The 486442-nt window shown below is 43.6% G+C and overlaps 1 protein-coding gene and 2 long non-coding RNA genes across 3 annotated transcripts; 2 read left to right on the top strand and 1 right to left on the bottom strand.

Annotated features, from left to right (window-relative positions):
- Positions 1–76455: 76455 nt before the first annotated feature.
- On the bottom strand, positions 76456–381149 carry adcy8 (adenylate cyclase 8 (brain)). The gene is given in 20 exon segments (XM_034182725.1): positions 76456–77379; positions 86567–86681; positions 87281–87373; positions 89373–89519; positions 122430–122588; positions 134167–134245; positions 134823–134995; positions 170999–171088; positions 174397–174598; positions 176481–176581; positions 186328–186525; positions 220723–220993; positions 231512–231673; positions 239701–239743; positions 239746–239815; positions 239818–239826; positions 254627–254738; positions 254944–255074; positions 304228–304377; positions 380127–381149. Coding segments are annotated over 20 exon segments (3687 nt in total). The 5' UTR covers positions 381009–381149; the 3' UTR covers positions 76456–76879.
- On the top strand, positions 82138–97199 carry LOC117521431. The gene is made up of 3 exons (XR_004563939.1): positions 82138–82150; positions 96026–96028; positions 97122–97199. It is a non-coding gene; the product is annotated as an uncharacterized LOC117521431 (long non-coding RNA).
- Positions 381150–388523: 7374 nt separating the features above from the next.
- On the top strand, positions 388524–402071 carry LOC117521148. The gene is made up of 4 exons (XR_004563900.1): positions 388524–388604; positions 393233–393238; positions 399574–399577; positions 402061–402071. It is a non-coding gene; the product is annotated as an uncharacterized LOC117521148 (long non-coding RNA).
- The last annotated feature ends 84371 nt before the right edge of the window (positions 402072–486442 follow it).

Raw genomic sequence — 486442 nt, 5'->3', positions numbered from 1 at the left:
TGGAGCAACAACATGCTGCCATTCAAGCAACAGTTTTTTTCAGGGATGTCCCTGCTTATTTCAGCAAGACGATGCCAAGCCACATTCTGCACGTGTTACAACAGTGTGGCTTCATAGTAAAAGAGTGCGGGTACTAGACTGGCCTGCCTGCAGTCCAGACCTGTCGCCCATTGAAAATGTGTGGAGCATTATGAAGCAAAAAATACGACAGCAGAGACCCCGGACTGTTGAACAACTGAAGTCGTGCATCAAGCAAGAATGGGAAAGAATTCCACCTACAAAGTTTCAACAATTAGTGTCCTCAGTTCCCAAATGCTTATTGAGTGTTGTTAGAAGGAAAGGTGATGTAACACAGTAGTAAACATACCACTGTCCCAGCTTTTTTGAAACGTGTTGCAGGCATCCATTTCAAAATGAGCAAATATTTGCACAAAAACAATAAAATTTATCAGTTTGAACATTAAATATCTTGTCTTCGTGGTGTTTTCAATTGAATATAGGTTGAAGAAGATTCATAAATCATTGTATTCTGTTTTTATTTCCATATTACACAACGTCTCAACTTCATTGGAGTTGGGGTTGTAATGTGACAGACAAACACTACACCAGTACTAATATATATATATATATATATATATATATATATATATATATATATATATATATATATATATATATATATATATATTCTTTATTGTAACCTCAACTGTGACCCGACCATTAAAAACAAAAGTGGATGGTGTGCGTTTTCACAGAAAGCTCCCTGCAGATCTCTGTCAACCCCAAGTAGGAAAAATGCTTCTGGGCAAAGCATCATTATTGATCACTTTGGAATTAGATGTTGAAACAATGGCACCGATAATCTGATAATCTGAAAGAAAGAGGTTATGTTTGTGTTTCAGCAGCAGATCTCAAAAAGTGATGAATATATTATATTGATATTCTGAGGAAGGGTTAAGATTTGAATTAAGGAATAGTTGAAAGGATTAGATTTTGAGGTGAATCACATTTTGGGATTTTTTTTTTAAATTTAATTTATCTTTTTAAATTTGAAACCATGTAGTAACTAATTGGGAGGTGGGGGAGGGGAGGGGAGGGGAGAGACTTAATACTTTGCAGAGTTTTAGTTATTAACCAATTTTGTTACACGTTATTTCACAGCTGTTAGGTCCTGAGCCAGAAGGCGAGACTAGTAATTTACCTGTTGATTTACACTCCTGTCCTCACCTATGATAATCAGCTTTGAGTAATGACTGAAAGAACAAGGTCATGGATACAAGCGGCAGAAATGAAATTCCTCCTCCTGGACAGGGTGAGAAGCTGGACTATTGGAGTAGAGCTGCTGCTTCTTCAAATTGAATGTTGTCCCCTGGTTGTCTCCATAAGGAGGTCTTCCAGGCACATCCAAATGGAAGGAGGCCCGGGGAAGATCCAGGACACATGGGAGGGATTATATTTCCCAGCTGGTTTTGGAATGCCTTGGGTCCCCCAGGAAGAGTTAGAGGACTTGGTTGAGGATAGGGAAGTGTGGGGTGAGCTGCTTGGTCTACTGCCACCACAACCTGGAGTTGGGTAAATAGCAGAAACTGAATGAGTGAAAGAAAAAAAAAAAATGCTGTTACAGAAAGTTAACAATTTGGCATGAAAGAATCAAATCAAATCAAATCAATTTTATTTATATAGCGCCAAATCACAACAGTTGCCCCAAGGCGCTTTAAGGCAAAAGCCATACAATAATTACAGAAAAACCCCAACGGTCAAAACGACCCCCTGTGAGCAAGCACTTGGCGACAGTGGGAAGGAAAAACTCCCTTTTAACAGGAAGAAACCTCCAGCAGAACCAGGCTCAGGGAGGGGCAGTCTTCTGCTGGGACTGGTTGGGGCTGAGGGAGAGAACCAGGAAAAAGACATGCTGTGGAGGGGAGCAGAGATCAATCACTAATGATTAAATCAATCAATCAATCAATCAATCAACTTTTTTCTTATATAGCGCCAAATCACAACAAACAGTTGCCCCAAGGTGCTCCATATTGTAAGGCAAGGCCATACAATAATTATGAAAAACCCCAACGGTCAAAACGACCCCCTATGAGCAAGCACTTGGCCACAGTGGGAAGGAAAAACTCCATTTTAACAGGAAGAAACCTCCAGCAGAACCAGGCTCAGGGAGGGGCAGTCTTCTGCTGAGACTGGTTGGGGCTGAGGGAAAGAACCAGGAAAAAGACATGCTGTGGAGGGGAGCAGAGATCGATCACTAATGATTAAATGCAGAGTGGTGCATACGGAGCAAAAAGAGAAAGAAACAGTGCATCATGGGAACCCCCCCACAGTCTACGTCTAAAGCAGCATAACCAAGGGATGGTCCAGGGTCACCCGATCCAGCCCTAACTATAAGCCTTAGCGAAAAGGAAAGTTTTAAGCCTAATCTTAAAAGTAGAGAGGGTATCTGTCTCCCTGATCTGAATTGGGAGCTGGTTCCACAGGAGAGGAGCCTGAAAGCTGAAGGCTCTGCCTCCCATTCTACTCTTACAAACCCTAGGAACTACAAGTAAGCCCGCAGTCTGAGAGCGAAGCGCTCTAATGGGGTAATATGGTACTACGAGGTCCCTAAGATAAGATGGGACCTGATTATTCAAAACCTTATAAGTAAGAAGAAGAATTTTAAATTCTATTCTAGAATTAACAGGAAGCCAATGAAGAGAGGCCAACACGGGTGAGATATGCTCTCTCCTGCTAGTCCCCGTCAGTACTCTAGCTGCAGCATTCTGAACCAACTGAAGGCTTTTTAGGGAACTTTTAGGACAACCTGATAATAATGAATTACAATAGTCCAGCCTAGAGGAAATAAGTGCATGAATTAGTTTTTCAGCATCACTCTGAGACAAGACCTTTCTGATTTTAGAGATATTGCGTAAATGCAAAAAGGCAGTCCTACATATTTGTTTAATATGCACTTTGAATGACATATCCCGATCAAAAATGACTCCAAGATTTCTCACAGTATTACTAGAGATCAGGGAAATGCCATCCAGAGTAACGATCTGGTTAGACACCATGCTTCTAAGATTTGTGGGGCCAAGTACAATAACTTCAGTTTTATCTGAGTTTAAAAGCAGGAAATTAGAGGTCATCCATGTCTTTATGTCTGTAAGACAATCCTGCAGTTTAGCTAATTGGTGTGTATCCTCTGGCTTCATGGATAGATAAAGCTGGGTATCATCTGCGTAACAATGAAAATTTAAGCAATACCGTCTAATAATACTGCCTAAGGGAAGCATGTATAAAGTGAATAAAATTGGTCCTAGCACAGAACCTTGTGGAACTCCATAATTAACTTTAGTCTGTGAAGAAGATTCCCCATTTACATGAACAAACTGTAATCTATTAGACAAATATGATTCAAACCACCGCAGCGCAGTGCCTTTAATACCTATGACATGCTCTAATCTCTGTAATAAAATTTTATGGTCAACAGTATCAAAAGCAGCACTGAGGTCCAACAGAACAAGCACAGAGATAAGTCCACTGTCCGAAGCCATAAGAAGATCATTTGTAACCTTCACTAATGCTGTTTCTGTACTATGATGAATTCTAAAACCTGACTGAAACTCTTCAAATAGACCATTCCTCTGCAGGTGATCAGTTAGCTGTTTTACAACTACCCTCTCAAGAATCTTTGAGAGAAAAGGAAGGTTGGAGATTGGCCTATAATTAGCTAAGATAGCTGGGTCAAGTGATGGCTTTTTAAGTAATGGTTTAATTACTGCCACCTTAAAGGCCTGTGGTACATAACCAACTAACAAAGATAGATTGATCATATTTAAGATTGAAGCATTAAATAATGGTAGGACTTCCTTGAGCAGCCTGGCAGGAATGGGGTCTAATAAGCATGTTGATGGTTTGGATGAAGTAACTAATGAAAATAACTCAGACAGAACAATCGGAGAGAAAGAGTCTAACCAAATACCGGCATCACTGAAAGCAGCCAAAGATAACGATACATCTTTGGGATGGTTATGAGTAATTTTTTCTCTAATAGTCAAAATTTTGTTAGCAAAGAAAGTCATGAAGTCATTACTAGTTAAAGTTAATGGAATACTCAGCTCAATAGAGCTCTGACTCTTTGTCAGCCTGGCTACAGTGCTGAAAAGAAACCTGGGGTTGTTCTTATTTTCTTCAATTAGTGATGAGTAGAAAGATGTCCTAGCTTTACGGAGGGCTTTTTTATAGAGCAACAAACTCTTTTTCCAGGCTAAGTGAAGATCTTCTAAATTAGTGAGACGCCATTTCCTCTCCAACTTACGGGTTATCTGCTTTAAGCTACGAGTTTGTGAGTTATACCACGGAGTCAGACACTTCTGATTTAAAGCTCTCTTTTTCAGAGGAGCTACAGCATCCAAAGTTGTCTTCAATGAGGATGTAAAACTATTGACAAGATACTCTAACTCCCTTACAGAGTTTAGGTAGCTACTCTGCTCTGTGTTGGTATATGACATTAGAGAACATAAAGAAGGAATCATATCCTTAAACCTAGTTACAGCGCTTTCTGAAAGACTTCTAGTGTAATGAAACTTATTCCCCACTGCTGGGTAGTCCATCAGAGTAAATGTAAATGATATTAAAAAATGATCAGACAGAAGGGAGTTTTCAGGGAATACTGTTAAGTCTTCTATTTCCATACCATAAGTCAGAACAAGATCTAAAATATGATTAAAGTGGTGGGTGGACTCATTTACTTTTGAGCAAAGCCGATAGAGTCTAATAATAGATTAAATGCAGTGTTGAGGCTGTCATTCTCAGCATCTGTGTGGATGTTAAAATCGCCCACTATAATTATCTTATCTGAGCTAAGCACTAAGTCAGACAAAAGGTCTGAAAATTCACAGAGAAACTCACAGTAACGACCAGGAGGACGATAGATAACAACAAATAAAACTGGTTTTTGGGACTTCCAATTTGGATGGACAAGACTAAGAGACAAGCTTTCAAATGAATTAAAGCTCTGTCTAGGTTTTTGATTAATTAATAAGCTGGAATGGAAGATTGCTGCTAATCCTCCGCCCCGGCCCGTGCTACGAGCATTCTGACAGTTAGTGTGACTTGGGGGTGTTGACTCATTTAAACTAACATATTCATCCTGCTGTAACCAGGTTTCTGTTAGGCAGAATAAATCAATACGTTGATCAATTATTATATCATTTACCAACAGGGACTTAGAAGAGAGAGACCTAATGTTTAATAGACCACATTTAACTGTTTTAGTCTGTGGTGCAATTGAAGGTGCTATATTATTTTTTCTTTTTGAATTTTTATGCTTAAATAGATTTTTGCTGGTTATTGGTGGTCTGGGAGCAGGCACCGTCTCTACGGGGATGGGGTAATGAGGGGATGGCAGGGGGAGAGAAGCTGCAGAGAGGTGTATAAGACCACAGCTCTGCCTCCTGGTCCCAACGCTGGACAGTCACAGTTTGGAGGATCCAAGAAAATTGGCCAGATTTCTAGAAATGAGAGCTGCTCCATCCAAAGTGGGATGGATGCCGTCTCTCCTAACAAGACCAGGTTTTCCCCAGAAGCTTTGCCAATTATCTATGAAGCCCACCTCATTTTTTGGACACCACTCAGACAGCCAGCAATTCAAGGAGAACATGCGGCTAAACATGTCACTCCCGGTCTGATTGGGGAGGGGCCCAGAGAAAACAACAGAGTCCGACATTGTTTTTGCAAAGTTACACACCGATTTAATGTTAATTTTAGTGACCTCCGATTGGCGCAACCGAGTGTCATTACTGCCGACGTGAATTACAATCTTACCAAATTTACGCTTAGCCTTAGCCAGCAATTTCAAATGTCCTTCGATGTCGCCTGCTCTGGCCCCCGGAAGACAATTGACTATGGTTGCTGGTGTCGCTAACTTCACATTTCTCAAAACAGAGTCGCCAATAACCAGAGTTTGATCCTCAGCGAGTGTATCGTCGAGTGGGGAAAAACGGTTAGAGATGCGAACGGGTTGACGGTGTACACGGGGCTTCTGTTTAGGGCTACGCTTCCTCCTCACAGTCACCCAGTCAGCCTGCTTTCCCGACTGCACGGGATCTGCCAGGGGGGAACTAACGGCGGCTAAGCTACCTTGGTCCGCACCGACTACAGGGGCCTGGCTAGCTGTAGAATTTTCCACGGTGCGGAGCCGAGTCTCCAATTCGCCCAGCCTGGCCTCCAAAGCTACGAATAAGCTGCACTTATTACAAGTACCGTTACTGCTAAAGGAGGCCGAGGAATAACTAAACATTTCACACCCAGAGCAGAAAAGTACGGGAGAGACAGGAGAAGCCGCCATGTTAAATCGGCTAAGAGCTAGTAGCTACGCAACCTAGCGGATTCCTAAAAACACACAAAGTGAATAATGTGTAAATAATTTAGAGGTTATTCAGCAGAAGGAGTGCCCCAATCAAGGCACCAAACAGGCCATGAAGCAGCACAGGAAATGCACGACAACAGCGAACGCACGACAACGGTGCTAAAATAAAATAAAAATAAAAAAAATAAAAACGAAAGCGTTAGCAAGCTAGTTAGCTTGCCAACGCTGATGAAAGTTAGCTGATAAAAGTGCTCCGTCGCGATGTTTCGACCGTTAGAGGTCTTCCTTAGGCGTTGGAGCACAGTAAAAAAGTTAAAAAAAAAGTAAAAAGGTAAAAAAGTTAAAAAGTCTTGAAAAAGACTGTTAGTTCAAGTCCAAAGCAGCAGGTAGCAGTCTCTGTGTAAACAGTCCCAACAGAGAGCCAAAATTCTGATGCAATCTCACTCGCTGTAGATCCTCCTCGGAATGATATCGACACTTTGCATGCAGAGTGGTGCATACAGAGCAAAAAGAGAAAGAAACACTCAGTGCATCATGGGAACCCCCCAGCAGTCTAAGTCTATAGCAGCATAACTAAGGGATGGTTCAGGGTCACCTGATCCAGCCCTAACTATAAGCTTTAGCAAAAAGGAAAGTTTTAAGCCTAATCTTAAAAGTACAATTTGGTGCATTCCCATCTGTTAAAATGTACAGGAATGCACCAAATTGCACCATTTTTCTAGAAAATGGTGCAATTTGGTCCCCCAGACCCCCCAACTCAATATAGCTAACTTTCAAGCTCACCTCTCTTTTCAAAGAATTTGGTTGCAGCTCCTTTCCCTCATTTAGTTTTCGTTCCCTGTCCTTTTTTCTTTTCTTTTTTGAAATCCGGACTTTGATTTTTTAGGAAAGACATATTTTATTTCAGCCTAAACTCTAGGGCTGCAACTAACAATTATTTTACTAATTGGTTCATTGGTCGATTATTTTTTGATTAATCGTTTGTTTTGTTTTTTACTTACATGTGAGTTTACTTACAAGTGAGTTATTATTAAAAGGCCTTTGTCACACAACATCAACGTTTGATCTTGTAATAAAGTTATGATGTTATATTCTTGTCAAAAACATACCTGGAGTAGTGTTTTGTTTTATTTTGCACTTACATACATCACCGACACACCACAAAGAGATTTCTATGATGCCTACGGCAACTATCTCAACCACTGACAACATATTACAGCAAGAGTCCACAAAAGTATTTTAAAGGCCTGACGAAAGTGTAATATGCTATATTTAATAAGATATTTTCATGAAAAAAGACACAAATGTGCAGTTTACGGCATTTTATTTTTTTCTTGTGTAAAAACATAACTTAGATGTGGTTTGACCGAAACAAATTGTCATTAAACCTAATAAAACAGGGATGAAGTGGAGGTTTAAGAGTCACTAGGTGTTCACAGGAAAGTTATTTCTATATTTATTTATGTTCATTGTTAGTTGGTTTAATCTTTTCTGTTTTATCAGATTCTTTTTGTCTGTTTCTCTAAAACTGTATTGTGGCATTATTAGTTATTATTACTATTATTGTTGTTTCTATTATTATTATTGATATATAAATAAAAATAAATGAATAAAATATTACAATTTGTAATACATTTGACTCTTTTACGACAACAAACGCTGAGCCATGAATTATTATACAGAAAACAAATGTGCTGAGAGCTGCTAAAATGCCATAGACATGCTAACGCGTTAGCATCGGTCCCGTTTTTAAGTTATAAAATACATCTATCAACTGTTTCAGAAGACCATAACAGGTCAGATTAACATAAAAAGGTAAATATTACTCACAGACCTATGCTCTTTGGAATTTTAGTGGGGAAAAATTAAGATTAAGCGAAATAAAACACTGAATCAACAAAGCACCAGATCGAAGCACTGCTTCGATCTGCAAATCACTGCTTCGATCTGTGAATCACTGCTTTGATCTGCGAATCACTGCTTCGATTGGTTCAAGGTTCAAAGCAAAGCTGCGCTACAGAAACGGTTGATTTATATGGAAGAAATGAAACATTTGCGTAAAACAAAGTTATTTAACAACTAATTGATGACTAAATTAGTTGACAACTATTTTAATAATCGATTAGTTGTTTCAGCACTACTAAACACCTCCTCTTTCTGTCAGATCCTGTTTGGGATGTGTGTGTGTGTGTGTGTGTGGCAGCTTGCGGGCCTGGACTAAACCATTGTACAACTGTGCAGGGGTGGGGCCCTCAGAGATCTTTCAATATTATTGTTAGAGCAGAATTATGTTTTGCAACATTTATACATTCATTCTAATATTTTTTTACAACATGAATTGTATGGACATTAATAACATGCAACACAAAAATGTATTTAATGCCAGTTTTTTGTGGCCCCCCCCCCATGCTCTGGGCCCTGGGTACATAGTACCCTTTACCCCCCCCCCCCCCCCCAACTCTGACGCCCCTGATGATGGTGCTTTGTAGAAGTTTAGGCTGGATGGGTCTGTCACAACCCGTGCTGCTGGAAGGGTTGTCATTTCAACTTAATTTTGGGATTCTGAAAACAGCACAGAGAAGAAAACAAGAGGTTCACTTGAAGAAGATGATCATTATTACAAATACTCTGGTTCTCTCTTCATTCATGCCAGATTTCACACGTACAAATCTCTGAAAACCAAATACTAACAGAATGTTTTTGGAGTTGATGCATGTACATGTGCACAATTCCAGTGTTTACATCTGCAGTGTGACGTCACAAGTTATTCATACTTGTCATTTTGATTTGTACTTGAACACCTTTGAAAAGTTAAAGCTTTTTGTTTGTCATCACATGTTAAGCGGCCAGCACTTTGATCAGTTTATTTTCTTAAAGGTAACAGTCTGTAAACAAATGAAATTTTGTCATAATTTTTTTTAAAGTGTGTTACATACTAATTGTTGATATTGTATGAGGAAGTCCGCCGTGGCAGAGAAGCATGTGAGGGTGGTGCAGGGTATGTCCTAGGACAGTGTGACATCACTGAGATGTGTAATCAGAATGACAGATACACTCAAGGTGGCGGGTGACGGTGGGATTGCATCAAGGATCAGCTCTGAGCCCTTTCTTATTTGCAGTGGTGATGGACAGGTTGACGGACGTGATGAGATAGGTGTCTCCTTGGACTATGATGTTTGTGGATAGCATTGTGATCTGTAGTGAGTCTAGAGAGTGCGTTTAGATGATCCTGTAGAGATGAGCTATGCTCTGGAGAGAAGGGGAATGAAAGTCAGTCAGAGCAAGACTGAGGACATGTGTATGGAGACAAAATCAGAGAGGTGAGACTGGGACCATTTGGACACATGCAGAGGAGGGGTATATCGGGAGATAGATATTGAGGATGGAGCCATCAGGCAGGAGGAGAAGAGAGGCCAAAGAGGAGGTTTCTGGGCATACAGGTGGCTGGTGTGACAGAGGAAGATGCAGAGGACTGGGCGAGATTGAGACGATGATATGCTGTGGTGCCCCCTAACAGGAACAGCTGAAAATAGAAGACAATGATGTGACATACTGTTTGTCAGAGAGGTCATAGAAAATTTGTAAGAAGTTTTTTATGTTCCCTTTTGTTTTCTGCCCTTTGAAGGTCCTGTGAAGAACTGGTTTCAAAGTAGCCACGCCATTTAGCTTTCTGCCTGTGAGCATGTCCTTCCCCAGCATGCATCTCTCCACTTTCAAAGCGTAGCCCAGCGGGGAGGATCAGGGAGTAAAAAGCATCCAGAGGTGGTGAGACTTTGCAGGAGATCAGTCAGATCTTCATGAGGAGATGATTAAATCAAGGAGCCTTTTGGCCAAATGTGCACTATGTGTTTCTGGCTGTCAGAGCAATCTGATTGGCTGATTGTCCTCAGATATCTGTGTGATGGTAATCAGATCTATCATGAGAACTTCAGGATGCAGCCATGATAAAAACAGACGTTTGGGGAGCGTATGAAATTTGACAGAATCCAAACTGTTAAAAACTTGTAGCTGATTTTTGATTCAGTAATATTTAGTCTTTGGATCACAACACCAGCTTCCATCAAACTGTCAAAATGTCACAGCTGAACACAACGGCCCCCGAATTTACAGAATTTTGTAAAAACTAACTCATCTGAATTAGAATAGCTTCTGCAGGTGGACATGCCCTTCAGTGACCACCGTTCCCTGTTGGTCCCTTGTTAGTGAAACCATGTCTGGTGTTACTGATGGCTTTTTCACACTTGCATTGATTTCAAATTAACCGCTCAGCCAGTGTCATTTTTCCATCAGGCATTGCATATCCCCAGCCCATCATAATGCCATCACACAGGATCACCATCGCCTGCATGCTACACTAACATTGCAACCACAAAACCCTGGCTTTACCTGAGAAGAGGTAAGTTTTCCTCACGTTCTGAGTAATTATGACTGCTCCAACATTGTTTTTTTACCGAATGAAGAAGGAAGGAAGAAAAATTCTTAAAGGGGTTTTTTGATGGTGGGAGACACAGGGAGAACATACGAACATACATATCGTATAAACTCTACACAGAAAGGAAGCAGACATGGATGGAGTCAAAGTCCGGTCTTGTTGTGAGGCCAGAGTGTGAACCCCTGAGCCACCATGCTGCACAATGTGTTGTACATCTCGCGCCTCTTTGGATTTATTGCACTGCATTTATGATTTCTTGGATTTTCTGAACATTTCTTCTTGTATAAGTCCACCTTTTTATAAAAAGTCAAATGGAGCAGAGCCTCCAGAGAGGTTCTTTCCATGGTGAGGGAATAAGCACCTCCAGACATCCACGGCTCTGTCTCCATCTCTACAGCTTCTCACCAGACAGGCAACATGTGCAAAGGAAAAAAGCTCTGGGAATCTCCACGGTTCAGAAATCTACTTTGCTATTTTTACTCAGTCAGTTCACACAATGACGTGTAGGAATTAAGCTCAGAACTTCCAGGTCAGCTTTCTGTGATCTGGTGTATTTTTCAGTCATTTTAAAAACGGGTCCTGCAGTCTTGGTGGTTGGTGGATGTAACTGCAGCTGGTGCAGATGTTGCCCAAGATGTTGACAGCCGGGTGGGGGGGTGGATGTGAAAAAAAACGATTGCCAAAATGCTTGTGTGACCTTTACTCTCAAAATATCAAAATAAAAGATTTTTCCTACAAAAATTTCAGCATCACAATTTTCTGATTATGACTGATCTTAGATTTTTTGATGATCATGTTGTGATCACATGACCCCCTGAGTGGTGGTAAAAATCACTATCTGTTACAAACTGTTCAGTGTTAATTAGTTCTAGGGCCCCTTCACACATAACACAATTGAAGCTGACTAGTGCACAAAGGAATTGCATGCCATTCTATTTTTTTTTTTTTTTTAACGAGACAATTAAAAATTTATACAGAAACCTTACAGAGGATTAAATACAACAGCAAAAACAACATACCAATGAATAGGTTATTAATAATAATAATAATAATAATAATAATAAAACAGAATAAAAGCTAGGGGGACTTATTAAAAAAAACACTTTCCAAAGTTAAACACATTTGACATTTCCTGTTTCACTGTGGACTTAAAATCTGCCACTTTCTGTTTCAGTCTGAATTTGCCACCAAATCCCGTCTACTGTCAATCCAGGAAGTGTTCAACATTTGACATTTCCTGCTTCACTGTAGACTAAAAATTTGGCATTTCCTGTTTGGGACTCAGTGTACCATGAGTGTATTAAAACAGCTCATTTTCCCCGATGAGAGCCTCCTTTCCAATAATTAAAAAAATCTTTATCAATAAACATCAAATCTAAACAAACTGACATCAATTTTCAGTGCGAAATATTTGACAAAGCATCAAACTGTTTCTGAAAAGTGAAGAAACAGTTACAGTGAGGCTTTAAACCTAAGAGGAAAAACAAATAAGAATGAAAATCATTTTACTCTGCACACTCAGATATGTTTGTATGATGAATTATGAATAATAATTGTCAAAAATACATGCTGTTTAAAGGGATCACACACGCACACACACACACACACACACACACACAGGGAAGTGTGGGTTGAGCAGCTTGATCTACCAAAGGTACTCAGTATGTTCAAAATGATGAATGCATGTTTAGAAGGGTCACAGAAGAGTGTAAAAGAGTGTATGTTTTTTATTATTGACATTTTTTTTATTGGAGTTTATTTTGTTTTATGTTCTGATTCCTGGGGAAGCCCAATATAAATAATTTATAATGTTATAATTTATTTCAATTAATAATTAATAACAAACATGATTTTTCTGTATATAAGTCACAGGACCTCCCAAACTACTTATAAAAGATGGATATATGAAAGAAACGGTTTTGTCTTTAATTATTCCTGATCATCTGACTAACCGGAACCCAGGCTCCGGAGGACATGAGGACACAAGCTCAGGGTCCAGACGATCTAAAACAGTGGTGTCTGCAGCCACTGACTCCAGCAGATGATTTCACTGATTAACATCACTTTGAGCAGGTGGGATGAGTTCATCAGTGAAATCATCTGCTGGAGTCAGTGGCTGCAAAGAAAAGAAAACCTGCACCCTCTTGGCCCTTTATACTTTGGACACCACTGATCTAAAAGCTCCACTGAGATTTTAGCACGAAGACCTTGGACAGTGTCATTGGCCTGGGAGCTTCGTGAATCAGCAGGATTGGCTGTGGAGATGACCACGGTGCAGATTATCGCCTAGTAACAGGCACAGGTTCTACCACATCGAGGATGTGGAAACATAGAGTGAGAACATGTACATCCACGTACACACAAACACATCCTAAGTGAAATCCTTCAGAATCCCACAACCCGTTTCCGGACAAAAACATAGGCGGCGTTTGATTTGTATGACTTTTCTCTGGTAATGGGTCAGTCCATGTTGCTGTCAGCCCCTCTGATTTTGTTCAGAATATACCATGTGCGCACACTATTTGAGATAACTTTTGTGGAGAAGACGTTTTGTAAATATCACGTACTAATGCGTAAATATCATCAAGTATCATGTTACTTGTCCTGCCTGAGATTTTTTAACAGCACTTTCGGCTGGGAAGGTATTTTAGAGATCCATATCTCTGGAACTATAACTTCTAGAGTCATGAAATTTGTTGAGGATACAAACAAAGTGGCAGCCAGTTCATATGCAGGATTTCAACAAATGTGTCACCTCATCAGTTTTATCTGTGTTTTACTTCCTTTGTCCATGGCGTTGTTTTGCAATAAACCTTTAACACATAAAACATTTCAGTACACTGAGTGTTAAATGCTGTCACAGCAAACTTGCACAGCAGTAATAAAATGGCAATCTATTAGTCACAATCAATCATTAAGACAAATGATAATGGTATGCATAAATGACAGAGCATTAAATGGACTGCATTTACGAGGTCTGTTAGAAAAGTATCAGACCTTTTTATTTTTTTCAAAAACCATATGGATTTGAATCACGTGTGATTGCATTAGACAAGCTTGAACCTTCGTGCGCATGCGTGAATTTTTTCACGCCTGTCGGTTGCGTCATTCGCCTGTGAGCAGGCTTTGTGTGAGCACTGGTCCATCCCTCTCATCGTTTTTTTATTGCGAATAAATGTCTGAAAGATTTGGAGCTTTGCTGCATCAATTTTTTTCCAGAAACTGTGAGAGACCTCCAGGTGGACACCGTTCGGAAAATTAATATGACTTTCAGGGAAGATTTTATGGGGATTATACAGATTAAGGAGTGTTACTGCCGCTTTAAGGACAGCCCACAACTGCTGAGAGCGCAGCGCACTCCCAGCGCCGATCGACATGCTCAGACCCCGCTGAAACAACCAGATCATTTCCAACGTGAAGGCTTTGTTGATCCGGGACCTCGTCTGACTTTCACAAAAAGGCAGAAGTCGTGGACATCAGCACTTTGTCGGCACATTCCACTGTTACAGGAGTTTTTTTCATGGAAAGAATGTCTGTCTCAATGTGCCGAAAAAATGCTGATGTCCATGTCTTTTCACAATTCCTGTGCTAGTCAGACGACATACCGGATCAAGACAGCATGCAGTTTAGAAATGAACGGCACATTCCACTGTTACAGGAGTTTTTGTCATGGAAAGAAAAGCGGAGGGACATGCCACGGAGCCGTTCATTACGCGGGACAAAACCACCTCGGTGTTGGTCTCACAGGACAGCTTTCAGGTGGATTTCAGACGGCTGTCGGTTGCTTTTCAGTCATGTGATTATCCGATTGTGATTGTGCATGAGCTGGACTTGCCCCAACATGTCTTGGAAGGCTTCATCACGGCGTTGCTTTGCGCCATGCAGCTCCATCGCGACACGCGGTGGAGTTTCTGGAAAAAATCGATGCAGCAAAGCTCCAAATTGTTCAAATTGGCTCACCGTAGCCTTAGATATTTTGCAAGGTGAAGATAACTGCTACTACGGATGCCTTCTGCCAACACTTGAAGTTTTGATGTCCAAGATGTTGACACTGCAACCTGGGCTCTCAAGAATGACTGCAGGTCTGCCAGGTGTCATTGTGCAGGTGTGTGTACTATACTATAATTTAAAGAATATAAAATAATGCATCAGTATTTATGCTGTTGTACTCTTTTTACATGCAGGCCATCAAGACCAGATTTGGGTCAGTGCTGGAAAGCAAGGATGCTCAGCTTGCCGCTGTCACACTGCCAAAGTTCAAACTGAGGTGGCTGAAAGAAGAGCAGAGGAAGGTCACATTAAAGACTCTACTGACCACAGAATGCCAAACTTCAATGGTCACACAAGATGTGCACCCTTCAGAATCTGTACCACAGGCCTCTTGTTCCTCCTACAAAGGTGATATGGACTTTTTTGCTTTTGAAGATGACAGTCCAGCTTCTCGCAACTGTGAAGGTGAAGTCTTTAGTTATTTCCAGTCAGGTTGTGAAATAGACATTCTCCACCAGTTTCCTAACATTAAAGCTTTATTCCTAAAACTGAACACTCCAACACCTTCAAGTGCCCCAGTAGAGAGACTTTTCAGTCTGGGTAGCCTGGTGCTAACTCCAAGAAGGAATAGGCTGTCAGCCAAAGGATTTGAGAAGCTATTGCTACTCAGGTACAACCATTACTTTGATAAACATTAAAAGAAGCATGGGATGCTACAACACTTCACTGTTACCTTTTGCACTGTTTAAAAATACGTGTTTCACTTTTATACACGTTAAAGTTCAGGTTGTTTTATAAATAATTTTTATTTTTATATTATTTAAAATGTTTCAGCGCTACAAAATCTTGTAGACTAAACTACCTTAAGTGAATCATCCTGGCTGATAAAAGTATTTATTTTCATGTTTATGTTGTCCTTTGAGCCAGTATTCAACAACTTGTTTGTAGTTGGATCTTTTTTGTTGTTGTTTGTTTGCTTAATGGCTTTAATAAAACAAACAGACATATTTGATTCAACTTGTTTACAAATAATTTTTATTTTATATTATTTAAAATGTTTCAGTGCTACAAAATGTTGTACGCGAGCGCTCTCTGGTGGTACGGAGGGGAATGTCATGATTTTCCACATTTTTTTCCCCACATTTTCACTTAAAAAAAAAATTGGAAAAATACAATGCATTATAAATACAACGTTTCAAACGAAATGTGTAGCTTGAGATAATTAAAATTGTGTCTTTTAAAAAATATTTGTTGCAAACGTACTCTGCTTACGTAGGCACGTACAGGCTGCACGGAATCATGGGATCACTCACTTCAAATTGTTGGTGCGAGCAGGATCAGAAACATAAATGCGAAGGGTAAATAAATGTAATGTTCTAACGTCGAAATGAGTTTAAAAGCGTGGCTAAGTGGAGAGAAAAAGATAAAGAAAAGAAAAGTTGCAGATCAGGATGGAGAGGAACTGAGTAGCACTCCTTCAAGTGCTAACGAAAGATGCAACACTGACCCTGAAATGCCCGCGGCTTGTTCGACCAGAAAGCGCTGCAAAGCTGCACGAAAATATGACCCAACATACGAGGTCTGTCAATAAAGTATAGGTCCTTTTTATTTTGTTCAAAAACTATATGGATTTCATTCATATGTTTTTACGTCAGACATGCTTGAACCCTCGTGCGCATGCGTGAGTTTTTCCATGCCTGTCGGTGACGTCATTCACCTGTGAGCACTCCTTGTGGGAGGAGTCATCCAGCCCCTCGTCGGAATTCCATTGTCTGAGAAGTTGCTGAGAGACTGGCGCTTTGTTTGATCAAACTTTTTTCTAAACCTGTGAGACACATCGAAGTGGACACGGTTCAAAAAATTAAGCTGGTTTTCAGTGAAAATTTTAACGGCTGATGAGAGATTTTGAGGTGATACTGTCGCTTTAAGGACTTCCCACGGTGCGAGACGTCTTGCAGCGGTCCCAGGCGCCGTCGTCAGCCTGTTTCAAGCTCCGCACGTCTTTCATTAAAAAAATCTCCCTTAACAGTGGAATATCCGGATAAAATGCTGAAACCGACTTCTTCTGAAACTTCTCTGTTCTCTCACGACGTCCTGGATCAATAGAGCCTGAAATGTGGAGGTTTTCAGCTTGAAACAGGCTGACGACGGCGCCTGAGAGCGCTGCAAGATGTCTCGCACCGTGGGAAGTCCTTAAAGCGACAGTATCACCTCAAAATCTCTCATCAGCCGTTAAAATTTTCACTGAAAACCATCTTAATTTTTTGAACCGTGTCCACTTCGATGTGTCTCACAGGTTTAGAAAAATTTTTGATCAAACAAAGCGCCAGTCTCTCAGCAACTTCTCAGACAAAGGAATTCCGACGAGGGGCTGGACGACTCCTCCCACAAGGAGTGCTCACAGGCGAATGACGTCACCGACAGGCGTGGAAAAACTCACGCATGCGCACGAGGGTTCAAGCATGTCTGACGTAAAAACATATGACTGAAATCCATATAGGTTTTGAAAAAAATAAAAAAGACCTATACTTTATTGACAGACCTCGTATCTCGAGCTCAGGTTCTTTTGGAGAGGGACCGAGGAAGAACCAAAGCCACAATGTGTTGTGTGTTCTGAAGTACTGTGCAACGACTCAATGAAACCAGCCAATCTCAGACGGCACCTACACACTAAACACCCGACTTCAAAAGACAAGCCGGTGGACTTTTTTCAAAGAAAACGTGACAAGCTGAAGCAGTCAAAGTCACCCTCAGCCGACGCACAGGAGGCTTCCTACGAAGCTAGCCTGCTTGTAGCTAGGTCAGGTGAGAGCCACACACCATCTGCTCGAAGCTATGTCTACCACTTGCTAAAAAAATAACACACATCATATGTGGGGAGAAGGCAGCAGAAAAGTTGGACTTGGTGCCACATTCCAAAGACACGGTTTCCCGGAGAATACGGTCAATGTCAGACGACGTTCTGAAAACACTAATTGAACGAATTAAAAATGTTGATTTTATTCCCTGCAACTGGATGAGACGACAGATGTTGCAGATATGGCAAATTTGCTGGTGTATGTGAGGTATGAATACAAAGGTGCAGCTCATGAGGATTTCCTGTGCTGTCAGCCCCTGGAGACCAGAACTACAGCTGAGCACATATTTCAGCTACTGAACACGTTTATCCAAGAACATGGGATTGATTGGGAAAAGTGTATCAGTGTCTGCACAGACGGCGCCAGGGCAATGTGTGGACGCCACAGTGGAGTAGCAGCCCGGATTCGCGAGGTGGCACCTGAGATGCGATGGACACACTGCAGCATCCATCGCGAGGCGCTTGCTGTAAAGAAGATGCCTGATGAGTTGAAGTCTGTTCTTGAGTCCGCGGTAACTGTGAACTTTATTAAGACCTGACCGATGCACACCCGTCTGTTTCAGGTACTGTGTGATGAAATGGGCAGCGAGCACGTCCAGCTCCTTCTTCATACTGAAGTAAGGTGGTTATCAAGAGGCAAAGTGCTCTCAAGACTGTTCGAGTTGCACAGAGAGGTCCGGATGTTTTTATAGGACAAGAACTTTCCTTTGTCACACCTTTTTGAAGACACTGTATGGCTCAGTGAGCTTGTGTATTTGTCCGATATATTCTCACGTTTGAACGACGTGAGAATATATCGACGCTCCGCCACAGGAAAAACACCTCCGTTGGAAGCCTTAAGGACAAGTTGGAACATGTCCTGCTGTTAAACAATTTCTCATATACTCACTCCACTGAAAGCCATCAAAAGCCACCTGGATTTTACAAATGGTTATCAACACGGAGGTGTTTTTCCTGTGCCGCCGCACCGCGTCGGCTGCGTCCCGACGCGTGGACCCGTCCGCACGTCTTTCATTAAAAAAAATCTCCTTTAACAGTGGAATATCCGGATAAAATGCTGAAACCGACTTCTTCTGAAACTTCTCTGTTCTCTCACGACGTCCTGGATCAATAGAGCCTGAAATGTGGAGGTTTTCAGCTTGAACAGGCTGACGACGGCGGCTGAGAGCGCTGAGCGACGTCTCGCACCGTGGGAAGTCCTTAAAGCGACAGTATCACCTCAAAATCTCTCATCAGCCGTTAAAATTTTCACTGAAAACCAGCTTAATTTTTCGAACCGTGTCCACTTCGATGTGTCTCACAGGTTTAGAAAAAATTTTGATCAAACAACGTGCCAGTCTCTCACCAACTTCTCAGACAAAGGAATTCCGACGAGGGGCTGGACGACTCCTCCCACAAGGAGTGCTCACAGGTGAATGACGTCACCGACAGGCGTGGAAAAACTCACGCATGCACACGAGGGTTCAAGCATGTCTGACGTAAAAACATATGAATGAAATCCATATAGTTTTTGAAAAAAATTAAAAGGACCTATACTTTATTGACAGCCCTCGTATATATTCAGCAACATGCTGGTACCTCTGTGGTTCATTTTTATGTCATTCTGATATCTATGTTAAATAACCACAATAAGGAATAAACATCTCTCCTGTGTGTTTAAAGCTAATTGAGAAGGCATATATGGTTATATTTTAAAATCGGTCATCATGGTGGTACTCAGACAGCTGAATTGTTTCTCAGGTGGTACGCAGTATTAAAAGTTTGAGAACCGCTGTTGTAGACTAAACTACCTTAAGTGAATCATCCTGGCTGATAAAAGTATTTATTTTCATGTTTATGTTGTCCTTTCAGCCAGTATTCAACAACTTGTTTGTAGTTCGATCTTTTTTTTTTTTTTTAATAGCTTTAATGAAACAAACAGACATATTCGATTCAAGTTGTTTACAAATAATTTTTATTTTTATACTATTTAAAATGTTTCAGTGCTACAAAATCTTGTAGACTAAACTTCCTTACGTGAATTATTCTGGCTGATAAAAGTATTTACTTTCATGTTTATGTTGTCTTTTGAGCCAGTATTGAACAACTTGTTTGTAGTTGGATCTTTTTTTGTTTGTTTAATGTCTTTAATAAAACAAACATGTATTCGATTCTCTTATTTTTTGACACAAAGTAATCCTTAAGTAATGTAACTTAATTACTTTCTTGAGGCAGTAACTAAGTAATGTAACTAATTACTTTTGTAAAAAGTAGCTAGTAATTTGTAACTAATTACTTTTTCAAAGTAACTTATCCAACACTGGTCCTTAAAGCGGCAGTAACACTCCTTAATCTGTATAATCCCCATAAAATCGTCCCTGAAAGCCATATTAATTTTCCGAACAGTGTCCACCTGGATGTCTCTCACAGTTTCTGAAAAAAAATTGATGCAGCAAAGCTCCAAATCGTTCAGACATTTATTCGCAATAAAAAAACGACGAGAGGTGTGGACCACTGCTCACACAAAGCCTGCTCACAGGCGAATGACGCAACCGACAGGCGTGAAAAAACTCATGCATGCGCACGAAGGTTCAAGCTTGTCTGATGCAATCACACGTGATTCAAATCCATATGGTTTTTGAAAAAAATAAAAAGGTCGGATACTTTTCTAACAGACCTCGTATATAGCGCTTTTCCATCTGCATCAGACGCTCAAAGCGCTTTACAATTATGCCTCACATTCACCCCAATGTCAGGGTGCTGCCATACAAGGCACTCACTACACACCGGGAGCAATAGGGGATTAAAGGCCTTGCCCAGAGGCCCTGAGTGATTTTCCAGTCAGGCGGGGATTTGAACCCATGATCTTCTGGACTCAAGCCCAACACCTTAACCACTAGACCATCACCTCCCCTTTAACAACATGAATTATAACAGATTCTTTTACTGAAGCAGCTCCACTCATTTTTCCAGGCTTGGGACAGCACTCAGAACCTGCTGGCTGCAAACCTCATGTGACTGATCCAGTGAACAAAATTAAATGAGCTGTTCTAGTTCCTGTTTGTTCACTGCTGTACTGAGCTTTGGAAGCTCATTTGGAAACCACAGTGGTCAGAGGAACAGAAAGTCGTGATGAAACCAGATTATTCAAACTGTATCTTTTCAGGAAGCAGTGAGTGAGCTGATTTGCACTCTGCCAGAGGAACACAAAAGAGGCACAGTCCCTTCGGCTGCTCCCTCATTTGCACTCGGGGTCACCACAGCAAATCCAAGGTGGATCTGCATGTTGAACTGGCACTGGTTTTACGCCGGATGTCCTTCTTGACACAGCTCCACATTACATGGAGTAATGCGGCAGGAGTGGGATTTGAACTGGGAACTTTCCACAATGAAACCAAGTGCACTAACCACTTGGCCACCACGTAAACAAATGAATCTGAGGACAGCTCCATGCTGAATATTGCCATGTGTGAGGTGTTGGAATGACCACTGTTGCTACAGTTACTTGGAAAAGTTACTTTTGGAGTACAGTTACTTCATTAGCAGCTTTATGCAGTTACTTTATTAGCATCTGCCAGTGGTGGGCACAGCTAACCCAAAAGCTAGCTTCGATAACTGCTAATCAACTAACTGAAAGTTATCTTTTATAATGCTTAAACCACCACAAAAAATCAGAAGCTACAGCTAACCGCTAACTGATAACTTTCAGCATTGTCTCCAGTACACTCACAGCTACTAACAAGCTGATTTTGAGTTTAAACAGTGCCAGCACTTCTGATAGAATCAAAAGCAATCGCAATCACAAACCCAAACACAGCCATTGACTTAGCACTTCTGTTTTTGTATGCCCTGCTTACTGCTGACAGCATACAGAGGTTCAGCTGTGAGGCAGACATCTTGAAAAGGACAGCAGGTTTGACTTATGGTTTTGATTTATAAATCAAATTAATCCAGATAGAATAACTACATTGTCAACTGTTGGAGTTATTCTGTAGATACACTGTTTTATTTTATCATGCATGTTTTGTGTTCTCTGCTCTGGTAGAATGTAGTTCTCTCTGCTCTGATAAAGTGTATTGTACTGATGTGATGGGTGAAGGTTACTTAAGATATGTGACATGACGTGTTTCTGCAAGTTGTGGTATCTCTGTGTGCACGCTAAGCTCTTTTTAGGACATGTGAAGATGACTCATGCAGGACGCAGCCGAAGCTGAGCAGTAAGATAAAGAATAGAGAATTGAATGTTCCAACCACAGTGTGATTGTGATACATCAGTCCTTTTGTCAGAAGAAGTGTGATTAATCGTTAGATGTCTTAAACACATCTTAACCGAGCCCAAGATTAAAAAGGTTCTGAACATCCTGAATGTATTGTGCAATCAGCAGTTCTGCAGCAACAGCTCACGCGCTGTCACTCTTCCCCTCAGGAGCTGTACCGCCCATGTATGTAGGGAAGTCCTAAATAAAAAGAGCGGGAGCGCAGGCCAGACTTTAGTGTAGCTTTGGTGTACAGCCTGACTGCACTCCTCGCGAGCTTAAATTGAATTCTATCTCTCACTTGTTTTATTGCCTGGTTGTCTCTTCCTCTTATCAAAGGTACAGTATTCTAAACCCGACATCAACTCTTAAAATTTTCAAAGTGAAAATATGACACATATCTGTTAATTTTAAAATAACGCTCTAATTCTGAAGATTTGAACACACACAGATGCCCAAAGGGATTATGGGTAAGTTGTGATTCGACAACCGTGTGATGTAACCGGGCAGTAGATGGCAGTGTTCTATGCATTTTGACCCTGGTTATATCACACAGTTGTTGACCTGAAGCAGAACTTGACAAACAGACTTTTCAGTTTTGCAAATGCCTTTTTTTTGTTTTTTTTTTTACAAATGACAAAAAATGACATATGTTACAAACCCATTTATTTGTAAACACCAACACACACGTTACATTAACTTGTGTTGGTTTTTACATACCTGAGGCATGTACGCTAACATCCATAAGATGGCTTTGAAATCACTTCAGAGGTGTTATCTGATTTCAAACTCAGCAATTTTAAATTTAGAAGTGTTTATTTCTAGCCAATGTTCACAAAATATGTACATCGGGGGAAGCCCCCCATGTGATCTATGACATTGCCAGCAATTGTAGGTCATTGCATCTGATCACTTGTAATTCAACTCTTCAGGGGGAGAAATTTTAAATTGTTTCTGGACAGCCCAAATTTTGATCATATTGGGCAATATCAGGTGGTAGCACAAGCAAGTGAATACCTGCTGAGCATCTCTGCTTGCTGCACCTCCGACGGTGCCATTGTGGGTAGCTACAGGGTCATCAGCAGGGAGCCACCCTTCATTGATGATTTGCTCCATTCATCCCGGAACATCTCACGGTGGTGGTGCAATGGCAGGGACGTCTCCCTGCTGTCCCCTGCAGATGATGCTAAGGCCCTTGCTTTCCCCACACCTGGTCCTTACTTCTTAGCCAAAGCCAGAAGCTTCCCTGCTCAGCCTCCTCGGCCAGATCTTTCAGGGCCTTTCTGAGTTTGGGGCCTTTGATCCCCATGCTCTTCAGGAAGTGCTGGGTGGATGTTCCCATGAACGCCCTGCAGCTGACTTCCACTGGGTAGCTGGGAGATGATCACCCAGCCTCTCTGCATTCGGGTATGAGGTCAAGGTAAAGGCCTTTTTTCCTTTCAAAGGCTGCCTTCATTCCTCCCTGCCATGGGACAGTGAGCTCTGCCAAGATCACTACCCTAGCTGTGGCAGACCAAAGAATAATATCCGGTCAAAGGTTGGTTGTGGTGATCTCTGTTGGAAACCTGAGCTGGCGAGCAAAGTCCACTCAGGCTCCAGTCACAACTGCCTGACAGTGCTGTCCTCTGCAGGTTGCTGCTAGAGGCCCCCCCGTCTGATGAAATGGATTGGCTGCCTTAATGTCATTGGTAGGTGCTCCCTGGCTGTTTCCACCCTATGAACCTCCATGATCTTTGCCAGCTTCCATAGGACTCTGTCATGACGCCTCCTGTACCGACCCTGGGTCAGTGCTGCTTTGTAGCTTGACAGGATGTGCTGCAGGCTCAGATTTGGGGCATTGCAGAGTTGGCAACTCTCCTCTGAGTGAATGACAAATGACAACTGCAGACAAAGGGTGCTAGGGCTTGGCAGGGTGTCGTAGGAGGACCTTATGGGGAAACAGCCTAGCGTGTGGGATTTTACACATATCAACCCATCCTAAGGTCCTTTGAATTACTCCCTCCCAGGTCGTCCAGCATCCTTGCTGGCGTTGGCTAAGGGCTTTGATCTGATAGAGCTCCTCTGTCCTGACTACCTCAGAGATCACTAGTTCTTTCTATTCCTTTGTTGTGGCTTTAGTCCACCCCTTTGGAGCAGTTCCCCCACCCCAGGCCAGTTCTCCCCGACTGCTCCCTGTCAATAGTTTCTTGGTGTTTCAGCCTGCTGATAGCCTGATTGATTTCCAGTTCTGCTCTCCACTTTTGCATCCTGTTTGGACTGGGGCTTTGATGTTCTGCACAGATGGGAAGTCCCTCAACTCTAAGACAAGCCTTGCCTTCTCCTGTCTGTAGCCGAACAGGATTGACCTCAGTGGCAGTTGAAGTGCATTCCTCCCAAACAATCCAATGCTGGCGAGGCTCGGCAGTAAGCCCAGCCACTTCCTAATGTAGCTGTTGGCTTTTGAGTCCATCTTCTGCACAGTGGAGGTGGTGATCTCACACATCTTGAGAGGCCACATCAACTGCCTGTATAAGGTGAACTGGTAGCACCAGATCTTAAATTTTTCCAAACGATGGCTCTTGTCGATCTACTAAGTTGGTAAGTTGTGTCATTACTGTATTAGCCATGTGCTTGTCTGACAAGTCAGCTGTATACAGTTTCCCAACGCTCCGAATGGGTTGTTCTGCCAGTGCTGGGATCTTCTCATTGTTCACTGTGAAGACGATGTGATCATTTCTGACTCCTTTGCGTATGGAGAGACTGTGAAACTGGCTTTATCCTCATCCTGGCCCAAGTAAGGAGTTCTTCTAACCTCTTCATTAGCCGGTTGATACAGGCTGCTGTTTGAAGAAGGGTCCTCATCCATGTAGCTCTGCTGGGCTGGCAGTCATTGGCCTGACTGTCCTCTCATCCCTCGGACCATCTGTCTCCCGCCGATGAGTATAATTTCAACGGCTGCTGTGAAGAGGATGTGTTGTGTAGCAAATGGTGTAGCTGCTGAAGTAATTGGAAATGAGGTTCTGAATGCTAGATGGCATATGGAAGGATTTTAGGGCAAAGGTGATTAGCTGATGGGGAACGAAGCCATAGGCATTCTCCAGATCCAGCCAGACTACATGGAGAACTTGTTTTTCATGCTTGGCTGTCTGAATCTGTTCCCAGATCATGGTTGAGTGTTCCATACAACCAGGGCACCCTGGGACACCTACCTTCTGGCAACTGGTGTTGATGTAACAGTTGTTCAGGAGGTAGTTGGCCACCATAGAAAATAATATTTCCATTTCACATTTAGAAGTGCAATGCCTCTAAACTGGCAGATGGTGTAGGAATTTTGTTCTTTTGGGATGAAGGTTGTCAGTGCTCAACTCCATTCTGAGGGGATGTTTTAGACCAGGGGTGCCCAAGTTTGGTCCTCAAGATCTACTTTTATGACACTCTTAGTTGTCTCCCTGTTCCAACACACCTGAATCCAATGAAAGACTCATTAGCAGGCTTTTAATGAGCCTTTCATAGGATGGTGTGTTGGAGCAGGGAGACAACTAAGAGTGTCATGAAGGTAGATCTCGAGGACCGAACTTGGGCACCCCTGCTTTAGACCTTCCATGCTCTGCAATATATTTATTGCAGAGGTAGATACAGAGTAATAATTTTGATTAGGACTTGGTTCCCGTCTCGGCGGTGGGATTGAGCCGAGATCATTTTGAATCCTGTCAATGACAGACAGGGACCAGCTGGTGATGGCGGGGTGGTTAAAGGCTGTTAAAGTATCATCATCATATCTTGTCATGACAGTACTGCAACCCATTCAGGGATTCTTGGTTAGCTTGATATAGGTCTTGTTTGGTGACATTTGGGCCCAGTTTGCCTCTTGGAGAATATGTTGCATGGTTTGGTTGGGGTGGCCACACGGGCACTTGGCTAAACTCACCCATCCCCATTTTAGGAGGTTATCTCTGGTTCTGTCTTCTCCACTCCTGGCTCTGCTCAGGGCAGCCCATTTCCTTCTGGGCAAATGAGAACCATGGGCTCAGGACTCACAGGGCCTCTGGAAAGCTTCATCTGGAGGTAGAGTTTTTTAAAGGATGTACCTTCATGCTATTGGTTTCTGGTAGTGATTAGCAGTGGCATCTGTTTGTGATTATTTGCGTGGTTGTAGACAATTGTGAGAAACGCTGAATTGTGAGTCCCTTGGTGGTAGAACTGATGTTAAGCTTCATTTCTAATACATTTACTGTGCTAATGCTGAAGAAGTGAGGGAGGTCATCACATTTTTTTAGGTGCAAGGTTGCTAATTTGTGCATCATGAAAAAAAAAAATCACACTTTGGCTTGTGCTGTGCTGAAACAAATATTAAAATAAATCTTTCTTGACTCAGGTTTTAAAATGCGAGAGGAACTGAACACAGCAGCAAGAGGTTTTGTTTCACTCGGCCTCAGTTTATTTTTTAATGCAGTTTTTCCTCACCTCAGGGGTTCATGCAGCCATTACAGCTGTGCAGGAAACAGTGGGACTGTGCCTTTGTGATTGTTATAATTTCCATCTTCCACACCCCCAAAGTGTCTCCCATCTGCAGCCACCTGCTTTTTTCCTTCAGACTGCTGATGCGGCTCCACTGGTGAGGGAGTCTGCAGATTTCATTGGCTTGCCGGATCTCCATGGCAACCTGCATCTTACCAATTTTCTGCTCTCTGAGAAAAATGGGTGACATGTTGGGAAAGTGTAGGAACACGGACCCACAACAGGGGGCGCAAATGAACGGACAATGGAGGAAGTCAAATAACAATGCTTTACTGTTGTGAAACACGCACAACAAACACAACTGATTACAATGTCCAAGTATAAGCCGAATTCCAATGGTGTCGTGTGGGCAGGCTCGAAGATAGGAGACGTCTGTCCAAGTCGAACCGGAACCACCCGATTTCCTCCGCCACCGAACCCCGGGAATACTGGAGCCGCCAAGTCCCGAACTCCCAGGTGGCCACTGCCTCCGCTCGTCGGATCCGGTACTGCTGGCGAGGAACAGAAACAGTCAGATGTGGGTGCGTCTGCACCCAGCAGCATGTAGGGTGGAAACACCACCTCCACCTCTCGTCAGAAAAATACTGTAGTGTAGGAATGTGAGTACTTATCCAATAAAGTCCAATACAGTCTCCAGCTGTCCTACACACAAGCAACAAAGTATTATTGTCAGACGATAACACAATCGGCTGAGCACTTTACCTCCTTGGTAGAGCGATATCTCGGCAAAGAGGTGGAGATGACGTCTTGCTGATATACTGATGCTGATCAGATGAGTGGTGACAGCTGTCATAGGTGATGAGCGTCAGCTGTCACCCCGGCTACTCCTGTTAGGCGGCAGCGCCCTCTGGTGCCTGGAGCCCGCACTCCAGGCAGGGTGCCCTCTGGTGGTGGTGGGCCAGCAGTACCTCCTCTTCTGGCGGCCCACACAACATGACATCTTGGAGTGTCATTTTTATTAGATTTATTCCAGGTTTGATTTTTTGTTTAGAACAAAATGCTTTGCAACGCTGGCAGCAACAATGTAACAACACGATGGCAAATTCTGATGAGAAAGTTTGAGTTTGTTCCCAACAGAAACATCATAAAATTCAATGTTAGGATCTGTTACTACACCAAACGTTGCCAACGTGGTCAGTCAACACTAACTTCATCATAATACTTTTTTTTCATGTAGTTGCCAGTATTGTAGTCGAGTTCACTTCCCTGAGACCCAGACTGAGTCCGAGTCCTGGATCTCTAAGGCTGAGGCCACAGCATCCAAAACCAGGTCTATTGAAAGTTGCTGCAGCCTGTTTCCAGGAACTCGTGCACAATTTCAAGCCACAGTCAAGTGAGTCAGACGTGGTCTCAAATAATGTTGAGCGTATTGTCATGACACACTGTTTTGGAATACTGTTTTGGGTGAAGGAATACATTAATGTTTGGGTCGTGACGAGGCTGTTTCTGAAGATTTTTACACATTAGTACTTGTAGACATAGCATAGCGTGTGTGTGTGTGTGTGTGTAATACTGGGATGGCCAAAAATGGCTTTAAATGTCTTGGCGTCGCTATGAAATGCGACGCCAAGACATTTAAAGAAAAAAAAAAAAATCGGCAAGCCCTCCAACACGGACAGTCGCACAAACCAAACAGCGAACTTTGTTTTTTCTGTGAACTATTTCTGGGTGTCAGACCTCCTCAACCCCTTTCACGTCCATTAAACACTGGATGACTGGGTAAAGAAACTCTCATAGCCTCATCAGGAATCTTGGAAGAGTTTAGATCTGGTCAACTGTTCCACAGCTTGGATTGCATCATTCCGCTGGAATTCCTTTAAACATACTATGATCCAGGTTCCAGATTAATCTTGTGCCCAGGAATTGCTTCAAGCTGAAAGTACCAATGCACAGGTACTGAGTACTGTGTGGGCTGGGAGCAGAATCTCCAACCTTTTCCAAATGAAAATGGCTGCCTACTGACGCTCCCCATCCAATCTAATGGAGCTTGAGAGGTGCTGCAAAGAGGAATTGACAAAACTGCCCACAGACAGGTGCACCAAGTTTGTGGAATCATTTGTTTTAACCTTTATTTAACCAGGTTAGTCCCAGTGAGAGTGAGATCACAAGAGAGACAATTATAAAGTTTCCAGTTCACCTGATGTCGTGGAGACTTAGGACAAAGTCCCTGATCACCAGACGAGAGTCTGTTTTAGCTGTGCTCAACTGTTAAAAATACGAGGTCTGTTAGAAAACTATCTGACCTTTTTATTTTTTTATAAAACTAGATGGATTTGAATCATGTACGTTTGCATCAGCCAAGCTTGAACCTTCGTGCGCATGCGTGAGTTTTTTCACACCTGTCGGTTGCGTCATTCGCCTGTGAGCAGGCTTTGAGTGAGCACTGGTCCACCCCCCTCGTTGGATTTTCATTGTCAGGGAAATGGCTGAGCGATTGGAGCAGCGCTGAATCAAATTTTTCCAGAAACTGAAAGCCGTCTGAATCTTCTGAATGGTTTCCAACACGGATGTGCTTTTTGTTGTGCGCCATTGCGGCTCCGTTCCGACGCGCGAATTCCTCCGCACGTCTTTCATTACAAAATCTCCTGTAACAGTGGAATGTCCGCAAAAGTGCTGATGTCCAACTCTTCTGCAATTTCTCTGGTAGTCAGACGACGTCCCGGATCAACACAGCCTTCACTTTGGAAATGATCTGGTCGTTTGGAAATGATCTGGTCGTCTGGCGTGGCGCACCCTCCACCGCTGTGGGCCGTCTTTAATCTGGTTGCAATGGTCCTAATCTGTGTGATGCCCAGAGTATCCTCACCGAAAGCCGTCTGAATCTTCCGAATGGTTTCCACCTGGCTGTCTCTCACAGTTTCTGCAAAAATTTGATTCAGCGCTGCTCCAATCGCTCAGCCATTTCCCTGACAATGAAAATCCGATGAGGGGAGTGGACCAGTGCTCACTCAAAGCCTGCCCACAGGTGAATGACGCAACCGACAGGTGTGAAAAAACTCACGCATGCGCACGAAGGTTCAAGCTTGGCTGATGCAAACGCACATGATTCAAATCCATATAGTTTTTTTTTTTTTTTAAATAAAAAGGTCAGATAGTTTTCTAACAGACCTCATATCTTCTTAAAGGTGTCCAGAAAAGTCAGAGAGAAACAAGTCTCAAAGCAACAGTCTTTATTCCTCCTCTATAGCACTTCATCATGAAGCTGTATAACTGGGATACAAAATGCAAAACATGCACTGCGCACAGTTTCTCCAGTCACAGCCACAGAAGCCTGTAACTTCTTCTGGGTTGTCTGGAAGTCTTGGAGGCTTTCTTCATTCTTCAGGTCATTCTCAGTTTTTGAGAACTGTCTACTGCACACAGATTTACCACAGAGTGTCATACTGTTTGTATTTCTTCATAATTGATGCAAATAAAGTCCAAGACATACTCAGTGACTTGGAAATGTTCATGTATCCATCCCCTGACTTGTCTGAAGAAAACTGGCAATAAATCTGATTGTTTACAGGTATTATACCAAAGCGCTCCATTAGGTATGCAACCCATCATTCTGGGTTTTATGTTTTTAATTCATTAATATCAAATGCATAGATTTGCTTTGAGTTTGAGTGTAAGGAAGATCATTTTAGAAATTTCTATATTGAGAAGCCTGATATACTCTTTGCATTTGAAATGGCATAAACAAATTAAAATGCCTGAAATACCAAGGGGCCGAATACTTTTGCAAGCGACTGTATCTTTGCAGGAGAATGAAGGTCCACATGTCGAGGGTGTTCCTCTATGGTGGTGAGACTTGGATCTTAACCAGTGACCTGAGGTGACGACTGGATGTCTTTAGTACCATGTTTCTTCAGATGACCCTTAGATTCTGCTGGAATGACTTTGTGTCAAACAAAGAGTTATTTAGGGAGACCCAGATGAGGCAACTAACTTGCCTTATTTTGAAATTAATTAATTAAACATTTTAATACTTTTTAAAGATACACGGGCACTCTGTTTCATGTAATTGTCAGGAACTGTGATGACTTGGCACGACAGGTAGGTGGACACAAATGCAGACTCGTGGCTCAGAGGACGGATTTAGAAAAAGGTTTAATTAAAAAAACAGGCTCTGGTCGATACACAGGGTCACAAGCAGGCAGGCGGAGGTACAGACAGTCGTGAGGCGGCGGCGTGGTCAGTAATGGGCAGAGTTCCAGCACGGGCAAACAGGTGTATTAGAGGAGGCCAAAACGGAGTCAAAAAACAAGCAGGGTTCAGGCACAGAGAAGCAGGTTAACTGGCTCAGGCAAAAGGCAAGGTCAAAACAGGTGAGGGTCATACACGGCAAGAAAAACAGGCTATGTCAGAAAACATGAGAGGCTTGGAACGAGGCAATATGCACAACGAACTAGCAGTGAGCTGTGGAAGACAAGGGGTTTAAAAGCAGAGGATAATCAGGGCGTGATGAGATGCAGGTGCAGGAAAGAAGGCGTGGCTGAGTGAGACGAGTGGAGTGACAGACAAAAGCAGAAAAGAGGAATGTGACAGAACAAATGTTAAACAATTAGGAAATAATGATACCTAGAATACAAATGTGGGAAACAGAATAAACAAATGAAAAGGCAGAAACAGAACAGAAAATTAAAGGCTGGATCTAAACTAGATGAGAACTCAACATGTGGCAGGAGTGTACAGAAAAACCTGAAGGACTAATGTGCTCAAGACAGAGTGACTGAATAACCAGAAAGTAAAGGATGAAGACTAAACTAGAACTCAATAAGTGGCTGAAGTGTAACAGATAATACTCAAAACCTAATGTGATAACACAGAATGACTAAATAAGAGACAGAGACTAGAACCAGAACCAAACTTAATGTGGGTGAAGTAACAAATCATAAAACCAAGACTAAAGTGTAAGAAATAGAAAATAAACACTCAGAGCTAAACAGAAGGACCAAGACAAGGAAATGGACGGAGACTGGGGGACAAAAGCAGGTTCTGGGCCGTCCAGGACCAAAGCATGACAGTAATTAACTGTTGCTGAAAGAAAAAACAGCCTAATTTGGGAAGAACTTGCAGCTATTAACATTTTTACTGGGAGGGGGCGCTAGATGAGAACTGAATTGATCAAAGTTCAGAGGATTCCTGTATGAATGAAAGTTTTCAGTTTTAATTGCCTCACAGTCGTTGAGATGTTTCATCCCCGATGTATTGGACTAATATTTGAGTTAAAATGTAAATCTGCAAACAACAAAGTCTCGCTAACGAATTTAAAGAGGAAAATATTTCTCAGCATCATTACCCAGAATCCCACACGTAGTCAGCGAAGGTGTCATTTTTTCAAATTGTCCACATGACCTGCAGACATTAGGTTTGTTTTTTTAATCTAGCTGTTAGTTTGCTTCTAAATAAACATTTCACACTTGAATTAAGAGTTCCAAATATTTTAAAGGAAAGAAAAGATCACACACTTATTTTCTAAAAACAGGCATTTTGTCGTCATCTTTGCTCTTCTCAAAGAGAAATACTGCTGTTGTTGCTTAGCAACCACTACAGCCCTGTCATCTTTGTGACGGCTGGAACGACTGCTTTTATTATTGAATGTGTGCTCCTCCACCAGAGATTTAGGCCATGAACTGAATGATTTAACACATTATGATAAGAACAACTGTCACAAATCCAAAATCAGTCTATTAAGAATATGCATTTCTGTTCATATACGAGGTCTATTAGAAAAGTATCCGACCTTATTATTTTTTTCAAAAACCATATGGATTTGATACATATGTTTTTACGTCAGACAAGCTTGAACCTTCGTGCGCATGCATGAGTTTTTCCACGCCTGTCAGTTGCGTCATTCGCCTGTGAGCACGCCTTGTGGGAGGAGTGGTCTCTTGTTAAAAGTGAAATCTGCCGGAAAATGGCTGATGTCCAGCTCTTGTGATAACCAGAGAAATTGCACACGACGGTCCCAGTTCCACACAGCCATCTGTTTAGAAATGATGTGGTGTTTTCTACCTCTCGATGGCGGCTTGGAGCGCAGCACGCCGTGCGCCATTGTGGGGCGTCCTTAAAGTTGTAGTAACACTCCTTATTCTCTGTGAAGCCCGTAAAATTTTCACCGAAAGCCAGATAAATTTTTTGAATGGTTTCCAGCTGCTTGTCTCTAACAATTTCTGAAAAAATTCTGATGGGAAAAAAAGCCCACATCATTCCGCCATTTCCTGACAATGAAAATGCGACGAGGGGGCTGGACCACTCCTCCCACAAGGCGTGCTCACAGGCGAATGACGCAACCGACAGGCGTGGAAAAACTCACGCATGCGCACGAAGGTTCAAGCTTGGCTGACGTAAAAACATATGAATCAAATCCATATGGTTTTTGAAAAAAATAATAAGGTCGGATACTTTTCTAATAGACCTCGTATAGTGCTGCAATGTGGTCATGTGATTATGAAGTTATGTACTTTTACTTTTGTTTTCTATCCCTCTGTAGGGCTGAAATTACAAGTGATGATCTTAAAAACTTTACAGCCTTATTCCATAATGGATGAAATTCATTTTTCCCTCACCCATATGACAATGTGAAAAATTTTTTTTATTTTTTTTATTTTTGCAAATTTATTAAAATAATCACATGTACATAAGTATTCACAGCCTTTGCCATGAAGTTCAAAACTGAGCTCAGGTGCATCTTATTTCCACTGATCATCCTTGAGATGTTTCTATATTTTCTGTGAAAATATCACAATCTGTGCAATAGTTTTGATGTAATCTTGCTAACAGACAGACAGAAAGACAAATAATAAAAAAAACTTGGCGACTATAATGAATGAATGAATGAATAATCAGTGTGCAGAGTAAATTGCAGGGTGTAAAGTCATTATACTTGTATTTACATCTTTTCAGTTATTGTGGGCGTGTTTTGGGCACAGCATGAATTAAACCAATCACAGCGTCCCTTAAAGAAGCTTGTTCACCTGATCTTGGTGCGCTGCAGTTTTGTGAGGGATTCTAGCGAGGAAATGGATCTGTGTGCCAAGTGTCACAGGGCGAGAGTGAGAGAAGCGCCAAAGCTCCCTGAGGTGATGCTTTGTATTTTTCCCATGAGTCTAAAAATTGTTTTTATTTCAGTTTTGTTGTAGTTTGTTGTGTAAACTGATATCATGTGTGTACAAATGGAACCCAGCACAACTGTTTTCCAGAAAGAGTTTTTTCACCATGTGCCAGAATCTGTCACTGTTTACAGCAACAAGTTGGTGAACAAACAAACAAATAAAAATTTGTTAAATAAAAAAAAAAAATGTGGTTTTCAGTCAATTAGACATCTGTGTTGATCATTTTTAGACTCTAAGTCAAAGTGATGCAGAGTTTTATTTTTGTAGATATTTTGTAAACATAAAGTCATCAACATAAAAATAACTGCCAACTGGAACTATAATCCTTATTTGTAGCTCTAGTTTTCCTCACTGTGGGGGGCGGGGCTGCACCAACATTTTGGCTTCTGTTAAAATTCCCACACTAATGTCTCTAATCTGTGAATTGGATCAGGATCAAATAGTTAATATGGAATTTGGAACTCATGGGCAGAAATGCATTTTTTCCAAGGCGTCGCCATATCAAGTAAATGTGAGATTTGAAAGCAGGGATGTGAACGCGGACCTGGATTGGTTTGTGGTTTCGGCCTTGTTTTCCCTCTGCAGTCCTCTGACATGGTTTTTCATTCTTTTTTCCCCCATATTTTTTGTCCTCAATGACCCCATTCGAACAATTTTCAGGTGGAGCCGCAGCCGAACGAGCCTTGCCGATGGGGCTCCGGGGCTTGTTGCCTAGCAACAAGCGGTCAGTTTGTGTGGTGGTTTTACATAACTGATGGTTGAATGTAGGGCACTCGGTCTCCAGGGAACAAGTGCAGAGATGTTTGTCTCTGTAGCTGTGCACGGAGAGCATGCACGGACAACACACAATGCACATTCTGTCTGAGTGAAGTGAATGTGTGTGTGTGTGTGTGTGCACACGCGTGCCCATGTGCATGTGAGCGCCACGTGTTAAAATGGAATCCTTCCTTCAGACACAATTGAAAACAAGAATGGAAGGCAGAGCACATCCCTCTGTCTACTAACCAACAGAGGACCTTTGTGATGTCATAAAGCATCAGTGTTAATGAAAGAAATCAGTTTGAGGCTCATCATCCACAGGCCATTGATCCACAAATTTTGTGAAAGTCGGTCCATTGCTTTTGGAGCCCAACTGTGTGAAGGCAAACATAGGCAGAACCAGAAACTTTGGCCTCCTCTGCTGGTGGTTTGCGGTACTACACAGCAGCACAGCACACAGACCAACAAGGCCGAGAAAACACTCAAATTTGGTGTTTGATTATAGTCATCAGCCCCCGTGAGACACAGACATCAGTTTGATCAGTGGATGTTAAAACACTGGGTATCATTCCTTACAGTAATAAAGCAAAAACTCCTGTGTCACACACATTAACACCGTCAGACAGAGTAAATGTAAATCAGACACTTTAACACCATCAGAGAGTAAATTTGCAGACAGTAATGTAAAAATGTAATAATTTGGCCACACATGGCACAACCAAAAATTTAAATATCTCTAAATTTTAAACAGAGTTATTCCCTAATTCTAATTTGAATGATGGATTATAATTATTATTATTAAGAAAATTACCAAACAAATATGTTTAAGAAAACCCCACTTTGCATTCCTTTGACAACAAAGATCTGGTGAACCTTAAGTGGGTCACTTAGCTGGAGTCTGTCAGCAGGTCTGATGAACTTTCCAGTCGGGTTCCTTGGTGGTGCCTTTGAGGCCTTTTCTGACTAAACCGCTGGTTTTTCCCGGTGATTGCAGGCGCTGATGCGGCTCATGCCGGCAGAATCGAACGTGTTAGTTTGGTGGTTCCATTGTTTGGTTCAGATTGTCCCAAGGATGGAGGTTTACATGTTTGTTCTCAAAAGCATGTTCTGTCAGCTTCAAAAACTTGTGGAAGACCAAATTAAAGTGTTTGTAAAAATTTGGAAAAAGTTAAAGGTTTGAGAGCGAGAGTTTAAACTTACACAAAAAAGGGAAAAATGTTTTTTTTTTTTTTGGCAACTTCACTCTTAATCTGAAAAACGTGGTTAGGACATTGTCTATAAAAGGTCGAAAATTTGAAAAGCCTGAAAAGTTATCAAGGCTGTCTCATTGCCAACAAAAGTTACAAAGTAAAGAAACAAAATAATGAAGAACAAAGAGCCACATGGTGGCTTTTAGCTAAATTAAACTACCGCATGGGGCCTGATCAGGTACAAAAAGAAAGAAACAATGAAGAAAGTTTGAAACAGGCAAGCGTGGGAGAGAGAAGTTTGCAAGTGAGGACAGCATCAGATAGAGTAAATGTACATTTACAGACAGCAGCTTTAATATGTGAGCTGCAGAGAGCTGTGTCAGGCACTTTAACACCATCAGGGAGTAAATTTACAAAGAGTAGCTTTAATATGTGAGCTGCAGAGAGCTGTATCAGGCACTTTAACACCATCAGGGAGTAAATTTACAAAGAGTAGCTTTAATATGTGAGCTGCAGAGAGCTGTATCAGGCACTTTAACACCATCAGGGAGTAAATTTACAAAGAGTAGCTTTAATATGTGAGCTGCAGAGAGCTGTATCAGGCACTTTAACACCATCAGGGAGTAAATTTACAAAGAGTAGCTTTAATATGTGAGCTGCAGAGAGCCGTGTCCAATGAAATGTCTTTTGTTTGTATTTGTGTGTATCGCCCCCCGAATGCCAAGGCTGTGTGTTTTATGATGAGCTAAAGACAATGCTAAAGTCATTTAACCCAAACAAAGAAATAATTATCCTTGGTGATTTTAACGTCAACTGGAATGACAAACAAGAAAGGAACAAACGTAAACAAACAACAGAAAATTTTAGCCTCGAACAGTTAATAGACAAACCAACCAGAATGACTAAATCACAAACAAGAATAGACCTTTTGTTTACAAATAAGCCTGTTAGAATTGCAAAGACATATAATTTTCTGACTGGCATTTCAGATCACAATTGCATATTTTTGTCTTGGAAGCTCACCAAATCAAGATTTTCAACATGACTTAAAACCTTCTCTCCCTCCAATGCTAATGTAATACAAAAAAAAAAAAAAAAAAAAAACAACTGGAAAATTTTAGTGAAGCAATAAACAGAATTATTGGGAGGAAACTCTCACATCATGTACCATAGACACGTTAAAAACAACTCCCATGGTTAGATCAAACCTGTAAAAATCTGATGAGATCTAGAGATATGCAGCTTAAGCTCTATCTGAAAACACGACTACTCCCAGATTAAAATTAAAATTCACTCATTTGCGGAACAAAGTTACTCAAACTTTAAGGAAAGTCAAAGCCAATTTTTTTTATCTCAGTTATTGAGGATTCAAAAGGTAATGGGAAGAAACTTTGGCAGACACTAAATAAATTACTTGGTAAAAATAAATATGACAATAAGACCTTTGAGTTAGATATTGATAATGTTCTGGAGAAGGATCCTAAAAAATAGCAAATACTTTGAATGACTACTTTTTAAATAGTGTGCCCAATATAACAAATCAGTTTTCCCCAACCTCTGTTGCCCCCTGTTTTCTAAACTGTCACCAACCCATTTTTTCAACTGGACAAAATAACTGAAGACCAAATATTAAAAATTATTAAAAGACTGAAATGTTCCAAAACCAAAGATGTATATGGTATGGATACCAACTTTATAAAAACACATGCTACTGCATTAGTACAACCTCACTCACATGGTTAATTTGTCAATTCATCATAAAACAGTCCCAACAGCCTGGAAAGTTGCTTCAGTGACTCCCATTTTTAAATTGGGCTGTAAAACTCAAGAGTCCAATTACAGGCCAATCAGCATTCTTCCAATTATCTCCAAGGAAGCTGAAAAATGAAAAAATGGGTTGGAAATCAGATGATCAAACACCTTGATAAAGGCTTCACACCACTACATCAAATGCAGTTTGGGTTTCGGTCAAACCACTCAAGTGAAACAGCTAACTGTATGATAACTGAAAAGGTTAAGTGTCTATTGGATAAGTATTCCTATGTAGGTGCAGTGTTTCTTGACTTCAGGAAGGCATTTGACACCGTCAATCACAAAGTTTTGCTTAATAAACTCTCATACTTTAATTTCTCACCTGGTGCGGTTCAGTGGTTTGAGTCGTATCTTTCAAACAGAACTCAATGTGTTACAGTTGATGGAGTCAAATCTTCTTTTCGTAGCTGTCCTGTAGGTGTCCCACAGGAGTCAGTTCTGGGGCCCTTATTATTTTCATTATACAAATGACCTTCCAGAAGTATGCTGTGATCTAAATACTCAAATGTATGCAGACGATGCAGTCATTTACACCTATGGTTCTACAAGTGATATCATATCTTACAAACTTACCAATATTTTAAACAAGGTAGAAGACTGGCTCAGTGATAATTACCTTATACTTAACACAACTAAAACAGTTTGTATGACATTTTCAATAACACCAGTAGAGCAGACCAGTCTCAAACTGTCGATAGGTGGAGAGGAACTTGAAATGGTATCCCATTTCAAGTTCCTTGGAATCATTTTGGACTCTAATCTTTCTATCAAAAAACATGTGAGAAAAGTTGTCAACACTGTAAAATTTAACCTTCAAAACTTTAAACAAATCAGGCTTTGTATTTGACTGATGCTGCTCGACTGTACCTTCATTGTAAGATCCTGTCTCATATTGAATATTGCTGCACAATATGGTCATTTGCTGGAATGACAGCACTAAAACGTTTCGAGCCATCCAAGTGTTTGCCAAAAAGCCATATTCCACTCATTACTGTGAAATTCTAGAGAAATACCACCTTCTAAGTTTTAACAAGTTTATCATTTTTAAGCCTGCTTGTCTCATTTACAAAACTCTCCATGGCCTAGCCCCTCCTCCTCTGGAGGAATTTATTCGACAAAGAGATCGTAACCTCAGGACGAGGTCTGTTTCTAGAGGGGGCTGTGAGGTGGCCTTTAGACAAACTGCCACAGGACAAAACATTTCTGTGAAGAGTTGTACAAACTGGAACAACCTTCCAACAACTATACAGTCCCACCCTGAGTGCTTTTAAAAAGTAGTAGAGAGTAGAGAGGGTGTCTGTCTCCCTGATCTGAATTGGGAGCTGGTTCCACAGGAGAGGAGCCTGAAAGCTGAAGGCTCTGCCTCCCATTCTATTCTTACAAACCCTAGGAACTACAAGTAAGCCTGCAGTCTGAGAGCGAAGCGCTCTATTGGGGTGATATGGTACTATGAGGTCCCTAAGATAAGATGGGACCTGATTATTCAAAACCTTATAAGTAAGAAGAAGAATTTTAAATTCTATTCTAGAATTAACAGGAAGCCAATGAAGAGAGGCCAATATGGGTGACATATGCTCTCTCCTGTTATGTGTCGGACGCAGCTCGGAGAACCGACCAGCGTTTGAAGGACCCAGTATGAAATAAGCAGAGCACGGTTCAAAGGCTAACTGAATTTAATACATAACAGTGATAATATAATAAAAAGGTGCGGCCTGGCGTGGTGCGCTCCCAGCAGTGCTAACGGTCCGGAGCCAGAAGCTGTTTCGGACCCAAGGACCCCGCCGACACCCCCCAGGTGGCCGCAACAACCGAGTCTGTGAAAGAAGGAACCATTATGTGAGTCCACACTCTACACACAGAACACTTAAAGGTGTACAAACAGCAAACACTTCCTGGCTTGATTACTGATCAGCTTCCCAACCTGCAGGCATGGAACATCCCGTTCACAAAACTCCACTGCAGTGGAAGCTGATACATGACTAACAAACAGCTCAATCAATACAATAAGGTGTGAGGGACACCACATTTACTGACTGTATAACTGTTAGTCACAAAATCTAACGTACCTCAGGAAGTGTGCTGACGAGCGTGAGACCTCACCCCCTCCTCTTTCACAGACTGTGCATCAAACCTGGACGTTCTCAGCATCCGCTGTTCATGAGATGGCTCCCGAGACGACGATCTCACCCGTCTGGTCACAAGGTCGAGTCTCTGGCAAATACACACTGTGCACTCCAGTCTTAAATGCCAACATGTTCCAATCCATCCAGATGCACCACAGCTGTGAGTCCTGACGAGTCGCAGGTGATCAGGGTGAGGTCCTGACAGCCTCAGCAACACAGCCACTCAGTCCCAAACGCACGCCACCTGGGAGGAAAACCAAAAAACAGAAACAAACCGGCAGCCAGGCCCCCCCAGCCATATAACACTCTCCTTCTAGTCCCCGTTAGTACTCTAGCTGCAGCATTTTGAATTAACTGAAGGCTTTTCAGGGAACTTTTAGGACAACCTGATAATAATGAATTACAATAGTCCAGCCTAGAGGAAATAAATGCATGAATTAGTTTTTCAGCATCACTCTGAGACAAGGCCTTTCTAATTTTAGAGATATTGCGCAAATGTAAAAAAGCAGTCCTACATGTTTGCTTAATATGCGCATTGAAGGACATATCCCATATACCTATGGCATGCTCTAATCTCTGTAATAAAATTTTATGGTCAACAACAGAACAAGAATAGCATAGTTTTATTAAAAAGTTGACTGGAGAGGGGAAAACTTCTACGCAGGTGCAAAAAATTATAGGCTGATCATCTACAATGATCTCCAATGCTTTAAAATGGACAAAAAAAAAAACAAAAAAAAAAAAACAGAGAGGCGTGGAAGAAAATGGAAAACAACCATCAAAATGGATAGAAGAAGAACCAGAATGGCAAAAGCTCACCCATTGATCAGCTCCATGATGATCAAAGACAGTCTGGAGTTACCTGTAAGTGCTGTGACAGTTAGAAGATGCCTATGTGAAGCTAATTTATTTGCAAGAATCCCCCGCAAAGTCCCTCTGTTAAATAAAAGACGTGCAGAAGAGGTTACAATTGGCCAAAGAACACATCAACTGGCCTAAAGAGAAATGGAGAAATATTTTGTGGACTGATGAGAGTAAAATTGTTCTTTTTGGGTCCAAGGGCCGCAGACAGTTTGTGAGACGACCCCCAAACTCTGAATTCAAGCCACAGTTCACAGTGAAGACAGTGAAACATGGTGGTGCAAGCATCATGATATGGGCATGTTTCTCCTACTATGGTGTTGGGCCTATATATCACATACCAGGTGTCATGGATCAGTTTGGATATGTCAGAATACTTGAAGAGGTCATGTTGCTTTATGCTGAAGAGGACATGCCCTTGAAATGGGTGTTTCAACAAGACAATGACCCCAAGCACACTAGTAAACGAGCAAAATCTTGGTTCCAAACCAACAAAATTAATGCCTCGCAGATGTGAAGAAATCATGAAAAACTGTGGTTATACAACTAAATACTAGTTTTGTGATTCACAGGATTGCTAAAAAGGCAGTTTGAGCATAACAGTTTTGAGTTTGTAGCGTCAACAGCAGATGCTACTATTATTGTGAACACCCCCTTTTCTACTTTTTTTTTTTACTAATAGCCCAATTTCATAGCCTTAAGAGTGTGAATATCATGAATGCTTGGTCTTGTTGGATTTGTGAGAATCTACTGAATCTACTGGTACCTTGTTTCCCATGTAACAATAAGAAATATACTCAAAACCTGGATTAATCTTTTTAGTCACATAGCACTACTATTATTCTGAACACTACTGTATATCTATTACTCTGGAACAAACAGTATTGTAAAGGACAATAAGCAGGACGTTAAAGAGCAAACTTCAGTTTCCTCCAGAATGACATGAACAGGAAGTGATCGCAGCTTACAGTGATTCCCAGCCCACTGTAAATAACAGAGAAACAACCTGAGCAGTTTTACATCAAACAAACACAATGACAACGTCTATAAGCCCACATCATATATTCATGAGAGTTTTAGGCACAATATACAAAGAGTTTTATGTTGGGATGATGTTAATGCTGTTGTGTGCAGTGCAGCGGTTAAATTGCAGCCTGATCAGACCATCTCAATGTGAACGCTGAAATTTTAAGACATTTTGCGGGATTTGAAACTTCACAAACAAATTACAGTTGGTCTGTTTACACTCCCATTCAGTAGATAGGTGGTTTGCAAGAAGGTTGTGGGTTCATTTCCTCCAACAACCTTCCAACCCAACTTTCTGTGTGGAGTCTGCATGCCCTCCTCATGTCTGCATGTATTTCCCACAGTTCCTCCCACCATTAAAACAAACCAATAAACAAGATATCAGGACTGCAGGAGGAAAGTTCTGGTCATCTGTCAGATCCTTGCTGATGTCACATGCAGCTCTGCTCCAGAGTTCTGCTCTGAGCTCGATCCTGCATCCTCAAATATTTATTTCATACGCTCATCTTGCACACTGCCATTGTCTTATTCTTGAACTGTCAGTTCTGCCAAATATTAAGTCCTGCCCATATTTTCTGTGCATCACGTGAAAAAAAGAGGTCAACATTTGTTCAGCGTTGTTTCAACAGTAATATTTGATGATGATGCTACTCTGACCTCAAAGTCACCTGCTGTATGTAAATTGAGTGCTGAAAATGAACTTAATTTGCCATGACAACAGATGGATGACAATAAATAATCAGCATTTGTTATTAAGAGCAATGGTTTAATGTTTGTTTCACTTAACACTGGAACTCCCAAGGACCTGCCAAATGGCAGTTATACCTTTAAATCCCAAGGCGCTGCCAAATGGCACTCCCTGGATTTACATCTCAACGACCGCCTTTCATGAGCTAATACACAGTAGCACCTTATTCAGCTTGCGCATTTGTCCTCTTTGTGTCAGCAAAATAAAAAATAGTTTCAGTTACATTTGTAAGAAGTAACTCTAAAGACAGAACCCAAGTACATAAGAAAAAACAGATGTTTAGTTATAAAGAATAAAATAAACTTTTCAACTTTATCAGATTCTTTGACCATAAAGACATACCCATAGCTTTAGGAATGATATTTGTACCACTATTACTTCAATAGTTATTATGCTAATGTTTTGTTATTTCTATATTCTTATTATTTCTATTGTTACCAGGTGACATTTGACCTAGTTTGTCTGAACGCACCTGGCACTGCCACATCTCCTTTCTGTGAACTTGTTACAAAAAACACAACACTTAGTAGAAGAAATTTAGATTCAAGATTCAAAGCTTTATTGTCATATGCACAGTACTTTGCTGCCCACACTGGATGTCCAAAATATCTTATATGCTCTGTGCTATAAAGCTTAGCCATCTCTGTGTCTCTCAGTCAACAGAGTGAGTATGTGTTGTGAGCTGGCTTTCCAGCACTTGCACATTCTGATCTAACGGCCCCCATGTACATAACAAAATGTGGCCTAATGAGATGTAAAGTACCCCAGTGCTGCCATTTGGCAGCGCTTGGTAGATAGAGGAGTAGTGTGAAAATGATGGTAATCCCAGTGTTAAACCTGTAAATCCTTATTTCCCACAAATAAAAACAAAAGGAAGATTTCTTCCCTTTAGGCTAGAACACGAACCCTGCTGCTCTTCTGCCATCTAGTGTTGTTTTTTTTAAACATTACAAGAGGTCTGTTTCAATAAATACGATTTTTGAGCTGTGATCATCATCATCATCATCACTTAAATGCAATTGTTTAAGTTGCATTTAAGTGATGATGGTTTCACACAAAACCTATAGAATGATTCGATCTACATGTTTTTTAAAAGTCACAGTCTGGAAAAACAAAGATACTGAAGAATGCCCTGAAATCATACACAAATCAGAGGAAACTGGTTCCATTTATTACTAGACACAAGACACTAATTGTTGAAACGTTGTAGATGGAATTCTTTCCCATTCCTACTTGATGCACGACTTCAGTTGTTCAACAGTCCGGGGTCTCTGCTGTCGTATTTTTTGCTTCATAATGCTCCACACATTTTCAGTGGGCGACAGGTCTGGACTGCAGGCAGGCCAGTCTAGTACCCGCCCTCTTTTACTATGAAGCCACACTGTTGTAACACGTGCAGAATGTGGCTTGGCATTGTCTTGCTGAAATAAGCAGGGACGTCCCTGAAAAAGACGTTGCTTGGATGGCAGGATATGTTGCTCCAAAACCTGGATATACCTTTCAGTATTGATGGTGCCATCACAGATGTGTAATTGCCCATGCCAAGGGCACTAACACACCCCCATACGATCACAGATGCTGGCTTCTGAACTTTGCGTTGGTAACAATCTGGATGGTCTTTTTCCTCTTTTGTCGGAGGAGACGACGTCCATGATTTCCAAAAACAATTAGAAATGTGGACTTATCAGACCACAAGACACTTTTCCACTCTGCGTCTGTCAATTTCAAATGAGCTCGGGCCCAGAGAAGGCGGTGGCGTTTCTGGATTTTGTTGATGTACGGCTTTCAATTTGCATGGTAGAGTTTTAACTTGCACTTGTAGATGTAGTGACGAACTGTGTTAACTGACAATGGTTTTCTGAAGTGTTCCTGAGCCCACCCGGTAAGATCCTTTACATAATGATGTCAGTTTTTAATGCAGTCAGGTATAATCAGATTTTAAAAAGTGACAGTTTGCATCATGTGTCATGCTTAGTTCATGTTACAGGGTAATATATGTCACATGTCATAGAATCCAATGCACATTGACCTTGTTTGGGGATTTAATGACAGGATGCAATGACTGTTTATCCCCGTCATGCTGGCACTTTAACACTTTGGAGACCAAACATTCAGCACTGTCAAAACTATTTCATTAATTAATCCTATTAACTCAACCAATAATTTGCATCACTTTTTTACCAAAATTGGAACCACTCTTTACCTTTTGACCCCTGTACAAACTGAAATTGACCTTTGTCACCATTCTTGCCATTTTTACCCTAAAACTCCATTTCAGTCATAGATAGCCCAAACTATACCTTTTTGGAATCTAATCAGACAAGTAACGTGATGTAGTTTTCAATTTGTGTGAGCAGTGGTCCACCCTTCTCGTCGGATTTTTATTGTGAATAAATGTCTGAACAATTTGGAGCTTTGCTGCATCAATTTTTTCCAGAAACTGTGAGAGACCTCCAGGTGGACACCATTCAGAAAATTCAGATGGCTTTCAGGGACCATTTTATGGGGATTACACAGATTAAGGAGTGCTCCAGCCGGTTTAAAGACCGCCCACAGCGGCTGAGAGCGCAGCGCACTCCGAACGCCGATCGACAGGCTCAAACCCCGCTGAAACAACGAGATCATTTCCAACGTGAAGGCTTTGTTGATACGGGACGTCGTCTGACTTCCACAAAAAAGGCATAAGTAGTGGACATCAGCACTTTTTCGGCACATTCCACTGTTACAGGAGTTTTTGTCATGGAAAAAGAAGCGGACGGATGCGCCACCGTGCCGCTTATGGCGCGGGACAAAACCACATCCGTGTTGGTCTCACAGGACGGCTTTGAAATGGATTTCAGACGGCTGTCGGTGGCTTTTTAGTCATGTGACTATCCGAGAAATTGTGCATAAGCTGGACATGCTCCAACATGTTCATCACGGCGTTGCTTTGCGCCATGCGGCTCCACCGTGACGCGCAATGGTTTTTGCAAAAAATAAAAAGGCCGGATACTTTTCTAACAGACCTTGTACAGTTGTTTACTCACCAGTATAAGTTTGGTGTGATTAGAAGTCCATAGTTCAAATGATGTGTTCAGTTTAAATCTGGAGCAGACATATTTCTTCTTCTACTAAATTGGATTAGAACTATTTGTGGTACACAGCACAAACTACTGGACAGGAGGAACCTAGCACTCAATGTGACTCAATAATTTCAAAATGCAGCTCTTTCAACCAGATGTGTGGTGCTGTGACATGTCAATCATCTGTGTCCAATCAGATTTCAGGGGAGTCCAGTGAAGTCCAGGAATTGTTCAACATTGGACATTTCCTGTTTCACTGTGACTGAAAATTTGGCACTTCCTGTTTGAGTGTGAGCTTACCACTGAATTCCCACGCGATTCCATGGGATCTTGTCTGTCAATCCAGGAAGTGTTTGACATTTGAACGTTTCCTGTTTTACTGTGAATTTGAAATTTGGCACTTCCTGTTTAGGATGCCCTGTACCGTGAACAAGCGTCGTGTGGCTGTGCAATGCTTTGCTTGTATAAAGCATGACCAAAGAGGAAATGTGTAATTTGTGCACTGCATCATGAGTAATATGTATGCAGGTGTTTTATTGTAACAGTAGTTAATCAGTGTTTTATTAGTTTTAACTGTATAATATGAAATTGTTAAAAGGACCATAAACACTGTCTTAAAAAAATATGCAAAGCATACATATTTGTTATGTTGTTAGATCAATTCCCTTCATGAACAAAGTGGACTCTGGGTGTGCTGGCGCAAGTTGGCACATTAAACACTTTATCTCTGGTGACCTGATTTGGGTGATGTCATTATAGGTAGAAATGATCAAAATTTGTGAAAATAGCAGATCTACATGTTCAAACCACATTACATTGCAACATGTGAGTTGTAAGCTTGTAGATCATCTGCAGTTATGACTGGCATCCTTTGATGAAAGTATAAAATAGTGGTTAAAAGCAACTAATCAATCAGGATATGAATATGGTATTGTTTTATCAATACTTTAAATAACCACTTACTTGTAACACACCACACTATGCAGTTTGCTATGAGGTGAAAACATTACATGTTTGATTTGAACGTTTATGGAGACATAAATCTCTTGGACCTGTAACAAGAAACGGCAGAGCAGTTATCATTTATATGAAAGGTCAAACTATGAAAGGAATGACTGTTTATCCCCTCCATGCTGGCACATACCTGCTATCATCGCTGCCACCACCAGTCTCCTCCTGTACAACTTCCATGGCAGTGGGAGCCACTGCCTCACTTTCACTGTCGTCCGACACCTGCTGCTGCTGAGAGAGACCCACCGCAGGCGCCCCTGCCAGGTTAGACAGGCCCCTGCAGCAAACATGTCTGACATTTTTCTGCTTTTATCAGCATTCGTAGCTGTGCCTGCCTAAAACTTTTGCATCTAAACTCTGTGTTAAATGCTCTCTTGTAAACTTGCAGCTGAATATGCTGCTTGCTGTGAAATCCCGCCCTGGCTGGGGTACAAAAGAGCACTTTCAGAACTGCTATTCACACACACTTATTCAAAATGCTGCTGTATTGATTTTGACTTTGCGTGTGTCTTCGAGGCCTCAAATTAAAAGCCTGTTATTTTGACTATCAATTCTTTGACTTTATTTCCACAATCTTTTTTGCCTCAACAAGCTGGTGTCAGAAGCGGGATGTTCGCTGGAGTGTCAGACCAAACCGGGCGGCTGGCCAAACAGATCCTCGTACCCGGCTTTGAGGAAGGAGGACCGACCGGTTTGGGTTCCCAATCGCCAGTGCAGCATTTCCACGAACAGTGGGCATTGTGTCAACAACACAGCACCGGTGAGAAAGGCTGTTCTTTTGTTGTGGAAATTAAAATGACCGGTTGACAACATGCATTGTAGGTTAACGTAAGACTTTATTTTAACCCTCTGGGGCCGACGCCGTCGTATACGATGGCTAAGACCAAGCTTTACTAAATTATACGAGGTCTGTCCGTAAAGTATCGTACCTTTTTATTTTTTTCAAAAACTATATGGATTTCATTCATATGTTTTTACGTCAGACATGCTTGAACCCTCGTGCGCATGCGTGAGTTTTTCCACGCCTGTTGGTGATGTCATTCGCCTGTGAGCACGCCTTGTGGAAGGAGTGGTCCCGCCCCCTCGTCGGATTTTCATTGTCTGGAAATGGCGGAATGAAAAGGACTTTTTTTCCATCAGAATTTTTTCAGAAGCTGTTAGAGACTGGCACCTGGAAACCATTCGAAAAATTTATCTGGCTTTCAGTGAAAATTTTACGGGCTTCACAGAGAATAAGGACTTTAACTACAGGTTTAAGGACCCCTTTAAAGGACGGTCGGTGCGCCACGCTGCGAGCTGCGACGATGCGGCACAAACCACTGGATCATTTCTAAGCTGATGGCTCTGTGGATACGAGACCGTCGTGTGCTCTTTCTCTGGTTATCACAAGACATGGACATCAGCCATTTTCCGGCAGATTTCACTTTTAACAAGAGATTTTGTCATGGAAAGCCGCGCGGAGGCTTCGCGCGTCACGACCGATTCGCTGATAAAGCGAGACAAAGGAACACCTCCGTTTCGGCGTGTTAGAGGACAAGTTGGGACATGTCTATCTCGGCTTTCAGTGCTTACCAGTCGAGTGAGTATAAAAGAACTTGTGGAGAGCTGGACATGTCCAAACTTGTTGTTTATTTATACAGTTGTTTATTATAGTTTGCTGTGTGTTTTGAATAAATGTGTGTGGAAAATTATTTTTCGCTTTATTTTTTCCTTGCCTATTTTTGATTGTAAACCTTTATTACACTTATAAAACACAACAAAAACATATATATTCTGAAAGCACAGGTTGTCCTGAAAAAAAGAGACATAAAACTTGATTGTGGGATGCAGGGAGAGCTGTTAACAGCAATAATAAAACATTTATGCCAGGCGAGTGAACTGACCAAATAATGCCCTCGGACCCCAGAGGACTGAGTTTGGGCCCTGGTAGGAGACTTGTGGATTTCTGAGTGGTAGGAGAATTTTAATTCTGAGTTATGTAGCAGTCACAACAAAAAGTGATTCTGAGTGTAGGGGATAAAGACGTTTTATTTCAGAGTGTAGGGGGAAAAAACAACTTTTTTATATTTCTGAGGTAGGACACTGATTTAGTGTCTGAGAAAAATGGGGAACAAAACAGGAAAAGAAAAACCTGATGAAGTTGACTGCTGCTCTCCAACTATACGAAGAATGAAGGAGAAATGTGGGAACAAATGTCTCACACATGAATATATGGGTGAGAGATTTTGGTTTCCCAGCAGGAGGGAGTTTAAGCCAACATAAACTGAACACATTAAAAGCTAATTTAGATAAGGAAAAGGCCAAAAATTATGTCAAAATTTAAAGTAAAGACAGTGGATGTGATAGATATGGCAAACTATGGTAAACACCTGTGGGACAAACATAACCTACTCATCCTTTTTTCACTCTCTCACTCCCACCCTACTCAAGCCTTGCTGGGCCCAAAGTCAAAGGTCAAATTCTGTGAGGGGAAGAGTGGTGTTCTGTTATAACGGACCCCAGCCAGGTCCACCAGCTGCAGCCTCGCAACAGGACATACTGGTGTTGCCACTATCCTCTCCTCCACCCCCAGTCTTGAAAAACTGACTGCTTTCTGTCAAGCCTGGAGATCGACAGGTGAAGAACTGACCAGCCTCTTAAAGACTCCAGTTCCAGTCCAACAATATCTGAAAATCCAGGGTGTGGTTGAACGACAAGCAGCACAAAGACTGAGAACGGAGACCATCACCTGCGAGAAGACCAGCCAATATGAAATTCACGTTAAAGCAGTCTGTGGTGACATCAAAGCCAAATGTCCAGCCACAATGGACATGGCAGCAATCCAAGCCTGCAGACAAAAGCCTGGTGAGACTGTGACAGACTTTTTCGTCCGGCTGGAGAAAGCGTGCAGTGGACATGTGAGACTTGATGGAGATTATGATGCAGATGGAGAGACATCATTTGAAGCTGTCCTAAAGTCCTGTCTGGTCCCCAGCCTCAGGTCAAAAGTCTGTAAGGGAGTTGAACAAACCCTGATTGGAGGATGGGCTGACAACTGAGTGAAAGAAATCCTGAAACATGCACCTCATGCTGAAACAAGAGAGGTGAGGAAAGCCACCAGAGGAGATACAATGATCACCGGACATTGATGAATGCCCTTGAAACGTCCGCTGCTGCACTCACCATGATGTCCGTCGAAAGATGGTGTCAGTGTGCCAACAGAACTTTGATTGAAGGCCGACAACCAGCCCCCAACCCAGAGACACTGAAGATCCAGACAGCTGTTTTATTTGTGGGGCGTTTGACCAGTGGTCCTCTCGGTGTCCACAACGCCGTCCAGAGCACAACGCAGACATGAAGACTTCTCTCGTGGGCGAGGCAGACACAGTGTAGGACAGGGTCCAGTTCAGCAGCACCCTAGTGGACTGACCATGACGGCCAGCTCGACAAATGGTGACTCAGACACAAACACTTACACCCGCTGTGAGACATGACACAGACATAAGCTTTGAAGACAAAGTAAATGATTATTTACATAAAAAACAAACAAACAAACAAACAAACAAACAAACAAACAAACAAACAAACGCAAATCCCTCTGGAGGTGCAACAATTGGGTTTTAATAACATTGCAGACTTCTAATCCATATCATATGTTTTTTTAAACCCTCAAACTTCTGAAATTTTGCCTACAGCTGTATTAACTGTGAATTGGAGAAAAATAAAGTTTATGATTGACACTGGGGCCACTAAATCTTGAATACAGAGCTCTGATTTAAAAGGTCTCAAACCTGGGGATAAGGCACATGTGTCAGTCTGCTGTCTGACTGTAACTGGTAGTTACAGTCAGACTGACATGTGTGCAGTTACTTTACATACACAGACTGACACATTAACAGTTACTTTAATTGTTAATTAAATTGTTCAGTTTAATTGATGATTACTGTTTATTCAGATTCTGACTATGCTTTTGGTGTTGTGCATGATTTTGGCACCATAATTTTGCTTGCTGCTTTTACCCTCATCAACTTCTGCTCTTGCGTCTTTTGCCACAACGGGGGACGTGTGCTTGTGTCAAAAATTTTGGTTTACAAAAAGCTTTGTGGCCGATGCAGTTGATTGTTGCAAACAGAGCCGGCCCAAGGCATACGCCAACTACGCGGTCGCTTAGAGCCTCCACGCCACCAGGGGGCCCTGAGAGCACCGAGATGTTGTGATAAAAAGGTAAAGATATACATGAAATTAAAATAATATTGAATAATTTAAACGAAATTGTAGTACACCCGAAAAAAAATAAACTCATTTTGACAAAATACCAGTACTAGGTTAATTGATGCCTCCTGTTGGCTGCTGCCACCGTTGGGCAAATTTAGATGCACCGCTTGGGTCAGGTGGTCGATGACTAATAGTGAGGAATGAAGTGAGTGAAAGTCATGAAAAGAAATTATCCCCCTGGAGCGGAGAAAAGAAAAAAGAAGTTGGAAGACGAGAAAAAACAACAAGACAAAAGTAGGTTTGCATGTCCAATATTACAATTTTTGTTGTCATTATTTGCGAAATGCTCCGTTCGTTTAGTGTAAAGTGCTTTAGGTGTCTTAAAGTCAGAGGCGATTGCTCTAAGACTGCAAGGGAAGCTCAGCTTCCCCTAAAATGTAAAAAATAAGTGATCAAATATATACTGTTGTGTGTACATGTCATTGACTAAATATGCGCTACAACGCGCTCAACGTTTGTTCAGGATCAGCTTCTTATCACTGGTAACGACGCGGCTTTCCTCTCACTCAAACACGCAGCTTCACAGTGCTTTAAACAGTGTGGACGCTGAGCGTCCATAGACTTCAATAGCGACACAAAGCATGCAGCAAAACGAGACGAGTCATTGGATAAATGCTGGGCTTTGTCCCGCCCATCGGACGCTCAGTGTGTCTGGGGGTCTATGGGGCAGTGGGCTGGCCTCGGCTGGCCCGGACGCTCAGCTTCTGCATGATGATTGGATGATCTCTCTGAGGCTGAATCCCTTTTTGATTGACAGCGAAATGAGCGAATCAGCGATCTTTTGGTGTAAACATCTGTGGGAGCGTTTTTTAGTTTTCATTCTGTTCTGAGTTGAACCGGTGACTTTCCTAATCCTCTTAGCGGCATTTTCTTTGTTAAAAACGACTAGCGACAAATCGAGCTTCTATTTCTGGTGTTCTTTTTGTAGCTGCTTGTGTTTGGAGACTGACTTCTATCACTCCTTCTGACTTCTATCGCAGTTTCTGTCTCTACCGAGCAGCGGGTGCTGCTGAGCTCCTCCACCGTCACAAAGCGCTCACAGGCGGACAAACTCCTAGCTACTAGGTAGCAAGCTGCATATAATGGCAGACAATTTGAATGTTGTGGACCGGATTTTGGCGAAGCCATTTGATAGTCTTCCTTACAAAGAAAAACTTGGAGTTAAACAGCAGGGCAGATCAACTCCTCAGATTAATTTGTTGCAAAAGGTGGGGAAAAGTAGCTCAGCTCTCAATGGTTTGCAGGCCAAAGTTAAAGCAATAGCCCCCAGTGCAATGTTTGTGCATTGCTATGCACACACATTGCTGTTATGTTGTGGATTCCTGTGTTCATTTTGGATATAATTTAAGTATTGTATTTATTACTTAAGTACTTAATTTTGATTACAACTTTATTTTTCTGTAAGATAATGTGAATGTCATTTTATTCTATTTTGTATTTGGATATTGAACATTTTGCACACCATTGCACATCTGAAAGAAATTAAACTATTTAACGTGTTTACTATAAATGCAGTCTCCTGCCTGCTGATGTTACTTTCAGATAGTTAAATTGATGAGCCATACATCACTCTGTATGTAGAAGTTAATTAAAACATATTTATGAGTTTGCTACCCCTTTAAGGTTAAAAACAAGAATGACACCTGTATGATGTAAGATAATTACAAATAATGCTAATGATTGTGGGTACGTTACACACATAACAGTGTAGCCTATGGAATAATGAGGCATCTGGTGCTGAGGTGATGGTAGGTTGGCCCCCAAATTAAATTCTGCTTAAGGCCCCATAAAGGCTTGGGCCGGCCCTGGTTGCAAAAGGTGTTTAATCTGTGCGCAAAATAATTCAGGCAAAACTACTTCACTGACCTCTGCAGGTGCCCCCCAAGCCCTTTTCAATACCTTATGGTGGATTTCATTAAAACAACCCCTGCAGGAGGAGAAAAATACTACTTTGGACATGTAAGCAGTGGCAAAAGCTTTAATGATAGACATTATCCAAAGATGGGGAGTGCCCGAAAAATGATCATCTGATGCAAATGAGATTTCGCCAGCGGAGTCAAATCAGGCTTCAGAAAGTAAAAACCCTCCCATGTGTTGCTTCTACCTGTGCACCTAAAACAAGTGATCTAATTAGCTCATCCACCATCCTGAAGAGCTGAACTAATTACAATCACCTGGTTTATTAGGAAGATGGCTGGACTTTTACTTTCTGAATAGCTTTTCAGATAAGTTTTAAAACCATCATCGGACCAATTATGTTCTGATAAATTTAGTTCCGATACGTCTAACTTTTTTGCTGAGCCACGTTTAATGGTCAAAAACGTTTGTAAACCCTAAAATCAAACATTTTAGTCCATCTGTTGTTTGTTTGTAGCAGACTGGCTGCCTGTCGCTTCCTGATGATGTCATCATTAAGCGCAAAAAGTGATTAGCCAGTCGATGCAGGGAGCATTGTGGGTAGTGTAGTTCAGGTTCACTTTGGACGTTACAGTGAGTCGTCCACTCGACACAAAAACAAGACAGACTAATTTTAACATTATTTTATTTCTTTGTGGCTGTAATTTAATCGCCACTAACTCGGTGGGGGAGAGAAGCTGTCACAGCACAGCTGTGTGTACAGAGGGAGGGACTTTTCTGTTGTGTGTGGGCCGCTGAAGAGGAGGTACTGCTGGCCCATCACCACCAGAGGGCGCCCTGCCTGGAGTGCGGGCTCCAGGCACCAGAGGGCGCCGCCGCCTGATGAGAGCAGCCAGGATGACAGCTGTCACCATTACTGGACAGCTGACTTCACTCAGTACGGAGGTATATCAGCAGGACAGCGTCTCCACCTCAGTGCCGAGATATCACCTTGAGTTTAAGGTAATCACCTCTGCAACAGATACTGTATCTTTGTGACGATACATTATAAACTTTTCAGGACAGCGGAAGGCCAAGTGTTCGGATAATACTCACCTTTCTGCTTCAGTGTGACAAGAGGTGAGGCGGCTTTGCCCCTCTCAGCTACTGGGTGCGGTCGCATCCCAACCTGTGTGTTTGTGTTCTTTCCCGCCAGCAGTAACGGATCCGACGAGCGGAGGCCAGTGGCCAACTGGGAATTTGGGACTTGGCGGGGTTCCAGGACTTCTGGGTTCGGTGGCAGAGAGATCGTGGGTGGTTCCGGTTCAACTAGGACGGACGTCTCCTACCTTCGGGCCTTGCCCACAAGACACCAGCAGATTTCGGCTTACAAATTGCTAATTGTTGTATCAGTTGTGCTATTTTCACACAGTAAAACTTGTTCTTACTTTTCTCCATGTCCGTTCATTGCGCCCCCTGTTGTGGGTCCGTGTACCTACACTTTCACAACAGGATATCTCGGCCAGCGTCATGGATCCCGAGGGGCGTCAACCGGCTGTTGAACGGCCACTGGAAGACCAAGACGTGGCGGAGGCTTCGGGAGGGGTAATCGGTGAATTGCAGCGGATCCTCACCGCTTTCACCTCTCGGATCGATTTAATGACCGAGCAACACGTTCTCCTAAACCGCAGGGTGGAGGCTCTCGCCGCACAAGTGGAGGCACGCCCTTCGGGCGCCGCTGCGGCTCTCCCTCCCGAGGACCCTGCGCGCGAAAGTAACGTTCCACTGGTCGTTCAACGGTCCCTCCCTCCGTCCCCAGAAGCATACATAAGCCCTCCAGAACCGTACGGAGGCTGTGTGGAGACGTGCGCGGACTTTCTTATGCAGTGTTCGCTCGTCTTCGCTCAGCGTCCCGTGATGTACGCGACTGATGCTAGCAAAGTAGCTTATGTGATAAACCTGCTTCGCGGGGAGGCACGCGCTTGGGCTACAGCGCTCTGGGAGCAGAACTCTCGGCTCCTTCATACATACGATGGGTTTGTACGGGAGCTCAGAACGGTGTTCGATCATCCCAACAGAGGAGAGTCCGCTTCAACCGCACTACTGTCCATGCGACAGGGACGTCGGAGCGCAGCTGCCTATGCAGTCGCCTTCCGCATCGCGGCGGCGAGATCCGGCTGGAATAGCACTGCCCTCCGCGCTGCCTTTGTAAACGGACTGTCTCTGGTCCTAAAAGAGCACCTGGTGGCTAAGGACGAACCGCGAGATTTAAATGGGCTCATTGATCTAGTCATACGACTCGACAACCGGTTAGAAGAACGCCGTCGGGAACGAGGCGAAGGGCGTGGCCAGGCACGCGTCGTCCCTCTCCCTTCCGGGTCCGATCGAGCTCCGCCCTCCCCACGCTCCTCTGTTCCTGCGCTCCGTGCGCTTACGGCTCCCCCTGCTGACGAAGCTATGGACACGAGCAGGGCAACATTTAGGGCACCTGGAGCACAAAGGAAGCGGGCCCACGGAGCTTGTTATGTTTGTGGCTCGAGTGAGCATATGGCAAACGACTGCCCCGAGCGGTTAAACTCCAACGCCCGCCCTTAGAGACTGGGCCAGGGGTGGGCCAAAACATTCACGTGGGACACACCCACATTGCTACACGACTCCCAGTCACAATCCTGTATGAGGATTCGACCCTGAAGGCCCCAGCACTGGTGGACACGGGCTCTGAGGGGAATCTGCTTGACAGCAGATGGGCCAGGGAGATAGGGCTCCCTCTGGTGGCTCTTACCTCGCCTGTGCAGGTTCGAGCACTAGATGGCTCCCTACTCCCACCAATCACGCATAAGACACCTCCAGTAACTCTGGTGGTGTCAGGTAACCACCGGGAGGTGATCGAGTTCTTCGTGACTCAGGCCACCTCCCGTGTGGTTTTAGGGTTTCCATGGATGCTTAAGCACAATCCCCGGATTGATTGGCCGTCCGGGGTAGTGGTGCAGTGGAGCGAAACCTGCCATCGGGAGTGTCTCGGTTCCTCGGTTCCTCCCGGCTCCCAAGCTAAGGAGGAGGTCCGAGTCCCGCCCAATCTGAAGGCGGTGCCAGCGGAGTACCATGACCTCGCTGACGTGTTCAGCAAGGATCTGGCTCTCACGCTTCCTCCCCACCGCCCGTACGATTGTGCCATTGATTTGGTTCCAGGCAGTGAGTTCCCGTCCAGTAGGCTGTACAACCTCTCACGGCCGGAACGCGAATCAATGGAGACCTACATCCGGGACTCATTAGCCGCCGGGTTGATCCGGAATTCCACCTCACCGATGGGCGCAGGTTTCTTTTTTGTGGGTAAAAAAGATGGCGGACTTCGTCCATGCATTGATTACAGGGGGTTGAACGAGATCACGGTCCGCAACCGATACCCGTTGCCCTTGTTGGATTCAGTGTTCACCCCCTTGCATGGAGCCAAGATTTTCACCAAGCTGGATCTTAGGAATGCGTATCATTTGGTTCGGATTCGGAAGGGAGACGAATGGAAGACGGCATTTAACACCCCCTTAGGTCATTTTGAGTACCTGGTCATGCCGTTCGGTCTCACTAATGCTCCCGCGACCTTCCAAGCGTTGGTAAACGATGTCTTGCGGGACTTCCTGCACCGGTTCGTCTTCGTATATCTAGACGATATACTCATCTTTTCCCCGGATCCTGAGACTCATGTCCGGCATGTCCGTCAGGTCCTGCAGTGGTTGTTGGAGAACCGTCTGTTTGTGAAGGGCGAGAAGTGTGAGTTCCACCGCACTTCTTTGTCCTTCCTGGGGTTTATCATCTCCTCTAACTCCGTCGCCCCGGATCCGGCCAAGGTTGCGGCGGTGAGAGATTGGCCCCAACCCACAAGCCGTAGGAAGCTGCAACAGTTCCTCGGCTTTGCTAATTTCTATAGGAGGTTCATTAAGGGCTACAGTCAGGTAGTTAGCCCCCTGACAGCCCTGACCTCTCCAAAAGTTCCCTTCACCTGGTCGGACCGGTGCGAGGCCGCGTTCAAGGAGTTGAAACGGCGCTTCTCGTCTGCACCAGTTCTGGTGCAGCCCGATCCTAGCCGCCAGTTAGTGGTTGAAGTGGATGCCTCGGCCTCAGGGATAGGAGCGGTGCTCTCCCAGAGCGGGAAGACCGATAAGGTCCTTCACCCGTGTACCTATTTTTCTCGCAGGTTGACCCCCGCTGAACGGAATTATGACGTCGGCAATCGGGAACTCCTTGCTGTGAAAGAGGCCCTCGAGGAGTGGAGACATCTGTTGGAGGGAACAGCCGTGCCATTCACGGTTTTCACTGACCATCGGAACCTGGAGTACATCAGGACCGCTAAGCGTCTGAACCCCAGGCAAGCCCGCTGGTCACTGTTCTTTGGCCGTTTTGACTTCCGGATTACCTACCGCCCCGGGACCAAGAATCAAAGATCGGACGCATTGTCCCGGGTGCACGAGGATGAAGTCAAAACGGAACCGTCAGATCCCCCGGATCCCATCATCCCGGAGTCCGCTATCGTGGCCGCCCTCACCTGGGACGTGGAGAAGACCGTCCGGGAGGCCCTGACCCGTGTCCCGGACCCCGGAAACGGACCAAAGGACAAACTATACGTCCCACCAGAGGCTAGGGCTGCAGTCCTGGACTTCTGTCACGGTTCTAAGCTCTCCTGTCATCCAGGGGTGCGAAGGACCGTGACAGTCGTCCGGCAACGCTTCTGGTGGGCATCCCTGGAGGCCGACGTCCGGGACTACATCCAGGCCTGTACCACCTGCGCCAGGGGCAAGGCTGACCACAAGAAGACCTCAGGGCAGCTACAGCCACTGCCCGTGCCTCATCGCCCCTGGTCCCATATCGGCCTGGACTTCGACACGGGTCTCCCGCCGTCCCAGGGAAACACCGTCGTCTTCACGATAGTGGACCGTTTCTCCAAGGCGGCCCACTTCGTGGCCCTCCCGAAGCTTCCAACGGCCCAGGAGACAGCCGACCTCCTGGTCCACCACGTCGTCCGTCTGCATGACATCCCATCAGACATCGTCTCCGATCGCGGTCCCCAGTTCACCTCACACGTCTGGAGGAGTTTTTGCCGGGAACTGGGGGCCACGGTCAGCCTCTCGTCTGGGTATCACCCCCAGACCAACGGGCAAGCAGAGCGGGCGAATCAGGAATTGGAGCAGACACTACGCTGTGTGACAGCCGCGCACCCGACGGCCTGGAGTACCCACCTGGCCTGGATCGAGTACGCTCACAACAGCCAAGTGTCATCTGCCACCGGCCTCTCCCCGTTTGAGGTGTGCTTGGGGTATCAGCCCCCCTTGTTTCCGGTGGTCGAGGGAGAGGTCGGTGTGCCCTCGGTCCAGGCCCACCTACGGAGGTGCCGTCGGGTGTGGCGTGCCGCCCGCTCTGCCTTGTTGAAGGCCCGGACGAGGGCGAAGACACATGCAGACCGGCGGCGGGCCCCGGCTCCCACGTATCGTCCTGGGCAGGCAGTGTGGTTGTCCACCAAGGACATTCCCCTTCAAGTGGACTCCCCCAAGCTCCAAGAACGATACATCGGTCCCTTCACAGTCCTCAAAGTCATCAATCCCGCCGCAGTGAGGCTTCAGCTTCCGGCCTCACTGCGGATTCACCCAGTGTTTCACGTCTCCCGGATAAAACCCCATCACACCTCACCCCTCTGCACCCCGGGTCCGGCACCACCTCCTGCCCGGATCATCGACGGGGAACCGGCTTGGACCGTGCGTCGGCTCCTCGATGTCCGTCGAATGGGCCGGGGTCTTCAGTACCTGGTGGACTGGGAGGGGTACGGCCCCGAAGAACGCTCCTGGGTGAAGAGGAGCTTCATCCTGGACCCGGCCCTCCTGGCCGACTTTACCGTCGCCATCCGGAGAAGCCCGGTCGTGCGCCAGGAGGCGCCCGTTGAGGGGGGGGTCCTGTTGTGTGTGGGCCGCTGAAGAGGAGGTACTGCTGGCCCATCACCACCAGAGGGCGCCCTGCCTGGAGTGCGGGCTCCAGGCACCAGAGGGCGCCGCCGCCTGATGAGAGCAGCCAGGATGACAGCTGTCACCATTACTGGACACAGCTGACTTCACTCAGTACGGAGGTATATCAGCAGGACAGCGTCTCCACCTCAGTGCCGAGATATCACCTTGAGTTTAAGGTAATCACCTCTGCAACAGATACTGTATCTTTGTGACGATACATTATAAACTTTTCAGGACAGCGGAAGGCCAAGTGTTCGGATAAGTACTCACCTTTCCTGCTTCAGTGTGACAAGAGGTGGAGGCGGCTTTGCCCCTCTCATCTACTGGGTGCGGTCGCATCCCAACCTGTGTGTTTGTGTTCTTTCCCGCCAGCAGTACCGGATCCGACGAGCGGAGGCAGTGGCCACCTGGGAATTCGGGACTTGGCGGTTCCAGTACTTCTGGGTTTCGGTGGCAGAGGAGATCTGGGTGGTTCCGGTTCAACTAGGACGGACGTCTCCTACCTTCGGGCCTGCCCACAAGACACCAGCAGATTTCGGCTTACAAATTGCTAATTGTTGTATCAGTTGTGCTATTTTCACAACAGTAAAACTTGTTCTTACTTTTCTCCATTGTCCGTTCATTGCGCCCCCTGTTGTGGGTCCGTGTACCTACACTTTCACAACACTTTTCTTCACGTTTAGACACTGTTTTGGATTTTAAAAAAGGACGCTTTATGTGGATTATTTATTCAAATGAATCCCACAAAGGATCGCAAAACTACAGGAACTGGAAGATGAAATAAAAAGATTAACAAGGGAACACAAGCAATTTAGAAAAGAAGACACTTTAAAAAAGTTAAGGGAAGTTAGACAATAACTAGATGAAGCTCTGACATATAAGGCAGAGGGGGCTCTTAGATATACTAACAGAAAATATTATGAAATGAGTAATAGAGCTAGCCGGTTACTAGCTTTTCAACTTAGAAAAGCCCAATCAAACCGTGCAGTTCCCAAAATCAGGAACCCAGAACTCAGCCAGTTTGATGGCTGTTTCTGGGTTCAGAAACAGGACTATTACTAAAACCCATAACAGAAAGTGAAATCAAAGAAATCATTACCAATTTAAAAAAAAAAAAAAATCACCAGGAACAGATGATTTTTCTGGAGAATATTACAAAATATTTATGAATGAACTTGCTCCATATTGTGTAAATGATATAACTATGTACTAAAATCAGGAGATATAATCAGGAGATATGCCATATTAACAGTCATACATAAGGAGGCAAAGGACCCCCTTCAATGTACCGGTTATCGCCCAACAAGTTTACTCTGTGTGGATTATAAAACCCTGACTTTTATAATAGCTACCAGAATTCCAAAAAAATTAAGAAATTAATACAACCAGATCAAACTGGATTCATACTTGGAAACCAAGGAACAAACAACATAAGGAGAGCCCTGAATCTGCAGACAATAGCAGTAAGAGACAAACAACCATCAATGTTTCTCAGATGCTGAGAAGGCATTTGATCAAGTCGACTGGGTATTTCTGCGGCAGACTCTGATGGAAATGGGTTTTGGGATAGAATTTGTGACCTGGATCAATCTACTGTACAAGGAACCTAGCTCCAAAGTTAGAGTTAATGGTCACTGTTCTAGTTGTTTCAGAATTGAGCGGGGTGTGAGACAGGGGGACTTGTCTCCCATATTATTTACCCTAAGCACTGAACCTCTGGCAGAGGCAATACTCCAAAACATACAAATTCAAGGGATAGTGTTGTGTGGGCCGCCCGAAGAGGAGGTACTGCTGGTCCAACGCCAGAGGGCGCCCTGCCTGAAGGCGGGCTTCAGGCACAAGAGGGCGCAGTCGCCGCCAGGAGCACCAGGAACTTTGACAGCTGTCACTCATCTACTCATCATGCATCACCCATAAAAGCCTGGAGAAGACACCACACCTTTGCCGAGAAATCGTCTAAACCGTTCAGGTAGACACTCAGCCATATTATTCAGCAAAGTAAGTTGTGACGTCGTTCACATCTATGCTGGTAGCGATTGCATCTTCTGAGTTTGCAGCTTCTCCACTGACAGCCGAGTTGGAGGGAGTGGTAAGAGTTGGCGTTCTCCACTCTTCACTCTTACACTTGTGTAGTGGAGTCTGCACGGATAACCGGAGGAAGTAGTAAGATGAGGTGGTGTTTTCTCCCTCCACCAGGAATAATCAGCTGACTGTTTTACTGGGTGTGTGCACTCACACCCACTCTTGACTGTTTCTATTTCCTGCCAGCAGTACCTGATCTGACAGCTGGAGACGGTGGCCACCTGGGGACTCAGGACTTGGCGGCTCCGGTGTGTTCCAGATCCGTTGGCGGTGGAAATCATGTGGGTCCCGACTCTTCTCTGGACGGGCATCTCCTATCCTCGAGCCTGCCCACACGACACCAACTTTATAATTGACCGTAGTATTGAATTGTATCTGTATCAATCAATCAATTTTTTTATGTAGCGCCAAATCACAACAAACAGTTGCCCCAAGGCGCTTTATATTGTAAGGCAAGGCCATACAATAATTATGTAAAACCCCAACGGTCAAAACGTATCCGTTGTGCACATTTCACAACATTAAACTTGTTACATTGTATTTCCATTGACCATTCATTTATGCCCCCTGTTGTGGGTCCGTGTCATCACACGTTTCACAACAGGATTTCTCAGCCAACGTCATGGATTCCGAGGCGCGTCTACCATCAGGTGAACCACCAATGGAAACACAAGGTGCACAGGGGCCAGCAGGAAGCGTATTAGGTGAGCTACAGCACATCTTAACCACCTTCACTGCTCGGTTGGATTTGGTAACTGAGCAGAACGTTATCCTCAATCGGAGGATGGAGGCTCTCACTGCTCAGGTGGAAGCGCACGCGCAGATCGCTGCTGCGGCACCTCCTCCTGCTGCCTGAGTGCCAGATACAGATATTCCAGTGGTTGTTCAACGAACCCCCCCCGAAGCATATATAAGCCCCCCGGAGCCGTATGGGGGTTGTGTAGAGACGTGCGCAGACTTTTTAATGCAGTGTTCGCTCGTCTTTTCACAGCGTCCTGTTATGTACGCGTCTGATGCTAGCAGGGTAGCTTATGTGATAAACCTGCTTCGAGGAGAGGCACGCGCCTGGGCTACGGCGCTCTGGGAGCAGAATTCACGGCTCCTAACAACATATACTGGGTTTGTGTGGGAATTCAAACAGGTGTTTGATCACCCCAATAGAGGCGAGACCGCTTCAAATGTGCTGCTGTCGATGAGACAGGGGCGTCGGAGTGCAGCCGACTATGCAGTCGACTTCCGCATCGCGGCTGCGAGGTCAGGCTGGAATAATGTTGCACTCCACGCCGCCTTCGTAAATAGACTGTCTCCGGTCCTGAAGGAGCATCTGCTGGTGAAGGATGAACCGCGGGATTTCGATGGGCTTATTGATCTGGTTATACGGTTAGACAACCGATTAGAGGAACATCGTCGGGAGCGAGGCGAAGGGCGTGGCCGGGCACAAGTCATCCCTCTCTCTTCCGGGTCCAAAGGGTGCTGCCGTCCCTCCGCTCCACTGCCAGAGAGCTCCATGTGGCAACAGCTCCCCCTGCTGATGAAGCTATGGACACAAACAGGGCTAAAGTAAAATCAGAAAACAGACAACGGAGGCTGGCCTGCGGGGAGTGTTTTTTCTGTGGCTCGAGCGAGCACATACAGAAGAATTGCCCAAGCGGTTAAACTACAACGCCCGCCCTTAGAGACTGGGCTAAGGGTGGGCCATAACAATCACGAGGGGAGATCCCGAAAATCCGCACGTATCCCAGTGACGATCCTGAGTGGGGATCTCACCCTTCACACCCCTGCACTGGTGGACACGGGGTCGGAGAGGAATCTGCTGGATAGCAGATGGGCAAGGGAGGTAGGGCTCCCTCTAGTGGCCTTACCGTCACCTTTGTCGGTTCGGGCACTAGATGGCAGCCTTCTCCCATTAATCACACACCAGACACAGCCATTGACATTGGTCGTGTCTGGGAATCACAGGGAGGAGATTGTGTTTTTTGTAACACCGTCTACCTCCCGGGTGATTTTGGGTTATCCCTGGATGTTAAAGCACAATCCCCGGATTGATTGGCCGTCTGGGGTTGTAACGCAGTGGAGCAAAACATGCCACCGGGAATGTTTAGGATCCTCGGTTCCACCCGGTGTAATAGCTAAGGAGGAGGTTCAAGTTCCCCCCAATCTCGTGGCGGTGCCAGCTGAGTACCATGATCTTGCTGACGTCTTCAGCAAGGATCTGGCGCTCACGTTGCCCCCGCACCGTCCGTACGATTGTGCCATAGATTTGGTACCGGGCACTGAGTACCCGTCCAGCAGGTTGTACAACCTCTCACGTCCGGAACGCGAATCAATGGAGACCTACATCCGTGACTCTTTAGCTGCCGGGTTGATCCGGAATTCCACATCCCCAATGGGGGCTGGTTTCTTTTTTGTGGGCAAGAAGGACGGCGGACTCTGTCCATGCATTGATTACAGAGGGCTGAACGAGATCACGGTTCGCAACCGATACCCGTTACCTCTGCTGGATTCAGTGTTCACGCCCCTGCATGGAGCCCAAATCTTCACAAAGTTGGATCTTAGAAATGCGTATCACCTGGTTCGGATCCGGAAGGGAGACGAGTGGAAGACGGCATTTAACACCCCCTTAGGACATTTTGAGTACCTGGTCATGCCGTTCAGTCTCACCAATGCACCCGCGACGTTCCAAGCTTTGGTTAATGACGTCTTGCGGGACTTCCTGCATCGGTTCGTCTTCGTATACCTTGACGATATTCTCATCTTCTCCCCGGATCCTGAGACCCATGTTAAGCATGTACGTCAGGTCCTGCAGCGGTTGTTGGAGAACCGGCTGTTTGTGAAGGGCAAGAAGTGTGAATTCCACCGCACTTCTTTGTCCTTCCTGGGGTTTATTATCTCCTCCAACTCTGTCACCCCTGATCTGGCCAAGGCTGCCGCGGTGAGAGATTGGCCCCAGCCAACAAGCCGTAGGAAACTGCAACAGTTCCTCGGTTTTGCGAATTTCTGTCAGAGGTTCATTAAGGGCTACAGTCAGGTTGTTAGCCCCCTGACAGCCCTGACGTCCACTAAAGTCCCCTTCACCTGGTCGGATCGGTGTGAAGCCGAGTTTAAGGAGTTGAAATGTCGGTTCTTGACTGCACCAGTTCTGGTGCAGCCTGACCCTGATCACCAGTTTATTGTCGAAGTGGATGCCTCTGACTCAGGGATAGGAGCCGTGCTGTCCCAGAGTGGGGAGTCCGATAAGGTTCTCCATCCTTGTGCCTACTATTCCTGCAGGTTGACCCCAGCTGAAAGGAACTATGACGTCGGCAATCGGGAACTTCTGGCGGTGAAAGAGGCTCTTGAGGAGTGGAGACACCTTCTGGGGGGAGCCACGGTTCCCTTCACGGTTTTCACGGACCATCGGAACCTGGAATACATCCAGACCGCTAAGTGCCTGAACCCCAGGCAAGCCCGTTGGTCACTGTTCTTCGGTCGGTTTGACTTCCAGATCATGTATCGCCCCGGGACCAAGAACCAACGGTCCGATGCACTGTCCCGGGTGCATGAAGAGGAGGTCAGGCCAGAGCTGTCGGATCCACCGGACACCATCATCCCTGAGTCCACTGTCGTCGCAACCCTCACCTAGGACGTGGAGAAGACCATCCGGGAGGCCCTGACTCGACAACCGGACCCCGGAGATGGACCTGAAAACCGGCTGTACGTCCCACCATGGGCCAGGGCTGCAGTCTTGGACTTCTGGCATGGTTATAAGCTCTCCTGCCACCCGGGGGTGCGAAGAACCGTGGCAGTGGTCCGGCAGCGCTTCTGGTGGGCGTCGATGGAAACCGACGTCCGGGAGTACGTCCAGGCCTGCACCACCTGTGCCAGGGGCAAGGCAGTACATAAGAAGGCCCAAGGACTCCTCCAGCTGCTGCCGGTGCCTCGTCGCCCCTGGTCCCACATAGGCCTAGACTTTGTCATGGGTCTCCCTGCATCCCAGGGAATGACTACCATCCTGACGATAGTGGACCGGTTCTCCAAGGCGGCCCACTTCGTGGCCCTCCCGAAGCTCCCGACGGCCCAGGAGACTGCAGACCTCCTGGTCCACCACGCATGGTATCCCCACGAACATAGTCTCGGATCGTGGTCCCCAGTTCTCCTCGCAAGTCTGGAGGAGTTTCTGTAGGGAACTGGGGGCCACCGTGAGCCTCTCGTCCGGGTACCACCCTCAGACTAATGGACAGGCAGAGCGGGCGAACCAAGATGTAGCGCAGGCCCTGCGGTGTGTCACCTCCGCACACCCGACGGTCTGGAGTTAACATCTGGCCTGGATCTGCCCAAAACAGTCAGATTTCCTCAGCGACCGGCCTCTCCCCCTTTGAGGCGTGTTTGGGGTACCAGCCCCCATTGTTCCCAGCCGTAGGGGGAGAGGTCGAGGTCCCCTCAGTCCAGGCGCACCTCAGAAGGTGCCGTTGGGTGTGGCGCACTGTCCGCTCTGCCCTTCTGAAAGCCCAGACGAGGGCTAAGGACCATGCAGACCACCGGCGTACCCCGGCCCCTGCATACCAGACCGGGCAGGAGGTTTGGCTGTCAACTAAGGACATCCCCCTGCAGGTGGACTCCCAAAAACTGAAGGACAGATACATCGGACCTTTTCCAATCACCAAAGTCCTCAGTCCAGCTGCAGTGAAGCTGAGGCTGCCAGCTTCACTACGGATATATCCATTTCATGTATCCCGGATTAAACCATGTCACTCCTCCAACCTCTGCACTCCCGGACCAGCGCCGCCTCCTGCCCGGATCATTGATGGAGAGCCTGCGTGGACCGTCCGCAGGCTTCTGGACGTTCGTCGACGGGGCCTGGGATTCCAATATCTGGTGGACTGGGAGGGGTACGGACCCGAGGAACGCTCCTGGGTGAAGCGGAGCTTCATCCTGGACCCGGCCCTCCTGGCCGATTTCTGCCAACGACATCCCGACAAGCCTGGTCGGGCGCCAGGAGGCGCCCGTTGGGGGGGGTCCTGGTGTGTGGGCCACCCGAAGAGGAGGTACTGTTGGCCCAACGCCAGAGGGCACCCTGCCTGAAGGCGGGCTTCAGGCACCAGAGGGCGCAGTTGCCACCAGGAGCACCAGGAACTTTGACAGCTGTCACTCATCTACTCATCATGCATCACCCATAAAAGCCTGGAGAAGACACCACACCTCTTTTTTTTTTTAGGAATCCGCTAGCTTAGTGCAGCTACTAGCTCTTAGCCGGTTTAGCATGGCGGCTTCTCCTGTCTCTCCCGCATTTTTCTGCTCTGGGTGTGAAATGTTTAGTTATTCCTCGGCCTCCTTTAGCAGTAATGGTACTTGTAATAAGTGTAGCTTATTCGTGGCTTTGGAGGCCAGGCTGGGTGAATTGGAGACTCGGCTCTGCACCGTGGAAAATTCTACAGCTAGCCAGGCCCCTGTAGTCGGTGCGGACCAAGGTAGCTTAGCCGCCGTTAGTTTCCCTCTGGCAGATCCCGAGCAGCTGGGAAAGCAGGCCGACTGGGTGACTGTGAGGAGGAAGCGTAGTCCTAAACAGAAGCCCCGTGTACACCGCCAACCCGTTCACATTTCTAACCGTTTTTCCCCACTCGACGACACACCCCCCGAGGATCAAACTCTGGTTATTGGCGACTCTGTTTTGAGAAATGTGAAGTTAGCGACACCAGCAACCATAGTCAATTGTCTTCCGGGGGCCAGAGCAGGCGACATTGAAGGAAATTTGAAACTGCTGGCTAAGGCTAAGCATAAATTTGGTAAGATTGTAATTCACGTCGGCAGTAATGACACCCGGTTACGCCAATCGGAGGTCACTAAAATTAACATTGAATCGGTGTGTAACTTTGCAAAAACAATGTCGGACTCTGTAGTTTTCTCTGGGCCCCTTCCCAATCGGACCGGGAGTGACATGTTTAGCCGCATGCTCTCCTTGAATTGCTGGCTGTCTGAGTGGTGTCCAAAAAATGAGGTGGGCTTCATAGATAATTGGCAAAGCTTCTGGGGAAAACCTGGTCTTGTTAGGAGAGACGGCATCCATCCCACTTTGGATGGAGCAGCTCTCATTTCTAGAAATCTGGCCAATTTTCTTAAATCCTCCAAATCGTGACTATCCAGGGTTGGGACCAGGAAGCAGAGTTGTAGTCTTACACACCTCTCTGCAGCTTCTCTCCCCCTGCCATCCCCTCATTACCCCATCCCCGTAGAGACGGTGCCTGCTCCCAGACCACCAATAACCAGCAAAAATCTATTTAAGCATAAAAATTCAAAAAGAAAAAATAATATAGCACCTTCAACTGCACCACAGACTAAAACAGTTAAATGTGGTCTATTAAACATTAGATCTCTCTCTTCTAAGTCCCTGTTAGTAAATGATATAATAATTGATCAACATATTGATTTATTCTGCCTTACAGAAACCTGGTTACAGCAGGATGAATATGTTAGTTTAAATGAGTCAACACCCCCGAGTCACACTAACTGCCAGAATGCTCGTAGCACGGGCCGAGGTGGAGGATTAGCAGCAATCTTCCATTCCAGCTTATTAATTAATCAAAAACTCAGACAGAGCTTTAATTCATTTGAAAGCTTGACTCTTAGTCTTGTCCATCCAAATTGGAAGTCCCAAACAACAGTTTTATTTGTTATTATCTATCGTCCACCTGGTCGTTACTGTGAGTTTCTCTGTGAATTTTCAGACCTTTTGTCTGACTTAGTGCTTAGCTCAGATAAGATAATTATAGTGGGCGATTTTAACATCCACACAGATGCTGAGAATGACAGCCTCAACACTGCATTTAATCTATTATTAGACTCAATTGGCTTTGCTCAAAATGTAAATGAGTCCACCCACCACTTTAATCATATCTTAGATCTTGTTCTGACTTATGGTATGGAAATTGAAGACTTAACAGTATTCCCTGAAAACTCCCTTCTGTCTGATCATTTCTTAATAACATTTACATTTACTCTGATGGACTAGCCAGCAGTGGGGAATAAGGTTCATTACACTAGAAGTCTTTCAGAACGTGCTGTAACTAGGTTTAAGGATATGATTCCTTCTTTATGTTCTCTAATGCCATATACCAACACAGTGCAGAGTAGCTACCTAAACTCTGTAAGTGAGATAGAGTATCTCGTCAATAGTTTTACATCCTCATTGAAGACAACTTTGGATGCTGTAGCTCCTCTGAAAAAGAGAGCTTTAAATCAGAAGTGCCTGACTCCGTGGTATAACTCACAAACTCGCAGCTTAAAGCAGATAACCCGTAAGTTGGAGAGGAAATGGCGTCTCACTAATTTAGAAGATCTTCACTTAGCCTGGAAAAAGAGTCTGTTGCTCTATAAAAAAGCCCTCCGTAAAGCTAGGACATCTTACTACTCATCACTAATTGAAGAAAATAAGAACAACCCCAGGTTTCTTTTCAGCACTGTAGCCAGGCTGACAAAGAGTCAGAGCTCTATTGAGCCGAGTATTCCTTTAACTTTAACTAGTAATGACTTCATGACTTTCTTTGCTAATAAAATTTTAACTATTAGAGAAAAAATTACTCATAACCATCCCAAAGACGTATCGTTATCTTTGGCTGCTTTCAGTGATGCCGGTATTTGGTTAGACTCTTTCTCTCAGATTGTTCTGTCTGAGTTATTTCATTAGTTACTTCATCCAAACCATCAACATGTCTATTAGACCCCATTCCTACCAGGCTGCTCAAGGAAGCCCTACCATTATTTAATGCTTCGATCTTAAATATGATCAATCTATCTTTATTAGTTGGCTATGTACCACAGGCTTTTAAGGTGGCAGTAATTAAACCATTACTTAAAAAGCCATCACTTGACCCAGCTATCTTAGCTAATTATAGACCAATCTCCAACCTTCCTTTTCTCTCAAAAATTCTTGAAAGGGTAGTTGTAAAACAGCTAACTGATCATCTGCAGAGGAATGGTCTATTTGAAGAGTTTCAGTCAGGTTTTAGAATTCATCATAGTACAGAAACAGCATTAGTGAAGGTTACAAATGATCTTCTTATGGCCTCAGACAGTGGACTCATCTCTGTGCTTGTTCTGTTAGACCTCAGTGCTGCTTTTGATACTGTTGACCATACAATTTTATTACAGAGATTAGAGCATGCCATAGGTATTAAAGGCACTGCGCTGCGGTGGTTTGAATCATATTTATCTAATAGATTACAATTTGTTCATGTAAATGCGGAATGTTCTTCACAGACTAAGGTTAATTATGGAGTTCCACAAGGTTCTGTGCTAGGACCAATTTTATTCACTTTATACATGCTTCCCTTAGGCAGTATTATTAGACGGCATTGCTTAAATTTTCATTGTTACGCAGATGATACCCAGCTTTATCTATCTATGAAGCCAGAGGACACACACCAATTAGCTAAACTGCAGGATTGTCTTACAGACATAAAGACATGGATGACCTCTAATTTCCTGCTTTTAAACTCAGATAAAACTGAAGTTATTGTACTTGGCCCCACAAATCTTAGAAACATGGTGTCTAATCAGATCCTTACTCTGGATGGCATTACCCTGACCTCTAGTAATACTGTGAGAAATCTTGGAGTCATTTTTGATCAGGATATGTCATTCAAAGCGCATATTAAACAAATATGTAGGACTGCTTTTTTGCATTTACGCAATATCTCTAAAATTAGAAAGGTCTTGTCTCAGAGTGATGCTGAAAAACTAATTCATGCATTTATTTCCTCTAGGCTGGACTATTGTAATTCATTATTATCAGGTTGTCCTAAAAGTTCCCTGAAAAGCCTTCAGTTAATTCAAAATGCTGCAGCTAGAGGACTAGAAAGAGAGAGCATATCTCATCCATATTGGCCTCTCTTCATTGGCTTCCTGTTCCCATGATGCACTGTGTTTCTTTCTCTTTTTGCTCTGTATGCACCACTCTGCATTTAATCATTAGTGATTGATCTCTGCTCCCCTCCACAGCATGTCTTTTTCCTGGTTCTCTCCCTCAGCCCCAACCAGTCCCAGCAGAAGACTGCCCCTCCCTGAGACTGGTTCTGCTGGAGGTTTCTTCCTGTTAAAAGGGAGTTTTTCCTTCCCACTGTCGCCAAGTGCTTGCTCACAGGGGGTCGTTTTGATCGTTGGGGTTTTTATGTAATTATTGTATGGCCTTGCCTACAATATAAGGCGCCTTGGGGCAACTGTTTGTTGTGATTTGGCGCTATATAAATAAAATTGATTGATTGACCTCTGCCGAGAAATCGTCTAAACCATTCAGGTAGACACTCAGCCATATTATTCAGCAATGTAAGTTGTGACGTCTTTCACATCTGTGCTGGTACCGATTGCATCTTCTGAGTTTGCAGCTTCTCCACTGACAGCCGAGTTGGAGGGAGTGGTAAGAGTTGGCGTTCTCCACTCTTCACTCTTACACTTGTATAGTGTAGTCTGCACGGATAACCGGAGGAAGTAGTAAGATAAGGAGGTGGTGTTTTCTCCCTCCACCAGGAATAATCAGCTGACTGTTTTACTGGGTGTGTGCACTCACACCCACTCTTGACTGTTTCTGTTTCCTGCCAGCAGTACCTGATCTGACAGCTGGAGACGGTGGCCACCTGGGGACTCAGGACTTGGCGGCTCTGGGGTGTTCCAGATCCGTTGGCGGTGGAAATCGTGTGGGTCCCGACTCTTCTCTGGACGGGCGTCTCCTATCCTCGAGCCTGCCCACACGACACCAACTTTATAATTGACCGTAGTATTGAATTGTATCTGTATCCGTTGTGCACATTTCACAACATTAAACTTGTTACTTCGTATTTCCATTGACCATTCATTTATGCCCCCTGTTGTGGGTCCGTGTCATCACACTTTTCAAAACAGATAGGAGATGAAGATGTCATAAGATAGCTCTATTCGCAGACGATATTTTACTTTTTGTAAAAAACTCCACTAAGTTCCATTCCAGCATTTATGAAATGCCTACATGAATATGGGTCCGTGTCTGGATACAAAATTAATGAGACTAAATCAGAAGCCATGATGATTTTGGGTACCTGGCCCACACAATTAAATAACAGTGTCTCTTTTCGCTGGTCCAAACAAGGATTTAGGTATTTGGAAATTATTATTGCACCTAATCCCATTCAATTGTTTGAAGTCAATTACAGCAAATTAATTAGACAAATAAAAAATAATGTGATGCGGTGGGAGGTCCTTCCCCTTTCTTTAATAAGTAGAAACTGTAAAAATGAACCTGTTGCTTAGAGTTTCTTCTGCACTTTGTGACTCACTTTGTTTTTTGTGTTCTATTGTGATGTTTTTTTTTTCTCTCGCTCTCACCATGATTGCTTAGCATTAATGGTGATTGGACGGGGGGGCTACAACATGGGTGGGACTCTGGGCCTCTTTAGCCTATCAGGGCCACAAGGTAATTTTTGACAGACAGCTGGGTCTGTGCTGTGTCTACAGGTTGCAGCTGAGCTCCATGGGCCATGCATGTCTCTCCCTGGACAGTTTTTTATGTCCCATTAGAAAAACAAACAACAGCAAAAACAAAAACTGGGCAGCCATCAGCCCATTTATTGATTAGCCCACCAGGAAAAATCCCAGTACTCTTAATGGCCAATTCACCTCTGTCGTTCACCCAAAATACATAACCATACTAAATAGCAAATGTCAGCTCTCCCCAGATGCACGCACGCACGCACGCACGCACGCACGCACGCATAGCTTTTTATTTTTTATTTTTCTCCTGTATTCTACTGTAAGCAGGTGCTTTAAATATTTCCCCACACACAAAGACACAGACATGGTGGCAGAAGGCATGAAAAGCAATACTCTTTTCTCTCATGGTAACAACAACATGACACTTAACTAACTGACTAAACCAATTGAACTACAAAAACACAATAAATCAAATAAAATAACAACACTGTTAAACTAACATGAACCACAATAACATTTAAAACCCCAAAACCCCAAACTCCCATGGTGCATTGCAGTGCAATGTCCATTGTTTACTGGTTTGCTAAAATTGCAAATTTCTCCAGAAATATTTGTCCTAACAACTTTCCATTTTTTGCGACATTCATCTATGACATACCAAACAGGAAATGTCAGCTCTCCCCGGTTTCTGTGTGATCAAAGCCATACACACGAACACACACAGAGGCCACTTGGCTATTAAATATAAGATGCGATTTTTTTATCTTTAAATACAGATGTATGATTTAAAAAATTTAACTGCTGTTGAAAATATCTCCTTTTAAAAACAGATTTTATGATTGCAGAAATTCCCTGAATAATCATCAAAACTTTTCCACAAAACTTTGTGATTGGGAAACAAAAAGAAAGAGGACAACAAACAAACAACAACAAAAACTAAACTAAAATTTCATTTCATTAAAATATGAAATTTTATTTTCAGTAATAATTTTATCCATCAGCCATTTTTTTTTAAATGAAATGACTGTTAATGGTAAATTCGTCAAAAATGACAAAACAAGAAACCAGACACAGCGTTTATCAAAAATTAGACCCCTTTATTCATATATAAATGAAATAAAAAAGAAACAGACAGCGGGTGAGGGCCAGAGGTCAGAGGATCAGCTATTTGGATGGGTCGGCAGGAGGGCCACACAAAAGGGAGGAGGTTAGGACAGTTTGGACTTCCTGCCCCCCAGCACAGCTTCAGTTCTATGGAGAACTCCAAAAAGCTGTTTCCAGAATCTGAAAGAATCTTATAGGCTGGTTTAAACCTCAGTGGGAGGAGCCAGAGAAAGTGTTTATTCCATGTTGTAGTGCTTGTTAATTAAAAAAGAAAAGAAAAAAATTCTAATTCTGCGGTCACAATTTTACATGAAATTTTAAATAATTTCAACCCAAACCATTGCAATTTGCATCAACCCCCGACAGGATGGAAGATCCGTACAAATGTCAAATTTAGATTTGTAAACTATGGCAACAATCAGGAGCCTTCTTACATCTGCTGACCTTTGAGGTGACAAGTAAAAAAAAAATTAAAAAAAAATAAATAAATGGCGGCTGTCCTATTAGCTAGTCACGTGAAGTCATTTAATTTTCTAAGTCTACGCCCCACGAAGTATAATTTTTTGCAGAAACAGATCAACATAGTTTGTAGTCAGCTGCAGACAACATTGTACAAACACATTCCATTCACATAACTGTTAATTTATTCTTCAGGTAGTGACTATGCTAGCTGACAAGCTAGCTCAGTCCAGTCACTACAATGGCTCTCCATATTAGCTTGGCTACTTAGCATGTAACTGGCTTGAAAATGAGTGCGTTAAATTCAACAACTCCCCATTCATTGTTTTTCACACATACAAGTACAACTGATAAGAATGCTTACTGAAAGAATTTATTTTTAAATTTATTTTCGTGTGTGTGTGGGGGGGGGGGGGGGGGGGGGGGGGCGCTCCACATCATGAAATTTGAGAAAGGTAGCTTTGAACCAGGCTTTCTTTGCAGCAAAGAGTGTGTAGTACCAGCACGCCACTATACAGTTAAGCACAGCAAAGGTAATTTTGTTACACACTATGTAGCATAAGTTCTACCACAAACATTCAGATTTCAAAGCTTTCATTTAGATTCACCTCATCAGTAACAGCAGTATCGCTTAACAGGAAACAGGCTGAACTTTTAGTCATCAACTCATGACCGATAGAATTCATACTTATTATTTTAAAATATCAATTTGAACTCACTTCTCTACTGCTTGCAGTTGCTGGCCTGGATGTTACCTCCCCCACCATCATCAGTGAGCTTCTATCTGATGCCTAGGGGTAGGCTCTGCCCTGCCTTCTTCCAATGGCAGATCTACATACTCCCACACCGTCGTGATAAAGATCACTGCCAAAGACTTAACATTCTGCACAATATCACTATGGATCAAAATTTGTTTCTTGTCTCCTGAGTCTTTATGGTTGAACTAAACATAATATTGTTTAGGTGGGCTTATTTGTAAATGAATCTTTGTTAGTTCTAACAGTACAGCTCATATGGGACCTGCTTCGTAACAAGAAAACCTTTGTTGAAAGCCGGAAGTGGTTCGCATTAAAAACATAAAGTGAGCAACAGATGAAATTTTTTAAATAATAATAAAAAAAATAATTATTTATTTATTTTTGAATACAGTCACTACAGGTTGCTAACATTAAAATACCACTATCAGCAGTGGTGGGTACAGCTAACAACCAGTTAGCTTCGACAACCGCTAATCTGCTAACTGAAAAGTTAACACTAAACCACAAAAAGTTTTAGCAGAAGTTACAGTTAACAGCTAACTTTTAGTACTGTTGGCTGCTAACAGGCCAGTTTCGAGTTTAAGTACCACCGAGGCTTCTGAGCAAAATCAAAAGTGATCACAAACTCAAAAACATGAGCCAGAGCTTCTGTCTTACATAGTCAGATGACTATGAGCTCAGGCCCTCCTTCAGCAGAAGCGAGCAGAGTGAGCCGGGCCGGCTGCTGCTGCCCAAAAGGGGGGAAAGTAATTTACTTTCAATGTGCAAAAAGACAGTGTTCAGGAGACATGAAGAGCAACACACTCTTCACTTATGGTTTTACTAATAAACAACTAATTCTAGACAGTTTGTCGATATTAACAGTAACTAACTTTTACACAGAGAAAATATATATCACACATATGACATATCTTTTAAAGAAATGCACTAAATTCTGAAGGTTTGAGCTTTTAACAGACGTGCTGAAAGGCATTATGGGAAAAATGAGTCTTCTTCACTGGTTGGTTTCTTAAAACCAACACACACGTTACTGTAACGTGTGTGTTGGTTTTTACGAATAAATGTATACTTGAACTAGAAGCACTCTGAGAGTGCAAACCTCCGCCAAGGCCATGGGGGTCACTGACGCCATAACATCTACACGCTGTGGAATCATTGAACCTAAAAAAGTCTAACAATCATGTTTGCTCAGTAGTAAAAAAAAGTTTCATCTGCTGTGACTGGATAGCATGTATCCTTAGCACTTGGCATCACAGTTTATTGCAACTTGCACCTTTCCCAAAAGCTACTGTCATCTGAGCACTGATATTGATATTGTATGTGCTTATAGACAAAAACAAATAAGAGACAAAATTCAATTTATTATTCAACTAAACTGCAAATATATGATTTTTTTTAACATTTATGAAACACTTCTCTAAACAAGGCCATAGGGTCACTGACCCTAAAGAGATTCCCTCCTTGGCACAGTGATCTATTCAACAATTCAGTGTTACAACCAAAACTATGATACATACACTTTTCTTCCTTTATATTTGACATCCTTGACCATGAAAACATAGCACTAGAACTTGGAATCACTTTTATGTCTTTATTAGTTCAAAGGTTATTGTATAAAAACGATTTTTCAGTAATGGCGGTTTGCTTCTGGATCTAGCTCCATAACATTTGAAGCTACATCAAATCTGATGACACCTTACTGAATCAGTACAGATTCAGCTACAATTTGGTGTTAGTTGTGCATCTCTAGTTTCATTTGTCACTTCACACTGATACATTTTCTATTTTCCTTATATTTTTGCATATTCTGGATCACCAGATCCGGAATCCGGATCCAATCATCACCAAACTTTGTTGTTTGATAGAACATTTGACTATGTTACACCCTAATTTTTTTCAAGCCTTTCTGCCTTGTTTTTGTGGAGTTAGAAACTAGAATGTCAAAATTCCCCCTATCCCGCAATGGTGAAGAATCCTTTAAAAAATTCCTGGATCCGGATTGTGATCTGGATCACCACTAAAATTTAATCACTTGTTCCTCTTGTCATTTCCAACCACTCCACAAAATGTCATCAAAATCCGTTCAAAACTTTTTGAGTTATCCTGCTGATAAACAGACAGACAAACAAATGCGACCAAAAACATAACCTCCTTGGCAGAGGTAAATATGTCAATTTTTCATTTGTAAAAAAAAAAAAAAAGGCATTTATTAAGAATTTATACTAAATTATTTAAAATGACAATTTAATACTAGATTGAAGAACACTACTAGACACAGCCACACGAGGGCGCCTTTGCACCATGCAGTTCAGCAGGCAGACATCACTGCCGTCAGCGATGAACATCAAGTGGAACAGCAGTCAGGGCACATCCAAATAGCCTCACAGGGCAGAGCCTCCCAGCATAATGTCAGGGCACAACAACAGGACTTCCTTCACCAGCTCAGTGCACAATCCTACATTTTAAACAGATAAGATAAATAGTGAATATCTGAAGGAGGAGGAGCCTCAGGTCCCGTGGTGAAAGTCCCGTGGTGTCAGCTCAGATGGACAGCTGCGTCTGCCTGCTGAACTGCGTGGCGCAAGGGCGCCCTTGTGTGGATGTGTCCAGTAGTGTTTTAATCTAGTATTAACAAATTGTCATTTTAAATAGTTTAGTATAAATCATTAATAAATGCCTTTTTTTACAAAGGAAAAAAATGACCTATTTCAAACACACAATTATTTGTAAAAACCAACACACACGTTACAGTAACTTGTGTGTTGGTTTTAGTAAACCAACCAGTGAAGGAGACTCATTTTTCCCATAATGCCTTTCAGCATGTGTCTGTTAAAAGCTCAAACCTTCAGAATTTAGCGCATTCCTTTAAAAGATATGTCCTATGTGTGATATTTTCTCTCTGTAAAAATGACAGAGGTACCGTTAATATCGACAACCTGTCTGGAATTAGTTGTTTATAAGTTGTTTATGAGGGAAAACTGTGTTGCGCTTCATGTCTCGTCCACACTGACTGTCTCGTCCACACTAAATTACTTTTTTCTTTCTTCCTTTGGGGCAACAGCAGCCAGCTCGCTGCTGTCTCTCCTGCTGAGGGAGGCCTGAGCTCACAGCGTCTGACCATTGCAAAACACGCAACAGGTAAGGACTAAAATGTATGATTTTGATTTACTATAGCAGAAAACAAGTTAGCGGACTGAAAGATAGCGGAGCTAAATTTAGTGGAAGCTAAGTGACCCGCTGATGGTTTTCAAAATTATCTGAAAAGCTAATCTGCTAATTTGTTTGTTAGCAGATTAGCGGAACTGTGCCCATCACTGACTCAGTCATAATGATGTTCTTGAACAAATGACCTATAGGGTCAATTTTGGGATTGGACATTGTACTTAATTTTATTCCTGAACAAATCATATTCTGACGAGTTGGTCGGGTTTCTTAAATGGTTTTAGCAAAAAACAAAAAACAATTACCTCGTAGATTAAGGTTATATAATTTATTTGATGATTAGCTCTATCTTAACAGTAAAATAATGACAAGAAATTTTGCAAGAAGTTCTTACGGCAGTAAGCTTCTAAGAGATTCCATGAAACCCCACATAGGCATGATTAGCATCATCGATCACTGACGTCATCGCAGCATTATTCAGCTGATGATGTGAGCGACTTTGGTCAGATTTTACTTTCTGCAGGCAGATTTCCACAGCAGAGTGCATCCACTGCATCGCATAGAAATCAATCACAAACCTGGACACCAATAATAATCATAGAAATATGCATCGTTAGCTGACAGCTAGCCAAAACTGTGCAGCAATTTCTTGTGCTGATGTAACGTTGGTTTGTTGGCCTTCCTCACTGAGGTTTAATTTTTTTATGCTGAGAAAAATCTGTGGAATGAAAACTCCAGTTGGTCTTCAGGACAATTCTGTTTTATCTGTTGCCTCGGCATGGTGTCCTCCTCCCACCTCAGAGCCACCGGGCGCCAACAGCGTCCTCCTGTTGTAGTGATGGTGGCCCTTCATGATGCCAGAGTTGTTGTTCTCATTGAGGATCTGCTTTTGCTTCTGCCTGTTGAGTGACTGCACCAGGCCGAGCACCACGGCCGCCAGCGAGTACTGGCCGGTAATCTTCCGTGGCTGCAGGATAAGCGGGTTCGGCTGCACCCGGCCCAGCAGGAAGTGCGTTCGGATTTTGCCCTCTTGCTCGCTAATGCCCTTCACATAGATTTCTCCGCGATACTCGAAGGCGAAGCCACGCTCTTTCAGGATCAGGTAGGTCTCCTCTGGCACCTGGATTTTGCCACTTATGCCTGTGCTGTCCATCCGGCTGGCCAGGTTCACGGTCTTCCCCCAAATGTCATACTGGGGCTTTTTGGCACCAATCACACCTGCCACCACAGAACCATGGGCCATACCTGCCAAAGACACACAGACCATGACCCACTAACATTAGCAGACAAAACTTTGAAACAGTTTTTGGGCTGAATTTTTGTTTTTCTGATCTGATTAGTGGCTTGATCTCGATTTTTTTTTTTTTTGGTCTTTCATTCATCTAGTTTTCATACTTGATGTTTATATTTACCAAAATGCAACGTGCTATATATATACAACCCCTGGCAAAAATTATGGAATCACCGGCCTCAGAGGATGTTCATTCAGTTGTTTAATTTTGTAGAAAAAAAGCAGATCACAGACATGACACAAAACTAAAGTCATTTCAAATGGCAACTTTCTGGCTTTAAGAAACACTATAAGAAATCAAGAAAAAAAGATTGTGGCAGTCAGTAACGGTTACTTTTTTAGACCAAGCAGAGGAAAAAAATATGGAATCACTCAAATCTGAGGAAAAAATTATGGAATCACACTGTAAATTTTCATCCCCCAAATTAACACCTGCATCAAATCAGATCTGCTCATTGACATTGACCCTATGTGTCTTTTTGCAAGGAATGTTTTTGCAGTTTTTGCTCTATGGCAAGATGCATTATCATCTTGAAAATGATTTCATCATCCCCAAACATCCTTTTCAATTGTCCAAATATCAACATAACTTGTGCATTTATTGATGATGTAATGACAGCCATCTACCCAGTGCCTTTACCTGACATGCAGCCCCATATCATCAATGACTGTGGAAATTTACATGTTCTCTTCAGGCAGTCATCTTTATAAATCTCATTGGAACGGCACCAAACAAAAGTTCCAGCATCATCACCTTGCCCAATGCAGATTCGAGATTCATCACTGAATATCACTTTCATCCAGTCATCCACAGTCCACAATTGCTTTTCCTTAGCCCATTGTACCTTGTTTTTTTCTGTTAGGTGTTAATGATGCCTTTCGTTTAGCTTTTCTGTATGTAAATCCCATTTCCTTTAGGCGGTTTCTTACAGTTCGGTCACAAACGTTGACTCCAGTTTCCTCCCATTCGTTCCTCATTTGTTTTGTTGTACATTTTTCGATTTTTGAGACATATTGCTTTAAGTTTTCTGTCTTGACGCTTTGATGTCTTCCTTGGTCTACCAGTAGTTTGCCTTTAACAACCTTCCCATGTTGTTTGTATTGGTCCAGAGTTTACACACAGCTGAATGTGAACAACCAACATCTTTTTGCAAAATTGTGTGATGATTTACTCTCTTTTAAGAGTTTGATAATCCTCTCCTTTGTTTCAATTGACATCTCTCGTGTTGGAGCCATGATTCATGTCAGTCCACTTGGTGCAACAGCTCTCCAAGGTGTGTTCACTCCTTTTTAGATGCAGACTAACGCAGCAGATCTGATATGATGCAGGTGTTAGTTTTGGGGATGAAAATTTACAGGGTGATCCATAATTCTTCTTCAGAATTGAGGTGATTCCATATTTTTTCCTCTGCTGTGGTCTAAAAAGTAACACGTTACTGACTGCCACAATCTTTTTTTCTTGATTTCTTATAGTGTTTCTTATAGCCAGAAAGTTGCCATTTGAAATGACTTTAGTCATGTCTGTGATCTGCTTTTTTTCTACAAAATTAAACAACTGAATGAACATCCTCCGAGGCCAGTGATTCCATAATTTTTGGCAGGGGTTGTATTTTGCCTTGGCCTATTCACTTCCTTGTCTTTTTAACTGAAACAAGAAATTCAGATTAAATACACATGCATCTGCCTTCTGAAACAGAAATATTTATGATTTTTGCAAAGGTCTGACAGTATGATTTCTACCTAGTCTCTACTGGTGAGGGAACAGGTAATGTCATCCTGGCAAAATAGACTTGGTGAATCCTGCTTTGAAACTATGTCCTTTGAATTGAAAATTGCAGGACTTCGCATTAGTGTAGGCCAAAGTATGCAGGTAGATTTTTGGTAAAGTTCATGATGTATACCTGTTCATGTTAGTATACCTGGTCAATAAAGTATAATCTAGATATTTAGCTAAATCAGGGGGTGCAGATACACCGATCTGTGGTGAGAACAGGGAGCAGGTTGGCATGAGCCTGGAGAGGTGGAGATAAGTTCTGGAGTAAAGGGGAATCAAAGGAGCACGATGAAGAGCATGTGCCTGAATGAGAGGGACTGTGGCAGAATGGTGAGATTACAAGGGTGCAGGGTGAGATGGAGACAAATGATCTGCTGAGGTGACCCCTAATGGAAGCAGTTGAAAGAAGAGAAAGAAGCTGACCGGTGCTTAAACTCGAAACTGGCTCATCAGTACTGACAGTATACCAAGTCAATACTAAAAGTTAGTGGGTAAGTCGTGACTTCCGCTAAATTTTTTTGGTATAAAAGTGAACTTTTCAGTTAGCGGTTTAATGGCTACTGAAGCTAGCTTTTTGTTTAGCTGTGCCCACCACTATATATATGTTGTGTCACCATCCGTTTATGGGGTTTTATTGGTTTTTGTGTTATATCGATCTGCTGTGTGTCTGCCTCCTTGTTTTTGTCTGAACCTTTCCATGTACGGCTGTAGTACTTGTTCCCCTGCATGGGCGTGTCTACATATGTCTGTCATCTCGTGTGTGTGTCATAGCCGTGTCTCGTGGGGGTGTGTCCCTCTTGCCAGCGGTAGGCAGTGGTGGGCACAAATAACCAGAAAGTTAACTTCGATAACCACTAATCCACTAACTGAAAAGTCAACTTTTATAATACTAAATCAATAAATTCCTTAAAAAATTAGCAGAAGTTACAGCTAACTGCTAACTTTCAGTATTGACTGCCAGCACCTTTCAGCGCTGCAGAGGCTTCTGAGTAAAGTCAGTGCAGCACTTGTGTCTTTAAACACCCTGCAAACATCTCGCTTACCTTTCATGGTGGCAGTGTAGATAAAATGCAAGGCACTTTCACTCATGGTTTCATTTATAAACAGACTAATTCTGGACAGTTTATCAACACATTAACAGCAACTCTGTCATTTTTACAAAGTGGAAATACTGCACTTTTAAAGCAATGAAGAATAAAGAATAAAGAAGGTTTGAGGGTTAAACTGACACAAGCACCAAAGAACATTATGAGAAATCAGACTCGTCCTATCCTCCCCATCCCCCGTCAAAACGCATAGAACACTGCCATCTACTGGATGGGAATGTGAAAATCGGCCAACATGCTGAGTTACACTTTTTTTTTTTTTCACTTTTACACTTTCACAGTTACAAAATTTTGAGTTTTGCAAATACTTTTTTTTTTTTGGTTTTGTTTTTTATCTTTTACAAATGGAAAAAAATGACATATTTACGAAATACACATCTATTTGTAAAAACCAACACATAAGTTACAAATCAGAAATTTGTGTTTGTGGATCACAAAACACGTGTGTGAATCAAGGACTATTTGTAGATCATCCTCTGTGCATTTGCAGGTATCAATGAGACAAATTTAAATCCATAAATAAGTGTCTTTTCACTTATAAAAAGTAAACGTTTGCATGTACACGCTGTCTTTTAAAGCAGACACGCTGTCATAATGCATTGCAGCAATGCATTATGGGAGTTTGGGGTTTGTTTTTATTATTGTTGTAGTACATGTTATTTTAACAGTGTTGTCAGTGTTATAGATTTGTTGTCTTTTTATAGTTCAAGGACTGTACTTAGTTTGGTGAAGAGTTATTTTCTTACCATGAGTGAAAACAACGTTCTGATTTACCTCTTCTGCTCTTCTCTGGAGAAGCTGCATGTTGAAAGTAAATGACTTTTTTTTTTTTTTTCTTTCTCTCCAGGCTGCACTGGCAGCCAGTGGCCTCCTTCTGCTGAGGGCAGGCGGAGGGGCAGAGTTCTTTATGGTAGCCTGGCTACCAAAACACCTAACAGGCTAAAATTAATGTTTGGTTTACAAACATTTTTGACTATTCAGTCTTACTCGTTATGCCAGCAAAGAAATGTTAGTGGACTGAAAGTTAGTAGAATTAAATTTAGTGGAAGCTAATTAATCCGTTGACAGTTTTCAAAATTAGCTGAAAAGATAGCCTGCTAATGAAAAAAGTTAGCTGTGCTAATTAGCGGTTAGCGGGTGTTATGATGTAGTACTGTGCAGCAGTTCTGTTGTCTGTCACATATTTCGCCCCTCCGCTGTGTCGTGTCGTTATGTCCCGCCTGCTTTTCATACGGGACACGCCTCCTTCAGCGTGTCTCGGCTTTATGTCATTTGGATATTCTTAGTTCTTTGTCAGTTTTGTAGTCCAGATTTTGCTTTATGTGTTGATTTTCTTATACGTTTTCTGATTTGTTCACTGTGGTGTTTTTTTTTTTTGTCTGTGTGGAATTTATTCTAGCCAGCATTCCGGGTTGTTTATTTTCAGTTTTGGGTTTAGTCACTGTTTTCTGTTATATGCATTGTGGGTCTTTCTCAGTGTCTCTGATTATTTTATGTGGAGTGTTTTTGTTTTCTCTTCAGGCTTTCATTTTCCTTTAGGTGTTTAAGTGGTTATGTGTCTTAGTCTTTGGCTATGTTTCTCATTTAGAGATGCCTTGGTTTTGCTGCCCTCGTCTGCTGTCATTTGTTCTCACGTCTTGATTGATTATATACACCTGTGATGCTCACCCTGCTTATTTATACCACGCCCGTTTGTCTTGCCTTCAGGAGTCCATTTTCATCTGTTTGATGGTTAGAGAAGTTAGTCATCCTGGTCTGTAAGTCTTGTGATTCTTTTTCCTCTGTGGAGCTTTGTATTTTTATTTTTTTTTTTATTCCTGAGTCCTTCCCCATTTCTCCAACTCAGTTGTATGTTTTTTTTTGTTATAACTTTGGAAGTAATAAATTGCCTGGGTTTTTGCAGCCCAGTCTTGTTTTTTTTTTTTTTTTGTCCTCCCATCACAAAATGATTATAGTGGGCGATTTTAACATCCACACAGATGCTGAGAATGACAGCCTCAACACTGCATTTAATCTATTATTAGACTCTATTGGCTTTGCTCAAAAAGTAAATGAGTCCACCCACCACTTTAATCATATCTTAGATCTTGTTCTGACTTATGGTATGGAAATAGAAGACTTAACAGTATTCCCTGAAAACTCCCTTCTGTCTGATCATTTCTTAATAACATTTACATTTACTCTGATGGACTACCCAGCAGTGGGGAATAAGTTTCATTACACTAGAAGTCTTTCAGAAAGCGCTGTAACTAGGTTTAAGGATATGATTCCTTCTTTATGTTCTCTAATGCCATATACCAACACAGTGCAGAGTAGCTACCTAAACTCTGTAAGTGAGATAGAGTATCTCATCAATAGTTTTACATCTCATTGAAGACAACCTTGGATGCTGTAGCTCCTCTGAAAAGAGAGCTTTAAATCAGAAGTGCCTGACTCCATGGTATAACTCACAAACTCGCAGCTTAAAGCAGATAACCCGTAAGTTGGAGAGGAAATGGTGTCTCACTAATTTAGAAGATCTTCACTTAGCCTGGAAAAAGAGTCTGTTGCTCTATAAAAAAGCCCTCCGTAAAGCTAGGACATCTTACTACTCATCACTAATTGAAGAAAATAAGAACAACCCCAGGTTTCTTTTCAGCACTGTAGCCAGGCTGACAAAGAGTCAGAGCTTTATTGAGCCGAGTATTCCTTTAACTTTAACTAGTAATGACTTCATGACTTTCTTTGCTAATAAAATTTTAACTATTAGAGAAAAAATTACTCATAACCATCCCAAAGACGTATCGTTATCTTTGGCTGCTTTCAGTGATGCCGGTATTTGGTTAGACTCTTTTTCTCAGATAGTTCTGTCTGAGTTATTTTCATTAGTTACTTCATCCAAACCATCAACATGTCTATTAGACCCCATTCCTACCAGGCTGCTCAGGAAGCCCTACCATTATTTAATGCTTCGATCTTAAATATGATCAATCTATCTTTATTAGTTGGCTATGTACCACAGGCTTTTAAGGTGGCAGTAATTAAACCATTACTTAAAAAGCCATCACTTGATCCAGCTATCTTAGCTAATTATAGGCCAATCTCCAACCTTCCTTTTCTCTCAAAAATTCTTGAAAGGGTAGTTGTAAAACAGCTAACTGATCATCTGCAGAGGAATGGTCTATTTGAAGAGTTTCAGTCAGGTTTTAGAATTCATCATAGTACAGAAACAGCATTAGTGAAGGTTACAAATGATCTTCTTATGGCCTCAGACATTGGACTCATCTCTGTGCTTGTTCTGTTAGACCTCAGTGCTGCTTTTGATACTGTTGACCATAAAATTTTATTACAGAGATTAGAGCATGCCATAGGTATTAAAGGCACTGCGCTGCGGTGGTTTGAATCATATTTATCTAATAGATTACAATTTGTTCATGTAAATGGGGAATCTTCTTCACAGACTAAGGTTAATTATGGAGTTCCACAAGGTTCTGTGCTAGGACCAATTTATTCACTTTATACATGCTTCCCTTAGGCAGTATTATTAGACGGCATTGCTTAAATTTTCATTGTTACGCAGATGATACCCAGCTTTATCTATCCATGAAGCCAGAGGACACACACCAATTAGCTAAACTGCAGGATTGTCTTACAGACATAAAGACATGGATGACCTCTAATTTCCTGCTTTTAAACTCAGATAAAACTGAAGTTATTGTAGTTGGCCCCACAAATCTTAGAAACATGGTGTCTAACCAGATCCTTACTCTGGATGGCATTACCCTGACCTCTAGTAATACTGTGAGAAATCTTGGAGTCATTTTGATCAGGATATGTCATTCAAAGCGCATATTAAACAAATATGTAGGACTGCTTTTTTGCATTTACGCAATATCTCTAAAATTAGAAAGGTCTTGTCTCAGAGGGATACTGAAAAACTAATTCATGCATTTATTTCCTCTAGGCTGGACTATTGTAATTCATTATTATCAGGTTGTCCTAAAAGTTCCCTGAAAAGCCTTCAGTTAATTCAAAATGCTGCAGCTAGAGTACTGACAGGGACTAGAAGGAGAGAGTATATCTCACCCATATTGGCCTCTCTTCATTGGCTTCCTGTTAATTCTAGAATAGAATTTAAAATTCTTCTTCTTACTTATAAGGTTTTGAATAATCAGGTCCCATCTTATCTTAGGGACCTCATAGTACCATATCACCCCAATAGAGCACTTCGCTCTCAGACTGCAGGCTTACTTGTAGTTCCTAGGGTTTGTAAGAGTTGAATGGGAGGCAGAGCCTTCAGCTTTCAGGCTCCTCTCCTGTGGAACCAGCTCCCAATTCAGATCAGGGAGACAGACACCCTCTCTACTTTAAGATTAGGCTTAAAACTTTCCTTTTTGCTAAAGCTTATAGTTAGGGCTGGATCAGGTGACCCTGAACCATCCCTTAGTTATGCTGCTATAGACTTAGACTGCTGGGGGGTTCCCATGATGCACTGAGTGTTTCTTTCTCTTTTTGCTCTGTATGCACCACTCTGCATTTAATCATTAGTGATTGATCTCTGCTCCCCTCCACAGCATGTCTTTTTCCTGGTTCTCTCCCTCAGCCCCAACCAGTCTCAGCAGAAGACTGCCCCTCCCTGAGCCTGGTTCTGCTGGAGGTTTCTTCCTGTTAAAAGGGAGTTTTTCCTTCCCACTGTCGCCAAGTGCTTGCTCACAGGGGGTCGTTTTGACCATTGGGGTTTTTACGTAATTATTGTATGGCCTTGCCTTACAATATAAAGCGCCTTGGGGCAACTGTTTGTTGTGATTTGGCGCTATATAAATAAAATTGATTGATTGATTGATTGATAAGACGTGTTCTGTCTAGGGTGGACTGCTGGGATACCCTGCTGGAAATGAGGGTTCGGCCAATAGTCGAACCTCTGTTTGAAGAGGAACAATGCAGGTTCTGTCCTGGTTGTGGAACAACCAACCAGCTCTTTACTCTCACAAGGATCCTGGAGGGTGCCTGGGAGTATGCCCACCCAGTCTACATGTGTTTTGTGGACTTGGAGAGGGTGTATGATCGGGTACCCCGGAGATACTGTGGGAGGTGCTGTGGGAGTATGGAGTGAGGGGTCCCTTCTCAGGGCCATCCAATCTCTGTACTTGCAAAGCGAGAGCTCTGTTCGGGGGCTCCGCAGTAAGTCGGACTCATTTCTGGTGGGTGTTGGCCCACAGACCTGCTCCAAAGACCTACAACATGATCCTGCTGCAGATAGTGTCTCTGTGCATCATTCAACTATACAGCGCACTTTGCACAAAGAGATGCTGTATGATGCTGTAATGCAGAGGAAGCCTTTTCTGCGTACACACCACAAACAGAGTCACTTGAGGTATGCTAAAGGACATTTGGACAAGCCAGCTTCATTTTGGAATATGGTGCTGTAGACTGATGATAGTAAAATTGAGTTATTTGGACATAACAAGGGGCAGTATGCATAGCTGAAAAAGAACACAGCATTCCAAGAAAAGCATTTACTACCTATAGTAAAACTTGGAGGTGTTTCCATCATGCTGTGCGGCTGTGTGGCCAGTGCAGGTACTGGGAATCTTGTTAAAGTTGAGGGTCACACGGATTGTAATCAATACCAGCAGATTCTTGAGAACAATGTTCATGAATCAGTGACAAAGTTGACGTTGTGACAGGGCTGGATCTTTCAACAAGACAACGACCCTAAACACTGCTCAAAATCTACTAAGGCATTCATGCAGAGGAACAAGTACAATGTTCTGGAATGACCATCTCAGTCCTCAGACCTGAATATTATTGAAAATCTGTGGTGTGATTTTAAGCAGGCTGTCCATGCTCGGAAACCAACAAACCTGAAGTGTTTTGTAAAGAAGAATGGTCCAAAATACCTTTAAACAGAATCCACACTCTTATTGGAAGCTATAGGAAGCATTTAGAGGCTGTTATTTATGCAAAAGGAGGATCTACTAAATATTGATGTATTTTTTCTGTTGGGGTGCCCAAATTTATGCACCTGCCTAATTCTGTTTAAAGAATTATAGCACATTTTCTGGAAATCCCATCAACTTCATTTCACTTCTCAAATATCACTGTGTTTGTCTGCTATGTGATATATTTAACTGAAATTGCTGATCTATCTATCTATCTATCTATCTATCTATCTATCTATCTATCTATCTATCTATCTATCTATCTATCTATCTATCTATCTATATATATATATATATATATATATATATATATATATATATATATGTGTGGTGCTCTTACCGATTCTTAGCTCAAAGTTGTTGAAAGAGTGTTTGTTGATCTCCTGGATGCTCTCGTTGAGGGCAATTGCAAAATCAGCCAACGCACACAGGTGACCCCATTTATCTTCACACTGCTGTGGACAAAAATGACAATAAAATCAACCACATGATCCTGATAAACCATCACTCCACACCACAAAAACTCTACTCAGGAATATCCATCCATCCATTTTCTAAACCCACTTACTCCAATTAAGGGTCACAGGGGGGCTGGAGCCTATCCCAGCAATCACAGGGCGTGAAGTGGGGTTCACCCTGGACAGGATGCCAATCTGTTGCAGGGCCACATATAGACAAACAAATACATTCGCACCCACCGGCACATCTACGGACATTTTAAAGTTTACAATCCACCGAACCTCCATGTTTTTAGATGTGGGAGGGAACCGGAGCACTCGGAGGGAACCCACACAGACATGGGGAGAACATGCACACTCCTCACAGCAAGGACACAGGTGGGAATCGATCCCATGACCTTGTTGCTGTGAGGGAACACGGTCATGGGATCGGGAGGTGATTGGGGACTACTTAGCCACTGTGCTGCCACAAAGAGTTGCCACATGTAGAAAAATTATAAATATGAGAAAATAATTTGGTGAATGCAGGAAGTTCTCTTAAGTCACTCATCCAAATCATTAAGTCCACAGTAGGAGTGAATTTGTTTTGGTCCCACCTGCTTTTCCGGTGACAGACCAGAGACAGCCATGTATGTGCTACCAATGGTCTTGATCTTCTCTATGTCCTGGAATCGGTCTTCACCCAGCAGCTGTGATCAGACAAATGACAGAAAGCATCACCAGGTAGATCCAGGCCCCGTGATGATTGACCTGAATTCACCTTCTAACAATAATGGAGGTGTCCCTAAGGGCCCCTTCACACATAGTACAAATAAGTACAAATCTGGGCGAATCACGGCTGAACAGCTCGTATGAGCAAACCACAAAAATATCCAGCTAGCGGGCAGGCGTGCACAAACCCGCTGCGATGGTATTGTGCACGCAATGCTGTCGTGCGAGCAGGAACACAGTGCGAGCAGCTGGGTGGTGCTCCACATCGCACCGCTAATCTGGAGAAAAAAAACAAAAAACAGCTGAATAATTAGTGAATATCACTGGGTTGATATAAATAATACATAAAAGGGGATACAATACAGAACCCCTAGGTTAAATAACCCTGGTTAAAATAAAAAAATAAATGCCACTCACGGGATTCAAACCCGTAAGCTCTGATTACCAGATGGAAACTTTACCACTGCGCTACAATCACTGTCTTTTAACAGGAGATTGAAATGGCTAAAATCAACAACCAGATAAATTCTTTTGTGTTGGGGATGCTCCTTTTATACCCAATCATGATACCCACCTGTTTCCAATGAACCTGTTCACCTGTGGAATGTTCCAAACAGGTGTTCTTTGAGCATTCATCAACTTTCCCAGTCTTTTGTTGCCCCTGTCCCAGCTTTCTTGAAATGTATTGCAGGCATCCATTTCAAAATGAGCAAATATTTGCACAAAAACAAAGTTTATCAGTTTGAACATTAAATATCTTGTCTTTGTGGTGTATTCAATTGAATATAGGTTTAAGAGGATTTGCAAATCATTGTATTCTGTTTTTATTTACATTTTACACAACATCCCAACTTCATTGGAATTGGGGTTGAAAAAAACAGAAAAAAGTGCTGTGATAACTGAGCAAACAGCATTTGTTACAGTGTATTTCTGCTAATACGTGACTGAAAGTGGCATATTGTTGTACTGTTGGCTTGTCCTGCAGCACACCGCTCACACCCCTCATGGCCCGTCACGCGCTTCCTGTCAGACAGATGTGTCATTCAGATTGCCTGCTGTGTGTCTACATGAACTGACGGTCCATTTGTCCAGCCCTTCCCAAAAGCGATATATGTTTTTAATGTATTTCCACGTGATGACAGCAAGCACACACACACACACACGCGTGTCCGTCAAAACACAGGACATCTTCTGCAGCTGTGACATCCAGGACCAGAGATGTCTCAGCAGCTGTTGGCAGCCAGCCATGCCTCCTGTCCTGGCAGCGCACACACCAAGGTGTCACTCTGTGATCAGATGAGAGGTGCCTCACCTGCGGGGAGCGTGAACCATATGCACACATGTTGGTGGGGTGGGGAGCGTGCAAAAGACACGCACACATGTGTTGTGGGGGGAGCCGACACTCTGGCACGCCACAAGTGCAACTTCACAGTCGTGGGGGCACTTAGACAAATTTCACATCCAGCTCGAAAGTGATCATCTGCTGACTATTTTTGTGGTAATAGTGCGAATGGCCATACATTTTCTAAGTGCCAAGCAAACGATGTAGATGTTCGTGTGTGTCACCTGGAATTTGGCCGACACCTGCCGTGAGAGGGATCGAATGGGCTCTCACAGCGCACACTCTGTCTTTCAGGTGCTGGTGTGCGTAAATAGTTGTAGCAGCAGGTGTACAAGGTGTTGGAAGCAGCTACGATTTTACACATATTGCATACGATTCCTGCTTCATGCGCATTCCATGCACAATTCGACCGCATTCATACTATGTGTGAAGGGGCCCTAATATTTTGCACATACACAGTTTCATCTCTGGACTTTTGACATGTGAGGGGATAACCTGCAGACCTGATCATGCCTGTGGTTTGGGCCTTTGAATTATTGGGTCTGATGTGTTGGTGGAGGTTTGGATCAAACTCGACGATGGTGGTGGACAAAAACGAAAAGTGGATGGACGCCCTTCAAACTCTGCAGTCTCACCTCATCAAAGTCGGCAATAATTTCATTGAGAAGCCTCAAGCATTCAACGCCTTGGTTGTTCATCTCAGTCTGTGAGTAGAAGTCAGCGAAACCCGGGATGGAGGCGAACATCACGCCAACCGCATCATAGGACTGCGAGTACAACTCCTAAGGGGACAGACACACAAACGGGAAACACAACAAAGTTCCATAAAAACCCATGACTTTATGGAAAATAAACCAAATAAATGCTAATGAGTGTCTGAAGTGCATAGTCTGAAGTGGACAGTCTAAAACGCAGAGTCTGAAGTGCGTAGTCTGAAGTGGACAGTCTAAAACGCAGAGTCTGAAGTGTGTAGTCTGAAGTGGACAGTCTAAAGCGCAGGGTCTGAAGTGTCTAGTCTGAAGTGGACAGTCTAAAGCGCAGGGTCTAAAGTGTGTAGTCTAAAGTGGACAGTCTAAAGCGCAGGGTCTGAAGTGCGTAGTCTAAAGTGGACAGTCTAAAGCGCAGAGTCTAAAGTGCGTAGTCTGAAGTGGACAGTCTAAAACGCAGAGTCTGAAGTGCATAGTCTGAAGTGGACAGTCTAAAGCGCAGGGTCTGAGGTGCGTAGTCTGAAGTGAGCAGACTGAATGGTCTAAAATACATGGTCTAAAATCCATGGTCTAAAGTACAGCACAGTAAAGCACATGGTCTAACCTGTACAGTCTAAAGTGCAAGATTTAAAATGCATGGTCTGAAGTACATGGTGTAAAGCACGCTCTAACATGTAAATGCATGGTATAAAGGGCACAGTGTAAAGTGCAGAAACTAAAGGCTAGTTACACATTGTGGGTGTTAAGCATGAAAATTATTACAGTTGGAAACAAGCAATGACACTTTTGCTGCACCATGCTGCACCAGATGGAAGCTCCCCACCCAACTGATTGACTGGTTTCAGATTTCAGACAGAGGTTGTGATTTAATAACAGAACAAAAAAACATTCAAATGATTTGAACCAGTTGAAGACCCCTAATCCTGGACTGTCGTAAACCAGAGAATAGAGCATTACAGTAGTCCAATCTAGAAGAGACAAATGCATGAATCAAAGTCTCAGCATCAGTCATAGACAGGATGGGAGGAATCTTCGCTATATTTCGCAAATGGAAGAAAGCAGTCCTCGTAATGTCTCTAATATGGAGGTCAAAAGACAACATAGGATAAAAAATTACCCCAAGATTCCTCACTTTATCCGTATGATGTATAACACACGAACCTAAGCTAAGCGCTAGCTGATCAAATTTATGCGGATACCTCGCTGGACCAAGAACCATCACTTCAGTCTTATCAGAATTTAAAAGTAGGAAGTTACTAGACATCCAACTTTTCACTGATGCAAGGCAATCTTCCAAAGATTTTATGTGAATGAGATTACCAGCAGTTATCGGCATGTACAATTGGGTGTCATCAGCATAGCAATGAAAGGCCATCCCAAAACGCTGCAGTATATTCCCAAGGGGTGCTACATAAGGGGAAAAAAGCAGAGGGCCTAAAACAGATCCCTGCAGAACCCCAAACTTCATATCGCTAAGATCAGAAGAAGTGCCATTGCACAACACACAGTAAGAACGACTAGACAAGTATGACGTCAACCATGCAAGGGCAGTTCCCATAATCCCAAATTGATTTTCGAGTCTGTTGAGTAAAATATGATGATCCACAGTATCAAACGCAGCACTAAGATCCAACAACACCAAGACTGTAGTGGTATCCGAGTCCATTGCTCGCAAAAGGTCATTCACAACTTTAGTATGTGCTGTCTCTCTGGAGTGATATTTTCTAAAAGCAGACTGCAATGGCTCAAAAAGATTATTCTCAGTGAGGTAGTCCACGAGCTGTCACGAAACCACTTTTTCCAGGATTTTAGAACAAAATGATAGATTTGATATCGGTCTATAATTTTTCAATACACTAGGGTCGAGACTGGATTTCTTCAGCAATGGCTTAATCACTGCAGACTTAAAACATTTAGGAACAGATCCAGAAGTTAATGAGAGATTTATAATTTCCAGCACAGTTGGCCCAAGAATGGGCCACAGGTCCTTAAACAGTTTTGTTGGTATGGGATCAAATAAGCAGGTTGTGCTTTTTGTAGACATCACAAGCTTCGTCAGTGCGCCTAGTGAGATACCATCAAAATCTATAAATCTGGGTAACACCTCAGTGGGACCATCCACCTCCATAGCAGTATGCGGTGGTTGGACCAAGGCTTGGTGAGATATGCTCAACCTAAGATCCTCAATTTTCTTCTCAAAATAGTCCAAGAAGTCCTGTGCTGAAAAGGGAGAGTGAATAACAGGTGGCCGTCCATTAATGAGAAAAGCTACAGTTTCAAACAAAAACTTTGAGTTATGCTTGTTTTATTGATCAAATCAAAATAATAGGCCCACTTTGTAGCCAGGAGTGCCTGCTTATAATCTAAAATAGCATCACGCCATGCAAGGTGGAACACCTCTAATTTGGAACAACGCCATTTCCGTTCCATACCTCTAGCCTTCTGTCTAAGGTCACGCAAGTAACCATTGAACCAAGGCGACTGCGCCTTGGGAAGGTATGGCCTTAAAAGTGGAGGTGCAGCCTTATCCAGTGTAGCCTTGAGCGCTGAATTCAAGCCATCTGCAAGACTATCCACTGATTGAACATTCTCCAACCCTGAAGTCAAAATTTCAGAAAGTCTAGCTTTGAGTTCAGTCATAGTTGAGGAATTAATGCGTCGCCGGAGAAGTAGACAAGGCGTTCGCACCACTAAACGCGGCAACGTAAATGTAAACCTAATAAATGAGTAGTCAGAGACCATGAGGCAAGAGGCAAAATGTTGATGTTCATGACAGCACGGCCACGTGCAGAACCAAATCAAGGGTATTTCCACTAATGTGCGTCAAATCCTGAATGCATTGCTGTAATCCTAACGCATCCACAAGTTCCATAAATGATTTGCAAAGGGGATCAGAGGGCTTATTTATGTGAATGTTAAAGTCATCAATAATCAAAATGTTGTCCGCACTAGCTGACAGGCTAGAGATGAACGCACCAAATTCATCTAAGAATTCAGAATATGGGCCAGGGGGCCTATAAACAGTGACAAAATAACATGAGTGATTTCCATACTTCTGACCCTGACAGTACGTAGCATCACAGGCAGAGCGGAGAGTCAGATGCTCAAACGAATTATATTTATGACCCCCAACAGTCAATAAGGTAAACCCAGATTTATGAATAAAAGCAACACCCCCACCTTGCTTCACACCACGAGACACATGACTAAATGTATACGCTGGTGGGCAGGCCTCATTCAAAGGAAGAACAGCTGTGGGTTTGAGCCAGGTTTCACATAACCCAACCATGTCCAAGTGATGATCCATAATTAGATTGTTAATCAACAGAGATTTCGAGGACAGTGATCTGATGTTAATGAGACCCAAAATGAAGACTTCCATGGGGCTGACAGACTGACATCTTTGAATAAGCCTGAGTAGCTTCAAATCCACTCCACGTTTATCCAGCGCAAGGAGAGTGTCAGAAACTGTTGTCATCACATCAGGACTACAAGTCCCAGAAGCTGCAGCGCTCTGATGACATGAGCGCCGACCGCCGATACGCTCAGCTGACCAGATAACCGGTGTCCCGTTGAGATGAGGTGAATGTCGCGATGAGGTGCGTCGCGATACTGTGCATGCGCAAGCATGCGCACATCACTCTACCCTGGATTTGAAGACGTTACCCGTCGAGTTGAGGTGCCTCGCGCAACTGCACATAGAGAGATGATGTAACTCGCTCGACGTGCAACTGCGCATGCGCATTTTGTTTTTGTTTTTTCCATTAAAGTTTTTTTTATTAATTGTATTCAGTGTATTTATAGTCTAGTAAGTAAAACATTTTCTGTATTTTACGTTAGGAGCACAAATGTATGTATATGTATATTTTGCCAGTCGAAATAAGCTAACACCAGGTTAAAAATACTTATAGTTTTATAGTGAGTAGATTTTATACATTACTACGTTCGGATGAACAATTTATATATTTACTTGCCCATCAAAATGAGCGAACTTCGTCAAGTAATTTTTTCAGTGCACACATATGCAGTTACGCGAGGAACCTCACCTCGACGACGCACCTCATCTCGACAGAACACTGGCACAGACGACCCAGTCCGATGGAATACAAACTTTCTCCGGGAGCCTCTGTGGATGCAACGAGATCGGCGGAGCAAACCAAGCTCTCTGATGGCAAGAATGTCCCAAAGGACACTGTTGTTGTTCAGGCTCCGTAGCTCAGCTGCAGAGTAGTTTAGGATCGCACTACCCGAGGGAGTGAAGTGCCACGTCATGCAGTGCAAAAAAGGCACTAAACACTGACGCACCAAGAACCACATCAAGTACATACACAAAGAGAAAAAAAATTACACTCAAGTGTTGATATTTTAAAAAATCCTGAACAATTAAAGTCAATGATAAGTGCGCGAGGGAAGGACAAACAACAGCTGACTATTTCAGCCTTCAGCCGCAGCCATATTGTTGTGACGTCATCGGGAGAACAGGACCTGCTGATTCAAGCCCAAATCAATTGCAAACACAACAGAGGTCGAGCTGTTTTGTGACTAATTTTTTTTTAGTGTGGAGCTTTTTTTAGATCAGTCTGAAGGTGATTCTGAATCAGCTGTGTGGGATACAGCCTTATGGTTTTGAGTCTTATTTAAACCACAAGAACAGAATAGAAACTTTATTGTCATTGTACATACATACAACAAAACTTGTCCTGTGCATTTAACCCATCTTAATTACTGTTAGACACAATACAACCACTAGGAGCAGTGGGCAGCCACAGTCCGGCGCCCGGGGACCAACTCCAGATGTAGATGCTGCCTTGGTCAGGGGCAGAGAAAGGAGCAGACCCTAAATAAACATCTTTTTGATTGTGGGAGGAAACTGGACTGCCCGGAGGAAACCCACGCAGACATGGAGAGAACACGCAAACTCCACACAGAAAGGCCAGGAATCGATCCCACGACCTTCTTGCTGTGAGGCACCAGTGCTAACCACTAAGCACACTGTGCTGCCAATAAAAAGCACAATGAGGGAGACTAAACCATGAAGGAAAACCTTCCATAATCGACTGATACAAAAAAAAGGTTTGTTTTGCTATCTGTGACATCAGAAAAAAAGTGATGAGGAAGTGTGGATTTTTTTATCTTTTTTTTTTCTTAGAAACAGGTACATACATTTCAAATCTGAAAAATGACACATTCCACCTATTCCAGCTATTTTTAAAATAAATCTTGTTTCCTTCTTGAATACAGTTAGTGTACTGTACATTAGTAGTGTAACATGTTATTATTAAAGATTAAAACCATTCACACACGGAGTAAATATAAAGTCTTAACTTTCAGTGAGATCATCTTCACAGACTGATGAAAATGTTAATGTATCCACATAAAGCCTGAGTTTGGAAAAGGACGCCTGAAAGTAATTTAATTTGTTGTCCTGGCCAAAGAAAAGTCCCCCAGTGGGCAGTTTGCACCAGGTGTAATATGTTGATGGCGCCAGGTGTAATATGTTGATGGCATGTGCGTCTGAGGGTGCTGGTTCAAGTTTGCTGTGAGCAGAGTCTCCTCTTTCTCCACCGGGCAGAGGATTTCGCGCGTCGGCACTGAGCCGCTCATGGTGTGCAACAAAAAAAACACCTCCATGTTGGAAACCATTCAGAAGATTCAGACGGCTTTCGATGGCTTTTCAGTCGAGTGAGTATCCGAGAAATTGTATAACAGCTGGACATGCCACAACATGTCCTGTGAGACTTCCAACACGGAGGTGTTGTTTTTGTTGCGCGCCATGAGCGGCTCCGTGCCGACGCGTGAACTCCTCCGCACGTCTTTCATTACAAAATCTCCTGTAACAGTGGAATGTGCCGCAAAAGTGCTATGTCCAGCTCTCTTGCCATTTCTGTGGTAGTCACATGATGTCCCGGATCAACACAGCGTTCAGTTTGGAAATGATCTGGTCGTTCCAGCCTGTCGATGGCCGCTCAGTGCGCCGCGCGCCCTCCGCCGCTGTGGGCCGTCTTTAAAAAGGTTTTAACACTCCTTAATCCGTGTGACGCTGACAGAATCTTCACCGAAATCCATCTGAATCTTTCTAATGGTTTCCAACTGGCTGTCTCTAACAGTTTCTGAAAAAAATTTCATGGAGCAAAGCGGCAGTCTCTCAGCCATTTCCCTGACAATAAAAATCCGACGAGGGGGCTGGACCAGTGCTCACTCAAAGCCTGCCCACAGGCGAATGACGCAACCGACAGGCGTGAAAAAACTCACGCATGCGCACGAAGGTTCAAGCTTGGCTCATGCAATCACACGTGATTCAAATCCATATAGTTTTTGAAAAAAATAAAAAGGTCTGTTACTTTATGGACAGACCTCGTATATGTGTGTGGTAGCAAGCTGCTACCACATATGTAGTAAGTAAAGTGTGATGCTTCCTACCTGACCTGAGTACCACATGAACTGTGAAAATAAGGGCGCCAGTGAGCGGGTCGTAATCTAATATATAAGGCTCACCGTGTGTGTGTGTGTGTGTTTGCGCATGTATATTTTCAACCTAAGGACCCCAGTGACCTCCCCCTTGGTGCCCCCGGTCACCATAGCAAGTTTGGTGCTGATTGTTTAATTACTGTGGCTGTACATAGTAAACACACACACACACACACACACACACACACACACACACACACACACACACACACACACACACACACACACACACACACACACACACATGGTCAGCACGGTCAAGGTATATTTGGGAGGAGGAAAACAAAATATGAAAACTCATCAATTTTCATTGAAAACATTTCATTAGTTTTTAGTTGTTCTGACTACAAGCCCACCATCAAACAAACAAACAAACAAACCAAGGCCTTGTTACTGGTTGTCAAATTTGCACCAAACTTAAGTTTGTGTGTGTATGTATGTGTGTATGTATGTGTGCATGTGTGTGTGCGTGTTGTTCATCACGTGTGGAATTTTTAAAGTGGTTTCAGCAGGAAAAGCTGTGATTACAGGACATGGCCTCTGCCACCAGAGGGCACTGATTGTTTGTAACACTGAACATCATTGGGTCACTCACTAATAACAAATTATTTCATCAGCTCATTTTGGAAACAGCCTTCAGTGTTTCAAAGCACAGATAAGAAAAAGTTCACATTGTATTTGAAAGGCTGAGATGCAAAATCCCATTAAGAAAAATGCCGTTTGAAATGTTGATTTAAAGGAAAACACAGAAGAAAATGCACAGATTTCGATTAATAAAATGAAAAAAGGTATGTTGAAATTTCTTTCACATTTTGCACACTGATAGTTGTCTAAGCAGCCAAGTGCATTTTGGCCTCAACTAAAAAGTTATGATTATTAAGATGTTTTGCATCTGAACCCATTTCATTATAATTCAGGAGAATTATATATATATATATATATATATATATATATATATATATATATACACACACACACACACACACACACACACACACACACAGGTTTTGGGAGCATAAGCACACCCTGTTGGTCAACAGCTGAGCACCACGCCAGGAAAGAGCTGGGAGACTCTACTTTAATACAAGAAAACACATCAATTCTAAGATATGTGCCTTCCGGCAAACTGGAGCTGAAGTTTCACATAGTCTTTTTAAGACAATCCGGTGATACAAGAGACAAAAGTTGCACTGTAAAGAGATGCTCCAGTCACAGAAACCTGTAACTCCATCAAAGTTGTTATGGGTGTCTTGGTGGCTTCCCTCACTAGTCTCCTTCTTGCACAGTCAATTGTAGATTTCATACGTGTGCCATTTTATGACACTACAGGTCTCCCACAGAGTCCAACCCAGCTGTGTTGAATCCATGTGATTTCTTCGTTAATGTTAATAATTTGTTTTTGAGTCTGGGCTGCGCCACAGACAAAGGCGCTGATATGAACATGATCACATGATTTTACCTTGATCATCTTCTGAAGGCACTGAAGGACCTTATATGAGCCAGACACCAGCCTGCTGCCCAGAAGTGGAGATGCAGAAAAGTGACTGGTTTCAATCCAGCCTATGTGTCCTTCAGCAAGGTGCTGTTCAGGCTGGCTCCAGATTAACGGCTCCAGAAAGTGTCTGCAAATGAAAAATGTGGACCTGGATGACCCTGGATGTGTCAGCGGATTAATTCCAGGCTGGTGAGTGGCTCTTTGGGCTGCAGGAGGCTGTTATTAACGGCTGGCGCAGTTTCTAAATCAGCCAACAATAAACAGCCTGATTAATAATGTAACGAGCGATTAGAGCCTGGCCTATCCTAATGGATGCATTTTTAATTGTGTCCTTTTTAATTAGGAACAGGCAGCGGAGCAGAATCAAATCAGCCGTCCTCTCCTGACATTCATCATTCACAGGTCGCTCGCCTTTTGTTCCGACGGAAAACTGCAGGAGTCGATAATAAAAGAGGCAAAGGAGCCAAAAGGAGGACGGACGAAGACAGTGTGGCAATTTGACTCCTGACCCGGCGAAAATTATTATGTCGCTTAACGAGAAGAATGCATGGCTTTCTTGTTCAAATGTTTAATTAGATAAAAAAAAAAAAAAAAAAAAAAAGTGGTCTTAATCAAGATGAAAATAGTGTGTTGCTCGTGGGGTCCACGGACTCTAGATTGGGTAGTGTTTATAAAATGGGCAGTTGATATTTGGTAATAATTGGTGGTAATAAATTATGCAAAGTTTCTATAATGATTTGGAATGATGTGTGAATCTAGAATGTAATTATCAATGTCCGTTGTTCAGTGTTATTTGCTAATATCTGTAGTTTCTCCAAAAATATTTGTCCTATCAATGTTCCATTTTCGCAGCATCCATCCTTAACCCAAAACAGGTAACCATACCAAACGGCAAATGTCAGCTCTCACCGGTTTTGATTGAAGTTGCACGCATGCACACATGCGCATGCATACATGTACACAGAGGCCACTTGGCTTTTAATATATAGATGCTGATGATGGAAACAGACATATTAATTATCTTAATTACTGACAGCTCATCAGATGAACGCTGAAGTTATGACAATTCTGTTCCATTTTTTTATGGTGTAATTAATCAAACCAAACCTGCACTAATGACTTCTGGAATAAAATATTTTAAAAAACAATCTTAGTCCAAAGAAAAGATTCAGACAAAATTCCATGTAGCTCTCCACCACGCAGAACACCAAACTGAAGGGTCCATTCACACTATGACCTCTGTGATGAATTATAAAAAAAAATCTTAGTGAAATGCCCAAGAAGGTTCATTTCAGGGGTACAAATTTTCTGTCTCTAACATAGGTCGACATAGCTCAACAGAGGGCAATGTTGTACTGGCAGAGCGGGTCAGCTGCTGTTTATTTACACAGGCAAGCAAGAGGCTAAGGGCCGTGCTAACGTTAGCATTGGGTGGGATGTAAACAGCAAACACGACTACTGTGAACTCCCTTGGGAGATAAAAAGGTCTGCACGAGACTGCCAGCACCTCTAAATCAGGAGAACAGTGAGAGTCAATGATCCTGCTGCTGCAGCACCACTCGCAGTTCACATAAACACAGAGGCCTCCACCTCTGCACTTACCAATCTGTACATGGAGCTAGTGGAGAAGGGAGCCTTGGTGTCATTCACGGGCATCCCTATCAGTAACTGGTTCACATATGTCAATGACACATGGGTTAAAATCAAGAAACAGGAAGTTGAGGACTTTACAGAGCACATCAACTCGGTGGCTTACGCGTAGCCAAGGGTGGGCCTGGATAGGCCTGGGCCCGCCCACTTGTCAGCCAGGCCCGCCCCATCCAATGAGAAGGCTGAGTCAACACTCGACAGTCACCTGTTGTTGCCTCATTGTATTCCTATGATAAGGTATTGCATTAGCACTGAGCTACAATTAATAAATTTTGTAAAAAAAAAAAACAGGTTCATCTTCTGTGATTTTTATTAATTTTCAGAGTACAGTGGTCCCTCACTATAACGCAGTTCACCTTTCGCGGCCTCGCAGTTTCGCGGATTTTTTTAGTGCAGTTTTGCATGCATTTTTTTTAAAATGGCGCATTGTGTTCTGCGTCCTTATCAGGCGGGCCGTTCGCGGCACCGGTCGGCATCACCGCGATTGCTCTCACTGCCTCTGATGCGCTTTCTGCGGGCTCAGTAAATGCAGCAGCAGGCCACCTCCTCCTGTCTGCTGTGAGTAATACTGTGAGAAATCTTGGAGTCATTTTTGATCAGGATATGTCATTCAAAGCGCATATTAAACAAATATGTAGGACTGCTTTTTTGCATTTACGCAATATCTCTAAAATCAGAAAGGTCTTGTCTCAGAGTGATGCTGAAAAACTAATTAATGCATTTATTTCCTCTAGGCTGGACTATTGTAATTCATTATTATCAGGTTGTCCTAAAAGTTCCCTAAAAAGCCTTCAGTTAATTCAAAATGCTGCAGCTAGAGTACTGACGGGGACTAGAAGGAGAGAGCATATCTCACCCATATTGGCCTCTCTTCATTGGCTTCCTGTTAATTCTAGAATATAATTTAAAATTCTTCTTCTTACTTATAAGGTTTTGAATAATCAGGTCCCATCTTATCTTAGGGACCTCGTAGTACCATATCACCCCAATAGAGCGCTTCGCTCTCAGACTGCAGGCTTACTTGTAGTTCCTAGGGTTTGTAAGAGTAGAATGGGAGGCAGAGCCTTCAGCTTTCAGGCTCCTCTCCTGTGGAACCAGCTCACAATTCGGATCAGGGAGACAGACACCCTCTCTACTTTTAAGATTAGGGTTAAAACTTTCCTTTTTGCTAAAGCTTATAGTTAGGGCTGGATCAGGTGACACTGAACCATCCCTTAGTTATGCTGCTATAGACGTAGACTGCTGGGGGGTTCCCATGATGCACTGTTTCTTTCTCTTTTTGCTCTGTATGCACCACTCTGCATTTAATCATTAGTGATCGATCTCTGCTCCCCTCCACAGCATGTCTTTTTCCTGGTTCTCTCCCTCAGCCCCAACCAGTCCCAGCAGAAGACTGCCCCTCCCTGAGCCTGGTTCTGCTGGAGGTTTCTTCCTGTTAAAAGGGAGTTTTTCCTTCCCACTGTAGCCAAGTGCTTGCTCACAGGGGGTGGTTTTGACCATTGGGGTTTTACATAATTATTGTATGGCCTTGCCTTACAATATAAAGCGCCTTGGGGCAACTGTTTGTTGTGATTTGGCGCTATATAAAAAAAATTGATTGATTGATTGATTGTGTGGAATTGCACCAAATCTGGCAACAGGTCCAGAGACTACGCTCGCTGTTTTGATGCAGATGTTGACCGCAGCCGCAGAGCTCCGTGGCCACCAAGAGAGGACTTGGATTCTTTGCGGGTCCCGCATCCGTACCTCCGGAGGCAGTGAGCGAGGGGAGAGCACGCACATTGTGTTCTGCGTGTGTCTGTTTATAATGTTCTCGCACAGAAAAAAAAGAGTGTTTACACAGGAGAGAAAAGTGAGAAAATGTTAATGCCTGTTTGAGAAAAGTGTGTAGTGAGGGGTTTTACAGCCTTAAAACATCTATAATAATTGCAAAGAATAGCACTGACTACTTTGCGGATTTCGTTTATCGCGGGTTATTTTTGAACGTAACTCCCGCGATAAACGAGGGACCACATTTTTCCTCAAATGAATAGTCTTCTGCGGGCCCTCATCACAATGCCAATAACAACATGCACTGTTGAACGGCTGTTTTCTACTGTTAAGTGGATAAAAACGTCCACCAGAACATCCATGTTGACTCAGACTGAATGCACTCTCCGTGCTTTCCCTTGAAAGAGAACTGACCGAATCGTTGGACTATGATGACGTGATAGAGTTCAACAAAAACCCTGTCGTCTCCTGCTGTAGCATTAAACGGATTCATCAAATGTAAGTGTGAAACCATGAATTACTTTTTTCTTCTAAATAGGCCTAATTGTTAATATTATATTGCAACTGCCACGAATCATGTTGGTGTCCTTTTTGATGGTTTTTAATTTGGTTGCCGAGCCATGGTTTCCATTGTTTATCAATTTCATAATTTGGCTGCCGAGCCAACCTGTTTTCATGTTGCGGATATATTTTGAGTTTTTATTTTAAAGGACTTTACATGACTAAGCGTTGCTGCTTGCATTGTCCATGAGGTGCTTGTGTCTGACACTTTGCGTCTGTGTAGCTGTGCACACAGCGTCTGTGCAGTTGGCTGAGATGTGTTCATCATTAGGGCCCGAGTAGGCAACATCCTACGAGGACCCTATTGTAATTGCACTGTTTATTATTATTATTATTTATTATTATTATTATTATTCTCACTGTTGAAATCGAAATTTCAGCCTCTTCCCATGCTCAAAAACTCACCAAACTTTCCAAAGTCGTCCGGCCGGATCCGAAATTCGATATTTTGGGGGCGCCGCACATGGTCGCAGAAAAATCGTGAAATAGCGCCCCCTAGAAATTTTCATAAACCCCTCTGCATTGGGCTTTTTTTGTCGTAGCCTCACGAAATTCGGTACACATATTTACCATGCCAGGACGCACGAAAAAGTCTCTTACTGTCATAGTGAAATATCGACAGGATATTTTGACCATTTTGATTTTAAGTTTCGATTTTGAGCAAATCTTTGACATTTTTGGCCATTTCCACTACTTACATTTGAACAAACTTGGCCTAGGGATTTCATCCAATCGTCTTCAAATTTGGTCAAAATCATCACAACACAATGGTGATCAAAAGTTATCAAAAGATTCTAATTAAGTCAAAAGGCGTGGCTGCTAGGGGTCATCAAACTTTGGTGAGCTTTTCGGAGCACGCCATTTCACTTCGAACGGCTGTCACGCCCACATACTTCATCGTAGATCCTTCAACCTTGCTGGACATGATGAGGGCTCCGCCCTGAACATCTACATATCTTAAGTTCACACCTGCGCCATAGCGGCCCCCGGTGGTGGCGGGAAATGTCCTATTTTTACTTTAAGAGGTTCTGATGTCACATACTTAACCCAATCAACTTCATTCCACTTCTAAAACATACAGAACAAATTGGTGAACGTAGGCAATGAACACCGTGAACTTACGAGTAACGGCTTCTGTGTGGTGGCGTACCGAATATCGCCCCTTCGCCATGAAATTCCGTTCTTCCTTTTGACGGCTTTAATTTTGTCATATCATGAAAATGGATACACAGGTCGAGCACAACAACCTCTTACAATTTTTAGGGGCGTCGCCCATGGGCGGGGCAAAATGCCTCAATAGTGCCCCCTTGAAACTTTCAAAAACCCCTCCCCATAGGGGTTTTTTTGGAGTAGGGAGATGAAAACTGGTACACATGTGTGACTTGCATAGACGTACAAAAAAGTCTCTTGCACCATGGGTCTACTCCAAACAGGAAGTCGACCATTTTGAATTTTCTTGTCATTTTGGAGTGACTTCCACACACTGTATTTGAACGAACTCCTCCTACGGATTTTGTCCAATGCACTTCAAATTTCTTCCAGATCATCCAGAGATGATACTGATCAAAAGTTATCGAAAGCTTTTCGCTATGTTGAAGGGCGTGGCCGCTCTGGCGCTGCCATTTTGACCCCTCGCTATGGAACAACAAGTCATGATAACTCCTTCATGCTTTGCCTGATTGACTTGAAACTTCACATGTGTGATCACGGTTGGCCCCTGAACACACCCAGCCCCTCTGTTTGTACACTGACTGCCCCCTAGTGGATGAAACATCAACATGTCATAACTCCTTCAGGCATTGTGTAATTTGCTTGAAATTTTTACTGTATGATGAATGGTTGCCCCTATACCCACATGCCCACATCTGGTCACAAGGGGATGCACTGCCCTGGGTAGGCGGTCGCGCGGAACGAGGGCCCATATATGACTGCTTGCAAGCCTAGTTAAACTTGGAATTCATTTTTGAAACAATGCCTTATTTAAATACCTATTGACATTTTGGGTTTAAGCCGAACCAAGTAGGCTACCAGACTTGCACTGAATGGGCATCATGTATCAATGTTGCGCACCTGTGGCGTAAATTTACGGCGTAAACTTGAAATACACCAAAGTCGCCGTGACATGTATCAAGCAGTGCGCACCTGCCCATTTCTGGCGTACGCCTGATGTGATCTTGATAAATGTGGTGGGTGGAAACGATCGTAATTATAATAAACACGCCCATAAATATTCAGACTCCGCTTCAGACACACCCTCATTTTACGACATGGAGGCCGGGAAGACGGCAATGAAAATCACGACGCGTGCCAATAGAGCGTCAAAAGCAGCCGTCGTATCAATTGTTTTGTAGTATATAATCAATAAAGTGTTACAGTGGTCCCTCATTAATCACTGGAGTTACGTTCTAAAAAATAGCCCGAAATACGCAAAACCGCAACGTTAGGCAGCGTTATTTTTTACAATTATTATAGACGTTTCAAAGCTGTAAAACCCCTCACTACACAGTTTCAGGCATGAACATTTTCTCACTTTTCTCTCGTGTGTAAACACTCTCAAAGTTCAAACCTTAGTAGGAAAATAATACCAAACTGTTTCAGGCCCAAACATTTATTTGAGAAATAAAAATAGAAAGTTTTCCTATAAATAATTATGATGGCATTTAGAACTAACAAATTAATTTTAACGATCAACGAACGAGGTCGGACACATAAGAAATTATTAATAGTGACTGACCAGTATGTCACAGATCGGGCCTCTGCATCCTGACGCTGCGCCTTTTTCCACTCACACCTGGCTGCAGGTGTTTGTTTCCGTGTGACAAACACAGTTATGAGTAGTTGTTGCGCTCTTTTTTCTTCTGGGCGACAAGATTCTTATAAACCGATACTCAGAACACAGAACACTGTAAAAAAAAAAAAAAGGCATGCAAAATTGGACTAAATACTCCGCGAGACTCCGAGGCCATGACAGGTGAACTGTATTCTCTTTTCACGTCAATAATTCTTGACATGTGGATATCTGCTCGCTCAATTAATAAGACACGCCTAATCTGTCAGATTTCTTTATTTTTTAAATGTATTTCTGTATTTATTTTATTGTGACAACCGAATGGAGACGACAAAACCTAGTTCTTTGCAGTTAGCGCTGTAGCCATGGATTGTGCTCCATAACAATCCCACAAAGGCGGGATTTGTATTGATTATTATGTAGTATAATCAGGAAAGTGTTATTTATGTAACATATGCATTGATTTGTATAATGGCACTGTTTATTATGTTGATCATCTTCATTTTTATGTGGATTCCAGCACTGGTTCATTTTGGTGTATATTTACACCACCTCTCGACCTGCTGTATTTTTTCAGCGCAGCGTACGCCAACGACCACATTGATAAATGCCAAGTAGCGCAGCCGTTTTGTCGTACACCCCATATACGCTCAAATATCGCCGTACGCAACATTGATACATGACGCCCAATGTGTGTGTGTGTGTGTGTGTGTGTGTGTGGGGCGCTGCACTGCAGCTTGCATTATCCATGAAGAGTACTTGTGTCTGACATGTCACGTATGTGTGTTCACTTTGACAGTGCTGTAGGCTAAGTGATAACGTTGCTTGCGATGTCCAAACGAGGCATACTTCAAACGGTGTATTATAATACCTACACCTTACCTACAACCCCAAAGGCTGGGCCCGTCTGATTTTTTCTGGGCCCACCCGTTTTATGATTTCTGCCTACATCCCTGCTCGGTGGACTCCAATATCAAGTTGTGTTGATATGTTCATATGTTCATAATTTAGAGCTAATTTTGAGATGAGTATAGAAACTCCCTTTTGATGTCTATATCAGGGGCACTTCTAAAATAAAAAAAAATAATAATAACATCAAAAATGTGTGTTTGTGCAAAATTATGTTTTTTTTTTTGTTTTTTTTTTTGATGGGGCACTCGGAGGGTGTTTTATTCCCACGATGAGGTGGAAGGATACTACGAGGACGTCTGTTTACTGTATTCACTTTTATTAAGTTTCCGCCTAAAAACACATCTCAGCTTGTAGCTTCTGGCTTCAACACATGAGCACCTCTAAGGACCTCTAGTCCCTGCTGTGTGTAAACATAGGTGTCTCCTTAAATGCCCGAATGAAATACATTGTGCTGATACTAACAAATATTACATCCCCCTCCATAAAAATGGAGATAATATTCAGCTGTTCAACCTATGCAACAGTGGAGGAGCACGACTGTAAATACAGGTCGGCATGTTATCTTTCAATGTCATAAACAACTCCTTAAAATTGTGTTGCAATAATTGCAAATAAAATGCAAATACAACTTAAATGTGGCTTAGTATACTCTTAATGGAACATATATGCCTACATGCATAACAACTTTGCAACAGTGTACCCTTTTTTTTTTTTTTTTTTACAGGTCTAGGACAGCCTAGACCTGGGGAGGTGATGGTCTAGTGGTTAAGGCGTTGGACTTGAGACCAGAAGATCCTCAGTTCAAATTCCAGTCTGGCTGGAAAATCACTAAGGGCCCTTGGGGAAGGTCTTTAATCCCCTATTGCTCCTGATCTGTAGTGAGCGCCTTGTATGGCAGCACCCTCACTTTGGTTGTGAATGTGAGGCATTATTTGTAAAGCGCTTTGAGCGTCTGATGCAGATGGAAAAGCGCTATATAAATGCAGTCTCTTTACCATTTATTTACCATTTACAGCCTGTGGTTTGACTTCTCTACCTGACCTTGTGCAGTAGACGGTTTCATCAGTCAGTGGTTTCTCAGTAGTGTGTGTGTCGTGAGTGTGTGGTGTGATGACGGGTGTGGATGTGTCGGGTGTTATGTCTTCATCTTTGTGTTCTGTGTTTGCTGAGCTATATGTGTTGCCCAACTGATCCTGCTGCTCAGTGCACCTCAGGAGGTGTCTGCTGTTCCTGCGACACACCTGACCATCTTGAGTGTGTAGGATGTTGGAGCGTGCAGTAGTGGCTGGCTGGAGGATGACTGCTGGCTTCTAACGGTTGTGTTCTTGAATGCTGACGATGTCCCCGCTGTGGAGAGGTGACCGCAGCTTAGAAGATCTGTCGTAGTATTTCTTTTGGTGCCACTGGCTTTGCAGTCGTCTTTGGGGTCCAGACAGATTTGGAGTTTGCCAGTGTGCGGTTTCTCAGATACCACCAGCACGTTGACCCACTTGGTTGGCTCTGTTACCTTGGCGATGATCCCTGTGCCCTCCATGCTCTGGACCTCTTCCTTTAGATGGCTACGGAAAGCATGGGTTATTTGTCTTGGTGGACACACCACTGGTGTTGCAGCTGGATTGAGATGAATTAAGCATTCTCCTTGAAACAGTCCAATCCCTTTAAAAATGTAACCATACTCTGACATGATGCTCTCTTTGCCCATAGGTGTATTAATTGATAACACCAACTTAATCAAGTCTAGATCCAGGCATGCTTTTAATCCAAGCACTGGTGGGGCTTGTGCATCCACAATGTGGAAGTCCAAAATCATGTTGCGTTCCTTGTATTTGCACAGGATGGACCATGTGCCTTTTACTGTCAGTTGTTGTCCCCCATAGCCAGTCAGTCTAAATGTGGAAGGTTGCAGCTTGCCTTTCTGCTTTAGAGTGTGATATTCAATCAGGGGAATTACATTCACTTGAGCACCAGTGTCCAATTTAAATTTTAACACAGTGCTCTCCTGGGCCAGACGGTGTCTCACCTGCCACTATGAGACACTGTGCTAATGAGCTTGCCCCAGTGTTTACAGACATATTCAACTCATCACTGGAGGCTTGCCACGTGCCTGACTGTTTCAAAACCTCCATCACTGTTCCTGTTCCCAACAAACCGAGGATCACTGGACTCAATGACTACAGACCGGTGGCACCAACTTCTGTAGTCATGAAGTCATTTGAGCATCTGGTTCTGTCCCACCTCAAATCTCTCATGGCCTCCCTCTTGGGCCCCTTGCAGTTTGCTTACCGAGCCAATAGGTCTGTGGATGACGCCATCAGCCTGGCTTTGCACTTCGTTCTGCAGCATCTGGACTCCCCGGGAACCTACGCTAGGATCCTGTTTGTGGATCTTCTCCAGGCTAAGCTTTCCCAGATGAATGTGACTGATTCTACCTGCAGGTGGATTGCCAACTTCCTGAAGGATAGGAAGCAGCACGTGAGGCTGGGGAAGAATGTCTCGGACTCCCGGACCACCAGTATCGGTATTCCTCAGGGCTGGGTCCTCTCTCCTCTGCTTTTCTCCCTGTACACCAACTGCTGTACCTCTGATCACCAGTCTGTCAAGCTTATCAAGTTTGCAGTTGACATCACCCTTATCGGACTCATCTCTGATGGGGATGAGTCCGCCTATAGGCTGGAGGTCCAACGACTGGTGTCCTGGTGCAGCTATAACAAGTTGGGCTGAACACCGAGAAGACAGAGGAGATTATTGTGGACTTTAGGAAGAACACAGCCCCTCTCCCCATCATTACCCTGGCAGACACCCCCATCACTATAGTGGACACCTTCTGTTTCCTGGGAATAACTCTAGCCCAGGACCTCAGGTGGGAGTCCACCATTACTTCTGTTGTCAAGAAGGCCCAGCAGAGGATGTACTTCCTGCGGCAGTTGAAGAAATTCAACCTGCCAGCAAGGATCATGGTGCAGTTTTACACTGCCATCATCGAGTCCATCCTCACCACCTCCATCACTGTATGGTATGCTGGAGCCACCACCAGGGACATACAGAGACTACAGCGCATTATACGCTCTGCTGAGAAAGTGATTGGCTGCAACCTTCCATCTCTTTAGGAACTGTACACCTCCAGGACACTGGGGCGTTCAGGTCGGATCAGAGCCGATCCTTCTCACCCTGGATATAGCCTTTTTGACCTCCTCCCCTCAGGCAGGAGGCTACAGTCCCTTCGGACCAGAACCTCCTGCCATAAGAACAGTTTTTTCCCCTCTGCTGTTAGCCTCATCAACAAGAACTTTTAGAACTCTAGATTGTTGCTATCACCATTTATCATCACCATTTATTTATCTTAGCTCATACATTCTGTACATTTTGTAACATTGCTACAGTGTTAAGTTTTATTATATATTACTTGTTTTACTACTCTTTTTTTTAATGTTAGCACCAAGTACCGCAGCAGTTTCCTAATGTTGTGAACTTGTTCACTCATATGGCAATAAAACTTTTCTGATTCTTTGGCATCTCAATGTCTGCATATGCTTGCCCATGATCTGAAGCATGTCCTTTCTGTGTCACTGCATCAATGAGAAGCTCTTCTGGCTCTTTGTCTGGTGTCTGTTCACCATCCACTGCATGTACTGTTCTTCTTTTTGCTGTTTTACAGACTCTCGTGAAATGATTAAGCTTTCCACATTTAGAGCATTGTTTGCGTCTTGCTAGGCAGGTTTCCTTTTCCCCGTGTGCTTTGTTTCCGCAATAGCCGTAGCTTTACATGTGTCTCCATTCCATGTCGGTCATATTGAAGCTCCTCTGTGCGTCGTCATGTTTGGCGCTCACAGCAGCAGCGGTGCTTTTTGATGTGTGCCGCTATACTGCATGCACTGCTCGCGTTGGATGGGGTTTGGCATCCTGCTGCTGATGGTTTTCATCTGAGCTTGGGAGAACTCATGTGCTCTTGCAATGTCCATTGGTTTGTCGATCATCAACTCCGAACCAACATTCCAAAGTTTTTCCCTCACTTTAGCTGAGTGTATGCCGAAGACAATGGGGTCTCCTCTTCATTTACATATGCATGATCTTTTACAAGTAGCTTGAGCTCGGTAACAAACTGTTCCAGTGTCTTGTTGGTACCCTGCATCTTTTCATGGAACTCATACCATGCGAAAATCATGTTTTTCTTTGGCAGGTTATATTTCTCAAAGCGGTCGTAGTACATTTTTAACGTCTTCAATTCATCTGCGTTGAGAGTCCATGTGTTAAAAATGTCTCTACCTTTCTCTCCAATCCACAGCAACAAGTAACTGCATTTCTCCTCCTCTTTCTTACTGCTGAGTCGGCCGGAGACATGACTTGCAAATGTTGCTTGAATTTCTTCTATTCACCCAGCAGGTTGAGCGATTCCCAGTTGAGTTTCAGCGAGGGTACTCCAGCGATATCCATAGAGTGGCTATTCTGACACCATTTCTTATTCCCACAATGAGGTGGAAGGATACCACGATGACTGCTGTCTACTGTATTCACTTCATTTTATTAAGTCAGCGTGGAGCTTCTGGCTTCAACACATGAGCACCTCTAAGGACCCCTAGTCCCTGCTGTGTGTAAACACAGGTGTCTCCTTGAATGCCTGAACGAAATACCTTGTGCTGATACTAACAAATGTTACAGAGGGGGTCTCGCCCGGGGAGTAATTCAGAACCGCCACTGATCTGACCCATGAGAGGGACTGACAATCTAGCTGTAATAATGTGATTATTATGGATGTAACACCTTGTCCAGATGTGCGCGCTGATCCACGGCTCTGAGACGCATTGACTCTCAGTGGCACATGGTGTTTTAGGTATGATTGCGCAATGTTCACGTCTACTTCACAAAATGAATGCGTGCCACAGACTTTGCACATTATAATATTCCCTTTGCACACCCCAAATGGGATGCACTGGAGGTGCATTCCAAACCATGCCGGCAGGATTTGACATGCCTGACCATGGCGAATGTCTCCCGAATGCGATCAGATTGCTCCGAATGCTGTATTGAGGCTGTGACAATATTTAGAACGCAGTCTTAATCCAGTTAGAGGCCACATTGACTGCCGAATGTGCATGTGCTCTACATTCAGGCTGGCTGCACAACTGTGCCAGACTGTTTGGAATGCACTCATAATGCTGGAGGTTTTGGGAGGTTTTCAAATGCACCTCGCCTTTTCCGAATGGAGTCCGAATTGTAATTCATTTGGGCTCATTCGGCCTCTAGTATGATGGGTATTACTTTAATTTTTCTCCGCAACTTTCATTTCCCGCACTACACCCAATCCAAAGGAACCAGAAAAGTCACCTATTGGAATGGTCTTTGCTGTCAGTGATGCAAAGTGGGACAGCACAGTGGATTAGTGGTTAGCACTGTTGCCTCACAGCAAGAAGGTCATGGGTTCGAGTCCCACCTGTGACCTTTCTGTGTGGAGTTTGCATGTTCTCCCCGTGCTTGCGTGGGTTCCCTCCAGGTGCTTCGGCTTCCTCCCATATGCAGAGACATGCAGGTTAGGTGTTTTGGAAACTTTAACTTGTCCGTAGGTGTGCATGTGGGTGTGAATGTGTTTGTCTATATGTGGTCCTGTGACAGACTGGCGTCCTGTCCAGGGTGTCCAGAGTTGCGCTCTGTGGCTGCTGGGATAGGCTCCAGTCCCATGCGATCCTTAATTGGACTAAGCGGTTGAAGATGAGTGAGTGTGTGTGTGTGGCAAAGTAGCTTCTTTGGTTAATTGTTTTTAATAACAATAATTTGTGAAGCCAAAGCACACCACTAAATTCCTACCAGGTTTATTATTAAATTTTTCTTTTTCATTCTTTCATTTCTCTTGCTTTTCACATCTCATCATCAACATATCTTCTCAGTAATCAACTATGAATCATCACTCATATTGTCAAAATCTCACTCACATTTGCTTGTACATGTGCATATGTAAATAAATCTTTAAATATTACACCAGTTGTTTGTCTTGTGTCCAGTTGAAGACAGATCTTTTATCAATCGTAGGTAATCCAAATTCACTGAGATAGTATTGCAACTTGTATTCAGTTATTTTACCCAACTCTGTCTATTTGCATGTTCTTCAGGTATTTTGTGCACTTCGGTGGACTCACCCCAAAGGCAAATGTAAGGAATGGACAACAAGTGTTACTTTGCTCGTTTGAAAGTTGATCATTTGTTTGCGGGTGATATGGAGTTTACACACTTTTTATACATGCAAACCTTTCGTAAATCAGGCCCATAATATTTTAAATGTAACAGAATCTTTGCAAATCGAGTCAGCTTTCATGACAAAAGTGATTTTCTGTCAAATCCAGACTTACGTATGGACTTGTTTAGATGGACACCTGGTCTGGCTGAGATCTGAGGTGGTTCCAATTACAGCAGGCATGCTTGAATGTTCTTCAGTGTGTGTGTCAATATTTCCACAAAACTGTAATTACAGTATATCTGCAAACTAACAGAAAATGAAGTACTGACAGTAAAATTGAAGCAGAAAATAAAAAGGTGAACAGTTTGTGCAGCTGATTCACTGCTGGAAATGAAAGACAAATCAACATGTCTCTGCTGCTGACTGAGAGCAAATTAAAATCAAATTCAAAAAAGCACTCTGGCTTCACCCAGGCTTTCCAGCTGAATGAACACACAACTTATTCTCGCTCCGTCTCCACTTTGGTTTGGAAACTAATTAGGCAGCCTTTTCTGAACACAGAGATTGAACTGTAATGAACGCATTCAACTAATTTTGGAGAACGTCCGGACTGAAAAATGAGCTGGAACGTTCAGATCTGTCAAAGGCAGAAAGAGAAAAACAAAGTGTTTCAGTGTTTTCAGTGTCCAGAAATAGAACCATTAATGACAAACATGAAAAATATTAAACAGCTCTTATTATGCTACTCTAACAATTAATCTTTAAAGCCATTTTCTTCTTCTTCTTAAAGGCCAAATGCATTAAAATTGGAAAATTGACTGAAACCATTGTGAATCGATGCATTTTGTAACTATTTGGAAGGTTCGTGTTGTGTGGGCCGCTGAAGAGGAGGTACTGCTGGCCCACCACCAGAGGGCGCCCTGCCTGAAGTGCGGGCTTCAGGCACGAAAGGGCGCCGGAGCAACTGGGAGTGGCAGCTGTCACCCATCAACAACACCAGCTGTCACTCATCATCATCAATCACATCTCCATAAGAGCCGGGCAGCATCTGACAGCCGGAGGCAGTGGCCACCTGGGGACCCTGCGCTTGGTGGCTCCAGGGTTGCTTCAGATGCGGTGGAAGTGGAAGGCGTGTGGGATCCGGCTCTTTTCTGGACGGGCGTCTTCTATCCTCGAGCCTGCCCACACATCACTGTGACTAATTTGACTGTTGATCTCAATTGTGTTGTCTGTTGCTCTGTTGTGCACATTCACAACATTAAATTGTTATATTTTTAGCTTATTCCATTGTCCGTTCATTTGCGCCCCCTGTTGTGGGTCCGTGTTCCTACACTTTCACAACATGATTTCTCGGCCAGCGTCATGGATCCTGAGGGGCGTCAACCATCGCTTGAACCGCCAATGGAAACACAGGATGCACAGGCGTCGGCAGGAGGCGTGTTAAGTGAGCTGCAGCACATCTTAACCGCCTTCACTGCTCGGTTGGATTTAGTAACCAAGCAGAACGTCATACTCAATCGGAGGATGGAGGCTCTCACCGCCCAGGTGGAAGCGCGCACTCAGGGCGCTGCTGCAGCACCTCCTCCAGCCGACCGAGCACAAAATACAGACATTCCAGTGGTGATTCAACGAACCCACCCCCCATGCCCTGAAGCATACATAAGCCCACCGGAACCGTACGGAGGTTGTGTAGAGACGTGCGCAGACGTCTTAATGCAGTGTTCGCTTGTCTTTGCACAACGTCCCGTCATGTATGCGTCAGATGCTAGCCGGGTGGCTTATGTCATTAATTTGCTTTGAGGAGAGGCATGCACCTGGGCTACGGCGCTCTGGGAGCAAAATTCACAGCTCCTAACGACATATACTGGGTTTGTGAGGGAGTTTAAACAAGTGTTTGATCATCCCAATAGAGGCGAGACCGCTTCGACCGTGCTGCTGTCTATGAGACAGGGACGTCGGACTGCAGCCGAGTATGCAGTCGACTTCCGCATCGCGGCTGCGAGGTCCGGATGGGATAACGTTGCACTCCGCGCCACCTTCGTAAACGGACTGTCTCCGGTCCTGAAGGAGCACCTGCTGGCTAAGGATGAGCCGCGGGATTTTGACGGGCTTGTCGACCTGGTTATACGGTTGGACAACCGGTTAGAAGAACACCGTCGGGAGCAGAGCGAAGGGCGTGGCCGGGCGCAAGCCATCCCTCTTCCTTCTGGGTCCGAAAGGGTGCCACCGTCCCCACGCTCCACAGTCAGAGAACTCCGTGGAGCCACAGCTCCCCCTGCTGACGAAGCTATGGACACGAGCAGGGCCAAAGTAAAATCACATGACACATGACAACGGTAGTTGCCATTTTACAGAGGACAGTTAAATATAAATGTTCTTGAAGCTGAAGAGGGACGCTGCCCCAAGCATTTACTTCAAATGGACATGTGCTGCACTGTCTATTCTGACATACATACATTTTATATATATATATATATATATATATATATATATATATATATATATATATATATATATATATATATATATATATATATTTTATTTATATCCACAAACTGTTAATTGCAAAACGTGAATACTAAAAAAATATCTCCCAAAACGTGAATGCGGGTCTCACAAAACGTGAATATCATTCATAATATATAGATGTTTTTTTTTCCAGTTTAATTAATTTATGGATTTCAGTTTACAGATCAGTTACTGTAGGAAACCCTCTCAACGCAAAAATTATTTTTCTTTGGGTCACTACAGTCTGTGAGGTGGGGAGGTGATCCGAGTAGCTCTCGCTTCTGGTGTCAAGCTTCTGGTGTCGCTTCTGGTGTCATGGGTGTGTCCCGCTCCAGGGACAGTGTCAGGTGAGGAGTTTGACTGGGACAGTCCACCTGTCAAACGGTAACAAAGGCATCAAACTCAGAGAGGACAGAAACCTCCCCCTCCGTTAAACGGCTCAATAATCTTAAGCGAAACATTGTAGAAAAACAAACAACACTAGTTTCTAACCTCAGGAAGGTAGACAATGAGCTACAAACTTATTTTATCCAGATGAACCATCCTCTGAGCCAGAAAATAACACTGCCTGAACGAGCAGACGGCAGAGAAATGGAAGCGTAGGGACCATCTACAAAGTGCAAAAACAAGACACCAGAAAAAATATTCAATAAATTCAGGTGTGGTGTCACCAAATTCACTGCACACATCAGTGGTCTCCTGCTGGATATACTACAGCACTTAGTTTGGAAAAATGTGCAAAAATTTAATTTTAATGAATTAGTGAATTTTATTGCTCATTTTATGATTTATTTTTAATGATAAAAAAAATTGCTAAAATTAAATTTTTGCACATTTTTCCAAACGTTTTGCAGTTAATGGTTTGCGGATAAGTCACGATTTGCAGCTAATTCATGTTTTGGGGGTTAACTAACAACACTGAACAATGGACGTTAATAATTACACTCTGGTCTCACATTACACTCCAGCAGGGGACGGTAAATTATCTATGTATTAAAAGCCTGCCTGCGTGATTTTAAGTTCAATGTAAGTACATAATATAATTGTAACTACATTAAAAATACATGGATGGCACAAGAAAGTGAAAACACTTATTTCCATTGTGGGCCATTTAAAAATCAAATGACAAAATAGAAGTAACAATAAAATAATAATACTGATTATAATAGTAATAATGATAACAATAAAAGGCAAAGCTCTCCATCTACTGGTCAATCTTTGTTCCTACTCACCTATGGTCATGAGGGTTGGGTCATGTCTGAAAGAACTAGATTGTTGTGTGTTGGGGGGGCGTGGCTGGATGTTTTGGTGTTCTTTTCTTTTCTTTGCTCTCCAGGTGGCATGAGGGCTGATTTGTCTGTGAAGAAGGTGCTGGCTGAAGAGTCTTCACCCTCATCAACATCATGGAAAGCACCTGTGCTTGGTGCTCACGTGCAACCTGGACGACTTGCAGCTGAAGCAGATAATTGGATGGCGTTCTGCATTTAAGTCATGTGTGATTCAAGCAGAACTGCCGGGAACTCGACCTTGTGACGTTCGTTTGTGAGACGCTGAGGACCGCGCCTGGGTTTTGACACATCGAGCCCGTGAAGCAGGGAGGGGTGAGGACACATGCTGTCAGCACACACGAAAGGTAATTAAGTGTTTAAGTACTTGTTGATAGTAACTTGGTGTTTTGTTACACAGTGTACTGGAATTGTAAAGAGAATTGCGTAGTTTGCTTCTCACTGCTGTGGCGTGAAGGATAAGTGATCCTCCACTTGTTGTGAGAGGCTGCTCATTTGCATAAAGTAAAAGAAAGGACACTGACCTGAGTGTGTTGCTGGCAGCGTGTGTTTATTGGAAGATATAGTTGTATCTGTTGATTTACCTCACCGTCTCTTTGCTTCACAGAGAATCAGTTTGTCGTGTCCACCTGGGGGGTGTTTGGCGGTGGTAGGAAGTCCAGGAGCGCCGGCTTTAATCCTTGCGGGCGCTGGAGAGCGAGCCACGATAACTCCACCAGAGGGACGTTGTTTTTTTTATGTTTTTACACTTTTAAACACAGGTGTATAATAAATAGTTTTTGTTTGGAACCGTTTTCTGGTTATTTTTAGCGCTGGGTCCTGTCTGACGCAGGTTCGCTCCTCAATCCGCGTCGACACATAACAGTAGTTCCCGGCCATTCCATAATGGACCCAGCGGCAGAAGCGGTTCCTTTTGTCGAAAAAGTTCAGGAACACTTGGAGAACATACGGGAGCAATTACAGCATCTCGCGAACCAAATTAAACAAACAGATGCCCGTGTTACGGAGCTTGCAGCGCAAGCTGTTCTGCTTCCTGCTGCTCCAGCTGCGGCACTATCGATATCGGTGCCGATAACTCCGTCACCCACAGGTTGGAATGCCGCAGTTTTACGAGGCGTATTTGTGGACGGGTTAAATGAGTCATTAAAAGACGAGCTGGCGGTCCGTGATGAGCCAAACGATTTAGACGAGCTAATATCGTTGGTGATTCGTCTAGATGATCGGATGAAGGAGCGTGGACGCGAGAGAGGACGCCCATTAGAGCGGTTTTTTTTTTTTGTCTCGGGGCTTTCCCCGACACAAAGCTGGGCCGCCTCTTCTTCGCCCCACTGCGGCTCCTCCGACGGGACCTCCGGCTCCTCCTATTGACGAGCCCATGCAGCTTGGACAAGTCGAGATTCCTGTGTTGCCCCGACACGTGGGCGTCAAGAGAAATGGCGGTGACGTAACTCCAAGTGTTCTTGGACAGACAACAGAACCCACATAACAAAAATAAAAAAAATAAAATAAAATAAAAAAAAAAATTTCTAGCACACGTAAATGTTTGGTTTCTTTAATCAGGGGTTATACTTGTTTGGGGTGGTAGGGGCGTATCTGGTGGAGTGATAGGCGGTCAGAAGCCCGCCTGGGCTCACTTACCTGTCAATTGTGTCTGTGTTTTTAGGTATTTTCTGTTTGGGTTGTTGGGTCGTTTTGTTTTGTTGTTTTTATTTCTCTACATTCCTAACCCCAACCTCACTTGCCCTTAGACCGCTTGTCTTGTGGGTTGTGGGGTGGTGCAGGTTGGTCACGCTGAGCATTCTCAGAAGACCTCTGCACCTAGGGGGGGGGGTGTTAGAGGCGTTCTTTTTGGTTTGGTTAGGGCCCGGTTCCACTCCAGCCTCGGTGAGCCTTTGGACCGATTGTCATGGGTGTTGCCGGGGTGTGGTGCAGCGGAGACATGCCTCAGTCGGAGGGGTGGGCCGATCTGTTGCTGTTTGCCATTTCGGTAGTTCCACCCCTCCCGAGTGGCTGGGGTTTGGTCGAGTTGGGGCACCGGATGTATTTCCGGTTCTCCGCTGCGCTTTGGGGTTGGAGCTGGGTTAGTTTTTACCTGTTCCCTTCTCCAGCTTACTATTTTGTGCCGTTTGCCACAATAGAGCCGCCAAAGGGCTCTGGGAGGGACCTGGGGTCTTTTGGGGTGCCGGGGAGGGCAACGGGGTTTATGGTCGTTTTATATCCCCCCGGGGTTGTTTTTGGTTGTCCTCCGGGGGTTGGTTTTTGGTTTTATTTTGTTTCCTTCCGGGTTCCGCCTCCAGGGTTGATGGGACGGTCCTCTGGGGGGGGGAATTGGCTTGGGACCGGCCGGCCAAGTGTGACCGGATCTGGGGTTCCGGGGTTGTGGGGAGGGTGCCTCCTGGGGTTGATGATACGGTCCCCTGGGGGGCACCGTTTCACTCCATGTATACCTGGGGACCTTTGTGGGATCACGGTTTTGGCTGTTCCTCCTGGAACTGGCAATGAAGGCCTTCTGAGGGGGGGTTGGGCTCTGCAGGTCATTCTGGGGGGGTTGTTTGTTATTTTTCTTTTATGCATCTACGTTTGTACTGTGTTGTGGGACTGTGTTGGGTTTTTGTGTTTTGGAGTTTTTCTTTTCCTCCCGGGGTTTGATGGGACGGTCCCCTGGGGAGGTTTTGGGTGGGTTTTATGTTTTTTTTGTGTGAGTGGACTTGTTCTGGGGAATGTTTTGGGGCTTTTGTTGATTCCAGCCGGCCTTCCAGCTGCGGTGCCTGTCTTGCCGTCTGCTTCCTGACGTGGACCCCGGAGGGAGGGGCTGTTCTCGGGCCTGGTCTGTTCGGTCGCCGGGAGGCTTCCCGTTGATGGGGGGGTACTGTTGTGTGTTGGGGGGGGCGTGGCTGGATGTTTTGGTGTTCTTTTCTTTTCTTTGCTCTCCAGGTGGCATGAGGGCTGATTTGTCTGTGAAGAAGGTGCTGGCTGAAGAGTCTTCACCCTCATCAACATCATGGAAAGCACCTGTGCTTGGTGCTCACGTGCAACCTGGACGACTTGCAGCTGAAGCAGATAATTGGATGGCGTTCTGCATTTAAGTCATGTGTGATTCAAGCAGAACTGCCGGGAACTCGACCTTGTGACGTTCGTTTGTGAGACGCTGAGGACCGCGCCTGGGTTTTGACACATCGAGCCCGTGAAGCAGGGAGGGGTGAGGACACATGCTGTCAGCACACACGAAAGGTAATTAAGTGTTTAAGTACTTGTTGATAGTAACTTGGTGTTTTGTTACACAGTGTACTGGAATTGTAAAGAGAATTGCGTAGTTTGCTTCTCACTGCTGTGGCGTGAAGGATAAGTGATCCTCCACTTGTTGTGAGAGGCTGCTCATTTGCATAAAGTAAAAGAAAGGACACTGACCTGAGTGTGTTGCTGGCAGCGTGTGTTTATTGGAAGATATAGTTGTATCTGTTGATTTACCTCACCGTCTCTTTGCTTCACAGAGAATCAGTTTGTCGTGTCCACCTGGGGGGTGTTTGGCGGTGGTAGGAAGTCCAGGAGCGCCGGCTTTAATCCTTGCGGGCGCTGGAGAGCGAGCCACGATAACTCCACCAGAGGGACGTTGTTTTTTTTATGTTTTTACACTTTTAAACACAGGTGTATAATAAATAGTTTTTGTTTGGAACCGTTTTCTGGTTATTTTTAGCGCTGGGTCCTGTCTGACGCAGGTTCGCTCCTCAATCCGCGTCGACACATAACATAGATCGCAGGTATAAGCGGCCAAAATGGGCTTCATCAGGAGGGCGGCTGGTGTCTCCCTTAGAGATAGGGTGGGACGCTCGGTCATCCGTGGGGAGCTCGGAGTAGAGTCGCTGCTCCTTCGCATTGAAATAAGCCAGCTGAGGTGGTTCGGGCATCTGGTAAGGTTGCCTCCTGTGCGCTTCCCTAGGGAGGTGTTCCAGGTACGTCCATCTGGGAGAAGACCCTGGGAAGGACCGAGGAATAGGTGGAGAGATTATATCTCCACACTGGCCTGGGAACACCTCGGGATTCCCCAGTCAGAGGTGGTCAATTTGGCATGGGAAAGGGAAGTCTGGGGTCCCCTACTGGAGCTGTTGCCCACGCGACCCGAACCCGGAAAAGCGATTGAAGATGAGTGATGATAACAATAATCTGTGTATATGTATATAACAAAAACCTAAACAATTCATACATACATTAAGAAAGTAACTTAATATTAAAGAATTATGTAATTAACAGGAAATAAAAGGGATGACTACTTCTTCTAAAAGCTGTTGCGATCTAAGGTTCTAAAAACATTCTGGACTCATATGCCCTTCCAACTCATAACAGAAACTTTGCATAATTTATTACCACCCTTGAAAAATGTCAGCTACCTAATTTTATAAAATACTACCCAATATAGAACCTGTGAATCCCCACGGGCAACATGCTACAATTATATGACTGATGACACTCAGTTCTATGTGAAATTAGACCTATCCTACCCCACACTTCCATCAGCTCTAACCACCTTCCTGGAGGAGAAGGAAGCGTGAATGTTTGAAAGCTTTTTCTAGCTGAATTCCGCAAGGACTGAAGTTCTTCCAGTCAGTGCCTCCCGTCAGATCTGTTCCTCCCCCATTAACTGTATTTCTTTTTCTGGCCAAACCATCACCCTTTCCTCCTCTGTTACAAATCTGGGGGTCACGTTTGACCCCCACCTGTCATTTGACGCACACATCCACCACCTCTGTAAAACTGCATTCCTCCATCTCAGGAACATGGCTAAACGCCGCCCCTCCCTTTCCCTCGATGATGCTGAAAGGCTGGTCCATGCCTTTGTCTCCTCCAGGCTGGACTATTGTAACATGCTCCTCATCTGGATCCCTGGTAGGAGCCTTCAAAAGCTCCAACTCATTCAAAGTAGCGCAGCCAGAACCTCGATGAGGGTGTGGAAATATGAGCACCTCACGGTGATCCTCAGGACACTTCAGTGGCTCCTCATTCACCTCCACATTGAACACAAACTCAATCTACTTACCCACCAGTGCATCCATGGAAATGCTCCATAATATCTCAAAGAACTCCTCACACCACAATCCACAACAAAACATCTACAATCCACGAATACAGTACTTACCTCTGCTCCCCCAGGACTAAACCTCACACAGTGGGAGATCAAGCCTTCGCTGCTCCACGGCTCTGGAATGACCTGCCAGAAATCCTGAGGGTACCACAGACTGTGGAGCATTTCAAGGGGCAGCTGAAGACTTTTCTGTTCAGGAAAGCCAATTGATGGGACTGCTACTTTTTTGATTCTATACCTCCGCCAAGGAGGTTATGTTTTTGGTCACGTTTGTTTGTTTGTCTGTTTGTCAGCAGGATAACTCAAAAGGTTTTGAATGGATTTTGATGAAATTTTGTGGAGTGGTTGGAAATGACAAGAGGAACAAGTGATTAAATTTTAGTGGTGATCCGGATCACAATCCGGATCCTGATGCTAACACGTTAGCATGTCTATGGCATTTTCAATGTTAAAAGTTAGCATTAAGCAGTTGCAGCTGTCATCACGTTCGGTGCATTTGTTTTCAAATTGTAATATTTCTTAAATTTATTTTTATTTAAATATTAATAATCTAATGATTATTATATACAATTTTAGAGAAAGAGACAAAAAGAAATAGATCACTGTGCCAAGGAGGGAATCTCTTTAGGGTCAGTGACCCTATGGCTGTTGTGTGGGCCGCTGAAGAGGAGGTACTGCTGGCCCACCACCACCAGAGGGTGCCCTGCCTGGAGTGCGGGCTCCAGGCACCAGAGGGCGCTGCCGCCTCACAGGAGCAGCCAAGGTGACAGCTGTCACCTATCAACCGAGACAGCTGACATCCATCAGCAGAGGGGTATATCAGCTGGACGGCATCTCCACCTCATTGCCGAGATATCGCTCTACCAAGGAGGTAACGTATCCAGCCCAACGAATTGTCTTCTGACTATTGAATACTTTTGCCTTGGCACAGAAAGAGAGAAGAACAGCAGGAGACTGTATTTTGGGATAAGTACTCGCATTCCTGCACTACAGTGTTGTTGTTGATTAGAGGTGGAGGTGGTGTTTCCACCCTACGTGTTGCTGGGTGCAGCCGCACCCACATCTGACTGTTTCTGTTCCTCGCCAGCAGTACCGGATCCGACGAGCGGAGGCAGTGGCCACCTGGGAGTTCGGGACTTGGCGGCTCCAGTATTCCCGGGGTTCGGTGGCGGAGGAAATCGGGTGGTTCCGGTTCGACTCGGACAGACGTCTCCTATCGTCGAGCCTGCCCACATGACACCATTGGAATTGGTTATAACCACAATTGTAATCTGTTGTGTTTGTTGTGCGTATTCACAACAGTAAAGCTTTGTTATTTGACTTTCTCCATTGTCCGTTCATTTGCGCCCCCCTGTTGTGGGTCCGTGTTCCTACACTTACACAACAATGGCCTTGTTTAGAGAAGTGTTTCATAAATGTTAAAAAATTCATATATTTGCAGTTTAGTTGAATAATAAATTGAATTTTGTCTCTTATTTGTTTTTGTCTATAAGCACATGCAATATCAATATCAGTGCTCAGATGACAGTAGCTTCTGGGAAAGGTGCAAGTTGCAATAAACTGTGATGCCAAGCGCTAAGGATACATGCTATCCAGTCACAGCAGATGAAACTTTTTTTTACTACTGAGCAAACATCATTGTTAGACTTTTTTAGGTTCAATGATTCCACGGCGTGTAGATGTTATGGTGTCAGTGACCCCATGGCCTTGGCGGAGGTTTGCACTCTCTGAGTGCTTCTAGTTTAATGTATGTTTTATGCATGCATTTCAAATATGTTTTGTGTGGCACTTTGACACTTGCCTTTTAATGTAAAGTGCTTCATAAATTAAATCAGTTATTCTTATTCTTATTATTTATTTTTATTATTAGTATTTAAACTGGAAAGCCAAGAACAGTTCCGTGTCTCTAGCCATCATTTCATACAAATCAGGAACAAGTGCCCAGATTGTTCACAAAGTTCCTCAGTTATCCAGCTGTAGAGAACCAGCTGTTGAGTCAAAAGTACCACAACATCTTGGTCAAATGTGAACAGGTTTGAGACCTGAAGTTACTGTCATTTACTGAATGACTCAGTCATCCAGCTAGGAGATATCTAGACATTTACAGCAAGTGGACTTCTTGTTGGTCTTCTTGACATTTTACCAAGTGACTTCTTGGCAAAGCGTCTTGAGGTCCCGCTGCTCTATGGTAAACATCTAGATACCCATATTCAAAAGTTGACTTTAACATCTAAAGTGTGAACAAGATTGAGTTTTGAATTACTCCAAACAATTATGCGGAGCAGCTGTGGTTTCATGACCGACCTCGTTGTCTCGATCCTTCTCTAAGAAGTGTCGGGCCACGTGGCTGGGCAGGATGTTCCGCAGCATGTTCTCGTTGTGTTCTCGCAGTTCCTTCATTTCATTGATCTCCTCCTTGGCTTGAACACGCCACAGAAAGTCCAGTCGAGCCGTGTATTCCAGCTGATGAGGGAAGAAGACAACAAAATTACACAGTGAACACAGCTAATGGTCTATGGGCCAAGCAGGCTTTCAGTACCACTTAAGGGGATGAAACAACACTTACAATCTAGCCTCACTACAACATCACCCACACAAAATGTATGGTTGCCATCCCAGGGTGACAGGTGTAGCCAGATACAGGTCAATGAAGAAATACACTGGGGTCCAAATTTAAAAATACTCCAATCATATTGAAATGTATACCACATTAATTGTCTGAGCATTAAAAGTCTAAAAAAGTATAGTTTGGGCTATCTATGACTGAATGCTGAGTTAATGTTGAGTTAATAGGATTTTAAAAAGGAATAACTATCTGTCATGCTTAGTTATCATGTTATGAGGCAACATACAACCCCAAATCCAATGATGTGTGAAATATAAATAAAAACAGACCACAATGATTTGCAAATCCTCTTCAATCTATATTCAATTAAAGACCCCACAAAGACAAGATATTTAATGTTCAAACTGATAAACTTTTTTGTTTTTGTGCAAATATTTGCTCACATTTCAAAAAAGGTGGGACAGGGGCAACAAAAGACTGGGAAAGTTGATGAATGCTCAAAGAACATCTGTTTGGAACATTCCACAGGTGAACAGGTTAATTGGAAACAGGTGAGTGTCATGATTGGGTATAAAAGGAGCATACCCAAAAGGCTCAGCCATTCACAAGCAAAGATGGGGTGACGATCACTACTTTGTGAACAGCTGCGTGAAAAAATAGTCCAACAGTTTAAGAACAATGTTTCTCAACATTCAATTGCAAGGAATTTATTGATTCCATCATCTACAGTCCATAATCAGAAGATTCAGAGAATCTGGAGAATTTTCTACACGTAAGCAGCAAGGCCAAAAACCAACATTGAATGCCTATGACCTTCGATCTCTCAGGCGGCACTGCATTAAAAACCGACAAATGCAATGGACAGATGCAAAGTGGAAAAGTGTGCTGTCGTCTGATGAGTCCATATTTGAAATTGGTTTTGGAAATCATGGACGTCGTGTCCTCCAGACAAAAGAGGGAAAAGACCATCCAGATTGTTACCAGCACAAAGTTCAAAAGCCAGCATCTGTGATGGTACGGGAGTGTGTTAGTGCCCATGGCATGGGCAACTTACACATCTGTGATGGTATGGGGGTGTGTTAGTGCCCATGGCATGGGCAACTTACATATCTGTGATGGCAACATCAATGCTGAAAGGTACATCCAGGTTTTGGAGCAACACATGCTGCCATCCAAGCAACGTCTTTTACAGGGATGTCCCTGCTTATTTCAGCAAGCCAATGCCAAGCCATATTCTGAACGTGTTACAACAGTGTGGCTTCGTAGTAAAAAAGTGCGGGTACTAGACTGGCCTGCCTGCAGTCCAGACCTGTCGCCCATTGAAAATGTGTGGCGCATTATGAAGCGCAAAATACGACAACGGAGACCCCAGACTGTTGAACAACTGAAGTTGTACAACAAGCAACAATGGGAAAGAATTCCACCTACAAAGCTTCAACAATTAGTGTCCTCAGTTCCCAAACACTTTTCAACATTGAGTGTTGTTAGAAGGAAAGGTGATGTAACACAGTGGTAAACATACCACTGTCCCAGCTTTTTTGAAATGTGTTGCAGGCATCCATTTCAAAATGAGCAAAATTTGCACAAAAACAAAAAAGTTCATCAGTTTGAACATTAAATATCTTGTCTTTGTGGTGTATTGTATGTGGTGTAAATTAGAGCATGCCATAGGTATTAAAGGCACTGCGCTGCGGTGGTTTGAATCATATTTATCTAATAGATTACAATTTGTTCATGTAAATGGGGAATCTTCTTCACAGACTAAGGTTAATTATGGAGTTCCACAAGGTTCTGTGCTAGGACCAATTTTATTCACTTTATACATGCTTGCCTTAGGCAGTATTATTAGACGGCATTGCTTAAATTTTCATTGTTACGCAGATGATACCCAGCTTTATCTATCCATGAAGCCAGAGGACACACACCAATTAGCTAAACTGCAGGATTGTTTTACAGACATAAAGACATGGATGACCCTGAACCATCCCTTAGTTATGCTGCTATAGACTTAGACTGCTGGGGGTTCCCATGATGCACTGAGTGTTTCTTTCTCTTTTTGCTCTGTATGCACCACTCTGGTGGTGCATACCTTGCCTTGCCTTACAATATAAAGCGCCTTGGGGCAACTGTTTGTTGTGATTTGGCGCTATATAAATAAAATTGATTGATTGATTGATTGATTGATTGATTGATATTCAATTGAATATAGGGTGAAGAGGATTTGCAAATCATTGTATTCTGTTTTGATTTACATTTTACACGTCTCAACTTCATTGGAATTGGGGTTGTATGTTATAGAATCCAGTGGCCATCTACCTTGTTTGACCTTTACTTTGGAGACCAATCATTCAACACAGTCAAAACTATTCCATTTATAATCCTATTATAATTGTTACAGGTGTTATAAATGTTGTTTAGTCCCTTTAAGTTGTACCAATGAGGTTAAAATTGACTACTGGCTCATGGTCTATAATGGTGCAGACTATGATCAACCCTCACATTTTATGGAAAAAGCTACGTGCACCACTGATGTGTAAATTAAGTTTTAGTGCACTCCTATTTTAGTGCACAACCCTCATCTACATAAATTTAATGTATAATATTAAACGCAATATGGCTCCCTCTGCTCTTTCTGGGTCAAATTTGAAAAGCCTTCTGATAAAGTCAGATTTCACAGCCAATTATTTGATCAAAACTAGCAATATTTTTAAGTTTCTTACCACATAAACTGCCCACACCATCCCAAAATGCAATATGGCTGCCTCATGTGGTGCATATTACGTGATACGAATGAGTAACATAAACCAGGTGGTGCAAATTATGTATCCATATTGCATAATATGCACCACATGGTGCATATTGTGCATCCATAACTCGCAATATGCACAATCCATGGTGCCAGTCCGCTATTTTATATCATAGGTCAACAACAATGGGGGGGCAACTGTTCAAATACAAATGGAAACCTTGGTTTTCTGAATGCTTACACAATAAACTTCCCCAAAATGGATAGTTTTCCTAATTTAGGTAAAAGCCAATGAAATTACATAGCGACCCTGACTAATGTTGGTGCCGGATGCTCTGAGAGAGGCTGTTACTGTTAAATTATTATTTTGTTAAAAAATGAAAGAAGATTTGGTAAAAGTCTGTTTTAATGTCAGTTGGACCACAGAAAAAACAGAGCTGCTGCTAAATAATAATAATTATAATAAAAATAAAAACCTGTTAACCTGTTAAATGTTGGATCATTTATGAAATAAAAGAAAGTGCCATCAGTCTAAATCAGAACAAAAAACATTGTAATTGGGAACAAAGACTAGAAGTCTGAATGATTAATAGAAAGCCATTTGAATACATTAATGTCAAAGTTAGCAGCTTTTAGTTTCAAAGCGAGAGAGAAAAATCTATGAGACTCAAGATGAATTTTGTTGGCAGGCAGATTTTTTAAATCTGCCTGCTGATTGGTGGAAACAGATTTATGATTAATCATACTATCAATTAGTTGCCTCCATCATATGCCTGAAAACTAAAGTTCAATCTCATTTTCTGTTTTTGTAATTAGAGATGTGGATAATGAGATGCTGGTGTTCACTCACGGTAACAAATGCGACCTGAGTTTCATTCAAAAAGGCTTCTATTAGCCCCAAACAAGTAAACAGTCTCCTCTGTGCTAATGAAGGTTTTAGTCATTTTATGTTGTAAGATGTTATTAAGTTTAGTGGCGAATAATGCGCTGCCATTTACCCAGGCAGGGTTAAGACGTATGATCACATTAAACACCGACTGGGTTTAGGCAAAAATGAAGCTTTGCCACCAACGGGAGACGTGTATTAGATAAACAGTCATATTAGTGTCTGAATGACTTCCACAGACGGAAAACTCATTTATTACAACGTTTGTTATTTCACCATCAGGGAGGTGAGATCTTTGCCACCATCTGCTTGTTGCTTCTGTGAATCTGATTAATGAGGCACAGTCAGGACATTTTTAGAAACTTTTTAGTGATCATCTTGTGTTTTGGCTAATTGAACAAAACAAATATATGGCGGGTTCATTGACAAAAACAGTCCAGTTGGTATTATGTTTTCATAAAACATACATGTTTGTCAAAAGAATAAAACAAAGCTAAACAATGCAGAAAACGTTTGACCAAAACTGCACCAGAAGTGAAAATGCCTGATTAAGTAATGAGTTGACTAACATAAGTAGTTTCAAAGGTCAGTGTTCAGGATCAAAGGTCAGTGTTCAGGATCAAAGGTCAGTGTTCAAGATCAAAAAGCAGTATTCAGTATCAAAGGTCAGTGATCTGTATCAAAGGTCAGTGTTCAGGGTCAAAGGTCAGTACTCAGGATCAAAGATGATTGTTCAGGATCAGAGATCAGTATTCACTATCAAAGCTCAGTGATCAGTTTTAAAAGGTCAGTGACCAGGATCAAAGGTCAGTGATCAGCATCAAAGGTCACTGTTCAGGATCAAAGGTCAGTATTTAAGATCAAGTAATTTATCAGTGTAAAATATCTGTTCGGGATCAAAGGACAACATTCAGGATCAATGGTCACTGATCCAATCTAAACTCAGTTCTTCAGACCAAAAGGTGAGGGATCAAAATCAAAGGTCAGGAACCTGATGATGGAAGTATGGGCTCCACCAAGTGCCCTTCTAGTTTAACGTGATAAAAACAAAGCAGTTCAGTCTCCCAGGACAGAAAACATTTCTTGTTGACTTGTCAAAATATCAGGAGTTAAAAAGAAGGAATTTCTGTTTTTAATTCGATGCTTATACAAAATGAAGGGTAGAAGGTGGCGAGCACTTTTTAGAAGCAGTGTGTATGTGGCGCAAAGTGATGAGGTCAGATGTTTGAGCCAAACAGCTTCTACTGTGCCGTCAGAAACGACGTGACATAGCTAAGTGATAAACTCAAACCTGATATTTTTTTAGTTGTGGCTCTTGAAGAGAGTAAAGAGACTGTATCTCTCGCTGCGAGTGTTTTGTGGTGCAGGATGTCGCTGCTTCAGCAAACAAGCTGTAGAACTGACCTGAGGAAAAGCAGTGTGCTGCCAGATGACTTCAAATGTGCCTGCTTCTATTTTGAGGGTGCAACAAAAGGCCCATTAATTCCAGCCGCCTCTACTCTACGATGGACCGACGCAGACATAATGAACACCACGATCAAAGGTTGCCATAGAGTGCATGACGCGGTGTACCAGTTTCCTCTGCGAAGCTTTTAAACAATCAAGACTGATCAGTGAATCACATTCAGAGCCGGAGCTCAGATATGACAGCAATTAAACTTGATGGCGATTTTGAGCGTTTTGCGCGTTTGTGGCGCGATATTGCGTTGCGTCACGTCGTGTTGCCCTCTTCCCCAAGTTGAAAAAAATGAACTTTTTCGTCTTGTCGCGCCGCGATGACCAATCAGGGACTGAATATGTAGTGACATGGAGATGTCTGGAGTTTGACTGAAGATGTAAACATGTCCTGTATCTGGTAGCAGCCTGTGAGCTGATATTATGTCTCTTTTGTCCTTTATTTCACAATCATGACAGAGTTTTTGGAGCGAGCAGCAGCACAACAGCAGCGGGAGCGGAGTTTCTTTTTCTTTTTTTTTTTACATCCATGGAGATTATTTTACTTAACTACACAGATGTATAATAAAGCAAATGGTGAATGGTTTATAAACACAATTATGACAGAGTTTTTTTTGGGAAAGAGTGAGGAGCAGCAAGCAGCGGAGTTTTGTTCTTTCTTTTTTTTGTTACGGAGTGAATCGTCTGTGTGGAGAATATTTTATTAATTAACTACACAGATGTATAATAAAACAAATGGTGACTGATTTCTAAGCACAATTATGACAGAGTTTTTTGGGGGAGAAGCGAGCTGCAGCAAGCAGTTTCTTTTCTTTTTTTTTTTATTGTTTACATGTGCGCGTGAACGGGACAGTTGGTCCTCAAACTGGGTCCCACAGAGGCGGATGGACCGCTGAAAGCGGCTGTCATCCAGACGCAGCTCCTGCAGCAAATAATAATACTCTCTGTATTGGGAGCTTTTCACAACAACTCGCTCCGTGTGATCAAGGTCCGTCATGATGACTTGACGCCGAGCGGAATGGAAGCTCCTCCTATTTGATGACGCACAGGGGCGAATTTTCGCAGCGAAAGTCCACGCAAGCAGAGCGACACACCGGGCGAAGGAGGCGCGTCCGTCGCCACGCGACCCCCGCGAATTTGTAGCGTCTGATCGCGAATGCGGCAGAGTAGCGAAGTAGCGCTATTTTTTACACTTATTATAGATGTTTTAAGGCTGTAAAACCCCTCACTACACACTTTTCTCAAACAGGCATTAACATTTTCTCACTTTTCTCTCTTGTGTAAACACTCTCTTTTTTCTTCTGTCCGAGAAGATTATAAACAGACACACGCAGAACACAATGCACGGCTCTCCCTTCACTCACTGCCTCCGGGGGTACGGATGCGGGACCCGCAAAGAATCCAAGTCCTCTGTCGGTGGCCACGGAGCTCTGCAGCTGCGGTCAACATCTGGATCAAAACAGTGACCTGTTGCCAGATTTGGTGCAATTCCACACAGCAGACAGGAGGGCGGCGGTGTGATTGGCAGTGAGAGCAATCGCGGTGATTTTTTTTTTTTTTTTATATTTTGTTAGTCAAGAGAGGTGGTGGATCATGGATCCAGTATAAATAGCTGGCGGAGCCAACGTCAGAGGTTCCAGAGTGTGCGTCCAAGGTTCGCGCTCCGGCTTGCTCCCCCTCAAATTAAGCCCTGAGTATAGCCAAAAACACATTCACACCTACAGTCAATTTAAAGTTTCCAATTCACCAAACCTGCATGTCATTGGAGGAAGCCGGAGCACACCTAGAGATCCCATGCCAACACGGGGAAAACATGCAAACTGCACACAGAAAGGCCCCAGGTGAGAATCAATCCCATGACCTCAGCAGTGCTAACCACTAAGACACGATGCTGCCAGAACCAAAACAACATCTGGTAATGAGACCTTTAAAGTAGACCTGCAATGAAATAAATGTGGTCAGATCTCAGAAAGAAATAGCTGATATGTATTTACAAGACCCTTATGAATGCAGTAAAGTAAATCTGCAAGCCCAAATTTGTAATTCACTGGAGAAATCTTTGTTTAAAAATGACAAATTTGCAGCTAAAATTTGGCCCTCTACGAAAACTGTTTGTACATCCGGGACATTGCCGTGACATAAGGGAGAAGACAGAGTGCTAGTGCCTTCAGTCCGATCCCACGCGTTGAGTGAATGCAATACTCAATGCTATTTCTCAACTGAAATTGATTTTATCTGTTAGTAATGTTACTGTTATACTCATCCTGGTTTCAACATCCAAAAGTAAGCTGCAATGAATGCGAGATACAGCTCTGCATGCTCAGATCAGCGGTGACATCAACAGCGGGCGACGTTCTTCCCCGACCCTTACTGCGCCAGCCCGCTCACTAGCGCAGCATTGCGAGTGGGTTGTTGCGGTAACCCCGACCCCAGCCCTGCCCCGTGAGAAAATATTGGCTTGCATGGCGTGCCTCCATCCGTTCACTCATACTGCAGCTGCATTGATCATGCAGATCCTACTTACATTGCAAAAAGTGTTGTGGTTTGCCCCTGGTCTGCTGGTTTGTCTCTCTGTGTTCCCAGGTGAAGTTGAGGTTCAGCTGCTGGGTGAAGTGGCCACGGGTGTGTCAGCTGTGGATTACGTCAGGGCTCTGCTTCAACCTGTCATGTTACTCATGGGCCCCGCCCCATCTGTCAAGTCTGCACATGAAGTGACAGAGCGGCGTCTCACAGCTGACTTCTGCTGAGTGGGAGCCTCGCAGCTGAATCTCATGACAGCTCATCATCAATCTGGGATTTAACCTTGGCACTTTGACTGGTTCGGGGCCAGATTCTTTCCTCACCTTTCTCACCATCTCCTGAAGAACCTCCGTGTTCCTTCTGGTTGGAACCGGGTTGCCACGGGTGCCCAGCTGTGCCATACCATCGCTCTCAGCCGGTACCCTTTATCTTCTGTTTTGTTTGGCATTCCGTCACCACTACCGAAGCTCTGAGTTTTTTTTTTTCGCTGTGAACCTCAAGCTCATCTTTTTTCCAGACTGGAGTCTCCGCGCTCCGTACGTCCTGTCGAACTCCTCCGCTGTGGGCTTCCATGTCCAGGCAGAATATAATTCCTAGTATTTCTTCACAGCCGCTTCTTGGCACAGAACGTAACTCCTCGTGTTTTTTTCCCCACTGCCGCTTCCAGGCGCAAGAGGCGCAATATATGACTCGTCGTGTTTTTCCTCCCATGGTATTCCAGGCTTAGAGAGCACTAGAGTGGAGCTTCCAGGTCTCTGGACTAAATTAATGGTGTTTTCTCAGTTAAGCATTCAGACTTAATGTAGTCTTTATTTCCTCTGTGAGTTTTTCGGTCTAAACTTAACTGTCTGTGTATTTCTTTGAGCATTTGGATAGTAATGTTTAAGTTATCAATAAGTATTCTTTTACTGTGTGAGTTCTAGCTCAACATCTAACTTCTGTGTTTAATGTGGATCATTCAGGTTAATTCCAAGGTCACGTTCCATCTGCAGTAAGTGCTTAAACTTTGATGCTTCTGCTGAATTCCTCCTGTGTTTTTTCACTCGCTGCGTCTCACATTAATCGGCTGCAAATAATCAGCCTTTGATCAATTCCGCGTCGCTAAGTGATCAGCAGATATTTTATAATCATGGTTAACCCCATCAGCGCTGGTTCTGGAACAGTGAGCACTGAGAAGTAGTTTTTCTACTGACTGAACTGTTTAACCATTTGGTGCCTTCTGTGAGCAGATCCACTTACCGAACACCTCAACAGCTAAGGTCCTGAGACAAATGAAATTGGTTCTCGGAGTACAGCACAGAAAACCTAAACACACAGAGACTTGATCCTGAACTGAACTTTGGTTTTGAACTATATTCTCATCATTTGAACTTTGACTTTGAACTGAACTTTGGATTTGTACTCTATGTCATCTTTTGGAACTATGTCCCTGAGCTGCAGCTGAAGGAACTATTTGAGTTAATGTTGAGTTTCATGCCTCATGGTGCACTTGCACATATTCATCAGCCCTCTCATCTCCCTTGCAGTTCATCCAGCCCCAGTAGCTCCACAGGGTCACTTCACCTGGTCCCTGTCCAGTCAGTCCCGGGTCCCAGTCCTGTCCGTCCTTGGTTGGTCCTGTTGTCCTCCTGGTCCCAGTCTTGTTGGTCCCTGGTTTGGGTCCCAGTCTCCGGTTGGTCCCAGTCCAATCAGTTCCTGGTTCAGGTCCAGTTGCCCCATCTGTCCTGTCTACTGTGCAGTCTCTCCTGTTTGGTTAAATAAACTTTTGGTTGTTCCTCCAATCTTTGTCTTACTGCTCCTGCACTTGGGTCCAACACAAAACCCGGTCCCCACCCATAACAAAAAGTCCAGAAAATATCATTTTTATGCAGCCCACAAACATTCAGTCTTAGAGCAAGATAATAGAAAACTCACCAATAATTGTTTTTTTTTACCAGGAAATATGATCAAATATAGAGCTAGTCTAAAGGCAAAACAATCATAAACAACCTTGAAAGGGCGCTAGGCTTTTTAAATGCGACACCACTCAGTCAAACAGGCGTATGAAAAAGTCTCCAAAAATCATTTTCAGGCAAAAATAAAAGAAATGTATACTAACCAAAGTACTGCAAGACAATATGAAGTTTTAAAAAAAGTCGATCCTTCCATATAAGACAATAAAAAGGTGCTTTTGTAAGAGATGCAAACTGACGTAAATCCACAAATTACAGCTGGCGCGCGCAATGCATGCTGGGATAGGGTCTTCTCTCTTACATCTCTGCAATGTCCCGGATCTGATGACAGTTTTGTGGAGGGCCAAATTTTAGCTGTAAATTTGTTATTTTTTAAATGAAGATTTCTCCGTTGAATGACAGATCTGGGCTTGCAGATTTACTTTACTACATTCAGAAGGATTTTAAGTGTAAATATAAGTCACTCTTTGGTCCAAAGATCTGACTGCATTTATTTCAAAGCAGGTCTACTTTAAATTATTCACGGTGGAAAGGAGACTCTATGATTTCTCAAACCTCAACTTAATAAATTTTTCAAGCTGTGGAACAGAGTAGTGATGCTTTATCCTTGACAAGGTCCTGTGGGAGTCGTGGACGTCCCTCCGCTGCTGCGGGGATGTGGTGTGTTCGTCGCATTCTGATGAACACACGTCCTGTTAAAAGGCGTGGACTCCTGCAAGGATGTGTGTTTGTTCACATGGCAAATGTCAAACATTCTCAGTGGGTTTCAGCGTGCTTGCCCAAACGGTGTGTGTGGACACAATGTGAAGTTCCTGCTGAAGGTTGCAGAATGTCCAGTATGGAGGTCTCAGGACTGCTCCTTCAGAACATGACCTCCAGTCCTCCCTGAGGTGGTTTACAGCTGACAATGAAGCATTGTGGGCAAGAATCAACATTCAATGTGGGGACATGGTACTCTGCTGGATACAGATGGGCTGGTCCTTTTGGGTCAAAAGTGAGGTACCGGTTGGAACCAACCAAGACCACTGTCAATCAAAAAGTCTCCAAAAGTCCTACAAGTCCCATGCATGCAAATATCTCTCTGCCACTTGCAAAATATCTGAGTATTCTTCTGAATATAATGAGAGAGAGAGAGAGAGAGAGAGAGGGAGAGGGGGGGGGGGGGGGTGATGCCAATATCTTTGCAGGAGAATGAAGGTCCAAGTCTTTATGGTCTGGTGCTTTCTGTCTTACTTGTGAGACCTGGGTGCCAACCAGTGACATAAGGCAAAGATGGGATGTGTCTGGTACCAGGTTTCTTGGGTCCCACTGGAATAACTTTGTACAACCCCAATTCCAGTGATGTTGGGATGTTGTGTAAAATGTAAATAAAAACAGAATACAATGATTTGTATTTATTTATTTATTAGTTTATTTGACAGGGACAATACAATCAGACATAGCTACAAATCAAAGCTTGTAGCTGATGTGATGCATACAGAGTATAGCAACAAGTGCTAATTTACAAGTCCCATCCCTGGTTAGGCTTTACTACTCTAACACGACTAAATACTAGATATTAGATACTAGATAATACTAAATAGAGTAACTACTCTTCAACCTATATTTATTTGAATACACCACAAAGACAAGATATTTAATGTTCAAACTGATAAACGTTTTGTTTTTATGCAAATATTTGCTCATTTTGAAATGGATGCCTGCAACACGTTTCAAAAAAGTTGGGACGGGGCAACAAAAGACTGGGAAATTGATGAATGCTCAAAGAACATCTGTTTGGAAACAGGCAAATCATTGCATTCTGTTTTTATTTACATTTTACACAATGTCCCAACTTCACTGGAATTGGGGTTATAAATGTATCTCGAAATATTGGGTCATGTTATATTCAGGGTCGAGAATAGTTCATGTCTTACCTGCTGTCCGTGATAAAACACAGCAAGGAGGAACATGGCCATCAGGAGGAGAGACGTCTCTTTGGTTCCCAAAAAGTTTCTGCAGGAACAAAAACAGATGCTGCTGAAACAAAGTGCTTCATTATAGCAAATCAAAGTGTCGAGTTCCTGCACGTGTGTCGGGCTGAAGAACGCCAAGGACAACATGATAATAGTAAAAGTAAGTAAGTCCCTTCAGCTGCTCCCTTGTTTGCACTCGGGGTCGCCACAGCAAATCCAAGGTGGATCTGCATGTTGAATTGGTACATTTTACATTTTTGCATCAGGATGTCCTTCCTGATGCAACTCCACATTACATGGAGAAATGTGGCAGTGGTGGGATTTGAACCGGGAACCTTCTGAACTGAAACCAAGCACATTAACCACTTGGCCACCATAATAATAATATTTTGAACAAATATTGTGAGACACTCCTTTGGTCTAGGAAGAGCTAACGACCTTTTGGTTAAGATCTGTCTCAAAATATTCCCTTTTAACACTGTTGCCTTGTGATATCATAAAGCTCTGAAGCACAGATCAGAATCCAGTCCAAGTTAATGATGATTGGTTGTTATTACTCAGGCAGATATTTGAGATCTCCGAGTGCACAGTCTCATTTTTGTGCGGCTGTCACTCACTCTGTGTTGTGGTGCACGGTGTCATAGCGAACAAACAGAGAGGCGTAGAATGCTTCGGTCAGCAGCGAGTAGATGGCGATCATCACCAGCAGCACCGCCAGCTTCAGCACGGAGTTCAGCCGCAGGAACACAGCGCACGTCACCATAGCCAGAACCCCCGTGAACACAAAGTACTGCAATGAAACAAAAACAGAGATACAGACTCAGTGATCAATAACACAGTGGCAGCTCGAGAAGGGGGTTATAACCATGCCCCGCCCCCAAGCCGCTGACCAAATGTGTGATTAAAATATGCTTAAGGTTTCACATAAACAAAGGCACATAAACAAATTAATGAATGTTGCTCCATGCCCATTTAGATTTCCAGTGTTTATGAAAATAAAAAGTGTGTATTAAAAACGATGGATAGACAGACAGCATTTAGCTTCCCAGAGTGCCAAAAAATGTAGGAAAAAGGCTACAGATTTTTTTTCTGTTATTTTTTGGTGTGTGTGTGTGTGTGTGTGTGTGTGTGTGTGTGGAGGGGGTGTGCAATTCAGACCAAGTCACAATACCCCCAACCTGAATCTAGATCCCTCCCCGTAACGCACATCAATAAACGTGATTAATGGCTTAACACATGTCCTGCAGTGTTTTTGGGTTCACTCCATGTTTATTGTCTTTTTGTAACTGATCACATCTCAGCACTGTGATCACATGAGATGATTAGTCTCTGTAATTTAAATGTGTCACTTCAATCAACCTGTATTTTTAAAATAATTATTTTATATTTAATATTTCAGCTTTTCCCCCTGTCTGCATATATAGTAATGGTAAATGCCAAACTGGCATACACATACATACACATATATGCAATTTGTTCTTGCAAGACAGACTATAGTACATAGTGCAAGAGTAAACATGGTGTGTGTGTGTGTGTGTGTGTGTGACCTTCATCTGCCCTTCCTGATCAGCCTATAACATTTTATTTAACGCTAATACCTTCTATGAGGAAGGGCTGACCACCAAAACAACAGGAAGAGACAAGAACGAAAGACAAGTGGTGACAGTAATAACTGTGAAGTGATGAAAAGTGAGACACCAAGGACACGGAACCCCAACAATACAACATACCAGGACAAACAACCACACATGAACAAGCAGTGACAGCAATAGTCTGTTGTCTAGTTAGTGAGCATCCATACTCTAATCTAGGACACCAGAGTCTTGATCCCCTTGAGAACACCCAAAACTGAATTGTGTTGGCGATCACAAACACCTAACCATCCACACGTTTTGTCTGTGCCACACAGTTGACACACCAACTCCACCATAACATCCTTGTGTGTCATGGGCTGCACTTGCTTGACACTGCTGATCTCACGATGCAAGATGAATGCATTTGTGGTTGCAATGTCAAGGAAGTGCAGCAACACTGTCCTGTACCAGCGTGTAGTTTTCCGATGGGTGGAGTAGTACTGGATGAGCTGGTCAGATAGGTCGACTCCACCCATGTTTTTATTATAAGCCAACACTGGGGTAGGACAGGGAATGTCTTTCACTGTCCAGCATCCATCCTTCCCATCCTTCACCCTTCTCCACACTGTCTCACCTGAAAACGCATGATGGATGGTGGAGCACACAGACACCTCCTGTGTGTCCATCCACTTTACAAACACCAGAGGCCCCTCTCTTATCCATTCTATAGATCCTCTTTCAGATTTTTTTGTGAGAGCTTTTGCCCTCCCTCTGGGGCATCCCTGTCTCCCTGTATGTGCCACATGCTCCAAACGTCACGTCATTAGCCAGGTCCATGAACAGTTTGGGACTCATGTAAAAATCGCCCATGTAAATGTGGTACCCAGTACCAAGCGAGAATGGCTGGATGAGGTTCATGACCACATCGTATGACAGCCCGTGCTCACTTGTGATCACAGTCTGGCCAGTGTAAATGGTGAATTTTAGTGTGTAGCCATTACTTGAAACAGCCAACACAAAAAGTTTCATGCCCCATTTTGTTGGCTTGTCCTTCAAATATTGAGTCATTCCAATTTTTTCCTTCGTCACCACCATCCTTTCATCCACAGCCAGCTCCCTCCTTGGGTGGTAATAAGCCTGGCAGGCACTGAGGATGTCATCATAAAGAGGCCTGACTCAAAACAATTTGTCATGACCTGCTGTTCCCTTTTTTCTATCATTTTCTACATCCTCATTTGGATCACTTAGGTGGATGTTCCAGAATACTGATCTAAATCTGTTTCTGGACATTACTTTCACTGGAAAGGGGACAGACAAAATATTATTTTGTTTCCAGTAGTCCTGGAGACTTGACAGTGACACCAAGGACGTATATCTGAAGTCCACAAAATATGTACAGATCTTCCATTTCAATGTCTGTGCAGTTGGATTTTTTTTCCCTATAATGCCTTGTTTTTTGCAACAATTTTATTGGTGTTGGTGCAGATTGTTCTAATTGTGTCAGTTACAAAAAACAAAAGGAAAAGGTGTTTTGGACTCTCTGCTGCACGTCCGAGCAGAGATCTGGATCTGGAAACAGAAGTGCACGCTCCAACCCTCTGTTCAGATCTCCGTGCGCATTTTGGTGGATCCACCTGCTTTGGTTGCTCCACCAGAACCAAATCATCTCTTTCAGCACCAGACGCCTCACTGTCTGTTTCAGACTCTGATGACGAGCTGTGCGCTCCTTCTTCCTCCAGTTCAAAAAATAGCTGAAGTGCTTGCTCCACATTCATAAAATGCCTCATTTTTACAAAACCCCAAACAACAACAAAACACTAACCAGACATGCTTTCCACCAGTAATAAAGAGAAAGCGACCACACAGTCAGACCCACGTGGGGTGGGTGGGCTGTGATCAAACACACGTGGGATTAGTGAACATGTGGGGTTAGTGACTTGTGATTGGTGGAAAATTCACGAGCCAGCCAACCAATGAGGAAGAAGGAGTCATATTTCTTCCCACCACTGTCGCTGCTGCAGTAGAGAAGGAAATGATCCTTTTGGCGGTGTGTGTACATAAATGCGCAGCAAAAATGACAATAATATTCATGAAAACACATGGTGTAAAAAATACTCATAAGTCAAGTTATGTTAGGCCTATTAACAAAATTTAAAAAGTGCTACAAAGGTTGAAGTCTGCACCGTGCTTCTTCCTTCCGCCGGCTCCTTGGGATTAGGCCTCACATGTTGCACCCTTTTATTGCACTTCACTAGCTTAGTACTTGCGCACATATTATATTGGGTTTTAAATAGTACATTATATAGGGTTCATATACAAGGTCTGTTAGAAAAGTATCTGACCTTTTTATTTTTTCAAAAACCTGATTGATTTGAATCACGTGTGCTTGCATGAGCCAACCTTGAACCTTCGTGCGCATGCGTGAATTTTTTCACGCCTGTCGAAAGGAAAATGGCGGAACGACTGGAGCAGCGCGACTGCATCAAATTTTGCCAGATACTAGGCGACAGCCAGGTGGAAACCATTTGGATTATTCAGACGGATTTCGGTGACGATGCTATGGGCATCACACAGATTAAGGAGCGGTACAACCGGTTTAAAGATGGCCGCACAACTTCTTGGATAGTCACACGACTGAAAAGTCACGAACGCCATCTGAATCTTCCGAATGGTGGAAGAGCTGGGCATGTCACAACATGTCCTGTGAGACTTCAACACGGAGGCGCTTTTGCTGTGCCATCAGCTTCGTGCCAAAGCCATCGGCATGAATTTTGCTGCAACTTTTCATTCTCTTCATTTTCCTTGCAAAGAAAAAACGACGAGAGACTACACCCATCCTCACTCAAAGGCTGCTTACAAGCAAATGACGCAATCGACAGGTGTGAAAAAATTCACGCATGCGCATGAAGGTTCAAGGTTGGCTCATGCAAGCACACGTGATTCAAATCCATCAGGTTTTTGAAACAAATAAAAAGGTCGGATACTTTTCTAACAGACCTCGTAGTTTCGTGGTCAGGTGTTGGTGATGGGTTTGCAGGGCAGTCTGTGGTGCAACAGTGTGCTCCAGCCTACCACAGCAGCTACCATCCGCTGCTCCTGCCCTTCCATTTTAATGCATACACTTTATTTCTGCACATTTAGTAAGCACAGTCACCAATTTAGAGTTGGGGGTCACTCGGCGGTGGTGGGTTTGCAGGGTAGGCTGTCTGGGGCATTGGTGTGGGGGTTGGGCCATCTGTCCTGTTCTGCCATGGTCATGGTGCCCCTTGGAGAGGTGGATGTTGCGGTAGGGGCACATGTGATGATTGGGGGGGGGGGTGTAAGGCTGCTGGGGAGATGGCGGCCATGGTCAGTGTCGGGGGGCTGTTGTCCCACTCTCGTTTGGGTGGTCTCTCTTGGGCTTTGGTGTTTGGGGTGAGGATCGGGGGTGGATGAGAGGCTGGGGTGGGGTCTTGGGGTAGGTCCTGCTGGCTGTGTTGGGGGAGCCCCGGGTGTTGGAGGGTTTCATATGCTTCCCGGCTTGGGGGTTTTGGTCCCGCCCCTTGTCTAGGGGTCTTATCTCACCCTCGTTGGCTCGGTGGTCCCTGCCTGGGCTTGGGGTTTGGTTGTGCTGCCTCCTTGGCCCCCTCGTCCCTGCTGCCGCTCAATCCTCCCACCACTCAATCACACCATCCCACCACTCAATCACACCATCCAACCCAGATGGTGCAATTCTGGGGCGCCCTCTTTTGTAGGCCTACGCTGCCACCCTGTGTGCTTCCCCTCGTGTGTGGGGTTGCCGGTGTCCCACATTCCTGTGCCAATTGTGACAGGCACAAATCACTGCCAAAAAGTCACAAAAGGCAGATTGAGGTGCCAACAGTGCCTTCAGGTGGACAAGAAGAGGAGTGACACACCGTGGAAGTGTCAAACCTGCGATGTAGCCCTCTGTGTTGTGTTGGACAGGAATTGTTTTTTGAGTGGCACAAATAATTTGTGTTCCATCTTATTTTGACATCTAATTGTTTTGTAAATAGTTTAGCATTAGCATTTCCTGCACAATATGTCTATGAAATGTTCTAAATCTTATTGTGATATCTGACTGTAAATAATTGTACAAAAACACTTGAATCATTTCCTGCATTTATGTAAATAGTGGTATTTAACAATTTATATTTACATTTTACGTTATGAAAATGAATATTTTCACTTTTATTTTAGCCTGTCATCTTCTTTGCTTTTGAGCTGTTAAGAGGGTGCTAAGATATTTACCAAACTTGATCTCTGCAACACATACTATTTGGTCCGGATTAAGGAAGGAGATGAGTGGAAAACTGCATTAAACACACCTTTTGGTCATTATGAGTACTTAGTCATGCCATTTGGCCTCACCAGTGCTCCCACAGTGTTCCAAAACTTGGTAAATGACTTGCTGCATGGCCGCTGTGCGTGACTGGACTGTTCTGTCCTCACAAAAGGAGGTTCAGAGATTCCTGGGCTTTGCCAATTTCTACTGCAAATTCATATGTAATTTTAGTACTGTTGCTGCTCCGCTACATGACGTCACGTCATCCCTCCGGCCGTTATAGAATTCTAAAAAAACGTTTACAGTGGCCCCCGTGCTGCTCCTCCGTGACCCGGCTCGATAGTTCATGGTTGAGGTTGATACTTTTGATATTGGTGTGGGTGCGGTCCTCTCGCAGCGTAACCCTGCTGACAACAGGCTGCATCCGTGCACCTATCTGTCCAAGAAGCTGATCACCGCAGAGCGTAATTACAGCATCGGAGACCGTGAACTGTTGGGGGTGAAAGTGGCCTTGGAGGAGTGGCGCCACTGGTTGGAGGGGGCGCAAGCGCCATTTCTGGTTTACCACTGATCATAAAAATTTTGAGTATCTGCGTTTTGCCAAGCTCCTTAATGCCTGACAAGCGAGGTTGGCAATCTTTTTCAGTTGATTTATCTTTCTACTTTCGTACCATCCAGGTTCTAAAAATGTGGAAACCGGACACTTTGTCCCATCAGGGTGAACCAGTCGACACCCCGTCTGATCTGGTAACAATACTGCCAGCATACTCCAGCTCATCCTCCGCTGTCGATGAACCTGGAAGCGGGCCAAGAGAACCCTTATTCGCACCTCCCAAGCCTACAAGTTAGCTGTGGACTGGAAAAGGTCCTCTGTGCTGGCATACGAGCCCAGCAAGAAAGTCTAGCTCTCCACTCGCCACCTCAAGTTGAAAGGTTCATCGGTCCATTCCCGGTATCCAATATTATTAATCCAGTTTCTGTTTATCTCTGTCTCCCTAGGTCACTATGTATTCAACCCACCTTCCACACCAGTCAGTTCAAACCGGTCATATCCAGTTCTTTATATCCAGGTCTCAAGCAAATGCTTAACCACTAGACCACCACGTCCCCACCACTAGACAGTCACCTTTTTTAGCAGAAACAAGGCCATTTTAAGCAGAAACGAAACGATAATTGCCTCATTTCACTACTGACGCACCGAAATGATGTAGGCGCAGCTGCACACCAGACATCTGCTGCTCCGATCGGTCCGCCATCTTTTATTACGAAATAAGGCTAAATTTATATGGAAATGATTGTTGTACAAAAGCTTCAGATATCCGTCGCTGAGATACATGATGACTGGAGTGCAGTTTTAAGCAGAAACAAGGTGATAATCGGTGGATCGCAGCTGACGCTTAGAAATGACAATGGTGATGCTCCGAAATGACGCATGTGTAGTGAAGGCAGGGCGGAGTGATTTTTAGGGAGGACATTTTGGTCAGCGGGACAAGCTGTAGATCACAGGTGTGGCCCCAGCCTCTCATCTTGGATGTTGGACGTCACAGAACAACCACAGACGTGAGGCCTGGGGACTGTTGGTCAGGCCAGAGCAGACGCTACCTGCTGAGGCGATTCAAGTGCTTTGGAGTGCAGGGGGTGCTCTTGAGGACCTTCTTTGACTTGGTTGTGGCATCAGCCATTTTTTACGGACTGGTCTGCTGAAGCAGCAGCAGCATCACAAGTGCTGAGAGGAGGAGACTTGGCAAAGTGCTTAGGAAAGCCAGCTCTGTCCTGGGTAGTACCCTAGACTCAGTGCAGGAGGTGGGAGAAAGGAGGATGATGGCTAAGCTGTCATCCCTTCTGGAGAACACCTCTGAACCCATGCATGACACCCTGACTGCACTAGAAAGCTCCAGAAAGCTCTAGAAAGCAGCAGACTGCTCCACCCAAAGTGTGTGAAGGAGTAATACCGCAGGTCCTTCCTTCCTGCTGATGTCAAACTCCAAAACCAGCACTGTTCCCAGTAGACCACTCAGATCACTCAAATCATTATTATCGTTATAGTAACAATTTTTCAACCATTTGCAATAATATTACGCATTCTATGCAATAATACTTGTAGACTCGTGTACATCACTTGAACACTCGTGCGATATTACAGAATACTCCTTCTGCTTGTATGTAGTGTAATCTATTCTACTGTATATATTGTTGTTCTGTACAGAACTTGACGTCCGTATTTGGTAATTATTTTTCTTTTAACTTATTTTTGGATACCTACACTGTTGTGGCTGTCTCAAAATTTATCCACCATAGGGCTATGAAAGGATTAAGTCATGTTATCTTATTACTTCCATTTTGTCATTTGATTTTTAAATGGACCACAATGGAAATAAGTGTTTTCACTTTCTTGTGTCATCCATGTATTTTTAACGTATTTAACTTACATTGAACTAACTTAGTGCATAAAATCATGCATGCACGCAATCACGCTTTAAATATAAATTGGAATGGCGTGTGAGTTCAGAATGTACTTAGCAACATCTGTTGTTCAGTGTTGTTAGCTATTATCCGTATCTTCTTCAAAAATATTTGACCTATCAACGTTCCATTTTGGTGGCGTTCATCCTTGACACAAAATACATATGCATACCAAACAGCAAATGTCTCCCCAGTTTCTCCATGACCGAAGTTCTTCTATTTTTAGGCATGTAGAAACAGAGATGGTGGCAGAAGACATCAAAAGCAATACACTTTTCACTCCTGATAACAGCAACACAATACTTAACTAAACTGATGCAACCAGTTGAACTACAAAAACACAATAAATCAATAACACTAACAACACTGTTAAACTGACATTTACCACAACAACAACAACATTTAAAATCCCAAATTCCTATGGTGCTGCAATGCACCATAGGAGTTTACTGGTTAGCTAAAATTGCTAATTTCTCCAAAAATGTTTGTTCTTTCAACTTTTCACTTTTGTAGCGACATCCTTGACCCAAAATACATACAGTAAGCATGCCAGACTGCATATGCTCTCCCTGGTTTCTGCGTGATCGAAGCCATACATACGCACGCACACAGAGGCCACTTGGCTGTTATAACATAGATGTCCACCAGGTGGTGATATGACTCCATTTCAAGAACCTTGAGTGCAGGACACTGTGGGACATGATGGTGACCAACCTGTTGCTTATGGCAATAGATACAGCACCAAAAGTGGGTCCCCTATTATTATGATCCAAAAAAGTGAAACATGGTTTTCCTGGATGACAGGAGAATCAAATACTATAACCCCGTTCAATGACCTCCCCCCTGAGAGACCCCAGGGCAAACAATTTCCCCAAAGGACATTCAGCGGGAATTGACTCATTCTCAAGTGCAGACTTTATCCGAGACTCAATCTCCCATGTGCTGGCGGAGATAAAACAAGATGGATGGACAAGTAAGACATTACCAGACTCTACCAGGGCATTCGAACCATCATACTGTCGAGACAACACATCAGGTTTATCATTCTTAGAACCGGGTTGGTAGGTGATGACAAAGTCGAAGCGACTGAAGAATATGGCCCAGCGGGCCTGGCGGGCATTGAGGTGCTTAGCTGTGACAAATTCTTATGATCAGTGTAGACTAAAAATGGCATGTCGCCACTCCTCCAGAGCCACCTTAACCGCCAGCAGTTCCCGGTTGCAATGCTGTAATTGCGTTCCGCGACTATCAACTTACGGGTCCGAAAGGCACACGGGTGTAGCGTTCTGTCAGTGGGACACGTCTGCGACAGAACAGCTCGCACCCCAACATCAGAAGCATCAACCTCGTCCACAAACTGCCGAGCGGTGTCAGGAAGGAGCAGCACCGGGGCTACCGTAAAGCATTGTTTTAGGACCCTGAATGCCTCGTCACACTCCAGTGTCTACTTGAAAGCTCGAAGTGACAAGGTCACATGGTAAAGTGGAGCGGCTTCGGAGCTGAAATTACTGATGAATTTATTTTAGAAATTAACAAACCCCAGAAACTTCTGCACAGCTTTACGACTGCTGGGTACCGCCCACTCATGTACTGCCGCTGCCTTATCTGGGTCCATCTGGGTCCTCTCCTCTGCAATAACAAACCCCAGAAAAGACACAGTGGCTCTATGGAATTCACATTTTTCGGCTTTAACGTACAAATCGTTCATCAGCAGAGTGCGTAACACAGACCTTACATGCTAGATGTGGGTCTCAAGATCAGAAGAGAAAATCAGAATGTCGTCTAAATAAACAAAAATGAATTTTTTTCAAATATTCACGTAAGACATTGTTCACGAGGTTTTGGAAGATGGCTGGCAAGTTAGTATGGCCAAATGGCATCATCAGGTACTCGTAATGCTCCGTAGGTGTATTAAATGCTTTCTTCCACTTATCTCCTTGCTTAATCCTGACTAAGTGATAGGCATTCTGGAGATCCAACATAGAAAATACTTTGGTGCCCTCTAGTGACTCAAACTCGGAAGAAATCAAAGGTAATGGGTCGCAAGTTTTCATGGTAATATCATTGAACCCGCAATAATCTATACAAGGACAAAACATTTTATCTTTCTTTTCAACAAAGAAAACCCTGCCCCTGCGGGCGATGAAGAGGGCCGAATCAGGCTGGCGTCAAGAGACTCCTGAATATATTCCTGCATAGCGGTGCATTCAGGGCCCGACAGAGAATACAATTTTCCCCTAGGTGGACTTGCCCCAGACAAGAGATCTATGGCACAGTCATGATGAGGCGGGAGTGACTTAGCCTTAGCCTTGCTAAACACTGGTGCTAAATCATGACAGCAGGGCGATACCCCCGAGAGATCAATAGGAACTGAAAGAGGCAGAGAACTGGACCTGATCAAAGACTTCCCAGAGCAAGAAAATCCCCACTTGCTTATTGTCCCATTGACCAAGTTGAAATCTGGGCTGTGCTGTTGCAGGCAGGGGTGCCCCAGAATAACAGGGTGAGTCATCTTGTCAAAAACAAAGAAACTAATTGATTCCACATGGTTCTCATTGTTAGTCAAATGGACGGACTATGTTCGGTGAGAGATTTGTCCCAATTGGTGGCCATCCACCGCCCTAACCACCAGGGTGCATGGGAGGCGAAATAATCTAAGGTGCAAGGACCTGGCAAGAGAAGGTAATATAAAATTAGTGTCAGAACCAGAATCCACAAATGGGTGCACAGACTCAGTGTACTGATCAGATTCCAATTTAGCAGAAAAAAAATTCTGAGAAGCTGAAGAAGAAATTGAGCTTTGACTCACCCGTACTGAGGATTGACACCGTGCTGAGGCACCCCTGACCGGGCAACAGGAGATCAAGTGACCTGATTGTCCACAATAAAAACAAAATCCATAGTCCCGTCTGCGGCGTCATTCCTCTTGTGACAGGTGTAAGCAGCCCAACTGCATGGGTTCTTTTGATCCATAGTGTGTGGAGACAACCTCAGTGTGGTGAGATGAAGCTCTACCCTTGTTGGGAGTGGAGGCGCGTCATGGCAGGTAACACGGCTCCTGGTGTGGACGTTCTGATAGGCGCCGGTTGATCCAGATTGCCAGGGTGATCATCTCGTTCAAATTTTAGGGAAGCTCAACAGTGATCAGCTGGTCCTAGACGCTGGCAGCCAGCCCTTGGAAGAAGACGTCATGGAGGACGGCTGAATTCCACTCACTCTTGGTAACAAGAATGCGGAAGTCCATGGCGTAATCTGCCACCCGGCGAGTGCCCTGCTTCAACCTCAGAAGGGAGCGTGCCGCGTCACGTCCTGGAGAGGTGTGCTGGAACACCTACTGGTGAGCTGTAGTGAATGCTTAGAGGAAGAAGCAAGATGGCGACTGACGGCTCCACTCCCCCATGGCCCACAATGCAGCCCGGCCAGACAAGTGCGAAATGTATGCTATCTTCTTCCTTTCCGACGGAAACATAGATGACATTAGCTCGTAGTGCAGCTCACACTGCATGATAAATGGTAGAACATCTTCAGTCTCTCTGGAGGGATGCTCTGGTCGGGACAGCTGAGTGGAAATGGCGGCATCATGTATGGGAGACGGAAAGGCGGTCAGCGTTCTAGGCAGAGAGAAACTGGTGCTACCTATAGCTTGGTCCGGGTTGGCCTGAGTGTTGAGCTTCGACAGGTGTTGTGCCAAAAGAGTGCACACGGAGGACATAAAAGCATCTTGACATTGTGCTAGCTCGCTGAAGTCAGTGCTGAGAGCGGTGAGCCGGTCCTATTGCTGGGCAAGAGGACCGCTATTCCTGCTGTGCAGGCTCAAGTAAGAGCGGTGCAATGACCAAAAATGTGCTTTTCAAAATGTGACCTATGATCTTGACCAAGATATGAAACATGAAATTAAAAAAAAAAAACAATTGCAGAGAAAATATTGCTGAACTTCTTGATTTTCTTACACATCAAATCTGCTGGTTCAGTCTTTAAAGGACATGTCTCACATTTTTTAATGTCCCAGTTGGCAAGACATCATAAAAGTACTCATGACTGGAAGTCTCTCTGCACACATGTGCTAATAATTAGTGATCGCTGATGTATTTTATTCCTCTCACTCTGAGCGTTAGCAGGTTAATTTCCGGAAAACGTTTCACTCGGCAATTCTGTGCATTTTTCAGTGTCAGACGTCCTTATTAGCAAAACAGAAACATCCCAATGATTGACAGACAGAGGGAAACGAACCTGCTCCGTCCGAAAACGAAGCTTCTGAGGTGCTGTTCAAAAGTGATGGCTCAGATTTACAGAGAGGAGACGACATGCTTCAACCCCGAAACTCTTAACTTTTTCAGTGTTGGATTTTGAAGCCTAAAGTGTGGTGACGTGCTGTTTGTGTGGATGCTGGTTTACTGAAGCTGTGGACATGGACGTCGGGACATCTGACACTGTTTTTAACAGCCTGCCTGGACACAGAAACGGATTTGCTACATTGGAAAAACTCAGAATACATTATTTCCAGGAATTAATGGATGTTATTTTACGTGCCACAATCGAGGCAGAGCTGCAGCTGGCAATCTCTTGCGCGTGTGTGTCTTTGATCACATGGAGTTTACATTTGGAAATTAATCCATAACACGACAGTGAGCCTGGCATGTTCAGAATTTTACCCCTTTTGTGTTTTGTGGCTAGATTTCTTTTTTTTTTTTTTTTTTTTACTTTGAGAGAGTGAATTTTGAGATGTGTGCTGCAAAGCTCGCTGTGTGTGTGTGTGTGTGTGTGTGTGTGTGTGTGTGTGCACGCATGATGTGCAGCTGATGAGACACTCATTTTACCCCGGCAGCAGATGTAGTTTTTTTTTTAGATTTTATTGATAACAACACTCATAATTAATCATGCACAAAACTGATCCTGCAGCAGAGATGGTTATTGATGGTTATCTTTGGCTGCTTTCAGTGATGCCGGTATTTGGTTAGACTCTTTCTCTCCGATTGTTATGTCTGAGTTATTTTCATTAGTTACTTCATCCAAACCATCAACATGTTTATTAGACCCCATTCCTGCCAGGCTGCTCAAGGAAGCCCTACCATTATTTAATGCTTCAATCTTAAATATGATCAATCTATCTTTGTTAGTTGGTTATGTACCACAGGCTTTTAAGGTGGCAGTAATTAAACCATTACTTAAAAAGCCATCACTTGACCCAGCTATCTTAGTTAATTATAGGCCAATCTCCAACCTTCCTTTTCTCTCAAAGATTCTTGAGAGGGTAGTTGTAAAACAGCTAACTGATCACCTGCAGAGGAATGGTCTATTTGAAGAGTTTCAGTCAGGTTTTAGAATTCATCATAGTACAGAAACAGCATTAGTGAAGGTTACAAATGATCTTCTTATGGCTTCGGACAGTGGACTTATCTCTGTGCTTGTTCTGTTGGACCTCAGTGCTGCTTTTGATACTGTTGACCATAAAATTTTATTACAGAGATTAGAGCATGTCATAGGTATTAAAGGCATTGCGCTGCAGTGGTTTGAATCATATTTGTCTAATAGATTACAGTTTGTTCATGTAAATGGGGAATCTTCTTCACAGACTAAAGTTAATTATGGAGTTCCACAAGGTTCTGTGCTAGGACCAATTTTATTCACTTTATACATGCTTCCCTTGGGCAGTATTATTAGACGGTATTGCTTAAATTTTCATTGTTACGCAGATGATACCCAGCTTTATCTATCCATGAAGCCAGAGGATACACACCAATTAGCTAACTGCAGGATTGTCTTACAGACATAAAGACATGGATGACCTCTAATTTCCTGCTTTTAAACTCAGATAAAACTGAAGTTATTGTACTTGGCCCCACAAATCTTAGAAGCATGGTGTCTAACCAGATCGTTACTCTGGATGGCATTTCCCTGATCTCTAGTAATACTGTGAGAAATCTTGGAGTTATTTTTGATCAGGATATGTCATTCAAAGCGCATATTAAACAAATATGTAGGACTGCCTTTTGCATTTACGCAATATCTCTAAAATCAGAAAGGTCTTGTCTCAGAGTGATGCTGAAAAAACTAATTCATGCATTTATTTCCTCTAGGCTGGACTATTGTAATTCATTATTATCAGGTTGTCCTAAAAGTTCCCCTAAAAAGCCTTCAGTTGGTTCAGAATGCTGCAGCTAGAGTACTGACGGGGACTAGCAGGAGAGAGCATATCTCACCCGTGTTGGCCTCCCTTCATTGGCTTCCTGTTAATGCTAGAATAGAATTTAAAATTCTTCTTCTTACTTATAAGGTTTTGAATAATCAGGTCCCATCTTATCTTAGGGACCTCGTAGTACCATATTACCCCATTAGAGCGCTTCGCTCTCAGACTGCGGGCTTACTTGTAGTTCCTAGGGTTTGTAAGAGTAGAATGGGAGGCAGAGCCTTCAGCTTTCAGGCTCCTCTCCTGTGGAACCAGCTCCCAATTCAGATCAGGGAGACAGATACCCTCTCTACTTTTAAGATTAGGCTTAAAACTTTCCTTTTCGCTAAGGCTTATAGTTAGGGCTGGATCGGGTGACCCTGGACCATCCCTTGGTTATGTTGCTAGACTGTGGGGGGGTTCCCATGATGCACTGTTTCTTTCTCTTTTTGCTCCGTATGCATCACTCTGCATTTAATCATTAGTGATCGATCTCTTTTTCCTGGTTCTTTCCCTCAGCCCCAACCAGTCTCAGCAGAAGACTGCCCTTCCCTGAGCCTGGTTCTGCTGGAGGTTTCTTCCTGTTTAAAAGGGAGTTTTTCCTTCCCACTGTGGCCAAGTGCTTGCTCATAGGGGGGTCGTTTTGACCGTTGGGGTTTTTCATAATTATTGTATGGCCTTGCCTTGCAATGTGGAGCGCCTTGGGGCAACTGTTTGTTGTGATTTGGCGCTATATAAGAAAAAAGTTGATTGATTGATTGATTGATTGATTAGGCTTAAAACTTTCCTTTTTGCTAAAGCTTATAGTTAGGGCTGGATCAGGTGACCCTGAACCATCCCTTAGTTATGCTGCTATAGACGTAGACTGCTGGGGGGTTCCCATGATGCACTGTTTCTTTCTCTTTTTGCTCTGTATGCACCACTCTGCATTTAATCATTAGTGATCGATCTCTGCTCCCCTCCACAGCATGTCTTTTTCCTGGTTCTCTCCCTCAGCCCCAACCAGTCCCAGCAGAAGACTGCCCCTCCCTGAGCCTGGTTCTGCTGGAGGTTTCTTCCTGTTAAAAGGGAGTTTTTCCTTCCCACTGTAGCCAAGTGCTTGCTCACAGGGGGTCGTTTTGACCGTTGGGGTTTTACATAATTATTGTATGGCCTTGCCTTACAATATAAAGCGCCTTGGGGCAACTGTTTGTTGTGATTTGGCGCTATATAAAAAAATTGATTGATTGATAGGCTGTGTTTATGACTCGTGGCTGCAGGTGCACATCAACCTTCTTGAAGCTGCAGCTTTACCATGAATACATCAAAATTAACAGTTATCGCTTTAAAAATGAGTCATCATAACATGACATCACACTTATGTCAACTTTGGAATTAATCTGTGCCTCAATTCTTAATGTTAGCAGCTGCATTCCATTGAAGCACACGCTGGGACGCTTCTAGTAGGAACGTCACTTGTAGGAAACACCCAAGTACTCACGAGTACTTTATTGGATGTCTCTGCTGTTGTCTCCGTATACTTTGAAACCGGCCACAGAGTTATCCCGGTGAATCATTGGATGGTCAATAACACCCTAAATCTAAATTGTTATGATTTTGGTGCGACGTCCTTTAAAACAGTACAGAAAGTACGTTTTTTAAATAAATGTAGAAATTATGCAAAGATATAAGTGGAAATTCAAACTTCCATATTCCTGCACTTTAATTTATGTGGTCCAGTTTAAAAAAGGTGTATGCATGCAGATGCACTGGCTGGTGGAAATAAGCTTGTGATGCATATGTTCACGCAGCCAAAACATGAGTCAGCCGAAGCTTGCAGCTCTAAAAATGCTGCTCCGTTATTGAATCCATCAGTCAGCTACAGTTTGTCTAAACAAAATCACATAATGGATATTTGGGCTATGACGCGTTGATGGCTCCATCAGTTGCAGGATGCTGAGGCAAGTCCTCCGTCTGGGTTCCAGCAGATGCTGACGATGGTTAATTCATTACTCCTGCACTGTGGAGGAACAGATGGACTCAGCTGCACACTGCAGACACATCATTTAGCTCCTACCTCTGGGTAGAAGCAGATGTCTGGGATGGAAGCCGACTCGTTGTACGTCTGGTTTCGGAAGGTGTTGGACTTGTCGAAATCGCACCACAGCTGTGAGAGAGCAGCAGGGAGGATTATTGTTGTTGAACAACATTAACACAACACAGGATCCCTGAAAAAAGAAAATATCTACAAATACCTCTTCATGCAGTTTTTTTACTGAGCATTTGATCTTTCAAGATGTTCGAGCTGGAAAACTTATAGAGCACCCCAGCTCGCTGTGCAGGACGTTTCTGACCAAGTATTCAATTAATCTGCAGAAAAATGAACGGCTGCTCATGAGGTTTGAAGCTTAGAGTTCCTTTTTGAGGTCTGGTCCAGAGTTCCTGTAGTGTCCCTGTGGGATGCTGTTGTAGGGTTAGAGTCTCCATCCTCCTCTCATCCTCTCCCTCTTTATGTAATTTTACCATCAAAGTGCAGGTCATTGGATCTCCTCCTTCTCTCCTGTAGTCACCCTGTTTCCTCTCTGTCGCCCCCTTCCTGTCACTATTCATAGGTGAGCCAGATCAGCATTTACCATCCTCCAACATGACACTGCTCAACATCCAATTCAATATACACCATTAATATTATTTATTTATTTTATTCTCTTAAGAAGTCTGGGAGCATACACTGGATCGACCACATCACAGAACCACTTTAGTTCCTGGAAGGCAACCAACCACACCTCTCCAAAGTAACCATCTATCTGCTGCAGCCAAGTGACATATGGGTGTGTCCTTGACCTTCTCCATCCACTGGGGTCCTCAACCCGAGCACCTACATGCTGGATCATGACACACAACATGACAAAATGTGGTAGCTGATGTTCCTCACACTGTCCGTGATCTTGCTGACCTCCTAAGTAGTGGGATGTGATGGTCACTAGACCATCACATCCCACGACTTAGGAGAGGTGATGTCTAGTGGTTAAGGCGTTGGGCTTGAGACCAGAAGATCCTCGGTTCAAATCCCAGCCTGACTGGAAAATCACTAAGGGCCCTTGGCAAGGTTATTAATCCCCTATTGCTCCCAGTGTGTAGTGAATGCCTTGTATGGTAGCACCCTCACATCAGGGTGAATGTGAGGCATTATTTGTAAAGCACTTTGAGTGTCTGATGCAAATGGAAAAGTGCTATATAAATGCAGTCCATTTTACAAAGTAACCCTTCACTTGATACAACCCCAAATCCAATGAAGTTGGGACGTTATGTAAAATGTAAATTACGTGGTAACATCCTTTACACAATGATGTTGGTTTTTAATGCAGTGCCGCCTGAGGTGTCGACAGTCACGGGTATTCAATGTTGGTTTTCAGCCTTGCCGCTTACGTGTAGAAAGTTCTCCAGATTCTCTGAATCTCTGATTATATTATAGACTGTAGATGATGGAATCCCTAAATTCCTTGCAAATGAACATGAGAAACATTGTTCTTAAACTGTTGGACTATTTTTTCATGCAGCTGTTCACAAAGTGGTGATCCTCACCCCATCTTTGCTTGTGAATGGCTGAGCCTTTTGGGATGCTCCTTTTATACCCAATCATGACACTAACAATTAGTGTCCTCAGTTCCCACACGCTTATTGAGTGTTGTTAGGAGGAAAGGTGATGTAACAAAGTGGTTAACATAACACTGTCCCAACTTTTTTGAAACGTGTTGCAGGCATCCCATTTCAAATGAGCAAATATTTGCACAAAAACAATAAAGTTTATCAGTTTGAACAGTTAAATATCTTGTCTTTGTGGTGTCTTCAATTGAATATAGGTTGAAAGAGGATTTGCAAATTAATGTATGCTGTTTTTATTTACATGTCACACAACATCCAACTTCATGTGGAATTGGGGTTGTACAAAGTCATTCCAGTGGGACCCAAGAAGTCTCCAAAGAGACCTGGTACCAGAGACATGCCTTCTTTGCCTTATGTCACTGGTTGGCACCCAAGTCTCATAACCATCACAGTAAGACAGAAAGCACTAGGACCATAAAGACTTAGACCTTCATTCTCCTGCAAAGATATCGGCATCAACCCTCTCCCCTCTCTCTCTCTCGCTCTCTCTCTCTCTCACACCCCTCTCTGCCGCTCTCTCTCCTCTCTCTCTCTCTCTCTCCCCCTCGCTCTCTCTCTCCTCTCTCTCTCTCTCTCTCTCTCTCTAAAAAAAAGTAACTAATTTCAACGAGACAAGGCAGACAGGTAGCTCTTGGGTCAAAGAATATGTGATTAGATGCTGGTGTGGATCCAGATCAAAGAGCAGATTTTGCTTTCAATTATTGTTCAAAGGCAAATAAAATAAAAGTAATCCATACTGAATGACTACAGAAGGAGCAGCAGAAATAACAATGTACAGTAATTGTAAATTAGTGAAGTAACTGATTGTTTAGAGGCAAGTGATTAAAAGTAACAGGTTAACTTGAGCGTTATTGGAACTGAGTGATTTAGATTAACTAAATGCATTAAAGTAAAAATTACTGAGTAAATAGCTAACTCGAGAGTAACTGGCAGGAACTAAGTACCTGCAAGTGATTGATTTTAATTGATCAGTAAGCACATGATCTCTATGGCTTTAATGAATTTAATAAAAGCCACTGAGTAAGTAAACTGAGAGTAACTGACAGTAACTACGTAAGTACCTGCAGTTATTAACTTGAAGACTCCTTTGATCTGACCTTTGATTCTGATGATTTTAATCAATGATCTTAATTAAATGGTCACAGCAAGAATGACCAAAGTTGTTAGATCAAAGTCATAATCTGCTTCATATTCCTCATTACAGGATCAAAGGAAGACATGAAGACAGTTTAAAGATAAGTGATCAGGAACATGGATCAGGATGTGGATCACAGGAATTTAAGAATCTTAGAGAAGACATCAAAAGAAGAAGAAAAGACTAAAAGCATAACGTGAGCTGAGACTGTGGTGGAGCTATATTATGTTGTTACTATTGTTACTGTTTTTTCTTCTGCCATTGATCCAACACTCCCCCTCCCACCCCCCCGCTCCCAGCCCTCAGGTGGCCCCTCCATAAAGTCTGGTTTTGCATGAGGTTTCTTTCTGTTAAAAGTTTTGTTTCCTTGTCACTTTTTGCTTGCTGTTTTCAGAACGTCGAGTCTGTATAAATAATAGGGTGCGACCTGCTTGATATTGGACAGCAAAGCACCTTGAGATGGCATCTTTGGCAACTGGGCACTATTCTAAATTAAAACTGATGCGGTGCTTGAACTAATGTATGTCAGGAAGATCTTCAAAGGGAACAAGAACACAAGAAACCTCATAATATATCAAGCAAGTCCTTTTCTAAGTAACAGAACTGGGTTCATCAGGAACCAGTCTCAGGCTCATCCGCTTCAGTATGACCCAAATTAAAAATGAAGTCTAAACTCACGATATTGATGCATGGCTGCCAGGAAGTTGATGAGGAATGGAGACAAAGACGATGACATTTCTTGCAGCATATGTCTCGTTGATCCAGCAACAAGCCTTGCACAGGACCAGAGGCAGACATTGTAGTCTTCCGCCGTGGTAACTAGGACCAGACAGGAGTGGAGGACGATAAGCACTGAGAACTGGATCACCATGGTTACCATCCTATAGGGAAACAATAAATAAATCATCAGCTGAGGGCTCGTCGGTGCCCGTGCCTCCACCATGATCCTAAGATTCCATATAATTTAAACCAGATCTAGGAGCTATTGTTTAGGCTCCACCCACACAGTGTGATTGGACTGCTGACTTTGTTTTGTTCTAGTACAAATAAAACATATATAATGTACTTCAATGTACTTGAACCCCCAAAACGTGTACGTAACCCCTCATGTAGATTTTTTTTAAACTTGTCCCCCAAAGCTAAGACGCCATCTCTTGGTGGTTGGAATGAGCTGATATAACGTTGTCCTTGGCACCGCAGGTTCGCATCATCCATGGGGACATCTGCACCTCTGTTTCTTTCAACTAGATTATGCAACACAAAATATTTGACACCCAAGATCGGGGGTATTCAACTCGCATCCAGAAAGGGCCGAGAGGGTCAGGTTTTCTTTGCACCACCCACTGAACCTGGTGATTTCACTGATTAACAGATTCCATCTGCTCCAAGTGATGTTAATCAGTGAAATCACCTGGTGGAGTGGCTGGAACAAGTGAACACCCTGCCCAAGATACCATGAGCTCATCTCTGCGACCCTCTCACCATGACATCTGAGGGTCCTGACACTGACATACATTTGGTTGGAAAATCTGGGTCAGCTTGTCCAGAAAGGCTTCATCAGACCATAACCAAACTTTTTTCCTTTCATTTTCTGTTGCTATCTGGGTTTAGGTCATGATGGCAGCATATCAGGAGCTGATCCCACATTCCCTTATCCTTCTAACTCTCCCTGGGGAATTCCAAGGCATTCCCAAGCCAGTTGGGAAATATAATCCCTTCAGCATGCCCTGGGTCTTCCCCAGGCCTCCTTCCAGTTGTACATGCTCGGAAGACCTCCTAGGGAGACAACCAGCGAGCAAACTTCACGAAATGCCAGAACCAACTCAGCTGACCCCTTTCAATGCAAAGAAGCCGCAGGTTTACTCCAAGTCCTTCCTGGATAGACAAGCTTCTCACCTGCCCAGGAGTGTAAGCCCGGATACCCAACAAAGGATTCTCACTTCTACAACTTATTCTTTCGGTTATTACCAAACAGAATAAGTTCATGACCATAGCTGAGAATTGGAGAGTAAATTGACAGGTCAATTGAGAGTCTTACCTTGTGCTCAGCTCTTTCGTCACCAGAACAGTCCAGTACAGCATCCGTAAAACATCAGATGCAGCCTCAGTCCATCTATTGATCTCATGCTCCAACTTACTCCCATTCGTGAACAAGACCTCAAAAAACTTAAATGCTTCCACCTGGGGCAATAACTCTCCCTTGTCCCAGAGGGAACAATCCACCCTTTTCCAACAGAAGAACATGGTCTCAAATTTGGAGTTGCTAATTCTCATCCCATTCACTTCACAATTGGCCACAAACCTGCTCAGTGTGCATCAGGGGTCATAATCTGCAAAAAGTAGAGATGCAACTCTGAGGTCACCAAACTGGACACTCTCCAGTCCCTGAATGCATCTTGAAATCTCATCCTTGAACATCACAAACAGGATCAATGATAAGGGGCAGCCAAACACTAAACAATCACAGACCAAAGATATGCAGATTTGAATTAATCTTGCAACACCTTCACGAGACATCAGAGGGCTCCAACCTGCCTGCTTCTCTGCAGTATCAAGTTGGTCAAAGCTACTGGTGCTACCAGATAGTTCTCTTGAGAGACATTTCTTCTGAAGTTGGCTACCTCAGTCCTGTTTCAAGGCTGTGTTGGTCTCAAGGTCATCCAATAGTTTCCAATAATATAAAATGCAAACAGGTTCCACAGAAATATTTTTGTGGCTTGATTCGGTCATCTGAGTCTTCCACCGCTCAAAAAGTTGCTCCTCGTTACCTGGCAGAGGAAGAAGCTTTGGATGGTGGGGATGAAGATGAGCACGATGAAGGCGCATGACCAGTTGGACTTGAAGACATTCGTCCCTCCATCTGGGAGTACTGCACCATGAGAGGGAGAGGAGAGAGATAAAGGGAAGCGATGATGGTTTCCAGACGAAACAGAGACAACTGACACTGAGAGGTGGAGCTCAAACACGCCAGGCCACAACACTGAAACATGCACAGGTCAACCACAGGCAGTAGAGCCAGACCTGGGGAAACTGCGGCCCGGGGCCACATGCGGCCCTTTGCATGTCTCTGGCCGGCCCTCATGAGGTCTGTGATTATTATTACATATATTAAAAATGTCAAGCTTGTGTGTTGCAATCATTAGAGAGGTTTATTTGGTATATTTAAATATTTACATATTATTATTACAATAATAAAAATTACCTATAAAAGCTATTAAATAGGTAATTTTTTGTAAAATTTGTAATGGAGACAGTCGCGTTATCGATGGTGTGGCCCTTGGCAGTAATTCAGGTTCCCTATGTGGCCCCTTGTAAAATTAATTGCCCACCCCTGCATTAGAGAGAGACTGGAGCTGGTGGGTTAGCTGTGGGTCCTGAGGGAAGGTACGGCGCCATCTAATGGGTGGTTAGTTGCATGACACCCAAAACAGCGGGCTCAGATATCTTCCAGAAAGGATCACGAGGGAGCAGGCTTTTGGAGGAACCACAGGCTCCACCATGTGAGTTTAGTTATTTCAGGCTTATTACACTTACCTTTGATTTCATCTGAATAAAGGGCAGAGCTTATGAATGAAATCAGTAGAAATAAAAACCTGGAACCCTCTTGAACCTTAATGGAAGTGGTTGAAACCACTGCCTGAAAATGAATCAATTGTTCAGCATAAACCAGCGACATTTTAGACTTTTTAAAAAAAATTTCCACTCAGAATAAAATTTAGGCCACTGCTATCAATACGGTACCTTATGCAAACTGCAAATTGGGATTATGCAGCATCCACTGCCATTTAAACACTCAATGTCAGTTTCTAACCCTAACCTTAACCACTAACCCTTAGTTTTGAGCTTGAAATTTTGTCATTTACCCGCCGGCACAGCTTCAATGCCATCAAGTTCATCACCAAGTACGGAACCATATCAACAGCCTCCACAAAATTTAAGGACTATTTCTCAGTGGCTAAAAGCAGAAACTTGTGTATATAAATATAGTATATATATATATATATATATATATATATATATATATTATATATATATATAGTATATATATATATATTTAAAAAGTCCGATATCGCTGGACAAGGGCTGTTATAACTAGCTGACAATCAGCTGGTTCAAAGCTGTTTAAAACCAGTTTCTGGCAATTAAACAGATTTTCATAAATAAAAAAAAACTGTCACACATGGAGATTATTGTTTTGCTGTTGAATTAGTTAACTGATTGATTGATATAACCTTATAACTTGCAATCAACTATTTTTCTGAAAATGAGCTTCACCAAATTCAAGATTTGTTTTTTCTAACACCCTGAAAATAAACTACTTAAGAGAAACAACAACAAACAATACAGGTGCCTCATAAGTGTAAGTGAGACAAAAGATGCTGGAACAGTCTGCCCTCCCATGATGTTCACTGCAATCACCTCTCAAAAAGTTTCCTAAAAAGTGGTTCTGACATTTCGGAAAGTTTTGTTTTTTTTGCCAGTGGTCTGATGAATCATTGTTTCCTGACTGACAGTCTGACTCATCTTCAGCTTCCCTCCACCGTGACCTCGCTGCCCCGCCCTCACTCTAAGCGACAACAAAATAATATGAGAAATAAAAAATGGAAGAGGAACAGCAAGTCCAACATAGCAAAGAGGTCGTGTCAAAGGTTCACACAGATACGGGGGAGGACAGGTCAACTCAAAAGTACAGGTTAACGCCACAAATAAAAAGCTACAGAAGCACACAGCGTTCATCAAACTGTTAACATAATGACTTCCATATCGCTCTACGGTCAGGAAACATAACTTATATAACTAATAAACAGAATTAGAAACAAAATACAATAAATCCAAAACCCAGTTGGGGACTGTACAGCAAATCACTCTCATAGGGTTGCTATGGAAACAACAGAATTTTCCAAGTTGGAGCTGATATGATGCAGTTGTTGAAGATCTTCAGACATTTTTTCCTAAATATATTTTCTGTGTGCCAGAAGTTGGTGTCATTCTGACGGCTGCTGTAGTCACAGCCGGTATGTGCAAACAACTTACAGACTGTTCTTACGACTCTTATCTGCTGCTGCACCAGTCACAGCTTCATTGTCGAGTGAAACCAAGAAACATTTTCTTTTTCTTTCAAGAAGATGGAGGAACTCTAGTCTTGAGTCTCCCATGTTTGTTGTGACAATCTTGACCCTATTTCTAATCTTGAAGCAACAGACAATAGCAGTTGTCTGCACAGTCTCTCGAGTCACAGCTACTGAATCTTTTAACTACTTCAGAGTGGTACCAGGTGTCTTGGTGGCTTCCCTCACCAGTTTCTTGTCACTTTCTAAGTCTAAATGTGCTGAAGCTCGTATCTCCTTCAGAAATACAGGTGTCTCTGGGGCTTCATAGCGAGTACAAGTCACAAGAAATCAGTGAAGGAAGCCGAGAGACCCGTGACAACTATGAAGTAGTTAAAAGATTCAGTAGCTGTGACTGGAGAGACTGTGTGTACACCGACTTTGTCGGTTGCCTCAAGATAAAATCTAGGCTTGAGCTTATGCATATATCTAATCTTGAAGCAACAGACAATGCTGTTGTCTTCACAGTCTCTCCAGTCACAGCTACTGATCTTTTAATGGTTGTAACAGCTGTCTTGGTGACTTCCCCCACTAATTCTTGTCACTTTGTAACTCTGAAGTTACTGAGCTTAAAACCCCTTCAGAGATGTAGGTGTCATAGGTGTCTCAGAGGTACAAGCGACAAGAAAGTAGTGAGGATGTCACAAAAAAACCATGACGGCCATGAAATAGTGAAAAATGTATGTGCTAATTCTGACTGGAGAGGACTGTGTGTGCCACTCCTTTGTGTGGTTGCTTCACAGTCGAGGAGTTAAAAACAGTCTCTATGCACACTCTGTTCAATCACAGTTACTGAAGCTTGTAACTTCTTCAGTGATGTCATGGGTGTCTTGGGGGCTTCCCTCACTGGTCTCCTTCTGTACGCACTCACTTTTGAGGGACACTTGCTTTGTACTGTCATAGTATTACATTTCTATGATGGATTTCAATGATCAGATTCCAAGATGGTGCAGCCAGACTTTTGACACGAAGCAGAAAGTACAACACAGTACACCATTTTGGCGTCTCTTCACTGGCTTCCTTCCCAGTGAGATCAGATTTTAGGTTCTGCTACGAACCTATAAAATATTCATGGACTGGCACCTCCCTACCTAGCGGACCTAATTAAACGTACCGGCCTGGGCTTTGCGTTCTCAGGTGCAGGACTACTTTGTGTCCCTCGGGTGAATAAGAAGTCTGCGGGTCACAGAACTTTCTCTCTATCGTGCCCTGTTCTGTGGAATGATCTCCCTGGCGTCAATAAAACAGTCAGATTTTGTGGAGGACTTTCAAGTCCAGACTTAAGACGCACTTCGTTTCCCTTTCAATATGGCTAGCATGCTGGTACAGTTTTGTTTTAACTTTTTACTCTTTTAATTCATTTGTCGTGTGTCGCTGGCCTCAATTTACCTAAATTCTGGTCGTTTAGGTAAGTTTAGGGCTAGCGACCGGCGATCACCTTAGTATTTCTTCTGTTTTTCTTGTTGTTTAATGCGCGCAAATTATACAGGATTTTTGTTTTTCTGATGCCTGATTCTGTTTGTTTCTCTCTGTTTAGGTGCAGCTCCATCCAGAGATGGGAGTTGTATTCTGGTTGGCAAGCCTCCTGTCCTGTGCACCAACAGCAATGCTTGTATATTCATCCATGAATTGTTTCTGTGAATGTTCTGTAAGTTTGTTTTGTAGCACGGCCCAAGCAGAGGGTCACCCCTTTGAGTCTGGTCTGCTTGAGGTTTCTTCCTCAGAGGGAGTTTTTCCTTACCACTGCTTGCTCTGGGGGTTGTAAGGTTAGACCTTACCTGTGTGAAGCGCCTTGAGGCAACTCTGTTGTGATTTGGCGCTATATAAATGAAATAAATGATTCGAAAAATGGGGATTTTGAATACAGGCTGATTTTTGGACCACTTTGTGTCTCAGGCTTGTAGCTTTTGAACAAACTGCTGTTTCATCTTATAATAATATAATAAATCATTTCTGACAAACATGCCGGAGGTTTGAGAGATTAGTCATCTGGCAGACATGGAAGTCATTGTTTTTAAAAGTCTTTTAAGAAGACATCTCTGAGTTTGTTTTTTTTAGTGAATACAGCACACGTCTGTCAAAGCAAAAAAGAGATAAAACGTAAAAATAAGCTGAGGATACCTATGTTTTCATAACACTGTACTGCGGCAGTCACACATCATTTTCACTCAGAAAATTTTTATCATTTCAAAGTGATTCTGCTAATATTTACATGTGAGCGACACCTTCAAGTTCAACTGATTTCATTGGTTCAAGAGTTCAATTTTTAACTGAACTTGTTTCAAACTCCATCAGAAATTGTTTTAACATGTACTAGCTAGCTTGTACACCAGTTTGAAGTTCTAGTTTATCTGTAATTAAGAAAAGACTGAACAGTTCAAAACATTAATTTCATGTCAAGTGTTAACTGGCGAAGTAGGCTAGGTCAGTCTTGAGTGCCTTAATTGAGATAGTGGCGTCAACTCAGATCATGGCGCCATTTTGGCTGCAACTCTGCTGAATCTTTTATGTTTTCAACATTTTTAAATCATTTAAACACATACAGCACACATCCAGGTACTATCAAAATAAAATAAAAATAGTCATCAAATTAGCATAAATTTACAATTGTCTGATGATTTACTTCATTAATTTAAGCCGATTTATGCTTCTGCAGCTCTGTAACTCTGTCATGCAATGAAGTGCATGACAGTTTTAAAGTTCTCCCTCTCTGGATTATGCTTATTATGGACTAATCCAACCCTCAACAAGCGGTTCTTTCTACATCATCACTCTAGTTCCAAAGGTAAGCTGTACAATTTCCTCTTTATGGACTTTGTGTGAAGTTTGCAGAATTCTGATCCATTTGTAATCAGTGTGCGCACCTGCAAAAACTATTAAAATATGATGGAGACAAAGCAGTGAAAAGCAGAAAAGTGCCAAATCACAGCCTTTTGCTGTGTCTGATTAAACAGGTGCACATCAGCTGCAGGTCCGAGTCTGAGCATGATGTTGAATAAAAGAAACGCCAGGCTTTTAATCACAGAAATAACTCCGTCCAACATGCGAGGGTTTTTATGGAAATACACTGTGATCGGACTGGACCATTTTATCTGATGTGAGTGAAAAATCCATTGTACAAAATCCATATATATGGCGTTTATTACACAGAAAACAATACAAAAAACGTTGGGGACTTTTTTGTCCGGTGACTGTGAATATCTCGTTATACGATGACGGTTTAGGTGAGTTTTACTGTACATGGGACTGAACAATAAGTTTACCTTGCAAAGCTTTGACAATGAAGTCAGTTTCCATCCCACACGGCTGACTTTATTTTCCCAAATTTGTCTTCTGTTCGAATCTAAAGGGAATCTGTACATCTTGAAACCCTAATCTATTATTAGACTCAATTGGCTTTGCTCAAAATGTAAATGAGTCCACCCACCACTTTAATCATATCTTAGATCTTGTTCTGACTTATGGTATGGAAATTGAAGACTTAACAGTATTCCCTGAAAACTGATCATTTCTTAATAACATTTACATTTACTCTGATGGACTACCCAGCAGTGGGGAATAAGTTTCATTACACTAGAAGTCTTTCAGAAAGCGCTGTAACTAGGTTTAAGGATATGATTCCTTCTTTATGTTCTCTAATGCCATATACCAACACAGTGCAGAGTAGCTACCTAAACTCTGTAAGTGAGATAGAGTATCTCGTCAATAGTTTTACATCCTCATTGAAGACAACTTTGGATGCTGTAGCTCCTCTGACAAAGAGAGCTTTAAATCAGAAGTGCCTGACTCCGTGGTATAACTCACAAACTCGCAGCTTAAAGCAGATAACCCGTAAGTTGGAGAGGAAATGGCATCTCACTAATTTAGAAGATCTTCACTTAGCCTGGAAAAAGAGTCTGTTGCTCTATAAAAAAAGCCCTCCGTAAAGCTAGGACATCTTACTACTCATCACTAATTGAAGAAAATAAGAACAACCCCAGGTTTCTTTTCAGCACTGTAGCCAGCCTGACAAAGAGTCAGAGCTTTACTGAGCCGAGTATTCCTTTAACTTTAACTAGTAATGACTTCATGACTTTCTTTGCTAATAAAATTTTAACTATTAGAGAAAAAATTACTCATAACCATCCCAAAGACGTATCGTTATCTTTGGCTGCTTTCAGTGATGCCGGTATTTGGTTAGACTCTTTCTCTCAGATTGTTCTGTCTGAGTTATTTTCATTAGTTACTTCATCCAAACCATCAACATGTCTATTAGACCCCATTCCTACCAGGCTGCTCAAGGAAGCCCTACCATTATTTAATGCTTCGATCTTAATATGATCAATCTATCTTTATTAGTTGGCTATGTACCACAGGCTTTTAAGGTGGCAGTAATTAAACCATTACTTAAAAAGCCATCACTTGACCCAGCTATCTTAGCTAATTATAGGCCAATCTCCAACCTTACCTTCCTTTTCTCTCAAAAATTCTTGAAAGGGTAGTTGTAAAACAGCTAACTGATCATCTGCAGAGGAATGGTCTATTTGAAGAGTTTCAGTCAGGTTTTAGAATTCATAGTACAGAAACAGCATTAGTGAAGGTTACAAATGATCTTCTTATGGCCTCCGAAAGTGGACTCATCTCTGTGCTTGTTCTGTTAGACCTCAGTGCTGCTTTTGATACTGTTGACCATAAAATTTTATTACAGAGATTAGAGCATGCCATAGGTATTAAAGGCACTGCGCTGCGGTGGGTTGAATCATATTTATCTTATAGATTACAATTTGTTCATGTAAATGGGGAATCTTCTTCACAGACTAAGGTTAATTATGGAGTTCCACAAGGCTCTGTGCTAGGACCAATTTTATTCACTTTATACATGCTTCCCTTAGGCAGTATTATTAGACGGCATTGCTTAAATTTTCATTGTTACGCAGATGATACCCAGCTTTATCTATCCATGAAGCCAGAGGACACACACCAATTAGCTAAACTGCAGGATTGTCTTACAGACATAAAGACATGGATGACCTCTAATTTCCTGCTTTTAAACTCAGATAAAACTGAAGTTATTGTATTTGGCCCCACAAATCTTAGAAACATAGTGTCTAACCAGATCCTTACTCTGGATGGCATTACCCTGACCTCTAGTAATACTGTGAGAAATCTTGGAGTCATTTTTGATCAGGATATGTCATTCAATGCGCATATTAAACAAATATGTAGGACTGCTTTTTTGCATTTACGCAATATCTCTAAAATAGAAAGGTCTTGTCTCAGAGTGATGCTGAAAAACTAATTCATGCATTTATTTCCTCTAGGCTGGACTATTGTAATTCATTATTATCAGGTTGTCCTAAAAGTTCCCTGAAAAGCCTTCAGTTAATTCAAAATGCTGCAGCTAGAGTACTGACGGGGACTAGAAGGAGAGAGCATATCTCACCCATATTGGCCTCTCTTCATTGGCTTCCTGTTAATTCTAGAATAGAATTTAAAATTCTTCTTCTTACTTATAAGGTTTTGAATAATCAGGTCCCATCTTATCTTAGGGACCTCATAGTACCATATCACCCCAATAGAGCACTTCGCTCTCAGACTGCAGGCTTACTTGTAGTTCCTAGGGTTTGTAAGAGTAGAATGGGAGGCAGAGCCTTCAGCTTTCAGGCTCCTCTCCTGTGGAACCAGCTCCCAATTCAGATCAGGGAGACAGACACCCTCTCTACTTTTAAGATTAGGCTTAAAACTTTCCTTTTTGCTAAAGCTTATAGTTAGGGCTGGATCAGGTGACCCTGAACCATCCCTTAGTTATGCTGCTATAGACTAGACTGCTGGGGGGTTCCCATGATGCACTGTTTTCTTTCTCTTTTTGCTCTGTATGCACCACTCTGCATTTAATCATTAGTGATTGATCTCTGCTCCCCTCCACAGCATGTCTTTTTCCTGGTTCTCTCCCTCAGCCCCAACCAGTCCCAGCAGAAGACTGCCCCTCCCTGAGCCTGGTTCTGCTGGAGGTTTCTTCCTGTTAAAAGGGAGTTTTTCCTTCCCACTGTCGCCAAGTGCTTGCTCACAGGGGGTCGTTTTGACCGTTGGGGTTTTTACGTAAATATTGTATGGCCTTGCCTTACAATATAAAGCGCCTTGGGGCAACTGTTTGTTGTGATTTGGCGCTATAGAAATAAAATTGATTGATTGATTGATTGTGTATTTGTGCTTCCAACTGCACCGAAACCCATCATTTTCAGCGAATAAATAACCATTTTTTTCGACTTGGCATGTCGCCACTCTGTCAATTAAGGCACCTAGGTCAGTCAAAACAGTGGGGCAAGAAAACCCTGCCCCTGCGGGGCGATGAAGAGGGCCGAATCAGGCTGGCGTCAAGAGACTCCTGAATATATTCCTGCATAGCGGTGCATTCAGGGCCCGACAGAGAATACAATTTTCCCCTAGGTGGACTTGCCCCAGACAAGAGATCTATGGCACAGTCATGATGAGGCGGGAGTGACTTAGCCTTAGCCTTGCTAAACACTGGTGCTAAATCATGACAGCAGGGCGATACCCCGAGAGATCAATAGGAACTGAAAGAGGCAGAGAACTGGACCTGATCAAAGACTTCCCAGAGCAAGAAAATCCCCACTTGCTTATTGTCCCATTGACCAAGTTGAAATCTGGGCTGTGCTGTTGCAGGCAGGGGTGCCCCAGAATAACAGGGTGAGTCATCTTGTCAAAAACAAGAAACTAATTGATTCCACATGGTTCTCATTGTTAGTCAAATGGACGGACTATGTTCGGTGAGAGATTTGTCCCAATTGGTGGCCATCCACCGCCCTAACCACCAGGGTGCATGGGAGGCGAAATAATCTAAGGTGCAAGGACCTGGCAAGAGAAGGTAATATAAAATTAGTGTCAGAACCAGAATCCACAAATGGGGTGCACAGACTCAGTGTACTGATCAGATTCCAATTTAGCAGAAAAAAAATTCTGAGAAGCTGAAGAAGAAATTGAGCTTTGACTCACCCGTACTGAGGATTGGACAACCGTGCTGAGGCACCCCTGACCGGGCAACAGGAGATCAAGTGACCTGATTGTCCACAAATAAAAACAAAATCCATAGTCCCGTCTGCGGCGTCATTCCTCTTGTGACAGGTGTAAGCAGCCCAACTGCATGGGTTCTTTTGATCCATAGTGTGTGGAGACAACCTCAGTGTGGTGAGTGAAGCTCTACCCTTGTTGGGAGTGGAGGCTGCGTCATGGCAGGTAACACGGCTCCTGGTGTGGACGTTCTGATAGGCGCCGGTTGATCCAGATTGCCAGGGTGATCATCTCGTTCAAATTTTAGGGAAGCTCAACAGTGATCAGCTGGTCCTAGACGCTGGCAGCCAGCCCTTGGAAGAAGACGTCATGGAGGACGGCTGAATTCCACTCACTCTTGGTAACAAGAATGCGGAAGTCCATGGCGTAATCTGCCACCCGGCGAGTGCCCCTGCTTCAACCTCAGAAGGGAGCGTGCCGCGTCACGTCCTGGAGAGGTGTGCTGGAACACCTACTGGTGAGCTGTAGTGAATGCTTAGAGGAAGAAGCAAGATGGCGACTGACGGCTCCACTCCCCCATGGCCCACAATGCAGCCCGGCCAGACAAGTGCGAAATGTATGCTAATCTTCTTCCTTTCCGACGGAAACATAGATGACATTAGCTCGTAGTGCAGCTCACAGCTGCATGATAAATGGTAGAACATCTTCAGTCTCTCTGGAGGGATGCTCTGGTCGGGGACAGCTGAGTGGAATGGCGGCATCATGTATGGGAGACGGAAAGGCGGTCAGGTTCTAGGCAGAGAGAAACTGGTGCTACCTATAGCTTGGTCCGGGTTGGCCTGAGTGTTGAGCTTCGACAGGTGTTGTGCCAAAAGAGTGCACCACGGAGGACATAAAAGCATCTTGACATTGTGCTAGCTCGCTGAAGTCAGTGCTGAGAGCGGTGAGCCGGTCCTATTGCTGGGCAAGAGGACCGCTATTCCCTGCTGTGCAGGCTCAAGTAAGAGCGGTGCAATGACCAAAAATGTGCTTTTCAAAATGTGACCTATGATATTGACCAAGATATGAAACATGAAATTAAAAAAAAAAAACAATTGCAGAGAAAATATTGCTGAAACTTCTTGATTTTCTTACACATCAAATCTGCTGGTTCAGTCTTTAAAGGACATGTCTCACATTTTTAATGTCCCAGTTGGCAAGACATCATAAAAGTACTCATGACTGGAAGCTCTCTGCACACATGGCTAATAATTAGTGATCGCTGATAGTATTTTATGTCCTCTCACTCTGAGCGTTAGCAGGTTAATTTCCGTGAAAAACGTTTCACTACTCGGCAATTCTGTGCATTTTTCAGTGTCAGACGTCCTTATTAGTCAAAACAGAAACATCCCAATGATTGACAGACAGAGGGAAACGAACCTGCTCCGTCCGAAAACGAAGCTTCTGAGGTGCTGTTCAAAAGTGATGGCTCAGATTTACAGAGAGGAGACGACATGCTTCAACCCCGAAACTCTTAACTTTTTCAGTGTTGGATTTTGAAGCCTAAAGTGTGGTGACGTGCTGTTTGTGTGGATGCTGGTTTACTGAAGCTGTGGACATGGACGTCGGGACATCTGACACTGTTTTTAACAGCCTGCCTGGACACAGAAACGGATTTGCTACATTGGAAAACTCAGAATACATTATTTTCCAGGAATTAATGGATGTTATTTACGTGCCACAATCGAGGCAGAGCTGCAGCTGGCAATCTCTTGCGCGTGTGTGTCTTTGATCACATGGAGTTTACATTTGGAAAATTAATCCATAACACGACAGTGAGCCTGGCATGTTCAGAATTTTACCCCTTTTGTGTTTTTGTGGGCTAGATTTCTTTTTTTTTTTTTTTTTTTTTACTTTGAGAGAGTGAATTTTGAGATGTGTGCTGCAAAGCTCGCTGTGTGTGTGTGTGTGTGGTGTGTGGTGTGTGTGTGTGCACGCATGATGTGCAGCTGATGAGACACTCATTTTACCCCGGCAGCAGATGTAGTTTTTTTTTAGATTTTATTGATATACAACACTCAGTAATAATCATGCACAAAACTGATCCTGCAGCAGAGATGGTTTATTGAATGGTTATTCTTTGGCTGCTTTCAGTGATGCCGGTATTTGGTTAGACTCTTTCTCTCCGATTGTTATGTCTGAGTTATTTTCATTAGTTACTTCATCCAAACCATCAACATGTTTATTAGACCCCATTCCTGCCAGGCTGCTCAAGGAAGCCCTACCATTATTTAATGCTTCAATCTTAAATATGATCAATCTATCTTTGTTAGTTGGTTATGTACCACAGGCTTTTAAGGTGGCAGTAATTAAACCATTACTTAAAAAGCCCTCACTTGACCCAGCTATCTTAGTTAATTATAGGCCAATCTCAACCTTCCTTTTCTCTCAAGAATCTTGAGAGGGTAGTTGTAAACAGCTAACTGATCACCTGCAGAGGAATGGTCTATTTGAAGAGTTTCAGTCAGGTTTTAGAATTCATCATAGTACAGAAACAGCATTAGTGAAGGTTACAAATGATCTTCTTATGGCTTCGGACGTGGACTTATCTCTGTGCTTGTTCTGTTGGACCTCAGTGCTGCTTTTGATACTGTTGACCATAAAATTTTATTACAGAGATTAGAGCATGTCATAGGTATTAAAGGCATTGCGCTGCGGTGGTTTGAATCATATTTGTCTAATAGATTACAGTTTGTTCATGTAAATGGGGAATCTTCTTCACAGACTAAAGTTAATTATGGAGTTCCACAAGGTTCTGTGCTAGGACCAATTTTATTCACTTTATACATGCTTCCCTTGGGCAGTATTATTAGACGGTATTGCTTAAATTTTCATTGTTACGCAGATGATACCCAGCTTATCTATCCATGAAGCCAGAGGATACACACCAATTAGCTAAACTGCAGGATTGTCTTACAGACATAAAGACATGGATGACCTCTAATTTCCTGCTTTTAAACTCAGATAAAACTGAAGTTATTGTACTTGGCCCACAAATCTTAGAAGCATGGTGTCTAACCAGATCGTTACTCTGGATGGCATTTCCCTGATCTCTAGTAATACTGTGAGAAATCTTGGAGTTATTTTTGATCAGGATATGTCATTCAAAGCGCATATTAAACAAATATGTAGGACTGCCCATTTTGCATTTACGCAATATCTCTAAAATCAGAAAGGTCTTGTCTCAGAGTGATGCTGAAAAACTAATTCATGCATTTATTTCCTCTAGGCTGGACTATTGTAATTCATTATTATCAGGTTGTCCTAAAAGTTCCCTAAAAAGCCTTCAGTTGGTTCAGAATGCTGCAGCTAGAGTACTGACGGGGACTAGCAGGAGAGAGCATATCTCACCCGTGTTGGCCTCCCTTCATTGGCTTCCTGTTAATGCTAGAATAGAATTTAAAATTCTTCTTCTTACTTATAAGGTTTTGAATAATCAGGTCCCATCTTATCTTAGGGACCTCGTAGTACCATATTACCCCATTAGAGCGCTTCGCTCTCAGACTGCGGGCTTACTTGTAGTTCCTAGGGTTTGTAAGAGTAGAATGGGAGGCAGAGCCTTCAGCTTTCAGGCTCCTCTCCTGTGGGAACCAGCTCCCAATTCAGATCAGGGAGACAGATACCCTCTCTACTTTTAAGATTAGGCTTAAAACTTTCCTTTTCGCTAAGGCTTATAGTTAGGCTGGATCGGGTGACCCTGGACCAATCCCTTGGTTATGTTGCTAGACTGTGGGGGGGTTCCCATGATGCACTGTTTTCTTTCTCTTTTTGCTCCGTATGCATCACTCTGCATTTAATCATTAGTGATCGATCTCTTTTTCCTGGTTCTTTCCCTCAGCCCCAACCAGTCTCAGCAGAAGACTGCCCTTCCCTGAGCCTGGTTCTGCTGGAGGTTTCTTCCTGTTAAAAGGGAGTTTTTCCTTCCCACTGTGGCCAAGTGCTTGCTCATAGGGGGTCGTTTTGACCGTTGGGGTTTTTCATAATTATTGTATGGCCTTGCCTTGCAATGTGGAGCGCCTTGGGGCAACTGTTTGTTGTGATTTGGCGCTATATAAGAAAAAAGTTGATTGATTGATTGATTGATTGATTAGGCTTAAAACTTTCCTTTTTGCTAAAGCTTATAGTTAGGGCTGGATCAGGTGACCCTGAACCATCCCTTAGTTATGCTGCTATAGACGTAGACTGCTGGGGGGTTCCCATGATGCACTGTTTCTTTCTCTTTTTGCTCTGTATGCACCACTCTGCATTTAATCATTAGTGATCGATCTCTGCTCCCCTCCACAGCATGTCTTTTTCCTGGTTCTCTCCCTCAGCCCCAACCAGTCCCAGCAGAAGACTGCCCCTCCCTGAGCCTGGTTCTGCTGGAGGTTTCTTCCTGTTAAAAGGGAGTTTTTCCTTCCCACTGTAGCCAAGTGCTTGCTCACAGGGGGTCGTTTTGACCGTTGGGGTTTTACATAATTATTGTATGGCCTTGCCTTACAATATAAAGCGCCTTGGGGCAACTGTTTGTTGTGATTTGGCGCTATATAAAAAAATTGATTGATTGATAGGCTGTGTTATGACTCGTGGCTGCAGGTGCACATCAACCTTCTTGAAGCTGCAGCTTTTACCATGAATACATCAAAATTAACAGTTATCGCTTTAAAAATGAGTCATCATAACATGACATCACACTTATGTCAACTTTGGAATTAATCTGTGCCTCAATTCTTAATGTTAGCAGCTGCATTCCATTGAAGCACACGCTGGGACGCTTCTAGTAGGAACGTCACTTGTAGGAAACACCCAAGTACTCACGAGTACTTTATTGGATGTCTCTGCTGTTGTCTCCGTATACTTTGAAACCGGCCACAGAGTTATCCCGGTGAATCATTGGATGGTCAATAACACCCTAAATCTAAATTGTTATGATTTTGGTGCGACGTCCTTTAAAACAGTACAGAAAGTACGTTTTTTAAATAAATGTAGAAATTATGCAAAGATATAAGTGGAAATTCAAACTTCCATATTCCTGCACTTTAATTTATGTGGTCCAGTTTAAAAAAGGTGTATGCATGCAGATGCACTGGCTGGTGGAATAAGCTTGTGATGCATATGTTCACGCAGCCCAAAACATGAGTCAGCCGAAGCTTGCAGCTCTAAAAATGCTGCTCCGTTATTGAATCCATCAGTCAGCTACAGTTTGTCTAAACAAAATCACATAATGGATATTTGGGCTATGACGCGTTGATGGCTCCATCAGTTGCAGGATGCTGAGGCAAGTCCTCCGTCTGGGTTCCAGCAGATGCTGACGATGGTTAATTCATTACTCCTGCACTGTGGAGGAACAGATGGACTCAGCTGCACACTGCAGACACATCATTTAGCTCCTACCTCTGGGTAGAAGCAGATGTCTGGGATGGAAGCCGACTCGTTGTACGTCTGGTTTCGGAAGGTGTTGGACTTGTCGAAATCGCACCACAGCTGTGAGAGAGCAGCAGGGAGGATTATTGTTGTTGAACAACATTAACACAACACAGGATCCCTGAAAAAAGAAAATATCTACAAATACCTCTTCATGCAGTTTTTTTACTGAGCATTTGATCTTTCAAGATGTTCGAGCTGGAAAACTTATAGAGCACCCCAGCTCGCTGTGCAGGACGTTTCTGACCAAGTATTCAATTAATCTGCAGAAAATGAACGGCTGCTCATGAGGTTTGAAGCTTAGAGTTCCTTTTTGAGGTCTGGTCCAGAGTTCCTGTAGTGTCCCTGTGGGATGCTGTTGTAGGGTTAGAGTCTCCATCCTCCTCTCATCCTCTCCCTCTTTATGTAATTTTACCATCAAAGTGCAGGTCATTGGATCTCCTCCTTCTCTCCTGTAGTCACCCTGTTTCCTCTCTGTCGCCCCCTTCCTGTCACTATTCATAGGTGAGCCAGATCAGCATTTACCATCCTCCAACATGACACTGCTCAACATCCAATTCAATATACACCATTAATATTATTTATTTATTTTATTCTCTTAAGAAGTCTGGGAGCATACACTGGATCGACCACATCACAGAACCACTTTAGTTCCTGGAAGGCAACCAACCACACCTCTCCAAAGTAACCATCTATCTGCTGCAGCCAAGTGACATATGGGTGTGTCCTTGACCTTCTCCATCCACTGGGGTCCTCAACCCGAGCACCTACATGCTGGATCATGACACACAACATGAACAAAATGTGGTAGCTGATGTTCCCTCACACTGTCCGTGATCTTGCTGACCTCCTAAGTAGTGGGATGTGATGGTCACTAGACCATCACATCCCACGACTTAGGAGAGGTGATGTCTAGTGGTTAAGGCGTTGGGCTTGAGACCAGAAGATCCTCGGTTCAAATCCCAGCCTGACTGGAAAATCACTAAGGGCCCTTGGCAAGGTTATTAATCCCCTATTGCTCCCAGTGTGTAGTGAATGCCTTGTATGGTAGCACCCTCACATCAGGGTGAATGTGAGGCATTATTTGTAAAGCACTTTGAGTGTCTGATGCAAATGGAAAAGTGCTATATAAATGCAGTCCATTTTACAAAGTAACCCTTCACTTGATACAACCCCAAATCCAATGAAGTTGGGACGTTATGTAAAATGTAAATTACGTGGTAACATCCTTTACACAATGATGTTGGTTTTTAATGCAGTGCCGCCTGAGGTGTCGACAGTCACGGGTATTCAATGTTGGTTTTCAGCCTTGCCGCTTACGTGTAGAAAGTTCTCCAGATTCTCTGAATCTTCTGATTATATTATAGACTGTAGATGATGGAATCCCTAAATTCCTTGCAAATGAACATTGAGAAACATTGTTCTTAAACTGTTGGACTATTTTTTCATGCAGCTGTTCACAAAGTGGTGATCCTCACCCCATCTTTGCTTGTGAATGGCTGAGCCTTTTGGGGATGCTCCTTTTATACCCAATCATGACACTAACAATTAGTGTCCTCAGTTCCCAAACGCTTATTGAGTGTTGTTAGGAGGAAAGGTGATGTAACAAAGTGGTTAACATAACACTGTCCCAACTTTTTTGAAACGTGTTGCAGGCATCCATTTCAAAATGAGCAAATATTTGCACAAAAACAATAAAGTTTATCAGTTTGAACATTAAATATCTTGTCTTTGTGGTGTATTCAATTGAATATAGGTTGAAGAGGATTTGCAAATTATTGTATTCTGTTTTTATTTACATGTCACACAACATCCCAACTTCATTGGAATTGGGGTTGTACAAAGTCATTCCAGTGGGACCCAAGAAGTCTCCAAAGAGACCTGGTACCAGAGACATGCCTTCTTTGCCTTATGTCACTGGTTGGCACCCAAGTCTCATAACCATACAGTAAGACAGAAAGCACTAGGACCATAAAGACTTAGACCTTCATTCTCCTGCAAAGATATCGGCATCACCCTCTCCCCCTCTCTCTCTCTCGCTCTCTCTCTCTCTCACACCCCTCTCTGCCGCTCTCTCTCTCTCTCTCTCTCTCTCTCTCTCTCTCTCTCTCTCTCTCTCTCTCTCTCTCTCTAAAAAAAAGTAACTAATTTCAACGAGACAAGGCAGACAGGTAGCTCTTGGGTCAAAGAATATGTGATTAGATGCTGGTGTGGATCCAGATCAAAGAGCAGATTTTGCTTTCAATTATTGTTCAAAGGCAAATAAAATAAAAGTAATCCATACTGAATGACTACAGAAGGAGCAGCAGAAATAACAATGTACAGTAATTGTAAATTAGTGAAGTAACTGATTGTTTAGAGGCAAGTGATTAAAAGTAACAGGTTAACTTGAGCGTTATTGGAACTGAGTGATTTAGATTAACTAAATGCATTAAAGTAAAAATTACTGAGTAAATAGCTAACTCGAGAGTAACTGGCAGGAACTAAGTACCTGCAAGTGATTGATTTTTAATTGATCAGTAAGCACATGATCTCTATGGCTTTAATGAATTTAATTAAAAGCCACTGAGTAAGTAAACTGAGAGTAACTGACAGTAACTACGTAAGTACCTGCAAGTTATTAACTTGAAAGACTCCTTTGATCTGACCTTTGATTCTGATGATTTTAATCAATGATCTTAATTAAATGGTCACAGCAAGAATGACCAAAGTTGTTAGATCAAAGTCATAATCTGCTTCATATTCCTCATTACAGGATCAAAGGAAGACATGAAGACAGTTTAAAGATAGTGATCAGGAACATGGATCAGGATGTGGATCACAGGAATTTAGAATCTTAGAGAAGACATCAAAAGCAAGAAGAAAAGACTAAAAGCATAACGTGAGCTGAGACTGTGGTGGAGCTATATTATGTTTGTTACTATTGTTACTGTTGTTTCTTCTGCCATTGATCCAACACTCCCCCTCCCACCCCCCCGCTCCCAGCCCTCAGGTGGCCCCTCCATAAAGTCTGGTTTGCATGAGGTTTCTTTCTGTTAAAAGTTTTGTTTCCTTGTCACTTTTTGCTTGCTGTTTTCAGAACGTCGAGTCTGTATAAATAATAAGGGTGTCGACCTGCTTGATATGGACAGCAAAGCAACCTTGAGATGGCATCTTGGCAACTGGGCACTATTCTAAATTAAAAACTGATGCGGTGCTTGAACTAAATGTATGTCAGGAAGATCTTCAAAGGGAACAAGAACACAAGAAACCTCATAATATATCAAGCAAGTCCTTTTCTAAGTAACAGAACTGGGTTCATCAGGAACCAGTCTCAGCTCATCCAGCTTTCAGTATGACCCAAAATTAAAAATGAAGTCTAAACTCACGATATTGATCATGGCTGCCAGGAAGTTGATGAGGATGGAGACAAAGACGATGACATTTCTTGCAGCATATGTCTCGTTGATCCAGCAACAAGCCTTGCACAGGACCAGAGGCAGACATTTGTAGTCTTCCGCCGTGGTAACTAGGACCAGACAGGAGTGGAGGACGATAAGCACTGAGAACTGGATCACCATGGTTACCATCCTATAGGGAAACAATAAATAAATCATCAGCTGAGGGCTCGTCGGTGCACGTGCCTCCACCATGATCCTAAGATTCCATATAATTTAAACCAGATCTAGGAGCTATTTTTAGCTCCACCCACACAGTGTGATTGGACTGCTGACTTTGTTTTGTTCTAGTACAAATAAAACATATATAATGTACTTCAATGTACTGGAACCCCCAAAACGTGTGACGTAACCCTCATGTAGATTTTTTTAAACTTGTCCCCAAGCTAAGACGCCATCTCTTGGTGGTTGACTGAGCTGCATATAACGTTGTCCTTGGCAACGCAGGTTCGCATCATCCATGGGGACATCTGCACCTCTGTTTTCTTCAACATGATTATGCAACACCAAATTATTTGACACCCAAGATCGGGGGTATTCAACTCGCTCCAGAAAGGGCCGAGAGGGTGCAGGTTTTCTTTGCAACCACCCACTGAACCTGGTGATTTCACTGATTAACAGATTCCATCTGCTCAAAGTGATGTTAATCAGTGAAATCACCTGGTGGAGTGGCTGGAACAAGTTGAACACCCCTGCCCAAGATACATGAGCTCATCTCGCGACCCTCTCACATGACATCTGAGGGTCCTGACACTGACATACATTTGGTTGGAAAATCTGGGTCAGCTTGTCCAGACAGGCTTCATCAGACCATAACCAAACTTTTTTCCTTTCATTTTCTGTTGCTTATCTGGGTTTAGGTCATGATGGCAGCATATCAGGGAGCTGATCCCACATTCCCTTATCCTTCTAACTCTCCCTGGGGAATTCCAAGGCATTCCCAAGCCAGTTGGGAAATATAATCCCTTCAGCATGCCCTGGGTCTTCCCCAGGCCTCCTTCCAGTTGTACATGCTCGGAAGACCTCCCTAGGGAGACAACCAGCGAGCAACTCACGAATGCCAGAACCAACTCAGCTGACCCCTTTCAATGCAAAGAAGCCGCAGGTTTACTCCAAGTCCTTCCTGGATAGACAAGCTTCTCACCCTGCCCAGGAGTGTAAGCCCGGATACCCAACAAAGGATTCTCACTTCTACCACTTATTCTTTCGGTTATTACCAAAAGAATAAGTTCATGACCATAGCTGAGAATTGGAGAGTAAATTGACAGGTCAATTGAGAGTCTTACCTTGTGGCTCAGCTCTTTCGTCACCAGAACAGTCCAGTACAGCATCCGTAAAACATCAGATGCAGCCTCAGTCCATCTATTGATCTCATGCTCCAACTTACTCCCATTCGTGAACAAGACCTCAAAAAACTTAAATGCTTCCACCTGGGGCAATAACTCTCCCCTTGTCCCAGAGGGAACAATCCACCCTTTCCAACAGAAGAACATGGTCTCAAATTTGGAGTTGCTAATTCTCATCCCATTCACTTCACAATTGGCCACAAACCTGCTCAGTGTGCATCAGGGGTCATAATCTGCAAAAAGTAGAGATGCAACTCTGAGGTCACCAAACTGGACACTCTCCAGTCCCTGAATGCATCTTGAAATCTCATCCTTGAACTCACAAACAGGATCAATGATAAGGGCAGCCAAACACTAAACAATCACAGACCAAAGATATGCAGATTTGAATTAATCTTGCAACACCTTCACGAGACATCAGAGGGCTCCAACCTGCCTGCTTCTCTGCAGTATCAAGTTGGTCAAAGCTACTGGTGCTACCAGATAGTTCTCTTGATAGACATTTCTTCTGAAGTTGCTACCTCAGTCCTGTTTCAAGGCTGTTTGGTCTCAGAGTCATCCAATATTTCCAATAATATAAAATGCAAACAGGTTCCCACAGAAATATTTTTGTGGCTTGATTCTGTCAGTCTGAGTCTTCCACCTGCTCAAAAGTTGCTCCTCGTTTACCTGGCAGATGGAAGAAGGCTTTGGATGGTGGTGATGAAGATGAGCACGATGAAGGCGCAGACCAGGTTGGACTTGAAGACTTCGTCCCTCATCTGGGAGTACTGCACCATGAAGAGGGAGAGGAAGAGGAGATAAAGGGAAGCGATGATGGTTCCAGACGAAACAGAGACAACTGAACACTGAGAGGTGGAGCTCAAACACGCCAGGCCACAACACTGAAACATGCACAGGTTCAACCACAGGCATTAGAGCAGACCTGGGAAAACTGCGGCCCGGGGGCCACATGCGGCCCTTTGCATGTCTCTGTCCGGCCCTCATGAGGTCTGTGATTATTATTACATATATTAAAAATGTCAAGCTTGTGTGTTGCAAATCATTAGAGAGGTTTATTTAGGTATATTTAAATATTTACATATTATTATTACAATAATAAAAATTACCTATAAAAGCTATTAAATAGGTAATTTTTTGTAAAATTGTAATGGGAGACCAGTCGCGTTATCGATGGTGTGGCCCTTGGGCATAATTCAGGTTCCCTATGTGGCCCCTTGTACAAATTAATTGCCCACCCCTGCAGTAGAGAGAGACTGGAGCTGGTGGGTTAGCTGTGGGTCCTGAGGGAAGGTACGGCGCCATCTAATGGGTGGTTAGTTGCATGACACCCAAAAACAGCGGCTCAGATATCTTCCAGAAAGGATCACGAGGGAGCAGGCTTTTTGGAGGAACCACAGGCTCCACCATGTGAGTTTATTTATTTCAGGCTTATTACACTTACCTTTGATTTCAATCTGAATAAAGGGGCAGAGCTTATGAATGAAATCAGTAGAAATAAAACCTGAACCCTCTTGAACCTTAATGGAAGTGTTTGAAACCACTGCCTGAAAATGAATCAATTGTTCAGCATAAACCAGCGACATTTTAGACTTTTTAAAAAAAATTCCACTCAGAATAAAATTTAGGCCACTGCTATCAATACGGTACCTTATGCAAACTGCAAATTGGGATTATGCAGCATCCACTGCCATTTAAAACTACTCAATGTCAGTTTCTAACCCTAACCTTAACCACTAACCCTTAGTTTTGAGCTTGAAATTTGTCATTTACCTCCGGCACAGCTTCAATGCCATCAAGTTCATCACCAAGTACGGAACCATATCAACAGCCTCCACAAAATTTAAGGACTATTTCTCATGGCTAAAAGCAGAAACTTGTGTATATATATATAATATATATATATATATATATATATATATATATATATATATATATATATATATATATATATATATATATTTAAAAGTCAGATATCGCTGGACAAGGGCTGTTTATAACTAGCTGACAATCAGCTGGTTCAAAGCTGTTTAAAACCAGTTTCTGGCAATTAAACAGATTTTCATAAAATAAAAAAAACTGTCACACATGGAGATTATTGTTTTGCTGTTGAATTAGTTAACTGATTGATTGATATAACCTTATAACTTGCAATCAACTATTTTTCTGAAATGAGCTTCACCAAATTCAAGATTTGTTTTTTCTAACACCCTGAAAATAAACTACTTAAGAGAAACAAACAAACAAACAATACAGGTGCCTCATAAGTGTAAGTGAGACAAAAGATGCTGGAACAGTCTGCCCTCCCATGATGTTTCACTGCATCACCTCTCAAAAGTTTCCTAAAAGTTGGTTCTGACATTTCGGAAAGTTTTTTTTTTTTTGCCATTGGTCTGATGAATCATTGTTTCCTGACTGACAGTCTGACTCATCTTCAGCTTCCCTCCACCGTGACCTCGCTGCCCCGCCCTCACTCTAAGCGACAACAAAATAAATATGAGAAATAAAAAATGGAAGAGGAACAGCAAGTCACAACATAGCAAAGAGGTCGTGTCAAAGGTTCACACAGATACGGGGGAGTGACAGGTCAACTCAAAAGTACAAGGTTAACGCCACAAATAAAAAGCTACAGAAGCACACAGCGTTCATCAAACTGTTAACATAATGACTTCCATATCGCTCTACGGTCAGGAAACATAACTTATATAACTAATAACAGAATTAGAAACAAAATACAATAAATCCAAAACCAGTTGGTGACTGTACAGCAAATCACTCTCATAGGGTTGCTATGGAAACAACAGAATTTTCCAAGTTGGAGCTGATATGATGCAGTTGTTGAAGATCTTCAGACATTTTTTCCTAAATTATATTTTCTGTGTGCAGAAGTTGGTGTCATTCTGACGGCTGCTGTAGTCACAGCCGGTATGTGCAAACAAACTTACAGACTGTTCTTACGACTCTTATCTGCTGCTGCACCAGTCACAGCTTCATTGTCGAGTGAAACCAAGAAACATTTTCTTTTTCTTTCAAGAAGATGGAGGAACTCTAGTCTTGAGTCTCCCATGTTTGTTGTGACAATCTTGACCCTATTTCTAATCTTGAAGCAACAGACAATAGCAGTTGTCTGCACAGTCTCTCGAGTCACAGCTACTGAATCTTTTAACTACTTCAGAGTGGTACCAGGTGTCTTGGTGGCTTCCCTCACCAGTTTCTTGTCACTTTCTAAGTCTAAATGTGCTGAAGCTCGTATCTCCTTCAGAAATACAGGTGTCTCTGGGGCTTCATAGCGAGTACAAGTCACAAGAAATCAGTGAAGGAAGCCGAGAGACCCGTGACAACTATGAAGTAGTTAAAAGATTCAGTAGCTGTGACTGGAGAGACTGTGTGTACACCGACTTTGTCGGTTGCCTCAAGATAAAATCTAGGCTTGAGCTTATGCATATATCTAATCTTGAAGCAACAGACAATGCTGGTTGTCTTCACAGTCTCTCCAGTCACAGCTACTGAATCTTTTAATGGTTGTAACAGCTGTCTTGGTGACTTCCCCCACTAATTTCTTGTCACTTTGTAACTCTGAAGTTACTGAGCTTAAAACCCCTTCAGAGATGTAGGTGTCATAGGTGTCTCAGAGGTACAAGCGACAAGAAAGTAGTGAAGGATGTCACAAAAAAACCCATGACGGCCATGAAATAGTGAAAAATGTATGTGCTAATTCTGACTGGAGAGACTGTGTGTGCCACTCCTTTGTGTGTTGCTTCACAGTCGAGGATTAAAAACAGTTCTATGCACACTCTGTTCAATCACAGTTACTGAAGCTTGTAACTTCTTCAGTGATGTCATGGGTGTCTTGGGGGCTTCCCTCACTGGTCTCCTTCTTGTACAGCCACTCACTTTTTGAGGACACTTTGCTTTGTACTGTCATAGTATTTACATTTCTATATGATTGATTTCAATGATCAGATTCCAAGATGGTGCAGCCAGACTTTTGACACGAAGCAGAAAGTACAACCACATTACACCCATTTTGGCGTCTCTTCACTGGCTTCCTGTCCCAGTGAGATCAGATTTTAAGGTTCTGCTACTAACCTATAAAATTATTCATGGACTGGCACCTCCCTACCTAGCTGACCTAATTAAACGTACCGGCCTGGGCTTTGCGTTCTCAGGGTGCAGGACTACTTTGTGTCCCTCGGGTGAATAAGAAGTCTGCGGGTCACAGAACTTTCTCTTATCGTGCCCCTGTTCTGTGGAATGATCTCCCTGCGTCAATAAAACAGTCAGATTTTGTGGAGACTTTCAAGTCCAGACTTAAGACGCACTTCGTTTCCCTTTCATATGGCTAGCATGCTGGTACAGTTTTGTTTTACACTTTTTACTCTTTTAATTCATTTGTCGTGTGTCGCTGCCTCAATTTTACCTAAATTCTGGGTCTTTTAGGTAAGTTTAGGGCTAGCGACCGGCGATCACCTTAGTATTTCTTCTGTTTTTCTTGTTGTTTAATGCTGGCAAATTATACAGTATTTTTTGTTTTTCTGATGCCTGATTCTGTTTTTTCTCTCTGTTTAAGGTGCAGCTCCATCCAGAGATGGGAGTTGTATTCGTGTTGGCAAGCCTCCTGTCCTGTGCACCAACAGCAATTCTTGTATATTCATCCATGAATTGTTTCTGTGAATTGTTCTGTAATTTATGTTTTGTAGCACGGCCCAAGCAGAGGGTCACCCCTTTGAGTCTGGTCTGCTTGAGGTTTCTTCCTCAGAGGGAGTTTTTCCTTACCACTGTTGCTCTGGGGGTTGATAAGGTTAGACCTTACCTGTGTGAAGCGCCTTGAGGCAACTCTGTTGTGATTTGGCGCTATATAAATGAAAATAAATTGAATTCGAAAAATGGTGGATTTTGAATACAGGCTGATTTTTGGACCACTTTGTGTCTCAGGCTTGTAGCTTTTGAACAAACTGCTGTTTCATCTTATAAATAATAATAATAAATCATTTCTGACAAACATGCCGGAGGTTTGAGAGATTAGTCATCTGTCAGACATGGAAGTCATTTGTTTTAAAATCTTTTTAAGAAGACATCTCTGATTTTGTTTTTTTTAGTGAATACAGCACACGTCTGTCAAAAGCAAAAAGAGATAAAAAGTAAAAATAAGCTGAGGATACCTATGTTTTCATAACACTGTACTGCGGCAGTCACACATCATTTTCACTCAGAAAATTTTTATCATTTCAAAGTGATTTCTTGCTAATATTTACATGTGAGCGACACCTTCAAGTTCAACTGATTTCATTGGTTCAAGAGTTCAATTTTTAACTGAAACTTTGTTTCAAACTCTCATCAGAAATTGTTTTAACATGTACTAGCTAGCTTGTAAACAGTTTGAAGTTCATAGTTTATCTGTAATTAAGAAAAGACTGAACAGTTCAAAACATTAATTTCATGTCACTGTTAACTGGCGAAGTAGGCTAGGTCAGTCTTGAGTGCCTTAATTGAGAGAGTGGCGTCAACTCAGATCATGGCGCCATTTTGGCTGCAACTCTGCTGAATCTTTTATGTTTTCAACAATTTTTAAAATCATTTAAACACATACAGCAACACATCCAGGTACTATCAAAATAAATATAAAAATAGTCATCAAATTAGCATAAATTTACAATTTCTGATGATTTACTTCATTAATTTAAAGCCTGATTTATGCTTCTGCAGCTCTGTAACTCTGTCATGCAATGAAGTGCATGACAGTTTTAAAGTTCTCCCTCTCTGGATTATGCTTTATTATGGACTAATCCAACCCTCAACAAGCTGTTCTTTCTACAATCATCACCTCTAGTTCAAAGGTAAGCTGTACAATTTCCTCTTTTATGGACTTTGTGTTGTAAGTTTGCAGAATTTCTGATCCATTTTTAATCAGTGTGCGCACTGCAAAAACTATTAAAATATGATGGGAGACAAAGCAGTGAAAAGCAGAAAAGTGCCAAAATCACAGCCTTTTGCTGTGTCTGATTTAACAGGTGCACATCAGGCTGCAGGTCCGAGTCTGAGCATGATGTGAATAAAATAAACGGCCAGGCTTTTAATCACAGAAATAACTCCGGTCCAACATGCGAGGGTTTTTAATGGAAATACACTGTGATCGGACTGGACATTTTATCTGATGTGAGTGAAAAATCCATTGTACAAAATCCATTATATATGGCGTTTATTACACAGAAAACAATACAAAAACTTTGGGACTTTTTTGTCCGGTGACTGTGAATATCTCGTTATACGATGACGGTTTAGGTGAGTTTTACTGTACATGGGACTGAACAATAAGTTTACCTTGCAAAGCTTTGACAATGAAGTCAGTTTCCATCCCACACGGCTGACTTTATTTTCCCAATTTGTCTTCTGTTCGAATCTAAAGGGAATCTGTACATCTTGAAACCCTAATCTATTATAGACTCAATTGGCTTTGCTCAAAATGTAAATGAGTCCACCCACCACTTTAATCATATCTTAGATCTTGTTCTGACTTATGGTATGGAAATTGAAGACTTAACAGTATTCCCTGAAAACTGATCATTTCTTAATAACATTTACATTTACTCTGATGGACTACCCAGCAGTGGGGAATAAGTTTCATTACACTAGAAGTCTTTCAGAAAGCGCTGTAACTAGGTTTAAGGATATGATTCCTTCTTTATGTTCTCTAATGCCATATACCAACACAGTGCAGAGTAGCTACCTAAACTCTGTAAGTGAGATAGAGTATCTCGTCAATAGTTTTACATCCTCATTGAAGACAACTTTGGATGCTGTAGCTCCTCTGACAAAGAGAGCTTTAAATCAGAAGTGCCTGACTCCGTGGTATAACTCACAAACTCGCAGCTTAAAGCAGATAACCCGTAAGTTGGAGAGGAAATGGCATCTCACTAATTTAGAAGATCTTCACTTAGCCTGGAAAAAGAGTCTGTTGCTCTATAAAAAAAGCCCTCCGTAAAGCTAGGACATCTTACTACTCATCACTAATTGAAGAAATAAGAACAACCCCAGGTTTCTTTTCAGCACTGTAGCCAGCCTGACAAAGAGTCAGAGCTTTACTGAGCCGAGTATTCCTTTAACTTTAACTAGTAATGACTTCATGACTTTCTTTGCTAATAAAATTTAACTATTAGAGAAAAAATTACTCATAACCATCCCAAAGACGTATCGTTATCTTTGGCTGCTTTCAGTGATGCCGGTATTTGGTTAGACTCTTTCTCTCAGATTGTTCTGTCTGAGTTATTTTCATTAGTTACTTCATCCAAACCATCAACATGTCTATTAGACCCCATTCCTACCAGGCTGCTCAAGGAAGCCCTACCATTATTTAATGCTTCGATCTTAAATATGATCAATCTATCTTTATTAGTTGGCTATGTACCACAGGCTTTTAAGGTGGCAGTAATTAAACCATTACTTAAAAAGCCATCACTTGACCCAGCTATCTTAGCTAATTATAGGCCAATCTCCAACCTTACCTTCCTTTTCTCTCAAAAATTCTTGAAAGGGTAGTTGTAAAACAGCTAACTGATCATCTGCAGAGGAATGGTCTATTTGAAGAGTTTCAGTCAGGTTTTAGAATTCATCATAGTACAGAAACAGCATTAGTGAAGGTTACAAATGATCTTCTTATGGCCTCCGAAAGTGGACTCATCTCTGTGCTTGTTCTGTTAGACCTCAGTGCTGCTTTTGATACTGTTGACCATAAAATTTTATTACAGAGATTAGAGCATGCCATAGGTATTAAAGGCACTGCGCTGCGGTGGGTTGAATCATATTTATCTTATAGATTACAATTTGTTCATGTAAATGGGGAATCTTCTTCACAGACTAAGGTTAATTATGGAGTTCCACAAGGCTCTGTGCTAGGACCAATTTATTCACTTTATACATGCTTCCCTTAGGCAGTATTATTAGACGGCATTGCTTAAATTTCATTGTTACGCAGATGATACCCAGCTTTATCTATCCATGAAGCCAGAGGACACACACCAATTAGCTAAACTGCAGGATTGTCTTACAGACATAAAGACATGGATGACCTCTAATTTCCTGCTTTTAAACTCAGATAAAACTGAAGTTATTGTATTTGGCCCCACAAATCTTAGACACATAGTGTCTAACCAGATCCTTACTCTGGATGGCATTACCCTGACCTCTAGTAATACTGTGAGAAATCTTGGAGTCATTTTTGATCAGGATATGTCATTCAATGCGCATATTAAACAAATATGTAGGACTGCTTTTTTGCATTTACGCAATATCTCTAAAATTAGAAAGGTCTTGTCTCAGAGTGATGCTGAAAAACTAATTCATGCATTTATTTCCTCTAGGCTGGACTATTGTAATTCATTATTATCAGGTTGTCCTAAAAGTTCCCTGAAAAGCCTTCAGTTAATTCAAAATGCTGCAGCTAGAGTACTGACGGGGACTAGAAGGAGAGAGCATATCTCACCCATATTGGCCTCTCTTCATTGGCTTCCTGTTAATTCTAGAATAGAATTTAAAATTCTTCTTCTTACTTATAAGGTTTTGAATAATCAGGTCCCATCTTATCTTAGGGACCTCATAGTACCATATCACCCCAATAGAGCACTTCGCTCTCAGACTGCAGGCTTACTTGTAGTTCCTAGGGTTGTAAGAGTAGAATGGGAGGCAGAGCCTTCAGCTTTCAGGCTCCTCTCCTGTGGAACCAGCTCCCAATTCAGATCAGGGAGACAGACACCCTCTCTACTTTTAAGATTAGGCTTAAAACTTTCCTTTTTGCTAAAGCTTATAGTTAGGGCTGGATCAGGTGACCCTGAACCATCCCTTAGTTATGCTGCTATAGACGTAGACTGCTGGGGGGGTTCCCATGATGCACTGTTTCTTTCTCTTTTTGCTCTGTATGCACCACTCTGCATTTAATCATTAGTGATTGATCTCTGCTCCCCTCCACAGCATGTCTTTTTCCTGGTTCTCTCCCTCAGCCCCAACCAGTCCCAGCAGAAGACTGCCCCTCCCTGAGCCTGGTTCTGCTGGAGGTTTCTTCCTGTTAAAAGGGAGTTTTTCCTTCCCACTGTCGCCAAGTGCTTGCTCACAGGGGGTCGTTTTGACCGTTGGGGTTTTTACGTAAATATTGTATGGCCTTGCCTTACAATATAAAGCGCCTTGGGGCAACTGTTTGTTGTGATTTGGCGCTATAGAAATAAAATTGATTGATTGATTGATTGTGTATTTGTGCTTCCAACTGCACCGAAACCCATCATTTTCAGCGAATAAATAACCATTTTTTTCGACTTGGCATGTCGCCACTCTGTCAATTAAGGCACTCTAGGTCAGTCAAAACAGTGGGGCATTTCGCTACCTTGGCTAGTTAGCATAAGGTTGACTTTAAAAGAAAGGTATGGAGCTAAATGTCTGAGGAAACATCTGATAAATGTGTTCATCAGGTAATGTTAGGATTATTGATTTTGTTGTGACAGTTTGTGTTAGCTCTAAAGCTGCAACTGGGCCAACAACATATTTTGCTCAGTAGAGTTGCCATATGGAGTGTAACCGCAGCGTGACAGCAGAACACGACCGCCGGCGTTTGGTCATAAGTAAGCTGAAGGAGTTTGATCAGCAAACAAAACAAACAAACAAAAAAACACCTTACACTCAGCAACTTACACTCAGGAAAATACTTAATGGTGTGGCTACAAATTAGTTTCCTGTTTAAATCAAAGTTTAAAATAAAAATGTCAGCTGTAAAGTACAGCCGAGCAGTTTGTTAAAAAAAATAGTTTGAAGTGTGGAATAAGTGCAGCTCATGTAGCAGAGTAGGCAACACAGCTCCCGTTAGCAATGCTAGCAATGCTTAGTGAAACGTGCAAAGAATCTGTGCGGTCTGATGTCTCGCACAGAGTGCAATAATGAGAACATACGTTAAAATAAAGTGTTCAAACTCAACAGAGTGGGACTGGGCGAGATTTGTGTTTATAGCACGGTTACCCCCCAATCCTGGTCCGGCGCAGAGATGCTGTATGCTGAGCCACTAGAGACCAGACCAGGTTGGACTGGATGAGGAACTCACTGTGGCACTCATACGCTCACTTTCATGAGATTGTTTGAGCTGCCGGTACCTGAGTCGGGACCTGAAGCCCGTCCATGAGGACTGCAGCACTGGTGCGTGCACCCTGACCTGACCCAACCTGACCAGACTCCCACTATTACTTAGATTTTCCCTCATTTCTTTTTATTTTGACATTATAATTTTTTTGGCTGATTTACTACATTTTATCTCAGTGACTGAAATAAACAAAATAGAAACAAAATAAAAGCCTCTATCAACTGCATGTTCAAAACCTTTAGCTTACTCATGACAGAAAACCAAAAAAGCTGATTGATTGTTTGATTGAGGAATTGATTGATTGAGTAGTTCATGAGAGTGATCGCTAAGAAGAGGTGTGAGGAGGGAGAGACAGAGGAGGAGGAAGAGGAGGAAGAGTTCTCTGTCTAAGACCTCAGCTACCTTCTCTTCCAGGCTGGAGTCTTTAAACATCAGTGAGAAAGGCTTGATATGCTCTCGTCTCAACTTATCACCACTCCGTAAGTCGATGGCGCTCTCTATTCGCTTGTTAATTTCCTCAGGACCAGAGTGGACATGCAAAGCTTGTGCAAGATGGTTTGGAAGTAGATTTATCGAATTTCTCGTTAGGGCAGCCAGAGTCTAGGGGGAAAGCACATGCACACAGAATGAACCTGCTTGTCCCCCGTCGTGTGATTCAAGACACAAAAACAAAAGAGCCACATTGAGAACAAACACAAAGAAAAAATGGGGCGGGGCAAAAGATCACATTCTCCATCAGACAGACGGGTCACAGCGTGTTGTGCATTTCATTCACTCGCATCACGCTATGCTTTCATGTTAGTGCTGGTAAAGCTGTTGCACACCATGTCACAAAGGGGTCAAAGATGCAAAAAACAGAACAAAACAAACAAAACAGGAAGAAAAACCACGGCTTCAGTTTCTATCAACAGAACACTTTCAGACTTATATCGTTCCTGTGGTGTCAGAGCCTGGTTTCTCAACAGAAAGCAAAAACTAAATAACTGACCATATCCCAATTCTTTTGGAAGGAGCTTCATGTCATATTTGCATGTGATGTCATCACTCCCCGCTGCTGGAGTTTCCCTCACATGCATCATTTTCATTTGGATTTTTAAAGAAAGTCAGCACTGCAGCACATTGTCAATGCTTACATCATAAAATCTAGACTCATCTGACATGTTGAAGTCACTTAAAAAAAGTCGGGAAACTAATTGTTTCACTTTCCTCATGCAACATAGAAATAAAAGCAAAAACAATTCATCCATGTAGAACCACTTCTTTAACCACTTTAAAGTTGAGTTTGGGAAAGTGAAGCAGTTTTCCAACTTTTTTTTTTTAAATTTCAGATCATGATGTTTGATCACTATTATGATTTTAGAGCTGATGTGGAATGAAACGCGCCGGTGGTTTCACTCTGTCTGGACATTTAAATCATCCTGTAATGACCAACCCAAAACACTTGGAATTCCTGCTAAGAAAATTAATGAGGTAATTGTCAGTCATTACCAGCCAGGTAGCAGAATGAGCTCACTTAAGTCAGTAAAGGATGAGTAAAGTGTTAAATTAACACCGTAGCAAGTGCATATGGTCCAAAATAACTTTAAATCAACTGATATCATAGTGTAACTTAAAGTACTGGTATTGATAAACTTGATATAACTCTGATTAAACACTACCATGGAGTTCATTTAACAGTACGATGCAATTTATTTAACAATATGTTAGAGTTGGTTGAGAGTTGATTGCACAATATGATGGAATGATTCAACACTACCACAGAGTTCATTTCACACTATGACAGAGGTGACAGGACACTGTGATGAGTTGATTTAACACTGTGATAGCGCTGATTTTTCACTATGATGGAGCTGATTTCACATGATAACAGAGTAATTTAACAATATGATAGATTTTACTGAACAATACATATGTTAGAGTTGACTGAATATGATAGAGCTGATTGTACAATATGATTGATTGATTGATTGATTCCACACTACAGTAGAGATGAGTTAACACTACGATAAAGTTGTTTTCACACTGTGATTGAGTTGACTTTACACCATGACAGAGCTGATTTCACACTGCATTAACTTTTGTGAACTTCATTTAACACTATGATAGAGGTGATTCAACAATCTGATGGATTGCTTTCACACTACGATGGAGTTGATTTAACACAATGATCAATCTGAATGAATGAATGAATGAATGTATGAATGAATTTATTCGGCACACACACACAAATCCGAAAGAACAAAAACATACAAATAACATGAATATTATATAAACAAAGCCTGTGAGTCAGAAAGGGTGTGGGCAGAAGCAAAGCTTATCAACGCCCACCCCTGCTAGTACAAGTCCAACAATTATAACAGTCATAATAACATAAACACAAATTCACAACACACTACATATCAACACACAGACATACACTGCAATATTCAATTACACTTCAATTAATGTATAATAGCTGCTGCCCCGTGACCCGACTCCGGATAAAGCGGAAGAAAATGGATGGATGGTGCCAAATCACAACAAATTTGGCCCAAGTCACTTTACTCAAATGAGGACTAACCTTACCGACCCCCAGAACAAGCACTAGGCAACTGTGGTGAGGAAAAACTCCCTCTTAGGAAGAAACCTCAAGCAGACCAGGCTCTAGGGGGCAGTGGTCTCCAAACTATTCCAGAAAGGGCCGAGAGGGTGCAGGTTTTCTTGGCAGCCACTGACTCCAGCAGGTGATTTCACTGATGAACTCATCCCACCTGCTCCAAGTGATGTTAATCAGTGAAATCACCTGCTGAAGTCAGTGGCTACAAAGAAAACCTGCACCCTCTCGGCCCTTTCTGGAATAGTTTGGAGACCACTGCTCTAGGGGATGACTCTCTACTTGGGCCATGCCATATACACCTATATACGTACATATATACATTAACATACACACATATATACATTTATACACACACATGTACACACTCACATATATACCTATATACATACCCACTAACACATAATAAATATATATATATATACATATACCTACATACCTACACATACATAAATACCTATACATATACATACATGTATACATACACACATACATATACATACACACACACACACACACACACACACACATATATATATATATATATATATATATATACATACATATACATACATACACACGTACATGCACCTACATAAATATACTTACACCTACATATATTCAAATATACACATACGTACCCATTTCTAATTTAAACAATCCCTATAAATTCAATCATATTGTTATCTTTATGATACCTAGACATAATGTTCTTTTTGAGTAGTTTCTTGAATCATACTAAGGTACCACACATTCTAATCTCTGTTGAACATTCGTTCCATTTCTTCACCCCAACCACAGACACACAAAAACCCTTTACATTTGTTATTACTGATGGTTTCATAAAAAATGCACAACCTCTTACTATAACTGGGTTCCCTCAATCTGAACAGATTCTGGACACGTCTTGGTAAGGCTTGGTTTATTGCACGAAATAAAGTTTGAATTGTGATATAATTGACCAAATCTATGAATTTTAGTACTTTTAAAGAGACAAATAGAGAATGTGTTGTATCATGATAATGTTTATTGCAGATAACTCGTATGGCTCGTTTTTGCAAAAGAAGTATTGGATTGATGTTTGATTTGTGTTTCCCCATGACTCAACACAATATGTCATATATGGTACCATCAGAAAATGACATAAAGTAAGTAACCCTTCTTGTGGCAGTGCATCTTTGGCTTTATACAGAATGGCAATAGTTTTTGACAATTTCGATTTGACATAATTTATATGTGATTTCCAGCTAAGTTTATTATCAATTACAACACCTAAAAATTTGTTCTCTTTTACTAACTCAATTTCCTTGTTGTTTATGGATACATTTTTACATTTGGGTGCCTGTTTATTTCCAAATATAATACATTTGGTTTTCCCAAGGTGGAGTGACAACTTATTAGCATCAAACCAAGCCTTAAACTTTTCCAGTTCTTTCTCCACCATGTCCAGATGCTGTTCAAGATTATCACCACTGCAAAACACAGTGGTATCATCCGCAAAAAGAACACATCTCAGTGATCTTGACACCAACTTATATCATTTATATACAATATAAACAACAAAGGACCCAACACTGAACCCTGCGGCACCCCACATGTGACTTCCCTGAGCTCAGACTTTGTATTATTAAATTGAACATACTGAAATCTTCCATGTAAATAACTAGTTATCCATTCATATGCCAGACCTCTGATACCGTATTTCTGCAGTTTAGTTAATAATATTCCATGGTTAATCGTGTCAAACCCTTTCTGCAAATCAAAAAAACCAAACAAAAACAACAAAAAAAACACCTACTGTATATTGTTTATTGTCAATTGCAGTTGCTATATTTTCCACAAAGTCCATCAAAGCCCGTGATGTAGTTCAAACCTTTCTGAATCGTATTGTTCTTCACTTATTATGTCCTGCTTCAATAAATAATCATTCAATCTTTTAGCAAATATTTTTTCCAGAATTTTGGAAAATTGTGAGAGGAGTGATATAGGTCTATAATTAGAAAAGGTGTGTTTGTCACCAGTTTTAAACAGAGGTATTACTTTGGCTATTTTCATTTGAGAGGGAAATTTACCAGTATTAAGAGACATATTGCAAATGTAACGGAACGGTTTTAGTATACAATCAATAATTTTTTTTTTTAATAAACCCATATCCAAATTATTGAAATCAGTCGATTTCTTACTTTTTGAAACATGAACCAGATCAAGTATTTCCCTTTCATCGGTACCACCGATAAACATTGAAACAGACTTGTTAAATGTTGAATATTTACCCAGAAGTTATTCGTCGATGAATCAATTTTACTTGCAAGATTTTTACCCACATTAATGAAGTATTTGTTAAAGTGGTCAGCAAAGGACTTGTTGTTATCAATTGTGATGTTGTTATTAATATGAAAAAATGAAGGATAATCTCTAGTAGTTCTATTCTTATTTATTATTTTATTCAAAATGTTCCATGTACGAGGTCTGTTAGAAAAGTATCCAACCTTTTTATTTTTTGCAAAAACCATATGGATTTGAATCACATGTGATTGCATCAGCCAAGCTTGAACCTTCATGCGCATGCGTGAGTTTTTTTCACGCCTGTCGGTTGCGTCATTCGCCTGTGAGCAGGCTTTGTGTGAGCAGTGGTCCACCCCTCTCGTCGGATATTTATTGCAAATAAAATGTCTGAACGATTTGGAGCTTTGCTGCATCAAATTTTTCAAGAAACTGTGAGAGACCTTCAGGTGGACACCATTCGGAAAATTCAGATGGCTTTCAGGGACGATTTTATGGGGATTACACAGATTAAGGAGTGCTCCAGCCGGTTTAAAGTCCGCCCACAGCGTCTGAGAGCGCGGCGCACTCCGGGCGCTGATCGACAGGCTGAAACAACCAGATCATTTCCAATGTGAATGCTTTGTTGATCCAGGATGTCGTCTGACTTACACAACAATGGCAGAAGACGTGGACATCAGTACTTTTTCGGCACATTCCACTGTTACAGGAGTTTTTTTCATGGAAAGAGGAGTGGAGGGACGTCGTCTGACTTACATAACAATGGCAGAAGACGTGGACATCAAGTCTTGTTCGGCACATTCCACTGTTACAGTTTTTTCATGGAAAGAGGAGCGGAGGGATGCGCCACCGTGCCGCTCATGGCGCGGCACAAAAGCACCTCCATGTTGGTCTCACAGGACGGCTTTCAGACGGCTGTCAGTGGCTTTTCAGTCGTGTGACTATCCGAGAAATTGTGCATGAGCTGGACATGCCCCAACATGTCCTGTGAGGCTTCATCACGGCGTTGCTTTGCGCCATGCGGCTCCACCGCGATGCATGTCTGTCTCAATGTGCCGAAAAAGTGCTGATGTCCACGTTTTCCGCAATTCCTGTGCTAGTCAGACGACGTCCCAGATCAACAGAGCGTCCAGTTTGGAAATGAACGGCGCATTCCACTGTTACAGGAGATTTTGTCATGGAAAGAGGAGCGGAGGAATGCGCCACCGTGCCGCTCATGGCGCGGCACAAAACCACCTCCGTGTTGGTCTGCATGGCGCAAAGCAATGCCGTGATGAAGCCTCACAGGACATGTTGGGGCATGTCCAGCTCATGCACAATTTCTCGGATAGTCACACAACTGAAAAGCCACCGACAGCCGTCTGAAAGCCGTCCTGTGAGACCAATACGGAGGTGCTTTTGTGCCACGCCATGAGCGGCATCCCTCCGCTCCTCTTTCCATGAAAAAACTGTAACAGTGGAATGTGCCGAAAAAGACTTGATGTCCATGTCTTCTGCCATTGTTGTGTAAGTCAGACGATGTCCCGGATCAACAAAGCCTTCACGTTGGAAATGATCTGGTTGTTTCAGCCTGTCGATCGGCACTCGGAGTGTGCCGCGCTCTCAGACGCTGTAGGCGGTCTTTAAACCGGCTGGAGCACGCCTTAATCTGTGTAATCCCCATAAAATCGTCCCTGAAAGCCATCTGAATTTTCTGAACGGTGTCCACCTGGAGGTCTCTCACAGTTTCTGGAAAAAACTGATGCAGCAAAGCTCCAAATCGTTCAGACATTTTATTCGCAATAAAAATCCGATGAGAAGGGTGGACCACTGCTCACACAAAGCCTGCTCACAGGCAAATGACGCAACCGACAGGTGTGAAAAAACTCACACATGTGCACGAAGGTTCAAGCTTGGCTGATGCAATCACACATGATTTAAAATCCATATGTTTTTTGAAAAAAATAAAAAGGTCGGATACTTTTCTAACAGACCTCGTATTTTTGATGTTATTTCTACTTTTGACAAGTAACTCACTGTAATATCTTTTCTTACTATGTCTCATGATGTTGGTTAACTTATTCTCAGTGATGCCGGTAACGCGTTACTTAGTAACGCGTTACTTAGTAACGCGTTACTCTAATCTGACCACTTTTTTTAGTAACGAGTAATCTAACACGGTAATCTTTCCAAAACAGTAATCAGATTAAAGTTACTTCTCCAAGTCACTGTGCGTTACTATTATTTTTCATTGTGGGTTGATAGCAGCATTAAACTTGGTCCGTGGGCAGGAGGTCGGGGTTCGACTGAACTGCCCACTTTAAGCGAACTGTGAGCTTTTCATCCGTGGTTTTTTGCAGCTGCTCGACTCGTCCTCACCTCTTAAAGCGCGGTGATCAGCGCACCTGCACTGAGCTTTACAAAGACATTTTTATACTTTTTTCCCTCCTTATTTAGAATTCTGAGCTGAGCCGCTCCGTATCGTCTCGTTAAAAACAGCTGATCCTCCGCGACGCTTCAACAACTAACACTATTTTCCACTCAAATGCACCTAAACTCTCTTTCTGAGGACCACATGATGTGAAAACGCAATAAAACTTTCTTACCTGTAAATCTGGTCCTGTTTTCTGCATAAATAAATGTTATCCATTCTTTGTGCTCAAACGCCAAAGCAGGGGCGAATCCAGATGGAATGGGGGCGTGGGGCAGGGATGTGCCCCCCTCACAACACCCCTAGATTAAAGGTCCAGTTTTGAAGCCGTTTTTTACTACAACTACTAATATTGCTTAAAATAATAATAATTTCGACAAGTAAAATGTTTAGAGAGAATTTAAATGTTAGAAAAATGTTAGAATTTAATAGTTACATTTATAAAACATGTAGGTTTGAAATTGCAAGTTTTACTGTTACAGTGCTGCCAACAGTTAAATATGAGGTCAAGAAAGAGGTCTTTATTTTACTTTATTTTCATTGAAGTCAAGAAAGGGTGACTATAAAGTGAGTTTTGGCAAAACAGGTATCATTGTCATGTTGACGTGGGTTGTTGTCGGCAGCTGGGGAAAGTAACTAAAAAAGTAACTAGTAATCTAACTTAGTTACTTTTACAATTGAGTAATCAGTAAAGTAACTAAGTTACTTTTTCAAAGAGTAATCAGTAATCAGTAATTGGATTACTTTTTCAAAGTAACTGTGGCAACACTGCTTATTCTTATATGTTTTATATTTACTTTCAGCTTCCTTAGTTCGTAGATTTATGAATTGTTTATACAGTAAGTTTTTGTTTTTACATGCCCTCTGAAGTCCCTTAGTTATCCATGGTTTATTGCTGTATTGACTTTTGTACACTTTGTCAACAAGAGGACAGTGTTTGTCATATAACCTGGAAATAATGGAAATAAAAGCATCATATGACCTGTCAACATCAACAACAAAAACATCTGACCAGTTCTGACTTGATAAATCCTCCCTTAAATTTTCATTTGATTCAGGTGTTACTTTTCTACTCATGATTTTAGTATTACTTTGATACTTATAACAGCCCTCTAATGCAAAAACTGAGAAAACAGGCAAATGATCAGTAATATCACTGACCAGTAGTCCCGCAGTAAGATTACCGGATACAGCGTTGGTTAAAATATTGTTGATAAGAGTTGTTGAGTCCATAGTTATTCTGCTAGGATGAATGATGGTTGGAAACAGTCCTAAACAGTACAAGGTGTTTATAAATGAGGTGATTTGTGGATGATTGTGAGGATTTAAAAAATCTATATTGAAATCTCCACAGACAAATAAGCGTTTATTTCTGTTAATTTTGTTATACATTCCCAAGACAACGTCTTCAAAGGTGTCAATATTTGCCCCAGGAGCTCTGTAAATGTAACTAACAACCATGTTTTTGGAGTTTATTAATGTAATTTCTACGGTAACGCATTCCATGATGTTGTCCACTGAAAATGTTGTTGTTAACTAATTTACATTTGTAATCTGATCGTACATACAATGCAACGCCTCCGCCCCTTCTCGTCTGCCTATTAACCAGGAACAGTTCGTAACCATCAAGATATACTAGATCTTTATTATCCTCAGTTAACCATGTTTCTGAAATTGCAATAACTGAAAAACTTTTTTTGGATTCAAACAATCATTAATACTGCACATATTATGAGAAAGACTTCTACTGTTAAAATGTATAATTGAAAAATCTTCATTGTTGATTTTATAATCTTTGAAATGTTCTTGTGTGAAATATTTGCACTGTCGCATGATATTCTCACTAAAAAAGGAATCTGGATCATTATCAGATTCAAAGAGGCAGTTAGCAGAATTATTATGCCACCTTATCGTGGTGGGGGAGTTTGCGTACCCGGATGATCCAAGGAGCTATGTTGTCGGGGGCTTTGTGCTCCCTGTAGGGTCTCCCAAGGCAAACAGATCCTAGGTAATGGGTCAGACTAAGGGCAGTTCAGAACCTCCATGACCAGTAAAAGATCAAGGACTGTGACGTCGCCCGATATGGCAGAGCCGGGGTCCCAGCCTGGAGCCAGGCCTGGGGTTGGGGCTCGCGTGCGAGCGCCTGGTGGTCGGGCCTTAGCCCATGGAGCCCGGCCGGGCTCAGCACGAAAGAGTGACGTGGGCCCGCCCTCCTGTGGGTTCACCACCTGCAGAGGGGGCCATGGGGGTCGGGTGCAGAGAGGATTGGGTGGCGGTCGAGGGCAGGTGGCCCGGCGGCCCGGTCCATGCTCACAGCCCCTGGCTGTTGGGATGTGGAATGTCACCTTGCTAGGGGGGAAGGAGCCTGAGCTTGTGTGGGAGGTTGAGAGATACCGACTAGAGATAGTCGGGCTCACCTCCACGCACAGCTTGGGCTCTGGTACCCAACTACTGGAGAGGGGCTGGACGCTTCATTTTTCTGGCGTCGCCCACGGGGAGAGGCGGAGAGCTGGGGTCGCATTGCTTATTGCTCCACAGCTCAGTCGCCAAGTGTTGGAGTTCACTCCAGTGAACAAGAGGGTCGCGTCCATCGGCTGCTCGAAGGTTCATGGGAGTTTGCCCAACCAGTCCACATGTGTTTAGTGGATCTGGAGAAGGCATTCGACCGTGTCCCTCGGCGCACTCTGTGGGGAGTGCTCCGGGAGTATGGGGTCCGGGGTCCTTTGCTAAGGGCTATCTGGTCCCTGTACGACTGCAGCAGGAGCTTGGTTCGCATTGCCGGTAGTAAGTCAAACCTGTTTCCAGTGCACGTTGGCCTCCGCCAGGGCTGCTCTTTGTCACCGGTTCTGTTCATTATTTTTATGGACAGAATTTCTAGGCGCAGCCAGGGTGTAGAGGGGGTCTGGTTTGGGAACCACAGAATCTCATCTCTGCTGTTTGCGGACGATGTGGTTCTGTTGGCTTCGTCAAATCAGGACCTTCAGCGTGCACTGGGGCGGTTTGCAGCCGAGTGTGAAGCGTCCGGGATGAAAATCAGCACCTCCAAATCCGAGGCCATGGTTCTCGACCGGAAAAAGGTGCTTTGCCCTCTTCAGGTCGGTGGAGTGTCCTTGCCTCAAGTGGAGGAGTTTAAGTATCTCGGGGTCTTGTTCACGAGTGAGGGACGGATGGCGCGTGAGATCGATAGACGGATCGGTGCAGCATCTGCAGTGATGCGGTCGCTGTATCGGACCGTCGTGGTGAAGAGAGAGCTGAGTAGGGGGGCAAAGCTCTCGATTTACCGATCGATCTACGTTCCGATCCTCACCTATGGTCATGAGATTTGGCTCATGACCGAAAGAACGAGATCGCGAGTACAAGCGGCCGAGATGAGTTTCCTCCGCAGGGTGGCTGGGCGCTCCCTTAGAGATAGGTTGAGGAGCTCGGTCACTCGGGAGGAGCTCGGAGTCGAGCCGCTGCTCCTCCACGTCGAAAGGAGTCAGTTGAGGTGGCTCGGGCATCTTTTCCGGATGCCCCCTGGACGCCTCGCTGGAGAGGTGTTCCGGGCACGTCCCACTGGGAGGAGGCCCCGGGGAAGACCCAGGACACGCTGGAGGGACTACATCTCTCGGCTGGCTTGGGAACGCCTTGGGGTTCCCCCAGAGGAGCTGGAGGAGGTGTGTGTGGATCGGGAGGTCTGGGCGGCTTTGCTTGAGCTGCTGCCCCCACGACCCGACTCCGGGTAAAGCGGAAGAAAATGGATGGATGGATGGATGGATGTTTCTAGGCAGAGCTCCTGGGCAGAAATAAACAGATCATTTTCCTTGGTCATTATGTCTCTCTTGTCTCCGGGTGTAGATGATGTGGATGAATAGGTTGCTCCAGTCTGTCTCATGGTGCTGTGTTGTGTTTGAGTCCTCATACCTTATTGTTCATATTTGTCCAGCTCCTCGATGTTTTTAGTTACTATGACTTTTGCTTGTTCAGATGTTCCGTTCAATTTAATGAATATTTTACAGTTTGAAGTCCACGTGTGTTGTATTTTTCCCTGTTTCTTTAAGAAGCGTGCTTTCCTGGCAATGTCGGCGTTTCGCTTGGTCAGATGTTCATTGATGAAAACGTTTGACCCTTTCAATTTTCTTCCTTGTTTTAACAGTGCGGTTTTGTGTTTTCTGTTAATAAATCTCATGATGACGGCTCGTTTGTCACCGTCATCTCTCGGGGGCAGAGGGTGGCACACTTCAATATTGCTCAAATCCATCTCTATACCTTTGGATTGAAGGAAGTCAGCCACCTGTTGCTCCACAGAGCTGACCTCTTGCTCAGTGGGCTCCCCTCCGCTCTCATCTATCACCGCCCGTGCATAGGACCGTGGTTTGATGTAAAGACCAGTGATGATGACATCATTAATTCTGGTGTATTGTTCCAATTCAGCCACTCAATTTTCCAAATGAACCAGACGCCGGTCTTTCTCGGCATTCTGGAGCCATAACGCCTTTACCTCCTCCACCAGATCCATGATTGATTTCTGCTGCAGTTTCACAACAGAAATCTCCTCCGATAAAAAGTCCAGAGACTTTTTAATGTCATCACCCTCCGTCAGAACCTTCTTAGGCCCCATGGTCAACTTGTGGGCTGCTTGTTGGCAATCGCCGATGTTATCTACCTGTGTTGTTGGTCACCGCGAGCCGGGATGAATCTACGCTGCGCTGGTGGCACGCAGCCTCAGTGATCTTTCCTCCTGCCGCTGACCTTTCCACAAAAGCCTCACTGCTTTCGATCTTATTTCATCATAGTATCTCCAAAGTACATTCCAATCAGGAAAAAAGCAGCAAAAAAGTATATTTCCAGTGTTTTGTGCGATATTCCAGCACCGTAGCCCTGCCGTCTGTGCACTGAGACGAAGATCACAAAGATCATCTGCGTGTGGTCATCATCATCCAAATTAAAACTGATTTAACATTATATTAGAGTTGATTTCACTATGATGGAGCTGACTTCACACCATGATGGGGATGATTTAACAATATGATGGATGGATTCTACACTAGAGTTGATTTAACACTAAGAACGAGTTGACTTTACACCATGATAGAGTTGATTTCACTCAGTGACAGAGTTGATTTACACTATGCAAAAGCCATGTTTTAACAGTTCCAGCATTAATGCTGAAACTATTAGCACAAACCTAACCGTTCATATAACCATTCATAGTTTCATCTGTAAGTTCCACTGAGAACTAACATCTTTGGTGATCCAAAGTATCAACTGCAAAATCCCACAGTGATGAGGTGATGTCTAAGTGATGCTTGATCACCACTATGAGTTAGACCATGCCCCTTAACCTATGATGTCAGCACAAATCCTCTCAGGTCAGAGAGCAAAGAGAAGAAGGGGTTCAATGCTCGCTGCCGCATCCTTCAGCAAGATCTGCTCATTAGGCTGAGTTTCTTTATATGACACCATCAAATCAGACCAGTGGCCACCTAGAAAGTGTGAAATCAACGGCAATATGGCGGTAGGGATTCTACATAGAAAAGAAGGTTCTTGAACCACAGAATCCTCACCACTGATGGAATAACGCCGTTAAAATAAATGCCGTTACTAACGGCCTTATTTTTTTCAGTAACGGGAAATCTAACTAATTACTGTTTCCATTGTTACAATCAATCAATCAATCAATTTTTTTATATAGCGCCAAATCACAACAAACAGTTGCCCCGAGGCGCTTTATATTGTAAGGCAAGGCCATACAATAATTATGTAAAACCCCAACGGTCAAAACGACTGTGAGCAAGCACTTGGCTACAGTGGGAAGGAAAAACTCCCTTTTAACAGGAAGAAACCTCCAGCAGAACCAGGCTCAGGGAGGGGCAGTCTTCTGCTGGGACTGGTTGGGGCTGAGGGAGAGAACCAAACATTTACTTACAGTAAAATGTGGCGCGTTACCATAAATGAGCTCATTGAAGCTGTTTTCATCTGCAGACTCTCAGCAGAGCTGCAATATTTTTTTCTTTTGTTTTCTTTGGTGAGGGGAGTCGGGGGGGGGGGGGGCAGACACAACTGCAAAAGTGATGGTGATTGGCTCAGGAACAGTACAATTTCATAGTAAGCCAACCAGAGGCAGAGGTAGGCGAGAGTTCACACACACACACACACACACACGGCACAGATGCACGTGCAGCATTAGCGTTTTTCAGCTGGAACTACAGATGTTACTTTCCTCTCACTGAGACAAAAGGCAAGAATACACATATGAATGAGCATAATTTAATTTTCGATTTAACTGATGGCCAGTTGTGGCTTGTTGAGGTGCAATAAATATTATTCCTTCATTCATTTTCAGCCACTTATCTGGGTCCGGGTCGCGGCGCAATAAATATAAAAAATTTCTAAAGTATCGACTGCATTTAATTATTCTACTATTATAAATATAGTAAGGATAATATCTACAATAATATATTAAATTTGATGTGTGTCTTGTCTCACATTGTCCCACAGCAACATTAAAACACTGTAGATTAGTATACAATGTTTACTGTTCATAATTTATTCTATTCTGTGTACATTTCATTCATAAATGTGTTTAATATTCAGTTTTATTATAAATATTCTAAGATGCAGTTGAATTTAAAGTTCACTAAGGGGGCAGGGGTGGAGCAATCAAAATTCATTGACATATTTGAACATATAAAAGTAAGTTGTCCCACAGCAATGTTAAAATAGAGTAGATTAGTGTGTAATGCTTTTGGTTAATAATTTGTTCTAATAAGTGCCCATTTAATTCATTAAACACATTTAATATTCAAATAATTGAATATACAGTTGAATTTAAAATCCCGTTAAAAAGGGGAGGGAGATCCAAATTCATTGGCATATTTGAACATTTAAAGTAACGTGCCCATCACTGGTCTTCACATTTGTTCAAGGACACTTCTGGAGTCAGAAGTGTGGAAGATCGTCGGTGGAGATCTGACAAGTCTTGTGGCAGCTGCTGACATTAGTGCTCCACCATTAACTCAAAATTATTCACTCACAAAGCAGGCGGATGGAAACAGTCAGACAAATGAGCTTTTACAGAGTCTGAGCCGGCAGCAATCAAAGCTATCAGATGATAAATGCATGAAAAAAAAAAAAAAAAAAAAAAAAATATATATATATATATATATATATATATTTTTTTTTTTAATTTATTTATTTATTTATATTTATATAGCGCCAAATCACAACAAACAGTTGCCCCAAGGCCCTTTATATTGTAAGGCAAGGCCATACGATAATTACGTAAAAACCCCAACGGTCAAAACGACCCCCTGTGAGCAAGCACTTGGCGACAGTGGGAAGGAAAACTCCATTTTAACAGGAAGAAACCTCTAGCAGAACCAGGCTCAGGGAGGGGCAGTCTTCTGCTGGGACTGGTTGGGGCTGAGGGAGAGAACCAGGAAAAAGACATGCTGTGGAGGGGAGCAGAGATCAATCACTAATGATTAAATGCAGAGTGGTGCATACAGAGCAAAAGAGAAAGAAACACTCAATGCATCATGGGAACCCCCCAGCAGTCTAAGTCTATAGCAACATAACTAAGGGATGGTTCAGGGTCACCTGATCCAGCCCTAACTATAAGCTTTAGCAAAAAGGAAAGTTTTAAGCCTAATCTTAAAAGTAGAGAGGGTGTCTGTCTCCCTGATCTGAATTGGGAGCTGGTTCCACAGGAGAGGAGCCTGAAAGCTGAAGGCTCTGCCTCCCATTCTACTCTTACAAACCCTAGGAACTACAAGTAAGCCTGCAGTCTGAGAGCGAAGCGCTCTATTGGGGTGATATGGTACTATGAGGTCCCTAAGATAAGATGGGACCTGATTATTCAAAACCTTATGTTGTGTGGGCCGCTGAAGAGGAGGTACTGCTGGCCCACCACCACAAGATGGCGCCCTGCTTGAAGTGCGGAGAGTGTTTTCTCTGCAGCTCAACCAAGCACACACAGAGAGAATGCCCCAAACGGTCAAAACAGCAGCACTCTTCCTTAGAGACTGGGCTAAGGGTGGGTCACAATACCCACGCGGGGAGACCCCGAAAATCTGCATGTATCCCAGTCACGATCCTGAGTGGGGATCTAACCCTTCACGCCCCAGCACTGGTGGACACGGGGTCAGAGGGGAATCTGCTGGATAGCAGATGGGCAAAGGAGGTTGGGCTCCCTCTAGTGGCCTTACCGTCACCATTGTCGGTGCGGGCACTAGATGGCACCCTTCTTCCACTAATCACACACCAGACACAACCCGTGACTTTGGTTGTATCTGGGAATCACAGGGAGGAGATTGTGTTTTATGTAACACCTTCTACCTCCTGAGTGATTTTGGGTTTTCCATGGGTGTTAAAACACAATCCCCGGATTGATTGGCCGTCTGGGGTTGTGGTTCAGTGGAGCGAAACCTGCCACCGGGAGTGTTTAGGATCCTCGGTTCCACCCGGTGTGACAGCTAAGGAGGAGGTTTTAGTCCCCCCCAATCTGGCGGCGGTGCCAGCTGAGTACCATGACCTTGCTGACGTCTTCAGCAAGGATCTGGCACTCACGCTGCCCCCACACCGTCCGTACGATTGTGCCATTGATTTGATACCGGGCGCTGAGTACCCGTCCAGCAGGCTGTACAACCTCTCACGTCCGGAACGCGAATCAATGGAGACCTACATCCGGGACTCGTTAGCTGCCGGGTTGATCTGGAACTCCACCTCCCCGATGGGTGCTGGTTTCTTTTTGTGGGCAAGAAGGATGGCGGACTCTGTCCATGCATTGATTACAGAGGGCTGAACGAGATCACGGTTCGCAACCGATACCCGTTACCTCTGTTGGATTCAGTGTTCACGCCCTTGCATGGAGCCCAAATTTTCACAAATGGGATCTTAGGAATGCTTATCACCTGGTTCGGATCCGGGAGGGAGACGAGTGGAAGACGGCATTTAACACCCCGTTAGGTCACTTTGAGTACCTGGTCATGCCATTCGGCCTCACCAATGCGCCCGCGACGTTCCAAGCGTTGGTTAATGATGTCTTGCGGGACTTCCTGCATCGGTTTGTCTTCGTATATCTAGACGATATACTCATCTTTTCTCCGGATCCTGAGACCCATGTCAAGCATGTACGTCAGGTCCTACAGCGGTTGTTGGAGAACCGGCTGTTTGTGAAGGGCGAGAAGTGCGAGTTCCACCGCACTTCTTTGTCCTTCCTGGGGTTCATAATCTCCTCCAACTCCATCGCCCCTGATCCGGCCAAGGTTGCGGCGGTGAGAGATTGGCCCCAACCAACAAACCGTAGGAAACTGCAACAGTTCCTCGGTTTTGCAAATTTCTACCGGAGGTTCATCAAGGGCTACAGTCAGGTAGTTACCCATGACAGCCCTGACCTCCACGAAAGTCCCCTTCACCTGGTCGGGTCGGTGCGAAGCCGCGTTTAGGGAGTTGAAACGCCGGTTCTCGACTTCTGGTGCAGCCCGATCCCAATCGCCAGTTTGTAGTTGAAGTGGACGCCTCTGACTCTGGGATAGGAGCCGTGCTATCCCAGAGTGGGGAGTCCGACAAGGTTCTCCATCCATGTGCCTACGTTTCCCGCAGGTTGACCCCGGCTGAAAGGAACTATGACGTCGGCAATAGTGAACTTCTTGCGGTGAAGGAGGCTCTTGAGGAGTGGAGACACCTGTTGGAGGGAGCATCAGTACCATTTACGGTTTTCACGGACCATCGGAACCTGGAGTACATTCGGACCGCCAGGCGTCTGAACCCCAGGCAAGCCCGCTGGTCGCTGTTCTTCGGGCGTTTTGACTTTCGGATCACCTACCGCACCGGGACGAAAAACCAATGATCTGACGCCCTGTCCCGGGTGCATGAAGAGGAGGTCAAGACCGAGCTGTCAGACCTGACGGAAACCATCATCCCCGAGTCCACTGTCGTGGCCACCCTCACCTGGGACGTGGAGAAGACCGTCCGGGAGGCCCTGACACGGAGCCCGGACCCAGGGACAGGTCCGAAGGACAAATTGTACGTCCCACCAGAGGCCAGGGCTGCGGTCTTAGACTTCTGTCACGGTTCCAAGCTCTCCTGTCATCCAGGGGTGCGAAGGACCGTGGCAGTGGTCCGGCAGCGCTTCTGGTGGACGTCTATGGAAGCCGACGTCCGGGAGTATGTCCAGGCCTGCACCACCTGTGCCAGGGGCAAAGCCGACCACCACAAGGCCCAAGGCTTCCTCCAGCCTCTGCCCGTGCCTCATCGCCCCTGGTCTCACATCGGCCTGGACTTCGTCACGGGCCTCCCGCCGTCCCAGGGCATGACTACCATCCTCACGATAGTGGACCGGTTCTCCAAGGCGGCCCACTTCGTGGCCCTCCCGAAGCTCCCGACGGCCCAGGAGACTGCAGACCTCCTGGTCCACCATGTCGTGCGTCTGCATGGGATTCCATTGGACATTGTCTCGGATCATGGTCCTCAGTTCTCCTCCCAGGTCTGGAGGAGTTTCTGCAGGGAACTGGGGGCCACCGTCAGTCTCTCGTCTGGGTACCACCCCCAGACGAATGGGCAGGCAGAGCAGACGAACCAGGAGTTGGAGCAGGCCCTCCGCTGCGTGACCTCCGCGCACCCGATGGCCTGCAGTGACCATCTGGCCTGGATCGAGTACACTCATAATAGCCAAGTTTCATCTGCCACTGGCCTCTCCCCATTTGAGGTGTGTTTGGGGTACCAGCCCCCATTGTTTCCGCTAGTGGAGGGAGAGGTCGGGGTGCCCTCGGTCCAGGCCCATCTGAGGAAGTGCCATCGGGTGTGGCGTACCGCCCGCTCTGCCCTGCTCAGAGCCCGGACGAGGGCTAAGGCCCATGCAGACCGCCGGCTTTCCCCGGCCCCTGCATACCAGCCCGGCAGGAGGTTTGGCGATCCACAAAGGACATCCCCTGCAGGTGGAATCCCAGAAGCTGAAGGACAGGTACATAGGACCCTTTTCCATACTCAAAGTCCTCAGTCCGGCCGCAGTGAAGCTGAAGCTGCCAGCTTCACTGCAGATACACCCCCGTTTTTCATGTGTCAAGACTCAAGCCCTGCCATACCTCACCACTGTGTGCCCTGGACCGGCGCCGCCTCCTGCCCGGATCATCGACGGGGAGCCCGCGTGGACAGTACGCTGGCTCCTGGACGTCGGTCGAAAGGGCTGGGGGTTCCAGTATCTGGTGGACTGGGAGGGTTATGGACCTGAAGAGCGCTCCTGGGTGAAGAGGAGCTTCATCCTGGACCCGGCCCTCCTGGCCGACTTCTACACCCGTCACCCAGATAAGCCTGGTCGGGCGCCAGGAGGCGCCCGTTGAGGGGGGGGTCCTGTTGTGTGGGCCGCTGAAGAGGAGGTACTGCTGGCCCACCACCACAAGATGGCGCCCTGCTTGAAGTGCGGGCTTCAAGCACGAGAGGGCGTCGGAGCGACCGGGAGTGACAGCTGTCACTCATCATCCGTACTAGCTCCGTACTGGCTTTTGTGTGTCTTTTGTTTCTGTCTTTTGGTTTTCCTCCCAGGTGGTGCGCATTTGGGACTGAGTGGCTGTGTAGCTGAGTTTATCAGGACCTCACCCTGATCACCTGAGGCTGATCACGTGCAGCTCGTCAGGACTCACAGCTGTGGTGCATCTACATGGATTGGAACATGGTAGCATTTAAGTCTGGAGTACACAGTGTGTATTTGCCAGAGACTCGACCTTGTGACCAGACGGGTGAGATTGTCGTCTCAAGAGCCATCTCATCATCAGTGGATGCAGAGAACATCCAAGTTTGATGCATGGTCTGTGAAAGAGGAGGGGGTGAGGTCTCACGCTCGTCAGCACACTTCCTGAGGTACGTTAGATTTTGTGACTAACATTTATACAGTCAGTAAATGTGGTGTCCCTCACACCTTATTATATTGAGCTGTATGTTGGTCGTTTAAATCAGCTTCCACTGCAGTGGAGTTTTGTGAACAGGGTGTTCTATGCCTGCAGGGTGGGAAGCTGATTTGCAATTAAGCCAGGAAGTGTTTGCTGTTTGTACACCTTTGAGTGGTCTCTCTGTGTGCTGAGTGTGGACTCACATAATGATTTCTTCTTTCACAGACTCGGTTTGTCGCGGCCACCTGGGGGATGTCGGCGGGGTCCTTGGGTCCGAACCAGTTCTGGCTCCGGACCGTTAGCGCTGCTGGGAGCGCACCGCAATCCACCACGCCAGACCGCGCACTTTTATATTTTTCACATCACTGTTATGTTTATTAAACTCTGTTATCCTTTGTACCGTGCTCTGCTTATTTCATACTGGGTCCTTCAAACGCTGGTCGGTTCTCCGGGCTGCGTCCGACACATAACACCAATTTTATGAAAAGATGATGCAAATTATTGGTTGAGGTAATGGTGTTAGTGGTTGAGTGATTGAGGTAATAGTTTGCACCATCTGTGATGCTTAGTTATCTAATATATAAAGCTGACTGTGTGTATGCGTGTGTGTGTGTTTGCTATGCACAGCCACAGTAATTAAGCAATAGGCACCAAATAGGAGGTCACTGGGGCCCTTACGTTTGTGCGCACGCACGCACACACACACACACACACACACACACGGTCAGCCTTTATATATCAAATTATGACCTGCTCACTGGAGCCCTTATTTTCACAGCTCATGTGGTACTCAGGTCAGGTAGCAAGCATCACATTTTACTTACTACATAGTAGTGACTGGCTAGGGCGCCCTTTAATTACATTAATTACAATTAATAGGCCAGCGCATGGCGTGTGCGAGTAAAGGCACGTGTTTTCTCAATTAAAATATACCTGCTGTGTACAGCATGCCAGAGCATTGCAGTGATATGACATGATATCACCTTTTGTCATGATTCACGTGAGTCTCAAAATGTCACAAATTGCTTTATGAAAATTAATGATGACAACATACACACAATGCAACTTACTACACCTTAACAAAAGTGACATGAAATATAAAACAACATGGCTAAAATTCTTCTTTATTACCCGTGCATACAACGGGCAACTCAGATCGTTAAGTTATATAGTAACATATGTCACGGAATCCAAAGAACAAAGAAAGAACTTTGGAGACCAAATACTGAACATAGTCAAAACTATTCCATTAATTAATCACATTAGCTCAACCAATAATTTGAAGTATTTATTTTATTTTTTACCAAAAAGCTTTTACCTTTGACCTTTGCACAGACTGAAACTGACCTTTGTCACCTTTGTGCTGTTTTTACACCTTAACTTCAGAACATTCAGTCACATAGTCAAAACTATACCTTCTTGGAATCATTATGATCAGACAAATAATGTCGTATACTTTTACCTGGAAGTGAAGTCTGGAAATGAAACCTTTTTTAAGTTTGTCCTGAACATGTGCAGCACAGTGGCTTCGTGGTTAGCATTGTTGCCTCACAGCAAGAAGGTCAGGGGATCAATTCCCACCTGTGGACTTGCTGTGTGGAGTTTGCATGTTCTCCCCGTGTTCGGGTGGGTTTCCTCCGGGTGGTCCGGCTTCCTCCCACATCCAAAGACATGTAGGTTAGTTGGACTAGAAACTTTATAATTATCCATGTAAAAGAGAGATCTCGATCTCAATGGGCCTAACCTGGTTAAATAAAGAATCAATTAAAAAAATTACTGGAGTGCAGATGCTGAATAAACAGGTTTTCTGTGAAAGCACACAAGCTTCGTTCAGGTGAAAGCCTGATGTCAGAGCAGTGCATCATGGGAGCCAGTGGGTACACAGCAAAGTGTGAAAGAGGTAAAGATAGAGGCACTGAGGCGGTGCAGAGATCTCGCTCAGAGCTCGCAGGTTTACTTCGAGGATTCACAAGTGGTTCTGCTGAGGAATCTGCTGGAATTGACAAACCCTGGAATCAGAGTGGACCTCATGGTTGTCCTTGTGGTGGTCCTCATGGTTGTCGTGGCGGTCATATTCTACTCAGTGGTTGCAACCAAACAGATTTCCACCGAGGCTGGAGCAGAGTTCTCCTCTGTTGTCCTCACCTGTTAACATCTTTAAACGGATCTTACTTTCATCCAAAGTCCACTTTGACAACCTGCCACTGACCTTTCATCCAGTCCACGTCAGAATTATTGGAATTTTAAGTACCGAATTTAAAATGTATATATATATATATATATATATATATATATATATATATATATATATATATATATATATATATATATATATATATATATATATAATGAAATTACTGCCAGTGAACAAGTTTTGTGTAGTATGTGGCAACAGGTATGAGAATTTCCACACAGTGGTGCTCTGACAATCAGAGCAGCTACAATACGAGCCAGTAGTGTTTTGCAGTACTACTAATACTACAACTACTATTGCTAACCCAGTAGCACCATGCAGTGATGAGCCACACTGAAACCTTGTTTTTGCTTTCTGTGGTCATGCCAAAGAGATCTTCTGGAATTTCCATTTAATTAGAATGGTAATGTTGTGTGGGCCGCCAGAAGAGGAGGTACTGCTGGCCCACCACCAAAGGGCGCCCTGCCTGAAGTGCGGGCTTCGGGCACGGACACAGCCGGGAGTGACAGCTGTCACTCATTAATTCCTGACAGCTGTCACACATTCTTCATCATCGCACTCCATAAAACCCAGACGTCATCTCCACCTCATCGCCGAGATATCGTACTTCATTGGAGGTAATATCCTCAGCCATTTGTGTTTACTTATAAGTTGTATATTGTGAGTGTTTGCAGGAGTACCGGCCCCTCTTCCTGTGGAGGCTGAGTGAGTGCAGGACGGCACTCTTTTCCTCTGAGGGATCACTGTAAATTCATCAGCATATTGAGTGAGAGGTGGAGGTGGCATTCCCACTGTTATTGTTACTGGGTGTACACACACCCACACTTGACTGTCTTTGTTCTTCGCCAGCAGTACCAGATCCGACAGTCGGGGACGGTGATCACCTGGGAATTCGGGACTTGGCGGCTCCAGTATTCATCAGGTTCGGTGGCGGCAGAAATTGTGTGGTTCCGGCCCTTCTCAGGACAGACGTCTTCTATCCTCGAGCCTGCCCACACGTCACCTTTGTGGATTGACTGTAATCTTATTCTGAGATTGTCTGTATGTTCGTTGTGCTCCTTCACAACATTAAATTGTTAATTTTTGGCTCATCTATTGACCGTTCATTTGCGCCCCCTGTTGTGGGTCCGTGTCACTACACTTTCACAACAGGTAACACGAGTTCTTTACACTGTACACTGTGCAAAAATGTCTGTGCACTTTCAGACAGCTGAGAAAATGAATTCATTTGACAGTGGACTCATCTCTGTGCTTGTTCTGTTAGACCTCAGTGCTGCTTTTGATACTGTTGACCATAAAATTTTATTACAGAGATTAGAGCATGCCATAGGTATTAAAGGCACTGCGCTGCGGTGGTTTGAATCATATTTATCTAATAGATTACAATTTGTTCATGTAAATGGGGAATCTTCTTCACAGACTAAGGTTAATTATGGAGTTCCACAAGGTTGTGTGCTAGGACCAATTTTATTCACTTTATACATGCTTCCCTTAGGCAGTATTATTAGACGGCATTGCTTAAATTTTCATTGTTACGCAGATGATACCCAGCTTTATCTATCCATGAAGCCAGAGGACACACACCAATTAGCTAAACTGCAGAATTGTCTTACAGACATAAAGACATGGATGACCTCTAATTTCCTGCTTTTAAACTCAGATAAAACTGAAGTTATTGTACTTGGCCCCACAAATCTTAGAAACATGGTGTCTAACCAGATCCTTACTCTGAATGGCATTACCCTGACCTCTAGTAATACTGTGAGAAATCTTGGAGTCATTTTTGATCAGGATATGTCATTCAATGCGCATATTAAACAAATATGTAGGACTGCTTTTTTGCATTTACGCAATATCTCTAAAATTAGAAAGGTCTTGTCTCAGAGTGACGCTGAAAAACTAATTCATGCATTTATTTCCTCTAGGCTGGACTATTGTAATTCATTATTATCAGGTTGTCCTAAAAGTTCCCTGAAAAGTCTTCAGTTAATTCAAAATGCTGCAGCTAGAGTACTAACGGGGACTAGAAGGAGAGAGCATATCTCACCCATATTGGCCTTTCTTCATTGGCTTCCTGTTAATTCTAGAATAGAATTTAAAATTCTTCTTCTTACTTATAAGGTTTTGAATAATCAGATCCCATCTTATCTTAGGGACCTCATAGTACCATATCACCCCAATAGAGCGCTTCGCTCTCAGACTGCAGGCTTACTTGTAGTTCCTAGGGTTTGTAAGAGTAGAATGGGAGGCAGAGCCGTCAGCTTTCAGGCTCCTCTCCTGTGGAACCAGCTCCCAATTCAGATCAGGGAGACAGACACCCTCTCTACTTTTAAGATTAGGCTTAAAACTTTCCTTTTTGCTAAAGCTTATAGTTAGGGCTGGACCAGATGACCCTGAACCATCCCTTAGTTATGCTGCTATAGACTTAGAATGCTGGGGGGTTCCCATGATGCACTGAGTGTTTCTTTCTCTTTTTGCTCTGTATGCACCACTCTGCATTTAATCATTAGTGATTGATCTCTGCTCCCCTCCACAGCATGTCTTTTTCCTGGTTCTCTCCCTCAGCCCCAACCAGTCCCAGCAGAGGACTGCCCCTCCCTGAGCCTGGTTCTGCTGGAGGTTTCTTCCTGTTAAAAGGGAGTTTTTCCTTCCCACTGTCGCCAAGTGCTTGGTCACAGGGGGTCGTTTAGACTGTTGGGGTTTTTACGTAATTATTGTATGGCTTTGCCTTACAATATAAAGCGCCTTGGGGCAACTGTTTGTTGTGATTTGGTGCTATATAAATAAAACTGATTGATTGATTGATTTGGAAAATTATTCCACAATGTCGGTGCACAAACTGAAAACCCTCTCATGACTGTCTTGGTGGCTTCCCTCACTCATCTCCTTGCACATTCACTTAGTTTCACTAATCTTTGTTGTACTATGCAGACTGTGTTTGCTGTGTATAATGACAATAAAGGCTTTCTATTCTATTCTATTCTTTTTGATAACTGGCTCATCCAGAAACATTTACTGTACTGTACAGTACCATACTGTGTATACTTTGTATTTCTTCATGGTTGCAGTGCATCTGGAAAGTATTCACAGCTCTTCACTTTTTCCTCATTTTCTTATGTTACAGCTTTCATCCAAAATGGCGTAAATTCATTTTTTTCCCCTCAAAATTTTACTCACAACACCCCATAATGAAAAGTTTTTTGAAAATGTTGCAAATTTATTAAAAATAAAAATCTAAGAAATTGCATGTACATATGTTTTCACACCCTTTGCTCAATTGTCCATTCTCAGCACCTTTCAACCTCCATCAGGTTGGATGGAGAGCGTCGGCACACAGCCATTTTCAGATCTCTCCAGAGATGTTCAGTCAGATTCTGGTCTGGGCTCTAGCTGGGCTACTCAAAGACATTCACAGAGTTGTCCTGAAGCCACTCCTTTGATATCTTAGCTGTGTGCTTAGGGTCATTGTCCTGCTGAAAGATGAACCGTCACCCCAGTCTGAGGTCAAGAGCGCTCTGGAGCAGGTTTTCATCCAGGATGTCTCCGTACAGTGCTGCCTTCGTCTTTCCCTAAATCCTGACTAGTCTCCCAGTTCCTGCCGCTGAAACGCATCCCCACAGCATGATGCTGCCACCACCATGCTTCACTGGACACCTGGCAGTCACACCAAAGAGTTTAATCTTTGTCTCATCAGACCAGAGAATTTTGTTTCTTATGGTCTGAAAGTCCTTCAGGTGCCTTTTGCCAAACTTCAGGCAGGCTGCCATGTGCCTTTTACAAAGGAGTGGCTTCCATCTGGCCACTCTACCATATAGGCCTGATTGGTTGATTGCTGCAGAGATTGTTGTCCTTCTGGAAGGTTCTCCTCCCTCCACAGAGGAATGCTGGAGCACTGACACAGTGACCATTGGGTTCTTGGTCACCTCCCTGACTAAGGTCTTTCTACCCCGATCGCTCAGTTTAGATGGGTGACCCGCTCTAGGAAGAGTCCTGGTGCATTCAAACTTCCTCCATTTACAGATGATGGAGGCCACTGTGCTCATTGAGACCTTCAAAGCAGCAGAAATGTTTCTGTATGGAAAAAAGTGGTGTCACGGCAGCTCGTAGACTATCTTACTGAGAATAATCTCTTTGAGCCACTGCAGTCTGCTTTTAGAAAATATCATTCCACAGAGACGGCTCTCACTAAAGTGGTGAATGATCTTCTGCTTACAATGGATTCTGACACCACTACGATTCTGTTGCTGCGAGATCTCACTGCTGCATTTGATACAGTGGATCATCATATTCTACTTGATACGCTGGAAAATCATTTAGGGATTACTGGGAGTGCCCTTGCATGGCTGACGTCATATTTGACCAGTCGTTCTCACTGTGTTTTGTACAGTAACACTACCCCTAACTTTAGTGACATGAAATTTGGGGTCCCACAGGGGTCTGTCTTAGGCCCCCTGCTTTTCTCCCTTTATATAGCACCCCTTGGGCACATATTGCGGCATTTTGGGATTACCTTTCACTGCTATGCAGATGATACTCAGTTATACATGCCGATAACTGCTGGTAATCTCGTTCACATAAAGAAGATTGCCTTGCAGCAGTGAGAAGTTGGATGTCTAGAAACTTCCTACTTTTAAACTCTGATAAGACTGAAATGATGGTTGTTGGTCCAGTGAGACATCGGCATCAATTTGACCAGTTAACGCTCAGCCTCGGCTCGTGTGTCATACATCACACTGACAAAGTGAGGAACCTTGGGGTAATTTTTGATCCTTCGTTGTCCTTTGGCCTCCACATTATAAATATTACTAGGACTGCTTTCTTCCACCTGCGAAATATAGCGAAGATTCGTCCCATCCTGTCTATGGCTGATGCTGAGACTCTGATCCATGCATTTATCTCTTCTAGATTGGACTACTGCAATGTTCTATTTTCTGGTTTACCGCAGTCTAGCATTAGGGGTCTCCAATTGGTTCAAAATGCTGCAGCCAGACTTTGGACACGAAGCAGAAAGTACAACCACATTACACCCATTTTGGCGTCTCTTCACTGGCTTCCTGTCCCAGTGAGATCAGATTTTAGGGTTCTGCTACTAACCTATAAAATTATTCATGGACTGTCACCTCACTACCTAGCTGACCTGACCTAATTAAACCTTACGTACCGGCCCGGGCTTTATGTTCTCAGGGTGCAGGACTACTTTGTGTCCCTAAGGTGAATAAGAAGTCTGTGGGTCACAGAGCTTTCTCTTATCGTGCCCCTGTTCTGTGGAATGAGCTCCCTGCATCAATAAAACAGTCAGATTCTGTGGAGATTTTCAAGTTCAGACTTGAGATTTTCAAGTCCAGACGCACTTACTTTCCCTTTCATATGGCTAGCATACTGGTTACAGTTTTGTTTTTACGCTTTTTACTCTTTTAATTTATTATTAGTCATTAGAGCGGGCCGCGACCTCAACTTTACCTAAATTCTGGGTCTTTTAGTGAAGTTTAGGGCTAGTGGTCGGCGATCACCTTAGCATTTCTTCTGTTTTTCTTGTTGTTTAATGCTGGCAAATTGTACAGTATTTTTTGTCTTTCTGATGACTGATTCTGTTTTTTCTCTCTGTTTAAGGTGCAGCTCCATCCAGAGATGGGAGTTGTATTCGTGTTGGTGACCCTCCTGTCCTGTGCGCCAATAGCATTTCTTGTATATTTGTCCGTGAATTGTTCTGTGAATTGTTCTGTAATTTATGTTTGTAGCATGGCCCAAGCAGAGGGTCACCCCTTTGAGTCTGGTCTGCTTGAGGTTTCTTCCTCAGAGGGAGTTTTTCCTTACCACTGTTGCTCTGGGGGTTGGTAAGGTTAGACTTTACCTGTGTGAAGCGCTTTGAGGCAACTCTGTTGTGATTTGGTGCTATATAAATGAAAATAATTGAAATTGAATTGAAACTGTATCCTTCCCCAGATTTGTCACTCAAACAATCCTGTCTTGGAGGTCTACAGACAATTCCTTTGACTTCATGCTTGGTTTGTGCTCTGACATGCATTGTCAACTGTGGGACCTTATATGTAGACAGGTGTGTGTCTTTACAAATTCATGTCCAATCAACTGAATTTACCCCAGGTGGACTCCAATTAAGATCTCAAAGATGATGAGTGGAAACAGGATACACCTGAGCTTAATTTTGAGCTTCATGGCAAAGGCTGTGACAGTGGTGGGCACAGTTCAGCAAATCTGATAGCAGATAATTATCAAAGCTAATGTTTTTGCTATCGGATCAGCTTTTCAGATAAGTTTTAAATCCATCATCGGACCAATTATCTTTCCGATAAATTTAATTCTGATAACTTTCAGTCCGATAATTTTCTTTGCTGGTAAAGTTTAACGGTCAAAACGTTTGTAAACCCTAAAATCAAACATTTTAGTCTGTTTGTTGTGTGTTTGTTGCCACTGAGCAGACTGGCTGCCTGTCGCTTGCTGATGGCGTCATCATTAAGTGCAAAACATAATTGGCCGTCGACGCAGGGAGCATTGTGGGTAGTGTTGTTCAGGTTCTCTTTGGACATTACAGTGACTCGTCCACTCGACACAAAAACAAAACAGACTAATTTTAACATAATTTATTTTATTTCTTTGTGGCTGTAATTTAATCGCCAAGACTCGGTGGGGGAAAGGAGCTCTCATGACGCAGCTGTGTGTACAGAGGGAGGGACTTTTCTTCACATTTAGACACTGTTTTGGATTTTAAAAAAGGACGCTTATGTGGATTATTTATTCAGATGAATCCTACTGAAACTAACAGGTACGAATTGATATTTACTACATGTATTTACTCTGGCAATCAATGCATTATGGATGCATTTTGGTTGTTTAAGCTGCAGGGTTCAAAGCATGCGAAAAAAGCGGCAGCTGTTAGCTCGTAAATGATGGTGTATCTAGTACCGAGATAACTGTGACTTCTAATATTGTGCTTTACTACTTTTGAAAGATGATGACAGTGTTGGTTTTATTTTTTTATTTATTAATTTTTTGTGCGTTCTTGTGTGCTTGTGATCCTTGAATTTACCCAGCAGTGAAAAGTGAAAGTGAAACTGGTTTATCAGAAGCTGACAGTGTAATCTGATGTGGCCGCGCCCAAATCAATACTAATAGTTATCGGTTATCGGTTATCTGTAATAAAGATCATTTTTTAGCAGTTTATCGGTTATCATCATAAAATATAACTTTTCAGTTATTTGATTAATGGTTGCCGAAGCTAACATTTTGGTTAGTTGTGCCCACCACTGGGTGTGAATACTTCTTAGTATTTAAAATAGACCTGCAATGAAATAAATGCAGTCAGATCTTCGGACCAAAAAATGACTTATATTTACACATAAGATCCTTCTGAATGTAGTAAAGTAAATCTGCAAGCCCAGATCTGTCATTCAACGGAGAATCTTCATTTATTATTATTCATTTCTCCCTGCCGAGGACGTCAGGGAGAAGACCCTCTCCAGCATGCATTGCGCGTGCCAACTGTAATTTGTGGATTTACGTCAGTTTGCATCTGCACCTTTTTCTTGTCTTATATGGAAGGATCTACTTTTGTTAAAACTTCATATTGTCTTGCGGTACGCTTGGTGAGTACACATTTCTTTATTTGTGCTTGAAAATTATTTTTGGGGACTTTTTCATACGCCCGTTTGATTGAGTGGTGTCGCATTGAAAATCTACTGTCTTTCACCTCCGGTGTTACCGTCGCGGGGTACGGAGGCGAGACCCGCAAAGAATATAAGTCATTAAAAAGATATAAACCTCTCTCAGTGGCCACGGAGCTCTGCGGCTCCGATTACCGAGATGTGTGGCGCTGCGGATTTTGCCACAAGAAGTCTGTCCTTGTGAGCAACAGGTGTCACCGGCCACTCCGCATCAAAATGGCGAGCGTAGTGTCTGGACTTATGCCAAGTTGGCTGCACCTCCATTCAGTAGACAGAGCCGTGTCTGCGGCTGCACAGCAGACATGGGAGTGTGAGTGGCCCGCGGCGGAATTTAACGAGCGCATGCACTCAGTAAGTGCATCGCAGGCAGTGAGAGCAAGGCGTCGGGGAAGAACGGCGCCCGCTGTCGATGCCGCCGCTGATCTGAGCATGCAGAGCTGTATCTCGCATTCATTGCAGCTTACTTTTGGATGTTGAAACCAGGATGAGTATAACAGTAACATTACTAACAGATAAAATCAATTTCAATGCGGGATCGGACTGAAGGCGCGAGCACGTCGTCTTGTCCCCGACGTCATGGAAATGATCCGGATGTACAAACTGTTTTCACGGAGGGCTAAATTTTAGCTGCAAATTTGTCATTTTTAAACGAAGATTTCTCAGCTGAATTAGAAATTTGGGCTTACAGATTTACTTTACTGCATTCATAAGGGTCTTATAAATACATATCAGCTATTTCTTTCTGAAACCTGACCACATTTATTTCAATGCAGGTCTCCTTTAATATTAACATTTCTTAGTTTTTTTAATAAATGTGCAAAAATCTTAAAAAACAAAAACAAAACTTCTTTCACACTGTTATTATGGGCTATTGTGTGTAGAATTTTGAGGAAAAAAAGAATTGCATCCATTTTGGAATAAGGCGGTAACATAAAATGTGGAACAAGTGAAGCGCTGTGAATACTTTCTGGATGCACCGTATGTGAAGTCCAAGAAAATATTCATTTATCTGTCTCCTGACTGACTGTAAAAGTGAAGTCATCAACACGTGACAACAATCAGGTGTACATATTATGTCAGTATAATTCACTTTATGAAAGCATATTTTTTGTTTTATTAATTTAATATTCAGATTACACTGGTCAACAATTTCTTTTTTTCTGGCATGGTCTTTGAGAACTGATTTAGGGTAATTTGGGGTGTTGAATCCAACTCCAAGCTCAGATTTCATCTATCACATCATGTTTTTTTGCAGTCTGCATGTTCCATATTGATGGATCACGAAAAAGTTGCTCATTCACTCAGGAGTTTGATGCCATTACTCATGAACAAAAGCAGCTTCAAAAGCATAGTTTTTAAACCAGGTTCAGAATGTGAACAAGAGCCATAATATTGTTTATGGTGCCGAACAGTTGTGCAAGACTGCAGCTTCAATGCTTGATACGAGAATTATGTTTTCATATCTCAGAAACGTAATTCAGTGTCCCCAAATTACACCAACACCCAGTGAAAAAGTCAGTGCAAGAAAAATCATGTTGACCAGTGTTATTTCAAAAATGTTTTATTTGCATTATTTCAGAACACATTTTAAAGTCAGTTTTTCAAAATACAGGTTTGCCAGTATTGACTGGGACTGTGACTGTTTGTGACTCCAGCAAAAGCAGCAGCAACAACAACAGCAGTAAGAAAGAAATTTTAAAATGATCTGGCCAGAAACACAAAATGTTAAACTGCTGACATTTACAGAATGGTGGTGAATCAATGTGATTTTGTATGCCAGGCATTTCGTGATGATACGAATCACACAAAGCAGTATCCTGTGATCAGAAATGATGCAATTAAACACTAGACAGACGAAAACCTTAAAAAGTCCAAGGTTAGAGTTAACAGAACACTTGTGCTTCCTGAAAGCCAGGGAGAAGATTGTGTCACATTTTGTAAATATTGGTGCCGCCACAGCCAGTGAAGTAGTTATTTCATCCTGGTGCCGTTTCCTGTCTGTCTGGATCCTGCAGGACACAAAACACCAGAGCTCCAATCACAGCCAAAAACATGCTGAAGCTCCTCAAAGATGACTCTAATACGCAAAGAGAAACGATGACCTGACAGTCATTCAGATGGGGAATAAAATACCCCAAAAGTTTCAAAGGTCCATCAGAAGCAATTAGGCTGTGACAGCATGAAGCTTCACAGGTAACGGTGAGTTCACAGAATGCTCAGAGTGACGGGAAAAACTCATTAGAGCTCATAAATCTACTGGAGGACAGTTTCAGCCACGACGGGTCAGAAGAATGTATTAAAAACAAACAGTCAAAATGATTCAGCTTGAAATTTTGTCTATGCCAGAAAAAGATGGATTTCATTTTATATCACCATTAAAAGTTATTAGCTATTAAAGAAAAATCAATTTAATATTTGTCGGAAGTCAAAATACTGACTTTTATTCTAATAATTTGAGGTTACACTGTGGACTTTTTTTTCTCAACAATTCAATATTTGCCAAGTTTTTTTAATTAAAGGGTGACCCCCCCCCCCCCCCCACCCCAATCAGGTCCAACCTTCACCAATTTCTAACTGCGTGTTTTATTTTGAGTAATCCTGAGAACAACAAACAGAAATGTGCAAATATATGACCTTTACATAATAGTTCAATAAATGTAGAAACATAATGAAGAATAAAAAAATGGATAACAATAAGTAGGAGCATTTTTCACATATATTTGTCAGTTTATACGTGCATTTATATATTTATTGTTAATATTCATTTTTAAGTTAAATTTTTGTTATTATTACTGATTATTTTTTGTAATTCTATTATCTTACGTAATTTAACAAAGTCGTTTTCTCGTTTCCTGAGTCGTCAATTGCTGATTACTACAGCATGATTTGAACATCAAATTGTCTTCAGCTTTAAAATAAATAGAATTTTAGAAATTCAGACATAAACACAGAACTATATAATATGAAATTAAAGGATTAAATAGTAAAATGCAATGCTCAGAATTATTCATGTTTTTTTATCTTTACATTTTCACATTTACTTCGTGATTGATTCTTTTATTCTTTCATTTATTCCTCTTTATATTCCCATATTATTTATTAATTCTTTTAATGATTTTTTTTACATTTTGGCACAGTGAATGTTCCACAGCTGAGTGGACATTTTGGAAAACAGGTTTTTTTTCCATGTGGATGTTTTTCCGTTATGTCGAAGGTGTTTAAAATTTGTCGGAAGGCAGGTTGAACTCCATGGCTTCTGACTCCTCTCACATTGTCCTGCAGGAAAATAAATTCAACAACCGAGACTCTGAGTCCAAATATATACCAGCTGTCGTGGTTTTTCTCAGACAAAAACCCCAAATGTCAAAATGATGCTGATGTGTTGTCACAGGAGCACAGACAATGAAGAAGAGATGAAGAGGAGGATGTAAAAATGGACCAGACCATCATCCTCACAAACAGGCATTGACACGTTACCACGGTAACACAGTCTTCTCCACAAAGCTGTCCACTCATTCACACAAAGACGAGCAAACAAGCGACACAGCAGACTGGATCTAATGCACTGTGATAAATTATTAGAAACAATAAAGTCCATCTCAACAAACGGCGACACACTGCAGTCAGATTTAAAGGATGGTAACGCTCATTTTGAAGTTTGAGCTGCAAATTACAACCTTTGTTGAACTATAAAATGGAAAATGAAACCTTAAAACCATGTCTACCTTTTTTTGTGTGTGTGTGTCCCGTAAACGACTGTGGGAGACGCTGAAACTAATGTGTTGATGTTTTAATAGGCAACTGTTGATAATTTATTGTGCGATATTGTGCAGTGCAAATTGTGGAACGATGTGCCTCTAAGCATCCGTGCTGCTGTAAACATTTGACAACAGAGACTCACATTCGGCTGAGAACATCTGGGAATTTAACAGGAAAAAAATGTACAATTTTCCAAAATGGACTCACTCATTTTTGTTGAATCTGAATCTTTTTTGTCAGCTACTCACTGCAGCACATTGAACACAACACACCAATACAGAACCACAGCCGCATAATTCACGCACACATTTTGTGATCACAATAAAATTTGCAACTTGAGAAGTCTGTGCTCCGTGAGACACGGCCACCGAGCCAGTCTGCATTCTGTGAGACACACCCACCTAACCAGTCTGTGCTCAGTGAGACACGCCCACCTAACAGTCTACATTCTGTGAGACACACCCACCAAGCCAGTCTGCATTCTGTGAGACACACCCACCTAACCAGTCTGTGCTCAGTGAGACACACCCACCTAACAGTGTACATTCTGTGAAACACGCCCACCTAACCAGTCTGTGCTCAGTGACACACGCCCACCTAACAGTCTACATTCTGTGAGACACGGCCACCGAGCCAGTCTACATTCTGTGAGACACACCCACCTAACAGTGTACATTCTGTGAGACACGCCCACCTAACCAGTCTGTGCTCAGTGAGACACGCCCACCTAACAGTCTACATTCTGTGAGACACGGCCACCGAGCCAGTCTGCATTCTGTGAGACACACCCACCTAACCAGTCTGTGCTCAGTGAGACACGCCCACCTAACAGTCTACATTCTGTGAGAAACACCCACCGAGCCAGTCTGCAATCTGTGAGACACGCCTACCTAACCAGTCTGTGCTCAGTGAGACACACCCACTTAACAAGTCTACATTCTGTGAGACACGCCCACCAAGCCAGTCTGCCTTCTGTGAGACATGCGCACACGCCCACTGATCAAGTCTGCCTTCCCTGAGACATGCCCACCAAGCCAGTCTGCCTTCTGTGAGACACACCCACCTAACCAGTCTGTGCTCAGTGAGACACACCCACCTAACAGTCTACATTCTGTGATACACGCCCACCTAACCAGTCTGTGCTCTGTGAGACACGCCCACCTAACAGTCTGCATTCTGTGAGACACACCCACCTAACCAGTCTGTGCTCAGTGAGACACACCCACCTAACAGTCTACATTCTGTGAGACACGCCCACCTAACCAGTCTGTGCTCTGTGAGACATGCCCACCTAACAGTCTACATTCTGTGAGACACGGCCACCGAGCCAGTCTGCATTCTGTGAGACACACCCACCTAACCAGTCTGTGCTCAGTGAGACATGCCCACCTAACAGTCTACATTCTGTGAAACACACCCACCGAGCCAGTCTATGCTCAGTGAGACATGCCCACCTAATCAGTCTGTGCTCAGTGAGACACACCCACTTAACCAGTCTACATTCTGTGAGACACATCATACCGCATTCTGAGACACACCCACCTAATGAGACTGTGCTCTGTGAGACATGCACACACGCCCACCAAGCCAGTCTCTGCTCTGTGAGACATGCACGAGCCAGTCCACCCTCTGAGAGACACGCCCACTTAGAGACACGCCCACAGAGGAAGTCTGCGTTCTGTGAGACATGCCCGCTCAGACATTAAGTTATTTTGGTTTTCGTGCTGAATTTTTGGATGTGGATTGCCACAGAGTTTCTGCAGTCATATACAATCTGTTTTTAGGACACATGGTGACCAACATGTGCTTGATTTGAAACTCTTCAGCTCACCTTAAGAGCTGTTTTTGGTTGTCTGCGTTTTGTTTTTTTAAACAAAATTTGTAGTTTTAAGCTTGAATTAGAAATGCTTTAATCTTCAGCTGCGTGTCAAACTTGTGAAGAAGTTGAACGTCCGTCACAGTGCAAATGAGTAGAAAACGGGACTTGACACACAAACAGGGAAACCACTTACATTCTGCTTTCCCACAATGTTGTCGAAGGGAAGCTCAGGGCTCCAGGATGCCTCGTTGAAGGTGGCGCTGCTGGCCCGGCGGTCCGCTGAGCTGGCTGCCTCCTTCATGATGTCCTCCGGCAGGGTGAGCATACTTTCCTCTGGCTGCTTGATCAAATATGTCTCAATGTTATGACGGCGGAGAAAATCATTACGGTCCTTCCCGTGGCCCTCCTCCACCTCATAGTCTCCATTCAAACAGTCCAAAGCAGCTTTGGAGATGTGGATCCGCCTGGAATGTAAACAGGAATCAGTCAACTCACAGGAACAGACATTACAAATAAATACAGCATATAAACAAAATATATATAATCACTTGGTATGACTGTTTGTTTGTTGTTGTTTTTTTTTTCTTCATTTGGACAGAAGACCTCAACAAATGATCACCTTATAGCTATGGTTGGTAGCATTTTCCTATTTTCACATTAAGCATTTCCCCAATGAATACTGGCATTCCTCAGGGATTCCTCAGGGCTCTTGCATTGTTACGTTCTTTCATGGATTGGGGGTTCAGTCGAGGTTTAGAAACCAGCAGCTTGGGTGCTTTTATTGACAAGGAAACTGGCCTTGACTTTGTGGACAGTGCTGTGATGTTTGTGGAATCAATTGATACTCTGATTGCAGCAATCAGATTGTCTGGGTTTGAGGTTGTCCTGGATCCAAGATCCAAACTTTCAGTGATACCCTGGACACAGGTATCAGATGTGTGTCTGTACATGAACTTGCAGATACATTCACATTCAGCAGTGACATTCAGACTTTCATGTCTCTGGGTCCTTGGCCTTTGAGACCCAGAGATGTGTGGGAGGAACTTATGGAGTTATGAGATCAAAGGTGCATAGTAACGCTGATATCTTTGTAGGAGAACGAAAGTCCAAGTGTTTAGGGTCCTGTTGCTATGGTAACCAGTAACCTCAGGGTGATGAGTGAATTTCATTGGTACCAAGTCTCTTTGGAGGATCTTTGGGTACCACTGGAATGACTTTGTGTCAAATGAATGATAACTTAGTGAGACTCAGAGGTGGAGGATCACTTACAGTGCATCTGGAAAGTATTCACAGCACTTTACTTTTGCCACATTTTGTTATGTTACAGTTACAAAATAGAGTAATTTTCCCCTCAAAATTCTACTCACAACACCCCATAATGACAACATGATTTTTTTTTTGTTTTTGCAAATTTATTGAAAGTATAAAACTAAGAAATAATATGTACATAAGTATTCACAGCCTTTGTTCAATACTTTGTTGACGGACCTTTGGCAGCAATTACAGCCTGAAGTCTTCTGGAATATGAAGCCACAACCTTAATGCACCTATCTTTAGGAAGTTTTGTCCATTCCTCTTTGTAGCACCTCTCAAGCTCCATCAGGTTGAATAAGGAGCATCAGTGCACAGCCATTTTCAGATCTCCTCACAGATCTTCACTCGGATTCAGGTCTGGGATCTGGCTGGGCCACTCAAGGACGATTCACAGAGTTGTCATGAAGACACTCCTTTGATATCTTGGCTGTGTCTCATCAGATCAGAGAATTTTCTTTCTCATGGGTGTACAATTGTGTGTAGAATTTTGAGGAAAAAATTATCCATTTTGGAATAAGATTGTAACAACAAAAAAGTGCAGTGCTGTGAATACTTTCCAGATGCACCGTACATTAACTTGTTTGTGCAGTATCCAGAAAGTATTCACAGGAATTTTTAATACCCTTTTAACTCAACCAATAATTTGCACCACTTTTTCCAAAATTAGAGCAACTTTAACTTTTGACCCCTGTACAAACTGAAATTGACCTTTGTCACCATTCTTACTGTTTTTTTAATCCCTTAACTCCATAACATTCAGTCATAGATAGCCCAAACTATGCCTTTTTAGTATAGTTTTCAATATGAGTGCAGCATCTTATAACTTTGACTCCTATGTAATATAATTCTTCAATTGACCCACAAAGGGGAAGAGAGAGGAAGATCCTGACCAGCAGAAGCTTCCTACAGCAACCAGAAAGAGTGCACTTCAAGACTGGACCTGTTCAGTCAATTCTGTATCCACCATCCTGTCCAGGAATCAGTCTTCCTTACCAATGAGCGATTGCCACGACGAAATTTCAAGTGACCAATTGTTTGTTTTTTTTTCTACAGAGTAATGTCTCAGATTCAGATCTGGGCTCTGCCTGGTCCACTCAATGTGTTGCTTGTATCACCATCTGAAGGATTCCTCTATTGATTTTCTGTTGTTGCTGCACTAAGTGTTGTATAAAATTAATTTCTGGTTAATATGTAACATATTGCCTTATTATCAAGATACATAATAACCTGAAGTCTTGTATACACAATAAAACAATCTTCAATGATCACACACACACACACACACACACACACACATGCGCGCATGATACTGCATTCACCAAGCAGATTAAATTTGTTTTGGTTTTTAGGAGGATTTCTTCAAAATGAATGAACTGATTTGAGCTCAACGTATTGGAAACATTGATCCTGGAACAAATACTGTATCTTAGATTAAGAGGCGCAACCTGGAAGTTCTCAGCCTGCTAATATTGTTAAATTACAGAACACTTTTATCAGACTTTTTGGAACATAAACATTTTGTGCTCAGGAATGTGAGAGCATCATTCATCCATTATGTAAATCAGCTGAACGCCGAGGTCGAGCTCATGCTCTGGCGTCACTCAGCGACAGATGCTGGCTGGATTTTTAAAATCAGCCGTTTGCAGTTTAATCCTGTCGCTGAATGTGAAGGCCAAACAATCTGAATATGCATTTAGTGGAAAACCATTAAAATAAAATAAAACACTTGAAATTTCTAACAATACGAGGTCTGTGAGAAAAGTAACGGACCTTTTTATTTTTTTTCAAAAACCATATGGATTTGATTCATATGTTAACGTTAGCCAAGCTTGAACATTCGTGCGCATGCGTGAGTTTTTCCACACCTGTCGGTTGCGTCATTCGCCTGTGGGTACACCTTGTTGGAGGAGTGGTCCAGCCCCCTCGTCGTTGTTTCATTGCGAGGAAATGGCGGAATGATTTGGGCTTTTTTTCCATCAGAATTTTTCAGAAACTGTTAGAGATAAGCAGCTGGAAACCATTCAAAAAATTTATCTGGCTTCGGTGAAAATTTACGGGCTTCACAGAGAATAAGGACTGTTACTACAGCTTTAAGGACGCCCCACAATGGCGCACGGTGCGCCGCGCTCGGAGCCGCCATCGAGAGGTAGAAACCACCACATCATTTCTAAATGGATGGCTGTGTGGAGCTGGGACCATCGTGTGCAATTTCTCTGGTTATCACAAGAGCTGGACATCAGCCATTTTCCGGCAGATTTCACTTTTAACAAGAGATTTTGTCATGGAAAGCCGCGTGGAGGCTTCGCGCGTCAGGACCGATTCGCTGATCGAGCGAGACAAAGGAACAGCTCCGTTTCGGAGTACCAGGGGACATGTTCGGACATGCCTATTTCAGCTTTCAATGCTTACCAACCCATTGAGTATAAGAGAAATTGTGGAGAGCTGGGCATGTCCTATGTCTGGTGATAACCAGAGAAATTGCACACGACGGTCCCGGCTCCACACAGCCATCCGTTTAGAAATGATGTGGTGTTTTCTGCCTCTCGATGGCGGCTCGGAGTGCGACGAGAGGGGTGGACCAGTGCTCACTCAAAGCCTGCCCACAGGCGAATGACGCAACCGACAGGCGTGGAAAAACTCACGCATGCGCACGAAGGTTCAAGCTTGGCTGACGTAAAAATATATGAATCAAATCCATATAGTTTTTGAAAAAAATAAAAAGGTACGATACTTTTCTCACAGACCTCGTATATCCTTAGTTATCTGTGGCTAAATTGCCCTCAACCTCTCTCACATCTGTCGGTTCACTCGTCCTTTTAGTTCACCCCCCCCCCCCCCCCCCCCCAGAAATGATCCAGCACAGATGCAGGTCTCGAGACAGAGCTGAGGTCACCAGGTAGTCAGGTCCCCAGCAGAACAAAAATCAGTTCTGTGAGGTGGTGAAACAGAACCAGAACATTTTACCCAGCAGGACCAGTTTGAACAGGGTGAATGTGACCAACAACCATCTCTTTTACTCACACCAGCATTCCATTATTGTTCTGCAAACAAACAAATAATAGGTGAAGCACAGTGCTGTATTTTGATAGGATAAAAATATAATGCAATGCTAAAATACCCTTGGCTGTATGAACATTGTGTTCTTTATAATTTATAATATATAATATAATATAATATAATTTACAGTTGTTTAATTAATTATTAAGATCTTATTGTCTTGCGTACAATTTGTACATGTTCAATAAAGTCCCTCTATCAGTCATTCAAAAACAATATTTACATTTTAAGAGTGGAAGTTGTGAAGATCAAGGAATATTTGTAGATCACCCTCTGTGCATTTGCAGGTATTAATGAGACAAATTTAACTCCATAGAAAGTTAGTTTTGAGTTAGCGGAAGTTAGCACGCATGGTAATGTCTGCAAAAATGTCTTGTAAATGACTCCAGAGGTGTTATGAGGTTTCAAAAACAGCGGTTTCAGTTTTAGAAGTGTTTATTTCTCGCTAGCTTTTACATAATATATGAGAAACATGCATATAAACACATAAAACAAAACAGTTTTGGGGAGACCAGCTACTGACGTCACGGCACAGCTCTTCTCTGATTGGCTGTCACCCCCGCCACTCAAAAACAAAACTGAATAGACTGAAACAGAATGTGAATTTTTAACCACTTAAAATACCTCTTAAAATAGGTCAAGGTCAGCCATCTTGAACTGTTCAAGGTCTGTGTCCCAAGAATGTCCCCTGTTAATTTGAAGACTCTAGCAGTAATAAGCCTGGACTTATGCTGAACACAGATGGATGGACATATGGACGCAAAGCCTTCGCAATACCCGATGGCCATATTTGATGGGCAATGCCTCGTACACCTGTTGCTACTATTATTTGCACACACCAGCGGCTGAAAGAGCACTGTGCGAACCCATCGAACCGTCTTGCGGCAGGTGCCGGCCAAATTCCAGGTGACACGCACAAACATTTAACACCACTCGTTCATCATCACGAAAACAGTCAGCAGATGATCACTGTCGAGGTGGATGTGAAATTTGTCAAAGTGCCCCCAACGAGAGTGGCTTTGCCAAAACAGCAAAACACCACGGAGGTGCCAGTGTCGGCCCCCACCACACACACGTGCCATGTGTGTGAATCGCGCATGTGTGGCACTCACCCCCCCGGTGTAAATGTGGTATGCCGGGGGGGGGGGGGAGCACACTTGCATAAAATGCTGATATGTATGCTGCACAAACATGATCACATGGGGGCCGGACAGGCAGCTCAGAGCGCACACAGCACAGCAAGGTGCCTGTCAGCTGCACAGACTCACCACAGACCACTTAACACAGACATAGTGACACGTTGGTGTGTGCACTGAACTGACAGGGTGTGTCCACCCACAGGAGCTGCTGTGGAGATCTCTGTTTCTGGAAGTCCCAGCTGGAGAACACACACTATGTTTGGACGGACATGAACTAACAACTGTTCACTGTGACACGTGTGTGTCTCCTTGCTGTCCTCCCGTGGACATACATAAAAACATCGCTGTTGCAATGGGCTGCAGCGAGCGAGTGCACACCGCGCACATTGATAGGCTACCCCAGGTAAAATGGACCATCAGATCATAACACGCAGTGGGCAATCTGAATGTAATGTCACCCATGTAAGCTATGAGCCACATGACACAGTGTCTGTCCTGCAGCAAACTGTTCAAGGACACACGTGATGAGCCGGACACTGTGCACGGGCCAGCTGGACATATCCACCAGCAGATGTGGACCATAAAAGCGCCCTGCTTCTCATTCATGTCATTCATGACTGTACGTCTGTGGCTAAGGGTCATGTACAGAGGAACACACGGATCATACTTGTATTATCTGCTTTATGAGAGGGATTCAATACAATGCGGTGTTTTTATATGGTGTCTGGTAAAGTGGTAAAGTTTCTGGCTGGTAGTCAGAGCTTTTGGAAATTGCAGGTTTGAATCCTGTGGGTGGCATATATATATATATATATATATATATATGAGGTCTATTAGATAAGAAACCGACACTTTTATTTTTTTTTAACTATATGGATTTGAATGACGTGCGATTACACCAATCATGCTTGAACCCTCGTGCGCATGCGTGAGTTTTTTCACGTGTGTCGGTGACATCATTTCCCTGTGGGCAGGCCTTGAGTGAGATGTGGTTCAGCCCTCTCGGCTGAATTCCTTTGTTTCACACGCTGCTCGAGATGGCGCGCGTTGCTTTATCAAAATTTTTTCTGGACCTGTGAGGAATATCCGAGTGGACACTATTGAGAAATTTAACTGGTTTTCGGTTGAAAAGTTTAACGGCTGATGAGAGGATTATAGGGTGTTTCTGTTGCTGTAAAGACTTCCCACGGAGCGGGACGTCGCGCAGTGCTTCCAGGCGCCGTCAACGGCTGTTTCGACCTGAAAACATCCTAATTTAAGGCTTAATTCACCCAGGACGTCGTGAGAGAACCGAGAAGATTCAGAAGAGCCGGCATGAGGACTTTATGCGGACATTCCACTGTTTAAGGACATTTTGTAATGAAAGACGTGCGCGCAAATTCGTCGAGTCGTTTCCGTGACTACTCGGCGAATCTGTGTGTGCCGCGACAGGAAAAACACCTCTGTGTTGAAAACCATTTGTAAAATTCAGGCGGCTTTTGATGGCTTTCAACAAGTGAGAAATTGTTAAACAGCTTGGGCATGTTCCAACTTGCCCGATAAGGTTTCCAACGGAGGTGTTTTTCCTGTCGCGACCCCCCGCGGTCAGGTCTGGCCCGACATGCGACTCTGCCCGCACGTTCTTTCATTACAAAATGTCCGTTAACAATGGAATGTCCGAATAAACTCCTCATGCCGACTTCTTCTGAAAGTTCTCTGACGACTTACTGGGTCAACAGAGCCTGAAATGTGGAAGTTATCAACTTGAAACGGCGAGACGCTGCGCCTCGAAGCACAGATCGCCGTTCAGGCGCCGTGGGCCATCCTTAAGCAACACTACCAGACCAAAATCTCTCATCAGCCATTAAAATTTTTACCAAAACCAGCTGAATTTATCGAATGGTGTCCACTCAGTTGTGCATTACAGTTTTGAAATATTTTTGTCAAACAAAGCGGCAGTCTCTGAGCCATTCCCTAAACAATGAAAAAACGACGAGAGGTGGGCCACTCCTCACTCAAAGACTGCCCACAGGCGAATGACATAACCGACAGGCGTTGAAAAACTCTGCATGCCCATGAGGGTTCAAGCATGTCTGATGTAATCACACATGATTCAAATCCATATGGTTTTTTGAAAAAAATAATAAGGTCGGATACTTTTCTAACACATTTGTAAAATCCAGGCGGCTTTTGATGGCTTTTCAGTGGAGTGAGTATATGAGAAATTGTTTAACAGGCAGGACATGTTCCAACTTGTCCTTAAGGCTTTCACAGAGGTGTTTTTCCTGTGGCGGAGCGTTGCGGCGGCTGCGTCCCGACGCGCGGACCCGTCCGCACGTCTTTCATTAAAAAAATCTCCTTTAACAGTGGAATATCCGGATAAATGCTGAAACCGACTTCTTCTGAAACTTCTCTGTTCTCTCACGACGTCCTGGATCAATAGAACCTGAAATGTGGAGGTTTTCAGCTTGAAACAGGCTGACGACGGCGGCTGAGAGCGCTGAGCGACGTCTCGCACCGTGGGAAGTCCTTAAAGCCACAGAATCACCTCAAAATCTCTCATCAGCCGTTAAAATTTTCACTGAAAACCAGCTTAATTTTTCGAACCGTGTCCACTTCGATGTGTCTCACAGGTTTAGAAAAATTTTGATCAAACAACGCGCCAGTCTCTCAGCAACTTCTCAGACAAAGGAATTCCGACGAGGGGCTGGATGACTCCTCCCACAAGGAGTGCTCACAGGCGAATGACGTCACCGACAGGCGTGGAAAAACTCACGCATGCGCACGAGGGTTCAAGCATGTCTGACGTAAAAACATATGAATGAAATCCATATAGTTTTGAAAAAAATAAAAAGGACGTTTATTGACAGCCCTCGTATATATATAATTTTTTTTTTTCACAGCAGCTGCGTGATGTGGTTACATATCGTGCACCTGCTCGCACTGTCTTTCTGCGTGCACAAAACCATCGCAGTGGTATTGTTTCACGCCCTGCCCGTCAGCTCAATGTTTCGTGGTTCACTCATACGAGCTGCCCTGATTGTACTTATTCGTAAAGGCCCTTACAAAAGAAGGCCTTTGAAAAATTCTTGAAACCTTTGATGAAGCTGACAACAAGCTTGATTGGCGTGTCTCACATCAGAAGAAGAAGACACAGGTCCTGTATCAGCCTCTACCCAACATGGTCAAACCAAAGCTTCCTGCTGTGAAACTGCACAGACAGATCCAAGAGAACATGACCCATTTTCCATACCTGGACAGTCATGTATCATTAAATGCTGACAACGACAAGATCCAACACCGCCTCAAGTGTGCAGGAACTGAATTTGGCCAGCTTCTCACCTGTGTTTTCAACAACTGAGACCTTCAGGGTCATGCCAAACCTGTTGAAGGGTTGTGAGACCTGGAACACTTGCTGCAGTCACCTGAGACCGGTAAGCAATACAGCACCGCAGTCTCGTTTGAACCCTGTGGGATTTGGATACTTATGGGGATCTGCGCTCCGTTGTGCAGTATATACACAGCATAAGTTCACATGGAAAAATGGTGTACTGTTTTGTTTTCGGCTGCAATCACCGAAGCAGTCCCAAAAAGTTTTTTTTTTTTTGGTTCCCAGTGGAGAGAGAAGGCGAGGCAGATGGAGACGTCGTGTCAGTAGTGTTAGCCTACACAGCTAACTAGATTTAGCTCAGTTCTCTGCCTGAAAACCACCTCGACACATTTGAGCTCTGGGTCATAAACAACCTGCAACACATGTCCACTTTCCACCACATCATCACTTTTTCATTGCATTTTCACTTAGTTTGCATGTAATTTGCCCAAAAACCTGTTGAAAATGCTGTGGTTGGTCCTCCGGAAGTAGAGAAATTACGTCCTATACGTCATATTTTATCCCTTTAGTGCCCGCCCTCAAACGAGACTGCGGTGCCCAATTCTACCAACGCTGCCTGAGGAGGATCCTCCACATCAGGTGGGAAGACTACTGTACCAATATCATCAGCATCTTGGCTGAAGCCAAGCTCCAGAGCATCAAATGTGTCATCATCAAGAACCAGATTCGGTAGGTGGGTCATGTCGTTAGGATGGATGACGGCCTTCTTCCCAAGCAGATCTTCTACTCTCAGATGAGGAAATGGTCCAGAGGAGGACAAAACAAACACTACAAGGACCTCCTGAAGCACATCCTTAAGAACTGCTCCATCAAGTGGAAGACCCAGGAAGAAGCAAGGGACCGTGACAGCTGGTGAGCAATGATCCACACAGGAGTGGAAGTCTTTGAAAACTGCAGATGAACAACACAAGACAGGAAGAGGAGAAAGAGGAAGGATAGAGAGCAAGATCCTGACCGGCAGAAGCTTCCCACAGCAACCACATGCAGTGTCTGTCAGAAACCGTGCACGTCAAGACTGGGCCGTTCCGTGTGTCCACCATCCTGTCCAGCAATCAGTCTTCCTCACCAACGAGGGATTATCACAGCGACAATTTAGAACATTACAGACATCATGGTCTTGCATTTAGTTGTGATATTAAAATAGATTTCTTTAATATTGTGGCTTCATGTCACCAACATCTCTTACAAAACAGACCTGATCATTACCTCATGTCTGTGACAGAACATTTCAGTCGTACAAACCTTTACTTTCTAAACTGATTCACAACACAAACATCTGAAACTGAACTTTTTTGCGAAAATACTTTGTCTTTATTACAAGAACTGCTGAGTGTTACTTCATTACACTGTGAAGGCGTGTCTATTTTTCTGGCAGCTCTGTAACTTTTTTGTTGTTTTGTTTTTATGTTGTTTTGTTTTTTATGAGAAAATACAACCCCAACTGCAGTAGTTTTTTATTAACATGTCAGATACACATCACCATGTGATGAATATGAATTGAAAAATAAATACACTACAAAACAAAAGGACTTGACCTTTGATCATTTCTGTGTTGCCTGAGGTCAGACCGACTGTGTTATCAAGAAAAACTAAAACTACCTTAAAAGAAATTAAGTCTTCATAAAATCATACCAATTTAAAGGAAACATATTTTATTACAAAGTGCCTTGACCTTTTACCTTACCCTTGATATTTGACCTTTAAAGCTGATTGTTGGTGGTGACCTATGTTTGCTTCAATGTTATACAAATTTGCAAAAACAAAGTGAAAAATTTTACCTTAACCTTTGAACGTGATCTACAACCTTCAACCTCAGACTGGGTAAGGTCATTACCTGGGTGCATGCTGAGAAGCGAGGTAAATATGTCAGACGTTTGGGCATGCAAAACTGACTTTGACCTTTGACCCTGACTGATGACACTGAATCCCTGGAAAGAAAAGGTCATTGCCTGTGAGCATGCTGACAGTTAAGGTCAAAGGTTAACTGGGTCAAATATTAAAGCACGAGCAACTGGACTCTGTAGATTGCTCTTCCTTCCCTGTGAACATGGACAATAAAAAAACAAACCATGCCAGCAGAAGTGTGTGTTTGATTTACTCACCCAGGGATCCCACCGGACTCCAGCTTGTTGGCGATGTCCACGTCCCAAGACCAGACATCAAACTGCCACTTCCTGAGTCCCAGCACGCCGCACAGCACCGAGCCTGAGTGGATCCCAATCCGCATGTCAATGTCATGTTTCGTACGTGATCGCACGTATCTGCAAACAAGGAAAAGGAACACCAGGCAGGAATTGAAACTAACAATCATCAAAATGATCACACCTGGCTGAAATGTTGGTTTATATATATACTCAACAAAAATATAAATGCAACACTTTTGGTTTTGCTCCCATTTTGTATAAGATGAACTCAAAGATCTAAAACTTTTTCCACATACACAATATCACCATTTCCCTCAAATATTGTTCACAAACCAGTCTAAATCTGTGATAGTGAGCACTTCTCCTTTGCTGAGATAATCCATCCCACCTCACAGGTGTGCCATATCAAGATGCTGATTAGACACCATGATTAGTGCACAGGTGTGCCTTAGACTGCCCACAATAAAAGGCCACTCTGAAAGGTGCAGTTTTGTTTTATTGGGGGGGGGGATACCAGTCAGTATCTGGTGTGACCACCATTTGCCTCATGCAGTGCAACACATCTCCTTCGCATAGAGTTGATCAGGTTGTCAATTGTGGCCTGTGGAATGTTGGTCCACTCCTCTTCAATGGCTGTGCGAAGTTGCGACTACGAACTGGAGTCAGGTCGAGACCCCAATGAGGATGACGAGCATGCAGATGAGCTTCCCTGAGACGGTTTCTGACAGTTTGTGCAGAAATTCTTTGGTTATGCAAACCGATTGTTCCAGCAGCTGTCTGAGTGGCTGGTCTCAGACGATCTTGGAGGTGAACATGCTGGATGTGGAGGTCCTGGGCTGGTGTGGTTACACGTGGTCTGCGGTTGTGAGGCTGGTTGGATGTACTGCCAAATTCTCTGAAACGCCTTTGGAGACGGCTTATGGTAGAGAAATGAACATTCAATACACGAGCAACAGCTCTAGTTGACATTCCTGCTGTCAGCATGACAATTGCACACTCCCTCAAATCTTGCGACATCTGTGGCATTGTGCTGTGTGATAAAACTGCACCTTTCAGAGTGGCCTTTTATTGTGGGCAGTCTAAGGCACACCTGTGCACTAATCATGGTGTCTAATCAGAATCTTGATATGGCACACCTGTGAGGTGGGATGGATTATCTCAGCAAAGGAGAAGTGCTCACTATCACAGATTTAGACTGGTTTGTGAACAATATTTGAGGGAAATGGTGATATTGTGTATGTGGAAAAAGTTTTAGATCTTTGAGTTCATCTCATACAAAATGGGAGCAAAACCAAAAGTGTTGCGTTTATATTTTTGTTGAGTGTATATATATATATATATATATATATATATATATATATATATATATATTTTTTTTTTTATCGCCACCAAGAGGGTTCTGTTTAATTGGTCCCCTCAGAACCATGTGATCAGGGCAGGCATGTTAGTCTCTCACAATTGAGGGACCAGAATAAGCAAGGAATCATACAGTCAGGAATAGTTTAGAATAGGAATGGTCCTGTCTCCATATGGTCAGGTCAGGAGCTGTTTGACTGAGTTCCTTCATGTTTGGTTTGTTTTTGGTACTTATTCCTGTGATGACTTCATGATGCCATCTGAAAGCGACTACACACGCCGCAAAACAAATCAATCCATTGTCAATAGTGTTGGAGAGGTGATGGAGTGGTTAAGCGTTGGACTTCAGGCCAGAGGATCTTCGGTTCAAAAAAACCCAGCCAGGCCGGATTATTGCTAAGGGCCCTTAGGCAAGGTCCTTAATCTCCTAGCTGCTCCGGGTGGAGTGTAGTGAGCGCCTTGCATGGCAGCACCCTGACATCAGTGTGTGAATGTGTAGCACATTGTAAAGCACTTTGAGCTTCTAATGCAGATGGAAAAGCGCTATATAATGCAGTCCATTTCCTCACTTACTCTAATTAAGGGTCACAGGTGGGGGGTGCTGGAGCCTGTCCCAGCAGTCACAGGGCATGAGGTGGGTACTCCCTGGACAGGATGCCAGTTTCTCGCAGTGCAAATACAGACAAACACATTCACACTTGCACACAGACCTATGGACAAGTTAAAGTTTCCAATTCACCTAACCTGCATGTCTTTGGAGGAAGCCAGAGCACCCAAAGAGAACCCACACAAACACGGGGAGAACATGCAGGAAGGTAAGTTATACAAGTTGAAAACATGAAAACATCTGAGAAACATTTTGGGGAATGTTTTGAACATATTAAATTGTAGACTCTCCAAAACATTGTGGAAATGTTTTGGGGCAATACACCCAAAATGTTTTGTAAACCTCAATCAAAAAGTAAGTTCCTTCAGCTGCTCCCATGTTTGCACTCGGGGTCACCACAGCAAATCCAAGGTGGAGCTGCATGTTGAACTGGCGCACAATTTATGCCGGATGCCCTTCCTGATGCAACTCCACATCACATGGAGAATTCTGGCAGGGGTGGGGTTTGAACCAAGAACCTTCCATATTGAAACCAAGTGCATGAACCACTTGGCCACCACCTGTGACCTAAAACTTTTCTCAACCAATATTTCAATAACAAAACCTCACTGAATTATTGATCTATATCTTTATTATAATCATTTATATACATCTTTACACTTTGCAGCGATGCTTTAAGTTTGTGTAACTGATGTGGCCAGCCAATCAGGATGCAGCCAGCCAGGCTGCAGTTACTCAATCAGCAGAAGCTGTATTTAAGTTTATTCTGTTCCAGATGCCAGTGACAATATGGTCAAGTATATGGAAATTAATAAATTGTTCATTTTTACTTCATGACTTAGACTTTTTTTTTTAATCAAATGCTCTGCCCTGATTAAAACAAAACAAAACAACAACAACAACAAAAATCAAAACAAAACAAACAAACAAACAAACAAAAAAAAAACAAAATTGACTGTTTCAAACCATTTGGGAAATACAGTATCTGTCACACATTGTCCTAAAACATGCTCTTGTGACCTTTAGGAAAAACATAGCACATCTTACTGCAACATTCTGAAAATTTTGTTTGATGTTTCGGAGAGTCTACACTTTAATGTTTTCAAAATGTTTTCTAATGCATTTTGTAGAAAAAACTTTCTAATACCAAAGCAGAATATTTTGCAAATGTTCCTGGCTGTGCACTGATGCTCCCCATCCAGCCTGATGGAGCTTGACAGGTGCTGCAGAGAGGAATGCAACCAAGTTTATGGCATCATATTCAAGAAGACTTGAGGAAGTAATTACTGCCAAAGGTGCATCAACAAAGTATCGAGCAAAGGATGTGAATACTTATGTACATGTGATTTCTGAGTTTTTAATTTTATTTTTAACAAATTTGCATGTTGTCATTATGGGGTGTTGTGAGTAGAATTTTGAGAGAATAAGGCTGTAACATAACAAAATATGTAAAAACTGAACTACTGTGAATACTTTCCAGATGTACTGTAACGTGCTTAAAAATAGTTACAATTTTGGTAGAAAAATCTTTTTTGTGCTGCCTTGGTGTCTGCTCTGCTAGGGCCCCTTTATTAAGCGAGTAGTGTCAACTCAGAACATGGCACCATTTGGGGTCTAAATGTGCTTAACTACTGAATGAACCTTTTATGTTTCAACATTTTTACAAAAATCATTTAACTACATACAACAACACATTCAGGTACAGGTAAATAAATATAAACATAGATAAGCTATCAAATTAACATAAATTTACAATCTATGATTATTTATTTAATTAATTTAAAGCCTGATTTATGCAGCTGCAGCTCTGTAACTCCATGTCATGCAATGACGTGTGTGACAGTTTTAAAGTCCTCCATCGCTGGATTATGCTTTATTCTGGATTAATTTGACCCTCAACAAGCGTTTCTTTCTACAGTCATCACCTGTAGTTCAAAGGTAAACTGTACGATTTCTTCTTTTTCAAACTCTGTGTTGTAAATTTGCAGACTTTTCTGCCAAACTTGTGTGATCCTGAAATGTTATCAGTGTGCGCACTCCAAAAACTATTAAAATATGAGAGACAAAGTAAAAGTGGAAAAGTGTCAAATCACAGCCTTCTGAGGTGTCTGAATTACAGGTGCACGTCAGGCTGTGGATCCGAGTCTGAGCACAGTGTGAAAAAAATCACGGAAATGACTCCGGCCCCACATATGAGGGGTTGTTAATGGAAATACATTGCGATCGGATGGGATATTTTATCCGATGTGAGCGAAAAATCCATTATACAAAATCTGTTACATACAGTGTTTATTACATGGAAAACAATACAAAAACTTTGGGACTTTTTTGGTCCATTGACTGTGAATATTTAGTTTATACGATGATGGTTTAGGTGAGTTTTACTGTACATAGGACAGAACAATAAATTTACCTCTCAAAGCTTTGATGATGATGTCGTCTTCCATCCCACATGGCTGACTTTATTTTGCCAAATTTTTTTTCTGTTCGGATCTGAAGGGAATCTGTACATGTTGAAGCCCTTGTTGTGTCTATTTGTGCATCCAAATGCACAATAACCCGGCATTTTCAGCAAATAAATAAATAAAATAGCTGCATTTTTTTTGACTCATCATGTTGCTACTGTCTGAATTAAGGGACTCTATGCTCTGCTCCTTCCCTTCCTGTTCCACCAGGCATCGCGTCACACAGCTGATTCTGCACATCTGCCAGCTGTATTTAAAGCCCGGCACATTTGCCAGAAACTCTATTATTCTGATTCCCTGTAGTCTGGTTTGTTTTCTTTGTGTCCACAGCATTCCTGTCTACAGTCAGCTCCTTCACGGCCGCTTGGTTCTGGTCATTCACCATCTGGTTCGGAAACTCACTCCATCCACCTTCTGCTCAACTCGGCGTCTCCTTGCTCCAGTGCCTTCCTCCTCAGATTTGTCCATTTACCTATTCGTAATTGTTCGCACAGTAAAATTGTTGTTTTTCTTCTTCATTTTGACTCCCTGCAGTTTGGGTCCAAACCTCTGTCTCTGGTTTAATCATAACAAATTTACTGCACATCTTCAGGTAATTTTACACATTGACTGAAAAAATGCTAATGTAACCGTGTGTTTTTTTTTTTTTAGAGTTTTTGGCTGAACAGACAAATAGGGCACCACAGTCTCGTTTGAACCCTGCGCAATATTGCGTGATTTGACCACTTAAGGGGACCTGCGCTCCGTTGTGCAGTATATACACAGGATAAATTCACACAGAAAAATGGTGTACTGTTTTGTTTTCAGCTGCAATCACTGAAGCAGTTGCAGAAAGTTTCTTTTTTTTCGGTTCCCAGTGGAGAAGAAAAGGCAAGGCAGATGGGAGACGTCATGTCGGTAAGTGTTAACCTACACAGCTAACCAGAGCAGCTCCGTTCTCTCGCCTGCAAAACCACCTCGACACCTTTGAGCTCCAGGTCATAAACAACCCGCAACACATGTCCACTTTCCACCACATTGTCACTTTTTCTTTGCAGTTTCACTTTGTTTGCATGTAATTTGCCCAAAAACCCGTTGAAAATGCTGTGGTTGGACCCTGGAAGTAGAGAAATCTATATACATAAATGGCTACTTTTGTCTTTCTGTCTGTCCGGAATAGGCTCTAAAACTACAAAAGGTGAACTCCCCAAAGTTACATATTCTGAACCACCATGACATGGGCTACAACCTGGTACTATTTTCAAACAACAAAAAAAATAATATTAAGACAACAATATTAACAATAATCTGATACATACAGTTTTTTCTTTCTGTCTGTCTGGAATAGGCTCTAAAACTACAAAAGGTGAACTCCCCAGAGTTACATATTCTGAACCACCATGACATGGGCTACAACCTGGTACAATTTTCAAACAACAAAAAAAATAATATTAAGACAACAATATTAACAATAATCTGATACATACAGTTGAACCATATGTACCTCAGTGGCAGTTGTACTCCAGCACAAATCTCTCAGCTTTAATAGCTGGCCGCTGGCCCTATGCATATATGCAGGAGCTCAGTAGCCTGCCTACTGCTATAAGCAGAGCCCAGACTCCTGGGCTATCTGCTGCTGGCTGGCAATCCACATGAATTTTGATAAAACTTATACACAATCATTATGATATAATACTTATCAGAATACAGCCTATTCCTTCTTGGAATGAAGGTTTTCACTCTTAGCAGAGAGCTTTCAACCACAGGCTGTAAATTAAACTTTAAAAGTTTACTGGATAAAATATCAAGCTTTGTCTTTTCTTGCAATTTGTACATGTATTTCTAAACATTTGCACATTTTCTAAAAATAAAGGTGTCGAGTGTACATGATGTGTATCACTTGCCTAGCATTGATCATAATGCATCAGGCAAACGCATGTTTTCTGTATCACAATGGCACTCTGCAGATCATTTGAAAAAGTGATGTAGTTCTAACTGCTGATGAGGCAGCACCCTTTCAAACATCCAGTAAGCGGGCATAGAGTCTGTGTTCTTCAATGGCACGTTGTATGAAGGCTGCTCATTATGATGTAAATATCATAAGTTAAATTTTGTTATTTATCAACTCTTCACAACCTGCTGTCCTATTATAATAGTGCACTAGCTTTGGGGTTGATCTAATAGTTTGGTATGTTGATGTTTCATGGTTCAAACTGTTTTTAGTGGTCAAACCTCTTTTTTTTTTACAATTGAAAAGATTGTTTGTTCTCTAAATATACCAATAAATGCATAACTTTAAGAAATATGCAAGGCAACTTTTACACCATTTAAAGATGGAATGCCTCAAAGTGTGCAAAAAGAAACCACTACTTTTGCTGATAATGTGGCTGGCCTGAATATGGCAGAACCTGCGATCTTCCACAGTTAGTTAGTCAGATGCTCCAGAGTTGGTAACCCCAGTCAGCTGTATATCCACTTTCCTGACAGAAGGACAAGGAACATTGTCTACCAAGAGGCTCTTCAGAACTATTGGTCAGGAAAAGCTACATTTAAATATATATTCAACATCTCAAATCCAAAATTAACATTTGCTTAAAAGCCATTTTATTTTTGTAGCATTCTTATAAACTAGATTTGCAGTGTATCAACAATTATAAAGGTCATAACATCAATTCTGATTAATGATTATGAGCATACTTGATCTGCAATATAAAGTCTGAAGAACTTCATTGTTGTTTCTTGCATGCAGCAAAATTCAGTTTTCTCTCTTGGTTTGGGGATTCCACCTATATATTGAGCTATTTTGTAGATTATATCTTAAACAGGTTAACCTGGGCAACGCTGGGTACCCCAGCTAGTAACATTATATGTGTCATATTTTCCCCTTTCGTGTCCATCCCCAAACAAGACTACTGTACCCAATTAATATATATATATATAACAGACCCACAGATGTGGGTTTTATAGAATTCTTGCACACTGTTGATTAATCTCAAGGGTGATTCCACAGATTAAATATTCAAAGACACCCTTCAGGTCACTGTGTGAAACATGTTTGTGGCCTTCACGCCACAACTTAACAAACATAAAACTGACCTTTGGTGAAACAGAAGCCAGATAATGTAGAGGCACATTGTTCATAAACTCACCAAGATATTAACGTGGCACCTTTCAGCAGACGTCCCACACTTGAATTTCATACTCGATTATCCCCAAACACAATAAAAGCAGGACAAATGGAGGCTGGAGGAAGGCTGAAGTGCAGATGGCGCCGTCACGCTCCTTCCTGCCTCATTTCACGCTTCATAACAGTGCTGATGAGCAGCAGGTGAAAGGCATCCTGGGAGTTTCGGAACAGGTGCATACAGTCAGGCTGCACCACACCTCGGCAGGAAAATCATTTTCAAGCGACAACTTTCTATAGTGATGACAATGACTCTCATCTCCTTGACAAGGTCAAAGGTCAGCTAAGGAACAGCACCCTAGAGTGTTGACCATATAAGGAGAAAACACCCCCCCTCACTTTAATGTATTCCTTCCATCTTTGTACCCTCCCACCAATGACGAATGAGGGATACCAGGAAGCTCAAGGTCAAAGGTCAAATATCTGATTCAACTATTTAAAATTTTATTCTGGAATGTTTCCACAATTTTACGATCATAACAAAACAAACAAACAAACACGAAGTCGGTCTCCTGACTGGATGCAGTAAAAGTGTGTTTTGAAGTGGGCGTTACCTATCGTTTTGATCATGCTGAGACCCATCTCCACGCAGCAGTGGCGTGGTCGTGCCTGGGCTCCGGGAGACCCGACACGCAGTAGTAACAGTCTCCCAGGATCTTTAATGCGCAGACCAGTGGTGCTCCTGAAACAGACCAATCAGATCAGTCAAAACACGTGACATCATCAATGATGCTGATTTCTTTTTTGAAAGAATTTTATCTGATGGCCAGCATCTTCTTTTGGCATCATTTATTTGAGAGATGTGACGGCATCAGGTACACTAAGAACCTTTCGTGCAGGGGTTTCAAACTGTCAGACTGGGGGCCACTTAATGCCCTTAAGTCAATAGATTGTGGCCCGTGACATGTCTTCTTTTGTCTTGCATCTTCTATAACTGAGCTTAATTCTTCTTATGGTTATAACTGTGGACCTTTGTGTCAATGGTCACCCAATCATAATGCAGAGTTGTTGACTTAAAAAGCAGTGCAGAACAAAGGTGGAGGAGAACGAGAATGTAACACCAATGCAGCACGAAGAAAATGCTTTATAACAGAAAGGTGTAAGATGTGAACAGAGCGCCACCTAGAGGACTTGGGTTCATAAAAAAAAATCAGTGCAGATACAGATGAATTCAAATATTTTGAACATTGATGCAGTTTTTAACTTTAACTGCCTCTCTTTGGATATGGAGTTAAAATCCAGGGATGGATTTTCATGTTATTACTTTGCTTCTGACTGCCTCATCATGTTTTTCGACAACCTGCCTGGGTACCTGGACCATGCCTTAGCCTGATGATTGTGTTACTGTTGCTCTTTTTGGAGTGCCTTTCTGTGTACTGACCCCTGCATTCGTACCAAGTAAACGCCTTAATTCTACAGAGCTGTTTCCCTGCGTCTTGCAATTGTGTCCAGCCTGCTCTGCCAGTAGACTCTGATAGATCGATCAGGCCAACAATGGACACAGCAGACGCGGATGCAGATGCTTTCCAGTGGGTGGTACACCACCACAGCTGGCAGCTAGCTCAACAAGAGGACCAGTTTGCCGCCCTGAATTGTGGAATCAGTGAGTTAGCCAAATGGCAAGACTCCTTCATGGCCTCTGTGAGCTCTCAGATGGAGCAACTCCTGAACACCATAAAACATCAGGCCTCAACTAGCCACAGTTCCTGGCTGCTACACCACTTCCGGGACCGTTGACTGCCCCGCTGGCTTCTGTCCAGCTTCTGTGAGCTGCACTTTGAGCTCAGTCATCAATGTTTCCGTCCAAACAGGCAAAGATAGCATTCATGATCACTTACCTGACTGGCCGGGCAGGTATGTGGGCAACAGCCAAGTGGAGCCACAATGCGCCATCGTGCTCCTCCCTTGCAGCATTCATCAACTCCCTGCAGCAGGTTTTTCAGCACACCTCTCCAGGCCATGAGGCGGCACACTCTTTGATGAGGCTAAGGCAAGTTAATCACTGAGTGGCCGATTACGCCATTAACTTCCATATTCTGACCGCAAAGAGTGACTGGAACCCCGCGGCGCTCCAAGATGTCTTCTTCCCGGGCCTGAGTGACAACATTCAAGATCAGCTCATCGTGGTGGATCTGCCTGATGATCTTGATGACCTCATCGCACTGGCTATCCAGACCAATCATTGCCTGTCCGACCGTCCGCGCCAGGACACCCATCTTCCGGGTCCACGGCCCGTCTTCTCATCCGACCGCTCCGCACCCAGTCATTCAGGAAGCTCTGCCTCTACTGGTGCGGCCGAGGAGCCCATGCAAGTGGGATGGGCACGCCTCTCCAACTAGGAGCGCGAGCAACGCCTTTGGAAGGACTCTGTTATTATTGTGGACAATCTGGTCATGTGATCACTGTCTGTCCTGTAAGGGGTGCACCTGTGTGGCTGAAAGTGGTATTACGGGTGAGTCAAAGCTCAATTACTCCTTCCTCACAGAATGTTTTATCAGCTAAATTCACGTCTGAGTATACCATGTTGACCTGCCCGGTGTTTATTGATTCTGCAGCCGACTCTCACTTAATGTTGTCCTCTCTTTGCCAGGTCCCTCCGCGTTATATTATATCAGCTTTCATGCCCCCTGGTGGTTCATGCAGTGGATGGCAGAGAATTGGGCCAAATTGAATTCCGCACTCAGTCGGTTCGCATGAACGTTCCTTACCTTGTAACCGCTGAGACAGTTACAAGGCCGCTGTAACCAGGCCTGGGGCCGCCCCTGGTTACAATGTCACAAACCCAGTCTAGACTGGTCCCTGGGTAGGATAGAGTCGTGGGGACCTGCATGTAACAATTCCTGTCTGATTGAGCCTGTTCTAGTGAAAATAAGTTAGATCTAAAGCTAAAGCTAAGTCGCTTCCAGACTTATTCTCGCTCTAAGTGCCGGAATGCTCTCAGTGCCGGAATGCTTAGCCATAAACGCTTACAGGTGCTGGTCATATAACTAGAATATCCTATTAGTTGTTGGGGAGTGAGGTCTACTGACTACTATTGCACAGTGACTCCTGCTGGCCTCCGTCACATTAGTCACATCACATTATGCTGTTATGTTATGTTTCTCATGTTGTTATGTCATGTCTGTCATGTTAGTCATGTGATATAAGTTCCCCCCTGGCAGATCCCGAGCAGCCGGGAAAGCAGGCTGACTGGGTGACTGTGAGGAGGAAGCGTAGCCCTAAACAGAAGCCCCGTGTACACCGCCAACCCGTTCACATCTCTAACCGTTTTTCCCCACTCGACGACACACCCGCCGAGGATCAAACTCTGGTTATTGGCGACTCTGTTTTGAGAAATGTGAAGTTAGCGACACCAGCAACCATAGTCAATGTCTTCCGGGGGCCAGAGCAGGCGACATTGAAGGAAATTTGAAACTGCTGGTTAAGGCTAAGCGTAAATTTGGTAAGATTGTAATTCACGTCGGCAGTAATGACACCCGGTTACGCCAATCGGAGGTCACTAAAATTAACATTAAATCGGTGTGTAACTTTGCAAAAACATGTCGGACTCTGTAGTTTTCTCTGGGCCCCTCCCCAATCGGACCGGGAGTGACATGTTTAGCCGCATGTTCTCCTTGAATTGCTGGCTGTCTGAGTGGTGTCCAAAAAATGAGGTGGCTTCATAGATAATTGGCAAAGCTTCTGGGGAAAACCTGGTCTTGTTAGAGAGACGGCATCCATCCCACTTTGGATGGAGCAGCTCTCATTTCTAGAAATCTGGCTAATTTTCTTAAATCCTCCAAACCGTGACTATCCAGGGTTGGGACCAGGAAGCAGAGTTGTAGTCTTACACACCTCTCTGCAGCTTCTCTCCCCCTGCCATCCCCTCATTACCCCATCCCCGTAGAGACGGTGCCTGCTCCCAGACTACCAATAACCAGCAAAAATCTATTTAAGCATAAAAATTCAAAAAGAAAAAATAATATAGCACCTTCAACTGCACCACAGACTAAAACAGTTAAATGTGGTCTATTAAACATTAGGTCTCTCTCTTCTAAGTCCCTGTTGGTAAATGATATAATAATTGATCAACATATTGATTTATTCTGCCTAACAGAAACCTGGTTACAGCAGGATGAATATGTTAGTTTAAATGAGTCAACACCCCCGAGTCACACTAACTGTCAGAATGCTCGTAGCACGGGCCGGGGCGGTGGATTAGCAGCAATCTTCCATTCCAGCTTATTAATTAATCAAAAACCCAGACAGAGCTTTAATTCATTTGAAAGCTTGTCTCTTAGTCTTGTCCATCCAAATTGGAAGTCCCAAAAACCAGTTTTATTTGTTATTATCTATCGTCCACCTGGTCGTTACTGTGAGTTTCTCTGTGAATTTTCAGACCTTTTGTCTGACTTAGTGCTTAGCTCAGATAAGATAATTATAGTGGGCGATTTTAACATCCACACAGATGCTGAGAATGACAGCCTCAACACTGCATTTAATCTATTATTAGACTCTATTGGCTTTGCTCAAAAAGTAAATGAGTCCACCCACCACTTTAATCATATCTTAGATCTTGTTCTGACTTATGGTATGGAAATAGAAGACTTAACAGTATTCCCTGAAAACTCCCTTCTGTCTGATCATTTTTTAATAACATTTACATTTACTCTGATGGACTACCCAGCAGTAGGGAATAAGTTTCATTACACTAGAAGTCTTTCAGAAAGCGCTGTAACTAGGTTTAAGGATATGATTCCTTCTTTATGTTCTCTAATGCCATATAACAACACAGTGCAGAGTAGCTACCTAAACTCTGTAAGGGAGATAGAGTATCTCGTCAATAGTTTTACATCCTCATTGAAGACAGCTTTGGATGCTGTAGCTCCTCTGAAAAAGAGAGCTTTAAATCAGAAGTGTCTGACTCCATGGTATAACTCTCAAACTCGTAGCTTAAAGCAGATAACCCGTAAGTTGGAGAGGAAATGGCGTCTCACTAATTTAGAAGATCTTCACTTAGCCTGGAAAAAGAGTCTGTTGCTCTATAAAAAAGCCCTCCGTAAAGCTAGGACATCTTTCTACTCATCACTAATTGAGAAAATAAGAACAACCCCAGGTTTCTTTTCAGCACTGTAGCCAGGCTGACAAAGAGTCAGAGCTCTATTGAGCTGAGTATTCCATTAACTTTAACTAGTAATGAGTTCATGACTTTCTTTGCTAACAAAATTTTAACTATTAGAGAAAAAATACTCATAACCATCCCAAAGACGTATCGTTATCTTTGGCTGCTTTCAGTGATGCCGGTATTTGGTTAGACTCTTTCTCTCCGATTGTTCTGTCTGAGTTATTTTCATTAGTTACTTCATCCAAACCATCAACATGTTTATTAGACCCCATTCCTACCAGGCTGCTCAAGGAAGCCCTACCATTATTTAATGCTTCGATCTTAAATATGATCAATCTATCTTTGTTAGTTGGCTATGTACCACAGGCTTTTAAGGTGGCAGTAATTAAACCATTACTTAAAAAAGCCATCACTTGACCCAGTTATCTTAGCTAATTATAGGCCAATCTCCAACCTTCCTTTTCTCTCAAAAATTCTTGAAAGGGTAGTTGTAAAACAGCTAACTGATCATCTGCAGAGGAATGGTCTATTTGAAGAGTTTCAGTCAGGTTTTAGAATTCATCATAGTACAGAAACAGCATTAGTGAAGGTTACAAATGATCTTCTTATGGCCTCGGACAGTGGACTCATCTCTGTGCTTGTTCTGTTAGACCTCAGTGCTGCTTTTGATACTGTTGACCATAAAATTTATTACAGAGATTAGAGCATGCCATAGGTATTAAAGGCACTGCGCTGCGGTGGTTTGAATCATATTTGTCTAATAGATTACAATTTGTTCATGTAAATGGGGAATCTTCTTCACAGACTAAAGTTAATTATGGAGTTCCACAAGGTTCTGTGCTAGGACCAATTTTATTCACTTTATATATGCTTCCCTTAGGCAGTATTATTAGACGGTATTGCTTAAATTTCATTGTTACGCAGATGATACCCAGCTTTATCTATCCATGAAGCCAGACAACACACACCAATTAGCTAAACTGCAGGATTGTCTTACAGACATAAAGACATGGATGACCTCTAATTTCCTGCTTTTAAACTCAGATAAAACTGAAGTTATTGTACTTGGCCCCACAAATCTTAGAAACATGGTGTCTAACCAGATCCTTACTGTGGATGGCATTACCCTGACCTCTAGTAATACTGTGAGAAATCTTGGAGTCATTTTTGATCAGGATATGTCATTCAAAGCGCATATTAAACAAATATGTAGGACTGCTTTTTTGCATTTACGCAATATCTCTAAAATCAGAAAGGTCTTGTCTCGAGTGATGCTGAAAAACTAATTCATGCATTTATTTCCTCTAGGCTGGACTATTGTAATTCATTATTATCAGGTTGTCCTAAAAGTTCCCTAAAAAGCCTTCAGTTAATTCAAAATGCTGCAGCTAGAGTACTGACGGGGACTAGAAGGAGAGAGCATATCTCACCCATATTGGCCTCTCTTCATTGGCTTCCTGTTAATTCTAGAATAGAATTTAAAATTCTTCTTCTACTTATAAGGTTTTGAATAATCAGGTCCCATCTTATCTTAGGGACCTCGTAGTACCATATCACCCAATAGAGCGCTTCGCTCTCAGACTGCAGGCTTACTTGTAGTTCCTAGGGTTTGTAAGAGTAGAATGGGAGGCAGAGCCTTCAGCTTTCAGGCTCCTCTCCTGTGGAACCAGCTCCCAATTCAGATCAGGGAGACAGACACCCTCTCTACTTTTAAGATTAGGCTTAAAACTTTCCTTTTTGCTAAAGCTTATAGTTAGGGCTGGATCAGGTGACCCTGAACCATCCCTTAGTTATGCTGCTATAGACGTAGACTGCTGGGGGGTTCCCATGATGCACTGTTTCTTTCTCTTTTTGCTCTGTATGCACCACTCTGCATTTAATCATTAGTGATCGATCTCTGCTCCCCTCCACAGCATGTCTTTTTCCTGGTTCTCTCCCTCAGCCCCAACCAGTCCCAGCAGAAGACTGCCCCTCCCTGAGCCTGGTTCTGCTGGAGGTTTCTTCCTGTTAAAGGGAGTTTTTCTCCTTCCCACTGTAGCCAAGTGCTTGCTCACAGGGGGTCGTTTTGACCGTTGGGGTTTTACATAATTATTGTATGGCCTTGCCTTACAATATAAAGCGCCTTGGGGCAACTGTTTGTTGTGATTTGGCGCTATATAAAAAAAATTGATTGATTGATTGATTGATATACTGTTATGTCATGTGTCAGCAGTTCGTGGTCTCCGAGGCTGTAATTTCGCTCAGCTGCAGTGAGTTTCTTGGGCAGGTAAGCACAGGGATGTAGTTTGTTGTCACTAGGTCTAGTTTGAGAGAGGATAGTCCCGATACCAATGTCTGACGCATCGACTTTGACCACAAACTGCCCGCAGGGTCAGGAAGGAGCAACAAGGGGCCGTTGTAAAACAATAGGTTCCGAAATGCACTCCAGGATCCAAACAAAAGAACGTAGCGAGGAGGTTACATTATGCAGAGGAGCAGCTATGGTACTGAAATTGCAGATAAATTTACGATAAAAATGAGCAAAACCAAGGAACCTCTGGACATCTTTATGACAGTTAGGAAGCTCCTAGTCTTGAACCGCTGTATTTCCCCCTCCGAAATCACGACCCCAAGAAAGACACGGTGGAGTGGTGGAACTCGAATTTTTCTGCTTTTACAAACACAATTTGTAACAGAGTCTGTAGAACTGCAAGGATTTGCTGCTTGTGGGTCTCCAGATCAGGTGAGGGTTAGGGTTAGGGTGCGTTAATGAGTCCAAATGGCATCACCAGATACTCATAATGGCCGGTGCATGAATACTAACCAAGTGGTACGCGTTCCGTAAGTCCAACTTAGTGAAAACCTTCGCTCCTTCTAACAACTCGAATGCCAAGGAGATTAGCGGCAGAGGATATTGGTTCTTAACCGTGATGTCATTGAGGCCCCGATAATCTATACAGGGACAGAGGGTCTTGTCTTTCTTTTCCACAAAGAAAAATTCCACCCCGGCGGGTGAGGATGAGGGACGGATCAAGCCAGCCATGAGAGACTCCTGTATATACAGGTGCTGGTCATATAATTAGAATATCATGAAAAAAGTTGATTTATTTCAGTAATTCCATTCAAAAAGTGAAACTTGTATAATGTATACATTCATTCCACACAGACTGATATATTTCAAGTGTTTATTTCTTTTAATTTAATGATTATAACTGACAACTAATGAAAACCCCAAATTCAATATCTCAGAAAATTAGAATATTGTGAAAAGGTTCAATTTTGAAGACACCTGGTGGCACACTCTAATCAGCTAATTAACTCAAAACACCTGCAAAGCCCTTTAACTGGTCTTTCAGTTGAGTTCTGGAGGCTAGTACACAATCATGGGGAAGACTGCTGACCTGATGTCTTGCCTGGGCTAAAGACAAAAAGGACTGGACTGCTGCTGAGTGGTCCAAAGTTATGTTCTCTGATGAAAGTAAATTTTGCTGTTATGTGCGCCGACGCGGTTTGGAGGACCCGAACCAGCGTCTGACCGGACCCAGCGTTAAAAGAACAGAGAGCGGTTCAAAGAAAACAGATTTATTAACCAACTGTAGTAATGTGCAAAAGGGAGCAGCGGTCTGGCGTGGGAGAACGGCGCATGCAAATGGACCCGGAGCCACAAATGTTCTGGACTCAGGAACCCTGCCGACACCCCCCCAGGTGGCTGCACGGACCACCGAGTCTGTGAAGAGGAGAACGAGGTTAGTAAGCCCAAACCTTCAACTCAGAGGGAAGTTCACACAAGCATATAATCAGCAAACACTTCCAGGCTTAATTTAAAGGTAGCTCCTCACAGCAAGTGCCAAACTAACAATTGACCAAACAATTACCGTAACAGCCTCAAATAGAACAGTGTACAGGAACGCTCAATTACAGCTGTTAATTATTAGGAATCAAACATTAAAGTACCTCAGGAAGTGCGCAGTAAAGCTTGAGAACCTCACTTCTCCTCTCTCACAGACACGTGCGTCAAACCTGGAGCGGTCCTCAGCGTCTGTAGTAACGAGGCTGATCTCTCAAAGTCAGCCTCACACGGATGGCACAAAGTTAATCCTCTGGCAAAGAAGCCCTGTATCTTCAGGGCTTAAATCCAGCAGGCCTCATCAGGGAATGCACTCCAGCTGTGGATCCTGTTGATCTGCACGTGTAGACAGGCAGCAGGTGCAGGCAATGAGTGAGGTTCTCTGGTCCTCTGCACACTTCACCTCTTCTCAACTCAGGGCCAAATGCAAACCACCTGAGGAGACACAGAGAAAAGCAGGCCCAGCCAAACACCCCCCAATCCATAACATTTGCATTTCCTTTGGAAATAAAGGTCCCAGAGTCTGGAGGAAGAGAGGAGAGGCACAGAATCCACGTTGCTTGAGGTCCAGTGTAAAGTTTCCACAGTCAGTGATGGTTTGGGGTGCCATGTCATCTGCTGGTGTTGGTCCACTGTGTTTTCTGAGCTCCAAGGTCAATATAGCCGTCTACCATGAAGTTGTAGAGCACTTCATGCTTCCTGCTGCTGACCAACTTTATGGAGATGCAGATTTCATTTTCCAACAGGACTTGGCACCTGGACACAGCACCAGAGCTACCATACCTGGTTTAAGGAACATGGTATCCCTGTTCTTAAGAGGTTTTGGTGGCTACGTATGCTGTCAGATCTAAAGGAGTATGTTAATGCCTGTTCTATTTGTGCCATGCATAAGTCGTCTACATGCCCACCTGCGGGCGCCCTTTTACCTCTGCCTGTTCCAGTTTGGCCATGGATGCACATCTCAGTAGATTTTGTGACGGGTCTGGTGCTCTCTAGGGGCAACTCGGTAATCATGACTGTTGTTGACAGATTGTCAAAGATGGTTCATTTTGTACCACTGCCTAGACTCCCCTCTGCCAGGGAGAGTGCTGAAACTCTGTTAACTCATGCGTTCAAGTTGCATGGATTGCCCCAGGATATTGTCTCTGACCGGGTTCCTCAGTTTATCTCACAGTTCTGGAGGGAATTCTGCCGTCATCTTGGGGTCTCATCCAGCCTCATGTCAGGATATCACCCTCAAGCTAATGGACAGTCTGAACGACTCAGCAAGGAGTTGGAAAAGGGCTTGTGGATCCTGGCTTCTCAGTATCCCGCCTCCTGGTCAACCCAGCTTCCATGGATCGAACTGGTTCAAACATATCTCCATGTGATTTCTCCCCATTTCATGTAGTGTTTGGTCATAAACCATCTCTATTTTCCTCCACACATTTATGTTGCCCTGTACCGTCTGCCCTGAGACTCATATTGCAGTGCGGGCGAACTTGGGAGTGGGCCCAGAAAGCTCTATTGCAGACTTTGGGGCCTACAACAAAGCTGCGGATGGTAGACATTCGGCGGCACCCTCCTATGCCCCGGGTCAGCAGGTTTGGCTGTCAATGTGCCACCTGTCTCTGTGAGGTGTGCCTCAGAAGATGGCTCCCAGGTTCGTTGGTCTGTTCCCCATATCGAAGATCACTAACCCTGTTTCTGTCCGTCTCCGCCGCCCAAGGTCCATGAAGATACACCCAACATTCCATGTTAGCCATCTGAAGCCAGTCCAGTCCAGCCCTTTATTTAATGCTGCTTTTCTTCTCTTAGATCTCTTATTTCCTGCCTATGTACTCTGCTTTTGTTTATGCTTGCTCATCGTGTGTAATGATAATTATTCATTAACAGCTCCGGTTCTCTCTGTGAATGGCGACTGTCCAACCATGAGCGTCTAAAAGACTTTTCAATCTAATATCACACCAACACGCCATCACGCAGAAGGAATCCTCAATCAATTATTCACCACATTGTTCTTCATAAAATATGTATTCAGCTACTGTTGCGTCTTTACTTAGCTTTCATGAGATTTGATCCACCATCAGAGGCTGCACACTACACGACACAAAGATTAGCTCAGACAACATAACCAAGCAGACAGGTTTGTTTCCAAATGAGGTGGAAAATAACCTTAGGTGTCAGTCGATATCATCTGTCTGACTGCAGAACAAAACTCAAAGGCACCCCGAGAGAGGAGACATGCACCAACCATAAACAATCCTGGAGTATCTATGATACTCTGTTATTATACTGCAACTTTTCTCCAACAACATCACCCCTGAATGAATTTAGCCTTTCTGCTATGTTAAGGTTGTTTGCCTGCTGGCCCGTCCACATTTCACTGGTCAGATTTTAAAACACTGAAAAACATAACATGCCATTACATGGCATAGACTGGCATCCTGTCCAGGGTGTACCCTGCCTCACACTCTATGACTGATGGGATAGGCTTCAGACATAACATAACAGAGCATGACATGATAAGACACAACTGACATGACATGAAAATTCAGTAAGGTATATCTTATATATTATATTCCAATTCTAAGGTGGAACTATGCTAGTATATAAAGGTATATCTAAATATCTAAAAAGAAAGAGTAAAATAGGAGAGTAGAAAAGAGTAGAGTAGAGCCACTTAGGTGCCTGGTCTTGAGAACCAGGGATGACATGACAAACATGACACATGACATAACAGCATAATGTGATGTGACTAATGTGACGGAGGCCAGCAGGAGTCACTGTGCAATAGTAGTCAGTAGACCTCACTCCTCAACAACTAATAGGACTCTCTGGCCACAGAGCCAGAGCCCAGGTTTTTGCCCTTCTGGTCAGAGCGTCTGCATCCCATACAGAAGATTGAGACTTTGTGTCCCAAGGAGAGCAAGAGTCAACAATGCAGAAGAAGAGAGTACACCACTATACTAACGTGAGTAATATGACATAAGAACATGACATGGCACAAAGGACATGACATAACATCCACTGGGTTGGTAAGGTAAGACCTTACTAGTGTGAAGCGCCTTGATGCAGCTTTGTTGTGATTGGGCACTACAGTGGGGCAAAAAAGTATTTAGTCAGTCCCTGATTGTGCAGGTTCTCTGACTTAGAAAGATGAGAGAGGTCTGTAATTTTCATCATAGGTACACTTCAATTATGAGACACAAAATGAGAAAAAAAATCCAGGAAATCAAATTCTAGGATTTTTAAAGAATTTATTTGTAAATTATGTTGGAAAATAAGTATTTGGTCGCCCACAAACAAGCAAGATTTCTGGCTCTCACAGACCTGTAACGTCTTCTTTAAGAAGCTCTTCTGTCCTCCACCTGTTACCTGTATTAAAGGCATCTGTTGGAACTTGTTATCTGTATAAAAGACACCTGTCCACAGCCTCAAACAGTCAGACTCCAAACTCAACCATGGCCAAGACCAAAGAGCTGTTGAAGGACACCAGGAAGAAAACTGTAGATGTGCACCAGGCTGGGAAGAGTGAATCTATAATAGTCAAGCAGGTTGGTGTGAATAAATCAACTGTGGGAGCAACTGTAAGAAAATGGAAGACATACAAGACCATTGATAATCTCCCTCGATCTGGGGCTCCATGCAAGATGCCATCTCAAGGTCCTGGAGTGGCCAAGCCAGTCTCCAGACACCCACCCCATAGAAAATTTGTTGAGTGAGTTGAAAGTCCATGTTGCCCAGCGACAGCCACAAAAACAAAAAAAAAAACACACTGCTCTAGAGGAGATCTGCATGGAGGAATGGGCCAAAATTCCAGCTACAGTGTGTGCAAACCTGGTGAGGACTTACAGAAAATGTTTGACCTCTGTCATTGCCAACAAAGATTATGTTACAAAGTATTGAGTTGAGCTTTTGTTATTGACCAAATACTTATTGTCCACCATAATTTACAAATTAATTCTTTAAAAATCCTACAATGTGATTTTCTGGATTTTTTTCTCATTTTGTCTCTCATAGTTGAAGTGTACCTATGATGAAAATTACAGACCTCTCTCATCTTTCAAATTACGAACATGCACAATCAGGGACTGCCTAAATACTTTTTTGACCCACTGTATATAAATGAAATAAATTGAATTAAAATAACACAACATGACATAACATAATGTGACACAACTAACATAATATAACAGAACATGACATGATAAGACACAACTAACATGATGTGACAAACATGACAGACAGTATGACATGACACGAATAACATGACATAACAGCATATGACATGACTAACATGACAGACATGAAAATTCAGTAAGGTATATCTTATATATTATATTCCAATTCTAAGAGGAAACTATGCTAGTATATAAAGGTATATCTAAATATCTAAAAAGAAAGAGTAAAATAGGACAGTAGAAAAGAGTAGAGTAGAGCCACTTAGGTGCCTGGTCTTGAGAACCAGGGGTAGGTTAAAAAGCTTAAAAAAGACTTAAAAAGGTTAAAAAGACATGACATAACAGTATGACATGAAACGACTAACATGACATAACAACATGAGAAACATAACATAACAGCATATCGTGATATGACTAATGTGATGGAGGCCAGCAGGAGTCACTGTGGAATAGTAGTCAGTAGACCTCACTCCCCAACAACTAATAGGACTCTCTGGCCATAGAGCCAGAGCCCGGGTTTTTGCCCTTCTGGTCACAGCGTCTGCATCCCATACAGAAGATTGTGACTGTGTCCCAAGGTGAGCAAGTGGGAGGAGTCAACAATGCAGAAGTAGAGAGTACACCACTATACTAACGTGACTAACATGACATAACAACATGACATGGCACGGCCAACATAACATCCACTGGGTTGGTAAGGTAAGACCTTACTTGTGTGAAGTACCTTGAGGCAGCTTTGTTGTGATTTGACACTATATAAATGAAATAAATTGAAATAAATTGAACTGAAATAACATAACATGACATAACATAACATGACATAACATAACGTGACACAACCAACATGATATGACAAACATGACATAGAGCATGGCATGGGAAACATGACACAACAGGATGACAAGATATAGCATAACACAATATAACAGCATAATATACCAACATAACACAATATAACGGCATAACACAACAGCATAACATAATAACATAAAATAACATAGTATAACATAACATAATAACAACACATAACACAACACAACATAGCACAATAACATAAAAGCATAACATAACACAAATATTAAAACACTATGTATATGTCCCAGGCATGAACGAGCGATGCTCTTCAGCATCTCACCATGTCATTTAGGTCCTTCAGACTTCTTTTTGAGCAAATGCTTCGGGGGAGCATTGGCATGGCTAAAACCTTTCAGCTTCTGGGGGGGCGCCATTTTAAGCATTTTTCTTTATTTGCCTTTCACATGTCTGGAAGTTCCTCCACTTCATCAGGAAGCTGTATTTTATATTTTTAATCAATTTACATCAAGTTGTAGAGATTTCCTTTCAGTTTGAGTTTAAGGAAGATAACTTTAGATTTATTTATATGAAGTTGTGTCACTGGTGTGTCACTCAGACAGAAAAATGAAGAGGTTATTTAAAAATAAGTCCTTGAGAGAGCAAAATTAAGAGATTACACAGCTTTTATACAGAACAGTGGAGGAGTAAATTACCTGTATTTCTTTCAGCCTGAGCGTCTTCACATTATATGTCATGAATCAACAGCTGTCTGCTCATTTAAAATCATTGGAGATCACGTATATATAAGGCAACCCGAATTAAAGGAGAAATGCCGCTTTTAACAACCTGGACCTCATTTCTGGCATAAAATACGGTCGTTTACTCACCAATATAAGTTTGGTGTCATTTGGAGTCCATGGTTTGGATGACGTGTTCAGTTTCAAATCTGAATCATTTTTTTTCTTCTAGTAAGGTGGATTAGAACTTTCTGTGGTTCACAGCACAGGAGGGACCTAGCAGTCAATATGTGTTACTGACTTCAAAATGCATCTCTTTTCAACCAGATGTGCGGTGCCGTGACATATCAATCATCTGTGTCCAATCAGATTTCAGGGGAGTCCAGTACAACCCTGGCCTCCGCTCTAACTCCGCCCATGCTAGGAAGTGTTTGACATTTGACATTTTCTGTTTCACTGTGGACTCAAAATTTGGCACTTCCTGTTTCAGTCTCAACTTGCCACCAAATTCCCACGAGATCCCACAAGATCTCGGCTCGTAGGATCCAGGAAATGTTTGACATTTCACATTTGCTGTTTAACTGTGGACTCAAAATTTGGCACTTCCTGTTTGGGACTCCCTGACCCATGAGCGAGCTGCACGGCACGTCGCTCGTAATATACATTAACACAAGTATTTGACTGTAAAGTAAACTCACTGCTTTCTAGGATAAACCAAACTACATATTTAACAGCCTCGTATGTGAAGTGTGTGTTTGATTTTCAGTTCAGGGTTTGGGTGACGTGTGTTATGATCCTCAGGGGAGATCAATAAAACCTGAAATATCACTGAAGCATCCGGCTCAAAATTCACTTACATGTGCAAGGCGGTCAAAGCGTGCAAAGAGTTCATTCAACATTCGCACCAGCTCCTGTGCCGACAGCGTTGTGGAAAGGTTTGTGAAGCCTTTAACATCTGCAAAAAGAATGCTGAATAAAATAGGCAAATGTCATTTCAATATCCAGATCAGCATTCTGTCATTGATGAAAATATGAATGATTTTACAGTCTACTGGCACGCATTCCACTGGAATTATCTCCACATGACTCCACATGATGAATAATCCTAGTTGTGATGATAATGTTTTTGTGACATTGTGTTCACTAACACAAAAAGGTGTCTGGACAATCTCACCTGACATTCTCATAGCGGTGGATGTAGATTCTGTGGAACTGATGTTGGAGGTGTTCGTCCTCTACATTTGTCATGTCGTTGATCATTTCCAAAACTACAAAACGTGGCAGCACTGAAAGCACCAGGCGCTCCTGCAGTGTACAAAAACAAAAAACGCATGTAAACAACAAACACAGAAAAGAAATCTCACTGAGAATAACATCTGCTCAGCCAAGCCATATGTTTTACTATCAAATCAACCTGAAGAATTGTCTCAAAACATTTTTCAGTATCGTAATGCAGAGATTAGTGGGCGGAGCTGGTTGTCCACAAACTGAAAAGTGGGTTCAACCTACAACTGTGAAAGTGTGTTGAAGTTTCCTTGAGCAAGACATTTTACCACAAAACTTCTTAACCACAAACAAATGTGGGGAAAGATGCAGAGAAATGTGATGTGCAGTGACTTTCCTTATTGCCTCCTTTTTTTTAACACAATAAATAGTTTTTTGGAAGACTGATAAAAGTTGTATAGAAACTGACCAAACCAAGAGAATATTTCACAAGAAAAACAATCCATCCATCCATCCATCCATCCATCCATCCATCCATCCATCCATCCATCCATCCATCCATCCATCCATCCATCCATCCATCCATCCATCCATCCATCCATCCATCCATGTTCCAGTTAGACATGTCTGGAAAACCTCCATGTGGAGGAGTCTAGACGTTGTCCTTTTCAGATGGCTGAACTGCACATCACCCTTGTTCTTAAAAATAGCAGCCAGCACACTTCGTCTCCACTCCTCAGGCATCCTCTCACTTTTCAAGATTTTATAAAACAATCTGGTTAGAAACCCCACTGCCATCTCTCATAAACATTTGTATGCCTCCACTGGAATGTCATCTGGACCAACTGCCTTTCCATTCTTCATCCTTTTCATAGTTGTCCTCACTTCATCCTTACTTATCCCTTGTACTTCCTGATTTACTCACTCCACATCATCAAGCGTTTTCTCTCATTTTCTTCATTCATCAGCTCCTCAAAATATTTCCTCCACTTTCTCAACATGCTCTCCTCACTTGTCAGCGCTTTACCATCTGCATCCTTTATCACCTTAACCTGCTGCAGATCCTTTCCTGCTCTGTCCCTTTTTCTGGCCAATCGGTACAAGTCCTGTACTCCTTTATTGTCAACTTCTTGTACAGCTCGCTAAATGCCGTTTCCTCTGGCTTTGCCACTTCTCTTTTCGCCTTGCGCTGCATCTCCTTGTACCACTGCCTACATTCTTCATCTCTCCAACTATCCCAATTCTTTTTCACCCTTCTTTCTCCTTATATCTTCCTAAACATCTTCATTCAACTACCAAGTCTCCTTGTCTTCCTTCCACTGTCGAGATGTCACATGTAGGACCCTCCTAGCTGTCTCCCTCACCATATCTGCAGTACTTTTCCAGTTGTCCAAAATTGCATCCCCTGCATCCACTGCCTGTCTCACCTGCTGACTGAATTTCACACAACAGTCATCCTCCTTCAGCTTCCACCATCTGACCCTTTGATAAGCTCTGACTCTCTTCATTTTCTTCATCTCTCAAGTCACTCTACAAGCCACCGTCCGATGCTGTCTAGCTACACCCTCTCCTGCCACCACCTTACAATCTCCAATTTCTTTTATCTTACATCTCCTATAAAGAATGTAATCCACCTGTGTGCACCTTCCTCCTCTCTTATATGTCACTCTGTCACAGCCATTTCCATCCTTTTTGCAAAATCAACTATCATCTGTCCTTCCACATTCCTGTCCTTGATGCCATATCTACTAGGCCATGGGCCAGTATGGTCCTGTGTGCACTCCACACCCCTCCCCCCACCGCCCATAAGCCTATAAATTTGGTATCATTAAAAAGCTTAGGAGGTCTACATTATAAAAATAACTGGTAACAGTAAAAATACTTGGCCTCACTATGACATATGACAACAATGGATTACTACACTGTCATTAACCACCCTATTACTGAATACAAAACTCCCAAAGAAAGTCTGAGAGTAGCAGAAGAGGCCACACATGAAGTAGACCAAGAGTTTGTCATTCCTATCTTTGACATGGGGTTTTGGATGCAGGCATACCCTGTGATCTGAACAAGAAAGCTGTGGACATAATTCAAAATCTAGTTGAATTTCTGTAAAGACAGCTTTCATTTGGTGTCTTATATGTCCCATTTGCTTAAAAGATGATGATTTGGTAACTGTTCATGTTGTGTGGTAAAAATATCAGATGCCATAATTAGACATTTTCTTTTGGCTAGGGTAGGACAATAAAAGTGCTATGTCATAGTGAGGCCCAGTACTTTTACTGTTACCAGTTATTCTTGTAATCTAGACACCCTACGCTTTCTAATGATACCAAATTTATAAGGTTGGGGACCCCCCGTGCAAGCGGGACCATGCTGGCCCATGGCCTATACCCATTACTTCCTCATCACCAACATGCCCATTGATGTCTACTCCAGTCACTGTTTCATGCTTGGGCACACATTGCATTTTTTTTGGGGGGGGGGGGGGGGGGGGTATACTGCAAGGCAACTAAGTATTTGATACAATAGAAAAACAGACCTTATTATTTGGTACAGAAACCTTTATTTGCAATTACAAAGGTCAGACATGTCCTGTAGGTCTTCACCAAGTTTACACACTCCAGCAGGGATTTTGGTCCACTCGTTCATACAGATCTTCTCCAGATCCTTCAGGTTTTGAGTTTCAGCTCCCTTCAAAGATTTTCTATTGGGTTCAGGTCTGGAGACTGGCTCAGCCACTCCAGGACCTTGAAATGCTTCTTACGGAGCCCCTCCTTAGTTGCCCTGACTGTGTGTTTGGGGTCATTGCCATGCTGGAACACACAGCCATGACCCATCTTCAATGCTCTGACTGAGGGAAGGAGGTTGTTTACCAAAATCTCACAATACATGACCCCATCCATCATCCCTTCAATACGCTGCAGTCGTTCTGTCTCCTTTGCAGAAAAGCAGCCCCAAAAATGATGTTTCCACCCCCATGTATCACGGTTGGGTTGGTGTTCTTGGGATTGTTCTTATCCTCCAAACACGGTAAGTGGAGTTGATACCAAAAAGCTCTATTTTGGTCTCATCTGACCACATGACCTTGTCCCATGCTTCATCCAGAGGAGGCACGGGGTAGGAAATGGTCTAGTGGGGGGAAGTAATGGTCTAGTGGTTAAGCGTTGGGCTTGAGACCAGGGGATCCTCGGAACAAAACCCCAGCCTGACTGTAAAATCACTAAGGGCCCTTGGGCAAAGTCTTTAATCCCCAAGTTGCTCCTGATCTGTAGTGAACACCTTGTGTGGCAGCACCCTGACATTGGTGTGTGAGTGTGTTTGTGTCAGTGGGTGAATGTGAGGCATAATTGTAAAGCGCTTTCAGCATCTGGTGCAGATGGAAAAGCGCTATATAAATATAATATAATATAATATAATATAAATGCAGTCCATTGACCATTTATTTCCAGATGATGACTGACGAACTTCAAACGGGCCTGGACATGTGCTGATGTGAGCAGGGGGACATTGTGGGTCCTGCAAGATTTTAAACCCTGACAGCATCGTGTGTTACAAATTTAATCTTTGTGACTGTGGTCCCAGCTCTCTTCAGGTCACTGACCAGGTCCTCCCGTGTAGTTCTGGGCTTTTTCAGAATCACCCTTACCTGATGAGGCGAGATCTTGTATGGAGCCCCAGACAGAGGAAGATTGACAATTATCTTGTGTTTCTTCTATTTTGTAATAATTACGCCAACAGCTGTTGCCTTTCACCAAGCTGCTTGCCTACTGTCCTTTCGCCCATCCCAACCTTGTGCTTATAAAGTGAATTTGTGAACTTATAAAGATAACTGAAGTTTTAAGAGTGGCCATAATAAATATTTAAGAAACTTAAAGTTTATGAGCAACTTCACCTGTTATCGCTCAAGCACACTGTAAACTTTGACACGATGAAGTTTATGCGGAAGAGTTCAGAAAGATACGATTGGAATGGTTTGATGACCATTTACAGTTGGCGATAAAAGACTTGGGTGTTAACTTTGTGTTAAAGTCAGAACAAGAAGCTGCACTGAAAGAGATCTATCTGGGAAGAGACACATTCTGTGTGTTGTTGCTCCAACGAGAGCGGCACGCTGAGCAGTGTGGTGAAAGTAGTCCGACAAGCTCAATCTGTGGGTGTGAGCTATCCCACAATGCCAAAATAGCAGAGATGTCGGTCCAATGAGAGCGGCGCTCTAAGCAGGGTGCTTGTGCAGGTCTACAGTTTTGTCCCTGGTGTCCTTAGACAACTCTTTGGCCTTGGCCATAGGTTGGAGTGTGATTGATTGATTGTGTGGACAGATGTATTTGATACAGGTAATGAGTTCAAACAGGTGCAATTAATACAGGTGAAGAGTGCAGGATATGAGGGCAGAATAGGAGGGCTACCAACCAGCCCGAATTCTTGCTGGTTGGTAGGTGATCAAATACTTACTTCATGCAATAAAATACAAATTAATTATTTAAAAATCATACAATGTGATTTTCTGGATTTTACGCAATAAAATGCAAATTAATTATTTAAAAATCATACAATGTGATTTTTCTGGATTTTTTTTTTTCTTTTAGATTCGGTCTCTAACAGTTGAAGTGTAACTAAGTGGGGAAACTTGCAAAATTGACAGTGGATCCAATACTTCTGCCTCACTGTAAGGTGTGCTGGAGTATAAGTGGCAGGACCTCCCAAACTACTGAAAAATGTGCAACTTATCTGCTATATACTTATACCACTTTTTGTGATACTGTCACAAAATAAGTCACATTTTTTTGTGACGCGGTTAAGTTCCAGGCACTTATTTAACCGTAATCTTCACCCTAACTCCAATGCCCCCTCCCCCATGTCACCCCAAATTTCGTGATACCATCACCTAATAATTTTGTGATACCCTCATGGAAATGATTTGATCATCACAAAATAGATTAAAATCACTTTTAGATTAAATCACTTTTCGTGACTCCATCACAAACTTGGCATGAAGTTGGATATATCCACCATAGTTTTCCTGTTGTATGGCTGGGGGGGCCTGGCTGCCTTTTTGTTTCTGTCTTTTGTCCTGTCTTTTGTTTTTCCTTCCAGGTGGCTTGCATTAGGGACTGAGTGGCTGTGTAGCTGAGTTTATCAGGACCTCACCCTGATCACCTGAGGCTGATCACCTGCGGCTCGTCAGGACTCACAGCTGTGGTGCATCTACATGGATTGGAACTTGGTGGCATTTAAGACTGGAGTACACAGTGTGTATTTGCCAGAGACTCGACCTTGTGACCAGACGGGTGAGATCGTCGTCTCAAGAGCCATCTCATCATCAGTGGATGCAGAGAACGTCCAGGTTTGATGCATGGTCTGTGAAAGAGGAGGGGGTGAGGTCTCACGCTCGTCAGCACACTTCCTGAAGTACGTTAGATTTTGTGACTAACATTTATACAGTCAGTAAATGTGGTGTCCCTCACACCTTATTATATTGAGCTGTATGTTGGTCGTTTAAATCAGCTTCCACTGCAGTGGAGTTTTGTGAACAGGGTGTTCCATGCCTGCAGGGTGGGAAGCTGATTTGCAATTAAGCCAGGAAGTGTTTGCTGTTTGTGCACCTTTGAGTGGTCTCTCTGTGTGTTGAGTGTGGACTCACATAATGATTTCTTCTTTCACAGACTCGGTTTGTCGCGGCCACCTGGGGGGTGTCGGCGGGGTCCTTGGGTCCGAACTGGTTCTGGCTCCGGACCGTTAGCGCTGCTGGGAGCGCATCGCATTCCACCACGCCAGGCCGCGCACTTTTATATTTTTCACATCACTGTTATGTTTATTAAACTCAGTTATCCTTTGTACTGTGCTCTGCTTATTTTATACTGGGTCCTTCAAACGCTGGTCGGTTCTCCGGGCTGCGTCCGACACATAACATTTCCTCTGTATTCTAAGTAAAATAAATGTAGAATTTTAAATCCTTTTGAATCTTACATCTGTGATGAGCTAAAGGCCTCAGAATGAAGTAGCACAAAGTGAGAGGAATAAAACTGCTGCAGTGTAAAAACAAATTACATAAAGGTCCGTCTGTAAGACATGATGTAAAGATGGCGCAGATTCTGCCAGGCAAAGCTGCTCCTGCAAAGCCTCCAACAAACCAACACAGTTTGTGGTTTCTGTCCTGACACGGTGCCACTTGGCAAAAGCAGAAACAGATTTGCAGTGGGTGAAATCCAGAGTCTCTTACGAGTTTCTAGCCTCCAGGATCTGCACCGACGCCAAGTTACTGCTTCCTTCAGTCTCTCCATTAAAGACAGAAGACTTTCAGAACTCTGCTAAGGTGAAGTCAGCAAACCAGCTGAGGAGCTGGTGCTGCTTTCCCTCGACAAACTCACAAAGAACAGTCCCATCCCCTCAGTGTCAAGCAATCCAGAGCAACAATCTACTGACAGATTAAAGGAGCTAAATTTACAATCCAGCAGATTCTGCAGTCAAACAGACTCCACTTGGACTACAGTCGGTACCAGTCCAAACACTTACAAAAACTTTCACAGTGTTAAATCAGCTCTGTCAGTGTTAAATCTCTATCCGTTAGGGTCCAGTCTGGTTGGGTTGTTTCGGGGTTTTTTGCATTGATTCTGTGTCTCAGCTCCCTTTCCTGTCCTGCCTCCCTTTGGTGTGTATGTGTGTGTGCGCGTGAGGTGTGTGCTGAACTGACCTGCATGTGTGTGTTCTGGCACACCCACCTCCCGGTCCATGTTCACATGCTTACCTATCTCCCTATGTATGTCAGTATGTGAATACAGGTATGCGTGATCCCTCGCAGCGAGCACACAGTGTTGTCATTCTGTCATGATTAGGCCCCACCCTTTGCTCACATTGGGTTTCCTGTCTGGTCCGCCTGGTCTTTCTCTTACACCCTCCAGTCTAGTCTCTTTATACACTCCAGTGGTTGCTTGCATCTTGTTTTTTTTTTTTCAATTTCAATTTATTTTCTACAAATTATGTCGCGCCAAATCACAACAAAGTTGTCTCAAGGCGCTTCAAACAAGTAAGGTCTAACCTTACCAACCCCCAGAGCAAGCACACAGGCAACAGTGGGAAGGAAAAATTGCCTCTGAGGAAGAAACCTCAAGCAGACAAGACTGAAAGGGGTGACCCTCTGCTTGGGCCATGCTACAGACAGAAATTACAAAACAATTCACAAAACAAATATACAGGAAATGTTGCCGGTGTACAGGACATGAGGGTTTCACAAATAGACACCCACTCCCATCTCTGGATGGAGCCACACGTCAAACGGAGAGAAAAAAAAAAAAACAGAATCAAGCATCAGAAAGACAACAAATACAGTATAATTTGTCAGCATTAAGCAACACGAAGAACAAAAAAAATACTAAGACGATCACCAGTGTAGCGGAAAGCTGTGATCAAACAACCAACATCTTATGCTTGCATTAAGCAGAGGCCATGAAGTTTAAACTTCATACAGCAAGGCCTGGTATATCTTCAGGTGTCAAAGAGGAGACGCTCCAAGCCAGGCACAGCTTGGCTCTGTGTCAAACCACCACCACTAATCAGGATTTAAGACTCCCCAAAGTGCATTCCTCATGGAGCTGTGAATTCTTATCAGTACCCAAACAAGATGTATCAGCTCCCGTCTTACCATAAAGAACCCTCCACAGAAAAAACATACTTTCTTCACCAAAAGTCATAAAAAGACGTCTTTCACACTAGACTCAAAAGAAAACAACTCACTGAAGGATTACCATCAGTCCCCTGATCATTGCAAAGTTTTTCTGGTTGAAATCGACTCAGTATTACGCTTTTCACATTTCTGCCAGATAAATACAAAATCTAACCATGGAACAAGAGTGACCCCTGTTGGATGATTTGGGGAAGGGCAGGTGACCGACTCCTGCAGACTTAAAATTGTAACCATGTTTTTAAAAGGAAATTTCATTGTATTGTTGTAACAAAAAAAGGGAAAAGGAAACATGTCACTCTTTTCTATTTATGCATGAAAGTATTATATTTGATGTGTTATACTCTGTTCATTGGGGAACGTTTAGCTTTGTGTGTTCTTATATGTGTGTGGTATATAATTCCAGGTAAACCAGTTACAAGATTTATTCTACAGGACTTGTTTAGGTTTTGAAGCGGGAATTTTGGAGCCGTGCTGATTTATATATATAAAACTAGACGAAGGAAACTCCAGAAATTACATTACCCAGAATTCTTGGGGGTGGAGCTTGTTAAACCTTTAAAAGAGTTCACGCCTGGGAATTTGCTCTCTTCGGTCTTTTCTCTTTTTCCTTTCTCTCTTCTGTGTTTGCTGTGTGCGTCTTGAGTCAAAAGACGCGCCCTATCCATCAACACAAAAATTTATGACTCTTTGTTTAAAGCCACGTGCTACTTAAGACTCATTCTTCTTTGGGCGCACTGACAAGAATTTATCTTTTTCCGACATTGAGTTTTGATTTGACCCAGCTTCCAAAAGACGACAACGAAAGACGAATTTTTGATTTTTGATAGAGAATAAAGACGCCCAAACCTTTATTCTAATGAGCCAGACTCCAGAGTGCTGCAGAGAAAAACATCCAGGTCAGCTGAGACGTTCAACAGCAACTTGAACCACCGCCGTGAAATCATAGCACAACAACAGCAATCATCCCCGCCACCGACAAAAGTAGGCGGGTCAGACCGGCAGAGCCTCTTTGTCAAGGTCCCTGAAGAAGCTGTGTGGTGGACGGAGCGTCGACTGAACCAGACGGCGTCCAGCATCAGACCTCACGGAGACCCGCTGCACTGTATCCAAGTAAGACCGGCTATGCTGTCAGATAAACAGAGAGGCTTTATTTAACTCTATTCAAAATCATTAATCTTCTCTCAAGTAAATAAATACCAAAGTAAATTCCCTCTAAATTAGGACGTTTTTAACTCCTAAAACTCCCGCTATGAAACCAAATTATCTGAATGTCATATAATCATTGCTCATTGAATGTCGTCATCATTAAATTGCTCACTGTGATATGTCCTGTCATTTAACTTAAAAGTTAAATCTGTGGGCACAGGTTCGTCACCCTCACCCACATGAGGTGACTCAACCGGCAAAACCCCAATGTTATGCCATTGAGATCCCAGATGATACAGAACCCCCACGCAACACAGTCACAGTGGACATTCCGTCGGCTGTCGACCCGCGGAATGCTTCATGGCCCCCAGTGCACTGCTGGCCGAGAAGGACACTTTCCTCTGTAAGATGTCAGAGGACACTAATGCAAGTGAGTACTGCCCTCTGGTAGTAGATGGTCTCCATTGGGAAAACACACCCACTGCTGTCTGCATAGGAGGTGACCTCCTTGTCCGATTGAAGGTACAGGTTGACAGAGTCAATCAGGTCCTCTGGTCTTTGACCAGAGCACGCGATGACCCCACTTACTCCGATCCGGAGTATCTAAGGTCTGGACAATTGATCCCTGACGCATGTCAGGTAGTGAGTGATGGTCACATCACGATACCTGCCAACCTGAAAAATGCACCACTCCACCTCGTGATACGTCCAGGACAACGGCTCCAACACTCACAAGCAGTCTTCCAGCCATACCAGCTCTTCACCAATCTGGGACTATCTCTTGAAGCCACTCCACTTCCGAGCCTAGGAAGTCGGACGACTCGCTTGATGGTGCATAACGACACTGGCGAAGATATCCTGATTCCCAAAGCCACCCCACTTGGTTGGTTAATCAGCACTGAATTCCAGGACTTTGAGCTGAACATCCCAGTTCTTGGCCAAGTCCCTCCATCGCTTCTTCCCTGTCCACAATGGGGTGTTGTCTTTTCAAAACCCTCAGGAGCGATCACTGTATTCCCAGCAAACATCTCTGAGGAAGACACTGTCAGCAGAATAGACCTTGATGACCCTGACCACATGGTCCTCCAGACCCTTACGTTCCTCACGGTCGACTCTCAAAACAAAACAAATGCTGGAAATGACACTGAACCAGCTCTGAACCTTAACCCAGGTTCTGATTCTGAATTTGCATCTCAGGTAGAACAAGTCTTGACCGCAGCAGATGCTTTAAAGAATGATGAGGAGCAAGGACGTCTAAGAGATCTACTCTATAAATACCGAGCGTCCTTTGCCAATGATTCATTGGATTGTGGACTCACCCACATCCACTCTGTGCGCATCCCAACTCCTCCAAACGCACCGCCCACCTTCGTGCGACAGTCCAAAATTCCTCTGACATCCTATGAACCTGTACAGGAAATCATAGATGACCTATTGGGAAAAGGGGATCATAAGGCCATGCAACAGCACCTATTCAACCCCTGTATGGCCGTTAATCAAACCAAACGGTAAGTGGAGACTTACCATCGATTACCGCAAACTCAACCAACAGGTGTCGCTATCTCGATGGCCGATGACTCGGTTAGAGCAGGAACTTCCTAAAGTAAAAGACGCAAAATACTTTTCCATGCTTGACATGGCCTCCGGGTTCTGGACAATCCCTGTCCATGAAGACGATCAACACAAACTGGAATTCACCTTCGCCAACCACCAGTACACTTTCACCAGGTGCCCATTTGGCTATGCCAACTCACCTGCAGAATTCAACATCTTCTTGAACAAGGCATGCCCCGACGCTAACGAGCGAGGCACCCTTATCTATGTTGACGACGTCCTAATGCGAAACCCAACATTAGACACACATCTGGATGAGATAGACCACATTCTGAGCCAACTCACAACTGCTGGTGCAAAAACCTCCCTCTCAAAGTGTCAATGGTGTCAGAACAAGGTCAACTATGTGGGCCTCCTTGTCGGACCAGACGGAGTGCAACCACAAGTTGGATGAGTCCAAGGCATCACCAACATCAAAACGCCTATGAACCTAACAGAACTGTGCAGCTTTCTGGGAGTGTGCAACTACTCCTGCCAATTCATTGAAAACTATGCAGATTTGGCGAAACCACTGACAGACCTGCTCAAAAATGATACACCGTTCCTATGGGGTGAACCCCAAGAACAGGCCATGCAGGCTCTGAAAGACAAACTCTGCTCAGCTCCGTGACTAGCATACCCCAATTGTAGCAAAGAATTGCACCTAGAGGTGGGATTCTCCAATCAATGCCTAAGCGCAGGACTGTACGATGAAGATGCAAGACGAAGATAGGTGAGTGGTCGTATACGCGAGCAAAACGCTACAACCGCCGGAACTTAAATTCAGTGACTGCAAAAAAGCCCTACTACCAACAGTCTGGGCTGTGAAACATTTTGCCAACTATCTGGGCAGACAAAAAGTCATTGTAGAAACCAATCATCAACCAGTGACATTCCTTAACAGTCAAAGACTGCGAGAAGGTGTAGTAAGAAACTCACGAGTTGCCTCGTGGTTTATGGCACTGCAAAGCTTTGACATTGAGGTGCGGTACGCCCAAGACCGCAAAACTCCCCTAGGCACAGGGTTAGCTGTTTGCCAGTGCTGCACCGAAGACACACCAGCTGCAAACCCGTTTAACAAAGACGTGTCACCACCCGACTCCCCTAATCACCACTACTTCAACCACAATGCCTGCCAAGGCATGATCACTGCGTACATGAACTGCTGCTCATTTCACCATGAAACAGTCGCCCGGGCAGGACTGGGGGTCGTGTGGATTGACAACACACCACATGAGCCACAAAAGTTCCAACTGGGACCACAGTCCTCTCAGTATGCTGAAATTGCGGGCATACTCATAACATGCCAGTTAGCTGGGGCGCAAAATGTCAAAACATTTGTGCTATGCACAGATTCAAACTATGCACGCCTTAGCTTTTTGTGCCATCTACCCTGCTGGAAACGCAATGGTTTCATGACCTCCAACAAGAAATCGGTCAAGCACAAAGAACTGTTTGCGGCTCATGATCACCTCATAACTACGCACGACCTCCAGATATACTGGAAAAAGGTCAGAGGTCACTACCGCGCACCAGGCCAATACAAAGAATTTAATGACTTGGTTGAAACACTAGCCAAGCAAGCCGCTCTGGACGGCACACCGTGGGCATTTGAGGAGGCACTTTTGCCCCACCCACCCTTTCATGCTGTATCAGTGGTGACTCGTGCCAAGACTGCTGCCGCAGACCCTGCCACAGCTCCCGTCCCCACAACAGCCTTGGTCGCTCCAGCTTTCTCCAACTCCGATCTGGCTTCACTCCAGGCTCTGGATCTGGCCATAAACAAAATGGTGCTACACCTCACTGATCCTCAAGTTCACCCACTCACTGAGGATGATTTTGCTTCCATCCATGACTTGAAACAGCTGTACCACGCCCGTGATAACCTACAAGTACTCCGTGGCATCTTGTTCTATGCTTCCGACCTGGCTCGTGACCCTGCTGCTCCTCAGCACAACCGTTGCCAAAACCTCCCCAGACGTGGGTGAATTTGAACCAGAATCGGGCATTGTCCTGAAGGACCAGCCAGCTTATTGATAACAAACTGCCGCCTGCACACACAGAGGGTGTTCGTCAGGCTCGACCCCACAGAAGTGTACAGGGCTAACTTCGCCAGCAGTGCAGTGAACCTGGTCTCCTGGGCAGGTAGCCGGTGGACCAAGTCTGTCCTGAAGCATGCTGATGCAGACATAGTCCACATGCTATGCCAGATAGAGAACTTCACGGTAACGCAAGCAGAACTGAGTGGACTCAACAAGAGAGAGAAGAGGTTCATTAGAGGTCTGCTAATGGCAGCCTCAGCTGTAGGATCCCTCTTCAGTTTCGGCTTATCAGCAGTTAACACCGTCACACTATCAACGGTAAAGAGACACATTAGCGAGCTCCAGGAGGTAATCCCTGAAATACAGGCTCAGCTTAACGTACAGAGAGAAGGTCTTGAGACCATCGGACAAACCATACGAGACACCATGGTAATACTTAACACCCATACCAACGTGCTCAATAAGACAGTGGGCGTAATTGACCAACTAACATCAGTGTTGCAGGAAGACTATGCACACACACAGATGTTGAATATGCTCATGGCAGACACGACCAGGGACGTCGGCTCTTCCATTGACAACCTCGCCGTTGGTAGGATTCCACCCTACATTGTCCCTTTAAACCTGGTCCACCAACTTCTCGAGTCCGCAACCCATAGCCTAGTCATGCCACTACAAGCTCACCTCGCGTACACGTTGGGAAGCTCAATCCCAATCTGTGTAGATTCAGAGGATCTGGAAATGGCGTTTCTAATTAACTTGCCGATTGTTACTACTGAAAACATCTACAGGCTCAAAAGTGTCGTGAACGTAGGTCTCTGGCAAGGAGACAATCACCTTAAGATCCACACACCACCTGTAGTGGCTTTCAACGACGCTAATCCTGAGCTATACCTAGTGCTGAATCTCAAAATGTGCACTGTCACGAAAGACATCCATTATTTGTGCCCCAGCAAACCGTTCATTTGAGATGACACTGCCGGCATCTGTGGTTTCAAAACACTTACTGGGACAAATCGCTGTCCAACGACCATCATGCCATTCCGCCAAGTCTCGGACACTCAGGTAGAGATAGTAGGACAACTCTGGTTAGTCAACACCCCCGAAAAATCAGCCCTACTAGTGTACAACTGTCATGACACATCAACTCGTATTAAACTTCCGTGGAAAACTTTGTGGGTCACGGTACCCAAAAATGCCCTGCTCCGTATTGGTGAGGTATCTCTCTACCACCTGCATCCTGACCAATATGAAGGAGCCATTGAAGTGTCCGACTTTTACAACCAAACCGCTATCAAACTAGACCAACAGACCCTGGAGAAAATCCAGTATGAGGGTTCTCAAGTCATCGACGTGGCCCCAATAGATAAAGTTTTGAAAGAGATTCAAAATCAAGATCTCAGACCCTACCAAGCCCTATCGTATGCTTGGTCTACTCCTGACACCCTGTTGTTTGTAGTCACAATCGCCGCTTATTTGACTACCCTTGGCTTAGCTCTGTGGGTGCACAGACACGCCAATACCCTTCAGAACAGTATAACCAGTGTTTAGTACTTTCCTGGAGTAAGTGAGGTCATACCGGACTTTTCCATTACAAATGGGGAGGCCCATGGAATGAACTCAGTGGTGAAGACGATGGAATATGTCTAAGATGATTCTAAAAATGACACGTATGATTAAATGAAGTATTAATGTGTTAAACATTAAGAGTTGATTAGAAAAAGTATGTTACAAATAAGTGAAATGAATGATTATATGAGTTGTTTTTCATAAAGAATGCAGAGTCAGGAGAAAAGAGGAAGTGAAGTGATGTCGCAAGAGAAGCTGATGATAAACAACTGATCAAATGATTAAGATGTGATAAAAGATGAAAATAAATAATAAGGAATGAAAATGTTTGTATATGATCATATGAATTGTTTTTATGTGAAAGAGAGTTGTAATGAAATGATTGAATATGATTGATGTGATTCTAAAGACATGATTTAGAAAACGAATTCTCAGAAAAGCTGAAGTGTAAGAAAAGAGGAACTTGAGAAATAAGTTACTGGCAAAGGGCCGCAGATGGCTTCCAGTAAGGGAAGGAGAAAGGGGGAGGTTTTGAGTCACCAGCATCCCCATGGTAACCAAGCTCATCTAAATACAACAAGAGTCCAGCACATATATAAACTGTAAAACACCAGGTAACGGGGTTATTCTTCCAGGGAGAGGTGCTGTTGTCACTTCTCCCCTGCTACGAGGAGATCACAAGACTTGACCATCTTGTGAGCAGCAATTGGAATCGTGGAGTGAGAGGATTGGAGCCATAAGAGATTATTTGAGAGAGTTTTCAACTCCCACTCAGGCCGTCCAGTCATGGAGTAGCAGAGCATTGGAGAATAATCACTGGCCTTAAGTCTGAGTGGGGAAGTTTCAACGTTTTCTCTCTCTAGGAACATCACAGCATACCAGAATGGATTAGATCAACTTTTGGTTGATTGAAGAAGGAATAAACTCTTATGTGGATTAATTTCCTGAAGGATTACAACATCACACAAGGATCGTGGTCAGCTAACAACTAATAGCTGATGAAGAGGAAATCAAGTTCATCGAGCTGGGGACTTTAACATCAAAAACCTCCTTCCCTCACTCCTAGAAAAATTGTTAAGAAGTCAATCCTGTCCAGTCAAAGTAAGATCAGACAGTATTATTGAATCAAAAACAAAAATCTCTGCCAATCATTATTTTAATTATACTTGAATTACTGTTGTGAAATTATCATCATATAACCTATTTTGATTATGTTGTCAGCACTTGCAAAACCTGCAATAAATTTCCAAGCATGCAGTTAAAGTGTTAAGGCTCGGACATTGGATTTATTGATGCTTCTTAAGGTGTAAAAGTTAAAGATTATTGGGTGTACAACATCAAAAAGTGCTCCAAAAGGTTAGTCTGGATTTTAATGAAATTAACACATCCTGGGGACTCGCTGTACGAGTCACTAAATTCAAAATCTAGCAACATTCCAAGAGCCCTGATCCATAAGAGGAGAGCTGCCGTTAACGGGCGTGGCCGGTTCGTATCCTGGTTCCAGAGAAGGCTATTCGACCGGGGTGCGAGACCAGCGTCAGCGGGGTGGACGTCCGGATGGAGGCAGTGAGCGGCTAGATGAATCTCCTCGCCACCAGCTTGAACAGCCTTTGTGCAGCCCTGCCGCGTAATACCCGTGGAGACACGAAGGTCGGACCCCAGAGACGGAGAGCTGGATTTAGTACACAAACACACTCATCGGAGGGTGAGCGTGTGCCGTGTATCTAAAAAATAACAGGATTTGACACAGATAAATACAAAATCTAACCATGAAACAAAAGTGACCCCAGTTGGACAATTTGGGGAAGGGCAGGTGACCGACTCCTGCAGACTTAAAATTGTAACCACAATTTTAAAAGGAAATTTTATTGTATTGTTGTAACAAAAGAAAAAAAACGGAAAAGGAAACATGTCACTCTTTTGTATTTATGCATGAAAGTATTATATTTGATGTGTCTGGGTTTTGAAGCAGGAATTTTGGAAACGCGCTGATTTATATATATAAAACGAGACGAAGGAAACTCCAGACACTACATTACCCAGAATTCTTGGGGGTGGAGCTTGTTAAACCTTTAAAAGAGCTTGCCCTGGGAATTCGCTCTCTTCACTCTTTTCTCTCTTTCCTTTATCTCTTCTGCATTTGCCGTGGGCTTCTAGAGTCTAAAGACGCAGCCGAGCCATCAACAAAAAAAATTTATGACTCTTTATTTAAAGCCACGTGCTACTTAAGACTCATTCTTGTTTGGGCACACTGACAAGAATTTCCCTTTTTCCAACAGATAACTTTTGCAACTTTTGTCAAGTTAAACATGCAGGCGCATTTAACTTCCTTTTTCTTTGTTTTTTTTTTTTTTGTAATTTAAGCTTTTATTGATTTTTAACTTAGCAGAAATACCCCAAAAATGTACAACAATGTACAGGATATAAAAAAAATAATGATAATAATAAAACTAAAATAATAAAAAAAAATGGCTGGAGCATGTCCCTCCCCCCTCCCCTATTTCACAGTGTTACATGGGACAGGTTTATAACATCATTGAATTTTAATCTCATACATGAATACGAGGTCTGTCTAAAAAGTAACGGACCTTTTTATTTTTTTCAAAAACTATATGGATTTGAATCACGTGTGATTGCATCAGCCAAGCTTGAACCTTCGTGCGCATGCGTGAGTTTTTTTCACACCTGTCAGTTGCGTCATTCGCCTGTGGGCAGGCTTTGAGTGAGCACTGGTCCAGCCCCCTCATTGGATTTTTATTGTCAGGGAAATGGCAGAGTGACTGCCGCTTTGCTCCATGAAATTTTTTTCAGAAACTGTTTGAGACAGCCAGTTGGAAACCATTCGAAAGATTCAGATGGCTTTCGGTGAAGATTCTGTCGGCATCACATGGATTAAGGAGTGTTAAAACCTTTTTAAAGATGGCCCACAGTGGCGGAGGGCGCGCGGCGCACCGAGCGCCATCGACAGGCTGGAACAACCAGATCATTTCCAAACTGAATGCTGTGTTGATGCGGAACATTATGTGACTACCACAGAAATGGCAAGAGAGCTGGACATAGCACTTGTGCGACACATTCCACTGTTACAGGAGATTTTGTAATGAAAGACGTGTGGAGGATTTTGTGCGTTGGCATGGAGCAGCTCATGGCGCACAACAAAAAAAATACCTCCGTGTTGGAAACCATTCGGAAGATTCAGGCGGCTTTTGATGGCTTTTCAGTCGAGTGAGTATCCGAGAAATTGTGTAAGATTGTGTGAGATTTCCAACACGGAGGTGTTTTTTTGTTGCGCGCCATGAGCGGCTCCGTGCTGACGCACAAAATCCTCCACACGTCTTTCATTACAAAATCTCCTGTAACAGTGGAATGTGCTGCAAAAGTGCTATGTCCAGCTCTCTTGCCATTTCTGTGGTAGTCACATGATGTCCCGGATCAACACAGCGTTCAGTTTGGAAATGATCTGGTTGTTCCAGCCTGTCGATGACCCCTCGGTGCACCACTTGCCCGCCGCCGCTGTGGGCCATCTTTAAAAAGGATTTAACACTCCTTAATCCATGTGACGCCAACAGAATCTTCACCGAAAGCCATCTGAATCTTTCGAATGGTTTCCAACTGGCTGTCTCAAACAGTTTCTGAAAAAAATTTCATGGCGCAAAGCGGCAGTCGCTCTGCCATTTCCCTGACAATAAAATCCGATGAGGGGGCTGGACCAGTGCTCACTCAAAGCCTGCCCACAGGCGAATGACACAACCGACAGGCGTGAAAAAACTCACGCATGCGCACGAAGGTTCAAGCTTGGCTGATGCAATCACACGTGATTCAAATCCATATAGTTTTTGAAAAAAATAAAAAGGTCCGTTACTTTTTGGACAGACCTCGTACATGAAGATCCTGACCTTTACCTGAAGTCCAATTGCTATTTAAATGTTACTTGTAGTTTCCTGCAATTTTAAATTATTCCAAAAGTTGTCCCAATCTGTGTCCTTGTCCTCTGTGTTGTCTCTCAGTCTGTTAAGCATAGTCTCATAAGAAGCAGCTTCTGCCATTGCTGTTAACCAATCTTTCAATTTGGGATGAGTGGCAGTCCTCCAATGTCTCAAAATTATTCTTGATGCTGTTACAAGTCAAACTATGAGCACAGAGAAAGCAGCCTTGGGGATGTTGGGAACTTGCGACCTGTCTCCTAGTAAGCACAGTTCTGGTGTTAAAGGCACCTCCGATCCACACCACCTTTTCAGAATAGCAATGATTTTAGTCCAAAATGGAGAAACAGAAGAACATTCCCCAAAGTAATGTATAAACGTCCCAACTTCAATTTTACATTTCCAACAAAGATTATCAGGCATACGTTTCATGCTATGTAGCCTAGACGGAGTGTGATCGTACCTATTTAAAATTTTATACTGTATGCATTTACTTCTGGCTTCCTTCACATATTTACCATTTTTTGACATGATATCCAACCATTTATCTTGTGAGATTTCCGTGTCAAGATCCCTCTGCCATAGCATTTTGATATTTGAAGAATCACCACTTCTATCATTATTCAGAAACATGTAGAATTGAGAGGCAGTGTGACGTTCCCGTGGCAACTTAATAAAATTTAGAATGAGATTCTCACCACCCTCTTTAAATTTGGATGTCACACAATGTCTCATTTGTAGATATTTCCAAAAATTTTCCTTCCCTTCCAGTTTAAAATTGTGAACAAGTTCTGCATAGGACATGAAATGCCCATCTCTGTATAAATCTCTGATGGTATGAATGCCACAGGAATGCCACTTTCCCCAAAACACAGGTTTCTTATCAATACAAATTGAAGGATTGTTCCAAAGTGATGCATATTTTTGAACAGAATGGGATTGTTTAATTATTTTATGTACTTTCAACCAAACCTGACCAGAATGTATAAGAACTGGGTTTGTGGAGTCATTTTTTTGCGATAATTTATGTTTTGGCTCAAAAGGAGTGCAGATATCAGCTTCCAACTTCAACCAATCTAGTCCTCCCCCAGTCTGCTCCCAGTATTTCACTAGTTTGACCATTTCAAATGATAAGTAGTATAAAATTGGGTCAGGCAGTCCAAGGCCACCCTTCTCCCTTGGTGCATACAGTTTGGTCATTTTAATTCTGGATTTTTTACCCTCCCATAAAAACTGTTTAAGTAAGTTTTCATACTGTTTAAAGCTAGTCAATGGTATTACAATGGGCAGCATCATTAATAGGTAGTTGAACTGAGGGGATATAATCATTTTAATTATATTAATCTTACCCCAGAGTGAAATTGGTAGTTTTTCCCATTTTTCCAAATTTGTCCTAATTTTAAGCAACACTGGATCAAAGTTAAACTGAGGCATGTCCTCCATATTTTGACAGAGTTTGATTCCAAAATACTTCATTCCCTTTGGTACCCATTTGAATTTAAATCTCTCTACCATGTATGGGTGACAGACGAAAGACAAAGGCATTGCCTCGGACTTGTCCCAATTAACTGTATATCCCGATACCCTTGAGAAAGACTCTATGGTGCTCATCAGATACGGTAAGGAAGAACGAGGTTCAGCGATGATAGCTAAAATATCATCAGCATAGAGAAGCAACTTGTTTTCCTGTTGCCCACAAAACACACCCTTAATATTCTCATTTGCTCTAATGCTCACAGCTAAAGTGTCTATAAATATGAGGAACAAGAAGGGGCTCAGGATGAGGTAGTACCATTGGATATTACTGCAGCCTTTGGTTCCTTATACAATAATTTCACCAAATTTATAAAACATGGCCCAAAGCCGAATTTTGACAAAGCCAAAAAGAGAAAGGGCCATTCAACTTTGTCAAAAGCCTTCTCCACATCCAGGGAGAAGGCTGCTATAGGTAAATTTTTTTGACTGGCTTAACCATATCAAGTGCAGCAATTTACGGATGTTGTCCGAAGGAGATCGAGATTTCATAAAGCCTGTCTGATTTTGATGTATGATGGTCGTTGTAGATGTGAAGCCAGTATCTTAGTGAGAATTTTACAGTCTGTATTCAGCAAACTAATCGGCCTATAGTTTGATGGCTCTGTATTATCCTTATCCTTCTTTGGTATCAGAGATATCAATGCCTCATTAAATGTATCAGGTATCTGTCCCCTCTTAAAGGCCTCCTTATACACTTTTTGTAACACAGGTACAAGAGTATCAGTATACATTTTATAATACTCCGCAGGGAGGCCATCATAACCTGGCGACTTCCCTGTTTTCATTAGAGAAACTGCTTTTCTAATTTCTTCTTCAGTTATTGAGCCCTATAGCGCAGGGGTGGCCAAGTTCGGTCCTCGAGAGCCACATTCCTGACACTCTTAGTTGTCTCCCTGCTCCAACACACCTGAATCCAATGAAAGACTCGTTAGCAGACTTTTAATGAGCCTTTCATTGGATTCAGGTGTGTTGGAGCAGGGACACAACTAAGAGTGTCAGCAATGTGGCTCTCAAGGACCGAACTTGGCCACCCCAGCTCTAGCAGATCCACATGTTCCTGAAGCAATTTGGGTAAGTAAGTCTGGAGAGGAAGAGTTCAGCTTCTATTTGACTTGCAGTGCCAGAAACTGTGGATGTATATAGTTTTCTATAATAATCTTGAAATACCTTGTTTATTTCAGAGACCGATGTGGCCAAATTGCTTCCCCTTTTAATGGCAGGGATAGCGTTAGAAAAATCTTGCTTCTTAACTTGTCTTGCCAATATTTTACCAGTCTTTTCTCCCCCTTCATAGAATGTGGTTTTCAAGTGGAACAGAGAGTACGCTACTTTTTTTATTGTAAATTTCATTCAATTGAAATTTCAATTCACAAATTTCACAACAGAGTGGTTCAGTATATTGTTCAGCTAGTTTAATTTCCTTAATTTTGATTTCTTTTTCCAATTCTTTAATTCTGTACAGGCTGTCTTTTTTCTTTTTTGAGCCATGTGCTATCAGCTTCCCCCTAATGTAAGCTTTTGACGCCTCCCACACACTGTCAGTATATTTTGTACTACCTGTAGTTGTTTCAAAAAAGTGTTTGAGGTCCTCACCTAGCGCCGCCTTAAAACACTTGTCCTGAAATAGTGAGACGTTCATTCTCCATCTAGAACCCCTCCTCTCCTCGACTCCGAGTTCCAGACAGAGTTCCACAGCTGCATGGTCAGTGAGTGCAATAGTTTTAATGGAGCAACTTGCTACACAATTTAGTAGGGAGTTTGAAACCAAAAACATATCCAATCTCGGAAATGACTTGTGACAATGAGAGTAAAATGTATACTCTCTTTTACATGGATTAATGAGCCTCCATGCATCTGTCAAACCCATATCCTCTGTCATTATGAAAACTGCCTCTCTGCCCTTATTACTAAGCGGCACCTTATATTTACTTCGATCAAGGCAGGGATCCAAAACTTCATTAAAATCCCCAGCTAGTATAATTTGTCCCTCCATCTCCCCCAAAATTCTATTTACATCATGGAAAAATTGGGGATCCTCCTTATTTGGTGCATAGATATTGCACAGTGTCATCATTATGCCCTCTATCAATGCCTGAACACATATGACTCTTCCCTCTGTGTCCTTGGACTCTTTAACCAATTTAAAGTGAATAATTCTTATAATTAGGATCATGACTCCATTGCAAGCACTTGAATATGAGCTATGAAATATATGACCAGCCCATCCTGTTTTAAATTTGGACTCTTCCCCTTTGTTCAAATGAGTCTCTTGTAAGAATACTATGTCTGCCTGATTTGATTTTAAATAAGCCCATACTTTACGCCTCTTTGCAGGATTTCCACTTCCATTAATATCCCAAGACATTATTTTAATGCATTTTCCAGTCATTGCTGGAATAAATATAATAATATGTAACCTGTAATCCCAGATATATTACATACAAATCCCACCCCATAGTGTGCCACCAGCCAAAAAAAGAAAAAGAGAAAGCTTAACGTGAAAAAAGAACATTTCTAACATTGCAATTCTGACAACAAATTGCAAATCGTTCTGCACCATAACTTCAGAACACGTGAACTAGAAGCAGTCAAACCTAGAACAAAACCTTATCGGGTCCATGAAAGGCGCCGCTTTCTTCCTCCTTGGTGACCGTGGTCTGGGTCTGCTCCTCCTCTGACATATTCATCACGGCATGCTGTGTTTGGCTCCCGGTGCATCTAATCTGTCGCTGTCGTACCATCATCCTCATCCTTTTCTAAAAACGTTTCCGCTGCTACCGCAGAAGTGAAGCTCATATTCCTCCCCTTCCACTTCACTCTCAGTGGCGCTGGGAACGCAAGTGTGTACTTCACATGATGCTGCTGCAGTTTGTGCTTCACCACAGTGAAACTCTTCCTCCTCTCCGCCAGCTCTCTGGATATGTCCGGGAACACAGACAGACGGCAGCCCTCCCACTCAAACCCGCGCTTCTCTTTCGCGGCGATGATCACTTTCTCTCTGGCTGACTGTCGCAGAAAACGAACCAGTATTGGCCGGATCTGGCGGGGGTCCCAATGCGCGGTGCGCCCGCTCCATCTCGAACTCAAGGTCAGCTGTGTTCACCCCCAGCCCCTCCACAAGCAACTTCTTAACACAACTCAAAAGTGTCCCATCCACACCAACAGTCTCTTTTAAGCCCACCACTCTCACATTATTCCTCTTGCTGTAGTTTTCAAGGGCCTGAATGCGATCCCACATTGACTCCACTAGCTTGTCTCTCTTGCTCTCTGTCGTCTGCAGCTTATCGTGCGCATCTTTGAGGCTCAATATGCGTATCTCGGCCTCCGCCACTCTTTCCTGCATGGCCGTGACAGTGTTTGTCAAATCATCCAACTTCTGCTTTATAGATGAGACACTGGAAGCGACAGTCTGTAGAGGTAGCTCTTCAGCTTCATTCAGCGGAGTGCTGTGGGTATTCTTCCCCTTTTGCTTGGAAGCCATAGTAAATTTGAGCCGATTTTCTCAACAAAAGTGAAAACCACCATTTCCACACATATCAATCAATCAACATTTATTTATAAAGCGCTTTACAGCACCGACTGGTGTCCAAAGTGCTTAACATTAAAACACAAATTTACAAAATAAAACACATATAAAATTAAATTTTAAAACAACACATAAAAAAAAAACATAAAAATAACAGAACATGTCACCTCCCCACTAAGTGTTAAAAGCCAGTTTAAATAAATAAGTCTTTAACTTAGATTTAAAAAGTGCTAGGTCAGGAATAGTACGTAACTCAAGAGGTAGCTCATTCCACAGTCTGGGGCCAGCTACCGCGAAAGCATGATCACCCCAGCGTTTATATCTTGACCTTGGAACATCTAAGTAAAGCTGGCCAGACACCCTTAACGTCCTACTGTAGGTGCGCAAAGTTAAAATTTCAGACAAGTAGGGAGGTGCAAGGCCATAAATAGCTTTAAAAACAAACATTAAAATTTTAAAATCAATTCTAAAACGAACTGGAAGCCAGTGGAGTGAGTATAGGATGGGCGCAATATACTCACGTCTAGAAGTGTTTGTCAAAAGACGAGCAGCAGCATTCTGCACCAACTGGAGACGCGCAAGAGACGACTGATTAATGCCCACATATGACACTGTAAATCACTTCGAAAATGAGCCGCACACTTTCAGTATTAGTCAAAATAAAATGTCGAAAGACGGAGAGTCCCGAGCCAGCTGCCATTCCGCTTGTAGTGCCTATGTGACTCCCATAACTTCCTTTTTCAATTTTTAAAATTAAACCTTTTTTCTTTCTTCAGTGGTTGGGTTTACATATAATATGGTTTTACAGAGGGTGTCGGATCTGACCTGCGGAGTTTACGCCTGAAATTTTGAGACTGATTTTAATATTTCCTATCGACTGACCCTAAAATCAATCATATTATAGCCTTGTTATAGATCATCCAGGCAGCGATAGGTGGTGCCCCTTTTCGAGGTAAAATTATCCACACATGATAATTTTCAATATTCCAAAACATTATTATATTCATCCTGTGGTTTTCATCCTACACCAGCCACTAGCCATAAGCTTCACTAAAAGACCCAGAATTTAGATAAAGTTGAGGTTCCGTTTTCAAATAAAATGAATTTGAAAGAGTAAAAAGCACAGTAACATACTATGCCAGTATGCTAGCCATACCAAAGGGAAAATAAGTACGAGGTCTATTAGAAAAGTATCCGACCTTATTATTTTTTTCAAAAACCATATGGATTTGAATCACGTGTGATTGCGTCAGAAAAGCTTGAACCCTCGTGTGCTTGTGTCAGTTTTTCCACGCCTGTCGGTTGCGTCATTCGCCTGTGAGCAGGCTTTGAGTGAGTAGTGGTCCAGCCCCCTCGTCTGATTTTCATTGTCAGGAAATGGCGGAATGATTTGGGCTTTGGGCACAGGAATTCCTCCGCACGTCTGTCTCAATGTGCCGAAAAAGTGCTGATGTCCATGTCTTTTCACAATTCCTGTGCTAGTCAGACGACGTCCCGGATAAAACACAGCATCCAGTTTGGAAATGAACGGCACATTCCACTGTTACAGGAGTTTTTGTCATGGAAAGAGGAGCGGAGGCTTCGCACGTCACGGCGGTGCCGCATGGCGCACAGCAACGCCGTGATGAAGCCTCACGGGACATGTTCTGGCATGTCCAGGCACATTAACAATTTCTTGGATAATCACTCGATGGAAAAACCACCGACAGCTGTCTGAACGCCATCTCAAAGCCGTCCTGTGAGACCAAAACAGAGGTGTTCCTTTGTCTTGATCCATCAGCAAATCGGTCATGACGCGCGAAGCCTCCGCTCGGCTTTCCATGACAAAATCTCTTGTTAAAAGTGAAATCTGCCGAAAAATGGCTGATGTCCAGCTCTTGTGATAACCAGAGAAAGTGCACACGACGGTCTCGGATCCACAGAGCCATCCATTTAGAAATGATCCGGTGGTTTGTGGCTCTCGATGGCGGCATGGAGCGTGGCACGTCGAGCGTCCTTAAAGGCGTCTTTAAAGCTGTAGTAACAGTCCTTATTCTCTGTGAAGCCTGTAAAATTTTCACCGAAAGCCAGAAAAATTTTTTCGAATGGTTTCCAGCTGCCAGTCTCTAACAGTTTCTGAAAAAATTCTGATGGGAAAAAAAGCCCAAATCATTCCGCCATTTCCTGACAATGAAAATCCGCCGAGGGGGTGGACCACTCCTCACTCAAAGCCTGCTCACAGGCGAATGACGCAACCGACAGGCGTGGAAAAACTCACACATGCGCACGAGGGTTCAAGCTTGTCTGACGCAATCACACGTGATTCAAATCCATATGGTTTTTGAAAAAAATAATAAGGTCGGATACTTTTCTAATAGACCTCGTACACCTTAAGTCTGGACTTGAAAGTCTCTACAGAATCTGACTGTTTTATTGATGCAGGAAGATCATTCCACAGAACAGGGGCATGATAAGAGAAAGCTCTATGACCTGGAGATGTCTTATTCACCCTAGGGACACAAAGTAGTCCTGCACCCTGAGAACGCAAAGCCCGGGCCGGTACATTGGGTTTAATTAGGTCAGCTAAGTAGGGAGGTGCCAGTCCATGAACAATTTTATAGGTTAGTAGCAGAACCTTAAAATCTGATCTCACTGGGACAGGAAGCCAGTGAAGAGATGCCAAAATGGGTGTCAGACTTTCTGCTTTGTGTCAAAAGTCTGCCAGCAGCATTTTGAACCAAATGGAGACCCCTAATCCTGGACTCTGGTTAATCAGTAAATAGAAAATTGCAGTAGTCCAATCTAAACAAATGCATGTATCAGGGTCTTAGCATCAGCCATAGACAGGATGGGATGAATCTTTGCTATATTTCACAGGTGGAAGAAAGCAGTCAACATAATATCTCTAATATCTCTTTCTCTTTTTGCTCTGTATGCACCACTCTGCATTTAATCATTAGTGATTGATCTCTGCTCCCCTCCACAGCATGTCTTTTTCCTGGTTCTCTCCCTCAGCCCCAACCAGTCCCAGCAGAAGACTGCCCCTCCCTGAGCTTGGTTCTGCTGGAGGTTTCTTCCTGTTAAAAGGGAGTTTTTCCTTCCCACTGTCGCCAAGTGCTTGCTCACAGGGGGTCGTTTTGACCGTTGGGGTATTTATGTAATTATTGTATGGCCTTGCCTTACAATATAAGGTGCCTTGGGGCAACTGTTTGTTGTGATTTGGCACTATATAAATAAAATTGATTGATTGATTGATAATGTGGAGGTCAAAGGACAACGTAAGATCAAAAATTAGCCCAATGTTCCTCACTTGTCAGTGTGATGTAAGACACAGGAGCCTAGGCTAAGCATTAGCTGGTCAAATTGATGTCGATGTCTCAGTGGACCAAGATCCATCATTTCAGTCTTATCAGAGTTTAAAAGTAGGAAGTTGCTAGACATCCAGCTTTTCATTGATGCAAGGCAATCTTCTAAGGATTTTATGTAGATGAGATTACAGAGATATACAGTAGTGTTCAGAATAATAGTAGTGCTATGTGACTAAAAATATTAATCCAGGTTTTGAGTATATTTCTTATTGTTACATGGGAAATCAAATCAAATCAAATCAAATCAATTTTATTTATATAGCGCCAAATCACAACAAACAGTCACCCCAAGGCGCTTTATATTGTAAGGCAAAAGCCATACAATAATTACAGAAAAACCCCAACGGTCAAAACGACCCCCTATGAGCAAGCACTTGGCGACAGTGGGAAGGAAAACTCCCTTTTAACAGGAAGAAACCTCCAGGAGAACCAGGCTCAGGGAGGGGCAGTCTTCTGCTGGGACTGGTTGGGGCTGAGGGGAGAGAATCAGTAAAAAGACATGCTGTGGAAGAGCGCAGAGAGCGGAAAACGTATACGCAGGTGCAAAAAATTATAGGCTGATCATCTACAATGATCTCCAATGCTTTAAAATGGACAAAAAACCAGTGACACGTGGAAGAAAATGGAAAACAACCATCAAAATGGATAGAAGAATAACCAGAATGGCAAAGGCTCACCCACTGATCAGCTCCAGGATGATCAAAGACAGTCTGGAGTTACCTGTAAGTGCTGTGACAATTAGAAGACACCTGTGTGAAGCTAATTTATTTGCAAGAATCCCCTGCAAAATCCCTCTGTTAAATAAAAGACATGTGCAGAAGAAGTTACAATTTGCCAAAGAACACATCAACTGGCCTAAAGAGAAATGGAGGAATATTCATCAATATTAATTATTATTAATTATTAATTAATATTAATACTATTAATTTTGTTGGTTTAGAACCAAGATTTTGCTGGTTTACTAGTGTGCTTGGGGTCATTGTCTTGTTGAAACACCCATTTCAAGGGCATGTCCTCTTCAGCATAAGGCAACATGACCTCTTCAAGTATTTTGACATATCCAAACTGATCCATGATACCTGGTATGCGATATACAGTAGTGTTCAGAATAATAGTAGTGCTATGTGACTAAAAAGATTAATCCAGGTTTTGAGTATATTTCTTATTGTTACATGGGAAACAAGGTACCAGTAGATTCAGTAGATTCTCAAAAATCCAACAAGACCAAGCATTCATGATATTCACACTCTTAAGGCTATGAAACTGGGCTATTAGTAAAAAAAGTAGAAAAGGGGGTGTTCACAATAATAGTAGTGTGGCATTCAGTCAGTGAGATTGTCAGTTTTGTGGAACAAACAGGTGTGAATCAGGTGTCCCATATTTAAGGATGAAGCCAGCACCTGTTGAACATGCTTTTCTCTTTGAAAGCCTGACGAAAATGGGATGTTCAAGACATTGTTCAGAAGAACAGCGTAGTTTGATTTAAAAGTTGATTGGAGAGGGGAAAACGTATACGCAGGTGCAAAAAATTATAGGCTGATCATCTACAATGATCTCCAATGCTTTAAAATGGACAAAAAACCAGAGACGCGTGGAAGAAAATTGAAAAAAAAAAACAACATCAAAATGGATAGAATAATAACCAGAATGGCAAAGGCTCACCCATTGATCAGCTCCAGGATGATCAAAGACAGTCTGGAGTTACCTGTAAGTGCTGTGACAGTTAGAAGACACCTGTGTGAAGCTAATTTATTTGCAAGAATCCCCTGCAAAGTCCCTCTGTTAAATAAAAGACATGCAGAAGAGGTTACAATTTGCCAAAGAACACATCAACTGGCCTAAAGAGAAATGGAGGAATATTAATTAATATTAATTATTATTAATTATTAATTAATATTAATACTATTAATTTTGTTGGTTTGGAACCAAGATTTTGCTGGTTTACTAGTGTGCTTGGGGTCATTGTCTTGTTGAAACATCCATTTCAAGGGCATGTCCTCTTCAGCATAAGGCAACATGACCTCTTCAAGTATTTTGACATATCCAAACTGATCCATGATACGTGGTATGTGATATATAGGCCCAACACCATAGTAGGAGAAACATGCCCATATCATGATGCTTGCACCACCATGCTTCACTGTCTTCACTGTGAACTGTGGCTTGAATTCAGAGTTTGGGGGTCGTCTCACAAACTGTCTGTGGCCCTTGGACCCAAAAAGAACAATTTAACTCTCATCAGTCCAGAAAATATTCCTCCATTTCTCTTTAGGCCAGTGGATGTGTTCTTTGGCAAATTGTAACCTCTTCTGCACGTCTTTTATTTAACAGAGGGACTTTGCAGGGGATTCTTGCAAATAAATTAGCTTCACACAGGTGTCTTCTAACTGTCACAGCACTTACAGGTAACTCCAGACTGTCTGTGATCATCCTGGAGCTGATCAGTGGGTGAGCCTTTGCCATTCTGGTTATTCTTCTATCCATTTTGATGGTTGTTTACCATTTCTTCCATGCTAAAAAAGCAGTTTGAACATAATAGTTTTGAGTTTGTAGCATCAACAGCAGATGGTACTATTATTGTGAACACCCCCTTTTCTACTTTTTTTACTAATAGCCCAATTTCATAGCCTTAAGAGTGTGCATATATCATGAATGCTTGGTCTTGTTGGATTTGTGAGAATCTACTGGTACCTTGTTTCCCGTGTAATAATAAGAAATATACTCAAAATCTGGATTAATCTTTTTAGTCACATAGCACTATGATTATTCTGAACACTACTGAGTATCATCAGCAAAACAGTGAAAGGTAATCCCAAAAAATGCTGCAATATGTGCCCAAGGGGTGCTATATAAAGGGAGGAAAGCAGGGGGCCTAAGACCTAAGACGGACCCCTGTGGAGTAGAGGATGACATTTTTCGAGAATTCCCGTGGGTCACATGATTCCTGCGGGATTCCCGTGGGATGGGAATCAAAATTTTATCAATCCCGTGATTGGGATGGGACGGGAATAAAAATGAATGGGAGCGGGAATGCCAAAAATAGATGATGATTTTCATCTATTTAAAACAACCAAAATGCGTTCACACCGGGCGCGATCAGACGCTACAAATTCACGGGGTCGCGTGGCGACGGACACGCCTTCTTCGCCCGGCATGTCGCTCTGCTTTTGCTGCGAAAATTCGCCCCGGTGAGTCATCAAATAGGAAGAGCTTCCATTCCGCTTGCCGACTACGGTTGTCAATCAAGTTAACATGACGGACCTTGATCACACGGAGTGAGTTTTTGTGGAAATCTCCCAATACAGAGAGTATCATTATTTGCTCCAGGAGCTGAGTCTGGATGACGGCTGCTTTCGGCGGTCCTTCCGCCTCTGCAGGACCCAACTTGAGGACCAACTGTCCCATTCACGCTCGCACATGTAAACAATTAAAAAAAAAAAAAAGAAACTCCGCTGCTTGCTGCAGCTCACTCTTCCACCAAAAAACTCTGTCATAATTGTGTTTAGAAACCAGTCACCATTTGTTTTATTATACATCTGTGTAGTTGACGATTATACATTATACATTATACATCATACCTTACACTTTACGCAAATCAGTGGCAGAACTTATTCATGGATACATTATAGTATACATTATTATACATCTGTGTAGTTGACAGACGATTTGCTCGCGCGCGCACGTATAAAAAGAAAGAAAGAAAGAAACTCCACTGCTTGCTGTAGGGCTGTTCCTTGCTCATTTCCTTTCTTTCTTTCTTTGCTTTATTATACATCTGTGTATTTAATTAATAAAATATTCTCCACAGACGATTTGCTCGCGCACGCACGTAAAATAAAAAGAGAAAGAAACTCCGCTGCTTGCTGTGGTGCTGCTGTTTGATCCGAAAATGCTGTCATAATTGTGAAATAAAGGACAAAAGAGACATAAGTCCTGCTCACAGGCTGCTACCAGATACAGGACATGTTCACATCTTCAGTCAAACTCCAGACATCTCCATGTCACTACATATTCAGTCCCTGATTGATCATCACGGCGCAAGACATACGGGAGTGGGATGGGAGTGGGACTGATTTTGAGTGGGAGCAGGATGGGATTGGGAGTCATCTTTACAGGAATGGGATGGGATGGGATTTATTTTTTTACTCCAGTCCAGGATTGGGACAGGATGGGATTTTTTTTTCTGGGAGCGGGATAGGACGGGAGTGAAAATCCACTCCCGTGTCATGCTCTACTGTGGAGTCCCAAATTTCATGTCACTATGGTTAGGAGTCCCAAATTTCATGTCACTATGGTTAGAGGTAGTGTTACTGTACAAAACACAGTGAGAATGACTGGTATGGTATGACGTCAACCACACTAGGGCACTCCCAGTAATCCCAAAATGATTCTCCAGCCTACCGAGTATGATGATCCATGGTACAACACGCAGCACTGAGATCCAACAGTCCCGGAACCGTAGTGGTGTCCAAATCCATTGCAAGCAGAAGATTATTCACCACTTTAGTGAGAGCCGTCTCTGTGGAATGATATTTTCTAAAAGCAGACTGCAGTGGCTCAAAAAGATTATTTTCACTAAGGTGGTCCACGAGCTGCCATGAAACCACTTTTTCCAGAATTTTAGAGCAAAATGATAGATTTGATATCGGCCGATATTTTTTCAATACACTCGGGTCAAGATTAGATTTCTTAAGTAATAGTTTAATCACTGCAGATTTGAAACATTTAGAAACAGATCCAGAGGTTAATGAGAGATTAATAATTTCCAGCACAATTGGCCCAAGACTGGGCCACAGGTCCTTAAACAGTTTTGTTGGTACCGGATCAAATAAGCAGGTTGTGCTTTTTGTAGACATTATGAGTTTTGTCAGCACACCCAGTGAGATACTATCAAATTTTGAAAATCTAGGTAATACCACAGTAATGGTACCCACCTCAATAGCAGGGTGTAGTGGCTGGGTTAAGGCATGCTGGGATATGTTTAACCTAATGACTTCTATTTTCTTCTCAAAGTAATCCAAGAAATCTGGTGCTGTAAAAAGAGTGCGACTTACAGGTGATTGTCCATGAATAAGTGCTGCCACTGATTTGCGTAAAGTGTAAGGGCCCTTTCACACATAATGCGAATAAAGTACAACTCAGGGTGACTCACGGTAAAACAGCTATTATGATCGAACCACAAAACATCGCGCCGACAGGCAGGGGTGCATGATGCTGGAGTGATGGTCCATACATGCGGGAACACAGCAGCTTTTCACAGCAGCTGCGTGATGTGGTGAAAATAAAAAAATGAAAATTTCATCCACAGGACTCGAACCCAAGCCAGCCAAAAGCTCTGACTGTCAGTCAGAAACTTTACCACTGAGCTACAATTGCAGTCCTGTGAAAGTTGTGGGAACCTGCCTGATATGAGGAAGGAGATGAATGCATTTAAAATGAAATAAACCCACACACCATATAAAAACCCCACATTTATCAAGCGGGCAATACAAATATGATCCATCTGTTCCTCTGAAGATGACCCATGCTCAAAGACATACAGTCATGAAGGGGTCGTTAAATAACCCTGGTTAAATAAAAAGAAAAAACACCACAGGATTCAAACCCACACGCTCTGATTATCAGACAGAAACATTACTGCTACACTATAATCATTGTCTTGTCCCAGGAGCGTGAAATGTCTATAATCAACAAGCAGATAAACATGTTTTCTAAAAAAAAAAAAAACACTGTGATAACTGACCACACATTGTTTGGTATGACGTTTTTCTCCTGATGCGTGACTGAAAGTGGCGTATTTGTCATACTGTTGGCTTGTCCTGGTCGTGCGGCGTGCCGCTCACAGCCCTCACGGCCCGACACGCGTGTCCTGTCAGATGTGACATTCAGATCGCCTGCTGCGTGTCCAAACGGACTGACGGTCCGTTTCTCCTCCCATTGCAAAAGCGATATATCTTTTTATGTATTTCCACACAAGCTGTGGGGCAGCCAGCCGTGCTCCCTGTCCTGTCAGTGCCCAGACCAAGATGTCACTCTGTAATCAGATGAGAGATGCCTCGCCGGCGGGGGGCAGACCACACGCACAGATGTGTTGTGGGAAGAGCCGACACTCTGGCACACCATATGTACACTTGGCAATTTCACAGTCGTGGGGCACTTTCACATCCACCTTGACAGTGATCATCTGCTGTTTGATGATAGTACGAATGGCCACACACTTTCTAAAGCCCCTTTCACACTGGGGGTGCTCCCAGTTGCGCCGTGTGTCATTATGACGACGCCGCGTGCAAGCAATTCAGTGCCGAGACGATGCAGCTCGGCGCCACAACAGGGCAAGGGGTGCAAAGGAGGAAGCAAGTTGGATGCCGAAAAATTAAACCTGTTTAATTTTTTTGGCGTCCTGTGCTTGACGCAGAAATGAAGTGGTTCCAGCGCAAGTCGGGGCAAAGAGACGTAACTCGGGGCAAAGAGGCGTTACTCGGCATGACTCAGAAGCCAATTTATGATTCCTGCTGTGTTCCATTGTTCCCACAGTATAAATCACGCAGGATTGTTTTTATACTGTGTACTCAATGCAGTAAAAACTACATGCTGAAAAAAAAAGACCACAGAAAAAAATGCTGATTGCAACTCAGCTCCTTCTCTGTGTGGAGCTGTCTGGTGAAGAGAGGCACTGTGAGGCAGCAGCAGCTTCTTCTCTCACAAATGTGTTTAAATAAAATCCATAAAAGTCCTGCTCACAGACTGACTGCCAGCAGAGACATCCAGTAAAAAGTCCGGACATGTCTAGTCCACTCATGGACATTAGTTCACGTGCGCACATGTAAACAATTAAAAGAAAAAAAAAAGTCTGGCTGCAGGCATTAGTTCCTTGTTCTCTGCTCAAACTCTCTCATCACAGTTAAAAAAAGGACAAAAAAGGACATACGTCCTGGACATCCTCCTCATGCCCTGGACATCCCCACACCCTGAGTGGGTGGAAAGTGTATTTTTTTTTTTGTTCCTGCTCCTCCACCTGTTTTTGTGTCCTTGCTCACCCGTCCTTTAGTAAACATTTGCATTCTTTGAAAGTCAACTTTTTGTCTTCACTGTCCTGCATTAGGGTATATCCAACTCTGTTCCTGGCTCTTAAATCATAACCCTATTATTGTATTAAATCAACCCTATCATTACAATCAGAGAATCAGAATCAGAATCGCCTTTATTGTCATTGTAATTTGCATTGCAATGAGATTTGAGTGCAACTCCAAAAGGTGCTTTTCCGAGGTGCGAGTAATTGTTAGCCAAATAGAAGATAATAAAATTTAACAATAAATTATTCAAAGTATATGTACAACTAAATAAAATAAAATGTGGACCAAGTAAAATGTAAAATGAGAATTATATACAACTGTGGAATAATATTGCACCGGAAATATTGCACATGGTTTACAGATATTGCACAAGAAACTTGAAAAGTACAGATTAATGTGTTTTTTTATTGTTCAGTGCAGTGATCGCTCTGGGGAGAAAGCTGTCCCTGAGTCTGTTTGTCCTGGTTTTGATTGACCTATACCGTCGGCCGGAGGGTCAAACAGGTGGTTACTGGGGTGGGATGTGTCTTTGATGATGCTGGCAGCTCTGCTGAGGTAGCGAGAACTGGCAATGTCCTCCAGGCTGGGCAGAGAGCAGCCAGTGATCCCCTCGGCTGTGTTGATCACCCTCTGCAGAGCTCTCCTGTCTGCTGCTGAGCACCTCCAGTACCACGCTGTGATGCAGTACGTCAGGATGCTCTTGATGGTGGCTCTGTAGAACAACACCAGCAGCTTCTCCTCCAGATTGTTTCTCCTGAGCACCTTCAGGAACTGGAGTCGCTGCTGGGCTTTCTTCACCATCACTGTGGTGTTGGCAGTCCAGGAGAGGCTGTCAGAGAGCTGCACTCCCAGGAACATGATGGAGCTGACCCTTTCCACACAGTCCCCATGGATGTAGAGCAGGGTTGGGTCAGCCCTGTTCTTCCTGAAGTCCAGGATTATGTCTTTTGTTTTTGTGGTGTTCAGCGGCAGGTTGTTAGCTGAACACCACGCTGTCAGTCGATTTACCTCATCTTTGTAATCGGACTCATCCCCATCATAACATTAAATCAACTCTATTATAAAATGAAATCAACTGTATTATAGTGTTAAATCAAATCTGTCATGGTGTTAAACCAGCTCTGTCATAGTATTAAATCAACTCTATCATAGTGTTAAATCAACACTATCATAATATTTAATCAACTCTATCAGTGTTAAACCAGCTGTGTCAGTGTATTAAATCTACTCTATTGTAGTGTTAAATCATGTTGATCAACTCAAATGGAGTTGACTTCACACTATGATAGAGCTGATTTAACACTTTGATAGAGCTGAACAGCCACAACAGACATCAGTTTGTGTGTATTAAGTGTAACCTGCAGGATTCATCAGATCTGGACAACATGAACATCTCCTCTGCTGCACTGGATATTTTATCAAGACTTTCCGGAAGGCTCTAAAATGCCAGAGTGACAGCTGACAGCTAAATGGTCGTCTGTCTGTATGTTAGTGCTTTGAGGGACTGGCCCCGCCTCTCACCCAGTGCATGCTGGGATAGTCTCCAGCTCCCCAGTGGAGGAAAATGGACAGAATGATGGACGTGAGCAATGATGCTGTAAGCCCAAAGTGTATGGATATTAATCTTCACCATGAATCAAAGTTAAATTCATATATGACAGACAGAGAACTATAGTAGTGATGAAGATGAAGCAGGTCCGTCTGACACAGTTTAAGGCCTAATGTGTTGGGGTCTGCACTGTCGCTGTGTTTTTGGGGTAGAAATAGGAGACCGCAGTCTTGTTTGAACCCTCCGTGATATCGAGGGATTTGACCACTTACGGGGACCTACATTTAAAATATGCACAGCATAACTTCACACAGCTAAAGGGTCTACTGTTTTGTTTTCCACTGCAATCACCGAAACAATCACAAAAGTTGTTTTGTTTTTTTTGTGGGGGGGGGGGGGGGGTTCCAGTGGAGAAGAAAAGATGAAGTGAGTGGGAGACATTGTGTCGTAAGTGTTAGCCTACACAGCTAGCCACAGTAGCTATGTTCTCTCGCCTGCAAAACCGCCTCAACACGTTTGAGCTCCGGATCATTAACAAACTGCAACACATGTCCACTTTCCCACCACATTGTCACTTTTCTTTGCATTTTCACTTTGTTTGCGTGTAATTTGACCAAAAACCCATTGAAAATGCTGTATTTGGTACCCAGGAAGTAGAGAAAAGACGTCATATGCGTCATATTTTACCCCTTTAGCGCCCGCCCCCAAATGAGACTACAGTCTCCTATAGGTCCTGTTCTTCCTCTTGTGTCCTGTGGATGTTTGTGAGTGCGCATGCCTCTCCCCTCCTGTGTGAGTACTGATGTGCGTGTTGTGAAGGAGTGTGTGAGAATGCATGTGAGCATGCATGGGTCTTTTAGGTGTGTGTGTGGGAATGAGTGGTAGAACGAGGGCTGTAGATCTTTGTGTTCTGGGTTATATGGTACTATTGCAGTGCTTACCTTTTAGTTCTTGGTTTGCTGCTGCACCCTATCATCCTCATAGTTACGCATGTTATCGGATTGCAGCATTATGTCAGCTGCCTGCTGCGAAGGCCCCGCCTCCTCATGCACTTATTGTGGTTTCTTCTGTGTGCTTTTATTTCCTCATGTTTTTGGTATTTCTTATGATTTTGTAGAGGAATTATTTGTAGTAGTTTTTTGTCTTCTGATGTTTTCATCTTGGGAATTATTTTAGTAACTTTTGTCTTCTGATGTTGTGCTCTTGAAGGAATAACACTCTATTCTTAGTTTATTGTTTCATGGCCTGGGTTTATTTTCGATGGTGATCAGTTGTTTTCTTTTCTTTTGAGAATACCGTGAGCCTGGGTTTATTTTCTATGTTCCCTCTGATCCTCACGTGCTTTGCTTCTTCCTGATTACTCACACCTGATCGCAGTCAACCCAAATGTATTTAATCACATCTCTTTGTGGGCTGTTTGTTTCTGTGAATGTCAGTTCACTTTGGCACGTTTGTCAGTCATCTCGTTGTGAATGTCCTCACTGTGTCTCTTTTTGGACAGTAGTGTTATGTTATGGATATTTGCACTCTGTCTGTTTTTGTTTTTGGTTACTTCAGTGTTTTTAGTTTTCAGCCTTCAGCTTTCAGGCTCCTCTCCTGTGGAACCAGCTCCCAATTCGGATCAGGGAGACAGACACCCTCTCTACTTTTAAGATTAGGCTTAAAACTTTCCTTTTTGCTAAAGCTTATAGTTAGGGCTGGATCAGGTGACCCTGAACCATCCCTTAGTTATGCTGCTATAGACTTAGACTGCTGGGGGGTTCCCATGATGCACTGAGTGTTTCTTTCTCTTTTTGCTCTGTATGCACCACTCTGCATTTAATCATTAGTGATTGATCTCTGCTCCCCTCCACAGCATGTCTTTTTCCTGATTCTCTCCCCTCAGCCCCAACCAGTCCCAGCAGAAGACTGCCCCTCCCTGAGCCTGGTTCTGCTGGAGGTTTCTTCTTTTTCCTTCCCACTGTCACCAAGTGCTTGCTCACAGGGGGTCGTTTTGACCGTTTGGGTTTTTACGTAATTATTGTATGGCCTTGCCTTACAATATAAAGCGCCTTGGGGCAACTGTTTGTTGTGATTTGGCGCTATATAAATAAAATTGATTGATTGATTGATTGATTTGTCTTTAAAGACACTTGTTATTTTTGGTGCTGTGATTTTGGAGCCTCTGTTTGTCACCTTCATTTGGAGAAGAATAAAACCTTTTGTTTTTCACTTACCTCTCGGCGACACTGCATTTTGAGGTCCAACTCAGTTCCTGGGGTTTAAAACCATAACACTAATGTGTGCAGCTGAGATTTTGCTGCCAGTGGGCGGAGCTATAATTTAGAGAGGAACTGTGTGATGCCACCTGCATTTCGTGCAAAGAGCACATTTGTAAGTGAGGGTTTTCGGTGCACAGTGTCTGCACTATCAGTGTTCCAGCACAAAATAAACCTCTGCTGTGAAGCACAGTGAATAAAACACTGTGAAGAGCCTCTTAACACCAGGAACGCAAGTGGAAAGTGTTACAAAAAGTGAGAGGGGAGAGAGACTCAGGAAAAAATCCCACAGAGGGTGAGACAGAGACGTGGTCCAAAACACTCGTCTATATTCATTCATCTTCATCACACTGAATTAAAAAAAAAAAAAAACTTCTTTGTGAAGCTGTTATGTTGCATCGTCACATCACAAAGAGTTAAAGTGTAAGTGACACAATATGTTTTTTTTTGTTTGTTTGTTTTTTAGCATTTCAGACTAAAATTAAGCAGTTTGAAATTCATCCTTTCCTGGTACACAGTTACTGAACAGATAAATATTCAGATTTTGAACCGCACGCCACTAAAAACCAAGAACTTCCTGGCGAATCCTGACATTGGAGAAGAAGGAGGAAGTGGGCATCAGGGCAAGAACCATTATCTTAATAATCCCATAAATTTATGGATTTTCAGAGGCTACTGACAGCCCCGTTTCCACTGAGTGGTTCAGGTCCGAGCTGCACCATAGTTTTTGGTGTCAGAACAGTTAATTCTCACTGGCAGAATCCTTTTGATTGACAGATGGAACACATATCGATAAGTGCACAAACACGGTGTGTGCGGCTTCTCCACTCAATTTCAGATGATTTTATTTTGTTTTGTGGATCGTGGCAGAATTTCATTGAGTGCAGATGAGGGACATGGGGTCTTTCAACTTGCAGCGTAAAGCAACTCGTTAACAGCAGAGACTCGATCCATCAGCCGCAATAATGGGTTACAGCCGGCACTGTAACCTGGCACCAAACTCCCGTGTGACAAATGGACTTTTCTTCACCCGGGACAGAAGGAATTAAATTATTTTCAGACGTCATTTTGTAAAGGTGGATAAGTTTTCAGATGATCTCACTGAAACGGACAGGTAAGACCATATTATTTACTCCTTGTGTGAATGGTTTTAATATTTAATAATAACAACACGGTGGCTTTGTGGTTAGCACTGTTGCCTCACAGCAAGAAGGTCATGGGTTCGATTCCCAATCCCACCTGTGGCCTTTCTGTGTAGAGTTTGCGTGTTCTCCCCATGTTTGCGTGGGTTCCTCCGGCTTCCTCCCACATCCAAAGACATGCAGGTTAGGTGTACTGGAAACTTTTAAAAAAAACTGCCCGTAGGTGTGCGTGTGAATGTGTTACTCCTACCATCTGGTAGGCGATACAGAGTCCCTCAGTGCAGATTGAATCACTTTAAAAACTCATTTGTGCCCACGTCAATTAGAGTCTTAAATAGTGGTTCCTGGGATAGGTAGTAGGATTGTGCATTAATGACATGGTGGCATTGCTATTTTAGTGTTATTTATTCATTGTCAGTATTTTCCTTTTAACCATATGTGGAAGATGGCTGTGCAATGGGGTATGTGTTTTAGGGATATGTGCAATATGCATGAACTATTTGTGTGAGACTGCTGTGTAATAGGGGTATGTGCAGTTTGAATATGTGTATGAGGGATATGTGCAATATGCAGTGGTGGGCACAGTTCTGATAATCCGCTAACCGATATTTATCGAAGATAATATTTTCATTATCGAATTATCTTTTTAGATAACTTTAAAAACCATTATCGGACTAATTATCTTACGATAAATTTTTGTCCGATAATTTTTAGGCCGATAACGTCAGGTGGGCGGGTCTGGCACTGCTGGGTGGATCTATGTGAATGGGTGAAAAGTGTTGCATTTGACATTTATTATATGCGGTGACAGCTCGCGTTGCATTATCTGAAACAGTATGTCTGTAAGTAAAACAGTGTTTTGTCTGTGTAGCGTGGTAAGCAAAAGAACAGTATGCACCATGGCCTTCCAAAGGAGATATGAAGCTATCAACTAGACCAAGAACATGGCCATGAGACATACCACCCAGCAGCCCTTATTTAGTTCTGGTTGGGTCCTGATTCAACCACATCCTTGTTGTGTATTTATTAACATGTCCAAAGTTTGACCATGTCCTTCATGCCTCGCCACTAACAGTTTCTACTGCATTCCTAATACAGTGGACAGGTTCTTACTGCTTTATACCAGTTTTCTGCAGATGCTGTGGAAATGTGCTTGAGCGTGATGGGGTTTAAAAAAGCTACTGACCCCACATAGCTCCTCCCACTTTTTACTCATTTTTAGAAGCTTGATATAAAGTTGTTCTGGGTATGATCTCAGATCTGCGTCCAGACCTTCAGCCTGTTGGCTCATCGGTGGGAATTAGCCTTGTGGGTTTTTGTTTGCTTGCTTGTTTGTTTGTTTGTTTGTTTGTACTGCGTGTCGTCAGAGCGAGCTGCAAAAAGTTTGTACCTGAGTTTTCAGAGGTGGTGTTTGTAGTTGCCATCCCGGACAGTGGGAATACCACCTCAACCCCGGACAGTGGGAATACCACCTCAACCGGCAACTTAGCCCCGCGACTGGACAGCAACAACGTCCGAGGCCCGCCCAACGTGGTGAATTCACTGAGGCCGCGCGCTGTCATTAAAGCCGCGCGTCACGAGTGCCGCTGCCCCGAGGCCTCGTGCAGCCACTGCGGATCCATCAGCACGGAAACACCGAGGCCGCGCAGCACCAGCGCAGTGCAGATCCATCCCGGTGACAAACAACGCAGGCTGTTAACATCGGCGATCGTCAAGCTGCCCATAAGCCGACCATGGGGCCTAAGAAGGTTCTGACAGCGGAGGAAGGTGACGATATTAAAAAATCTCTGGACTTTCTATCAGAGGAGATTTCTGTTGTGAAGCAGCAACAGAAATCAATCATGGATCTGGTGGAGGAGGTGAAGGCATTACGGCTCCAGAACGCAGAGAAAGACCGGCATCTGGTGCAGCTGGAAAATAGAGTGGCTGAATTGGAGCAGTACACCAGAATTAACGACGTCATCATCACCGGTCTTCACATCAAACAACGGTCCTACGCACGGGCGGTAACAGATGAGAGCGGAGGGGAGCCCAGTGAACAGGAGGTCAGCTCTGTGGAAAAACAGGTTGTTGATTTCCTCCTATCTAAAGGTATAGAAATGGATTTAAATAACATTGAAGCGTGCCACCCTCTGCCCCGGAGAAATGACGGTGATAAACGAACCGTCATCATGAGATTCATCAACAGAAAACACAAAACAGCACTGTTAAAACAAGGAAGAAAACTGAAAGGGACAAACGTATTCATCAATGAACATCTCACCAAACGGAATGCCGACATCGCCAGGAAAGCACGCTTCTTGAAGAAACAGGGAAAAATCCAGCACACATGGACTTCAAACTGTAAAATATTCATCAAACTGAACGGATCACCAGGACAAGCAAAGGTTATGGCAATAAGGAACATCGAGGAGCTGGACAAATATGAACAATAGGTATGAGGACTCAAACACATCACAGCACCATGATGCAGACTGGAGCAACCCACTCATCCACATCATCTACACCCGGAGACAAGAGAGACATAATGACTAAGGATAATGATCCGTTTATTTCTGCCCAGGAGCTCTGTCTAGATACATTTAATTATAATAACTCTGCTAACCACCCCTTCGAATCTGAAAATGATCCTGATACCTTTTTCAGTGAGAATATTGTGAGACAGTGCAAATATTTTACAGAAGAACAATTCAAAAATTATAAAATCAATGATGAAGATTTTTCAATTATACATTTCAACAGCAGAAGTCTTTCTCGTAATCTGTCCACTATTAATGATTGTTTGAAAACATCCAAAAAACGTTTTTCAGTTATTGCAATTTCAGAAACATGGTTAAATGAGGATAATAAAGATCTGGTATATCTTGATGGTTATGAACTGTTCCTGGTTAATAGGCAGACGAGAAGGGGCGGAGGCGTTGCATTGTTTGTAAGGTCAGATTAGAACTGTAAACTCATTAACATGTCATTTACAGTGGACAACATCATGGAATGTGTTACCATAGAAATTACATCTATAAACTCCAAAAACATAGTTGTTAGTTGCATTTACAGAGCTCCTGGGACAAATATTGACACCTTTGAAGACATTATCTTAGGAATGTACAACAAAATCAACAGAAATAAGCATTTATTTGTCTGTGGAGATTTCAATATAGATTTTTTAAACCCTCACAATCATCCACAAATTACCTCATTTATAAACACCTTGTACTGTTTAGGACTGTTTCCAACCATCATTCATCCTAGCAGAATAACTATGGACTCAACAACTCTCATTGACAATATTTTAACTAACGTTATATCCGGTAATCTTAGTGGGGGATTACTGGTCAGTGATATCAGTGATCACTTGCCAGTTTTCTCAGTCTTTGCATTGGAGGGTTGTTGTAAGTATCGAAGCAATATCAAATTCATGAGTAGAAAAGTAACACCTGAAACAATTGATCATTTAAGGGAGGATTTATCAAGTCAGAATTGGTCAGATGTTTTTGTTGATGATGTTGACAGGTCATATGATGCTTTCATTTCCATTTTTTCCAGTTTGTATAATAAACACTGTCCATTTGTTGACAAAATATATAGAAATCAATATAGCAACAAACCATGGATAACTAAGGGGCTTCAGAGGGCATGTAAAAAGAAAAACGTACTATATAAACAATTCATAAAACTACGAACTAAGGAAGCTGAAAGTAAGTATAAAACATATAGGAATAAGTTAATCAATATCATGAGACTCAGTAAAAAAATATATTATAATGAGTTACTTGTCAAAAATAGAAATAACATCAAAAACACATGGAACATATTAAATGAAATAGTAAAAAAGAATAGAGTAACTAGAGATTATCCTTCATTTTTTCAGAGTAACAACTACATCACGATTGATAACGACGAGTCTATTGCTGAACACTTTAATGAATACTTCGTTAATGTGGGTAAAAATCTTGCCAGTAAAATTGACTCATCAACTAATAACTTCTGGGTAAATAATTCAACATTTAACAAATCTGTTTCAATGTTCATTGGTGGTACTCATGAAAGGGAAATACTTGATCTGGTTCATGGTTCAAAAAGTAAGAAATCGACTGATTTTAATAATTTGGATATGGCTTTATTAAAAAAAGTTATTGATTGTATAGTAAAACCGTTCAATTATATTTGCAATATGTCACTAAGTACTGGTAAATTTCCTTCTCAAAAGAAAGTAGCCAAAGTAATTCCTCTGTTTAAAACTGGTGACAAACACACATTTTCTAATTATAGACCTATATTACTCCTGCCACAATTTTCCAACATTTTGGAAAAAATATTTGCTAAAAGATTAAATGATTATTTACTGAAGCATAACATCATTTGTGAAGAACAATATGGATTCAGAAGTTCTCGAACTACATCACATGCTTTGATGGACTTTGTGGAAAGTATAGCAACTGAAATTGACAATAAACAATACACAATAGGTGTTTTTTTTTATTTACAGAAAGCGTTTGACACAATTAACCATGGAATACTATTAATTAAACTGCAGAAATATGGAATCAGAGGTCTGGCATATGAATGGATAGCTAGTTATTTACAAGGCAGATTTCAGTATGTTCAATTCAATAATACAAATTCTGAACTCAGGGATGTCACATGTGGGGTGCCGCAGGGCTCAGTGCTGGGTCCTTTGTTGTTTATAATCTATATAAATGATATAAGTTGGGTGTCGAGTTCACTGAGATGTGTCCTTTTTGCGGATGATACAACTGTGTTCTGTAGCGGTGAAAATCTTGAACAGCTTCTGGACATAGTGGAGAAAGAACTGGAAAAATGTAAGGTTTGGTTTGACGCTAATAAGTTGTCACTCAACCTTGGGAAAACTAAATGTATTATATTTGGAAATAAACAGGCACCCAAATGTAAAAATTTAACTATAAACAATAAGGAAATTGAGTTAGTAACAGAGAATAAATTTTTAGGTGTTATAATTGATAATAAACTTAGCTGGAGGGAATCCAGATATAGTTTAAGAGGTTGTGCAATTTTTATGAAACCACCACTAAGAGCAAATGTAAAGGGGTTTTGTGTGTCTGTGGTTGGGCTGAGGAAATGGAACAAATGTTCAACAGAGGTTACCTTAGTAAGATTTAAGAAACTACTCAAAAAGAACATTATGTCTAAGTATCATAAAGAAGCAAATATAATTTGATTTATATGGAATGTTCAATTTATAAGTGGGACTTATTGTATATTTGAATGTGTGGGTATGTATATGTGTATGTAGATATATAGATATGGGTAGGTGTATATGTATATGTATATAAGTGACTGTGTATATGTATGTATATATTTATGTTTGTAAAGTATATACGTATGTATATAGGTATATATGGCACAGCCCAAGCAGAGGGTCACCCCCAAGAGCCTGGTCTGCTTGAGGTTTCTTCCTTATAGGGAGTTTTTCCTCACCACAGTTGCCTAGTGCTTGCTCTGGGGGTTGGTAAGGTTAGTCCTTACTGGCGTAAAGTGCCTTGATTCGACTTTCTTGTGATCTGGTACTATATAAATATAATTATAAGTGAATAGTATATTGATGTGTATGTCTGTGTGTCGACATGTAGTAGTGAATTTGTATTTATGTAAATATGACTGATTAGAATTGTTGGACTTGTACTAGCAGGGGTGGGCGCTAATAAGCTTTGCTTCAGCCCACACCCTTTCGGACTCACTAGTTTTGTCTGTGTTTGTTTGTGGAATTGTTCATTTTTTTTCTTTTTGAATATTTTGTGTGCCGAATAAAAAAACTTTGTCACTTTGTCACTTTTGTCACTATTTATCAGTGCACCAGTGTTTGACATGGCATATTTTGCAACCTGACATCTTTTGCAGTGTGGAGGGTTACAGGGGACGGCGAGGGCATTTGCTTCAATGGACACGCTGTCTTGTTTGGACAGCTGAGAGCCAGCGGTTTCATGAAGATCACATTTGCTTTGGAAGTCATTAGCGCAGCTTGATTTTAGCTGAGAGCAGAAAGTCGCCTGCAGCACGCTGACAACTTCTATCTGATTCATCCTATTCTGAGCAAACTGCAGGGCTGACGAGAAATGTCACGCTCCTTTGACCTGCTTTACGAGTCGCCTGCAGCTGCTTCCTCATTTACTAGAAAGCACAAGAAGAGACTCAAAGTCCAAAGAAATAAAATGAAAACTCAATATTCCCGTTCTGTGCTTCTGTAGAAAGGATTCAATTTCAAACCATAAGCTTTGCTAAACAACTTTGTTGTCCATTTGTCTGTGCTGTAAAGATAAACACGCATTTCATCGTAACATTTTATACACTAAAGCGAGAAAAATCACACAAACTCATGCTGCGGCTCCACGATTTTTGCATCAAGCAGTTTGTCGAGACATTGTAAAGTCAACTGAAAAGTGCAACAGTCAGTTTGTGGAACTCAAACATCATAGAGCTGATCTGAAACAAAAGCAGTTGCTTCATTTATTGACAGATAAGTAAATAATTTGAAGCACCTGTTCCAGAAGGTCATCCAGACGTCCTCACCAGAGCCAAACTGTCAAAGCTTTCTGCAGCCTGACCTGTGACATTCGGGGGTGGGGGGGATCATGACATGATATGCAAAGCTCTGTTCACCTCATCTCATTAGACCTTGGACCAGAATGCTGAAAGTGGGCATGTCGTCGTCACCACCACCTCCTTAGAATTTATATATGGTAGCCATTCCAGGGTGATAGCTGTAGCCAGGTAGGGGTCAATGTTTAAAAATGCTCCAATCACATTGAAAACTATGCAAAAACAGCAAAAATGGCAACAAAGGCCAAGTTGCTCCCATTTTGGTAAAACGTGATGCAAATTATTGGTTAATAGGGTTTTAAGAAGGAATGCAGCAATGTACAGAGACATCCTGGATGAAAATCTGCTCCAGAGCGCTCTTGACCTCAAACTGGGGCGAAGGTTCATCTTTCAACAGGACAGTGACCCTGAGCACACAGCAAAGATATCAAAGGAGTGTCTTCAGGACAACTGTGTGAATTACATATGTACATGTGATGACATGGTTTTTTATTGTTAATAAATTTGCAAAAAAAAAACTTTCATGTTGTCATTATGGGGGTGTTGAGGGACAAAATGAATTTATGCCATTTTGGAAGAAAGCTGCAACATAAAATGTTGACTACTTTCTGGGTGCACTGTAATTATGAAAAAATACAAACAGTGGTGAGGGTTTTTGGGCTGAGGTCTGTGCTGCTCTTTCCATTGTACTGGATGCCATTGTACCATGTTCTCCCATTGTGTTACTTCAGAGTGATACCACTTCGCTAGAGTTGTCATGTTTGAAGAGACGTACGCTCCTAACAGGAATCACTGCTGCCAAAAAGATGCTGGCCTTACGCTGGAAACCTCCACATACAGTTACTAAGCCCCACTGGATTAACAAGTACATTGACATAATAAATATGGAACTATAAGTGGCAAGAATGCATGGTGCTGGAGCTGACACCACCCTAGGATGGGAAACGATGGCAGACAAGATTAAGGAATTGTTGTAATCACTATCTTTTATCTGCTTTTTATTTTTTGGTGAAAATGTGGTCTTTCATGTACTGCTGGAGTCCTGTAGAGATCGAGAAGTGTGTGTGTGTGTGTGTGTGTGTGTGTGTGTGTGTGTGTGTGTGTGTGTGTGTGTGTGTGTGTGTGTGTGTGTGTGTGTGTGTGTGTGTGTGTGTGTGTATTTTTAATTTCGTTTTCTTTATTTATGATGACAATATAACTGTATTGTTTCCTGACTGATGCACCTATTACTTTAAAACAATGAAAAGTTGTTCACAAAAAAGAAATACAAACAATATGGTACTGTACAGTAAATGTGTATGGAGGAGGCAGTACTCAAAAACTAAGTGCACGTGCAAGGAGATGAGTGAGGGAAGCCACCAATTGCTATAACTGCTGGTAAAGGTGTATCAAAAAGCATTGAGCAAAGGGTTTGAATACATACAATGGGGCCAAAAAGTAGTTAGTCAGTCCCTGATAGTGCAAGTTCTCCTACTAAAAAGATGAGAGAAGTCTGTAATTTTCATCATAGGTACACTTCAACTGTGAGAGACAAAATGAGAAAAAATCATCCAAGAAATAAGTATTTGGTCACCCACAAACAAGCAAGATTTCTGGCTCTCACAGACCTGTAACAACTTCTTTAAAAAGCTCTTCTTGCCTCCACCTGTTACCTGTATTAATGGCACCTGTTGGAACTCATTATCTGTATAAAAGACCACAGCCTGTCCACAGCCTCAAACAGTCAGACTCCAAACTCGACCATGGCCAAGACCAAAGAGCTGTTGAAGGACACCAGGAAGAAAATTGTAGACCTGCACCAGGCTGGGAAGAGTGAATCTACAATAGTCAAGCAGGTTGATGTGAATAAATCAACTGTGGGAGCAATTGTAAGAAAATGGAAGACATACGAGACTATTGATAATCTCCCTTGATCTGGAGCTCCACGCAAGATGTCATCCTGTGTGGTCAAAATGATGATGAGAACGGTGAACAGAAATCCCAGAACTACACGGAGGGACCTTATAAACAACCAGCAGAGAGCTGGGACCAAAGTAACAAAGGCTACACATTATGCAGAGAGGGAATCAAATCCTGCAGTGTCAGGCGTGTCCCCCTGCTTAAGCCAGTATGTGTCCAGGCCTGTCTGAAGTTTGCCAGAGAGCATATGGATGATCCAGAAGAGGATTGGGAGAATATCATGCGGTCAGATGAAATCAAAACAGAACTTTCAAGTAAAAACTCAGCTTGTTGTGTTTGGAGGAAGAAGAATGCTGAGTTGCATTCTAAGAACACCATATCTACTGTGAAGCATGGGGGTGGAAACATCATGCTTTTGGGCTGTTTTTCTGCAAAGGGGACAGGACGACTGATCTGTGTTAAAGGAAGAATGAACATGGCCATGTATCATGAGATTTTAAGACAAAACCTCCTTCCTTCAGTGAGAGCATTGAAGATGCAACGTGGCTGGGTCTTCCAGCATGACAATGATCCCAAACACACTGCTTGAGCAATGAAGGAGTGGCTCTGTAAAAAATCATTTCAAGGTCCTGGAGTGGCCAGGCCAGTCTCCAGACCTCAACCCCATAGACAATTTGTTGAGGGAGTTGAAAGTCTGTGTTGCCCAGCGGCAGCCACAAAACATCACTGCTCTGGAGGAGATCTGCATGGAGGAATGGGCCAAAATTCCAGCTACAGTGTGTGCAAACCTGGTGAAGACTTACAGGAAATGTTTGACCTCTGTCATTGCCAACAAAGATTACGTTACAAAGTACTGAGTTGAACTTTTATTATTGACCAAATACTTATTTTCCACCATAATTTACAAATAAATTATTTAAAAATCCTACAATGTGATTTCCTGGATTTTTTTTTCTCATTTTGTCTCTCATCGTTGAAGTGTACCTATGATGAAAATTACAGACCTCTCTCATCTTTCGAAGTAGGAGAACGTGCACAATCAGGGGCCGACTAAATACTTTTTTACCGCACCGTACCTATGTACATGTGATTTATTAGTTTTTTATTTTTAATAAATTTGAAAAAAAAAAACATTTTCATTGTCATGGGCTGTTGTGTGTAGGTGAGGGAAAAAAATTAATTTCATCCATTTTGGAATAAGGCCGTAACATAACAAAATGTGGGGAAAGTGAGGCGCTGTGAATACTCTCCAGATGCACCGTATGTAAAGTGAAGATTGTGAATTTCATTTTCAATATGAGTTGGACCAAACTTGGCACACACACACACACACACACACACACACACACACACACACACACACACACACTGAAGAAAATATAAAGGCAACATTTTTGTTTTTGCTCCCACTTTTCATGAGCTGAACTCAAAGAGCTAAAACATTTTTCTATGTACACAAAAGACCTATTTCTCTCAAATAGTGTTCACAAATCTGTTTAAATCTGTTAGTGAGCACTTCTCCTTTGCTGAGATCATCCATCCCACCTCACAGGTGTAGCATACCGAGATGCTGATTAAACAGCATGATTGTTCTGTTTTTAATAAGAGTACATGCATGCTGTGGAATGTGTATGATGCAGAATGTATGATAGTGTTTGGGGTGTAAAGGTTTGGTAGAAGAGGTAGTATTTTTACTTTTAAAGTCAGCCATGTCCTTTGGTTCATCACTAGGCCTCACAACCAACAGTTGACCAAATGTGGATCCAATTGGCTTTGTGAAGGAACTTTGGGATGAGCTGCACAGCACTATGTAGCTGCAAATGTGAAATATAGACATTATGTACCACAATTTCAAGTAATTAATGCTTACATTAGATTCAAGGTCATTAAATTTCTAATCTGCAATTTTTGATACACTTTGTAGCCCTTGTTTAACATCATGTAGTGTCAAGGAAATAAAATGGCATGGACCGTCTAATGTTCGTCTCCAATGTGACTGTGTTTTGTTTCTGTCAATGCATGACAGCATAAAATACTTTCACTGCACAAACAATATGACTTTTAAAAGTGAAGATGACTCAAATTACATCTTAAAATGTTACATGTATGTTTAGTAGCATCTCATTTAATGATTTAGTACCATAATCACCTATGTTTGCTTGTTTGCTTGCTAATGTTTTTTTTTATTTAAGCAACTAGGCTGTTTGAAAATTTTATGTGGCTGATGGCTTTTTTTTTAAAGGAAAGGGCGTATAAGAATTATTTATACCAAATGCGGTGCTTGTATCATCAACTGAATGATTCTTCCACTTATCTGTTGCACTGTTAGGATTTGTATGAGGTAAACTTGTGGACAGTGAAGAAGACCAACCTGTCGCTGGTTCTCGGTCTCCAGCCGTAGCCGAGCCTCAATGCAGCGTCGGGTCTCCAGGAAAGCCTGACGCTGAGCCCGGTCGGACAGGTAACTGATGAAAATGCCAGCAGTGTTCATACACAGGAACAGAACGGCCTGAGCCGCAACCTGCAATGCAGCAAGAAAATCTTATTTGTATTTTGTGTATTTTAGGTCACACTGAGGTTTTTTACCGGCTCAGACGTTCATCACTCAGACATTCTGTCACATCTGCATGTGACATCATCCGTATACCAAGTGACAGCCAACAGACAGACACATCAGAGATGTTGATAAGTTGAGTCTGACCTTTTGGAACTTCTTGTTTTGGTCTTCAACATGTATTTTTAAAATTCACCTACAGTAGGTATGGTGCATCTGGAAAGTATTCACAGTACTTCACTGATTCCACCGTTTGTTATGTTACAGCCAGTGGTGGGCGCTGTTCAGCTAATCAGATGACTGATAATTATCAAAGCTAATGTTTTCGTTAGCGGATTAGCTTTTCAGATAAGTTTTAAAACCATCATCGGACCAGTTATCTTCCGATAAATTTTGTTCCAATAACTTTCAGTCTTTCAGTAATGGCTGAGCTGTAAGAACTTAAAAAGGTTCATGGAAATTATTACATATTTTTGTTGAACCTGTGTATTCTATCTAAGCTTACATCAGGATTTATGCTTTTATCGTTTTTACTGTTATTTTATTTATTTTGGGTGGGGTCGGAGGGTTTCAGGATTATTCTGAAGTTTTCTGTGTGCTGGCTTGACGTCACTGACAGTAGCGATGTTAACTTGGCACAGGTTTGCGCGCATGTGATTTTGCCCAAGAGCATCATTTCCTTCTCTGCTTAATTCATGGAAAGATGCAGAAGCGTTTCATCAGTGCCAGTAAGTAAAGCTGATGTAACAATACGTAACATCAGCCTGCTCAGCAGCGAGCGGCGGACTTCGCCCTGCTGCTCAGGGGGTTTGTATGACCACTAAACATAAACATTCACAAACATTAGTGCACCAGCAGACACTTGACTCAGTGGCACTCTTAGAGTGCTTACCTCCACCAACAGAACATTTTCAAAATGTCACAGTGATAGTTAACTATAACATGTGCATCCAGAAAATCAGCCCAAATTAAAGGGGTCTTGTTACGCATGTTGACACAGTAAAATAATACACCATAGGTCACCAGGGGCCTCATTTATAAACGCATGTATAGAATCAGGTCCTCAAATATCAATCATCAAGAATGATGTGTAAATGCATGAGTCTGCTGTCCACACCCATCTGTCGACATGAGTGGATGTAGACATGCCCTTTAACTAATTATTTACATATAAAAACACAGTGAGCACCACAAATGATTAGACATTGCAACAGAAAAGAAAAACAGTGATGAAGAAGCAAAATAACACCAAATGTGAAACTGAGACACTCATGAGAGAGGTGGAGCAAAGAGGTGTTGATGCTATTTAAAAAGGCAGGTGATGGAAGAGTGACTACAGACATGTTCAGGCTTGTCTGTGATTTTAATTAGTCAGGAAACACATCCTCACAGGAGACAAACGAACCAAATGAATCCAGAAACACTTGCACTTGTGCAAATGACCAACAATCAAAGCCAATATTAAAGTTTAAATATGCACAAATCCCCACATATAAAAAATCGAACTGGGAGATGAAAATCTTCAATCTGAAAATGCTGAGGTGTAGTTTTATATATATATATATATATATATATATATATGTGTGTGTGTGTGTGTGTGTGTGTGTGTGTGTGTGTGTGTGTGTCTGCGCAACGTTTGTCCGTCTGCATGTCTTTTGTCCCTCTGGATGTGTTTTGTTCATATGCACATCTTTTTCCCCTCTGTGTGTCTTTTGTTTGTCTGCACATTTTGTGTCCATCTGCACATCTTTTGTCCATCTGCACGTCTTTATTCCGTGTGCACTTCTTTTGTCCAATTGCTCTTTAGCTCATTTTTGCTTCTTTAGTCTGTCTGCGCTTCTTCAGTGCATCTGCATGTCTTTTGTCTGTCTGTGAGTCTTTTGTCCATCTGCGCTTCTTTAGTCCATGTGTTGTTGTTTTTTTTGTCCATCTGCCCTGCTTTTATTATCTGCATGTCTTTAGTCTGTCTGTGCTTCGTTTGGCCCTCTGCACTTCTTTTGTCCATCTGCGTGTCTTTATTCCATCTGCACTTCTTTTGTCCAATTGCTCTTCTTTTGTCCATCTGCGATTCTTTTGTCCATCTGTGCTTACTGCGCTTCTTTTGTCCATCTGTGCTTACTGCGCTTCTTTTGTCCATCTGTGCTTCTTTTGTCCATCTGTGCTTCTTTCGTCTGTCTAACCACTAAGCTAACGACGGTGACTTAGTGGTGAGCACTGTTGCCTCACAGCAAGAAGGCATGGGTTCGATTCCTGAATGTGGCCTATCTGTGTGGAGTTTGCCACATTTGAAGACATGCAGGTTAGGTGAATTGGAAACTATAATTGTCCAGGTCTCCCTTGTAAAAGAGCTCTTGATCTCAATGGAACTAACCTGGTTAAAAATAAATTTAATCCATCTAAGCTTCTTTTGTCCATCTGTGTGTCTTTAGTCTGTCTGCACTTCTTCAATTCATCTGCGCATCTTTTGTCCATCTGCAATTTAGTCTGTCTGCTCTTTTTTGTCCATCTGTGCTTCTTTAGTCCATGTGCTCTTTTTTGTCCTTCTGCCCTACTTTTATCTTCTGCATGTCTTTAGTCTGTCTGTGCACACTATCTGCACTCTTTTCGTCCATCTGTATGCAGTAACACAATGCAACTGTCTGTCGTTGTGGAATATCACGATCCTGTTGATGAAGTGATTTTGATGATGCATCATTTCAATATAAATTTATTCATTTATATAGCGCCAACTCACGGCAAAGTCACCCCAAGGCGCTTCACACAATTCACAACAACACAAATTAATCTACAATCAAAATTAAAAGCAAGAAAAGCACAATAAAAGATAAAACACAGTAGAATAAAAAGAAATTACAAAGCAAACACAAACAGATTAAATTAATGATAAGACAGCCTTAAAAAGTGGGTCTTCAGTCTTGATTTAAAAGTCTCCACCGTGTCAGACTGCCTTATACCTGCAGGTAGATCGCTCCAGAGAGTAGGGCCATGGTAGGAGAAGGCTCTATACCCCACAGACTTCTTGTTCATCCTCGGAACACACAGAAGCCCTGTGAACACAAGTGCCTCGCGGGTACGTAGGGCTTAACCAAGTCCGCCAGGTAGGAAGGTGCCAGTCCATGAACATTTTATAAACCAACAATAAAACTTTAAAATCCGATCTGTATTGTGTCTCCCATTGATCTCCCATTGTGATCTGCATCCGATCCAGTGTGTGTGGATGCATGATCCACACACACTGGATAAGATGCATTGTCAAAGTTTTGGCCAATAAAGTTTCTTCACCCATAACCTTTGTGAGTCCACTGCATTAAAGATCTCATCATTTGAATGAATTAATTTATTACTTGATATTCAGAACAAGTACCAGCACATGAAGGACCAGAGGCCAGTTCAGCAGCATGCCACGAAGTGCCCATACGCTGCAAGTTGTCCTTGTAATGGTGGCTGTTATTGATAAACTCCTCACCTCAAATTAAATTCCTGATGATGATCTGTGAAATCACCTGTTCAGGCAGTGGAAGAAGAAAACTGAACCATCTTGGCCCAAACTATTGACCAACCATCTTACAGCAAAATACAGAAATATTAAAAGTAATAGATCAAATATAATGCCATATAATTATTCTGTCCTGGCTAGGGATGAGTATCAGGAACCGGTTCCTTTCGGGTACATTAAGAAATTATTCAAACCACTGACATAGCCTTGTTGCTTAACAATTCCCTTATCGGTCATTCAGAATGGCCATTGTTTTTGGGTTACAGTCCCTGCAGTGGCACCCTACTCAGAGTGCCACTCTCATTGGACTGACATCTCTGCTATTTTGAAACTGTGGGATAGCTCGCGCCCACAGATTGAGTTCGCCGGACTACTTTCACCACCCTGCTCAGCGTGCCGCTCTTGTTGGAGCAACAACACACAAAATGTGTCTCTTCCCAGCTAGATCGCTTTCAGTGCAGATTCTTGTTCTGACTTTAACACGAAGTTAACACCCAAGTCTTTCAGCACTAACTGTAAATGGTCATCGAACCATTCCTGTTGTGAAAGTGTCATGACACGGACCCACAACAGGGGGCGTTAATGAACGGACAATGGATAAGCCAAAAGTAACAATTTAATGTTGTGAATCGCACAACGATGTACAGACAATAACAATATGGTGACTGTCAATCATACACCAGGTGACGTGTGGGCAGGCTCGACGATAGAAGACGCCTGGCGAGAGAAGAGCCGGATCCCACACAGCTTCCACCACCAACAGAGCTGAAGAACACCGGAGCCGCCAAGCCCTGCGCCCCAGGTAGCCGCTGTCTTCAGCAGTCAGACCCGGTACTGCTGGCAGAGAACAGAGACAGTCCTGATGAGTGTGAGTTCACACACTCAGTAATCCCACAGTCAGTGTTTAGTTAGGAGGGAGCACCTCCACCTCCAATCACACACTCATGCAGCTCCTGTTTAACCACTTATCTGGTTTGGGGTGTGAGGCGAAGCCGTCACTGATCACACCAAACGCCAATCCCACAGATAAGGACACACCACAGGAAAACGGCTGCAAAGAAGTTCAGATTATGACTTTGTAAGTCAGCAGAGAAGTTACCTGAATGGTAGCTGATTTCTCGGCGGGGAGGTGGAGTTGCAGTCCGGCCTTTATGGTGGTGGTGATGAGTAGTGGATGAGTGACAGCTGGTACGGATGATGAGTGACAGCTGTCACTCCTGGTCGCTCCGACGCCCTCTCGTGCTTGAAGCCCGCACTTCAAGCAGGGCGCCATCTTGTGGTGGTGGGCCAGCAGTACCTCCTCTTCAGCGGCCCACACAACAGGACCCCCCCTCAACGGGCGCCTCCTGGGCGCCCGACCAGGCTTGTCCGGGTGACGGGTGTAGAAGTCGGCCAGGAGGGCCGGGTCCAGGATGAAGCTCCTCTTCACCCAGGAGCGCTCTTCGGGGCCATAACCCTCCCAGTCCACCAGATACTGGAACCCCGGGCCCTTTCGACGGACATCCAGGAGCCGGCGTACCGTCCACGCGGGCTCCCCGTCAATGATCCGGGCAGGAGGCGGCGCTGGTCCCGGGGCACACAGTGGTGAGGTATGGCAGGGCTTGAGTCTTGACACATGAAACACGGGGTGTATCCACAGTGAAGCTGAAGCTGCCAGCTTCACTGCGGCCGGACTGAGGACTTTGAGGATGGGAAAAGGTCCTATGTACCTGTCCTTGAGTTTGTGGGATTCCACCTGCAGGGGGATGTCCTTAGTGGATAGCCAGACCTCCTGCCCGGGCTGGTATGCAGGGGCCGGGGAACGCCGGCGGTCTGCATGGGCCTTAGCCCTCGTTTGGGCTCTGAGCAGGGCAGAGCGGGCGGTACACCACACCCGACGGCACTTCCTGAGATGGGCCTGGACCGAGGGCACCCCGACCTCTCCCTCCACCAGTGGAAACAATGGGGGCTGGTACCCCAAACACACCTCAAACGGGGAGAGGCCGGTGGCAGATGAGACTTGGCTATTATGAGCGTACTCGATCCAGGCCAGATGGTCACTCCAGGCCGTCGGGTGCGTGGAGGTCATGCAGCGGAGGGCCTGCTCCAGTTCCTGGTTCGTCCGCTCTGCCTGCCCGTTCGTCTGGGGTGGTACCCAGACGAGAGACTGACGGTGGCCCCCAGTTCCCTGCAGAAACTCCTCCAGACCTGGGAGGAGAACTGAGGACCATGATCCGAGACAATGTCTGATGGAATCCCATGCAGACGCACGACGTGGTGGACCAGGAGGTCTGCAGTCTCCTGGGCTGTCGGGAGCTTCGGGAGGGCCACGAAGTGGGCCGCCTTGGAGAACCGGTCCACTATCGTTAAGATGGTGGTGTTGCCCTGGGACGGCGGGAGGCCCGTGACAAAGTCCAGGCCGATATGAGACCAGGGGCGACGAGGCACGGGCAGAGGCTGGAAGAGGCCTTGGGCCTTGTGGTGGTCGGCTTTGCCCCTGGAACAGGTGGTGCAGGCCTGGACATACTCCCGGACGTCGGCTTCCATAGACGCCCACCAGAAGCACTGCTGGACCACTGCCACGGTCCATCGCACCCCTGAATGACAGGAGAGCTTGGAACAGTGACAGAAGTCAAGGACCGCAGCCCTGGCTTCTGGTGGGACGTACAACTTGTCCTTTGGACCTGTCCCCGGGTCCGGGCTCCGTGTCAGGGCCTCCCGGACGGTCTTCTCCACGTCCCAGGTAAGGGTGGCCACGACAGTGGACTCGGGGATGATGGTGTCAGGGGGGTCTGACGGCTCGGTCCTGACCTCCTCTTCATGCACCCGGGACAGGGCGTCAGATCGTTGGTTTTTTGTCCCGGGGTGGTAGGTGATCCGGAAGTCAAAACGCCCGAAGAACAGCGACCAGCGGGCTTGCCTGAGGTTCAGACGCTTCGCGGTCCGGATGTACTCTAGGTTCCGATGGTCCGTGAAAACCGTAAATGGTACCGTTGCTCCCTCCAACAGGTGTCTCCACTCCTCAAGAGCCTCCTTCACCGCAAGAAGTTCCCAATTGCTGACGTCATAGTTCCGTTCAGCTGGGGTCAACCTGCGTGAAAAGTAGGCACATGGATGGAGAACCTTGTCGGACTCCCCGCTCTGGGATAGCATGGCTCCTATCCCTGAGTCAGAGGCGTCCACTTCAACTACGAACTGGCGCTTGGGATCGGGCTGCACCAGAACCGGTGCAGTCGAGAACCGGCGTTTCAACTCTCTAAACGCGGCTTTGCACCGATCCGACCAGGTGAAGGGGACTTTTGTGGAGGTCAGGGCTGTCAGGGGGCTAACTACCTGACTGTAGCCCTTGATGAACCTCCGGTAGAAATTTGCAAAACCGAGGAACTGTTGTAGTTTCCTACGGTTCGCTGGTTGGGGCCAATCTCTCACCGCCGCAACCTTGGCCGGATCAGGGGCGATGGAGTTGGAGGAGATTATGAACCCCAGGAAAGACAAAGAAGTGCGGTGGAACTCACACTTCTCGCCCTTCACAAACAGCCGGTTCTCCAACAACCGCTGTAGGACCTGACGTACATACTTGACATGGGTCTCAGGATCCGGAGAAAAGATGAGTATATCATCTAGATATACGAAGACAAACCGATGCAGGAAGTCCCGCAAGACGTCATTAACCAATGCTTGGAACGTCGCGGGCGCATTGGTGAGGCCGAACGGCATGACCAGGTACTCAAAGTGACCTAACGGGGTGTTAAATGCCGTCTTCCACTCGTCTCCCTCCCGGAAACGAACCAGGTGATAAGCATTCCTAAGATCCAATTTCGTGAAAATTTGGGCTCCATGCAGGGGCGTGAACACTGAATCCAACAGAGGTAACGGGTATCGGTTGCGAACCGTGATCTCGTTCAGCCCTCTGTAATCAATGCATGGACGGAGTCCGCCGTCCTTCTTACCCACAAAAAAGAAACCAGCACCCATCGGGGAGGTGGAGTTCCGGATCAACCCGGCAGCTAACGAGTCCCGGATGTAGGTCTCCATTGATTCGCGTTCCGGACGTGAGAGGTTGTACAGCCTGCTGGACGGGTACTCAGCGCCCGGTATCAAATCAATGGCACAATCGTACAGACAGTGTGGGGGCAGCGTGAGTGCCAGATCCTTGCTGAAGACGTCAGCAAGGTCGTGGTACTCGGCTGGCACCGCCGCCAGATTGGGGGGGACTAAAACCTCCTCCTTAGCTGTCACACCGGGTGGAACCGAGGATCCTAAACACTCCCGGTGGCAGGTTTCGCTCCACTGAACCACAACCCCAGATGACCAATCAATCCGGGGATTGTGTTTTAACACCCATGGAAAACCCAAAATCACTCGGGAGGTAGAAGGTGTTACATAAAACACAATCTCCTCCCTGTGATTCCCAGACACCACCAATGTCACTGGCTGTGTCTGGTGTGTGATTAGTGGAAGAAGGGTGCCATCTAGTGCCCGCACCGACAATGGTGACGGTAAGGCCACTAGAGGGAGCCCAACCTCCTTTGCCCATCTGCTATCCAGCAGATTCCCCTCCGACCCCGTGTCCATCAGTGCGGGGGCGTGAAGGGTTAGATCCCCACTCAGGATCGTGACTGGGATACGTGCAGATCATCGGGGTCTCCCCACATGGGTGTTGTGACCCACCCTTAGCCCAGTCTCTAAGGACGAGTCCTGCTGTTTTGACCGTTTGGGGCATTCTCTCTGTGTGCTCGGTAGAGCTGCAGAGAAAACACTCTCCACGGATCAGCTTCCTTTGTCTCTGATCTGATCGCTTTTTGGCCCTGCTCGTTTCCCTAGCAACGTCAGCAGGGGGAGCTGTCGTAACGTGGAGAGCCCTGGCAGTGGAGCGTGGGGAAGTCGGCTCCCTTTCGGACCCGGGAGGAAGAGGGACGGCTTGTGCCTGACCACGCCCTTCGTCTCGCTCCCGTCGGTGTTCTGTTAATCGGTTGTCTAACCGTATAACCAGGTCGATAAGCCCATCTAAATCCCGCGGCTCGTCCTTCGCCACCAGGTGCTCCTTAAGGACCAGAGACAGTCCGTTTACAAAGGCGGCGCGGAGCGCAACAGCATTCCAGCCGGCTCGCGCTGCCGCGATGCGGAAGTCGACTGCATACTTCGCTGCGCTCCGACGCCCCTGCCGTATCGACAGCAGCACACTTGAAGCGGTCTCGCCTCTATGAGGGTGGTGGAACACCTGTCGGAACTCCCTCACAAACTCAGTATAAACCGTTAGGAGCCGTGAATTCTGCTCCCAGAGCGCCGTAGCCCAGGCGCGTGCCTCTCCTCGAAGCAAATTTATAACGTAAGCCACCCGGCTAGCGTCTGACGCATACATGACAGGATGCTGTGAAAAGACGAGCGAGCACTGCATCAAGAAGTCCGCGCACGTCTCCACACAGCCTCCATACGGCTCCGGAGGGCTTATGTATGCTTCAGGGGAAGGGGGGGGTTCGTTGAACGACCAGCGGAATGTCTGTTTCTGGCACACCGTCAGCAGGAGGAGGTGCTGCAGCAGCGCCCTGAGCATGTGCTTCCACCTGGGCGGTGAGAGCCTCCATCCTACGATTGAGAACACTGCTCTGCTCGGTAACTAAGTCCAACCGAGCGGTAAAGGCGGGTAAGATGTGCTGCAGCTCACCCAACACGCCTCCTGCTGGCGCCTGTGCACCTCGCTCTTCCATTGGCTGTTCAAGCGATGGTTGACGCCCCTCGGGATCCATGACGCTGGCCGAGAAATCCTGTTGTGAAAGTGTCGTGACACGGACCCACAACAGGGGGCGTTAATGAACGGACAATGGATAAGCCAAAAGTAACAATTTAATGTTGTGAATCGCACAACGACGTACAGACAATAACAATATGGTGACTGTCAATCATACACCAGGTGACGTGTGGGCAGGCTCGACGATAGAAGACGCCTGGCGAGAGAAGAGCCGGATCCCACACAGCTTCCACCACCAACGGAGCTGAAGAACACCGGAGCCACCAAGCCCTGCGCCCCAGGTGGCCGCTGTCTTCAGCAGTCAGACCCGGTACTGCTGGCAGAGAACAGAGACAGTCCTGATGAGTGTGAGTTTGCACACTCAGTAATCCCACAGTCAGTGTTTAGTTAGGAGGGAGCACCTCCACCTCCAATCACACACTCGTGCAGCTCCTGTTTAACCACTTATCTGGTTTGGGGTGTGAGGCGAAGCCGTCGGTGATCACACCAAACGCCAATCCCACAGATAAGGACACACCACAGGAAAATGGCTGCAAAGAAGTTCAGATTATTACTTTGTAAGTCAGCAGAGAAGTTACCTGAATGGTAGCTGATTTCTCGGCGGGGAGGTGGAGTTGCAGTCCGGCCTTTATGGTGGTGGTGATGAGTAGTGGATGAGTGACAGCTGGTACGGATGATGAGTGACAGCTGTCACTCCTGGTCGCTCCGACGCCCTCTCGTGCTTGAAGCCCGCACTTCAAGCAGGGCGCCATCTTGTGGTGGTGGGCCAGCAGTACCTCCTCTTCAGCGGCCCACACAACAATTCCAATCGTATCTTTCTGAACTCTTCTGCTTCAAACTCCATCATGTCAATGTTTAAAATGTGCTTGAGCAATAATAGGTGAAGTTACTCATAAACTTTAAGTTTCTTAAATATCTATTACGGGCATTCTTAAAACTTCAGTTATTTATATAATTTTATTGCTGGTAAATTTTAGAATTGATTTAGATGAGATATACTCATTATCTCACAGGAATATGTCACAATTATCTGGGAACTACTTTTTGTGCAGGAATTCATCAAGCATGTCGGCCGCAGGCGCGTACTAACTCCCCAAAAACGATGGAAAGTTGTCGGTCAAAACGAGAGCGTCCACTTTTAGCTTGTCATAAAGTAAGCTAGTGGCGCTTGTGAGAGTGTGTCTGCAGTGGGTCTGCAATCAACCGTTTCTGCAGCGCGGCTTTGCTTTGAACCTTGAGCCAATCGAAGCAGTGGTTTGCAGATTGAAGCAGTGCTTCAATCTCCTGCTTCATTGGTTCATTGTTTTATTTTGCTTTATCTTAATTTTCCCCGCTCAAACCCTAAAGCGCATACGTCTGTGAGTAATATTTACCTTTTTATGTTAAACCAACCTGTTATGGTCTTCTGAAACAGTTGATAGATGTATTTTCTAACTTAAAAACTGGACCGATGCTAACGTGTTAGCATGTCTATGGCGTTTTCAATGTTAAAGTTAGCGTTAATGTAGCCGAGGCTTTGGCCGGTCTCATAAGAACCCAAAAACAATAAAAGAGGAGGCTTGAGGTCTCATGAAGTCGTTTTATTCCTCGCTTCACTCCTTTTTCTTTTTATGTCAAATCAAAAACACCACACTGCCTACCACACTTCTGCTCGACGCTTTCAAAATAAAAGCCAAAGACATGAGTTGTGGTGACAGCTTATCACAGGAACTTAAAACCACTATATGAGGTAAGTCTGGAAAAATAGGTTACATACCTCCCCTCCACCAAAAAAGAAACGTCCTTGTTTCAAAGCAGCAACAGCCGAAGTGCAAAACAACAAAACACAGGTACAAGCAATGTACCAACGAGGCAAATGGACCAGGCCTGTTCTTACATCTTCAACAGGTACTCTCACATACCCCAGATAATATGAAAACACCATAATATTCACACATACTACATACCCATGGAAGAATGCAATACAACTGTAATAGAGCACATGAATCAACCGCTGACAGACATTCAGCAGCAGGACCCTTATTGTGGTCATCTATTTATATGTGATGAAGTCATTGAAATAAATGGGTGGTCTAACAGACCTCCCAGAACAAGAGTCAACTGTGTGCTTCTGGGATTGGGTGATAAGTACCCCACAAAGTCAGGGAGAGGGTCAACAGGCCCAGGTGGGGACACGCCTCCTGCTGGCGCCTGTGCACCTCGCTCTTCCATTGGCTGTTCAAGCGATGGTTGACGCCCCTCGGGATCCATGACGCTGGCCGAGAAATCCTGTTGTGAAAGTGTCGTGACACGGACCCACAACAGGGGGCGTTAATGAACGGACAATGGATAAGCCAAAAGTAACAATTTAATGTTGTGAATCGCACAACGACGTACAGACAATAACAATATGGTGACTGTCAATCATACACCAGGTGACGTGTGGGCAGGCTCGACGATAGAAGACGCCTGGCGAGAGAAGAGCCGGATCCCACACAGCTTCCACCACCAACGGAGCTGAAGAACACCGGAGCCACCAAGCCCTGCGCCCCAGGTGGCCGCTGTCTTCAGCAGTCAGACCCGGTACTGCTGGCAGAGAACAGAGACAGTCCTGATGAGTGTGAGTTTGCACACTCAGTAATCCCACAGTCAGTGTTTAGTTAGGAGGGAGCACCTCCACCTCCAATCACACACTCGTGCAGCTCCTGTTTAACCACTTATCTGGTTTGGGGTGTGAGGCGAAGCCGTCGGTGATCACACCAAACGCCAATCCCACAGATAAGGACACACCACAGGAAAATGGCTGCAAAGAAGTTCAGATTATTACTTTGTAAGTCAGCAGAGAAGTTACCTGAATGGTAGCTGATTTCTCGGCGGGGAGGTGGAGTTGCAGTCCGGCCTTTATGGTGGTGGTGATGAGTAGTGGATGAGTGACAGCTGGTACGGATGATGAGTGACAGCTGTCACTCCTGGTCGCTCCGACGCCCTCTCGTGCTTGAAGCCCGCACTTCAAGCAGGGCGCCATCTTGTGGTGGTGGGCCAGCAGTACCTCCTCTTCAGCGGCCCACACAACAATTCCAATCGTATCTTTCTGAACTCTTCTGCTTCAAACTCCATCATGTCAATGTTTAAAATGTGCTTGAGCAATAATAGGTGAAGTTACTCATAAACTTTAAGTTTCTTAAATATCTATTACGGGCATTCTTAAAACTTCAGTTATTTATATAATTTTATTGCTGGTAAATTTTAGAATTGATTTAGATGAGATATACTCATTATCTCACAGGAATATGTCACAATTATCTGGGAACTACTTTTTGTGCAGGAATTCATCAAGCATGTCGGCCGCAGGCGCGTACTAACTCCCCAAAAACGATGGAAAGTTGTCGGTCAAAACGAGAGCGTCCACTTTTAGCTTGTCATAAAGTAAGCTAGTGGCGCTTGTGAGAGTGTGTCTGCAGTGGGTCTGCAATCAACCGTTTCTGCAGCGCGGCTTTGCTTTGAACCTTGAGCCAATCGAAGCAGTGGTTTGCAGATTGAAGCAGTGCTTCAATCTCCTGCTTCATTGGTTCATTGTTTTATTTTGCTTTATCTTAATTTTCCCTGCTCAAACCCTAAAGCGCATACGGCTGTGAGTAATATTTACCTTTTTATGTTAAACCAACCTGTTATGGTCTTCTGAAACAGTTGATAGATGTATTTTCTAACTTAAAAACTGGACCGATGCTAACGTGTTAGCATGTCTATGGCGTTTTCAATGTTAAAGTTAGCGTTAATGTAGCCGAGGCTTTGGCCGGTCTCATAAGAACCCAAAAACAATAAAAGAGGAGGCTTGAGGTCTCATGAAGTCGTTTTATTCCTCGCTTCACTCCTTTTTCTTTTTATGTCAAATCAAAAACACCACACTGCCTACCACACTTCTGCTCGACGCTTTCAAAATAAAAGCCAAAGACATGAGTTGTGGTGACAGCTTATCACAGGAACTTAAAACCACTATATGAGGTAAGTCTGGAAAAATAGGTTACATACCTCCCCTCCACCAAAAAAGAAACGTCCTTGTTTCAAAGCAGCAACAGCCGAAGTGCAAAACAACAAAACACAGGTACAAGCAATGTACCAACGAGGCAAATGGACCAGGCCTGTTCTTACATCTTCAACAGGTACTCTCACATACCCCAGATAATATGAAAACACCATAATATTCACACATACTACATACCCATGGAAGAATGCAATACAACTGTAATAGAGCACATGAATCAACCGCTGACAGACATTCAGCAGCAGGACCCTTATTGTGGTCATCTATTTATATGTGATGAAGTCATTGAAATAAATGGGTGGTCTAACAGACCTCCCAGAACAAGAGTCAACTGTGTGCTTCTGGGATTGGGTGATAAGTACCCCACAAAGTCAGGGAGAGGGTCAACAGGCCCAGGTGGGGACACTCTCACAGGCACCAGCATGTCACTGAGGGAGGGCAGTGTCATGACAGTAACGATGGAGACATTACAACACTCAGGAATCAAGTCTTTGCCACTCAAAATTGGAAATACGGTGTCCCATAAGTGCAGGCTGCCACGAGTATAATCCAGGAGGGCATGATTCATGGCAGGAATCCATGCCTAGCAGTGCTGTTTGTGTGGACCTCCTAAGGACATGGAAAACGTGCTGCCGGGAGGTCTTCCCCAGATGCAGTGTGGCTGTTATGGTGCCCAGAGTGTCAAGCATCTGTCCATTCACTGCTCGTGCAGCAATGAAGTCCACCATTAGGGGTCGCTTGCGCAGGGTTGGAACAGACATGCGAAAACTGTCACTGATAAACAACTCGGTTGCTCCTGAATCAACCACTATGTTATAGTATGGTATAACTGGTATAACTCTCAAACTCGTAGCTTAAAGCAGATAACCCGTAAGTTGGAGAGGAAATGGCGTCTCACTAATTTAGAAGATCTTCACTTAGCCTGGAAAAAGAGTCTGTTGCTCTATAAAAAAGCCCTCCGTAAAGCTAGGACATCTTTCTACTCATCACTAATTGAAGAAAATAAGAACAACCCCAGGTTTCTTTTCAGCACTGTAGCCAGGCTGACAAAGAGTCAGAGCTCTATTGAGCTGAGTATTCCATTATCTTTAACTAGTAATGAGTTCATGACTTTCTTTGCTAACAAAATTTTAACTATTAGAGAAAAAATTACTCATAACCATCCCAAAGACGTATCGTTATCTTTGGCTGCTTTCAGTGATGCCGGTATTTGGTTAGACTCTTTCTCTCCGATTGTTCTGTCTGAGTTATTTTCATTAGTTACTTCATCCAAACCATCAACATGTTTATTAGACCCCATTCCTACCAGGCTGCTCAAGGAAGCCCTACCATTATTTAATGCTTCGATCTTAAATATGATCAATCTATCTTTGTTAGTTGGCTATGTACCACAGGCTTTTAAGGTGGCAGTAATTAAACCATTACTTAAAAAGCCATCACTTGACCCAGCTATCTTAGCTAATTATAGGCCAATCTCCAACCTTCCTTTTCTCTCAAAAATTCTTGAAAGGGTAGTTGTAAACAGCTAACTGATCATCTGCAGAGGAATGGTCTATTTGAAGAGTTTCAGTCAGGTTTTAGAATTCATCATAGTACAGAAACAGCATTAGTGAAGGTTACAAATGATCTTCTTATGGCCTCGGACAGTGGACTCATCTCTGTGCTTGTTCTGTTAGACCTCAGTGCTGCTTTTGATACTGTTGACCATAAAATTTTATTACAGAGATTAGAGCATGCCATAGGTATTAAAGGCACTGCGCTGCGGTGGTTTGAATCATATTTGTCTAATAGATTACAATTTGTTCATGTAAATGGGGAATCTTCTTCACAGACTAAAGTTAATTATGGAGTTCCACAAGGTTCTGTGCTAGGACCAATTTTATTCACTTTATATATGCTTCCCTTAGGCAGTATTATTAGACGGTATTGCTTAAATTTTCATTGTTACGCAGATGATACCCAGCTTTATCTATCCATGAAGCCAGAGGACACACACCAATTAGCTAAACTGCAGGATTGTCTTACAGACATAAAGACATGGATGACCTCTAATTTCCTGCTTTTAAACTCAGATAAAACTGAAGTTATTGTTCTTGGCCCCACAAATCTTAGAAACATGGTGTCTAACCAGATCCTTACTCTGGATGGCATTACCCTGACCTCTAGTAATACTGTGAGAAATCTTGGAGTCATTTTTGATCAGGATATGTCATTCAAAGCGCATATTAAACAAATATGTAGGACTGCTTTTTTGCATTTACGCAATATCTCTAAAATCAGAAAGGTCTTGTCTCAGAGTGATGCTGAAAAACTAATTCATGCATTTATTTCCTCTAGGCTGGACTATTGTAATTCATTATTATCAGGTTGTCCTAAAAGTTCCCTAAAAAGCCTTCAGTTAATTCAAAATGCTGCAGCTAGAGTGCTGACGGGGACTAGAAGGAGAGAGCATATCTCACCCATATTGGCCTCTCTTCATTGGCTTCCTGTTAATTCTAGAATAGAATTTAAAATTCTTCTTCTTACTTATAAGGTTTTGAATAATCAGGTCCCATCTTATCTTAGGGACCTCGTAGTACCATATCACCCCAATAGAGCACTTCGCTCTCAGACTGCAGGCTTACTTGTAGTTCCTAGGGTTTGTAAGAGTAGAATGGGAGGCAGAGCCTTCAGCTTTCAGGCTCCTCTCCTGTGGAACCAGCTCCCAATTCAGATCAGGGAGACAGACACCCTCTCTACTTTTAAGATTAGGCTTAAAACTTTCCTTTTTGCTAAAGCTTATAGTTAGGGCTGGATCAGGTGACCCTGAACCATCCCTTAGTTATGCTGCTATAGACGTAGACTGCTGGGGGGTTCCCATGATGCACTGTTTCTTTCTCTTTTTGCTCTGTATGCACCACTCTGCATTTAATCATTAGTGATCGATCTCTGCTCCCCTCCACAGCATGTCTTTTTCCTGGTTCTCTCCCTCAGCCCCAACCAGTCCCAGCAGAAGACTGCCCCTCCCTGAGCCTGGTTCTGCTGGAGGTTTCTTCCTGTTAAAAGGGAGTTTTTCCTTCCCACTGTAGCCAAGTGCTTGCTCACAGGGGGTCGTTTTGACCGTTGGGGTTTTACATCATTATTGTATGGCCTTGCCTTACAATATAAAGCGCCTTGGGGCAACTGTTTGTTGTGATTTGGCGCTATATAAAAAAATTGATTGAAAAATTGATTGATTGATTGATGTTAATTTCCATCCCTTCAGTGCTTCCCCTCACGTATGAGGTCAGCTGTTCTTTTTTCTCTGGTGATGTTGCGTTACTTGTGGAGGGAATAAACATTCTTCCCCTCAGTGGGCCCATAGGCTCTGTAGCTGGTGTTTGGGCCTCAACCTCAGCTACATCTCTTTTCCCGACTGGTTTGCAGGGTCTTCCCTCTTTGGAGAGAGAAACTGCACCCCTCTCTGTCTCTGTGTGTCATCACGAGAGGGACTCCTGGCAGATCTGGGGCCCCACCAATTTGGGGAGTTAGTCTGATCGTTGTAGGGGGCCCGGTAGCCCTGTTTCTCCCTGGACCTCCCAATGCTCCCCGCTCATGCCAGCCATGGCCAGGTGAACGTCCTCTGCGTTCACCCCAGGAGCGGGACTGACAGCCCTGCTCCCCACACGTACACTGACACTGACCTCTATGTACTGGGTGAGGGGCTTTCTGTTCATCTCTCCATCGGCTAACTCTCAGACAATGGTTTTCCTCCACCATTTGTCTCATTTCCATCCTCATTTCCCTCATATCTGCAGTAAGTCTGTCCATAGCTCTGTACAATCCATCTCCCTCGGATATGGAATGCACCATGGCTGCTGCATCGCATTAAGTGGGAGGCTGGCGTACCTGGGTGTTAACATAGTCCATCTTTAAAGCCTCTCTGGCCATTTCACACCGGCCTGCGATGATCAGGGCCTCCTCCAAATCAGTAACTCCCTGCTCATGACATTTAACGCTCAGGACTGGGTCCACAGTCCAGCCAGAAATCTGCAAAATTTCTCCTCTTTCTGAGCTATATCACTGTAGCCTGGGAATGCTTCTTGAACAAGTTTGCTTATTTCTGCTGCATATACTTCGCATTTTCTAAGTGACCAACGACTGCTGTTGGAAGTTCATGGGTGGCACCTCAATTTTGGCTGAGCATGGGTGGAATGGCCATTCGCCACCATTCACCCTCATTCGGCTCCTGGTGTGAAGGCTAGCTCGTTAACCACATTTGGCACTGCGCTGCGGTGGTTTGAATCATATTTGTCTAATAGATTACAATTTGTTCATGTAAATGGGGAATCTTCTTCACAGACTAAAGTTAATTATGGAGTTCCACAAGGTTCTGTGCTAGGACCAATTTTATTCACTTTATACATGCTTCCCTTAGGCAGTATTATTAGACGGTATTGCTTAAATTTTCATTGTTACGCAGATGATACCCAGCTTTATCTATCCATGAAGCCAGAGGACACACACCAATTAGCTAAACTGCAGGATTGTCTTACAGACATAAAGACATGGATGACCTCTAATTTCCTGCTTTTAAACTCAGATAAAACTGAAGTTATTGTACTTGGCCCCACAAATCTTAGAAACATGGTGTCTAACCAGATCCTTACTCTGGATGGCATTACCCTGACCTCTAGTAATACTGTGAGAAATCTTGGAGTCATTTTTGATCAGGATATGTCATTCAAAGCGCATATTAAACAAATATGTAGGACTGCTTTTTTGCATTTACGCAATATCTCTAAAATCAGAAAGGTCTTGTCTCAGAGTGATGCTAAAAAACTAATTCATGCATTTATTTCCTCTAGGCTGGACTATTGTAATTCATTATTATCAGGTTGTCCTAAAAGTTCCCTAAAAAGCCTTCAGTTAATTCAAAATGCTGCAGCTAGAGTACTGACGGGGACTAGAAGGAGAGAGCATATCTCACCCATATTGGCCTCTTCTTCTTACTTATAAGGTTTTGAATAATCAGGTCCCATCTTATCTTAGGGACCTCGTAGTACCATATCACCCCAATAGAGCGCTTCGCTCTCAGACTGCAGGCTTACTTGTAGTTCCTAGGGTTTGTAAGAGTAGAATGGGAGGCAGAGCCTTCAGCTTTCAGGCTCCTCTCCTGTGGAACCAGCTCCCAATTCAGATCAGGGAGACAGACACCCTCTCTACTTTTAAGATTAGGCTTAAAACTTTCCTTTTTGCTAAAGCTTATAGTTAGGGCTGGATCAGGTGACCCTGAACCATCCCTTAGTTATGCTGCTATAGACGTAGACTGCTGGGGGGTTCCCATGATGCACTGTTTCTTTCTCTTTTTGCTCTGTATGCACCACTCTGCATTTAATCATTAGTGATCGATCTCTGCTCCCCTCCACAGCATGTCTTTTTCCTGGTTCTCTCCCTCAGCCCCAACCAGTCCCAGCAGAAGACTGCCCCTCCCTGAGCCTGGTTCTGCTGGAGGTTTCTTCCTGTTAAAAGGGAGTTTTTCCTTCCCACTGTAGCCAAGTGCTTGCTCACAGGGGGTCGTTTTGACCGTTGGGGTTTTACATAATTATTGTATGGCCTTGCCTTACAATATAAAGCGCCTTGGGGCAACTGTTTGTTGTGATTTGGCGCTATATAAAAAAATTGATTGATTGATTGATTGATTGATTTGGCCAGGGTGCGATATGCCAGATCCTTTCATGCAACCCCTCGACCGCAGTCTGAGTGGTCCGACATACTGTACGAATGTTGCGACCATGGTCAGATGGCTGCAGCCAGCCAGTGCCTCATCTTGATGCTGTTCAATTGGGTTTCCAGCATGAGTGCAACTCGACTGTGGAGTTCATGTGCTGTGGCTGAATGGTTGTGTCGACAACTGTACGAGGCATTTGAGGCGGCTCCGATTTTTCACGACTGCTATTTGGCTTCAATCGTGCTATGTGTGAAGGGGCCATAACCCCAATGTCAACCAGAGCTGAAACAATAAACCCATGAATAACTGTCAATTTTGATAATTGATTAATCTTTGTTATTAAAAAATCCTACTTCTTTGATTTTAGCTTCTTAAATGTGCATAATTTCTGATTTAACTTCATAGTATCTTTGCTCCTATCTGGCAGTAAAGTGTATGTCTTTTTTCTCTGGACAAAACAACACGTTTAACGGCATCATCTTAGACTCTGGAAAACACTAATTATATTTTTTCAACATTTTCTGATATTTCATGGCTGTAACAAATAATCCATAATCCATAAATAAATAAATATTAATGATCAATTATGAGTTACTTATACAACAATTATGAAAATAATTCATCAGGTTCCTCCCTCAAGAACAGCACAGCCAGCGGTTGGTTCCTGGAACAGTGCCGTTTCTTTCATTTATTGAACAGGGACAAATGCCAGTGTCGATGTGACATTATTTATTATGAAATATAAAAACAGATGTCATGCATGCAGGTTTCTACCCACGACTAATTTACAACCCCTGTCCCTGGTTAGGCCCCTTCACACATAATACGATTTAAGTCAACTAGCGCACGAAGGAGGAATTGCATGCCACTCATGAAAAATCATAGCTGCCTCCAACACCTGTTGCTACAACTATTTGCGCACACCAGCAGCTGAAAGACAGAGTGTGCCCTGTGAGAGCCCGGTTAATCCCTCTCGCGGCAGGTGTCAAATTCCAGGTGACACACACAAACATCTAATACCGCTCACTTGGCAATTAGAAAATGTGTGGCTATTCATGCCATTAGCACAAAAACAGTCAGCAGATGATCACTTTCAAGTTGTGAAATTTGTGTAAGTGCCCCCACCAGTGTGGCTTTGCAAAAAGCCACACACGTGGCCAGCATGTGTATCGCATGTGTGCGTGTGTGTCGCGTTCCCCCCACTCCCCCCTCCCAACACATGTGGCGTGCCGGGGGTGGGGGGACACTTGCATAAAATCTTGATATGTATGCTGCACAGACATGATCACATGGGGGCTTTGACAATGAGAGTATCATGTTTCGGCCCCAAAACATGCATGATACCACGTGCGCGTGTGTATGTGTGGTTAAATTTTCCAAATGATGGAAATCTGTCATTGTGACAGAGAACTTTAACCCATGGTTTAGCTCCTTACTGATTTCAGGCATTTTATGCACCTTTTATAGGACAGTGATGGTAGCGCAGTGATAAAGTTTCTAGTTGGCAATCAAAGTTTTTGTAAATTGCAGGTTCCAATCCCGTGGGTCGCATGTATTTTTTTTTTCCACAGCAGCTGTGCGATGTGGTTCCACATGCTCCAGCTGCTTGTGCTGTGTTCCTGCTGCAACGGTTTTGTGCACGCTCATGGATGTGCACAAAATCATCGCAGCGGGATCGTTCGCCCCTGCCTGTCAGCTCAATGTTTTCGTGGTTTGATCATACGAGCTGTTTTGCTGTGATTTGCCCTGATTTGTACTTATTCATACTACATATCATATAGCAAACGAACACACTGATATTTGAGAAGTGAAATGAAGTTTCTAGTATTTACAGAAAGTGTGCAATAATTCTGTAAACAAAATTAGGCAGGTGCATAAATTTGGGCACCCTTGTCATTTTATTGATTTGAATACATTTAGCACTAATTACTGGAACACAAAATTGGTTTGGTAAGCTCATTGACCCTTGACAATTTCAATTTCAATTTCAATTTATTTTCCTTTATATAGCACCAAATCACAACAGAGTTGCCTCAAGGCGCTTCACACAGGTAAGGTCTAACGTTACCAACCCCCAGAGCAACAGTGGTAAGGAAAAACTCCCTCTGAGGAAGAAACCTCAAGCAGACCAGATTCAAAGGGGTGACTCTCTGCTTGGGCCATGCTACAAACATAAATTACAGAAACAATTCACAGAGCAATTCACGGACAAATATACAAGAATTGCTGTTGGTGCACAGGACAGGAGAGTCGCCAACACAAATACAACTCCCATCTCTGGATGGAGCTGCACCTTAAACAGAGAAAAAACAGAATCAGGCATCAGAAAGACAAAAAATAAAGTATAATTTGCCAGCATTAATCAACAAGAAAAACAGAAGAAATACTAAGGTGATCGCCGGCCACTAGCCCTAAGCTTCACTAAAAGACCCACAATTTAGGTAAAGTTGAGGCTGCAGCCTGCTCCAATTACTAATAACATGAATTAAAAGAGTAAAAAGCGTAAAAGAAAACTGTACCAATATGCTAACCATATGAAAGGGAAAAGAAGTGTGTCTTAAGTCTGGACTTGAAAGTCTCCACAGAATTTGATTATTTTATTGACGCAGGGAGATCATTCCACAGAACAGGGGCATGATAAGAGAAAGCTCTGTGACCCACAGACTTCTTATTCACCCGAGGGACACAAAGTAGTCCTGCACCCTGAGAACATAAAGCCCAGGCCGGTACGTAAGGTTTAATTAGGTCAGCTAGGTAGGGAGGTGCCAGTCCATGAATAATTTTATAGGTTAGTAGCAGAACCTTAAAATCTGATCTCACTGGGACAGGAAGCCAGTGAAGAGACGCCAAAATGGGTGTAATGTGGTCAAACTTTCTCCTTCGTGTCAAAAGTCTGGCTGCAGCATTTTGAACCAATTGGAGAGCCCTAATGCTAGACTGCAGTAAACCAGAAAATAGAATATTGCAGTAGTCCAATCAAGAAGAGATGAGCACATGGATCAGGGTCTCAGCATCAGCCATAGACAAGATGGGACGAATCTTCGCTATATTCGCAGGTGGAAGAAAGCAGTCCTAGTAATATTTCTAACATGGAGGCCAAAGGCCAACGAAGGATCAAAAATTACCCCAAGGTTCCTCTGTCAGTGTAATGTATGACACACGAGCCTAGGCTGAGTGTTAACTGGTCAAATTGATGCCGATGTCTCACTGGACCAAGAACCATCATTTCCGTCTTATTGGAGTTGAAAAGTAGGAAGTTTCGAGACATCCAACTTCTCACTGCTGCAAGGCAATCTTCTAAGGATTTTATATGAACAAGATTACCAGCAGTTATCAGCATATATACAAGGTCTATTAGAAAAGTATCCGACCTTATTATTTTTTTCAAAAACCATATGGATTTGAATCACGTGTGATTGCGTCAGACAAGCTTGAACCCTCATGCGCAGTCATGAGTTTTTCCATGCCTCTCGGTTGCGTCATTCGCCTGTGAGCAGGCTTTGAGTGAGGAGTGGTCCACCCCCTCGGCGGATTTTCATTGTCAGGAAATGGCGGAATGATTTGGGCTTTTTTTTTCCATCAGAATTTTTTCAGAAACTGTTAGAGACTGGCAGCTGGAAACCATTAGAAAAATTTATCTGGCTTTCAGTGAAAATTTTATGGGCTTCACAGAGAATAAGGACTGTTACTACAGCTTTAAGGACGGCTTTAAGGACGCTCGGCGCGCCGCGCTCCATGCCGCCATCGAGAGCCACAAACCACCGGATCATTTCTAAACGGATGGCTCTGTGGAGCCGGGACCGTCGTGTGCACTTTCTCTGGTTATCACAAGAGCTGGACATCAACCATTTTCCGGCAGATTTCACTTTTAACAAGAGATTTTGTCATGGAAAGCCGAGCAGAGGCTTCGCGCGCCACGACAGATTTGCTGATGGAGCGAGACAAAGGAATACCTCCGTTTTGGTCTCACAGGACGGCTTTGAGATGGCGTTTAGACAGCTGTTGGTGGGTTTTCCATCAAGTGATTATCCAAGAAATTGTGGCTGTGCCTGGACATGCCAGAACATGTCCCGTGAGGCTTCATCACGGCGTTGCTTTGCACCATGCGGCATCGCCGCGAGGCACGGAATTCCTCTGCACGTCTGTCTCAATGTGCCGAAAAAGTGCTGATGTCCACGTCTTTTCACAATTCCTGTGCTAGTCAGACGACGTCCCGGATAAAACACAGCGTCCAGTTTGGAAATGAACGGCACATTCCACTGTTACAGGAGTTTTTGTCATGGAAAGAGGAGCGGAGGCTTCACGCGTCGCGGCGGTGCCGCATGGCGCACAGCAACGCCGTGATGAAGCCTCACGGGACATGTTCTGGCATGTCCAGGCACATCCACAATTTCTCGGATAATCACTCGATGGAAAAACCACCGACAGCTGTCTGAACGCCATCTCAAAGCCGTCCTTGTGAGACCAAAATGGAGGTGTTCCTTTGTCTCGCTCCATCAGCAAATCGGTCGTGATGCGTGAAGCCTCCGCTCGGCTTTCCATGACAATATCTCTTGTTAAAAGTGAAATCTGCCGGAAAATGGTTGATGTCCAGCTCTTGTGATAACCAGAGAAAGTGCACACGACGGTCCCGGCTCCACAGAGCCATCCGTTTAGAAATGATCCGGTGGTTTGTGGCTCTCGATGGCGGCATGGAGCGCGGCGCGCCGAGCGTCCTTAAAGCCGTCCTTAAAGCTGTAGTAACAGTCCTTATTCTCTGTGAAGTCCGTAAAATTTTCACCGAAAGCCAGATAAATTTTTCTAATGGTTTCCAGCTGCCAGTCTCTAACAGTTTCTGAAAATATTCTGATGGAAAAAAAGCCCAAATCATTCCGCCATTTCCTGACAATGAAAATCCGCCGAAGGGGTGGACCACTCCTCACTCAAAGCCTGCTCACAAGCGAATGACACAACCGACAGGCGTGGAAAAACCCACGCATGCACACGAGGGTTCAAACTTGTCTGACGCAATCACACGTGATTCAAATCCATATGGTTTTTGAAAAAACTAATAAGGTCGGATACTTTTCTAATAGACCTCATAACTGAGTATCATCTGCACAGCAGTGAAAGGTAATCCCAAAACGCCGCAATATCAATCAATCAATCAATCAATCAATTTTTTTATATAGCGCCAAATCACAACAAACAGTTGCCCCAAGGCGCTTTATATTGTAAGGCAAGGCCATACAATAATTATGTAAAACCCCAACGGTCAAAACGACCCCCTGTGAGCAAGCACTTGGCTACAGTGGGAAGGAAAAACTCCCTTTTAACAGGAAGAAACCTCCAGCAGAACCAGGCTCAGGGAGGGGCAGTCTTCTGCTGGGACTGGTTGGGGCTGAGGGAGAGAACCAGGAAAAAGACATGCTGTGGAGGGGAGCAGAGATCGATCACTAATGATTAAATGCAGAGTGGTGCATACAGAGCAAAAAGAGAAAGAAACAGTGCATCATGGGAACCCCCCAGCAGTCTACGTCTATAGCAGCATAACTAAGGGATGGTTCAGGGTCACCTGATCCAGCCCTAACTATAAGCTTTAGCAAAAAGGAAAGTTTTAAGCCTAATCTTAAAAGTAGAGAGGGTGTCTGTCTCCCTGATCTGAACTGGGAGCTGGTTCCACAGGAGAGAAGCCTGACTCTGATACTCTGACTTCTTGCTCTTGCTTGCCTCTACTGGTGGTTGGCTCTCACTGCGGTATTGTATCACTTCCTGTTCCGGAGCACAGCGGTGTTTTTCTGTATCTGTTAGCTGTTTAATCTGCGCAGTTAGATTGATCTAGTTATCTAGATTACGATTTGTTTCCCAGTGTAATCTTTACGTGCCTTAACTAAAGCACTCCTTCTGCTGAATCACCTCTAAATTATTTACACATTATTCACTTTGCGTGTTTTTAGGAATCCGCTAGCTTAGCGTAGCTACTAGCTCTTAGCCGATTTAGCATGGCGGCTTCTCCTGTCTCTCCCGCACTTTTCTGCTCTGGGTGTGAAATGTTTAGTTATTCCTCGGCCTCCTTTAGCAGTAACGGTACTTGTAATAAGTGTAGCTTATTCGTAGCTTTGGAGGCCAGGCTGGGCGAATTGGAGACTCGGCTCCGCACCGTGGAAAATTCTACAGTTAGCCAGGCCCCTGTAGTTGGTGCGGACCAAGGTAGCTTAGTCGCCGTTAGTTCCTCCCTGGCAGATCCCGAGCAGCCGGGAAAGCAGGCTGACTGGGTGACTGTGAGGAGGAAGCGTAGCCCTAAACAGAAGCCCCGTGTACACCGCCAACCCGTTCACATCTCTAACCGTTTTTCCCCACTCGACGACACACCCGCCGAGGATCAAACTCTGGTTATTGGCGACTCTGTTTTGAGAAATGTGAAGTTAGCGACACCAGCAACCATAGTCAATTGTCTTCCGGGGGCCAGAGCAGGCGACATTGAAGGAAATTTGAAACTGCTGGCTAAGGCTAAGCGTAAATTTGGTAAGATTGTAATTCACGTCGGCAGTAATGACACCCGGTTACGCCAATCGGAGGTCACTAAAATTAACATTAAATCGGTGTGTAACTTTGCAAAAACAATGTCGGACTCTATAGTTTTCTCTGGGCCCCTCCCCAATCGGACCGGGAGTGACATGTTTAGCCGCATGTTCTCCTTGAATTGCTGGCTGTCTGAGTGGTGTCCAAAAAATGAGGTGGGCTTCATAGATAATTGGCAAAGCTTCTGGGGAAAACCTGGTCTTGTTAGGAGAGACGGCATCCATCCCACTTTGGATGGAGCAGCTCTCATTTCTAGAAATCTGGCCAATTTTCTTAAATCCTCCAAACCGTGACAATCTAGGGTTGGGACCAGGAAGCAGAGTTGTAGTCTTACACACCTCTCTGCAGCTTCTCTCCCCCTGCCATCCCCTCATTACCCCATCCCCGTAGAGACGGTGCCTGCTCCCAGACTACCAATAACCAGCAAAAATCTATTTAAGCATAAAAATTCAAAAAGAAAAAATAATATAGCACCTTCAACTGCACTACAGACTAAAACAGTTAAATGTGGTCTATTAAACATTAGGTCTCTCTCTTCTAAGTCCCTGTTGGTAAATGATATAATAATTGATCAACATATTGATTTATTCTGCCTAACAGAAACCTGGTTACAGCAGGATGAATATGTTAGTTTAAATGAGTCAACACCCCCGAGTCACACTAACTGTCAGAATGCTCGTAGCACGGGCCGGGGCGGAGGATTAGCAGCAATCTTCCATTCCAGCTTATTAATTAATCAAAAACCCAGACAGAGCTTTAATTCATTTGAAAGCTTGTCTCTTAGTCTTGTCCATCCAAATTGGAAGTCCCAAAAACCAGTTTTATTTGTTATTATCTATCGTCCACCTGGTCGTTACTGTGAGTTTCTCTGTGAATTTTCAGACCTTTTGTCTGACTTAGCGCTTAGCTCAGATAAGATAATTATAGTGGGCGATTTTAACATCCACACAGATGCTGAGAATGACAGCCTCAACACTGCATTTAATCTATTATTAGACTCTATTGGCTTTGCTCAAAAAGTAAATGAGTCCACCCACCACTTTAATCATATCTTAGATCTTGTTCTGACTTATGGTATGGAAATAGAAGACTTAACAGTATTCCCTGAAAACTCCCTTCTGTCTGATCATTTCTTAATAACATTTACATTTACTCTGATGGACTACCCAGCAGTAGGGAATAAGTTTCATTACACTAGAAGTCTTTCAGAAAGCACTGTAACTAGGTTTAAGGATATGATTCCTTCTTTATGTTCTCTAATGCCATATAACAACACAGTGCAGAGTAGCTACCTAAACTCTGTAAGGGAGATAGAGTATCTCGTCAATAGTTTTACATCCTCATTGAAGACAACTTTGGATGCTGTAGCTCCTCTGAAAAAGAGAGCTTTAAATCAGAAGTGTCTGACTCCGTGGTATAACTCACAAACTCGTAGCTTAAAGCAGATAACCCGTAAGTTGGAGAGGAAATGGCGTCTCACTAATTTAGAAGATCTTCACTTAGCCTGGAAAAAGAGTCTGTTGCTCTATAAAAAAGCCCTCCGTAAAGCTAGGACATCTTTCTACTCATCACTAATTGAAGAAAATAAGAACAACCCCAGGTTTCTTTTCAGCACTGTAGCCAGGCTGACAAAGAGTCAGAGCTCTATTGAGCAGAGTATTCCATTAACTTTAACTAGTAATGACTTCATGACTTTCTTTGCTAACAAAATTTTAACTATTAGAGAAAAAATTACTCATAACCATCCCAAAGACGTATCGTTATCTTTGGCTGCTTTCAGTGATGCCGGTATTTGGTTAGACTCTTTCTCTCCGATTGTTCTGTCTGAGTTATTTTTCATTTTCTAATAGATTACAATTTGTTCATGTAAATAGGGAATCTTCTTCACAGACTAAAGTTAATTATGGAGTTCCACAAGGTTCTGTGCTAGGACCAATTTTATTCACTTTATATATGCTTCCCTTAGGCAGTATTATTAGACGGTATTGCTTAAATTTTCATTGTTACGCAGATGATACCCAGCTTTATCTATCCATGAAGCCAGAGGACACACACCAATTAGCTAAACTGCAGGATTGTCTTACAGACATAAAGACATGGATGACCTCTAATTTCCTGCTTTTAAACTCAGATAAAACTGAAGTTATTGTACTTGGCCCCACAAATCTTAGAAACATGGTGTCTAACCAGATCCTTACTCTGGATGGCATTACCCTGACCTCTAGTAATACTGTGAGAAATCTTGGAGTCATTTTTGATCAGGATATGTCATTCAAAGCGCATATTAAACAAATATGTAGGACTGCTTTTTTGCATTTACGCAATATCTCTAAAATTAGAAAGGTCTTGTCTCAGAGTGATGCTGAAAAACTAATTCATGCATTTATTTCCTCTAGGCTGGACTATTGTAATTCATTATTATCAGGTTGTCCTAAAAGTTCCCTAAAAAGCCTTCAGTTAATTCAAAATGCTGCAGCTAGAGTACTGACGGGGACTGGAAGGAGAGAGCATATCTCACCCATATTGGCCTCTCTTCATTGGCTTCCTGTTAATTCTAGAATAGAATTTAAAATTCTTCTTCTTACTTACAAGGTTTTGAATAATCAGGTCCCATCTTATCTTAGGGACCTCGTAGTACCATATCACCTCAATAGAGCGCTTCGCTCTCAGACTGCAGGCTTACTTGTAGTTCCTAGGGTTTGTAAGAGTAGAATGGGAGGCAGAGCCTTCAGCTTTCAGGCTCCTCTCCTGTGGAACCAGCTCCCAATTCAGATCAGGGAGACAGACACCCTCTCTACTTTTAAGATTAGGCTTAAAACTTTCCTTTTTGCTAAAGCTTATAGTTAGGGCTGGATCAGGTGACCCTGAACCATCCCTTAGTTATGCTGCTATAGACGTAGACTGCTGGGGGGTTCCCATGATGCACTGTTTCTTTCTCTTTTTGCTCTGTATGCACCACTCTGCATTTAATCATTAGTGATCGATCTCTGCTCCCCTCCACAGCATGTCTTTTTCCTGGTTCTCTCCCTCAGCCCCAACCAGTCCCAGCAGAAGACTGCCCCTCCCTGAGCCTGGTTCTGCTGGAGGTTTCTTCCTGTTAAAAGGGAGTTTTTCCTTCCCACTGTAGCCAAGTGCTTGCTCACAGGGGGTCGTTTTGACCGTTGGGGTTTTACATAATTATTGTATGGCCTTGCCTTACAATATAAAGCACCTTGGGGCAACTGTTTGTTGTGATTTGGCGCTATATAAAAAAATTGATTGATTGATTGAAAGCTGAAGGCTCTATACTATTGAGCCAAAACTATTGATGAGATACTCTATCTCACTTACAGAGTTTAGGTAGCTACTCTGCACTGTGTTGGTATATGGCATTAGAGAACATAAAGAAGGAATCATATCCTTAAACCTAGTTACAGCGCTTTCTGAAAGACTTCTAGTGTAATGAAACTTATTCCCCAGTGCTGGGTAGTCCATCAGAGTAAATGTAAATGTTTGGGTTTTTGATTAATTAATAAGCTGGAATGGAAGATTGCTGCTAATCCTCTGCCCCGGCCCGTGCTACGAGCATTCTGACAGTTAGTGTGACTCGGGGGTGTTGACTCATTTAAACTAACATATTCATCCTGCTGTAACCAGGTTTCTGTAAGGCAGAATAAATCAATATGTTGATCAATTATTATATCATTTACCAACAGGGACTTAGAAGAGAGAGACCTAATGTTTAATAGACCACATTTAACTGTTTTAGTCTGTGGTGCAGTTGAAGGTGCTATATTATTTTTTCTTTTTGAATTTTTATGCTTAAATAGATTTTTGCTGGTTATTGGTAGTCTGGGAGCAGGCACCGTCTCTATGGGGATGGGGTAATGAGGGGATGGCAGGGGGAGAGAAGCTGCAGAGAGGTGTGTAAGACTACAACTCTGCTTCCTGGTCCCAACCCTGGATAGTCACGGTTTGGAGGATTTAAGAAAATTGGCCAGATTTCTAGAAATGAGAGCTGCTCCATCCAAAGTGGGATGGATGCCGTCTCTCCTAACAAGACCAGGTTTTCCCCAGAAGCTTTGCCAATTATCTATGAAGCCCACCTCATTTTTTGGACACCACTCAGACAGCCAGCAATTCAAGGAGAACATGCGGCTAAACATGTCACTCCCGGTCTGATTGGGGAGGGGCCCAGAGAAAACTACAGAGTCCGACATTGTTTTTGCAAAGTTACACACCGATTTAATGTTAATTTTAGTGACCTCCGATTGGCGTAACCGGGTGTCATTACTGCCGACGTGAATTACAATCTTACCAAATTTACGCTTAGCCTTAGCCAGCAGTTTCAAATTTCCTTCAATGTCGCCTGCTCTGGCCCCCGGAAGACAATTGACTATGGTTGCTGGTGTCGCTAACTTCACATTTCGCAAAACAGAGTCGCCAATAACCAGAGTTTGATCCTCGGCGGGTGTGTCGTCGAGTGGGGAAAAACGGTTAGAGATGTGAACGGGTTGGCGGTGTACACAGGGCTTCTGTTTAGGGCTACGCTTCCTCCTCACAGTCACCCAGTCAGCCTGCTTTCCCGGCTGCTCGGGATCTGCCAGGGAGGAACTAACGGCGACTAAGCTACCTTGGTCCGCACCAACTACAGGGGCCTGGCTAACTGTAGAATTTTCCACGGTGCGGAGCTGAGTCTCCAATTCGCCCAGCCTGGCCTCCAAAGCTACGAATAAGCTACACTTATTACAAGTACCGTTACTGCTAAAGGAGGCCGAGGAATAACTAAACATTTCACACCCAGAGCAGAAAAGTGTGGGAGAGACAGGAGAAGCCGCCATGCTAAATCGGCTAAGAGCTAGTAGCTACGCTAAGCTAGCGGATTCCTAAAAACACGCAAAGTGAATAATGTGTAAATAATTTAGAGGTGATTCAGCAGAAGGAGTGCTTTAGTTAAGGCACGTAAAGATTACACTGGGAAACAAATCGTAATCTAGATAACTAGATCAATCTAACTGCGCAGATTAAACAGCTAACAGATACAGAAAAACACCGCTGTGCTCCGGAACAGGAAGTGATACAATACCGCAGTGAGAGCCAACCACCAGTAGAGGCTTGCCTCTACTGGTGGCTAATTTCTCATATACTCACTCCACTGAAAGCCATCAAAAGCCGCCTGGATTTTACAAATGGTTATCAACACGGAGGTGTTTTTCCTGTGCCGCCGCACCGCGTCGGCTGCGTCCCGACGCGCGGACCCGTCCGCACGTCTTTCATTAAAAAAATCTCCTTTAACAGTGGAATATCCGGATAAAATGCTGAAACCGACTTCTTCTGAAACTTCTCTGTTCTCTCACGACGTCCTGGATCAATAGAGCCTGAAATGTGGAGGTTTTCAGCTTGAACAGGCTGACGATGGCGGCTGAGAGCGCTGAGCGACGTCTCGCACCGTGGGAAGTCCTTAAAGCGACAGAATCACCTCAAAATCTCTCATCAGCCGTTAAAATTTTCACTGAAAACCAGCTTAATTTTTCGAACCGTGTCCACTTCGATGTGTCTCACAGGTTTAGAAAAAAGTTTGATCAAACAACGTGTGCTACATAAAGGGAGAAAAGAAGGGGGCCTAAGACAGACCCCTGTGGAACCCCAAATTTCATAACCCTTGACCTCCTTACACAGGTGAATCCAATCATGAGAAAGGGTATTTAAGGTGGTCATTTGCAAATGTTTCCCCTCTTTGCATCTATTCTAGTGAGTGGCAACATGGCAGCCTCTAAACAACTCTCAAATGACCGGAAAACAAAGATTGTTCAACATCATGATTTAGGGGAAGGATAGAAAAATCTCAGATAAGCTGCAGTGAAGGAAGGTGAGAACAGTCATAGTCAACCCACAGACCTGCTCCAAAGACCTACAACATGATCTTGCTGCATATAGTGTCTCTGTGCATCATTCAACTATACAGTGCACTTTACACAAGGAGATGTTGTAATGCAGAGGAAGCCTTTTCTGTGTACATGCCACAAACAGAGTCGCTTGAGGTATGCTAAAGTACATTTGGACAAGCCAGCTTCATTTTGGAATAAGGTGCTGTGAACTGATGAAACTAAAATTAAGTTATGTGGACATAACAAGGGGCAGTATGCATGGCTGAAAAAGAACACAGTATTCTAAGAAAAATACTTGCTACCTACAGTAAAGTTTGGAGGTGGTTCCATAATGCTGTGTGGCTGTGTGGCCAGTGCAGGTACTGGGAATCTTGTTGAAGTTAAGGGTCACATGGATTCCTGTCAATATCAGCAGATTCTTGAGAACAGTGTTCAAGAATCAGTGACAAAGTTGAAGTTGCGCCGGGGCTAGATCTTTCAACAAGACAACAACCCTGAACACTGCTCAAAATCTACTAAGGCATCTATGCAGTGGAACAAGTACAATGTTCTGGAATGGCCATCTCAGTCCCCAGACCTGAATATTATTGAAAATCTGTGATGTGATTTTAAGCAGGCTGTCCATGCTTAGAAATCAACAAACCTGAACTGTTTTGTAAAGAAGAATGGTCCAAAATACCTTCAACCAGAATCCAGACTCTTATTGGAAGCTATAGGAAGCGTATAGAGGCTGTTATATAACGGCTGAGTGGATCCTTGTCATTTGATTGGTGCTTGTCACATGTCACATGACATGGATTAATTCATCCCATTTGTGTTGCATTGCATTCAGAGTGTGGCTTGGTTCCATTTAGAGTTCAAATTTGGTTGAACTCTCACGTTTGGTACCATTGCACTCTCATGTGCATGCGCGCCCTCACACACACACACGCAAGCGCGCAGGTCCTCATGCATGTGCGCACATGTGATCACATACACATGTGCGCATACTCATGCACATGCACGTCGCACACCCACGCATGCTCATGCACGCACATGCGCGCACCCACACATCTGCATGCGCATGCGCGCATACACAAAACCAATCCACTGTGCTGCCTGGAGGTTGTTAGCAGGAACAAAGAACAAAAGCTGGACTCATTTCTGACTTGTTTTTTTTTTTTTCCGCTGCACTGAGGACGTATACAGTCTTATTTCTGTTGTTCACGCACATGCAAGCGCCGACCAGGTTGCATGTGTGTGTGCGCGGGGGACACGACTCTCCTGAGACATCGTTTGAGCTAACTGACACTGCTAATTCTTGTAAGATACACACACACACACACACACAAAACAAATCCACTGTGCTGTCTGTTAGCAAGAAGAGAGATAGAAAACCTGGACTCACTTCTGACATGACTTTTTTTTTTCGCTGCACTGAGGAGGTACACAGCTCGACGGAGCCGGTTGCGTGTGCGCGCGCGCGGGACAGCGACATGATGATTTGATTGAGTTAACTGACGCTGCTACACACACACACACACAAAATCCACTCCGCTGTAAGCCGTCTGGATGCATGAAGAGCTGCTAACATGAAATGCTGATGTCATTTTTGGCTGGACTGAGGAACTACACAAAGTCTTTTTTTTTTATGGAAGTCCGAAGTCAGTGTACAGCATCACTGTAAGCTGGAACATACCATTCATATCAGCTTCGCTTCGTTGAATGATATGTTCCAGCTTTCACCTCATGAAATATTCATACCATTGAACTCATAAACATTCATTATGTTTATATTATTTCTGCAAAAGGAGGATCTACTAAATATTGATGTATTTTTTCTGTTGGGGTGTCCAAATTTATGTACCTGCCTAATTTTGTTTAAAGAATTATTGCACACTTTCTGTAAATCCTATAAACTTCATTTCACTTCTCAAATATCAGTGTGTTTGTCTGCTATATGATATGTTTAACTGAAATTGCTGAACCAAACAACTAATGATTTATAAAGGAAAATCATGGAAATCATCAGGGGTGCCCAAACATTTACATACAACTGTATTACTGAGAAAGGTGACTGTCCAAATGTTGTTCTGCTTTTGGCTGTTAGACAGTTACTGCTTCTTGCATCCCTCTGTCTTATTTCAATGGTTTGTTTGTTTACCAGCTGACAAAGTATTTCTGGAGCAAGGTTGTTTACACTCTTAAAAATAAAAATAAGTTTTAAAAATATAACACAATGCTAAAATACCCTTACATAGAGGATCTATGGCACAATGATTGTTCCAGGCTTTAATCTGTATTTTTCCTCTTTATTTGGTTCATCTCTATCTGCCCCACCCTTGTTTTATTAATTGTTATTTTCATGATATGGTTATTCTCTGTTCTAGTTTTGCTTTGTTACTTTGTTTTTTGGTACTTTCATACTTTAGCCATTGTCCTGTTCCGTTCTTGTTTGTTCAGCCAGTTCATGTTTTCATTGTTTTGTTCTCATTTGTTATATTATCTATTGTGCTTTAGTGTTGGGTTTTATTAATTACTGAGTCTTTGTTTCATTTATAGTTTGTTTAGCCACTCTGTTTTCTTAGTCTGCTCTAGCTTAGTTTTGTCCTTGTGTTTCTTTTCTGTCTGTCCTCATGTTCATGCTCTGTTTATTTCAATTCCTAGTAATATTGTATTCTGCCTTCAGGTTCTGTTTTTTTCTAATTTTCTGTTTCCCTCATGCCCCTCTTATTATGTTCTCACTCCACTGCACCTGTCCAATGTCTTTGTCTCTCACCTTGTTTCTGTCTGCTTTGTGTTTTCATTCAACTCCCACTCTTGCTGCTCATGTGTCTTTGTCTATTACATCACTCCACTTTGTGCACTCCCGTCCTCACACGCTTGCCCCATCTATACTCTTTGTCCAGAAGCCATGCCCCCTTTCTAGAGCCTTCTCCTTGTGCACCTCGTTAACACCACCTGTTCCTCATATCACAAACTGATTAACCCACCTGTATTTAAAACCTCACAGTCCTTCACTTCCCTGCCAGATTGTTGTCTTGTACACTTTCCAGGACCTTTCACAGTCCTGATTTTTGTCTTGCCGTGTTCCGAATCTTGCTCTGTATTCTTCGACCATGCCTCTTGCCTCATCCCAGATGTCGGTGTTTGCTCGTGCCTCTGACCCCTGCTCGTTCATGACTGCATCTCTGCCTAATCAAAACCAAGCCTGGAATAAAAACCATGATTTATCTTCCACCAAAGCCTTATCTGGGAGTTTGCATCGCAGGTCCAGCCACTCCGGGTGCCAGGCAGCCGCCCATCCTGACAATGATAACTCCAATGAGTTGGTAAAAATTTAGCCTTGGCTTTGCCGAATAAATTTACTAGATCATGGTAACAAGGAGTAACCCCAGAGAGATCTGGATTGGAGGACTCTGAAAGATCATTACCCCTAACCATGTATGTGTTACCACAGCTAGGACCCCAGGAAATAACCTGCCCTAAGCCAGGGGTGCCACAAAATAGCCAAGTGAGTAATGTTATTAAATACGTGAAAGCTGATGGTTTCAGAATGTTCCTTGGAGAACATCAATTGTACAGACTGAGTCCGGAGGGTAATTTTCCCCAGGAGGCTGCCATCCACTTATGAAATTCATCAGCTCTGATAGATGAATTCACGAGACAAGAACTGTACTTCTTAATAAATAAGGCATCCAACCCAAAATGATCCTCAGCCTTGGAATGCCTTAACTGCATTATAACTTTACAGATTTCATTTTGATTTGCCTCTTTAATGTGAAAGAGACATTGACAGCTCTCTCAGTATGTCTTCTATCTTAACTGGCTGAAAATTTGCTGCCAGTTACTCAACTGATTTGATGAAAAATGTATTCAGTTCATTAGCAATTTCCAATTCATTACTAACCCTTCCACAAGGTTTTTTGAGTTAGGAGCTCCATTAGTCAAAATGTGAAAGTCTTTCACCCTGAGCTTTTCTCTTCAGAATTACCAATTAATTGCATAAAGTAACACTTTTTTCCAGTAGGCAACTTCTGAGTTACTTTATTTCTGAATCCTTTAAGAATAAGGTTGTCTGTATATTTTGTGACTAATGAGTGTTTGCGCGCAAGATTGCTTTTCTTCATTAGTTGGAAACTATTTTTGTTGAGCCATGGCGAAGCCCTACAACACTGTGGGTGTCTCAATGACTGACTATATTTATGCATCAAATCTGTAAGTGTTTTCATCATGAATTTCCATAACACTGCCCCATCTGATATTCTGTAATTCATTTTCAAATTGTGTCATTTTGTTCTTGGGTTTTAATTTGAATGAAGCTGCCGTTCTGCATGTGTTGCTGCAACAACTGATCCAGCATCTGTTTGGAAGAACCAAATAATCTGGGATCACTCCAGAAATACTGAATTGAACATTGAATATATAATTAATATATTATATAATATACTATCATTTATTATATGGTGTGGGATTTTGCCAACTTCTGATCGGCCCATTCGCCACTTTCTGAGCTGTACCACATGCTGAGTTGACCGCTGGTGAAGCTGAGTAGACCATGTGTGCAAAACGAGTACACCTCGCATGCCCTCGTAGCGCTAACTAATCGAGCGACGCCTTCTATCGATAACAACCAATCAGATAATGCGATACAACGCCTACTTTGGCTGTCAGTTTGTTGACAAGATGGCAGAAGACAGGTTTGCGTTTGTTAGCGACGCTGACTTTTTTACACATTTTACACAAAAAAGATGGGAAGAACACCCGCAGAAATACACAGTAAGCAGCCAACCTGTTTCGCAAGTACGTCACTGAAAAGGGACATGCGCCCAACTTTGAAACTTATGACAGACAGATGCTTGATGGAGTACTCGGTCCATTTTATGCGGACGCTAGACAGGTGAATGGCGAACTTTATAAGAAAACAAGCCTGATGACTCTTCATCACGGACTTAACAGACATCTCCAGTCGATCAATGGGATGTCAGTTGGTGCAGTATGACAGTAATAAGAAAGAGTTGAAACTTGAGATTGATTTTTCAGTTTTAGTATGTTTGACAAACTCCCAATTTTCGTGTTTACCATATAATAAAGCACTTATAGACTTTTGATTTTGGTGTACCCGTGATTATGCGGACCTGGTCAGGATGGGGTTCACCTTGGCCGAGGTGAACTCCATCCTGACCAGGTCCGCATAATCACGGGTATACCTCATCAAAGTCTATAATTGTATAATATTATATAATATTGAATAAATTACTGAATTTTTTCTTTAATATTTCAACTTATGACATCATCACAAATATCAGAATTCGTTCTACCCTCAGAGGTAATCCTGGTTATCTGGTGGTGGTAATCTCACCAAGTCACTCACTCACTCATCTTCAACCGCTTTTCCGGGTTCAGGTCGTGGGGGCAACAGCTCCAGCAGGGGACCCCAGACTTCCCTTTCCCATGCCACATGACCACCTCTGACTGGGGGATTCCGAGGTGTTCCCAGGCCAGTGTAGAGATGTAATCTCTCCACCTACTCCTGGGTCTTCCCCAGGGTCTCCTCCCAGATGGACGTGCCTGGAACACCTCCCTTGGGAGGCACCCAGGAGGCATCCTTACCAGATGCCCGAACCACCTCAGCTGCCCGAGGCAGCAGGGGCAGGCATCTCACCAAGTACTTGCTGTAATCACTAACAGTTAATAAAATTTTAAACCAGGACAATTAAAGCTAATGGAGCAGTAAGATAACTTAAACAGGTGTGAACCAGCAATGCTTTTTAATTTTTTTAAACACAGTTTCAGGAGGAGAAATAGCTTTTTGCACGTGATGAGGTGTCCCTGGGTGCAGACTCGCTCAGACAGTTTGATGTACTCTGCTCTTCTTTCCTCTGCAGGAAAATTGCTCCACTAAAAGGAGATTTCAGGAGGATAAAATAGAGCATGAAGCGACAATGAGCCACTCTCGACCACTTTGGAGGGTTAGTCGATATTTTTTAAAGGGGGTTTTCCCAAGCTGGTGGCAGAACTACAGATCAACCAACACAGCCAAGAAGGGCAAAAAATAAAAGAACAAAATTTGTTATAAAACATTTATATATATATATATATATATATATATATATATATATATATATATATATATATATATATATATATATATATATATATATATATATACGAGGTCTGTTAGAAAAGTATCCGACCTTATTATTTTTTTCAAAAACCATATGGATTTGAAACACGTGTGATTACATCAGACATGCTTGAACCCTCGTGGGCATGCAAGAGTTTTTTCACGCCTGTCGGTTACGTCATTCGCCTGTGGGCAGTCTTTGAGTGAGAAGTCGCCCACCCTCTCGTCGATTTTTTCATTGTTTAGGAATGGCTCAGAGACTGCTGCTTTGTTTGATAAAACTTTTTTCAAAAACGGTAAGGCAGAACTGAGTGGACACCATTCGATAAATTCAGCTGGTTTTCGGTAAAAATTTTAACGGTTGATGAGAGATTTTGGTCCGGTAGTGTCGCTTTAAGGACGGTCCACGGCGCCTGACGGCGATCTGCGTTTCGAGGCGGCAGCGTCTCGCTGTTTCAAGTTGAAAACTTCCACATTTCGGGCTCTGTTGACCCAGTAAGTCATCAGAGAACAGAGAACTTTCAGAAGAAGTCAGCATAAGGAGTTTATTCGGACATTCCATTGTTAACGGACATTTTGTAATGAAAGAACGTGCGGGCAGAGTCGCATGTCGGGCCGGACCCGACCGCGGGGGGTCACGACAAGAAAAACACCTCCGTTTGAAACCTTAATGGACAAGTTGGAACATGCCCAAGCTGTTAAACAATTTCTCAGTTACTCACTTGTTGAAAGCCATCAAAAGCCGCCTGAATTTTACAAATGGTTTTCAACACAGAGGTGTTTTTCCTGTCGCGGCGCACACAGATTCGCCGAGTCGTCACGGAAACGACTCAGCGAATTTGCGCGCACGTCTTTCATTACAAAATGTCCTTAAACAGTGGAATGTCCGCATAAAGTCCTCATGCCGGCCTCTTCTGAATCTTCTCTGTTCTCTCACGACGTCCTGGGTGAATTAAGCCTTAAATTAGGATGTTTTCAGGTCAAAACAGGCCGACGACATTGCCTGGAAGCGCTGCGCGACGTCCCGCTCCGTGGGAAGTCCTTACAGTGACAGAAACACCCCATAATCTCTCATCAGCCGTTAAACTTTTCACCGAAAACCAGCTAAATTTCTCGAAGTGTCCACTCGGATATTCCTCACAGGTCCAGAAAAAATTTTGATAAAGCAACGCGCGCCGTCTCGAGCAGCGTGTGAAACAAAGGAATTCAGCCAAGAGGGCTGAACCACATCTCACTCAAGGCCTGCCCACAGGGAAATGACGTCACCGACGCATGAAAAAACTCACGCATGCGCACGAGGGTTCAAGCAAGATTGGTGTAATCGCACGCCATTCAAATCCATATAGTTAAATATATATATATATGCTCTCCAATTTCTCTCAGCAACAACTGGAATACAACACAACAAAACCATCACTTTTACAGCTAACTGTCTTTCAACAAGTCTAGGATACAAGAAAAAAATCTAATTCATGATGATGATGATGATGAAAACTGTTTATTTCGAACATTTGATACAACAACAATTACAAGATAGATCAGTAAAGACAACAACAAAAAAGTTCCTACTGTGTACCCAACATGTCCGAAAAGGGGTAGGGTGAAGCATCAGCTTATTTATCCCTACCCCTTCTTCCCCACAACCAGTAATACCCTTTGCCACATATACACATAGATTCCTACACACTTAAACTGATATATATATATATATACATATATACACACATATACACACACATATGCATATATATACATACACATATATATATATATATACACATATACACACATATATACACAAACATAAATATACACCTACACATACCTACTTACATATAAAATACTAATATACTCGTATATTTACAAGCCGAAGCAAAAAACAAAAACACCCTAACCCTCATTACCCTTCCTCCTCCCTATACCTAGAAAAAAAACATATTTTTGTACCGCTGTTTGAACTGGTTCATGCTTGGACATTGCTTGAGCCCCACTCCCAATCTGTTCCACATCCTCACCCCACAGACAGAAATACAGAAACCTTTTAATGTTGTTCGTGCCCACTGATGCTTTAAATTAAATTTCCTCCTCAGACTGCAATCCCCTGATCTGTTAAAAAACATATTTTTAATATTTGCTGGAAGTAAATTGTTTATTGCTTTATACACAATTTGTACTGTTTGAAAATGAACCAAGTCTGTGAATTTTAGGAATTTGGATTGTAAAAATAGTGGATTTGTATGATCTCTATAGCCAGTATTATGAATAATTCTTATAGCTCTTTTCGGCATTACTGATAGTGATTGTGTTGTACCTTTATAAGTATTACCCCATACCTCTGCACAGTACTGTAAATATGGTAAAACCAGTGAGCAGTAAAGAATGCGGAGTGAGTTGTGGTCCAGAATATGTTTTGCTTTGTTTAGAACTGAAATGCTTCTTGACAGTTTACTTTGTATATGTTTTATATGAGTCTTCCAGTTTATCTTATCATCTATTATCACCCCCAGAAACTTATTTTCATGTACCCTTTCAATATCTACCCCCTCGACTTGTAACTGAACCTGTATGTCTGTATTACAATAGCCAAATAACATGTATTTTGTTTTACTTAAGTTTAATGATAATTTGTTTCTGTCAAACCATATTTTCAATTTTCCCATTTCTATACTGATCCTCCTCAGTAACTCCTGCAAATCCCCCCCTGAACAAAAAATGCTTGTGTCATCTGCAAATAATACTAATTTTAATATTTTTGGAAACATTGACTATATCATTTATATAAATTAGAAACAGTTTTGGACCCAATACTGACCCCTGTGGGACGCCACAAGCATTGTCCAAGCATGATGACGTATATTCCCCCAACTTCACAAACTGTTTTCTGTTACTTAAGTAGCTTCTCACCCAGTGCAACACCAACCCCCTAATCCCATACTGTTCAAGTTTATTGATTAATATGTCATGATTGATTGTATCAAAAGCCTTTTTAAGGTCTATAAATATTCCAACTGAATATAAATTTAAATGGAAATCAATAATTAAGAAAAGGTAAGAAACCTTTTTTTTTCCATTTTTTGGCCATCTTTGAAAACTGAGGATGCATGGAGACAGGTGAGGGAAGGTACCAAGGGAACGTAACATCTATGATAACGCTGAAGGACTGACAAGCTTTAGAGGCTGTGATTAGAGACATTCATGTCTGCTGCTTCCCCACTCTGATTGCGTGTGTGCGTGTGTCTGTGTGTGCGTGTGTCTGTCACAAGATGACAAGCGCATGTAAAACGTGGATCAGGTGTGTTCTTCTCCTCAGCTCTGTACCTTCTGAGTCTTTTGTCATAAACCTGGATGGCGAGCAGGTGGGCCGCCTTGCATCATTTGATAACCTGAATGTGGGAGTGTGTTGGTGGAGTTTCATGATCTCTGACTCCATGTTTTCCCATGAGGCTTTGCACTGTATTGCGCTGCGAGTTCTCGTGGTGTATGATGTTGTGTTATTGTAAACCTCTCACAGGAGGCCATCAGATCTGATTCAATTTCTTCCTCTGCCCCTGAAGGCGTCGCTTACTCCCACTGAGACTGAAATTAAAACCCTATAAGCTGCAGCAGCTGCGGCGCCTTCTGCTGCGGCCATGTTGTTTTGGAAAGTGTGGCAGCGACAGCGTGCTCATTAACGTGTTTTTAGCATGTCAGATCAGTAGCTATTAATAATAGTCGTGATTTGTAACAATCCAAATCCCAGTCGGCATCAATATTTTAGAGTGATAGGTTACGCTGTCATACACACAGGCGCACTCGCAGCGTCACGAGCGAGCTGCACCCAATGACGTGCTGTGGACGGAGGAGTCAAAGACATAAAACGTGCCAGGCTGCATGGTGCTACTCTGGCATTAGTGATGATGGATAACATGTAGATCTTCATCTTCCTGATGTCAGAACCAATCAGCAGTCGACTGCTGGGATCCGCTCGCAGTGATGTTAAGGTTTAAAACATGACCCGTACCCAATTCTGCACATCAATTCCAGGCTGTGATGCTTGCTGAAAATCCAGCGTTTAACATTCATGTGTGTGCTACCAGTCATTACAGCGCCCATTTACGGGATCGGAGGGAGAGCTCACCGCTCCAACCCCGACCTAACACATGATTTAAAGACACCAACTAACACCTCTGCTCCATGACATCCGACTGTGACTGAGGAAACAACATGCAAAAGTTGCAGTCTGTCCAATCGCACAGCCACAGGAACATGCAGCTCCTTCAGACCTGTCAGTTGCTTGACGGCTTCCTTCACTCGTCTCAGAGTTGTCATTGTATCTTGGTGGCTTCCCTCACTCCTCTCCTTCATGCACGCTAGCACATATTTTGAGGACAGGCTGCTCAAGACAGATTAATTAAACTGTGCTACATTCTTTACATTGCTTGAAGACTGATTTCATGAGCTACTCAAAATATAGAGCAAATTGACTCGGGTCTTTTTATCTGCTGGCTTGCCAGTGAACTAATGAGAGAATAACCCACAGCTTGCACTCGATTTTTAGCTCACATTTGTGTGGGGTTGGAGGAGGTCATGCGACCAGTTCAGGAGTTCAGACAGACACCCTCGAACCCACCAAACCTCTGCATGGTGTCACCTCACACAAAATTTTCAGGTCTCTGTGTGCAAATCTAATTGCATAAATGGAACATATCAAAGGTAAGATCAGACCCTCAGAAACACACCAACTACATTAGTCTATATTTAAAGGAGAAAGGTCCCATGACAAACCCTTGTGGAACGCCTGTCTGATTGATTCAGTACTTACATATTAATCTGATCTGTCAGTGTGCGTCGGCTCTATGATCAAGTGGCTGCTTGTCCAGGATGTACTCTGCCTCTCACCCAGTGACTGCTGGGAAAGCCCCTCATGACCCTTAACTGGAATAAGTGGGTTTAGAAAATTACAACCTAAAATAAGTGTTACCGTTGACCACAGAGGTTGTCCTTGTTTTGTTTGCTTGTTTGAAGCAGGTGTGAGTTGGACACATTCTCAGATGATGATTTTATTGTACAATCAGCACATCAATAACTAGAGTTTAGCTCGTCAACAATGTTAAGGCAGGAAGCATTAATGGTGACTGTTGGGAAAGTGTAAGTACACGGACCCACAACAGGGGGCGCAAATGAACGGACAATAGAATAGGTCAAATAACAACACTTTACTGTTGCGAACGTGCACAACAAACACAACAGATTCCACAATAGATCAAAGGTCAAATTACAAGGTGTCGTGTGGGCAGGCTCGAAGATAGGAGATGCCTGTCCAAAGCAGAACCGGAACCACACGATTTCCTCCGCCACCAGACCCCGGGAATACTGGAGCCGCCAAGTCCCGAACTCCCAGGTGGCCACTGCCTCCGCGTGTCGGACCTGGTACTGCTGGCGAGGAACAAAAACACAATTAAACGTGGGTGCGTCTGCACCCAGCAATCTGCACGGCAGGGAAGCTACCTCCACCTCTCGTTGGAGAAAAAGTCTGTTATCACTCACAAAAATCACAACAAAAAGGCTTTCTATCAAGCAGTCAGGCTGAGGATATTACCTTTCAGGTAGAACGATATCTCGGCAAAGAGGTGGAGATGACGTCTTGCTGATATACCGATGCAGATCAGATGAGTGGTGACAGCTGTCACAGGTGATGAGTGTCAGCTGTCACCCCGGCTGCTCCTGTGAGGCGGCAGCGCCCTCTGGTGCCTGGAGCCCGCACTCCAGGCAGGGTGCCCTCTGGTGGTGGTGGGCCAACAGTACCTCCTCTTCAGCAGCCCACACAACAGGTGACGTCAAGTTTCCCTTTTTACTCCAAATGTCTGCTTCTGTTTTCCTCAGACGCACTGATGCAGATCTGATGTTTTCTTATTGCTGCATCCAGGCAAACGCCTCTGGAAACCGCATAGTTTTATGCTCCATATTTCAGTCCCACAGCACACGACCTCAATGGAACTGAGCATTTCTGGAACACTGTCAATGGCGGCGCAGCTTCAGGCAGGATTATGACGAGTGAGCGAGTACAGGAACATTCCCATAATGCAAACAAAGTGTCACAGACGGACAGCAAGACCAGGAATGAAACCCAGGTCGGTTCATTAATAGCCCAACTAACCGTCCCACTGAGCTACCTGCTCAGCACAACCACAATAATTTCATTATATTTTATTCAATAGAATTTTTGTCATGTTTTTTTGTTGTCATATATCCACAGAAATTCCTGTTCGTCATATCATAGCAAGTCTTGCTACACATTATTTGACATTATTTAACCAGTAGATGTCAGTACTCTGCAGTGAGTTAGTTAAGGCTTCAAGTAATTTTGGAGTCAATGCTTATTAAAGAAACAGATGAAACTGACATAACTGACATAGTTCATAAATTAAAAGGGGAAAAAAATTGACTGATTAAATTTTGATATGTTTTTGATAAAAAATATCATTGATTGTATTGCTAAATCTCTAACCTATATGACAAATGAAAATAGCCAAAGTGATATCGTTGTTCAAATCTGGTTATAAACTTTTTATAAACTAGACTCTTTCTCTCAGATTGTTCTGTCTGAGTTATTTTCATTAGTTACTTCATCCAAACCATCAACATGTCTATTAGACCCCATTCCTACCAGGCTGCTCAAGGAAGCCCTACCATTATTTAATGCTTCGATCTTAAATATGATCAATCTATCTTTATTAGTTGGCTATGTACCACAGGCTTTTAAGGTGGCAGTAATTAAACCATTACTTAAAAAGCCATCACTTGACCCAGCTATCTTAGCTAATTATAGGCCAATCTCCAACCTTCCTTTTCTCTCAAAAATTCTTGAAAGGGTAGTTGTAAAACAGCTAACTGATCATCTGCAGAGGAATGGTCTATTTGAAGAGTTTCAGTCAGGTTTTAGAATTCATCATAGTACAGAAACAGCATTAGTGAAGGTTACAAATGATCTTCTTATGGCCTCAGACAGTGGACTCATCTCTGTGCTTGTCCTGTTAGACCTCAGTGCTGCTTTTGATACTGTTGACCATAAAATTTTATTACAGAGATTAGAACATGCCATAGATATTAAAGGCGCTGCGGTGGTTTGAATCATATTTATCTAATAGATTACAATTTGTTCATGTAAATGGGGAATCTTCTTCACAGACTAAGGTTAATTATGGAGTTCCACAAGGTTCTGTGCTAGGACCAATTTTATTCACTTTATACATGGCAGTATTATTAGACGGCATTGCTTAAATTTTCATTGTTACGCAGATGATACCCAGCTTTATCTATCCATGAAGCCAGAGGACACACACCAATTAGCTAAACTGCAGGATTGTCTTACAGACATAAAGACATGGATGACCTCTAATTTCCTGCTTTTAAACTCAGATAAAACTGAAGTTATTGTACTTGGCCCCACAAATCTTAGAAACATGGTGTCTAACCAGATCCTTACTCTGGATGGCATTACCCTGACCTCTAGTAATACTGTGAGAAATGTTGGAGTCATTTTTGATCAGGATATGTCATTCAATGCACATATTAAACAAATATGTAGGACTGCTTTTTTGCATTTACGCAATATCTCTAAAATTAGAAAGGTCTTGTCTCAGAGTGATGCTGAAAAACTAATTCATGCATTTATTTCCTCTAGGCTGGGCTATTGTAATTCATTATTATCAGGTTGTCCTAAAAGTTCCCTGAAAAGCCTTCAATTCAAAATGCTGCAGCTAGAGTACTAACGGGGACTAGAAGGAGAGAGCATATCTCACCCATATTGGCCTCTCTTCATTGGCTTCCTGTTAATTCTAGAATAGAATTTAAAATTCTTCTTCTTACTTATAAGGTTTTGAATAATCAGGTCCCATCTTATCTTAGGGACCTCATAGTACCATATCACCCCAATAGAGCGCTTCGCTCTCAGACTGCAGGCTTACTTGTAGTTCCTAGGGTTTGTAAGAGTAGAATGGGAGGCAGAGCCTTCAGCTTTCAGGCTCCTCTCCTGTGGAACCAGCTCCCAATTCAGATCAGGGAGACAGACACCCTCTCTACTTTTAAGATTAGGCTTAAAACTTTCCTTTTTGCTAAAGCTTATAGTTAGGGCTGGATCAGGTGACCCTGAACCATCCCTTAGTTATGCTGCTATAGACTTAGACTGCTGGGGGTTCCCATGATGCACTGAGTGTTTCTTTCTCTTTTTGCTCTGTATGCACCACTCTGCATTTAATCATTAGTGATTGATCTCTGCTCTCTTCCACAGCATGTCTTTTTCCTGGTTCTCTCCCTCAGCCCCAACCAATCCCAGCAGAAGACTGCCCCTCCCTGAGCCTGGTTCTGCTGGAGGTTTCTTCCTGTTAAAAGGGAGTTTTTCCTTCCCACTGTCGCCAAGTGCTTGCTCACAGGGGGTCGTTTTGACCGTTGGGGTTTTTACGTAATTATTGTATGGCCTTACCTTACAATATAAAGCGCCTTGGGGCAACTGTTTGTTGTGATTTGGCGCTATGTAAATAAAATTGATTGATTGATTGATTCACCTTTGTAAAACTTTGTAACTGTTAGAATGGCCTAAGCAGTGGGTCACCCCTTTGAGCCTGATCTGCTTGAGGTTTTTCCTCAAATCATCAGAGGGACTTTTTCCTTACCACTGTCACCTGTGTGCTTACTCTAGAGGTTGGTAAGGTTAGACCTTACTTGTGTGAAGCACCTTGAGGCAGCTTTGTTGTGTTTTGGTGCTATATAAATCAGTAACACTTTATATTAACTGCACACTATAAAGCATTAGTAAAGCATAAAGTAAAGCATGTAAGTAAATGCTTAAATAACTACTTGTAAAACATTTACAAAGCATTCTTTTTATGAGCTACTCATTAGTAAGAACACAAATAGATGGTTTAATAATTATTAACAACAAAATATTTATAAATGATTTTTAATTCTCTATAAACCATTCAAGAAAAGTTGAGCATTAATAGTTCATCATATACAAATGTAAAATCAAACACTATTCATTAGTGATAAAAATACTTATACAAATGAGTTATAAAACAGATTTAATCACCACAAGGATATTATACATGCTTAATTAATGCTCAGTTAAGTCTTATTCTTACACTGAAAGAAAAATTTGTACATAGATAAAACTGCATACTTATAGTGATGGGGAAAGAGACTTGAACTTTGTACATTATTAACAAATGATACATAAAGTATTGAGGAATAAGGAATAAGTAGTTAATGAAATCTTTACAAATGTCATAACTGATACATTGAGCATCAACTAATGGTTTATTAATGCTTAGTAAAGGCTTAATAATTTGTGAGGAAAAAATGTAAAGACAATAAAAATATGATTTGTAAAGTATTTTTATCACTAATGAATAGTGTCTGATTTTACATTTGTAAAATTAGTAGTTTTTCAGCATTTACTTACACTTTATAAATGCTTTACTAATGCTTTATAGAGTGCAGTTAATATAAAGTGTTACCTATAAATCAAATAAATTGAATCTGTATATAAACCCTTTTCTATGACTGATTTCAGTTCAGACCCTTCCCACATGGAACTGGTCTCAGTTATAGAAACCGTCCAGGCAGCAAATGCAGAGAATTAAATCCTTACATTTTGGATATGCTCTGTGAAATCACGAGTGTTATTAAACAACAAGTGACTGAAAACGAGAGTAAGTCATGTCAGGTCTGGGAGTGCGTGCTGGACCAACACCCTTCAGAACCACACTGATTCCTGAACACCAGGCCTAACCACCTTTGGGCTTCAAAAGGTTTCAGCTATCATCCAAACGTACAGTTTTAAAACACAAGATTCAATTGCATGAAACTTCTAGATTCTCCCAAATTGTGGTCACGAAGGTAACAACAAAGGAGGAAGGAGTTTGCACAAAAAACAAGAAAACAAACCAAAACAGCATCAAAAACCTCAAAGCAACAAGCGTCAAGAAATCTGAAGGATTACAAACCAGGTTATGTACATGTGAGAAGTTGGCGGATGTCCCTGAAGAGTCAGGGTAACCGATCCCTGAAGGCAGGTTGGAACTTCTGCACAACCGCCTGAAGGAGACAAGGAACAGTCTGTGACTGTGTCAATGCCATCGGCTCATCCCTCAAGAGACATTCTGCACAAACACCAAATGACAAATTGCCACAAGCCTGAACATTAAGAATTGTGCTGTTGAGTTTGTGCTGCAACACGAAGGACCTGATTTACTAAGATCCCAAATAATGGGTGATAAATTACTTGGGCTTTGCAAATGTTTGCGCATTGGATTAGAGAGCATTTTGCAGTTGAATTACTAAGAATTACTGTGCACATGACAGCAGGTGGTAATGTGACTTAGACAGCAGCATGTCAATGAGGATTTTGTGTGTGTTAATGACTGAAAGTGCAAAATTAAATTCAATCAGCCTGCTGTAAGTCGACAAAGTGCCTATTCCTTGTGTCTAGATATTATGGTGATGATAGATGAGAGGTGGGAGCTGGAGCTGTGCAGCAGATGGAGGTGCTGGGACGGAAGTACAACCTGAAAAGATAAAATTGCGATAGAAATGCAATCTTGACAGAAAGGGGGAAATAAACATACATGATGAATGTCGCGTGGCTACTATAAATTAATGTTTAGTGGTGGTTTTTTGTGTTAAAGAATAAAAGTAAGTCCCTTCGGCTGCTCCCTTGTTTGCACTCGGGGTCGCCACAGCAAATCAAAGGTGGATCTGCATGTTGAATTGGCACAGGTTTTACGCCGGATGCCCTTCCTGACGCAACTCCACATTACATGGAGAAATGTGGCAGGGGTGGGATTTGAACCCAGAACCTTCTGCACTGAAACCAAGCGTATTAACCACTTGGCCACCACCACTGCCTTTCATGTTAAAGAATATTAAACCATATTGAGTGAAAATAAAGAAACGCATATCAAATCAAATCAAATCAATTTTATTTATATAGTGCCAAATCACAACAAACAGTTGCCCCAAGGCGCTTTATATTGTAAGGCAAAGCCATACAATAATTACGGAAAAACCCCAACGGTCAAAACGACCCCCTGTGAGCAAGCACTTGGCGACAGTGGGAAGGAAAAACTCCCTTTTAACAGGAAGAAACCTCCAGCAGAACCAGGCTCAGGGAGGGGCAGTCTTCTGCTGGGACTGGTTGGGGCTGAGGGAGAGAACCAGGAAAAAGACATGCTGTGGAGGGGAGCAGAGATCAATCACTAATGATTAAATGCAGAGTGGTGCATACAGAGCAAAAAGAGAAAGAAACACTCAGTGCATCATGGGAACCCCCCAGCAGTCTACGTCTATAGCAGCATAACTAAGGGATGGTTCAGGATCACCTGATCCAGCCCTAACTATAAGCTTTAGCAAAAAGGAAAGTTTTAAGCTTAATCTTAAAAGTAGAGAGGGTGTCTGTCTCCCTGATCCGAATTGGGAGCTGGTTCCAGAGGAGAGGAGCCTGAAAGCTGAAGGCTCTGCCTCCCATTCTACTCTGACAAACCTTAGGAACTACAAGTAAGCCTGCAGTCTGAGAGCGAAGCGCTCTATTGGGGCATATCTTAACAGTTCATAAGGGCCCCTTCACACATAGTACAAATAACTACAAATCAGGGCAAATCACGCGTGTCCAGTCAGACAGACGTGACATTCAGATTGCCTGCTGCATGTCCACATGAACTGATGGTCCATTTCAGCTGGGAGCCTGAGACAGCCTGTCAATGTGCGCGCTCTCCAGCCCATAGCAAAAGTGATATATGTTTTTATGTATTTCCATGTGAGGACAGCAAGCACACACATGCGCATGTCCATTAAAAAACATGGTACATGTTCTGCAGCTCTGACGTCCAGGACCAGAGCAGCTGTTGACAGCCAGCCACGCCCCCTGTCCGTTCAGCGCGCAGACCAAGTTGTCACTCTGTGATCAGATGAGAGGTGCCCTGCCTGCAGGGGGAGGGGGGGTGCGAACCACACGCACGCACATGTTCGGGGGGAGTGGGGGGGGCGACACTCTGGCATGCCACATGTGTACTTGGCAACTCCACAGTTGTGGGGGCACTTAGACAGTTTTTCACATCCAGCTCGACAGTGATTGTCTGCTGACTGTTTTTGTGCTAATAGCGTGAATGGCCACACATTTTCTAAGTGCCAAGCGAGCGGTGTTAGATGTTCATGTGTATCACATGGAATTTGACTGACACCTGCCGAAAGAGGGATTGAATGGTCTCTCATAGTGCACACTCTGTCTTTCAGCCACTGGTGTGTGCAAATAGTTCAAGCAACAGGTGTATGATTTTACATGTATTGCATGCGATTCCTGCTTCATGAGCAATTCATGCGGAATCTGACTACATTTGTACTATGTCTGAAGGGTCCCCAAGGAATAATCAGATGTACACATGTATGCACTGATCATGCAACACTGGCTCAGTTTTCAAACGTGCTCTATTACAGACACAATCATATCCCCTGAAATTGTTTTGTAGCCTTGTTAAGTCGTGCTGCATGTGCAAACCTCAGCTAGTCACATGTTCAACAACCACAATTGTGCACTCTGGCGTCACAAGTGCATATTGATGAAGACAAATGTGTTAATGGACGATATGCTCTATTTTAAGGAAATCAGTGTGCACAATTTCTGCAATACAAGTATTTGCCCACAATTTTACACTCGCAAACTTTGAACAAATCAAGCCAAAATGTTCAAGGAACAAACAGAATGGATGAAGAAAGGTTTCCAGAACTGGTGTTTTTTTCTATTCTGTCCATTGAGGAGTTTACATTTTATGATTTATGATTTTAAAAAATTCTACACAGAACCAGACCCGTCTTTTGAAATATTTAGGCTGTTTTGATCACCATGTTTACTGACTAACACTTTCTAAAAGCTAATGGACTTTCCCACCACCGCCGCCCTTTCAGACATGACAGCTGCTGTTGTGTAAGAGCGCGGCGTCAACCTGCAGCCTGACAGTGAAATTTACGCTCTACTCTGCAATTTCAATCTAACACACAACTGTCAGAGTGCTGTTTGTGTTCCAGCTGCTGTACTCAGCAGAAAAATGCAGCATCCTCCAACCTTTAGTCTTCCAAACTCAACAATGATCCAAACAACTGACAAATTCTTAAAAGGTCACTTATCATCTCTTTGTTTACCGTTTTCATGATGCTTACTCTCATTTTACTTTTTACCATTGACAGGTTTCCAGAGACCAGATCCACATCAGATTTAACAGTGATGCAGATGACACACAGCGCCAAAGCTTCCACTTAGCTCCGCCCTCTTCCACTCGTTCATTGTGTGCGCCATATAAGAACCTGTCTTCTAACTTACTAAAGGAAATACCAACAAAACGGAACATCACAGGGGGCTACCTCAGCGGTCACTGGGTGAGGCAGGGGTTCACCTTGGACAGGACACCAGTCTGTCACATACAAACACATTCACACCCACAGTCAATTCCGTGTTACCAATCCACCTAAACTGCCTGGATTTGGAAGTGGGAGGAAGCCAGAGCACCCGGGTGGAAACCACACAAACACATGGAGAGCATGCAAACTCCACACAGAAATGACCAAACCAGAATCAAACCTGGAACCGTCTGGCTGTGAGGAAACAGTCCTAACCAAGACGCCACCGTGCCGCCTAACTGGAATCAATACAGTCAAATACTGGAAACCTTCTGGATAAGCTGGCAGAACCAAATCAAATTAAAGTGAGGTGATGAAGCACAACTTTGAGTTCTACTCAGCTTTGATCCAGAAAACACTTGTAACATGGAGGCAGTCAGAGAGCACATACTTCAGCCAAGGTCACTCATAGTTCAGAAAATACATTCTGGTGCAAATTCAAAATAAAATCCCATATTTATACAACAATATCCATCTGCTCACCAAATCTCATCAACATCCTCTTACAGATTTTTGAGTTAAATGCTGCTATGTGCCAAATGTTCTTCTGGATCTCAGTTATAGAATATATTCCAGATCACCTCCTAAATGGAATCACTTATTTCCCGGAAAATGATCTGTTTGCTGACCAAATTTCATTGAAATCCTTTCAGTACTTTTTGAGGTATCCAGCCAAGAGCAAGGCTGTGCAAAATTCAGAATTTAAAAGAGTAACTTTTAAGTAGAATAACTTTTAATTTCAATTCAATTCTCTGTGGCCACAGAGAAACACCTCCATTGGAAGCGTTATGGGACAAGTTTGAACATGCCCAGCTGTTAAACAGTTTCTCGGATACTCACTCGACTGAAAACCATCGAAAGCCGCCTGAATTTTACGAATGGTTATCAACACGGAGGTGTTTCTCTGTGGCCCCGGGCCATGAGCGGCTGCCTGCCAACGCACGAATCTGTCCGCACGTCTTTCATTACAAAATCTCATTTAACAGTGGAATGTCCAGATAAACTGCTGATCCCGACCTCTTCTGAAACCTCTCTGTTCTCTCATGACATCCTGGGTGAACAGAGGCTTAAATATGGAAGTTTTCAGCTCGAAACAGGCTAACGACGGCGGCTCAGAGTGCGGCGCGCCCTCCGGCTCCGTGGGTTGTCCTTAAAGCGACAGTAACACTCCATAATCTCTCATCAGCCCTTAAAGTTTTCACCGAAAACCAGCTGAATTTCTCGAATGGTGTCCACTCGGATGTGCCTTACAGTTTCTGAAAAAAGTTTGATCAAGCAAAGCGGCAGTCTCTGAGCCATTCCTAAACAATGAAAAAATAGATGGGAGGGGTGGACCACTCCTCACTCAAAGCCTGTCCACAGGCGAATGACGCAACCGACAGGCGTGAAAAAACTTACGCATGCCCACGAGGGTTCAAGCTTGTCTGATGTAATCGCGCGTGATTCAAATCCATATAGTTTTTGAAAAAAATAATAAGGTCGTATACTTTTCTAATAGACCTTGTATATATATATATATATATATATATATATATATATATATATATATATATATATATATATATATATATATATATATATATATATATATATAATATACACACACACTGTACTGTGCAAATGTTTTAGGCATATTTAATGCATCATAAAACCATGAAAAATTTTGAAAATCTGGTAATCCTAAATAAATGAAACATGATAAAGTTTAACTTTAATGATAATTGATATGAAAATTGGGTTGTATTTATGTGTGATTTTTCACACCAGAGTGTAAGCTGCAGGAATGTTCAAATTTAATTTTAGTTTTTTGTTTGTTTGCTGTTTTTTCTTATTAAACAAATGTTATCCAGCAGCATGGTGACTTAGTGGTTAGCTTTGTTGCCTCACAGCAAAAAGGTCATGGGGTCAGTTCCCACCCGTGGCCTTCTGTGAGGAGTTTGCATGTTCTCCCTGTGTTTGCATAGGTTTTGTCCCACATTTAAAGACAGGTTAAGTGGATTGGAAACTCTATAATTGTCTGGGTCTCCCTTGCAAAAGAGATCTTGATCTCAACAGGACTAACCTGGTTAAATTAAATGAGTTAGAAGGTTGGTTCTGGTCTTGGAATACAAACAGGTTCCATAAAATTTCAAAACTTTTTGAAAAATCCAAGATAAAGTATGTCAATTAAGTCAGCATATTTTAATTAAAAAATACAAACTTGTTGAAAGCAGAGAGTCTTTTTTGGGTGGGAAGAAAAAAAATATTTTCAAGTGTTTTCATTCCACCGACTCCTGTGATCAACCATGTGATTACGAAGATGATCAATAAATATGTGGAATTCTTTTTTCTTTAAGGTAAAAGTTTCAACAGCCGGTTTTGTCTGGGGCACCTGCTGTTTTTCCACATTTTGTGAAGATAACAGTAATCCAACAGTAATCTTGTTAAACGCTGACCCCAGAGGAGAGCGCCACTACTATGAATAGATTACCACTGGGAGGTAACAATAGCCTAATATTATTAAAACCAAAAGCAACATACTTAAAAGACTTCCTGAAAATGCACTTGAGCAGACAGCAGACAAATGAATAATACAGTCAAATAACCGTGCCTGGAAAGACTGCAGATGGAAACACACAATTCATTAAAATGGTCAATCCTGGACCCCATCTTCCTCACCAGAATCAACATTAACTCACTCGATGCCACTGACTCGAAAACGCGTCTTTTCCTATAGTAAAGCCCCGCGCCAAAGACGCATCATCGAGCCATTTTCTTTTCTTCTCTTTTCTTTTCTTGTGGTATGTTTGTCATTGACATGGACATAGAACTCAATTTTCTATGGGTCTTGAAAAAACACTCAAATGCTGAAGAAATCCTGACACTGGGATGTTCTGAACTCTGAAAATGGCTGGCACTCAATGAGTTAATGTTCTACTTGTTCTGATTAGCGGTCCTCCATCTCCTACGTGCAAAGCCAATGGTGAATGTCCTGTGCCTGGTGGAAGCTTCACCACATCTGTACTAGCAGCGAGTCAGAGTCCCTGTCAGTCCTAATCAGCCCAGACTGTTTCCTCCTGCTGCTGCTGGTGGAGAGTCGAGGCAAAGACTCTAGAGCTGACTGCGTTTAAACTCTGGATCAACAAGTGTGGAGGATGTGGGACAGACTCCTCCTCATCTGAGGTCTTTGAAGCAGATGGTTAACTGGACATCTGCAGATCCACTATTCTGCCTTTGTGGCATAGGTCACTGCAGCGATCCACAGGTATCGGAGATCAGACAGGTTTAACTCCACCGGTCAGAGAGGTGGGTGGAAACAGGGCCCAGCACAAATGGAAAAACATCTAATACAAATTAAAATTAAATAAGATAAAATGCCAAGACTTGTAACTAGAAATAAGAGAAGCTCAGATATCAGACAGAGAATTGGAGCAAAGTCGCTGCTTCTTGAAAGGAGCCAGCTGAGGTGGTTCGCTCACCAGGGGCCTCATGTAGAAAGGCTGCATATGCAAAAAACCGTGGTGTACATCCGTCTCCAAGCTATCGTTCAGATGTATCAAAAGTTTAATGAACATGGAAATGTGTGGTGCGTCACATTAAGTTCATGGCTGGCGTTCGCACGTTTTTACGGCTATTGTTCCACTGTTAGTGTGAAAACATGAAGTCATCAGAGTGATGTGCATACCAGAGACATACTTATGAACAATTAACACACCCACGTGTTTGCAATTATATGGGTGGACATAAAGCATGTGCAAAGTGATGTGTAAAATGGCACTAAAAACGGCTGTGTTAGCGTTGTTAGAGGACCTTGCAAATGGTCCAATCTGATGTGAGTGTGTATTCAGGGAACACAAGGATTTACTTGCAAATGATGATAATTGGGTCATAAGCCGATTTCAATTACCAAGGCCACTGTCACTGGAGTTGCACACAGAACTGCAACCGGCCCAGAGCGCAAAACGGCGAGGAGCCAGGGGTTGTCTGTGCCCACACAGGTGCTGACCACGCTGGGTGTACTGGCAACAGGGGCATTCCAGCAGGAGCTGGCCGACTGGTCAGGAGTGTGCCAGTCAACCTTGAGCCAAGCCATACCAGCTGTGTGGAACACAATCATCCGGATGTCATCCAGGTACATCACATTCCAGCATGTGAATCAGAATCATTAAAGTGCAATTTGCAGCAGGAACCGGTTTCCCTAATGTAATCAGAGCTGTTGACTGCACACATTTTGCTATAAAGGCACCATCACTTGATGAATTTGTTTTTGGTAATAGGAAACAATTTAATTCCATCCATCCATCCATCCATCTTCTACCGCTTAGTCCAATGAAGGGTCGCGGGGGGCTGGAGCCTATCCCAGCAGTCATAGGGCATGAGGCGGGGTACACCCAGGACAGGACGCCAGTCTGTCGCAGGGCCACAAATAGACAAACAGACACGCACACCTAAGGACAATTTTAAAGATTCCAATCCACCTAACCCGCATGTCTTTGGATGTGGGAGGAAACCGGAGCACCCGGAGGAAACCCACGCAGACACGGGGAGAACATGCAAACTCCACACAGAAAGGCCACAGGAAGTGAACCCATGACCTTCTCGCTGTAAGGCAACAGTGCTAACCACTAAGCCACCGTGCCGCCCCAAATTTAATTCCATCAATGTTCAAATCATATGTGATGCACAAATGCACTGGTTTGAGTTGGGAACAGGCTAGAGGCTGACACAGTATGCGATGGGTGGCTGCTTAAACAATTTATTTGTGTAATTGTTCTGAACAAAAACCAGCACGGGCACATTTGGGCATGTGTGCATTCAAATATCTTTTTGGTTATTATTATGAATATGTTTTTTTCTTGATGGTAAAAGTAGAGCTGTGGTGCTTCTTAACAGGCCCCTGACTGTCTCCCTGTGTTCATCATTTGTCAGAAACGCGTTTAAAGTTGTGAATGTGACACACTTATTTCCATTTCCATTGTGTTTCCATCATCTGCAGCTCACAATTGGTATAATATCTTTCCTATGTTCATGTGGAGGGAAATCCCACGTCTCAGGGCCTGTTTACATGAATTTGCATATTTAAATGGCGCGTGTAGAGCGAGGGGTTTGGTATGTCTGCATGTGTGCTCAATTCCAGGTTCAGTGGGATGTACAAACAAGATGTTCTTGCATCCATGCATACGCACACTTTGATATATCTGGATATTTTTGTGCTTACTACAGTTTCTAGGTTTCAGCTTACGCCATGTAGGAAATTCACACAACTCTTTGCACATAAGGCCCTTGGTGAGGATTCTCCCTGTCCAACATGTCCAACTGGGAGGAGGCCCCGGGGAAGACTATATTTCACAGAGGGCTTGGGAACACCTCAGGTCTCCTCAGGAAAAGTTGGAGGACTTGGTTAAGGATATGGAAGTATGGGATGAGCTACTTGGCCTACTGCCACCGTGACACGGACCCAGATACATATGAATGAATGAAGGAAAACCAAAAAAAATAAACGACTAGAACAAATAAAACAATATAAAACTGGAAAACTGGATTCCATCATCATAAAACCTCCAGGGTTAAAAAACAAAAAAGAAAGAAAAAGCAGGCGTGGGGAGAGGAGCTCAGCGAATCCACATGGAAGTAGTTTAATTAAACAGAAGTAAAAGTAATAATGTTTTGTCAGCAGGTCAGTGAAAAAGCACAAAGGGACACTTTCACTGAGACAAACGTCTTCCTGAATGGAGGAGACAGAGCGAGCGCTGAGTTTGCACGAAAAGCTCATCGACTTCCAGGTAATTCCAAGGTCGCTTGCTGCTTGCTGCTGCATGTTTCAGCAACTGATATTCATCGAGACAGAAGAGAGATGAGCACACTGATCGCTCGCCAACAGTGTGAAGAAGAAAAATGGCACTGAGGTGAACGGTCAGAATGAAACTGGACCCTCGGCGATAACTACAGAGAAAATCCACGAACATTCAATATTCCTGAAAACAGTCTGAGGGTTGATTGTGCTGTAAAAACCACAAGGTTTGAGTCATCACATCAGGACACTGTTCTGGATCTGAAAGTTTTTAAACCCCAAAGCAGGATTAAATACAGCGCTGTAGGACGCCATAATGAATTTTCCAGACAGACTGTTTAATTTGGACTCTCAAACAGGGAAGTGTGATGATGAGCAGTGACACTCAATCAAATTCTAAACTGCATCCCTAAGTAACATCTTTAACATCTCAAACACCTGCAGCAAACATTATTCAGGTCAGGGTCAGGTCTCCCACCACATGCAGAACCTCTTCAGGTCCTGGATGGCAACCACTCGCCACTCGTAGACATTATTCTATGGTGTCATATTACACAACATCTGAAAAACCAGGTGTCTCTGTTGTTGCCCACGTATGCGTTGACGCCCCCCCACCAGAACAATAGATTCCCCCACTGCAGCCTCATGCAGGACTTCAGCCAGGAACTCCTAGAAAGCCAAATACTCCAAAGGAGACCCTACCAGGAGTCCGAAAGGCTCCAGACAACACAACTCTCAGGTTCATAGAGACACACAAGCCTCTCCACCAGTGATAAGGTGATGGTTCTCAGAGAGGCAAATTAGTGAGTACACCACCATTTAAATATCAAAAGATTTATATGAGCAAAGCGTCGCGTGGCGCCGCAAAGCTCACTCATGGTACAGGGCGTCCTAAACAGGAAGTGCCAATTTTCAAATCCACAGTAAAACAGGAAACGTTCAAATGTCAAACACTTCCTGGATTGACAGACGAGATCCCATGGAATCTCGCAGGAACTCAGTGGTAAGCTCACACTCAAACAGGAAGTGCCAATTTATCAGTCACAGTGAAACAGGAAATGTTCGAATGTCAAACACTTCCTGGCATGGATGGAGCTAGAGCGGAGGCCGGAGTTTCACTGGACTCTCCTGAAATCTGATTGGACATAGATGATTGACATATCACAGCACCACGCGTCTGTTTGAAAGAACTGCATTCTCAAATCAGTGAGTCACATTGACTGCTAATGAATGAATGAATTCCAATTTACGAGGTCTATTAGAAAAGTATCCGACCTTATTATTTTTTCAAAAACCATATGGATTTGAATCACGTGTGATTACATCAGACATGCTTGAACCCTCGTGGGTTACGTCATTCGCCTGTGGGCAGTCTTTGAGTGAGGAGTCGTCCACCCGCTCGTCGATTTTTTTCATTGTTTAGGAATGGCTCAGAGACTGTTGCTTTGTTTGATAAAAAATTTTTCAAAACTGTAAGGCACAACCGAGTGGACCCCATTCAATAAATTCAGCTGGTTTTCGGTAAAAATTTTAACGGCTGATGAGAGATTTTGGTCTGGTAGTGTCGCTTTAAGGACGGTCCACGGCGCCTGACGGCGATCTGCGCTTCGAGGCGGCAGCGTCTCGCCGTTTCAAGTTGAAAACTTCCACATTTCAGGCTCTGTTGACGCAGTAAGTCGTCAGAGAACAGAGAACTTTCAGAAGAAGTCGGCATGAGGAGTTTATTCGGACATTCCATTGTTAACGGTCATTTTGTAATGAAAGAACGTGCGGGCAGAGTCGCATGTCGGGCTGGACCCGACCGCGGGGGGTCGCGGCAGGAAAAACACCTCAGTTGGAAATCTTAACGGGCAAGTTGGAACATGCCCAAGCTGTTAAACAATTTCTCAGTTACTCACTTGTTGAAAGCCATTAAAAGCCGCCTGAATTCTACAAATGGTTTTCAACACGGAGGTGTTTTTCCTGTCGCGGTGCACACAGATTTGCCGAGTCGTCACGGAAACGACTCGGCGAATTTGCGCGTACGTCTTTCATTAAAAAAATGTCCTTAAACAGTGGAATGTCCGCATAAATTCCTCATGCCGGCCTCTTCTGAATCTTCTCTGTTCTCTCACGATGTCCTGGGTGATTTAAGCCTTAAATTAGGATGTTTTAAGCTCGAAACAGGCCGACGACAGCGCCTGGAAGCGCTGCAGGACGTCCCGCTCCGTGGGAAGTCCTTACACTGACAGAAACACCCCATAATCTCTCATCAGCCGTTAAACTTTTCACAGAAAACCAGCTTAATTTCTCGAATAGTGTCCACTCGGATATTCCTCACAGGTCCAGAAAAAATTTTGATAAAGCAACGCGCGCCGTCTCAAGCAGCGTGTGAAACAAAGGAATTCAGCTGAGAGAGCGGGACCACATCTCACTCAAGGCCTGCCCACAGGGAAATGACGTCACCGACACGCGTGAAAAAACTCATGCATGCGCACGAGGGTTCAAGCATGATTGGTGTAATCGCATGTCATTCAAATCCATATAGTTAAAAAAAAAAATAAAAGGGTCGGTTTATTATCTAAGAGACCTCGTATGTCTTTATTTGCTTGGTGTTTCAGCTGTGGTTAGTTGATATGTGATGGAAGTGGATACTTTTGTAGAGGAGACTTCGCTTGACAGTTTGATGTATAATTATTGTATGTTGGTGTCAGCATTGGTTAGTTATGAGTGTTCAAATGTTCCAAAACAGGGCAAGTCCCCAAATTTGGGGCCTCTAGGGTTTAAGAGGTTAAGAATGTTTAATTTTCACCGTTGGCTGCACTTTGTGTCAAATCATAGTCATATCGTATATTGATATGAAAATTCAGTAAGGTATATCTTCTATTATACATTCCAAATCTAAGGTGGAACTCTGGAAAACTACTAGCGTTTACTAAGGTACACCCAAATATCTTAAAGAGAGAGAGAGAGAGAGAGAGAGAGAGAGAGAGAGAGTAGAGCCACTTAGGTGCCTGATCTTGAGAACCAAGGATGGTAGGTTGAAAAGCTTTTTTATCCCATGGGAACTCTCCCTACCCACCAAAGCGGCTCAAGAATATGGACAGCATGTATATAAGTGACATTTACATGACAATTTATATGACAATATTGAGATACGATAATTTGGCCATATTGTACAGCCCTACTGTCAACTAGCTGAAAACTTTGAATATTAATTTACATCTTCATTTAAAAAATGCTTAAAGTGGCAGGGGGTAAAGAGGGCTGTAATGAGGGGGGTCAGCTGAAAAGCAAAAAAAGAAAAATGCTTAACTCATTGAGTGCCAGCCATTTTCAAAGTTCAGAACATCCCAGTGCCAGGATTTTTCAGCATTTGAGTGTTTTTTCAAGACCCATAGAAAACTGAGTTCTATGTCCATGTCAACAACAAACATACCAAAAGAAACTTCCGACTTTCCTTTATCATCATAAAAAAAACTTTTGTTTGTACCTCTTTCCATTCTTTAGTAATTGTCTGCAGAACATGGGTGGGTAACACTAAAAACGCTGATTTCTGACAAAAAACAGAAAATTGGCTTTTTGTGACAAGCAACATTTCAAGGAGAAAATGTCTTTGATTGTAATTGTTTTTGAAAAGTGATCCTATTGTATAATGCACCAAAAAAAAAGTCAGGGGAGGGACTCCGTCTGCCTCTTCTCTCGGCGGCGCGTCTTTTCCCTCTGGCTCCCACGTATCGGACCTTTTTATTTTTTTCAAAAACCTGATGGATTTGAATTACGTGTGCTTGCATGAGCCTGTCGATTGTGTCATTTGCTTGTAAGCAGCCTTTGTGTGAGGTGTGTGTCGTGCGCTCTGCGTTTTTTCATTCCAAGGAAAAAGACGGAACGACTGAAGCAGTGCGACTGCATCACAGTTTGACAGACACTGGGCGACAGCCAGGTGGAAACCATTCGGATTAGGAGCGGTACAACCGTAAGACGTCTGCACAATGGTGGAGCGCAAGCCACACGCCGGTCCACACTCACACTGCTACCACCCACAGAATGGGTTCCCTTGTGATTACAACTCTAAATTTTTTACACAAGCTAGATCAGCTGATTACCCACCCACCCCCATAAAAAAATGTAATTGGCGTGATAACGCGTCTTTGGCGCTGAGCATTACTATCTGAAAAGAAGCGTTTAATCGTCAGTGGCACTCAATGAGTTAAAAAGGTGGAGAGTATGGGGCAGAGCCCCTCCAGAAGCTGAAAAGCAAAATAAGAAAAATGCTTAAAAAGGGGCTGCCCCCAGAAACTAAAAGGTTTTAGTCATGCTCCCAAGAACTGTTTCACTGAAAAAAAGTCTGAATGACCTAAAGGACATGGATAGATGGCAACGAACTTTTCCAAGTATGTGAGAGGCAAATAAAGAAAAATGCTTAAAAAGGCTGGGGGGGGTTTGCCATGCTAATGCTCCCCTGAAGCATTTACTCAAAATAAAGTCTGAAGAACTTAAATGACATGGTGAGATGCTGATGAGCTTCGCTCGTTCATGTCCGCGACATATGCATATTTATCACCTCACAATAAATGAAATGAGCCTGCAAGCAAGATCAGGCAGCCAGCTCAAACTGCTTTGCTGCCCATACACTTGACATGCCCCATGCACCATATAATCTATTACACACACACACACACACACACACACACACACACACACACACACACACACACACACACACACACACACACACACACACACACACACACACACACACACACACACACAAAACCTCCACATGTTCTCCCACACACTCCTGTCAAATTGGACAGGCTATTTACAATGCCTATGAACACCACTACTGACGTCTGCTGTCAGCCCCGCCTCTACACCAGCATCCTCTTCTAGGTTGTCACTGCGGAAAATGTGTATCTAATTATTACTCCCCAATATCACAAGTAGAAATCTGCAGGGGGTGATGAGCCTAAATGCCAAAGTCCAACTATGTGATGCTGCTGCAATAAATATTCTCAAACTTGAGTTGTCTAACTGAACGGTATTAGTCAGTGACCTAAGAAAGGCAAAAAACACAAGTGATTGATGTTTTATATATATATATATATATATATATATATATATATATATATATATATATATATGCATGCATATACACACACACACAGTGGGACAAAAAAGTATTTAGTCAGTCCCTGATTGTGCAAGTTCTCCTACTTAGAAAGATGAGAGAGGTCTGTAATTTTCATCGTAGGTACACTTCAACTGAGAAATCACATTGTAGGATTTTTAAAGAATTTATTTGTAAATTATGGTGGAAAATAAGTATTTGGTCAATAATAAAAGTTCAGCTCAATACTTTGTAACATAATCTTTGTTGGCAATGACAGAGGTCAAACGTTTCCTGTAAGTCTTCACCAGGTTTGCACACACTGTAGCTGGTATTTTGGCCCATTCCTCCATGCACATCTCCTCTAGAGCAGTGATGTTTTGGGTCTGTCGCTGGACAACAAGGACTTTTACGGAGTTGGGCAAGGCGATGCATTCTCAGACTGCATTAACCCTTGAACTCAGACGCAAATTGGATAACATCTCGGAGCAAATGCGCACCTTGCAGAGGAACATTTCAGAGACCGAGGAATATTCATAATTTGGGATCTGGTTTGTTCATGTGAGACTGTAAAAGTGTTTTTCACTGCTCACCCACAAACACGGCAGGCTTATCAGCCTCTGAAGGACAAAATGCCCCGTTGTTTTCCTCCAGAAGAATGTCTACAGCCTTGGTGAACATTCGGCTGCCCCTTATCTTCTCTAACTCCCACACGGACAGAAAAATAACTGATTCACACAAGGATAGAGACTGTAAGCATGCTTCCCCTCCCCCCCTTCCTGCCGCCCACCACACACCCCATCCCGGCCCCCACTCACGCCACTCCCCCCGAGCTGCTGATGGCGTGACTCGATGCGGCGGCCCTCACCCACTTTGCCTCAATTCAGATGACGGACTGTTTCAAGTTTAGAGCACATAAACAATGTCAAATGTATATGTGTTGTCTTTAATTTTGATTTGTGCCATTATTACAGTAAACAAGTAATAATTGTGGATTAATTGCTGTATTTTGTCTGAGGTAATTGGAGTGTAAACGTAATCTTGTTGTTGCATTTGTGATTTGAGTTTTTACCAAAATGTTCTATTTTGGTTTCATCTGACCACATGATATTCTCCCAATCCTCTTCTGGATCATCCATATGCTCTCTGGCAAACTTCAGACAGGCCTGGACATGTACTGGCGTAAGGAGGGGGACACACCTGGCACTGCAGGATTTGAGTCCCTCCCTGTGTAGTGTGTCGTCTTTGTTACTTTGGTCCCAGCTCTCTGCAGGTCATTCATCAGGTCCCTCCATGTAGTTCTGGGATTTTTGTTCACCGTTGTCATGATCATTTTGACCCCACGGGATGACATCTTGTGTGGAGCCCCAGATCGAGGGAGATTATCAATGGTCTTGTATGTCTTCCATTTTCTTACAATTGCTCCCACAGTTGATTTATTCACACCAACGTGCTTCACTATTGTAGATTCACTCTTCCCAGCCTGGTGCAGGTCTACAATTTTCTTCCTGGTGTCCTTCGACAGCTCTTTGGTCTTGGCCATGGTTAAGTTTGGAGTCTGACTGTTTGAGGCTGTGGATAGGTGTCTTTTATACAGATAACAAGTTCAAACAGATGCCATCAATACAAGGTAACAGGTGGAGGACAGAAGAGCTTCTTAAAGAAGAAGTTACAGGTCTGTGAGAGCCAGAAATCTTGCTTGGTGGGGGGTGACCAAATACTTATTTTCCACCATGATTTACAATTAAATTCTTTAAAAATCCTACAATGTGATTTTCTGGATTTTTTTTTTCTCTCATTTTGTCTCTCATAGTTGAAGTGTACCTATGATGAAAATTACAGACCTCTCTCATCTTTCTAAGTAGGATAACTTGCACAATCAGGGGCTGACTAAATACTTTTTTACCCCACTGTAACAGAATTTAAGTCAATAGTGCACAAAGGAGGAATTGCATGCCAATTGTGAAAAATGGGAGCTGCCTCCAACGCCTCATACACCTGTTGCTACAACTATTTGCGCACACCAGTGGCTAAAAGACAGAGTGTCCGCTGTCAGAGCCCATTCGATACCTCTCATGGCAAGTGTCAACTAAATTCCAGGTGACACACACGAACATCTAACCGCTCGCTTGGCACTTAGAAAATGTGTGGCCATTCACGCTGTTAGCATGAAAACAGTCAGCAGTCAGCATGAGTGTGGCTTTGCAAAAAGCCACACACGTGGCCTGCATGTGTATCCCACATGTGCACCTGTGTCACACTCTCCCCCGAAACACATGTGGCATATGTGTGGTCCCCAACACGTGGCGTGTTGGCAGGCGGGGAGGGAACACTTGCATAAAATGCTGATAGGTATGCTGTACAGATATGATCATATGGGGGCTGGACAGGCAGGTCTGAGCGCACACAGCACAGCGAGGTTCCTGTCAGCTGCTGACCAGAGACTCACTGACAGCTCACATAACACAGACATACAGTGACACGGTGGTGCGTGTCCACCGACAGAAGCAGCTGTTGAGTTCTCTGGTTCTGGACGTCACGGCTGGGGAACACGTACCGTGTTTGGACGGACATGACCTAACAACTGTCCACTGTGACATGCATGTCTCCTTGCTGTCCTCACGTGGACATACATATAAACATATTTCGCTGTTGCGACGGGCTGCAGCGAGCGAGCGCATGGCATGCACATTAAGAGACTGCCCCAGGTGATACGGACTGTCAGATCATAACACACAGCGGCCGATCTGAATGTAATGTCACCCATGGGAGCTCTGTTCCACATGATGCAGTGTCTGTCCTGCGGCGCGCCATCCACAAGACGTGCACGAGGCCGACTGGATTCCAGGCTAGTAGATGTGGACATAAGAGCGCCCTGCTTCATTCATGTCATTGTCCGCTTGATAAGAGGGATTCAATCAAATGTGGTGTTTTTTTAATGATGTGTGGTTTTATTTATTTTTTTTAATATGTTGATTTTTTTTTATCTTTGTTGATTTCAGGCATTTTTCCGCACCTTTTCTTTTTTGTCACAGCAGCTGTGCGATGTGTGTTGGGAAAGTGTAGTGACACGGACCCACAACAGGGGGCGCAAATGAACGGTCAATAGATGAGCCAAAAAGTAACAATTTAATGTTGTGAATGTGCACAACGAACATACAGACAATCACAGAATATCATAACAGTCAATACACAGAGGTGACGTGTGGGCAGGCTCGAGGATAGAAGACGTCTGTCCTGAGAAGAGCCGGAACCACACGATTTCCGCCGCCCCAGAACCTGGTGAATACTGGAGCCGCCAAGTCCCGAATTCCCAGGTGATCACCGTCCCCGACTGTCAGATCTGGTACTGCTGGCGAAGAACAAAGACAGTCAAGTGTGGGTGTGTGTACACCCAGTAACAACAACGGTGGGAATGCCACCTCCACCTCTCACTCAATACTTGCAGCGCGTCCTCAGAGGAAAAAGAGTGCCGTATTGCACAGCCTCCACAAAAGGACCGGAACTCCTGCAAACACTCACAATAAACAGATTCTCAATATTTCCACAAAGGCTGAGGATATTACCTCCTATGAAGTATGATATCTCGGCAACGAGGTGGAGATGACGTCTGGTCTTTATGGAGTGAGATGATGTTGAGTAGATGGGTGACAGCTGTCAAGAGGTAATGAGCGACAGCTGTCACCCCCGGCTGTGTCCATGGCGGCAGCGCCCTCTCGTGCCTGAAGCCCGCACTTCAGGCAGGGCGCCCTCTGGTGGCGGGCCAGCAGTACCTCCTCTTCTGGCGGCCCACACAACAGGACCCCCCCCTCAACGGGCGCCTCCTGGCGCCCGACCAGGTTTGTCGGGGTGTCGGCGGTAGAAGTCGGCCAGGAGGGCCGGATCCAGGATGAAGCTCCTCTTCACCCAGGAACGTTCTTCGGGTCCATACCCCTCCCAGTCCACCAAGTACTGGAACCCCCGACCCATTCGACGGACGTCCAGGAGCCGGCGCACCGTACAAGCCGGCTCCCCGTCGATGATGCGAGCAGGAGGCGGCACCGGTCCGGGAGCACAGAGGGGTGAGGTGTGGTGAGGTTTGATGCGGGACACGTGGAAAACCGGATGGATCCGCAGTGAAGCCGGGAGTTGGAGCTTCACTGCGGCAGGACTGAGGACTTTGAGGATCCTGAAGGGGCCAATGTACCTATCCTGAAGTTTTGGGGAGTCCACCTGGAGGGGGATGTCCTTCGTGGAAAGCCACACCTCCTGCCCGGGCTGGTAAGCAGGGGCCGGGGATCGCCGGCGGTCTGCATGGGTCTTCGCCCTCGTCCGGGCCTTCAACAAGGCAGAACGGGCGGAGCGCCACACCCGACGGCACTTCCGCAGGTGGGCCTGGACCCGAGGGCACACCGACCTCTCCCTCCACCACGGGAAACAACGGGGGCTGATACCCCCAAACACACCTCAAATGGGGAGAGGCCGGTGGCAGAAGACACCTGGCTGTTATGCGCATACTCGATCCAGGCCAGATGGTTACTCCAGGGCCGTCGGGTGCGCGGATGTGACGCAGCGGAGGGTCTGTTCCAAGTCCTGGTTGGCCCGCTCTGCCTGTCCGTTCGTCTGTGGATGGTACCCGGACGAGAGGCTCACGGTGGCCCCCAGTTCCCTGCAGAAGCTCCTCCAGACGTGTGAGGAGAACTGGGGACCACGATCAGAGACGATGTCGGAGGGTATCCCATGCAGACGGACGACGTGGTGGACCAGGAGGTCTGCTGTCTCCTGGGCTGTTGGGAGCTTCGGGAGGGCCACGAAGTGGGCCGCCTTGGAGAATCGGTCCACTATCGTGAAGATGGTGGTGTTGCCCTGGGACGGCGGGAGGCCCGTGATGAAATCCAGGCCGATGTGGGACCAGGGGCGATGAGGCACCGGCAGCGGCTGGAGGAGTCCTTGGGCCTTCTTATGTACTGCCTTGCCCCTGGCACAGGTGGTGCAGGCCTGGATATATTCCTGGACGTCGGCCTCCATAGACGCCCACCAGAAGCGCTGCCGGACAACTGCCACGGTCCTTCGCACCCCTGGATGACAGGAGAGCTTGGAACCGTGACAGAAGTCCAAGACTGCAGCTCTGGCCTCTGGTGGGACGTACTGACGGTCCTTCGGACCGGTTCCAGGGTCCGGGCTCCGTGCCAGGGCCTCCCGGACGGTCTTCTCCACGTCCCAGGTGAGGGTGGCCACGATAGTGGACTCCGGAATGATGGGCTCCGGTGGATCCGACAGCTCTGTTTTGACTTCGTCTTCGTGTACCCGGGACAAGGCATCCGATCTCTGGTTCTTGGTCCCGGGGCAATAGGTGATCCGGAAGTCGAAACGCCCGAAGAACAGTGACCAGCGGGCTTGCCTGGAGTTCAGCCGCTTGGCGGTCCTGATATACTCCAGGTTCCGATGGTCAGTGAAAACCGTGAATGGCACAGACGCTCCCTCCAACAGGTATCTCCACTCCTCAAGAGCCTCTTTCACCGCAAGGAGTTCTCGATTGCCGACGTCATAGTTCCGTTCAGCCGGGGTCAACCTGCGGGAAAAGTAGGCACACGGGTGAAGAACCTTATCGGTCTCTCCGCTCTGGGACACCACGGCTCCTATCCCTGAGTCAGAGGCATCCACTTCAACCATGAACTGGCGGCTAGGGTCGGGCTGCACCAAAACTGGCGCAGTAGAGAACCGTCGTTTCAACTCCTTGAACGCGGCTTCGCACCGATCCGACCAGGTGAAGGGGACTTTTGGAGAGGTCAGGGCGGTCAGGGGGCTAACTACCTGACTGTAGCCCTTAATGAACCTCCTATAGAAATTAGCAAAGCCGAGGAACTGTTGCAGCTTCCTACGGCTTGTTGGTAGGGGCCAATCTCTCACCGCCGCAACCTTGGCCGGATCAGGGGCGACGGAGTTGGAGGAGATTATAAACCCCAGGAAGGACAAAGACGCGCGGTGAAACTCGCACTTCTCGCCCTTCACAAACAGTCGGTTCTCTAACAACCGCTGCAGGACCTGACGTACATGCTGGACATGGGTCTCAGGATCCGGAGAAAAGATGAGAATATCGTCCAGATATACGAAGACGAATCGGTGCAGGAAGTCCCGCAAGACGTCGTTAACCAAGGCTTGGAACGTCGCGGGGGCGTTGGTGAGGCCGAACGGCATGACCAGGTACTCAAAGTGACCTAACGGGGTGTTAAATACCGTCTTCCATTCGTCTCCCTTCCGGATCCAAACCAGGTGATACGCATTCCTAACATCCAGCTTAGTAAAGATTTTGGCTCCATGCAGGGGGGTGAACACGGAATCTAACAATGGCAACGGGTATCGGTTGCGAACCGTAATCTCATTCAGCCCCCTGTAATCAATACATGGACGAAGACCGCCATCTTTCTTGCCCACAAACAAGAAACCTGCCCCCATCGGGGAGGTGGAGTTCCGGATCAGCCCGGCAGCTAATGAGTCCCGGATGTAGGTCTCCATTGATTCGCGCTCAGGTCATGAAAGGTTGTACAGCCTGCTGGACGGGAACTCAGCGCCTGGAACCAAATCAATGGCACAATCGTACGGACGGTGCGGGGGAAGGGTGAGTGCCAGATCCTTGCTGAAGACGTCAGCAAGATCGTGGTACTCAACCGGCACTGCCGTCAGATTGGGAGGGACTTTGACCTCCTCCTTAGCCTGTGAACCGGGAGGAACTGAGGATCCTAAACACCCCGATGGCAGGTTTCGCTCCACTGAACCACCACCCCAGACGGCCAATCAATCCGGGGATTGTGCTTCAACATCCATGGGATGCCCAAAATCACGCGGGAGGTAGAAGGAGTCACAAAAACTCAATCTCCTCCCGATGGTTTCCAGACACTACCAGAGTTACTGGTGTGTCTTGTGTGTGAGTAAAGGGAGGAGGGTGCCATCTAGTGCCCGCACCTGCAATGGCGAAGGAAGCGCCACCAGAGGGAGCCCTACCTCCCTTGCCATCTGCTGTCTAGCAGATTCCCTTCTGACCCCGTGTCCACCAGTGCTCGGGCTTGAAGGGTTAAATCCCCGCTCAGGATTGTGACTGGGAGTCATGTGGCAATTTGTGTGTGTCTCACTTGAATGGTTTGACCCCTCCTTAGCCCAGTCTCTAAGGGCGGTTGTTGTCGTTTTGGCCGTTTGGGGCAGTTTCTCTGTGTGTGCTCAGTTGAGCTGCAGAGAAAACACTCTCCACGGATCAGCCTCCCCATTTTGGCCCTGTGCGTTTCCCTAACAACGTCAGCAGGGGGAGCTGTTGCCCCACAAAGCGCTGCGGCTGTGGAGCGTGGGGAGGGCGGCGCCTTATCGAACCCGGAAGGGAGAGGGGCGGCGCGTATCCGGTCACGTCCTTCGCCTCGCTCCCGACGGCGTTCCTCCAACCGATTGTCTAACCGTATAACGAGATCGATAAGCCCATCTAAATCCCGCGGTTCCTCCTTAGCTACCAGCTGCTCCTTCAGAACCAACGACAGTCCGTTTACGAAGGCGGCGCGGAGCGCAACGTTACTCCAGCCGGACCTCGCAGCCGCGATGCGGAAGTTGACTGCATAAGCGGCTGCGCTCTCGCGTCCCTGTCTCATTGACAGCAGCACGGTTGAAGCGGTCTCTCCTCTGTTAGGGTGATCAAACACTGTTCTGAACTCCCCCACAAACCCAGTGTATGCTGATAACAACCGTGAGTTCTGTTCCCAGAGCGCCGTAGCCCAGGCGCGTGCTTTACTCCGAAGCAGAGCAATCACATAAGCTATTTTACTAGCATCTGACGCGTACATGACGGGACGTTGTGCGAAGACGAGCGAACACTGCATAAGAAAGTCTGCGCACGTCTCCACACAACCTCCGTACGGCTCAGGAGGGCTTATGTATGCTTCAGGGGATGGTGGGAGGGGTTGTTGAACCACCACTGGAACGTTCATATTCTGCACAGGGTCGGCAGGAGGATGAGCTGCAGCAGCGCCCTGAGCGCTCGCCGCCATCTGTGCGGAGAGAGCCTCCACCCTGCGGTTCAGGAGGATGTTTTGCTCAGTCATTTGATCCAACCGAGCCGTAAAGGCGGTGAGAATGTGCTGCAGCTCACCAATCACGTCTCCTGCAGACGCCTGCGCTCCCTGCTCTCCCATTGGTCGTTCAACAGCCGGGTGACGCCCCTCGGAGTCCATGACGCTGGCCGAGATATCCTGTTGGGAAAGTGTAGTGACACGGACCCACAACAGGGGGCGCAAATGAACGGTCAATAGATGAGCCAAAAAGTAACAATTTAATGTTGTGAATGTGCACAACGAACATACAGACAATCACAGAATATCATAACAGTCAATACACAGAGGTGACGTGTGGGCAGGCTCGAGGATAGAAGACGTCTGTCCTGAGAAGAGCCGGAACCACAAGATTTCTGCCGCCCCAGAACCTGGTGAATACTGGAGCCGCCAAGTCCCGAATTCCCAGGTGATCACCGTCCCCGACTGTCGGATCTGGTACTGCTGGCGAAGAACAAAGACAGTCAAGTGTGGGTGTGTGTACACCCAGTAACAACAACGGTGGGAATGCCACCTCCACCTCTCACTCAATACTTGCAGCGTGTCCTCAGAGGAAAAAGAGTGCCGTATTGCACAGCCTCCACAAAAGGACCAGAACTCCTGCAAACACTCACAATAAACAGATTCTCAATATTTCCACAAAGGCTGAGGATATTACCTCCTATGAAGTATGATATCTCGGCAACGAGGTGGAGATGACGTCTGGTCTTTATGGAGTGAGATGATGTTGAGTAGATGGGTGACAGCTGTCAAGAGGTAATGAGCGACAGCTGTCACCCCCGGCTGTGTCCATGGCGGCAGCGCCCTCTCGTGCCTGAAGCCCGCACTTCAGGCAGGGCGCCCTCTGGTGGCGGGCCAGCAGTACCTCCTCTTCTGGCGGCCCACACAACAATGTGGTTCACATGCTCCAGCTGCTCGTACAGTGTTTCCGCTGCGATGGTTTCGTGCACGCAACGGTGTCGTGCATGAGCACGCACAAAACCGTCACAGCAGGATCATTCACACGTGCCTGTCAGCTTCATGTTTTCGTGGTTCCCTCATACGAGCTGTTCCATTGTGATTCGCCCTGATTTGTACTTATTTGTACTATGTGTGAGGGGCCCTTAATAATGTCTTGAGTGACTTCATGATTGTGGAGCTCACTGGATTTTCCATACAAAATTTGTTGAAACTGATTGCATTAAATTTTATAACTGCCACCAATGTTTTTTTTTTTAAGTTAAATGTCCTTTTAAGTAAAAAAAAAAAAAAAAAAAAAAAAGTTAATGCCACTTAAAAAGTAATTTATTCATTTTCAATAAATTTTTGAGTTAAATTAACTTTTTGGGTTTGATATAACTAGACAGGTGACTTTTATGAAAAAGGGTGTTTTTAAACATTTCCCCCCGACCCTGATACAGCCGTGGAGTTTCTACATTGGGGTCTGTGTTGTCAATATTATCTTTGTAAAGTAGCTCCATGTTTGTGATTTTTGGTAGAAATACAATTAAATTAATTGATGGGATTCAGGTGACATAAAAAAAAATCTAAATGAACGTGTGATGCGTGCATTCTTTGATTGAAGCTGATGATTTTGGATGTGAATTCTGGTCTGAAATTGTTTGATGCTGAAAACATATGAAAGTTGTTTGTGTTCAACTGCACAAAGGACACGATTAAAAGTGCACGTCGCCTCCTCATGAAATGCACGCTTTCTGTTCCGCCTCCTTTATCTCCTCGTTGCAGCCACTGCTCCAGGTGAACCCAGTTTGACCTTGAAAGAGAAAACAGCCGCCAGCTCCAAGAACTCTTAATCGCTCACCGTGTTTGACTGACAACAGCGTGAACACCTGCAGCATGTTACCATGCACACGCAGACAGCTGGTGAATATTAATTAATATAATGCCAGCAGCATTAGTTTTGGTTTATTTGCTTTTTAAACTCTGAAGAGGAAAATAATAAAAAGACAAATATATACAGTAAATTACAATAAATCATTTTCTTGAAAACAATAAAGTTCTTGGTTTTGACAGTTTGATGACTTGAGTGATAAAAATGTTTGTTCATCTTTTAGCTTTTACATATTTTAATGTTATTGAATTAATAAATAAATAATTCAGGCTTTTTATATTAAAATTTCTGAATTTATGACCTTTAAACTCAGTGAAAATACTGTATTTTTCACAGTATAAGTCACAGCTTTTTTCTGTATTATCAGCTCTTTAATTTGAGATTTTGTTGTGCATTGTTGCAGAGTTCTTTTTATTATTGTCATTTATTCTTTTATTATTAGATTTTATTTTGCTTAGTGTTTTGATTTCTGGGAAAGTTTTATACAAGTAGTTACTGTTATTATTATTATCAACAACAAAAGTGTGATTTTCAGTGTATAAGTCACAAGACTTCCCAACTAAAAAAAAGACATAAAATACAGTAAATCTCGACAACATGACATAAATTAAATTAAAATTTTAAGTTTATATATTACTGAATCGATGGATGGATAGATGGATGAATGGATGATCTATCGGGATTTTCACTGACCTGATCAGCAAATCACAGATTTAATATTTAAATGACTGCCACCACTGCAAAGCGTTAGATTCTCACATTGAGATAACAGCAGCCTGTACACAATGCTCGACCTTTGACCTTTGCTCTGCGAGGCTGCTGGTACAGCTGAACTAGAGTGCCTTAATTAAGAGAGTGGCAACATGACGAGTCAAAAAAAAAAAAAAAAAAAAAAACAGTCCCGTGACTCGTGGTATCATTTTGGTTCCAAAATAGTGTTCATTGTTAATCTATCTGCATGTAAATCCAGCTATTTTATTTATTTATTTGCTGAAAATGCTGGGTTGCTGTGCATTTGGATGCACAAATAGACACAACAAGGGCTTAAAGATGTACAGATTCCCTTCAGATCTGGACAGAAGAAAATTTTGGGAAAATAAAGTCAGCTGTGCGGGATTGAAGCTGACATCATCATCAAAGCTTTGCGAGGTAAATTTATTGTTCAGTCCCATTTACAGTAAAACTCACGTAAACCGTCATTGAAAACCAGATATTCACAGTCACGAGACAAAAAAAATTCCCAAGGACAAGTTTTTGTATTGTTTTCCATGTAATAAAAACCGTATATAATGAATTTTGTATAACGGATTTTTCACTCACATCGGATAAAATGTCCCGTCCGATCGCAATGTATTTCCATTAAAAACCCCAAGCAGTCTGGACATGCACAGTAACAGAGGTACAAATTAAAGTTCAACTCTGACACTCACCGATTTGAGGAAAGGGGAACCGGAGTCATTTCTGTGATTAAAAGCGCGACTGTATATTTTTTTCACACTGTGTTCAGAATGAGACCTGCAGCCTGACGTTCACCTGTTAAATCAGACACAAAAGGCTGTGATTTGACACTTTTCTGCCTTTAACTCCTCCATCTCCCATCATATTGTAATAGTTTTTGCAGTGCACACGCTGATTACAAATGGATCAGAAAAGTCTGCACATTAACAGCACGAAGTCAGTAAAAGAGGAAAATGTACAGCTTACCTTTGATTTAGAGGTGATGATTGTAGAAAGAAAAGCTTTTGAAGGTCAAATTAGTCCATAATAAAGTATAATCCAGAGACGGAGAACTTTAAAACTGTCATGCTGTAACTCCGTGTCATGACACGGAGTTCCAGGTGCAGCTGCATAAATCAGACTTTACATTAATTAAATAAGTCACCAAAAATTGTAAATTTATGTAAATTTTCGCTTAACTATTTTTATATTTATTTTGATAGCACATGTACCTGGATGTGTTGCTGTATGTGGTTAAATGATTTTTAAAAAATGTTGAAAACATAAAAGGATCATTCAGTAGTTCAGCGCAGTTGGAACCAAAATGGCGCCATGTTGTAATTTGACTTCACTCTCTCAATTAAGGCACCCTAAGGTGAACCGCACAGGGGGAAGCTGGGAAATCCTCATCAGCGACACAACAAGAGCAGAAGAGTCAGCTGCATCACCTGCAGCATCGCAGAGAACGACTGGCTCCCAAAGTGCAGCACAGCCTGATGGGATTTCAGCACAGCGCTCTGCTCATCGCCAGCAGTAACACTGGAAAACATACAGCATTCCAGCTGCAGCACCTCAGCTTCCAAAAGGATTATACTCTTTGTGACTCTGTATCAAAAAACTACACTCAGAATGATAACTCTCAATTATAATTAAACCAGCAGCAGCGGGGGGCTGTAATGCTCACATTAAAGATTCACAACTCAAATCTTATCTGCAGTGAAAACTGCACACAGATAGTTGTGCCAAGCTTGTGGTATCATATTCAAGAAGACTTGAGGCTGTAATTGCTGCCAAAGACGCATCAACAAAGTATTGAGTAAAGGGTGTGGATTATTGTGTACATGTGATTTCTTATTTTTTATTTTTAATACATTTCCAAAAAAAAAAAAAAAAAAATGTCATTATGAGGTATTATGTTTAGAATTTTGAGGAAAAAAATGAATTTCAACCATTTTGGAATTAGGCTGTAACATAACACTAAGTGGGAAAAGTCCAGCACTGTGAATACTTTCTGGATGACAGACAGACAGACACACACACTCTCACTCACACCTACAGTAAATTAAGGGACTCCGGCCCACCTAACCTGCATGTCTTTGGAGGTGTGAGGAAACTGGATCAACCTGCAACCTTCTCACTGTGAGGCAACAATGCTAACCATTAAGACACCATGCAGCCCCGTGATCAGCAATCATCACACAAAAATATTATCAATGCAACCCCCCCAAAAAACCACTGAACATTGAGTCCTCCAGTGCATCAAGTGACAGAACCCTCAGTCAGAAAAGAGGCTCCAAATATTAATAAACATTTAGTTGCCAAATTATTGATGGACAGAAGCTGAACTGAGACCCAAAACAATAGACACATAATATGTGTGTGTGTGTGTGTGTGTGTGTGTGTGTGTGTGTGTGTGTGTGTGTGTGTGTGTGTGTGTGTGTGAAACAGAAAGAAAAACAAAGAAAGAAAGAAAAAAAGAAAGATTTGTTTTCTTCAGGGTTGGCCGTCAGGGGGCGCTGTGTTAGTGTGAGTGGACAGCTCCCGGTGCTGAAACCTCTGCGCTCACCAACTGACTTTTCATTATAAAAACTTTTTTGAAAATCACTTTAAAGAAAAAGAATAAAATGTTAAATCAGTGACAAGAAGCACCTGTTCAAAGTTTGAAACGTGACTCAGCGGCACACAAAGTGCTGATTCATGTTTTATCCCCGTCATCACAAAAAATCTGCTGAAGAACATGAAAGCTTCAAAGAAAACATTTGTAGTGCGGTAAAGAAGTTTGCAAGATTGCAGACGGTGAGACTGAAATAACAGAAGACACGAAGAATAAATCGAGAGGACAAGATAGAGACGATATGGAACTGCAAAGAAAAGTTATTTTTCTAATCAATTAGCCAATTACTTTTTGCAGTCAGCCGACAGTTTTAAAAATAGACACGTTTACATTGCTGTAAACTATTTTTTGGACGGTCTGGTCTTCACATTCAGCCAAATTTGAATCTGTTTTAAGAACATTAAAAAAAATCCAATAGCACGAACTTAAAACATTTCTCAAATTATTTTATAATAGTTTGTCATTCTGTGATTTGAGGAATTACTTGAGCTTTAGAAAACATTTCAAACCCGCTGAGACTCTTCAAACCCAGTGTCGAAAAATTTACAAAAACAGAGAGGGGATAAAATAAAGGACTTTTTTAGAAGCTTAAAAACATAGCAAAACTGGTTTTCAAAAATCAAATGACTAGTTTTGAATTTTCGCCGCATGATAATCTGGTGAGCGTGGTTTTCCTATTTTCTGACATTCGGCGCGTGGTGCGTGAAGAGAAGCTCGCAGGAGGGCGGGAGCGCACCTGGTTGGTGGAGAGCTGTGCATTGTGGGAGATGAGCAGCTGGACCATAATGTGGAGTCCGGACGTGAAGAGTCCGGCCAGGATGGCCCAGGTGAGCGGCAGCGGCAGCATGTTGTAGGTGGCGAACAGGGTGAAGAGGACGTACCCCACCCCGTCCCCCAGGAGCCCGTAGCCCAGCCCGGCGGCCAGGATCTGCGTGGCCATGTCCACCCAGGTGACCACGCCGCTGTACTGCAGGTAGCTGTGCGACGTGGTGTCCTTCCGCACCACTACTAAGGCACAAATCACCACCTCGATGCCCGTGAAGAAGCCCAGCAGGGTCCCTTTGATGGGGTCCATCGGCGCCGAGGCCAGGGTGAGATGCAGCACCAGCAGGGTGAGCTTCGTCACCACGTCCAGGATGTTCATCACCACTACCGATTTGCGCCTCTGGCCCAGGAAGTAGCGCTGGTACAGCCGCTCCAGATCGCGGGACTTGAAAGCGTTCCGGAGCGTGGGGAAGATGACGCCCCGGTACGTGTAGCCCCAGTTCAGGAAGAAGTCCGAGTTGCTGGGCGCGCAGTCGATCTGCAGGAAGCCCAGGTCGCTGCTGGCGCGCTCCGGGAACACCTTGGTGCCGCCGTTGTTGTGCCGGTCTCCCACCGACGAGTGCTTCCGCGCGCCCTGGCTCGGGTCATAGGGCTCGTCCGGTCCCACGGCCTTGGCGGCGCCGTGCTCGTGGATGAAGCGCTGCTCGGTGATGTGCCGCACCGCGTTCTGCCACAGCAGCCGCTTCGGGCGCGCGCTGCCGCTGCTGTTGCTGTTGTTGCTGCTGCTCGGAGTCCGGTTGATGGTGTACAGCTCCTCGCTCGCGCTCGAGCACCGAACCTCGGACAGTTCCATGGCTGCGTCGGCTTCCAGCCCTGTCAGTTGTGTCGGTTAAACGGTTCCGCCCTCCTCCTCGGTACGAGTTATCTCAGGATTTGGGATGGACTGCGTCCTCTTGTGCGCATGGAAACCGGAGGCGCCTGCTTCTCTCTCGGGTTGCTGCTGGAGGTCATTGTCACACAAACGGAGAAACAGCGTGTCAGTGCGCCCGCTCTGGGGAAGCATCTCTCGGATTAACGGCGCACTGCCGTCATCCCGCGGCGAATCCGTGAAGGCTACAACCCGAAAACACGCGCGGCGCGTCCAGGCAGCCTCTCCAGCCACCGCGCGCCCGCCGCCCGCACCATCAGGGCGTCACAGAGAACCGGAATCCGGGGGCACCGAGGCGGGGGGTCGGGGTTCAAGCGGCTCAGTCGGTCTCCAAAAAAATCATTCCGAGTCTACTCCGGATGTGGGCCGTGCGTCGTTGGCACACGTCGCTCCTCTTACTGAGCCATCTGCGGTAGCACGTGCGTGTGTAAATAAATAAATAACATGCCGACAGCAGACAAAAATAAAAAAATAAATAAAATCAAACCGGATTCGGTATCCAGCAGTTTGGATCCACAAGAAACCACGACCATCAACTTGTGGCGTGCGCGAGCGTTTCAGCCGCGCCTCGCGCCCTCGAACACCTGTGCGCGTGCGGCTCGTTTCCGCTACAATCCTCCGTCGGTTTGGCGCTTCTTTGTTTGCGCACGAGGAGAGGAGGGGAAAAAATGCTCGTCTCGAGTCCAAAAATGTGTCCGCACTACAGCGGAGCCTCCTCCCTCCTTCCTCCCGCGCTGAGTGGCTCCTTGTGAGTCCTCCTGGTTCTCCTCTCCTCCCTCCTTCCTCCTGCGCTGAGTGGCTCCTTGTGAGTCCTCCTGGTTCTCCTCTCCTCCCTCCTTCCTCCTGCGCTGAGTGGCTCCTTGTGAGTCCTCCTGGTTCTCCTCTCCTCCCTCCTTCCTCCTGCGCTGAGTGGCTCCTTGTGAGTCCTCCTGGTTCTCCTCTCCTCCCTCCTTCCTCCTGCGCTGAGTGGCTCCTTGTGAGTCCTCCTGGTTCTCCTCTCCTCCCTCCTTCCTCCTGCGCTGAGTGGCTCCTTGTGAGTCCTCCTGGTTCTCCTCTCCTCCCCCTCCTCGTGCGGTAAAAGGCGGGAGCAGCAACGTCCGCGTGGAGCAGATTTGCAGAGCGCGCGAGGAGGGTCAGCGCGAGCCAAGGTTTCGGATGACGTCACGGTGACCTCTGTGTCTTTCTCTTCTTTGCATCCCACGCTCTCCTTCCATCTCTCTCACTCTGTTTCTTATCCTTCTCGCTCCCTCACCAACTCTTTTTTAACCTCTCTCCTTTTCTCCAGTCTTTTCTCTCTCAGATTTCCTCTCCATCCCTCTCTTACCCTTTTCATTGCCTATCCTTCCTTTTTGTCTTCCAGCCTTCCTCATCCACTTTTTAACCTTCATCACCTGTTTCTCAATTTCTCTCCCTCCCACGCCTCTCGTTTCTTTCTCTCTCTCTCTCTCTCCCTCCTCTCTGTTCTTTCTTCCCATTTTTTTTTGCTCCCACATCCTTTTCATTCCACTCTTTAGTCTTTTATCTCAGTCCCTTTTCTCTTTTGGTTTTGTCTTTCCTTTTTTTCAGTCTAATTTCTCATCCTTCCGTCATCTTTTCTCCCACCTTAATTTTTTAAATATCGCCCCTCTTTCTTCTCTTTTTCTTTCTCCCTTCAATCACCTGTTTGTGTGTTAGAAAATGTGACTTTGTGCACAATAGTTTATGACATCACTCCTCTAGATTTTAATGAAGCCTGTGACTGGACAGTCACAGTTCAACATTTGTTCACATGGTGATCAGGTGATGGTTGTAGGTTCAACATTTTTAGCTGAAAACTCATCTTAAATGTGTAAAATCACTTAAATCTCATTAAATGCAGAGTTTTGTGCACTGAAAAAAATGGAGTAATATTTACTTGAAAAAAAAAAAAACAGGAAAGTTTTTTCACTCAGAAATTCCAAGTAACTTTTACAAGGGGAATTCTTAAGTAATTTTTTTACTAGTAATTTTTTTTAATAACTCAAGTAACATTTACTAGTAATCATCAAATATTTTCATTGAATTTTACTCTGTCTTTATTCATAAAAAGACAACTTTTCAGCCGTTCCCCTTGTTTTCACTCAAGGTTGCCACAGCACATCCATTTTGGCAAGGGTGGGGTTTGAACCAGGAACCATCTGCACTGAAACCAAGTGCACTAACTGCTTGTCCACCACCCCCAGTTTTAAGTCCCTTTTGCTGCCCTTGTTTTCACTCGGAGTCGCCACAGCAAATCTTGGATCATTAGTTCATTAATGTGTTCATTATAAAACAACCATCAATCCATCTTTTTTTATAAACAGAATTTCTTTTGTTTTACTGTCTGGCAAATTTTGTGTTTTTAATAATCCATAGCAGGCAGAGGTGTGACGAAGTGGTTAGTGCACTTTTCAGTGCTAAAGGTTCCAGGTTCAAACCCCACCCCTGCCACATTTCTCCATGTAATGTGGAGGTCCATCAGGAAGGGCATCCAGTGTAGAATTTGTGACAAATCAACATGCAGATCCAAATTGGATCTCCTGTGGCAACCTTGAGTGAACAGAAGGGGAACAGCTGAAAAGTTGTACTTTTTATAAAGACAGAGTAAAATTCAATGAAAATATTCAGTTGATAATTGCTAGTAAATATTACTTTAGTTATTCTTTTAGAAAAGCTAATATAAGCAAGTAAAATTTACTTAAGAATTCTCCTTGTAAAATTTACTTGGAATTTCTGAGTGAAAAAAACTTTCCTAGGTTTTTCAAGTAAATAACACTCTTTTTCTTTTTTTTTTTTCAGTGTGGGATAGGAGTTGTGCTATTTACACCTGGGTTTGGCTCTTGGTCCTTACACAGGACCTTTCATCCAGCAGGAGGAGTCATAGACTCATCCGTTGTTATGTGTCGACGCGGGTTGAGGAGCGGACCTGCGTCTGACAGAACCCAGCGCTAAAAATAACCAGAAAGCGGTTCCAAAACAAAACAATTTATTTTTTACCCTCTTTGGTGCATAACAATGTGTACAAACTAAACAGCGTCTTTCTGGTGGAGTGACTGTTGGCACGCTCTCCAGCGCCCGTAAGGATCAAAGCCCGGCGCTCCTGGACCCACTACCACCGCCAAACACCCCCCAGGTGGACACGACAAACTGACTCTCTGTGAAGCAAAGAAGAGGTGAGGTAAGTCAGCAGTTACAACAATATCTTTCAAAAGACACGCTATCAGCAACACATTCAGGTCTATATCTTTTTTTAACTTTATGCAAATGAGCAGCTTCTCACAACAAGTGGAGGATCACTTATCCGCACGCCACAGCAGTGAGAAGCAAACTGCACAATTCTCATCACAATTCAAGTATACTGTGTAACAAAACACCAAGTTACTATCAACAATTAGTCAAACACTTAATCACCTTTGATGTGTGCTGACAGCATGTGTCCTCACCCTTCCTTGCTTCACGGGCTCAATGTGTCAAACCCAGGCGTGGTCCTCAGCGTCTCACAAACGAACATCACAAAGTCGAGTTCCCGGCAGTTCTGCTTGAATCACACATGACTTAAATGCAGAACGCCATCCAATTATCTGCTTCAGCTGAAAGTCTTTAAGGTTGCATGTGAGCACCATTCACAGGTGCTGCACATGATGTTGATGAGGGTGAAGGATTCTTCAGCCAGCACCTTCTCCACAGACAAATCAGCTCTCATGCCACCTGGAGAGCAAAGAAAAGAAAAGAACACCAAAATATCCAGCCACACCCCCCAACACACAACAGTACCCCCCCTTTAACGGGAAGCCTCCCGGCGACCGAACAGACCAGGACCGAGAACAGCACCTCCCTCCGGGGTCCTCGTCAGGAAGCAGACAGCACCACGCTCCCAAGGTCCACCACAGACAGCAGGACAGGCACCGCAGCTGGAAGGCCGGCTGGCATCAACAAAAGCCCCAAAACATTCCCCAGTACAATTCAACACAGAAAAAAAAACATAAAACCCACCCAAAACCTCCCCAGGGGACCGTCCCATCAAACCCCGGGAAGAAAAGAAAAACTCCCAAACGCAAAAACCCAACACAGCCCCACAAACACAATACAAACGTAAATGCATAAAAGAAAAACAAACAACCCCCCCAGAATGACCTGCAGAGCCCAACCCCCCCAGAAGGCCTTCATCGCCAGTTCCAGGAGGAACAGCCAGAACCATAATCCCACAAAGGTCCCCAGGTGTACATGGAGCAAACGGCGCCCCCCAGAGGACCGTACCATCAACCCCAGGAGGTACCCTCCCCACAACCCCGGAACCCCAGACCCGGTCACACTTGGCTAGTTGGCCCCAAGACAATTCCCCCCCAGAGGACCGTCCCATCAACCCTGGAGGTGGAACCTGGAAGGAAACAGAACAAAATCAAAAATCAACCCCCGGAGGACTACCAAAAACAACCCCGGGGGGATATAAAATGACCGTAAACCCTGTTACCCTCCCCGGCACCCCGAAAGACCCCGGGTCCCTCCCAGAGCCCCTCGGTGGCTCAACTTTGGCGAACGGCTCAAAACATTAAGCCGGAGAAGGGAACAGGAAAAAACTAACCCAGCTCCAACCCCAAGGCGCAGCAGAGAACCGGAAATACGTCCGGTGCCCCAACTCGACCATACCCCAGCCTCTCTGGAGGGGTGGAACTACCGAAATGGCGAACGGCAACAGATCGGCCCACCCCTCCAACTGAGGTAAGTCTCCGCTGCACCACACCCCGGCAACACCAATGACGAACGGTACAAAGGCTCACCGAGGCTGGAGTGGAACCGGGCCCTAACTAAACCAAAAAAAAACGCCTCTAACACCCCCCCCCAGGTGCAGAGGTCTTCTGAGAATGCTCAGCGTGACCAACCTGCACCACCCCACAACCCACAAGACAAACGGTCTTGGGGCAAGTGAGGTTGGGGTTAGGGATGTAGAGAAATAAAAAAACAAAATAAAACGACCCAACAACCCAAACAGAAAATACCTAAAAACACATAAGAATTAACAATGACGTGAGCCCAGGCGGACTTCTAACTGCCTAACATTCACTCCACCAGATACGCATCTGACTCCCCATACAATTATAACCCCTATTTAAAGAAAACAAAACATTTACCCGTGCTAGATTTTTTTTTTTTTTTTTTTTTTTTTTTTTTAATGTGTGTTATTTTGCCTGTCCCAGAACACTTGGAGATACGTCACCATTATTTCTCTTGACGCTTACATGTCGGGGCAATACAGTAATCTCTGCTCGTCCGAGCTGCATGGGCTCGTCAACAGGAGGAGCCAGAGGTCCCGTCGGAGGAGCTTCAGTGGGGCGAAGAAGAGGCGGCCCGGATCTGTGTCGGGGAAAGCCCCGAGACGAAAAAACCCGCTCTGATGGCCGCCCTCTCTCGCGTCCACGCTCCTTCATCCGATCATCTGGACGAATCACCAACGATATTAGCTCATCTAAATCGTTTGGCTCGTCACGGACTGCCAGCTCGTCTTTTAATGACTCATTTAACCCATCTACAAACATTCCTCGTAAAGCTGCGGCGCTCCAACCTGACTGAGCAGAAACCAGAGAACATTGCATCACCGCACAAGGCTCCGGACGACAAACAATCGGTTCGGACGCCGAATTTCTGGGTGACGGAGTTATCTGCACTAGTATCGATGGTGCCGCAGCTGGAGCAGCAGGAAGCGGAACGGCCTGCGCTGCAAGCTCCGTAACACGGGCGTCTGCTTGTTTAATTTGGTTTGCGAGATGCTGTAATTGCTCCCATATTTTCTCCAAGTGTTCTTGAACTTTTTCGGCAAAAGGAACCGCCTCTGCCGCTGGGTCCATTATGGAATGGCCGGGAACTACTGTTATGTGTCGACGCGGGTTGAGGAGCGGACCTGCGTCTGACAGAACCCAGCGCTAAAAATAACCAGAAAGCGGTTCCAAAACAAAACAATTTATTTTTTACCCTCTTTGGTGCATAACAATGTGTACAAACTAAACAGCGTCTTTCTGGTGGAGTGACTGTTGGCACGCTCTCCAGCGCCCGTAAGGATCAAAGCCCGGCGCTCCTGGACCCACTACCACCGCCAAACACCCCCAGGTGGACACAACAAACTGACTCTCTGTGAAGCAAAGAAGAGGTGAGGTAAGTCAGCAGTTACAACAATATCTTTCAAAAGACACACGCTATCAGCAACACATTCAGGTCTATATCTTTTTTTAACTTTATGCAAATGAGCAGCTTCTCACAACAAGTGGAGGATCACTTATCCGCACGCCACAGCAGTGAGAAGCAAACTGCACAATTCTCATCACAATTCAAGTATACTGTGTAACAAAACACCAAGTTACTATCAACAATTAGTCAAACACTTAATCACCTTTGATGTGTGCTGACAGCATGTGTCCTCACCCTTCCTTGCTTCACGGGCTCGATGTGTCAAACCCAGGCGCGGTCCTCAGCGTCTCACAAACGAACATCACAAAGTCGAGTTCCCGGCAGTTCTGCTTGAATCACACATGACTTAAATGCAGAACGCCATCCAATTATCTGCTTCAGCTGAAAGTCTTTAAGGTTGCATGTGAGCACCATTCACAGGTGCTGCACATGATGTTGATGAGGGTGAAGGATTCTTCAGCCAGCACCTTCTCCACAGAAGAATCAGCTCTCATGCCACCTGGAGAGCAAAGAAAAGAAAAGAACATCAAAATATCCAGCCACACCCCCCAACACACAACATCCGTTCCAGGAATTCGGGGCTAAGCAGAAACACCAAACAGGCCTCAGAGGCTGAATAGAACTTACAGAGCTGCCAAAAAGTTTGTGCACCCTTGAGCTTTTCCATGATTTATTTGTTTAATTACATAAAACCATTTAAGCAATTCAGGCTTCATGTTAAAATCTCTAAAATAATGCTCTTTAAACTTAGTTGTTTAATTATAAGAACTAAACAACCTGGTCTCACAGCAAGTTGAGATTCAGCAGCACAAAATATACATTAATCTATTGGTTCATGATATTGTGACAAAAAGCACCTCATTTTCATCACGGCAGCACAAATTCATTCTAATTCATTCCGTGATGGCTGCACGAATTTAAAAGTGAGGTTGGGGGGGTGGGGGTGGTGGTTATGTTTAGGGTGTGGGGAAGGAGTAAGATTATGTTATGGTTAAGGTTAGGGTTGGGGGTAGGAGTAGGATTAGTAATAGTGAGTTTAAAAAAAAAAAAAACCCCGTCATGAAAATTTGACTCATTTTGTGACGGGAGGACGAAAAAAAAAGTGACTGGGCTGCAACTAAACCACCACTTTTAGAGCTAGTTTTCTTGAGACATATCAGGGGATGGATGCATGAACATTTTCTTTGATTTCATTTCCAACAATCAATAAGAATTACAGACAGTGTGGTAGTGTGCAGTATATCTGTGTGGAGGGGGACTTTTTTTTACCATTAAAACTCTGGAGTCAAGTAAATGTTAAAGATTTAATCCATTGTGATATCATACAGAATGTTAGAACAGTCTGTGGTGGAGGCCCACATCAAGATGAACAAATCAGGGATGGAGCCTATTCCCAGACATCAGAGAGGGACCTGGCTTGGGGTGGTGGGGTGAAGGAGGCAATGTTCAGGTCAGTGACTGCAAACACCAAAGAGGTGAGTTAGATCTGACATTTTTAAATAATGGGCATGTTTCCTGTTGGTTGAGAGTTGATGATTTACAGGGGACCAACTGTTTCCTTAATTAAGTAAATCTGAATAAAAGCTTGGAAATCTGAGTCTTCCCGGCAGAACCTCCACATTTCTCAAAAATTGAATGTACAAGAAGTACACCATTGAGGGCAGCCACCAAGACACCCAGACAACTCTGAAGGCATTATAGGCTTCTGTGGCTGTGATTGCAGAAAGTGTGCATTGGCACTTATTGCTTCCATGGTGGAATGGAGCAGAGAAAGACTTTCTTCTCAAGAAGACATGAAATGTTAGCAACAATTTGCCACTTTTTAAAAGATGAAAATACTTCCAATTTCCCCAGAAAAAGCAGGTCACAGTCACCCACCTTCAATAGGCTTCTTCTCGATCCCAGCATGCAGCACTGACATGAAAATGATGAACATCCCTTCATCTGTTCCCGCTGTAATGCATTTGCATCATCACGTGAACATGTAGACTGACAGGAGGATGGATGATGGGATGATGACTCAAACTCTTCACCGTCAGACGATCAATAAAACTGGTTGTTGTGGAATAAAGTCTGAACATTCAGACTAAACATAAAAACCATTTGCAGCACCTGTGAGGTACTCAGGGTTCTTTGGTCTGAGAACTGTGAAAGCTGCCACAGAACAAACATTAGTCCAATCAGAGAAGTGGCCTTTGTCCGCATCAGATTGGACCACAGCTCAGTTCATTTATGGTGTGAAATTATTTTTGTGTGAGATTCACACTTTCAGACCAGCTGCAGGAAGTTGCAGCAAAGTCGGCTGCGATCACTCAAAGCTCAATCACCACAGCTCTATGGATTATTTGCACTTTTCTCCTCCGTCACTGCAGGTGACAAAACGACTTTCGCACAATGAAGTCATTCATTTACCGACTGGAACTCATCTTGTACAAGTATACTGCATATGAAGTTATTGTTGCTGATCATATCAGCATAAATCTATTACTACCAAACAATGAGACAGCAGCCCGTGTGGATGAGGGCTCCATGGCAACAAGGATGAACAGTTTATCGCTTCTTTTCAATCGGGGTCAACTGACATCATTCAAGTAAAGGATTATCACCAGCTGTAACTTAATTTTGGATTAATTTTCCACAGCTCTACTGCAGTCACGCAGACAGAATCAGAGCAACTCAAAGTCAAATCAAATCAATTTTATTTCTATAGCGCCAAATCACAACAAACAGTTGCCCCAAGGCGCTTTATATTGTAAGGCAAAGCGATACAATAATTACGGAAAAACCCCAACGGTCAAAACGACCCCCTGTGAGCAAGCACTTGGCGACAGTGGGAAGGAAAAACTCCCTTTTAACAGGAAGAAACCTCCAGCAGAACCAGGCTCAGGGAGAAGCAGTCTTCTGCTGGGACTGGTTGGGGCTGAGGGAGAGAACCAGGAAAAAGACATGCTGTGGAGGGGAGCAGAGATCAATCACTAATGATTAAATGCAGAGTGGCGCATACAGAGCAAAAGAGAAAGAAACACTCAGTGCATCATGGGAACCCCCCCAGCAGTCTAAGTCTATAGCAGCATAACTAAGGGATGGTTCAGGGTCACCTGATCCAGCCCTAACTATAAGCTTTAGCAAAAAGGAAAGTTTTAAGCCTAATCTTAAAAGTAGAGAGGGTGTCTGTCTCCCTGATCCGAACTGGGAGCTGGTTCCACAGGAGAGGAGCCTGAAAGCTGAAGGCTCTGCCTCCCATTCTACTCTTACAAACCCTAGGAACTACAAGTAAGCCTGCAGTCTGAGAGCGAAGCGCTCTATTGGGGTGATATGGTACTATGAGGTCCCTAAGATAAGATGGGACCTGATTATTCAAAACCTTATAAGTAAGAAGAAGAATTTTAAATTCTATTCTAGAATTAACAGGAAGCCAATGAAGAGAGGCCAATATGGGTGAGATATGCTCTCTCCTTCTAGTCCCTGTCAGTACTCTAGCTGCAGCATTTGAATTAACTGAAGGCTTTTCAGGGAACTTTTAGGACAACCTGATAATAATGAATTACAATAGTCCAGCCTAGAGGAAATAAATGCATGAATTAGTTTTTCAGCATCACTCTGAAACAAGACCTTTCTAATTTTAGAGATATTGCACAAATGCAAAAAAGCAGTCCTACATATTTGTTTAATATGCGCATTGAATGACATATCCTCATCAAAAATGACTCCAAGATTTCTCACAGTATTACTAGAGGTCAGGATAATGCCATCCAGAGTAAGGATCTGGTTAGACACCATGTTTCTAAGATTTGTGGGGCCAAGTACAATAACTTCAATTTTATCTGAATTTAAAAGCAGGAAATTATAGGTCATCCATGTCTTTATGTCTGTAAGACAATCCTGCAGTTTAGCTAATTGGTGTGTGTCCTCTGGCTTCATGGATAGATAAAGCTGGGTATCATCTGCATAACAATGAAAATTTAAGCAATGCTGTCTAATAATACTGCCTAAGGGAAGCATGTATAAAGTGAATAAAATTGGTCCTAGCACAGAACCTTGTGGAACTCCATAATTAACCTTAGTCTGTGAAGAAGATTCCCCATTTACATGAACAAATTGTAATCTATTAGATAAATATGATTCAAACCACCGCAGCGCAGTGCCTTTAATACCTATGGCATGCTCTAATCTCTGTAATAAAATTTTATGGTCAACAGTATCAAAAGCAGCACTGAGGTCTAACAGGACAAGCACAGAGATGAGTCCACTGTCTGAGGCCATAAGAAGATCATTTGTAACCTTCACTAATGCTGTTTCTGTACTATGATGAATTCTAAACCCTGACTGAAACTCTTCAAATAGACCATTCCTCTGCAGATGATCAGTTCGCTGTTTTACAACTACCCTTTCTAGAATTTTTGAGAGAAAAGGAAGGTTGGAGATTGGCCTATAATTGGCTAAGATAGCTGGGTCAAGTGATGGCTTTTTAAGTAATGGTTTAATTACTGCCACCTTAAAAGCCTGTGGTACATAGCCAACTAATAAAGATAGATTGATCATATTTAAGATCGAAGCATTAATTAATGGTAGGGCTTCCTTGAGCAGCCTGGTAGGAATGGGGTCTAATAGACATGTTGATGGTTTGGAGGAAGTAACTAATGAAAATAACTCAGACAGAACAATCGGAGAGAAAGAGTCTAACCAAATACCGGCATCACTGAAAGCAGCCAAAGATAACGATACGTCTTTGGGATGGTTATGAGTAATTTTTTCTCTAATAGTTAAAATTTTGTTAGCAAAGAAAGTCATGAAGTCATTACTAGTTAAAGTTAAAGGAATACTCGGCTCAATAGAGCTCTGACTCTTTGTCAGTCTGGCTACAGTGCTGAAAAGAAACCTGGGGTTGTTCTTATTTTCTTCAATTAGTGATGAGTAGTAAGATGTCCTAGCTTTACAGAGGGCTTTTTTTTATAGAGCAACAGACTCTTTTTCCAGGCTAAGTGAAGATCTTCTAAATTAGTGAGACGCCATTTCCTCTCCAACTTACGGGTTATCTGCTTTAAGCTGCGAGTTTGTGAGTTATACCATGGAGTCAGGCACTCTTTTTCAGAGGAGCTACAGCATCCAAAGTTGTCCTCAATGAGGATATAAAACTATTGACGAGATAATCTATCTCACTCACAGAGTTTAGGTAGCTACTCTGCCCTGTGTTGGTATATGGCATTGGAGAACATAAAGAAGGAATCATATCCTTAAACCTAGTTACAGCGCTTTCTGAAAGACTTCTACTGTAATGAAACTTATTCCCCACTGCTGGGTAGTCCATCAGAGTAAATGTAAATGTTATTAAGAAATGATCAGACATAAGGGGGTTTTCAGGGAATACTGTTAAGTCTTCAATTTCCATACCATAAGTCAGAACAAGATCTAAGGTATGATTAAAGTGGTGGGTGGACTCATTTACATTTTGAGCAAAGCCAATCGAGTCTAACAATAGATTAAATGCAGTGTTGAGGCTGTCATTCTCAGCATCTGTGTGGATGTTAAAATCGCCCACTATAATTATCTTATCTGAACTAAGCACTAAGTCAGACAAAAGGTCCAAAAATTCACAGAGAAACTCACAGTAACGACCAGGTGGACGATAGATAACAACAAATAAACTGGTTTTTGGGACTTCCAATTTGGATGGACAAGACTAAGAGTCAAGCTTTCAAATGAATTAAAGCTCTGTCTGGGTTTTTGATTAATTAATAAGCTGGAGTGGAAGATTGCTGCTAATCCTCCACCTCAGCCCGTGCTACGAGCATTCTGGCAGTTAGTGTGACTCGGGGGTGTTGACTCATTTAAACTAACATATTCATCCTGCTGTAACCAGGTTTCTGTAAGGCAGAATAAATCAATATGTTGATCAATTTTTATATCATTTACTAACAGGGACTTAGAAGAGAGAGATCTAATGTTTAATAGACCACATTTAACTGTTTTAGTCTGTGGTGCAGTTGAAGGTGCTATATTATTTTTTCTTTTTGAATTTTTATGCTTAAATATATTTTTGCTGGTTATTGGTGGTCTGGGAGCAGGCACCGTCTCTACCGGGATGGGGTAATGAGAGGATGGCAGGGGGAGAGAAGCTGCAGAGAGGTGTGTAAGACTACAACTCTGCTTCCTGGTCCCAACCCTGGATAGTCACGGTTTGGAGGATTTAAGAAAATTGGCCAGATTTCTAGAAATGAGAGCTGCTCCATCCAAAGTGGGATGGATGTCGTCTCTCCTAACAAGACCAGGTTTTCCCCAGAAGCTTTGCCAATTATCTATGAAGCCCACCTCATTTTTTGGACACCACTCAGACAGCCAGCAATTCAAGGAGAACATGCGGCTAAACATGTCACTCCCGGTCCGATTGGGGAGGGGTCCAGAGAAAACTACAAAGTCTGACATTGTTTTTGCAAAGTTACACACCGATTCAATGTTAATTTTAGTGACCTCCGATTGGCATAACCGGGTGTCATTACTGCCAACGTGAATTACAATCTTACCAAATTTACACTTAGCCTTAGCCAGCAGTTTCAAATTTCCTTCAGTGTCGCCTGCTCTGGCCCCCGGAAGACAATTGATTATGATTGCTGGTGTCGCTAACTTCACATTTCTCAAAACAGAGTCGCCAATAACCAGAGTTTGATCCTCGGCGGGTGTGTCGCCGAGTGGGGAAAAACGGTTAGAGATGTGAACGGGTTGGCGGTGTACACGGCGCTTCTGTTTAGGACTACGCTTCCTCCTCACAGTCACCCAGTCGGCCTGCTTTCCCGGCTGCTCGGGATCTGCCGGAGGGAAACTAACGGCGGCTAAGCTACCTTGGTCCGCACCGACTACAGGGGCCTGGCTAGCTGTAGGATTTTCCACGGTGCGGAGCCGAGTCTCCAATTCGCCCAGCCTGGCCTCCAAAGCTATGAATAAGCTACACTTATTACAAGTACCGTTACTGCTAAAGGAGGCCGAGGAATAACTAAACATTTCACACCCAGAGCAGAAAAGTGCGGGAGAGACAGGAGAAGCCGCCATGCTAAATCGGCTAAGAGCTAGTAGCTCCGCTAAGCTAGCGGATTCCTAAAAACACACAAAGTGAATAATGTGTAAATAATTTAGAGGTGATTCAGCAGATGGCGTGCTTTAGTTAAGGCACGTGAAGATTACACTGTGAAACAAATCGTTATCTAGTTAACTAGATCAATCTAACTGCGCAGATTAAACAGCTAACAGATACAGCAAAACACCGCTGTGCTCCGGAACAGGAAGTGATACAATACAGCAGTGAGAGCCAACCTGTTGAGTGAGAGCCAAAGTGTGGCATACGCTCCCAAATCCCGATGTATGTAGGATAATGAAGTCAGGAAATTGCTGCTATAGTGAAAAGCTGATGCTTTAAAGCTGGTTCATGAAATATTGCTGCTTTACATTTTGTATGTGATGTATTAACCCCCATTTTCAAAAGGACACTTCCTCTCACCATCGCCATGATGCCACTTAAGAAACTGTTTCAATCTGGTAAGGTGTTCTTTACTTATTAGGCAGAAACAAAAATCAATATGGTGTCCACCGTGGTCATATTGAATAATATTTGGGAGTCATTTTCATAAGGACCTTCCTCTAGCTTCCCCAAATAAACCACCACAAGACATGTTTTCAGGCATACCAGGTGTTCTTTACTTATTGCACACAAACAAAATTCGATAGCACCCATGGTAGCCATACTGGATGACAGATGACCACCACATTTTAAAAGAACCTTCCCTCAGACTCCCAAAATACACCACCAAGTCATGATTTCATCAGCCGATGTTTTAGTTTTTGTGTGGATACGAAACAGACAGATGTCTAGACAGATCAAACATGCTGCCCCCAACTTCCTCGAGTGGGGGCATAGAAACAGTCCCATCAAAGTGAATGTCATCTGTAGTGGCAGTAACCGATGACAGGAGATGAAGCAATTCTGCAGCATTAATTAGACTGATAATTATCTATATTGGCGTCTATATAGCCAAGTGGCGTCTGTGTGCGTGCGTGTGTATGGTGTCGATCACGCAAAAACCGAGGAGAGCTGACATTTGCCATTTGGTATGCTTATGAATTTTGGGTCAAGGATGAACGCTGTGAAAATGGAACGTTGATAGGACAAATATTTTTGGAGAAATTAGAAATTTTAGCTAACCGCTAAACAATGGACATTGTGCTGCAATACACCATGGGAGTTTGGGGTTTTGAGGATTTAAGTGTTGTTATTGTGGTTCATGTTAGTTTAACTGTGTTGTTAGTGTTATTGATTTATTATGTTTTGTCATTCAATTGGCTTAGTCAGTTTAGTTAAGTGTTATGTTGCTCTTATCATCAGTGAGTCTCATGTTGGTACATTAGTGAAAACTGTAGTGATTTTTTTATTTTTTTTTTTGTCAAATAAAAACACCTACTTACAGCAGTTGTGCGTGCGTGCATGTAACTTCAATCACAGAGAAACTGAGGAGAGCTGACATTTGCCATTTGGTATGTTTATGTATTTTGAGTCAAGGATGTGTCAATCCATCTCTCACCACCGTTGATGCAGACTATTGTCACAAAAAGACATACAAAAGCATCTGCATGAAATGCACAGAAATGTGGACTTTTTTTTTTTTTTTTTTTTTTTTTTACATATTTTTCAGGTAAATAAGTAAATATCCCACATATTCCTCAGCCAGTGGTCTTTGATGACATCACAGACAAAAAGATAGTGGATGATCTTGGTGCCAAAAAAAAAAAGTGAAAAAAGTGAAACTGATTTTGTGCTCATTATTACAATTATTCTGTTATCCATCCATCCATCCATCCATTTTCTTCCGCTTTATCCGGAGTCGGGTCGCGGGGGCAGCAGCTCAAGCAAAGCCGCCCAGACCTCCCGATCCACACACACCTCCTCCAGCTCCTCCGGGGGAACCCCAAGGTGTTCCCAAGCCAGCTGAGAGATGTAGTCCCTCCAGCGTGTCCTGGGTCGTCCCCGGGGCCTCCTCCCAGTGGGACGTGCCCGGAACACCTCTCCAGCGAGGCGTCCAGGGGGCATCCGGAAAAGATGCCCGAGCCACCTCAACTGACTCCTTTTGACGTGGAGGAGCAGCGGCTCGACTCCGAGCTCCTCCTGAGTGACCGAGCTACTCACCCTATCTCTAAGGGAGCGCCCAGCCACCCTGCGGAGGAAACTCATCTCGGCCGCTTGTACTCGCGATCTTGTTCTTTCGGTCATGAGCCAAATCTCATGACCATAGGTGAGGATCGGAACGTAGATCGATCAGTAAATCGAGAGCTTTGCCCCCCTACTCAGCTCTCTCTTCACCATGACGGTCCGATACAGCGACCGCATCACTGCAGATGCTGCACCGATCCGTCTATCTCACGCTCCATCCGTCCCTCACTCGTGAACAAGACCCCGAGATACTTAAAATCCTCCACTTGAGGCAAGGACACTCCACCGACCTGAAGAGGGCAAAGCACCTTTTTTCCGGTCGAGAACCATGGCCTCGGATTTGGAGGTGCTGATTTTCATTCCTGGACGCTTCACACTCGGCTTGCAAACCGCCCCAGTGCACGCTGAAGGCTCCTGATTTGACAAAGCCAACAGAACCACATCGTCCGCAAACAGCAGAGACGAGATTCTGTGGTTCCCAAACCAGACACCCCTGTACACCCTGGCTGTGCCTAGAAATTCTGTCCATAAAATAATGAAACAGAACCGGTGACAAAGGGCAGCCCTGGCGGAGGCCAACGTGCACTGGAAAACAGGTTTGACTTACTACCGGCAATGCGAACCAAGCTCCTTGCTGCGGTCGTACAGGTGACGGATAGCCCTTAGCAAGGCCCCCAGACCCGTACTCCTGGAGCACTCCCCACAGGGTGCCCCGAGGGACACGGTCGAATGCCTTCTTCAGATCCACAAAACACATGTGTACTGGTTGGGCAAACTCCCATGAACCCTCGAGCACATGATGGAGCGTGTAGAGGTCCAGTGTGCCGCGACCAGGACGAAAACCACACTGCTCCTCCTGAATCCGAGGTTCGACCATCGGTCAAATTCTCATCTCCAGTACTCTGGAATAGACCTTACCGGGGAGGCTGAGGAGTGTGATCCCCCTATAGTTGGAACACACCCTCCGGTCCCCCTTCTTAAACAGAGGGACCACCACCCCGGTCTGCCAATCCAGAGGCACTGTCCCCGATCGCCACGCGATGTTGCAGAGGCCTGTCAGCCAAGACAGCCCCACAACATCCAGAGACTTAAGGTACTCAGGACGGATTTCATCCACCCCAGGAGCCTTTCCACCGAGGAGATTTCTAACCACCTCGGTGACTTCGGCCTGGGTAATGGATGAGTCCGCCTCCGAGTCCCCAGTCTCGATTCTAAGTCAGTTTAAACTTAAACTGAACCCTAATGAGTTTCTGAACACTAAATGTGTGAAAATTCATAGAAATATGCACAAAATATTTGACTTACCTTTTAGTGTGATACATGAAAGAAAAGATGAAAAATTAAACCTTTTTACAGCATGTATCATCACGGTGAGTCACTTTCAGAAAAATGGGTGACACAAATTTACTGTGATTGAAAGAACTGACCAGCTGATTTCCTGTCTGCCCACATCACTGTTGTGAACGCAGCACAAGAATAAACATCACGTTGTCCACATTTTATGAGATGTTCCGGTACATCTCAGTGACGTGTGGTGAGGTTGATGGCTGGTGAGGCACTGACTTCATCACAATCAGAACATATGAACCCCACAGAGTAGCTTATTCACCGTTTGATTGACAGCAGTTAACAGGTTATGTGTAAAATCTCATGTCAGTTTTCTTTACACATACAAACTGTAGCACACAAAAAGCACATTTAATTAAAAAAATGTTATTATGGTCTTACCTTTACTTATAAGGGCGATTCTTAGACTACGGGCACTTATTATGTTGTTTGATCATATTGTATGAAAAACAGAAAAAAGGGGAAATTTCACACTTTTATAGTTATCTTTACAATGAAAGTGTGTTAAGAAATTTGTTCTAGTAGTCTATGATGACTTTTTCACCTTTTTTCAGCATCATTATGTGCAAATATTGCCGTTTTGTGCTTGTCCCACACCCAGACTTTTGATCTTCAATGATAAAAATGAATGGTAAAGAAACGTTTTTTTCTAATGTTTTAAAATCTCTCTGAATAAAATATCAGTAAAATAATCAAAACATAATTGGGGTATTCAATGTCATACAACTGTTGTGATTTTTTTTAAACAAAATGTAGTTGTCCCACACTATTGTCGTAATTTCCACCACAACACTGTAATGTCCCTTTAAACAGTTTGGATGAAAGGTTGTTTGGGTAGTTTCTATGGAGATAAACAGTGACAGAGCACATGTATATAGCGCCAAATCACAACAAACAGTTGCCTCAAGGTGCTTTATATTGTAAGGCAATGGTGTGGTTGAAATTACATTTACAAGGCCAATAGTGCCTGTAGTTAAAGAATCACCCATAAATGAAGTCCACATGGGCTGCTCCTTCTGAACAAAGTATCAATGACTTGTTTGTAAGTGTTCCTTATCTTCCTTCAGTTTTAAAAGTCTCTCTGCCTCAGTGAAGATCACTGCCAGGCAAGAAAGCCGTCCTTTCTGGCTTTGAATGTGAGTGGTCGACAACTCGTATTTGATGAGAAAATTCTTCAGGTCACAATATCCCATCTGAGTCCAGACAGTCACAAGTTGAAAAAAGAAGGCAGCAGAAAAGGCATTTTCTTGCTGGATGTCCACACAACCAGACTTTACGTGTGTCCCACGCCGTTTGAAAAGAGCAGGTCTTCTGTCCCACAGCCCTTCCTTTAGGGCCCCTTCTCACACAGTGTGAATTTGGTTGAACTGCTCATTAAGTGCACATGAAGCAGGAATCGTATGTAAACCGTGTCATTTTGTAGCTGCTTCCAACACCTTGTACACCTGTTGCTACAACTACTTGCATACACCAGCGACTGACAGAGTGTAGGCTGTGTGACCCATTGAACCCTCTCGCGGCAGGTGTCGGCCAAATTCCAGTTGACACGCACAAACATCTAACACTGCTCGCATGGCCCTTAGAAAATGTGTGGCCATTCGCATTCTTGGCACGACAACAGTCTGCAGACAATCATTGTTGTACTGGCAGTGAAATTTGTCTAAGTGCCCCATGAGTGTGGCTTTGGTGTGTGCACTAAAAACTGACAGGAGGTGTGGCTGCCAACTGAAGCAGCTGTGGAGATCTGTCATTCTGGACATTCCATCTGGACAGTACTGTGTTTGGACGGACATGGACTAACAACTGACTACTGTGACATGCGTGTGTCTGTTTGCTGTCATCAAGTGGACATAAATAAAAACATATATGACTGTGGCGACGGGCTGCAGCAATGGCATGCACATGGACAGGCTGCCCCCAGGTTGAAACGGACCAACAGATCATAACACACAGCAGGCGATCTGACTGTCACGTCACCCCCGTGAGCTCTGTTCCACATGATGCGGTGTCCTATAGTGCGCTGTCCACAAGACACGTGTGTCAGCAGGACACGCACGTGGGCCGGCAGGACATGCGCCAGCAGATGTGGATTTGAATGAGACAAGTGAACTGCTTCTCATTCATGTCATTTCATGAGTGGGCATCAGTGACCATGGGTCCTCTACAGAGGAACAGGTGGATCATATTTGTGTTGCCCCTTGATGAGAGGGATTTAAATACAATGCAGTGTTTTTATATGGTGCGTCATTATTATTTTTTTAAATATGTCCATGTGCTTCCTGGTATGACACAGTTTCCAGCACCTGTCACAGGACAGTGATGGTAGCTCACTGGTAAAGTTTCCAACTGGCAATCAGAGCTTTTGGAAGGCGTGGGTTTGAATTCCGTGGGTGACATGTATTTATTTATTTATTTTTTCAGCTGCGTGATGTGGTCCTCTCTGGCATGAACCTGTTCACCTGTGGAATGTTTGTTGCCCCTGTACCAGCTTTTTTGAAATGTGTTGCAGGCATCCATTTCAAAATGAGCAAATATTTGCACAGAAGCAATAAAGTTTATCAGTTTGAACATTAAATATCTTGTCTTTGTGGTGTATTCAACTGAATATAGGTTGAAGAGGATTTTCATATCACTGTATGATGTTTTTATTTACATTTTACGTAACGTCCCAACTTCATTGGAATTGGGGTTGTAGGATTGACAGGGTTTAATGACAGTTCGAGCAGGGTTCAGTACACAAAAAGACAAGCAAAAGTATCCAAAGCATTAGGCAGAGTACAGGGTCCCGAAAACAGTGAGGCTGGTCAAAAACACAGTTAAGCAAAAACAAGACTAGACACTCAGAGGATACACGCTTGAAAGAGGCACAAGGCAGAACAGACTTGCAAACAGAAGAGAGAAAAGTTGCAACTAATAAAGAGGGACTGATTAGGGGAAAATGCAAGATAGGTGGAAGGATCAGGAACGGGGTGTGGCAAGCAGGAGGAAGGACAGAAAAATACCTAACATCAGACACCAGACTAGAAAAATCTCTAACACAAAACCCAAGCAAGAACAAAACAACAGAAAAATAATACAAAAAATAAAATAAAAAACCCAACAAGCCCCACAAGCCCAATCATGACAGGTTTGTGCTCTGACATGCACTGTCAACTGTGGGACTTTATATGTAGACAGGTGTGTGCCTTTCCAAATCATGCCCAATCAACTGTATTTACCCCAGGTGGACTCCAGTTAAGCTGAAGAAACATTTCAAGGATGATCAGTTGAAACAGGATACACCTGAGCTCAATTTTGTGCTTCTTGGCAAAAGCTGTGGATATTTGTGCACATGTGATTTTTTTTTATTTTTTTTTTTTAATAAATTTATAAAAATAAAATAAAAAAAAAACATTTTTCACATTGTCATTATCCCAACAGTCTTACGGTGTGAGGCAGGGCACATACACCCTGGACAGGACACAGGGCTATATATATATCAAATCAAATCAATTTTATTTATATAGCGCCAAATCACAACAAACAGTTGCCCCAAGGTGCTTTATATTGTAAGGCAAAAGTCATACAACAACTACAGAAAAACCCCAACGGTCAAAACGACCCCCTGTGAGCAAGCACTTGGCGACAGTGGGAAGGAAAAACTCCCTTTTAACAGGAAGAAACCTCCAGCAGAACCAGGCTCAGGGAGGGGCAGTCTTTTGCTGGGACTGGTTGGGGCTGAGGGGAGAGAATCAGGAAAAAGACATGCTGTGGAGGGGAGCAGAGATCAATCACTAATGATTAAATGCAGAGTGGTGCATACAGAGCAAAAAGAGAAAGAAACACTCAGTGCATCATGGGAACCCCCCAGCAGTCTAAGTCTATAGCAGCATAACTAAGGGATGGTTCAGGGTCACCTGATCCAACCCTAACTATAAGCTTTAGCAAAAAGGAAAGTTTTAAGCCTAATCTTAAAAGTAGAGAGGGTGTCTGTCTCCCTGATCCGAACTGGGAGCTGGTTCCACAGGAGAGGAGCCTGAAAGCTGAAGGCTCTGCCTCCCATTCTACTCTTAAAAACCCTAGGAACAACAAGTAAGCCTGCAGTCTGAGAGCGAAGTGCTCTATCGGGGTGATATGGTACTATGAGGTCCCTAAGATAAGATGGGACCTGATTATTCAAAACCTTATAAGTAAGAAGACGAATTTTAAATTATTTTCTAGAATTAACAGGAAGCCAATGAAGAGAGGCCAATATGGGTGAAATATGCTCTCTCCTTCTAGTCCCCGTCAGTACTCTAGCTGCAGCATTTTGAATTAACTGAAGGCTTTTCAGGGAACTTTTAGGACAACCTAATAATAATGAATTACAATAGTCCAGCCTAGAGGAAATAAATGCATGAATTAGTTTTTCAGCATCACTCTGAGACAAGACCTTTTTAATTTTAGAGACATTGCGCAAATGCAAAAAAAAAAAGCAGTCCTACATATTTGCTTAATATGCGCATTGAAGGACATATCCTGATCAAAAATGACTCCAAGATTTCTCACAGTATTACTAGAGGTCAGGGTAATGCCATCCAGAGTAAGGATCTGGTTAGACACCATGTTTGTAAGATTTGTGGGGCCAAGTATAATAACGTCAGTTTTATCTGAATTTAAAAGCAGGAAATTAGTGGTCAACAGTATCAAAAGCAACACTGAGGTCTAACAGGACAAGCACAGAGATGAGTTCACTGTCTGAGGCCATAAGAAGATCATTTGTAACCTTCACTAATGCTGTTTCTGTACTATGATGAATTCTAAAACCTGACTAAAACTCTTCAAATAGACCATTCCTCTGCAGATGATCAGTTAGCTGTTTTACAACTACCCTTTCAAGAATTTTTGAGAGAAAAGGAAGGTTGGAGATTGGCCTATAATTAGCTAAGATAGCTGGGTTAAGTGATGGCTTTTTAAGTAATGGTTTAATTACTGCCACCTTAAAAGCCTGTGGTACATAGCCAACTAATAAAGATAGATTGATCATATATAAGATTGAAGCATTAATTAATGGTAGGGCTTCCTTGAGCAGCCTGGTAGGAATGGGGTCTAATAGACATGTTGATGGTTTGGAGGAAGTAATTAATGAAAATAACTCAGAACAATCGGAGAGAAAGAGTTTAACCAAATACCGGCATTACTGAAAGCAGCCAAAGATAACGATATGTCTTTGGGATGGTTATGAGTCATTTTTTCTCTAATAGTTAAAATTGTATTAGCAAAGAAAGTCATGAAGTCATTACTAGTTAAAGTTAAAGGAATACTCGGCTCAGTAGAGCTCTGACTCTTTGTCAGCCTGGCTACAGTGCTGAAAAGAAACCTGGGGTTGTTCTTATTTTCTTCAATTAGTGATGAGTAGTAAGATGTCCTAGCTTTACGAATGGCTTTTTTATAGAGCAACAGACTCTTTTTCTAGGCTAAGTGAAGATCTTCTAAATTAGTGAGACGCCATTTCCTCTCCAACTTACGGGTTATCTGCTTTAAGCTGCGAGTTTGTGAGTTATACCACAGAGTCAGGCACTTCTGATTTAAGGGTCTCTTTTTCAGAGGAGCTACAGCATCCAAAGTTGTGCTCAATGAGGATGTAAAACTATTGACGAGATAATCTATCTCACTCACAGAGTTTAGGTAGCTAGTCTGCACTGTGTTGGTATATGGCATTGGAGAACATAACAAAGAAGGAATCATATCCTTAAACCTAGTTACAGCGCTTTCAGAAAGACTTCTACTGTAATGAAACTTATTACCCACTGCTGGGTAGTCCATTAAAGTAAATGCTAATGTTATGTTTTCAGGGAATACTGTTAAGTCTCCAATTTCCATACCATAAGTCAGAACAAGATCTAAAGTATGGTTAAAGTGGTGGGTGGACTCATTTACATTTTGAGTGAAGCCAATTGAGTCTAATAATAGATTAAATGCAGTGTTGAGGCTGTCATTCTCAGCATCTATGTGGATGTTAAAATCGCCCACTATAATTATCTTATCTGAGCTAAGCACTAAGTCAGACAAAAGGTCTGAAAATTCACAGAGAAACTCACAGTAACGACCAGGTGGATGATAGATAACAACAAATAAAACTGGTTTTTGGGACTTCCAATTTGGATGGACAAGACTAAGAGTCAAGCTTTCAAATGAATTAAAGCTCCGTCTGGGTTTTTGATTAATTAATAAGCTGGAATGGAAGATTGCTGCTAATCCTCCGCCTCGGCCTGTGCTACGAACATTCTGACAGTTAGTGTGACTCGGGGGTGTTGACTCATTTAAACTAACATAATCATCCTGCTGTAACCAGGTTTCTGTAAGGCAGAATAAATCACTATGTTGATCAATTATTATATCATTTACTAACAGGGACTTAGAAGAGAGAGATCTAATGTTTAATAGACCACATTTAACTGTTTTAGTCTGTGGTGCAGTTGAAGGTGCTATATTATTTTTTTCTTTTTGAATTTTTATGCTTAAATATATTTTTGAAGGTTATTGTTGGTCTGGGAGCAGGCACAGTCTCTACGGGGATGGGGTAATGAGGGGATGGCAGGGGGAGAGAAGCTGCAGAGAGATGTGTAAGACTACATCTCTGCTTCCTGGTCCCAACCCTGGATAGTCACAGTTTGGAGGATTTAAGAAAATTGGCCCGATTTCTAGAAATGAGAGCTGCTCCATCCAAAGTGGGATGGATGGTGTCTCTCCTAACAAGACCAGGTTTAGAATGGGAAAATAGAGACTGTTCTACCATGTCTTCATGGGAGAACGGTACAGTAAATTTGCATTTTCACCAACTGCATTGAGACAATTGAAGGAACCCTCCAAGACATCCATGGTCACACTGAAAGAGGTCTCCAGTCACAGCTACACTACAAAGTAACACAGGAAGATTTGTTTAAAAATAAAAAAGAAGTCTGAACTTTGGCTGTGGACTTGGTTTTAAAAAAGCAGAAACCTCAGAGTCTAGCCGGTGCTACATTTTTACTGCACACAGATGTCATGAATATTCTGCATCCATCATCATAAATTTGACATTTGTCTTCAGGTGGTACAGCATTTTATCTTTAATTTAAAAGTACAAATCGCCTGCAGCATACAGCAATCTAGTCACTGAATTAAATAACATAACTCAAGCTTGTATCTAATCCTAGTTTCGCAGACCCTCCGTGTAAATCATAAACTGTAAACTTCAAATTAATCATGACAGCAGAGCTCCCGAGAGACATTTTCCCAATCATCCTTTGTAGATCTCCACTCACCATTTTTGCTAGGAGGATTGTGGTTGCAGAGAGATTAATTCAGATTAACTCGTAGCATCATCACTGTGCCCAAAGTGGAGACAGAATATTAGAGAAAGCACGTGCATAAAGGTTCCATCATCCTGAGGTTCTTGGCCCAGTTTTCTTATCCCAGAAAAACAGGGCCAGGTTCTGTCAGCATGAGCTGGACTAGGATTACTCCATCCTAATCCCGAGGAGCTGCAGGAGGTCCTTATGAAGAGAAGCACTCCCACTTTGACACACACGCTCCTGGTGAAAAGAAAGCTTGCCTGATTGATATTCATCTATTTTTATCCTCGTTTTTTTTCTGCTGTCTTTTTTTTCCTCCTGCTTCCCAAGAAAGGAGAATGACTGAATTCCTCAACAAAACCCACCCTGGTGGAACTTTATCAAACCCCCCTAAGCGTGGTAGATTGCGCACATCAACCTGATTTGTCCACATGCACAAAAGTTCATAAATACCTGGATGAGCGGAGCCCTTTTTGTTTTTTGTTTTGTCTCTGGACACCAGCACATTGGAGGTGAAGTGACTTTTGACAAAAATGTAAATTACCATCTTTAATATTTTTCTTTGCAATTTGTTGCAGTCACAGCTGCCTGCGGTCTTGAACCCACAGACGTCACACTTTGGGTTTGAGTCCTGGTAACGCTCTGTTAGACTGTCATGCTCAGTTCCTCTTTATTAACTTCATTTTACCTTAGTAGTGAAACACTGTTCACCTGGGTTTAGTCCCAGTATTATGCATCCTCAGTGACTCAGGATTTAAAAATACCCAGTGCTGAGGACTGCAACCCGCAACAACTTCTGCACAAACCAGTGCTGTCTTAATGTCCACTCCCAAGCCCACATGCATGGAGATGGCTGCATCAGGAAGGGCAAGTGGTGTAAAACTGGTGTCATATCAAACATGTAAATCATAAATAGGATTTGTATATTGTATTGGATAAGACCAGGATTAACAGCGACTAAAGGACAGAGGAAGCACGATGGTGGAATGAGGAAATACAGGAAAGTAAAAGAAGGAAGAGGCTGTCAATAAAGAACTGGGATAGACTAAGAGATGATGAAAATAGGACTACAAGAAGATGTGGTGTAGCATGAAGAGAGATGGTGTAAAGGCTAAGGAAAAAGCATATACAGCCAGATGTACATAAAGATAAGCACTAAGGAAGGACAAAAGGACTTGTACCAATTGTGGCCAGACAGAGGCAGGGAGTCAGAAATAATGTGCAGCAGGTTAGCATGAAAAAGGATGCAGATGGACATATGCTGATAAGTGAGGAGAGTGGTTGAGAAAGTGGAGGGAATATTTTGAGGATGAATTAGGAAAATGAGAGAGACAGGGAGAGAGAGAGAGAGAGAACACTGGATGATGTGGCTAGACTAAATCAGGAAGTGCTAGGGATTAGTAAGAATGAAGTGAGAACAGCTATGAAGAGGATGACAAGTGGAAAGGCAGTTGACCTAGATGAGATTCTAGTGGAGGCATGTGAATGTTTAGGAGAATCTTTAAACCAGATTGTTTAATAAAATCATGGAAAGTGAGAGGATGCCTTAAGAGTGAAGAAGAAGCATAATGGTTCTGATGTTTAAGAATAAAGGTGATATGCAGTTGATCAGCCACAACATGAAGTTATGGATCAGAGTAGTGGAAACTAGGCTTTTAAAGGCAGTGAAGATCTGTGAACAGCAATATGGTTTCATGCTGAGAAAGAGCACTACTGATGCAATGTTTGCTCTGAGAGTGCTGATGGAGAAGTATAGAGAAGGCCAGAGTGCTGCTTCAAAACACTTCATCCAATGCTTTGCGGTTATTTGTTACATTAAATCAGGGAGATTGCAGCAGAACTTCAGATGTGACCATTTTGGAAGGAAAGTCATTTATTTTCTGCAATCAGATTAAAACCAGCATACGTGACCTGAAGTGCATCTGTCTGTCTGGTGGCACGCCTGTGAAAATGTCAGGAAACCTCAGAAATTAAGCTGTTTGCCATTTCCAGTGGACTCTGATCATTTTAGGGTCTCTGCCCCTTGACAGCTCTGCAGGGTCGCCTGGGTCCCATAATTGAAGGTTTCAGTGACGAGATAACAGGAAATGAGGGACAGCTCGCCTTGCCTTCATATGCACAGGGGTGACCACTGTGAGTGTGAGGAGCAAGGGTGAACAAGTCGTTTCCTCAAGCAATCACCTGATTGTCGAGGGTGCAGTCCCTGTATGGGCTGGGCCCCAAAACTAGCCACAGAACAAAAATAGACTTTACCTCAAAAAAGCATATAGGGGATATGTATAGAAAGTTTTTTTGCCCCAGTTTTCTACCTGTTAAATCAGTTGTTTTTTGCTTTGTTTTGTTTTTTTTGTTGTTGTTGTTTGTTGTTTTTAAGCATGGTGAAGGTCATGTGTTCATCAAAATTTGTGTGTCAGCAGGATTACCAAAAACCTTTCAACAGATCTCCTTGAAATTTGGTGGAAAGATCAACCTTATGAGGAGGAAGAACACAAAATGTTGGTGCTGATCAGGATCTAAAGATGAAGTCTAAAACATTGACATGTTTTTATATTGTGCTTCTTTAAAAACAATAACAGCAACAACAACAACAAAAAAAGAGGTTTTAAGCAGATGTGGATAACACTCAGCCACATGGGATGTGCAGTCAGTACATTTTGAGTGCTGGTTTCAAGCACGGATAAATGAGGAGGGTATAAGGAGGCAGGGCGTAACTTTAAATTTGGTCAAATCTCATCCACATGGGGTGTGCAGCCAGTACACTTGGAGTATTGTGCCAAGCCTGGATAAATGAGTAGGGATGTGTGAGGAAGGGCATCTGGTGTAAAAGAAGCCAAAATAATCATGCAGAGTACAAATCGATTTTCCATACCAGATTGGTCGAGACCCTAGGTTAAAAACAATTGCCACTGGTGCTGTTGCCCAACAGGGTGCTGGTGGAAATTGGGCTGCTGCTGGGCAAAGAAGAAGAAGAAGAGAAGGATGTGTCCACAGACAGTGGGAGAAGAGGAAAACTAGAAGGGTGGATGTGAGAGTCAGAACTATGAATGTTGGCAGTATGACTGATAAAGGGAGAGAGCTGGCTGACATGATGGAGAGAAGAAAGGTAGACATACGAGGTCTGTCAATAAAGTATAGGTCCTTTTTATTTTTTTCAAAAACTATATGGATTTCATTCATATGTTTTTACGTCAGACATGCTTGAACCCTCGTGCGCATGCGTGAGTTTTTCCACGCCTGTCGGTGACGTCATTCGCCTGTGAGCACTCCTTGTGGGAGGAGTCGTCCAGCCCCTCGTCGGAATTCCTTTGTCTAAGAAGTTGCTGAGAGACTGGCGCTTTGTTTGATCAAAATTTTTTCTAAACCTGTGAGGCACATCGAAGTGGACACGGTTCAAAAATTAAGCTGGTTTTCGGTGAAACTTTTAACGGCTGATGAGAGATTTTGAGGTGATACTGTCACTTTAAAGACTTCCCACGGAGTGAGACGTTGCGCAGCACTCCCAGGCGCCGTCGTCAGCCTGTTTCAAGCTGAAAACCTCCACATTTCAGGCTCTAATGATCCAGGACGTCGTGAAAGAACAGAGAAGTTTCAGAAGAAGTCGGTTTCAGCATTTTATCCGGATATTCCACTGTTAAAGGAGATTTTTTTAATGAAAGACGTGCGGGTGGATTGCAGCGTCGGCTGCGAGCCGACGCTGCAATCCGCATCAGCCATTAAAATTTTCACCGAAAACCAGCTTAATTTTTTGAACCGTGTCCACTTCGATGTGTCTCACAGGTTTAGAAAAAATTTTGATCAAACAAAGCGCCAGTCTCTCAGCAACTTCTCAGACAAAGAAATTCTGATGAGGGGCTGGACGACTCCTCCCACAAGGAGTGCTCACAGGCGAATGACGTCACCGACAGGCGTGGAAAACCTCACGCATGCGCACGATGGTTCAAGCACGTAAAACATATGAATGAAATCCATATAGTTTTTGAAAAAAATAAAAAGGACCTATACTTTATTGACAGCCCTCGTATATCATCGTGGTGACAATATGTGCACTGTGACAGTATGTGCACTGTGACAGTATGTGCACTGTGACATTATGTGCATTGCGTTCGCTCAGAGTGCTTTAAAGTTGAAAATCCCTGAAGTTTTCAGAAAGATGCAATGACATCACTGCAGTGCCTTTTTAGGTGTTCAGGATGAGAGGGTTATTTTTTCTGATCTGTCACTCAAAACATTTTACAACAGAGACAAAAATCTCATCTGTGATAGCAGACTGGACAGATGCTTGGTTTTTGCTGAGGTTGAGTACTTTTTATTGCCTTACATTATTAGATATTTGTTAGCCATTTATTATTGTCATACAAACAAGTCCCACATACAAAGAATCATTTGGGGGAAATGAAGGTTTCTGAAACTATTTTCTGGAATAACATGACCACTATGCAGCAGAGATTCAATCATAATGTCCTACTTAACACAACCAGACAGTCTCTCAAGGATTGTCTGAACCAAATTTCAGAAAAATGAAAATGTATCCAATAGTTTTCAGGAAAATTGTTGGGCCGTGCACTACACACTGCCTGAGAATCTTGATTAGTCCTATGGACCTTGGTCCTAACTGACGAAAAAATTGGGTTGAATCAGCACAGCAACAGATCAACAGCCAGAAAATATAAATAAATAATCATAAATATTATTTGCATTTGAATCATGACATTAGAAGAATATTTACTGCTGCTTTAGTGTAACTGAAGGACAAACTGAAAAACCGAGCCTCAGCTTGTGGAGGACAAATGGACCAGGAACCAGAGGACCCAAGAGGGTACACAAACACCAGCACAATCTGAGCAAATAAATAATGTGGAATCAATCATGATACATGAGAGAAAGTGTCAGTGGTGAGGGGTGATAGGTGGGAATGTCCTTCACAGCAGCCAGCTTGAGTCTGAACAAAGAAAAATGTTTTCTGCCACACAAACCACACAAAAGCCTTTAGAAAAGTAACGTGCTGATGGAAGGCAGCAGCACAGTAACTCCCACAGAGTGCAGAAACAAGTTCTTCTTTTCCAGTGCCAAGCTTTGTAAAATGTCTTATGGCAGCTGAAGTACCAAGCCCACTGCCAAAAAAAAAAAAAAAAAAACAACAACAAAACCCCCCCCCCCCAAAAAAACAGAAGTCATCTGTAGGCTGCAGGACCTCCTTCAGATCTGGCATCATCCATAGTTCATCACTTCACTTTTCTCTTTTCTCAGATGCTTTAAGTCCTTGTATCATTACACACTCAGGCGGAAAAAGTGGCTTATTTTTTTCACTGGTGTGAGTGAGTGAGTGAGTGAGTGAGTGAGTGAGTGAGTGAGTGAGTTTGTGGCCATGATAACTCAAAAACATGGATAGATTTGGTGGTGGGTAATTACTTTGATGTTGATCGAGAGATAATTAGGTTTTTGGAGTAGTTTGGTCAAAGGTCAAAGAAAACGTGGTGTGAAAAAGATCCACCCATCCACTTTCTATACCTACTTACTCCAGTAAAAGGTCACAGGGGTCTGGAGCCTATGCCAGCATTCATAATAAGTAAGTACGAGGTCTGTTAGAAAAGTATCGGACCTTTTTATTTTTTGCAAAAACCATATGGATTTGAATCACGTGTGACTGCATCAGCCAAGCTTGAACCTTCGTGCACATGCGTGAGTTTTTTCACGCCTGTCGGTTGCATCATTCTCCTGTGAGCAGGCTTTGAGTGTGCACTGGTCCTCCCCCCTCGTTGGATTTTCATTGTGAGGAAAATGTCTGAACGGCTGGAGCAGTAATGCATCATTTTTTTCCAGAAACTGTGAGAGACAGCCAGGTGGACACCATTCGGAAAATTCAGATGACTTTCAGGGACGATTTTATGGGCATCACAGAGATTAAGGAGTGGTACAGCCGGTTTAAAGACGGCGCACAATGGCGGAGGGCGCGCTGCACTCTGAGCGGCAATCGACAGGCTGAAACGACCAGATCATTTCCAAACTGAATGCTGTGTTGATCCGGGACGTCGTCTGACTACCAGAGAAATGGCAGAAAAGGTGGACATCAGCACATTCCCGGCACATTCCACTATTAAAGGAGATTTTGTCATGAAAACAGGAGCGGAGGAATTCGCCACGGAGCCTCTAATGGTGCGGAACGAAAGCACCTCCGTGTTGGTCTCACAGGACATGTTGTGACATGCTCAGCTCTTCGACAATTTCTCAGATACGCACTCGACTGAAAAGCCACCCAAAGCCGTCTGAATCTTCCGAATGGTGGAAGAGCTGGGGATGTCCCGTGAGACTTCCAACTCGGAGGTGCTTTTTGTTCTGCACCATTAGCGGCTCCGTCCTGACGCGCGAATTCCGCCGCACATCTTTCATTACAAAATCTCAACTAACAGTGTAATGTGCCGAAAAAGTGCTATGTCCACCTCTCTTGCCATTTCTCTGGTAGTCACACGACGTCCTGGATCAACACAGCCTTCACTTTGGAAATGATCTGGTCGTTTCAGCCTGTTGATGGCTGCTCGAAGCGCGGTGCACCCTCAGCCACTGTGCGCCGTCTTTAATCCAGTTGTAATGCTCCTTAATCTGTGTGATACCCATAGATCTTCACCGAAAGCCATCTGAATGTTCTGAATGGTTTCCACCTGGCTGTCTCTCACAGTTTCTGAAAAAAATTTGATGCAGCAAAGTGGCAGTCGCTCGGCCATTTTCCTGACAATGAAAATCCGCCGAGGGGGCTGAACCACTCCTCCCACAAAGCGTGCTCACAGGCGAATGACGCAACCGACAGGCGTGAAAAAACTCATGCATGCGCACGAAGGTTCAAGCTTGGCTGATGCAATCACACGTGATTCAAATCCATATGGTTTTTGCAAAAAATAAAAAGGTCTGTTACTTTTCTAACAGACCTCGTAAGTAAGTAGTTTATTTCTATAGCCAGTAGTGGTTTTTGGTACAGGCGAAATGGGCAACCGCCCGGGGCAGCATTTCTTCATGACACATGGGGGAGCACCAGCACTTAAAACAAAATCATCTGCTCCGCAAAGTGGTTATCATATCACTGTGTGGAGATTTGGCAAATTGGTGCTCAAAAAGAACTGGTTTTCCATACCCAACCCTAGTGCCAATGATGTCGCTGTCGACACGTAATGATTTCTGACACATATCTGTCAAATTTGGGAATAAATAAAAGTATAAAGATGATTGAGTGTTTGCCCACTTGTGCCCCTCCTGCGCCTTTCAATCCAGCTGATCGGGTCCATCTGGAGCTATTGCAAAAGTGACTATTTATTACATTCATACTGTGATTGCTTGGTAATGCAGTTGTGACATCAGTCCTTCATATGTGTTATTGTGATATGATGTGTATTACAGCTGTTTCGGCCTGTTCAGCTGCACAGCTCACCTGACTGGGCTGCAGATACATGGTCATGCCCTCTCATGGGTTACATAACATATGTGAATTCTGATCATCTTCATAGCTGTAACATCACATGCAGCTGCGTGACATCCTGCCCCACGGTGAGCCAAAGGCTCTGCACGGTGCACCAGTTACAGTCATAATGTGAATGATATCACAGATCCACTGTCATTCCACCTCATGCATCAGAGGATGTATCTGTAATATCATGTTAACTTGCTGACTCGCTGTGACACACTGTATTCGGTGTGATTGTGTAATGATTGCATGCCACAGACTTTGCACATTACAATATTTCGTTTGCGTGCCCTAAACAGGATGCACCAGCGGGGGGGAGGAAAAAAAAAAAAACCCACGGGTGAGAGGCAGGCAGCTGACAGAAGGGACCACCCCCAGACCAGGGTGTACCATTCCAAAGACCCAAAAATGTCCCAAAAAGCCCCAAAAAAGACCCAAAAAGTCAACAACCTGACCTTGGCAGAACACGGGAGCTAACAATATGGGGGGAAAGCTCCCAAACCTCTGCACTAGCCTGGAGACTTGGAAACAAAGACACATTAGAAAAAACAGTTTCCACAATCCAACAGAAAGTGGGGGCAGCTGGCCGGCTAAAGGTAACTGTAGATATAGGAGGCTGGCTAAAGTAAACTGAATATAAGGGAGGCCTTCGCTTAGGCTGGCAGGAGTCCATCAACAAAAATGGAGTCCGACTCGTGGGCTGGCTGAAGGCCACAGTGGGGTCTGCCGATGCAGTCGATGAACGACTGTCTATTTTTAAACTGTTTGGAGGGACGTAGCTTTCAGGAGGAGTACACACAGGAGGTGTCTGTGTGCTCCACCATCCATCATGCATTTTTGGGTGAGAGTGTGGAGAAGGGTGAAGGATGGGAAGGATGGATGCTGGACGGTGAAAGACATTCCCTGTCCTACCCCAGTGTTGGCTTATAATAAAAACATGGGTGGAGTTGACCTATCTGACCAGCTCATCCAGTACTACTCCACCCATCCGAAAACTGCACACTAGTACAGGACAGTGTTGCTGCACTTCTTTGACATTGCAACCACAAATGCATTCGTCTTGCGATCAGCAGTGTCAAGCAAGTGCAGCCCATGACACACAAGGATGTTATGGTGGAGTTGGTGTGTCAACTGTGTGGCACAGACAAAACAGGTGTCCCACAGAACAGGAGCCAGAACCACGTTCCTGTGCCAATTGTGACAGGCACAGATCCTCACCAAAAGGCCACAAAAGGCAGATTGATGTGCCAGCGGTGCCTTCAGGTGGACAACAAGAGGAGTGACACACCGTGGAAGTGTCAGGCCTGCGATGTGACCCTCTGTGTTGTTTAGGACAGGAATTGTTTTTTGAGTGGCACAAATAATTTGTGTTGCATCTTATTTTGACTTCTGATTGTTTTGTAAATAGTTTAGCATTAGCATTTCCTGCACTATATGTTTTTGAAATGTACATTTTATATGTACATTCTAAATCTTAGTGTGATATCTGACTGTTTTGTAAATAATTGTACAAAAAAAATCCCTGAAGCAGTTCCTGAGTTTATATAAATAGTTGTATTTAACTTTGTTTTTTTGCTACATTTGTACAAATGTTTTTGAAATTTATATTTAGATTTTAAGTTATGAAAATGGTTTGTTAAACAAGTTTGTGGTTTCCACAGTCAAAAAACCCAAGCTTTTTTCTACTTGGATTTTATGTTTTTTTGTGTGATTTTAGGTTCACTGTGTTAATACAGTAGGTCAGAATGAACAAGAAACTTTATAGTCACACAGGTGAGATTGTGCTGTCAAAAATGACACCAAACAAGGCAAAGTTAACACTTTTTAAAGGTAAATTATAAAGGTAAAACCAAAAGTAGTAAAAAAAATGGCCACTTATACCCTGAACTCCAGAGGGTTAATGGCTTTCTGTTCATCATTTATTTTCTGTTTAACCTTTACTTTGATTTACTATTTTATTATCATGGTTTTGCTGCAACTTTTATTCTTCAGCCATGTTCAGTTGTTTTCTAGTTTGTGTTATAGTCTTTTATTGTTCTTGTTCTCTTTTTTGGTCTGTCACTCGATTTCCTTGTTTGCCCTTTTATTTTGTTCATGTTTCTTTTTGTTGGTCTATGGGCATGTTATATTTGCACCATTGGTTCTTTTTGCCACTGACTCCTCTTGCTTTTGATCTGCTTTGTTTTTCCACATCAACAATTTCAAGTAATTGTCACGGGGTGACCAAACTTCACTTGTATTTGTGTTGACATGCAAGTGGGCGTGTGTGCGTGACTGCGACTCCGCCCCTGTTATCAGGGATATTAGGGACAGGTGATTGTGAGCTAGTGAGTGTGGCAGATCTTCAGACAGAGCGTGGGGGAGTAGTAGCAGTGTGCCCAGTGTCCAGGCGCTGAATAGCGAGCAGGCATGAGGGCAGAAGGACAGTAGTCCGGGTGGGACCAAGTGTGCACGGAAAGACCACCGTTGGGACAAGCGACAGGATGTGTCGTGGGAACAGTGGAGGGGGAGCGTTTGTCAAGCTCCCTCCTCTCAGTTAAATGTCTCTTTGATACTCTGCCTGGCCAGGCTTCCCACAATTTGATTTTAGTGTTGGTGTGATTGCTGTGAGGCTAAGCAGTAGCCCTGCCTTCAAGAGTAAAGAGCCTGAGTTTCCTACCTGTCACCAGCCAATCCATTCACAGTTTGTCCATTACGCAGGCCTCCCCTACCCTGGGAGTTTGGGAGAGCAGCAAGAGTGCAGAGGAGTGAGAAAGGGAGCGGGCGCGTGCCATTGGAACAGTGGGGGGGTGGCAGTCCCCCTCCTTGGTCATATCCAAGGAGGGAACCATGCCCAGATCTGACCTGTACTGCAGTCGCACCTTGGGCTATTTTAAATGGACTTTTTGGTTAGTTTTTTTGTGTTCTTTTTAGATTTTTTTTTTCCTTTTCCTAATTGTTAATAAAATTTTTCTAAATTTTTTTATGGTTGACATTGTTTGATAGAGATCACTCCCCCTGGAACAGAGTTTTCTAAACTGGGGCTCTCGTCTCGTGACATAAGTGGCATCACGAACAGGATTTGGTCCTTTGGGTTGAGCCTCTATTAAATTAACATGTCAAAGGACGAGGTGCAGTCAGGTGGACAGGCCATGATGATGCCATTTTTTATGGGTGGACCTTGGGTGTCACAATTTAGTGGGGCACAGTCTGATGTTGATTTTGGAGAATGGCGCAGCCAAATTGAGACAATGCTTACTTTCCAACCAATCAGAGATTCACAGAAGGCAGACTTTATTCTTGGACTATTAGATGGTGAAGCCAAACAAGAGATTCTAGCCTTAGATCGCTCTGAGAGGAACTCATCTTAGGAGATTTTTGATGCACTATCTGCACTCTATGGAGACAATACACACGTCTCCATTTTAAGAACTCAGTTTTATAATTGTAGGCAGGAGCCTAATGAATCTTTAAGAGCATTTTCTTTAACATTACAGGAATTATTCTCCAGGTTGAAGCAGAAAGACATCATGAGCTTGGAAGGAGATTTGGTGTTATGACACCAGTTCATTATGGGCCTGAAGGAGGGCCTCATCTGCCAGGAGCTCAGGCAGCAGGTGTGGAAAAGGCCGGAGCTCACATTTGAGGAGGTAAAAACAGAGGCTCTGGCCTTGGAGGAAGAAGGAGGGGAATGATGGCTTCCTTATGATTGTGCAACGGTGAGTAGAGCACCTCTAGACCCTGGTGTAGTGACTGATTGAAAACAACAATTGTGTGCTGAAATTATGAATGATGTGAAAGAGCAAATGTCTACCATGACAAAGACAATTTTAGAAGAATTAAGAAACATAGCCTCATCCCTATCATGATCCTGCCCTTGATGGTCTTCCTGTCATGAGTTTTGCATTGATCTCTGCTTTCTTGTTCAGAATCAGAATCAGAATTGCCTTTATTGTCTTTGTAATTTGCATTGCAAGGAGATTTGAGTGCAACTCCAATTGTTAGCCAAATAAAAGATAATGAATTTAACAATAAATTATTTAAATATATGTACAACTAAATAAAATGTGGACCAAAGTAAAATGTAAAATGAAAATTATTTACAACTGTGGAATGATATTGCACGGGAAATATCGCACATGGTTTACAGATATTGCACAAGAAACTTGAAAAGTGCAGATTAATGTGGTTTGTTATTGTTCAGTGCAGTGATCGCTCTGGGGAGAAACCTGTCCCTGAGTCTGTTTGTCCTAGTTTTGATTGACCTATACCATCGGCCCGAGGGCAGTAGGTCAAACGGTGGTTGCTGGGGTGGGATGTGTCTTTGCTGATGCTGGCAGCTCTGCTGAGGTAGCGAGAGCTGGCAATGTCCTCCAGGCTGGGCAGAGAGCAGCCAGTGGTCCCCTGGGCCGTTATGATCACCCTCTGCAGCGCTCTCTTGTCTGCTGCTGAGCACCCCCCGTACCATGCTGTGATGCAGTACGTCAGGATGCTCTCAACGGTGGCTCTGTAGAACACCAGCAGCTTCTCCTCCAGACTGTTCCTCCTGAGCACCCTCAGGAAGTGAAGTTGCTGCTGGGCTTTCTTCACCACCACTGTGGTGTTGGCAGTCCAGGAGAGGCTGTCAGAGAGCTGCACTCCCAGGAACCTGATGGTGCTGACCCTTTCCACACAGTCCCCATGGACGTAGAGCGGGGCTGGGTCAGCCCTGCCTTCCTGAAGGATTATTTCTTTTGTTTTTGTGGTGTTCAGTGGCAGGTTGTTAGCTGAACACCATGCTGTCAGTCAATTGACCTCATCTCTGTAATCAGACTCATCCCCTCCTGAGATGAGCCCAACCACAGTGGTATCATCCACAAACTTTAGGATTGTGTTTGAGAGATGAGTCGGAGAGCAGTCATGAGTGTTATTGGGTGAACAGGAGGGGGCTCAGTCCACAGCCTTGAGGGGAACCGATGCTGAGTGTGATGGTGGAGGAAAGGTGGGGGCCAAGTTTCATGGACTGTGGGTGGTTTGTGAGGAAGCCCTTGATCCACTGGTAGATGGGGGTGGAGATGCCCAGATGTGTCAGTTTCTGGACCAGGATCACCGGGATGATGTGGTTGAAGGCTGAGCTGAAGTCCAGGAAGAGCATCCTCACATAGCTCCCCTGGTGCTCCAGGTGGCTCAGCGCAGTGTGGAGCGCTGTGGAGCGGTTTGCCCTGTAGGCAAACTGGTGGGGGTCCAGAGTGGGAGGCAGACAGGCCCTGATGTGCTGAGAGACCAGTCTTCATGACCACAGGTGTACGTGCAGCAGGCCTGTAGTCATTTATGCTCTCCACTGCTGATACTGGGATGATGGTGGAAAATTTGAAATTTATTCTGTACATCTGTATTTGTATTCTCGCCATGTTCATGTTATTGGTTTTGTTTTCTGTTCATCATTCATTTATTGTGTAGTTTTGTCTTAGTAGCTGTTTTGCCATATTGTTTTCATTTATTGTTACCTTAGTCACTTCAGTCTTAGTTTGGTTCTGTTTATCTCATTTCTTGTATTTTGCTTTAGTCACTGATTGCATTATTTGTTTGTTATGCTTTTGTTGGGCTTTTTCTATGAAGTATACTTTTGTCTTTGGTTTTGTTTTCAGTTCATAACTTATTTTTCTGTTCAGTCATTTTTTGGCGTTATCTGTTATTCTGTACTCTGGGTTTGTTTTCTATTTAGTCTATAGGTTGTTTTGACATTTTGTTCTTGTTAGTTTTAATACTTTAGCCATGGTCAGTTCCGTTCTAGTTTTGTCTCAGTCTTTTATTTTATGGCTGGTCTGTTCACCTTAACATTTATTAGTTTTTGGGTCATTTCTTTCCGTTGGCATGTTATGTTATTCAGTTGTTTTTTTTTCCTCTCTGTTTTCTTTTGTCTCTCTCTGTTGTGAAAGTGTAGGAACACGGACCCACAACAGGGGGCGCAAATGAACGGACAATGGAGAAGGTAAATAACAAGGTTTTACTGTTGTGAAACGTGCACAACCAATACAACAATTGACAATTTGGGGTTAAGCCGAATTCCACTGGTGTCGTGTGGGCAGGCTCGAAGGTAGGAGACGTCCGTCCAAGTCGAACCGGAACCACCCAGATTTCCTCTGCCACCGAACCCTGGAAGTACTGGAACCGCCAAGTCCCGAATTCCCAGGTGGCCACTGCCTCCGCTCGTCGGATCCGGTACTGCTGGCAAGAGAACAAACACACAGGTGTGGATGCGGCTGCACCCAGTAACACAGAGAGGGGAGAAGCCATCTCCACCTCACGTCACAATACTGCAGGAAGGTGAGTACTTATCTGAAGCAACGGCTTTTAGTAGACAGCTGTCCTGCAATGCTCAACAATCAATCAATCAATCAATCAACTTTTTTCTTATATAGCGCCAAATCACAACAAACAGTTGCCCCAAGGCGCTCCACATTGCAAGGCAAGGCCATACAATAATTATGAAAAACCCCAACGGTCAAAAACGACCCCCTATGAGCAAGCACTTGGCCACAGTGGGAAGGAAAAACTCCCTTTTAACAGGAAGAAACCTCCAGCAGAACCAGGCTCAGGGAGGGGCAGTCTTCTGCTGAGACTGGTTGGGGCTGAGGGAAAGAACCAGGAAAAAGAGATCGATCACTAATGATTAAATGCAGAGTGATGCATACGGAGCAAAAACAGAAAGATACAGTGCATCATGGGAACCCCCCCACAGTCTACGTCTAAAGCAACATAACCAAGGGATGGTCCAGGGTCACCCGATCCAGCCCTAACTATAAGCCTTAGCGAAAAGGAAAGTTTTAAGCCTAATCTTAAAAGTAGAGAGGGTATCTGTCTCCCTGATCTGAATTGGGAGCTGGTTCCACAGGAGAGGAGCCTGAAAGCTGAAGGCTCTGCCTCCCATTCTACTCTTACAAACCCTAGGAACTACAAGTAAGCCCGCAGTCTGAGAGCGAAGCGCTCTAATGGGGTAATATGGTACTACGAGGTCCCTAAGATAAGATGGGACCTGATTATTCAAAACCTTATAAGTAAGAAGAAGAATTTTAAATTCTATTCTAGCATTAACAGGAAGCCAATGAAGGGAGGCCAACACGGGTGAGATATGCTCTCTCCTGCTAGTCCCCGTCAGTACTCTAGCTGCAGCATTCTGAACCAACTGAAGGCTTTTTAGGGAACTTTTAGGACAACCTGATAATAATGAATTACAATAGTCCAGCCTAGAGGAAATAAATGCACATATTAATTTTTCAGCATCACTCTGAGACAAGACCTTTCTGATTTTAGAGATATTGCGTAAATGCAAAAAGGCAGTCCTACATATTTGTTTAATATGCGCTTTGAATGACATATCCTGATCAAAAATAACTCCAAGATTTCTCACAGTATTACTAGAGATCAGGGAAATGCCATCCAGAGTAACGATCTGGTTAGACACCATGCTTCTAAGATTTGTGGGGCCAAGTACAATAACTTCAGTTTTATCTGAGTTTAAAAGCAGGAAATTAGAGGTCATCCATGTCTTTATGTCTGTAAGACAATCCTGCAGTTTAGCTAATTGGTGTGTATCCTCTGGCTTCATGGATAGATAAAGCTGGGTATCATCTGCGTAACAATGAAAATTTAAGCAATACCGTCTAATAATACTGCCCAAGGGAAGCATGTCTAAAGTGAATAAAATTGGTCCTAGCAATATAAAAGACAAAATAATACAGCAGAGAATCGTTACCTCTATCTTAAGGCGATATCTCGGCACTGAGGTGGAGACGCCGTCCTGGTGATATACCTCCGTGCTGAGTGGAGTCAGCTGTGTCCAGTGATGGGTGACAGCTGTCACCCTGGCTGCTCTCGTAAGGCGGCAGTGCCCTCTGGTGCCTGGAGCCCGCACTCCAGGCAGGGCGCCCTCTGGTGGTGGTGGGCCAGCAGTACCTCCTCTTCAGCGGCCCACACAACAGGACCCCCCCCCCTCAACGGGCGCCTCCTGGCGCACGACCGGGCTTGTCCGGATGGCGACGGTAGAAGTCGGCCAGGAGGGCCGGGTCCAGGATGAAGCCCATCTTCACCCAGGAGCGTTCTTCGGGGCCGTACCCTTCCCAGTCCACCAGGTACTGAAAACCCCGGCCCATTCGACGGACGTCGAGGAGTCGGCGCACGGTCCAAGCCGGTTCCCCGTCGATGATCCGGGCAGGAGGTGGTGCCGGACCCGGGGTGCAGAGGGGTGAGGTGTGATGGGGTTTTATCCGGGAGACATGAAACACTGGATGAATCCGCAGCGAGGCCGGAAGCCGGAGCCTCACTGCGGCGGGATTGATGACTTTGAGAATTTTGAAGGGACCGATGTATCGTTCTTGGAGTTTCGGGGAGTCCACTTGAAGGGGAATGTCCTTGGTGGACAACCACACTTCCTGCCCAGGACGATACTTGGGGGCCGGGGCCCGCCGCCGGTCTGCATGTTTCTTCGCCCTCGTCCGGGCCTTCAATAAAGCAGAGCGGGCGGCACGCCACACCCGACGGCACTTCCGTAGGTGGGCCTGGACCGAGGGCACACCGACCTCTCCCTCAACCACCGGAAACAAGGGGGGCTGATACCCCAAGCACACCTCGAACGGGGAGAGGCCGGTGGCTGATGACACTTGACTGTTGTGGGCGTACTCGATCCAGGCCAGGTGGGTACTCCAGGCCGTCGGGTGCGCGGCTGTCACACAGCGTAGTGTCTGCTCCAGTTCCTGGTTGGCCCGCTCTGCTTGCCCGTTGGTCTGGGGGTGATACCCGGACGAGAGGCTGACCGTGGCCCCCAGTTCCCGGCAGAAGCTCCTCCAAACGTGTGAGGTAAACTGGGGACCGCGATCGGAGACGATGTCTGATGGTATCCCATGCAGACGGACGACGTGGTGGACCAGGAGGTCCGCTGTCTCCTGGGCCGTTGGTAGCTTCAGGAGGGCCACGAAGTGGGCCGCCTTGGAGAAACGGTCCACTATCGTGAAGACGACGGTGTTTCCCTGGGACGGCGGGAGACCCGTGACAAAGTCCAGGCCGATGTGGGACCAGGGGCGATGAGGCACGGGCAGCGGCTGTAGCAGCCCTGAGGTCTTTCGGTGGTCGGCCTTGCCCCTGGCGCAGGTGGTACAGGCCTGGACGTAGTCCCGGACGTCGGCCTCCAGGGACGCCCACCAGAAGCGCTGCCGGACGACTGCCACGGTCCTTTGCACCCCAGGGTGACAGGAGAGCCTAGAACCGTGACAGAAGTCCAGCACCGCCGCTCTGGCTTCCGGTGGGACGTAGAGTCTGTTCTTTGGTCCGGTGCCGGGGTCCGGGTCACGGGTCAGGGCCTCCCGGACGGTCTTCTCCACGTCCCAGGTGAGGGCGGCCACGATAGCGGACTCCGGGATGATGGGATCCGGGGGATCCGACGGTTCCGTTCTGACTTCGTCTTCGTGTACCCGGCACAATGCATCCGATCTTTGATTCTTGGTCCCGGGACGGTAGGTAATCCGGAAGTCAAAACGGCCAAAGAACAGTGACCAGCGGGCTTGCCTGGGGTTCAGCCGCTTGGCGGTCCTGATGTACTCCAGGTTGGTCAGTGAAAACCGTGAATGGCACGGCTGTTCCCTCCAACAGATGTCTCCACTCTTCGAGGGCCTCTTTCACCGCAAGGAGTTCTCGATTGCCGACGTCATAGTTCCGTTCGGCCGGGGTCAACCTGCGGGAAAAATAGGCACACGGGTGAAGGACCTTATCGGTCTTCCCGCTCTGGGAGAGCACCGCTCCTATCCCTGAGTCTGAGGCGTCCACTTCAACCACTAACTGGCGGCTAGGGTCGGGCTGCACCAGAACTGGTGCAGACGAGAAGCGCCGTTTCAACTCCTTGAACGCGGCTTCGCACCGATTCGACCAGGTGAAGGGGACTTTTGGTGAGGTCAGGGCTGTCAGGGGGCTAACAACCTGACTGTAGCCCTTAATAAACCTCCTGTAGAAATTAGCAAAGCCGAGGAACTGTTGCAGCTTCCTACGGCTTGTGGGTTGGGGCCAATCTCTCACCGCCGCAACCTTGGCCGGATCAGGGGCGACGGAGTTAGAGGAGATGATGAACCCCAAGAAGGACAAAGAAGTGCGGTGGAACTCACACTTCTCGCCCTTCACAAACAGGCGGTTCTCCAACAACCGCTGTAGGACCTGACGGACATGCCGGACATGAGACTCAGGATCCGGGGAAAAGATGAGTATATCGTCTAGGTACACGAAGACGAACCGGTGCAGGAAGTCCCACAAGACATCGTTTACCAACGCTTGGAAAGTCGCAGGAGCATTAGTGAGACCGAACGGCATGACCAGGTACTCAAAATGACCTAACGGGGTGTTAAATGCCGTCTTCCATTCGTCTCCCTTCCGGATCCGAACCAAATGATACGCATTCCTAAGATCAAGCTTGGTGAAGATTCTGGCTCCATGCAAGGGGGTGAACACTGAATCCAACAAGGGCAACGGGTATCGGTTGCGAACCGTGATTTCGTTCAACCCCCTGTAATCAATGCATGGACGAAGCCCGCCATCTTTTTTACCCACAAAAAAGAAACCAGCACCCATCGGGGAGGTGGAATTCCGGATCAACCCGGCAGCTAATGAGTCCCGGATGTAGGTCTCCATTGATTCGCGTTCCGGCCGTGAGAGGTTGTACAGTCTACTGGACGGGAACTCACTGCCTGGAACCAAATCAATGGCACAATCATACGGGCGGTGGGGAGGAAGCGTGAGAGCCAGATCCTTGCTGAACATGTCTGCAAGGTCATGGTACTCCGCCGGCACCGCCTTCAGATTGGGCGGGACTCGGACCTCCTCCTTAGCGTGGGAGCCGGGAGGAACCGAGGAACCTAGACACTCCCGATGGCAGGTCTCGCTCCACTGTACACTACCCCGGACGGCCAATCGATCCGGGGATTGTGCTTTAGCATCCAGGGAAAACCCAGAACCACACGGGAGGTGGCTTGAGTCACAAAGAACTCGATCACCTCCCGGTGGTTACCTGACACCACCAGAGTTACTGGTGGTGTCTTATGCGTGATCGGTGGGAGTAGGGAGCCATCTAGTGCCCGAACCTGTACAGGCGAGGTAAGAGCCACCAGAGGGAGCCCTATCTCCCTGGCCCATCTACTGTCTAGCAGATTCCCCTCAGAGCCCGTGTCCACCAGTGCTGGGGCCTTCAGGGTTGAATCCTCATACAGGATCGTGACAGGGAGTCGTGTGGCAATGTGGGTGTGTCCCACGTGAATGTTTCGGCCCACCCCTGGCCCAGTCTCTAGGGGCGGGCGTTGGAGTTTAACCGCTCGGGGCAGTCGCTTGCAAGATGCTCACTCGAGCCACAAACAAAACAAGCTCCGTAGGCCCGCCTCCTTTGTGCTCCAGGTGCCCTAAATGTTGCCCTGCTCGTGTCCATAGCTTCGTCAGCAGGGGGAGCCGTAGGCGCACGGAGCGCAGGAACAGAGGAGCGTGGGGAGGGCAGAGCTTGGTCGGAACCGGAAGGGAGAGGGACGACGCGTGCCTGGCCACGCCCTTCGCCTCGTTCCCGACGGCGTTCTTCTAGCCGGTTGTCGAGTCGTATGACTAGATCGATGAGCCCATCTAAGTCCCGCGGTTCGTCCTTCGCCACCAGGTGCTCTTTTAGGACCAGTGACAGTCCGTTTACAAAGGCGGCGCGGAGGGCAGTGCTATTCCAGCCGGATCTCGCCGCCGCGATGCGGAAGGCGACTGCATAGGCAGCTGCGCTCCGACGCCCCTGTCTCATTGACAGTAGCACGGTTGAAGCGGTCTCTCCTCTATTGGGGTGATCGAACACCGTTCTGAGCTCCCGCACAAACCCATCGTATGTATGAAGGAGCCGTGAGTTCTGCTCCCAGAGAGCTGTAGCCCAAGCGCGTGCCTCCCCGCGAAGCAGGTTTATTACATAAGCTACTTTGCTAGCGTCAGTCATCACGGGACGCTGTGCGAAGACGAGCGAACACTGCATCAAAAAATCCGCGCACGTCTCCACACAGCCTCCGTACGGTTCTGGAGGGCTTATGTATGCTTCTGGGGACGGAGGGAGGGGCCGTTGAACGACCAGTGGAACGTCACTATCACGCGCAGGATCCACGGGAGGGAGAGCCGCAGCGGCGCCCGGAGGGCGCGCTTCCACTTGTGCGGCGAGAGCCTCCACCCTGCGGTTTAGGAGAACATTCTGCTCGGTCATTAAATCCATCCGAGTGGTGAAAGCGGTGAGGATCCGCTGCAACTCACCGATTACCCCTCCCGAAGACGCCAACGCGCCCTGTTCTTCCATTGGCCGTTCAACAGCCGGTTGACGCCCCTCGGGATCCATGACGCTGGCCGAGATATCCTGTTGTGAAAGTGTAGGAACACGGACCCACAACAGGGGGCGCAAATGAACGGACAATGGAGAAGGTAAATAACAAGGTTTTACTGTTGTGAAACGTGCACAACCAATACAACAATTGACAATTTGGGGTTAAGCCGAATTCCACTGGTGTCGTATGGGCAGGCTCGAAGGTAGGAGACGTCCGTCCAAGTCGAACCGGAACCACCCAGATTTCCTCTGCCACCGAACCCTGGAAGTACTGGAACCGCCAAGTCCCGAATTCCCAGGTGGCCACTGCCTCCGCTCGTCGGATCCGGTACTGCTGGCAAGAGAACAAACACACAGGTGTGGATGCGGCTGCACCCAGTAACACAGAGAGGGGAGAAGCCGTCTCCACCTCACGTCACAATACTGCAGGAAGGTGAGTACTTATCTGAAGCAACGGCTTTTAGTAGACAGCTGTCCTGCAATGCTCAACAAGAAAGACAATATAATACAGCAGAGAATCGTTACCTCTATCTTAAGGCGATATGTCGGCACTGAGGTGGTGATATACCTCCGTGCTGAGTGGAGTCAGCTGTGTTCAGTGATGGGTGACAGCTGTCACCCTGGCTGCTCTCGTAAGGCGGCAGCGCCCTCTGGTGCCTGGAGCCCGCACTCCAGGCAGGGCGCCCTCTGGTGGTGGTGGGCCAGCAGTACCTCCTCTTCAGCGGCCCACACAAAACTCTCTCACTGCACTTGTCTCTGTATTTTGTCCTTTCTGTTTTTTTTTCTTCATCAGAATTATCTTTTGGTTTTTGCTGTTCAGTCTTTAGTCACGCCCACCTGAACTTTCCTGTTTCTTCTGTTTGCCGCACCCCCTTCCTGATTCTTCCGACACACCTGTTCTCACTTTCCTCATTTCCACCCTGGTTATTTAAGCCCTTCTCTTTTCACTCGAGCCTGGCCAGTTCGTTGATTTTCACAGTCCTCATACCAGCCATTTTTATAGCTCTGCCTTGTCTTGCCGTGTACCGACCCAGTTCTGTTTTGTGATCTCATCTTGCAACTGCCCATGTACTTTGTCTGCCTGTGTAAAAGATCTGAGCCTGCCTTTTTGATGACGCTTTTGCCTGCAGACTACCTGTACCTCTGCATCATTGACTGTTTAATTGTGTACTGAATCCCAGCTCGTTTTGACTGATAAAGCCTTTCAATTTCAATTCCACTGTCTATGAGTTTTTGCATTTGGGTCCCACAACCTTCTGTGCCACATCACCTCGAGTTCATGTCAGAATGAACTGGCCTCAAACGGGACTCAGCAAGCTCACTCCCAGTCATGTCTGACAACTCTTTCTCTGCCATGGACCCGGACATGGCCCTCATCAAGGACATTTTTTCTGAGTTAAATTTTTTCTTTAACTGTTTTCACACCTGCTACACTCCGAAGAAAAAATTTGACTTTTTGGACAAAGCGTGGAACCTGGTGAAGGAGAACTCCTGGCTGTATGAGCTCTTCCCAGAATTGGAAGATCTGGACAATTTGTTTGCAGCAGGACCTCCCAGCCTGGATTCGCCAGCCAGAAATGCGCCTGCCACCCACACACCTGCTCGTCGATAGCGAGTCTGATTGGATCAACCTGGACGATGATTACACATCAGAGACAGAAGGGTCGTATCTACAGGACATGGCCACTGTGTTCTTTAAGATTCAAGATTTATTTTACGAATTTCTTGACAGCGCAGGTCAGAAGGAACAACAACAGATTTTTTCCGCATTAGACCGCATCCTGCAGGATGAGCCGGGAATCATGTTGTCTTATCTCGAACTCACCAACATCAAGTCTCTGTTCATGCAAGGTCAGATTGCCACCTACATCGATGACCTCATGACGTTTTTGTTTGAAGTCAACATTCTAGAGTCCTGCTCACACACGCCCCACTCTATCACGCTGTCCAATGCTGCAGTCTCGCTGCCTCAGTCTTATGTCCTGGTGCTCCACCAGCAATCAGCGTCAACACCAGTCACGACGCTTCCTTCACCATCACTGAGTGACCAACAGACAGTCACGCCCCCCCACCAATCCCGCCTCCTCAGTTACCCACACCTGCGCCTTGGCGCTTAACGCTGAAGCTGACTGAGACGTGCCGGCCAAAAGGTTTGGTCCCACAGCCAAGTGCGGCACCACCACAAGCCACCCCTCGTCAGATTCCTATACCAATTCCACGAAAGCTCCAAGTTGACTCAGTGCGCACGCCACAGGATCACGTGGACCCTCACATGCCCCTCGTCCTGTCCGCTGAGTGCACGCCACAGGAGGAAGCGGGCCCACTCACATTCCCCGTGCTGCCAGCAGTGGAAGGAATGTCTGCGCTCGTCTCCTTGATGGAAGCAGCAGCGCAACCTTTACCGGACTCCTCTGCAGCAAAGACATTCTCAAGGTCAGGAGAAGCGCTCTCATCTCCAAACTCGCTTGCAGAGTCATCAAGAGAATTCATGCAACCCGACCGCCCCACAAAATCCACTGATCCTGAACCAGCAGAAATATTGAAGCCATTACAACTCACCGAAGTGCGCCTGTGTCAGCAGTCATCCACAGCGTGCAAATCTTTCCAGTCCTCAGCAGCACTCATGCCCGCCGACTTAATTCCGCCATGCTCCCCGCCTGAGTTCGCTGTCATGGACTCATCTCCGAGGACACCACTGCTCCCAGCAACATGCATGCAACAGGAGCCTCCCACAGCGAGCATGATGCTCTAGAACCCAGCAGCATGTATTGTTTCTGCTGCGCGCCCACGTTCAGATTCATCAGAGCGTCTCCCATCACACAAAGCTTTGGCTGAACTACAGGAGAAGGTCACACCCCTCCAGCCCTCAGCCTGGCACACCCTGCATGAGATGTGAATTACACATTCATCTCCAAAGTCTTCAGCGGCATTCCTGCATCCACCCACAACGCACACGTCTGTTGAAAGCACAGACATGTCCACGATCTCCACGCTACATCTGAACCGATCATCAACGCCGCCCTTGAAGGTGACCTTGGGTATTTCGATCTGCAGAACTGTGAGTTTTTTATTTAATTTCTTGAACATGCTTTTCTGGTTGTTTCTCCATGGTTTTCGTGTAGTGGCAGGTTTGTATAGAACTTTTTCCAAAATGTATTGCTCCTGTATATTTACGGTGCTAAGCGAATTGTAACCATGTCTTTGTTGAACTGGTTGGCACTCCATCTTTGAGCTCAATTAAGATACCCCCCTGGTCCATCATGGAGTGGTTGGTTCCTGTTTGCCTCCCTAATCATTTGTGTCGGTTTATTTACTTTTTGCATGCTTCAGCTAAGCAATTTGTTGCTTCTTCTAACTCTTTTGATGACATCATGTATTTCAGTGGCTCCCATATCTTTTTATCTCGGTGGTCTATTCTCTGTTCGTATGCTGTGTCTAAATCATTAGCTGAGTTCAAAAATCCTCTTACTGTGACATTTTTGTTTAAGTTTGGTGTCAGTATTATCAGGCGTAGGCACCCAGATTTGTCCGTCAATCTCCCTGTTGACGGACAGGTCGTTCATCCCTGCTGCTGTCAGACTGTACAATAACACTGTGAAATAACCATATGCAATAATATGTCCACAAATCATGTGCAATATTAATCTGTCTACAAATCATGTGCAATAACAACTTGTTTACAAATTCATCTTCAAAACATCCAAAGCCGCTGCTCGGCAAAGAATGGGACTCTGTCTTTATAGACTGCCAACTCATCCATGCTATTTCTTCTGCTGACCAGTGGCAAGTGACTACTAGATTAGCTAGCTGCACCAACATAATTGTACCTGCACAGAGTGAAGTGACTTTTTGGGCCAAAATTCCACTGCCCTTTCATGCGATGCACTGGTTGAACCCCTATGGGAGAACAGAGGGGTTGAAGTGTTAGAGCCCTGATAATTGTAGGAAGGGGGTGTATTCCTGTGAGGGTTAGGAATAGAGCCCGACTGATATATATCGGCCGGCTAATATTATCAGCTGATATAAGCCCTTTTCAAAGTACTCACTATCGGCCGAAATTTTGCCGATAGAACGCCGATAATTTCTCATAAACAGAACAGTTACTGAAATAATGTTTGTGTCGGCAATGTAAAATGTCCTTGCAACGTTTGTCCAGTAGATGGAGCTCTGACTTCATTCAAGCTGCTTACACCCCTGCTTAAATGTGTTCATCACCGCCCCCGTTGTTCGCCATCACACTGCACTGATCGGCTGACAAATCATACAAGTAAGTTTATAAGGATGTTGTTTGTAATAACTTTGCAATTACATTCACCCCACATTTCTCCCGTTTCAGTTCAACTCAGTTTGATTAACTCAGTTTATGTAGTAATGTGTCAAATGTGCTTCATTGTGTCGGTCACGTTTTTTATTAAGCCCACGTTGTGTAGACGTTATTTCTAGCATAAAAAACTTTAGTTTACTGCTAAGAGGTTGAAACATTCAGATTCACTATCGGCTGATTTATCGGCTATCGGCAAATCAGCCCATTTATCTATTATCTGAATTTTTTTATTCCAGATATCGTTATCGGCATCGGCCTCAAAAAATCCATATCGGTCGGGCTCTAGTTAGGAATGTGCAACCATTTGGTGTTACCCTGACTAGATTCCAGAGGTTGGGAACTGTCTCTGCGGTGAACCCTGACAGTGTACGGTATGGAAAGGAGCTGTCTGTGGTGGAAGTGGGTCCTGGAGTCGTGGAAGTCAACTTTGTCGATGCTTCTCCAGAACCACTGGAGGTAATGGAAACTGCCACTTCTTTTCCTTCCCTTGAGGGAGATAGACTAAATGAGGAAGAACAACAACAACTGGACAAACTGCAACAATGATGGAGACGTCTTTTCTACACATGAGGAGGACTATAGATGGATGGGTGCTGTGAAACACACCATACCAACAGGTGACTCTAACCCTTATTTGTGAGAGGTTTAGGCCAATACTCCCGACCCTTTACAAGGAGATATGTAGCCTCTTAAACACGTTAGATGGTGGGGCTGTAATCCTTGGGCAGCCCCCATTGTCCTCGTCCAAAAGAAAAATGGATCCTGCCGATTTTGTGTAGACTATCGCAAGCTAAACAGTGTTACACACAAAGATGCTTACCCGCAGCCTAGAATCAAAAACTCTTTAACCAGTCTGACTAATGCAGAGTGGTATTTCCACATTAGATTTAGCCAGCAGTTATTGGCAAGTGGCGGTAGAGGAAAACAATAGGGAGAAAGCAGCATTTACAACTCCATTCGGTTTCTTTGAGCTTGACAGAATGCCGTTTGGGTTGTGTAATGCACCTGCAACCTTCCAAACATTAATGCAGAGATGCCTGGGAGACCAGATAGCAGAGTCTGTAATGGTTTACCTTGATGATGTGATTTTTTTTTTTTAGAAAAGTTTTTCAGAACATCTCCAGCACCTAGAGTCAGTCTTTTGGACACTGGGATGGTATGGTCTTAAGCTCCGCCCTGAGAAGTGCCAGCTGTTCCAGAGACACGTGAAGTTTCTAGGGCATGTGGTCAGCAGTCAGGGAGTTTCACCTGACCCAGAAAAAGTGGCAGCTGTGGCAGATTGGCAACCTCCTACTACTGTCAAGCAAGCCGTTCCTTTTTAGGGTTTGTAGGATACTATAAGCGATTTATAAAAGATTTTGCAACGATTGCTAAGCCTATAAATGCACTCCTAATAGGCACCAGTCACAATAGGGGTTGTCACTCCCCTTCTGTTGAGTGGACTGAGCAGTGTGAAGCAGCTTTTCAGCAGCTGAAAACAGAATTATTGCAGGCCCCCATATTAGCCTATGCAGATTACACTCTACCATTTGTCCTTTACACTGGTGCCAGTAACACCAGACTTGGGGCTGTGTTGGCCTATGCCAGTAGAAATCTGCATCCAGCTGAGCGTAACAACGCAAATTATAGCTCCTTCAAACTTGAGCTCCTCGCATGAAATGGATGGTAGTAGAGAAATTTAAAGACTATCTTTGGAGAGCTAAATTTGCAGTTGTAAAGTCAATAACCCACTCGTGCTAAACTGGGGACTATTGAACAAAGGTGGGTTGCACAGTTGGCCAATTTTGATTACCACATCAGATATCATCCAGGACGAGAAAATACTCATGCTGACATCCTCTCTAGATTTCCTGTAGCCATTCTGGGTCAAAATCCAGAAGAACGGGAGCAGCTAGTTGGCACAGTGGAGCCATTCCCCCACAAGCCCTGGCCAGCAGCTGGTGGCTGGATCTAGACCGATGGAGGAGTTTGCAGGGAGGGGACTTGGATCTGTGTACGATCACGGAATACATTGAAAGAGGTATGCTACTGGATGCTACACAAAGGCAATTATTGAGCCACCCAGCTAAAACTTTGTTACGACAATGGAATAAGCTAGAGTTGAGAGATGGAATTGTGTGCAGAACTGTCCTAGACCCACAAATACTAGAAACCCTCCATCAGATTGTTGTCCCTGTGTCACAAGCGCAATTATTGTGGACTATGTACCATGACCAGACGGGACATCCAGGGCTGGAGAAATCTCAGGGTCTCCTGCGGAGGAATTTCTATTGGCCCCAGATGGAGGACATGATCTTGGTTTCAAGCTTACCCGCGCTGTGTATTGCATAAGCCCAGACCTCAAGATAAAGCCCCTTTGGTACCACTCATTACTAAAGCACCAAAGCATATCATAGTCATAGATTTTTTTGACTTTGAGCCACCCTACTGACCGACACCAGAACATACTGGTTATGACCGATTTGTTTACAAAATTTGCATGGGCAGTACCCACACTAGACCAGACTGCCCTCACAACAGGACACGCTCTGTGGACTTATGTAATTAGCCATTCGGCTGCCCTGAAGTACTGCCTTCTGATCAAGGCACTAATTTTGAGTCCAGATTAATACAAGAACTCCGTTAGGTACATATGGGTGTTGTAAAAGCCGAATGACCCCATATCATCCAATGTGGAATGGAGCCTGTGAATGGTTAAACCAGACTGTGTTGAACCTCCTTGGGACACTAGAAGTAGAAAAACATCAGAGGTGGGTGGAGTACTTACATGGGCTCATTCAAGCCTATAATCATACCGTTCATGCATCTACAGGATATGCACCTGCCTTTCTGATGTTTGGCCACCACATGAGGAAACCAGTGGATTTGTTGATGGGAGGCTTGGGAGTGGAGGCCCCCATAGACATTACAGACTGGGTGGCCAAGCATCAGGAGCAGCTGGCTTATGGCTATAAGAGGGTGGCTGACAGTCTTCAACAACCAGGCCAGAAAAATAAAAGACTTTATGACCACACTGCTAGGGAGACTGCACTGCTGCCTAGAGAGGGGGTCCTGCTGTGAGACCATAGGCCCTATGTTACTGTTGGCAGACTCACCCGGAATGCCTCCTCAACAATCTTGGCCCCGCTTACTGGCATGAATTAAAATGGTACATGAGTTAGTTTTCCCTGCCTCCATCCTGCTGCCCGAAGGCAGGTTAGCTTCTGAATCCAGCGGCTCCTCAAGGACACCATCAGGAAATGAAAACAGCTGCTCCTCAGGGGCTTGAATTGGAGAGGAGTTGACTCGCTTCCCCGTGATGCCAGGGACAGGAACTGGATTCCCCTTAGTGATGTCAGCGGGGCTGGCGTGGATGTGCCCTGCCTCCTCGTCAGAGCTGTTGGACACATGAGCTGACCTGTAGAGTAAATCACAGTCATTAAGACTCCTCCCTCCCAACGAAGAACCAGGAAGATGCTCCACTGGGATGCTGATCATCTCCTCCTGGACTGGCCCAGAGAGAGGAGTGGGAGGGGTTATCTTTTTAGCATCCTTTACTGACCTTTTGGCTCTTTGTGGACACATTTGGAAAGCCAGCAGTGGATTGCACCATCACTGTAAGTGGAGTCTGGACGGTAACCACATTCTCAGAGGTGATGGACACTGGTGAGGACGGAGTAGAGCTAGTCGATATTCTAGTCGATATTGCAGGTAGGATGGATGGAACTACTACCCCACAGACGGTTCCTGGACTGGAACACAGGTGACTGCACAAGCGTGTATAGCCGAGAAGCTCTGAACTGCAAGCTCAACACCAAACCCTGTAGGGCTACCGGATCGGCTTCAACAGCTGGAGTCTGAAGGCTGGTTAGTGGTGCCTGCATGGTTCCTTTAAGGGAGCACAGTTCCAGGTCTTCCAAGGTTTGGACTGATACTATGGATAACAGGTTCTGCGTCACAGTGGTAAGTGTCTGAATACCAGTTGTGTGTGGAACATGGATATCGGTGCAAGGAGGAGGTATGGCCAAAGTAGATGACTGGAAGACGGAGGATCTGCGGCCTGGCTCGGGCTGGGCACTGTGGGAAACATGGCAAATCACTCTTGCCCCATCTTTACACTGGATTAGGAGGACCATGAGATGCAAAAAATCCAACTGGGTCCTGTGCCCAGGCTGGTGCTTCATGACGTTCAAAATGGCTCTCTACAGAGGTAAGTTCTGGAAATAACTCCAAAGCTCACGGATGTGCTTTAACCACATTCTGGGCTTTGACTAGAGTTTCCTTTCTTGTCCTCTTCTTATGTTACAATACAAATGTTCAATTGTTCACCAAATGTCTTGAATGCCACAGAACTAGGAAATCAGCCTGCAGGGTACTTTTCTTGGGGGTTCATTCTGTTATGGTTATGGACGCCAGGAACCGAGTCAAGGATATACCCCAGATGCAGATCAGACCAGACATGGAATGAATTTCAAAACTGTAGAATTTATTTACAACAGGAGTGCAGGACACAGAATCCAGGGCGTGAGACTTCAAGGAAAAACTAAGGCAAACAATGTTCAGGGAAGTGCAAAAACCAGAATAAATTACTTACAAACTGTAGGGCAGTGGAGAAACCAGGACTTCAATAGGTTGGGCCATAAACCATAAGCTGTTGACAGCAGACATGAACATTGAACCACCACTCAACAGACAAAAACAATCAATAAACCCCCAAGGAACACAAACTCAGCTGAGACTAAATACAGATGGTCTGATGAGTAAATTATCACAGCTGGGTAACTGAAAGGATGTGATGATTAAACTAAGACACGAGGGGGCAGCAGAGAAACAGAATATACATGAATGTTGATGACAGAAAGTGACACTGGGTTGTCATAATTAACTAGGACACCAGGGGGTGGCAGAGAAATAGAACATACATGACATTGAGGGCAGACACAAAGTGACACAGGAACTATAGACTTATGACAACATAGGAATAAAAACCCAAAAGAAAACCCCAGACCAGAGACAAGACTGGAGGGTAAATGAAAAGCAGACAAGACTAGAGGGTGAGTGAAAAAGGCAAGACCACGAACTACAACATAAACTAAGGCCAAGGCCTGACTAAGACAGAATGAAAGCAATGCAGAACTTAAGGACAGAAGACAAGACAGGACGGACAGATGAACAGATCTAAAAGACATGGGAACACCAAACAGGCGTACCCTAAAAACCACCTGAACCACTTTTAGAGCTAAAAGTGATTAGATTCTGGAGTAGTTTATGCAAAGGTCAAGGAAAACATGGCTAGAACATCAGTTTTTATATATCTCAACAACCACAAAACCTAGGTGGATGATCTAAAGCATATATTAGTCAGCTAAACTTTAGTGTTTGATTGGTGTGAATAGCTTGATAATGAAGTCACACAGATGTCATATGATGTCATACATGATGTCATACATAGTTAAAAAAAAACCATTACAGACAAAAAAGAAGGAAAATCAGCACATCGGTATAGAGCTCCCAAAATCTTTTAATTGACTAAAAAAGCAAACGCAACATCTTGACTGTGAGGTCTTCTTCAGGCAACTAACAAGTAATAAAGTTGCCTGAAGAAGACCTCACGGTTGCGTTGCGTTTGCTTTTTTAGTCAAAAGATTTTGGGAGCTCCATACCGGTGTGCAGATTTTCCTTCTTTTTTGTCTGAAATTCTTGATTATCGTGCACCTGGCCTAATCAGGATTGGATGTGCGCACAACTACTATTTTTTCAAAAAAAAACCATTACCGACATAAGTTCATTAACTTATGTCTTGTACATATCCATATTTAAGTTATTGTAATATTGTATGGGGAAGTACCTTTGCAACTTATATAAACAAAATATTTCTTCTACAGAAGAAATTTGCTTGAATACCAGTAGCTACTTGTTTGAAATCTTGCACCTCGTTTTTTTTTAAATTGCAGCTCTTAAATATTTTCCATATAAAAATTTTCTTGACCTGTACATTTTGTTTTATGTATATACATTATTTTGTATGAGTTTTATTTTGTGCTAAATAAATAAATAAAATCAATCAATCAATTAACTTGTACATTTCTATCATGGTGTGCAGAGTGTGCTTGCATCAGCCACCTGATGCCTTTAGTTCTTGCTGTTTTTAGGTGTAAAGCAGTTTGTCCTGTTGTGTGGGCCGCCAGAAGAGGAGGTACTGCTGGCCCACCACCAGAGGGCGCCCTGCCTGAAGTGCGGGCTTCAGGCACGAGAGGGCGCTGCCGCCTCAGGAACAAGCCATGGTGACAGCTGTCACCCATCATCCGTGACAGCTGTCACTAATCAACCAACCCACATCTGGAATAAAAGCAGGAAGACACCTCCACCACACTGCCGAGATATCATCTTCATCTAGAGGTAATATCCTCGGCCTTTGTGGTAATATTGAAAATCTGTTTATTGTGAGTGTTTGCAGGAGTACCGGTCCTTTTGTGGAGGCTGTGCAATACTGCACTCTTTTTCCTCTGAGGACGCGCTGCAAGTATTGAGTGAGAGGTGGAGGTGGAATTCCCACCAGGATTGTTGCTGGGTGTTCTCACACCCACACTTGACTGTCTTTGCTTTCTGCCAGCAGTACAAGATCTGACACGCTGAGACGGTGGCCACCTGGGGACTTCGGGATTTGGCGGCTCCAGTATTCCTCAGGTTCGGTGGTAGTGGAAATCATGTGGTTCCGGTTCGTTTCCAGACGGGCGTCTCCTATCATCGAGCCTGCCCACACGACACCTTTATTGATTGACTTTTGCACATTCTGTAATCTGCTGTGTTTGGTTGTGTCATTCAGAACAGTAAAGTGTTATAATTTGACTCCTTCCATTGTCCGTTCATTTACGCCCCCTGTTGTGGGTCCGTGTCACTACAATTTCCCAACAGGATATCTCGGCCAGCGTCATGGACTCCGAGGGGCGTCACCAGGCTGTTGAACAACCAGTGGGAGAGCAGGGAGCGCAGGCGTCTGCAGGAGGCGTGATAGGTGAGCTACAGCATATTCTCACCGCCTTTATGGCTCGGATGGATCAAATAGCCGAGCAAAACATCCTTCTGAACTGCAGGGTGGAGGCTCTCTCCGCGCAAGTGGCGGCGAGCGCTCAGGGCGCTGCTGCAGCTCCTCCTCCTGCCGACCCTGTGCTGGATATAAATGTTCCAGTGGTGGTTCAACAACCCCTCCCACCATCCCCTGAAGCATACATAAGCCCTCCTGAGCCGTACGGAGGTTGTGTGGAGACGTGCGCGGACTTTCTTATGCAGTGTTCGCTCGTCTTCGCACAACGTCCCGTCATGTACGCGTCAGACACAAACAAAATAGCTTATGTGATCACACTGCTTCGGGGAGAGGCACGCGCTTGGGCTACGGCGCTTTGGGAGCAAAATTCACGGCTCCTTCACACATACACTGGGTTTGTGAGGGAGTTCAGAACTGTGTTTGATCACCCTAACAGGGGAGAGACCGCTTCAACTTGTTATGTGTCGGACGCAGCCCGGAGAACCGACCAGCGTTTGAAGGACCCAGTATGAAATAAGCAGAGCACAGAACAAAGGATAACTAAATTTAATGACATAACAGTGATGTGAAAAAATACAAACAAATAAGTGCGCGGTCTGGCGTGGTGGATTTGCGGTGCGCTCCTAGCAGCACAAAACGGTCCGGAGCCAGAACCAGTTCGGACCCAAGGACCCCGCCGACACCCTCCAGGTGGCCGCGACAAACCGAGTCTGTGAAAGAAGAAATCATTATGTGAGTCCACACTCCACACACAGAGAGACCGCTCAAAGGTGCACAAACAGCAAACACTTCCTGGCTTAATTACTAATCAGCTTCCCACCCTGCAGGCATGGAACACCCTGTTCACAAAACTCCACTGCAGTGGAAGCTGATTAAACGACTACATACAGCTCAATATAATAAGGTGTGAGGGACACCACATTTACTGACTGTATAAATGTTAGTCACAAAATCTAACGTACCTCAGGAAGTGTGCTGACGAGCGTGAGACCTCACCCCCTCCTCTTTCACAGACCATGCATCAAACCTGGACGTTCTCTGCATCCACTGATGATGAGATGGCTCTCGAGACGACGATCTCACCCGTCTGGTCACAAGGTCGAGTCTCTGGCAAATACACACTGTGTACTCCAGACTTAAATGCCACCATGTTCCAATCCGTGTAGATGCACCACAGCTGTGAGTCCTGACGAGCCGCACCTGATCAGCCTCAGGTGATCAGGGTGAGGTCCTGATAAATCAGCCACACAGCCACTCAGTCCTAAACGCGCGCCACCTGGAAGGAAAACCAAAAGACAGAAACAGAAGACAAACAAAAGCCAGCCAGGCACGCCAGCCACAACAGCACCCCACCCTCACGGGAAGCCTCCCGGCGACCACACAAACGTGGCCCAGGAGAAACACCCCCCTCCAGAGACCATGGCTGGAAACCGTATCTGCATTCATCCTCCAACAGAATCTTCATTTAACAGAACGGTTGATGTCTTCTCCTCTGGCTGCATCTTTGCCTTTGTTTCTGTCAGTCAATTAGCACAGGTGTGGCCAGGAGTTCTTAAACCTGTGCGGTCAGCCTTTGTCCAACCATGTTCACAGTCTGATTAGTCATAAAACAAAAAAGACAAACACAAACAACCAAACCACCCCCCCCTCCCCAGAGGACCGTCCCATCAAACCCCGGGAAGAGGAGAAAAGAAAAACTACCCAAACTTAAGCTTGCAAATAAGAACGCTAACACCCCCCCCCCCCCCCCCCGATGACATGTAGGGACCAACACCCCCCAGAGGACATCCCGCCAGCTCCAGGAGTAATAACCACAGCCGAGGTCCCTCTGGAATCCAAGGTCACCCACGGGGACTCCCAGCGCCTCCCAGAGGACCGTTCCATCAACCCCAGGAGACGCCTCCCCTCATGACCAACGGACCCAGCCCCGGCCGTCTATGGCTAGATGGACCCACAGCCCTTTCCCCCCCAGAGGACACCACAGTCACACCCTGAGGGCGGAAACTGGGGGGAAAAACAAAAGGAAAGAGAGAAAAAAACATACAAACAAAACAACCCCAACCCCACCCCCTTGGCGCAGTGGAAACTGGAAGCACGTCCAGCGTCACCAACCATGACTATACCCCAGAAGTCAACCGGGAGGAGTGGAACAGCGGTTATGGCAGACGTCACAAAACGGCACCACCCCTCAGACCTCCAAACCAGCCACCAGCTGCGGGTATATTCCACTGCCCCAAACCTCAGCCACGCCGATGGCAGACGGCTCAAAGGCGCGCTGAAGCCGGAGGTGGAACAGGGAATCAAAAAAAAAACACAACCCCCCCCCCCTCCCGGGTGCAGAGGTTACCTGGGAAACGCCCAGCATAACCAAACTGCACCACTGCGGGCGCAGCGCAATGCAAGGCAGTGTATGGTAAGAAAGGCAAGGAAGAGAGGGGGAGAGGGTGAAGAGAAGCTTGCGACTGGCTTGTGAACTTGGCCACCCATGACAGCCGCACTTTGCACCTGATTTTACGGAATTCCCCGTGATCCTCAGCCGCTGGTTACCGCCTGTGCGCACTTCCGAGTCCCAACATAATACCAGCAAAAATACAGCACGATTACATCACTTTCAAAATGTTTGAAGGGAAGAAAAATGCAATCTGATCTTCTTGTTTATTTTTTAAACATCTCAAGTTTCCCTTAAAGCGGGAAAAACACGAAAGTCTCTACAGTTTGTGCAAAAAGAGAGAGAGAGGGAAATAAATCAGAGGTAGAAGAGGTGCAGAGATCACCACTTTGTGAAGAATAAAAGTTAAACAGGCACACTGGAAAACGTGTTTACCCCAAATCACACTGACAGATTGAGTCCAGATATTAAAAAAAAAAAAAAAAAACTGCTGCTTTTCTCTTTCATTCATGGGAGAGAACGGAGACAGGTGCACATTTTTATCCACTTCTCTGATTACGCCGATCCATAAGCTTGACTTTTTTTTTGTGCCCCCACAGGCAATTGGTGCCCTAAGCTCAGTGCGTGATGAGCATATGCAGAACAAAGGCACTGCCTATAACTGCTGGTAATCTCATCCACAGAAAAACCTTAGAAGATTGCCTTGCATCAGTGAAAAGCTGGATGTCTAGAAACTTCCTACTTTTAAACTCTGATAAGACTGAAAAGATGGTTCTTAGTCCAGTGAGACATCGGCATCAATTTGACCAGCTACGGCAGGATTTTAAAATTATCTGTAGGTTTCGAAAACCTGAGACCACACACATGGAAATAAAAAAATCATAGATCTAACAGTGTTGGTGGTACAGTGTGTGGTGTTCAGCCACATGGTGAAGTCAACACACCACACACAAACAGATTTTACACATGAACATTCCCAGGTCAGACAGGAAATCTCACAAAATCTCGCAGATTAAATATGACTTCAGAGTAAACAGACAGTTTGTGGACTATTTAAAACAGAATGAAAAATGATACAAAAAGAAAAAGAAAAGGTGTTCTTTAAATGAATGGGGACAGCGCGATCAACTGGACTTTCTGGTAAGTCAGAATAGCTGTTTTGAGTTTATTTTCCACTCTGAACGGCCATGACTTCTCTTTCTGATTGGCTGCATGTCACATTCAGCAGGCTGCGTGCTCGTTTGTGGTTGGAGGACACCACACATGCTGCGATATCGGGCCGAGACAATCCAACATGTTGAATAGCCCTGATTTGTGATCGGAGCACCCCAGACGTCCTTCCGAGCAGATCAGAGTGCTCTTAACACACCATACACAGAAGGAATATCTAATAAGATTCTCTTTAGCGTCATCACGATTGTCGGGGCATCCTTAAGATTGTCAGAAGGGGAAGATCGGGTCCAATATCGGCCTAATTATCTTGCCGTGTGAACCTTTAGGCTTGTGTGTCATACATCACACTGACAAAGTGAGGAACCTTGTGGTAATTTTTGATCCTACGTTGTCCTTTGACCTCCACATTAGAGATATTACGAGGACTGCTTTCTTCCACCTGTGAAATATAGTGAAGATTAGTCCCATCCTGTTTATGGCTGATGCTGAGACCCTGATTCATGTGTTTGTTTCTTCTAGATTGGACTACTGCAGTGTTCTGTCTTCTGGTTTACCAATTGGTTCAAAATGCTGCTGCCAGACTTTTGACAGGAAGCAGAAACTGTGATAACATTACATCCATTTTGGCATCTCTTCACTGGCTTCCTGACTCTGTGAGATAAGATTTTAAGGTTCTGTTACTAATCTATAAAATTATTCACGGATTGGTACCTCCCTACTTAGCTGACCTAACTGAATCCTACGTACCAGCCCGGGCTCTGCATTCTCAGGGTGCAGGACTACTTTGTGTTCCTAGGGTGAATAAAAAGTCTGCGGGTCCAAGAGCTTTCTCTTATCATGCCCCTTTTCTGTGGAGTGATCTCCCTACATCAATAAAACAGTCAGATTCTGTAGAGCAGTGGTTTTCAAACTGTGAGGTAGGCACCCCCTGGGGGAGCGCCAGAGTTCTTCAGGGATGGTATCATGATCCAGTCGTTTTTGAGAATCATTAAGAAATAATTCGATCCACTGACATCAATAGCCTTTTTGCTCAATGAGTCCCTTATTGGTCCTTCAGAGCGGCCATTGTTTTTGAGGGTGTTTTATTGGGAAAATGATTATTTCTTTACGCAGTGGGTCTGTAATCAACTGCTTCTGTAACGGCTCCGCTTTGAAGCTTGAAACAATGAACTAGTCATTATAGGCTTACACAACTTAAGGTGAAAAGTGGGATGGACGTGCAGAGCCCCAGGCAGATGAAGACAAACTGACGCAGGATTTATCACTTTGGTAATTGGAAAGGGACCCATAAATTGTGGGCCAGCTCCACCCAGTGCAATTGTGCAGCCCAGGTGGATGGATTGTGGGATGCCAGGATGCGCAGTCCCTTTTCCAGCTCCTGATTGGCGTGCTCTACCTGGCTTTTGGTCTGAGGGTGATATCCGGATGTAAGATTTGCAGTAGCTCCAATCAATTTACAGAATTTGGACCAAAAATGAGAAACAAAATGAGGGCCTTGATCTGACACGATGTGTTGCGGGAATCCATGCAACTTAAACATGTTCTGAAATAGGACCTCTGCAGTAGCTTTGGCCGTAGGAAGTTTAAGAAGGGGTATAAAGTGACACATCTTAGAGAATTGGTCAATAACCATGAGTATTACTGAGTGCCCCTGTAAGGTGCATAGACCGGTGACAAAATCTATAGCTATATATATATAGCTATAGCTGACTGCGGCATCGTTTCTTTGCTGAGAGCCGGGTGTGGCCCAGCTGCATGGGTTCCTTCACATCATTTCTCGATCCAGGGGGACCTCCATCACCTGTTCGAGCCGGAAAAGATGTCTTGGTTCGGCAGTCATGAGATTGGAAGCGCTGATCTCTGTGACGTACCCAATCACGGTGCCGGTCAGTCAGCCGTCCACAGACAGTGGGAGAAGAGGATAATAGAAGGGTGGAAGTGAGAGTCAAGACTTTGAATGTTGGCAGTATGACTGGCAAAGGGAGAGAGATCTGGCTGACATGATGTAGAGGAAAAAGGTAGACATAATGTGTGTGTGTAAGAGACCAAGTAGAAGAGAAGTAAGAGCAGGAGCATAGGCACTGGGTTCAAGTTGTTGTATCATGGTGTGGACAGGAAGAGAAATGGTGTTGGGGTCATTTTAAAGGATGAGTATGTTAAGAGTGTGTTGGAGGTTAAGCAAGTGTTTGACAAGGTGATGAGTGTGAAGTTGGAAATTGAAAGGATGATGATGAATATCATCAGTGCATATGCCCCACAAGTAGGTTGTGAGATGAAGGAAAAAGAAGGTTTCTGGAGTGAGTTAGGTGAGGTAGTGGAGAGTCTGCACAAGTATGTGATGGAATGGTGACAGGAGCATACTTCAATTGGCATTTTGGTGAAGGGAACAGAGGTGATGAGGAAATAATGGGTAGATATGGTATCAAGGACAGGAGAGTGGAAGGAAAGATGGTAGTTGATTTTGCAAAATGGATGGAAATGGCTGTGGTGAATACATCCCCAATTCCAATGAAGTTGGGACATTGTGTAAAATGTAAATAAAAACAGAATGCAATGATTTGCAAATTCTCTCCAACCTATATTCAATTGAATGCATCACAAAGACAAGATATTTAATGTTCAAACCAATCAATTTTTTTTGGTGCAAATATTCATTTATTTTGAAATGGATGCCTGCAACACATTTCAAAAAAGCTGGGACAGTGGTATGTTTACCACTGTGTTACATCATCTTTCCTTCTAACAACACTCAATAAGTGTTTGGGAACTGAGGACACTAATTGTTGAAGCTTTGTCAGTGGAATTCTTTCCCATTCTTGCTTGATGTATGTCTTCAGTTGTTCAACAGTCCGGGGTCTCCGTTGTCGTATTTTGCGCTTCATAATGCACCACAGATTTTCAATGGGCAACAGGTCTTGACTGCAGAACTGCCTGGTAGAATTTTAACTTGCACTTGTAGATGTAGCGACGAACTGTGTTAATTGACAATGGTTTTCTGAAGTGTTCCTGAGCCCACACAGTAAGATCCTTTACCCAATGATGTTGGTTTTTAATGTAGTGCGGCCTGAGGGATCGAAGGTCATGGGCATTCAGTGTTGTTTTTTGCCTTGCCTCTTACGTGTAGACAGTTCTCCAGATTCTCTGAATCTTCTGACTATATTATGGACTGTAGATGATGGAATCCCTAAATTCCTTGCAATTGAACACTGAGAAACATTGTTCTTAAACTGTTGCACTATTTTTTCCACACAGTTGTTCACAAAGTGGTGATCTTCGCCCCATCTTTGCTTGTGAATGGCTGAGCCTTTTGGGGATGCTCCTTTTATACCCAATCAAGACACTCACCTGTTTCCAATTAGGTGTTCTTTGAGCATTCATCAACTTTTCCAGTCTTGTTGCCCCAGCACAACCTTTTTGAAATGTGTTTCAGGCATCCATTTCAAAATGAGCAAATATTTGCACAAAAACAATAAAGTTTATCAGTTTGATCATTAAATATCTTGTCTTTGTGGTGTATTCAATTGAATATAGGTTCAAGGGTATTTCCAAATCATTGTATTCTGCTTTTATTTACATTTTACACAAATCATTGGAATTGGGGTTGTACTTACTCTAAGAAAAGGGGGAGCACAGGGTGACATATAAGAGTGGAGGATGGTGCACACAGGTGGATGACATTCTTTGTAGGAGAAGTAAGCTAAAAGAAATTGGAAACTATAAGGTGGTGGCAGGGGAGAGTGTAGCTAGATAGCATAGGATGGTAATTTGTAGGATGACTTTAAAGGTGAAGAGGAGGAAGAGTGTCATAGCTCAACAAAGGATCGGTTCTTGGAAGGTGAATCAGGAAGACTGTTGTGTGTAATTCAGTAAGCAGGTGAGAGAGGCACTCGATGGAGGAGAAGCAATTCTAGATGACTGGAAAGATGCTGCAGATGTGGTGAGGGAGACAGCTAGGAAGGCACTGGGTGTGACATCTGGACAGTGGAAGGAAGACAAGGAGACTTGGTGGTGGAATGAAGATGTCCAGGAAAGCATAAGGAGAAAGAGGATGGCAAAAAAGAATTGGGATAGGCAGAGGTATGAAGAATGTAGACATGGGTACAAGGAGATGTAGCATAAGGCAACAATGTGTATCAGGTTAGGGTTGTAACAGATGCACATGGTAATGTGCTGACAAGTGAGGAGAGTGTGTTGAGAAGGTGGAAGGAATATTTGGAGGAGCTGATGAATGACGAAAATATGAGAGGCAAATGGCTGGATGATGTGGAGAGAGTAAATCAGGAACTACAAGAGGTTAGTAAGGATGGCGTGAGGGCAGCTATGAAGAGGATGAAGAGTGGAAAGGCAGTTGGCCCAGATGACTTTCTAGTGGAGGCATAGAAATGCCTAGGAGATATGGCAGTGGAGTTTCTGACTAGATTGTTTTATAAAATCTTGGGACCTGAGAGGATGCCTGATGAGTGGAGACAACGTGTGCTGGTTCCTATTTTTAAGAACAATGGTGATGTGCAGAGCTGCAGTAGCTACAGAGGCATAAATTTGATGAGCCACAGCATGAAGTTAAGAAAAAGAGTAGTAGAAGCTAGGCAAAGAAAACTGGTGAACTTCTGTGACTAGCAATATGGTTTCATGTTGAGAAAGTGCATGACAGATGCAATGTTTGCTCTGAGAATAGTAATGGAGAAGTATAGAGAAGGCCAGAAGTAGTTACATTGTGTGTTTGTGGCTTAAGAGAAAGCTTATGACAGAGTGCCAAGAGAAGAGTTGTGGTATTGTATGAGGAAGTCTGGAGTGGCAGAGAAGTATATGAGGGTTGTGCAGTACATGTACAAGGATAATGTGACAGCAGTGAGATGCGCAGTAGGAATGACATACACATTCATGGTGGAGGTGGGATTTCACCAAGAATCAGCTCTGAGTCCTTTCTTGTTCGCAATGGTGATGGGCAGGTTAAAAGATGAGATCAGACAGGAGTATCCATGGACTATGATGTTTACAGATGACATTGTGATCTGTAGTGAGAGCAGAGAGCAAGTTGAGTCAAGCCTGGAAAGGTGGAGATAGGCTCTGGAGAGAAGGGGAAAGAAAGTCAGTAGGAGCAAGAATGTAACGTGTGTGTGAATGAAAGGGAGCCCAGGGGGATAGTGCGGTTACAAGAGTTAGAGGTGGTGAAGTAGATTAATTTAAATACTTGGGGTTAACTATTCTAAGCAATGGAGAGTGTGGTAGAGAGGTGAAGAAGAGAGAGCAGGCAGGGTGGAGTGGATGGAGACAGGTGGCAGGAGTGATTTGTGACCGATGTATATCTGCAAGAGTGAAGAGGAAAGTCTACAAGACAGTCGTGAGACCAGCTATATTATACAGCTAGTGATGGTGGCACTAACAAAAAGACAGGAGGCAGAGCTGAAAATGTTGCAATTCTCTTTGGAAGTGACAAGAATGGACAGGATTAGGAATGAACATATCAGAGGGACAGCTCAGGAGGGACGGTTTGGAGACAATGTCAGAGAGCCAGGATTGAGATGGTTTGGACGTATGAAGAGAAGAGACCCAGGGTATATAGGGGGAAGGATGCTGAGGATGGAGCCACCAGGCAGGAGGAGAAGAGGGTGGCCAAAGAGGAGGTTTATGGATGTGCTGAGGGAGGACATGCAGGTGGTTGGTGTGACAGAGGAAGATACAGGGTGAGAGGCTGTATTGAAAGAGAAAGAAGAAGGAGGAATTTAAGTATCAGGTTGAAGAAGCAGCTGAGCCAGAAGGTGAGTCTCATTTTACCAATTGACTTACACGCCTATCCTCACCAATGGTCATGAACTTTGGACAATGACAGAAAGAATAAGATTGCAGGCACACATGGTGGAATTTTGATTCCTCCATTGGGTATCTGGCTTTACACTACTGGACAGGGTGAGAAGCTTGACTATCAAGGTGGGATTCAGTGTAGAGCTACTGCGTCTTGCATGAAAAGGAGCCAGCTGAGGTGATTCAGGAAAGACAAAAGGCACGCTGGAGGGATTATATTTCTTAGCTGAATTAGGGATGCCTCGGGATTCCCCAGCAAGAGATACAGAACTCTTGGATAAGGATAGGGAAGTGTGGGGTGAGTTGCTTGGCCTACTCTAGCCTTGACCTCGACCAAAATAAGCAGCAGAAAATGAATGAAAATTAATGAATACATTTTGTAGATACTGGGTTTTACATGTGCACCTTCAGTGACCTGTTTTCTGCATTTTAGCATGCTGTCACTCATATAGTGGTGCAGAGAGTAACATTTATATTCATGTAAATTCATTTTCATAACATTTAGAACTCTTTATTTATTTAGATTCCTGGATACATTCAAGAAGTAGATGAACAGTTCAGCAAGTTTCATTAACAATGACTGTGTAACCAATAAGGAACTGCTTGCTGCATCTGTTAGAGTGGATCTGAAAAACTTTAATCCAGTATTTCTGTAAATCAAAGCACATCCATGTGACTCACAGCTTGTAGCTCTGAAGAGCAAGGATTTGATGCACAACCAAGTGATCACACAAGAGACGGTTTGCACTTCACAACCACCCGTGTCTGTTTTCCATGTAATATGGAGTTGCATCAGGAAGGTCATCCAGCATAAAATCTGTGCCAAATCAACATACAGATCCATCTGGGATCTGCTGAGCAGAAAGAGAGAAGTTGAAAGAACTTAGACTTTGAATGGAAGGAACCACAGAGGAAGTATAAACTGCTTCTCTACTCACTGCCCCCTGGTGGCTGTTGTGCTTCTCAGAAATGAGGCTGAGGATGAGAGTAGAGTGCAGAAACTCTAAGGATGAATGCAAAGATGACGAATTTCTTCACTGTATACAAGAACTTCAAATTTAAAAAAATCCAAAACCTGGAACAACTCAACTTAATTCTTTAAACCAAACAATCTCCATGTTTGGACCTTTGAATAAGAAACAAAACACTGCCACCAAAACACCAAATGAAGAAAAGCTGAAAATTCTCTTTTCCCCAAGGTGGAAACCATGTTTGGCATTTTTGTTTCACTTCAGAGAAATTTGTGACACTTCGTCTGAATAATTACTGGTTGTTTAGGAACAAACATTGATCACAGTGGAACTTTGATGTTTTTGGTGCACTGCAGAGCCTCCAGGAATAAATCCTCCCACAGTCAAAGCCTCCTGTATTTATATCTAATCCAGTAGGATTATTAAAGGCTTTGCTAAACTTCCATTTTCTTACTTTAATTAAGTTTCATTGCATTTTGTCAGCGTTAAATCTGGAAACCCGCCTCCTCACAACACGAGCGTTATTCTTCAGATTCATTAACAGAGACCTTTAAAATTAAACAATGTTTATGTCTGAAGAAGCACTTTGACATTCATTTCTACACCATATTAAAATCTCCATATTTCTGCTCTTTGTGGGGGTTTTGAGCAACATTCAGGTTTGGGTTGAAACAGAGGACCTGGGCAGCAATGTGTCATCAAGCAGTGACATCGCCGACAAATCCAACACCAACTCAAGTGTGCAGGAACTGCCTTCAGCTGGCTTCTCACCTTTGTTATCAACAACAGAGACCTTCAACATGAGACTAAAACCCTCATCTACAAAGCCGTTGTCATTGCCAAACCTGCTGTAGGGTTCTGAGACCTGGACCAACAACCCCGCCACCTGAAGACGCTTGAGCGACTCCACCAACCCTGCCTGATGACTGTCCTCCCCATCAGGTGTGAAGACTACCGTATCAATACCAGCATCCTGGCTGGAACCAAGCTCCAGAGCATCGAGTGTGTCATCATCAAGAACCAGCTTCTGTGGGTGGGTCACATTGTCAGGATGGATGACGGCCATCTTCCCAAGCAGATCTTCTACTCTCAAATGAGTAAAGGAAAATGATCCAGAGGAGGGCAAAAGAAACACTACAAGGTCCTCCTGAAGTACAGCCTCAAGAACTGCAACATTAACTGGAAGACCTGGGAAGAGCACACGAGGGACTGTGCCAGCTGCAGAGCAATAATCCACATGGGGTGGAGGTCTTTGAAAAAATGAAGACAACCAACACAGAGGAGAAGAGCAGGAAGAGAGAGAAAGATCTTGGCTGGCAGAATCTTCCCATAATCTTCCTCTCCCATAGGGGAGGTGATGGTTTAGTGGTTAAGGTGTTGGGCTTGAGTCCAGAAGATCATGGGTTCAAATCCCCGCCTGACTAGAAAATCACTAAGGGCCCTTGGGCAAGGCCTTTAATCCCCTATTGCTCCCGGTGTGTAGTGAGCGCCTTGTATGGCAGCACCCTGACATCGGGGTGAATGTGAGGCATAATTGTAAAGCGCTTTGAGCGTCTGATGCAGATGGAAAAGCGCTTTATAAATGCAGTCCATTTACCATTTACCACAGCAACCATGAAACAGTGCACATCAACACTGAGCCTGTTCAGTCATTTCCGCATCTGCCATCCCATCCAGGAATCAATCAAGAAACAATCTTCCTCACCACTGAGGGATTGCGACAATGACAGCAACGTCAGTGCAATCATTGACTGACAGATGCATCTGGATCTCTGATCTCCACCTCCAGGTTTTCCATTCAGGCCATCTGTCATGTGTTCACAGCTGCAACAGTTTAATCACCACCATCTGCTTCAGGTTTCTTCCTATTATCAACCTATGTACTTGCTCATGGGCTGGGTAATGTTTAAACCTTAGTAGTTGACAGTTTATTCTTTAATCTTATTATAATATGCAGAGCAGGTCACTCAGTGGGATCGTGAGCTGGGCTTCCAATTTGTAGTCCTGAGTTTGATTCACACTCACACATTTCATCCACATCATCACGGTTCACCCAGATGTAAATGGGTACCAGCTTTGGCAGTGTTGGACTGGCGTGGCCTCCAGGGGGAGCTGTAGACTGTCAGCCACTTGGTGTTTCAGAATTTAGTGATACATGAAAGTGAAAGGCACCAATGGGCCTCATGGCCTATATCCATCTGGAGACTGTAGCTCAGCAGATAAGGAGTTGAAGACCTGAGTTTCAACCCTGACCATGGTACCTTCCTGTGTCCTTGGACAAGACACTTAATCCCCATGGTCTCAGTCCACCCAGCTGTAAATGGCACCTGCCCTTTGCTGGGGAAATAATCTGTATTGGACACTGGCCTCCCCTCCAGGGGGAGTCATAGACTCTCATTAGCTTCATGCTTCAGCATTTTGTGATAAACGCAGTCAGCAACGGGCCTTACAGCCTAGAGTGTAGTTCAGTGGCTAATGATATGTAGACCTGGGTTTGAGTTCCCTCATGCTGCCTGTGTCCTTGGAAAAGACACAGTCTCCATCGTCTCAGTCCATCCAGCTGTAAATGGGTCCCGGCCTTGGTTGGGGAAGTAGCCTGCTGTGGACCCTGGGGTCCCATCCACAGGGAGCTGTGGACCCCCGGCAATTACTTGTTGGAATTTTGAACTGAACTTGCTGATTTATGTGTATACCATCATTCTGCAGATTTCTAACAAGTTTGTAATTTACAGCTTTCTGACAGAATTATCACTTTTTAACAAACAAACTGTTTTGAAGCCACATTCACTTAATGACACTACTGTCTCAGAAGAAAGTGAAGTAGAAACAGAAGTATTTCCTCCCACATGTGTTTGATCCTCCAAATGATGTTAAACAGAAACATTTTCCACTTAATTCCATGTTTCGATGAAAGCGCGGAGGCTGAGGAAATGATTTTTAGGAGTAAAGCAGCGTTTTCATCCTGCCAGAAACAGCCAACTCTCTTGGCCTCATATCTGAGAGGATGAGTCATCCTGAGGAGTTTCTTCCTTTTTCCAGCCTCCTTCATTCCTCCACGATCTGCTGTGCTCAGCTCACAGGTTCTTCTGGTTAATTATGTATAATCATATCTGTAATCACAGTGTAGCCATTCAGTAACTCTTTCTTACTGATTGTTCACTTGAATTAAGGATAGTTGAGATGGTGCTGTGCAGAAAACTCAATTTTAAGGAATTAAAAACTGATTTCATGCAGAATCATTTGCATCTTCAGTTCACTTCAAGTGTGGAGTTTAATTTGTTTCCCAACTCAATTACATTTTTTTCTCTGCTGTTTGCTGGCAATTACATTGCTCATATTACAGTGATATAGAGGACATCACTGTTTTTAATGTTAGGAGGAGCAAATATACAACTAATCATTTCTGAACAGTGTAAGAATAGAATATTCAGAAATGAAAGTCAAACCATTAAGATAACAACATAACTGCAAAGCAAAAATTTACCATATTTTCAAGAGTATAAGTCACTGTTTTTTTTTTTGTTTGTTTGTTTTTAAGTTTGAGAGATCTTGGAATTTGTATACAGAAAAATCATGTTTTATTATTATTATTGATATTATTAAATAACTATTTATATTGGACTTTCTCAGGAATCAACATACTAAATAAAATATTCTCCAATAATAAAAGCACACTACAACAATACACAAAAATCCCAAAGAGCTGATTAAAAAAAAATCATATATTTTTATCATAGTGTTTCCAATGCTGTGGGTCAGCAGTGTTCATTGATGCCAAATAACATTCAATATTTTGTTGTTGGAATTTAACACTCCTGATGGTACACAGCACAAGTGAGGCCTTCCTGCATAAATCCACTGTTCACATCTGCACCCATGTCAATCTGAGGATTTCTTTTATCCAAACTGCTTCAAATAACATCAGTTATGCTACCAAGTGAGTTTCACATACAGAAAACAGCTGCAGCTTATACTCTAGTGTGATTTGTGCATACATACATACATCTTCAACTGCTTATCCAGGATTGGGTCACTGTGGAAACAGCTCCAGCAGGGGACTCCAAACTTCCCTTCACTGAGCCACATTAACCACCTCTGATTGGAGGATCCTAAGACATTCCCAGGCCAGTATGGAGATATAATCACTCCACCTACTTCTGGGTGTTCCCCGGGGTTTGGCCAAGCCACCTCAATACAAAGGAGCAGTGGCTCTAGTCCTCATGAATGACTGAGCTTCTCACCACCCCAGTCATCCTCCTGAGGAAGCACATTTTGGCTGCTTGTACCCGTGATGTAGTTCTTTTGGTCATGATTGTGATTTACGTAACTGTTTTTTCCTCTTCACAATGCATTTTTCACCAGGTGTGACTGATACTCCAGAAAATACAGTAAAGTGTTTTGAGGACTTGCAAGCTGTTATGTTGTAGGACTGCAACAAGTGATTACTTTTGTAATTAATTATTCAAGAAAATAATCAAACTGTTAATTGATTAGTTGTTTGGTTCATAAAATGCATAGAAAATGTTGGAAATGTCAAGTAGTGTTTTCCAGAGCCCAGAATGATGCATTCAGATGTCTTGTTTTGTCCACAGCCCAAAGATACGGAGTTTACTGAAACTAGCAAAACAAATCTGAAAGTGTTCCATTTAAGGAGCTGACATCAGAGAATCTGGATATTGGCATTAAATGACTCAAAACAATTAATTGATTATCAAAGTAAGCTGTTGATGAATTTGTAGTCAGTTAACAATTACCAGCATTATTATGTTGTGATAGAATAACTAGTCATCAAGGGACAAAACAACACAACTTGGTGACGGTCTCATTGACGTGGGGGGGGGGGGGGGGGCATTGTTAGGGAATCCTGATATAATCTGGATGGATGTAAAGATCCATAAATGGTGACTTTGGGTAAAAGTAAGAATTAAACTGTAAGTGATGCACAGAGACATCACCTTAAAGAGCAAATACGGTGAGGTCAGACAGTAGACCAGAAGTCCAGAAAACATTGAAGGATGTATGGAAGGAGAGGACAGCAAGGAGGACAAGAAGGATAAACTGAAGGAGTGACTCGTGAGCTCAACTGCTGACAGAAGTGATGACGAGGAGGAACATGACAGTGGCTGTCAGAATTTTTGTGGAACCAGAACCAACCCATCTAATTGGAAGGACGTAAACTGCTGATTAAGCAAAGGAGGAATGGTATCAATCAATCAATCAATTTTTTTATATAGCGCCAAATCACAACAAACAGTTGCCCCCAAGGCGCTTTATATTGTAAGACAAAGTTTTAAGCTTAATTTTAAAAGTAGAGATGGTGTCTGTCTCCCTAATCTGAATTGGGAGCTGGTTCCACAGGAGAGGAGCCTGAAAGCTGAAGGCTCTGCCTCCCATTCTACTCTTACAAACCCTAGGAACTACAAGTAAGCCTGCAGTCTGAGAGCGAAGCGCTCTATTGGGGTGATATGGTACTACGAGGTCTCTAAGATAAGATGGGACCTGATTATTCAAAACCTTATAAGTAAGAAGAAGAATTTTAAATTCTATTCTAGAATTAACAGGAAGCCAATGAAGAGAGGCCAAGATGGGTGAGATATGCTCTCTCCTTCTAGTCCCCGTCAGTACTCTAGCTGCAGCATTTTGAATTAACTGAAGGCTTTTTAGGGGACTTTTAGGACAACCTGATAATAATGAATTACAATAGTCCAGCCTAGAGGAAATAAATGCAGGAATTAGTTTTTCAGCATCACTCTGAGACAAGACCTTTCTGATTTTAGAGATATTGCGTAAATGCAAAAAAGCAGTCCTACATATTTGTTTAATATGCGCTTTGAATGACATATCCTGATCAAAAATGACTCCAAGATTTCTCACAGTATTACTAGAGGTCAGGGTAATGCCATCCAGAGTAAGGATCTGGTTAGACACCATGTTTCTAAGATTTGTGGGGCCAAGTACAATAACTTCAGTTTTATCTGAGTTTAAAAGCAGGAAATTAGAGGTCATCCATGTCTTTATGTCTGTAAGACAATCCTGCAGTTTAGCTAATTGGTGTGTGTCCTCTGGCTTCATGGATAGATAAAGCTGGGTATCATCTGCGTAACAATGAAAATTTAAGCAATACCGTCTAATAATACTGCCTAAGGGAAGCATGTATAAAGTGAATAAAATTGGTCCTAGCACAGAACCTTGTGGAACTCCATAATTAACTTTAGTCTGTGAAGAAGATTCCCCATTTACATGAACAAATTGTAATCTATTAGACAAATATGATTCAAACCACCGCAGCGCAGTGCCTTTAATACCTATGGCATGCTCTAATCTCTGTAATAAAATTTTATGGTCAACAGTATCAAAAGCAGCACTGAGGTCTAACAGAACAAGCAGAGATGAGTCCACTGTCCGAGGCCATAAGAAGATCATTTGTAACCTTCACTAATGCTGTTTCTGTACTATGATGAATTCTAAAACCTGACTGAAACTCTTCAAATAGACCATTCCTCTGCAGATGATCAGTTAGCTGTTTTACAACTACCCTTTCAAGAATTTTTGAGAGAAAAGGAAGGTTGGAGATTGGCCTATAATTAGCTAAGATAGCTGGGTCAAGTGATGGCTTTTTAAGTAATGGTTTAATTACTGCCACCTTAAAAGCCTGTGGTACATAGCCAACTAACAAAGATAGATTGATCATATTTAAGATCGAAGCATTAAATAATGGTAGGGCTTCCTTGAGCAGCCTGGTAGGAATGGGGTCTAATAAACATGTTGATGGTTTGGATGAAGTAACTAATGAAAATAACTCAGACAGAACAATCGGAGAGAAAGAGTCTAACCAAATACCGGCATCACTGAAAGCAGCCAAAGATAACGATACGTCTTTGGGATGGTTATGAGTAATTTTTTCTCTAATAGTTAAAATTTTGTTAGCAAAGAAAGTCATGAAGTCATTACTAGTTAAAGTTAATGGAATACTCAGCTCAATAGAGCTCTGACTCTTTGTCAGCCTGGCTACAGTGCTGAAAAGAAACCTGGGGTTGTTCTTATTTTCTTCAATTAGTGATGAGTAGAAAGATGTCCTAGCTTTACGGAGGGCTTTTTTATAGAGCAACAGACTCTTTTTCCAGGCTAAGTGAAGATCTTCTAAATTAGTGAGACGCCATTTCCTCTCCAACTTACGGGTTATCTGCTTTAAGCTACGAGTTTGTAAGTTATACCACGGAGTCAGGAACTTCTGATTTAAAGCTCTCTTTTTTAGAGGAGCTACAGCATCCAAAGTTGTCTTCAATGAGGATGTAAAACTATTGATGAGATACTCTATCTCACTTAGAGTTTAGGTAGCTACTCTGCACTGTGTTGGTTTATGGCATTAGAGAACATAAAGAAGGAATCATATCCTTAAACCTAGTTACAGCGCTTTCTGAAAGACTTCTAGTGTAATGAAACTTATTCCCCACTGCTGGGTAGTCCATCAGAGTAAATGTAAATGTTATTAAGAAATGATCAGACAGAAGGGAGTTTTCAGGGAATACTGTTAAGTCTTCTATTTCCATACCATAAGTCAGAACAAGATCTAAGATATGATTAAAGTGGTGGGTGGACTCATTTACTTTTTGAGCAAAGCCAATAGAGTCTAATAATAGATTAAATGCAGTGTTGAGGCTGTCATTCTCAGCATCTGTGTGGATGTTAAAATCGCCCACTATAATTATCTTATCTGAGCTAAGCACTAAGTCAGACAAAAGGTCTGAAAATTCACAGAGAAACTCACAGTAACGACCAGGTGGACGATAGATAATAACAAATAAAACTGGTTTTTGGGACTTCCAATTTGGATGGACAAGACTAAGAGTCAAGCTTTCAAATGAATTAAAGCTCTGTCTGGGTTTTTGATTAATTAATAAGCTGGAATGGAAGATTGCTGCTAATCCTCGGCCCCGGCCCATGCTACGAGCATTCTGACAGTTAGTGTGACTCGGGGGTGTTGACTCATTTAAACTAACATATTCATCCTGCTGTAACCAGGTTTCTATAAGGCAGAATAAATCTATGTTGATCAATTATTATATAATTTACCAACAGGGACTTAGAAGAGAGAGACCTAATGTTTAATAGACCACATTTAACTGTTTTAGTCTGTGGTGCAGTTGAAGGTGCTATATTATTTTTTCTTTTTGAATTTTTATGCTTAAATAGATTTTTGCTGGTTATTGGTGGTCTGGGAGCAGGCACCGTCTCTACGGGGATGGGGTAATGAGGGGATGGCAGGGGGAGAGAAGCTGCAGAGAGGTGTGTAAGACTACAACTCTGCTTCCTGGTCCCAACCCTGGATAGTCACGGTTTGGAGGATTTAAGAAAATTGGCCAGATTTCTAGAAATGAGAGCTGCTCCATCCAAAGTGGGATGGATGCCGTCTCTCCTAACAAGACCAGGTTTTCCCCAGAAGCTTTGCCAATTATCTATGAAGCCCACCTCATTTTTTGGACACCACTCAGACAGCCAGCAATTCAAGGAGAACATGCGGCTAAACATGTCACTCCCGGTCTGATTGGGGAGGGGCCCAGAGAAAACTACAGAGTCCGACATTGTTTTTGCAAAGTTACACACCGATTTAATGTTAATTTTAGTGACCTCCGATTGGCGTAACCGGGTGTCATTACTGCCGACGTCAATTACAATCTTACCAAATTTACGCTTAGCCTTAGCCAGCAGTTTCAAATTTCCTTCAATGTCGCCTGCTCTGGCCCCCGGAAGACAATTGACTATGGTTGCTGGTGTCGCTAACTTCACATTTCGCAAAACAGAGTCGCCAATAACCAGAGTTTGATCCTCGGCGGGTGTGTCGCCGAGTGGGGAAAAACGGTTAGAGATGTGAATGGGTTGGCGGTGTACACGGGGCTTCTGTTTAGAACTACGCTTCCTCCTCACAGTCACCCAGTCGGCCTGCTTTCCCGGCTGCACGGGATCTGCCAGGGGGTAACTAACGGCGGCTAAGCTACGTTGGTCCGCACCGACTACAGGGGCCTGGCTAGCTGTAGAATTTTCCACGGTGCGGAGCCGAGTCTCCAATTCGCCCAGCCTGGCCTCCAAAGCTACGAATAAGCTACACTTATTACAAGTACCGTTACTGCTAAAGGAGGCCGAGGAATAACTAAACATTTCACACCCAGAGCAGAAAAGTGCGGGAGAGACAGGAGAAGCCGCCATGCTAAATCGGCTAAGAGCTAGTAGCTACGCTAAGCTAGCGGATTCCTAAAAACACGTAAAGTGAATAATGTGTAAATAATTTAGAGGTGATTCAGCAGAAGGAGTGCTTTAGTTAAGGCACGTAAAGATTACACTGGGAAACAAATCGTAATCTAGATAACTAGATCAATCTAACTGCGCAGATTAAACAGCTAACAGATACAGAAAAACACCGCTGTGCTCCGGAACAGGAAGTGATACAATACCGCAGTGAGAGCCAACCACCAGTAGAGGCAAGCAAGAGTATTATGTTAATGTTTTCCAAGGAACTGAAAGTGACAGAGTGATGATTGTCAAGTTGGCTCTTAATGAGACTACAGCCACCCTGAAGCTGTCCGGATGTTACCCAGAGACACTGTCAGAATGCAGATGTCCAGATTATGTGCACTGGACATTAAACAGACCTATTCTGCCACCTCCTCCTTACAAAGTTCATCCAGAGGATTCACAATGAGTGAGTGGGTTTAATGTCAATTCTATCATTTGTACAAAGTTAAAATATAACACGTCTTTTAATTTTAAATAATGCACTAATTCTGAAGTTTTGTAACAAACACAGACAGATGCCAAAGGGATTATGGGTAAAATGAGCCTCCGCTAATACTGATTGGTTTACTCATTAATTCTATGTAAAAACCAGCATGTTAATGTGAGGTGTGTGTTGGTGTTTACATATAAATATGCTTTTGTAAAATATGCCATTTTTTTATTTGTAAAAAAAAAAAAGAAGCTATTTCAAAAAGCCAAAAGTGAAGTTGTGATTACACAACTGTCTGATATAACCAGGGCCAAAATAAATGAAAACAGCTACCACGTGTTATTTTTCAATTATCACAGTTAGGGTGTTGGGAAAGTGTAGTGACACGGACCCACAACAGGGGGCGTAAATGAACGGACAATAGAAGGAGTTAAATTAGAACACTTTACTGTTGTGAATGCCACAACCAAATACAGCAGATTACAGAATGGATACAAGTCAATCAATAAGGTGTCGTGTGGGCAGGCTCGACGATAGGAGACGCCCGTCTGGAGACGAACCGGAACCACACGATTTCCACCGCCACTGAACCCGAGGGATACTGGAGCCGCCAAGTCCCGAAGTCCCCAGGTGGCCACCGTCTCGGCGTGTCGGATCTGGTACTGCTGGCGGAAAACAAAAAACAGTCAAGTGTGGGTGTGTGTACACCCAGTAACAATTATGGTGGGAATTCCACCTCCACCTCTCACTCAATATCCTGCAGAGTACCGCAGTGATTCCTCAGCTTTCACAGACAGAGGGACCGGTACTCCTGCAAACACTCACAATATACAGATTATATTGTAACACACAAACGGCTGAGGATATTACCTCTCAATGAAGTTGATATCTCGGCGATGTGGTGGAGGTGTCTTCCCGCTTTTATTCCTGGTGTGATGTAGATGATCAGTGACAGCTGTCATGGTTGATGGGTGACAGCTGTCACCTCGGCTGTTCCTGGAGGCGGCAGCGCCCTCTCGTGCCTGAAGCCCGCACTTCAGGCAGGGCGCCCTCTGGTGGTGGGCCAGCAGTACCTCCTCTTCTGGCGGCCCACACAACATAGGGTCTATGTGAGGAAATCTTTTTCATAGTCTGTCCTTGGACCAATGAACCCGATGTACTATTTTACATTGCAAAAGGCCATGTCTGGCACAGACTGATGAAGTAAGGACCCTAATGAGAATTTTTGCCCATATCTCCTCTGACAGATCTCTTCCTAGGTCCTATTCCCATTTTGTTTTTATTATGTCAAGAGATGTATCACTGAATGATAATAATGCATTATAAAGAACTGAAATCATTCCCTTAAAAGATTTAAACAATGTTAATAATGTGTCACAGTCTGGTTGCGGAGGCAGAGTAAAACTGAAGTAAACTGCTTCCTAACAAACTCACAGACCTGTAGATACTGAAAAAAGTTTTTATGTGCAAGGCCAAAATCAGCACAGAGTTGTTGAAATGATGCAACCTGTCCATTCACGAAAAAATCCTGAAACACATCCTGATCCCCTTATGTTGCCAGAGTAAAAAAGCAATACCCTCCATTGAGGGGGGGAACATATGATTTGCATGAATTGGAGCGCTGATTGAGAGGCAATTCCATCCATATCGCCTATGGATTTCTTTCCATATAGTTAATGTTGTTAAGACCAATGGATTCACCGTGAAGGGAGCAGAAGCTGTAACTAGCGAAGAATAAATTAATGCAGCCAGTGAGGACTGTTTACAGCTCCTGGATCTTCATATAGCCAATATACAATAGCTCGAATATTTGCTGCCCAATAATACAGCTGGAAGTTTGGAAGGGCCATGCCGCAGTGTTGTTTTGAATGTTGTAAATAAGATTTATGTAGCAAGGTGGTTTATGATCCCAAATAAAACCAGAAATTATACCGTTTGATTTTTTTTTTTAAAGCATTGGTAATAAATATTGGAATACATTGAAAAAAATAGCTAACTTTAGGGAGCACGTTCATCTTGATGGTGTTTATTTTACTTGCAATCAATAGGTTTAAAGATGACCAGCGTTTAATGTTCTGTTCGAGGTCCTTTACAGGAGGGGTGAAATTTTCCTTAAACAACTTATCTATGTCTTTAGTTACACAAACACCAAGATCAACAAACTGATCAACAGTAATCTTAAAGGGAAATTTGTGTAGCGGATATACTGGGCCAAAGAATTAACAGGAAAGATTTCACTCTTTTGGAGATTTATTTTGTAACCTGAAATACCACTAAAGGCCTTGAGAGTGAATAAAACAACAGGAAGGGAAGCATCAATATTGGAAATGTAAAGAATCATATCATCAGCATATAAGGAAATTTTTAAGAAAAATTAGCTTTTTGAAAAGCTAATCCGATAATGAAAACATTAGCTTTGATAATTAGCGGTTAGCGGATTAGCAGAACTCTGGCCACCACTGCTTAATCTACATTGTCTTAGTCCACCCAGCTGCAAATGGGTACCAGCCTTGGCTGGGGAAGTAACCTTCCTCAGACTGGCGTCCATCCAGGGAGAGACACAGGCTCTCATCTGCTTGATGCTACAGAATCTGGAGGACCTCTATAGGACTTAATTTTGCTCTTCTTTTGGTTGGCAGTCGACAATGAAAATGTCTAACTGGAGAGATGGTCAAGGCCAACATGAAGAAAAATTTGAGGAAGCAGTTGTGGTATTTTCTGGAGTATAAGTTACAGTTTCTTTTACTACTGTAGTTATGGAGGTTCTGCAACTTATACTCTGATGCGACTTAGTATATACCAAAAAAATCATGTGTTTAATAATAATAATAATATTTAAATAGGGCTTTTCCAGGGAACAACACACACACAAAACCTAAAAAGACAAAAAACAAAAGTACACTACAACATTGCACAAAAATCCCAAATTATAGATGTGATTTTTAAAAACAAACAAAAGGGTTCACGTTTTCATTGTTGTGTTTCCAATGCTGTGGGTCAGCAATCCATATCAAATAACAGCCAATATCTTGTCTATGGCACATTACATTTTTTTAGATTGAATTTTATTCTCATTGTGCAGAGTACAGGTACAGGGCCAATGAAATACAGATGACATCCAAACAGTGTAAAAAAGCATTAAATACCAAGTGCAGTCAATCAAGTATTATATACAGTTAGGAGTGAAGTATATATATATATATATATATATATATATATATATATCACATTTTTCAATTTCTTTCAATTTATTTTCATTTATATAGTGCCCAGTCACAACAGAGTTACCTCAAGGCACTTCACACAAGTAAGGTCAAACCTTACTAACCCCCAGAGCAGCAGTGGTAAGGAAAAACTCCCTCTGGGGAAGAAACCTCAAGCAGACCAGACTCAAAGGGGTGACCCTCTGCTTGGGCCGTGCTACAGACACAAATTACAGAGCAATTCAGAATATATATGTGCATATGTATTATATTGTATCTGTATGAGCCCTCGTCCGCATGATGCAGGGCGTGATATATAAACAGACGTAATAAGATATTTATCACATATTACAACAAAAATAAAATTATCATACACATGAATCATGTAGAACAAATAACACGTAAATCATGTAAATATGTAAATTATGGAATGTTCTTATGTCTCTCTATTAAATCATGAGTGTCCTCTTCACAAACATCTTGGTGTCTCACAACTTCAGTATGAGACTCAAGGTGTAGAATTCTCCCTGCCAGGGAGACAAAAACTCTCTCACCTTGATCAGGCATCTTGGTTGAATGAAATGATCTGGATCCTGTATCAGGATCCTGCACTTGTCAACAGGGTAACACAAAATGGGGGTGTGTAATTGGTGGGGCAGAGAAATGGAGGTTCTTGATTGGATTAAAAAGTGGGGCTGGTATTTTCAATGTCTTTTTTTTTTTTGTATCACCCTGTTTTAAGATTTGTATTGCCCTGATTTTATTGTCAGTTTCCAAGGCAGTAAAAGTAATAGGAAAACTTAATTTATCAGCCCTATTTATTCTTGTATCGCGTGAGGGCTGGTTTACGAGTATAGAGCAGATTCTTGTTGTAATATGTGATAAATATCAGCCCAGTTTCATGTTTTTTTGTTGTTGTTGTTTTTCTTGTGCTCCCGTGACAAAATGAGTCAAATTTTTGTGACGTTTTTTAACTCACTATTCCTAACCCTAACCTTAACCATAACCTAATCTTACTCTTTCCCCCCACCCTAACCATAACCACCCCGACCGCATCACTTTTAATTTTGTGCAGCCATCACAGAATGAATTAGAATGAATTTGTGCTGCCGTGACAAAAATGAGGCCCTTTTCGTCACAATATCACGAACCAATAGATTAAAGTATATTTTGTGCTGCTGAATCATGACTTGCCATGAGACCAGGTCTGAATGTTGCCCTGTGAGTCTGTGGAAGCAACAGCAGCAAACAAACATGTGCTGGAACTGGTGCTGTAGAGTGGAGTCCGTCTTCCAGCCAGATTCTCAGTCTTTGTTGTGGGTTTCACATGTTTAATGACTAGGGTGTACTTTGGCAGCAGGGACAAAGAAAGATGGTCTGACTGACCAAGGTGGGAGAGTGGTGTGACTTTGTCAGCACTAATCCCATTGGTGTAAATGTGATCCAGTGTCTTGTTGCCCTTATGCAGCATGAGACAGTTTGATAAAATTTTGGAAGTACAATTCTTAAGTTCCAGTGATTGAAGTCCCGACTGTAACAATAACAGCTCCATCTGGTTGTTGAGTCTTAAGTTTGTTGACAGCGGTGTAATGTTCTTTCATAGCCATTTTACTGTTGGCATCAGGTGGAACATAGACAACAACAGTAAAAATGCAGGTGAACTCACGTGGAAGGTAGAAGGGCCATCATTTGATGACTAAATATTCCAGATCAGTGGAGCAGTGTGTATTCACAACAGTCTTAACTCCTTTTGGAATTTAACAATCCTTATGGTACACACCACAAGTTGAAGCCTTCATGCATAAATTCACTGTTCACATCTGCATCCGTGCACCATTTCTTTTGTCCAAACTATCAATTAACATGCAGTATGTTGTCCATCACAATTATGTGTTCATCTTGCTAATTTTTGGAATATAAAAGTCCTTATGTTAAGTAACAGCACACACGGTCATGTGCACATGCACTGCTGGGTTCCTGTCTGTTTCTAAACTTGTCCGCAGGGAAATTCTGAATTGAAATGTGAGTCCTACATACATATAAAAAAACAAATTATACTCTGGTGCAACTTCTATGTTTCTTTGTTTTTTATTTTCTCTTCAAGAGGCATTATACTCCAGTGTGACCTATGCTCCAGAAAATACTATACCTAAAATAATACTCACAATATGTGTAATTTCCTCAGTGTAGTGACTGTTCTGCAACTTGCAGTGTCTACTAAGGCATCACACCTCAATAAATCAGAATATTTCAGGCAGGTAAGCAAGAGCCTGACACGTATAATCTCCCATTGTTTGCTACATGTGTGAAAGGATAACTCTAGACACCATCCAGAGCAGGGGTCTCCAACCTTGTTCCTGTTGACTTCACCTGCTCCACCAACTGCTAATTAATTAAGTAAGTTGGCTTCAGCCACTTAAGAGTCAGGAAACATCAGATTTGACTAGTCAGCTGTGGTTGCAGCAGGTAAATATGGAACAGATACAGGCCAGGTGACCTCCAGGAGGAGGGTTAGAGACCCTGGGCAGTCAGGTGCAGACACTGTCTGGAGTTCAAATGAGAAAACACCTGAAGTTCTTCTGGCCTTCATTTAAGGACATGCATAGCATGACACATGATAGTAAAAAGTTCTCATACTGAAATTATAAGACTGGTACAACCACAATTCCAATAAAGTTGGGACGTTGTGTAAAATGTAAATAAAAACAGAATACAATGATTTGCAAATCCTCTTCAACCCATATTCAATTGAATACACCACAAAGACAAGTTATTTAATGTTCAAACTGATAAACTTTATTGTTTTTGTGCAAATATTTGCTCATTTTGAAATGGATGCCTGCAACACATTTTGAAAAAGTTGGGACAGGGCAACAAAAGACTGGGAAAGTTGATGAATGCTCAAAGAACACCTGTTTGGATACAGGTGAGTGTCATGATTGGGTATAAAAGGAGCATCCTCAAAAGGTTCAGCCGTTCACAAGCAAAAATGGGGTGAACAACTGCGTGAAAAAATAGTCCAACAGTTTAAGAACAATGTTTCTCAATGTTCAATTGCAAGGAATTTAGGGATTCCATCATCTACAGTCCATAATATAATCAGAAGATTCAGAGAATCTGGAGAACCTTTGGCACGTAAGTGGCAAGGCTGAAAACCAACATTGAATGCCCATGACCTTTGATCCCTCAGGCGGCAGTGCATTAAAAACCAACCTCATTGTGTAAAGGATCTTACCACGTGGGCTCAGGAACACCTCAGAAAACCATTGTCAGTTAACACAGTTCGTCACTACATCTATAAGTGCAAGTTAAAACTCTACCATGCAAAGTGAAAGCCGTACATCACCAACATCCAGAAACGCGGCCGCCTTCTCTGGGCTCGAGCTCATTTGAAATGGACAGATGCAAAGTGGAAAAGTGTGCTGTGAAAAGGATGTCGTGTCCTCCAGACAAAAGAGGAAAAAGACCATCCAGTGCAAAGTTCAAAAGCCAGCATCTGTGATGGTATTGGGGTGTGTTAGTGCCCATTGCATGGGTAACTTACACATCTGTGATGGAACCATCAATGCTGAAAGGTACATCCAGGTTTTGGAGCAACACATGCTGCCATCCAAGCAATGTCTTTTTCAGGGACACCCCTGCTTATTTCAGCAAGACAATGCCAAGCCACATTCTGCACGTGTTACAACAGCATGGCTTCATAGTAACATAGTAACAACCGACATATGTGGCATGTCGGGGTGGGCACACTTGCATAAAATTCTGATATGTGTGCTGCACAGACATGATCACATGGGGGCTGGACAGGCAGGTCTGAGCACACACAGCACAGCGAGGTGTCTGTCAGCTGCTGACCAGAGACTCACATAACACAAACAAAATGATATGTTGGTGTGTGTGCTGAATGGACAGTGAGCGTGGCCACCGACAGCCACAGGGGTTATGTCCCAGCTGGAGAACACATACCGTGTTTGGACGGACATGAACTGTCCACTGAGACACGCATGTGTCTGCTTGCTGTCCTTCCGTGGACATAAATAAAAACATATATTGCTGTTGTGACCGGCTGCAGCGAGCAAGCGCACGACGCGGACATTGACAGGCTGGACCAGGTGATACAGACCATTAGATCATAACACAAAGCAGGTGATCTGAATGTCATGTCACCCACGTAAGCTTTGTTCCATATGACGCGGTGTCTGTCCTGTGCTGCGCTGTCCACAAGTCATGCATGTTGGGCTGGACATGCACACAGGGTTATCTGGACACACTGGACCAGTAGATGTGGAACTAATAAGCGCGCCCTGCTTCTCATTCATGTCATTTCATGACTGTGCGTCTGTGACCATGGGTAATCTACAGAGGAACAGATGGTTCATACTTGTATTGTCCACTTGATAAGAGGGATTCAATAAAATGCTGTGGGTTTTTTTTTATGGTGTGCGGTTTTATTTTTTAAATACGTCCATGTCCTTGTTGATTTCAGGTATTTTTCTGCACCTTTTACAGGCCAGCGATGGTAGCGCAGTGGTAAAGTTTCTGATTGGCAATCAGAGCTTTTGTAAATTGCAGGTTTTAATCCCATGGGTTGCATCAATCAATCAATCAATTTTTTTATATAGCGCCAAATCACAACAAACAGTTGCCCCAAGGCGCTTTATATTGTAAGGCAAGGCCATACAATAATTATGTAAAACCCCAACGGTCAAAACGCCCCCTGTGAGCAAGCACTTGGCTACAGTGGGAAGGAAAAACTCCCTTTTAACAGGAAGAAACCTCCAGCAGAACCAGGCTCAGGGAGGGGCAGTCTTCTGCTGGGACTGGTTGGGGCTGAGGGAGAGAACCAGGAAAAAGACATGCTGTGGAGGGGAGCAGAGATCGATCACTAATGATTAAATGCAGAGTGGTGCATACAGAGCAAAAAGAGAAAGAAACAGTGCATCATGGGAACCCCCCAGCAGTCTACGTCTATAGCAGCATAACTAAGGGATGGTTCAGGGTCACCTGATCCAGCCCTAACTATAAGCTTTAGCAAAAAGGAAAGTTTTAAGCCTAATCTTAAAAGTAGAGAGGGTGTCTGTCTCCCTGATCTGAATTGGGAGCTGGTTCCACAGGAGAGGAGCCTGAAAGCTGAAGGCTCTGCCTCCCATTCTACTCTTACAAACCCTAGGAACTACAAGTAAGCCTGCAGTCTGAGAGCGAAGCGCTCTATTGGGGTGATATGGTACTACGAGGTCCCTAAGATAAGATGGGACCTGATTATTCAAAACCTTATAAGTAAGAAGAAGAATTTTAAATTCTATTCTAGAATTAACAGGAAGCCAATGAAGAGAGGCCAATATGGGTGAGATATGCTCTCTCCTTCTAGTCCCCGTCAGTACTCTAGCTACAGCATTTTGAATTAACTGAAGGCTTTTTAGGGAACTTTTAGGACAACCTGATAATAATGAATTACAATAGTCCAGCCTAGAGGAAATAAATGCATGAATTAGTTTTTCAGCATCACTCTGAGACAAGACCTTTCTGATTTTAGAGATATTGCGTAAATGCAAAAAAGCAGTCCTTCATATTTGTTTAATATGCGCTTTGAATGACATATCCTGATCAAAAATAACTCCAAGATTTCTCACAGTATTACTAGAGGTCAGGGTAATGCCATCCACAGTAAGGATCTGGTTAGACACCATGTTTCTAAGATTTGTGGGGCCAAGTACAATAACTTCAGTTTTATCTGAGTTTAAAAGCAGGAAATTAGAGGTCATCCATGTCTTTATGTCTGTAAGACAATCCTGCAGTTTAGCTAATTGGTGTGTGTCCTCTGGCTTCATGGATAGATAAAGCTGGGTATCATCTGCGTAACAATGAAAATTTAAGCAATACCGTCTAATAATACTGCCTAAGGGAAGCATGTATAAAGTGAATAAAATTGGTCCTAGCACAGAACCTTGTGGAACTCCATAATTAACTTTAGTCTGTGAAGAAGATTCCCCATTTACATGAACAAATTGTAATCTATTAGACAAATATGATTCAAACCACCGCAGCGCAGTGCCTTCATGTGTTTTTCTTTTTTTTTTTCATAGCAGCTGCGCAATGTGGTTACACATGCTTGCACTGTGTTCCCACTGCAATGTTTTCGTGGCTCAATGTTTTCGTGGTTCGCTCATACGAGCTGTTCCACAGTGATTCGCACTTATTCGTACTATGTGTGAATGGACCCTTATAATTGAGAGGATACTGTATTTTCAAAGGTTATTTTTGGGATACATGTGGTCAGACCACACTGTACCTATACATCCAAGAAGAGAAAATAAATAAAGTTAAATGCAAAGTGCTGTTTTCAAGCATCATAGCTTGACCCGGATGACTCCATCTTTGGGCTCAGGGTTCTTATGTCTAATTTTGTCTCTGGATAATAGGAGTCTGGCAACAGGACAGGACAAACTGTCTCTCTGGAGCTCTGTAGTGGTTTAATAAGGGAGATGATGCAAATAGGGGGGAAAAAATTCAGCTGATTTACCATATTTAGACTCAGTGAGAGAGCTTCACATATAAATCTGTGGATGTTTAGCATCTATGTAGTACTGGTGTAGGGCTGCCAGCAGGAGGCACCGTGCTGTGAAACCTCACTCCCCAAGGCCAAAAGATGTTCTAAAGACAAAAAACAAGTATTACTCAAAGTTCTTGTTCAACATGGTGGCAACACTTATTCATGGACAACCACCTGTAAGTCAGTCTTATTTTACAGCACAAGATTTCTTAGGTTACTTCAAGAAGTAAATAGAAAACATTAGGTTAAACATATCCCAGCATGCCTTAACCCAGCCACTACACCCTGCTATTGAGGTAGATGCAATCACTGAGGTATTACCTAGATTTACAGAATTTGATAGTATCTCACAAGGCGTGCTGACAAAACTTGTAACGTCTACAAAGTACAACCTGTTTATTTGATCCCATACCAACAAAACTGTTTAAGGACCTGTGGCCCACTCTTGGGCCGACTGTGCTGGAAATTATTAATCTGTCAATAACCTCTGGATCTGTTCCTAAATGTTTCAAATCTGCAGTGATTAAACCATTACTTAAGAAATGTTATTATTAACCCTAAGTGTAATGAAAAACTATAACCCAATATCAAATCTATCATTTTGCTCTAAAATTCTGGAAAAGGTGTTTTTTGCAGCGCTGCTCATGGACCACCTTAGCGAGAATGAACTTTATTGAGCCATTGCAGTCTCTGCTTTTAGAAAATATCATTCCACAGAGACAGCTCTAACTAAAGTTGTGAATGATCTTCTGCTTGCAATGGATTCAGATACCACTACAGTTCTGGTGCTGTTAGATCTCAGTGCCGCGTTTGATACCGTGGATCATCATATTCTACTCAAGAGGCTGGAGAATCATTTTGGAATTACTGGGAATGCCCTTGCATGGTTGACATCATACTTGACCAGTCATTCTCACTGTGGTTTGTACAACAACACTACCTCTAACCTTAGTGACATGAAATTTGGGGTTCCAAAGGGGTCCAACAAGTGCAACGAAATCCGTTTTAGGCCCCCTTCTTTCCTCCCTTTATGTAGCACCCCTTGGGCACATATTGCAGCATTTCAAGATTACCTTTCATTGCTATGCTGATGACACTCAGTTATACATGCCGATAACTGCTGGGAATCTCATCCACATAAAATCCTTAGAAGATTACCTTGCTTCAGTGAAACACTGGATGTCTAGCATTTTCCTAATTTTAAACTCTGCTAAGACTGAAATAATGGTTCTTGGTCCAGTGAGACATTGGCATCAATTTGACCAGCTAACGCTTACCCTAGGCTCGTTTGACATACATCACACTGACAAAGTGCAGAACCTTGGTGTAATTTTTGATCCTACATTGCCCTTTGACCTCCACATAAGAGATATTACTAGGACTGCTTTCTTCTACCTGCGAAATATAGCGAAGATTTGTCCCATCCTGTCTATGGCTGATGGTGAGACCCTGATTCATGTTTGTTTCTTCTAGATTGGACTACTGCAATGTTGTATTTTCTGATTTACTGCATTCCAGCATTAGGGATCTCCAACTGATCCAAGATGCTGCTGCCAGACTTGACAGGAAGCAGAAATTTTGACTACATTACACCCATTTTGGCATCTCTTCACTAGCTTTCTGTCCCTGTGAGATCAGATTTTAAGGTTCTGCTATTAACCTATAAAAAATTATTCACGGACTAGTGCCTCACTACTTAAGTGACCTTCCCTCAACTGAAGCTCTGATATTCTTCTCTGTTCCCCAAAAAGGATGAGGTGAACTTCACAACATCAACCTCTAACTAAGCCCGTATCTCACGAAGTAGCAAGTGCAAATTTTGGGTTTCATCAGGGTTTGTAAAAGGTTGCATCAAGTATTTGCTATATTTAACTTGTATGTTAATTTCCTATTTTATTATTTTTTTCTTTTGGTATCAGCTATTTACTTTATTTAAATAGTCATATATTTTCATTTATTATTTGTTTAGAAGTGCCTGAAAACTGGTTCGAACTGGTTCAAAGATTCAACAGATGTTATATGGCTGGGGGGGGCCTGGCTGCCGGTTTGTTTGTCTGTTTGTTTTCCTCCCAGGTGGCGTGCATTTGGGACTGAGTGGCTGTGTTGCTGAGGCTGTCAGGACCTCACCCTGATCACCTGCGACTCGTCAGGACTCACAGCTGAGGTGCATCTGGATGGATTGGAGCATGTTGGCATTTAAGACTGGAGTGCACAGTGTGTATTTGCCAGAGACTCGACCTTGTGACCAGACGGGTGAGATCGTCGTCTCGGGAGCCATCTCATCAGCAGCAGACGCTGAGAATGTCCAGGTTTGATGCACGGTCTGTGAAAGAGGAGGGGGTGAGGTCTCACGCTCGTCAGCACACTTCCTGAGGTACGTTGGATTTTGTGACTAACAGTTATACAGTCAGTAAATGTGGTGTCCCTCACACCTTATTGTATTGAGCTGTATGTTAGTCATGTATCAGCTTCCACTGCGGTGGAGTTTTGTGAACGGGATGTTCCATGCCTGCAGGTTGGGAAGCTGATCAGTAATCAAGCCAGGAAGTGTTTGCTGTTTGTACACCTTTAAGTGTTCTGTGTGTAGAGTGTGGACTCACATAATGGTTCCTTCTTTCACAGACTCGGTTGTTGCGGCCACCTGGGGGGTGTCGGCGGGGTCCTTGGGTCCGAAACAGCTTCTGGCTCCGGACCGTTAGCGCTGCTGGGAGCGCACCACGCCAGGCCGCACCTTTTTGTTATCACATTTTCACTGTTATGTATTAAATTCAGTTAGCCTTTGTACCGTGCTCTGCTTATTTCATACTGGGTCCTTCAAACGCTGGTCGGTTCTCCGAGCTGCGTCCGACACATAACAGTAGTCTCTGGCCAAACATCACGGACCCAGCGTTAGCAGAGACGGTAACGCGCCGGGAAGGCGGCAGCAGACGTTCAGTGGTTATCCGGATCAGTTGCGGGGCTCTCCGCCCGGAAGGTGCGTGTGTGAGACCCATTACTGGATACTAATTTGTGCTCTCTTGCAGCCGTGTTCCTGTGTTGTGCCTCATCCGTGGATCGTGGTGGAGTGTGACTGGCGACGGCTTCGCGTCACACTCCGACCGGATGGGAGGTGTAAACGGGAGCTGCAAGAGTGCGTTTGTAATGGGTTCACGCGCACGGCGGAGCTCTGTTAGCACGGGTCGCTGGGCTTCCTGTGTTACAGTCGTAGCCCCGTTTCCCCGGATAAAGGTAACTACTGCGTCTGTTGTATCAGCTCCGGCGTTATTTAGTTGAGCACATTTTGGTTGTGTGTTGCACTCAGCTGCGCACACAAAAGCAGCTCGTTTGTTTTTTTCTGTCGCCCAAGGGGTTTTTTCATTTTTAGCACTCTGGTTCCCCCTTGTGGTGACTGAATCACGGTACCGTCAAGCTCTGGAGTAGGAACAGGTGTGTTCCATTTGGTTGAGCTTGACGGTATAACTCACTGATTTGTTTTGTGTTAGTTCATTTTGTGTGGGTGTTTTTTGAGTTGGTTTTTGTGTGGGCTTTTTTTTTTGTTGTCCACTATTTGTCTGGGGGTGTGACCCTGTAGCCTTTGCTAACCAAGAACAAAAAAAAAAAAAAAGAAAAACGGGGACCCAAACAACTGTGTGTTGGTCTGTTTTTTTTTCTTTTGTTTCTTTTTGTTTCACATCCCCGGGGTTAGATGGAGCGGTCCCCTGGGGGGTGATGGGGTGGTATTTGGGTTGTTTTTTTCTCTTTGTTTTTTGTTGTGCCCTCTCTTCTCCTCTGACTCCAGCCGGGTGTGCCGTAGTGTCGGCATTGCTGGAGGGGTGCAGTTAGGTTGTGCTGGGCGTTTCCCAGGTGGCCTCTGCACCCGGGAGGGGAGGGGGGGGGGTTTGGGTTTTTTTTTGTTTTCCCTCCCCCAGTTTCCGCCCTCAGGGTTTGACTGTGGTGTCCTCTGGGGGGGAAAAGGCGTTGGGTCCATCTAGCCGTGGACGGCCGGGGCTGGGTCCATTGGTCGTGAGGGGAGGCGTCTCCTGGGGTTGACGAGTGGTCCTCTGGGGGGCGCTGGTAGTCCCCGTGGGTGACGGTGGATCCCAGAGGGACCTCGGCCGTGGTTATTACTCCTGGAGCTGGCGGGTGGCCCTCTGGGGGGTGTTGGTCCCTGCGTGTCGTTTGGGGGGGAGGAGGGGGGGTATTTTGGCATTTTTGTTTGTGAGTTTACATGTGGGTTGTTTTTCTTTTCTCCCCTTCCCTGGGGTTTGATGGGACAGTCCCCTGGGGCGGGGGGGGGGTGTTTTGGTTGTTTTGTGTTATGACTAATCACACATGTTTGGTTAAAGGCTGACCGCACAGGTGTGGGAACTCCTGGCCACACCTGTGCTGAGACTGTCAAACAAGGGCAAAGATGCAGCCAGTTCAACCAGTCTGTTGGAGGACGAACGCAGACGCGGTTTCCAGCCATGGTCCCTGGAGGGGGGTGTTTCTCCTGGGCCAGGTGTGTGTGGTCGCCGGGAGGCTTCCTGTGAGGGTGGGGTACTGTTATATGGCTGGGGGGGGCCTGGCTGCCGGTTTGTTTGTCTGTTTGTTTTCCTCCCAGGTGGCGTGCATTTGGGACTGAGTGGCTGTGTTGCTGAGGCTGTCAGGACCTCACCCTGATCACCTGCGACTCGTCAGGACTCACAGCTGAGGTGCATCTGGATGGATTGGAGCATGTTGGCATTTAAGACTGGAGTGCACAGTGTGTATTTGCCAGAGACTCGACCTTGTGACCAGACGGGTGAGATCGTCGTCTCGGGAGCCATCTCATCAGCAGCGGACGCTGAGAATGTCCAGGTTTGATGCACGGTCTGTGAAAGAGGAGGGGGTGAGGTCTCACGCTCGTCAGCACACTTCCTGAGGTACGTTGGATTTTGTGACTAACAGTTATACAGTCAGTAAATGTGGTGTCCCTCACACCTTATTGTATTGAGCTGTATGTTAGTCATGTATCAGCTTCCACTGCGGTGGAGTTTTGTGAACGGGATGTTCCATGCCTGCAGGTTGGGAAGCTGATCAGTAATCAAGCCAGGAAGTGTTTGCTGTTTGTACACCTTTAAGTGTTCTGTGTGTAGAGTGTGGACTCACATAATGGTTCCTTCTTTCACAGACTCGGTTGTTGCGGCCACCTGGGGGGTGTCGGCGGGGTCCTTGGGTCCGAAACAGCTTCTGGCTCCGGACCGTTAGCGCTGCTGGGAGCGCACCACGCCAGGCCGCACCTTTTTGTTATCACATTTTCACTGTTATGTATTAAATTCAGTTAGCCTTTGTACCGTGCTCTGCTTATTTCATACTGGGTCCTTCAAACGCTGGTCGGTTCTCCGAGCTGCGTCCGACACATAACAACAGAGTTAAGTTTCCAATTTTTGTCCCATTTTTTTCTGTTGCTGTTCCAGGCTTTCAAAGTTTCCCCCCAGCCACAGTAACAGACACAACACATTGCCTCAGACAGTGATGTGGAAGATCCAAACCCATCCACCAGCACGGTTTCTGGAGACAAAGGCAAGGGAGGGTGGAAGGGAGCCAGTAAGCAGAGCACCAGCACACATTCCAGTCGCCATAACATATAACGCATTCCATAACGCTTGGGACTCCGGCAAGGGCTCCACCTCTCTCCTCTCCTTGTGTGTTTTTCTCTATCTCTGTCCCAGCTTCACCAGACTGTGTATTCTTCAAACTATATTTGGAATAATCATTGAATTGATCAGCTGATCTCTCAGTGCTATTGACACCGTTTTTCAACAAGGAATCGGGGCTAGGGGACCCTGCGTGCCCAGAAGGAACCTATCCTGTGGGCTATGTTCTTGACGCCTGGGAGAAGTGGCGCGTTGCGTGCTTGGCACCACTCTCCGTGGAAGACGTTGAGGATTTATTCTTATTTGCCTTTATGGTAGGAGGTCTTTTGCTGCTTAATTATACCTACCGGAAAATTGGCAAGATGGCTGCAACCAAAATCACAACCCCACATCTGTCTGTCATGATTAGTGAGGTGGGCAAGGTGGTACAATATCAGACTGCGTTAACTTTTGGAAACCATCTTGGAGCAATTGTCTGCCCTGCAAAGAAATTGATGTTGGAGACCACTGAATATTCACAATTGGATCTGGACAGTAAAGAATTCTGTTTTGGAATTCTGTGTCTCTCTGCCTAATCCAAACATGGCAGCCTTATCACCTGCCGAAGGTCAGAATACCAACTGTTTTTTCTCCAGAAGGATTTCAGTGGCCTTGGTGAAGCATTTGGTTGCCTCTTCATTTCCCTCCCCGACAGACTCTACGCACACACAGACAGAGACTGATATGAACTCATCTGCAACCATGAAGCATGATCCCCCCAACCCCAACCCCTCCTTTGTGTTTCAACAGTACAGTCACCAGCAACAGAACCACCAGCAGCAGCAACAGCACAGTCAGGAGCAACAGTACAGTCACCAACAACAGAACCACCAACAGCAGCAACAGTACAGTGAGTGGTGGGCACAGTTCCGATAATCCAATAACCGATAATTATCGAAGATAAAGTTTTCATTATCGGATTATCTTTTCAGATAACTTTGAAAGCCATTGTCGGACTAATTATCTTCCGATAAATGTTTGTCCGATAATTTTTAAAAGGTGAACAGATGTGTCGTTCTACCCCCTGCAAACAGAGGAGAGCTGCTTCTAGAAGAAACTGCTCTATCCTCTGCAGGCAAAGGAGAACTGGTCACCAAAGAAAAAATAATTTCTTTTAACCACATACTAATACGCGGCCAATATCACCCAAGTCATTCAGAGGTATACATTTTTAACTTATGGTTCAAATTTTAATCAAACTTATTTCTGACAAGTTTCATTGTATGTATGTATACTCAACAAAAATATAAACACAACACTTTTGGTTTTGCTCCCATTTTGTATGAGATGAACTCAAAGATCTAAAACCTTTTCCACATACACAATATCACCATTTCCCTCAAATATTGTTCACAAACCAGTCTAAATCTGTGATAGTGAGCACTTCTCCTTTGCTGAGATAATCCATCCCACCTCACAGGTGTGCCATATCAAGATGCTGATTAGACACCATGATTAGTGCACAGGTGTGCCTTAGACTGCCCACAATAAAAGGCCACTCTGAAAGGTGCAGTTTTATCACACAGCACAATGCCACAGATGTTGCAAAATTTGAGGGAGCATGCAATTGGCATGCTGACAGCAGGAATGTCAACCAGAGCTGTTGCTCGTGTATTGAATGTTCATTTCTCTACCATAAGCCGTCTCCAAAGGCCTTTCAGAGAATTTGGCAGTACATCCAACCAGCCTCACAACTGCAGACCACGTGTAGCCACACCAGCCCAGGACCTCCACATCCAGCATGTTCACCTCCAAGATCGTCTGAGACCAGCCACTCGGACAGCTGCTGAAACAATCAGTTTGCATAACCAAAGAATTTCTGCACAAACTGTCAGAAACCGTCTCAGGGACGCTCATCTGCATGCTCGTCGTCCTCATCAGGGTCTCGACCTGACTCCAGTTCGTCATCGTAACCGACTTGAGTGAGCAAATGCTCACATTTGCTGGTGTTTGGCACGTTGGAGAGGTGTTCTCTTCAAGGATGAATCCCGGTTCACACTGTTCAGGGCAGATGGCAGACAGCGTGTGTGGCGTCATGTGGGTGAGCGGTTTTCTGATGTCAATGTTGTGGATCAAGTGGCCCATGGTGGCGGTGGGGTTATGGTATGGGCAGGCGTCTGTTATGGACAAAGAACACAGGTGCATTTTATTGATGGCATTTTGAATGCACAGAGATACCGTGACGAGATCCTGAGGCCCATTGTTGTGCCATACATCCAAGAACATCACCTCATGTTGCAGCAGGATAATGCACGGCCCCATGTTGCAAGGATCTGTACACAATTCTTGGAAGCTGAAAATGTCCCAGGTCTTGCATGGCCGGCATACTCACCAGACATGTCACCCATTGAGCATGTTTGGGATCCTCTGGACCGGCGTATACGACAGCATGTACCAGTTCCTGCCAATATCCAGCAATTTTGCACAGCCATTGAAGAGGAGCGGACCAACATTCCACAGGCCACAATTGACAACCTGATCAACTCTATGCGAAGGAGATGTGTTGCACTGCATGAGGCAAATGGTGGTCACACCAGATACTGACTGGTATCCCCCCCAATAAAACAAAACTGCACCTTTCAGACTGGCCTTTTATTGTGGGCAGTCTAAGGCACACCTGTGCACTAATCATGGTGTCTAATCAGCATCTTGATATGGCACACCGGTGAGGTGGGATGGATTACCTCAGCAAAGGAGAAGTGCTCACTATCACAGATTTAGACTGGTTTGTCAACAATATTTGAGGGAAATGGTGATATTGTGTATGTGGAAAAAGTTTTAGATCTTTGGGTTCATCTCATACAAAATGGGAGCAAAACCAAAAGTGTTGCGTTTATATTTTTGTTGACTGTATTTAAATTAACATCACTTCTGAAGTTTTATAAAGTGAAAATATCAGATATATGTTTTAGTTTTAAAGTAATGCGCTAATTTTTAAGGTTTTAGGATGGGTATGCTGTTTCCAGGTGCATTATGGGTGATAGGGTAATCTCAGTACGTTCACAACAGGAGAATGCATTTGAGACACTCTGATCAGGACAACAGCATTAAACTGTAGCGCCTAAAACTCTTGTGAATATATTCTCTGGGTTTATTGACGTTGTTATTGTGTTTGCTTTTATTAAATTCCACGCATCTTAAATGTAGCAAGTAGCAACACAGATGATCTGGAATTTTGTGTTTGCAAGTTTTCATGGTCTCCACTGTCATCTACTGGCGAGTAGTGTTCATGGCAGTATTCAGACTGAAGCTGGGCAGACACTATGATATTTTCAATCACTGTACTTGGTTCCAGCTCAGCTGTACCACAGAACTGCACGGTGTAAAAGTTCAGAGTGCACAATTTATGTTCTCACACACATTGTACGTTCAAAAACCACATGTCGGACTCTTTTTTCCAGAAGCAAAACGTAAACAGAAGCTTTTTTTTTTTTCAAACTTAATTTACAAAAACTCTCGATGGGAGACATCAAAGTTTAAACAAACAAACAAACAAACAAACAAAAAGCATTACAAGACAGGTCTGTGGTGTTTGCACATGCACAGTGCAAGAGGTTGGATGCTTGTAGCCCTTCAGCTCGTTACTCCATGTATACCAAACTATGCAAGACGCGGGATTAATCTGAAACTCTGTGCGATCCAAAAAAATTCTCGCACAATTGAAAAATCAGATGAAAAGGGGCCAAAACTCGCACTGGCACCAGTAGATCATGGCAGTGTTCTATTTATTTTGACACCGGTTATATCAGACGGTTATCTAATTATAACTTGGCTTTTTTTTTTTTTTTTTGATAATGCCTTCTTTTTTTTTTTTACAAATACAAAATAGCATATTTTACAAAAACACATTTATCTGTAAACTCCAGCGCACGACACACCTCACATTAACGTGTTGGTTTACATAGAATGAATCAACCAATCAGTGTGAGCAGAGGCACATTTTACCCAGAATACCATCTGTCTGTGTTTGTTACAAAACTTCAGAATTAGTGCATTATTCAACATTAAAAGACATATGTTATATCTTAACTTTGCACAAATGACAGAATTGACATTAATGGAGTTATTCTATCAGTATTCATTTTATTTATACACCAAACCATAACTCAGCATTGCTTTATTTTCCAAGACCTCGGCCTGTTGTGATTCAATAGAGAGTTGAGCTTTGCAGCTCCTCTCAGCTGCTTCTGTGCTGGAAGCCATGTAGTAAACTGAAGCTTCCAGCAGGAGGTACGACGCTGAAAGATAGAAGTGCTGACTCATTGTTTGGGTCTGCTGTCACCTTTAATGCTTCCAAAAGCGATCGTTGTGTTAAAACTCAAAATCAGCTTGTTTAGTAGTTGCAAGTGTACCGGAGACAATACTGGAATTTATCGGTTATCTTTCCGATACATTTTGGGTGGTTTATCGTTTTAGCTTTATCGAAGATAACTTTTCAGTTATCTGATTATCTGTTATTGAAGTAAATTTTTTGGTTATCTGTGCCCACCACTGAGTACATTCAGCAGCAACAGTACCCCCAGTAGCAGCAGAACAGTCAGCAGAAACATTACAGTCAGCAGAAACAGTACAGCCATAAGCAACATTACCCCCAGCAGTAGCAACAGTACAGTCACCAGCAACAGCACATGTCACCAGTAACAGTACCCCCAACAGCAGCAGCAACAGTACAATCACCAGCAACAGAACCACCAACAGCAGCAACAGTACATGTCACTAGCAACTGTTGAGTCACCAGCAACAGAACAACCAACACCAGCAACAGTGCAGTCAGCAGCAACTGAACCACCAACAGCAGCAACAGTATATGTCACTAGCAACAGTACCCCCAACAGCAGCAACAGTACAGTTACCAGCAACTGTAGAGTCACCAGCAACAGAACAACCAACAGCAGCAACAGCACAGTCAGCAGCAACGGTACATGTCACCAGCAACAATGCAGTCAGCAGCAACAGTACCACTAACAGCAACAACAGTACAGTCACCAGCAACAGCAACAGTACAGTCAGCAGAAAGAGTGCAGTCACAAGCAACAGTACCCCCAACAGTAACAACACCACAGTCAGCAGCAACAGCACATCACCAGCAACAGTACCCCCAACAGCAGCAAAAGTACAGTCAGCAGCAATAATACATGTTACCAGCAACATTACCCCCAACAGCAGCAACAGTACAGTCACCAGCAACAGAACTGCCAACAGCAGCAAAAGTACAGTCAGCAGCAACAGTACATGTAACCAGCAACAGGACCCCCAACAGCAGCAACAGTACAGTCACCAGCAAGAGTACCCCAGCAGCAACAGAACAGTCAGCAGAAACATTACAGTCAGCAGAAACAGTACACTCACAAGCAACAGCACCCCCAACAGTAGTAACAGTACAGTCAGCAGCAACAGTACTTGTCACCAGCAACAGTACCCCCAACAGCAACAACAGTACAGTCAGCAACACCAGTACAGTCAGCAGCAACAGTACTACCAACAGCATCAACAGTACAGTAAGCAGCAACAGTACCCCCAACAGCAGCAACAGTACAGTCACCAGCAACAGTACAGTCTCCAGTAACAGTACCCTTCGCAGCAGTAACAGTACAGTCAGCAGAAACAGTACAGCCACCAGCAACAGCATCCTCAACAGCAGCAACAGTACAGTCACCAGGAACAATACCCCCAACAGCAACAACAGTACTACCAACAGCAACACCAGTAAAGTTGGCAGCAATAGGACTACCAACAGCAGCAACAGTACAGTCAGCAGCAACAATACCGTCAGCATCAGCAACAGTACAGTCAGCAGCAACAGAACCACTAATAGCAGCAACAGCACTGTTGTGATGCTGTTCCAATCCCTACAAGGTTGCCCTCATTTCTTTTATTTCTGATTCACATTCCTTTTGGTTTTAAGTGTATCTATTCGGAATCTTATTTAACGACAGACCTCCTGTTGTGACTCGCTAGTGGTTAGCTCTCACTAGCGGTTAGCTTGCGTCAGCTAGGTCAACCCCCCCGCTGTTTCTTTTATCTCTGTTTTTGCCAGTCTAATACTATGGTGTAACTGCTGTGAATTTTAGCTCATTAATTTACTCCTGTGTGAACCTTAGGAGTGGTTAGCATATATGTTAGTGGTTAGCTCGTGCTTGCTTGGCTATACTCTTGAATTTTGTGGTGCACAAAGTACACTACTTTACACTTTACGTAAATTCTGCATGATGCTGGTAGCTCGGGTGGCTGTTTGAAGAGAGCCGTGTCCATGTGCCCAAACAGTTTCTTACAACCCCAATTCCAATGAAGTTGGGATGTTGTGTAAAATGTAAATAAAAACAGAATACAATGATTTGCAAATCCTCTTCAACCTATATTCAATTGAATACACCACAAAGACAAGATATTTAATGTTCAAACTGATAAACTTTGTTGTTTTTGTGCAAATATTTGCTCATTTTGAAACGGATGCGGCAACACATTTCAAAAAAGTTGTGATGGGGCAACAAAAGACTGGAAAAGTTGATGAATGTTCAAAGAACACCTAATTGGAAACAGGTGAGTGTCATGATTGGGTATTAAAGGAGCATCCCCAAAATGCTCAGCCGTTCACAAGCAAAGATGGGGCGAGGATCACCTCTTTGTGAACAACTGCATGAACAAAATAGTCCAACAGTTTAATAACAATGTTTCTCAACGTTCAGTTGCAAGGAATTTAGGGATTCCATCATCTACAGTCCATAATATAATCAGAAGATTCAGAGAATCTGGAGAACTTTCTACACGTAAGTGGCAAGGCTGAAAACCAACATTGTATGCCCGTGACCTTCGATCCTCAGGTGACACTGCATTAAAAACTGACATCATTGTGTAAAGTATCTTACTGCGTGGGCTCAGGAACACTTCAGAAAACCATTGTCAGTTAACACAGTTCGTTGCTACATCTACAAGTGCAAGTTCAAACTCTACCAGGTAAAACGAAAGCCATACATTAACAACATCCAGAAATGCCACCGCCTTCTCTGGGCCTGATCTCATTTGAAATGGACAGACGGAAAGTGGAAAACTGTGCTGTGGTCTGATGAGTCCTCAATTCAAATTGTTTTTGGAAATCATGGACGTCGTGTCCTCCGGACAAAAGAGGAAAAACACCATCCAGATTCTTACCAGTGCAAAGTTCAAAAGCCAGCATCTGTGATGGTATGGAGGTGTGTTAGTGCCCATGGCATGGGCAACTTACACATCTGTGATGGCACCATCAGTGCTGAAAGGTACATCCAGGTTTTGGAGCAACACATGCTGCAACCCAAGCAACATCTTTTTCAGGGACATCCCTGCTTATTTCAGGAAGACAATGCCAAGCCACATTCTGCATGTGTTACAACAGTGTGGGTTCGTAGTAAAAGAATGCAGGTACTAGACTGGCCTGCCTGCAGTCCAGAGGTGTCGTCCATTGAAAATGTGTGGCGCATTATGAAGTGCAAAATATGACAACGAAGATCCTGGACTGTTGAACAACTGAAGTCGTACATCAAGCAAGAATGGGAAACAATTCCACCTACAAAGCTTCAACAATTAGTGTCCTCAGTTCCCAAATGCTTACTGAGTGTTGTTAGAAGGAAAGGTGATGTAACACAGTGGTAAACATACCACTGTCCCAGCTTTTTTGAAACGTGTTGCAGGCATCCATTTCAAAATGAGCAAATATTTGCACAAAAACAATAATGTTTATCAGTTTGAACATTAAATATCTTGTCTTTGTGGTGTTTTCAATTGAATATAGGTTGAAGAGGATTTGCAAATCATATTCAGTTTTAATTTACATTTTACACAACACCCCAACTTCATTGGAATTGGAGTTGTACATGATAATATGCAGAAGTGTCCAAAAAGAGACATATATATAGGATGAAAGTGGGAGCAAGAGCTCAGAAAAGAGTTTGAATTAGCAATACTGAACTTGTCCACAGAAAAAAAAAATGCCAAATAGCTTGTGATTGACAGCATTGGAGAAACAGAAATCCAAATAGACTTTCTAACAAGTGGAAAATCACAGGAATTATAGTGTCTTACATGACGAGAAACCAGACCAGAGCAAATCACTTTGAACATTAAATATCTTGTCTTTGTGGTGTATTCAACTGAATATAGGTTGAAGAGGATTTGCAAATCATTGTATTCTGTTTTTATTTACATTTTACACAACGTTCCAACTTCATTGGAATTGGGGTTGTAACTCAGTGGAGATAGATGTTACGGGCACTCCAGGCGAGGTTAGTGTTGGGCCCGCTAGCGTGCCCATTACTATCAGTCTAGAAATACCAGCTGTGGAGGACAGCTTTTTGGACTGTAATTTGTGTCAGTAGCATGGCCCAAGCAGAGTGTCACCCCTTTGAGTCTGGTCTGCTTGAGGTTCCTTCCTCAGAGGGAGTTTTTCCTTACCACTGCTGCTCTGTGGGTTGGTAAGGTTAGACCTTCCTTGTGTGAAGCACCTTGAGACAACTTTGTTGTGATGTGGCACTATATAAATGAAAATAAATTGAATTGAATGGTACAGTCAGCAGCAACAGTACCCCCAACAGCAGCAACAGTACTCCGAAGAGCAGTAACAGTACAGTCACCTGCAACAGTACAGTCACCAGCAACAGTACAGTCACCAGCAACAGAACCACTAACAGCAGCAACAGTACAGCCAGCAGCAACAGTACTCCCAAGACCAGTAACAGTACAGTCACCTGCAACAGAACAGCCACCAGCAACAGTACAGTCAGCAGCAACAGTACCCCCAGCAGCAGCAACAGTACAGTCAGCAGCAACAGTACAGTCAGCAGCAACAGTACAGTCAGCAGCAACAGTACCCCCAGCAGCAGCAAGGTTTGAGGCATGGAAGTCCTGAATGAGGCCAGGGTCCAAAACAAGACGATATCTATGACCGTTCGTCCAGACCATACCCTTCACAGTCAACCAAGTACCCAATGATGAGCAGACAGGAGCTGCTGCACAGTGAATGCAGGACTGCAGTCGATGAACTGAATGGATGGAGGGAGCTCGGCTGGAAGACAGGCCATGTTGGACCTCACTGGCTTGACATGACTGATATGGATCGTACGGTGGACGCGCATGGCCCTGGGGACTTTCAGCCTGACAGCCATTGGGTGAACTACCTTGGAGATAAGAAAGAGTCAAATAAACCTGGGAGTGAGCTTCCTGGAGTCCAAACGTAGTGGCAGGTGCTTGGTTCATACCCAGACTTTCTGGGCAGGAATATAGGGGGAGCGGGAGTCCTTTTGCAATCCACAGCTGCCTTGTAGACCACCAACGACTTGATGAGGACTTGGCAGGTCTGCTCACAGGTTCTCCTGCACTTCTTCACCATGGCCAAAGTGGACAGGACCTGGGAATCAGAGTCTGTGGTAGGAAATAGAAACGGTTGATAGCCATGGACTATATGGAATGGGAGAAACTTGAAGAAGATGGTAAGGTGTTATGTGCCAATTCCACCCAAAGTAGATATTCCAACCAGGACATGGGACATTGCAAGGACATGATGCAGAGTCCCTTCTCGAAATCCTGGTTGATGCGTTCTATCTGTCCATTGGACTGAGGGTGTTGGCTGGAGGACAGGTTTACAGTAGCTTCCAGGAGTCTGCAATACTGTGACCAGAACTGGGACACAAATCGCAGGCCCCATTCCGACACAATGACCAGAGGGAAACCATGGTACCCGAAGACAGAACCATTTCTTTGGCTGAGGGAAGCTTTGGCAAGGGAATAAAATGTGCCATCTTAGAAAATCTGTTCATTATGGTCAGAATGACTGTGTTGCCGTGGGAATTCAGGAGTCCAGTGACAAAATCTATAGCCATATGGGTAGACAGTTGCTTGTGTACAGACAGTGGTGATGATTTACCCTGTGGGTTCCTATGATTTAAACACACCACATATATGACATGCATTTACAAACTCCCTGACATCTTTTAACAGACATGGCCACCAAAACTATTGCTGTACTACAAACAATGTTTTGTTGATACCCGGATGACACGACGCTTTGTTGGTATGAGCCCATTCAATAACACCCCACCACCACCATCACCACCACCACCACCATGAACAATTTCTCCTGAGGATTATCAGAAGGTGGGGAGATAATCTCAGTGGCTTTGACTTTGGCTTCAATATCCCAGATGAGAAGAGAGATAAAACACTTTGCTGGCAGAATGGTTTTAGCCTCATTGGTAAGATTATCCGGGTCGAATGAGCAAGAAAGCAAGTCTGGTTTTGTCTTCTTGGAACCGGGGCAGTCAGACAGCACAAAGTCAACGGGGCTAAAGAAAATGGCCCAGCAGGTCTGTCTAGCATTCAAATTGAGCAGACTTTAAATATTCTAAATTCTTATGGACTGTCCAGACCTGGAACGGCTCTTGAGCCCCCTCTAACCAACATCACCACTCCTCCAGGGACACCTTGATGGCCAACAGTTCACAGTCACCAATGTTATAATTATGTTCTGTTCCAATATATCCAACTTCTTCTCCCGCGGTCACCAATGTTATAATTATGTTCTGTTCCAATATATCCAACTTCTTCTCCTGCACTCCCTTCACTGCCCATGTCTTGTCTCATTCCCATACACCATTGGTGGACTTACTAATACTACAAAGCTGACCTTTAATCCTTGAATTCTTGGGTCACAAAACACTTGAGATACCTGCTTCCAGTTGTTCCTTCCAGACTACACCCAACTCTCCATCTTTAGTTGGCTATAGCTGATGGATGGCAACTTGCAGGGAGGCGTGTTGTTGAGCTCTTCCAGTTGTTGTGTCCTAAACACAGAGGCATCATGCAGACAGAAGTACACCACACAGACAAAATATAGTCATTGATGTTCCATTATGCAAGTGATACAATTTATGTGTAACTGATATAAAGTCATTCCAGGGGTACATAAAGATCCTCTGAAGAGACAGAGCGTGACAGGTACTGAGCATCACCTTAGTTCAGTGGCTAGCATCCAAGTGTCACAATCATTGATCATGGCCCAGCTGCAAAGACACATGTGTTGCCAATCACCTCTGTCTAGCAATCTCATGACTCCATAATGTTGTGGAGATATCTTGATAGATGAATCTTCTTTACATTTGACTCTGATTTCAAAGACAAAAGGTGACAGCAAAAAGTTGCAAAAGATGTATGCTTTTAGTAAAAATGAATAAAGTAATTTATTTAAAAAAAGTGCAAAGTTCAGGGTGGTCCAGTGTTTGTTCCAAGCAAGGCCAGTGGGTCTGAAGGCTCCGCAAGGGCAAAACAGGTGGTGATACTGGGCGCGGCCAGCTGAGGAAACAAAAAACAGAGTTAAATCCAGTTCACACAATAAGAATGTTCAGTTTTCTTTGACATGGTCTCCTCTGTTCTTATTTGGTTTGCTTTTTTTCCCTGTTTTCTCTCGCACCTGTGTTCATTCAGACGTCTGTGCACCTGCCCACTATTGTAAGGATGACCCACTCAACTTATGTCTATGTGCTGCTACTTGACACTGCCTGTCTGTTTCTTCAGTTAAGCCTGTGGATGTTTGGACTTTTGATCACCCATGCATGACCCTGGACTGAAATTTGGCTTTGATTAAAGAATTGTTTAAACATATCCTGCCTGTTCTCTGCATTTGGGGCCACATCAGAACTCAAACCACAACAGAAATCATTCATTCATTCAAATGAAACAGAGTTTGCAGCTACCAAGACCAGCGACTGATGTCACAGTGCCGCTTGACTCCGACTGGCTGTCACCCCTGACCCTCAAAAAAACAGAACAGGATGAAACAGAATGTGACATTTTGACCTCTTAAAATAGGTCAAGGTTAGCCATTTTTGAACTTGTCCAAGTTCTGTGTCCCAAGAATGTCCCCTGTGAATTTGAAGACTCTGGCAGTAATAGGGCGGGTCTTTGCAAACTCAATGACCATATTTGATGGCCTCGGGTAAAACTCAATCAAATCTGAGACCACAGAGGAGGCTTGTCGGGCACAAGTTTGTTTTTTTGTCACTGTGATCCAAAAACAGTGTTTTATGTCATGGAACAAAACGTCCAGACACGTTCATTTGTGGGTGTGTTTTTTAAGGTATTTGAGACATCTTAGTGGATAATTGAACAAAACATGAATGTTGTGTTTGCACTCGGCTGTGTTGATAAGTTGACATTTAAGTGTCTTGTTCCTGTACACGCTGCTGATATTTCTTGTAGTGTGTGAGCCGCTGAGGCCGAGCCTCCCTGGCGTGGCCGGCCTGGGTGACGGCGCTCTGTGATTAAACTGACAGTTTGGATGTCAGCGAGCGCCAAAGTACTGCTATTGAAACTGAGAACTCGCTGCCATAATTAATGGCTTCAGGCTTCCTGAGGAACAATGTGACAGAGCAGCTGAAAGACACACAGAGAGAGAGAGAGCGAGACTGTCTGCAGACAGATCTTTTTAGACTTGCTGGGGTCTATCGAGCCACTGCCATCTGACCGTTAGCAGTGGTCGGTGCAGTGGCTTAGTGGTTAACACTGTGGCGTCACAGCAGGATGGTCCCAGGTTTGAATTCCAGCTGGTCCTTTCTGTGTGGCATCTGATTGTTTGTGTGAGTTCCCTCCGGGTGCTCTGGTTCCCTCTGAATAGACTGTAGGTGTGAAAACCTGTGCCAGTTCAACACGTGGTTCCACACTGGGTCTGCCGTGGTGACTCTGGTTGGTTCTCCTACGAGGTCAACTGATCCAAAACAAGCCTGAATTATAAAAATGTTTAAATGATATTTTGCTCCTGAGAGAGTGAACATATTGTTTGAGTTCTTCACCTAAACCCTGAAAAAACGGAACATCTGTTTACAAGTGTTCATCACATTGCAGAAAGCACTAATGCAGCTATGATAAGGATCACTGCATAATTTTTAGTTAGTTTTTTTTGTGTGTGTGGGGGGGGTTGTTTTCATTTTTAATTGTAAATTATTAGTGCTTTCTTTTGACCATTGTGCACTGCAGGGACTTGAACCCTTCTCACTTATTGCCTTGCTTCTGACAGGCTTCCTGCATCAGTGGATTGTTTTGTTGTGCAGAAATCTCTTCTGAATGAATGTGCACAGACAAAGGTCACAGCTCGAACCGCCATCAGCATGCAGTCAATGCAGAATGTTAATCACAGCGTCACGTCACCATCAAACCACAGGCAGAAAGAACGCTCACAAATCCACAGCTTTCTGTGACTTTGTGCACTTTGTTGCAGCCACTTCACAGCATTAGTGGAAATAAAGTGAAGCAGCCTACTGTGCAAAGTGTCCTAATGCAGCTTTAATCATCAGTTTATTAAATTAAAATGTAATCTCAGCTGCTCTGTGGAGAATTATTACTGTAGCACCCGGACTATTTAGCTGCTTTGTTACAGTTCACTACTGAGTTGTAAAATTAAAATCTATATTTACAGTGTGAAGAATATATTGTTTTATTTGAATGTGTTCTAAAATATGCATTAACCATTTGTGCTTCTTTCTCTATTCAGAAGCATTCTACTGTTTTATCTTTTATTGAGCGAAGAATATATTGTTTTATTTGTGTGTTCGAATGTTTGGAAGTAACCATTTACATTTTAATAGAGCTTGTTGCTGTTGAAAGATACATTATTCATATGCGCATAATGATTAACAATTATTAATGCTCATTAAACATGTAATTAATAGCTGAGGTTAATCACACAATATCCAAATGTTTAAATACTTTTTGAGTTATATGTTTGAATGCTTTTGAATTGTGTATACGAAATTAAAGGTATATTTATGATTACATTTACTTTTGTTCTAAGATTTGCTTTTGTTCAACTATTAGTTTAGTTTCTTAGCATGCTGTTATGAAGATATGTTACTTATATAATCATTTTCTTTTTTCTTTTTTTTTTTTTACATATGTTTATTAATTTTCTTTTTACACAAACACAAAACAAAAACAGAACCAAATATATAACAACAACAACACCCCAGCTCAAAATCAAAAAAGCCAAACTCATAATAAAAAATAAAAAAAAGATACAGTTTAAAAAATATAATCATATATCATATATATAATCATTTTAAAAGTGTTGTAAATGTGATGCGTCCCTGTTTTGGTGAGGCCCTGAAGATACATTGAGAAACATCCATATGTTGCAAACAGCATATGGAACAGGATGCCAGTACTGACCACAAATCATCAGATAAGGAGACTAAACTTGATACATGGGTATGATTAGACTTATTTGTCAGAAGGTTGTGCAATTTTGAAATGTGGAAACATTCTTGTGGTATAACCACGTGATGTGACTTGCTGACAGTCCTTCAGTTAGCAGTTTTTGCCCAAAAACAATTTCTTATCAGTTTAAGAACAGGTGTCACTCCAGGAGAAAGAGGAAGAAAAGAAGTGTGGTAGAGGTGGGCGATACTGGGAATTTTGGTATTGATCCGATACCAAGTAAATACAGGCCCAGGATTGCCGATATCGATACCGATACTTTTTCATATTTAAGCTTCATAGATCCAAAGGATCCAAAAGACCTAAGATAGAATTTTGCCAAACATTGTACATGACAACAAAATACTTTATTATCACAATCAACATTTTTGTTTAAAAAATATCACTCAACACAACTTAAAACAAAATCTCCTGAGGTAGAGGGCTGACAAACCACAATACAAGGGTGCGCTACTCTGTGTTGTGTGACACAGCACAGCACTGCTCTTACAGACAGAGAGTAGACTTTGATGAATCTGCATGCGCAGCAGTCAGTGCATGTGGGAGAGAA

The sequence above is a fragment of the Thalassophryne amazonica genome, chromosome 12, assembly GCF_902500255.1.
Source record: "Thalassophryne amazonica chromosome 12, fThaAma1.1, whole genome shotgun sequence".
NCBI classification, from domain to species: domain Eukaryota; kingdom Metazoa; phylum Chordata; class Actinopteri; order Batrachoidiformes; family Batrachoididae; genus Thalassophryne; species Thalassophryne amazonica.
The sequence above is the reverse complement of the archived record's forward strand: the minus strand, read 5'-3'. Positions and strand labels throughout refer to the sequence as shown.